The sequence below is a fragment of the Delphinus delphis genome, chromosome 16, assembly GCF_949987515.2.
Source record: "Delphinus delphis chromosome 16, mDelDel1.2, whole genome shotgun sequence".
In the NCBI taxonomy this organism is placed as follows: Eukaryota; Metazoa; Chordata; class Mammalia; order Artiodactyla; family Delphinidae; genus Delphinus; species Delphinus delphis.
Window position 1 is genome coordinate 42,062,302 of NC_082698.1, and position 576,716 is coordinate 42,639,017.

The window sequence follows — 576,716 nt, forward strand, 5'->3', positions numbered from 1 at the left end:
ATTCAGCTAATTTGTAATATTTCATTATCTTTTTACCCAAATGACTCATCTCCAGCCATCATTCACTGACTCATTAATATCTATTGAAATTTCACCTACCAGTTCTCATTCTTCCTTTCTATTCTCCCTGAAAAGTTATTGACAAGTCACCTCTCTGAGTCTATTGTATCTTTCATCCCCACTATGCTCATCATTACTAAAGCATCCTTTCTAATTAACCCCAATTATTTTATAATCAGGACTTGCTGATTTGCCCTTATCTTCATGACTAGTAATCCATTCAAAGTAACTACACTTCCTTTCATCATCCTTCTTTTATCACTGTCCTTTCTCCTTTTTCATTCTCAAGAAATGAGAAAGCAGTCATGATCTCCGGTGACACTTCCTCCCTTCTCAGCTCCCTTCTATTTCTTCCCTTCTATTAGCAGATTCCTGCACACTCTCTTCTCATATCTTCATGTCTGTTGATCTTCACACCTGTACTTGGCAGTCACTTGTGTAAACAGCTGAAGAAACTGTTCACCTGCAGGTTATGTGTTGCACCATGCTGCTTTTACTCTATTCCAATCTCTATCCTCTCTCAAAACAGAAAATGTTCCCAATAGTAGCTGCATTTGCTACAGCTCTTTCAGGCTGTAACTTCCATTAGCTCACAGTGGTGTATAAGTTTTGACTTTTATACACGAATTGCCTAAATGTTATTTTAATTTATTTCTGAAATATTTGAACCATTTTGAAAGGTAAATAAGAAATCTTATGAAACAGACTGAAAATGCATATCCTAAATTTCTTTGTCATAGATTTGAATGTTTGCTTTTAGATAATGCTTTGATTCCATCTAATTACTTAATATTTCCAACATAGACTAGAGAGACTATCAACATAAATATTTCCTGAATATTTTTCCAGGAAGCAGAGCATATTATATTCTAGAATACAGAGATTAACATTTGTGATAATAGCTTTCATAATATACCAAACAAGCTTAATATACAACTTCTTTCACATAAAGAGATTTTTCTTTTTTGCATCTGCTTAGCTAAATATTGAATTATAAATGGAAATTTCAAAGCAGTATTTTCCAGACTGTGTTTTTGAGACAGTAGCTTTGCAAAATACCCTTGCAGCAAATGTGGGCAGATAACGTGGTCAAATAAGCTTGGGAAACACATTTTCTTTTTGGAAAATCAAATTGTCCATTGCACATCAGCAATATAAGGACTCTGAAGGGTTCTGCTTAAAGAAACCTAGTTAACATGGTTTACTCCATGTTCCAAGCCTATGTGACTACAGAATGTAATTTTTAAAAAATATCATTACTTATCAGCATCCTCTAGAACCTTCTCCACCACTTACTAGTTAAAGTAAGGTAGCAAATAGCTACCTAAACTGTGCTTTACTCATATGAATTTTGTGAATTTTGAAGTATGATAGCACAATGCCTGGTACATACTATGTATTCAATATAGTTTAGTTATTATTACCATTAACAAGTTCTCTGTTTGAGGTAAAAATGCCTTTTAGAATCTATAAAACTAAGAAATTACCTAAATGATAAAAAGCCTCAGTTCTGATTTTAATTCTTATCTATTAAAAATATATTCACTTATTACATACTTTATTTATAAGGATAACAGTATATAGCCTATTAACTGGCCAATTAATTTTTAACAAACAGTATAAATGTAAATTACATCATACTCATTATTACACTTGAGAATTTAGCTTTGAATTCAGACATTCAGATTTAACTGTTTTTCACTAAAAAGTGGCAAGCGTGAGTATACAAAGTCATATTTTAAATGCCAATTTCTTTAGTAACTGTTTTAATAAATAATAATATAATTTTAAAATTAAAATCCTTGCCCACATGCATCAGGATGATCCATCCATGCCCTCAAGAAACTTATAAATGTGTTGTGGGGTCCAACATATAGCTAGATTATCGTTGAACTTCAGATGTGTAAGTATGATCTCCCACAGGAGAAAGTACATGAAAAAGGATATTACAGTAAGTCTAGATTATTTAGGTGAATAAGAAGAGAAAGACATTTCAGATATAGGAAACATAATGTGCAAAGCTACTGAGGCACGAAACTGAACAGAAAGTCTGTTCGGGGAACCAAGTTTAACTTCATATTACTGACATAGGGAATGTCCTCGTACCCGCCTCATTTTCAGTGCCTAAGTTGACATTTGTGGGCAGCCACCAGATGATGAAGTTACGTGGGTCTTGTTAAAGATCTCGCTTCGTTGTTGGTGTGAGAGGACCATTAAAGGATTTGAGTGGGGTTCAGGCATGCGAATGAAGTTGTCTTTAAGATCTAGCAATCTACCTTTTGTGCCATGGTCAAGAGACAGGAAGACAAGTTAGAAGCTAATACTGCAATAGTTTACATTAAGGCTGTGTATGTAGGTTCAGAGGAGATAGAATGAATTATAAGTACATAAATGAGATAAAATATGTAGGATTTAATTGTTGCTTGGATATAAGAGGTTACAACAATGTAAGATTCTTAAACAAGATTCCAGGCTTCCAGCTTACTCACTTTTTTTTTTTTAAGAAGATGTTGGGGGTAGTTTATTAATTAATTTATTTTTGCTGTGTTGGGTCTTCGTTTCTGTGCGAGGGCTTTCTCTAGTTGTGGCAAGCGGGGGCCACTCTTTATCGCGGTGCGCAGGCCTCTCATTGTCGCGGCCTCTCTTGTTGCGGAGCACAAGCTCCAGATGCGCAGGCTCAGTAGTTGTGGCTCACGGGCCTAGTTGCTCTGCAGCATGTGGGATCCTCCCAGACCAGGGCTCGAACCCGTGTCCCCTGCATTAGCAGGCAGATTCTCAACCACTGCGCCACCAGGGAAGCCCCAGCTTACTCACTTTGATGGTAGTTTTAACTTAGATGGTAGTTTTGTTTACTGGAAGTGACGTGAGAGTTGGGCCAAAATGGAAGGGACATAACTAAATTCAGCGGTGGATCCTTGGCAAATTGTTCTGTGCATGGGTGCTGGAGCTTGAATGGAAATTGTTGCTGGAAAATCAGGAGTGTATATTGAAATCTGTATCAATGAAAGTGAATAAAATTACCCACAGAGGTGGAAAAAAAAATAAAAGGGAAGAGGGTCAAGGATAGAAACTTATAGAAAAACAGCCTTTAAGGCTCAGATAATTTGAAAAGGGATCAAGAGAAAAACCAGAAAAGGATACTGGAACAGAATCAATATAGAAATGATTTTGCACATACTATCTCATTTGTATTTAACAACAAACAATGGTAACAAATAAGGCAGGTGAGACTGCCCTTATTTTTGAGAAAAATCAGCCTCAGAGGGGTTAAATTATTTAAAGTTATCTGTTGAAGGCAACATAGGTAAGGACTTAAACACAATATAACTCTTTTTCACAGTGCCAGCAATATAATTTCTTCCTATTTCTTTTATAAACAATCTCTCCTCTATTCTATGCCACAATATTAAAATATGATAATGTTATATTGCTAGATAAATTTACTTTTGATAAAGTCAGTTAATCTTTTCAGGAAAATTTCATTTGCTGCTCATGGCATAATTAAATCATACTGAAAGCCAGCATATTCGTCTGTGGTGCCCAGTGGTAGATTGCTGTTTAAACACCGAAGGTATATCTGAGTGTTTGGGGATGCCACATATCACTTCAAGGCTCCCAAAGTGCCATCCATCATCATGCTCTATAAAATGAAAAGTGAACCATTTTACTGGAAGAAAAACTATATAACACCACTTCAAAGCCCTAAGCCAGAGTTGAGCTATGGCAATTCCTACGCACTCTTGTCAGTTCTGCACTCTATAAATCAGGCTTATTTCAGAAAACAGCAAGCTATAATTTACAATATCTTTAAAACTTGTAGGTGGAAAATCAAATTTTTTTCTAATTCTTATTTTATTTGCAATAGTGAATTGTGTATTACCCTCCTGTTTTCTTGTTTCATGATGCTCTTTTTTATGTTGAAGATACTGATATTTCCTATTATAGCTTAGTTTGCCTTTATAAGGTATTCTATTTTCTTACAATTTTCTTATATAGCCTGGTGGAAAAACATCCAAAATTTAGAGTAGATGTTTGGCTTTTTTTTTTTTTTTCAAATTTTACATAAATACACGTCAAAATAATTGTATTTTTGTTACACTGTCTTTTGCTGTATTAACAAAAATAGCTTATAATGCTGTTTGTTCTGTCTATTGTGGATGATATTAATGGGCATTAGAAGGCTTACCGTGATTAACTCATGAATAAATGCTCATAAGTAAGCAGGTACTATGAAATAAGACCTAAGATTATTTCAAAAAGAAGTCTTACAGAAAAGAACTGTGAGGCCAGATTAACAAATCTTGGCTAAAATAACAACCTGCTCTGGTTTCACACTTAATGCTACACTACAGCTCATTTATCATTTCTAACCCACACAAGTGAAACAAATACTTATGTGAAAAAGGTAAATAATAGCCCCAATCAAAGAGCTTAACAGTTGTGGACATGAAAAAGTATCAAAGACAAATGAGCAGACGTGGTGGCTTCAAACAGAGAAATGTTATACTTCTATGCATAAAGTTACAATGAAGAATAAACTCATTTTACCACTAAGTTGTGTCTGAATCATTCTCTTATAGCAAGGAGGTCTGCTGAGGTCAGGAATACAGGAGGTAGGAATCTAGCCCTGTAGTTGTTTTTGTTGTTCTTCCTAGGACAAACTTTTCTTTCCACCTGTCTAACAGACTCCAGTTTTTGGGGGGTTTTTTCGTTTGTTTGTTTTGTTTTTTGCGGTACGCGGGCCTCTCACTGTTGTGGCCTCTCCCGTTGTGGAGCACAGGCTCTGGACGCGCAGGCTCAGCGGCCATGGCTCACAAGCCCAGCCGCTCTGCGGCATGTGGGATCTTCCCGGACCGGGGCACGAACCCATGTCCTCTGCATCAGCAGGCGGACTCTCAACCACTGCGCCACCAAGGAAGCCCCAGACTCCAGTTTTAATGTGAGGTTTATGTGGATCCAGAAAAGATCCCACCCCTTACTCTAAAGTTAAAACAGGTCGATAAATTTTAACCACATACATCCCACTCAATGATTCAACGTTGGGCATGTGATCAAGATGAAAGGATTGAATCCCAGGACCTTTACAGTGAATGCAAAAAGAAGAAAAAAGGAACATATACTTTGGAATCATGTGGTATGCATTAAACCAAGCCCAGTTATCCCCAAGTTTGGACTTTTGAATTCTGGAGTCAGTAAATTCATATTAAAATACAAGTCAATACAAGTAGTACAGTTTTAAGTCAGTACAAGTAGTACATTATCTTTCTTGCAAACAAGAGCATCTTAACTGATGTAGGTCTACCCTGGCTAATCATTTCTTGATTAAAGCATTTCTCTGAGCTAAAGATACAGGTGATAGAGAACAAACTGAAGGAGAAGTTGGTAAATTAGAGAGATACACTGAACAGGCAATTAGAATCTAAGAGGAGGATGAAGAGAGTATAGTGGAAATTTTTTAGGTTAGCTAAAAGAGCTTTACATAAGAAAATGCAAAGCTATGTAATATGCTTACTTAGAAGGCCAAGGACTAACAAACTGTTAGTTTTTACTTCAAACAGTGATAATTATTAACCTTAGCCAGTTCAGTTATTGCCATTCGTCTCCTGAAACATATAAATTAATAAAAAGTACTTATTGATGGCTTATGCAATCAAATCATATACATATTAACACATAAACAACATATATTGCATTATATGTTATTCTCTTTTTTAGGACAAAATTAGTGGCTTAGTCCCACATATGTACTCAACAATAGGATGTAGTACATTTCTAGTTCATGTAAATCCATTGTCCTTGGATGTTAAAGATATGGTTGCATAGTTATCAATAATAGCTTCATTGAAAATTATCATACACCAAATACACTTAACCTGTATCTGATTATTTCATTGGCAAATTTGTATATAGTCATCCCTCAGTATCCACAGGGGATTGGTTCCAGGACCCCCAAGAATACTCAGAACAGTCAGCTCTCCATGTCCGCAGGTTCTACATCTGTGGATAGGGAGGGCCAATCAAACGTGACATTGAATGGAGAAAGTCTTTAACTGTAAATCCTTTGCATAAATCCATCCAAATCTTTGCCAACACTAGCAAAAACTGTTTAGTAGATGTTTTAAAAATTTGGAAATCAAAATTCTCATGTTTCTTTTTATTTTCATTTTATTCTCAGTAGTTAAAAAAAGAATTTTCACTTATAAGCTTATATGTTCCAATATCACATAATTGAACTACAAGGCTAAGTCAAATGAAGTTTCTTGAGTCAAAATTGAAATTTTTAATAATGTAATAACACCAGGGCACTCATTTCAAATGATATAAAAATTTCAGTTGGACAATTTTGAAAATGTTAATTGTACAATAAATATTTTGGTCAACATGCTATGTAATAGGCCTAGTTATCCTATTCACCTGCCTCTGTTATTGTCCCATGCTGTCCTTTCCAGTACGATAGAAACATGGCTATTCAAATTTAATTAAAGAAAATAAATGCAACTTCTTAGTTTCACTAGCCACATTTTAGATGCTTAATAGACTCATTTTTTTCTAGTGGCTATTGTATTAGGACAAATATAGAATATTTCCACAATTACAGAAAGATATATTGAGAGTGCTGTTCCAGTTATTTGTGCTTGAAAAGCACTTAGCTCTCTATTCTTTTCATTTCCCATTCATTCTTTCATTCATTCAAGAAAAACAATTGAGACCCTATTCTTTCTGGAACATAGGGTTTGGTAATGCACCAAACAAACTTCTGTATTCACATAGTTTAAATCTAATGGATGAGAAAATAAACACACAATGTTTTATATAGTGATAAGTGCTTTGAAGAAACTAAAACAGGTGATAATAAGTGACTCAGAAAGGTATATTAGATAAGCTGGGCAGTGAAGTATGAGATGATTATCTTGAGTGGAAATCTGAATGAAGGGATGGGAAAAACTAAGAATATTTAGACAGAATATTTCATGTGGAGAGAGCAATAACCACAAAGATGCTGAGGCAGTTTATTCCTTAATGTGGGTCAAGGAATAGCAATAAGCCCATAGAGTAAGTGATATCATTTACTTTTTAACAGTATCACTCTGACTGCTGTGAGGAGAATACAACATGGTGAGTATAGGCAGCAATGGACAGGGAAGCTCGAGAGTCGACCGGGCGGGAGTCTAGGAGGGAGATGGTAGTGACCTGGATCAATACAGTAGCAACGGAAGGCAACAGAAATACTGGATTTGTTACGATTGATGCACTTTTTCTGTATTGATTGTATCTCCTATGTGTCTACTCTAGTTTTGAACCCCCAAGACAGTATCTGGAGACATATTATGCTAGATTATTATTTCTGTTGAGCTATAAAGCCCCAGTATTCCCAAACCTGACTAACAGCCAGTACTAGTAGACCTTGCCAACTCTCTAAGGCACTGGGTTATTTAAAAACAACTTCAAAACCTATGTTCATATCTTACAGTCATTAACAGTTTCAAGAAAAGTATTCCATGATAGTATCCTTCTAGCCACGTTGATATAAGTCTCTTCACACCCTTTATCTTAATGAACATTTTTCTTTTGCTAATTACAAAATGACTGCCTCCTAGTACTCTTATGTTTCAGATAATGGTTACCTCAGGTGCACCAATACATATTATACATTCTACGCTTCAGTTTTCTTCTAATTTCCTCTTTTCATAATGCATCACATATTGTTTTGTAACAATGAATTCAATGAGAAATCAAATGATAAAAAAGATACAGTGAAATGTTTCATTAACAGAAAATTTGAGTAAATATGCAGATTTAAATTAAATGCTCAAAGGATCTTAATTCTTTGTTAGTAATACTGGAAGATGACCTAACTCAATTAGCTGGATTTCCTCAATTGGCTGTTTACCAATTATTTAAAAATAAGTCATAAAATTCATGATTTCATCTGTTTTTAAGTTGTGTGCACTGTATGGTATTTATTTTTTCTTGCTTTTCTATCATGTATCAGACAAACTTAAGTCTACCAAGATAGTGGCTTTCCTTGCTGAATTTCCTCTTAATGGTCTTTCTGTACTCCTCCAAACTGATTCTTTATTTTTAGCTCCTGTTTTTAATTTATATTCATCTTCCCTTATGTGTGACTCCTATATGCATCCTTTTCAATGACAAATTTTATCTGAGATTGGTTCCAGAGGAAAAAGAAAAAAAAATGTGGCCTATTACTTAATTCTCAACAGTATTCAGTACGAAACTGATGCCTTTTATCTATGGATTCTATTCCTACTAACCTTGTAAGCGGGACGTAAACTATATTTTATACAATGCCCATTACACTGTTGTTGCTCAAGTAATCCGGAACATAAGACAACAATAAATAAGCCTTCTCCAGGGTTTCAACATTAATCCTCTTTCTTCTTCATTCTGTTGCAATGTTTTCTGTAAAATCTCCCTTTGTCTCAAATTCAAACTCAGCCACTTCAAGTCTTTATACTGTCACCACTTACTTTCTCCATTTAACACCAGCTGTTTATCTTTATGTCTGAGAAACTTTTATATCCTCTTGCTTTCTGTAGGTTCTTTTCACACTGACCATCCTATCTGGCATACACTGCTCCCAAATCTGTGCTACTTACATTTGCCTTTTAAGGAATAAATGTTCTCACTTTCAAAGAACATTGAGTTGCTCTCCTGAATAGTTTAAATTTCCTCTATGAAGTCTCCACCATTCAAATAGATTTACATGTTCCTGAATGCTGAATCTCATTGCTCTCTCTTCAAAATGGCCCATTATTTTATAAATATTGTCCTAATTACAAGTAAAATAATAGTTATAAATTTTGGAGAGGCCCCTACCTTTGCCAGACACGTTAATAAGTATTTTACATATATTAATTCTACTCATTTACCCAAAAAATCTTTGGTTCCTCTCTTTACTGTTAGGAGAAAAGAGATGCTGAAAAATTTAATTGAAGTTTAGAGAGCTACAAAGTAGCTGAACTAGGATTTGAACCTAACTAGTAAATGCTACTGGGAAAAGGAGGTTTGCACTATTCAGTAATAAAGATCTTGGCTCTAAACCAGACTTTTGAGCCTACAGAACAGTAAAACCAAAATTGATATTTTACATTACAGGCAGGTGTGAAAGAGTAGGTCGGTATATCAGGTATCTACCTCTTTGGCAACTTTAAATCTTCTGGGCCTCACCTGTCTCTTGTTCCAGTTGTTATGACACCCAGTCCTGCATAGGCACTAATCATGTTCATGTGCCACCTGAGTCTTGTTTCATAACCTTGTCCCTCTTCACATACATGGCACTTCATACAACAAGGGCTTCTCCACTGATCACAAACCATCAAACACTACAAAACCCTCCTTGGTGCCCAGATACGAAGAAAAGAAAGTTACTGCCCTGTGGGTTGAATGTTTGTCCAAAGGGATATGAAATCAGTGGTTAAAATCTTCCCCTTTTCCCTTATAAGAAGAATACTCTAAGATGGTTATTTGACTTGTTTTCCTGTAGGACGATTCTGAAAAACTGAGGTATTGCTTGTATTCTACATTTGCCAGCTCAGTAATACCTCCTTAAACTTGATCTCTATATTCCCCTGCCTAACATCCCTTTCTCCCTCACTCCAGCTGCCTGGGTGCATACTTCCCAGTATAACTTTTGAGCTAGGCTCTGCTTCCTGAGGCCATCAAGAAACAGTTGAAGCCACGTAGTGATTGATAGTTTATCACAGAGTAGAGTAAAACAGTGGGAAACACAATGGTAGTTATATTTTGCAGCAAGCTAGAGGTTACATCCAGGGCTTGACCTCACTATTTTTATTTACATAGTAATCATTTTCCAGTAAGTTTGGATAATTGTAACCAGGCTTCCACCTCTGATTCCTAAAAATAACCATTTCATAAACACTGAATGAGGACCAAGAGTCAAGGGTCCAGTCTGTGCCACACACAGAGCTCAGTGGAATGGAAAATAGAATATGGGTCACAGTCTCTGAATCAAGGCAGTTCAGAGTGGGATAGAGAAATGGACACATCTGTGAATAAACACTGCGGCATGATACATGCAAATGTACTGGTCGCTGATGACCTCATGATTTCTCAGATCAGTATTTTCCCTATATTCATCTTTTACAGTTCTACCAGTTGGACTTCAATGGGATAATTTTTTTATTTACATAAACCATAGAACAGTTCTTGGAAATATATATTAATGATATAAATGTCTGGGCTATATCCCTGACTCACTGATTTAGAATTGTCAGGGAAATTGGGACCATTCAAAGCACTGGTTCCAAATCCTTGTTGTGCTTCAGAACCACCTAGGGAATTTCTGTTGCTGTTGATGTCATTTTAGTATTTAAATTAACATGAAATAAAACTTTTTTGTGAAATACACAATTCTATAAATTTTAATATATATATAGATTTGTGAATTCAACATCAAAATTAAGATACAGAACAATTTCATCACCCCAAACATTCTTTCATGCTTACCCTTTGTAATCACAACTTCCTCCTATCCTTAAACTCTGGCAGTCACTGGTCTCTTCTCTGTCACAATAGATGTAACATTTTGACAATATAACATAAATAGAATCATACAGTAGTTAACTTTTTGAGATTGCCTTATTTCACTTAGCATACTGCCTTTGAGATTTATCCAATATGTTGTGTTTATCAACAGTTCATTTTGTTTTTGAATAGTATTCTATTATATGGATGTACTGCACACTGTTTATCCATTCAACTGCTACAGGACATTTGGGTTGTGTTTAGTTTTTGATGATTCTGACTAGAGCTGTTAGAAACGTTCGCATATAGGTTTTTGTGTGAACGTGTGTTCATTACTCTAGGTAAGGCCAATACTTGGGATTGACTTACTGGATCATACGGAAAGTGTGTGTTTAATTTTATAAGAAAATGACCATGTTTTCCAGAGTCCCAACAGGAATATACAGTGCACCTGTTGCTATACATCCTCAACAGCATTAGGTATTGTTAGATTTTTTTTAAAAAGGCATTTTTCTAAGTATGTATAGTGGTATCACAACACGGTTTTAATGAATTCTCTAATGGCTAATGATACAGAACAGCTTTTCATGGGATTGTTTATCATGCTTATATTCTCTTCGATTCAGAGTCTGAAGTTTTTTGCCTATTCGTTAAAAACTGGATTTTTACTTCATTATTGTTTCCTACTACTGAATGCTGGGAGTTCTTTATACATTCTGTTCTTTGTTAGATATGTGATTTGTAAATATTTTCCCCCAGCTTGTACTTACTTTTTAATTTCCCTTAACAGTGTCATTTACAGAGCAAATTTTTTGGCTTTTTTTTTTTACTTTATGACCAGAAGGCATTTAAGTTATTCAGATTCTAACCTCTATTCTCATTTCCCACTTTGACTTATTAAATCACAATTTCTAGATGTGATGCCCAGGAATCTTTATTTTAAAAAATAGAACTCTTCATTAATTCTCAACCTGTTTTAACATGCTCTGTTCTACAGTAAGGTCAGGAAACAGTGAGCCAAGGGATTTTTGTAATAGCCCCTATCTAATCAATCACAACTGATATAGCAATAAACTCTCTGCTGATAACTGAAATAGTTACCATCACTCTTCATCTGTCTTAAACCAATTACGTGTTAGATATATTGTTTCAACTATACTATTAATAGTGACACAACAAATTCAGTGTTCAACCTTCTGAATTCATTACCACTTTCCAAACTCTGCTCCTTCTGCATCCCTTATTTTTGTTAATTTCTTACAATTCATATTAAAAGGAAAAGGAAGAAAAAACAAGAGGTTTGAGGGGTAGAGAGAGGGAGAGAGAGAGAGAGGGAGAGAGGGAAAGGGAAAGAATTGAGAGAGGGAAGGAAGAAAAGGAAAAATGGGGAAAGATGAATAAAAAAAGGAAAATGTCATTTATGATCCTCTTTGATCCTTTCATATGTTTGTACTTCATACAGTTGTTATATCATGGCACTGAGAGGGTGAAATCTGGAGTACAATAGACACGAAAAACATGGCCTGGTCAGTTTTTTTGCTAATTTAACCAGCCTGAATCAGAAGGATAATAAAGTACTAAGTGTTCTGTTTATAATAGAAGGATAAACTGAGCAAAGGGAACATAAATTTCGTCTATTCATGTATTCCTTCATTAAAAAAAAATCAGTTCTGTGAAATTTCCTTTTATAATAATAGCTAATATCATTCATGTTATTTGATTTAGCTTTTACAATCACCCTTTAACATACTCGGTGTTACTATATTCAGTTTTAAGACAGGTAAACTGAGATACAGACAAGTAACTTCCCAAGATCACCTCATTAGTACTAGAATACTGAGAATTGAAGCCAGTGCTCTCTTTACCTCCAAGGCAGTGTATTTAACCATTCACATTTTTTTTTTACCTTTGTTATATATTTGTTTTGTATTTAGGGCAAACATATACTTCTGTTCTTAATACTCTGAAACTTTAAGGAAGCCTCCACAGGTAATTTAAAATAAGGAAACAGTGTTCTGTAACAACAACATGTAAAAATTTAGAAAAAAAGATGTGAAGAAAAAAACAAACACTTGAACATTTTACATGTCAACAGGAATGGACAGTAAATAGACTAAACTTAGGGACACATCGAAATTTAAAATTATGTTGATCAGAAATGTAACTGGATGATCATGGAATAACAGAAAAAAAAGAGTGTCTTATATAACTTTCCTATCACCACATGGAATGACTAATAAACACTAAAGAAAATAGGAAAAATTCAGAGGAAAACCTCTAACTGTAAACTAAAGAATACATATATATGGCTATTTTCAAAATAGATTTCTCAATTCTGAAGAAAATTATTTTATTTGCAAGATACTTAATCTGCAGCAGTGATTGAAAAAAAAAAAAAACATTGCTATGACTGGCATTGTGCCAGACAGTAATCTCGCTAAATGCTTACGTTATTATTTAATGGTATCAAATGAAAATTCTTTTAATTTATGAGTATTTTCTTATATAAGATTTTAAGAAAAGGTCTCTAAATACCTTGAAAGATGTCTTAAAATGTGAATTTTCACATGCAAATAAAAAGGAACAATTCAGACAAAAAATGTGTTTTGCTTTCCAAATCCTTGAATTTCTCCATTACTGAGTTAAATAGGATTAATTCAACAGATGAAGAGGAAATGAGTAATGTAATAGTTTTTATGTTTATTTTTTGGTGGGGAAAATGGGCTGAGATTTGTAAAAAGGCATTAGAATCAACAGGTGAAGAAATAATTATATTGGATGAACTTGTCTATTAAGATGTAAATCACTAAATATTCTAAAATATCTACTAAAGTCTTGTTTCAGAAATGACAGAAAATATTTGCAGATAATGAAGTAACGAAGGATTAGTCTAGGTAGGTACAAAGAAATAAGACAAGAGTGAGGCCGACACTTAATTTTCTGTGTCATAGAGTAAAAGCATGAACAAATAATGAAATTGCCTCATCTGAGAGCCACTTAAATTCTTGATCCAAAAAAGATAGCAGTACAATTAGGTGCTCAAATGTGTAAGAACAAAGAATGCCTAGGAAATGTAACCAGAAAGTGGTGTAAACAAATCAAAAGTATAATACTTTAAAAACTAAAACTATTTTGGAAAAGTTCAAAATTGTATGAATAAATCTGTTTTCTTAATTTTTTCTAGGAAATGTAAAAATATAATATATTTAGCAATATTTTTTACATTAGTGCATTCAAAAATCAAATTCTAGAATAAAACCCAGATTTGCCAAACATTTATAACATAATTAAATTACTATTTTTCCTTTGTTTTTAGTATACAACAAAGAATGTATCATTAAGTCTCCAAGGTAGAAACTCCTAATAGAATGCAGTTAAAAGTGGACTCTGAGGGTCAGTTTTGACCCTCCCATCTGTTAGTATGCAAACTGGTTACTTAATTTCTCATTTTATTCAAGTTAAAAAAAAATGCTGAGGGGTAACAGTACCTACCTTTTCAGGGGAATGATTTAATGAGATAATATCTATAAATCCTTTATAATTGTCTGGCACATAGTTCTAATAAATAGTAGTATTATTCATTGATTCTCTTTACACACTTATGTCAGATGGAGCAATCATGCATTGATATATAGCTCATGGTGGGCTGTAAGGATTGTGAACAAACATACTTTGATGGTATTTGTCTGAGTTTCATTAACCCTAAGTAAAAAAGTGCTTCAACTCACCAAAACTCCAGCTTCTATGCCTCTCTGCCCCACACATCTCAGTGTTTACCCGAAGATAAATATAATGAATATTATGATAACCATTTAGAAGCCAATAATTATTGTTTATAAAGCCCACAGAGACAGGAAGCATTTAGTGCCAGGACAATTGCCCTTGTTGGGTGGATTTCCATTTTGGGAGACTCAGAAGAACATTAGCACTTAACAGACCAAACAAGAATCAGTAATATTTTCACTCTTTCAAGTGGAGGTAAAGGCTTCTCAAATACAGTATTGGCTTTGTTAATAATCGTTGTTATTGGTCCTGCAGATTGAATGAAGCAAGCAAGGAGTATATCTGAAGTCCTAATGTTTTTTTTCACTCCTGAAAGGGCACTTTGAAGATATTGTGAAAGTGCAATTAAGACAAAAAATTCTGCATGTCAGGCAGTATGCTGATTTGCCATTAGCAGGCTTAGGAAAAATGTTGGGTATGCAAGGATAATCAGACAAAAAAGATATAAAAGTTAATTCAGCCGAGAATATAAATGACCTTCAGACATTCTTCTCCTGCAAATAATCTGCCAGTCCACTTCATTTTATTCTTCCTCTGGATGGTGCTTCTCATTCTTCCTTGGTATCAGATGGTAAATTATGCAAAAGACTTAATTATACGTAATTCTGTCCTACTACACTGAATTTTAAGAGCATATGTAACATCTCCCTCTGAAAGCAGTTTTGATAATAATACTGACAGCTACCACCTAAATCAAAAGAAACCTATTCACCATATTTAACCATTATCTTGGCTAATCATAGTAAAATTTAAATGCAGTAGAGGAAGTCATGGCTCACAGAAATTGCATTCTAGTAGAAATGTAGTAGTTCCCATGATTTTGGATTTAAATCTGAATTGCTGTTTTGATTGAAAAATTACTCATACCCAAACTGCATACCCATGTATGTACAGATTATACTAACCAGCACAGTTCTGAGAGACGAGAACTCCTACATAATATTTTAAAGAGTTACCCTAGTTAAAAGTCTGTTTAATAGGGCTTATTCCCACTGGTAGGTGAGTTTTGAAAGGTAAATCCTTCCTGCTAACCTCAGTAAAACTTGTGAATCAAGGAATGCTTAAATTGAAATTTTATAATAGTAGTAACTGCTAAGAATTATTGTCCTTAGAAGAGACAATTAACATGACTGATAAAGGGTTAATATCTAAAAAATATAAATAACTCATACAACTCAACATCAAAAAAAAAACCCAATTAAGAAATGGGAAGAAAATCTGAATAGACATTTTCTCAAAGAAGATATACAGATAGCCAACAGGTACATGAAAAGATGTTCAACATTGCTAATGAGAGAAATGCAAATCAAAACCACAATAACACTTCACACCTTTTAGAATAGCTATCATCAAAAGTCTACAAATAACAAACATTGTTGAAGGTGTGGAGAAAAGGGAACATTAGTACGTTGTTGGTGGGAATGTAAATTGGCACAATCACTATGGAAAACAGTATGGATGTTCCGCAAAAAACTGAAAATAGAACTACCAGAGCACCTAGCAATTCCACTCCTGGGTATATCGCCAAAGAAATTGAAAACACTAATTTGGAAAGAAACACGCACCCCAATGTCCATAGCAGCATTACTTACAACAGTCAAGATATGAAAGCAACCTAAGTGTCCACCAACAGATGAATGGATAAAGAAGATGTGGTATGTGTATACAATGGAATTATACTCAGCCATAAAAAGGAATTAAATTCTGCTATTTGCAACAACATGGATGGACCTAGAGGGTATTATGGCTAGTGAAATAAGTCAGACAAGGAAAGACAAATACAGTATGTTAACACTTACATGTGGAATCTAGAAAATTAAACAAATGAATGAAACAGAAACAGAAAGAGACCCACAGATATAGAGAACAAACTAGTGGTTACCAGTGGGGAAAACGAAAGAAGAGGGGCAAGATAGGGGTAGGGAATCAAGAGACACAAACTGCTATGTATAAAATAAACAAGGGTATGTTGTACAACACAGGGAAATAAAGGCATTATTTTGTAATTACTTTAAATGGCGTATAATCTATAAAAATACTGAATCACTATGTTGTATGCCTGAAAATAATATTGTAAATCGACTATACTTCAATATATAAAGAGAGAAATGGCAATGCCTCAGTAACTAAAACATTTTAAAAAAATCTTAGAGTCATTGCAATTCTGTTTGCACTGATGCATACTAGTCTGTTTTAATAGTTTCTGGTATTCTTAGTACAACAAAACAAAATCTGAGCCAGTAATAAATAAATACAAGCACTAAAGCAAGCGACATTCAAATAAGTGGCACAAATAGAATTTTTAAGCCCATTATATGAACTTCATTAGTCAATAAACTTTATGAATAATACCCACAACCTGTGTCAATGGGCAAGTCATTTACTTTTTGTAAGTATTCACCTTACTGTGAAATCAGGAAACCAAACATTTCTTTTATAGATCAAAAAAGAGTATGTGGTAAAAAAATTGAAAGTTATTTTTATCTATAAATAACTAGTAGTAAACAAATTTAAAAATCCACTTATAAATAGCATAAAACACATACTATTTAGGAATAAATTCAACAAAAAATATGTAAGACTTCCACACTAAAACCCATTAAATACTGTGAAAGCAATTAAAGAACTAAATAAAGAGAGAAATACACCAAGTTCATAGATTGGAAAAATTAAGATGGATATTCTATCCAAATTGATCTAAAGATTTAATGTAATCCCAATCACAATTTAAATGGGATTTTTTAAAAGAAATTGACATGTTAATTCTAAAATTTATATGAAAATGAAAAAAGACCTAAAATAGATAAAACAGTATTTTAAATAACCAAAAAAAAAAAAAGTTGTAGGACATATATGGCTAATTGTTTTTGTGATAACAGTACTCAGGAGTCTTTTCAATAAATGGTGTTGCAAATGTATGGGTTGGGCTGCAGGGCAAAAACTGACTTAACATATCTCAGGGGTGAACATAAAACCTAAATGTTTTGAGATTCTAAAAGATAATACAGGAGAATTTCTTCATGACCTAGAATTAGGCGTAGAATTCTGAAAAGTGACACACAAAGAACTAAACATAAAAGGAAAAAAGACAAATTTGACTTTTAGGGTGAACAGCCATCTTTAGGACTAGCCTGGTTTAACACTGAAATTACTATGTTCCAGGAAACCTCTTAGTCCTGTGGAAACCAAGAAAGTAACACACCCACTTCTGCCCAGCAGACGTTAAAAATTGGAAAATAAAATCAGAAGATGCCTTATATACAGAATAGTAAACAAATTTCAGAAATCAATAATAAGCATAGAAACAACTCAATTAAAAATGGGCAATATACTTGGAAAGACATTTTAGAAATAGATATACATATGTCCCTTAGGAAAGTTAATAGGTGCTCAATGGCCTTGGTCATCAGGAAAATTAGACACCCTTGTACACATTAGAATGACTGAGCTTTATAGTATTAATACTAAATTTGGGAGGAGGATGTGAAGTAACAAGTAGTTTTGAAATTGTTGATGGGAATACAAAATGCTACAACCACTTTGGAAAACTGTTAATCAGTTTCTTATAAAATTAAACCTGCTCTGTGACAAAGCAATTCTGCTCCTAGATATGAAACCAAAAAAAAAAAAAAAAGGAAGAAAACTTATCTGACCCCCCAAAACCTTTCCAAGAATCAAGAAATTTTTTTTATAACAGACAGACAATAAAAATAATGTAAATGTCCATCAGTAAGAGAACAAGAAAACATGTATGTTCATATAATAAAATACTCTTCAGCAGTAAGGGGTGAATTACTGATACACACAAAAGCATGGGGAATTTCAAAAACTCCATGGTGAATGAAAGAAGTCAGAAACAAAGAGTATAAATTTTAATGTTCCATTTATGTGAATTTCAATAAAAGTCTGATTATGGTGACAGAGATCGGAACAGAGGTTATTGTATGCTGGAGGGAGGGATGATCAGAAAGAGATAGGAGACAACTTTCTGAGGTGATGAAAATGCTATATATCTTGATTCCTGGCAGTAACATGGGTGTATAAGTTAATATAAATGTATTAATTGCAAAATTAAAACCTGTGCATTTTGCAGTATTTTAGTTTTACTTAATAAGAAATATTACACGTATTATTTTATTCACTTAAAAATCCAACTGATCTTTGTAGTAGTTAGGATTGATCTTAAAAATAATTATTCTAGTTAGACCATAACACCAACAATAATTAGGATAAATAAGCATGATATTACTGAACATATATTATCAAAGAACATAAATGTTTCCTACCTAAAGTTGTTTGTACTTCAAGTTGAGGAAAGAGTAAGTGGAAATCAAAATACATTCTTTAGTCTTAGTACTTCTGTGGCATATTTTTGTAACAGTGTTAGTTTGTGGGTTTCTGTTTATCTTTGTTTACCAGAAAACCATTAAACTTGCAAAAAACTGCAGGAACACAGTTTGACATTCCAAAAAGCATCTTGTTATCTATTCCCTTTTATAACATCGGTGGTTAATTTGTGCTAGAGTTAAGTAAATACTTTCATTAATAATGAGCATTTCTTCCAAAGCTCTTTTCTAATGAGTTGAAAGCATCTGGTTCTCCCTTCAAAATATCTTTCAAGCACAAGTTTCCTTGTACAAAATTAAAAAACAAATTTGAATAAAATTCTACCAGTACATAATGCTAGAAAGATAAACTTAAGCTTGTGATAATCTATAAGCAACATCCCAAATTTTATACTTTAATATGTGACTATTTACTAAATGTAAATATAACCAATAAATTCAACTATATTTTAATATTTTTACAATTAAAATATAGTATGCAAACACAGAGAAAGCATAATGACTCAATATTATGACAAACTGTCTCAGTTTAATTCTCTTACATTAGTCAAATAAATCCCACAAACAGTAAAATTCTAACACAAGTGTCTAAAATAATGGAATCAATTCACATCTCTGCTTTCTTCATCAATATCAATTTGACTTTTGTACATTTCAACTTTAGTGACTTTCAGTGGATTCTATAGTCTGAAGCATATTAAACTTTGAATTTTAGCACTTCTTACCTTTAAATGTAGAGTACACATTTCAATGGAATGATTCAATAAGCTGAATGTCATTTTCTTGATTTGTGTATTTGTCTGAAAATAATTACATGGCCTCATATCTCTTTTCCTCTAAACAGATTGTAGCTTCCTAATATCAGTCAGCATACTGACCTCTATTTTTATAATAGTTGATGCAAAGACAACACCATTTTTGAATCAGGGTAAATCAATGTATACAGTTATTCTTGTTTCCTATTATTTAGCCATCAATTACACAAGATTATGCAAGCATGATGTGAATAAATTGTAATTCCAAAGCTTGTAACTCAGATTTCCATTACAATAAAAATTACTGAGGCTGAGAACAGAAAGAGAAAAGACTGGAAAAGAGTGAACAGAGCCTAAAAGACCTGTGGAACACCATCAATAAGACCAACATATGCATCGCGGGAGTGTTCAAAGGAAAAGAGGAAAAAGGAACATAGAATATTTGAAGAAATCACTAAAAAATTCTCAAGTTTGATGAAATACATGAATATAAATATCCAATAAGCTCAATCAACTCTAAGTAAGATGAACTCAGAGACCCACTCTGAGACACATTATACTTAAAGTTTCAAAAGCCAAGGAAAAAGACAGAATCTTGAAAGCAACAAGACAGGTGTGACCACAAAGAAATGACCCTCAATAGTATTACCATAGATTTCTCATCAGAAAGTTTGCAGGCCAGAAGGCAGTGGGCAAGTATATTCAAAGCGCTAAACAAAAACAAAGACAAAAAACTGTCAACAAAGAATCCTATTTCTAGCAAAACTGTCCTCCAAAAGTGAGGGAGAATTAAGACATTCCCAGATAAACAAAAGCTTAGGGAAGAATTGTTCAGTAAGAATTACCCAAGGGAGTTCTGAAGGTTGAGATAAAAGGCCATTAGACAGTAACTCAAAGCCATATGAAAAAAGAAAGATTTCTGTAAAAGTGAATACATGGCAAATATAAAAGCTGGTATTATTGTAACAGTTGCTAACTCTACTTTTTGTTCTCTACATGATTTAAGAGACTAACACATTTAAAAATAGTATTAGTCTAAAACCTAATATTATTGTAACATTGATTTGTAACTCCAAACTGTGTTTTCTACATAATATCAGAGTTTAAAAAGAATTCTTCATCCCTGTTTGGGGGCATTAAGTGTATAAAATGTAGTTTTGTGATATCATCACTAAAAGGGGGTAGTGATGGACCTGTAAACAAACAAAGCTTTATATGTTGTTGAAGTTAAGCTGGTATAAATTCAAATGTTATAACTACAGGATATTGAATGTAATCTCCATTGTAACCACAAAAAATAGATCTATAGGATTTAAAAAAAAGGAAATTAGGAATTTAAATATTTTACTACAAAAATCAATTAAACACAAAAAAAGGCAGTAATTCAGGAAATAAGGGACAAAAAACTATAAAACGCATAGAATACAAAGAGCAAAATGACAGGAGTGGCTCTTTACCAGTAACTGCATTAAATGTAAATATATTTAACTCCTGGATCAAAATACAGAGACTGGCAGATGGGAGAAAAATGATACAACTATATGCTGTCTACAAAGCACTCAAATTAGGTCTAGACACAAACAGGCCAAAAGTGAAAGCATATGCAGAAATACAAAGGATCATGAGAGATTACCACAAGCAACTACATGCCAATAAAATGGACAACCTGGAAGAAATGGACAAATTCTTAGAAATGCACAACCTTCCGATACTGAACCAGGAAGAAATAGAAAATATGAACAGACCAATCACAAGCACTGAAATTGAAAGTGTGATTAAAAATCCTCCAACAAACAAAAGCCCAGGACCAGATGGCTTCACAGGCGAATTCTATCATTTAGAGAAGAGCTAACACCTATCCATCTCAAACTCTTCCAAAATACAGCAGAGGGAGGAACACTCTCAAACTCATTCTGCGAAGTCACCATCACCCTGATACCAAAACCAAAGATGTCACAAAGAAAGAAAACTACAGGCCAATTTCACCGATGACGCATGTACAAAATCTTAATATGAATCCCACTTCCAGTACTTACTGAGTAATGTTAAGCAAGTTAGTTAACTTTTCACGTTGTTCAGTTACCTCAAATTTAAAATGAGGAGAAATCAGCACAATGCGTGGGACAGACAGAGCTCCTAAAATGTATTCATAATAATAGTGAGAATTTTCTTAGGTTTTATCACTTCTCTTTCCACATGCATGATGATAGAACTCAAAAAATGATTTTTGTATGAATTTGATAAAAAAAAAAGGGTGGTTTGTTCATTTTATCAAGAGTTGATTAAAGAAGGTAATGCGTATTAAACTCTGAAAAGATGACACAAACTTCAGATGTTCTTCCCTCCCTTCCCTGTCTATGCCCTTGATTGATGAATGCCTGTTTCAATGTCCTCCCAACAGATTCTAACACTATTTCCATAATCTTATACACTGCTATTTTTCCCCTCACATCTCACTCTGCTATACATACTGTATATATAGACATATACACATATATATGTATATAGTAAAAATAGTATCTAATATAAATATTTCATATATAATAATATAAAATTTATAAATATAGTCATATATAAAACATATTTGTATATATAATACATAAAATATTTACGTATAATAAAAATGTTTTTAAAATATAATAGTAACTTCATGACCCATGACCTCAGGATGGACAAATATTTCTTAAAACACGAAAAGGGCTAACTAACAAAGAGGAAGATTGATTAATTGCATTTCACTATAGTTAAGAAACCATTAAGACAGTGAAAAGATAAGCCACAGGATGGGAGAAGATACTTGAAATATTCAGAAAATATATGCAATAACAAAAACAGAAAGACAGATAACTCAATAGAAAAAGAGGAATTTGAACCAGCACTTTGTAAAAGGATATTCAAATGGTTAATAAACATATGTAACGGTCCTCAATTTGATTAATCATCATAGCACTGCAAATTAAAACTGTGATAGGTGGGGCTTCCCTCGTGGCGCAGTGGTTAAGAGTCCGCCTGCCGGTGCAGGGGATGCGGGTTCGTGCCCCTGTCCTGGAGGACCCCACATGCCGCGGAGCGGCTGGGCCCGTGAGCCATGGCCGCTGAGCCTGCGCGTCCGGAGACTGTGCTCCGCAACGGGAGAGGCCACAACAGTGAGAGGCCCGCCTACCACACACACACACACACACACAAAAACTATGATAGGTTCTCTCTATGTGCTCACCTCAAAGGCTCAAACAAAGAAGCAGGAATATTTGATGACTAGATCTCTCACCACGGAGTACAGATTGGTACAGTCGCTCTCGGTAACACTTTGGCAGTTTACTAATACAGTAGTTCCCCCTTATACGTGAGAGATGTGTTCCAAGACACCCTGTGGATGCTGCAACTGTTGACAGTACCAAACCCTATATATACCATGCTTTTTCTTATACATACCTATGATAAGGTTTAATTTATAATTAGGCACAATAAGAGATTAACAACAATAACAGAACAATTACAACAATATACTGTAATGAAAGTTATAGGAACGTTGTCTCTCTCCTTAACCTCAACTCTGTCAGAAATGTGGTAGCAACTTCTTCATTGGCAGACACAGCCTCCTCAGTAGCTTTTATATTTTTCAATCCAAACCTATTCCTGAATCTGTGTAACCATCTCTGACTGGCAGTAAATGGCTTGGTGTCACTCATTTCAGGGGACCCTTTACTGGAGTCTTTGAAGAGGCTCAGTGTTTTATGGCACAACAAGTTGCCATCAGCTTGGAACACGTTTTCTGTTCATGTTTTCCATACATAATTTTAATGCCTTTTTCATCTTAACTAAGTACTTATCATGCACTGGACAGTAACTTTGCAGTTTGAGTTGCGACAGCAAAGTAGCATGAATTTCTTTTTCCTCCTTGACAATTTCACAGATAGAAAATTTGTTCTTACTGTAAATCTTAGCAACCTCATCATATGATTTTTTTTCCTTTCCTTATTAAGTCAAGCTCTTTCACCTTTTCACTTAAAGGAAGCATTTTATGGCTTCTCTTTGCCATACCTGAATTGCCAGCTCACTACCCTCTCACTTTGGGGCCATTATTAAGCAAGATAAGTATTACTTGCACACAACCACTGTGATACTCCAACAGTTAATCTGATAACGAAGAAGTCTACTAAGTGACTAATGGGTGGGTAGCGAGTGTATACATCCTGGATAAGCTGGACAATGGGATGATTCATGTCCCTAGAGGAATGGAGCAGGATAACATGAGATTCTATCGCACTACACGGAACAGTTAGCAATTTAAAACTTATGCGTTGTTTATTTCTGCAATTTTCCATTTAATATTTCCAGACTGTGGTTGACCATGAGTAAAACAACAGAAAGTGAAACCCTGGATAAGGGAGAACTATTGTACCAAACATAGAACATACAGGTTCCCTATGATCCCACAATTCCATTCCTAGTATATACCATACACAAATGCATAGATACGTTCATGAAAAGACACGTATAAGGATGTTCTCTCCAAAATTCTCTCAAACTAGAAACAACCCAAATGAGTATGCATAGTAAATGGATGAATATGTTGTGGAACTCATAGACGATAACTCTATATAGCAATAAAATGAATGAACTACAATTAAAACAAAAATCACAAATGAATTCCAAAACCAAGTTGAGTAAAATAAGCCATTCACAAAATAGAACACATTGTATGATTCCATTAATATAAATTTCAAAAACAGTTATTCTAAAGTGTTAAAAGTCAGAATAGTAGTTACTCTTCGTGTGGTAAAATGAACTGAGACTAGATATGGCCTGAGGGTGCTCTTGGGTAATTTTCTGTTTTTTTAATCTGCTGCTAGTTACAGGTGTTTACTCTATAAAATTTAATTGGAGTGTACGTTTATTCTGTTTTTTTAATTAAACAAAATGTATAGTCAAACATACAGTTAGCCATGATTCTGCTCTAGAGTTTCATACAAATTCATAATCTATAATATTCACATAATCTATAATATTCACATTCTAAGTAGAATGTTCAGAAATTTGCTAAGCCTTTTCTAACACCATTTTCATTATGCACAATCTTACAGTTTACTGTGCTATAATTTAACAAAAAATTCCTAGTAACAAGAGAAAGGGATATTTGATAGTTGCCCACCACAGAAAAGAGGTTCAAATATATGAGCAATAATGTCTCTGTAAATGAAATGATATGAGATAACATATGAAATATGTATACTTCATCAATATATTATTTGAACTATCGAATGTGAAGGGTATTTTTCATTTTTTTTCTTTTAACTATCAAGCCTTAGAACTGGACCAATGGGATTAGGAAGAAGTGATACTTTATCACAAATGTACAGTGTTATATTGAATACATGCATCTTTTTATTATTCTTGAAATGAATACATAAGACCATGTAATATAATTCTCTTTTAAAGTGGGGATGATCTTCATAATTCGTATATTATATTCACCAGACATTTTCTAGTCTGGCTCTGAAAGCAAATCTCCTCTCTTGGCTGAGAAATTATGTTGGGAATATTTAAACAGCAGCACAGCCATGTGCCTGATTTAATTCTGCACACCTTAATAGAAATTAGATGGTCATACTGGCTATGGCTATTGACGATATAGTATTATCCATTTTTCCTCTGGGCATAATTCCTATTATTACAGAGAAATAGACTTGACATAATAAAAGAATAAACTATATTGCCTCTAAGATTCTAACCTATAAAAATTAGTACTTCTTGTTAAAATAATTTATTTTCAGAAATCTAAATCTCTGTAGGCCTAAGAAATTCCTCAGATTACAGTTTCATTTAGTGGAATTTCTTTCTTTCATGTATACATTCACTGAAGAAATATTTATCAAGCATCTACAATGCACCAGGTACGATACTAGGTTCTGTGAATACAAAATGGATAGGACACTATACCTTGATAAAAGAGTGGAAAATCATGCCAGCAAGGGAGAATTAGTTTGGTCTCTGTGCATGATCTAGATAAGCCTGAATGGAGAAAAGGGTGTTTGAGCTGATTCAAATGTTTTTCTATCCAGTTCCCCCCAAGGGGGATATCTTGCATAAATATAGCACAATATCACAACCAGAAAATTGACAGATATAATCCACTGACCTTACTCAAAACTCATCAGTTTGTGTATATGTGTGTGTTTGTGTATTTAGGTCTAAGCAATTTTCCCACACTTGTAGATTCATGTGGTCACTACAACAGTCAAGATACAGAAGAATTTCATCATAGGGACCCCTCACAATACCGTTCTATAGGCACAATTACTTCCCTGCTCCAACTTCCCCTCTTCCTAATACCTGGAACCACTGTTTGCTATCTGTTCCTAAACCATTCTCTTTAATTTTGTCATTATCAAAAAGACAACCTACTGAATGAGAGAAAATATTTGCAGATGATATGACCCATAAGGGGTTAATATCCAAAATATATGAACAGCTCATACAACTCAACATCAAAAAGAAAAGAAAAACTCGATTAAAAAATGGGCAGAGGACCTGAATATTTTTCCAAAGAAGACATACAGATGACAAGTAAGCACATAAAAAGATGTTCAACATCATTAATCATCAGAAAAATGCAAATTAAAACCACAATGAGATATCACCACACACCTGTCATAAGGGATATCATCAAAAGACCACAAATAGGGACTTCCCTGGTGGCGCAGTGGTTGGAAGTCCGCCTGCTGATGCGGGGGACGCGGGTTCGTGCCCCGGTCCGGGAAGATCCCACATGCCGCGGAGTGGCTGGGCCCGTGAACCATGCCACTGGGCCTGCGCATCCAGAGCCTGTGCTCTGCAACGGGAGAGGCCACGGCAGTGAGAGGCCCACATACAGCCAAAAAAAAAAAAAAAAAAAGACAACAAATAACAAATATTGATGAGCATTTGTTATTTGGGAGCAAAGAGAACCCTTGTGTACATTGTTGGTGGAAAGGTAAATTGGTGCAGCCACTGTGGAAAAGAATATGGAGATTCCTCAAAAAACTAAAACTACCATATGATCCAGCAATTCCACTCTTGGGCAAGTATGGGAAGAAAACAAAAATGCTAATTCGAGAAGATACATGCACCTGAAAGTTCATAGCAGCATTATTTACAATAGCCAAGATATGAAAGTAACTTAAGTGTCCATCAACAGGTGAATGGATAAAGAGGATGTGATATATATATATATACACACACACACACACATATCATGCAGACACATATACATACATATATCTATATCTTTCTATATATGGATTAATACTGCTCAGTCACAAAAAAGAATGAAATTTTGCCACTTGTAACAACATGGATGGACTTGGAGGTTTTGATGCTTAGTGATATGTCACATAGAGAAAGATAAATACTGTATATTATCACTTATATATGGGAATATGAAAAATAAAATGAATGTGCATTACAAAACAGAAACAGACTCACAGATATAGAGAACAAACTAGTGTTTACCAGTGGGGAGAGGGAAGGGGAGAGAAGCAAGATAGGGGTAGGGTCTTAAGAGGTACAAACTACTATGTATAAAATGAATATGCTATAAGGATATATTGTACAGCACAGGGAATATAGCAAATACTGTATAGTAACTTTAAATGGTTTATAATGTATGAAATTTTTGAATCACTACGTCGTATACCTGAAACTAATATATCATTGCAAATCAACTATAACTCAAAAGAAATTTTTGCCATTCTGATATACATACATTTTTCTTGACAGATAAAGATTAAATGATTGTGTATGTTAGTTATGACTTACAATTGGATATTTTAGATAATAATCGTTATTTGATATAGTGCAAAATACCTTAGAAATCATATCATGAAGCAATAAATAAGAGAGTATAAAACATTCCTGCTCTCTTTTTTGTTGAATGGACATTTTGTCAATAATGCTACAAAATCAACAATGGAAAGGAATACATTTTAAGAGTTCAAATCACATCATTTTAAGTTTTTAAAAAATTAACTTCCCTAGCACTGTCATAACATGTGTATGTACGTGCGTCCACATAAGCCACAAAACACACATCCCCCCAAGTAGGTATATTTGCAAATTAAAAATTACCACATTTAAGAAGTTATGTTCTAGATTTCCTTAGAAGCCACTTTTAATGACTCTGGAAGCCTAAGAATCTCTGAAACCCTGGGTGATCATAAAATGTTTGCACTTAGTACTGATTGCTTTACCTGCAGAAAAGAAACCTCTTAGAATCACTCAGAAATGTCTATGTCTGATAGAGCATAGAGTCTGAATTCTAAAAGGTATTTTCCATTATTTATAATTTATGAAATGGATAGCTAATAATATCTATAATCTTGGTAGTTCTGAGAATAATACTACAGTCTACACAGTATGACTTAATGAGTATTGGCTGAAAGCCCTGTAAGTATAATGTGCCCTTTCCATTGCTATGAATAACTCCCAAGAAAATGTCACTATTTCACATTTGAATCAGCTACAGTTCTCACCGAAGGCTTTCCTGAAACCATGTCAAGGTATTATTTATATGTAGGCAACTACAGGTTTCTTAAGGAGGATGTGTGTTGAGATCATTAATTGAGAAAGCAGACAGATGTTTTTACCCTGGTAATTTATAAAAGTACCAATTATTACTTATGATACTGCTTGGATAGATTCAAATCTCATCTTTGAGAGGAAATAAACACAGCAGGAACATTAGAAACATGCCTGTGGTTAGAAGACCAATCCCTTTTTTCATTCCCAGTGTCATTTTCTATTCATCTATCTCATAGTGCCAGATCTTTTTGTATCCACAATGTTGTTAGATGAGAATTATTGATGTAACCTTATCAACTAATGCAAGTATAGAATATTGACACAGAGGCTTCTTGCTGCTTGGAATACTCCCCAGTAGGAAATCCAGCATTTCAACCAACACACAAAATTGTTCATTATTCTAGGTAAACAGGTCTCTACTCACTTGTAAGGGTAATTTCAACTTTATCAAGCACCTGGCCCTCTACACTAACTGATTCAAATGAAACTAAAAGATGTCCTGAATCTCTGTCTGTTAGAGTCACATAACAAATGGAAATCAGTAGAGTATATATTGAATACAGTGGACAAGACTAGATGATATTAATAAGTACAATGGGGATAAAAGTACACTTGACGATGCTGGTGAAAGAGCATTTCTCCAAGAGTGACAATGGCGCAGATTAAATAGTGTTTCCACTTTGCACTATACCAAATAACCTAAAATAGACCAGATGATAAACTAGAAGTACAAAATATGTCAGAAATATGCTATAATTTATAGCATTTCAAAAAGCAGATTAATTCCAAAACTTTTAGTTTTGATTCCTACAAATTTAAAAGTGAGTAGGCAATTTTTACTAAGACTTCTTCCATAGCAGTTGGAAATGATATTATCTAATCTCTCACTTTACTGATTCAACAGTTACACCTCATTATCTAGGGTGACATATGTTTGTTCATCCAATTGTGTCCAATTTTGAGAGAAGGAATATCAATAATTACATAAAGACAAAAGGTATAAACAGGGACTGTCTCTGGACTGGGACATATGATTATCCCAATGAACCAGGTTTACCTTTGGATAACAAGCAAGATGGTCAAGCACTGGCAGCAGCTTGAAAAATATCATGGGCCATCCATCAATGTATATGAGCTAAATTAGTAAGACCATAGAAATAATTTAAACAAATTCTAAATGTTTAACAGTTTGTAAACATTTGATGCTGACTTGCAAGGAAAGTCTGCAAATAACCAAAGAAATCTCAGAAATCAAGACTTTTCCTTAAATCTCATGAAAATGAAGCTTCCCATAGTCCTTTTAAAATAAACAAGGAGGACATAGAGACCTCCCATAATCACTAAATTACAAAGAACAGATGTGAACCATCTTCAGGTAAATGTGCATGCCGGCAAAGAGAAAATACTATAAAACAGCATGCACAGAACCAGCCAGATTGGCTTTTCAATGACTCATACATGCGTGATTACTAAAGACAGCAAAAAAAATAAAAGTGTTCACTTGACTAGGGCTACTACACTTTAGTTACTCTAAATTAACTGCTAATTATGTCATTTTCTTGTGTAATATATTCTTTTTTGACAGCCAAATATAATGAGCCTTTTCCGAATTTATAAGAACAGAGACAACTACTGATTTGTGTATGTCAGGTCGTTATTGATTTGGGGAGTAATTGTTCCTCTGGATAAATGTATTCTTTCTTAAATTATAAAATTTCTGTTCAGAATCATTTCTGAAGTTCAGATCACAAGTAATGTTATATTTAGTTACCTTTACAAATCTCTTATGTTAGTATTCATTTTATATTTTGAAATAAAGCAGAGATTTTACATCTAAAGTATGTCAGAAATACAACTTTAAGCTAGAGTTGCTGACCAGGCCAACTCTGTTTTCCCTCATTATCTTCCATAACCACCCCTACGCCAGTTCACACTATCCCTGTCATACAATGCAACTGACCTCACTCTTAAGTATCCTATTACTTCTCATCACGCCAAATTTGAAAAACGGGTCAATCTCTAATGATGTTATCACTTCTTGAAAGTAAAAACAGGTACTGACCAATGGCATGTAGCTAAAATTTGAGGGTGCATCTACATTTGGGTGTTTGTCAACAGAGAGAATCTAGTAGTTCAATTATTTGGCTGGGGGTGGGAGGAGAGGCTAATCACTTCAGGAGTATCTACCTTTTATGGCATCATGGTTTTAACACTGATTTAAATTTCACATCATAATAGGGCCAAATGTGACTCTGAAAATAATTTTCAGGAATAATAATGTTTAAAGATAGGATAGCAATAGGTAAGGCACACATTGAAAGGATAGGGAATTAAACTCAACCTAAAATGAGTTATAGGTTGACTCAGGGAGAAAACTATAGATCAATGGTTCGCAAAATGTGGTCCTAAGACCAGTACTTACCAGCATTACTTGAGAATTTGTTAGAATTAAATTCTTGGACATCACCCTAGATCTACTGAATGAGAAATTCCGGAGGAGGGACACTGCAATTGCTTTTAAAAACCTGCCAGGTGATTCTGATGCATGCTAAAATGTTTAAGAACCACTGTTACACAGTTTCCACTCCAAATACATGGAGAAAAAAGTTTTTACTAAGTCAGATGGAGAAAGATAAATACTGTATGATTTCACTTATATGTGGAATATAAAAGCCAAACAAACCAAAAACATAATAAATTAACAAACCAAACCAAAAGAAAACAAATTTGTAGATACAGAGAACAGAGTAGGGGTTGCCAGCAGGGAAAGGGCAGGAGGGAGGGCAAAGTGGGTAAAGGGGATCAGTTGTATGGTGACAGATGGAAACTAAATTTTTGATGGTAAGGTCACTGTAGAGTATGCAGAAGTAGAAATATAATGTTGTATACATGAAATGCACATAATGTTATAAACCGCTGTTATCTCAATAAAAATACATTTTAAAAAAGTTTTTAAAATAATTTCACTTCTGAGTTTTTAAAATATTTTCTTAAGGGGATATGTAGGTAAAGGCAGCCAAAAAAGAAATTTGTATCTGCATAAAAATTTAAGAAAGTCTAAAGTAACATTCCTAAATAGAAAGTTGTATCATTTAGCTTCAAAGACTTCAGGCAAGCTGTCAGGAGGAATAGTAATTTAGTCCCTTGGGAAAATGATGATAATTAAACCAATCCTTGAAAATTATTGAAATTAAACTCACAATAATTGAGTGCTTAATATAATCATACCATCCATGCTCCCATTTGATCCTTATAATAAAGGTGAGAAATATATAGGGCCCATATTCATAATCTTTTACATTTATAGAGAAATGCATGGATTTATGCCGGATTACACAGCTCTTAAATGACAGAGCTCGCAAACCACACATTTCTCATTTTAATTCAAATGTTCTACCTCTCTCTGCTACCCTGACTCCAACCCTAATGGTAGGCACCAACTCAAGAATTTGAGCTTCTGAATATGTGAAATTGGAGAAATGATGTCGTCACAATTTTGTAGAAAGTATTAAATTTTAAAAAGTATTCAAATAAAAATGTCCTTACCAAAACAAAACACAACAACAACAACCACAAAAACCCGAGAGGTACAAGGAATCATTTGGAGGTGATGAATGTGTCTATTACCCTGATTATAGTGACGGTTTCTCAGGTGTATTTGTAAGTCAAAACTCAAATTGTATACACTGAATATGTGCAAATTTTCTGTATATCAATTATACCTCAATACAGTGTTTTTAAAAACTTCTTTATGATCACTTAAGAACCAAACAACCAGTGGATACCCTCAGGTAATTAAAATTCAGTTAGGTAAGCAATACTCAGACTCAAACATACATGTGAAGTGACTATGAGGGATACTAGTTAAGACTATACATATTAAAAAGAATAAATGCTATGTGAATTCAGAGCAAAGATAGGGCTTTCAAATGTTTCATTCAAATTTCAAACTCCTCACATTGGTGACAAAGTCAAACTTAAGCCAAAATGATGACATGTCATTACACTTATGCTCCCAGTAAACAAATATCCAGGACCAGATGTCTTCACAGGTGAATTCTACCAAACATTTAGAAAAAGAGTTAACACCTATCCTTCTCAAACTATTCCAAAAAATTGAAGAGGAAGAAATGCTTCTAAATGTTTTTCATTCTACAAAGCCAGTTTCATCCTGATACCAAAATCAGTCACCAGACACACAAAAATTACAGGCCAATATCCCTGATGAACATAGTGCAAAAATCCTCAACAAAATATTATGAACCATATTCAACAATATATAAAAAGAATCATATACCATGATCAAGTGGGATCTATTCCAGGGCTGCAAGGGTAGTTCAATATCTGCAAAATCAATGTGATACACCACATTAACAAAATGAAGGATAAATATCACACAATCATCTCAATAGATGTATAAAAAGCTTTTAACAAAATTCAAAATCCATTTATGATAAAAAACCCTCCAAAAGTAGGTTCAAAGGGAGCATACCTAACATGATAAAGGTCATATATGACAAGCCCACAGCTAACATCCTCAAAGGTGATAAGCTGAAAGCATTTTCTCTAAGGTCAGGAACGAGACAAGGATGTTCATTCTCACCACTTTTATTCAACATAGTACTGGAAGTCCTAGCTACAGCAACTAGGCAAGAAAAAGAAATAAGAGGCATCCAAATTGGAAAGAAAGAAGGAAAACTGTCACTGTTTGCAAATGACACGATACTATATATAGAAAATTCTAAAGACGCCACTGGAAAACTGTATGAACTCATAAAGGAATTCACTAAAGTCATTTTGTATATACTTTTGCAGGATACAAAATTATACAAAAATCTGTTGTGATTCTATACACTAACAATAATCTATCAGAATGACAAATTAGGAAAGCAATCCCATGTACAATTACATCACAAAAGAATAAAATATCTATGAATGAATTTAACCAAGGAGGTAAAAGACCTGTACTCTGAAAATTATAAGATATAATGATATAATGAAAGAAATTTAAGACAACACAAATGTAAAGATATCCTGTGCTCACAGACTAGAAGTATTAATATTGTTAAAATGTCCATACTACCCAAAGCAATCTATAGATTCAATGTAATCCTTATCAAAATACCAATAGAATTTTTCACAAAACTAGAACAAAGCATCTTAAAATTTGTATGGAAAAACAAAAGCCCCCAAATTACCAAAACAATCTTGAAAAAAAAGAATAAAGCTAGAGATATCATGCTCCCTGATTTCAAACTATACTACAAAGCTAGAGTAATGAGAACAGTATGGTACTGGCACAAAAACAGACATGAAGATCAACAGAACAGTGAGCTCAGAAATAAACCCGTGCTTACATGTTCAATTAATCTATGACAAAGTAAGCAAGAATATACAATGGGAAAAAGACAGCCTCTTCAATAAATGGTGTTAGAAAACTGGACAGCTACATGCAAAAAATGTAACGACCACTTTCTTACACCATATACAAAAAATTTCAAAATGGATTAAAGACTTAAATATAACAACAAACTATAAAACTCCTAGAAGAAAACATTGGCAGTAAACTCTTTTACATTGGTCTTAGTAATATGTTTTGGATCTGTCTTCTCAGGCAAGGACAACAAAAGCTAAAATAAACCAATAAGACTATATCAAATGAAAAAGCTTTTGAACAACAAAGAAAAACGTCAAGAAAATGAAACAGCATCCTGCTGAATGGGAGAAGCTATTTGGAAATGATATGTCCAATAGGCGTTAATATCCAAAACATATAAACAGCTCATACAACTCAATAGCAAAAGAACAATCTAATTAAAAAATAATGGGCAGAGGACCTGAATAGACATTTTTCCAAAGAAAACATACTGATGACCAACAGGTGTGTGAAAATATTATCAACGTAACTAATCTTTAGAGAAATGCAAATCAAAACCACAATGAGATATCACCTCACATCTGTCAGAATGACTATCATCAAGAAGACAACAAACAACAAGTGTTGGTGAGGATGTGAAGCAAAGGGAACTCTTGTGCACTCTTGGTAGAAATGTAAATTGGTACAGCTACTATGGAAGTTCTTCAAAAAACTAAAAGTAGAACTCCTCTCCAGTTCACCAGTTCCACTTCTGATTATTTAGCTGAAGGAATCAAAAACACTAATTTGTAAAGATATATGTACACCCCTTTGTTCAGTGCAGCATTATTTATAATAGCCAAGGTATGAAAGCAACCTAAGTATCAATTCACATATGAATGGATAAAGAAGTGGTATATGTATACAATAGAATATTACTCAGCCATCAGTCAGAATGATATCTTGCCATTTGTGACACCATTGATGGACCTAGAGGGTATTTTACTATGTGAAATAAGTCAGACAGAGAAAGCAAAATATTATATGATTTAACTTACATTGGAATTTAAAAAACAAAATAAATGAATTTAAAAAAACAAAACAAAAACAGACTCATAAATACAGAGAACAAACTGGTGTTTGCCAGAGGGGAAAGAATGAGGGGTAAGGAGTTGAGTGAAATAGGTGAAGGGGATTAAGAGGTACAAAATTCAAGTTACAAAATAAGTTACAGGTCTGTATTATGCAGCATAACGTCAACAATACTGTAATAACTCTGTATGGTGACAGATGGCTACTAGGCTTATTGTGGTGATCATTTCATAATGTATTTAAATGTTGAACCACTATGTTATACACCTGAAAGTAATATAATATTGTACATCAACTATACTTCAATAATAAAAAAGAATTGCTTGTAATTGTAAATGAATAAACTGACTTTTCAATTAGAAAAGTAAAATTTACTAGAGCAAAGATATACAGTAAATATAGTCTCATTACCTTTCTACTTGCCATATATGTGTGTGTGTCTGTGTGTGTGTGTGTATATATATATATATATATATATATATATATAGAGAGAGAGAGAGAGAGAGAGAGAGAGAGAGAGAGAGAGAATTAGATGATAGATAGTTCACTACAAGTTATGTTGTCTAGTGAAATGCTCTTGTCGAATGAGCACAATTCCTCAAGGAGGAATTTCATTACTGTCTCCTACTGGCACTGGACAAACTCCAAGACTTAAGTCAGACCAAAGTCAGGATTTATATCAACCTTCCAATGTTAATGGGTCTAAAGTTCTCTCAGCCTTGGTGCCTATGAAATTGAGTTTCTGAACATTTAAATTAAATTTTAATTTAAATTAAATTTAGTAAGCAAGCAATTTTTGAGTACATTCCATATGCAAAGTATGATGTCAGGCATTGCCAGAAATACAGAGATAAAAATTCTCTGAGTTAGGTCATAAAAAATACCAAAAATGTATGGTTAAAATATCAAAGCCATATTAACACAAAACACTAGCAATATTTTTTCTATATTTATTATTGTTTTTCTATAATATTTATTAATTGCAATATAACAAAAGATCATTTATTTTAAAGACAATCTAGTATAGCTATAGGAAATGTCATTAGTTACCCAATCTTCATTCGACATACAATACTGTAATTTTTGTGGCCTCCTTTTTGGTATTTCTTGACTCATTTTCCTTTCAGTATTTGGGTGACACCAGAATGATCTATTTAAACTTTCAACAAATACTTATTCACTACTGAAGTCAGAAAGGTATGAAAGATTCCATTTGTTCATTAATTGATCCATTCCTTCCATAATGTTTTACTAAGGAAGTATGAGAGGGCATTACGTTACACATCAGGATGCAAGGGTGAATAAGACAGTCTTGTCTTTATAGATCTTATTGGAGTATGGAAATATAAACAATCTGCCACATTAAAATATGATAAATGCTATTCAAAATTTTATGCATTTATGAAAATCTTTTAGCCCAGGATTCTGTGTTTTATGGGGGCTTAGCAATAAAAATTGCACCTACCTTGAGACCCAAGAAGAAATTAGCCAAGCAAAGAAGATGTATAAAAACTGGTCCAGGAATGGGCCATTACTAGAATGTTGGGTAGGGTGATTCTTCTTGGTATGCACCCATAGTCCCTGACTACTTAAATTCAAAACTTCCTTTAATTATGTTAATGATTAAAATATAAAAACAAACAAACAAATCTTCCCCTCACATTTCCAAATGTTCTCTAGAGGGAATGAACTACACCATAGTAACCAGCAACAGCAAATGCTCAAAGATGTGTGAACACGACTTACTGGGGAAACAAAAAAGAATCTGTACACAATTTGTGTGCCCTCAGTAATCGTCAAAATCTTAAAAAATGCTACAATGTTATATTACTCTACTGTTATTGTAGTAGTCCTCTTGTCTTCAGAGTATTTTAAAAAATCTCAGATAGCTTTCCTCCACTACAGAACACTTCATACACATTCACTTCATTTACATTCACTCCTGGCCGTTAATAAACACAAAAAAACATGCAATTCTCCATTCAAGAGCTTTGAAATATTATGCACATATGAGGGAAAATGTTTTAGAGAACAGTTTGTCTACATGGTATTAGTTTTGATATACAGTATTTATTAACAGCATTTATAAAGGCTAATGTAAGTTAAGTTGAAACAATCTGAGAGAAGGCTGTAACTCTACAGGGAGATGTTTTCGTGAATCTGCAAAATGGAAGGTTCTCTAGGAACTTACCAATGTTTCAGCAAGAACCAGAGACACAGAGACAGCAGCACCTACCAGGCAAGTGTGTCAAGACCTCAACAAGTGTTTTGAGAATTCAGAAGAGGAAAACATTACTTTGTGCTTTCAAAAAAGAAAGTGCCATGCCTGAGGTGTAATGGGCTGGACCTTTAATGATTTGTGTAGACAGACAGAAAGATCATTCCAGACAAGGGCAATGCCTTTCACAGTAGTAAGAATACCATGATTTCTTTGACCACAATGAGGCTAAATAGTTAGCTGGAACAGGTTCTTTATATAGGGGGAAGATGTATCAACTAAGGAGTTCTGTGCTAGAATGAGGAGATGATGACTCCTTCTGTAAAAACATATGTATGAAAGTAGCAGTATGTACTGAAAATGATAGCATGTACTGTTTTTAATTGTAGTTAAGTAAAAGAAAGCTGAGTGTTATCACATCCGCAACTCATTAACATACAGGTAACATCATGCAAAAACCAAATGCTCAAGAAAATAAGAATTCAAAAGCAGAGAATCATATATGGTAACCATGTTGGTGAGAGTTCAGAGAGGATTTTATATGTATAGCATGGAATGGTTGCAGTGATGACAAGATAGCTTCCCATGATATACTCAAGAGTGGCAAACTTAATAAAAGGAACCCCAGTTTTAAATCAATATGGCTTTTATCTCAAACTTATAATTAAGTAAATATAGAGTACTTGTTTGTATATGCAACAATAAAAAGATTCTAGTACAAAAATAAATGAAGTACAAAAATAATACAAAAATAAATGAAGTGACTGCAATATTTTAATTTCAAACATCAAGTTATTTTTGAGATGCCTGCAGAATGCCATTGTCACTGATTAAATGGAGTGAGGCTGGTACATGGCACCTAACTGGCATTCCATATGTATGTGTAAGTTTAATTAACAAAAACAAAGTGATAACTAATCTGACCAAAAATATAAAAATATCGTAGAAGGGAAACTCTATAAAGTATACTTTTACTAAATCATTTACTATGATGAACCATGTTAAATTTTATAGGAAATATCAACTTCAATTACTAGGAAACTACTTTTCATCCATAACTTGTTAGACAATTTGTTTTTTTCAAATCATCAGCACGTATATGTTGTGATGGTTATATAGATGTCATTTGAGGCAGACAAATGACTTCTTTTGGTATTGACTTTGGTGTCAATGCCATTTCTGAGTTTGCCATAAGAAGTAAGAACTAATGTTTTTGATTTTCCTCTGCCAAAAGCATTGACTATGTGGCTGCTTTTTCAGTGAGCATGCTTGAAAGGTGCCAAATCTTATTAAGAATAAAAAATAGGTAGAATAGAGGTAATATTTAAATAGATTTTAAAATGACGTATTCCATGATCAAAGTTAGTCAAAATTAGTGGCACCTGTTATACAGGATATTCTTACAATGAGTTGTGACCTGGCAATAGTTAGGTAACTCACCATTGAGCCTTTATTTTCAATCATTGTTTACAGCAGCCCTGGTTTACCTCAAGTTTGTCTGAAATTTTAAATCCCATGATAAAGTTTTTTGTCTGCATCGTTACAACTTAAACATGGGAAACTGCTGTCACAGCCAGAATAAAGAAGACAAACCTCTTTGTTAGCCCCTCCAATCCCTTGTGATGCTAGCTTGCTTAATCAGCATGGTGATGTTTTTCTTCCCACGTAATCAGCTTTAGAATTCCCTCTTGGAAATCACAGAAAAATTAGTGGAATAGAAATTTAACAAACATCAGTAAAATAGGATTAGAAACGATTTTTTTTCTTTTACTACAGCCCTCTTCACCGAGACTTAGAAAAATAGGTAACTTTCAAAATTTATGTGGAAATAAATATAATGGTTTTTAAAAGAGAAGCTTACAGTCATTTATCTGAAAAGGGCTATAAAAAGTCAATATAACATTTCAGGTCCGTATGTATTCAAACTGAGATCATGGCTTTTGCATGTACTTAATATTCCTTCAATGGTTATTAAAACTGACAAATAACAACAGTATATATTAGACGATAGGTATTTCCCAGTACTTGAAATTTCATCTTTTCTGCCCGTTACCTGGATGTTTAGCTCAAGATTAAATCTGATATTGTGCAGAATTCTGAGGACAATCAAATTATCATGTAAAAAAATGACCTTTTATTCTCTATTTTTTAAGGTCAATCAAGTTTTTAATTAATTTAGAGTTATAGCTATGCTATCCCACAAGATTTGCATTACTTTAAGCCATAGTACAATTAGAAAATTAGACCTCAAAAGAATTCTCGCCCTTGGCTTCTCAGATTTCATCTTAAAGAGGCACTGTTTATGGAAGATGATTCTTTTTTGCTTTTCTTTAAGCTTATTCTCTTTGTCCTTGGTTTTTAAAGAAATGTTTTCTTTCTACAAGGGGCAGAAGTGTTATGTATGCTTTTTGACTTACAGTATGTGAATCATGTTCTGTTTTTGATTGCCAGAGATTCTCCCAATTTTAGCTTTGATTACTCAGAGAAGAAGGTGTGTAATATTCCTGCATGACCTTTTAGTAATTAATATTTTGATTTTATTTTATTTTGATGTTTTTTCAACTAAACTTTTCTACAGGCTCATGATTACAAGTTAAGTCAAGACGTAAAGATTTTACTCTTGTTCTTAGGGAGGCGATAACTTCATTAATGAATTCTTCAAATAAAATTTGAAATAACACTGAAAAATATAGGTCCTGTTTAAAAATGGGTTAAATATTTCAAATATGTTAATAATCAAAAATAGAGGCTTCAGATTAGTAAGCAGGACAAAATGCAGTATTAATGTTTTATTTGAAGAATATAAATAGTAGAATCTTCAAAGCAACGAAGTATTTGGTTCTTGGCCTAAAATTATTTGCCTATTTAATAAAACAAAGCTAAGTACATAGTCATATTTTAAAAGAACAAATTTTCTCAATGGTAAGCAAGGTATTTAAGTGTTTAAATTTAAATGGTGAGGAGGCACCACTGGTAAGAACACTTGGCTCATATGTGAGCAATTGTGTCAGAGCTTTAAAGCGTTTCTTGGCTATTAACCTCATAGTAACGCTTCCTTCTTTTCAAAAAAACAGATTGGAAGTACTATCACCAATTGTGCCCCAGGCTTGGGATGTTACATTCCCAAAGCAAATTTTATTTGTTATAACAAAGAGAGGGAAGCTTTTACTATTCTACAACCATTTTATCTTGCTGTACGTCATAAAGATGCATAAAGATGTTACTTTCTACATCGTATTTCCTCTATATAAGAATAGAGGAGAACTAATGATATCTTTCAAATTCTACCTTATTAAGATAAATTATTCATTAATCTGTCATGTAGAAAAGATAAGAGGTTTTCCTGATGTTTATCTTTAAAACAAGGATCATTTTGGTTTGCATAAACTTTTCTAGGCAAAATAGCTTACTATTGCTATATGTTTCAAGTTTTCCATAAAAACAACTGTATAGAGCTAGGCATTCCTTATGTTTACTTTAGATCTTTACATTGAGCTCTCCTTGGTCAGTACAACTTGGTGTACCTTGTACTAACCATTTTTTAGTACTATTAACCAATATGACTTTTTTTAAATTAAATTTCAAAGGAAGTTTATGAAATATTCAACATGGGACTATCTCAAACAAAAACACTCCTAATTTGTGTTTGATAAGAAGAAATGAAATCTTAAATACCAACATTCTGATGGAGAAGTGAAATGCCATAAACACTAATGAAATTGACTTGAATCTTTTTTTTTGGTAGTATGTAAAAAGAAAAACTCTTCCCCTCTTTTCTTTCCTTGATCCTTTCTTTTCTGTCTGTTTAACTGACAAAGCTGTGTAAGAAACTATTATTCTGATCTTTAAGAGTAAAAATATTTGTGATATTACATTAAAAGATAAATGGAATTAAGATTTAGAACAGAGCTAGCTGGAACTTCCCTATTCAGTTGGTAACTCAGTATACCAATTGCGGATCAAATACATTTGTAAAGTATACACATTCACAGACTTAATAAACAACTATCTTAAATCTTGAGTAAAAATCTTTATTGTAGGAAATTTGCAACACTTGCTATTATGATAAAGTTCAAGTGAGTCAAAGAATTTCATGATAGGAAAAATTCTATACATTTAAGTAAAGCAAATATATGTGTTTAGTCAATTCAATGTCATATATGTAAAATACAGATACTTGAGAAAGGTTGTATGTTATAATCTTGAGATAAGCTTTTTTTTTTTGCATTACACTTTCTTAAACCCAAAGGGCCTTAATTTTTCAAGATAATTATTTTCCACTCAATTATTTAAAGTTCCATATTTACAACTATGTAATGATTTAAATTCAAAATGATTTCTTGAATTACAGTGTCTACCAGTTATTCCCCATTATGTCTATAACTTTAAGTCTTAAAAATCCTTCAGATTAATTTTATTGACAGCTCTTAACAAATATCTTATTTCTACTTCATTGTCAGAGAATTAAGGTGTTGATATCGTAATTAGATTATAAATCCAGAATAACTGAAATGATATATTTAACCATTTAATAGAACAAGGAGAGTTGATGGAAAAGAAAATGTTCCTATCTTCTTGCCAAAGAACTAGATCCTATACTTTAGAAGGAAAGAGTCTTCAATCTCTATGCTAATTCAATCTACAGGCACACAAAATGGAACTATGGGTGCTCTATTTTATCTGTCTTTAACAGAGTTTGAACTGATTAACTAGAGCTGAGATGGCCACTTATTCACGGATCCAGTCTATTTTCTAATTCTTGCCCAAATCAGTTCTCAGATAGATGATTTTTTTTTATTATCTTAGCACCCATATATATGACAAAGGTATTTTGGCTTGTGAAGAATGAATATAGCTTCCGTTCTGGTAAGACTTTTAAAAAGATGAAAATCAGAATCAGCCTTACAGGAAATAATTCCTAATATTCTCTGTCCTATTTGAAGAACAGTCGCAAATCATTTTAAAGTCATTGCCCCCAGTGGTGAATTCTTGCACCGTCCTAGGCTTTTCACCTTACAGGATTTGAGAAATCAATCATGCAATTAAATTCAGAATAAAAATGTGCACACCTTGAACTTGGGAAGGAGCAAAGGACACTATTGCACATTGATATGTAATATTTGGTAGCAGTTTCCATGGTGGTTAAAAAATGGGGGGAGAGAGAGAGATGGAGATTGGGATTTATATATAGACAGTACATAAGCAACTCTAAACATGCTCAGTCCTTTAATCTTAGTGCAATAATAGTTTTAGTAAACTGCTAGAAGCACTAGAAATGAGTGTCCACATAACATACTGAGAAAGGTTAAAAAGTCGGAAGGAAAGATCATTTATCATAGATGCAGACAAACTTGGCTTTAATTGTCCATTCTTAAAGCCTTTTAACTTTAATCTTACCACCTGAAAAATGAGGCTAATAACGTCTACTTTACAGAGTTCTTGTGAAGATTTTATGAAGTCACAGATTATGAGTGTCAACCTATAGAGGTTGATGTTATGGGAAAAGAACCAATGGATTGTAAGTCAGAACACCCAGATTCCAATTTTAGTTCAGCGACATACTAGCAGCATGACTTGTATATGTGATGTAAATTCTCTGAATGTCATCAATTCTATCTGAAAAATGCAGATAATTATATCTATCTTCCCCACAGCTGTATTTTTTTAACATCTTTATTGGAGTATAATTGCTTTACAATGGTGTGTTAGTTTCTGCTTTATAGTAAAGTGAATCAGCTATACATATACATATATCCGCATACCTCCTCCCTCTTGTGTCTCCCTCCACCCTCCCTATCCCACCCCTCTAGGTGGTCACAAAGCACCTATCTGATCTCCCTGTGCTATGTGGCTGCTTCCCACTAGCTATCTATTTTACATTCGGTAGTGTATATATGTCCATGCCACTCTCTCACTTCATCCCAGCTTACCCTTCCCCTCCCCGTGTCCTCAAGTCCATTCTCTACATCTGCGTCTTTATTCCTGTCCTGCCCCCGGGTTCTTCATATCAAGTGAGATAAATATTTATAAATTGGAAAAAAAGAAAAGACTATCTTTACTGCAATATTAATCATGCCAGAAAAGTATTCTTCAGAAAACCCTTTACTTTCCAAGGACCCACCAGATTCCTTAGGAAAAAAGGGCATAGAAAAAAAATCACCTCATATTTACATTCTGTTCTTTACTTTAAAAAACGCTTAAATTTGTGTTTACTGAGATGAATTATCTTTTCTTGTATCAGCTAACTTCATAAAAGAGATTAGAAGGTGCTTACACAGTATGTCTTGAAGTCATATTCTATGTTAAGTCATTTTATCCCATGTAAAGAGAAGGATTTTGGTAATAATAGTTTTTCCACTGAGAAGGAAATAATTGTTTTAAAATAATCATCTTATTGCCCAATAACTTATCACGTCATTGTGAAGCTTCACACATTCACACTTTGGATTTCAAGCAAAGTAATCCACTTTGTTTTCCATATTAACTGCAATACACAAATACAGCCCTTTATTATGAGGTATCAGAATTCAGAGATGCTTTTCACCAATTTATTCTAAATCTGACTCTTTAAACAAATCTGTAATGAGAAAATAGTCATTATTCCACAGCATTACAGGAAAACTTCAGAAGTTATATTAGGATTGGTGGGGTTCTTAAACATAATACAAGTTCCTTGACATTGGGCCAGGAGGTAAATATTGATACTATTTTTCAAAAAGTTCTCTTAGGTTATGATGCATTTTGACTTATTTCAGGAATGTTTAAAATTTACAAAGAGGAATGATGTGTTGTCTGGTAGATACTCTTTTTTTGAGGGTGGGGAGGGGATGCTATCTTTGAAATATGTTTCAGCAAAAGAAAACCAAATATTCAAAAAGCTACTGAGGTTAAACCAGTTTTGCTAATTTAGCTTTACAAGAAAATCAATGTGATTAGTGCTCCACTGCTTGTGCTGCTCTTTGCTGATGTGGAATAGGTCTTTGAAACAGGTAGAATAATCATTCATTCATGCACCCCTTCATACTACATATATTGAACACCTATCATGTATCAGTTGGTTTCTAGTCCCTGGTGTCACAGGAGGAAAGAAAACAAAGTTACTACTCCCATAAAGATTATATTCTAGAAGTAAGGAAGAATAAATGAAATATATTTATGTTAAGTGGCGATATACACTATAGAGAAAAATAAAAAGGAGTAAAGGAGATGGCGGAAGCTAGGGGTGGGAATAGAGAGGTGGTACTCCAAAATTAAATTACTTTTAACTTTGAAGCAGAATTTGAAACAAAAAAAAACCCAGAGCCACTGTCTGGAGAAAAAAGAATACAAAACTGTGTATCATATAACTTGATTACAAACTCAATTTGTCAATACTCATTGTTGAGAAGTCCTCAGAAGTAACAATTATAGTGCCAAAGACTGTTAAAGTTTTTTTGTTGGAAACTGAAAATCCAGGGACTAAATTAAATAATTTATGTATTTGTTTCTGTTACAAGACATCTTTCAGTTTATGTTTTCTATTTTAGAGATTGTGGTCAATGAAATACTGCTATATGTTATTTGCAGCTCCTGCTATCAAGAAGTGGAGCCTATTTCACCTCACCTAGCATCTGCTCCAACCTTGTGAGTTGCTTCTATCAGCAGAAGGAGGCAGAAGTAATATCCTGTGAGTTCCAGAGCTTGGACCTCAACGGAACTGCAGTTTCTGCCTTCGCAACTTTGGGAACGTCGCTCTGAGATTGCCATGTAGTAAGGAATTTTGCCATGAAAGACCACTTGAGGAAAGGTTCCAGACAATTCAGCTGCCCCAACTGAGCTTAGGCTCAGGCAAACAAGCAGCTCCTGAGCAAATTCAAGATTGGCAGAAAAACATACCAGGTAACCTGCACAGTCTATAGATAGAATAAATCTCTGCTGGTTGGAGACGGTAAGCTTTGGGGCAGTTTGTTATGCTGCAATAGATAGATAACTATGCCATAGATGGAGAAACTGAAAGTGACAGTGTTTAGAGGTTCCAGAGTAGGTAAAGACATTTAAAGGACTGCCATTCAGGTCTATCTGATTACAACTACTATCTATACTCTGTAGCATAAGTTTTCTGAAAATTCATTTCTCTATCACGAAAAAATGATGTGAAGAAAGAATCCCTACAATTCTGCCAAGCTCAAAATTTCTAAGATTTTGTGAATCTACGAGCATTGAGGTACATTCTCAGCTGAGTCCCCTGCTCTAGATAATCACACCATCCTAGCAATGCCCAGGATAAAAAGTTCTTAGGTCACTAGATTCAAATTCAACTTGTGTTACTAATGGTTAGCAATCTAACCTAAAATAAATTACTCTGTGTCTATTTCCAAATATGTTAAAAAGAGACATAATATCCACCTGGTAGAGTTGTGAGGAAGAGATGAAGGAGAATAAAACACTTTAGTATAGTGAGTAGTACGTGTACAGGATTATATATACTACAGTACAAAATGCATATGTCTGTATGAGATGTATGTATATGTATAATATACATATATATTCATAAGTAACGTATCCAAGTTATTTATGAATATATAAATAACTCTTATTACATGACACCTGAGATTAAAGATGGTCACAAATTCTTTGATGCTTCTCCCATTGAGAATCAAGATCTACATTGCCTCTCCTTCAATCCCTTGGAGTTCTGAATCACCATGTAAAACATCACATTTTTCTGAGACTGTCAGGTTATGAGGGAGGCCAAGTTAGCCACATGAAGAGGTTCACATAGAGAGAGGGAGAGATGACCAATTTCCCCCTTCATTCAGCCTTCTCAGTTTAATTGAAAGAGGACCAAAGAAGCTACCTGATAACTCAAGGCTCTGCTGCCATCTAACTGAAACTCTATGAGAGACCCCAAATGACAAGCACCTAGTTCAGCCCATCAGCCCTGAATATCATAAAAGATAATGTATTTTTTAAGCCATTAAGCTTTGTGGAAGTTTATTACGTAGAAACAGAAAACCAGAGTATATGTGGCTCCAATTGCAAAAAAAGAGAATTTTGGAAATTTCTTGTCTAGGTTAATAAACTTATGGCCACTTGGAACAGATTCTGTCTCTTTTTACAAATACACATCCCTATATACATATCTAAATTAACACACACCTCTACACTTACACACACACAAAAATATTGTTTGCAGATTGCCCAATAAAATATGGATGTAAAGTGAAAACCAGATTGCAAAATGGAGGATAAAGTATACTAAAAATGACAGCAAATACAAATTTGATTTACTATCAAACTTGACTGTGAACTTTCCAGAAAGCATGAATCAAAAAGGAAAAATAAAAGACTATATATTTCCCGTAATTGAAATGGAACACACTGACTACTCAAGATATGTATCATTTTACAAGAAATGAAGGGAAATTCTGTTTTAATGGTGCATTTTATACACACCACTAAAGAATATCAAAAAGAAGATTCTCTGACCCTAATAACTACTCACAATTAGATTTTACATCAAATCCAGAAGCCGTAAAAGAAAATAACATTAAATGTAATTAACAGGTAAAATTTAAAAATAGAAAAATTTGACTTTTTTTCTAAAACATATGAAAAGAGGTAGTTTCCTTAATATTAGAAGGGTTCTTTTCTTTTTTAACAACTTTATTGGTGTATAATTGATTTACAATGGTGTGTTAGTTTCTGCTGTATAACAAACTGAATCAGCTATATGTACAAATACATTCCCATATCTCCTCCCTCTCGCGTCTCCCTCCCTCCCACCCTCCCTATCCCACCCCTCTAGGTGGTCATAAAGCACCGAGCTGATCTCCCTGTGCTATGCGGCTGCTTCCCACTAGCTATCTATTTTATATTTGGTAGTGCAACCTAAGTGTCCATTGACAGATGAATGGATAAAGAAGATGTGGCACATATACACAATGGAATATTACTTAGCCATAAAAATAGAAGGGTTCAGGCTTCCCTGGTGGCACAGTTGTTGAGAGTCCGCCTGCCGATGCAGGGGACACGGGTTCATGCCCCGGTCTGGGAGGATCCCACATGCCGCGGAGTGGCTGGGCCCGTGGGCCATGGCCACTGGGCCTGTGCGTCCGGAGCCTGTGCTCCGCAGCGGGAGAGACCACAGCAGTGAGAGGCCCGCGTGCCACAAAGAAAGGAAAAAAAGAAAAAATCAAAGGGTTCTTATAAATTAGAAAATGATATAAACAATTTATAGAAAAATAAATGAAATGGCTTTGAACAATATGAAAATATGCCCAATCTACTAGCTAGTAAAGAAAGCAAATTAAAATTTAAAATGACAGTGTTTTCAAATCTCTAGCAAAGATAAAATAGATTTGATGACATACCACATGGTGGAGGAAGTAAACATATCTTTCATACCATTGCTGACGTGAGTCTCCATGGCTCACTGGAGAGCTATTTTGCAGTAACTCTCTATCATTTTCACCTCTAGGGCACTATCCTACAAAAGTGTTTGCACACATTTGCAAATACTTTTATATAAAAATGGTCACTAAATAATTAAAACACTTTAGTCTAAAATTGGTAGTCTATTAATAATAATTGGTAAAATACTGGCTTAGACAAACACTGAAATTCTATGCAGCATTTAATAACATACAAGTATACATTCAAATATGGAGAGAAGGCTAATATTTCTTAAGTGCATATATCAGAGTACAAAACAGTGACCTTTTTATTTTCTCGTTTGTATAAAAAAGGAACATGTTGAGGGCTGCATATGTACATACATGTGTAGGCACAGGCATGTGAATGGGCTATTTTGGGAAGGATTCATAAGAAACTATTAACAAAAATATTCCTGGAAAATACAACAGGGGAATAAGAATTGGAAGCTGATTCATTTTTTTAAAATTTCTTATTTATTTAAAAAAATTTTTTTTTGGCCACCCTGCACAGCACATGGGATCTTACCCCAAGACCAGGGATAGATCCTGTGCCCCCTACTGTGGAAATGTGGAGTCTTAACCACTGGACCACCAGGGAAGTCTCGCTGATTCACTTTTATATAACTATTTTTTCAGTATTTAAATTTATTTTTACGATGTGCCATTATTTTCTCACTAAAATTAGCGGGGTTGGGGGAAGCAAAATGATTTCTCAATGGCCTACCAATGATTTGCAAGAAACTAAATAATGTGATCCAAGAGTATTACATTTTAGTCGCTGAAGTTTATGTGGTTGACAGCTGTAGTTTTAAACTACATTCCAGGGAGCCCTAGAATTCCCTAGAGATATCCGGTGCCACTGTGGAGACTGATGGGGAGACAAAGTGGTCAAAATTATGCTGGATACCCCTCACCTTCACCCGCTGTGTCCAAATCATTCTTTTATTTACTTTATACATTGAGGCTACACAAAATACTTTGTTTGAATGGAAAATCGTACTGTTAGAAAAGCTTGAAAATTCCTGATATATAGGAATCCATTAATAACACATCCACTAGCTGTCAACTGCGATACGTGAGACAGCTGGAGAGCTCGATTTTAACATACAACTTTCCATAATAGTTAAATGACCTTTTGTGTTATGTGGCAATTGCATATGTAAGTAAAGCCTCCCAAACCTTTTTTTTTTTTTTTTGCGGTACGCGGGCCTCTCACTGTTGTGGCCTCTCCCGTTGCGGAGCACAGGCTCCGGACGCTCAGGCTCAGCGGCCATGGCTCATGGGCCCAGTCACTCTGCGGCATGTGGGATCTTCCCGGACCAGGGAACGAACCTGTGTCCCATGCATCGGCAGGCGGACTCTCAACCACTGCGCCACCAGGGAAGCCCCCCAAACCTTTCTTATTGGAATGTATTCAGACTATGGCACAATATCTAGGAAAAACATTGGCAATTTATGAGCCAAACTGAAAAAACAAAAACAACCTAATGTTTTCTATTTAATGCTGTAAGTTTTCTTGGGTTTTATACAACAGGAGTAATTAAACATCAGCCTTCAGAACTTTGTCACATTTATTGAAGAACCAATTGTCAGCATGTATAACTTCATAGAACACAACTTGATATTTTCTTTAATAAGGAGGGGTTTCAGATTTCAAGTTTTGGCTTCGTTTCTAATGGCTGTGCTTAGATTATTAAATTCCTTCTCTAACTGCAACTAAATATGTCTTCTATCTTACTTCAGTTCTGCCTATTTAAAATGCATTTGGCTCTCATATTTTATGGCAGAATGAACAATCTGCTTATATGTGTCAGAGACTATGTCTTCTTTCCATCATCAGAAAAAGAGTGCAGTGTGCAGTAGAGAGCATTACTGACACTTGGACAGGAGTTTTTTCTCCTGATGCTCTTATTAGATACAACTTAAACATGTCTCTCCTGCCAGGCATAATTCCTATAAATTGTGACTGCTTCTCCATATGTTTAATGTCTATTTTTATCTAGGTTTCTCTACTGGATTTTCCACTGGATTCCACCCAGATCTCTAACAACTCATAGGAAACGACCCTTTTCAAATGACTCATCTTCATTTCCGGACTTAATTTTCATCAATGTTACTCTCCCTCTGATTCCTTCCACTTTACCACCCCGCTTCACGCCATTTCCTTGGACATTCCTATCTCTAAGCTAACTGTTGACTTCCTTTGTTCTTTGCTCCACTGAGATCCCAGATAGGACTTGACCCTTCATCTACATAGGATTTTCAAACAAAATTAAAGAGATTTTGAGGCTCTGTGAAGTTCAACAATAGGACATGTTTTAAATCCAGAATGCTATTCTATATGGACAAAGCCCATACCCACAGAAACCAACTTTCACTGAAAAACAAAAATAAAGAAATGGGAAGGAGTTTTCTCCACCATAAACTATGGCACACCAGAGTTTTACTGTAATATCGACCTGTTCCTAAACCTAACCAATATATTGGGTAGAGCAATGACAAGTAGTTTGTAGGAATGTATTAAACTTTAATGTCTCCCCCCATCACTGGAACCTGAGCCACTGGAAATTTGTAAGCCATACTGGTTTAGAGGATTTTTTTGGGGAAAAAAAAAGATCACCAGAAATAATCAGTTCCCTTTCTGAATGATCATTGTGAGAGATCACTTAACTGGATTATGAAAGAAGGCAACTTAAGAATGATTTCATTCCTTTCCTATGATTGTTTTAATATAATTGTATATGTACATCCAAACAATATAGCGAAGAATAGAACGAAGGCAAAAAGAACTTCCGATGATGAATCAATCTTTTTCAGAGTCAAAAGCTAACATTTCCGTTTCCCTGAGGGAGAGTTTAGAGAAAGTGAATGGGGTGAGGAGAGACTCAGACATATCAGCATGTTGTCTGAGAAGAGGGAAGATGAAGTGAAGAGCTGTCAGTTGAGATGGGAAAAGAGAGGGGACGTAGAAAATATTCTGGCAAACCAACTATGCTCCTACTATTTTAGAGAAGCCAGAAAACTGAGTATTTTTTCCTCTTAAGAGATAGCTCATCCTTAGAATCCAGTGGTTTTACTTAATTCTCCACCTTTGTTACAGTCAGTTTTACCATCTAATCTTTGCCGTTGCTAATTTGCAACAATGTCACTCCTCTGAGGCAAAAAAAAAAAAAAAAAAAAAAAAAAAGGTTAATAAAATAAAATCCAGATGGAATGATAAGGAAGACAGGTTATAAGTGAAGTTAACAATACAAGTGCGTGATGTCCTTACACAAAATCTACAGAATCCATACGTATCTCTTATTAAACCAGATTTTCCCAATGTCTCTGCAAACCTAGAGGGACAATCTTGTCACTTATGTTTCTTAACTTCCTGAGAGGAAGATCAAGACACCTACAAAAGCCTCTTGAATACTGAACTCTAATTTTCAGCCACTCCCATTCATATCATCAAGCTAACATATGAAATATTAAAGTTCTATTTTGAAGTCTAGGGAGAAAACGTAAAAACCAAAAAATATTGTCTTTTGGGAAAATTTAAAAAATAAACATCCAGGGCTTCCCTGGTGGCGCAGTAGTTGAGAGTCCGCCTGCAGATGCAGGGGACACGGGTTCGTGCCCCGGTCCGGGAAGATCCCACATGCCGCGGAGCGGCTGGACCCATGAGCCATGGCCGCTGAGCCTGCGCGTCCGGAGCCTGTGCTCCACAATGGGAGAGGCCACAACAGCGAGAGGCCCGCGTACCGTAAAAGAAAAATAAATGAATAAATAAAAAATAAATAAAATTACCAGTTACTAGATAGTTAAATCTGATCTTCATACCCCCATGTAATTTTCTAATATTTGTTTCTTCCTCATTTATAAATCATTAAATATTGTATGAAAATCAGATAATCCCCTTCCTAGTTTGCTTAAAAGTATTGATTATAGTTATAAAATTTCACATTAAAAATGAAAAAGAGCTGTATTAATGGCCCCTCAAATGAATGGAATAAATTTAATGTGTTTGATCTTAATTTTCTTAAATTTTCCAGAGTTGAATTTTATGTTTTTGAATGTATACTCCTTGAGTATTCTCTAGCTTGTAAAATTTATAGAAGTTTCAAATAAATAAGCAAGCTTGAAAAAATTTCCGTTTAAAGTTGAAGAAATCCAAATTCCTTGTATTATTGAATATTGTTTAATAAAAGTATGAATCTGTACCAGCTCAAAGTATGTAGAAATTATCTTTTCTCAGGTTTTCTTTACACTTCAAACTAAAGTTTAACATCCTGTTATAACACAAAAAAACTCCACAATGCATTGTAACACATAACTGTAAAATTTGAGAAGTGTTTAATATAAATTCTATCAGAACAACACATGCCTGCCACAACTAATCTTACAAATACTCCATTAGCTAGCATGGTGAATTCATGAGATTAAAAAATTCTCTGAGGAAATCCATATCAATGTCTTTGGTACTTAAGATTATTAATTTACTGCTTTCTGGAAAGCTGCTTTCTCAGGTGAAATATGTCACACCATCAGTAGAATTAAATGCAGTATCAAAGTATCTCCCTAACCTCATTCAAACACTTTAGAGACACTTCCCCATTGCCTGATTAACCTTGTCCAGGAGAGATAAATGTTGGCTTAGGTTATTCTGGGGAAATAAAACATCGAATGGCGTTTTGCTGTTGGAAGTCTATTATCTGCATAAACAAAATTTCATTCCAGTTTGTCAATACACCAGCCAAAATATATCTGGATGGATTTTCATCAATGGTCAAAGTTATGTTGTAATAAGTTCATTGACCTCAAATATAGCATAAGTGGTGTCTTCAAGATTTATATTAAGGTGGTATCCTTCAGAGATGCTGAAATTGAGGTCTAATCTGAGACTTGTAGGATTACAGGAAGAAGAGACATGCCAGAAATAATAGAATGACACAGGCAGACAAATCAGACTTTGGTTTCAAATGTGAGCTGCTTTTCAAAATCACAAGGGCATACACTGATTTTCAGGTTCAGATTTCTAATGAAGAAGCTTTTTAGTTGGGCAGCTCTGCACCCAGGATGAAAATCATCAGGGATTTATTTGTCTAATGATGGTAAGTCAAAGAGGAATATTACAATAACCTTTTTTTTTTAACATCTTTATTGGAGTATAATTGCTTTACAATGGTGTGTTAGTTTCTGCTGTATTACAAAGTGAATCAGTTATATGTATGCATATATCCCCATATCCCCTCCCTCTTGCACCTCCCTCCCACCCTTCCTATCCCACTCCTCTAGGTGGTCACAAAGCACCAAGCTGATCTCCCTGTGCTATGTGGCTGCTTCCCACTAGCTACCTGTTTTACATTTGGTAGTGTGTGTATGTCAATGCTACTCTCTCACTTCGTCCCAGCTTACCCTTCCCCCTCCCCGTGTCCTCAAGTCCATTCTCTACATCTGCGTCTTTATTCCTGTTCTGCCCCTAGGTTCATCAGAACAATACTATTTTTAGATTCCACATATATATATATATATATATATATGTGTTAGCATATGGTATTTGTTTTTCTCTTTCTGACTTACTTCACTCTGTATGACAGACTCCAGGTCCATCCAGCTCACTACAAATAACTCGATTTCATTTCTTTTTATGACTGAGTAATATTCCATTGTATATATGTACCACATCTTCTTTATCCATTCAACTGTCAATGGACAGGTTGCTTCCATGTCTTGGCTATTGTAAATAGTGCTGCAGTGAACATTGTGGTACATACCTCTTTTTCAGTTATGGTTTTCTTAGGGTATATGCCCAGTAGTGGGATTGCTGAATCATGTGGAAGTTCTATTTTTAGTTTTTTTTAAGTAACCTCCATACTGTTCTCCATAGTGGCTGTATAAATTTACATTCCCACCAACAGTGCAAGAGGGTTCCCTTTTCTCCACACGCTCTCCAGCATTTATTGTTTGTAGATTTTTTGATGATGGCCATTCTGACTGGTGTGAGGTGATACCACATTGTGGTTTTGATTTGCATTTCTCTAATGATTAGTGATGTTGAGCATCCTTTCATGTATTTGTTGGCAATCTGTATATCTTCTTTGGACACATGTCTGTTTAGGTCTTCTACCCATTTTTGGATTGGGTTGTTTGTTTTTTCGATACTGAGTTGCATGAGCTGCTTGTATATTTTGGAGATTAATCCTTTGTCAGTTGTTTCGTTTGCAAATATTTTCTCCCATTCTGAGGGTCGTCTTTTCATCTTGTTTATGGTTTCCTTTGCTGTGCAAAAGCTTTTAAGTTTCATTAGGTCCCATTTGTTTATTTTTATTTCCATTTTTCTAGGAGGTACCATGTCCTTGGATTGGAAGAATCAACATTGTGAAAATTACTATACTACCCAAAGCAATCTACAGAGTCAATGCAATCTCTATCAAATTACCAATAGCATTTTTCACAGAACTAGAACAAAAAAATTTCACAATTTGTATAGAAACACAAAAGACCCCGAATAGCCAAAACAACCTTGAGAAAGAAAAACAGAACTGGAGGAATAAGGCTCTCTGTCTTTAGACTATACTGCAAAGCTACAATAATCAAGACAGTATGGTACTGGCACAAAAACAGAAATATAGATCAATGGAACAAGATAGAAAGCCCAGAGATAAACCCACACACATATGGTCACCTTATCTTCAGCAAACAATGCAAGAATATACAATGGAGAAAAGACAGCCTCTTCAATAAGTGGTGCTGGGAAAACTGGACAGCTACATGTAAAAGAATGAAATTAGAACACTTCCTAACACCATACACAAACATAAACTCAAAATGGATTAAAGACCTAAATGTAAGGCCAGACACTATAAAACTCTTTGAAAAAAACATAGGCAGAACACTCTATGACATAAATCACAACAATAACCTTCTTGAAGGCTACAAAACCCTTTGTAAGACCACTTTTGACCAGTAACCAATGGAATTTTGCATAACGTTTTATTATAAAGAGATTATGGTAGGTCAGTCTCCCAGAGGAAAACAAAATGAAAGGAATAAAATGAAAAGAAATGAAAAATTCTTTTCCTGTAAGTAACTGAATTCATACAGAAGCATTCTGGCTCTGACACTATATAGCACACCATGGGTATCCTTAGAACAGGGATGTCCCAGTATTACGGGGATTAAGTTCAGCCCACATGAGACCATTTCATACTTTGAACAAGTTATTTTCAAAGTGAGAATGATATGTATACATAAATTGCTTAACAATGACTGTGGGAGAACTAGGCTTATTAGCAAAAACAATTTTGTACAAATGATCAAACATCAGTTTTTGACACATGTGCTTGGTTATCATTCATAATATTCATCCATTCATTCATAATGTTCAAGCTTGAGGACAATTGAATTACTGTAAAATTTAGTGAACAAAATAATCAACATGTATATTCCCACATTTATTCTACACTGAGAACTGTCATCATTTTTATCATTTTAGTTAAGAATCTGAAATTAATACACTTGTGTTTAATTGGACATGTTGAAAAATAATTTCAGCTCTTAACATGGAATTACTCTCACTTTTCAAATATACTTAGTCAATGGATGTTACTCTTCTGTGAAGCATTTTAGTAGTAAGTACAGTCATTCCTTTATTATTATGTAACGTACTGTATGTGTTTTTCACTTTTTTTCTACTTCTGAAGCAATCTACCTCCTTTTTCATAGAAAGTTATTTAAGAAATAAAGACAACTATTTATTCTCTTCATTTTATTAATTTGTACTTTAGTGTTTCATTGTGACTGGCTCTCCTCTACACTGCCTTTCAAGTTTGCATAGGCCCCGTGATGGCAGTGAGGGTAGGTGCTAATGAGGTAACTAATCTCTCAAAAGGATTGAGGAGAAGGACTGATTTTTATTTCTATTTCTAATGCTCCCAAAAGTAAAATTATTTTTATTTGTTGATATATAATGTAGTAAGTCTATATACTAGAAGAAACACACTATGAAATGGTCCTCTAATTCACACCCTAATCCAAGTGATCTTTTTATTATTTTGGATGCCAAGAATTTCACCTGTTTTAAACCTATTCAGTTACAAACAAAAAAAAATTCCCTACAAGTTTCACTTTTGTGTTGTAACACTTGAAAAATGAGTGACTGGAGCTCAGCACAGAAACCCTTTAGCCTGCTAGATGAACCCAAGAGAGGCGAGAAAACAAATAGAAGTGAGAAAGATTTAAAGTATTCAATTTTATCACTTCTCTAGAGGAGTGGCCCACAGATGCTGGAGTAGGTCAACAAAGAAGCGCTTTGGTGCTTTCTGGCCAGTTATACATGATAAATGCTCTACAAAAAATGTTAAGTTCTTTGTGGATGAGGCATTTGTTGTATCATGTTAAGTGTAAGGTCTCTTTCTTGAAAATTCTCTCTTCTGTGCTTCCCTCTCAATCTGTTTTAAACAATAGAATTATTCTAAACAAGTTTACAATTTTGTAAGTATAATTTACCAATCCAAATGTACAGACTGAGTCATAAAATTGGGAGGGGGAATGGTCCTGTTATTTCCCTTCACTGTCCTCTTCACCATCTGGTATATTACGTATATGCTTGCCTCATTTAATTGTTTACTGTCTGTCTCACCACACTAAAATGAACCCTCGCTGAGTTTAGGGTTTTTATATGTCTCATATATGGCAGTTACATAGCCGGTACTTAATAAACATTTGTTCAATGACTAAACAAAGAGATAAATTAATCAGATAAAAGAAACAATGTTACTGAATGAGAAGGAAGGAAAATACACTCATGTTCTATGTGGCACACTTATTCATCCTGTAAAAAAAATCTGGTTGATGTAATAAAACAATTTTAAGTTTTAATGTATATGGAATCGAGTATTTTTAGAAATATTTGATTTGTAAAACACCATTTATATATAATAGTCAAAAGGTAAATCCAATACTGTGTATATTTTATTTATTGATGGATTTTTGTCTTTACCTACTGTTAAATCCTTGGGATTTTAAATTGACTATCAACAAATACAAAAAGATTTGAAATGATTTGAAACCAAATTTTAAGTATTTATTTTTATTTAAATGTTAGAAAAATTGTCCTCTAATTGAATATTAAAATGTACACTGAGAAATACAAACTCAGCACATTGAATTTTTCAAGTAAAAATTTATGAGCATTTTCCACACACTAAATTGAAATATTTTCTTTAAAAATGAACAGAAAATACAACTTTTTGGAAAAAGATCAGAAGTTAAATTATGTCACTAGTAAGTATCCGGTTTGCATGATGAATTTTACTTCAAGCCCTAGAATGTATAAGAATCAGAGGAATAGGAGATTTTGAACCCACTGACTATAATAAATCTCAGGTTACTCACTTCTCAATGCATGCTTGATTTAGTGGAATAAGGGAAATGAATTGAGGGTGCCTGAAGAAGATCTGATATATGCGAGTGGGTCCCTTGTGTTATTCAAGGAAAAAGGTAAAATCGCAAAATTAGTCCTCCGTGATATTGGCAGGAGTAGAAGACATCAAGTAAAATCCTTCAGTTCAAGTGTATTTTTTGTATGAGAAAAATCCATTGTTTCTATGAAATCTGTAAATATTATTTTATAATTAGGTGAAAATAGCCTATAAAAACACATTCAGAATCAAACCTCAATAATTGCTATTTACGCATTTGAGTTTCCAATCCTTGCTTAGTTTCATTCTTCTAGCACTAATCCTACCTGAGATCTTCAGAATTGGTAGTAGGAATTTGCAAGATGATTAATACTGCTTGGGTATAGCTTGTTAATCTATGTGTGGCCATCTTAAATTTTCAACAAATGTTTCTGGTTTTCTTCCTACACATGCACCAAACCCTGCTTCTAGATACCTTGTAAAATCGTACCCCACATCCTCTTGTGTTTGGGTGAACATATGTGATTATTCTGGCTAATGAGTTAAGACACAGGCCACTTCCAGGTCTTTTAATTGCTGAAATGGTATCCTCCTGAGATTCTTTTCTTATTTTGCATGATGAAAAAGTATCATGACGTTGGCTGTGCTGTTGCCAAGGGTTTCTGGGTGATTACACTGACCCCGAACTTAAACCCCCGCCACCAAAATGTGACGAATATGTAATATGAGTGAGAAATAAAACTGTTATTTTAAGTCATTAAAGTTTGGGTGGTTGTCTGTTATGCAACATACCTTAGATTTTCCTAAGTATAAAATTTTCCAGAATCAATACTTGGGTGCTCCCGTGGTCATTCCCAGGCATGTGTAGAGTAGCTAACAATTTGAATCACCTGATGCACACTTCCAGCTGAGGTCAAGCAAAGGGTTTCATATCATAACAAATGTCCTTTACAGTCTATTTAGTACTGTGTGTTTTGTTTTTTTATTTCTCTGCTTTTTGTTGGCGATTCTGCACAAGTCTCTCTCTAAGCTTCCATATTTAGAGTTTCCTAACTCTGCATCTTCCCAACATCTCACCCCAGATGAAGCCCAGACTAACTAGTTCAGTGAGACCACAACCAGATGCACTGAGATGGCCTATTTCTTCACTCTCAAAGTCCAGATATTGAGAAATTGGGACATACTTCCATGTGTACATGGATGTTGGGGTGGGAGATAAGGAGGTAGAACTCCAACTTTGGTAAAAATATATTCCTGTTGAAACTAACAAATCAAGTCCATTTTATACAGCTTGGTTAGGTTCTAGAATTAATGTTTATTGCCAATTAAGTAGGCATGATAGAGGTTGTCCTAACCTATCATTTTTAATATTGTCTCTATGGGAAAATGTATATCAAGTTCCAAACCGTTGATTCACAAATTAACTTCTGGAGCACTACCAGCTTTTAAAATGTGGCTTCCTGCAAGGCAAAATGAGTAAGGCATAGAAACAAAGAGATAATACCCAGGTTTCCTATCTTCTGTGTACAAGGATGGTAGCTTAATAGTGATAAGACTATCTGCCTGAGCAGCCTATAAAATATGTATTTACTGAGCATTCACTATTGAGGTTAAAATTTCTGTCAATTTCTGCTATATAATTCACAACCATGTGGGAGGAATTTAGCCCTAGAAATGAAGAAAAAGTGACAGAATACATGGTGTCACGATCCCGTCCACAGTACATCAGCATATTTGTAATCCAAAGGTCTGTGCCCTGACAATTCCTTCCAGTAGATTGGTACTGTAGCAGATGCGGAATCACTGATAGACTGAACTCACTACCTCTTTAGTGTACTTTTTTCTCACACTGACATTTGATTGTTATGTTATAGTGAATATCCATTATTTTGCATAAATCTGCCTGCTTGTGCTACTGGGTCAACATGATAATCCTAAATTACAAAAAGGGAAGAATACCAAGGGCGAGGTTGGGATTTCTATTAAAAGACCAAGTGTACATTTGCACTTATACACTATACATTTAGGCAAAAGAGTTTAATATTTGGCTATTCATCTTCCTTGGTATGAAATTTCTGCCACTGTGCAGGACTTCCAGAAATGAGAGGAATTAGGAGCTACAGTTCTCATTAAAATATACTTAGTTTAAGCCAGGCAATACTGGCATATTTACAGAATAGAAGCAACCCTGAAAAATAATTGTGTCTATTACAGGTTGTAAAGAAAAGCCAGGACTCCACTGTCCACTGAACATGCTAATTGAATCCAACCTTACAAAAAGATGAAGCAAACAATGTTTTCTCTAATTGCAAAGGTCTCTAGCTGGGTACATATTCCTATTTATCACTTCACACTTGGATAATTCGTGGTGTTTCATACAGATCCTCCTTCTTAGGAAAAGAGTCTTAATTTGCAAAATAAGCCCATTGCTTTTTTTATTGATGCCTCAGAGCGTTTTGGCATGAACCCTTGGGGAACAAAGTTTCAATTTATTTCAAGGGGATTTTTTAAAATTCTAGGTTATGGATATCCCCCTCAAATAAGTTTCAGAGCCAGTGATTACTACACAAGTACTTTCCCAGATTAAACACCAGTTGGAAGAAGTATACCCCTTTTATGCTGACAGTCACTTTCTATGAGTTGTCTCTGGTAACAGAAGTTTAGATGAATAAATTGCTACTATTAAGAGTTAAAGTTGGAGGATGGGCATCCCACACTAGAAGTTATACAGGCTGTAAGCAAACAATTACTAAGTTATGAATACGGCCAAAATGTACTGTATTTTTTATCAGACCAATAAAAATATTCTCAATTTCCATTTTGGTGTATTGGAGTATCTAGGAAGAAATATAGGAGTTCTGAGTCACTGGGAGGGGCAGAGCTTCGAGAAAATACCAGTAAGCCCACTGCAGAAGACTTAGGAGCAAAACCAGTGAAGTAGTCCACGTTGATGAAGATCAAGAACATCCTTCATCAAGAGAGTGACCACAGTTATTGGGACTCATGAGGCAGACATGCTCGATTAATTCCATGACTGGCTCCCTGGGACAGCAAGTAAGGTAGTACAGTGGTGCTTCTGGGGATTTTAAGAGTGTGAATATCATTCTGGAAATTTTACTTATCATTATCTGATGATTAAAAGACATGCTATCAGTTACCTTTCTTTTTTCTCAATTAAACTTCCACCTAAAAGGTCATGATCAGAATATGAGTGAAGAGGCATAGCTCTAATATAACATGAATTTCTTAGATATATGAATGAGAGTGTGAGCCCAAAGAGTATAATACATCTCCAAAGAAGATAACTGGGTATCTTGTTTGTATCTTATTTCTAATAGTAAACATCTGGGAAATGTTATAATTAGGTCTTTATTAGGAATGTATAAGGATTAATACATTTTAAAATTGAGATTAAAAAGACAATGAGTGCTTCTGTTTTGTATATTTTAGCCCCGGAAGATAATTTTATACCAGTGGCATCTAGAACATAAAATAATATCAGACTTACATAGATTTAAAAGCCTGGAAGTAGTTTTCATGCTTATATTCAGGAAGCATGCTGGTGTGCCCAGGCATGTAAGTGAAGTTAACTATATAGCATGTAACTTAAACCTTATAACACAGATATAAGCAAGTAATATAAAATTTCTCTAGAGTCATATGAAGTCAGTTATAAGCTACAACATTTTTTCCAGCTAATCAACTTGCTGGTTGACCTTTAGAAAGTTGTGATATGTTCAGAACTTGAGTTTAGCATACGTGAAAAAACAGCCAAATAAACTTTATATTGTTACACTATTTTGCTATCCAGGACCTACAATATAAATCGTAAGGATAGGAAAATGATGTTTGGGAAGTACTGAGTAAATTCTGTGGATGAATCAATAGTTTCCTTTAGATTCATATCTGTTATATGTAAACACGTATCTATACAACAGAAACACATTCTGAGATGTACATACAGGTATGAATATTTCATGCCTTGTACTATAATTCTAAATGGCATATAATTAAAGATGATATGTCATGTTCTATCATAATATGGTAGAAGAATCATTACCCAGAAAAGACTCTGCTTTGGTTTAGATACCTCTCTTTTGTCAACATTGCTATACGCATCACCTTTGGAGCCTTAGCTTTTTCTAACTTTCAACACTTAACAGTTTTCCTCTAGTTTAAATAGGTTTCTTTTGTGTCATTTTCTGCAATTACTCAAAGATCACTAAAATATAGTGACTTCGGGGATTAACATGCAACAAATTAGGAAAAAAATCATATTTAAATGGAATTTATATTTCTATTCCAATACACGCAAAGGAAGAGGGCCACTTCAGAATGTAGAAACTTCAATAAAATGCCTTAACTCTTTAATAGATATTTATTGTGCACCTACTATAAGCCAAGCACTGTTCTACACTGTTGGGATATATTGGTGGAAACAACAAACACAATACCTGCCTTTACAGAGTTTATGATCCTAGCAACAGGAACTAGACCATACAAATACATATAATAAGTAAAATATTTAGTATGTTAGAAGCTTATAAATGTTGAGAAAAACTTACCCAGGTAAGTGGAATAGGGAATATAAGTGGTAAAAGGAAGATGTGATTTTAAATAGGGAGATTAGTGTCAGCCTGAATAAGAAAGTAACATCTAAGCCTAAACATGAGGAAATTGATGCTGTTAGCTACATGGCCATCTACAAGGGGCACATTCCAGTGCAAAGCTCTACAGTATTAGAGTGCTAATGTGTTCAACTAATGGAAAGGAGGTCAGTGCACCTGTTAAGACCTGGGCTAGAGAAAAAGTTGGAGATGATGTCAGCAAAAGTAACAGGGGCCTAAATTACATAAAATCCTATAGGAATGAGAGGACTTTAGGCTGTGCTAAGAGTGAAATGGAGAGACAAACTGGATTTTGAACAGACAAGCAATAACACGAACACTCACTTCTATAAAGGATAACTCTGGTTATTGTGTTGAGGAGAGTAAAATGAGGGAAACCACTTGAAAGCCTATTGCAATAATCCAACTGAAAGGTGATTATTATTTGGACCTTGCTGATAACAATGAAAATAGTAAAAATTAATCAGAATCTGGACATATTTTCAGAAACTTTATGATGGATTAATCACGAGATGAGAATGGCAGGAGTTAAATATGACCCCAAGGTTTGGAGACTGAGCGTACAAAAGGATGGAATTGTCATCAAATGAAATGGAGACAATTCTACATGTAGCAGGTTTGGTGGGAATACTGAGAGTGCAGGTTGGGCATGTTAAGTTTGAGGCACTTATTAGATATAAACATAGATATGCTGAGTACTCAGTTGTTCAAGAGTGGAGGTCAGGAAAGAGGTATGAGCTGGAGATAGAAATTTTGGAGTCACCTGAAGTAGATGATAACACCAGGAGCATGAGACATTTTAAATAACTCAAGAGTACAAAGACTGACAACCCTGGGGCACTTTAACATTAAGAAGTGGTAGAACACAAGAGGCATCAGAACAGCAGAGTGACAAGTGAAATAGTATATACACATAAATGCCAAGTAAAGAAAAATTTTAAAGTTATGACTAATTCTGCCAAATGTTTCTTGTAGAGCTGAAAATTGACCACAGATGTGTGACAAACAAGATGGACTTAGTGGAGTGATAGGGATGAAAGCCTGATTGTTCAGGATGTAAAAGAGAAAAGGTGAAAACTAAGAACAGTTGATCGGTTTTGCAGAAAATGGAACAGAGACATGGGAAGGCAATTGATGGGCAAAGTTTGGTCAAGAGAAGATTTTACAGTTGACTCATGAACAACACAGAGGTTAGTGGGCACTGTCCCCCATGCAGTCGAAAATCCATGAATAACTTTATAGTCATCCCTCTGTATCCAATGTTCCACATTCCTGGATTCAAGTAACTGCGGATCATGTGGTATTGTAGTATGTGTTTATTGAAAAACATCTGCATGTAAGTGGACCCACAGAGTTAAAACCCATGCTGTCCAAGTGTCAACTGTACTTTCTATTTTTTATTTAGGAAAAGTAACTGCATATTTGTACACTGTTCAGATGATTTAATGGCAGGGAAATATTGATGACATACAAGAGACTGTGTAAAGAATGTCTGGAGAAATATTTTATTGGTGGTGAGAGGAAAAAATTCTAGAGTAAAAATGGAAAGATATTGCCTAATATCCTATAAATAAGGTGTTAGAGAAGTATTATAGACTCTCCTCTTTTTACCCCAAGAAAAGTAATCTCCACAGAATTTTTGCTTGAAAAGCTCTCTTCCGACTTATTTCATCTACCAGGCATCTTGTCTATCATTCTTAAACCTAAGACTCTAACAACAAAGGTTAATGTGAATCTTGGGGGAATATTAAGCTATGCTCCGGAAAGGCCAAAACTAAGGCAGCAAGAAGTGAGTAGGATTTACAGGCTACCTCTGGTCAGTGAGCCTCACTAATCAGCTTCCATAATTGACTCCTGTACCCACAAACACAGGCAGAAACACACACACGTGCACTGGCACTGGGGTTAACTGAAAGAGACATTTCTTAGAAGGAAAGGTGACAGCTGTAAACAAATTTCTGGAAAAATAAAAATCTTAAAGTTGATACTTGAATAAATAAGAGTCTGAGTAGACTTAACTGTTATCTTAAGATAAGACTTAGAGAAGGTTTCGTGGCCAAAGGCAACCATATTGCAGTCTCAGTTCCAAGCAGTTAGTAGCAGTTAATACAGCAGTGAGTGGGGTTGGTACAGAGGTTGGCAAAAGGGATCCAAGCAGATCTCAAAGTGGCACAAAGAGTATGTTCTACAAAAACTATTAAGGATTCCGAAATGGGTGTACATGTGTGTACACAAAGTCATTGAAAATAATCTTATTGCCAATAAAACAAAGATTTGGAAGTTCAAAAGAAAAGCCTAATATTAACTAACCTAATTCAATAAAATATTCAAATGGAATTCATTCTAGATGTAAAGATGATATTCAGTATATCTGTTAAAATAATTCATATTAATGAAAAATTTAAATATTGGCATTAATTTATCAATAGAGGCAGAACAGAATTTGCTGAAATTAACTTTCAAGTATAATACAAATTCTCAGTAAACTAGACATAGAAAAGGCCAATCTCAATTTCAGAATCAACAGTAAAATTAATTCTACATATGTTTTAGAGGAATTTCCTTTATGTTAGATATGCAAGACATTGCTAAAGGCTCTTTATCAATGCTATCGTGCAACATGGTGCTGGTGATCATATAAATGAAAGATAAACAGGTAAATATGTGTAAAGGAAAAGTAAGAAATTTTTTTGTTGTTGCATGTGATATGGACTCTCACATAAAATGCAACAGAATCAAGTAACAGAATTAATAGTCTAGCATATTTGCTGTGTAAAATATTAACTTTGAAAAAAATCAAAATTATTCCCCCTTATTGCTAACACAACTACTGAACTAGAATACATAATAAGGGGTGGGGGGGGAAACGAGACAAAAAACAATATTGTATCTCAGAATCAGATTAACAAATAATGCACAGGACCATTCATTACTTTTAGTTTTGTTTCTTAAATACTCATGCAGGTATATAAACATGATGTGCACACAACAGATCCATGCATCTAGAAACTTGGCATATGATTAATATGCCAATAAAAATCCATTAATAAGGAAGTGATGAACTTATAAGTTTCATGCTTAGTCTCCTTGGTTTTGCCAGTCCACAGCATACCACATGATATCACCCTGCCAGCATTCACATCTCTGAGAGCTTTCTGTGAAAGCCCGACTTCACTCTGTCTGTCTGTAGGGTAATCCCGAAGTGGCCAAGAATCCAACTCTCCCTCAGTGAGAAATAACCACTAGGGTCGTGTTTCACACTAGCTCCCATGTTTCCACAATGGTATTAAGCTCCAGTTACACACCTTGGTAGCTTGCTGGAAAATTCATCTTTCATTGGCTTTCTTCCCTTCCTTTTCTTGCTTAACCAACGCCCTGATTTTTTCTGGGATAGTATCTCAGAACACTTGTACTATCTGGAATCCTTGCCTCAGGATTCTTGTCTGCTTTGGGAGGAACCAAAAGCATGGTAGTGTCTTATTTCTTTCTTCAAAGATGAAATTCAGTTGGATTTATACCCAAATGTCAAAATTAAAATTTAATGTAGAAGAAATTCATGGAGGAGAATATCTCTGTAGCCCCGGGACAAGCAAAAAATAGTTATATAAAACATCAGAAAGTTCAACTTGACTACAACAAAATTAAAGATTACTATTTACAATGGACACAATAAACTAAGTTTGTGATGGTAACTGACCAGGAGAAAATATGTACAATGTTTAAAATTGAAAACTGATCGATATCTAAATGTAAAAAGAATTTCTAAAAAATAAGAATGTTTAGTAGAAAAATGGCCAAACAGGGTGACTAGGCAGTTCAGAGAAAAGTAAAACCAAATAGCTAAAAAAAAAAAAAAAAAAAAAAAAAGATGCTCTTCCACACTGCTTATCAGAGAAATAGAAATGAAAAACAGTGAGCTGTTGTCTCTATAATCGTGATCATAGTTCAAAAATTACAGATATTGATAATACTCTTTGAGAGGTTGCAGGAAACTGTGGCCCTCAAACACTACTCACTTGAGAAAACACAATTGTAATCATTCTGGTAACTAATTGACAGGACCTATGAAACTAATTTTGTGTGACCTATGGCCCTTCAAACAAAATTCTGCATATATGGCAGTTTCTTACAAAACCAAACATACTCTTACCATATGATCCAGCAATTACACTACTTGGTATTTACTCAAAGGATTTGAAAACTGTTTCTACACAAAAACATGCCCAGAGATGTTGATATCAGGCTTTATTCCTAATTGACAAAACTTGGAAGCAACCAAGATGTCCTTTAGTAGGCAAATGGTTAAACTGTGGAATATTAGAGCTATAAAAGAAATTAGCTATAAAGCCATGAAAAGACATGGAGGAAACAATGCATACTACTAAGTGAAAGAAGCCAGTCTGAAAGGTTAATTACTGTATGATTCCAAGTATATAACATTCTGGAAAAGGCAAAACCATAGAGAGAGTAAAAAGATCAGTGGTTGATATGAGATGGGGTAGACAGGGATGAATAGGCAGAGCAAAAAGGGTTTTTTTTGTTGTTTTTTTTTAGGGCAGTGAAACTAATATGTAATATACTATAATGGTAGATACAAGTTATCATAAATTTGCCCAAACCCACAGAATGTATAACATCAAGAGTGAACCGTTATGTAAATTATGGATTCTTGGTGATCATGATGTATCTATGTAGATTTATCAATTGTAACAAATGTACTACTCTGGTGGGGGATGTTGATAATGGGGGAGGTTAGGCATGTGTGGAGTGCGAGATACATGGGTTATCTCTGTACCTTCCCCTTAATTTTGATGTACACCTAAAACTGCTCTAAAAATAGTCTTTTAAAAAGTCTGTATAGGGACTTCCCTGATGGCACAGTGGTTAAGAATCACCTGCCAGGGGCTTCCCTGGTGGCGCAGTGGTTGAGAGTCCTCCTGCCGATGCAGGGGACACGGGTTCGTACCACGGTCCGGGAAGATCCCACATGCCGCAGAGCGGCTAGGCCCATGAGCCACGGCCGCTGAGCCTGCGCGTCTGAAGCCTGTGCTCCGCAACGGGAGAGGCCACAACAGTGAGAGGCCCGCATACCACACACACAAAAAAGAATCACCTGCCAATGCAGGGGACACAGGTTTGATCCTTGGTCTGGGAAGATCCCACATGCCGTGGAGCTACTAAGCCCGTGTGCCACAACTACTGAGCCTGTGCACCACAAGTACTGAATCCTGCACACCTAGAGTTCGTGTTCCGTGATAAGAGAAGCCACCACAATGAGAAGCACGTGCACCACAATGAAGAGTAGCCCCCGCTCTCCTCAACTAAAGCCCGTGCGCAGCAACGAAGCCCCAATGCAGCCAAAAATAAATAAATTTATTTTTTAAAAGTCTGCATATATGATCTAGAGAATATCTTGCTCAGTTATAAAAAAAACCCTAATTTAAATAGCATCAAACTGCAAATACTTGACCTAAAAATGGTGATTGCCCAGAATGTTCACCACTCTGAAGTTTTGATAATGTAGAGTATAGTAACACACATATCACTAGGGGAATAGTTCGGTAAAAGGTTGTAGATAACAGTATTGTTTAGTGGTTAGAAACAACAAAGTAGATATACATTCAACACCAGAGGTAGAACTTTAAAACATAGTGCTGAATGAATATGTAAAAGAATGAGCTATAACACAATAAGTTATATAAATTAAAAACATACACAGCTCTGTACTCATCAAAGACACATAAATACATCCTTATCCAGGGGCAATATTAACCTGGTAAAGTGTTAACTGGCCTGTGAGGAAGAGAATGGGCATGGAGACTAGGAATAAAGGAAGAAAGTATTAAAACATTCATGCCTAGTAAAATGGGAAATTTGTGGACATAGGCCATCAGGATAGTGTGCCAGGAACTGAAGACTCTCAGTAAGGCAAATCTCTGAATCTAGGGTCAAAATAAAAATAGAAAGGATATTTCCTACCTATTGCTCTGTGAAGATTAATTTAGAAAATGTTTAAAGAGCTTAGTATATAGTGAATATTAAATAAGTGATAACTATCATGATAAGTAGTGTCGTTATTAATATAGCTGGTGTGCTTTTTTACTCTTTAATGGGCATTATCACCAATGCGGTTTTTCTCCACAAGTTCCTCTAAAATTAAGTACCACACAAAATAGTTAATATAAAGCTCTGATTTACTTTTAGATACATGATGTGAAACGTACCTTATTTTAATATTATTCTGGCTTCCCTAGGACTGAGAGGGAGGGAAGTTGGAACAAATTCACGTTTTTTAATGAAATAGGAGTTAATCTTCATTAGTGGTTTTGTTTGTTTGTTTGAAATATCTTCAGACACATTTGAAAGCTGGAAGGTAGACAATATGGCACAATCGTATTGGATTTCACTCTGGAGTTTGAGTCTAGGTAATAAGATGAGGAATGAACAGCTTTGTAAATTCAATCCATAATCAAAGCTGATTTGCTGCAGGTTGATTTTCAGAAAAGCAAAACCTGCAGTCTTACCACAGTCAAAAATAACATGATGAGGCAATTCTGTCTGATGGGATCCATGCTGGATGAAATCCCAGATAATACAATGCATTTGTATTATCCCAGATAACAGTATATTTCCCAAAGCAGAGAGCTTGGCTCATTGTGCAAAACAATTGCTGGATCGGTGGCTCTTGTTCAGAAGCAGCCCTGCCAGCTCTGATTTTCGGAGGCTGTCTGCTGAGGACACAAAACAAACTCCTCCCAAATGTCAGGCAAGGCAGCAGCAACAGTGACCTCTTCTGCCCCTCCCAGTCTCATTTCCCATGTGCAAGCCTGTGTTTGCTTTTTCTAGGACAATTACTATCTATGTACACTTTATCCCTCCTCGTCCCGTAGGTTCTTCCATAGGCATTTCCCAGTGTTCAGTGATTACTTTGGATATACCTCACACCTTTACTGAATAGAACACCAAGCACTGAACAGGGTGCATACTTATATTTTATAAACGACTTCAATAAAATCAGTCATGAAGAAGGTGGAGTTGAAGAAAGGGAAATATTAAAGAAATGAAGAATAAAAAGGATTTAGCATCTTTGGAGTGGCAATTCTATGTTGTAAAACACACAGGATTTAATTTTAGAGACACAAATTGGAATCTTGCCTTTACTGCTTTCTTCCTAGTTGACCTTACATAATTAACTTAAAATCTCTACATCTCAGTTTACTCAGCTGTAAAATTGTGCCCAACGCTGCTAAAATAGTAAAAGTAAATGACATTACCTATGCAAACTGAGTATCATAACACCTAGCACAACAGAGAATCAAATATAATTATGAAAATGAACAAATATCACTAATTATATGTAATATACTATTTTGTTTAGTAATAAATAGTAAAACAACTACAACATCATTACTACCTCTTGGTTACTGTAATTAAGCTACACTTTCTCCCAAGGCATAGTTAACAATTCTTCCCCCAATATATTATCTGGCTTTTTGGCCCAGTATTGGTCAAGGAGTATCTTTAAGTGGCTATGAATTCATTAAGATGCCATTAATATGGAATTTATTCTCAATTCCATGACCCTCTGTTGGTCTGTTTGCCCTCAGTTTTCAATAATTCTAGGCAAATTAACTAGGAAGAAAGAGATATTCTCTGGTTCTCCACTGAGTCAGTCCTGATCGTGGCTTAGTCAAAGAAATAGTAAACAGCCTTTGATTCATTCTACAAATTACTAATGGACCTACTATGTTAGGCACACCTTGTGGCCCTTCCTAAATAACCTCACACTCACGTGGGTCAAGAGTATGGCAAATTAATAATTACAGGATAACAAAATTAAAATATGTATAAAGAGCTATAGAATCCTAAAGGGAACGGCAGGCTATTTGGGGAACATAGAGAACGTTTCATAACCTATGACATTCAAGATTAGAGAAGGTGGACATTTTTACAAAGATGACAAAAAGATGAAAAGAATTATGGTCAGAGAGGGAGACATGAGATCATTAGAGCAGCATGAATAAAGAATAAAACAGACACGAGCATTATGAAGTACTCTGGACTAAGTTCTCTTATTTTACAAGTCTCATCCCCCATCAAGTAGCCATTAATTGCATCCACTTCCCTCACTGAATTTATATATTACTGTAAGAGATTTGAGTTGCAGTTTATAAGTTGGCATAGTAATACATTTTGTGGACATTTATGTAAATAAGTATTGATTTTCATTTTCATATTTCTTATCTCCACAGTCAATAGTTTGACATCTCAGAATTTTTCTACTTCTGGACAACTCAGTAGTCCTTTAATATTGTACTTAGACTGAGTAGTAGACTAAAGTATCCCTGCACATGTGAAATAATGAGTAGTGCGGAGTGTGATTAAGTGTTAGGAGTTGTGGAAGGAAATGTAAACAGAAACCTTAAAAAGGAGGTAGGGTTAAAAAATGAATGGCATAATAAAGTATTAAAGAAATAAGGCAAATGGAAAATGTTTTTAGGGCCATGAAATACATAAAGAATGGCTTTGGATATAAGGTAGATGGATTGATAACATGGAAGAATGACTAGAGTATAAAAGAGCACTTGAGAGATAAATATAAGAATCTAAGAAATATTTCATGATTGCTGAACTACTTCAATATCTATAAGGATAAAAAAAATCATTAGATCCAGAGTAATGTGAGACTCCAAATTTTCACTATTGTTTGAGCAAATTTCAACTCTATCTACTTTGGGAATAAATGTTGCTATATATACCTGTTTAAATTTTCTTTCCTCAGGTAAAACTAGATTCCTGCTGAAAGATTTAGTCAATAATAATAAAACATACACACAACAGACTTAACTGGGCTAGTGAAGCCCATAATTAAAATGCAAATTCCTAGTTACCCTGAAGCTGCAGGAGATGGGTCCATACATTATAAATGATGACCGTCAGGTAGAATGTGTATCATTAATCGATAACTAAACCTTTATGAAAAAACAGTTTAGGTTGCTAAACGCATTCAGTATATGTTTTTTTTAACACCCTTATAGTTAAAATTCTAACACATCACAAGTTTAAAAATATTTACTAATTTGATCAATGCTATGGTCTGAATGCTTTTGTCCCCTCAGATTCTTATGTTGAAATCCTAACCCCAGGTGATGGTATTAGAAGGTATGGCCTTGGGAAGGTGATTAGCTCATGAGGCTGGAGCCCTCATGAATCGGATTACTGCTCTTATAAAAAAGATCCCACAGAGCTCTATAGTTCCTTCCACCATGTATGGATTCAAGAAGTCTGCAACCTAGAGAAGGATCCTCGTTCAATCACACTGGCACCCTGGTCTCTGACTTCCGGACTCCAGAATTGTGATAAATAAATTTCCATTGGTTAGAAGCCACCCCTCTGTGGTATTTTGTTATAGCAGCCTGAACAGACTAAGACAAATGCTTTCTATACTTACCAATCTGCTAGGAATCAAAATTAATTTACATTCATTCATTTATTCAGCATACATTTGTTGGCTACTTACTATTTATCTTACATCATTGCTGGTCCCAGCAATACAGCAGTGAACACAAAAGATAAATGTCCCTATCTTCATGGACCTTATGTTTTAAATGGGAATTATGTATCTAGTATACATGAAAATGAAGTAGCATTTAAGTGTATTTTAAAAGGATGCCTACATGTTAAGAGTTTAGATTTTTTTAAGTACTATGATATTCAAACTTTACATTTCAAGTGAATAGATGAAGTCTGCTCCAAAGTGGAAAAGGAGGAATTTTCAAGTGTTTCTAGGACCACTGAGCTTTTGAGATGGAGTCAAAGGCTTTTGTAAGCGTATTATCTCCACACCATCCATAAATCCATGAGCTCTGAGCACCTCTTCTTCAGCCTTTATATTTAATATATTGGTTTAGCTATTATAACAGAAAGCTTACTGCTTCAGTGTGACTTTGAGTACAAGTCTAGTCTATAACAGGCTCCTAAAACTACATTATTATTGAATAATTGTCTAATTTCAGCTGAAATAGAGTTAATAATGAAATACAAGGTTTTAACTCTACCTTCAAATACATCGCCTACAGGTAATTCCAAAGAGACTGTATAAAAGACATTCCGGATTACAAAGGCTGTCTGGTATTTTTCACATAGGTGATACTGCCTAGTATCATTATTCAGGTACAAAATGAAGTTTAAGTAGGAGAGTGGGGAGTTAATTCAAAGTTGTCACTTTGGTCTTGTATTAATTAGTATTTACACAGATTTTTAAGAGTTTGCCTAAACTATTCTTTGACCTCCTAATTTTACACTTTTTACCAAGTGATTTGAAAGTAATCTTTGGCATATGTGACATCAAAAAAGTATAATTTTTGTATATCTATATTTACGTATATATATTTATATCTATTTTCGGATAAAAATAACCACTTTCTCAAACAGTACATTTTTACAGTATGTCCTATTCCTCACAAACAGTGGTCTAGTCCAATTTTGATACTAAATGATTTATGAAGCATTTGTTTCAAGTTACAAGCTCTCTTTATAAGAAGTGTTGGAATTATACTGTAAACAGACTTAAATGAGACTAAGGTGTTAATTTCTGAAAGTTAGGCCTGAAAATTTTTCCTATTAGATTAGAGCAAATGGAATGAATTAAGTTCAATGAAAGGGAGTCAAATTTCTATCCAGCTTGAAGTTAACTCACATTATAAAAGAGAAGTTAATAAAAACCACGTTTATGTAGTCATTTGTTGAAGAAATGTAATAGTAAGATGTTGCATAAATTTCAGAGTAAGAAAATATAACAACTCTCAAGGGACAGATAGATACTACAGGACTGGCAGCATTTGGGATTTCTCAGAAAGTATGGCACTCAGACGGTTATGACCTAATGGAATAAAATAATTCTTTTGATCTCCTGAAGAAGATAATTACGACAAAATACTGCACCTGACAAGTACTGGGGGTGTAGCCAATTTTTAAAACATGTTTATGCTTTTCTTAACAGCATTTTCTTGCTTCTTTAATGTCTATGTATTTAAGCATGATTTGTCATTAAGAGGATAGAAATAGATTAAACTAAAAGACCCAGCTCATTGCTGGTAGGAATGCAAAATGGTATAGCTACTTTGGAAGACAGTTCGGTGGTTTCCTTCTGGTGGTGTTTTTTTTCTTTTTTTTTTGATCAAAACTAAACATACTTTCACTATATGATCCAGCAATCATGTTCCTTGGTATTTACCCAAAGGAACTGAAAACACGTCCACACAATTCCTCTGTATGTTATGACAGTAGATACATGTCATTATAACTTTCTGTAAACCCATAGGATATAAAACGCCAACAGTAAACGGTAATGTAAACTATGGACTTCGGAGGATAATGATGTGTCACTGTATGTTCATCAGTTGTGCTAGATGATGCTGGGGGATGTTGATAATGGGGGAGGCTATGCATTTGTCAGGAGGAGGGATATATGGGAAATCTCTGTAACTTCTACTCAATATTGCTGTGAACCTAAAACTGTTCTAAAAAATAAAGTCATTAAAAAAAACTAACAGCAAGAAAATAGATCAGAATATAGCAATGAAAAGCACACCTATAATCCCTATTCTTCAGGCTCTCCTATATGAAACAAACAGCAAGTGAAGAAAGCTCATATCTTTTTTGATCCATCTGTAAAGGCAAATTTTTCAGAATGTAAGTAATTAGCAAATAAAGAGAGACATCTACAAAATCAGGGATACAATTATTTTCAGTATCCGTGTGAGTGATAAGAATTCTAAAGTTTAATAAAGGTAATGAAAATAATTGCTCAACCAGAAAAAAAAAATTGTTTACAGAAATCTAGCTTGCACTCATTTCAGTGTTAAACTAAGCACATTAATAGAGAAAAATGGTGTTTGTGTACAGTCGTATATCTTCGTTTGGATGTAAGAGTCTCTTTTCACATCCTACCAATCCTTAAGCAGTGGTGGACATGGTTGGTAGTGGGAAGGGAGGAGAGTATAGATTCTTATAAAAGAGATTTAGTGTACTATAAACTCACTTAATTGTCTAGATTAAAAAACTGAGTCCTAGGCCAGCTCTGCTGTATTCTGCTTGTGTGACTTGGGACAAGTCATTTCCCAATTGTGATCTGGAAAGAAATTTGAGCTTCAGGCCACAGCCATTGCTGCTTTGATCTATGGTAAACCAGGTACAAGGTCAGGGAGACAGTCATTATCTCTACTTATTCCCCCACTCCAACACCCAGCAGAGATAATGGAGGAGTGCCTAAATGACAGGAAAGCAGAGTTCCTTCAGCAATCTCTAGCAGCAAATTCAATCAGCAACATTCTGACCAAAAACTGCTTGACTGAAGTGGATTTCCAGAGGAAACATCAGGTCACAGACAGGTCACCCAAAAATGCCTAGCAATCACTTGACAACACATTAATAAGGGGACCAAGGCCTTGTAGTTATACAGGTGAGGGCTGTAATGCAGGGTTTCCATTTCAGTTATTTTTACCTCTAGGTTGGACAGGTCTAGTGATTTTTTTTTATACATGCATTTTATTCCTAATCTTTATTTTAAACCCTGGAAAATTAATCACATTTCCAATTACACCTGTACTCAGCACCTTTAAGCATTTTTTCAAGGTCACACAGGTTGGAAGGGGTAGCTTCATGATTGGATCCTGTTGGATTCAAAAATCAAGGATAGAACCCTCGAGGGTTGAAACTGATTCAACTGATGCATGCATATATATATATATATATATATATATATGCATCAGTTTGGAAATGCTTATTTTCTCAGATATTATGCTTTCTACTATCAATGGAAAAAATTCCATAAATTGGTTTATAGTCACAGTCCTGATTCAGCCAATGTAATTGCCACTTCAATTCTTCACAGTGATTAATTCACAAGGGAAAGAATCATCATCTCACACTTGCCAACTTCAAGTAATTTATTCTGAATGCCTTTATTATTTATCATTTAATATGGATTTATCTATTGGGTTGTTTTTGTTTGTTTTTGTTTGGCTTAAACAACAGAATGTATTTCCTCATAGTTCTGGAGGCTGGAAGTTCAAGATCAAGGTGTCCATAGGTTTGGTATCTTCTGAGTCCACTCTCCTTGGCTTGCAGATTGCCACCTTCTCCCCTGTGTCTTCACTGGTCTTTCCTCTGTGTACAGCATCCCCAGTGTTTCTTCCGGATTTATCTATTGTTGCACAGCAGTTGTATTTTACAAATTGGCTCAAAAAAAAAATGAACTCCAAAAGTAAAAATATAGCTTTTCTTTATGGATATTGTATATGGGCCATCCTCTGCCCTATTAAACTTCGCTTTTTTCCTAAGAGATTTGTCATAGGAAAAAAAAAAGATGTTTGCTAACTTTTTCACCCAATATTAAATGTGATTACCCTTTCTAGGTATCAAAGTAATAATTCCACAACATTTTAGAGGAAGAGGTACCTTGAATACACAATAAAATGGTTAGATATCCAGAGATCATTTAATTTTCCCTTTCACCAAGAATTAGGCCGTCTGACATTGGAGCCAATGTATAACAATGACGCTCTAAACTAAGGAAGAGAGGGAAAGCAATTGTTTGCAGCGTCCGCAGATTCAGAAGAATTGTGGTGGGTGACATAGAGGGTACTTTATATTATTGAAGAAAATAATTCCATAGAGTATCCCTTCTGCTATGCTGTGGTGCACAAGTTCTAAAAAGGAAGTAAAATCACTGTGGCGCATTGACAGTGCTAAGCTATTCAGTGTATTTCTTTTAAGCAGGATTTTACTCTGTGCCTGTCAGTTGTACATAATACAATTACCTAACATTTATTGAGCATTCACAGCTAAATTTATTTTAGAGATAAAGTAGCACAGGATAAACAGGACCCAGCAACATGATTGGGTAAAACAGTAAGCTGCAGAGCTCAGATTCAAACCAGTCTGATACAAATTCAGATCGTTCTGATGCATGATGATCAATATTGTCTCTTCATCTGTGTCTCTCTTTGTGCTGTCCTCACAAGTATTGTTATTCCCTCACTGGAATACTTACTTATAAAATGTAGCCTTTCTTTCAATAACCACTTACTGTTGGAAAACTGATTCTTTTCTGTTTGAAAGCAATTCCTGTTTCTGCATTAAAAAGACACTTTACGGCAAGTTACCTCACTACTCTGCACTTTTACAAGTATAATTCAGAGAAACCTCCTCCTTATATTTTCTGAGTGAATCAAAGCATCAAGAAAGATTAAAATAATCACCACATGTGCATGCTTGCTGAACCTCCAAGAGCCTCACAGCATTAGTTTTCTGTCAACAAAATGTATCCTCAAGCATTCTATTTCACTTTTTACAGACAGGGTAAGTAAAGAGTCCTAAGATGTCTGTGTCAGTGCCAGAAAAACCATCTTCTACCCTATCTTAAATTAAGAATTGTATTTGTCACTAACTCTATCTTTAAAAATGAACATATGAACTATTAAACCAAATCACTGCTGACATTTAGCAGAAATGAATGAAAATTCTCTGTAGTATGTGAGCATAACTATACCCTTAATAAATATATAAAATAAACAACATAGCAATGATTTATCCATCTTTCTGGGATGGATCAGTGTTCAAAGAAATGGGAATTACTGACTAATTCCTTCTAGTCTTTTACAGGTAGCAAATGACCTAGGTCTGTGTTTGCTTGTTTGTATGTTTCTTTTTCTTAATTTCAAAGTTTTCAGCTATAATAATATTATAATTCAGCTGTAATATTATTTATATCCCATAGAAGGAATCCCACAAACTACTGCCTTGTAATTATCAAATTATGCTAATATACTCCTCTTTATTTCTCTCTTTGATCATATAAACATAAGACTAAACAACCTTCTCATTATTCCCTTCTATTTTGGGATTCATTTAAAATATACATGTTTTATATTTCATATATCAGGATTTAAAACTAGAGAAAATAAAATCAAGTTCTGGGATTGACCATTATTCTCAATTCCAGATTATGACTTAAAAAATAGAAATTTAAGAAATGAGATTAAGTATAATAAACAAGGGCCATCAATTGTATCCGATAAGTAAAGGTAGTTAACTACTCATTGACATATATCAAGCCAGGGGATGGGAAGACTGAGTGAAATATAATATTTCCATCAAAGTGAGCTATATCAAAGGCCAAGTATAATTGGAACTATAACTTCGTCAAGATTTTTTAGTTATTATATATACTCTCAAAAATCACACTGAAGCAAATAGAAATGACTTACTGTTAGGACCTTGATTTAATATCTCAACGGGAAGATTGATTTTCGCATTCATAAATGCACTGCTAATTATAGAAACTGAATAATAAAGGGCATCAGGGCACTTTGAGGTGGTTCTACAAAGAGGTTGTTTTAGCGATATTTGTAAAAAGGCATCTATGTATCCTCACACTAATAGAAGAACTCAAGTATCAGAAAAGGGTCCAACATTCCACAGTAGCTAGAATCCACAGTTAAATGTTTTAAAGATGACATGATGATCTTAGACCCTAAAGAGACATAAATAAAATACAAATAAAAAACACTAAAACGTAATTGTCAATAGTTTTCCATTATAATTAGTAAAATAGATCTCATGCAAAATTTTCTATCCTTGTTTTTCCCTCTGGTAACAACCTCCCCACCACCAACAAAACAAAGCAATAAAATACTCAGATTTGTTATTGGAACTTGAGCCACTATCATACTAGCTTCACTCAGATGAATAAACAATTATAACCACTTTAAGTAAGCTTGATATCACATTATCATGTAAGGATAAATCTAATTTAACTGTAAATTTGTTGATTTTTAAAATTCAAGGTGACTATACTTACATATATGCCTTCTATCTATAACACAGCTGAAATAAAATTCTGAGAGCACAGAAAGGAACAAATCAACAGTGAAGAGAAAAAAATAGTTTTCTGTTATCAGCAGAATAGAAATTCAACAAACTGAGATAAAAAACACATGGGGCAAGTTGGTGGATCAAGTCTGAGAAAAAACTAAACTCAGAGATTAATAGGAAGGTCCAGTGAACATGGGCCTCAGGCCCCTCCTGAGGCTTTTCCTGAGTTAAAATGGACACTTGCTACAGAGAGTGAAAGTGAAATCCTCGTTTTAGTTCAAAGTCTGATACTTAGTTTTGAAGGTAAGTTATCTGTGTCAGGGTCCCTCAATTTTCATGTCACCACAAAACAGAGGGTTCTGCATTTTTACAGGTCTTCACCTGTGGGTTTAATAGCGCCTTTTGGGATCAACAAGAGGCAGCAGTGGAGAGACATATTGACTCAACATTGTGAAATTTACTAAGAATGGCCATTAAAAAAAGATATAAAAAGCTTCAAAATAAAGGTCTGTGAACTATTTCAGATGAGTCAAATCCATTCCCTATGCTGGAGTTTTATATGGCCTAACAGCTAAGAACTTTTTAAAAAATTATTGAAAATGAAAAAATATCCAAGAAACTTAAATATTACATGAAATTCAAATTAATTCTCTATTCATAGTTTTATTGGAACACAGTCACACCAACTGTTTATTTAGCATCAGCGGCCATGTTAGCACTACAACAAGAGAGAGAGAGAGATCCTATAGCCTGCAAAACCTAAAATATTTACTTACAGAAAACATTTGCTCATGGCTGTCCTACAATAAACAAAACAAGGCACAATGGGAAAAAAATGTTTTGTTTTAGCAGCAATTTCGGATGCTAAAAGAAAATAGAGAATTGCCTTCAAACTTTTGAGAAATAAGATAATTCTTAAACTAGAATTCTATAGCTGGAGAAATAACACTCAAATATAGGGGACTCTTAAGTCCTGGAGTATTCCAAATAATTCATTTTTCCCCTCTCCCTGCGGAACACAGGAGATTTTTCACCTATATTTTCTGTGAGCTCCTGGAGGTAAGTCTCACAATATTGTTGGGGTTCCCCTGTGTTGGGATATCCTTAGAGAGTTTTTAACTCTCAGAGCTGTTCAGATTCAGCCTTCAGCAATTTGTCAATTACAGTTCAAGTTTTCCTACCCTGGCACTAGGTTTCTTTACGGTTTCTGCTCTTGGGCCTGCTCTGGTAGGCCATCACACTCTCTATAATCTTGGAGACAGTGGTTTGCCTCGTGTTCTCCCCTTTCTTAAGGATCCAAGAAGAGGTGCTGATTTTTCAGTCTGTTTATCTTAATACACGTTTTTAGAGGGATGGGGGTCTTCCATGCTCCTTACACGTGGAACGGGAAAGGCTATTCCATTGATTGTCCATTCTTATGCCAGTACCATGATGGCTCTCACAGCTACCATGGTTTTGAGGCTATGATTTTTCAAGGCTACCACAGAGTTAAAAATATGGATGGGGATAGGGCAAGTTAAAATACTGCAAAGCCAACTATTCTTATCAGGATTCAGCTGGATTTTTGTTGTTATTTGTTTTGGTTTGATTTCGGTTTTTTGAATAAACTTTCCTCAGATTGTTTTAAGCCTTTGGTTAATTTCAGAATTCTGGAAAACCTGGTTCTGATGGTTTTGATTTTCTAAAACAATGCTTTCTTAGAAGATTTTTGGAGGTCCCTAGTGCACCATTTCAGAAGTGCTTCTTCATTGATAGATATTTAGACTATAAATACTTCTGTCTCTATCCCTCCTACTGAGAGTGAATCAATATTTTTTTAGTGGAAATTTCTGAAGATTGTTATTCAGACATGTTTACAGATCTCACCACTTTTTAATCGCATTTATTCCTAAAACATTTTTCTATTTCCCAGTAGTAAAAATCAGCATTTTTTCGTTAACATAGGAAAACACTCTAATAGAAAAGTCATTCTAAAATTAAAATAACCAATTCTTCATCACCAGCTGTCTCATTTTTTTTTTTTTTTACTTCTAACATAAGGTAGCAAATAATCTTCACATTGAATAACACGTATTTATTTGGCTCCTACTAAGTACAAACTACAAAATAAATTATAAGATATGGTACTAGTACTCAAGATCATGTTAATTCATTTAGAATTACGTGATTTGTCTACTAAACATAGGAGCTAACTTAAAAATAATAAATGAAATATAAACATTAAAATTTAAAATAACAGGTATTAGCAAAGACTGAAATAGAGTATATAACTGGGAGATGAGGTATAATTCCCAATGTCACTTCAAAAGTTACCATTTATTGAAAAAAACCTTTTCTTCTCCTATACAAAGTGATGCCACCTTTTCATGAATATGGTAACCTGCCAAATGTGGAGCCATTTATGTACTCTATTCTGTTCCACGGTCTTCTGCTAACAACATACTGTCTTAATTACTAGACTTCTAACAGTTATCAAAACATAAGGTATAAGAATTCTGTGTTTGTTCCTCTTTTAAAAGATAAAAAAGGCCAAAAATATCCAAGGTTATTTTTATATAAATTATCAATCCCTCCCATGCATTTGTGCACACACATATGAACACATATACACAGTTGCTGGTATTTTAATCAGATTGCTTGAATCTACTGTAGATCAACTGGATTTATCTGGATCAATTAGATGTCCATATGGGAAAAATGAGTCATGACCCCCTCCTTCCACCATATACAATGATGTGTCCCAGATGATTATTGATTTAAATGAAGCAAAACTATAAAGTATTTAAAGATTTTTAAAAAGGTGGAATAACTATGACTTTGGTGTCAAAGATTTTGTTAAACAAGACACAAAAAGTTTTACTCTAAAGATTTTTAAAAATCTAATACATTTGACTACATTAAAATTAATATACCATTAAGACCGAAAAGAAAAAGCCATAGAATGGAATATATTTTTGTAGTCGATATATCTGACCAGGGACTCATTCCCTGAATGCATAATAAAATCCTACAAATAAAAAATAAAGAACACTTTCAACGGGCAAAAGCTCCAAGAGGTATTCAACAAAAGAAAATATACAAATGAAATGTATAGAAAGGTTCTCAATACCTTTACTCATCAGGAAAATGAAAAATAAAACCACAGCAGAATGGTTAATATATAAAAGACATATGTCCCTAGGTCTGAATTTTCATTGCACCACTATTTGCAGTAGCCAGGACATGGAGGTGGCCTAAATGTCCATCAACAGAGGAAGGGATGGATAACATGTGATACAAATATACAATGGAGTATTCCTCAACCATAGAAAGGAACAGAATGATGCCATTTGCAGCAACATGGATGGACCTAGAGATTGTCATGCTGAGTGAAGTAAGTCAGACACAGAAGCACATGTATGTGGAATCTAAAAAAAATAAGATACAAATGAACTTATTTGCAAAACAGAAGTCACAGATGTATAAAATAAACTTATGGTTACCAAGGGAGAAAGGAGGGGAGGGATAAATTGGGAGGTTAGGACTGACATATACACACTGCTATATATAGGACAGAAAACTAATAAGAACCCGCTGTATAGTACAGGAAACTCTACTGAATACTCTGTAATGGCCTATATGGGAAAAGAATCTAAAAAAAAAGAAAGAGTGGATATATGTATACGTATGGCTGATTCACTTTGCTGTACACCTGAAGCTAGCACAACATTGTAAATCAACTATAATCCAATAAATTTTTTTTTAATCTCAGAAGATTATGCTGTGTGAAATAAACTAGATTTAAAGGGTTATATACTATATGTTTTCTATTTCGATGACATTTTTGGAAAAGGCCAAACTATGAGAATAAAAACAAATCAGTGATAGCTAGGGGCTAGGGTTGGTGTATCTTTTTTTTCTTTTACTTTTATTGAGATGCAATTAACATACAGCATTGTATAAGTTTAAGGTGTAAAGCATAATGATTTGACTTACTTATATTGTGAAATGATTACCACAATAAATTTGGTAAACATCCATGATCTTATATAGATACAAAATTAAAGAAAAACAAAAGACACATGAACAAAGAAAACCCAAATTTCCTGGCTTATGAGATACATACTCTTGACCTATCCATATACTACCAAAGAATATAACAGATGGGTCTTCATCTGTGTTCTTAGTTAAGTACCACAGCACCCTGTTAAGTTTGAGTAATAATTACATGTTTACTAGTTTTCTCTGTTTCTTATAAGGTGTAATTTTTCCCCCTCTTCCATCTGAGATCTGACCCATTACTATCAGTCTAATCCAGTTTTAATATGGAAGCATGTCTTAGATGTTAAGTATTTGCCATGATCCATGATTCGCATTGCTTGAGTAGCTATTGAACATAGTCAACTAGTGGCCATGGACTTTGGGGTAAACACTTATTCTTCCGAATAGATTATCTAACTAAGTGTGGGGTAAAAAATAGCACATATAATAAGAATCAAAACTAACATTTATTAACTATTTATTATGTTCTTGGCTCTATGCTAAAAAATCTCCTTTTAATCCTAATGACAATATTATGAGCCTACTTCCTCTTTTAAAGACAAGGAAACTAATGAATTAAGAGATGGTGGAGTGAATTGGTTAAGAGCGTGGATTCTGGGCCAAACTTCTTGGATTCAAAACATGGCTCTGATATTTTCTTCCATTGTGATTTTGGCAAATTAATTAATGAAACTAGTGAGAGAAACATCCATATTTCAACTACTGTTTTGTTAATATTTTTATTATGATAAAAATATGAAAAATTAACAATTGGTCATTTGAGTGGTATTTATGAAAGTCTGGATATTATTCTATACAAATGCCTTAATTTTATATTAAAAACATTTAATTACCTCTTCCATTATTCTAAAAAAATTTCAAATTGAAAAATATGTATTTTTGTTTGTTGCTTTTATGTATTTTTGCTGAAATAAACTCTATAGATGAATTAAAATTCACCCACCCTCTTAATGTTGTACACAGCTCATTTTAGCAAGGCTTGAAATAGAATTTGTGTCCTAAGACTCCTCAAATGCTCTTTCCACTAGATCCTGTAATTGTTCATTTGATTTAACAGATATTTGATCTACAATAAGCAACATCATATTTATCTTGCTGAAAAGTTAAAACTCTAAAATTCTCTAGTAACTTATTATTTCATTTCTAAAATATCCTTGAGTAACAGACACAAATCCAAGGACCAAAACCAAGAAACTTAATTCTGAAACCGGAAGTAAAGACTTCTTAAGGACTATCAAGATGTGGGGGAGAGAATTCCATATGTTGTTTTGGTAATGTTAACTTTTTAATAGATTACATGCCTATAAAATAGAGACTCTTTAAATATAGTCACAGTGCAATATCAAAATCAAAATCAAGGTAAGATTTAGGAAGCAAGATGATCATCACATTCAGTTAATTGGGTTACTCTTTTTAATTTTAGGAAATACATATTGCCCAACTCTTTCCTGGTAAGTTTTATCTTCACTTCTACCTTCTAACATCAATGCTATGGGAAATTTACTCCAATTTTATAAGTGAGAACAATGAAAGCAAAGAGCTTACAAATTTTAAATAAATTTTGTCAGTATATGGATCTGGGACTGAAATCCATTCTTCTATCATTGAATCACTATGATATAATTGGATACTGAATTGTGTTACACAATGAGGGAGTTAAGATGTTGCTAGGGATACTTGGATCATGTCAATGTATAATTTAGTTAAAAATATTAAAAAAAATAAGATTACATCTTTAAAAATCACAATAAACCTTATTTGATTGCTGGCTAAACAATAACTCAAATAATTAGATAGTAAAGTGTGTTAATATAGATAAGAGATTTTGACAGAAAATATTAGCCTCTAGCACATTATACTAGAGAACTTTGAGTCACACAATTAGTGTGAAAGGCTAAATAATTGTAACAGAAGATCAGCTGGTGCATTTTGCAGTTATTTTTTTCCTTGAAAAGATAATGTAGACTTACTTGAGTCAACTGTTCACAGTATGCTCAATGTAGCTCATATATTGTGGCCGAATCATAAGAGGAACTGGATAACATTTTTCTGAGACTGGTTATTAATAAAGAAAATAGAAAGCATTGGCAAATCTGATAGCTTTACAAGTAGAAAGTGTAATATACAATAAAAACAGTATGTTGAGGGTTAAAATTAGTGTACAAAAATGATTTAAAATAAAAAAGTGATTTAAAATAGAAAATGTGGGTTACTATACCTAGCGATTACAGCCTAGAGAGTAAATACTCATTTAGTGAGAAAAAACTTGTAACTACAATTATTCAAGGACATCATGAAGAATAGTAAGCAGAACATTTTACAAAAGAGAACTCCGTACAATGCTAACATAAAAAAGGGTAAGCAGCATATTTTGTTGTACATGAGAAATCATCATGTTTTATTCCTATAAATTCCAATAATGATAAACCATGAATTGCTCCATATAGGCATGGGTCATATTGGTAGGAAATGATTTAAAATAAGCAGGATAATCTCCTCTGGGATATAATTTGTAGGTCAAGTGTAATAATTTTCTCCTGGAAAAGATGTCTCACAGCTAATTGAGGATTAAAAATAATATCCTACCTTAATTAATTATTAGCAGCATATGCCCCAGTGTGACAGTAACAAATTGACAAACCTTTTCCAACCTGGAAGCTTACTGATATCAGTTTTTGTTAGGGACAAAAAGGCAGAGGAATAAAAATAAAAGCAACTCAGTGGTATGCTGTTCTGGGAGTCGGAGGAGGAAAATCAGCAATGAAGGAGGCAGGGAACTGAGTGTATAATATGTAGCCTAACAACCATGTAAGACAACTTTTTTTAGATGAGAAAGAAGGCTAAAAGAAAACAAATGTCAAATAGTTCCCAATTTTGCCTACATGCGTTTCTATAAATCAAAGGAAAGACAGTTAACATGTTGCTGCTGCAACTGTCAAGACTTTTTATTTAACATAAAGTATGGATCTATTGTAACAATGTAGACTACTAAAACTGAGGACCACAGAACTTATAATGTATCTTATTTCTCCCCAGCTATAAACTGTACCTAGGCATAAATGTGATGCCTAAAGGATTTGTTACATTTCCCAAAAAGGTCACACTGGAAACTATCCTAAATCTGTAAATTATGTAATCATTTTTTAATCTTTATTTTTTATGCTTGTCTGGGGCCCAGGGAAGACAATAAAGAACATTAACACGCTTTAAATGATATACTTACTTAAACAGCAAGTTCAAATGTCTTCTATAGCAATGCTATTATATTGTATTTGATAAAAAGTGATTTCTTTGATGCTTACTGTATTGTATGGCTGATTTAAATGCTAAAATTGAGGATGAAGCCAAAACTCTAAATATTTGCTTTTGTTCAAAAATTAGATGTATTTTTAATGCTATTACAGATTTTTAGCAGATATATACCATTTCAGTTTGTCTGAGGGAATATGGGGGGTGGGATTAAGCTAAAAATATTTTTTTGCTAATAAATCATAAGATGTCAGGAACTCTTTCCTCTTTACTCCCTTCTCACACTGAATTCCACTGACTATTCCAGCTATACAACTCAACCAGTTCTGGAAATGAAACAGAACTTAAATAAAGGAACACAGATGATAAAGTGGACATGGATTGCATTCACCTCCAATTTCGTTTTATATATATGGGGTATGTTAGAAACACTTATGTGGATCTTCCTATGTTCTCCTTAATGATGGCTCTATTCTTATACATATGCACAAAGACCTTTTTCCTAGATTTCTCTTCCTATTTTTTTTTTGGATTGCTAAATCCTTTGTTGACTGGTATTTTCACCTTTTACCTGCTTATGAAATACTCCATTTTGCCTTCACTGACTCTGAAAACCTGTGCCTCTTGGTTTCTTAGGTCTATACATTCTCTTTATCAACCCTAATTTACATACTAAATTTACTTAGAAATCCTCTTACATTTCTAACCTTAAAACTCAATTCTAACACTAAACTTTGTAGCTCTAACTCTCTGTCCCACTACTCCCTGGGCTTACAATTTCCTGTTCGTTTCCAGTGCTCAGCTGACAACAGAAACCAATGGAGGGGCCATGAGAATGCCCTGAGGAGAATGATGAAGAATAAGCAATAGAACTGCCAGTAGTAGGATAAAGTTGATGATATCTGGAGGGTATCAGGTAGAGTTCTACAAGCAGAGGGAACATATGAATCTTGTCATGTGAATAAAATAACATGCCAATTGGTAAGTTTGCCTGATAGAAAACAGGGGAAACTATGTAGTATACATATATGCTTTTCAAGACTAGAATGAGATACATGGTGGAGGGAAATCTGAAAAACACATACACATCCAGGCACCACAAGGCAAGTGCACACTGTTTCTAGAGCTAATTAGTTGATATATAGAGGCAAAAGGAACAACTCTGATTAACAGCCAATGGTGTTAACTGCTTTCTCTATGGAAGCTTTTTAATGGAGGGCCTATTCAAAGCTAGAAGCCTTACCACCTACTGGATTAGAGAGGCTAGAATTTTTCTGATCTTACAGGAACCTGAATAAATATGCAACTTATACCTTGATGTGCATTGGGCAGACAAAGCTGGACAGATAGTAAGGTTTTAATTAAACAAGAGATCACATGTAAGGAATTTTCTAGTCTAAAAACTAGTAGCTCTGTATTTTAAGGATAAAATTAGCTTTGTTTTAAACAGTTTTGGGAAGAGTATGTTTTTTAAAATGTGGTTTTTAAATAGAAAAGGAAGGAGCTTTACCAGGTTATGAGCAGCATCAGCTTGTACTTTAGTCCTCTTTTTCAAAAGCCTTTATGACCCATGATGATTTCTGGTAGTCATACAACAGAGTTAAGATATAACTACATGTGGAAAAACTAATCTTTTAAACTTTTTTGTCCAGATCTATTTTGCATGGGGTTATTTTCTTATGGGGCTTACTGAGAGATGTTATATATTATGAAACAAACAAACATCCACAGCAAAGGTATGAGAAGACAATGGAATTCCCCAGAGGAACACTAAAGGTGACAAACAGCTGCCCCTTTTTAAGACAGATAAGTTTATTATGTGATGTGGTTGCTATGGGTATGTTTGGGGTAGATTTGATCACTCTTTGAGGTGAATTTGAGGCATTGCACTGTCTACTCTCATGAGGTTAGTAGGTATCCTGAGACCCAACCTGGTTTGTCTTTTTTCCCAACTTTACTGAAGTATAACTGACAAATAAAATGTTAAGATACTTAAAGTATACAGCATGATGATTTGATTTACATATACACTGTGAAAGGATTCCCCCCATTGAGTTAACCCATCCATCACCTCACATATTTACTTTTTATGTATGTATTTGAGAACATTTGAGTTGTATTCTGAGCAATTTTCAGTGTTATCAATTATACAGTTACTAACTGTTGTCACCATGTTACATGTTAGATTCTCAGATCTTATTCATCTCATAACTGAAGGTTTATACCCTTTTTAATACCTTTCCCTATTTCCCCTGCCCCAATCAAGATTAGAAGTTGGAAGTTGGCCAATGGCTGGTACAGCTCTTAGACCTTGCAAAAGTGGCTTTTGTGCAATGAAAGGTCTCAGGTATTACAAATCTACTAAAACACAAATTAAACAGCTCAGGGTGTCTCTGTCTGATTCTCACTGCTGGCACAATGCAACCCCTAACTCCAAGCATCCACTCTGTTGACTAACTTTCAGGCTGCAGAGAAACGCTATCTGTCACTTGCCACATGTCCTCAAAACAAAAGACAACTGCATCTCAATACTGTGAAGGCCTGTGGGTGGTGCTACTGCTACTGTTGGGCCCTGTTTTATTATAGAATACAGGAAACAGTTAAGTGGTGAAAATGCTTATGTAGGAGAAAATAAATTAGTTTGCCAAATCTTACTCTTAGATAAAATGAATGCTATATATTCTTCTGTAATAATGTACCAATAATCAATTATTGTACTTTGCCTTGTGTTTTAATTATGGTTTCATGTTTATATATGAATAAACACAATAATTGCAATAGTAAACAGGGAAATTCAAAAGATTGTGACATTAGAGAAAAAGAAATACATAACAGTTTTCAACTGGCAAAAAATGAGTACTAAAATTGCAAATAGTTTTAAAAATACAGATGAAACTGTAGAAAGTATTAAAGTGATCTGAGAAAATGTTTTAAAAACTCATATCTCAAGGTAGGAAAAAGCTTAGAAAGACAAAATTAAGAAATTGTGAAAAAGACTTAATATTGTTTTAAGAGAAAAATCTACGTGAGATTGATTTATGTAATAGGATTGACCTACTTCTGTAATATTTCTGTGATAACTTATGTGACTCTATTATCACTTATACATGTATAAAATATGTTTTTTGTTTGTTTGTTTTGCGGTACGCGGGCCTCTCACTGTTGTGGCCTCTCCCGTTGCGGAGCACAGGCTCTGCTGGATGCGCAGGCTCAGCAGCCATGGCTCACGGGCCCAGCTGCTCCACGGCATGTGGGATCTTCCCGGACTGGGGCACGAACCCATGTCCCCTGCATCGGCAGGCAGACTCTCAACCACTGCGCCACCAGGGAAGCCCTAAAATATGTATTTTTGAATCTAGGTATTATTTTTAAAACCTTATTGACAATTCCACTTCCTAATACAGAAGAGGAAAATTTCTTCAAATTGAAATTAGATTAAAACACTAAAACTGCAATGACACAAAATGTTACCTAGCATTACTGATACTACAAGAAAAAAAATGCAAAGATCTTGATTAGGTCATCATAATTAGTGATCTGCTGCAATGACAAATATTAGTTACACTCATACCTTTTGTACATTGTTCTAGATTAATAAAAGGTATATTATTAAATAATAATTTATGTAAACATCCATTTCTCATTGATTTATTAATTCCTGTAAGTAGCACCTCATAATAGTGTTTAGAATGCAATAAAACTGAAAAAACACCTTTGGAAAAAAAGTAAAAATGGTCATGATTTATTTGAAAGATTAATGGACTTCTGGGGCAGGATTCATGATTTACATAAGAAGATTGTCTACTTTTGAATATAATTTTCTTTTCAGTGTTTTATATTTGATCTAGGAAAGAAAAATCTGATAACTATTGTACATAACTTTATGTAACCACCCACCCATCCAAACTTATGTTAAAAGTTGATCACATACTTGAACTTACCAAAGTAGTAACTCATTCTGTTTTATGCTCCTGTTCTATAAGATGCATTTTTTTAATCATTACTTAAGATAAAGATAGATACGCAGGTATGTATGAATAGACAAATATAGATATGTCTATATCTATCTTGAATATATATTCAGTTTCATGCTTTGTTTTGTTTTTTGGTATTTGTCTACTTTTTAAAATATAGTAGTTGAAAGTTATGTCAAACTGCCTTTTAATCAAGTCAAACTAATTTAAAAAGATTGCTTTAGAAAACTCAATCAACTTCACTGATTTTGTTAATCATACCATACTGAAAAATGACAAAAAAATTCAAATTATTTCTTACTTAACTTCTGTCAAGGGCTTCCTTAAGTAAGTAGGTATGAAGGATATTTAATGAGACATTTGTACAATCTCCAAATAAGGAAACAAAGTGAATGTGGCCTTTGGAAAATGTGGTTTGTGGGTTTTGTTTTTTTGTTTGTTTTTGGTTTTCATTTGTGTGTTTGTTTTTGTCAAGGAATCTTTCTCTTTTAGTGTAGGTGTTTAGTGTGATTGATTTCCCCCTAAATATTGTTTTAGTGGCCCCCTATTTTTTTATGCTGTGTTTTAGTGTTTCCAGTTTAAAATATCTCTAAATTAACTTTTGATTTCTTCTTTGACCACAGAATTAGTCAGAAATTTTGTCATTACATAGAGAACAGACTTGTGTTTGCCAAGAGGGAATGATGGAGTTAGCAGATGTAAGCTATTATATATAGAATCTATAAACAAGGTCCTACTGTATAGCAGAGATGTACATTCAATATCCTATGATACACCATAATGGAAAAGATATAAAAAAGAATGTATATAAATATATATATGTATAACTGAATCACTTTGCTGTGCAGCAGAAGTTAACACAACATTGTAAATCAACTATACTTCAATAAAAAGTAAATTTAAAATAGAAGGTTTGTCATTAGTTTCTAAATATTTGGGGATATTCTAGTGTTCTGTTATTAGTTTTTAATTTAATTCAGTTTTAGTCAAAAGATAAAAGACAAACCTTTAGCTAGATTTACCCAAGAGTGGACTCAAATTAATAAAATTGTAAATTCAAGAGGAGACATTATAACTGAAACCACATGAATACAAAGGATTATAAGAGACTACTATGAACAATTATAACCTGAAAGAAAGGGATAAATTCCTAGAATCATACAAACAGCCAAGACTGAATCAAAGAACTAGAAATCTGAACAAACCAACTTTTATTAAGAAGATTGAATCAGTAATCAAGAACTTCCTGACAAAGAAAAGTCCAGGAACAGATGGCTTCATGGTTGAATTCTAACAACCATTTAAAAAGAAATTAATATCAAACCTTCTCAAACATGTCCAAAAATCAGAATAGGAGGGAACAATTCCAAACTCATTTTACAAAGCCAATATTATCCTGATACCAAACCCAGATAAGGACACTACAGGAAAAGAACAGGTCAACATCTCTGATAAACAGATGCAAAAATATTCAATAAAATATTAGGAAACCAAATTCAACAGTACATCCAAAAAAAGCATACACCATGATTAAGTGGGATTTATTCCAGGGATGCAAGGATGGCTCAATATCTGCAGATCGATCAATTGATATACCACATTAACAGAATGAAGAATAAAAGTCATTATCTTACTAAATGTGGAAAAACATTTGACAAAATTCAATATGCTTTCATGATAAAAACTGTAAACCAACTGGATATAGAGGAAATATGTCTCAGCATAAGACCATGTATGACAAGCCCACAGCTAACATCATTCTCAAAGGTAAAATGGTGAAAGCTTTTCCTCTAGGATCATGAACAAGACAAGGATGCCCACTCTCACCAGTCTAATTTAACATAGTACTGTAAGTTCTAGCCAGAGCAATTGGGCAAGAATAAGTAAAAGGCATCTAAATCAGAAAGAAATAAGTAAAAGTCTCTTTACTTGCAGATGACAATTATATTTAGGGAACTTTAAAGACTTCACACACAAAAAATGTTTGAACTAATAAATTAAGCAAAGATGCATGATGCAAAAAAAAAATCAATATCCAAAATGAGTTGTGGATTTATATACGAAAATGAACTATCAGAAATACAAAGAAAACAATTCTGTTTACAACTGTATTGAAAAGAATAAAATACTTAGAAATAAGCTTAAACAAGGAGGTGCAAGATCTGTAAACTGATAATCATGAGACATTGATGAAAAACTCGGAGACACAAATAAATGCAAAGATATTCTGTGTTCATGGATTGGAAGAATACTGTGAAAATGTCCATACTACCCAGAGTGATCTACAGATTCAATGTTATCTCCTATCAGAATTCTAACAGCATTCCTATTTCATAGAAATAGAAAAAAAAATCATAAAATTTGTATGGAACCACAAAAGACCACAAAAGAGCCAGAGCAATCTTAAGAAAGAAGAACAAAGCTGAAGGCATCACACTCTGGTTTAAAATTGTATTACAAAACATTAGTGATCAAAACAGTATGGTAGTGGCATAAAAACACAGATCACACAGATCATAAAAACATGGACAAAAAGATTAATGGAATGGAATAGAAAGCCCAGAAATAAATCCATGCATAATGTTTAATTAATTCATAACAAAGGAGCCCAAAATATACAATGGGGAAAACTAGTTTCTTCAATAAACTGTTTTGAGAAAACTGGATAGCCACATGAAAGAATAAAACTGGACCCTGGCTTATATGATACACAAAAATCAACCCAAAATGGACCAAACACTTGAGCATAAGACCTGAAATTGTAAAACTTGTAGAAAGAAACAGAGAGGGTAAGCCTCTTGATATCAGTCTTGGCACTGATTTTTTTGGATTCCACACTGAAAGCAAAGGCAACAAAGGTAAAATAAGTGGTACTATACCACACTAAGCAGCTTCTGTGGAGCAAAGGAAACCAACAACAAAATGAAAAGGTAATGTACCAAATGGAAGAAAATATTTGCAAATCACATCTGATAAGGGGTTGATATCTAAAATACATAAAGAAATCATACAACTCAATAGCAAAAAATTCAACTAAAAAATGAGCAGGGGAGCTGAATAAACATTTTTCTGAAGAAGACACACAGATGGCCAACAGGTACATGAAAAGATGTTCAACATCACTATCAGGGAAATGCAAATCAAAACCACAATGAAATATCGACCAACACCTATTAGAAGGGCTATTATCAAAAACATCAGAAAGATTAAAGAGATAATACGTGTTGGGGAGAATGTTTCTGGAGAAAAGGGAACCCTTGTGATTACTGGGAATATAAATTGGTGTAGCCACTATAAAAAACAGTATGGAGGTTCTTAGAAATAGAACTATCATAGATCCCACAATTCCACTTCTGGGTATTTATCTGAATGAAATCACTGTCTTGAAAAGGTATCTGCAGCCCCGCATTCACTGCAGCACTATTCACAATAGCTAAGATACAGAAACAACCTAAATGTCTATTGACCAATTAATGGATAGAAAAAATGTGATATATATATATATATATATATATAAATATTGTCCAACCATAAAAAAGGAACTCTTGACATTTTCAACAACGTGGCTGGACCCTGAAGGCATTATGCTGAGTGAAATAAGACAGAGACAATACTTTGATTCCACTTATATGTAGAATCTAAAAATCCAAACATGTAGAAACAGAGACTAGAATGGTAGTTACTGGTGCTGAGGGTGGGGTAAAAGGGGAGGTGATGGTCAAAGAATACAAACTTCCAGCTATAAGATAAATAAGTTTTGGGGATATACTGTACAGCATAAGTATTATAGTTAATAATACTGTACTATATACTTGAAAGTTGTTAAGAGAATAGATCTCTTTTCTCAGAATGAAAAAGAAGTGGAAATTATGTGATGTGTTACAGGTGTTAAGTAATCCTATGGTGGTAATCATTTTGCAATATATGTGTATCAAATCATATTAAAACACAAATGTTAAATATGTAAGACATGTTTAAAATCTTAAAGCTTCACAATGTTATACATTGATTAAATCTCAATAAAGCTGGAAAAAGATAATTAAATGAAATCAAAAATAGTATGAAACAAAAACATTAAAAAAATTTTTTTAATTTAAAAAATTAAATAAGGGACTTCACTGGCAGTCCAGTGATTAAGACTCCACATTTCCACTGCAGGGAGCACGGTTCGATCCCTGGTTGGGGAACTAAATAAGACCCTGCATGCCACATGGCATGACCAATCAATCAATCAAAGTAAATAAAAATGGTATGAAACAAAGAATACTTAAAAATTGGTAGAGTTACTGTTCTGCTCTAATTAAGTCAAAAAAATTTAAACTGTCATATTATTTTGAATAAATTAAAGCAATTGATACTTCAACTGCCTATTAAGCTGGTTTCAATTAATAATTATATTAGAAATTCACTACTACCTAGTTTATCTATAGAAAAGTAAATATTAGTAACACAGGACTCAAAATTATTTCAAACTTTGAATATGCTAAACTCCACACCCAGCTGAATTCAAATGTGTTTCTGAAGATTAGGTATCACTGGCTAGAACTTATTTACTTGCCATTATTTAGAAAGATTATTTAGTAAGGAATAAACAATTGTCATTTCTTCTTCAAAAGAAAAAATGATAATCTGTTTCAGGCCCAAACAATCCATTTTGTGAGAATTTTAAGTAATGTTTAGATATCAATCCTAAACAGATTAGAAAAAAAGAATGTATATATGCAACAATTAAAGTAAAAATTACTTTTTGTTGAAACATTTGATGTCTAGAATATTCATTCTCTGAATAAAATTTCATTTTTCTCTTTCATTTGCTTTTGTTTGGTGTATGGAAATGAAATTACAATGAAACAAAAATCAAATAGCTTATTCCCTACATAATACAAAATCTCCTTGTCATGACTACAGCTCCATCCTTCAGCTTCCAGAAGATTTTGCCAATGGATACTAGGTATGACTGTTTCTTACAAATTGCATCTGTGTTAAAGCTAATTATTACAGTTCAAAATAAATTTAACTAATTGTATAATGATAATTACTTTAAAAATCCATAGAAAGCACTAAAATGTTAATGTATTTTCAAAACTGCAATAAGTGTTTAATACACAAAGCAAAATCTAACACTAAATTTTCATTGTTAGTGCTGTTATTTTGTTCTTCTACTAAGTAAAAGATTTAATAAATGAGCCATTATGTCTGTTTTCCAAAACTGTATTTTTCTTTTAATGGAATATCCCATTTAAACGAGAAGAATGATAATATTTGATACTCAAATACTTTTCTCAGTTTAAAAAAAGCCCATATAGATTATTAAAACCTCTTATATAACTCCAAAATTCCATTTCCTTCCTCATCATCCCAGAGGTAACCACTATCCTAAGTCTGAAGATTCCTGTGTATATTATTCCCAACAAACACTCCGCTAAACTCTAGGGAGATTATAGTGAACAATACTGTAAAAGTTTTATGCATATATGCTTTGTCAGATTGTGATAGGTGGAAAAAAAGAAAAATAAAATGAGTAATTGGGATAGGAAGAGCTATCAAATGAGTGACCTCATTGGTCAGTTACTATTTGAGCAGAGACTCTAAGATGTTAAAGCCATGTGGTTACTTGGGGAACAGCATTACAGGCAAAAGCAAGTTCAAAGGTCTAAACCAGAGCATTCTTCTTTTGTTTGAAAAATAAGGAGGCTATTGTGACTGAGTGAAATGAGTGATGGGGAGATATGAAGTTATAGAAACATTGAGGGTTTGCAGATCAACATGTCTTCTAAATTTACCTAGATTTTATCCTGAATGGAAAGCACTGCATGGTTCTAAGTGGAGGATTGACATCATTCAATTTACACTTCACGTAACCACTCTGGCAGCTGTTTAGAACGGACTATAGAAAGGGAGAAATGGACACCTGGTGACCTGTTTGGAGACTATTGCAAATATGCAGGCAAAAGATGACTGATGATGACTTGGATCAACTGGTAAAGTTGGAAGAACATGAAGGATATGAATCGGAGAGATTCTGGGTATAATATGAGGGAATAGTTCACAGGCTTTGTGGTATATGAGACGTCTTTAAAAGATACACTTTTCTGTGTTTTATGGAGTCATTCGATGGACAAATGTTAATTTTTATTATATTAAAAATGCATCTTTTATGATTTGTAATTTTTGCATCTTCTTCCAAGAACAAAATGACATTTCCCTAAACATTCATATAAAAATGTAAAGGTTTTATTGTTTAAGACTTTAATTCAATTTGGGTTTAGCTTTGTGCCCGGTTTAAGGCAGAGATCTGACTTTATTTTGCTCATATGTACAACCACCTATCCCTGAACCATTTACTAATCAATCCACATTTTTCTCATTAAGAAGCAATGCCTTTGCTGTCATATATGAAGCTTATATATATGTGAGTAATTTATTTCTGGGCTCTAATTTCTTCCAATGGTCATTACCTATACTTTATCATATTACTCAATTATTTACTGTAGCTTGATAAGTATGAATATAGAGAGAAATCTTTTCTCCCTTTTTCAAAGTGGTATTGTTTTTGTTCTTGGAAATTTATGTTTCCACATTCAGGTTCAAATAAGATTCATAATTTGCCAAGTATCATTAATGTCATTTTTAGTTAAAATTTCAGTGAGCTTATAGGTTAAAATACAGAGATTACTGACATAATGATGTAAGATTTACCATCCACTGGAATAGTATTGCTATGTGTTTATTAATGTCTTTCAAAAGCATGTTTTAATTTTTCAATTATCTTTATAAAGTCATGATATTTTTATAATATTTAAACCCAACACTTTTAAAAGTGAAGGTTCCTATTTAAGATATATCTCATAAAAACCAGTAATCATATACTTTTAGAACAGCAACACATTAAGTTGGTTTATTATTATGTAGAAAGATGTGGTGAAGCCAAGTTTTGGTCAGAAAGGGGAGGTGAATATGTGTCATGTTAAGAAATTTTTTAAAAAAATTAGTAAGTAAAAGGATCCAGTTAAAAAAAAGGAATAAGCTCAGTGTAATGATTTTGTGGGGAAAATAAATAAGATACAAGTGTTCCTAATTACAAATACTATATAGGTATATACTTTTTTGATATAAACTTAGATAAATATGTGAGAATACTGTTACAAATGATCAATATTTGTTACTTGAGAGTGTGGCATTACTAAGGTATTGGGAAAGAAGTGGAGATCATTATTTTTAATATAATAGTATTTTTATCTGCATTTTTATCATGTATTATTACTTAGAAAATTAGCAAATAAGTAAATTAACCATGAGCGCATCTGGTAGCAGCTGGCCATTAGCTAACAAGGCTGTTGCTTATACTTTTGGAATCATCACCATGATTTCATCTACTTCATCTAATTTATATATTCCCTAATACAAAAAAATACAGATTAAGGATGCCTGAGGTTCACGGTTTTACCCCCTATATCCTCCTACTCTGGGAAATAGCACCTTGATTAAATTCAAAAGTAAAATATGAAGGATGGGAGGAAAATGGAAAACCATTTAACCAGGGTCAACTAAAATGAGACAGAAGTAGAGAAAAAAGGGTGGGAAATAGAAAGCTTGTAAAGCTTAGAATTGAAAAACTAGAAAGAGTACATTAGCAGAGACTCTGTATATATTTATATTAATAAGGAGAAAAATTAATAAAGGAAAAAGAACTTTGCGAAAATTTCCTGTAACTGAGAAACATGTTTCCTAACTTGGCATGAAATAGTTGAGTATATGGCAAACATAGTTCTTCTTATCAAATTTTATCAATCAAGTTATGTGTAATTAATGTGTTAAAACATCCCACAACACAATTATTTGTTCTTGATCCAAAGGTGAAAATTCCTAATTATTAAAATTAATGAATCAAATTAATTTACATTCAACCAAGTTAAGGAGTTCAGTGATATTACTGCAAAGAGAGCACTGAGCCTCTCACCTCAAGCACACATATTTTGTTTGCAAGAGTTTAGATTTTTAATACCTTATTTTAAAATTCCTTTAGACAAGTCTTTAAAATATACATTGCAGAAGATAAACACAAGAATAAACTCCCCTAAACATACATGGAAAAATAAAATGGTAAGAGTCAGTGCTTTTAAAATAGACTTAAAATTTATTTAGTTTGGCCATATTTAAAAAATAGAAAATAGAAAAAAATTAAAAACCTATTTTAATTTTAACACAACAGCAATCTCAATGCTGCATTTAAACATTTTCGGCATTACAGATATATAACTTATTTATTATCTTGTATAGAGTCTAGTAGGCTGTGGGTTCATTTTTGCTTTTGTTTTGCTTAGTTTTGTTTTCTCTTAGCTTGCAGGTCATTTTCAGAGAATTCTTTATTATGTAGGAAGATGAAAGGAAGTTACCCTAGGCGATCCTAACTACCATCAATGAGAAGTGTTAAGTTCAGTTCACAAAGACCCCATGCTACTTAGTAATAGTGTAAGTGTGTAAAAGAAGTAACTCTCCAGACACTTATTTTCTGAGTTGCATATAGAATATGTACTTATTATGCACTTATGGAAATTTCAACATATTTGAAGAACTGGCAGTTCTGTTCAGACAAGTAAATTTTGGAATTGGTAACTCTGGGGATAGGTGATTATAAGTGGGGCTATCTACTGTGCTAGGAAAATTCCATTGTATCCTTTAGAAAGAAAGGGACCTTTGTCTTTCTTGTAGTAAACACTATGAAGGATCTTCTAATGTTAAAAACAGTTGTTTAATTTCCATCAAATCTTAGTTTCTGAATTATATTACATTATATTATACATTTTAGTTCAGACCAGAACGGTTACTTTGCTAGAATAATTTGTTACTTGTTGATTTGTACATGTGATTTTGTCCAAGTTTGGAATTTACAGTAATATTAAAATTTAATGATAATGGTGGCCATCTTGAATATTCCCACCTCCTTTTTAAAAACCATACATGTCAATAAGGAAATCAAATTCTACCACTCATATCTCAAGTTTACAGAGTGAATAAGAGAAAACAGTACTGCAAGCTTCAATATACCTGTGCCTGGAGGAAAAGACAAGACTAGCTGAGAGTCAGCCCCATAGCAGAGTATCAGGCAGAGCCTACACAGAAGAGTGTGGTGGATCTCTACTAGCGGTTAAACCCTGAAAATATACCTAGGGTTTACCACCAGAAGGTTATCCAGCACATCTAGGTGGGAAATACTAAGAGCACATTTGAGTTCTGGAGATTCAGAATTATCATCACTAGGAAGCTATAAGGAAGGGGCTTGGAAAGTGTGTAGGCTCGAAATGACAATTTGCGTAGGACACTTTTGGATGGTGATGTCCCTAGTTTGCATGATAAAGGGTAACAAAGAAATAAAGGGCTCTACTGTTACAAGTATTAAATATTTCAAAGATGACATACAGAAAGCACCATTTATTAGAGAACCTGCACTTCTCCCTTGGAACATAAGCGGTAGAAAGTAGACCCAATATAATTTTCATCTCTAAGCAATTAAGAAAAAAGTAAATTGCACACACACACACACACACAAATACTCAAGTACTTATTAAATACAATTTTGCTGTGTCAGCTAAGCATGTTACAACTATTAACATTATATGTAGGATACAAAATATCTTTCTACTAGTTTTAAAAGCATTAGAAGCATATAAAAGCAAACTTTAATAAGAAATTAAAGTACAAACATCAATAATCAGTTCAGTATCTATATTGTTTTATATCTTTGTTATAAAAATATCTGCTAATTAGTCTAAAGTGTAATTGCTGTAGTAATATGTTTTTGCCTTCATGCCATTGGTCACACTGTCCTGAGAAAACTGCTGCAGGTTTATTTCCAACAAGTGGGCCAACAGTAAGAAAAGGTGAAATGTAGGTGATTCAACACAGGAAAAACATTGCAAGATGCCTAAGCACAAATAGATAAAACTAAGAGTACAGTAAGGGACATTGAGTATAGAAATAGAAAGGGCCAAGAAATAGAAACAATGGCACAGGTTTTAAGTTGTCACAGAAAGGATGATGAATCTTGAAGACTGGTATTGAACAAAATTATTATTAAAATCATTAACTGAAGAACACCTTCATGGAATGGGGTGATGGCTTAAATGTACATAATGAAAGTTTCCACCTCAGGCCAGGGAAAATTTGCCTTGAGCAGTGAAAATATATGGACCTCCAAACAAAAAATACCAAGTCACATACAAAGTAAAGAAAAATAACCTATGTATCAGTATTTTGGACAGTAACATACAGGGTATGACAGTAGTGGAGTAACAAGAAACCCAATGAAAGGAATATCAGACAAGCATATATCCACCCAAGTGGCTTTAAGATCAAAGTTACAGAAATACCATTTTAATATGTCACCATTCAATGAATGCTATGCCCAAGAGCCATCCTGGAGATTCTGCTAGAGAATGGCCCTCATTCCATAAAAGATGCTTAAGGAAGCACAGACAAAAATCAATTTGAATACATGTAGCTGAAGAGTCAAGATTAAAACAAAGGTGAGGGCTAGAGTCAGTATGTATAATGACTAGCTAGAAAAATATAACTTAAACATGAATGAAGCGATGAAGACGGAGAGACATGCAGCCACAAAGCAAAGAATGCTGACAGTCAGCAGGAAAGTCAAGAGGCAAGGACTAGCTTATCTCCTCCTGTAACCTCTGGGGGAATGTGGCTGTGCAAACAGCTTGATCTTGGAATTCTGGCCTTCAGACCTGTGAGTAAGTGCGTGCCTGTTGTCACCAAGTTAGTGGTAGTTTGTTATATCAGGCATAGGATACTAACAGAGTACCCAACCGTGATAAAGATGGTAAGAAAAAGGGAGAGTTACAGAACAGTATCAATGTAAAAACTTAAAGAGTACGTTAAAAAGAACAGTGTATCAACAGATTAAAAATAGGCATACCATGATTAAGTGAGATTTATTCTAGGATTGTATGAATGGTTCACATTAGAAAATCCATTAATATCTTTACGAGATATAGAAAAAAATCCTATCTAGCCATATGTCCCTTTCCTTGAGTTGCCAAAAATATGTAAAAATTTCTGGATTAACAAACTCAATAGAATAGAAACAGATGTTTTCATACTTGAAAACATTTCAACCCCCAAATCAGTATGACATCTAAAGTCAGGTCAAAGGCAAGGATTAACTTGCAATCTCTACTATTTTTACTTATTTTGGGGTATTATTCAATTCAGTCTGAAAAGAGAAAACTGAGTGATGGATAAGAGGTAAAGGTAATATTCTTTACAATGATTTGATAAATTTGGAAAAACAAATCAAGTGAAAAATTAATTTGAAAAATATTTCAGTATAGCAGCATGACGATTAGTCGATATATGAAAGTCAAAAGTTAGCATATATTAAAAAACCTCAAAGAGATAATACAATGGAAGAAGTGATCAAATTTATAATTGCAAAAAATTCTAGGAAAAAACCTTTAGTATATGAGAATAGTAATTTTAATAAATGGTTTTTAGAGACTTGATTGTACTTCATAGGAAGACAAAATTTTACTTATTCTTTATATTATACACAGAATAAACCCCAAATGGATCCAAGATATAAACACAAAAGCACAGTTACTAGAAAGTCATAAGTGAATTTGTGATGAATTCATTTATATTTATAATCTGTAAATGGGGAAAGTCTTTGTAACTATGACTCAAAATGAATTTTCTGTAACTTTCAATTAAATCAGCGGAAATATAAATCCATGTATTTATTCATCTAGATGATGATGCAAATGTGGCAAATTTTGATAGTTAAAACTAGATTGTGAATATACAGACACTCATTGTACTATTCTTTCCACTTTTACATATGTTTGAAAAAATACTAAATTAAAAAGTATAATTTGAGATTTTGGTATCATTAAAACTATAATGATAATCTTATAACACACTTTAACCCAATATTAAGAAGCAGAAGTATGGAATTAATATTCCACAGCAGGGGGAAAAAAAAGGCATTGCTATTGTAATATGAAATCCAGCATAAAGAGAGAAAACCCAGGATAAATAGAGAAATCAACATTTTAGAATTTACTAATTATTTTGGTGAAAATGATGGGATAGTGGTAGTATTTTTTTAATTTTTAAAGCCTTTTCTATTTTTATAAGCATATGCACATGGCTGCTAATAAAATTCACCTGTTTTCTAAAAACTGATTAATTTTGATGGCCTGTTAATTTAAAATCAGTTATATTTTATGTGGAATATAAATCTAGAATCAGTCATTCACATATAGTCAACATACTGAAAGAGAAATAAAAAATCATTAATTGGTATTTAATTCAAGTAAAATTAAAAAATAAAACATTTCCTTTGGTTTGGTAAAAGTAAAACACAGAAATTGCCAAAGTTTATTGAAATTAGATTCTCTTCCCAAAACAGAAAGAGGGAATCTAAAATCCAGCACTGTTATCGTGAAGAAAATGGAAATGTTCTGAATATTTTCCATGATTTGTCTCTCATATGGCTGGAGATTTGAACATTAAATGGGGCAGTCCTCTTCTATCAATTTGTTTAAAATTGGCAAACTGTTGAATAACATATCAGTTGGAAATTTAGTTGAAAATACTCAAAAACATTCATATCTATACCAAATGATGTTTAAACACATGCCCATCCTATGGCTGATGAAGAGGAAAAATAGTTAAGCTGGAGAGGTTTAAAATTTCAATATTCTATAGCTGTATCATAGGCAAGAATGCATAGCATTTAATGGAGACAGAAAAGTGAGTAAAAAAAAAAAAGAAAGATTAATTTTTCCCTCTTCTTTTTTGACAGCTTCATTCATATTTAAAGTCCCAATCACACCTATTGGAATGTCTGAGTTGGAAAATATGTCGAAATTATGAACATAGAAATGTCGGTGTCAATGGCTTGTTTTTTCTCTATTTTTCCTCAATGTTTGCTTAATGAGGCAGAGAAGTCTGTTTAAGCTTCTAGACTGGTGTCTGAACACCTTGATTTTCTTGCTTCTTTTCTGCCTCCGTGGAGAATTACCTAAATTACAGTGAGTAAAAGGGAGGGAGTTCCCAACCAGAGGAAAAAAACATTCAATCCCTTTCTATCACCAGAAAAGGAAATGTGAATCAGGTCTCAGTTTCATCTTTGCTTGAGACACAAGGGCAAGTTATGCAACCTTTCTGAATCTCTGTTCATTCATCTTTAAAACAGAGATATATGGGGAGGGAGAAGGTGAGCTGTGACAAAGCAAGAGAGAGGCATGGACATGCATACACTACCAAACGTAAGGTAGATAGCTAGTGGGAAGCAGCCACATAGCACAGGGAGATCAGCTGGGTGCTTTGTGACCACCTACAGGGGTGGGATAGGGAGGGTGGGAGGGAGGGAGGGAGGGAGACGCAGAGGGAAGAGATATGGGAACATATGTATATGTATAACGGATTCACTTTGTTATAAAGCAGAAACTAACACACCATTGTAAAGCAATTATACCCCAATAAAAATGTTAAAAAAAAATAAAATAGAGATATTAATAGTACCTACTTATATACCAAAGTCACAATCACATAAAATAGACACAGAAAAATAAATCTACAGAACAGCTGAAATAAGACTGTATTCTTGTGATAGGTACTAAAAATACATTAAAATGCCAAGGACTTCACAAATGAAGATGTGATATGCTCCAAATTACAGGATGTGGAGCTGGGCCTGAAAACAGGAAAAGTCCAGTGCAACTTTGTATTTGGGACTTCATAATTATTTGATCTACTCTAAGCTGTTATAAAACTAACCCTCTTCCACCTTAAGAGAAGATCTAAGTTATTTTTTGGAACAACAACTGAATCAGAGAATACTTGAACTTGAGGCCTGCTAGACTCAACAGAGGGGACATATTAGAAGTAAGAGGTTTAACTGAATTTATGTTGAACAATGGGATGCCAAACACTCCTTCCATTCCATACCACCTAGGATGCTGGTAGTCAACTTTTACCTGCAAACAGAAAATTAGAGGATTCATCTCTGCCAGACACGCACCAGCAGGCAACCATCAGGGTGTACATTAACATTTTTTCTTTCAATCTTAAATGCAAATGAATTAATGACCATCACAAGATACTTATGACCTCTAACATGAAAGACAGGTAACATCCACACCAACAGAAACAGAAAAAAGAAACCCTGAAGAAATAGTCACGTTCAAGAGTAAGAGTAACAAAGAAATATATGTATTACACACACATACCTCAAAATATATATGTATAGACACACAATTAACATTTTCAGAGACAAAAATATTTCATAAAATAAAACAAGATCCCACAAAAATAAAATATTCACAGAAGAAAGCATTCTTGAGAATTTTTTTAAAAAATGATAGAAAAACTCAATTGAAGGGTTAAAAGAGAAAAGCAAAAGGAATCTCCCAACATGTAGCATAATGGAAAAAGGGTGGAGGGGTAAACAATCAAGGAGGAGATACAAGATCCAATGTATATGATTTCCAAAGTATGGTGGGTGGCATTATTGGCCCTGATTCTTTAGTCCTCCACATGCACAGATTTGCTATGGTCTCATCATGGGCAAAGTACAATTCTCTTCCACTGTTATAGGGTGGAAATTAAAGTGTGCTGGTTCTAAGCCTGCTTGTTTATCTGCCATTGCTGTGTGAGGAACACACCTAGCTAGCCCGCTACTCAGAGACACAGTCACAGTAGCTAACTCACAGACCTATTAAGTATAAAGCAGAGCCATTCAGCTAAGCCATATCAAGTCAGTCAAGCCACAGTAGGAAAGCAGAGAGGTGAGAAAAGAAAAATGAGCATTGCTTTAATATGCTGTTTAAGATGCAGCAGCTACATAGCAACTGCTAACTAAAATAGAAGATAAATGGAAGTCTTAAAATTAAAGAAATAATAAAGGAAACTTCCTAGAACTGCAGGTGTAATATTTCAGTTCAAAAGGCAACAACTAAGTGTCAAATGCAATAAATAATATGAACCAATGACATAATTATGATATTAAACAAAATGGCTAAGAAATTATGCCGTATCTTCTTAGAGCATTGTTAAGGGTAAAATTGGTAAGGATTTTCATACAAAGTATAAAAGCCAGAAACCATTAAGAATTAAATTTGTGAATCACAACAAGCACCTATGAGACAACAAAATGACTTCAAAATTTGAGGGGAAAATTATTTTCACTTCAGAATTTTATTACAGGCAATCTACCCTCAAGGGTGAAAGTAGCATCAAGATATGTTAGATAAGTAATACCTCAGAATGCCTAATTCCTAAACCTGCTTCCTGGTCAACTCCTTAAGGAGAACATCCAACAAAGGAGAGAAGTTATTTTTTAAAAAAGACAATGGTTTAACAGGAAATATAGCCAATATTTTATAATAACTGTAAATGGAGTATAACCTTTAAAAATTATATAAAAATTTTTGTTTGTTTTTTTTGCGGTACGTGGGCCTCTCACTGTTATGGCCTCTCCCGTTGCGGAGCACAGGCTCCCGACACGCAGGCTCAGCGGCCATGGCTCACGGGCGCAGCTGCTCTGCGGCACGTGGAATCTTTCCAGACCGGGGCACGAACCCGTGTCAACTGCATCGGCAGGCGGACTCCCAACCACTGCGCCACCAGGGAAGCCCTATAAAAATACTTTTAAAAATGAAGCAACAAAGCAGGAAAAACCTTTGATTACTTTGGCATCAGTAGATGGTATGTTACTACCTACTTCATGCTGAGAAAGAATAATGAGATTTAGGGGTGTAAAGTACAGAAAATGCCTCAGATAAGATTTTTAAGTACTGATTTACAAATCAACCATGACCCTATTAACTTTGAGGAATTTGCCTCAAGTCATTTTTTCCACAAATTCCTCATAAATATACTTTCCTTAACGTTATCAACAGCGGCAATCAGAAACTGCTTCACGCTGATTTGACTCAGTCTCCGTTTTTCCCGTGACTTACTGGCTGCACATTTTCTTCCAAGTACTTTATGACTTTGCCCTCTTATAAGACACATTGTTACACTCAGTAAAGACATCAAGGAAGAAGAAAAATACAACTAAAGGCAACTATTTAATTTAAAAAGAACAAAATATAGTTTTTAACCTAAAAAAATTAAAATTAAAAAAAAGATACATAATTCCAAAGGTGATGTAAGGATCTGGCTAGGCTGCTCCTACCATCCTCACTCATCAGGAATCAAACACAAGCTGCTTTTTTCACAAAAACTAAGCTCAGCAAAATCAGAGAGTGAGTCATATTTTGCTGTATATTAACATAAACCTTTGTAATGAATTGCTCACTTATATAAGATGGATCAAGATTTCTGCATTTCCAAGTTGCAAATTCATTCTTTGAAAATATTTTTCTTCCATGTCCAGGGAAGATTTGTGTTATATAACTAGTTTGTACCCACAAAATAATCCCCTATTTATCAAAGAATGGGGCTCACAAGTCCGCCCACCGATGCAGGGGACGCGGGTTCGTGCCCTCGTCCATGAGGATCCCACATGCCGCGGAGCAGCTGGGCCCGTGAACCATGGCCGCTGAGCCTGCGTGTCCGGAGCCTGTGCTCCGCAACGGGAGAGGCCACAACGGTGAGAGGTCCGCGTACCACACACACACACACACAACACATACACACACAAAAATGGTTGTGAAATTAAACAGAATGGTTAATTTATTCACCAGATTTGATTTCATAATCTTATGCAATCACATTCTAGATCCCACATTTTACATTTAACCCCAGTGTGTATCAATGAATATGCTTAATATATTTATAATAAAATATGTATCATATTGATAAACCCAGAGTAATGACTTAAATATTAATTCTAAGAGTGAATAAAGTAATTCTAAATACTTCTAAATGGAAAGAAAAATCACAAATTTGACTAATCATCTCATTTCAATTACAACAGATTGTTTTAAATCCAATCCTCTATTTACTTCATATTCTCTCCAGGTTTACTATATAGACGGCACCAATGCCTATTATTTCAGGACTTCGGGATTCTCTTTACTATCCTGTACAATGTTGGTTGCATTAAAAACAAATGCTGATTTTAAATTACTCCAGGAATCAAGGCAGTACAGAGTTTAACATATTAAATCACATGAAACTTATCTTAAGAGTACACCTATAAGTGTCTATCCACATATACTGAAGGTGTCAGACTGTCCTGTCTAAAAGGAGAAATAAAAAGAATGGGAAAGAAATGCACAGAAGTTGAAATCAATATGGATCACTATAATAAAGGTATAAGTGTATATAAGAAAAATAACAAGCAGCTAAAAAACTAATTTAACAATTTGCATGGCAATGCATATGCCACAGAAAGGAAACAAATGAACTATACCAGGTTACTCCTGAGAATAAAGGGCAATGCATTTCTATTTAATACAGCAGAGCCTCCCCCATTACTGTACAATGGCATATGTACATTTTACAGTCAAAATGCATATGCTTACCAAAAGGAAAAACAAAGACGCCATGAAAATCTCCTTGAAAAAAAATATGGTGGTTAGGAAGATATATGCAAAATAACAGGAATGCAATTTTTTAAAGAAAACTAAAATTGCATATAAACCTGGACATGGGGAGAAGACAAAGCTCCAGTAAAAATATTCTACATGCAGAATATACAATAGAAAAAATAAAGTTTTATAGACTTCCGTATTAATTTTAAAGACCATTGAAACCTCTTAGGACTATCAGTACATCCTTTTAATTATTCTTACTTGATGGCAACATTTTAGGTCTTCTAAGCTTCTCATTTTAAACTTTGGTTCATAAATTTTGCTGGCCCCAATTTTTTCTACAAGGGAGTATTTGTGTCAGGAAAGTTCTCAGTAGTCTTTGTCACCCCACGCCCCCAGTATAAAGATGAGAATTGACAGAATTGACTAAATAAGCCAATCTTTCTGAGCACAGGTATTTTTGAGGACTCCAGGAAGATATAAACAAACGGAAAAGACATGCATGGCCCAGACTGACTTAAAGTATTTTCCTCTATTTTAACGTTTTCTTATGTAGAAATGTTTTCTGTCCCTTTTAGGAAGCTAAGGGGATATACAATAGAGCTCCATATTATCAAGCTAAATGCATAATGTAGGTAATGCCATCGAATGTAATCTGGAAAATCTAGTTAGGCCGCCAGAAACTAAGGAAGTTCATCTCCCTACAGGAATGAAACTTGAGACAATCTGGGAATGAATGGACAGCTCAGCTCAATGCCATCATAAAATAGAATTACTTCTCAGGCTCATTTATACAGGGGAAAAGGTTATCATTCTCAGTCTGAAGGAATAAAAAAATCGTCAGTGATGAGAGGCACTGTCACTTTGGGTAACAATTCACATGCAATCTCAGGAGATGGTTTAAGACAACAAGTGGAGCAAAATTAGAAACAGCCTGCAGGCCCCTGCTGAGTGGCGACAGCCATGAAGTCGGCAGGAGGTAACTAATAGTTAAACTTCAGCTCAGTCAAGCCCTCTTGGGCACCTATCTACAGGAGCCGAGCAGCCAGAACTCTTTTGGAGCTTAATGAGAATAATCTAAGACACCAAATATTCTGGGATTGTCTTCTTCTAATTAGTCAACTATTCAATGTTACTAGAATTTTCAGTAATTACTTATTATTGTATAGATACAAGTCTTGATATGCTCCTTCAGGAAGAGTACAGATTTACACTTCAAGGTTTTCTTTTCAAGTACAGGTGTTTTCTTGGTTGTTTGCTAAGGTATATACTTTACTGAGCAACCTATTTTTGCCTTGTGTAAGCTTTATCAATCTTAACACTGAAAGACTGGTTCCCACAAACAGGCAAATCCATCCCACACATCCCCCCCAATTCCTCTGGCACACAACTGTTCTAGGTCTCTAAAACATCAAAAAGAATAGTGAAAATATTTTAACGAAAAAGGTAGATGGAATAAGGGGCATCTACTATGTACCTGGTATGATCCCAAACCTGCTACATAAGCTATTTCTAACGTTTAAATTGAGTCTTGCAAAGGAGATGGCGGAGAAAGTGACATGACAGGCCATACAGCTAATAGGAATCAACATGAGTGATATTCAAATACAGATTTTCTGAATCCAGAGCTCATATGTGTTTTATTATGCTATACTGCCCTGGCCTAAGTGTCGCTTCCGATCCCCTCTGCCTCTAAAAGAAAACAGTTCGTGCTTATACTGTGGCACATAAATATCTGACCATATGCTGTAAAAGTGGACTCCTTAGTAAAAGTGTGAATCATGTACAGTATTATCAAGGATCTGAAACTAAACATAAGTTGCTTTGTTCAAAATGATTGTGACAGAGAAAATCTATCTTATTTCTAATGCTGCTACTGAGTCAACATACTTACACTATGTGAAAATGCAAACAAAAATTACATGCATGTATATAGCTACCTATGTATCTATGTTTAATGGTTATCTGGTTGGTTCTGAACACTTAGAATTATACAGCTTAAGCTCTGTCTTCCCAGATATGTCTCTATTCCTATGTTTAATAAAGGGAAGATACCACAACACATTCTTAGGTATCTAAGAATAAGGTTTTATCTGTAAAGTTGTATGAGGTGTGAGAAAATATATTAAAATATTATTGCTACACAGCATTTTAAGAAACATTTGTATTATGGATGAGGAGATGATTCTTGTTTTCCATTACTGCATACTCTAGTATTAGACATAACACTGGTTTAGACAGATATATTCAAGAGTGTTCTTGAAAGAGGATAAGGTTTGAAAAATGATTACATGCCTATTTCAGGTACCTTTGGAACTGCATTTTATGAGTCACTCTTAAAACCCAAAGACTGGAGCATAACTCAGCATTGTGTTAGGTTGTCTCTAAAGTAAACCTAATTATCTACTTGGTTGTCCTGCATGTCAACCTTAACCCATAGCCAGAAACTAACTCAGGAAAATGCAAAATAACAGGACCCCATAGAGCATATGCGGGCCAAGGTTAGGGTATTTATCCCATCCTGTATTCACCTAGGGAGGTTTGTTTTAATAACCAACTACATCCCTTTTTTTTTTTTTAAAGAAATCTTGATTTCAGTTTTTCTTAACCTGACACCAAGTGTACAGTTGAATAATTTAATAGTGAATAATTTATTCTTCTGTTCAGAAAATAATTGAAATGCATTTTTCATATCAATATATCATGTCCCTTTGTGATATATAATGCAGAATCTGAAATACTGCATTCAAAATTCTTAACTTCTGAGTTTGACACAGATATGGACTTAAAAAATAAAACCAAACAAAAAACCCCAACAAACAAAACTTTCCCATTGGCATCTTGTTAATTGTATATAGCCACAAGAACTAGCATTTGTGCATTGTGACTCAGTTTGCTATTGAAATAGAGAAGTGAGAAACCTTGGGGATAAAGAAGGGGGTCATAATCAACCTTGATATCCCCAACTGCATCCCTACTCAAAGACTGTGCATTTTCAAAAATATCAAACTCATAGGGGGACTCACCCAGGAGGGGCCTTGGAATATAGAACAGTAATCGTAGGCAATGGGCAGAGACCCCAAGAAATTTAAACCACTATCTCTGCATTTGTTGAATTTATAGTTAGATTCAAGAAACTATACAAATACCAATAAATATAAATAAATTAAGTGCCTTTACATATGGCCATTTCCATGCAAAAGAAAGAAAGAAAGATATTATCACCTAGAGTTGTAGAGTTGTTTAGGGGTTAAACTAGCTGATATATTATCGCATATAAAGTATTTAGTACTAGGCCTTCAATTTGCTTTTCCAGTCTCTGCGTTCTGTAAAGGTGATTGTTGGGACCTCTCACATGAAAATATGAGATCAGCCAATGGATAAATGGATGAGATGCACTCTCACAGTACTAACATCTTATGATTTGAAAAGTAGACATTAAAAAAAGAAGGTTCAAAAAAAAAAAAAGAAGGTTCCTTGCTGCAGTGTTTTGACATGACACCTAAACATGCATAAAGACCTTCTTCCCTGGAAATATAGAAGAAACCAAATAGGAAGCTACTTTTACTCATGAAATATAACTGAAAGCCAACCTCCTCATTGAAGCCTCATGGCTCCTTTAAGTCCTCATGCCTACCTCCTTCTTGATCCTTGTTCACTTTCTTGGCCACTTTCTTTTACTGAATTCTGGATTCAGTAAATAGACCAATCACAAGCAATGAAATTGAAACTGTGATTTATAATCTTCCAACAAACAAAATCCCAGGACCACATGGCTTCACAGGCACATTCTATCAAACATTTAGAGAAGAACTAACACCTATCCTTCTCAAACTCTTCCAAAATGGAGAAGGAGGAACACTCCCAAACACTCCCAAACTCATTCTATCAAGCCACCATTACCATGATACCAAAACCAGACAAAGAGGTCACAGAAAAAGAAAACTACAGGCCAATATCACTGATGAACATAGATGCAAAAATCCTCAATACTAGCAAACAGAATCGAACACCACATTAAAAGGATCATACACCATGATCAAGTGGGGTTTACCCCAGGAATGCAAGGATTCCTCAATATACACAAATATACACAAAATCAATGTGATACACCATATTAACAAACTAAAGGAGAAAAATCATACGATCATCTCAACAGATGCAGGAAAAGCTTTTGACAAAATTCCACACCACTATAAAACTCTTAGAGGAAAACACAGGAAGAACACTCTGACATAAATCACAGCAAGATCTTTTCTGATCCACCTCCTAGAGAAATGGAAATAAAAATAAACAAATAAAATAAAAATAAACAAATGAGACCTAATGAAACTTAAAAGCTTTTGCACAGCAAAGGAAACCATAAACAAGACCAAAAGACAACCCTTGGAATGGGAGAAAATATTTGCAAACGAATCAATGGACAAAGGATTAATCTCCAAAATTTATAAGCAGTTCATGCAGCTCAATATCAAAAAAACAAACAACCCAATCCAAAAATGGGCAGAAGACCTAAATAGACTTTCCTCCAAAGAAGACATATAGATGGCCAAGAAGCACATAAAAAGCTACTCAACATCACTAATTATTAGAGAAATGCAAATCAAAACTACAATGAGGTATCACCTCACACCAGTCAGAATGGGCATCAGAAAATCTACAAACAAATGCTGGATAGAGTGTGGAGAGAAGGGAAGCCTCTTGCACTGTTGGTGGGAATGTAAATTGATACAGCCACTATGGAGAACAGTATGAAGGTTCCTTAAAATACTAAAAATAGAACTACCATACAACCCAGCAGTCCCATTACTGGGCATATACCCTGAGAAAACCGTAATTCAAAGAGAGACGTGTACCACAATGTTCATTGCTGCACTATTTACAATAGCCAGGACATGGAAGCAACCTAAGTGTCCATCAACAGATGAATGCATAAAGATGTGACACATATATACAATGCAGTATTACTCAGCCATAAAAAGAAATGAAATTGAGTTATTTGTAGTGAGGTGGATGGACCTAGAGTCTGTCATACAGAGTGAAGTAAGTCAAAAAGTGAAAAACAAATACTGTATGCTAACACATACATATGGAACCTAAAAAAAGAAAAAAAAATGGTTCTGAAGAACGTAGGGGCAGGGTAGGAATAAAGACCCTGACAGAGAATGGACTTGAGGACACAGGGAGGGTGAAGGGTAAGCTGGGACAAACTGAGAGTGGCATGGATATATATACACTATCAAATGTAAAATAGATAGCTCGTGGGAAGCAGCTGCATAGCACAGGGAGATCAGCACAGTGCTTTGTGTCCAGCTAGAGGGGTGGGATAGGGAGAGTGGGAAGGAGACGCAAGAGGGAGGAGATATGGGGATATATGTATATTATAGCTGATTCACTTTGTTATAAAGCAGAAACTAACACACCATTGTAAAGCAATTATACTTCAATAAAAATGTTTAAAAAATAAAAATATATATTGTATAAAAAATCATTATGTTACATTTGAATTATGTGTGATTATATGTGAATATCTCCTCAATAAAAAAGAAGTGTATATAACAACAAAAAAAATAATTCCCCAATTCTTTATCTCGTACTTATGGTAGAATGTGTCCTCCTGAAGAAGCATGAACCACTCAATATAACAATGATTCAATTTAAATATGTTGGAAGAATGCCTTCTTGAATATTTTCAATCCATAACATCAATCACACAGTATTTTAAGAAACACATTTTAGATGTAAACAGAATTACTTGAAATTCTCATTGAAACTGACCTGAATTACCAGAGATCAGGAAATTTAGGTATGCCTAAGCAGAGTTTAGGATGACAGCTTGGCCTGATTCTGACCACAATGGGCCCTAACTCAGTTTTGGATTTTACAGGAAAAACTGAAACCGCTGATCATAATGCTGTCAAGTCTAGTTCTATTAACACTGCATCTTGTGAAAGTCCTGAGAAGTACATTGGTAATTAGCACTTGAGGCTTTATCATTCTTGGTGAGCAAAATACAAGAATGGTAATTTTTCTGAATGGAATTACAAATTACTCATGCTACTGGGCTTAAGTGGATCTCTGGTAAAGACTAAAAAACCAGATTGTGGAAAAGTCTTTTTAATACACTATTGGAAACCAAAATCCAGAAATATACAAACATACAATGTGATAATAAAAGAGACATGAAAAGGCATATCACACACTGCTATTCAAAGAGGGGTTGGGTGTGAGGGTGGGGGGTATTCACACTTAGATATCCTATGAAAAGCAAACATTGTCAATATAATTAGATAAAACTGAAGCTATTTACTCGGAACAATACAAGATTTTTAAATAAACTAGGAATCAATAACTATCCCATGCTTGGTGTCAGTTAAATTAATCAACTAAAATTTAATAACCTGTTGAAGTAACCTGTGCTTATCTGCATTAATATACAACTAAACATAACCAGTAATAATCCATAATGTTTTATACGTATATATGTATACATATGTATTTGTGTGTGTGTACTCAATCATGTACTCTTCAATCATGTACGCTTAATGTCCAAGTGTGATACATTTGAAAAGATTTTTTTTTGATTCAAAACATCAGCACGTTTCACTAGGAGACAGTTATCAGAAAAGTCATGGAGTTTTTAGAATTAAAATCTTCCACTTATTTTTCTCTGGAGACTGCCCCAGCTCTCCAAGAAAGGTCAGGCCTTTCTTATGTCATAAGGAGAGAGACAGCAATGAATTTAGCAAGTTCCAACAGGCATCAAAAACAAAAGTACCATCAGTAGGGTGAATGACCTGATACCAGGATAGTCCTGAGGGTTGATACCTTCTGTCTACAAGCCTAGTGGGTTTCATCATGATTCTTACAGAAAGAGATCAGACCTGCCCAAGCTAGACTGCACATGCTGAGTCAACCCAGCTATCCTATCATTCCCTTTCAAAATATCACTAGTCTTAAGTCAAATGTGTCTTGAATCCCTAAATTCAAATTACTTACACTGTAACATGTCGTATCGTCACCAACATTGCCTAATTTAGGGAAAATCAGAGGCTTAACAAAGGAATATTTTTACCTTAAAAATGCAGTTTCTTGGATAGTCTAGAACTTTGCAAAGAAGGATTTTTCCAGGAATTGCTACTATTACAATAATGTAGATATTATTCAATGCCTGATTCTGAGTCAATAAAGTAGAAAAATCCAAAGCTTACTTTCCCAAAATCACAGTGGTAATAAGAAGCATGGTCAGAACTTGAACCTAAGACATATTGCTCTAAATGCTAGGGACTTCCTTGAATCTTCCTTGAACAACCAGATTCAAGGAAAAACTGCAGTTTTTATAGACCAGGTTTGAGCCTGTTTGACACCTGGACAAATCAGTCAACAACTCCAATCAGTTAAGAAAGCTTGTTACTCATCAGCTCTGCAAACCTGCTATTTTGATTGACTTGATCAACACTTAAATGTTACCTACATTCAACTACATGAAATCTTAGTTCCACATAGTCATGACACCTTAACATAGCAGTGGATTTTAGAGACAAGGCTTAACCCCCCACTTCTCATAAAAACCCCTGTAACTTTGTCACCCCAGCAGTTACAGTTATTTCTCAAAGGATCCCTAGGAAACCACCTGATTCTGAAACAACTTTGGTACTTAGAAAAATGTTGGTTGGTAGAACCTTCCCTAGAATTATTAAAAAGTTCTCTAAGTGGATTTTATGTACTCTAAAATTTAAGAGTTGCCTCTCATCAAATGAAAGATCTTGAAAGATCTCCTTATGTTGAGTTAAAAGGTGCTTCTTGTGGTGTTTTCTGTGAAAAAAATCATAAAATGTGTGAAATTTATAAATTTCCCAGGCTAAATTTTTTTTTCCAGTGACTCGTTCTATCCCATGAACATACTCTGTCTGCTAGGACCACTTACCCCAATGTACTCATTTACTGAAAAATATGAAGCACAGCAGTGATTCTTAATCTTCAGTATGTATCAGAATCACCTGGAGGCCAGTACCATACTGTCTTGATTACTGCAGTATAGTTTGTATTATAGTCAGAAGTCAGGGAGCCTGATTCCTCCAGCTCCGATTTTCTTTCTCAATACTGCTCCGGCTATTCGGGGTCTTTTGTGTTTCCATACAAATTGTGAAATATTTTTGTTCTAGTTCTGTGAAAAATGCCCGTGGTAGTTTGATAGGGATTGCATTGGATCTGTAGATTGCTTTGGGTAGTATAGCCATTTTCACAATGTTGATTCTTGTAATCCAAGAACATGATATATCTCTCCATCTGTTTATGTCATCTCTGCTTTCTTTCAGTGTCTTACAGTTTTCTGAGTACAGGTCTTTTGCCTCCTTATATTTGCAAATGAAACAATGGACAAACGGTTAATCTCCAAAATATACAAACAGCTCATGGAGCTCAATATCAAAAAAACAAACAATCCAATTAAAACATGGGTGGAAGACCTAAATAGACATTTCACCAAAGAAGACATACAGATGGCCAAAAGGCACATGAAAATATGGTCAACATCACTAATCATTAAAGAAATGCAAATCAAAGCTACAATGAGGTATCACCTCACACCAGTCAGAATGGCCATCATCAGAAAATCTACAAACAATAAATGCTGGAGAGGGTGTGGAGAAAAGGGAACCCTCTTGTACTGCTGGTGGGAATGTAAATTGATACAGCCACTGGAGAACAGTATGGAGGTTCCTTAAGAAACTAAAAATGGAACTACCATATGACCCAGCAATCCTACTGGGCATATACCCTGAGAAAATCATAAATCAAACAGAGACATGCACCCCAATGTTCACTGCAGCACTATTTACAATAGCCAGGACATGGAAGCAACCTAAGTGTCCACTGACAGATGAATGGATAAGAAGATGTGGCACATGTATATAGTGGAATAGTACTCAGCCATAAAAAGAAACGATACTGAGTTATTTGTAGTGAGGTGGATGGACCTACAGTCTGTCATACAGAGTGAAGTCAGAAAGAGAAAAACAAATACTGTATGCTAAGGCATATATATGGAATCTAAAAAAAATGGTACTGATGAACCCAGTGGCAGGGCAGAAATAAAGACATAGAGAATGGACTTGAGGACATGGTGTGGGGGAGGGGGAAGCTGGAGCGAAGTGAGAGTAGCATCGACATATATACACTACCAAATGTAAAAATACTTAGCTAATGGGAAGCAGCAGCATAGCACAGGGAGATCAGCTCGGCGCGACAACCAAGAGGGGTAGGATAGGGAGGGTAGGAGGGAGGCTCAAGAGGGAGAGGATATGGGGATATATGTATACATATAGCTGATTCATTTTGTTGTACAACAGAAACTAACACAGTATTGTGAAGCAATTATCCTCCAATAAAGATCTATTAAAAATAGTAATAGCGGGGCTTCCCTGGTGGCGCAGTGGTTGAGAGTCCACCTGCCGATGCAGGCGACACGGGTTCGTGCCCCGGTCCGGTAAGATCCCACATGCCGCGGAGCGGCTGGGCCCGTGAGCCATGGCCGCTGAGCCTGCGCGTCCGGAGACTGTGCTCCGCAACGGGAGAGGCCACAACAGTGAGACGCCCGCCTACCAAAAGGAAAAGAAAAAAAAAAAAAGATAAAATTTAAAAAAAGAATCACCTGGAGGGCTTTTGTTAACTGAAGATGGCTGGGCCCCACCCACAGTGATTCTGATTCCCTGGTAGGCAGGGAGACGAGGTAGTGGCAAAAATTTATATTTGTAGTAATTTCCCAGATTTTACTGAGGCTGATGATCTGGCAAAATGAACTTTGAGACCACCAGATTGGATTAGAGAATAACTCTGAACTTCCCCTTGCTCTTTATTAAATCAGCCTTAGAGCACATTTGATTTTTTTTTTTTTAATCACAGTCCTCACACTGACGAGTCAAACAGAGCTAGCAACCAACCAAGTCTCCAAGTGTTTTCCCTATGTTCTGTTTTTAACTCACAAGGTCTCCAAATTGTAATGGCTTGGAATTTTATGTGTATTTACATATTTGGATGGTGTTGTTCAACTGATTTTTTTTTTGACTGATGTTGATTTTCTGTCATTATCACTGGGCTTGTTATTTTAACTCAAGTGCTGGTTTCAATATTTTTCATTACACTTTGCTAGATTTCATCCATCAATTGATACGTGTCAAGGTATTTATGGAAAATGAGTCACAACTTCTTAGCTGTGTCTCTCAGATCTTTCTCTTCAGAATTTGATTGTCTTTATAACATGTACCAAGTTGATAACTTCATCGTAGTTGAGCCTTTGCTCAGTTTGCCAGTGTTTACCAAATATGTTAACATTTATCAGTATTAATACAGTGAGAGAAGAAATATTTGGCTTTAGGAATCTTTCCTTCCCAGCCTAAAATGGATTCTATTCACACATGTGTAAAATTAAGAATTAAATCTAATAATTGCAAAAAACACAGCCATGGCAATATATATGCAGCTAACTTACATGGCACTAACTAACATTCATTCCTTTTGAATTTCAGTTTTCTACAGTTTCAGTAATGGGGCATAATTTTAAATATCCAACCATAATTTTAAATATCCATAATTTAAATATCCAGCGTAGCACTCCTACGCTCACTGTTAAAGCGTCCCAGGGTCAAATATTTGAACCAAATGCTATGGTCCTTGTCCAATTTATCTGCCCTGTGTAACCTAGCTGATGTTACAGTAAATTTGGGTTATAACCTTAACATTGAATATTTAATATTTCATAGGCAAAGAGGCCAGCCAGTAAGTTACATTATTTTATAAAGTCAAAACATTTTCCTTTCAAGGTAGTAAGGGGGCAGGAGCAAAATTCTGTATTTACCTTGTGATTACATTCTGCATTCAATTAACATAAGCTTGCTTGATTTGGGGCCACTGAAATCCCTGCACTAGACTGACACTATCAAGTTATGGGAAAACTGAAAGTTGCAAAACAGAGAAACCAAAGGTTAAAGAGCAGTTTGTAATAGATTGGTCTTGCATTGCACTGTGTTTAACAGAAACCCAACTATACTGGCTTACCCAAATGGACATTTATTTATTCACTTAATAAAAAGCCTGGAGAGAAACAGTATAGGTGTATTGGCTCATTGATGTTCCTTATCCCTATGACTTTGCTTAGTATGAGATTTTCAATCTCATAGTTGTCTCCTTGTAAGAAAACACCTATTTTATCTACTGCCTCCTACTGCTAGGCAAGAATAAGAAACAAGACAGAAGTTGATTTTTCATTTTGATTACCCAGGATCCACAGAAAACTTCCCTTGGGTTTTGAGCTCAACTTTTGTTACCTATCTATCTGTAATAGCAATGAGGGGCAGAATGTAGATTTAACAAAATTTATTTCATTCCCAAACAAAATCCATGTTCTGCTAGTAAGAAGGGAGGAAGAGATATTACGCAGCTAAATAGCAATGTTTGCCACACAATTCATATACACAATCGGGTAAATTCAGGTTTGGAGATGCTAAAGGATCCTCAGTTTTGGGGGAGGGTGTAAAAGACTATAAACTTATAAAAACAAATTTGGGTATCAAAGTGATTATTTAAATGAGAAAAGACATAGTATTATGTTACAGATTTAAAATACGAACATGTGCTTATGTGAAGGCATTGCTGGGGCATCTCTCAGGACTTGGAAGGGACCCATGGGTATAGTACAGAGGTGTCAAAGTACTGTAGAGTCCTTAAATATGAACAGTGTTCATTATTCTATTTGCCAGCTACTTTCATTAAGATAATCTCGGTTGTACCTATTCAGTTATAGAAAAAGAGAAAAACAAAGTAACTTTCGAGTGCTAGGCCATCCTAGTTATTAAGCTGTCACAAAGATGGTCTTCATGATTTGCTGCTATCATTATTTTGATAAAGATAATTGATACACTGAAGAATATCATTCAACTACTTTGAAGTTAATCTCAGTCATTCAAATTATTTCCCATAAATCATAATCAAAGGAAAAATGACATTTGAGTCTATGCATCAAATGTCACTATATATGTCTCTATATTAATCACCTAAAAACTACTTTCTTAGATTATTTAGGAGACAGAAATCTCTTATGCTTTTTAGATACTAAAAAACAGGTTTACTAGATTACTAGTGATCTAATAACCAAATTGAGTTTTCCATATGTATTTTCCAACATTAACTTGTTTTAAAGGAATTATATATAAGGTAAGCTTTTGTGTGGCTTGATCACAAATCCCAAATGTATTATCATTAATCTCTGAATATCTTCACTTTCAAATATAACATACCCAGAACTCAATAAAATCTTATTGAATCCATGCTCCTTTAGTTCATGTTCTGCTCATGAACTAAATACAAGAACATATAATAATGGCACAATGAAAGGGTTTACCTAAGCTTGCTTCTTCCGCAAACGAGTCACTGGATTTTGAAAAAGACAATTAACTTTCCTTATCTATAAAATGTTTATAAATAATCTTATGATCCCACTTGATAGCATTTAAATTTGTTTTAGAGGAAAATATGAACTTATGGCATGGTCTTAAAAGTAGGCTAAGGCCTCATTCAATATAATTAGTGTCCTATTGGGAGCAGATAATTCAGAAATCCTAGTGTCTATAACATCTCAGGATTCAGATCCTAAACTATAAAGATGGCATTTCTAGGGAAGAATAAGGTAAATATAAGACTAAGATCCCTAAAGAGTAAAATCAATAAGCCAAGAATCAGAAGTAATCAAAAGATAAGGAACAAAATGAACAGGAAGAAAAAAGTTCCTTTGCAGGAAACATCATTCATGAATCAAATATTTAGTAAAATGCTAATTGCTAAATCACAGACAATGCTATCTACAATTGCTAGGTCGATAGTATGGTAAAAGACTAGTAAGACTAGAAGATGAAAAAAGTAAAAGACTAAAAGTATAGTATGTAAAATAGCTGTCTTCCAAAAGTTTTTAACTATAAAAACATGCAATACAGTACTGAGGGCAATGTGGACTGTAACTTTGGATGCAGACATGTTTTTGAAGAACAGCTACGCAGTGATTCTGCTTTCTTTTGCAGGATAAGGATGCAGAGTTGTTGGTGCCAAGTTTGGTTTAAGAACCAGGTAAGTAGAAGTACAAGAGATCATTATTTTAAGCTCTTATGGAATGATGATGCAAACCTAAGTACAACAGAGTGACGTTAAGGCAATAATTGGTTTTCATTCTTAATTCAAAGTGGACCCCACATGAATAGAAAGGGAAGTTAGTAGCTAAGTACCCTATCAGAATTTGGAGGCAAGGAAAAACCTTGTAAAATCTCCACTATATGTGGACCCCAATTTATGTAGCTATTCCATTTCTATAAAGGTCTCAATCCTTGGCTAAATCTGAGTATGGTTTCCTCCTGCTTACGTGAAATCATTTACAATACATGATGTGATAGGAAAGAGATGGGACTGGAAAGTTAAGCACAGGCCAGCCACTGACTTCCTAAACTTTGTATGTAGTTTGAATTTTCTCTGGAGAAAAATGAGGACCATTTGAATAGTTTTAACTAAAAAGTGTCATTATCTCATCTGTGATTTGTGAGCAAGGTTGAAATGAGGAGACTGGAGCAAAGCAAGACTAGAAATATGGGAGCAATTTAAAATAAACAATTTCAATATTTTCAGGACTTCACATTAAAATTACATAGATAGGTCCCATGCAATGCTTATCTAGGTTCAATTATTTCCCACAGCTGAGGCAAGCGCCTTCCCTATAAGGTTGCTGCTCTAGTGGATATGAAAAGTCACCATCCTCAGCACAGTGTGAGCACCAGGCACTATTATCTCTAATCTTTTGGGTTATTTGTTCTCAGCTTCAGATAGTTTCCTCAGATATACACACTGACCAATACTCAGGTGGATACTTGAGGTAACTCTCTCAAGATCCCTGGAGTTCTCTGTGTAGCTGTCTTTTCTTCAGTACTCTGCCCTATGAAATCTCTCTACCTTAGCTTCCTTAGGCTCTCCTCCTCCCCTCAGCATCAACTTCCTCAACCCAGGGAGTCTGCACAGCTGTGCCTGGGTTGCTCTTCCCCGTACCACTATAGTAACTCTCAGGGAAATAACCTAACCGTTTCAGGCGGGAAAGTAAATCTAGCTCCCATTACTCTATTTTAGCCAAGAAAGCTTCCACATCAAATTATTTTAGTACTATAATCCTTTATGGTGAGATCCAGGAACTTGATTAAATTTAATTCTTTTAGAAAGACTATTTTATAGGTTGTACTGTATATTTCTTAATATATGTCATCAGGAAGCACATAATGTTGATTTTATTCTTTCTTTTATTCTTCTGGGGCTTATTTTAAAGTCATATATAATTAACATTCATACAGAGGTATCTCTGATGAAATACCCCAAATATAAAATTTTCAGTTGCTTATTTACTTTATAGGACATTCAAGGTAACAATAACCAAGTTTTTAAGATTTCTAATATAACAGAGCACTCATAGTTTCAAAGACTCCTAGGACTTATTTTTCAGTATAATTTAATTCTCACTTCTGCACATAACAGAAACAGACCTTGCCAAAAATACCATATTCTGAATCCATCATCTCAGGTGAAATTGCTGTGTCTAATGAAGTAGTCATCCTCTTACCATGGAAACATCACTATGCCACTGCCAAGTTTAGAAAATTCAATCACACTCATTAATGGCCAAGACGACCATTGTTATGTCTGTAAAGAAGACATTGCTCTTTTTACTGAATCTATGAGACAAAGATAAATATTTATTGATCTCAACATAGATTCACTACCACAAGTAGAACCACTTTACTAATTAAAGACTTGATGAATATAATGAATTTTCATGGACATAAAATATGTTGTTACAGTTTTATATATTTCCAAAAGTAACTGACATATAGAATTTGTGATATATGTGTTCATATTCTCAGGATGTGCTCATTTTTATGCCAGAACTAGGATATAACTCACACTCAGCTCTTACTTCAAGGAGGTCACTAGCCCACAAACCACAGGTCCTTTGGTATTTTTCCTATGACACATCACACATATGCAATGGGCAAGTAAAAATGGAAATGTCACTCATTCATTCTAGAAAGTAACAATTTAAAGGTAGAGTAAAAGAATTTTTACTGGTCAGGAACATTTAGAAGTTCTTCCACATACGGCACAGAGTGTCAGTATTCCCATTGCTGCTTTAAAGCATTCATAACTGGTTTCAATCAGTAATATTGTCATCTCAGGTTGGTAACCAGTATGCAACCAAAGGAAATGTACCTAACACCATGAGGTTAAAACTGCTTGCGAAAACCAGGCTGCTAAATGTATTACACCTGTTCAATCTTAACTCCAGCATTACTTTTTTTCATTAGGTGAGGTTCAATTACATTTGCAATCTCCTGTGATCACTACAAAGTCTAGTTTCATCAATGTATTTGTTCTTTTCCTTAGGCTTCGACAAATTTAATAAGCCTTGAAGGTTGCCAAGTTTGCCAACTGTACTAAGTGCAAGGAATACAGAATATACTAAATCCATAATATTTCTAGAATCACAAGTGATCCAAAGTCTGTATTTCTTTTCAAGACGAGTCGGTTTAAATTAAGAGAAATATACAGATGACTATTCTTTTCTGGTTGTGTATGGATGTTTTATGGAGTATGTGTTGATCTGAGGCAAAATCCTCACTGTGCACAGTTGCTACCTTCATCTGTCTGCATGTGAGCAAACATGAGCAAACGAGTGGGCAGATACAGTTGAAAATCAAACAGAAGCGTCAGGACCCAGCATCAAAAAGCCAAAAACCAGAAAACTGGCAATGACATCAACTACAATTCAATCATTTTAGACTGAATGAGGTCAGCCCAATTTTCTAGAGCAAATGTGAACAACGCAAGTTACTCAGACTTAACTTCATGTACTAGAGTAGAGTTACACTGATAGGAAATCCACCATAATGTTTATCATCCTGTAGATATTTTATTCCCCAATAATATGTATTCTGGCCTATTTGGGGAGGGGAAGAGTGGGAGAACTGAGACATAAATAGAAGATTCTCTGTTGAAGACTGGATCAATCAATGTTGCATTGTTTAAACATCATTGTTCCCAGAAGAAATACATAGGAAAATGTGAGAGCCATTGCTTGAGTATACAAATATATTTTCAACTCATTCAAAAATCCATAAGTCAAAGACCAGAATATACATATTGTAATCCTTATGTCACCCCTCACTTCATCAACTCATTTTTAATAGAGGCAGCAATTTTTTTTTTAAGTTTTAAAGAAAGGAACTGGGAATGAGCTTGCAGTCAACAGCGTCAACCAGGAGACTCTCATAGCTTTATAATTAACGACAAAGCAAGTATGCATTTATAAACAAACACCAAAACAATGATGCTGAGGAACCTCATAAGGATGAATAAAGATTGTACAATATTGTTATGATTAAGCATGCTTTCCTCTGAGGGGCTGTTTAGGTTTTTATTGTTATTTTGCAGTTTAATAAAAATGTAAATGCCATTCTGAATGAGAACAATGGGGAAAATATTGAGGAAAAAGAGAGAGATAAGTACCCCAGAGCACCTGAGTAACAGATGGCAAAAAAGATGGCCTGGGTCCACCTGGGGGATTTTAGGGCTCACCCGCGCATAGCATAGGTATGTGAATGAGGTAATTAACAACTCTACTCCACAAGGCAGCTAAACACAAGGCTACTTCGAAGATGTTGGTTCAAAAGCTGTAAAAATCGCCTAACACAGCAAGTTGGGACAAAAATTATATAATCAAGCACGTATTGAGAGAACCTGTGCTTGTGTAAAGCCCACTAGTTCCGAGGTCGTCCTTTCTATTTAAGCGTTTTCTTTTATTTTAATCCTTATTATCCCAACCCTTGGGTTTTTCACAGTTTAAAAGATGGAAATAGTGGTAATGAATGTGTTGTCATCAAAATAAAGACATTGCAGTGTTTTCTATCAAGAAGAAGGATACATTGAAGGCTCAGCTCCTCTAAACAAGTCACGGGGGTAAATTCAAACCCAGTGGTGGGTTTGAGCACTGGAGAGCACAACACCTTTAATCATATCTTCAAAACACTACAAGTCTATTTCATTTTAAATTTGTACCATATCACACAATGCTTCCCAAATGTTCTCACTGGCCATAAAGGGCTATGAACAAAACTCTGTCTCCAGACAGTTTAGACAACTCACAGTATTTCATTAGTTGAGAGATCTGGACAAGATATTTAATCTTTCCAGACTTTAGTTTGCCCACCTGTAAATTGGGCACTAAGGTTTAAAGATAAAGCCTGTGTCCGACTAAAGCTTCGTCAGCTTCTCTAGAGAAACAGAACCAATATGATATCTGAGAGAGAAATTTATTTTAAATAACTGACTCACGCTATCGTAGGGCTGATAAGTCTGAAATCCGCAAGGCAGGCCGGCAGTCTGGAGACCCAGGGAGGAGTCGCAGTTGCAGCCTCGAATCCACGAGCAGTATGGAGGAAAAACGTCTCCTTCTTGGAATTTATTTCCTGCGGGGCCTATTTAAGCACTTCGTGGAGTTCCCAGGGCAACTTGCGTAACTGCACAGGTGTGTTGTATTAGGGGTTAAGAGGAGAGGATACAGGTGCGTGTAGTGCAGTGATTCTCAGACCTGACTGAAACTAGGATCACCTACAGAGCTTTTAAAACCTACTAATAGTGACCCCTCCCCCCAGTCTTAATTTGAAACCTCCCCAGGTGATTCTAATGTGCACCCAGCTTTGGAAACCACTTTTGAAGGAAAAAGAGATTATTCTAGAAATAATTAGGGAAAGTATGTCATCCCTATATATCAGAGATATAAACTCAAACACTGCTCTAGCTCACGAATTGACTATACAGCATCACATTACCTTCAGTGTTGGCCCAGGGCTACCAGAGCATTCCTAGGTATAGGTGGTAAATCACCCAAAGTAATTCCCTTTCTGACATTGATATGTTACCTTATACACAAAACAGTTTGCTGAAACATTTTGCTAAGTGCAAGAAAATTAAAACAATGTAAAATCCATGATATTCATTTCTTTACATTTCTTTATTTATAGTAACGTAGTCCAAGGAAATCATAAACATGAATAAAATGCTGAAAAGCAACACGAAAAATGTCACGTAGTGAAAATGAAACTAATAAGCTTAATTAACATAAATTAAAGCTACCAATCATTCATCAAATCTCTATTTTGGCCTAGTTTTTATATTAAAACCTGTGAATGATATAGATATAATCCATGCATTGAAAGAGGTTACTACCACATTAGAGATGAGTGAAATATCATATGATGATGCTTGATAAATAATAACAACATCTATCATTTGTTTAATACCACATATTAAACTCTGTTTAAGCACTTACATCTATGAACTCAATTTTCATAACATGTATGAGTGGTAATTACCATTTTTCAGACAAGGAAACCAAGGTATACAATATTAACTAAATTGTCTCTTATACAGCTAATTACAGTAGGCAGAATTAGAATGAAAATAGGAAACAGGGAAAACTGGAACTGAGAACAAGAGGTCAAGAAGTGTCTGACATGGAAATGCTGATCATTTACATAAAGATGACCCTGGAAGGTATAGGGAGGAGTTGAAATTACCCAGAAAAGAATATATACAAAATGCTTCCCACTCTCCCCAGATTCTCCACTCTTATTTTCCTCTACTTTTCTCTAGTGTCTTATACTGAAAGCAATCTTCATCAAGTGTATTATCCAAACAAAGCACACCTTTCTTTTTTTTTTTTTTTTTTTTTTGGCTGTGTTGGGTCTTAGTTGAGGCATGTGGGATCTTTTGTTGCAGCACGCAGGCTCTCTAGTGGAGGCACTCAGGCCCACTAATTTTGGCGCACGGGCTTAGTTGCCCCGCAACATGTGGGCTCTTATTTCCCCAACCAGGGTTCGAACCCCCGTCCCCTGCATTGGATGGCAGATTTTTAACCACTGGACCACCAGGGAAGTCCCAAGCACACCTATTTATAACTGCCTAGTGTTTCACCCATGATCCCTAGAGAGAAAAATAGCCTGTTTTCCCAGCTGTACTCTTTCCCCTTTCTTGCCCATGCTGAATGTTTCTTAATCTCTCCCCTGGGAGGCTTCTTCAGGCTCTCTGCCAGAGCCTATCTGCTGACTCTCATAACATTTTTCACGTGTCACTCCTGTGTCTCTGGAGTTTTATTTATTGGCAAACCTGTCTCCTCTCAGGGACGGTGTGTACCCTCAGAGTTCCAGTCTTACAGAGATTTATGTCCCAAGTTGCTCAATAAAAGAATGAATCTCCAATGAGGACAATGTCCAAGGTTTAAAAAACAAAAACACTAAACAAAATAAACAAAACAGAAAAAGAGGGGAAAAGACGGAATGGGGCTAGTGAAGTAGGATTTCCAGAGTGGGCCTCAGGATTGGAACAGAGAGAAGGTAGACTGACCACTAGCTATGAAAGAGGCTCTTTCCATGAAAGAGGCTGGAAGGAAAGGAGGAGGGAAAGAAAACCAGTTAAACCTGGGAAGTCAGGTATCCTGGCTCTTCACAAAGTAGCAGAGGCTCCCAACACTGAGATGTCTAAGAGAAGTATAAATCTTGCCTGAACTATAAAATCCTTCACAAATCTAGAGCATGATGAAATTTGAAATGTGAAAATATGACTGAATTACAATATTTGTTTTAAAGCTATGAGAAAACACTCATCTATATTTTCCACATTTTTCTAAGCAAATATTTTAAAAATGTACATATATATACATATTTACTGATATAAACTCACATTAAACAAAAAATATATTCTGTAAAGAAATATATTCGCTTTCTAATCCTCCTTTTTCTAATCCTGCTGCCAGTCCCAGAAGGGCTGTTTCATTAGTACCAGTCTGCCTTTTACCTTTTTTCCTTTGAAAACAAAAACATATATATATGTATATATTTATATATATATATATGGTTTAAATATACATTTTAGTGTTATGAATTCATTTTCAGTCATAGTCTATTGCTGTCAAATAAACAGTATTTAAATTCCTGTAAAAGAATCTTAGAAATTAGCAGAAAATTTTAATCCTAATTCTGTTCAGGAGTAAATAAAATAATCAGAAAAAAAGCAACATGTTTCACCAAGAATTAAAAATAAATGAGTTTTTCAGACCCTTTCCATCAACCCAGTGGTACTTTCTTAACTGAGAAATTTTGCCATAAAATCTATAAATGAAGATTTTTGTTGATTGTCAGAAATCACTTATTAAAGAAGCAGTTTTTCAAGTGTTAAAAAAAATCAGTGATAGAATATGTGTAAATTGTTTGATTCTTAAGGATGAGCTTCTCAAGAAAACACTGGGATCAATTGCTGAAGGTTCCCAAACATAGAATCCAGATGGGTCTGCTGAATGAATTTTTTTTTTTTTTTTGCGGTACGTGGGCCTCCCACTGCCGCGGCCTCTCCACCCACGGAGCACAGGCTCCGGACGCGCAGGCCCAGCGGCCATGGCCCACGGGCCCAGCCGCTCCGCGGCACGCGGGATCTCACCGGACCCGGGCACGAACCCGCGTCCCCTGCATCGGCAGGCGGACCCCCAACCACTGCGCCACGAGGGAAGCCCATGAATGAATTTTATAAAAAAGAAATCAGGCCACAAGAAGGGAAGAGGGAAATGGAATTTAGGATATCGATTTTTTTTCCAGCATAATCTAAACTTTGACTGGAATTTTATGCTAAAAGGTAATTCCTGAGCAGTGCTTAAGCTGCTTAAGCTTAAGCTTCCACCAGGAAAAGGTCACTGTATGTTTAAATTTTGTCGTGTGTACCGGAAATTGAAAAGTGAAAATTGCTTCAAGGCACGTTCCCTGCTACGGAACATAGGTTGTGGAATTTATCTTAATATTAAAATGAAAATACATGTTATTGACCTAATAAAATGTAATTAAAGCAAATATTTATATAAAGAATGTAACTGAAGCACTTTTCATAATTTGTTAATTGCTGTCATCTGCTACATATTTTATCCAGGGTTTAGTCTTCAGTGACAAAATAATAAAATGCCTACTTTTAAAAATATTTGGAGGGGCTTCCCTGGTGGCGCAGTGGTTGGGAGTCTGCCTGCCGATGCAGGGGACACGGGTTCGTGCCCCGGTCCGGGAAGATCCCACATGCCGCGGAGCGGCTGGGCCCGTGAGCCATGGCCACTGAGCCTGCGCGTCCGGAGCGGGAGAGGCCGCAGCAGTGAGAGGCCTGCGTACAGAAAAAAAAAAAAAAAAAAAAAAAGTTGGATATCATTCAAGATTTTATAGATGGGAAATAAGCCAATGAACGTACCTAACACATTTAAAGGGCCTTTTTACCTACCAAAATTTAAGCAAAAAAACTCTAACCTACATTATCTCCAGCTTTGAAGCATGAGAAAAAGCATAACAATTATTTTTTTATTTTCACACACTGTCACCTAATTAATTCTTCAAAAACTTGGGGAATTGTGCTTTGATTCTCTTCCTAAATCATCAAAATTAGCTTTTCATTCATCAACTACAAGCTGCTAAAATATCAACTGTCACTGTGAATCAAAGAAAACAGTTCTGGATTAAAAAAAAACTGATACATTGGAATCTGATTAATTTTTCACGCCGTCATCTTAGGAACCAAAGAAAAAGAAACAATGAAAGAGATATATAGAATGAATACAGTTATATGTTTATAAGGATTAAAATGCAAAGGCAGAAGGAACATGGATTGTGAATGATACCACTGGAGGAAAGGAAACACAATATGGAGGCCACAAATGGCTTAAGAGAAAAAATGTTCATGAAAACATGTGTATGGAAAATTTTCATTTTCCTGGTTTTGCCACATTTAGGCATTACGATATATTTTTTTATCTTCTAGCTCGTTAACTTGCAACAATTTGCTCCATGGTTATTTCTCCACATTATTTCTAAGTAAATTGTTTAGGAATATACACGTATGTACATATATGCTTATATACTTACATGAGTACATAACCTCACAATTTTTTATGAAAATATTCTGCTTTATCCCTTGCCAGTATGTTAGAATCTTCTTCACTACAACCCACATACATATACTTTATTATTTTATATTGATATTGAATGTGTGTTAACATTGCTATGTTATATATAATTATTACCCATTGATGAAAATTTAACTTGTGTCTTAATTCTTCCCCTAACAATTACTGCTGTGAATTTTATCATCTTTGTACAGATTTCTTTGTGAAGTTAAAAGTTTTCAAGGTTTCTGTTTTTACATGTAAGGTTATCTTTTTACTGTTTAATTTGCAGGAATAATACACTTATTATGAATATTAGGTCTTTGTCATATTGAAACAACTATTTTCCTCCAAGTTGTTTTCATTTGCTCAAATTTTTAATAATTTTATTCATGACTTTTGGCAATTATGCCACACTTAGAAAAGCCATGATATAAAATAAAATATTAAACTCGAGATATTATGATATTAAAGCAGTTTTATGCATCTTTTCCTCTAGGGCTTTACGGTTTTATTTTTTCCACTTTTTAAGAACATTTAAATTGTTGAACTATCTAGAATATATTTTGGCTTAAGACAGCAGATGCCAATCCAATTTCTCCCCTTTTCTTCAACAGTTAAATATTTGTACCCACCCCACTTATTAAACATTTCATTGTTAGCTTGATAAATGAATAGAAACCTGTATATTCTTAAATTCTTCAAGCTATTTATTTTGTTCAAATAGCCTGTCTGTCAATATGCTGTTCTGATTTCTATATTTTAACAATAGTTTCAATAGCTCATAATCTTAGTCTTATTTCACTACTCTTTTTCCCCACAAAATTTTATATCTGAGTTTGTATGTTCATATATTCAAACCAATTTTCATTCCATTTTAATGATTATAAAGGTATTGTTAATTTGTTAGGGTGTGACTGAACATAATTTATTAGGTACTAACATTTTCAAATGAAGAGACTATATCATGTAGAATTTGGTAGAATCATATAATTTACGAATAATTTATATATATCATTATATTAGGCTGGCCAAAAATTTTGTTCGGTTTTAAGAAACAATAAAAAACACATTTTTCATTTTCACCAAGAACTTTACTGAACAACATATTCACTAACCGAACGAACTTCTTTGCCAACCCAATATATTGTAGTAAACATGGCTGGTTACATTTACTCAGAGATAGTTTATGTTAGTATTAATATTTTTAACGTTTTTTTTTAATTGTATTTCTAATGGATTATACTTTGTAGATAAAAGTTACTTATGTGTAAATTATATTGGCAATGAAATTATTAATACTAAACTAAGTTTAAAGACATTTTCATTGTTTACTATATAAGTTAATCATGCTATATTCATATGAAAAGAATGTCTTCTCCTTTTAACATTATATATCCTTTTTAATGTGCTGTTTTATCTACTTTAACTAGAAGAAATGTGAAATAAAAGTTGAGATAGAGGCATCTTTATTTTCCCATGAAAAGCTTATTTTTCTCTGTGAAAAATTTTAGCAATTTTCTGAAATATGTATTATTTGGCAGGATGGCAACATATTAAATTTTTAGATGGGTTTTTCTCTTATTCAGAAATAGGAATCTATCCTTATCCCTGACTTTGTATGTCTCAGCACAGCTTTAATTATTACAACATTCTCAAAACAAAAGTTATAATTCACTTAATTTAAATAATAGCATGTCTTTATACAATTTAAAGGAATGTTAAGTAAAAAAACACAAACAGTAATCAAATGTCACCCTCTCAGATAGGCTGGGGAATGTTGACTCTAAAAATTTGTTGCCTCTAAACTTTGGTTGTTAGGTTCAAGTCAGGGTCAGAAGTCATAAGTTCAAAAAGGAATTTTGAAATACGGAACTTATTTTTTATTTGAAGTGTATTAATGACATAGTTTAATACTGGCAATCATATTATTGGCCATAATTAATTGATGCTTAAAACTATCCTTCTAACAGATTCTGAAATATAAAACAGTAGTTTAAGTTTAATAAAGACCCTTAGTATTATTCTTAATTCTTTTCTTTTTTTCATAATGGACCTCATTTCCATTAGGAAATCCTGTTGGTTCTACCTTCAAAATACTCTTTCCCCATGCTTGCTTCCTTGGGTTTTTAGCTGTCTGTTCAAATGTTACCTTTTTAAAGGGGTCATTCCTGGCCATCCTATTAAAATTAGTAACCCCCTAACATTACTTTCTAACCTCTGGCCTGCTTTTTCACTCAGCAATATTCTCTAACTCACATTAGTGAGTAAAACCTTGTAATAATAATAAATAACATCCAAAATTATTAAGGAATCACATTATCGTGAGGCTACTGAAAAACATCATTTTTAGATGTGGTTTGTATTGGCAGAAATTGTATACTGCAATAAGAAAGTCCCAGTCACAAGGCAATCCTAGCTTACACAATCCTAGCTTACATTCATCTCCCACCCCTTAGAAGCTCAGAAATTTAGCCAGCCCATATTGGAGAACAAAACTGGGCAGACTGACAATTAACTGTCAGTCACATTATATTTGAATACAAGTTATCTCAGGTGCATTGTCTCAGGGTTTTACTTCATTTCACAATTACATATTCATTTATTTGTTGACTTTATGACCGCACTACAATGTAGGCTCTATAAGGACAAGAACTTCACTTAGTTCACTACTTATTATCCAGAGCAATAATACCAGGAGCTCAATATATATATATATGCAAAAACAATTATTGAATGGATTTGATTGCTACGGAACATGCCAGGGTATGAATTATGTTTCTAAGAAGGCTTCAAAGGGATCCATTTCCTGGTCATTTAAATCTTCCACTACCCAAAAGATACTTGAAGATTTCAGTGGCTGCCTATGAGAATGGAACCACAGAATTCATTTCAGTCATGAGCAGAATTTAAAAGAGAAGCATCTGAAGCATAAGACAAAGCAGCAAATGAGTCATTTCCAGAAATTCGGTCTCTCACTTCATCATCACATAGCCAACTCCAAAACTAGTTGGTAGCTCAGGATCTTCTGAAAATTTGATATTTTAGTTGACAAAAGTTGGTAATGTTCCAAGAATACTGTCTTATGCCTTAGGAAGTTAAAATGAAATGGAAGAATGCTCCAAACTTTGCCCTTCATATAAAATACAATACAGCTATGGAAAGAATGATAGAATGACTTTCCATTAGTATATACTTGGAAAATCTAGTTTCAAAAGGAACAGTAAAGAAACATGCAGAAAAAGAAATTTCAGGTTGATTGCTATATTATCTGGCTGTATTATCAAAAAATTTAAACATGAAGAAAATTAATCCCATTTTATTTAATCTGCTTAATGCTTACTTATTATGGCAATTTAAAGCTCTACAATTTTTCTTCTAAGCTATCTTGTATTAAAAATATAAGAGAATGGCAATTGTACTTACTCATGGCAATAAATATTCTGTAGATTGCCCCCTAATTATCTTTTTTCCTTAATTATTGAACTGCCTAACAATCTTTCCCTTCATAAACTAAGAAAAACAAATCCATTCCTACATTCCTTTCATGAAATTTTAACCCTAGAATAAAATCCTTCCTTTGTAAAACAGCATGCAAACCATCAACTTATATTTTAATGTACTCGAATGTGAAACAATAAATTATCTCTGTATATCCTTGACTGATAAAGAACCCAGATTCACTGAGAAGAGATACCCCTTCCCTTCCTTTTTTTTCCCACAGATCCAAATATTAGAATATAGTTATCATTCTTTTTGTTGGGCTTCAGTATCTCTTTTACTCCTAGACAGGAGAAAAGCATTTGGTTGCAGCAGAGGAATAGAGCACAGAAGTGAAGCCTTAAATGTATTGTGAAGCTTCTCTTTAGTATAGCTCCTTGGACTGGGTTTGAACATCTGTGTTTAAATGGAAGAGGGCCAGAACTCAAACACAATGTCTGTATAGGAGAAAGTATGAGATTAAGGATAACGGTTTGAGAACCAAGTCAAAAAACTGTTCAAAAGAGAATTATTAGATTCTGATCATAAGTAGGGTTGCTTCAGTGCTTAGAGGATATAGTCTGGCAGAGTGGAAAAGGGTCATTTCCTCTATGCCAGTCCAGAACTCATCAATGCTCTGAGATGCTGTGGAGTATAGATTGGGGAGCATGGCAGAAACAAAGTGCTTGGTACTAACACATGGTATCACAAGAGATGACATTAGCATGCCATCATTTAGGGTCTCCAAGTGGCTTTTTTGGGCTTAGATGATTAGAATGCAATAATGTGTGAGGGCCAAGGCTGTGCTTACTGAGTTCAATGCTCTACTCAGATGCCTAGAACAATACATTGTACAAAGTAGGTACCCAATAAATACAGGTTGAATGGATGAATGAAGTGCAAGCCTTCACAGAGGAGAAAGAATACGGAACATACTACATGAGGACCCTTCCTAGTCAGATGGGTGCTATTAACTATGGATATAAGCAAGAAACTCTTTGTTGATTCCCATGTTGAAGCAAATCTTCCTTTAGCCAAATCAAGACTGAGTCCATGTAATTTGTGCATGAAAATAAATATTGTATCATTGTTTATGCATAAACTAGTGAGATCAGGTGTCATTTGGATTTCACACACGCAAAAGGTAAGGCACAAAGGTTAACTTGACCAAGAATATGATAAAATATAAGTTAGGGAGACTTCCTATTTGTTTTTCATTTACATTTTCCCAAACACACAGTAAAGATAACTATAAAAGGATTTTTAAAACTCATAAAATGTCTATATTTTAATAACATAGATCATGACTTCCATTCTTGGTAATGATAAGTAATACTCTTTTGACAACTACCCCCCAAAACACACATATAAAACCTGGGCACAACATTCTCCCCACACTGATCTATAGATTCAATGCATTCCCAGTAAAATTCACAAGAGAACTTTTGAATAAAATGACAAAATGATTCTAAAATTTAAATGGAAAGACAAATAAACTAGAATAGCCCAAACGGTTTCATAAAGAAAAAGTTTAGAGCACTTACACTACCTAATTTTAAGATTTACTCTAAAGCTGCAGTAATCAATGGAGTCCCTTGTTTGCATAAGCAGAGAGGTACAGATCAATAGAAAAGAGTCAAGATATAGATCCTGACTTATATAGTCAATTGATTTTTGACAAAAGTGTCTGAGTAAATTAGTGGAATAAATATACTAGTTTTAATAAATGATGCTGGAGAAACTAGACACCTGTTTGGAAAAAGAATGAACCTTGACTTTTACTTCATAATGCATTAAACCCACAGACACACATGATGGATTTAAGACCTAAGATAGGCACTAGAACTATTAAACTACTAAAATAAAATAGAAAAAAGACCTTTGTGACATTGGTTAAAGCAAAGATTTTTTTTAAAAAATAGTACAATTCATAAAAGAAAAACAATGATAAAATGTACTTTAAAATTAAAAGCATTTGTTCTTTGGAAGATGTAATAGAAAAAAAAATTAAAAAGGTCAGCCACAGACTGGGAGAAAATATCCATAAACCTATATTTGACAATGGAGTTGTATATGTAAAAAAAATTTTTTTTAATTTCTTATAAATAAATAATAAAATATCATGTTAACATAATGGGAAAATACTCTTTATAAAGAAGATACATTAGTGGACAAAATGTAATGGAAAAAATGCAAATTCAAATGACAATAAGAAACCACTAAACACACAATGCCAGAATGCCTAAAGTTAAAGAGATTGACATTATCAGTGTCAACAAGAATGTTGAAAAAATTTAACTCATGTGTTGCCAGTAAGAATGCAAAGTGGCACAGCTGTTTTGACAAACAATTTGGCAGTTTCTCAAAATGTTAAACATAGGGCCTTAGTCTTGGTTCATACATGGTCCCCAGGAGAAAGAAATGACAATTGATTCCTTTCCTGTCATCCCAGGATACTATTAAGATGGAACTCCCAGGCCTATATATGTTTTCATACATACATTTGTATTAGTCTCTGCCTCCTCTCTGAGGCATCTCCCCACTGCTGATTTTCCTTTTAGGCAGTTTCACTGTATATTTAGAACTAATATTTTACTGGGTAAAAAACCTCTCCTACCACCTAAAACCTCAGCATTTTCACAAAATAGCTGTCCTTCATGCTTGACTTCAATGAAACATGCATTTTCCCTTTCATCAGAAAATAAAAGCACTCTCCTTAATGCTTATTTTATAAGACCATACAAAGAATGAAGACTGCAAGCAAATATAACCTTCTCTACCTTGCCTACAGTAATTTCAATCATTTATATTGCATTCATAATCCCAAATCCTGCCTACCATTAGGGTCATGTTGTCTGATCAATTATTCAGGTATATATGGGTGCTCTTCATGGCTTCAATGAAATGCTGGTGTACTCACTGACAGTCGAACAGAGCATTGAAACTTAGCTCTGAGCCCTTATCTATTCAGCTTTAATATCTTCCACCTTCACCCACGTTCAGCGACACAATTGACACAATTCCATAACCACACCAGAGCTTTGTCATTATCAGATGCTTTCCACCTTATTTGCATTCAACATTTGCTTTCTTGAACCTTCCCCTTGAATTTTATTTTATTTTTTATTAATTTTTATTGGAGTATAGTTGCTTTACAATATTGTGTTAGTTTCTGCTGTACAGGGAAGTGAATCAGTAATACATATACATATATCCACTCTTTTTTAGATTCCCTTCCCATTTAGGTCACCACAGAGCATTGAGTAGAGTTCCTTGTGCTATACAGTAGGTTCTCATTAGCTTTCTATTTTATATACAGTAGTGTATAGAAGTCAATCCCAGTCTCCCTGTTCATCTCACCCCTCCCTCCCCTCCTTGGTAACCATAAGTTTATTTCTACATCTGTGACTCTACTTCTGCTTTGCAAATAAATTCATCTGTACCATTTTTCTAGATTCCACATGTAAGTGATATCATATATCTGTCTTTCTCTTTCTGACTTACTTCACTCTGTATGACAATCTCTAGGTCCATCCATGTCACTGCAAATGGCATTATTTCATTCCTTTTATGGTTGAGTAATATTGCACTGTCTATGTACCACATCTTCTTTATCCACTCCTCTGTTGATGGACATTTAGGTTGTTTCCATGTCTTGGCTACTGTAAATAGTGCTGCAATGAATATTAGGGAGCACGCAAACAAAGCAACTGACAAGGTATTAATCTTCAATATATCCAAACAGCTCATGCAGTTCAATATCAAAAAAACAGATAACCCAATCAAAAATGGGCAGAAGATCTAAATAGACATTTCTTCAAAGAAGACATACAGATAGCCAAAAACACATGAAAAGATGCTCAACATCACTAATTATTAGAGAAATGCAAATCAAAACTGCAATGAGATATCACCTCACACTGGTCAGAATGTCCATCATCAAAAACTCTACCAACAAGAAATGCTAGAGAAGGTGTGGAGAAAAGGAAACCCTCCTACACTGTTGGTGGGAATGTAAATTGGTACAGCCACTACGAAGAACAGTATGGAGCTTACTTAAAAAACTAAAAATAGAACTACCATATGATCCTGCAATCCTACTCCTAGGCATATATCTAGAGAAAACCCCTTGAATTTTAAAACGTGCACACCCATTAGTCAAGTATACAAAAAAATTGAGATATCCCATCCAGTTACTTTTTATGTCACTTCCCTACCTTTCTTTATTTCCTTCCTCTCAGAGCATCTCCCTGAGGCATATCTAACCGCTCTACAACCAGAGCTCATAACATTCTTGCTATTTTGTCCTTTTATTGAATGCTCTCTGATAAACTGGTTAAGTCCAGCTGTCATATTTACCATTTTTGAGAGCTGCTATGAAATTTGACACCACAATCATGTATAACATTTAATTTCAAGTGTCTATTTATTATTTGATTTTCCTACATATCATCAACAACATGTATTTGAGCATTAAAAACTTACATGTTTGTAGGGTCCACTTCTAGAGTCTAAAAGTCTTTTAGATTCTGTTCTGTAAGACTGACTCCAACCAACACATATAATTTTAATTTATGATACTTGTTTTCACAACTCTGTATAGTTAAACTTGTGTTCGAGTCAAAAAGAAGCAAACATAATGTTTCAATAAATTCAAAGTCACAATCAAGGATTAGAAATTTAATTTTAGATAAAAAAATAGTATCAATAATTATTTCAAATGTAAGTAGGTTCAGTTCGGCAGGATTGATCAAATCAAATGTGTCATTTACTTTAGTAAAGGTAGAATTTCCAAATAGATCACTGCCAATTCATGTTGAGATGAATAAATACATAGTAATTTTCTCCAAGTCACAAGTATCCCACCCACCATATTTTAACTGAAAGTATAATTTTTTAAAATTAAAAATATTTCAAAATTTGAAATGTGGCTTTATACTTTCTTAACATAATGTGATTATTTGGCTGAGATGAAATTTAAGATATTCTTATAGGTGAGGTTTTTAGTTTCTCAATAAACAATTGATCCCTACATATGAGATTGTCTACATTGCAATGTAGTTATCTAAACGGAACAGCAGTTAAACACATCAGAAGAACTTATCCTGCTATCAGTCTGTGAATGGCAACTTAGGCAGTCACATTGATTCTCTGGGGCAGAAGAACTGAACTGAACTTTTTCATTAAAAGCAGAAGAAAAGCTTATTTTTAATTTTAGACATTTCAGATAAAAATATTAGACAGACCATTTCTCTTGATGAAACTATCTTTGAGATCATTATTATGAGTTAAATATTGAATTTCATATGTAGCCCAATTTGTATAGTATTACCAGAACATTCAGACCCAATTAGGAAAAAAACTGGAAAAGAAACTTAGTTTAATCCACTATTAAAATAATTTTTAAATAAAGAAGATCAGTTGAATCATCATCATCAAATTAAAATTTATCATGAGAAGTATAAAACGATTCAATTTTAGATATTCTAATTTACCAATAGAGAAAATTTGCATATGATATTGAACACTCAGAGCACAAAAAAAAGTTTTTTGTAAGCTGAAATGTTTTTCATTTCAGAATGAGTTAAGAAATACACTAGAATAATATTCAGAAAGTAATGCATTAAAAGGTGTTTTAATTTTTTTAAAGAGATATTTCAAATAGTTTAAGATTCACAGAAGCATCAATGGTGTTTAATAAGACATTGGCACTAATACATTCAAATCAAATTGACTTTTATTATTTAATTATAAAATAATTGATATATTCCATATACTTAAGAATATACTTATATTCTGTGATTTATACTAACAATAAATTAATTATGCAAACTGAGAGGCAGAAGTATGTAAGAAAAATTTAAAAATAAGCAAAGGGTAATAATGGATTAGAAATAATGCATTAGAAATACTTTAACCACCATAATTTTTATTTTCTTTTAAAAGAAAGATAATTACCTACTGAAACAATTATATGGGTTACAAAAAGTTAATGCATTACTTATCATTCAACATCATCTAAAAATTGTCACCTAAATAGTGATTGCAGAATTTTATTTCTGCCAGTGATAAATGTGGCAGAAAGAGAACAGGGTAGCTTTACCATTCCAGCAGTTAGAAAACTATCGCTGTCTTGATATACCATAAAATTTTATTTAAAAGCTATTGAGGGGCCTTCCCTGGTGGTGCAGTGGTTGAGAGTTCACCTGCCGATTCAGGAGACGCGGGTTCGTGCCCCGGTCCGGCAAGATCCCACATGTCGCGGAGCGGCTGGGCCCGTGAGCCATGGCCGCTGGGCCTGCGCGTCCAGAGCCTGTGCTCCGCAGCGGGAGAGGCCACGACACTGAGAGGCCCACGTACCGCAAAAAAAAAAAAAAAAATCTACTGAGAAGAAATAAATATGGAATCCCATAATGTCATTTTTGTATTCACTTTTTCAGAGAATATCTTCCCTTTAAAATATATGTTCTTACACTTTACAGGCAGTACTTAGCTTCCTAATGCAGAATCCACTTCCCACTTTTACCCCATGAATAATTCTGGTGTGGGAAGTTATCTCAGTAAATCTCTCACACATGCCAAGTAAGAAACACTTCCATTTATATCTTCTTATCAAAGAGAAATAAATAATTAACATCAAATGTTCCTTTCAAAATTCCTAAAGTTCATATTTAACCACAGACTAAGCAAAAACATGGTCTTTTATTTTTCTTCTGCCATCTCTAGAGCATTGAAATATTATATTGTCTTGGGCAGCAAATATTAGTCAATGTATAACTGATATCAATTTAAAGCTATACAAATACAGACTCAAATAACTAAACTTCTTTTTAGATGTTATCTAAAATATGAGAAATTAATGACTTGCAAGTGTAAAAGAAATGGAACTAGATGAACTTAGGTAGCAGTGTCTAAGATTAAAAATAAAAGAAACTAAACTTTGCTAACAATTTCAAAAGTTGTTTTTCTGCTTAAAAACATGTTTTTATCAATGAAACTATTGTAAAACCACCCTTCCCAAAATAAACAGAAAGAAACTTGGGGGAAAATATATGAAACAGCTCTTTTCATACATTAGGCCACAGACAGCAGAAGATCCATGCGAGACGGGAAATACACTAGGTAAATCGGCCAAGTTCCTAGCATTCTGCCAGGAGGCAATTTAACAACTACAGGGGAGAAAGGGAAAACACACAGAATCAGAGATTTTGCCACACTGAGGAGACACAGATCAGCCTTCAGAGATATAAGGTTCCTAGAATTTGTAAGAGAACTGTAGAAGAAGGAGCTGTAAAGAGAAAGAGCTCCAGAAAGAGCTTCAGACCAATGGCTAACCTTGAATCTGTGGTTGAATAACAATCTGCATATTAAATTCCATGAGACTGGGCAAATAACACGTGCTAAGGAAAGAAACATTACAGTGGACTTATAAGCTAAACAATTTCCAGATCTCAAAAAGTGATAGAAATCTTTTGAGCACCCACTAGCCAGGGTGAAGCGACATCATTGAGTACAGGGGGATTTGCCTAGAGACCCAAGAAGGGCTACACATTGGTAGCAGAGCTAATTGGCCCTAGAGTAAGGGAAACTCAGACTTTTCCTACAAAAGCTAAGAACTACACACACAAAAATCAAGCTGACTTAGATATAAGTCTACCGTGTGTATAACTGTGTTAGCCAGAGGTGAATGGGTAAAAGGCAGAAAAAATATGTTAAGAACTCACATTCAATAAAAAAATATAAACTAGTGATCCAAGAAGCTCAATAAAGCCTAAGGAGGATAAACATAAAGAAAATCACATAAAGACATGTCAAAATGAAGTTTCTATAAACTAAGATTAAAAAACATTTGAAAAACCTTCTATAATAAGCATTCTATTCAGGAGAAGAAAGATAAAACCAATCATAGAAGGGCTGGAATTGCAGGTAAAAACTCAGTGGACCCTCTCTGCAGTAAAATAACAACTGGTGAAAATTATTCTTAAGAATTATTTAAAACCTTTGGAAATTTTCTGAAGGCCAAACAGAAAATGGAGAAACATTTCTTCAAAAGTCTACCAAATTTCAGTAAGAATAGTGAGAATCTGTGGTATCTGAGCCACAATCTGCTCCCCTACCACATCTTCCAGATCTGTGTTTTGGAAGCTCTAACCTGGATGCTCTACCTCTGGCAGGTGTGGCCAAGAAGACTGAGGCCTCCTCTATCCCTGCCCCTCAGTCTGTGTCTGATTTCACCAGGGAGGAGCAGACTGCCAGTATTTTTCATTCTGCCTCTAGCCTCATTTGCAGAAGTTGAATTCTAGGCAGTTGTGGCTGAGAATACTGGGTCTCACTTCTCCCATCCAATTATTCTACACAGGCTCTACGCTAGGTGCAGCATGCTGAGAATATTGGCCCTGGCTTTTGCCCCTGGCCCCACTTGCTCATAAGGTGAGGTGGGTGGGGAAAGAATACAGGGGCTGTCACCCTCGCCCAGTCTCCTGCAATGGTGCAGGGGTTCAACCAAGGAGAGAGACAGACCAGAAGAATGAAAGAATCTGCAGCTCAATCGGAAGGGGCTGCTTTTATTTGAAACAGAATATGGAAAGTTCTATTTTTAGGACCATTGTTAAAGATAGTGGAAATCTTGGTGGAGAGCAATTAGGAGGAGATGTTAGCTCCATAACACAAATAAAAATGGCAGAGTGGCCAGTTTAGTGAAGAGAATGAGGAAGAGAGCTAAGAATAGGTCTCCCGGAATCAAATTCAGCTCTGGTAAAGAAGGCTGTGCATGTGTGTTGAGCTGCACCCACTTAGGGACAACGACAGCAGGACATGTTAGCTTACATGAAATCATTCTCCAAGCTGCACACAAAACCATCACTACAGCGCAAAAGCCTCATTGGTTCAAGGAATTTAAACACTACCTCTGATCACACACTGACTGAACAATAACTCTGACCTAGGGATGACACCTAGGAAACAAGCTTGAATATAAAATAAAAATAGTCATTCCTGGCCATCTGGAAGAATGTGTGAATGACCCAAACTGCAAATGCTCAGAAATAATCAGAGAGGGAATATACAGTCTTCTAGTGCCAGGGACTAGAAGGACATGGGACAAAAACATAAATCCTCAGATTGTGAAAGCAGCCCCTCTGCCCAAATCACCAACATATGTAATGGTAAATGTACAATTCTAACTGGCTATGGGGACTTAGGTGCAGTCTTTGACCAATAAATGGTTTACATCAATCCAGGGGCTATTTCTAGTTAACCGTTATAAAAGATAATGATAAGGGAAAACAATATGAACAAGGACATCAGCGGCTGTAGACTACAGGGGAAATAGACTTCACTGAAGTAGTTCCACCACATCACTAAACAAATAAGTAAATGGCTGGGTGAGCAACAATAGCAACCCTCAAGAAGTGTGGGTAGAGATGGTGTCCGTATCAAGAATTCCAATATGTAACCTAAATTTTTTGGTTTTCAACAACAACAAAAACAAACAAAAGACAAGAAAGTTTGACCAATGCACAGGGGAAAATATGTGAGATATATATAACTCAACAGTTTGCTATAATTATTTCTTCATTTAATCTTACATTTGTGCGTATAAAATTTGAAAAAGAACAAAGTTGGAGAACTTCCTAATTTCAAGACTAATGCAATGCTACAGTAATTGATGAAGTAATGTACCATCATAAATATACACATATAGAAATGTAATAGAATTCACAAATAAATCTTTGCATTTATGGTCAATTGATTTTTTACATGAGTGCCAAGGATAGCTTTTCAACAAATGGTGCTAGTTATAACAGAATATCCATGGGCAAAAAAAAATGATATTAGACCCCTACTCAAACCATAAACAAAAGTTAGCACAAAAGGGACCACACGAAACTATAGTTTAGCTAACAGCTAAAACTATAAAATTCTCACAGGAAAGCAGAGATGTATGTCTTTATGCCCTTGGGTTAGCCGGTGGTTTTTTAGATTCAACACCAAAATTATGACCAACAAAAGATAAAATACATAAATTGCATTTTGTAAAAATTAAACACTTTTCTGCCATAAATATTACCAATAAGTAAAAAGACAATCAGGGAACAGGAGAAAATCTTGAAAGTCCTATCTCTAATAAGAGACTTCTATCCAGAATTTATAAAGAATGCTTTCAATTTAATATAAAAGACATAAACCAATTAAAAATGGGGAAAACATTTGAAAAGACATTTTTCCAAAGAAGATATACAAATGGCCAAAAGCACATGTAAGGATGCTCGATATCATTAATCATTAGGGAAACGAAACTCAAAACCACAATGAAACATAGCTTCACATTCACTAGTATGACTGTATTTAAAAACACATAACAACTCGTATTGGTGAATGTGGAGAAATTAGAATACTCATACAATTTGGTGGGAATTTAAAAGTTGCAAATGCTTTAGAAAAATGATTTTCATTTTCTCAAAATGTTAAACATATGGACTAACAATTCCACCCCTACTTATACACACCCAAAAAATGAAAACATACCCTCACAAAAACTTGTACAAGAATGTTCATACCAGCATTATGAGTAACAGTCAAAAAGTGGAAATAATTCATTAACTGATTTATGAAAAAAATAAAATGTTGAATAGCCATATAATGAAATCTTATTCATTAGTAAAAACAAATGAATTAGCTACATGCTACAACATGGATGAGTGTTAAAAATGTGCTAAGTGGAAGAAGCTAATGACAAAAGACCATACTGTAGGATTTCATTTTTATGAAACATCTAGAATGAGCAAATCTACAGGACAGAAAGTAGATTATTGAATCCCTGCAGGTGGGGGTGGGTGGATGTGAGAAATGGGCAGTGGCTGCTAGAGTTGGGTGGTTTTTTGGGGAAGGAATGAAAAATTTGAAATGCGATTATGGTGACTGTGCAACAATTGTGTGAACTGTTCAATACTAAAAACTTCGAATTGGGCACTTTAAATGGGTGAAATGTATTATGAGTGAATTATATCTCAGAAAACTTATATAAAAAAGAAATCACAGACTGTCAGAAACTCCATAAACCAGACATAATGGAACAATATCTTTAAAGGACTGCAGGCCAAAAAATAAAATAAAATAAAATAAAACCCCTATATATTTATATTTACATACACACACACATATACCCTAGGGTTATATAATTAAGTAAATAAGCTGTAAATAAAGATAGCCAAGTTTTAACTGTCAGAGAAAACATAACAAACAAGCAAGAGGGGAGCATAAAATAAATCCTGTATTGCTGAATTTAAGTCTGAGATATTAGTTTGAACACATTTTAATGTTAATATATTCAGAAAACTATGGAAATATTTATAGATATGTGTACGCATATGGGTTAATATATATAAATACACTAGTTATATATGTGTATATATATTATATATGTGTACACACTATACATTCATATTCATATATAAGTTAATAACACTATAGAAAATGAGAAGAAAAAGCCAAATGTACAAGATCAATAACACCTATATATTTTTTAAATTAATGTTTCAATTATTTTTGACAGATGTAATATAGGAAATATATCTGATTTCATTGTTGATTAATTTTTGAAAAGGGCAAGTTAATAAATTAACAATTTCTGCATGATTTCTCCTTGACTTTAATAAGATAATTTGTTTTATATATCTCCAAATTTGCACAAAATATACACTTTACTGGGATTTATTTGACCACAGAATATTTTTCTGAGAGATTTTTCATGGGAAAAATTTGATAGGCTAGAATTAATTAGTCCAGATAGATGATGAAATAAAAACCTAAAGGAGGTAACAAAATACAAACTTACATTTATCTACATAGAAAGATGTATTTTTTTAAACCATTTTTTAAAATTTGGGTTGGCTGTATCTTTTGCAAGTAATAGTAACAAAGCTTTGAAGAATTGATCACATCAATAATATAATTTCATAAAATTCCATCCAATTAAATGTTTCCTTGGACAAACATTTTTATATTAAACATGTTGTTAAAAATAACAACATTTAGGGATTTCCCTGGTGGTGCAGTGGTTAAGAATCTGCCTGCTGGTGCAGGGGACTTGGGTTCGAGCCCTGGTCCGGGAAGATCCCACATGCCGCGGAGCAACTAGGCCCATGAGCCACAGCTACTGGAGCCCACGTGCCCAGAGCCCACACTCCGCAACAAGAGAAGCCACCACAATGAGAAGCCCGTGCACCCCAAGGAAGAGTAGCCCCTGCTCGCCACAACTAGACAAAGCTCGTGCCCAGCAACGAAGACCCAACACAGCCAAAAATAAAAATTTTATTAAAAAAATGTAACAACATTTAAATCAAAGAAAGCAAATCAAAATAAAATAAAACCAGTGTTTCTAAATGCCTTACCAAAATTATTTCTGGAAAAATAAAGACCTTAAGTTTTCTTAGACCATTTATTAGAATCTTGCTCTCTGAATGCTGCTTCATCTCCCACTATTTGAATTCAGTTTTCACAAAAGCTTACACCAAATATCTGGCAGGATGATTCTATCTACATGTAGATAAATGTAAGTGGAAAGATGTTAAATGACCAGAGTCAACTCTTGAAATTCCATCAAGTTCAAAATGTACAAGATTAACTGGTAATTGCTGGAGTTTTTTGATTTAAATTCTCTTTTATCTGTGGTTAAGTATAAATCTGTTGGGTTTAGCCTATATCTACTCTTAAGTGCAGCTTCATTAATGTTTATACTTTTGAAGAAAGAAATGGGTTCCAAAGATTCCATGTTCCTTATTTAACTGTAAAATGACTAAGTGCAGAATGCAATTATCTCCACCTACATGTTTCTAAACAGATTCAGGCAGGTGGAGTGATTATATTTTACAGTCAAGATTACACTTGAGGTTCCTTCTGGGTCTCATTGACCCATTGGAGATTAGGAAATGATGAAAATTTCTAAAAAAGCACAGGCTATTTAATTCGCCATGGAGATATATAAGCCTAGACAGCTTCTTATGAACTAAAGAGACTTCTGAAGAATTGGCAACTAGGGTGCTTTTAAAATGGCATGAAGTTCTGCAGTGTGGCTGTGCTCAGCAAAAAAAGATAAAAACACCAATTTTATAATGCCTGTCCATTTATCTCAAAGGCAAAAAATAAAACCAAAGAACCTCTTAGAAGTTCAACATTTACTTTTCATCAAGGCACTTCCAAACAAGAACTGAAGCATATAATCATGGTGCCAAGTGTCTAATATACCCTGAAATGACAAATGAATTTTGGTTATACATAGTGTCACTGATGAATACTGCATTCTGTATCCTAGTACAATGAAAACTGAGTTATATTACACTAAATCTGCAATACACGAAGTACCAGATAAATAGTTGCTACTATAGATGGTTGCAATCCTTGGAATGAACTTACACTTGAACCTTTTTGAATCTTAAGGCAGAAGCTGACATGGACCTTTGTGGCAGACAGAATTTCAAGATGGCTCCCCAAATTCCTACTCCCTGGTGTGCATGTCCTGTATAACCGTCTCCCCTTGAATATGGGAGATTAATCTGATAAGCCCTTTTAGAAAAGAATCTATATGTCAGAAGTAGAATTGAGATATTCAAAGAAGCAATAGATGGCTCTCCTGTTGGCCTTGAAGGAGCAAACTGCCATAATGTAGACAGAGCAACATGGCAGGGAATGGTGGGCATTCTCCAGGAGTTGAAAATGGTCTCCATTTGACAGCCAGCAAAAAAAAAAGGCCTTGATCCTACAAGCACAAGGAACCGAACTCTGCCAACAATCAATGAGTTTGGAAGAGGTCTAGAGCCTCACATGAGATCACAGCCTTGGCTGATATCTTAAATTCCTTTTGGTAAGACCCTGAACACAAGATTCAGTACCCATACTCAGACACCTGACCCAGCGAAATGAAGAGATAATGAATGGATGTTGTTTTAAACTTATAAATTTGTGGTAATCTGCTTTGCAGCAATAGAAAACTAATGTAATTTTAATACGATTTTCCAATGACCTGGAGAAAAAAATACATTTGAATACAAGAACAAAATGCTATCAGTCTTCCTGAAACGATCACAAAAGGGAAATTTAAACTGTCTTCTTTGTTTAGTGTTGCTCCACATATATAAATAATATTGCATTTTTCATCATGTCTCATTATTCCAGGTTTATCAAGCTTCATTCTCAAAAAAAATTCTTAATCATTTTGTTTATACTTTATACTACATTATCTTTCGGTTTAATTGTCCAAGTCAATTGTCCAAGTATAGATGAAAGATTATCCAATTAAAAATTAATTCCCGGGCTTCCCTGGTGGCACAGTGGTTGAGAGTCTGCCTGCCGATGCAGGGGACACGGCTTCGTGCCCCGGTCCGGGAAGATACCACATGCCACGGAGCAGCTGGGTCTGTGAGTCATGGCCGCTGAGCCTGCGCGCCCGGAGCCTGTGCTCTGCAACGGGAGACGCCACAACAGTGAGAGGCCCGCGTCCCACAACAAAAAAAAGAAAAAAAAAAAAATTAATTCCCTAGGATTTCTAGGCAAGTAGCCCAAAAATATTCTGTGTGGAAATATAGTTTGAAATTGAGCTTAATTTGTAATGTTTTAGAACAGCAAGTTAAAATATAAACCCTCCAAAATTTGTTTTTGTGCAATATCAAAATGAATAGTCCAAATTAATAAAATTACATTTGTTTAGTGATAGTTTCTTTTAGAATAAAAGATTTCAATTATCATGTAGCTTAGACTAAGTAAATATGAAAGAGGTTTTAAATATCCACATAATACATTGAAATAATTGAGTGATTTTACTACATGAGAATAAAAAGGCACACAGTTTTGCAAATTATGAGACATTTGTGCTCTATTAAATGAGAAAAGGTATTAGAAAATATAATATCTATTATAAATATGTTAGCCACAGTGAGTCATAGTGTAATATGACTATTTTAATAGTCAAAAAAGCAATTGTTAATGATGATTATGGGAATGGTCTCTTAAAATTGTATATAGGTTAATAAATCAAATAAGAACAACAGAACAGAATTTTGGAAAATGACTGGGGAAAAGAATACTGGTACTAGGATGCATGATGTTTTAAAATTTCCTATGGTTACAACAATTACTTTAGAATAAATTTGACCAAAGTATGTTCGACAGAAGGTTGGAATATGTGGGAAAACTAAGCTATTGAAGTACTTACCCAAAACTATAATTATCTTTATTTTTTTTTGATATTTACATTGATTAGCCTATTATTATATCTTTTATATTAGGTAGTGAGCAAAACAGAGTATCAGGAAACAAGAATTTTTATAACATCATAGTTAGTTAAAAGACAATACAATTCTCTAGAGAAGCACTTCCTTATGTTTGGTATGAGTATGCATTTCCTAGGACTCATTAAAATGAAGATACTAATTCAGTAGGACAGGAGCAGGAACTTATTTTCTTCATTTCTAATGATCTTCCAGGTGATGTAAATGCTGCTGGTCTAGTGGCTCCACTTAGGATAGGGAGCCTCAGATCATTCCTACGGAATCATGGTCAGAGATGCTGTGTCTGCACTACCCCAACCCTCTGAATCTTTGGGCAACCTGTGTGAATTATGAATCAGCTGAACAAGAGGTAAAATCTTTGAATGTATATAAATTCAGAATTCTGTGTCTATTATTGCTTCTATGGCTATTTAAAAAATATTTAACAAATATATATTGATTATTTGACTCTATATGAGAAATGTCTCAATGTATTTCAAAGTGAGGTTGATCTTACGATCAAAATGAATGAATTGGTTATTGTTATGGGTTGAATTGTATCCCCCCCAAAAGATACATTGAAGTGCTAACCTTTCATACCTGTGAATGTGACCTTATTTTAAAATAGGGTCTTTGCAGATGTCATTAATCTAAGATGAGGTCATTAGAGTGGGCCCTAATCAAATATGACTTGTTTCCTTCTAAGAAGAGAAGACAGAGATAGGGAAAAGACTGCCATGTGACACCAGAAGTAGGAATTGGAGTTATACATCTATACGCCAAAGAACACCTGGGGCTATGCAAAGTTGGAAGAAACAAGGAAGGATCGTCCCCTAGAGGCTTTGGAGGGAGAATGGCCCTGCCAACACCTTGATTTCAGACCTTCTGAACAGTGAGATAGTAATTTTCTGTTGTTTTAAGAAACCCAGATTGTGTTACTTTGTTATAGAACCCCTAGGAAACTAATGCAATTATTAATCATATGGGGGGAGGGGTACTTAAAGGCTTATTTGCATGAGAATACTGAATAGATCACCACATGCAATAGTAATATAGTGCATAAAAGAAATGGAATATTTGTTAAATTAAATTAGTATGTGTATATATTAGTTCTTTTTTTTACTACCTAATATTTCACTTCAATTTCCTTATTTTTAAAACTAATTTATTTTTGGCTGCATTGGGTCTTCGTTGCTGCACGTCGGCTTTCTCTAGTTGCAGTGAGCAGGGGTACTCTTCCTTGCAGTGCACAGGCTTCTCTTTGTGGTGGCTTCTCTTGTTGTGGGGCATGGGCTCTAGGTGTACAGGCTTCAGTAGTTGTGGCATGCAGGCTCAGTAGTTGTGGCTCGTGGGCCCTAGAGCACAGGCTCAGTAGTTGTAGTGCATGGGCTTAGTTGATCCGTGGCATGTGGAATCTTCCAGGATCAGGGCTCAAACCCATGTCCCCTGCATTGGCAGGCAGATTGTTAACCACTGCACCACCAGGGAAGTCCCCATATTACTTTTTAAAATATGGATTTTAAAAAAGTTAACCACAGAATCTATGTATTTTACCATATCATAACACAAATGTTATGTTGAGGATGCATAGACTCAAAGTTGTAAAATTTTCTACAAAATAATCCCAGTCAACTGGTTATAGTGAAGATTAAAAGAAAAGGTAAAACTGGATGTAAAGCATTTACCATGTGCCCACAAAAAACTCAAAAATAGTAGTTTTCTTCCAAATGATATGAGCAGTAAGGGGTTAATATCCAACATATATAAACAGCTCATACAACTCAACATCAAAAAAACCAAACAACCCAATTAGAAAATGGGCAGAAGAATTGAACAGACATTTTCCCAAAGAGGAAATGCAAATGGACAACAGGCATATGAAAATATGTTCAACATCCCACTAATCATCAGGGAAATGTAACTCAAAACCACAACGAAATATCACCTCACACTTGTCAGAAAGGTTATCAAAAAGAACACAAATAACAAATGTTGGCAAGGATGTGGAGAAAAGAAAACCCTAGTACAATGGTGGTGGTAATATAAATTCATGCAGCCACTGTGGAAAAGACTATGGAGGTGTCTCAGAAAACTATAAATAGAACTACCATATGACCCAACAATTCCACTCCTGGGTATATATCTGAAAAAAACAAAAAAACTAATTCAAAAAGACACATGCACCCCAATGTTCATATCAGTATTATTTACAATAGCCAAGGTATGGAAGCAACCTAAGTGTCCATCAACAGATGAACAGATAAAGAAGATAATGGTCTATAAATACAGTAGAATACTACTCAGCCATAAAAATGAATGAAGTTTTGCCATTTGCTACAACATGGATGGACTTGGAGGGCATTGTGCTAAGTGAAATAAGTCAGACAGAGAAAGACAAATACTGTATAATATCACTTATATGTAGAATCTAAAAAAACATTAAAAAAACTAGTGACTATAACAAAAAAGAAGCAGATTCATAGATACAGAGAACAAACTAGTGGCCACCAGTAGGGAGAGGGAAGAGGGGAGGGGCAACATAGGAACTGGGAATAAAAAGTACAAACTTAGGTATAAAAGAAGCTATAAGGATATATTGTACTACATAGGGAATATAGCCAATATCTTATAACAAATATAAATGGAATATAACCTTTACTTCTCACAAAAAATAGTAGTTTTCATTGAAATCATAAAATATGTGACCACCTTTTTAATGTTATAATGCATAATATTTCTTGAGAGGTAAACAGCTATCATCCACATCCGTGTGCTAGTGTGTGCACACATGTACACATGAGCTAAGTCCAGATACTGGAAACAACAGACTTAGATATCCTTCCTCAAAATATTAAAATATAAACTAGAAAACCAAAGTAACAAAAATTTTCAAAAGAATAAAGAAATGCAAGTATTAATAATTTGAACTTTCCATTTGAACATGAACACTGTTATATGTTACAGCTGGAAAAACTGATCCAGCTGGCCTTGGGTTTTTATTGATTCAAGTTATTTATAAAATGACTAGACATTTTAATAACTTAAGGTCAACAAACACTTAAATACTAAAACCTAGTCATAGAAAAGGTAATGGTTACTCATATAGAACACTTCAGATTTAGACATGAGCAATAGCTAAGGTATATTTCTTAATCATGATCAAGTTAAGGTATCCAAATTAAAATTCTTCTAGCTACTTAAAAAATTAGTGTGGTCATTGAACGATTGAAAAAATTTAAAATATCCCAAATGACATACGCAATATATACAAACTGAGGTAGAATATCAGAGCTTTGTAATTTTAATGATTTTGATAATCAAACAGAACAAATGCACCCCTACTCTTTTTAGCAGATAATCACGGAATCTTAATTTTTAAGGTTTTATTCTTATAAGTTTTTAAAAATTAGATGTTATTATGACTTAGTGGAGAAGAGCACAATTAAAGTGGGCTATATATTTACATGTTATGGCTGCACCATAGTAGACATGACTTAGAAAATAATATAAATGTATGGTTGTATTATGTAAGGACTGTGATATTGTTTGATTCAATGAAATTAGCATAGGCAGAGAATTATTCTTTTTTTTTTTTTTTTTTTTTTGCGGTACATGGGTCTCTCACTGCTGTGGCCTCCCCCTTTGTGGCGCACAGGCTCCAGTCGCGCAGGCTCAGCGGCCATGGCTCACGGGCCCAGCTGCTCTGCGGCATGTGGGATCCTCCCGGACCAGGGCATGAACCCGTGTTGCCTGCATCGGCAGGCGGACTCTCAACCACTGTGCAACCAGGGAAGCCTGAGAATTATTCTTTATTTAAACAATATTTCACATATTCTACCATTAGTTATTGCTTCCCAACCAAGAAATTAACACAAGGCTTCTATGTGACGATCAATTGAAATTACAGCAGATTTCACTTCTGTAAGTTTGGGAAGCACTGACACATTTTAACATAGCAGTGAAATTCAAACCAAAAACTACTCAGATGAGGTATTTCTAAGTAAAGTCAGATCATGTCAGCTTGTTTAGTTCAAAGTTATATCCGGCCTTCAATTAGAACTAGAATGTATAAAACTGCAGAGGAGAGGAATCATGTTCATAGCTTTGAACCACTTTTCTATGACATTTCTCTGTACATAACCAGATTTTATGAGTCGACATGAACATTTCCAAAGCCACAGGCTTTCTAAAATGGTTGGGGAAATTGTATTATTTGGTCTTTCCTCAAAATTCTCTGTACTTAATTCCTTACTTTATTCCCAAAGGGCATTACATGCCTCGTTATACTGTATGCAATGTAATAAAATAAAGTTAATAATTATAATAAACAAGCCAGATAAACAAGAGGTAAATTGTAAAGAAAGGCCAGGAACAAAACTATTAAGCAAAATGCATGTCAAATTATCCTACATAATTAAACACTGAAATTTCATATGTGAGGTCCAAATAACCAAACCAAAGTAAAACAAAACATTATTTATACCCATAAGGTAAAAGCTTAAAATACATAAAACACAAATACATTTAATATACTATTTTGGGAGTAATGTTGATACAAATACATGACAGAGAAAATCATATAAACTGATTATTTAAGAAACTGGAGTAAGGTACGGAGAGGGAAGTCAAAGCAATATGTCAAAGTATGCACATACTTAAAGGTCTCACTTAATTCAGAAATAAAATCAAGCATCAAGATCTGAAACTCAAATGCTTTCAGGATCCAGGCAATCGTCGACGTGTTAAACTTCCTGATGCAACACAGTATTGAAAGGTGAAGAGGGTGATCAACTGTAAGAGTACATGCTTCCACATTAAAAATAATAAGGGTGCCCAAAACCTAAACCTAAACCAAAACTTCAAAACAAATCCAAAAACAACAAGCAGATCTGGAAGCCAAATGAGGCACTCTGATTTACAATATCACCTACTTTACAGGAATATCTCGAGCATAACTCAAAAAAAGTAACTAATAAAATTCTAGTTTACATACATTCTGCCCTTCAATTAGGAGAGAATCCACCATTTAGAAATGTAAATGTGATTTATATGGCTGCCCCATTAAAATAATCACACCAATTGAGAACAGTTTACATAGATGTTTGCTTTCTAGAATTGTCAACAACCTTAGTATGGTAGGGTGTATATTAACTTTTCTTTTTTTATCATGATTTCTCAATTTCTCCACATTTGATTTGATAAGGCAGCGAAGTTAATTTTAAGCTTGTAGAAAATTGGGCTCTAAGTTAGTAAGCCATAAGGTAGCAATGAAGCATGATTTATAATCCATGAGAAACAATTGTATATACCTCTGAGTCACAAATCATAGAACTACTGAAATTCCCAACTGGAAGATACCTTGGAGATACTATAATAATTTTACAGATGAGGAAATAGCTACCTAGAGAGATGAGGAAATTGTCAGATGGCCCTGCAGTTTAACAGTGATGGCAGGATTGGAACTTAAGTCTTGGGACTCCTGAATGAGAACTTTGCTACTACCTTCTACTATGACTTATTGCTTCCCGTGATACATAACAGTTTAACATCAGACAATTTATTGTATTCTGATGTGTTAAATAGGCATCAAAAGATTCTACTGAACTAAATCTCTTAACTCTAAGAAATGTAATTTTTAAGGGTAACTATATATTTGATTTTCTCTGATAATAAATTATAGCAATGTCATTTGTGTTTATAGATAGTGCTTAAATAACTACAGTATATTTTTGAAAATATGGAAGAGAAAAAGTCAAATATTTTCTTCATATAGTAGAATCATATATTAATTTGAGATAATATACTCCTGAAGCCCAAACTAAATAACTGGTGGTTCCCCCCACCCCCAAATTCAGCTTCTTTGAGTCACAATGTTTACGTGTTTATAAATGTGGAAGTATGGAATTGATAGAAAAAAATGCCAGAAAAGCAACGGTTTAGAATCAGTAGTTAAATGTATTTTTCTCCCTTTAATCTTTAAAAAAGTTTCTAAACTATATACATTTCAATACTCATCATTCCTATCCTTAAAAGTCTAACTTCTTATTAGAAGACTTGATGAGCTAATTTCTGATGAATCTAGATGTGGGGCATTTGCTTATTTGTTTTAATCATATAGTTTTTTAAAAGTGCTTATTCTTGTAAGAAAATTCTTCAAAATTCAAAAGCAAAACAAGGCAGAATATTAGAAAATAAGTTTTCCTTCAATTCAGACCCCAAGTTATTTAATTCTCCTTCTTGAGTCAAACAGTTTTAGTTTCTTGATTCTCTTTTTAAAAATAATTTAAGCATCTATAAGCATATATATTCATTTATTTTACACATTAATGACAACATAAATCACTTTTTTCCCCTTAATGTTTGTTGTCTCAAAATTTGTTTTGGAGAGAAAAATAATCTGATATTTTTTAAATATTTATTTAAAAATAAATATTTAAGTTAAACTCCATCTTTTGTGTATTTGGTATACATCAACATTTATGCAAATCAAGGATCAGAAAGAAACAGGATTAGCCATCTCCGTATTTCCCTTTGCACAGTGCCTACAGTGGTTGACATTAGTATGCACTAGCTGCAGTGTTATAGCACCTTATGAAGTAGTGTTTATTATAATAAAAAAAATGTTAAGCTGCATCTCTGTAGAACATTTACTTTGCAGAGTGTAAAGCTGTCGTATATTTTTCCAGTAGGATTTAACTCCTTCATTCCTAATTTTTTTGAAAAAAAAAATCTTAAGTAATTTAACATTCCTTTATATCCTCTTAACAGTGGCAAATCTGGGGTAGAAGGGATTTTTTTTCCCCCAAAGGGCTCCATCTTTCCTATGTTTTGGTCACTCTTTGAAATCCAGTTATGATTAATAGATTTTTAACAGTTTATGGCTTCCCATATCAGCACTGGAGTGGCTGGTTGTGAATATTAAAACCTACTACTATTTTCCCTCAATAACATGTAACTGCTATGTTTTTGATTAGAAGGTATGGTTAGAAAAAATGTGAACAATCACTTAAACCAAACCCAGTTATAAGGAGTATTCTCTCCTGTTGGTTTACCTTCACCTCAGAACTACAAGAATATTACAGTACATAGTGAATAGTTGTCTATAACATTTCTACCAGTTGTTTCAATAGCATATTTGGTCTTGGCATTTCTTGGCACTATGATTCTCTGTTCTTGGTGATGTCTTAATATTTTGTGATTTTTTTTTTAATAACTAAGTGGGACTAGAAATGTAGATGTGTATCAGTACCAAGAAGTTCTTTTCTCAAATCCCTTTATTTCTGATTTCTATTCAAGTCTTTTAAACCTGTTTTTTCTTGCTGAGTAGCAAAGAACTTTTATTTTCCACTTTCCTATATACCTAAAAAGTATGGACACTGTGTTTCAATTAATTGTACTGCATATAGTTTTTAGCTGAAAACTTTATCTGTAAACACAATTGCCTTGTTCAGTTTTGTTGTAAACTGACTTACCATAAGATGCACTGTTGATACGCTTTCTGATGTGTGTTTGTTTGATAAGGGTGATAAAATAAAGCCTAAAAATAAAAAAAAATATATAAAAAATTAAACTCTTTTATGGCAACAGATGCTAAGTTTCTTTCTCAGACTTTAACCAAGTCTGTATGTTGTGTGCATTGAATGTCTTGTATGTGCAAGATGAAATAGTATTTACAGACACAAATCAGACATGGTGTCCACCATATAGAAGAACACTAATATAATGTCATGTCTAACTTTTGTCCTCTTTAGTTCAAAAAATTTATCAAAACACTAATTTGATACTTAGAGGCCTTCTGTCCTCAGACATATTCTTCAGACATTAACATAAAATCTGCCATTTGGAAAGTATTCATTACATTTTTAGGAGTTTAGCTACATTTTCCAAAAACATGTTTTTACAGTAGGTGAAGATTTGGTGTGGACTTACAAGATAATTTTGATCATCTTTAAATAGCTAATAATCAGATTTGGTATTTATATTTCTGTCCACTTCAGTGCAAAGTTATCCTTATAAAGCCATCTCTTTTACCAGGCCTAAATCCAAACTTTACATACTTCAGAGTTGTATATTTGCCACGTTTCTGTACATGAGGATAATATAGGACATTTAAAATACTGCTATTATTAGCATCTACAGGAGACTGACTATAAATATTAGTTCAGTTAATCAAGGTAAATAAATACCAGGCCAAATAAATACCACCCACACTGAAACAGTGGCCAGTCTTATAAAGATTTGGATAGAGCTTACAATACACTAACTCATGGATAGTATACTTATTAACATCTCATCTCAGAATTCTTTCTGAGGGGAAAACATTTTGATGAGGGATGAAAAATGTTACCATTAATGTACTGAAGAATATTCAAGAAGATGCAATAAAAGGGGGTGTTGAAAATGAAGGGGATTGACTTTACTTAGGACAAGTCCATTTTCTTAGATAAAAAAGTAAAAGTTTTCCCAAGTGGTATTTATCAGAACACTGACTAGTGGAACTTTAAACGGTTCTTTAATTATAAAGTCAAAAGTTTGAGGACTACTAGTTAAACAATGATAAACTGGTTTCTTTATTTAAATATGTCTAAGATAATTTAATAAATTATCGATCATCTGTGATATGAACATAATACTTAGAATCTTCTAAATTTATTTGTGTGAAGAATTCTTTTGTTATTCCAGGATATCTTGTGGGATTAATGCTCCTAGAATGCACTTCATAAAATGTGGCTGTGGGCAGCATTTGGAACTTGGATTGTAGCTATAGAATCCTTCCACAGGCAACCTAAGTGCTTCCACTTTGATTTGCATGGACCATCTACCTCTACCTAGGTCAATGACTAACAGATATTTGAGAATTCTTCCAGTGAATTGATGGAGGGGAAAATCACTAGTTTATTCTTGCTCAGTTACTGCAGAGAGTCTTTTAGTTCAAGTACCCTGACACCTTTTGTAAATACAATTGGCCGTTGGAAGAATGAAGCGTATTAAATTTAAAATTTTTTTCTAACCACAGGGGTCCAGGCCAAGCCACTGGAAGAATTAGTGTATCCTAGTTCTTCAGACTTTTGGTTCAGTGTTTTGTCATCCTCAGTCACTTGCTTTCCCAAAGCAGAAAGAACAGAGGGAGAAGTAATTAAATAAAATGTCTTCCTCCTCTACAGGAAACCAAGATGACAATGGCAATTTGTTAACTTATGGAAATAAGGGAGCAATTAAGGGAGAAATAAATCTTAGAGGATATTCCTAAATCTTGAACTCCTTTTACAGCAGCCTATTACCAAGTGCCAGTGTGTATACTTGGCTTCATTTGGAACAATATCTTATACATATTTGTCACCTAATAAATTTGTGACTAATGGAGTGATTAGATAATCATTGGCAAAGAGTAACAAGGAGTAAAAATTAATAGTTGAGAAGATTTCAAGACAACATGATTGACAGTGTTTTTTGTGGAAACTTAGAGAAGCCAACAGTCCACCCCCATAAAAATATTTGGGAAACAAATTAAATAAATAGAGAAGAAAGGGCGTATGTTTGCTGTAGGTAGTCTCTGACTCAGTTACATAAATATATAGATTGTGCCTCTGTCTTACTGGTGAAATCAAAACTCCATCCTTGTACTCAGTTCTGGTAACAGAAGTTAAACATTCTCCTCTGCTTTAAATTCAATTTTGGTCATCTGTCTAGTGTCCTCTAGTATTACTCATGTCTTATATTTGCTTATACAATTCTGATTTTAATTAAAACTCATGATTTAAACATTATATCCTATTAAATATAATAAAAAATAAAAGAAACAAACATTAGAAGTACTTGGGAATAAACACACTCAATTATATCCCAGTTTATAAAACAGAAGAATAAAGTTGAAAAAAGTAAATAAGTTGTTTAATATTGCATCTTTGCATTTGATGGGATTTAATGGGATAATTCTATATTACTAATTATATATGCTTTTATTAGAAGAGTATTTTAAAATTCATATACAAATGGATAAAGAACAGTAGCTATAAATCTTGTTTTTTGACATTTTCTCTATAGGACTATGCTTTTCATATTTGTTCAGGCAGAAAAGATACCTAGAAACTAATTATATGAGGACTTCCTTGGTGACACAGTGGTTAAGAATCTGCCTGCCAATGCAGGGGACCATGGGTTCGATCACTGGTCCGGGAAAATCCCACATGCTGCAGAGCAACTAAGCCCGTGCAACTGCTTAGCCTGTGCTCTAGAGCTTGCAAGCCACAACTACTGAGCCCATGTGCCACAACTAATGAAGCCCGTGTGCCTAGAGCCCGTACTCCACAACAAAGAGAAGCCACCACAATGAGAAGCCCATGCACCGCAACAAAGAATAGCCCCCCCTCACCGCAACTAGAGCAAGCCCACACGCAGCAACGAAGACCCAACACAACCAAACATAAATAAATAAATTTTAAAAAAGAAACTAATTATTATAAACTATCTTAGCCCAAGACACTATTATTTTTGAGAATACATTATGTGTAAGGAGTCCCACTGAAAATCTATCCTTTGCAGCCTGGACCCAATCTTCTATCCCCAACTCCACTTTAAAAAAAAGTGTGGCAAATCATTGAAATATTCACAGTTCCCATCTCAGATGCAAAATATTTCCGTATTTCTTTTAAATCAATTATTCTCGAAAGGTAGTCTGAAGACCCCTTGGATTCCTTGTCACCTTTTTGAGGGGTCTTTAAGGGCAAAATAATTCCATAATATTAATAAATGATATTTACTTTTCCCACTCCCATTTGTCCAAGAGTATATAGTGACAATTTCCTGAGGATCCATGACATATGATGATTTTGTATAATGACATATTTCAACATATGAAATAACACAATGACTAATATTTTCCAAATGACCGATACACAAAGTTATAAGATGCATTCAAATTACAAGACTTACAAGTGCATTTCAGCAAAACATAATGCAAAATGTTGTTTTATATGGTTTCAGATTCTCCATTGCAACTACCTTTAAGAAACTACCACTTGATGAGTTTTGGTGAAGTATCCAAAAATAATATTCTCTGTTATCTAAAAATGCTACTAAACACCTCTTTCTTTTCCAGCTACAGATCTATGGGAAGCTAAATTTATTTCATGTATTTCAAGAAGAAGTACATATTGCAAAAGATTGAATTCAGAAGCAGATAGGAGAATCTGGCTGTCTTCCACTACTATTTTGAAAATAATCATATTTTTCATTAAAATATTTATTTATATTAATAAATAATAGGTTTAGTATTATTCTATTTAAATTAAATATTTACTATAAAATTTCACAATTAAAAATTTTAATCTGGTTAGAATTAATAGGAATAGCCCACATAAACAAAAGTTATATGAAAGTCCCCAATAACTTTTAGGAATTAAAAAGAGGTCCTGAGATTTAAAAGTTTGAGAACTGCTACTAAAAAAAAAAACAAACCCCCCCCCAAAAAACGGCTGTCATGCAAATCAAGGAAACTCACATATGCATATCAGCATCATAATGTGGCTATTTCTGCTATATTTAATACACACAACTGATTATGCCCCAAAGTTTGTGAATTACTATTCCTTATATGCATTTGTATAACTTTTAAAAAGATCTTCAAAAGTATACCTATAGTCCTTATTTGCTTGTATTGAAGAAATTCAAGTTTCTAAAACACTGAGCAACCTTCAATTTCAATCTTAAGCTCCACACATTTTTATCTCCCTGAAAAGTATGCATTTTGATTTCATTCATTGATATAATTATATATTGTTCATACTAATTGGCTTCTGCAGGCCTTACTTTATGCATGCATCTTTAACCACTCAACAATCAAGAACTAAAGGACACAATTTCAGGTGGAAAGAAGAGGAACACAACTCAGGCCACTGCCTTTTTACACAGCTAAATCTCCCTATGTTCCCTAGTTTACTGCAAAGGAAAGTTAAATGCTTTTTAAAATTTTTCTGCTAGATTCACAGCATCTGCAAATCATACAGTTGTTAACTTTTTTACCACTCAACTCTCTCTATAAATTTTAGAATCTATTGGAGAGAAGAAGGATCAGAGGTAGTAAGTTATTTTATAGGAATATTTGACTAGATGTCTAGGGGTTCATAATATTTGATATTTAGTGCTTTGTACTGCAAGTTAAGCCAAAATTTAATATAATCGTCTAGATCATCCATTCTGGGAAATAATGATTTTAGAATTTTTGTGTGTGTGAATTTGATCACATAGACTGTGTATTTCAGTAACTGCTCACCTGCAATATTATATCAGCTAATGAAGACTTTATGTAAACTACCAACTATAAATACTCAAGTTTAAAATGACACTAAAAACTTGATGATTGTCACTCAATGAATACAGAAGTACAAATCTTGTGAAGGCAAATTAAATTTCTACAGGAAATATTAGAAGAATAAAGCAAAAATTAACTAGCTCAAGAAATAAGAGTATTTGAAGTATACTGAGTATTCAAAGTATTCATAAATAAAGAGGTTGAATAAAATGAGTTTAACATGATTTTAGAGGTAAGAAAGAGGTGTAAAATTCATGAAAATTGGAAAGTCAAATTTAATAGTCAACTACCAGCAAGCTCCTTCAGATAACATCTTACTTGCTAATTGGCCAAGATCAATCCTGTTGTTATCCTTTGTTCTACCTCTGGAAGAAAGTGGGATATGAATTAATTAAATATTACATAGTTTGAGCATTTGAGTCCTGGTAGTTTTCATTATCTTAGGATTCAAAACACTTTTAGTATATTTCACTGGAAAGCTCTATAACTCTCTTTTAGATAGCTGAAGCACATGAGACCAGTGTACTCCAAAGTCAAGATTTGGGCACCTGGTTTTCACTTTCAGCCATGGTTCATTCTTCTACGTCTTATTAAAATTATATCCACCCAGATAAAGGTTTAGTAATTGGATAATAGAATGGTAGAAATGAATAGACAAAAAAAAATGGCCAAATAAAACAGAAACGATCATTATTCAACAGTGATACTGATATTTTACCAATTTTCATGGTTATGGCAATGTGTATCAAATTGATGAAGATTTATTTGTGGAATTTATTTACTCACAAAATCCCCATTCTCACTATTTTAGCATTAAAGTGAACAGTAAACTTAATAAATCTTAGAAGATTTCCTATGATAACCTTTTGTATAAATCTATTATATCCAGAATATATAAAGAACTCTCAAAATTCAACAGTAAAAACCAAACAATGTAATTTTAAAATGAGCCCAAACGTGAGTAGGTATTTCATCATAGAGGATATACAGATGGCAGATAAGCACATGGAAAGATGTCAACATTGTTAGCTGTTAGGGAAATGAGAATTAAATCTATAATGAGATATCACTATACATTTACCAGAATGGTTAAATTAAAAAAAAAAACAATGACAAAATCAAATGCTGGTAACGATGCAGAGAAACTCTATCACTTATACATTGTTGGGGGTAATGTTAACTAATACAGCTACTCTGGAATACAATTTGGCAATTTTTTACAAGACTAGACATGCAACTATGTGACCCAGTAATAATATTCCTGGAATTTATTCCATAGATTGAAAGCTTAGATTCACACCAAACCCTACACACAGGTGTTCAGTGTAGCTTTATTACTAATATCCAAAACTGGTGATAGCCTAGATGCCCTTCAACAGGTGAATGGTTACACAAGCTGTGCTAATCCACATCAGGAAATATTCAACAATAAAAAGAAATAAACTACTGATACTGAAAAAGATTCTCTCTTTGAGCAAATTCTAGCAAGGCTCCTCTGAGTCCTCTTCTGGATTAAGCCTTAGCTTAGTCTCTAAAGACTTGAACAAACACTAATATAGTTTCCAACAGCTTAAGACCACATCCCTTGGATGACCCTAGGTCCCCTTAAAGTGCCTGAGAAAACTAAAGGCCACCAAATGAGTTTAATGAGTTAAGCCTGTTCTTACCTGAAGATAGGGCCCTGTCTCCCAGTCTCTGTGGTAGGGTCAGAGCTTAACTTATAGATAAGTGTCAGTGAGCAAACCCAAATGGTTTCCCCATGGACTAACACCCCCTTTCAGCTTTTTGTAATTTTTCACTTCTCTGACTCCATTGATGTCCACTCATCCCACTCCCTATTCCTTCATTCTCCCTTGAAACTCCCAGTCATTTCTGTACAAAGAGAAGTTCAGTTCTCACTGGACTCTATTTCTATTGCTATAGTATATTACTGATTAAAATTTGTCCTTAACACTTTAACTAATGTCTGGGTTTATTTACCTTTGACAGTACACATAACAGCCTGGATCAATCTCCAGAGAATTATGCTGAGTGGAAAAAAAAAAAAGCCAATCCCAATTTTACTGTAAAATTTCATTTGTATAACATTCTTGAAATAGCAACATTAGAAATGGAGAACAGATTAGGGGTTCCAGGGATTGAGTAGAGGATGTTCAGGGGTTGTGTGGGAGGGAAGTGGGTGTGGTTATAAAAGAGTAACATAAGAGACCCTTGTGGTGATTGGACTGTCATGTGTCTTGACTATGTCAGTGTCAATATCCTAGCTCTGATACTGTACTACCGTTTTGTAAGATGTTACCATTGCTAAAAACTGGGCAAAGTGTACATCAGATATTTTGTAGTATTTCTTATAACTTTAAATCAATTTGCAATTAACTCAAATCTTAAAAACATTAATTAAAATACACTTATGGTAATAAAAATCTTATAGGGCTATATGTTTAAAAATTGCAATAGGTCTTCTCCAAAAGTTAAAATATCCTTGACATTTAAGGGTATTTATATAAAACCCAAAGAGATGATTTCATTACACGTATATATGTTTTACAGTTTCCCAATTTTCAGGTGTGAAATTATTTTAAAAGAGCAAGAGCTGTTGTTATATTCAAAACCTTTTACTGTTAATGTCAAGGAGACCGTTTTTTTGTCACATAAGACCTAATAATATGATGTATATCAGGTGTGTGGTATTGAGTATGTTACTTGCATTCTCTGAGCCTCCTTAACTAAATCAGTATATGTGAGATATATGAACTTAGATTATAAGGTAGTTCTTTGAGGATGAAATGACTGATTCAACAAAATATTCACTGTTGAAGTCACCCTGTATAGAGCTGTAAGTTGGAAGTACTGGTTTTCTTGTGGGTACTGTTCTCATGGCCCAGGGTTTTTTAGTGTAGGAGGGAATTGTTAGATTTCTGTACAATATATTTAACTAATTTCAAAATAATATTACTCTCTGTATGTGTTGCACCAAGTTCTGATTTGCTTTCCGTATTTGTTTAAATTTGGCCTATTTTTAAAGGAGATGGACAACAAAGTTTGGTAATATGAATAGAAAACAAAAGGATAGGCAAGACACAGTTATGTCTAAGTAAATTGCTCCTTCCTCTACAGTTCCATAGTGCTGAGCTCCCTTTACAGTAGCCACCAGTCACATATGACTACTGAGCACTTGAAATGTGGCTGTAAGTGTATTACACACACCAGAAATTGAAGTCTTAGTATGAAAAAGAAGGTAAAATATATTTTAAATGTTTATAATAATTACATGTTAGATATTTGAATTACATAAACCAATTCCTAGAATTTATCTTAAATATGTATTTTAAATTTTTAATGAAACCATTAGAAAATTTTAAATTATATGCCTGTCTTGCAAACCATTTCTATTGAGGAATGCTGCCATAGTGTTTTATCCATATCCCTTGTAAATATTCATCCTACTGTAGGACGGTGAATTGTATGTGTGTCTTCTAATACCTCACCAAGCAATGAACTCTTTGGAGTCACTGATCATAGCTGATTTATTATTCTCAAAGCATAGCCATATGCCTGGCACTCAGTGGACACTCAATAAGGGCTGTGAAAGTAGTTTCTGATTATCTTCACTTTTAAAATGACAAAATTAGTCCAAACAACCAGTAAAGCAATGAGTTAAGTTCTGTAAAACAACTTTTAACATGTCTTTAAACAATATCTTTTAACAAATTAAACTCAGATTTTTAGATTTAATTACAGACTTCAATTAAGAAGTTATTTCTTGTCAAATGATTCTACTTTTGCTGGACTGTGCATATTAACTTCCACCACCACCCTAAAACACCCCATGACCTTAACAATTAAAAAAAATTTGACCTAGACTGGAGTAACTGTCACCCAGAAAGAGAAGAAGAACACAATGTAGGACTCTGAAATGTACAGTAGATTGATGTTAGAGAAATATTTAGAATGAAATAGAGAGATACAAGCAACAGTAAAACACATTCAGATTTTGGCATTGTGAGTTTATGCAAGGGAAATTAAATTTTAATCCATATGGAATATTGTAAATATCTCAGAATTCTGATAGACAAGTGTCTTGTGTGAAATGTTTTTATTAGAAACCTTGTAACTGACTAGCTTAGCTATGAACAATATGTGGAGATATATTTCACTTCTTAGATAAGTTATTCTCATCATAATTTTTATATCAGGAAAAAAGTAACTACGTAGATAAATGATTTGAGTATAAGCACTTATTCAAAATGAGGCTTACGTATATTAAAACACTAAATTGTTCACTTCTCATAACAAACTCATTTATTACCAAGATAGACATTGTAATATTTCTCAATTTAAAACATATTTTGCCTCATAAGGAAGTCTACCTTTAGTTTCCATATATTTCTTTTTGTAAATTGAAAGACTTTCTTATTTAAGGGATATTAAACAACATCAAAACTTATCTAAACTGCCCAAACCCCCAAAAATACAACTTTGCAATTTGGTAGACAATATAATTTTTCTTGAAGTGAAATGCATTTAGAAATATAGCAGGTTGTTTTGAAGTACTTTCATATTATGGAATCAAAGTAACTCCTAAATCTGTCTTCAGAATTTCACTAGTCATCATTGCAGAAATAAGGTGAAATCAATAATGTGGTGGTAGAAAACAGCACAGGAAATCAGAGAGAAGCAAACAGAAGCTGAGACCTTCAGGATTTATGTGATTGACAGCATCTTGCAAAATAGTTAATCATCCTGACAAGACACTATCTCATGAAAATGAGTTGTTAGATTGAGAACTGTCAGGATCGATAAATATGCATTTTAAATTTACAGTCAAACTAATTCATGTGCAATTTGTTTAAAATTATTTCCTCCTCATATATTCAGTGTCCTTCATTTAACAGCATTACTGGGTTATAATAAATGGTCCTGGGTTGGAATACGTTTGTGCTACTAATAGACAAGATTATGGTTGTACTCAACTAATAAATTAGCTATTTAATCTTCTAAGCATTGACTTCTAAGAGATAATCAATATGCTTCTAATTTATTCATTTGGTGTTATCAAAATCAGCATTATCTTTATGAAAATTAAGACACATTCATCCGTGTATGTCCAATGACTAGAAAACAGGATATGCTCAATAAATCTTTGTGGATTTAAATGATAACAAATCTCAAAATAGTTATTAGCGTCTTTAACCAAATACTTACACAGTAATTTATTTTTTACCTGTTATTTAAGGTGTAACTGGCCCTGGAATATGATAGCTAATATTTACCTCTGCTTTCTTCATATCTGGCAAATTCCCATATTAATATGTTTCCTTAGCACAGCATCTTATTGTGGGACACTCCCTAAAATACAAAATCACTGTTATACGTGAGCACTTTCCATCTAGCAATGTTTTTTCATCTTCTACTGAAGTGTATCTTTCCACAACTCTGTTATTATTGATTTGGAGTCTTTGACAGCCTAACACACTCAAACAGCATAATCAGGTTTATAATCTATACTCATGATTGTGTCATTAAGACCTGTCACTAAATTTTCTCAAACTTACAATTTCCTAATTAAAGAGAGGAACACTTGCAGAATTCAAAGGAAAGGACTTCAAGACACTAGTCTGAGCGCATAACACTCAGGAATTAACAGCATTGTTTGAAGATGGAAGAGAGAGAAAACCGCATTGATATTGGTCTCAACTAGCTGCTAACTGGAGTGCTTTAGCTATTTTTAAATCCATTATATTACAATTTACTAACAAATCCATGGAAGAGATATAGTGACACATTTTATTTCAATAGTTGCACTCGGTTTTTATCATTTTATTTTTAGGATCACATATATTAAGATTGATCTTTTAAATTCTCCTGATGTTCTTTACTAATATTGACACTTGTTCTCCCCCATGTGACTACTGGGTCCTCAGCAGCAAGGTATGTATTATCTACCTGAAATATCTTTACATTTTTTTTGATAATCACAGATCCTAAAACTCTGCTGGAAATAGTAAAATTAAGAGATTTGAAATTTCATTTGCTTATCCAGAGTATCCCAAAGTATATCTTCCTTTTGAAGCAGGTTCCTCAACATAATTTCCTCAAGATTAAAAAAAGTTAACTGGACACCTCCCTCTGACTTCAATAGGAGTATGAGCAGGTGAAGTCATCTTTATTAAAATGAGCATGCCTCATGACTTTTCATCTCTTTCAGTCTAATTCATCTTATTCCATTTACCAGGTTCGGAGTCCTCTTATCCTCTCCCAAGAATAATAAATATTTTCATACCCTATTTGTGTGTATGTGTGTGGCATCATTAGTACAAACACCTAAACCAAATCTTGAGTGGGGACCCATCCTTATTCTGCAGCTACAATGACTTTTTTTATTTGTATGGCTACAATAAACATCCACAGAACAACTATGCATTTTTGCCTTTAAAATCTTTGTTAATATCTTTATTAAATCATGGTGTCCTAGCTAATAAAAATAATCTACATAGGGCCTTGAGTTAATAGAGCAAAATATGGGGAATGAGAGACTTCCATATGATAAGTATACATGTCATATATTTTCTTTGGTTTAGTTTTAGACTTTGGGGGTCTGAATACCATCCAAATTTCCTTTTGTAGCTATTCTCTAGAAAAGTAATTATTTTAAACTAGCCGAACATACTTAATTCAATTCTAAGCAAGGAAGAAGTAAATATCATGTTTCTTTGAGCAAATAACTTTATAAGTGATGTGCCAGAGCTGCTGGCCCTTAAGTTTCCAACAGTTTGTGTAGTTATTCCCAACTATACGTTCAGTAATGTCATGTTGGTAGTAATAGCTTGTTTTCAGCTGTAGTGGGAGTATTTACCCCATGAATATGGGAAAATTCTACAAATCAGGACTCTTTTTTTGAGAGCACAGTCAGATTTTTAAAAGGGGAACACAGATAAATGATTTGATACTGGTCTCAATAGCAATGAGCATCTACTAGTTGCTAACTGCAATGCTTCAGCTATTTTCGAATCAATTAAATTAAAACTTGCTGGGCTTCCCTGGTGGTGCAGTGGTCGGGCGTCTGCCTGCCGATGCAGTGGATACGGGTTCGTGCCCCGGTCCGGGAAGATCCCACATGCCGCGGGAGCGGCTGGGCCCGTAAGCCATGGCTGCTGAGCCTGCGCGTCCGGAGCCTGTGCTCTGCGACGGGAGAGGCCACGGCAGTGAGAGGCCCGCGTACCGCAAAAAAATAAAAATTAAAACTTGCTAACAAATCAAAGTAAGATAAGAGATATATTGACAATTTTTTTTCAATGGAGGCATTTGGTTTTTATCCTTGTAATGCAACATTAAACTCCATTGGTGTGCTAGCAGAAGGAAGGAATAGACTGAATACGCATTAGAATCAAATGTTATCTTCCTTCCATCAGCTTGAATTTATTGGCTAGAGAACAGTTTTCTTCAAACATGTTTTTTCGCTATAAAAAATACGGATAAACTTTTAAGTAAATAGCTCTTACTTACGACTATATATTAAAATAGCCTAAAGGGCTATTTACCATTGTGCACGTCCCCCCGTTAGAAAAAAAAAAATCATAATGTCTGGGAGTTGAACTCCAAGACATTCTACTTCTATTCTAAAAATAGAAACTAATTCTGACAACTATAGATTTTTCTACTAGCAATATGAGTACCCTTCCATTCTTACAACTCAAACTTGACCTTCTGAATATCTCTCTTTAAGAAGACCTTCGTCTGATAAGAAAGAACAGCCACACCTGGGGCACCGACTAAAGACACTGCAATCTGCAGAATTATTTCTGGCTAGCAATTGAGCAACAGATGTTAAAGCCAGATTGCCAACTCATTCTCTCACATTCATGTAAATAAGAAACTACTAAACACAAAGCATTATTTTGTAAACTATGACATCACTTGGTTAATCTTATGTATGTTAATTAATAGAGCAAGTGATAGCAGTTTAAGTGTTTATATAGAGATCAGTATAAGAGATCCCTTAAAACAATTAGCATTTTGAAAGCAAATGATTATATATAGAAAGGAAAACTAGCAGAAAAGTTATTGAAGACCCTTGGTGAATATGAAGAATAAACACATACTTTTTTGATAAAATTAAAGATCTGTGCTATTGCAATTTTGTTTTGGACCTTTACCAAAATGAATATACAATAAAATTTAATGATGACTAAAATATCTAGAAGATTATGAACAACAGTTATGAGTGGCTATTTTTAATTTTTAAATTTATTGTTTATCATAAAGCAGTTTAAATGAAAGGGAATTAATAGAGGAACTACTATATGTCTCAAAGACTAACGATTTTCTGAGTGACTTCTATGTACTGTAATAGATGCTGCAGATTCAAAGGTAAATAAAACAAAACAAATTTTTTAAAAGTTGTTGTCCTCATTGAAGTGGGAGACTAGTTATTTATTGAAGCTATTTTTCTAGTAATTTAGGGCTCCCTAAATTCAAATGTAATTAAGAAGAGTTTAAACCCATACAGGTTTAATGAAGCAGCTTTATTCTTCTGTTTGTTCCTCCTTCCTATCAGCCAGTGGGCAATTCTGGTAGGTGAGGAGGAAATGGCTGGATGGTGTGGCCTTTTTTTTTTTTTTTTTTTTTTTGCTGTACGCAGGCCTCTCACTGCTGTGGCCTCTCCCGTTGTCGGAGCACAGGCTCCGGACGTGCAGGCTCAGCGGCAGCCGCTCTGCGGCATGTGGGATCCTCCCGGACCAGGGCACGAACCCACGTCCCCTGCATCGTCAGGCTGACTCTCAACCACTGCGCCACCAGGGAAGCCCCTTGGATGGTGTAGCTTTTGATGATTGACATGAGAATGTGAAGAGTTATTTGACTGGAGAATTCCTATGCAGGCATACCTCAAAGATAACGTGGGTTCAGTTTCAGACCACTACAATAAGTGAATATCACAATAAAGCAAGTCACACGAATTTGTTGGTTTCCCAGTGCATATGAAAGTTGTGCTTACAGTATACTACAGTCTATTAAGTGCGCATTATGTCTAAAAACAATGTACATACCTTAATTTAAAAAAAGCATTAATCTCATTGTACATCTCCATCAGAGCTCTTGGGTGAACAGGTACATTGTCAATGAGCAGTACTCTTTTGAAAGGCATCTTTTTTTCTCAGCAGTAGGTTTCAACAGTGGGCTTCAAATATTCAGTAAACCATGTTGTTAAAAAATATGCTGTCATCCAGGCTTTGTTGTTCCATTTATAGAGCACAGAGTAGATTTAGTACAATTCTTAGGGGGCCCTAGAATTTTCAGAATGGTAAACAAGCACTGGCTTCAATTTAAACTCACCAGCTGCACTAGTCCCTAACAAGAGAGTCAGCCTGTCCTGTGAAGCTTTGAAGCCAGGCGTTGACTTCTCTCTAGCTGCGAAAGTCCTAGATGGCATCTTCTTCCAACACAAGGCTGTTTTGTTTACATTGAAAATCGGTTGTTTAGTGTAGCCACCTTCATTAATTATCTTAGCAAGATCTTCTGGATAACTTGCTGCAGCTTCCACATCAGTACTCTCTGCTTTACCTTGCACATTTATGTTATGGAGATGGCTTCCTTCCTTAAACCTCGTGAAACAACCTCGGCTAGCTTCAAATTTTCTTCTGCGGCTTCCTCACCTCTCTCAGTCCTCACAGAACTGAAGAGAGTTAGGGCCTTGCTCTGGATTAGGCTTTGGCTTAAAGGAATGCTGTGGCTGGTTTGATCTATCTAGACCACTAACACTTTCTCCATATCAGCAATAAGACTGTATTGCTTTCTTATCATTCATGTGTCCACTGGAGTGGCACTTTTAATTTCCTTCAAGAACTTTTCCTTTGCGTTGACAACTTGGCTAACTGTTTGACATAAGAGGCCTAGCTTTTGGTCTATCTGGGCTTTTGACATGTCTTCCAAGCTTAATCATTTCTAGCTTTGATTTAAAGTGAGAGAGGTGCAACTCTTCCTTTTACTTGAACATTTAGAAGCCATGGTAGGGCTATCAACTGGCTTAATTTCAACACCGTTGTGTCTCAGGGAATAGGGGGGCCTGCGGACAGAGGGAGAGGTGGATGGAGCAGTCAGAACACAAACAATATTTATCAATTAAGTTCCATCTTATACGACACCCCAAAACAATTACAATAGCAACATCAAAGATCCCTGATCACAGATCACCATAACAAATATAATAATAATGAAAAAGTTTAAAATACTTTGAGAATTACTAGAATGTGACACAGACACAAAGTGAGCAAATGCTGTTGGAAAAAATGGCACCAACAGACTTGCTGGACACAGGGTTGCCACACACCTTCAGTTTCTAAAAAGCACAATATCTGTGAAGTGCAATAAAGCAACGAGCAATAAAATGAGGTATGCCTATACATATGGCTTTCTACAGCTCTGCCAGCAGGGTAAAACATCCTTACTTAAAAATCTCCTCCATAACAGCAATCACCACAGATGTTGCCTTCATCAGAATTCCAGTTCATAGTCTCCCTGCCATTACTCGATTTGATTAATCATGATTAATCATGATGCTTCAAGAAAACTGAACTAACCACCATTTTGGAACCTTAACATTTCTTTATGGTTTCTGAGGACATTAATTTATCAATTCCTACAAATCTTCTTTCTCAGTTACAAACCCAATAAATTATATTGAAGTGGATTTTCAAAAAGTAAAAACATGATTCACATATACATGTAGAAAACACATGAAATGTTTATAATATCATTAATGAGAAGACAAACAGTAAGGTGGTAAAGATGTCACCTTTTCCTTTGGATAAATTGGAAACTGCACAATATTTTAAGTTAGGCTAACAGAGACTAGAAATCATTGTTAAAACAAATACCTTTGTTTATCTGCACTGAAGCCACACTGAAAGATAAAACTAGGAAGGAGAGCAATATACCCCCAAGGAATAATAAATGGAAAGAGAAACCCCTAATATGTTTTCACATTAAGTACAGGTTTTTAAAAATAAATAATTTTATCATTAACTTTATTCTGTGCTATCATATTTTCTCTTGCTTAAATTATGTGCATAGTTGTCTCTTTATTGCATTTAATCCTACACTGGCACAGCCACTAGTGAACACCTGTCACTTATAACCATTATGTATTTTCATTATTATTAGAGCTCTCCTGACCCTGAAATAAATTGATGTTTATTAAAATACATCTTTCAGAGTTCCTATACTTGTGACACAGAGCCCTGCAGCAGACCTGAAGACAGGACATATTGTGTTTTATTTTTTCTATTTGTTCTACCTTTAAAAGATATGGCTCTAGTTTTAAATACACACTGAAGCTCTGGGGTTTTTGAGAAAACCGAGGTCTGAAGGCCTCATAATGATAAAATTATATTTGAATCAACTATCACAATTGAATTCAAAATTAGAAAACATTACATAAAATGATAACATGAGAAAAAGCTGATATCCAGGATCAGATCATCTTCCCCTATCAAGAGCTGCACAGCTCAAGCCCTATGATAACAGTCCACAGGATCACAGGTGACTTTCACCTCACCTTCTACCTCAGGATTAAGCTCCACAATCAAAACCTCCTAGGCTAAGTCCCAATGCAGTTCTCAGAATTATTTGAATATTTAGTGGTGGAACAATTATCCCCTAATAGTATTCACTATAAATAAATATTCATCATATAGTAGACATTTAACTAAATCCAGCCCCCCTTCCAGGCTACATAAAGACTTTTTTGGGGGTAAGAATTTTCACATGATTAGAAAGGTTTTCCCTCTTCCCCTACTTCTTTCTTTCCTTCCTGCCTTCTTGCCTTCCATCCTCCCTTACTTCATTTAATATGCATACTATTGTTTCCCTTTATATTTATTTTGATACATTTCCTTCAAATATTAACCCTAATGAACATTAACCAAGTGTTTTCGAAGTAATAGATAGTTTTTATCACTGCCACTCAGTCAGTTAACTAGAAACCTGGCATCAGTTTCTTCTTCTCAATAAAAATGGGAGTAATCTTGGTATTTACATAGATATCATTATCATTTCTTGAACATCTACTATGTAATTATTTGAAGAGTATTGTAATGTCTTAAAATTTTAGTCCAAAATATATTTTAAGTTGATTAGATTTTTCAAAAGCATATACAAACACCTTAGGCAGTACCTTAAAAAGAAATAAAATGGTTTAATAGGATCCCCCCAAATAAATTGGAATTTATATTGCAATTTCATGTAACTTCAAGCATTATATGCAAATTGATATTCAATAATGTTTCTGGATAGTGGTCACTGAATAATATTCTTTTTTCCAAAGTGCATTTTCACCTGCCTCTCTCACTTTTCAGAATTAATTTGATCTTTAAAGAACTGAAATAAGGATATTTAGAGCTTCCATACTGTATCTCTTAACTTTTAAATATTTAATGACATATGATATTTTAATGTTTAATTTTTCAAACCATATCTCAGTAACTTGGGATGCTTTTTCTTCGTATGCTTCACAAGAACAGCAAACATGAATTGAGTGCCATTTATGGCCCAGGTACTATAGTATATGCTTTACAGATACTAACATTCAATTCTCACAATTCTATGTGTTAGGTACTACCATTAGACTAACTATACAGAACAGGAAACTGAGGCATGAAGAGGTTAAATACTTACCCAACATTACATAAGGGTAGGTCTCAGATTTAATTCCAGGCAGTCAAATTGCAGACCTTATATTCTTAACTAAGTTTCTAAACATGCATGAATTAAAGTAAAAAGTGATCATGGACTGATACAGCTTAGAGCATGACTTAGCTTAACTCTTCAAATGTATGGCCAATTTGTGGGTTGGCGTAGATTATCTTCTGTGAGTTTACTTTTTAAAAAATTTATTATTTATTTATTTATTTTATTATTTATTCTTGGCTGTATCAGGTCTTATTTGTGGCACGCGACATATTTGTTGAGGTATGCGGGACCTTCGTTGTGGCGAGCGGGCTTCCCTCTAGTTGTGGTGTGAGGGTTTTCTCTTCTCTAGTTGTGGCACACAGACTACTGGGCACATGGGCTCTCTAGTTGTGGTGCATGAGTTCCAGAGTGCACGTGGGCTCTATAGTTTGCAGCACACAGGCTCTCTTGTTGAGGCGCGCGAGCTGAGTAGTTGTGGTGCGCAGGCTTAGTTGCCCCAAGGCATGTGGGATCTTAGTTCCCTGACCAGGGATCAAACCCACGTCCCCTGCATTGTAAGGCGGATTCTTAACCACTGTGCCACCAGGGAAGTCCCGAGTTTACTTTTTAAAAATAAATTCATTTTTAATTTTAGGCAAATTTTTGAGGGACTGACTTGTGATGACTAAAAATATAATGAAGTGAGGCCATCAAAAGTTTTAAGAAGAAAGCTTCAGAGTGAATGGATTGTATTCCCTACTTCAAAAAATATGGTGCCTTTGTCTTATCCAGCAAATTAAAATGAGATAAGAATGAAGCATACTGAGGAATAAAATGAAACAAGTGATAAATGGAGAGATCCCAGGGTTGAGCTTGCAGTAGAGAATGACGGAGAGAAGGAAAAGTTTGCATCTTTGTATTTCATAAAATCCAAATGACCATGCTACATGAGAAAATGTCCTTTAGGTTGCAATTCACTGTGGGCTCTCAGGAAACATGGGCCCAGGCTGAGAATAAAGGAATATGCAAGATAAATAATTCTAGATTTATTCAAAAATTTTAAAATGCAGCTATCAAAGTTTCCTAAGGAAATATGATAGAGTTTTGTTCAAAAGGCAGGCATTCCTGGATCAACTTGTCACCATTTTATTTAACATACCAGAATTCTAATGTTTCCCCAAATATTTCTGAATGAGATAGCATGTTATTTGAACCAAATTATTTGATTACTACAGCTCATGAAGCAGCATATTGTGCTTAAACTGATGGAGAAGGCGAAGAAGTAAGCTACAAGGTTTTACACATGCAGTTTTTTTTTTTATCCTTCCAGTTGTACTGAGATATAGTTGACAGCACTGTATAAGTTTAAGGGGTACATCATAATGATTTGACTTACAGCATGACATGATTATCACCATAAGTTTAGTGAACATCCATCATCTCGTGCAGATACAGAATAAAAGAAAAAGAATTATTTTTTTCCTTGGGCTGAGCCCTCTGGATTTACTCTCTTAACTTTCATAAATAACATATACAGAGTTAATTATATTAACGCCAACAGTAGTTTGTATTGTATTTAAAGTATTAAATATGACGTCTGTGGAATTGCTGCTCTTGTTAGATAAAGCTTGAGTTATTGAACTTTCCTTGTGATCACATGTTAATATCTGTCTGTATTAGACCAAAAAAATTCATTAAAGGGAATTTACCTTATTTATTCATTTCTTTTGTATGTCTACCTAGGATTTGGCATAGGAACTTGCAGAGAATGGATGCCTGATAAATATTTGTTAATTGATAAGCAGTGAAAGGTTTATAAATAGGTAACTTAGTAACTAAAGACTAAGAAGAATATATTCATTACTTCGTTTTTTAAAGTCATCTAAATGTAGAATATCATTTACACTAATAAACTTTCAAACATTCTTCATGGGAACTCCTGCTGTTTTAATCAAGAAAGCCAACATTAAGAAAGAAAAAAAAAATCAAAGATCTAGGTATACTGATTCTGGTGTAAACTTTATCCCTGGGTATTTCTCCTGTTATTTAACCTAAAAAAACCCAGTAGTCTTATGATCATATTAAAAGTTCCCCTAATGAAGAGAGGAAAGTAATCTATATCTTCTTACTATTTTTCCAAAAAAAAAAAAAATAGGAATGAAAAATAGGTGTTACATGGTTCTCATTTGACAACCGTCCAATCATTGCATACATTTTGATATATCTTTTAAATTTTCACTTAATTTACATTTTTCTACATAAAAAAGAATATTTGATATATTAATAAAATTACTTACCATAGCTTTACTTTGATTCAACATTCTTTACATTTTCTGAATCTGCTAAAAAACTATCAACAGGTTTTTCAATAAAGCAAGACTGAAATCAAATGTTCTTTAAAGCAGCAAAGTGACAGGATTCTTTTTCATTCATGCATTCATTCATTCACTTTAATTAAATTTTTCTTTTTGCCAAAAGGTTCTCAGAAGGGATTTAAAGTCATAATACCAAGATCTAAGATATGACTCCAATGACCTCCCTCAAAAGCTAGAGTTAAAGAAGTGATTTGTCCAAACCACAGGCAGAGGAAAGTTTCCACTGTAGGATCTCAAGTATCTTAAATGGATTAATTTACCTTTACTAGGCTACAATAAATGAGTCACAAAAATACAATAATTTGAGATGGAACAATGAGACAAACTTTGTGAAGAGTTACTAAAATTTTCCCATGTTAATCTATTAGCATGGAGAGATATCACAAAACTGTTATGCCATTTAAGGCTGAACAAAATATTGGATTTCTTCACAAATCAGATTTATCTTAAAATGGTGATAGTGAAGGAGATACAACAGTAAAATGGCTGATATTTTTTTATCTGAAAAACTGAACTATTCACATTTTTAACTGTCTTTCCTCCAAAATGTTCTCTAACATTAAATCAAAATGAGGGCATGAAGATAATTAATTGTTTTATCTTCTGGATTTAGAAAAATTACATTCTATGAATTTGTTTTTTCCTTATTACTAGGAAGGTTTTCTTCGTAATAATAAATTTGTTCCTCTTCTTTTTACAACTTATACTCAATCTTCACCATACAGAAAATAAGAGGAAAATTTTCCAACATATCCTGTTAAAGAGTATTGCAGAGTATTACAGGTGTTTTAATTTTAATCTAGTGTATCTTTTCTCATCAAAATACACACACACACACACACACACTAAACTGTTGGAGCAAGGGAGGAAATGGAAACTTCATATGTAAATCAGAGTAGAGTTCCCTTTCTTGAAAGGAACGATCAAGTCTTAAACATCTTTAAGTATAAGATGTATCTCATAGGCCATGACTCAACCAATCTTGAAACCACAAAACTCACAGAGAAAAATAAAAATTTCTATAAAACACTGTAAACACACTACAGTTAGAAAAAAAAAAAAAGTATTGTCTTCAAAGAAATGGCAGTGAGATTTCTCTAAATACGAGTTTTTTTTTTTTACATTTTTACAAGAGTTGGTCAACAGAGGTATATTGTCATTTTTCCTTTGTTGATCAAATTTAATTGGCGGTTTTCTCTTAAGAATTCTAGATGCTAATCAATAGCTGATGGCACAACTAATTTTGGCTATTTTGAAAACCACAAGGACTAATGGCAAATCTAAATGAAAAATAACATCATAGAAAAAATAAGGGGAGAAAAAAACTAAAAATAAAGAATGTTGTGGTCAAATTAGGAATACAAATTTAATATTTTAAACCACTGACCATTGACCCTGTTGACAACTCAGTGTATCCAATTATCTTCTTTTTCTCAAAATAAATTTTAATTCACATTAATTTAAAGCAAAGATCTATGAGTGGGAAGATGTGGCAGAGAAAATGGAGAATTGGAATGAGGGACAAAATGGTCCATGGAATCAAATGAACCATTAAAGAAGATTACAATGATATAAGTAGCATAGAATCAACATAAAATTAATCAGTGCAGTCACTTTAAATTTGGGTCACTCCAAGTCACTACAGTGGGTTCATGCAAAAAGAGAATTGGGAGGAAGATAAGAATTCCCACCAATGCGGAAAAATAAGCAGGATGCTCATTTCTTAAGATCTAATTTTAACTATCAGGAAAAGCAGAATAAATATAAAGGGAATTAAAAACTACTGTGAATATTATGTAAGATTTTTATCAATATCCCTCATCCCTTATTTTCCCCTATCACTTCCTCTCAACATTTAATATTTTATACCAGAAGGGGATGGAAATGATGCAATGAAACTATTAAAGTTTGAAAAAGTTTTTAAATTTAAGTAATAAAATAAGTGTCTGCAAAGAGAAAACTCCATGAACATTATCTCTTCAGGCAAAGTATCTTCACAAGGTACTGAGTGACCATTTGTAACTTTCAGTGTAAACCTATATAGATGTAAATATCACTCACCTCACAAGCAAAATGATGAACCTGTGAGATTTTTCTTATTAGATCATAGTTAGAACAAAATTGTTTTGACATGGAACAGAAATGTACATAGAGGGAAGAAAAGTGTACAACTGACCTTAAAAAATAATAAACATTATTTTTTCACAACCTGATATTTCTGCCTGCCAGTGGTAGTAATTTTTCCTGATACAAGTTAGTAAAAGAATATATTGTTACTTATACAGATACCATTTCTTATTGTCACTATTTGATGAATAATTACACATCTATATAAATAAAATGGAAGATGCACTTAGCTTCTATTAAGATAATATGTGATGCCTACCTAGAAATAGACATAAATTATTATAAATTATAAACTATCAGTAAGAACATCGCTTATCATTTTATTAGCTTCATTACAGAGAAAGGTTTGTGGAGGGAAATGTAAATTCAAAATAATTTTAAGTATACATGGTATAATTTATTAGAGGCTTTGTTTACAAATACAACATATGGATAAAAAGGTAATCTGAGGTTGTTATCAGTGCCAACTTCACTGGTTTAGAACAGCAGAATATTTTCTCTGACTAGACTTTATGCAGATGATAGAGGGGAGACATAGTTTTACCCATTTATATATTCATTCCTTTAATTATTTTTACAGATATCATGAATTGAACTCCCATATTGTCCTATGAATAGTGCAAGGCACTGGGATGCAGTGATATATCAGTTCTGGTCCTCTAAATATCAGATGGAAAGAGGAATTAGAAGGGCAAGAAATTTATTGGGAAAAAAGCACCAGGGAAATATGAATGAGAAAGGATACAGAAGGCAGGGGAAGTTTTCAGTGTGTGATGCAGGTCTGATACCTGTGAAAGAAGAAAGAAAAAGGAGGAAAACTGAAGAAAAAAAGTCAGAATACAGTGCAGTTCAGATTTAAAAAAAAATCTCAGGAAGACTGATAGCCACAGAACAAAGACTGCCCAGAGGAACCCTGTTCAGGCAGAAATGGCCTGGCTCTGGTACACACTGCCATCAGTCATGGGCGAGGAGCAGCTCAGGGAGAAAATGGCTTTAACATGGATGCTACAGTGGATCCAAGAGTTGCAGCAGCTGGAAGTGGTATGTTAACTACACAGCATGTTCTCCTTCGAAGGCATATAAGAGAGGAGCCCCTCCATGGTTATCACAAATGTCAACAATATAATCTCTACTCACAAGTTCACAGTATAGTAAGGGTAGCAGATAAATAATTAGATCATAAACATATGTATAATAAGCATTAGAGTAGGATACTATCAGGATACATGGAAAGGATGCCTAAACCAGATGAAAGAGGAGGGAAACATTTTGAAAAGTCTTCTTCTAAGAGAAAGGAAAAGTCTTTGACATGCAACACCAATGGTATATACAAAGGTTGAAGCACCATAAAAAAGAATGAAATAATGCCATTTGCAGCTACAAGGATGGACTTGGAGATTATCATACTAAGCGAAGTAAGTCCGAAGGAGAAAGACAAATACCATATGATATAACTTATATGTAAAATCTAAAATATGACACAAATAAACTTACCTACAAAACAGAAACAGATTCATAGACATAGAGAACAGACTTGTGGCTGCACAAGGAGGATGGTTTGGGGGAGGGTTGGATTGGAAGTCTGGGATTAACAGATGCAAACTATTATATATAGAATGAATAAACAACAAGGTCTTACTGTATGCCACAGGGAACTATATTAAATACCCTGTACTAAACCATAATGGAAAAGAATATGAAACGAACACAACCTTGTAAATCAATTATATTTCAATTAAAAAAAAAACTTAAAAAAAAGGCTGAAGCATAAAAGAGTGAGGTGAAATCTACTAATGACACATAATTTTTCAATACTGGATGACTGAAATTTAAAAACATTAAAGATCAAAGATGGACACAGGTATATTTTTATTATTTCCACTGAGAGGTGGAACCTAATTTCCTCCCTTTGAAGGTGGACTGGCTTCACTGCTTTTTTTGACCAATAGAATGCAAATTATGTGACATTCCAGAATTTTTGAGGCTACGGGATAAAAATCATTGCAGGTTCATCCAGTCCTCTTGAAATATTCACTGTCAGGGCAGCCAGACACCTTGTGAATGATCCTGCTACCAAGATATCACCATGAAGTGAGGAAGCACAAGGTAACAATGTAAGGATAACTGGGGTGTGTGTGGAGAGAGAGAGAGAGACCTGACGAACCCTAGCTGTTCAGCCATCCTAGTTGAGGCCATATGTGAGCTGGGAAAGGATTCCAGCTCCAGGATCATAACATGAAGAAAAATAAGAAATTCAGATGAAAGCCAGACTGAGAATATGGCCTCAGTTGAATCATTCCATCTATCTCTAGTTCTTTGAGCTACCTTAGCTGAGACTCCAGTTAACATGGAGCAGAAACAAACCGTCCCTGCTAAGCCCTCCCCAAATTCCTGACACAAAAAAATTGTGAACATAATGAAACAGTGGTTGCTTTATGCCACAAAGCTTTGGGGTGATTTGTTACACAGCAATAGATAGCTGAGACAGACATGATGGCAAGAAAAAAATGTCTGAAACATCAACTAAGGCTACATTGTTTAGGCCTTGTTTCGATCCCAAGGTGCTTGAATTCTATTCTGAAAGCAATGGAGAATGATTAAAGGACAAACTTAAGTATGACTGAGTCTGATAAAAAAATTTGAAAGGTCACTCTAGGTAATTTATAGATAGTGAATTAGAAGGCAGTGAATCTTCAAAGAGAGACTACTCAGGAGGTTGCCTTGTCATTCATGTCTGTTGTATGAAAGGCATTAAGCTGGGTGCCAGGGTGGAAAACATAATGACAAAAGTCTCTGCCTTCAAAAAGTTTATACTTTAATAAGAGTGCACAGCAAGTCTTCTCCATGAGTACTTCCTGCACAGTATGGAAAGTTTTAAGGGTCGGGAGAAGTAGGTAAATAGAACTTTGGGAATTGAAATGAAGTAGAGAAAGTAGGAGACACCTTTGGAGAAGGTGGAATTCGTGTGTAGGGCTTGAAGAATGGGTAAGATAATGACAGCTGGAATTAGAGAAGCAGTAAAAAGAGAAGGAAGATTTCAGTAAAAGAAGCGATAAAGTGTTAAAATCAAAGAGGCCTTGGAAGAATAATGTTTAGAATACAAAAAAAGATTACTTAATCATATTTAATCTATTTAATACACTGATTACATGTATTGGAACCAGAAAAGCTAAAATATGAAAAAAACATTTCATATTAAATTAACAGTGGATGACACACATTTCAATCATCTCATTTTAACTTTAAGCCTAAATGAATACAGCTACAATTCATTTTGCTGAAGAAGAACTGCCATATCTAATTAAGGTAGAGTAAGGGTTTGTTTTTTTTTTCCAGAACACATTCAAATTATTCATATTACTGATTTTCAGTGCTTGAATTACCAAAATATATCCTCTAATAAGATTGGCAAGAAATATAAGTCCAATGCATTCTCAGATATCAGGTGGTTTAAGTCAACTTTACTTGTTTATACCCCTTTAAATATACTTGAAAAAAACAAAAAAATAACATAATTTTGGCTAAAAGAAAATAAATACAAAAATTTAAAAATCATGTATTTTTAAGATGGGGATACATCAAGTAAACATCACAATATATCTTCTTTCTAATTCCTGTAGTTCAGACTCTGTGTAAGAGCTATGCACTCAAAAGAGAGTTGTAGGGCTTCCCTGGTGGCGCAGTGGTTGAGAGTCCACCTGCCGATGCAGGGGACGCGTGTTCCTGCCCGGTGCGGGAGGATCCCGCGTGCCGCGGAGCGGCTGGGCCGGTGAGCCATGGCCGCTGGGCCTGCGCGTCCGGAGACAGTTAATGAATATTAACTGTCATTTTAGCATGTTTCTTTCCAGCTTTCTCTCCTGGGTGATATATAACACTAGGCTCTAGTCTATTTCAAACCAATCTCTGAACTTGTTTGCTTCCTGGGCTTGGGTTTGGGGCCTGTCAATTATTAGTTATAAGAACAAGGATAAGTGACATAACTCTTTGTATCTCAAACTTTTTCATCTCGAAAATGGAGATGAAACTTTTATCTACATCACAGAACTATTATAAGATTAAATTAGTTAACACATATAATGAATATGTAGTTGAGTGTCTATTACAAACTAAGTTATCAATAAATGTCAGGTATAGTTGTGCTGATTATGGTGATGATGATTTTGATACCTATATCGCCTTAAAGAAACTGACCACACAAGACATTGGAAAAGAGAGTTACTTTGGAAAAGTTAAATACATGTTTTTTAGATTTGCCTTTGAAGAGTCAGAACCAAGTTTAATATCTAGTTCATACAAAGAACTATCTAAAACCTTTAGGGGATCAGAAGGAAGGATATGGACTCTGTGTGCAGGAAAATGCATGTCTATATACATACAAAATGATATGCAAAACTTGTGCTGGTTCCCACTCCCTCAAACAACCCCAAGAACTCTAAACTCTGGGTTCAAACTGAGTGATCTAATAAATATGAAGCAATTTTCAAGAACACTGGGATATATTCTCCAGTGTCAACTCTGCATTGATGAGCTGTTAATTTATTTCTATGTCAGTTTCTCAGTCTTTAAATTGGGCATAACTATATTTTTCTTCCTTTTTACAATACAATTATGAAATAATACATGATAGAACATGTAAGAATACTCTAGAAAGTTTTAGAAGGTTTTTTTTTTTCTATCTGTTAACTTTATTTTTGGAACATTTTTACGTTTACAGAAAAATTGAGACGATAGTATGGAATTCACACATACCCTCTTGCAGTTTCCCCTACTATTAACATATTACCCTGTTATGGTACACTTGTTATGATTAGTGAGCCAATAATGATACATTATTATTAACTAAAGTCCATATGTAATTCAAGTTCCCTTAGTTTTTACCTAATACCCATTTTCTGTTCCAGGATCCCATCCAGGATACCACACAACATTTAGTTATTTTGCCTCTTTAAGCTCCTCTTGGCTGTGACAGTTTCTTAGACTTTCCTTGTTTTTGATGAACTTTGTAGTTTTAAGCAGTACTGGTCAGGTATATTGTATGATGTTACTTAAGTAAACTGTGTCTGATTTTTCTTCATGGTAAGTCTGGAGTTATGGGTTTGGGGGTCTAGAAAAGTTTTTAATTAACTCTTTCCTCAATACAAGATATCAATTACTCCTCCCCTGCCATTTTTAAGAATCAGTATTTCCATAATTGATACTTGTTTTCTACTTTTAAGATATTTTTAAATTACTTATAATTATCTACCTAAATTTATTATGTATCTAATTATGTATCTAAATTCTATGAAATTACTTAATAATATTTTAAAATTACTTATGAATTAACTACCTTTGGGGCATATTAGATATTTATAAACTGAATTGAAGTTAATACTAATAGCTACTAATTTTAAGAACTAAGTGCTAAATTTTTCTAATACATTTAATCCTCACAATGACCAAAAAAGACAGATCAGTTTACCCCTGTTTTCAGAATGATGTGTAAATGGGCCCTTCAATTAAGTAATTTGCTCTTGGTCGCATAGTTTATAATCGACAGAACTAAGACATAAATTTGCTTACTTCTGTTTTCAATCACTACACTACATAGCACTTGAAATATAAGCAAATTTTTCTTTTTTATTTCATATTTCTTCTTTTCTTCAATATTTAAAACTGATTCAATTCTAAATTTAGTAATGGGCAGTGGTCATGTGGTGTAGTTTTTCCCCCTAACTAGGTGTTTTATTACTCCAGAGAATACCTGTTCTCAATTTTTGACTTAAAGGAAGCACAGCAAGTGATTGAAGATCATTTATTTGACATGGGCTATATTTGAAATTAAGGAGACATGGAAATACTGTAGTAGAAAATATCCTACCCTCCAGTTTCTGAAAACTTTGAATGACAGGTTGGAAGTAGTGTGAGTGTTTGATGGATTTTTTTTCCATTTGGGTGATTTCAAAGAATGTAGTCTAAAATTTTCAGATGAATATAGAAGGTATAAAATTTATATAATTTAAAGAATACCAGAATATCCACCATGTAGTTGAAGAAATAATTATTAATTTAAAAAAACTATTACATAGTTCTATAGCTCTCCATATTTGTATTCTTCTCCTTCCCTACACTTGGCCTTACTCTCACCTAATCACTTCCTTTATTCTTAGTTATCATTCAGATATCTTTCTTAATAATTTTGCCTTATGTTTATATGTCTTAAAACATTTACTTTTGCATGTGTTAGCCTTTATATAACTTTGAACTTCTTTTAATACTCTAATACATCTTGTCCTCCCCCACCCCCCAGCCCCCGTGTGTGTGTATGTAGCTCTGGTTCATAAATTTTCATTTTTTTTATGATTATACCACAAAATATTCATTGTCTCACTGGTGACCATTTAGGCTTTCCAAAATTTTTCATATTAAAGCATCTTATAATGAAAAGTGTTACACATATCACCTTGTTTCCATAGGAGAAAGTTCTTGTTGGCCCAAGGATTTACAGTGAAGAATGGAATTACCGAGATAAAATATTGCAGCACATATCTTTGACTCTATTAAATATTGTAACCCTGCCTTCCAAAATGCTTATGCCAATTCACATTGCCAACAGCAGTGGGAATTGCTGTTGACTTCTGATGTTCTAAACTCTTCCTCAAATTTGGAAATATGAGATACATTATTTTTTTAACAAACTTTTAAAATTACTTATGTTGTATTTTATTGACAACTAGCAAAGTTGAATATATGACCTTTTTTATTAATCGTGGGTTTCCTGTTTATTGAGCTACCTTTTTGTATTGTTTGGCCATTTGTCAGAGGAGAGGCTTCTTTACCTTATTAATTTTTAGGAGTTCTGTGAATATTCTGGACCCTTAATATCTGCTGTCTACGTTCTCTGCCAATTTTTTAACATTCCTTTTTATAATTTTATTATATCAGCTTTAATATAGTCAAATTCATCCATATTTTTACAGTTTGTGCTTTCATTCTCCAATATTTGGTACTAAAATAATATCTAGCTATGATATGTTTTTGTATATCTTGGATTCGATTTGCTAAAATGTTTGTCAGCTTGCTGGATCAATATCCATAAGTAGACATCTGTATCACATGAATTCCCACTTTTAAGCCCTGTACCATTTCTGCCAATTACACTTAAATTCAATCATATACCTTTTCTAGCCAATGATAATATACCTTTGGGCTAATAAATATAGGTTCAGTAAGCCACAAAACTCTTGAACTATAAAAAAGAATTGTTCCTTTTTATAGGACAATAAATATAATTAAATATAATATTAGCTTTTTGCTACAATAATGGTGAAAAGTAAGTTCAACTTCACTTATGTTTTAACTAATAAGGAATATGTTTTCTTTGGCCAAATTTCTAGTTTTTTTAATAAACAGTTAATTTAAGATACTCTTGAATGGTCATTTAGAAACACTCTAGAAACAAGAAAGAATATGTATTGAAGAAAGAGCTCAGGTATTACTTATGGAATAACCTGAAAATCTGAGTAAAACACTTTCATATAACAAAAGCTGAGGAATTAATCTTTAAGAAGAAAGCATGGTAAAAGTACAAGTCTGAAGTGGCCTTTGAAGACTGTGAGGTCAACAATTCTCCACATCATTAAACATTTTATATAAAATTTATTTTATAGCCAAGTCAGGAACACACATGCTACACTTCTGAAAACTGGATTAATATGAACCTCTTGGATTTTTAGGCAAACCAGTCTCATTTTTTCTCTATAACACCAACCAAACATCATCATCATACCTGCTTGAAAATAACATGGAAATGCCAGCATATACTTATCCAAAGTGGTCTCTATTTACACTTCTGAACAGTACAATGAGTTTCATAAATGACAAGTATGATTTTTTTCCAGGTGTATTTAGTACTATTCTTTAAAAAAGCACAATTCTGAAAATGTGATTTGAGGGCTGTGTATAAGATGTACCTGTTCCATCTTAATCCATTTCTTATTACATAAACAAATTCCATGAACTTAGCATCAACTGTTTGCCTTAAGATAACTCTCCTACAATGTATATTTTAAATTAATAATCCCATAGGAACACTAGAGTATACTTTTGGAAAAAGGAAAGAGGCATATTTTTTTCCCAGATGCCAATAGCTGCCACTTTTCTAACTTGTTGAAGTTAGGAATCATTTTGAGGGGACGAGAAGAAGAAGAGCATGTAGTAGAGTTAATGAAATAAGAAATAAGCCTGATATTATTAAAATATAACATCTGCTAGTTACAGAGATTACCCTAGTTTAAAATTAATTTTTCAACTAAGAGACAAAATGTCATTTTGTGAATTTTAGTCAGGGGGACATTTCAGAGGACTAAGAATTAACATTTTATTAAGTCATTAGTTGACCAAGCCTCCACCTTTGTGCTTTTTATTTAAGCTTATAAATATTCCCCATAGACCTTATTTGATTTTCTGTCATATTTTCAGTGCTCTGGTTCTACATTCTTACAGTCTCAAGGTTAGTAATATTTGTGATTTAATTTTAACAATGCATTGTTGCTTCAGCATTTTAAGGTTTATTCTTCCAAGGAGGTATTATAACAAAGTATTTAAGAACACAAAACTTCAGTTTAGCTGGAAATTCATATCTGAATGTCATTGTTGCCCCTAATTTACTGGTTTATACACTGCTCGTCAGTAAAACTAGAATAATATTAACTATTCTGTACAGCTGTTCTAAGGATTAAACCAAATAATATGTTTTAAATATTAGAAATACATATATGTATTAGATAGAAGAAAACTTGCATTGTATTCTTTTCCAAATATATATTTATAAAAGTTTCAAAGCTCTGTTCAGAATAATCTAAAGTTCATTTTCCAGAAAAAAAAATGAGAGGCATTTTGGTGTAACAAAATCAGTTTAGAATCAAGTTGATCGGTATTCAAAACCCACTTTTGCTGCTAAGCTGAGCAATATGTTGAACTTCTATAAACTCCAGTGTCTTCACAGGTATGCCTGGGTATACTAGGTTGCTGAAATATTTAAGTAAGATAATATACAAGAAATCAGTGTTCATCAGTATGTAGGCACCCAAATAACAGTTTAAAAAAAAACCTCAGCAATACTTATAAGTTAAAATAGAAAGGACTCAATAGTAGTAAATAAAACTAGTTAAGTGGTATTACAAGTTAAAATTGAGAAGATTCAAATAATATTAAATATAATTAAGTTATACTTTGGCATTAAAACTGAAAGAACTTTGTGAAGAATGATATGTAGGGATAAAGAGAAGGATGCTTAGGTTTTTTATTTATAATGAATGGACGGTGATCTTATTCATTAAAACACTATAAAAAGCCTGCTTTTAAAGGATGAAATTATGAGTTTGTCTTTGAACAAGTTGAAATGGAGACATCATTGAGACATCCAAAAGAGGATGTCAAATAGCTAATGGGATAGTATGAGTCAATATATTAGAATTACTTAGAATGGGTTCCAGCATATGGTAATTGTTTTAATGCCATTTATTATTATTATTGTCATTCATAGAGTCCAAGCTCAGAAGAGAAATTTGAACAGGAAATGTAAATTTTTGAGTCATCTGCACACAGTCTCATTAACAAGGAGAGCATGGAGCTAAAACAATCTCAAATTGTCCAGTGTTGGGCAAAGATGCCCAGGCCTTTAAACCATGTCCCCCATCAACACTGCATGTGGGCTTCCCTGGGAGGGAATGACTTTGGGAAGGGAGCTCTCTGATGCTGAGGGAAATCTCCTAGGGAAGGAAGAGGTGGCTGACATCTAAAGAATATCTGCATAGAGGGTTCTCTAACACTCAGGCAACATGTTCTTCACTGATGAGGGATTAGGGCAATGAAACACATATCCACCATTCTTCTAGTTATGCATTACCACATCTACCATACTCTAGGTAACACTATTTAAGCTAATTGCTCCAAGGCTACTAATATCCTGCTACAAATTTTCCTTTTAAAGATTATATGTAATAAAAGGCATGCAGGTTTGGAAGAAAGAAAAAAAACTGTCTTTGCTCACAGATGACATTATTGTCTATGTAAAAATTCCAAAAACGTTCCTTGAACTAAGAAGCAATTATAGCAAGGTTTTCAAGATACAGAGTTAATATACAAAAGTCAATTTTTTCCTATATACCATCAACAAACAAGTAAAATTTGAAATTAAAAACAGCCATTTATATCAGCAACAATAGAAAAAAGTATATATTTAAGAAAATATGTACAAAATATGTGTTCTTCTATATGAGAAAAACTACAAAACTCTGTTGAAAAATATCAAAGAATTAAATAAATGGAGAGGTATTTCATGTTCATAGAAAGGAAGACAATAATGTAAAGATGTCAGTTCTTCTGAACTTGATCTATAGATTTCATGTAATCCCAATCAAAATCCAGCAAATTATTTTGTGGATATAGAGGAACTGATTCTGAAGTTCATTCTAAAGTTTTACAAGCAGCAAAAGACCCAGAATAATCAACACAATGTTGAAGGAGAAGAACAAAGCTGGAGGATTGACAGTAGCTGTATCCATACTTACTAAAAAACTACACCAAACAAAACAGTGTGGTAGGGTAAACAAACAAATAGATTGGTATAATACAATAGAGAGCCCCCAAATAGACCCACGTAAACTGGTCTGTGACAAAGACACAAAGCCAGTACAAAGGAGCAAGGACAGTCTTTTCAACAAATGGTGCTGGAACAACTGGAATTTCCTGTGTTAAAAAAAAAAAATGAAGAGAAAAAGAAAGAAAGAAAAGAATCTAAACGCAGCACTTATACCTTCACAAAAATTGGATCACAGACCTAAAAGTAAAACTCAAAACTATCAAAATTCTAGATAACATAGGAGAAAACCTAGAAGACCTTGGATATGACTTCTGAATTAGAAAACCATAGACACAACCCATGGAAGAAATAATTGATAAGCTGGATTTCATTAATTACAAACTTCTGCTCTGCAAAAGAAGCTGTCAAGAGAATAAAAAGACAAGTCACTTGGAGAAAATATTTGCAAAAGATACATCTGATAAAGGACTCTTATCCAAAATATACAAACAACTTAAAATTGAACAATTAGAAAAAAAGAATCCAGTTAAAAAATGGGCCAAAGACCTTTAACTAATAAAAGACACTCCAGCAAATAAAGTATATAGATGACAAATAAGCATCTAAAAAGATGTCCCACATCATATGTCATCAGGGAAATGCAAATTAAACAATGAGACACCACTACCCACATATTAGAATGGCCATATTCCAGAACACTGACAACACCAAATTCTGACCAGGATGCTGATCAATAGGCATTCTCATTCAATGCTGGTTGAAATACAAAATGGTACAATCACTTTGGAAGAGAGTATGGCAATTTCTTACAAAACTAAACATACTCTTACCACAGAATCCAGCAATCATGCTCCTTCGTATTTACCCAATAGAGTTGAAATATTTTGCCCACAAAAATCTGCACACAGATATTTATAGTAGCTTTATTCATAATTTCCTAAACTTGAAAGTGACCAAGATGTCCTTCAGTAGGTGAGTGGTTAAATCAATTGTGGGACATCCAGAAAAGGAATATTATACATCACTAAAAAAAAGAGCTATCAAGCTATAAAAAGACATGGAGAAAACTTAAATGCATAATACAGAGTGAAAGAAAGCAATTGGAAAAGGTTACCTACAGTATATTTCCAACTATATCACATTCTGGAAAAGGCAAAACTATGGAGACAGTAAAAAGATCAGGGGTTGGGGGAAAGAAGAATGTGCACAGAGTGTTTTCAGGGCAATGAACTCTTCTGTATGATGGTATAATGGTGGGTAGAAGCCATTATAAATGCGTCCAAACCCATAGAATATATGACACCAAGAGTGAACCATAATGTAAAGTATGGACACTGAATGATAATGATGTGTCAATATAGGGTCAGTTATAACAAAGGTACCACCCTGGTGAAGGATGTTGATAATGAAGGAGGCTATAGCCAAGGAGTATATGGGGAATCTCTTTACCTTCCACTCAAATTTGCTGTGAATCTAAAACTTCTCTTAAAAAACTATTAAAAAAAAAAAGATGTTCATTGCAACAATTCTTGTAGTGGTAAAGGGTTGGAAGCAACCTAAATGGCCATCAATAAGGGAGTGAATAAATAAAATATGATTCATACTGTGGTAGACTGTAAATCTGGTCACAAATTCTTACCCTCCCTGCATCTATGCCCTTACAGTGTGATCTTGCAAATAGCCCTGACAAAAGCTTAAGTCTATTTATTTCTCCACTCCTCGAATCTGGTTTGGCTATGTGACTTCCTTTGTCTAATTAGCAATATGTGAAACAGGCATAAGTTTGAAAAATACTTGCACACTGGAGCCTGTTCTCTTGCTGTACTTGGAACTCTGACACCGCCATGTGAATAAGCCTGAGCCAGCCTGCTGGAAGATGGCCATGTGTACAACTGAGGCATACTGGCTGATAGCTGTCAACCTCCAGAGTGTGAATGAGGCCATCCTAGACCAACACAACTACCAACTGACCTGCCAGCTGACCACAGAGGCATGAAAAACCCCATCAGAGATAAACCAAACTGGATTAGACTAAAAGAACTGTGCAGCTGATTTGTTAAAACCACTAAGTTTTGGGGTGGTTTGTTTCACAGCAATATATAACTAATACCCATCCATAACATGAAATACCATGAAGCAATTTGAAAGAATGAAGTGAATACATGCATATTAGTATACTGACATGGAAAACTTGCTGAGGCAAATTAATAAGAAAAACAAAATAAACAAACAAAAAAAAACCATGAAGCCCCTGTAATTCTACAGGCTATCCTACAGGCTTCTAATATTTAATTCTTTTTTCTCATCTTAAAAAAAGATTATATACGGTTTATTGGTCACAAATATAGTAAAATTGCCTATGCAATAAAATGCTTAAATGCCTTCAAAATTATGAAACAAGATGTGAAAAGTCTTTTATTGCAGATGGAAATGTTGCAAGATAAACCTTCAGCTTCTCAGGTCAGATATGACCGCCCTGTATAAGTTACCTACGTTATGTATTATTCTCACCCACACTCGCTCAATTTCTAAGCAAACAAAACCAGAAAAGTGTCCACTTATTCACTTGCAGATATTTAAATTCTTAAGAAAAAAATAAATTAAAAAACCCAAACAAATTATTTCCAAATTATATTAAAAACTTAAATGTTTATCTCTGACTGTTCTTATAATTTTGTCAAAACAAACAAAAAGAAACAACCACTTCAAATGAAACCCTGCCATGAGAATATCTTCAGATCATTTTATTCTATTTCCGAAGAAATATGGGCAAATTGTTATGTTCTACATTCCTAAATTCAGCCCTATTTTCCTCGAATCTATTTTTGGAAATAATAGAAAACAAACCTTAGAAAAACACAGTTATAAAAGATACGATATTTAACATAAAACACGTTCAGAATAATCTGGCAAGCATGAACCTATTTCTGCCAATGTCTATGAATCATCACCCTCATGCTAGTAAATGTTTCTTAAACCAAAGATTACCATTCTGAAGCAGGAGGGAATATGACAATAATTATTCAGAAAAAAAAATACAAGTCAATAGTGCCATTGTAATTAAAAGGACTATTTATTTCTTACAGAAAGCTAAAGCTCAGAATAAACCAGAAGACATGGCTATGTTTTAACTTGGGAAAAACAGAGTTCTTTGTTTTCAAACATGGGATAATAAAAAAAAATTATCATCTTTGGGGATTCCCTGGTGGCGCAGTGGTTGAGAGTCCGCCTGCCGATGCAGGGGACACGGGTTCGTGCCCCGGTCCGGGAGGATCCTACATGCCACGGAGCAGCTGGGCCCGTGAGCCATGGCTGCTGAGCCTGCGTGTCCAGAGACTGTGTTCCACAACGGGAGAGGCCACAACAGTGAGAGGCCCACATCCCGCAAAAAAAAAAAAAAAAAAAAAAAAAAAAAAAAAAAATCATCTTAAATTCTTACTGAAGAATTCTTCAGTAAGAATTTTTATTTTTAATCTACATTCTGGGTTGTTGAATAAAGCATGTTTTTTTTAAATTTATTCATTTTATTTATTTATTTTTGGCTGCATTGGGTCTGTTGCTGTGCGTGGGCTTTCTCTAGTTGTGGCGAGCGGGGGCTACTCTTTGTTGCGGTGCATGGGCTTCTCTTGTTGCAGGGCACGGGCTCTAGGCACTCAGGCTTCAGTAGTTGCAACACGTGGGCTCAGTAATTGTGGCTTACAGGCTTAGTTGCTCCGCGGCATGTGGGATCTTCCCGGACCAGGGCTTGAACCCGTGTCCCCTGCACTGGCAGGCGGATTCTTAACCACTGCACCCAGCCACAGGAACCCCTGTTGCAGGGGGACTGACCTATTGCGAAGGCATGTATATTACTGAGGAAATACACAATACAAGGTTGCTCTCAGCACTGGATCTTGTTGAAGTCAATCCTCGGTTGGCTGCGTCAGAGGAAGAGGTCAAGGCTACAGTCAGCCTGGCAGTGGATGTGACTGCTTCAAGTTTTGGGCAGACAAGGGAGGGAGGGCACATTGTCTATGACCAACTTCCTACTCCCAGTTCACCAGATATATCGGAAAGTGAAGAACGTGTAAGAATTCAGGAAATACTATGTGCCGACACATGTTTGTCACAGTGGGCACTCCAGAGTTGGGAGGCATTTGTGGTGACAGATACTAAATGATCGTCTGGGTCAATACTGCCTTAATGAGAACATTTGTGCATTCTCATTAGTGTAAAGTTTCCTTCCCCTTCATTTTGGTGACCGATAATATTACTGTAAATATATTTGGTTTTTCGAAGCTCACAGGGTATTTATATATTGGAGCACTACGTAAACTTAAAGAAGTCATAAACAGCATTTATTACCTTGGTAAAAAAAAAAAAAATTAAGTTGGCTGGAGCCATCTTAAATTTGCACTATGTCTAGAAAAGAGTTGGTAAGTGAGCAAATAGAGCCACTATGAAATAAACAGAGACAAACACTATAAAAGGGTTCTTAAGTAATTTTTAGGAAGACATTAATTTTATGTGAGCTAATGCTGCTTTCTCCATAATTTAGATCCAATCTGCATAGGTTTTCAATACCATACCAGAATGTAGGCATAGTATTTGACTTGCCTTACTGCATACATTTTATTACAGAAATAATAATTTATCTTAAAATTTAAGATTATAAGAGGTTTAAGTCTACCATGACATTTTAGGAGGCTCAGGAGACATTTTTGCTTTTCTTGGGAGCACACCTCTGAAATAACACTGTCATTCAGTGGGAAAATATAGCTTGATATTCAGAGAGCATAAAGTCTGGTTTATATATGACTTTTAAGTAAGCTTCTTTTCTATAAAGTAATACGTATTTACTTATGCTGGGAATATAGTGATTCATACTATAGTGTGTAATCTACTATTATATAAAGTACATGTAACATATATATGTGTGTATGCTAGTAAATATGTGGGCAAAGCAGAAAATGTCTTCAAATGCTATTGATTTCCATTTCCATACTACAAAAACTTTTAAAAAGTTTTTTTTTTTAAAAAAACTGACTTTAAAAAAACCTACTTAATTTTTGTCACCACTTCCTTATTACCTGAGCTGAATTATTTCTTCTTTCAAAATGTCATTGTCTGTGTATCTTGGCATTAGCAAAGGCAATCATCATTACTTTTAGATGTTTCCACTATGTTAAAACATTTTTACAAAGGCCACTATTAGAAAAGCAACACCCAAAGCAAAATTCTCTAAATATTTTTTGTAAAATTAAATGTGGATGGATTTATTAGGTCTTATATAAATACTAAACAGAAATCTTAAATATAAAAACAGGTAATTAATAAGTATCTTGTTATTATCAGGTAATACTTTAAGAACTCCACAATGAAGGTCTTCTGCATAACACATGAAAGTGCACCATAGAAGCCACTCATAAATTATCAACGAAAACAAACATCTTCAAATTAGTTACTAATCTTTCAAAATTATATATAAGGTAAAAAATAATTATTTTATGAGTAAACCATTGTCTTTTAGATTGAAATCATTGCACACATGAAACAGCTGCATGGCCTGAAATATAAATAGAGGAAGGTTGAGTTACAAACAGATAAACACAAAAATAACACAGAAGGTAGTCAGGAATTAGACATAGATATTCAGAAATAGTCAGGAATAGGACACAGATATTCCAGTTTACAGAAGCCTGAGCTTAATTAATTTTGCCAACTTGCCCTAGGTTTTGAAAATTTATAGTCTATCATCTTATGCATTATATCTTTGCAAAGCAATAGGAGTGTATGTAGGGGACCAAGTATGACATATGTCCACTAGGATATTCTATTTATTTATTTATTTATTTATTTCTGGTACACGGGCCTCTCACTGCTGTGGCCTCTCCCGTTGCGGAGCACAGGCTCCGGACGCACAGGCTCAGCAGCCATGACTCACGGGCCCAGCCGCTCCGCGGCATGTGGGATCCTCCCGGACCAGGGCACGAACCCGTGTCCCCTGCACTGGCAGGTGGACTCCCAACCACTGCGCCACCAGGGAAGCCCCACTAGGATATTCTTTACCTGCCATTTTCGTGCTATAAACCTCCTCCAAAGAATTGTGATTTTAATTTAAAGTATCTTTTTCTTCAATATTCTAAGAAGTTGTAAAATATCTTCATGGAATGACAGTACGATAAATACTTGTTTTATGCATTCCTTAGAGCAGTGTTCCCCCTTAGGAAACTAGTTTTGCAATCAGCAAAATAAAACTGCTGTTAAGTTTAGATACACAGAAGTAATGTTAGGGAATTTTGTTGTATTCTTTTGAGGCACAGATACTCTGGAATTATTTTAAATCATATTCATAAAAGGAATGCCTTCTAATATTTAATATAAAATAAAAGTAATTTATATCATAGTATATAATATATAGTGGATACTGAAAAAGATCCAGTACATTCTATCTCCCTCACGCTTGTTTCTAGCTCTGAGAATATTAATACAAGGAATTAGAAAGTAGGACTTTTTAATGAAATATAAACAACCTAAAAGCTAGCATATTAAGTTATGCTAAATTTTAAGCATTTTTTGTTTTGTTTTGTTTTGTTTTTGCGGTACGCAGGCCTCTCACTGTTGTGGCCTCTCCCGTTGTGGAGCACAGGCTCCAGACACACAGGCTCAGCAGCCATGGCTCACGGGCCCAGCCGCTCCACGGCATGTGGGATCTTAGTTTATTGAAATTGAATATGTTACACTTTGTGATAAGGATAATGTGTGTTTGCATGTTTGATGCAACGCTACATCCAAATTTATACTTCAAAATGCATTTAATATTTAAACAAAGCAATGGTAAAATTCTCTGTAAATTTTATAATCATAACAATAAACTCCATTCATCTACAAGAAGATAGTTTTACTTTCAAATAAATATAGGCAATTAGAAAAATTTAAATATTCATTATATTCATTGATTCATAATATTCATTATGATTGGGCAATTAGAAAAACTTAAATATTCAGTATGAACTGAATGTTTGGGTTCTCTCAAAATTCATATGCTGAATTTCTGATCTGAAATGTAATGGTATTAGTAGGTGGGACTTTTGGGAGGTAAATGGCTCATGAGTATGGAGCCCTCACGAACGGGATTGGTGCCCTTATAGGAAGAGACTGGAGAATTTTTTCTCTCTGCTCTGTCATGTGAGGATACAAGAAGACGATCAGCTGTAAACTAGGAAGAGGTTCTCACCACAACCAAACCATGCTGATCTTTGATTTCTCAGCCTTGAGAACTGTGAGAAATAAAGTTCTATTTTATTTCAGCCACCTAGTCTATTGTATCTTGTTATAGCAGCCCTCACTAAGACCCTGATAATATAGATTTTGTCATGATCTATCATGTCTATACCAAAAATAAAATAAAAAAGCCTAAAAATGCTTAAAAATGGGAACAGAGTTGGACAGAAATAATGAAAATATTATGTACCTATTTTACTGAAACTTTCTTATAATATGCCTTGTTCTCATCTCACCTCCAAAGAAATTACAGAATTTTTCAAATCCTTCATAAGGTAAAACTAGTCTTACACACACACACACATGTATTTAAATAGTTCTATTTCAGAAAAGAAATTCAAAAATTATATTTCTGAAAATATTTTGGATGGTATGTATAAACTTGGCCAAAACTTATTCTTCAGAATTGATTCTTATATATACAAATATATGATGAAGATCTAGAAATATTTTTAGATTCTTAAATTTATACAGTAGGTATACATTTAACATCAACTTGAGTATTACATTAGAAAAAAAAAGGAAAAATTATACGATTACATACTTCCAACTATTTTTTCTAGCTCTAATCTCAAGAACTTGTTAGTCTAAATTCATGTAAATTATTGTCCGTGTAGTAACTATTTTGAAGACTTTTCATAGCAATTTTTTATATGAATAAAAACACCGTTCTCATGGGTAACCACCATACCCATAGTGAAAGATAAAATAGAATAAAATCAATTATCAGTAGTTTGAGTAAAAACTGATTTTGCAGATAAGGGCTAATGTTAAATTCACCTGTGAGGTCAATCCATTTAACCTAGGTCTAGCAATACTTTAACATGAATTAGGTTGTTAACTTGATGATATTTTGCACACAAAAATAAATATCAAAATGAAAGAATCCTGGGCTTCCCTGGTGGCTCAGTGGTTAAGAATCCACCTGCCAATGCAGGGCACACGGGTTCGAGCCCTGGCCCGGGAAGATCCCACATGCCGTGGAGCAAATAAGCCCGTGCGCCACAACTACTGAGCCTGTGCTCTAGCGCCCTCGAGCCACAACTCCTGAGCCCATGTGCCACAACTACTGAAGCCCGTGTGCCTAGAGCCTGTGCTCCGCAACAAGAGAAGCCACTGCAATGAGAAGCCCACACACTGCGACGAAGAGTAGCCCCCACTTGCTGCAACTAGAGAAAAGCAACAAAGCAGCAACAAAGACCCAGAGCAGCCAGAGACAGTAAATAAATAAAATAAAATAAATAAATTTTTTTTAAAAATAAAGAATCCTTTCACAGTAGTTAATTCAATAACTGTTGAATTTCTGAGCCCCTTGAGAAAAGGGAAATTTTATCCTTTCTTAAAAATTCAATCTTTTAATTAAAGTATGATTAAAGGTAGAAGAGGGGGAGAGTATGTGTTATTTTTTTTTAGTCTCTGGTAATAAGGTAAAAGTGAAAGCACCAATAACTGCTTCCTAAATTTGTTTAATCTTATGAATCTAAACAGGTAAGATTGATATAACCCATGATTTCAATAAATATGACAAGTAGTTTAGGGTGTTCTGAGTTGCCCAAATATATTAAAAGGTCAAATGACCTTGAAATACAATTTTTTTAAGTGACAATCTCCAGTGTATCAGTCATTGTATTTAGTTGACTTATACCAAAAGTACATTCACTGATATTGATTTTTAGTTTTATTTTATGTGAAAATAGGAGAATATGCACAGGGATATTTTAGATTTTAATTTTAAATATTATTTTCTAAACTTTAGTGTTTTGGTAGCAAAAGAGACTTGTCAATATTTTTAATTAATTAAATAACTTCCTTATATATCAGATGTGAACTATGAGGAGGTTTGCTTGTTTATTTTTTTTATATCCAGTTACTTCAATGCAAATAGAATTACACAAAAGTATCAGACTGTATTATAAATATCATAAATCATACTATTATAAATATACTGTCTGAATTTCACTTTAAATATGGGTAACAATAGCCATAAAAAGAATTATAAATGGACTTGTTATTGGTAATAGATAATATGGTCACCATAGGAATAATTGAGATTTTAAATTGTTGCAAAAGGACTGAGTGAGATTCTTAACCATCAGCTCCTCCAGGAAGTCATCCCTGATTTGTTCTATAGTTCCCTTGGATCTAGCCTCTGCCTGAGTTGTCCTTGTTTAGCTTATCTTTACAAGTACACTTAGCCAGTTTTTTTGTTTTGTTTTGTTTTGTTTTTTTGCGGTATGCGGGCCTCTCACTGTTGTGGCCTCTCCCGTTGCGGAGCACAGGCTCCGGACGCGCAGGCTCAGCGGCCATGGCTCACGGGCCCAGCCTCTCCGTGGCATGTGGGATCTTCCCAGACTGGGGCACGAACCCGTGTCCCCTGCATCGGCAGGTGGACTCAACCACTGCGCCACCAGGGAAGCCCTAGCCTGTGTTTTATATGGCCCCTTTAGGTGACTTTTTGTCCCTCAAGTTTCTGAGCAGATGCTCTGTTTTATGCCTTTTTGTTAGCAACTAATAAAATCACTGTAGAACCTGGCACAAAATAGGTATTCAATGAATGTTTCTGAAAAAATAAAATCTGTGTGGAAATACTGGTAAATGATTAACATGTCAAAATATTTACGTGGGGGGAAGCAAACACTATTAAGAATTTCTAATCAATAATCAGTACATTTTCAGTTAAAGTCCCTTTGTCATTATCCCCACAAGTTATTTTCCTCTCTGTTCATAGACCACCATTCTTAAATCAAATTTCTCTCTTCTTTGTTTATAAGTATTCCTGTAAAGTATGTATTACTGTTTAAAATGCACTCAAATTAACTTTTATAAATTATATTTTATATACTTCATTTGTTAATTTTTTTTTGACTACACACCATGCCTTTAAGGTCCATACATTTACTATGTATGTATATTTTTTCTGACTGTTACATAATCCTCTATGTATGGTGCTATCTCTCAATGTTCTATCCATTCTTCCAATGATAGACACTCAAATTGCCTCCAACTCCCTGTCACCACGAACAAGATTGTAGTGAACATTCCCATAAATGTTCCTTCATGGAAGCATGAACATCTTTGGGGTATCAATGAATGTCCTTGTTAACTAATATTCAATAATTTATCACTACTGCTCTCCCCTGGGAGCTCCCTAACTGGGCATAAACACCTATGAATCAAAAGCTTGTTCCATTCTAACAGGTAAAGTTGCCTATTTTCCTCAACTTTCCACTGTCTCTAGTAAAAGTTCTTGTTTCCCAGCACCACACTGTCGGATTCTGTGTCCTCACTGGCTATAGGCTTGAGGAAAGTTGCACGGGAATCTGATGGTTGGTTTAGTGTTGAACATACATTGTTGAGTTTCATGAGCCATTACAGGTGAGAAATCTAATTTCCATCAATAAGAAAGAAATGTCTCACCTCCAATCCCATTCTTTTTTTTTCCTCTCTTTTCTTCTAGGTGAAAACTGCAGTGGTATTGATTGTTTATTCAATTCTCTGGATCTGAGGTCCTTAACCAGGAGTCATTGGTTCCTTTGGAACCCAGAAATGTGCTGAAAGTTTATACAATATTTTGTACATGCATAATATACCATTTTTGGCCTCATGATTTTCATTGACACCTATAACCTTACAAAGAGTTTAAGAAGAATGACTTTTAAAATGGCCAAAAATAGAGACAGCAACCCCTTCAGGAATGTAACAATCTAAGATTTAAAAACTGTTTTGTTGTTTGTTTTATGATATAATCCTACATGGAATAATCAAAAGAAAAATCATTTCCAAAGCTGGACTAATTTTTGAACCAAGTAATAGAAAAAGTTGGAAAATGAATAAAATCCATTACAGAAAAAAAAAAAACTATTTTCAGAAAAACATGCATTTGTTAGTAGATACCTACCCAAATTGAAATAAAATATTTCAATCTCATTTTCAACCACTGACTACATAAGTGTCATGGAAGAGTTATTACTTGCTTTTTTAAAAAAGTAAACTTTGCTTTTATCTTAGCATGCTAAGTTTTTATGCTGGGCATAAGTGTTTTATGAGAATAAATATAAATATTAGATGTTACGATTGATTTCAATAATGGAATGCAAATTATATCTCGTTTGGTTTCTGAATTAGTCAAGGTATGTTAATAAAAGATTAACTTAAACAAAAGACATTTACCAGACATCTGTCCAAATGGCTTGGTGTATGTGCTTCTACACAAAAAAGACTAAAGCTCTAGAAACAAAAGGAAGAAATCCATTCAAATCTAAACACATACACAAACACACAGGCAGATGTTTCTCACTCTGCATTATTTTGAAATCGAGGAGATACTTGGCAGTTTCTGAAGGCATTTTTGATTATCACATCTGGGAGGTGAGGGGATGCTGGTTACTTGATGCTGGTTACTTGATGTAACCAGATTAACAGTTTTTTAGTTTGGAAAAGTGAAAAGCAATTGGGAGTATTATGTGCCTTAACGAGGGTTGCCAGAAAAAATATAAGGATATAATTATACCAAAATATGGGATATATTTACACTAAAAAATGTGTTAGTGGTTTATCTGAAATTGAGTTTAACTGGGCATGTGTTTTTATTTTCTAAATCTGATAAGCCTAGAATAGTATCTGGTCCATAGATAAACAAGCCAAAAATATACTTATTAAATCGTCTCTAATCATTTGAAGATGAGGACTTGAAGAGTTAATATATTAAGAAAATCTATAGGCAACAGTTATGCCAGGTGGTGATTTCAATAATGAGATATGAGGAGAAAAAGTCATTGATGTATATTTCACTAATTATCTAAAATCACATTTTAAATTGAATGCAGATATCAGATTTTAGTAGTTTAAATATAATTGGCATTAATAAATCCATGAAATATTATTAGGCATTTAAAATTCTCTCTAGTAAGTTATTATGAAGCAACTGACATAAATTGTCAGATCGCAAATTCATTCTCCATAAATTTTGCTACCATTATCATAATATCAAAATATATTTACAGTTTTCCTATAACCATTGTTTACTTCATTATGAAAAGAGGTACACTTCTAATGAAAAATTATGAATCTCCATGAATGATTAAAATGAAATTATAAAAATTTAACATTCACTCTGATTATTTTGCACATTAATCACAGTGCAAACATAACGAATATAACAGGCATAAAAACCAGTCACATATTTATAGTAAAATTGAAATATTAAGTCCAGTGATTAAAGTTTTCACAGGAGAAATTATGCAGGTATAAAGACTTTGCATCTTTAGTGTTTCATTACCTTAAATGGCTTCAATAGAATCCATTCTGACCCATAATGCTTCTGATAAGCTCTCATTTTTGAAATTTGTGAAGTGAATGTTCTGTTTGATCATAACCCTATTGACAAATTTCATATCATCAATTTCATAAACCCAATCTTCTTAACCTTTTCAGAAAAAATTACCATAATATAACAAATTTCGGAAACCATTTTATAAGCATCTTTTGAAAAGCAAAGTTATCTATGCTTATATATGTTTTCTAAAACTAAATGCCATTTTCATTATTTTTACGGAGTGAGTTTGTCTGATTTTGCAACTGCTAGCTATCTTGAAAATCAGACCTAGTCAAAAGAGCGTGAGAAAGTCAGATTAAAGTAAATGGTATGCTTCCCTAGCGGTGCAGTGGTTAAGAATCTTCCTACCAATGCAGAGGACATGGGTTCGAGCCTGGTCCGGGAAGATCCCACATGCTGTGGAGCAGCTAAGCCCGTGAGCCGTAACTACTGAGCCTGCACTCTAGAGCTCGCGAGCCACAACTACTGAGGCCCGCGCACTTAGACCCCGAGCTCTGCAACAAGAGAAGCCACTGCAATGAGAAGCCCGCGCATGGCGACGAAGAGTAGCCCCCGCTCGCTGCAACTACAGAAAGCTGCGCACAGCAACAAAGACCCAATGCAGCCAAAAATAAATAATAAATTAATTAATTAATTTAAAAAATAAAATAAATAAAGTAGACGATAAATGATGTAAAAAGTGGCAGAGTTGGAATTTTAATTCTGGCAACTTCCTAAGAAAAATCAACTAATATCCCAGTACTTTAGTTTTCTCATTTGTAAATAGATATAAATGTCATATACTTATAATAAGGATTTTATTGAAGATCAGAATTGGATCTATTCGAAATTTTATAAAATGTTAGGCTACAAATATAGAGGTGATTATATTTGCACATATATTATATGTAAGTAAATTTTTAGGTACCTGATAGTAATTGTTTGATTCATAAGTAGTTCTATTACTATCCCTGGAAAGTTCTGACATCAATTTGTTAAACCCTTATTAATAAGCAAGATAAATTTTATCACAGAACATTCAGATGATGGATAATTACAAATTATTCTATACTATTAAGACTAACAATAAACTAACTTCTGTGTTCTATTTCTATGGAACGTTGATAGTTATTTTTCCTCCTTATGACCAGTCAATTAGTAATATGAGTAACTCTTCAGGAGCAACTGAAAAGTGGTAATCCCACAGCCTCAAAGAATTACTGGAATGGTTTTGTACACTTTTCCTAGGGTAGTTATTTAGAGCACAGAAACCAAATGTCCTTAATAAAAATTCATGTTTTCTCAGATTCTCAGGAAACAGATTCTCAGCTTTGTCTTCCTTTACAGGCACAGAATACTATAAAACCACCTTTTCACCAGATACCAGAATCTCTATCCAGGTCTCTCTTATGTGCCTGATGACAGCCTCATATGTCTGGTCATCATCATCATCAAAATAATATTATTCAACTTGATCAAATGCTTGCTATGTTCCAAGTCTTGTGCAAAAAGGGTCATTTGATTCAATCAGTACCAAAATCCCATGACACAGGTACTATGATTACCCTTATTAATAGATGTGGAAACCTAGACTCAAAAAGTAACTCACACAATATTATATAACTACAAAGTGGCAAAGCTGGTGCTTGAACTCTTATCTAAATGACTGAAAACCCCAGAGTTCAAACATTACTCTGTACTGCATTTTAAATGATTTGATTAGAGCTCATACACCTTGCCTTTTCTTTCTATGATGAATGTAAGCCACCAGTTCCTGGCACTACCCTGGACCAGTCTTCTAACTGAAACCCTGTGGACTCAAAATCTCTTCCAAGTACTTAACTCTTTTCTGCAAATTCCCTCATTATAAAATTGAGGATGATAATAATTGCAGAGATGCCAGGGAAGTTTATAATCTTTAATGAGCTAAGCCCTTCGAAAATATAAGGTAGCATTAAATGTTAATATTACTAATCTTCTTAATTAAAGAAAGTGGCAAATGTGTCCAAAAAGTCTGTAACTAACTTCATTACTCTTTCATTTATGTAGCAAAGTTTAAGTCCCTCAAAATGTGTTTTAAGTTGATTAAACATATGGTTGGCTGCATTTATAAATGTCCATTACTAATAATCTAAACTATGGGAAATATTTTTTTGCTGCTATGACTAGAGATTGTGCACAAAATTTTCAAAAAATTTATATCTCAAGAATTATATGCTCTCCCTCTATTTTTATTTTCTTTGCAATAAACATGCATTTATTCATATTCTTAATGAATAAAGGGTTTGAAAGAATTTAGTGTGGACAATAAATTTAGTGTGGACAATAGAGGTATCAGAGGAAATCAGAATCTAAACTACAGAAAAGGTTAAAGTGGGACAGAAGTACCATGATAACAAAGGCCAATGCTTTGCCAGTGTTAAAACTAAAATTTGTTTTTAAGCTTCCTGGCTGTTAAATTAAAGATAAGCCTTAATTAGGTACATACTTCTTTGTTGTATTGTTAATAGAGAACATACTAATATGAAAGGCATTCCATACATTATACATTTCATATATCAGAAAAAGATTATATATTGGAAATAAACATTGTTATAATCACAATTCTTCAATACAAATATGGTCATATAGTAAAGATGTAGGTTATATAATTTATCCGGAAACTCTCCTTAATTACTTACGTTGTATTCTATTTAAAATCAACGTGAATGGTAACAATATTTATATTAAAGGCCCTTTAATTGTTATTTAAATGGGTTTGAATTCAACATATTCAGTATTGACAATGAATAGTCTATATTTTATTTTAAATATAAATTGTTTTTTATCACTTGATCTTGATTACACAGTGAGAAGGCATCCAAAAATGTCTGTCATGCTAGGTACTTTCACACATAGTTCCTCACCCAATGGTTACAGAGATATGGGGTACATAGTTTATTTGTTGTTTTAATACAATCAGAGGAAACAGTGTGATGAGATCTACAACCTTTCTTCAACAAAATTGAGATATTATTTAGTATACTCCCTGGGCTTTTTGCAACACCATAAAAGATTTGGATTTTGTATTAGAGACCTGCACTTTGTATTTAAGAACACTGATTCTTTTATTTTAAAATTAAATTTGCAGTCACACAGAGCTGAATAACCAGTTATGTTATTTATCAACTATTTGAGAGAATTACTTGTGAAGTCATTGGATAGCAAATTACATTTATTTCAATGATGGTTAAAGTTGTGGAATCTACAGCCTGACTGTATAGGTACAAAGTCTGGCTCTGCTACCTGTATAATCAGGATCAAGTTATTTAAACTTTGTTTGCACAATTTTCTTGTCTCTAAACAGGAATAGTCATGGCACTTACTTCAAAAAGTTGTTGTGTGAATTAAATGAGTTACTACCCATGGATGCATTGCGCAGTGCCTGACATATATTAAATGCTAAATAAATGATTGTTATTAGCATTAGTAGTAGTTGGTCCTAGTACTGCGAAGATGTCAGTTAGCTCCTTTGTTTCAGGGGTTCCACTAAATGCTATGGTCTCAGGGTTATACATGCCTCTCCCCAATCCACTGTCCTTGGTGTCCATAATATTTCATTAGTTTATCCTTCAGAAATAATTGTGGTCATCAAAATCTTACAGAATTAATAGAAGAAGAAATATTTGTAAAGATTAACAGTAAAAAGAGACCTCTCAGTTTTAACAACTTTGAAGAGTGCATTTCACACCAGTGGTTTTGATAAAAAGACAATTTAGATATATTTACTTTGAAAAAAGGCTTATTGAGATTTGAAGATTTTTATCCTATTGTGTCTTCCTCAAGATTTTCTTGTTAAGGGGTAAGCTAGTAGCTTTCTAGTTCCCTGAGGCCTGCATCTGGCAGAGCACCTGAAAAGTAGATGCTCAGTACATGTTTGTTAAATTGAACTGAAGTAATGTGTCACATCAAAGAAAGGATAAGGAAGAGAAATAAAGCAAACCAAAAGAACAGCTCCAATTCTGACACTTTCACAAGTTCTGAATCTACAGTATATGCCTAAGGTGTAAGCAATTACATAAGTGGGAAAGAGATTAATCTTGGCTGACCTTTTCTAATGGACAGAACAACTTCAATCCCTGATTTTAAAGCACATAACACTTTATATGTGGAGGTGTTAGGTTACTTGGTCTTGCCTTGTCATTGGCCTCTGACACCTAATTAACAAATACAAAACTGGGCTATTTATTTTTCTTTCTTTTTTTTTTTTTGACCAACTGGTAAATATTTAAGTAAGAACTCCAGAATATGAGTTGCTAACATCTATTTCACTTATCTGAATGGTACAAAACCTACAAACACTCAGATTTGTAAATTAATTGCTACCAAATATTTCTATTGTAGAAGGTCCATATTAATTCAAAATCACTCAGTATTATAGCTGGTCTACCTAAATACTCAATGAGTGTTGGTTTCTATATTTAAAAAAAAAAAATTAAAGAAGAAAGCCTGCACAAATGCCAGAAGCCCATGAGACTATGTGTTTTAATTCTGGTAATAAAACAAGTTAGTTAAATTTCAATTTATAACTTCATTAGGATGAGAGTCATAATGATCATGTGCTGCCAGGTAAAAACATTTGAGGATGCTCAAAGAAAAGAGACAAGAAAAGAACCCTAATATTACCAAACCTTTGCCATGTTATAACTTCTGAAGAAAAAAGAAAACAATTTCTTTAGATCTAGGGGAAATAGGGACATTAAAAAAAAAAAGCCAGGAAAAGTGGAATATCATAAATTTTGTTCTAATAATACTATGAAATACTATTAGTAATAAAGGAATAAAATAACAAAAATTGAGGAAGTAATGGAATCTTTGTAAAGTTACCTGGTAACTAAATAGTAACACTTAATTTCCCACTAAAACACAGGAGACAGATTTTCTTTTTAGACATTTCCTTGGCACTCTCCATGCATTACATCATAAAATCTTCAAAGTTATGATAGGCATTGCCATCACTTACATTTTTCAGTAAAGAAAAAAGTAATAATTATGGTAAATAAATTTTTAAACAACAATTAAAATTTAACCACTTGTAAAGATTAAAATAAATCCAAGATCTAAAGAAATATTCTATTTTACAAACTTTTGCTTTCCTTTTCTGAAAAATTTCACTGAAAAAATGTTTGAGTTTTCAGGGAGGAGTAAGTAAGTGATGAATAGGTCTGTAAAGTTGGCTAGAGGAGGTGATGTTAAAATCTAATTTCATTTATTTTATAAATAATAAACTTATAATAATCTATTAGAGTAAGGTGTTTAGGCTTTATCATCTAAAAAATTGCCAAACTGAGCTGCAAATAGTAATACAAATAGTAATACATATAAATAGCTGCAATAAATACAAATAGCTGCAAATAGTAATACAATTTTTTTAAAAAGGAATATGCGTATATTCTAAGTTTATATGTTGATTGAGGTTGCATATTATTATTATTTAGATTATATAATGTATTAAATATAATACAAATATATTATATTTATACATATATACATACATATGGTAAATTTTGTTTTATAGACATTGCATTCTATCCATGTAAATTAAAATGATTAGGATTTCCCAGATCTCACTGAAAATCACCGTGAGAGTGAAAATAATATACATATATAGATAAAATAATATTCAAATATAGATGAAATATTTCAAGTAGGAAAATTCTCTTGCCAGTCTAGATGTAGTCATGAGAAAAAAAAGGAGGAATATGTCTACTGTAGGAAGATTTCCTATCGTGCTAGGTATCTTTCATTTCTTCCTCCAAACCCAATCACTGTTCCTCTCAAACCTACTTTGTGCACCCAGGAGGCTGTACATATAATAAACTATTTCTCAGCCTCCCATGTGGTCTGGCTTCAATTGGGTTCAGCCAATGGGAAACACTAGCAGGAAGCTGGGTGGAGAAAAGACAGTGAGGTTGGGTAGTTATGCTCCTGGATCCCTCCTCCTTCAGGGACTGCTAACACTAAAGAGCTTAATCAAAAGTCACAGATCCTGTCACGCAGCCCTTTTCTCACAATCTTCTGTCTAAGAGTTCTGGTAACTTCTTTATCTCTACCTTATAGGACTAGAGATGCTACTAGTTACTAATCCAGCGCTATTAGACTATCCTTGTGTGGTTCCCCTATAGAATGCCACATCTTTATTATATGCTTCTCAAATTACCACATTTGATTATACCAACAGTTTTTTACTGGAAACCTGAGTGTGCATCCACAGTATTTGGAAATTTGAATACTTTGTTTGCTATTTTTCTCAAGAACTTCTTTAGAAACTACCTTGATGGGGATTTACCATAGTATTTGGGGGAAAATACCCTTAAAACTATGTCAATCTGTTATATAATAATTAGGTATTATATCTGTTGCTTTACCTAATTACATTTGCATTTCTAGTGTATGACATGCATAACAACCCATATTTGATGCAATTTATGATACAAGACATACAAAAAATTGTCCAATTAAAAGAACAGACAAGGGGCTTCCCTGGTGGCGCAGTAGTTGAGAGTCCGCCTGCCGATGCAGGGGGCACGGGCTCGCGCCCCGGTCCGGGAAGATCCCACATGCCGCGGAGCAGCTGGGCCCGTGAGCCATGGCTGCTGAGCCTGTGCGTCTGGAGCCTGTGCTCCGCAACGGGAGAGGCCACAACAGTGAGAGGCCCACGTACCGTAAAAAAAAAAAGAACTGACATTTTCTACAGGGGATTCTAAAAGCATAAGTCAAATGACTTAACATTTTTTATACCCTTTCAGTCAAGAAATAATACCACTTCTGAAAATGTATTCTAAAGAAATAATCTTGGATGAGTCGTTATGTTACATATCCTTGTAGCTAAATCTAACCGTTCTTTAGAAGTGAAATGAAATAAATCTATATGCCTAAATTTAATTGCCAGTTATAGAACACTAACGAAAAAACCTATGCTATTAAAATAACACTAAGTGCCCCAAATATTTGCTCAAAATAAATGAAAAGGAAACAAAGGTATGTTCTAAAGGGAGACAGAATAGGATTTTTTTGGAAAGTGTATATTAATAGGAGATTTACGACATTTAGGAAAACAGATACTTTTAGGTAATAATTTTATTAAAATAGAATTCCTCTCTCCTAAATTTGTGAGTTTTTTTTACTTTTTCCTATTATTTATATTATATGTACTGAAAATATATAATGTATGTATCAAGATAAAAATCAATAAGTTGAACTTTTAAAATGAAAATGGAGTCACATAACAGAGGAGAGAAGATAAGAATGAGTTTCACTTTCCCCCTTATCTGATGAGAGAGACTCCATGGTTTATGGAGAGAAACAATTTTTCCTCTGGTCCCAGCTATAAAAGGAATTTATTGTGTAGATCTGGAAATAAAAGGCACTGAATACCTAACACATATTAAGATAATTCACTATTTTAGCTTTTTTGACAAAAGAATTGTATCAACGATTGGGAAAGAAAATTTCAAAAGATTACTTAAAATTGAAGAGTTCTGTGAAGATTTTTCACCAGAGTATTGAAAACTATTACCTAAGATTAGGCAAATAGCTTTCTAGGGAGCTTTATAAGATGCCTAGATCCACCTTATTTAATGGAAATTGAACAATCTAAATATTTGGATGGTTGGATTGTCCTTTGGAGACTAGCATCATCATACAGCTCAGTTTATGGCAATTTCTGTGCATGTATTTAGAACTCACTGGAAGAAATACATACGCATTAGATGCCAGATCTGAGAATGGCATAAATAGCTTTAGAGTGCTTGTGTCCTAGCCTGAAAAACGTGTTAGAAGTCTCGAATTTCAAAGTGCCTCTTCTCTATTCTTTTCAGGTCTATGCTATCCTAGTCATTGCCTTAACTTGTACAATATAAATACATATAACAATGAGCCAATCTGAAAATATTCTTCCAGTTTATAAATAATATTAAACACTCTTAAAAACGGAGTATGTGTGTACATGTGCATGTAAATATCCTAATTGTTGAAGTGATTAAGGGTTAATACAGATTTTTTAACATGTTTATTCAAATGGAGAGCATGCTAATAATGTATGTTGTTTAGAGTTGCTTGATAGCAAATAAGACCCAATTCAAAACTCTTTATGATTCCAAAAAGAGTGAAAGAAAAAAATGAAGTAAAATAAAGATTAAAATACTTCAACTGAGGAAAAAACGTTAGCTATCTCAATGTTGGAGGGTGGAGTTGGCTAATTGCAATAGAAAAACTGCTAATTATCATAAATAGTAATTTGGAGACATAAATATTATACAGGTGTGACTGCAAGAAGTTGGGATTAATCAAAGCATAGGGCATTTTCAATGTTGCGCAAATGACTATTGTAAACATTTTCTATTCAATCAAATGTTATGTGAAGAGTAAATAAGTCTGAATAATTTATGCTGTATCAAAACATCATTTTTACCATGGATTATGACTATTAAAGAGAACTGTTAATATTTCCCTTGCGTTGCACTCTACCTCACTGGACTGATGATGTGATGAGAAAGGTCTTCAGGGAACTGAACTGCTGTAGTAGGAAGATTATAAAAACATTATATATGCACATACCAAGATTGGCTCTAGGAGCCTTCTTCAGATTGCAACACTGACTTCCAGATCTATTGAGAAATGGCTCTTTCACTTAATAAAACAGTCCTGGCAATGGAATTATGGTATATATCATCCATGGATTATTGATTTTTAGTCATTATAAGTCACTGAAATATGTTGAACATGAAAATTATACAAATATAATTTTGTATGCTAGAGTATCTTTCAGATTCTTCAGAATTTCATTCTATCCATCAACCAAGATCATATAATATTGAAAAGATTAAACATATCATTATAGATTCAATATTCTGAAATTTTTTCTCTTTTAAATTATCTTAAAGTCATCTTGCTTCTTATAAAGTGTTCGTGTGTCAGATAAATGAGAGCCTATTTCCTTTAAAGCTGTATTAACCAGCTTTATGTGACCAAAACATCTCCCAAATTTAAAGCATTGTACCTTAAGACCTTATATTTAACCTGGCCTCATTACAAAACAATACAACAGTTGTTCTCAAATTTAGCTTCACATTAATAAACTGGAAAACTTTGAAGCCCCTGATGAACAGGCCATATCCCAGCCTAATTCACACTGAATCTTTGGCCCTAGGCTCTAGACATCAGTATTTTTTAAAACTCTAGGTATAGTCAAGACTGAGAAACATTGCAAAGAGTGATAAATTCAACTTCTATGTAAGTGAGATTAAAAAAAAATTGTGAGTTAAAAAGAGACTCACAGACATAGAGAACAGACTTGTGATTGCCAAGGGGAGGGGTGTGGAGGAGGGAAGTATTGGGAGTTTGGGAGTTTGGGATTAGCAGATGCAAACTGTTATACACAGGATGGATAAACAACAAGGTCTAACTGTATAGCACAGGGATCTATATTCAATATCCTATGAGAAACCATAATGGATAAGAAAATGAAAAAGATTCCACTACTGGGCATATACCCAGAGCAAACCATAATTCAAAAAGAGTCATGTACCAATATGTTCATTGCAGCTCTATTTACAATAGCCAGGACATGGAAGCAACCTAACTGTCCATCATCGGATGAATGGAAAAAGAAGATGTGGCAGATATATACAATGGAATATCACTCAGCCATAAAAATAAACGAAATTGAGTTATTTGTAGTGAGGTGGATGGACCTAGAGTCTGTCATACAGAGTGAAGTAAGTCAGAAAGAGAAAGACAAATACCATATGCTAACACATATAAATGGAATCTAAGAAAAAAAAAAAAGGGTCATGAAGAACCTAGGGGTAAGACGGGAATAAAGACACAGACTTACTAGAGAATGGACTTGAGGACACAGGGAGGGGGAAGGGTAAACTGGGATGAAGTGAGAGAGTGGCATGGACATATATACACTACCAAACGTAAAACAGATAGCTAGTGGGAAGCAGCCGCATAGCACAGGGAGATCAGCTCGGTGGTTTGTGACCACCTAGAGGGGTGGGATAGGGAGGGTGGGAGGGAGGGAGACGCAAGAGGGAAGAGATATGGGAACATATGTATATGTATAACTGATTCACTTTGTTATAAAGCAGAAACTAACACACCATTGTAAAGCAATTATACTCCAATAAAGATGTTAGAAAAAATATGAAAAAGAATACATATATGTATAATTGAGTCACTTTGCTGTACAGCAGAAATTAACAAAACATTGTAAATCAACTAGACTTTAATAAAATTAAAAATTTTTTTTCTTGAATCATTGAGTTGATACTGATGTTTTTACATTTTAGTAAAGCAAGTTTATGACAATTTATCCAGATGTTGAGAATTCATTCTAGAGTTGAAATTGTAAAAGGTCTGGAAATTGAGGTGTTTGTATCTACATTTCCTGTAAATATCGAGTATATTAATGTTCATCCTTATTTTGACTCTTTGGAAAATAAAAAAAAATTATATCTCATTTCAAAAATTATAAAATTATTTTAAACATACAATTCTATCTTTTGTTAGCTCTCATCCATGGAGGGTTTTCCATTTTGAAATAAGTAACCTCAATCAGGATTTATATTTTAGTGCCCAGTAAGAAAGTCTAATAATAATTTTTACACTGCTAAGCACTACATCGAAAATGGTTTATTCTTAATCCTAGTTTCATACTCAGCCATCTAGAGATGGAGTCATAACTACAGACAGGAGTTTAAAGTTTTAAGAACTGTTTAATTCTTGTTCAAGTCTTACTCTAAAATTATGTTAAATGACTGTGATTAGAATATGTGTGATTAGAACTATCTGAGGTTTGTTGATTATACCATCCTCCAGAGATACCAAAATTAATAAAATTTAAACCTCGTAAAAGAAAAACAATGTAACACTTTTGGGCTTCAGGTAATTTGTTTGAGATCCTAAAACTACCAAAACATTCTGGCTTGCCTAATTTGATCCTACTTTGTTTGTTTTAACAATAGGATAAACCAATATCTTGAGAAATGTCCCAGGAAAGTTGAGTATTACATTCAAACCCTCATCCACACAACAATTTAGAAAAATTGTGATGGACTGCAAATAATTAGTCAAGTTTCAGTTCTATAATGCTGTAGTTTGTTCATGCTGGAAAAAAATCAATTAATGTATTTCCCTCATTTTCAGGCCATGTAAGACAAGAAAAATAATATTTACTTCATCTATGCCATAAGATCATTATAAGATATAATGAGAGAAAATCACTTTATAAATTTCAAAGTGTTATTTTAAAATGTACGATTACATTTGACATTAATATTAGTTTGTTATTCATCAATTAATATATTTTATGCTACTATAAGCCATAGGAGGTTAGGTTAATTCACCAATTCATGCCAGGAAAAAAGACACCATTAAATTTAGAAACTTCAAAAAATGACTTTTGTAATATCTAAGATAAACTTGAAGCAAGTTTCTGTGTAAGATGACAAACTTTTTAAACAATTTACCTTTTTCTTCCTATATACATTGGAAAATTTGAGTGCCATCATGGAAATATTTACCATCCATTTCTTTCATTTGTAGATAGAGAATAGATAAAGAAAATGGTTAAGTCACTTGGCTATTAAGTGGCATTGCAGGACCAGAGCTCATGAATTCCAGGCCATTATGCTTTCTACCAAGCCACACAGCCCTTTTCCATTACTCTCAGCCTCTAAATACAGACTCAGCTCGAGAGTTGCAATAAAAATGGAAGCTAGGATACTTTTCATATTTATGGCAATTTCCCACTTCACCTGAGGTCTGTGAGTAATAAAAGTGAAGACTTAGCTTCTTTTGCCTTCTCCATGACTTCTTATTGCTTCAGTAAACTATTTAGGAGCATTTACAATCCCTTACATTGTACTATGTGCAAGGACTTCATAGAGGTATTATACACAGTTCCTCCGCCCCCCACCCCGCGCCCACTGAGAGCTCTCAAAATATTAGGGGGACAAACTGGGCAAAGAAAATGTCAATAAAATGCAGAAATACTGTGAGAAAGTTGTTAATAGAATGGTGTGACACACATATACAGATATATTGAATTCTATCTAGAGAGGTTAGGAAAGATTTCCCATAAGAGATGGCATTTGAGGGCTTCCCTGGTGGCGCAGTGGTTGAGAGTCCGCCTGCCGATGCAGGGGACACGGGTTCGTGCCCCGGTCCGGGAAGATCCCACATGCCGCGGAGCGGCTGGGCCCATGAGCCACGGCCGCTGAGCCTGCGCGCCCAGAGCCTGCGCGCCCGGAGCCTGCGCTCCGCAACGGGAGAGGCCACAACAGTGAGAGGCCCGCGTACCGCAAAAAAAAAAAAAAAAAAAAAAAAAAAAAGAGATGGCATTTGAACTGGATCTTTTAGGAAGAGAAATTTAATAAGAGAATTAGAAGAGGATTCTATGGAAATTGCATAACCAAAGTCACCCTTACAAGTGTGATTTCAGTGACAAGTCACTGGTTGAAGGGGAGGCACAGATGGTAATAATAAGAGACATGAGCTGCGAGAAGTAGGTTTAGACTAGATTATGCAGATTTATATACAAGACTAGAATTTTTATACAATATACTACAATCAATGAGAAGTCAGTGATGTTAATCAAGTGGTTGGAATAGCAATGCCTAGAAAGATGATTAGATAGATGATAGTTATTCTCCATATCATTGCCATAACCTGAGTAAAAAAGAGGAATTAAGGACAACAAAAAGATGGTAGAGTAGGAGATAACAGCTATCATTCCCCCCCAACACACACACACAAATTAGGCAGCTACATATGACTGAAAAGAGCCCCAGGAGGGCTCAAGAGTCTAATTAAAAACTTACAACTACACAGTGGAACAACATATGGAGAACAACATCCTGGAAAGGATTGCCTGGGAAGATTGGTTTACCTGAGATGTCTGGAGATGGCTAAGAGTAAAGAAGATGGGCAGCGACTCTCAGTAGCAGCCCTGCAGCAGATGCCGCTGCAGTCCCCAGTGGCCTGCTCTGCAGAGGACCCTGGCAGCCTTTCCTTCTGAGGACTTCAACAGCACCTATGACAGCAATGGACTACCACAGCTTTCAAAATGGAGTATCCCATAGCGTTCACTGGCGCAGACCCCAGCAGCCCGTTCTGCAGAAGACACTGGCAGCTTTAGCAATGAAGGTAACCAACAGCCATCACTGCCACTCACTGCCCGGATAAAGAGAAATGCTGCTACACATCCCCCAAGGAGGAGCTGCTGTTGCTCCACCCCAAGACCAAGGCTGCCACACCCCAACCCCACATCTGCCTTGGACCACAGAGCCCACTTTTGCAGCCACTCTGTGCATACCTGTACTTCAGAACCTGGCTTCACAGGCGCTCCACATTTACTCATGTCTCAGGCACTGGATTCACCACCTCTGTAGTCTAGCCAGAGCCCCAGATCCCAGAGTTGTTGTCACTCCACAAGCGCCCAAAACCCAGGCCCATGGCTGCCCCATGGGCACACACTCAGATACCAGTGTTATCACCACATGAGGGTGCCTTAGACAAACTGGTGCCAAGAGGGATCCCCTTGGCCATGACATCACCCCTGAAAAAAAAAGATCAGGAGGTTCCCAGCAGCCTTCACCACAAAGACCCCAACAGCCCTTGACATGACTGCAGACACACACACCTTGGCCTCTGAGGATCCCTACCATCTTTACTGACTCTGACCTCAGCTGACAGAGCTCCATGGAGACTATGTTGTTGGTCCTTCCTGGAGCAGAACCACCAGACTCTACCCAGCTAGTGCCCTCCCATACGCCCAGGTGAGAGTCTTTCCCCACTAAAACCAGTCCATAAAGTCAGAAAGAGGTAACTCCTCCATCAAGCATCTAGATCAACACAAGGCCATAAGGAACATGAAAAAAAAATCATCAAGAAAACATCACACCAAAGGAACACAATACTTTTCCAGTAACCAACTACAATGAAATGGAAAATCTAAAAATTAGATTCAATATAATTGTTTTTAAGGAAGCTCAGGAACCCACAGGAGATCACAGACAACTCAACAAAACCAGGAAAACAAAACATTGTAAAAAGAAGTTTAACAGAGATATAGAAATCATAAAAACAAATCAGCAGAAATTCTGGCGCTGAAGAACATAATGAATGAAATGAAGAATGCAATGAAGTATATCCATAAAAGGCTGGATCAATCAGAAGATAGCATCTGTGAAATTAAAGACAGGTCATTTGAAATTATCCAGTCAAAGGAGAAAAATTATAAAAGAAAAAAAACGAGTAAAGAAAGCTATGAGAATTATGAAATACCAGCAAGCAAAACAATATCCATATTATGGGGGCGCCAGAAGGAGTAGACAGGGAGAGAAAGGGGCAGAAAGCATATTTTAAAAAATAATGGTTGAAAACTACCCAAATCTGGGGAGGGATATGGACATCCAGGTACCTCAAGTTCATAGGTCCCCATCCAAATTTAACTCAAAGAGGACTTCACCTAGATACATTGTAATAAAATTAGCAAAAATCAAAGACAATTTTGAAAGCAGAAACAAAAATAATATCAGGTCATACCAGGACAACCCCATAAGGCTATCAGTAGATTTCCTAACAAAAACCTTGCAATCAGGAGAGAATGGGATGATATATTCAAATGCTGAAAGACAAAACTGTTAATTAAGAATACTTTACCTGGCAAAGCTGTCCTTCAGAAATGAATGAGAGATAAAGACTTTCTCAGAGAAGCAAAAGCTGAGGGAAATCATCACCACTAGAACTACCTTAAAAGAAATGCTAAAAGGAACTCTTTAAAAGGAAATGAAAGGGTACAAATTAGTAACATGAGAACATTTGAAAGTATAAAGCTCATTGATAAAGGTGGATATATACACAAATTCAGAATCCTCTAATACTGTAATGATGGTGTCTAAATCATATAACTTTAGTTTAAAGGTTAAAAGACTAAAGTATTAAATGTAAATATAGCTACAACGGTTTGTTAATGGATATACAATATAAAAAATGTAAATTGTGACATCCAAAACATAAAATATGAAGGAGTGAATCAAATGGTGGTTTTTGTATACAACTGAAGTCAAGTTGTTAGATTGTTTTAAATATAAAACGTCTTATGTAAGTCTTGTGGTAACCAAAGAGCAAAAACCTATAGTGGATACACACAAAAAAAGAAAGAAATCAAAGCATACCATTATGGAAAATCATCAGATTACAAAAGAAGACAGTAAGGGAGGAAGAAAAGAACAAAGAAAGTACAAAAAGCCAGAAAGCAATAAGGTGGCAAAGTCCTCACCTATCAGTAATTACTTTAAATGAAAGTGGATTAAGTTCTTTAAATAAAAACCTAGAGTGGATGAATGGATTAAAAAAAAAAAAGAGCCAAACTATGCACTGCCTACAGAGAATCACTTCAGCTTTAAAGACTCACATAGGCTGAAAGTGAAGGGATGGAAAAAGATATTCCATGCAAATGGAAACCAAAAGAGAAGAGGGAACAGCTATATTTGTATCAGATAAAATACACCTCAAAGCCAAAAGCTGAAACAAAAGATAATAAGGTCATTATATAATGATAACAGAGTCAATTCATCAAAATAATATAACAATTCTAAATATATATACACCCAACATCAGAGGCCCTAAATATATTAAGCATAGAGTAACAGATTTGAAGGCAGAAAGAGACAGTAATGCAATAATAACAGGGGACTTCAATACCCGACTTTAAACAATGGATAGATGATACAGACCAAAAATCAATAAGGAAATACAGGACTTAAACCACATTTCAGACTAAATGGACCAAATGGACATATACAGAACACTCTCCAAAAGCAGCAGAATATACATTTTTCTCATGTGTATGTGGAACATTCTCCAGTATAGATCATATGTTAGGTCACCAAAAAGTCTTAACAAATTTAGGAACATTGAAATAATATCAAGTATCTTTTCCAACCACAATAGTATGAAACTGGAACTCAGTAACAGGAGAAAAGCTGGAAAATTAACAAATATGTGGAACTTAAACATACAGTCCTGAAAAATCAAAGGGGAAATCAAAAAATATCTGAGGCAAATGAAAACGAAAACACATCATACCGAAACTTATGGGATACAGCAAAAGCAGTTCTAAGAGGGAAGTTTATAGTAATAAATGCCCATATTAAGAAAAAAAGAAATATATTAAATAAACAGCTTAATTTTATACCTCAAGGAACTAGAAAAAGAACAACCAAGGCCTAAGTTAGCAGAAGGAAGGAAATAAAGATCAGAGCAGAAAGAAATGAAATAGACTAGAAAAATAGAAAAGATTAATGAAACTGAGAACTTCTTTTTGAAAATATAAGTAAAATTGACAAATCTTTATCTATACTACAAAAAAAGAAAGAAGACTAAAATAAAGTCGGAAATAAAAGTGTTACGAACCAGTTTCATTTTGCCTGACCTGCAGCAAGCTGAAACACTGAGTCTCTGAGGTTTGAGGCAAAGAGAGTGTTTATTCACAAGGCAGCCAAGGGAGGAAACTGGATAATAAATCTCATATCTGCCTCCCCAAAGGCAAGGGGCTGAGGTATTTATAGGATAAAGAACAAAGAAGCAGGCATGGGCAGCAAGAATGTGGAGCATGGGAAAAGGTGATTGGAAAAAGGTGCGGTAATCATCCTTCTGCGCAGGTGTAACTAAGCTACACATTCAAAAATGGAGGCCCTTAGCAGGATCTGAAGGTGGAGTTTTCGGCCCTCTGATGGTAACAGGTCACCAAGCAGACACTGAAGCATGCCCAGATGGAGGGTCAGTGGTTCTATACAGTCTTAACCAGCTCAGCTCAAACTAGGCACAGCTGACTCCAAGTTCCTGGAAAATGACTTGGACAAACATCTTATTGTTTAGGCTGCCTGCAGCTTGGAGGACATGCAAGCCTTTTGTAGCAGTAAGTAAAATGACCTTGATTAGTATAAGCAGGTGAAATAGATTTGACTAATGATCACCCATGGTTTCAGGAGGAGACATAAAACTGATGTCACAGAAATGTAAAGGATTTTATGAGACTACTATGAACAATCATACACCAACAAATTGGGTAGCCTAAGAGAAATGGATAAATTCCTAGAACTATACAACCTAGTTTGAATCATGAAAATATAGTAAATCTGAGTATACCTTTAACTAGTAAGGACGTTGAATCAGTAATCAAAAGTCTTCCAACAGAAAAAGCCCAGAGCCAGATGTCTTCACTGGTGAATTCAAGCAGACATTTAAACAAGAATTAATGTCAATCCTTCTCAAAAATTGAAGAGGAGGGAACATTCCAAAACTTCAATGAACATGGGAGTTCAGGAAGACTACATTTTGATGCCCTGACTCCTGGGAATCAAGGAAGAGTTCCATTTCAATTATAGATATTAATAATTTGTGTGTATATATATATATATGTATATATATATATATATATCTCCAACTATTATGTATATTAAGTTATCCAAATATACATATTTCACATACACACACACACACACACACACACACACACACACATAAAATATTTGGATAACTTTCTTTTCTGGACTTATGTTCATTCCTAAACGCTTCATATTAGGCTATTCCTGAAGGTAGAAATGGAATCTTACCTGATTATGAGCAGTTGCAATTTTTATATATGCAAAACAGATGAGGGAGAATTTGCAGTTTTTCAGATGACTTTAACCAACCTGAACGTATTGCATTATATAACAAGAACACTATACCAGATGTTAAAAGAAGTGGCATTCAATGGCAATTCTAGGATTACTGTGTGAATATGGGTTCCTACTATGCTTTCTAACCTTGGTCTTTATATCTTTAAATAGGTATAATTATACCTGCCCTAATATCCTCACTGCTCTCATAATAATTATGTAAGGCAATATATTAAAAAGTGCTTTGTAATCTGTAAAGTACTGTTAAGTACTGTTAAAATTTGTACCCCCTGTTCAGACCTTTACATATCCCTGTATACCTCACCATTGGAATTATCTGTCTAAATGAAAAACATTTTCTTTTATGTATAAGAATACTGTATATTATCATCACATATTTAAGTCAGATGTACACTGTCCATAACATGGTATATGCAAAATTAATACTTATGAAAAATTTAAAAAAATAATCCATGCTCTAATAGTATACTTATGCCCAAACATACGTATGAAATAATAAATAAATCATGACATAACCTAACACTTTACACTGTAAATAATACTGCTATTCTACACAGAGGTTTCATGTGTAGAAATTGCTCTGAGAAAGCACCGCTCTATAAAAGTAAGACGTGGAAAATAAACACCGAACAGACATTGTTACTGCAATACAGAAGCCAGTAGAAATAGCTCTGTAATCAATATTTAAACTGTCATAATAAGGAGCCAAAAATTCAAACCATCCTTAAAAATTAGACAGAATAGAATAAGGTACTTTATACTAAAACTTCTAGAGATATCGCTCAGGTACTTAATAAGACCACAAACTAACAAAATCCTAGTTTGAACTTATCACTTGGAGATTTCATGGCTAACTCTACATCAAGGGGAATTTGCAAGCCCTAAAATAATTGAAGCTGGAAGGCTGAACAGTCAATATCTGGGGCTCCCCAAAAGTGAAGGAAAAGCAGTTCAAATTTGTTTAACAAAACCATGTTTTCAAACTAACTTTAATTTATTCATAAGAGGGCCATTACACTTGTTATTTTTAAAAGGAAACTTCTTAATTGGAACTAAATCATTCATTACTCACTGTGATACAAGTTTTATACCCTTAGGTTCCATGTGATTACTCATATGTTCAGCTGACAGAAAGGAGAAAAAAACTATCCTAATGACTTAGCTTGGCTTTGACGCACTGGTTTTTATCTAACTTTAACTTCCAATCTCAGTTACAGACTGTGTTAAAGCTGGGGGAAATAACATTTTGGTAGATGGTAAAGGATAAGTACAAGACATTTCAAGTTGCTGAAGCTTTCATTAAATTCCTCATGCTAGGGCTTCCCTGCTGGCGCAGCGGTTGAGAGTCCGCCTGCCGATGCAGGGGACACGGGTTCGTGCCCCGATCCGGGAAGATCCCACATGCCGCGGAGCGGCTGGGCCCGTGAGCCATGGCCGCTGAGCCTGCGCATCCGGAGCCTGTGCCCCGCAATGGGAGAGGCCACAACAGTGAGATGCCCGCGTACCACCAAAAAAACAAAAAAAAAAAAAAAAAAAAATTTCTCATGCTATTTCAAATCTTACAGCTATTTAAATGAAGGGCTAAGACTTTTCTGTTGTATTTACTTAAGAGCTTAAAAGGTATTGTTTAGAATGCAGCAGTCAACGTAATGAATGGTGTGATTAGACGTTTATTTTGACAGTGCTCAATGACGACTCAATTATGCCCCCACAGTCAAACTAGCACGACATCAAAATGTCTAAGGATCTGAGTGTTTATGAGGTGACAACAACCCACATACTAAACAGTTTGCTAGAATTCTGTCACTGCAACATACGAATAGAACATTTGGGTGTTAGTCTAATGCACCTAAAGTCAATTTGGAACTTTGGCCAAAAGAAGTAAAATTATACTTAAGCACTTCGTGCAAGTTACAGAAGAGAAGATATTCTTGAATAATAAAATGCATATTTGTAGAATCAAAGAATGTCAGTGTTAGAAAGAATACTGAGGTCATTTAAATCAGGTTTTGCTTTTTTTTTTTTTTAATTTGGAACTGAGATTCAGACATTTTAATAGGCTTATCCAAGATTAAAAAGTTAAAAGACAGGGCTGAGTCAGTAATCCAAAGCTCTTAATTCAGATGTTTGTTTTTCTTTCTATCATGCCAAAGTGCTTCCTGGAAATTAAAATTAACTATAACATGTCAAAAAAATACATCATTAAAAAATAGGGATTTGGGGTACTGCTGCATATAACCTTATATTTTTCTAATCAGCTGTGTAAGATCTTATTAGGAGAAAAAAAATAGATATTCTAAAAAGGTTCTTATCACTCTCAGAATACTGAATTTCTATGACTAACCTAAAACCTTCAAAATGTGGAGTTGATCTAAAGTGAATAAGATATAAAAGGTCTTTGTTGAATTTCTGAAAAATAAGTTGTCAAATTAGCAAAACATAATATGTGTTTTAGATTCTAGTATACAAAATGGTAGAATTGTGCAAAGGCAAAAATATTAAAAAGTATTAATAAATATTAAAAAGTCAGAAATCTTGGTGTCTCTGCCAATTTACAACTTTGTAATCTAGTGTAATTCACTTAAACCCTTTGAGCATTGCTTTTAATAACTACATAGTTGGTTCCCATATGGTTTCACTGAATTCAAATATGCACACTTCATACTTTGAAACAGTCACCTAAGTTTCATTACATATGCTATGGAATAATGCTCTCAAGCTATCATATCATGGTAGTTCCTCCCTGTTGGGAAAGCTGAGACTCTCCAACACATATTTACTCCCAAAACAGAGTTCTCTTGGAATTTCCAGATGGATTTTGTTGGCAATTCATAGCTAGTTTTGCCTCAGATGGCCTAACCTCCTTCCCGTTAACCTTCTACCTTGAACTCCAAGTTAACGATGGGTCAGTTATCTAAATCTTCTGAAGGGAGTTAGTGACACTGTAGCCTATCTTTGGCTGCCACCTTGAGATCCAGGGTTCCTAGTCATCTTTGAATTTTCTCACCAGACTATTTGGGCACATAGAAGCAGCACCAACAAAAAGCATAATTGGGATATATACGACTTTAATACTTTGGAATATATATCCCATTTTATAATATTTGAATCAATACTTCACTTCCAGACATTCAACTTTCAAACAGATATGCTTCTATATCAAACAATAATAACAATACTCCTCTTCCCTTCTATCCAAAGGATCTGGGAGAAAGCAAAATATAATACACAGTATATATAATCTGTGATAAATGCAACCATGAACCTTATTTCTCCTTCTGCTTTTTTGAACTTGCTGATGCTCTGCAAACTAAGTATCTTGAATGACTCTGTAAAAGTTTCTATTCTAAATTCTTAGCATTATTCTTCCCTATCCTCTAGAAAGTCCTACCCAAGTAGCTCAAGCAGAATAGAAAAGACACACATTATTCAAAGGACAAATTTTAATGAAAGTTTCAATTATTAAATATATTTCCAGCCCATTACTGATGTAAATGGCATGTATTCAAGGAATGCTATATATTTCTATTCCAGTAGGAAAAGTAAAGAAAAAAGAAAATTAACTTTAAAACTTTTTTATTATTGAAATTTTACTTTAATTTTGAAATATCAAATGTATATTATTTAACAGCTGGGAAGTATATAGTAAACTCAATCTCTGTGTAGACATTACTCAAAATAGGGATGCTTATTCTCCTAAACTCACCTCTGAAATAGAGACCAGCAGACAGAGGGAGCCATTCTTTTTAGGAATTGTAATGAATTCAAGCATACCCATTAACTTTATAGCAGCTCTTTTAGTTTCACAGTGAAACATAAAAACATCTATCTTATTGGAAAGAATACCAAGTACTTATCTTGATACTTGATGAGAAGAAATTTGTTCTACTGTTTTAAATGCATGGGTGGTAAAGCAAGACACAGAAATATTTTTGTTAGACAGTTTCATTCTAATAGGATCTTCTATAACAGAAATGACCTACAGTAAAATAATTCAAAATACTCTCTCTTCTGAAGGTGATTTCCACATAAAATTTGAACACAACTTTAAATAGCACATTACTATGATATGAATTTGAATGACCTTTGAAGGAATAATATTTTCTAGTGATGTTAGAGGTTTGCTGATATATATTTTGTTAAAGTAGTTTACTCACTGTTCCTGTATGATCAACCTCAAGCCATCACTGTTTAAATGACCCAAAGTGCTTAATTTATTTCTAAGTATGCATCCTAGGGGAATTCTATACCTTTTGGTCAAATATGACTTAATAAGCAATACTATGTTAATCATACTAAGCTAGTATGACAACCAAGGTTATCTTGGTAGAAGGGTGATATAATGCTGTTAATAACATCTGGTTACAATACACAAGATGTCTTATACAAATGCAAAGTGTGCCTTTTAAGGAAACATGAAATAATTTTCCTCTTATAGAAAGCCCTCAACATTAATTTGGAGCTATCTTCTAATATAATTTAAACTGTTCAATAAATGGTCATTATATAATTGTTTAATTATTTGAAAATTATTTTTAAAAATTAGATGCTTATTAATATCTTATAATTAACTCAACTGTAACTAAATGTAAAAAAAACCTTAAAAATAGAAGACAAATGTGAATATTCAAATGACTATACAGTGAAAAATCTTTTTACACAAATCATGAAAGGCAGAAGTAATGGGAAATATCAATAGACTTGACATAATGATTTAAACAATAAATACATACATTCAAATATACCACCAAAAGTTGAAGATGCCAACTTATAAAAAATAATAACAAGTGATAAAAATGAGTCACTCATTAAAAAAACTTCAAAATGACATGAAATTGTTTCAGAAATGGAGGTACATCAATGAAAAAAATATCATATATTTAAAATCAATCTCACCATTTAAAAAACAATATAAAACAGCAAAAAATAGGAAAAATGTATTACTGAGAAAAAGTGCAAATTGCTTCTTCTCTTCAGGATATACTATAACCAAATAATTTTCTACCCTTAGACATACATAATAAGAAAATAATTGAGTATATGCACAAAGGTATATAAAGGTATGTCTCTATTTCTAGAAGCAATATGTATAGTACTCAAAATCAATGTCACGTTAAGGCAGGAGTACCAAGATTAAGGTGGGCTGGTGACAATTGTAATTGGAGTTAGCATGACCTATGTAGGTGAAATAACAGCTTCTCTTGCAGCCCATCACTACCATGCAGCAAAGTTACTCAACTATTTCTGAATCTTCCATGTTTTCAACAGAAGCAGAAATTTCTAAAAATTTTCAAAATACAAGTATTGATATAAAAATCAACTTTTAAAAATTGCGATCAGTAACAAAATACATCATTGGATTAAATTCAACCTGCTACCAAGTTGCAACATTAGATATAATGGAACCGTATATACTGGTAATATCATGGTATGATAGAAAAATATTGGCATAAAAATGTTCATAGTAATTTATAAATGAAAAAGTAGTCTACCTTATTTAAAATAAAAATGATGGATGGACCTAGAGATTGTCATACTGAGCGAAGTAAGTCAGAGAAGGACAAATATCATACGATATCACTTATACGTGGAATCTAAAGAAATGGCACAAATGAACATATCTACAAAACAGGAGTCACAGATGTAGAAAACAAACTTGTGGTTACCAGGGGGTAAAGGGTGGAGGAGGGATAAATTGGGATATTGGGATTGACATATACACACTACTCTATGTAGAATAGATACCTAATAAGAACCTACTGAACAGCACAGGGAACTCTATTCAATACTCTGTAATAACCTCTGTGGGAATAGAATCTAAAAAAAGAGTGGATATATATGTATGTATAACTGACTCACTTTGCTGTATAGCAGAAACTAACACAACACTGTAAATCAACTATACTCCAATTAGAAATTTTTTTTAAAAATCCATAAAATAAAATTAAAATGGGCTGACAGAGAATTACAGGCAACTAGAAATTAACAGGGATATCTTTCTACAGTAGAACTGATGACATCTATTTTTTCTTTCTGTATTTTTCAAGTTTTCATTATTAGGAAGTATTATTCTGAAATTAGAAAAAGCAAAAGTAACATTCTGAGTAATATAGAAATGTGTACCGAGAAGTGTTGTAGCAAAATCTTATCTAGGGGTCAGCTAGTAGGCAGCAAGGAAATTATGAGTCTGGGAAGATGGTGACCCCTGCATGCATGGCATTGAAAGATTGATAACACAGTGGACTGAGGTAACTTGGGAAGTAGAGCTGTACCTAATGAAGTTCTAGTGTTAGTAAGCATAAGTAAGAATACAGAATATTAGTATTGGATGATAGTTGATGCCTGCATTAGGGAGGTATTACAAAAAACAGATGACCTTGTAAATAAATGGCCAGTTTATAAGCAGGACTAGGATGGAATATAGTCTACAAAGATCACTGTCTGAGGTACATCTCCCATCCTTTTTCACTCCAAATAGGGGCATTTATAATAGTTACTCTGTCCCTGTTTCATATTATACATTGAGTGTGAGGTAGAGCAGATAGATTTTATTTGTAAGTTCTAGATCAAGAGGAGACTCCCATGGAGAGATGTAACACTATGGAACACTCAGTAACACTTTTCTTATAAAAATGTATAATCACTACAATTACTGCAAGGAATAAAAGACTCTAAAGTAATACACAGTGTGTTCATAAAAGCCCAATTATGTGCCCATATTTTAGCTGAAGAGAAACTACAAAACAGCAAAAGACTAGTCCAATAGATCAATGAGTGTCAGCAGAATTTCATCAAATATTTCACTGACAGAATCAGATAGTTCCATGACAGGGCAATACCTGCATTTAAATTACATTCTCTTTCTAATAATTAGTGCACACGTATTCAGAGAAATGGTAGTATTGATTCCATATTGTTTTAGAGTGAATTCGTCTAATAATTTCTCTGGTGCTCTCTTTTAATTTTTATCCTCCAAATTATCTGTCTGATAATGACCATTTAAATTGAGAAAGTTCTGATTATATTACACCCTTCAGTTCAGAGTGGCAGCGGGTAAGACTCTGGCTGCAGATCTTAAGCTGGAGACTCAACCTGAGAGACAGCTCTCCCTCTCACAGTAGTCAGCTTTTAGAATTGAACACAATTCTATGACTGTATTTTCCATCTAAACTTTTAGGTTAATCTTACTCTTTTAATTGATGCTACTGAGTAGTATAGGAGACTGAAGGCCACTGTTTTGTTCTGAAAAACAAATGAAGAAAGGTGTTACATGTCCTTCTTTCTGTGACGTCGCATAAACACAATCCCAGAAGAAAGTCATAGGTTATTTTTAACCTGTATTGCTTTTTTTTTAATTGTAGCTACTCAAAGCCAAAAACGCTGAACACCAGAAAATCTACCATCTCTCTGTTAATCTGTTTTGTTTTGTTGTTTCATTTTTTTAACTGAACTAGTCATTCAGTAGGAAAATTCACTTAGGTAAGACTTTTCAGGTATCCTCTCACAGGATTAAAGCAGTTGTTAATTCGTTGTAGTTTTTTGTCTGTGAGTCTATTTTCCTAATTCTGGAAAGCTTAATATTCCTAAGAATGTCCTAATAGCAAAAACAAATGAAAAATTTCAACTTCATTTTTATTTAAATATATAAAAATACACATTTTCCCTTTTAGGATCATGACAAACACTTTAATTCAATAAGAAGATATTTTTATACACCTGAAACTATCAAGTGGTCATATCTGATATTGTCCTTTCTACTGTTCTCCTCCCAAATACTTGTTCAAAACCCTTGCCTTTAAAGAGCCTGAACTGTGTGTCAAGCACTACCATAAACATGCTACTTGAATTATCTCATCAAAGCCTGGCAATACTCAGGAGGTACTAGCAGTGAGGAAAGCAAAGCAAAGAAACTTCAAGGAAAAATGTCCAGCTTCGGAGCAGCTAAACATTAGAGTTCAACTACTGACCCTGTACCATTAACCACTTTTTGTACTGACTTACAAAGGCCTAGAGGGAGATCAATCCATTAGAAGCATGATCTAAAGAACGTGATTTGGCCTCCAATATCCTAATCTGATGAATACACATGAAGAGAACATGCTTAACAAGATGACAAAAAAATCAGGAAGAAGAACTTGTAATGCACTTTATAAGACAGAAAGGAACTCAGTAGAGTTTGGAATTAAATTAAAAGGTAAATATGTGTAAATAATAAAAGCACAATAATACATTTATACTTTTAACACTGTGCAGGTAAAACTTCCTTTTCAAGAAAAGCTATCCATATCTTATAAAAAAGGCACCCACTTATGTTGATGCATCAAACCCAACAATCCCTGTTATTTAAATGCTAAAAATAAGATATTTTTCTTTTAGTGAAGAAAGAAAAACATCAAATAGTCACAAAATTAACTTCTAAGAATATGAAATATAGACTTGAAAGTTAGGGAAATATATATATATATATATAAATGTAACAAATGTGAAACTACATCAGAATAAAAAATCCTCAAAGTAAAATTGGTGCTGGCAACAAGCAATCATATACTGCTAAATGTGAAATTAATAAGATTAATCAAAAGTCGTAAAATTATAGCTGACAGCAATTTTTTTAAATGCCATCAAAAGCCCTTAAAGTGTAAGAATCAAGAACATAGTGTCTGGAGCTTAATTTGAACCCAGATTCCATCTTTTACATACTGAATAACTGAACAGACATTTTCTTATAACTGGGAAAATAATATGTATTTTATGAGGTTATAAGGATTAAATGAGTTAATAAATGTAAAGTACTTAAAGTAATAACTTGCATAAAATAATTACTAGATTATAATTTATTATTTTGCTAATCTATATTTTTTAGGCTAAGCATATTTTAATGAAGATAAAACTATTACATATATTTTTTAAATTTCTAAAATGCTTTTCATTACCTATCATGTAGAAAAATATAGCTTTCCAAAAGAATCATACTTAATATAGAAGTCATATATAATATTTATTTTACAAATACTGGACTGCCATAATTATTAATCAGTTTAAAGCTCATTAGGGTAAGTCTTCACTAGTCAACTTTTTATTTATTAAATTTTTGCCTAGAGTAATAAGTCTTCTTTCCTAATATTTTATTCCTAAGACCACAATCTTTCTTTTCCCATTAAAAGGATGAGTAAGGGTACTACTGATTTCCCCCACCCTATTTTTGTTTATCAGTATGCTCCTACCTGATAATATGTGCACAATTAATAATACAGACTTACTGTGCTTTTTCACCAAGTTTAACCTGTTATTTCAGGAAACAGAATATTTACAAGTGGGTCTGCAGTTCCTTGATACATTCCAAATGTTATCAATATATCATGGCCCAGATGAATTCGAAATGTCAATAGAAAATCATTCCCGGAGTTAAGTACACACCATATATTTTAAAGAGTGAATAACTGTAGGGAGTTTGGGAACTGTGGGCATTCTTTAAAAATCAGTGTTCTTAGAGAAAGGAGGAAGATGGCAAAAGAGTAAGACGCGGAGATCAACTTCCTCCCCACAGATACACGAGAAACACATCTACATGTGGAACAACTCCCACAGAAAACCTACTGAATGCTGGCAGAAGACCTCAGACCTCCCAAAAGGCAAGAAACTCCCCACGTACCTGGGAAGGGCAAAAGAAAAAAGAATGAACAGAGACAGGAGAATAGGGACGGGACCTGCACCATTGGGAAGGAGCCGTGAAGGAGGAATGGTTTCCACACACTAGGAAGCCCCTTTGCGGGCGGAGACTGCGGGTGGCGGAGGGGTAAGCTTCGGAGCCGCGGAGGAGAACACAGCAACAGGGCTGCGGAGGGAAAAGGGGAGAGATTCCCGCACAGAGGATCAGGGCCGACCGGCACTCACCAGGCCGAAGGGCTTGTCTACTCACCCGCCGGGGCAGGCGGGGCTGGGAGCTGAGGCTCGGGCTTCAGTCGGAGCGCAGGGAGAGGACTGGGGTTGGCGGCGTGAACACAGCCTGCAGGGGATCAGTGCACCACGGCTAGCCGGGAGGGAGTCGGGGGGAAAAGTCTGGACCTGCCGAAGAGGCAAGAGACTTTTTCTTCCCTCTTTGTTTGCTGGTGCGCGAGGAGAGGGGATTAAGCAAGCTGCTTAAAGGAGCTCCAGAGACGGGCGCGAGCTGCGGCTAAAAGCACGGACCCCAGAGAAGGGCATGAGACGCTAAGGCTGCTGCTGCCGCCACCAAGAAGCCTATGTACGAGCACAGGTCACTATCCACACCTCCCCTCCTGGGAGCCTGTGCAGCCCGCCACTGCCAGGGTCCCATGATCCAGGGACAACCTTCCGGGGAGAACACACGACGCGCCTCAGGCTGGTGCAACGTCACGCCGGCCTCTGCCGTCACAGGCTCACTCCGCATCCGCACCCTCCCTCCCTCTGGCCTGAGTGAGCCAGAGCCCCCGAGTCAGCTGCTCCTTTAACCCCGTCCTGTCTGAGAGAAGAACAGACGCCCTCCAGCGACCTACACGCAGAGGCGGGTCAAATTCCAAAGCTGAGCCCCGGGAGCTGTGCGAACAAAGAAGAGAAAAGGAAATCTCTCCCAGCAGCCTCAGGAGCAGCGAATTAAATCTCCACAATCAACTTGATGTACTCTGCATCTGTGGAATACATGAATAGACAACGAATCATCCAAAATTGAGGAAGTGGACTTTGAGAGCAAGATTATTATTATTTCCCCTTTTCCTCTTTTTGTGAGTGTGTATGTGTATTCTTCTGTCTGAGATTTTGTCTGTATAGCTTTGCTTTCACCATTTGTCCTAGGGTTCTATCCATCCGTTTTTTTGTTTGTTTGTTTTTACTTAAAAAATTTTTTTTCTTAATAATTATTTTTTATTTTAATGTTATTTTATTTTATCTTACTTTATTTTATCCTCTTTCTTTCTTTCTTTCTTTCTACTTTTTCTCCCTTTTATTCTGAGCCGTGTGGATGAAAGGCTCTTGGTGCTGCAGCCAGGAGTCAGTGCTGTGCATCTAAGGTGAGAGAGCCAACTTCAAGACACTGGTCCACAAGAGACCTCACAGCTCCACATAATATCAAACAGTGAAATCTCCGAGATCTCCATCTCAACACCAGCACCCAGCTTCACTCAACGACCAGCAAGCTACAGTGCTGGACACCCTATGCCAAACAACTAGCAAAACAGGAACACAACCCCACCCATTAGCAGAGAGGCTGCCTAAAAGCATAATAAGTCCACAGACACCCCAAAACACAACACCAGACATGGACCTGCCCACCAGAAAGACAAGATCCAGCCTCATCCACCAGAACACAGGACTGGTCCCCTCTACCAGGAAGCCTACACAACCCACTGAACCAGCTTTAGCCACTGGGGACAGATACCAAAAACAACGGGACCTACGAACCTGCAGCCTGCAAAAAGGAGACCCCAAACACAGTAAGATAAGCAAAATGAGAAGACAGAAAAACACACAGCAGATGAAGGAGGAAGATTAAAAACCCACCAGACCTAACAAATGAAGAGGAAATAGACAGTCTACCTGAAAAAGAATTCAGAATAATGATAGTAAAGATGATCCAAAATCTTGGAAATAGAATAGAGAAAATGCAAGAAACATTTCACAAGGACTTAGAAGAACTAAAGATGAAACAAGCAACAATGAACAACACAATAAATGAAATTAAAAATACTCTAGATGGGATCAATAGCAGAATAACTGAGGCAGAAGAACAGATAAGTGACCTGGAAGATAAAATAGTGGAAATAAATACTGCAGAGCAGGATGAAGAAAAAAGAATGAAAGGAACTGAGGACAGTCTCAGAGACATCTGGGACAACATTAAATGCACCAACATTCGAATTATAGGGGTCCCAGAAGAAGAAGAGAAAAAGAAAGGGACTGAGAAAATATTTGAAGAGATTATAGTTGAAAACTTTCCTAATATGGGAAAGGAAATAGTCAATAAAGTCCAGGAAGCACAGAGAGTCCCATACAGGATAAATCCTAGGAGAAACACGCCAAGACACATATTAATCAAACTGTCAAAAACTAAATACAAAGAAAACATATTAAAAGCAGCAAGGGAAAAACAACAAATAACACACAAGGGAATCCTCATAAGGTTAACAGCTGATCTTTCAGCAGAAACTCTTCAAGCCAGAAGGGACAGGCAGGACATATTTAAAGTGATGGAAGGGAAAAAACCTACAACCAAGATTACTCTACCCAGCAAGGATCTCATTCAGATTTGATGGAGAAATTAAAACCTTTACAGACAAGCAAAAGCTGAGAGAGTTCAGCACCACCAAACCAGCTTTACAACAAATGCTAAAGGATCCTCTCTAGGCAAGAAACACAAGAGAAGGAAAAGACCTACAATAACAAACCCAAAACCATTAAGAAAATGGGAATAGGAACATACATATCGATACTTACCTTAAATGTAAATGGACTAAATGCTCCCACCAAAGACACAGACTGGCTGAATGGATACAAAAACAACATCCATATATATGCTGTCTACAAGAGACACACTTCAGACCTAGAGACACATACAAACTGAAAGTGAGGGGATGGAAAAAAATATTCCATGCAAATGGAAACCAAAAGAAAGTTGGAGTAGCAATTCTCATATCAGACAAAAAGAGACTTTAAAATAAAGACTATTAGAAGAGAAAAAGAAGGACACTACATAATGATCAAGGGATCGATCCAAGGAGAAGATATAACAATTGTAAATATTTATGCACCCAACATAGGAGCACCTCAATACATAAGGCAAATACTAACAGCCATAAAAGCGGGAATCGACAGTAACACAATCATAGAGGGGACTTTAAAACCCCACTTTCACCAATGGACAGATCATCCAAAATGAAAATAAATAAGGACACACAAGCTATAAATGATACATTAAACAAGATGGACTTAATTGATATTTATAGGACATTCCATCCCAAAACAACAGAATACACATTTTTCTCAAGTGCTCATGGAACATTCTCCAGGATAGATCATATCTTGGGTCACAAATCAAGCCTTGGTAAATTTAAGAAAATTGAAATTGTATCAAGTATCTTTTCCGACCACAACACTATGAGACTAGATATCAATTACAGGAAAAGATCTGTAAAAAATACAAACACATGGAGGCTCAACAATACACTACTTAATAACGAAGTGATCACTGAAGAAACCAAAGAGGAAATAAAAAAATACCTAGAAACAAATGACAATGGAGACACGACGACCCAAAACCTATGGGATGCAGCAAAAGCAGTTCTAAGAGGGAAGTTTATAGCAATACAATCCTACCTTAAGAAACAGGAAACATCTCGAATAAACAACCTAACCTTCCACCTAAAGCAATTAGAGAAAGAAGAACAAAAAAAACCCAAAGTTAGCAGAAGGAAAGAAATCATAAAGATCAGATCAGAAATAAATGAAAAAGAAATGAAGGAAATGAAAGCAAAGATCAATAAAACTAAAAGCTGATTCTTTGAAAAGATAAACAATATTGATAAACCATTTGCCAGACTCATCAAGAAAAAAAGGGAGAAGACTCAAATCAATAGAATTAGAAATGAAAAAGGAGAAGTAACAACTGACACTGCAGAAATACAAAAGATCATCAGAGATTACTACAAGCAACTCTATGCCAATAAAATGGACAATCTAGAAGAAATGGACAAATTCTTAGAAATGCACAACCTACCAAGACTGAACCAGGAAGAAATAGAAAATATGAACAGACCAATCACAGGCACTGAAATTGAGACTGTGATTAAAAATCTTCCAACAAACAAAAGCCCAGGACCAGATGGCTTCACAGGCAAATTCTATCAAATATTTAGAGAAGAGCTAACACCTATCCTTCTCAAACTCTTCCAAAATATAGCAGAGGGAGCAACACTCCCAAACTCATTCTACAAGGCAACCATCACCCTGATACCAAAACCACACAAAGATGTCACAAGGAAAGAAAACTACAGGCCAATATCACTGATGAACATAGATGCAAAAATCCTCAACAAAATACTAGCAAACAGAATCCAACAGCGCATTAAAAGGATCATACACCATGATCAAGTGGGGTTTATTCCAGGAATGCAAGGATTCTTCAATATATGCAAATCAATCAACGTGATACACCATATTAACAAACTGAAGGAGAAAAACCATATGATCATCTTAATAGATGCAGAGAAAGCTTTTGACAAAATTCAACACCCATTTATGATAAAAACCCTGCAGAAAGTAGGCATAGAAGGAACTTTCCTCAACATAATAAAAGTCATATATGACAAACCCACAGCCAACATCGTCCTCAGTGGTGAAAAACTGAAAGCATTTCCACTAAGATCAGGAACAAGAGAAGGTTGCCCACTCTCACCACTCTTATTCAACATAGTTTTGGAAGTTTTAGCCACAGAAATCAGAGCAGAAAAGGAAATAAAAGGAATCCAAATCAGAAAAGAAGAAGTAAAGCTGTCACTGTTGGCAGATGACATGATACTATACATAGAGAATCCTAAAGATGCTACCAGAAAACTACTAGAGCTAATCAAGGAATTTGGTAAAGTAGCAGGATACAAAATTAATGCACAGAAATCTCTTGCATTCCTATACACTAATGATGAAAAATCTGAAAGTGAAATCAAGAAAACACTCCCATTTACCAGTGCAACAAAAAGAATAAAATATCTAGGAATAAACATACCTAAGGAGACAAAAGACCTGTATGCAGAAAATTATAAGACACTGATGAAAGAAATTAAAGATGATACAAATAGATGGAGAGATATACCATGTTCTTGGATTGGAAGAATCAACATTGTGAAAATGACTCTACTACCCAAAGCAATCTACAGATTCAATGCAATCCCTATCAAACTACCACTGGCATTTTTCACAGAACTAGAAGAAAAAATTTCACAATTTGTATGGAAACACAAAAGACCCCGAATAGCCAAAGCAATCTTGAGAACGAACAACGGAGCTGGAGGAATCAGGCTCCCTGACTTCAGACTATGCTACAAAGCTACAGTAATCAAGACAGTATGGTACTGGCACAAAAACAGAAAGATAGATCAATGGAACAGGATAGAATGCCCAGAGATAAACCCACGCACATATGGTCACCTTATCTTTGATAAAGGAGGCAGGAATGTACAATGGAGAAAGGACAGCCTCTTCAATAAGTGGTGCTGGGAAAACTGGACAGGTACATATAAAAGTATGAGATTAGATCACTCCCTAACACCATACACAAAAATAAGCTCAAAATGGATTAAAGTCCTAAATGTAAGGCCAGAAACTATCAAACTCTTAGAGGAAAACATAGGCAGAACACTCTATGACATAAATCACAGCAAGATCCTTTTTGACCCACCTCCTAGAGAAATGGAAATAAAAACAAAAATAAACAAATGGGACCTAATGAAACTTCAAAGCTTTTGCACAGCAAAGGAAACCATAAACAAGACCAAAAGACAACCCTCAGAATGGGAGAAAATATTTGCAAATGAAGCAACTGACAAAGGATTAATCTCCAAAATTTACAAGCAGCTCATGCAGCTCACTATCAAAAAAACAAACAACGCAATCCAAAACTGGGCAGAAGACCTAAATAGACATTTCTCCGAAGAAGATATACAGACTGCCAACAAACACATGAAAGAATGCTCAACATCATTAATCATTAGAGAAGTGCAAATCAAAACTACAATGAGATATCATCTCACACCGGTCAGAATGGCCATCAGCAAAAAATCTAGAAACAATAAATGCTGGAGAGGGTGTGGAGAAAAGGGAACACTCTTGCACTGCTGGTGGGAATGTGAATTGGTACAGTCACTATGGAGAACAGTATGGAGGTTCCTTAAAAAACTACAAATAGAACTACCATATGACCCAGCAATTCCACTACTGAGCATATACCCTGAGAAAACCATAATTCAAAAAGAGTCATGTTATGAAATGTTCATTGCAGCTCTATTTACAATAGCCAGGAGATGGAAACAACCTAGGTGTCCATCATCGGATGAATGGACAAAGAAGATGTGGCACATATATACAATGGAATATTACTCAGCCATAAAAAGAAATGAAATTGAGTTATTTGTAGTGAGGTGGATGGACCTAGAGTCTGTCATAGAGAGTGAAGTAAGTCAGAAAGAGGAAGACAAATACAGTATTCTAACACATATATATGGAATTTAAGGAAAAAAAATGTCATGAAGAACTTAGGGGTAAGACGGGAATAAAGACACAGACTTACTAGAGAATGGACTTGAAGATATGGGGAGGGGGAAGGGAAAGCTGTGACAAAGTGAGAGAGTGGCATGGACATATATACACTACCAAACAAAATAGATAGCTTGTGGGAAGCAGCCGTATAGCACAAGGGAGATCAGCTCGGTGCTTTGTGACCACCTGGATGGGTGGGATAGGGAGGGTGGGAGGAAGGGAGACGCAAGCGGGAGGAGATATGGGAACATATGTATATGTATAACTGATTCACTTTGTTATAAAGCAGAAACTAACACACCATTGTAAAGCAATTATACTCCAATAAAGATGTAAAAAAAAAAAAATCAGTGTTCTTGTTTTTCTTGTGTATGTGTTGTATGCATCTGCATAGGGTTATAATTTTTATAGTTCTGGTTACAAAAATATAAAATCAAATTACACTCCCTCACAGCCCCACAAAGTGGTCAGCAAGAATATACATATATATACACATACATAAATGTGTATATATACGTATATATATATATATATATATATATATATATGTATGTCTCCTAAAAACGTACCACAATATTTTTAATGTCAGTAAAATATTTCTTAGAGAAAACAATAAAACAACTGAAAACTTGGATTATTAGCTTTCAGGTTTATTACAAAGTCAAAAGAAATATGTAATTTAGCAATGGTAGAGTAATTAATATATTATTTTTCAAAAGTATTATTTTCAGGACTCAATACCTATAGCACTTTAAAATTAAACTGTATAAAATATGTTGCAATCAATGATATCTGCTCAACTTTATACATACATCTTCACAGCTAAAGACCCTTTTAATAATTTTAAATTATGTTTAACATTTATGAACCCATTTAAGAGAGCATAAAATGTTATGCAGATGCTAACTTAATACATCATGCATTACCTAAAAATTGTTCTGAATAATACATATTGTGTTAATTATGCAAAATTATTTTTAGACCGTACTTAGATTCCATTGACTCATCAAATGATTAAATCATAACATAGGTGAACACAATTTTTACTCTTCTAAGTATATGGAAATCTATAAGAATGTACAGCATAAATAATTATTTGAATAACATTTGGCTTATGTGTTTTAGCAAATAAAATAAGAACTGGGACAATACGGATTTTTAACTTATACCTATTTGATTCTTAGTTATCCTTTGAAAAATGTTCTTACAAACGGATTTTGAATCAAAACATTAGATTAATTAATAATTAATTAATTATTTAATTTCTCTGAAAAATCTGTCCATAATAGCAATGGGGAAAGGACTTCACAGTGAAAAGGGATAGACATGGTAATTAGAATAAAAAGTTCAATAAATCTAAGAGAAAATTCTTATATATATATATATATATATATATATATATACACATGCATAAACATATATAGTTTGCTTATTATTTGAAGTATGTAAGATAAACAGCAATATGAGAAAATAACCTTGAGAGCCTTGTTTTTTTTTTTTTTTACATCATTCATAGTTAAATATCTCAAGTCTAAACTGACAGTTTTACTTCCTTTTGCTTCCTTGCTTCACACCTGAAAGGAATACAACACTAAAAAAGAGGTGAGGATTTAAGTGAGTAATTCACAAATAAAAATTGTAGGAAAGTTACAAAATACCTAAAGTCACATAAATCATTTCTAATGTTTTATTCATCTTTAAAACAGAAGCCAATATTTATATTTCACCCTATTTTATGCAGCTGTAGCATACAGTCCAGAAACAATTCAGTGTAAGAGTATTTTTACATAAATTATAAGTCATTTTATTTAAATTATGTGGTCGACCAACCATGGCTATTTTGCTGGATTAGTACCCAAGGAGATATAATTCTTAGAAGACAATTATGGTATAGTTTTAAGAATTAAAAAAAAGTAACAAAGAATCACTTTTCACCAGGAATCAAACTTTTAGTTGACATCGCATAAAACAATTTCTCAAATTGTCTGGTGAAAGAAGAACTGCAAGAAACAGGCAGGCAAATATCTTCCCTCCACTCCCAGAGACAACAATATTGACTGGACCCAGGCACTATGATTTCTCCTGCCTCTTGAATTTATTCTCTGTTCCACAATTCTGTCTTCTAGTCTGATCCCACTGGTAACCCCCGTGCCAATGGCAAACCAAGAAAGAGAATCTTACTTGTGGTCCGCTTACCTGATATGTCTCTAGTCCCTGGATCCCATCTTCTGTTCCCTAGATTTATTAACAATAATGTCATTTTCTCCTCATCCAAAGGTCATTTATGTACTCAAGCTGTTGTATTTTGCTTGCACCTGAAGTCTTTGGATAGACTTTGGCACTCCAGATATGAGATATTAAACAGCAGAGACCAGCAGATCTCAAACAGGTTGTAGTGATGGCCTTATCTACATGTGACTGTGGTTTGTGAGACTTTTACTTGTAGGGATTTTTGTCTGAGGACTTTAAAACCCTCACTGGAAACATGTGTTGGATTTGTCTTTCTCTAATGGTCCTCTATTAAAATGCAAAACAACCTGTTAAGGAATCCATTAAATAACTGACTTAGTGTGAATGGATTTTCTCAGGTAGCATGGAGGAATTTAATGTAAACACAAACGGTGTATGTGGGAGAGGAACCATTCTGACTTGAAGACTATAGAACAGAGATGAGAATGTATATAACACTGTAGTTGATGAAAAAATATATTTATCTGGTATTTGTGAAATCACTTTAAGAGATAATATCTTCTAAAGATATGATGTGTTTTATATCAGAGCACAGAGGAGGAGGAGAGTGGGGAAAAGATGAGTCATGGCTTTTAGGTTTTCTTGGACAGAGCTTGGGTAATCATTTTTTAAAACTGGCAATAATGGACACTCAGATTTTCTAATAGATAGTATATTACTTTGAAAAAAACTGTCAGAAAATATATCATTAGGGGAAAGTTCACTGTTTCCTTTGGTATAGATGGTAGCTAAAGATGGTTCAAGGGTAGAATTATGCAAAATATTATTCATCACAATGGCTCCACAAAGATTCTCTCTCTCTCACCACCATGGGGACAGGGGTTATATAATAGAAAAAGAAGTATCTAGAACTTCCAAGAAAAATGCTATATATTTTTATACAAAGAAGTGGATTGTCTTTGCTATCAGTGATGTCATTACTTTACAAAAAGTCTAAAATGTGGCAGGAATCCTGTACCATGCGGCATCATGTTTCGATCTCAATCATAACACCTATTATTTGGGGTTAATATAAAGCAAAAACATTCCTTTTTTAAGGTTAAGACTAGGATTAAACTAGTTTGGGGATTTCCTTCTCAGGTTTCCCACTTCTTAGGGTGTAATCAACCAAATAGCTAAAGAGGTTGTTGGAGTTTCAAAGAAAACAAAACTCCACCTAAAAATTAGCATATAATTCACATCAATATGTGCCTGTATTACTTGAGAGGTCATATTTTCTTAAAGCATGCAACATGCATTTCTTAATTTCAACGTGCACATAGTTTAAAATAGTAGTTAACCAATGTATATGCAGTTGAATAAAGTGTCTCTTTTTTTTAAACAAAATAAGAAATACAGTATACTCTTCCTCTATCTATATTTGATGCTGTGCTGTTTTGTGCAAACCTTTTAAGTAGCAAAAAGGCTGTAAATGTTTACTATTGTGAAAACATGTTCTGTGCAAGCAGCACTGTATAAGAAAATACTATAAAATAAAGAAATCAGAACACTGATACCAGAATGTCAATGAATACCACACATATTGATGACCCCAACAATGAATGACCAACTTCCTTTACCTGGAAAGAATGAGAGAAATTAAGAATTTCATGAAAATGTCAGTTGCAAAAAAAAAAAAAAAAAGACCCAAAAGAAATGACCAATTTTACCACTGGGTTTAGGATTTCATCAATCATTTCCTTCACTTTTATGGCACATTTATGAAGTTTGATTAATGAAAACAAAGAGAATTAATAGAAAAAAACTGTAGAGATTTTACTTTCTCTTTTTATAATTTCATGTAAGCTACTTGAATTACTTTGCGCTGTAAGGAAAACATGTAAATATATGAAATAAAAAGATCAGCATGTTAAACTCTTTTAAAGATTTTAAAACTTTTAAAAATTGTCCTCCATTCAGTGAGGAAGAGGTAATCATAATGTTTACTTAAAGATATCCTTTAAGCAAACCCATCAACAAACTGATTTTTTTAAACGTATTAATGCTCAGTAATTGTGAAGCATTTCCATCACCTCAGTTTTAGTGCCTCCTAGTTTTAATCTCAAATGGCCACCATCCAGCACTTCAAATACACACATGATAGAAGGTTGGTATTTGAGAATAGCCATTATCTCACAGGACAGACGTGACAATAATAATGATATTGATAATGGAAAACAAGGAAGATTCAAAAGATAAATACTAAGAAAAACTTTTAGACTAATATGAGTGTACAACACCCTCCCTAACAAAAGAAAGTTCATTAGCACCAAGCTTATATTTTTCACAGGATAATTTTTGAACTAGGAGAATTGGAATCACCCATAGTGTTAAACATGCAGTTAATTGGATCCTCTTGAACCAACTTCTCCTGTGTTAGGGGTCATAAATAATTGTTATGCATTCGTAGGCACTAAAATTTCAGAAAAACTGTTTTAGACCCTAGAACTGAAGAATTTATTTGAAAGTCAATAACTACAAATGAGAGCTATTTATTTTCTCAGGATTCTCAATCCTCTTTAAAGCTTTTATCAAGCAAGGAGTCTGACCTTTGAAATAAACTTGCCCGTGCAGATCCAAGATAAAGCTGATTTCTGCTGAAGATAATCCATCCCTCTACACACACACACACACACACACACACACACACACACACTCAGATTTTAGCATTATTCCTTCTCTTTCACACTACCCCAATTTTCCTTAAGTACAATCCATCTTCTTAGCTACGGTGTCACCACTTCAGTTGTACTCTAGCCTCCCCCTATACCCTCTCCTCCCACCTGGCTTAACAGGAGGCCTGGGTATATTCAGTATCTATCCAACAACTGCATACAATTTATTATCGGGGTGTTAACTTATTTCAGTTCAGAGCAACCCCAACTCAGAGCTGCCCTGTGAGGAAGAATACATGAGTGATAGGGCTTACTGCAGTGAGATTTAGGTCCAAATTGTTAGCTACAAGTGTATAGAGCAAAAGAAGAAGGAAAGGAAGGAGCTTCAGATTCCACTAGTTGCGGCTTATGTGAAGAATACCTTGTAGTGGAGAGATAGCAAGGAGTAATGAGGCCAGATCTTGGACCTTGTCTCTCTCTGCTTTACAGGACATCCTGGGATCTACAGCACACATGTGTGAGGAAGTTAATAAACCCATCCAACATTATTCCATTCCCACAAACGAGATTGGAAATGAAATGTAACAGCAGTTTTTCTACAGAGCCAAGTATTGCAAGTGTGGAACACTAACTGGTTCATTTATTTCACTGATTACCATATGAGGATGTGAAATCTCAGGCACTAATTTTCAGTAAACCACCCTTTTAAAGTTACCTTGCCTTTCTGTTTTCATCAATGTATCCATATTCTTGCCATAAATTTTAATACAGATTTTAAAAAATTTCCCCACAGTCCAAAAATATTGTTTGCCAAAAAATTCAAGGGCTGTTTCTATCATCGCATGCAATTTCTGCCATTAGCTAACGTGCAACTATAGGGATCAATTACATACACTACATGCAAAATCTTACCATGCTGAATTGCACTCACAATATTACTCCAGTCTTATACCAAATTATTTCTCTCAACTAAAAACGATCAGGTATTTAAATAAAAACTTCAGGCAAGGCTGGGAACAGCAAAGTCCTTCATCTTTCCTGCAGATTTTAAAACGTGTTCCATTCTCTCTACACTCACAGTGCTTTGTTACATGGGCAGCATAGGGAAAATCAGAAATGAAAGAAAACGACAATGTCCTTGATATCGTGCACTTTAAAAATAGAAGGGGAACCCCCTCCCCAGTTTACATTTAATAAAACAAGCCAACTCTCCATGCACTGCTTCTGGGCATTAAGAAAACTTGCATGGGGAAAACTTTTGCGGGGGAAATGAAGGTGATTTCCAAGCTGCTATTGCATTTATATATGACACTGATATTTATTTCCCATAATTCTTGCCCACAGGAAACACATCCGTTAAGAAACCGAATAAAATCAAGTTGGACTTTTTCAAAAAATCTGCAAGCTATCAACTTCCTGGAAAAGCTTAAATGCCCCCAACACAATCGAATAAATGTAAAGTGCGAGGCATTCCGGCGATGAGCGGCGGAAGGCAGTCCACCTTGAGAGTGCTGTGAATCTGCTTGTTCTTAAGCCTGAATCCGAAAAGGGGAGGGTGCAATGGGAAATGAAGGGGAGAAGAATGCCTCCGCTCGGTGAAACCAGACACCCTTTTGGAATCTGGGCTGAGTGCTAGAATCAGGATCCCACCCCCTTGCCTACCTCCAGGCTCCAGTAGTAAGCAGCCGCCGGCTTCCTCGCCTCCGCTCCTTCCGCAGCAGCGGACACAAGGATCCTGAGCAACCAGGAGCTTGCGTCCCGCAGAGCGCTCGTAACAAGCGCTTCTCTTGACTTACCAAATGAGAAAAAGGACAGAGACGCGCAACCAGGATGTTGGTTAAAATCCAGTTTTTAGGCACCAGCGTCCCAGAAGGTTCCGACTCTTCTTCTGTACTCTTACCCAGCTCTTTCTCCTGGCAAAGCGTTACCCAGGGACCTGGGAGCCCCTGGCAGCCGCTCCTTTTCTGCTCCGCCTGATCGCTCCAATCTCCGCCGCCACTGCCACACTGCGCGCCCCGCTATCCACTCACCACACAGCGAGGAGGCCTGGCAGAGACAGCGCAGGGGGAGGAGAATGGATTAAACGGATAGATTTTTCGGGTAAGGGAGGAAAAACTTTGATGTTGGAACCGCACACACAGGACTGAGAAGAAACCAAAACAAGTTGCAGGTGCCAGGGGCGGAGAGGACGCTTTCACCAGCTGAGATAAATCACCCCCGACTGAAACCAGGGAGAGGAGGCTCCCTGCTCCCTGAGCGATCCCCGAGCGCACCTCGTAATCTCTGGTCTTCGAGTCCACCGGAAAAGCACAGGGCATGTGCAGCCCTGTTGGTTCTCTCCTGGGGTGCAAATACCTAATGCGCCTCCCGCTGGAGAGGCTGGCGGGGACTCGGTGCAAAGAGGACAGAGACAAACGCAGACCCAGGAAGAGCGAGAAGAACCGGAGCTGCCGCCTGCAAGAGCAGAGGCGCGACTCCCTTCAGGCAAAGTGACTGCTACAAAGTCTGTTCCCTCCTGCGCAGGGACGGACACATTTAAGGACCTGAATAGACGTCAGCACCAGCTGAGCTCGAGGGGTGAACGCCAAGGCTCCCCGCCCCGCAGGTTGTAGCGCGCAGAGGGCGACCTGCTTGCGCTGTTGAGTGACTGACTTAGAGTAGAAAACAGCGCTAGTGGCGCTGCGGAGTGTCAACCCCTCAGCCCATCATCGTAAATGGTATACCGATGGTATTACTGCCGTAGGTGTGCTTACCGAATTGAACAGAGCCAGAGCTGCGTGGAGAGAGATCTGGCCACTCTGCACGCACCCAGTATTGGGTCACCAAGGCACTCAACACCTCGTTTTAAGGGAAATCACCTCCCTCTTTCGCTATGGTTTGTGTCATCATTCTGATTCATTTCTCAAAGTTAGTTGAAGTACACCGAGACGCCTTTTACATAAAGGGAATTAAATTTTTCGATCTTGAAATTCCAATCAAGACAATAATCTTCCCTTTACCCCCACATGCCTACCTACTTCCTAATTCAGAGTTACAATGGATGTAACTATTTGACGTGTAGAAAATGACCCTTACTCCTCTTCTTAGATGATTTGTATGCTTACTCATTAGGAACTTAAAGAGCCTTTGCACAAGGAAGTAGTATTTCTACGTTACTCTAAGTGTCATTTTCTAATGTTTTTGTGACTATTTCCAGGTTGGCAGTGAGGAATCAAATTCAAAGTCAGAAATGTGATGAAAAGGGAATTCTTTTTCTTTATCCTTTGTAAAATAATCAATTATGTTTACAACTGAGTTTTACATTTTTACCTGAACAATGATGTAATGTGTATCAGCTATATTTTTGAAGTTACAGAGTAAGATTAAACGGAGGTGGAAAAATAATTCAGAAAACAAGATTCACATTTCCACAGCCCTCTCCTAAATTTCCCTTCAGGAAAAATAAATTACCAACTGAGAGCACTTATTAGGGGAGTAGTTGTCCTGGCTCTGTTCTGGGCACCTTGAGACTTGGCAGTATCCAGAGTACTGAAGAAGGTATAATAGAATGGAAAGTCCCAAGACCAAAAGAACCTGTGGTTGTGAAGAGAAGATAACACTTAACATTTTTCCCCTTTGTGCATTTCCAACCTAACCAAGGTAGATTCCCTTGATCACTGTCACTCCAAGTCTTTTAAAAGTGACAAATAGGGCTTCCCTGGTGGCGCAGTGGTTGAGAGTCTGCCTGCCGATGCAGGGGACGCGGGTTCGTGCCCCGGTCCGGGAAGATCCCACATGCCGCGGAGCGGCTAGGCCGCTGAGCCTGCGCGTCCGGAGCCTGTGCTCCGCAACGGGAGAGGCCACAACAGTGAGGGGCCCACGTACCGAAGGAAAAAAAAAAAAAGCGACAAATACAAACTCCTCCAGAGCAGGCTCCATATTTGCGCCCTCGCGCACGACGGCCCGGTGGTCCTCCCTCTAGCGGCCGTCTAAGGGAAACACTCGTGTGTGTGTGTGTGTGTGTGTGTGTGTGTGTGTGTGTGTGTGTGTGTGTGTGTGACACAAGAGCGTGCGTGCGTGCCGGAGTGTGTGTGTGTATACACGCAAGCGTGCGTGCGTGCCGGTTTGTGTGGGAGGGTTGATCCCTGAGAGAACCCACAGATATCTGTTGGCTCTCCATATCCCCTCTTCGGCCTAGCTAGGACCATTCGCCTGGACGCTGCAGCTCTAGCGTTACTTCTAGAGCTTGGTTTCTTCCTCAGACGTTGGCCCTGAGTTGGGAGGGTCTGACTAAACTTCACCTAGAGGCATTGCTGTAAACGCGTTGGAAACTTTGGAAACTGGCAACAGCGACAGCATTTACGCTCTTCGTAGTGAATATACCCAGAAAGATAGAAGTTGGAACTGGGGAGGGGGGCTGAACATCGAAGGGTTTAGAAAAGCATCAACAACATAAACCAACTAGTTTTTCTTCGAATAATCAGATTTCTAGTGAAACTTCCTAATAAGTCAGGTTAATTTGTTTTGTTAACGCCTACACCCTGCACTCCCGCTTGGTACAGCGTCTTCCAAGTTTAGCGCTTCCTCTAAAAGCTTTTGGGTTGGGGGGAGGGCTTCATCACAGTAAAAACAGTGAAGGCTTGTGTCCGCCTGCCGTTGTTCCCTGGAACCAAGACGGTCCCTACGCACCCCCCATCTCCACGATTTTCGTGGCTTTCTGGGCGGCCAGTGAATTCAGGGATCGTCACTTGTGGCCAGCGCAGGCAAGCGTATCTGGAGAATCCCCCAGTTTTACTTCTGACTCCAGAGTCAGGGTATGAGGCGAGGGGCAACAGGGACTGAGATGGAGACATGGACGCGTCCAAGCCTCCAGTGGGGAGGAAGCAAACCCGGAAGGCACTCAGTGGGAACCCCCTTCCCGGCAGGAGCCTCAGGGTGCCCTGGCCTCAGTTGGCGGGTCGGTGTTGGTTCACTGGAAGGAAAGAGACACCTCAACCCCTTAGGGATCGTCACAAGCCTAAAGGCCGGACCCCAGCGGCGCCCTTTGCCAGGTGGGCGGAGAAGGGTCGCGTTGGCCAAGAGGAGTCAGCCCTATGCCTACCCGCAAGTCGGTCTGTGTGTACGAAACCCGGGTCCTCACGTAGAGGTTGAGTCGCTGTCCTAGAAGTTGAGTCGCTTTCCCAAAGGCAGCAACGCTCAGGAAGATTTTCTAGCGCGCAACATTGCTCCCTCTCTCACCCCACTCCCACCCCCACCCCACTCCCACTCCCACAGATGCCTGTGACTCGAAAGGACACAGAAAGGGCCTCGCTCTCTGCTGTTCCCTCCAACGGGCCCCGGCCCGGGCGAACACCCGCAGCTGCCCGGGAGCGGAGCCCCGGCGCCAAGCCTCTGCGCGCGATGTCACGATCTGCCGGGCAGACAGGAGCGCGCGGCCGGAGCCAGCCGCCGGGAAGATCGCGGCTATAGTCTAGGCGTCCGGAAACAAATGCCGGATAGCTTCTTCCGCGAACTGCGGGAGCCGGCGCTGGGCGACCTTGCCTTCCCCAGGGGAGCCAGCCCAGCTAGCATAGAGGGAGGGGCCACCAAACGCGGGACGACGGCGTCTCCCGCGCTGCCGGGCGCGTCAGGAACTGCAGCCCGGGCGCCCTCTCCCGCCCGCCCGCCCTGCGCGCTGTTCTCCTGGCCTGAGCGGCAGGCGCTGCGGAAGAGCCTAAGTGAAGGGAGGAGCCCCGCGCGCCTTTGTATGAGGTCCCTCCTTCCCTATTTCCCTCTGGGACACCGACTCCGCATCCCAACCAAATCCTCGGGTCCTGCTTGTTCCTTTGAATCTGACCCGGATTCACCTGCACCCCCGCCCCGAGTTAATAGGCGACCTTAGAGAGGGTGGAACAACAGGATGGGCACTAACTAGCGTGAGAACCGTTTCTGTAGATCCAGGGATCATAGGATCAGGTTTCCAAAAGCTCTAGGAAACAACTTCCTCTTGAATATGTCTTAAAGGATCAGCCTTCTCTGCTGGGGCTTGTGATCAGTGAGAGCAAAGCTTCCTTCACTAATTAATGTAAGCATGCCTTCCTTGCTTTTTTTTTTTTTTTTTCCTCCCTCGTGCTTTAAGTCAAAGAATCAAAATTTGTAGTATTGGATAGACTAACAATTGTTTTTGCTTCTACAAGCTAAATGATAAATTTTATTTATTTTCTGTCCTAAATTAGTGAAAATATCTTGGTGCAATACCTACAGTAAAAGAGTTACATATTATTAACAGGAATTAATTAGCTTAAATTTGCATGATAGTAAATAGTATTGAATTTCCTTTTATTATAATCTCCTTTAGTTATTAAAAAAATCTTAAGACAAATCATTTCCTTAGATCTAGAAAAAATTCATCTATAACATTAAAAAAGAAATACTACCTTTAAAGTATCATTCATTTAAAAATACATTTTATGTGTATTAATGTTCTTATAGATTAAATCATGATACTTGGAGATCCTGACTGAGAATGCTAAAAATAAATATCAAAAAGATATTGGGGAAATGATGGGCATTTGGAGGGAAATATTTAGGGAAATAGTCTGCAACTGAATATTTTCTTTGTTATATATATTATATTTTTAAAGAGTTGATATTTAATATTAACATTATTTTTATTTTATTTTAAATTTATTTTAAATGTTATACTCCATTTATAGTTATTATAAAATATTTGCTATATTCCACATGTTGTACAATATATCAAAGTAGTTTATTTTATACCTAATAGTTTGTACCTCTTAATCCCTTACTCCAATGTTGCCCCTCGCCCTTCTCTCTCCACTAGTAACTGCTAGTTTGTTCTCTATATATGTGAGTCTGCTTCTTCTTTGTTACATTTACCAGTTTATTTTTTAGATTTCACATATAAGTGATAGCATACAGTATTTGTCTTTCTCTGTCTGACTCATTTCACTTAGCATAATGCCCTCCAAGTCCATCCATGTTGCTGCAAATGGCAAAATTTCATTCTTTTTTATTGCTTAGTAGTATTCCATTGTATGTATACCTACTACATCTACTTTATCCATTCATCTGTTGGTGGACCCTTCGGTTGCTTTCATATCTTGGCAGTTGTAAATAATGCTGCTATATGGGATTTTCCTGGCAGTCCAGCAGTTGAGACTCTGCGCTTCCACTGCAGGGAGCACCGGTTCAATCCCTGGTCAGGTAACTGGGATCCCCCATGCCCCGAGGCACACCATCCCCAAAAATAATGCTGCTATGAACATGGACATGCATGTATCTTTTAGTATTAGTGTTTTGGAGGGTTTTTTTTTTGTATATATACTGAGAAGTAGAATTGCTGGTTCATACAGTAGCTCTATTTTTTAGTTTTTTGAGAAGACTCAATACTGTTTTCCAGGGTGGCTGCACCAATTTTCATTCCCTTCAACAATGTCTGAAAGTTTCCTGTTCTCCACATCCTCACCAACATTGTTATTAGTGTTCTTTTTGTTGATAGCCATTATGACAGGTGTGAGGTGATTTCTCATTGTGGTTTTGACTTGCATTTTTCTAATAATTAGTGATACTGAATATCTTTTCATGGGCCTGTTGGCCATCTGCATTTCCTCTTTGAAGAAATGTCTATTCAGTTCTTCTGCCCATTTTTAAATTGGGTGTTTTTTTTTTTTTTTTGATGTTGAGTTGTATGAGCTGTTTATATATGTTGGATATTAACTGCTTATGGGTCATATCATTTGCAAATAGTTTCTCCCATTTCATAGGCTGTCTTTTCGTTTTGTCGATGGTTTCCTTTGCCATGCAAAGGAGAAGAAAAAGAAATAAAAGGAATCCAAATTGGAAAGGAAGAAGTAAAACTGTCACTGTTTTCAGGTGACACGATACTATACATAGAAAAATCCTAAAGATGCCACCAGAAAACTACTAGGGCTCATCAGTGAATTTGGTAAAGTTTCAGGACACAAAATTAATATACACAAATCAGTTGCATTTCTATATACTAACAACAAACTGTCAGAAAAAGAAATTAAGGAAACAATCCCAGTTACAATGGTATCAAAAACAATAAAAACCTAGGAATAAACCTACCAAAGGAGGTAAAAGACTTGTGCATAGAAAACTATTATAAGATACTAATGAAAGAAATTGAAGACCATAAAAGGAAAGGTATACTGTGTTCATGGATTGCAAGAACTAATATTGTTAAAATGACCATACTACCCAAGGCAATCTACAGATTCAGTGAAATCCCTATCAAAATACCAAGGGCATTTTTCATGGAACTAGAACAAATAATTTTAAAATTTGTATGGAAACACAAAAGACCCTGAATAGCCAAAACAATATTGATAAAGAAGAATAGAGCTGGAGGTATCATGCTCCCTGACTTCAGAGTATACCATTGTATGGTCAGTTCACTTAAGATGGCTGTTCTCTTGCTCCCTGTACATCCCCTACTTCACCTACATCCTACTCACATGACTGACCTTCCTACATACTTGCTCCCGCCCCAGCTAGTGACTGTTCTAACCTTTAGGTCAGAACATCTCCACCATAATAACTTATCAAAGAGGTAGTGAGGGGCATGCCCTTCTGCTAGTTTCCCTGGTAACCCATGAGCCAACCTAACTCAATTCCCCCTATAACTGGTAACCTCTTCCTTCCCCCAGGAGAGAAGACTGCCACCGTGTCCTGCCCACCATCTGCCACACATGGTGCAGTGCCACTCCAGGACCTTGCTTCAGACATATAAGATCCCCCTATCCATTAAACCATTGATGTCTCTGTCGCTGACCCTGGGCTCTTTCTTTGGTCTTGAAGCTAGGCAAGTATAGGCCTTGCAGGTCTGTGGGGTACAGCCCAACAACTGCAAAGCTACAGAAATCAAAATAGCATGGCAGTGCCACAAAAACAGACACTTAGATCAGTGGAACAGAATAGAGAGCCCAGAAATAAACCCAGGTACTTCTGGTCAATTAATCTACAACAAAGGAGGCAAAAATATACAATGGAGAAAAGACAGTTTCTTCAGCAAGTGGTGCTGGGAAAATTGGACAACTATAAAAGAATGAAATCAGAACACTCACTAACACCATATACAAAAATAAACTCAAAATGGATTAAAGACCTAAATTTAAGACTGGATACCATAAAACTCCTAAAGGAAAACATGTGCAGAACACACTTTGACATAAATCGTAGCAATATTTTTTGGATCTGTCCCCTAAAACACAGGAAATAAAAGCAAAAATAAACAAATGGAACCTAATTAAACTTATTTTTATTTTTAATTATGGTAAAAAAGCACATTACATAAAATTTACCATTTAACCATTTTAAAGTATACATTACTGAGCAGTGCTAAGTTTATGTACATTATTGTTGACAGATCTCCAAAACTTTTTCATCTTGCAACAATGAAACTCTATACTCATTAAACAACTTCCCCTCTTCTCAGCCCCTCTCTTTATCTCTCTCTTTTTTCTGAATGTAAGTAACCATTTGAAAGCCAGGGAAGCTTTTGGTTCCTACCAGGAACCAAATCAGATGGTACATTGATCTTTAATTTCTTAACCTCCAGATTTGTAAGAAATAGATTTTTGTTGTTTAAGACCACCCAGTCTGTGATATTTTGTTATGACAGCCTGAGCAGACTAATACATATGTTAATTCTACTTTTAATTTTTTGATGAATCACCTCACTGCTTTCCAGCAGCTGCACCATTTTATATTCCTATCAATAGTGCACAAGGGTTCCAATTTCTCCACATCCTTGCCCACATTTGTTACTTTCTGTTTTATTGATAATATACTTTCCAGCAAGTGTGAGGTGACATCTCGTAGTTTTGAGTTGCATTTCTCTAATGATTAATGATTTTGAGCATCTTTTCATATGCTTGTTGGCCATCTGTATATCATCTTTGAAAAAATATTCAAGTCTTTTTCCCCTTTTTTTTTTTTTTTTTTTTGCAGTACGCGGGCGTCTCTCTGTTGTGGCCTCTCCCGTTGCGGAGCACAGGCTCCGAACATGCAGGCTCAGCAGCCATGGCTCACAGGCTCAGCCACTCCGTGGCATGTGGGATCTTCCCAGACCAGGGCACGAACCCGTGTCCCCTGCATCGGCAGGCGGACTCTCAACCACTGTGCCACCAGGGAAGCCCCTTTTTCCCATTTTTAAATCTGGTTATTTGTTGTTGAGTTGTAGAAGCTTTCTATACTTTCTGGATTAACCCCTTATCAGATATTCGATTTCCAACTATTGTCTCCCAGTTGTAGGTTTCCTTTTCACTCTGTTTATTGTGTCCTTTGTTGCACAGTAGTTGTTAAGTTTGGGGTGTGAGTGTGTGTATCTTTATATATTATTATCTTGTCTCAATGATAGCTTTCATAGTTTGGAAATTCACATGTAACAACTGAAATTCTCAATATCAATATATGAATTTTGCTGGTAAGTCATGATTTTTTCCTACTCTGTATTAATTATGAAAACTATCCTCCTGATTTACTTGCTCTATATTTCAAAATATTATTTGGTTGTGGCTTATTTTACCTATTGCTGAACTGTTGACGGTAATATATTTCACATATTAGGGAAAAATAATATATCTGTATAATGAGCATCTGAGACTTCTTTTTTAAAGTTACTATCAAATATTCTACATATAAACAGAAAAACTTATTTATTTTAACTACAATGAAAACTTCAACCAATCCAACTTTAGAAAAAAACCAAGCAATTCATTTGATAAACGAAAACAATTAAAATATATGTGTGTTCAATTATAGGCCCAATTATACTTCTAGTAGGGCATTCTTTTGCATTGTTATTTGTGCTGCATTCATATATGAGGTTCATATCTTGACACACTTTCAAATCCAAGCAGAATTAAGACATTCTTTACTGGACTACTTTGTTCTCTCTCTAAAGCAATTATTTTTTTTTTTTGCAGTATGCGGGCCTCTCACTGTTGTGGCCTCTCCTGTTGCGGAGCACAGGCTCCGGATCTAAAGCAATTATTTTAATCTCAGATTGTACATTTTCCACACTAGGAGATAATCTGATTAAATGAATGATAAAATAAGACTTTAGGGCCCTATATAATTATGCATCTTATATAATAAAGTTCAGTTTTGTCAAATATATGTATACAATTCCAGGAGGGAAAGAGAGGAAGAATATATTTATAAAATATATCAATCCACATTAAATATGGGACAATTTATTTAGTTTAATATTTTCTAATTAAGAGATTCAGATAAATTTTGATTGAGGTATTTATGGGTTTATATGTTTCAAATAATCGAGTTTGGATTATATTTTGTTTGAGAAAACTTTGCATCCCCAATTTTAAAAATACAGAGAGCTTTGCTTATATAATACACGTTTAGTTTCCTAATTAATGTCAGTTTTCTCAAGGACATACTTACACTGTGCACAGTGTAATCTGACTCTTTGGGTGAGAAGTTAAACAGGAAGATCTGTGACCAACCACAGGTTGTTGTAGATGGCACTTATAAAAATTTTCTGTAGGAACTTGCATGTTATCTTTCTTTTTGCCCTCCCTAGAGATGTAACTATTTTCTATTTGGACAGCAATTATGGATTTACTATGTCCACAAAAGCCCAAAATATCCTTAGACTAAACTGTTCTGTGTCCATGCAAACTGGTATACATCTAGATGCCACTTCTAGAGCTAAATATAATCAAGAGGAATCACTATTGCAAATCATGTTGACAGCAATAACCATCTTAGACAGTGATGATTAAAAGGATATTGAACAAAATACCAGATGCAGAGACTGTTTCCTGTAAGCATAATATGCAAATAGAATGTTACAAGAAAGTTACATTCTGACACAACTTGCAAACTTAGGATATCTCGTCCAGTAGGAATGAGCTCTATCAAATTAAAGGGGAAATAATTTCTTATTTACCAACAAATGTCATACAATAAAGTCTATTATATCCTCTTTATAGCTATTGTATAAAATTATGTTTAAATCAACTTTAAAATCTTGCTCTGCATGTACAGTTATTCTCCTACTTTTAATTGTCATAATGTCCCAACATTAAAAGTTCCCTCTACTTATTTTTACATATAGAATATCTGGACTGGGTGAACATTTAAATAATTACTATGGCAATCTTCCTTCTGCTGTCCAGGACTGATAAAATCACTTTCCAGGAACCCTGGGAAAATTAGACTGATTGAGAAGCAATCATATCTTTGAGTTTGCTTAAAAATTCCTATGGGATTGGAGCTAAGTTAACAAGGTTGTTACAAGGAAAATACGCTTTAAAAATAGAGGGAACTATATTAATTTATATATCTTACATAAACCCTAAGTTTCAGATACTTAGTATATGGTAGATTTGGTCAATAATACTAGTGTAAGTTTTAAAATGAAAGAACAATTATTTCCTTTCCTTATTCCTTTTGCTTAAAAATATTGTCCTTCAGAATTTAGTGACAGCAATTGATTAAAAATCATACACAATATATTTATTCACAGGTAAATTCAGAAAAATATATTTCTTGTTGCTTAAAATTTGTATTTCCTATAAATCTCATCTCTTACAATAATTTTTTAAAAGTACCTTGACAAGCCAAATATGTTCTTGAATATTTGAGCAGCTTATGTTAAAAATGTATTTTCTTTTTCTGCCACCTTCAGTGACTGTCATAGGAAACAGATGCAAATAGCATCTGCTTCCATGGCTGATGCCAGGGTGGAACTGGATCCTTGAAATGTCCACAGGGTCTGTCTGGACAGTGATGAGCATTCTGTGGGCCCATTTATGCTGTTAAGCTCTGCAGTAATAGAAATATTGTTAAACGATCTAATGTTTTTATCAGTTTTGTCTATAGTACCAAACTGTAAAAATGGTGTTAATGACATACTTTTCCAAAAATATGTAAGCATTCCCCAAGTACCTTTACACTAACTATTTAGAGCTAATCAGCAAATTACAAATTACAGGAGGAATAGATAAAAACATGTATACTTTTCAGGATAGTTATCCTGTGTCCTTATCCTTTAGTTGTACTTATTATCAATAATAGTAGGGTTTCCCTGGTGGCACAGTGGTTGAGAGTTCACCTGCCGATGCACGGGACACGGGTTCGTGCCCCGGTCCGGGAAGATCCCACATGCCGTGGAGCGGCTGGGCCCATGAGCCATGGCCGCTGAGGCTGTGCATCCAGAGCCTGTGCTCCGCAATGGGAGAGGCCACAACAGTGAGAGGCCCGCGTATCACAAAAAAAAAAAAAAAAAAACAGTATAACTAACATTTATTTACTATTTCTTGTTTGTTAGGTTCTACCCTAAGCACTTTACATATATCACCGCATTATTTCCCAACAACGAATAAGCACAGCTAGGATGATTATTCTCACTTTGCAAATATGGAAATTGAAGCTTTTAAAGGCATAATACTATGGACAAATTCTAAGAGCCGGAGCCAGGATGTGATTGTGGTCCAGGTCTGGAATCAGGATGTGACTGTGGTAGGTAAAATGACTGTCCCCTAAAGAACATCCTAATCCTAATCCCAGGAACCTATGAACATGTGAAGTTTCCTGGCAAAGGAAATTAAGATTGACAATAGAATTAAGATTGCCAAAAAGCTGACCTAAAAATAAAAAAGGTTATCATAGATTATTGTGGTCATCCTGAGAAGTGGAAGAGAGAAGCAAAAGAGGAGGTTAGAGTGATGTTATGTGAGAAGGACTCAACCTACATTTGCTGACTTTGAAGATGGAGGCTGAGGGCATGGGCCAAGGAATGGTATGGCCTCTAGAAGCTGGAAAAGGCAAAGAAACAGATTCTCCCTAAGAACCTCTAGAAATGAATGCACCCTGCCAAACTTAATTTCAGCCCAATGAGATCCATGTTAGACTTCTGTAAATATTATATTTACAGAATACAATATTATATTCTGTAGTTAAGCCACTAAATTGGTGGTAATTTTTCACAGCGCACTAGGAAAGCAATACACTGACTGAGGTCTTTCTGAATCAGAACCCTCACTCTTAATGCCTGCACTTTTCTGGGTGAGAAGAGGGTTATCTACAAGGACCAAATAAGAACTCTTTGGAGACAAAAGAATTCAGGGGAGGTTTGACACTGATTCTATTTCTTCTACACTAATGAATACACATACATCTTGCAGAGGATATAGGTCAGAAGTACACTTATATATGACCTTTGCAATCAATTTGCAAAAAACAAAAAATCACTTTATATAAAAATCACATGGGCTATTAAATTATTTATTTATCTAGTTAATTAGTTATCAGATTGCCTTGTTCTGAAAATTACATATTTAAGCACACAACCTAGGACACAAAACAAACTTTCAAAATAAGGGAGAGATCAAAGGATAGAATAAGAATTCAAAATTAAGGAGTCTGGAGTGAAGTTAGTATATAAAGTGCATAAATCATTAAAAAGGAAAATCATCACAGATTTAAAAAGGGGGTACTCCTTGTTTTCTTACAAAAATTGCACCTAATAATTAAGGGCAATCAAATGTTGAAAACAAGTAAATGAATTATACTCTAGTCAGGAAGTCAAAATTCTATAGGCTATAGGGAGCCTCCCAGAAATCTGATGATGCAATAAATCTGAAAAAACTAAATTCCAAAAAGGGATGAGCACTTCTTGAGAGAAATAAGTTCCACATCTGGTGGTATGAGATTAGGAAAGGTAAATACACCATACAGGGTGATGAGAAGAAATGCCTTAAATTTTAGCAAATTTTTAATGTGACACATGAGTGAGCCTGTTGGATTAGAATCCAGAGGAGCCTCACAGATCTGATTTGAATGCAACTGCTAATTCTTTCTCACATGCCATTTACTGAGGGCACAAAAGCACTGTGATGAAGGTTGGGGAAAGGGCAAAAGGCCTGAGAAAGATATACAAACAGCATATCGGATTATCTTAGTCCTTTTGGGCTGCTATAATGAAATACCACTTACTGGGTGGCTTACAAATGACAGAAAGTTATTTCTCACAGTTCTGGAGGCTGGAAGTCCAAGATCAAGATTCCAGCATGGTCAAGAGAGGGTCTTCTTCCAGGTCATAGACTATTCATTTTCATCTTCACATGGCAAAGGGCAAGAAATCTCTCTGAGATCCTTTTCATAATGGCACTAATTCCATCAATGAGGGCTCAGCCCTCATGACATGACCTAATCATATCCAAAGGCACCCATGTACTAATTTAATCATTGTGGGCATTAGGTTTTCAACATATGGATTTTGGAGGGACACAAGCATTCAGACCACTGCAAGGGTCTTAAAGAGCTTAAGAGTGGTGTCCTGAAGGCCTGGTTTAAGGCAGGACAGCGGTAGAAAACCAGATAATAGCTCAAGGCCTTCACTGAGTCACTGGTGGCATACTAATAGCTAGGGACCTTCAGCAGGTTATAGCAGCAGCATACGAAAGTCTGGGAGCAAGTCATCACATTGGAAATTTTTTCCTAGGTACAGAGAGAAGGGAGCTACACTAGAGAAAAAAGGACCCGTCCCAGCTGCCTAAAATCTGAGCTGAAAAGTAGAACTCTGACATCTCACTGATGATCAGATCCCAGACACTGCTGAAGGGAGAGTTATATCTACTCTTGAAACATTTGAAAGTGGTAGTGAATAAAGCTGCGACAAAGCCTAGATCCAGCTAAACAATGCATTAGATGGACTCACCTAATCCTAGTGGCCTGATAAGAGTAAATGCATACCCCATGCAGTGTGTGAATATTATTTTCTACACTTTCTATTATCTTTTTATGCATATCCAGGGTATAATTACAGAATATAACATATTAGAAAAAATAAGAAAATATTACATATAATTAAGGGACAAAAAGTCAATAGAAGCGGATCCACAAAGTACCCAAATATTGGAATTACCACATAAGGGCTTTACAATAACTATCATAAATCTGTAGAAGGGATTCATAGAAAGGGGGAAAAAGTTTGTGAACATTTGAGGAATTTCCTAGAATGTGGGAAACTCTTAAAAATAAAATACTAACTCAACATTCTAGAACTAAAAGATAATATATTGAAAATGCATATATCACTCAATGAGTTTAACTATGGACTGGACTTAGCTGCAGAAATTATCAATTACCTTGAATACTGGTTCATAAAAATTAACAAAAAACAGAAGTACAGAGAGAAAAAAATGAAAATTATGTCTGAGAAATATGGGACAACATAAAAAGGAAGAACATAATTTTATTTATATTTTAGAATGAGCACAGATATTGAATAGTCAGAAAACATATGTGAGATAATGAATGAGAATTTCCCAGAGACTGATGAAGCTCAGCAATCTCCAAGTAGCCTAAATACAAAGAAATCCACACTGAGATACATCACAGTAAAACTGCTGACAGACACAAACAGAGGAAAACAACAATAACAAAATTAAGACTAACAATAGTAGCAACAACTTAAAAGACCCTAGAGAAAATTGCAAAAGATACATTGCACTCATAGGAATAACAATAAAAAGCACTGACTTCTCATCAGAAAAAAAAAGACAAGACAATGGAATTATATATTTCAAGTGCTTATATTTAAAAGTCCATTAGAATTCTATATTTTTAAAAATACCCTTAAAATTAATATAAATAAAGATGTTTCAGACAGAGACAACTTGCAGGAAGTTGTATCCAGAAGACTGGCATGAGAAGAAATTCTAAAGTACTGACAGTAAATGAAACCAATAGATACCCAACAATGCAAGGAAAAATGAAGAATTTATACTGGAAAATATTGATATAAATATGTGAGCACAAAATAGCATTTTATTACACATTTGCTTCCAATTTTCTTAAAGTACATGGAGTAGTTCATGAAAAATTAACAAAAATGTGTTGCGAACTTACAAAATACAAAGATGTGAAATAGTAGATAAGAAATACAGGCAGGAGTAAATGGAATTATATTGTTGTAAGGTTTTTAAATTATTATCATTATGGCCTTATTGTTTTTTAGAGCAGTGTAAGGTTTACAGCAAAATTTAGGAAAAGGTACAGAGATATCTCCTATACCCACTATGCTCACACTTGCATAGCTTCCCCCATTATGGACATCCCCTACCAGAGTGGTACATTTGTTACAATTGATGAATCTACATTGAAACATCATAATCACACACAGCCCACAGTTTACATTACAGCTCACTCTGGGTGTTGTCCATTCTATTGGTTTGGACAAATGTGTAATGGCATGTATCTATCATTATGGTATCACAGAAAGCATTTTCACTATCTTGAAAATATTCTGTGCTCCCTGAGCTGATCAGATTAACTCTGGTACTGAAGTTATGCTGAGTTGGAGTCAGTTATGAGGCTGTCACTGGGTATACAATGGGGTCTGCCGTTATTGCTTGTCACCAGGGGCTCGGGCAGGCATGGGTCCTCTCTAGTTCCAGGGTGGATGAAACTGCCTGCAGTATCTTGTTCAGTAGGCTCTGGGACTAGGGTCTGCTTCAGGGTCCACAATTGGGTCTTCAGACAGTGCATCTATTATTGGGTGTGTGGACAGGTGTGGCTCCCGCAAGGTCACTTGGAGGGCTCTGGTCTGTTCACTGGATAGATCTCTGGGTGGGCAGGTCTGATTGGCCCTGGACTGTGGCTATGAGGGGCAGTAACAGAGTCTCCTGGTTGTTTCAAGTTCCTCAGCCAAGAAATGAGGTGTTCAGACCTGGCTCTGAAGGCAAGGATGAGCATGTCTAACAGGTCCTTGGGAAGGCTGGACTGGTTCATGACTGTGGTTGGAGGGGCTGGAGCTGAGTATAGGTCCCTTGAGTATCTCCTGGGGCACAGCTAAGAGTCTCTTACTGGGTCTCTTTGCCAACAATATGTTCACAGACTGTGGCTGGGAGGGGCCTGGAGTCAAGTATAGGCCTCTTTCAGGACATCTGGGCACAGAGATGGGAGGGTCTCCTCTTGGGACCCTGGACCCTCAGGATTATTGGCAGACTGTGGCTTGAGGAAGCTGGAGCTGCTTATGGGGTTCTTTCAGGTTTTCTGAAGGTGCAGATGGGAGTGCCTGCTGCAGGGTCCCTGTACCAAAAAGACTGTCAGTGGCCTGCAGCTGGGATGTGCTGGAGCCCAGTTACAGGGTCCTTTCAGAATCTACAGTCTGACCTGACCAGGTTTGGTGGGCCAACCTCCAGGGGCTTCCAGCCTGTGCTGAGATGGGCTGGAGCAGGTTCATGGGCCACTTTGGAATGCAGAGCTGGGGCTGAGGTCTATATGCCTATCACCTGATTCACAGATGGGCCTGACTCTGCCCAGGCCCCTTGGCATATGGTGCCAGCGACAGAACCAAAGCCAATGGGGCTGTAGCTGAGTTCTCAGGGTATGGAGCTGTTTCCAGGTCTGTAGTTGGGACCATGGTCAGTGAGTCAACGACCTGGGTGTAAGCTTGACTTCTAAAAATGACTCTCCTTGGTCTTGAACTGCACTGAGGTTTCACAGTCTTCTGGTTTCTAAAGCTCCCATGCAGGCACTTTTGTTCATGGATGGATGCCAAATTATTGTGGTTGAGAGGTGGACAGGAGTAAGGGACATCTTATTCGGCCATGTTGCTAATTTCACTCTTTTCTGAGTTCACTTTAAAGCATGTATCAGCCACGCAGGATTTGACAAAAACTCACATCCATGCCTTCCAAGTAGAAGGTCAATTCCTGATACGTGGTAAAGTTATTAAAATGATATCTCACCTATAGGCATGTGGTCTTATTTTGGTGGTTCTTGTTTATATAATTCCGAATGTCAGTGTTCAAAATAATTGATAGCTATACTCTTCAAACAATACTAATTTATTTATTCAATCATTAATTTACTCTTTTAAAATATTTATTGATATCTTCTGTGTCCCTGCACTCATTCATCTATCAGTCTTGTTGCAACAAAGGAGGGATGCTTCTTAACAACTCATGGCACAAAAGCTTTGAAAAGGAAGAGATAAGGAATGTAATTTTCTTAGTGTAGTGAGCTATCCTGCAATATTATAACATATTCGATATTCAAAGGCCTGCAACTCGAAATGAAGAAGATAAATTGAAGTGCTGTGATTTAAGTGCAAATTAAGCTCTCAGGAGTGTTAAAATAAAGGTTTTGCATGTAATTAATGAAGCAAAGAGAGTGTATATATTATATAGTAATTAGATTGGTCAATGGTAACACTGAGGTAACTGGTGATTTATTTATCTGTCAGGAACAAATTTTAAAACAAACGTAATAGGGCTTCTCTGGTGGTTGAAAGTCCGCCTGCCGATGCAGGGGATACGGGTTCGTGCCCCAGTCCGGGAAGATCCCACATGCTGCGGAGCAGCTAGGCCCGTGAGCCATGGCCGCTGAGCCTCCGCGTCCAGAGTCTGTGCTCCGCAACGGGAGAGGCCACAACAGTGAGAGGCCCGCATACCACAAAAAAAAACACAACATAATAAACAGCAATTATTGTTTTATGATTATAAAATCATATATTTAAGATGTGAAACCTCAACATTCTTAAAAAGCTATTTCATACCTTGAATCTCTCAGGAGTACTTTAGTCTAAATTATTGGAACTTTTCAGTTTAAGAGTATTTTCCATTTATTCAGGGTTTAAGTTATATAATATCATATTTTCAGGAGCAACAGCTTTTATTTTTTATGTAAAATTTACATGTATTTATTAACTGACAAGTGTATAAAATAGAATTTGATAAAACAAGGCATATATGATCATGTGCCAAGAACAAGATTATATAAAGATTATTAAGATAATAAATTAATCAAATATCATAACATCAAAATGTATAAAAAGTACTGTGTACTTTTTCAATTCATTGACCTATGTCTAATTAAAAGAAATAAGAGGAGTCTTGTTTTCAATCAGAAGCTAGGAATTTTCAGCTTTTCTTATTCTATTAGGAACCTAATGCAAACAAATTTGAACTAATAAACATGGCAGACCCTTCATAATGTTCTCTCTGTCAATTCCATGTCATTTTAATTCCTCCCTCCATGCATGCTTTTGTTCATGGATGGATGCCAAATTATTGTGGCATCCATCATTTGTGCCCAAATCACACTAATTATTGTGGCATCCATCCATTTGTGCCCAAATCACAATAAGTCTTTGAGTTCTGAGTTTTTAACATATTCTCTATTATCTTTGCACTTGCCATTTTCTCTGCTAAAACAACCCACCTTCCTTCTTCCATTTTACGGCTTGCCTTTTCATCTTCCAGCGTCATCTAAGGTTTTGGTTTCTTGTGGATGTCTACATTAGCTGCCCTTCCCAGGTATGCCCATTGTGCCTTGAATTCCACTTACAGCACTTCTTACAATCTACTATATTAATGTACAATAATTGGGATAATAACATGTCTAACCCACTGCAGACTAAGATCTGTAAAGAAAGATTGGGATAAAAAGAGTAAGCACAAGAGGCAGAGTTAGGGTTTGGTTTAGAATACCAAGTATCTCAATTATCTAGCACACTAGGAACCATACATATATTTTTTGAATATGTGAATAACTAAATCTATAATAACATTCAAAATATTGGCCTTTAGTTTATATCTTATAAATAAGCTCCCCTATATTGTGTCATAGTTCTCACAATTTTATGATATATTCCTTAGTTTTCTTAGGCTTTCTTAGGTCCTTAATATTTGAGAGAACCTGAAGGGATCCATGAATCCTAGTCTTAGAAAATGTATATATCCAATATTTGCATACATTTTTGCAAAATGTATGGAAACCATGAGGTTCTGGCTTTGATCATTATTTGTGGGTAACAGCAGAAGTCCTTGTATTACCATTCATTCTTCTTGAAAGAATCACCTGATTACACTGAAATAAATATAATTAAGAACTTGAAATGAGGGAATTAGAAAAGGATTGACAGTAAACACTGAAAGACATTATAAGCATTTAGTGATGTAATTAAATAATTACCTGAATTGTGTTTACAAAATTGTAATATTCAAAAGATAACCTATTAGAGTTACAAAAAAGGTCCTGATCATGTTAGTAACATTGGAGCCATCTGATCATCCATCCCCAAATTTTCTGTTAAATATTTGAAATACAAAGTGAAATGTTAAGTTTCAAAAGCAGTTGTATTAGTTATCTGTTGCTATATAACAAATTACCCCCAAAGCTTAGTGGCTTAAAAACAACCACCATTATTAGGTTACAGTTTCTATGGATCAGGAATCTGGGTGTGGCTTAGCTGGGTCTTCTACTTAGTGTCTCACAAAAGCTGCAATCAAAGTGTTGGCTGATTTTTTAGATTCCACATATATGCATTAGCATACGGTATTTGTTTTTCTTTTTCTGACTTACTTCACTCTGTATGACAGACTCTAGGTCCATCCACCTCCTAGTAGCAGGGCAGGAATAAAGACGCAGACGTAAAGAACGGACTTGAGGACACAAGGGGGGAAGGGGAAGCTGGGACGAAGTGAGAGAGTAGCACTGACATTTATACACTACCAAATGTAAAATAGATAGCTAGTGGGAAGCCGCTGCATAGCACAGGGAGATCAACACGGTGCTTTGTGACCACCTAGAGGTGTGGGATAGGGAGGACGGGAGGGAGACGCAAGAGGGAGGAGATATGGGGATATATGTATATGTATAGCTGATTCACTTTGTTGTACAGCAGAAACTAACACAACATTGTAAAACAATTATATTCCAATAAAGGTATTTTAAAAAGTGAATTGATTTAAAGAACAAATATTAAGTAATCTCACAGGTGGTAAAAAAAAAAAAAATGGCTGAGTCTCTAGTCATCTCAGAGCTTGACTGGGGAAAGATGTGCTTCCAAGCTTACTCAAATTTCGTTGGTGGATTCTGTTTCTTGCGGGCTGTGGGCTAGAAGCTTTTCTGAATTCTTGTCATGTGGGCCTCTCCAACATAGCATCTTGCTTCATTAAAATGTGCAAGCCGAGAAAGCAATAGAAAGAGTCCAGCAAGACCAAAGTCATATTCTTTTGTAACTTAATCACAGAAGTGATATTTCATCACAGAAGTGATATCTCATCTATTTAATTCTATTCTATTTAATAGAAGCACATCACTAGGTACAGCCCACACTCAGGGGGATTACACAAGGGATAGAATCCCAGGAGAGGAAAATCATTGGGAGCTATGTTGACCTATCACAGTACCAGTATAAATTAAGACTATTTGTCAGAAAACCCTAAGGTAATCAAAGTTCTCATGTGGCACTGAGGCAGAGCAATAAAGAAACACAAAGAGAATATTATATACTGTCTTCTATAAATCATTACTACTGTGTCCCTCTACCATAGAAAGACAGGCTTTTGCAGACCAGAGAGAGACCTCACATGGCCACTGAGTGTGAATAGCTTTTTAAGTCAATCAAGGTTATTAATAACCTTTTTACTCCCATAAATACCTGTCTTTTACCTCTATTCTAATACGAATAGTACTATCAAATTAAAATAGCCATGAATATGAGAGACTATGACTTGATCTTTACTGACTTTTATTTACTTGACCTTTATTCAGTCACGGTTGGCTCTAAGAAGAGGACTCTGGACCAAGAGTGTGGGAAAGATTCTCTGACTTGAAGAGAAGCATATTAACCACATAGACAATGAAACTAAATCTGTAGAACTCTATGAGCCCAGAACTGCATGTGTGTGTTCCTGGGGGGTGGGGGGGGAGATATATAAAAAAGAAGATTTTTGTTTGTTTTCTTCTTAAAAGGACTACTCAAAATTTTAAAAGCTTCTGCTCCAAAAATAGCTTGTTTATAGACTTTGATTAATTATTTTAAGAAAGTAAATTCAGCCCACTTAACATAAAGACAAGTGACAACAGAAGAAGATGAGGGAGAGATTTGAAGTGTGGAAGGAGCTTGATTGGCTTGGAAGACAGAGGAATGAGCCATGGTCAAAAAACTTGAGCAACTCCTGATGGTAAAACAAACAAACAAATAAATAAATAAATAATCCCTAGAGTCTCTAGTAAGGAAGGCAGCCCTCCCTACTGGCACTTGGATTTAGCACAGTGAGGTACCTGTCAGACTTTTGACCTTCAGAATTGTAATATAATACATTTATATTGTTTTAATCCACTAAGCTTGTGGTAATTTGTTACATCAGCAATTGAAACTAATACTAAATGTTAAATATTAAAGCATGTTACTATAGAAAACAGTATAGAGGTTTCTCAAAAAACTAAAAATAGAGTTGCCACATGATCCAGTAATTCTACTCCTGGACATATACTCAGAGAAAACTATAATTTGAAAAGATACATGCACCCCTATGTTCACAGCAGCACTATTTACAATAGCCAAGACATGGAAACAACCTAAATGTCCATCGACAGATGAACAGATAAAGAAGATGTGGTATATACATCCAATGGATGTATATGGAATACTACTGAATGGAATACTACTCAGCCGTTAAAAAGATAGAAATAATGCCATTTGCAGCAACATGGATGGACCTAGAGATTATCATACTAAGCAAAGTAAGTCAGAAAGAGATATACAAATATCATATGGTATCACTTATATGTAGAATCTAAAACACAACAAAAATGAACATATCTACAAAACAGAGACAGACTAACAGACATAGAAAACAGACTTGTGGTTGCCAAGGGGGAGGGGGTTGGAGGAGGGAAGTATTGGGAGTTTGGGATTAGCAGATGCAAACTATTATATATAGGATGGATAAACAACAAGGTCCTACTGTATAGCACAGAGAACTAAATTCAATATCCTGTGACAAACCATAATGGAAAAGAATATGAAAAAGAATGTATATATATATGTGTGTGTGTGTGTGTGTGTGTGTGTATGTATAACTGAGTCACTTTGCTGTACAGCAGAAATTAACACAACATTGTAAATCAACTATACTTCAATAAAATTTTAAAAATCATATTACAGCTCTAGTAACTATTATTAAAAGACACTTACATAGTAATACACATGATATGAAATAGAAATCTTAAAAATATAAATGACCAAAATACTTTTGACATAATTTAACTTTGGTTTTTCACTAAAAGAAAATAATAAGTTTGTGAAAGCTTTCTTTATGTTCCAAAAGAGTTTATTATTGACCTAATTTAACTTTGGTTTTTCACTAAAAGAAAATAATTTAACTTTGGTTAAATTTTAACTTTGGTTTTTAATTTAATTTAACTTTGGTTTTTCACTAAAAGAAAATAATAAGTTTGTGAAAGCTTTCTTTATGTTCCAAAAGAGTTTATCACTTTAAAGTTGTATACTGGGATAAAATTGTTTATTTATTGTTATTGTGTTTGCTGACGAGGTTAACAAATAAATAAATAAATGTTTTGTGAAGATTTCCAAGACTCTTGTTAGAGAGATGAATAAAACCATATCAAATAATTTAAAAATTGTATCAGAGGTAATTAAATACTATATTGTTATCGGAGTTTGGAAGCAGAAAATTAATGACAAATGCTTTTTCCTTATATACCATAAATCTTAAGCCTGAAACAGAAAAAAATTTTTACATATTATAACTATAACCATATATGTCTGTGGTAATCTGCATTTTTTACTCTGAGCAAGTTAAAACTACTCTTGTTTTTTCATGGTACCTATAGTAGTCAGCTACAATTGCAATTCATGCTGTTACTTACTGCTATTCTTAGTTTAATATTTTTTCAAGTCTAAAGCCTTTATTGGGCCCAAATCTAATGTTGTAAGTTAGAATGTTCTGCCCCAAGACCTCCGTGAAAACATAAAATTTTACTTATAAAAATAAATGCCTAGAATCTCTAAAACTTCCACATAAATTTAGGCATTGCCGTGGCAGAAAACATTGTATGATTACTTTATTAAGATATTTTATATTTCAGATTTATGTAATGTTTAACATATGTTAATTAAAAACAAGTAGGGAAAAAGTAATAATTACAATATATTTTTTGTAAAGTCACATGCAGAATTTGTGATTAAAATGGAAATAATCAATGTTTCAGACTTCAGGATCCATCTCAGTATTTTTTGCCAAAATTTGGAACTTTTCTTTTTCTTTTGCCTCTATGAAAGATCAATATGGCAAGGGATCAAAGAAAGGAAATTTCAATGGAAATAAGAGTTGGCTCATGAATTTTAAAGTTCAAGTGTACCTTGTAAGATTAGATAACTGGTTCTGATGAAGACTCAAGAAAGACTTTTCAAACACAGAAAGACTCACAATCTGGCAGCTATTGCCTATGTGCCACAGATAAGTCAAAACAAACAAACATACAAACAAAACTTGAGATGAGCAAAACTGGCATCCCTTGATCAAAGGTCATTTACGTAGTTCAATGAGTCCTTAACTGCCTTCTCAAAGATTGCTGTGAATCAGTTCAAAATAACTTCCTGAAAACCATTAATTTCAAGATCTTTCTCTGTCTTATATAATGAAGTATAAGAAGGTGAGAAGAAGCACGAGATTTTTAATGGTATGTAGAGTCATTATATGACATTAAATATAATTTTATGATTTTTTTGTCACTTTTTGTAAATGTATAGAGATATATAAACGTATACACACAAATACAAAATTTTCAAAGTATATTATTGAATGCTTACTAAATGTGGATTTTGTGTAATTTTTATTTAAAAAGAAAACATGGGAATTAGAGAAAGGCAAAAAAAAAAGTGATATATTTATATACCGTCAAGTATGCCTAAAATGAAAAAAGAAGGAAAATACTAGTGTTAAATGATGATGACCACATGGAGCAACCAGAACTCTCATACATTAATGATGAGACTGTTAACTGATTTGGCTACTTTTGAAAACTGTTGAGCCCTACCAACTATAGCTGAATGTATATATTCTACAAACCAGACATTTCTTCCATCCCTAAGTATATACGCAACAGATATGCATACATATGTTCAACAACAACAGTAAAAAGGACTGTAATATTTTTTAAAAACTTATTTGCAATATCCTATAATGGAATATTATCTAAATACTCATTAAGAGCATAAATAAGTTGTATTATATTCATACCACAGAAAAATATCCATGAATAGAATTTACTAGTCATAATTAGACACAAAATATGAAAAAATGTCAAAAACATAATGTTGAACAAAGTAATTCAGATAACATGATTACATATATATAAACCTCAAAAAGAGATACATTTATTCAATGTTAACAGAAGTCATTTCTTTCATGGATGCAGCTAGAGAATGAAACGGAAACAGGAGGGCAGCACCTTAATTATACAGCATTATCTGTCTTTTATTCTGGATTCACGTTTAATTTTTGAAAAATTTATTGAGCTATACATTTATCATTTGTACACATATCTGTTTTAATGTAGTTTTTCTACAAAAAGCTGAACATCAAGAGTCAGATTTTCTTCCATTACATGTGTTAGGGAAATATCAGATTTAAAATGTGCCTTTTTAATCATTAAATGCAAACAGTTATCTAAATCTGTAGATTACATTAATTGTAGATGCCATATCCAGTTTCCGTTTCTGGATTTGATAAACCAAGCCTATATAGATTGCCTTGAAAAGGTGGTAAGTTTGTAAAATTCTATGGAATGTTTTTCATCACTCTTCTCCAAGTCTGGAAGAGAAACCCAATTAGAGTGAGACTGCTCTAGTATTAACCTTCACCTCTGGGCTCTGTCACCAACATACCAATCAAGAACAGATCTACAGGGGCTTCCCTGGTGGCGCAGTGGTTGAGAGTCTGCCTGCCGATGCAGGGGACACGGGTTCGAGCCCTGGTCTGGGAAGATCCCACATGCCACGGAGCGGCTGGGCCTGTGAGCCACAATTACTGAGCCTGCACGTCTGGAGCCTGTGCTCCGCAACGGGAGAGGCCCGTGCACCGCGATGAAGAGTGGCCCCCACTTGCCACAACTGGAGAGAGCCCTCGCATAGAAATGAAGACCTAACACAGCCAAAAATAAATAAATAAATTAATTAAAAAAAAAAAAAGAACAGATCTACAAAGGAAAAAATGCACAAGCAGAAACCTCACACCACATGCTGACATTTATATACCAGTTTTACATGAACAGTGTTTCAGCATTATACTAGTACTTTTGGTTTCTGTGTAAAAGAAATTGTTTTTATTAATAAAGATATATTTCCATATATCTTTAAAAGTGGCTATTTCTTGCCTTTAGTTCTTTTGCTATACCTATTTGAAGAGAGAAACAACTGTAATAAAAAGTTATTTTTCAAAATACTAAAAAATAGATAGCTTTATGCTTCTTTCATAAGTTAAATCTATTAATTTGTCAAGAATACTTCAATTCTATGTTTATTATTACATTTATTAAATTATACATTATATAATTTATTATATATGTATTTATACTATACTGGAATAGCACCATCAGATTTCAAAATAGAAATCAAACAACATTCTTTAGTAGTAAATGCAAAACAGCTACAAAATTATGAATTCTCTGAGGTATTTGCTTTTGTTGACTAATGCAAATTTTTATTACTAGGAAATACTTCTACTAGGATTTGTATGTGGGAGGTTACTTTGATAGCTTGCCTCCTTAAGCCAACTCCCAGGGTCTTGCTACGTTGTCAGGGCACTGCATGGGACAATGGAAGTATCCTGCTCTCAAACTTCCTAAGAATTTACCCCCTCCATTCTAGTAGAATTTAGCCCCATCAATTTCCTTGCTTTCATAAATACTTTGACGTCTCACTTCTACTTTCAAGACACCAAGAATTAAAGACACCACCAAAAAACTACTAGAGCTCATCGTACTAAGGGAACCAAGTCAGACAAAGACAAATATCACATGATATCATTTATATGTGGAATCTAAAAAAATGGATACAAATGAACTTATTTACAAAACAGAAATAGAGCCACAGATGTAGAAAATAAACTTATGGTTACCAGGGGGGAAAGATGGGGAGGGATAAATTGGGAGATTGGGACTGACAGATACACACTACTATATATAAAACAGATAACTAATAAGGAACCACTGTATAGCACAGGGAACTCTACTCTATATTCTGTAATGACCTATATGGGAAAAGAATCTAAAAAAGAGTGGTTATATGTATATTTATAACTGATTCACTTTGCTGTACAACAGAAACTAACACAATACTGTAAATTAACTATACTCCAATAAAAATTTTTTAAAAAAATCTAGGAGTCATCAATGAATTTGGTAAAGTTGTAGGATATAAAATTAATAAACAGAAATCTATTGCATTTCTATATACTAATAAACTATCAGAAAGAGAAATTAAGTAAACAATCCCATTTACAACTGCATCAAAAAGAATAAAATACCTTGGAATAAACCTATCTAAGGAGGTAAAAGATCTGTATTCAGAAAACTATAAGACACTGATGAAATAAATTGAGGATGACAAAAAGAGATGAAAAGAAATACTCTGTTCATGGATTGGAAGATTAATATCATAAAAGTAACCAAACTACTGAAGGCAATCTACAGATTCAATGAAATCCCTATCAAAATACTAAGGGAATTTTTCACAGAACTGAAGAAATAATTTTAAAATTTGTATAGAAACATAAAAGATCCCAAATAGCCAAAATAATCTTGAGAAAGAAGAGAGATCAAGGTGTCACACTCTCTGACTTCAGATTATACTACAAAATACAGAAATCAAAACAGTATCGTACTGGCACAGAAAAAGACATATAGATCAATGGAACAGAATAGAAAGCCCAGAAATAAACCCACACACTTATACTCAATTAATCTATTACAAAGTAGGCAAGAATATACAGTGGAGAAAAGACAGTCTCTTCAGTTAGTGGTGCTGGGGAAACTGGACAGGTACTTGTAAAAGAATGAAAGTAGAACATTCTCTAACACCATATATAAAAATAAACTCAAAATGGATTAAAGACCTAAATGTAAGATGTGGTATCATAAAACTTCTAGAAAAAAACCTAGTCAGCATATTCCTTGACATAAATCATGGCAATATTTTGGGGTATCTGTCTCCTAAGGCAAAAGAAATAAAAGGAAAAATAAACAAATAGTGTCTAATTAAACATAAAAGCTTTTGCACAGACAAGGAAACCACCAACAAAACCAAAAAGACAATCTACTGAATGGGAGAAAATATTTGCAAATGATATGACCCCAAAGGGGTTAATATCTAACATATATAAATAGCTCATACAACTCAACATTGTAAATAAATAAGTAAATAAATAACCCAATTAAAAAATGGGCAGAAGAACTGAAGAGACATTTTTCCAAATAAAACAGAAAGATGGCCACCAGTCACATGAAAAGATGCTCAATATCACTAATTATTAGGGAAACACAAATCAAAACCACAATGAGATATTACCTCACACCTGTCAGAATGGCTTACATGGGAAAGAACACAAATAACAAATGTTGGCAAGCATGTGGAGAAAAGAGAACATTTGTACACTCTTGGTGGAAATGTAAATTGGTGGAACCACTGTGGAAAACAGTATGGAGGGTTCTCAAAAAATTAAAAATAGAACTAGCATATGACCCAGCAATTCTACTCTTGGGTATATATCCAAAAAAGAAACAAACACACTAATTTGAAGGGATAAATGCACCCTAGTGTTCATATATTTACAATTGCCAAAATATGGAAGCAACAAAAGTGTCCATCAACAGATAAAGATGTCATATATATATATACACACACACACACACACACACACACACGCGCGCACGCGCGCACACACACACACACACACCCCCAAAATACTATTCAGCCAGAAAAAAGAATGAAACTGCCATTTGCAACACCATGGATGGACTTGCAGGATATTATACCAAGTGGAGTAAGTCAAACAGAGAAAGACAAATACTGTATGATACCACTTATATGTGGAATCTAAAAAATCAAATGATTTAGTGAATATAACAAAAAAGAAGCAGACTAACAGAGATAGAGACTAGTGATTATCAGTGGGGAGAGAGGAGGGAGGGGCAAGAAAAGGGTAGGGGATTAAAATTTTGTATAAAAAATTTTATACAAACTACTATGTATAAAATAAATAAGCTACATGGATATATTGTACAATACAGGGAACACAGCCAATATTTTATGATAACTATAAATGGAATATAACCTTTAAAAATTTTGAATCACTATGTTGTACACCTGGAACTTATATAATATTGTACATCAACTAAACCTCATTTAAAAAAAAAAGACACCTAGGATTATCTTTGCAGTGGGTGTTTTTTAGTGTTTTTAAAGAAAAGAAGAAGCTGATTCTTCAATTTGTTTATGTTTTCAGTCTAGAAAAATAAGCTCTTAATCAGGGAACAATAAATGGATATGCTTCAATATTTGTAATGGTAGAGACTGGAAAATATAAGAAAAATTCCTGTCAATTATGTTTTAATAAGTTATCTGGTAAAAGATGGCTTTTGTACACCTTAGGCATTCGCAATTGTTAATGATCGAGTTTGTTATTCATGATTAATTTTTCAATGATAGGATACTGGGAAAAAATAATATATGCTTTGGTAAGTAAAAAGAATTCAGTAAAAGTATATTCTCAATATTTGTATGTCTAGTGAACTCTGAGGTCAAGTACCCAAATGGTTTATTTTTGCATCCCTCTCAGCACTTGGCAAAATATTCTTGAAATTTTCTTTTTAAAAATATATTTACAGAAAAAAGGATATACAGTATCTTTCAAAATAATTGAATGATTACTCTAAGTACTGCTCAGAGTGATACAGTCTAGAGAAAGTTGATTGGTTGTGTATATTAAAATTTTATTATGTAACTATACAAATACTTTCTAACACTAGAATTCAACAAAATAAATATTCACGTGACTTGGAGAGTAATTTTGTTTTTTCTTCCTCTTCTGAGTCTTATTTTAGATAAAATGTAATTTTTTCAATTTTAGATTTATTGAATTTGTTTTGCTTTGCTTGATTTTATTCATTTTATATATATTTATTGTATATATTATATTTATTGTAAATATTCTATTTTCTATTCATTGTATACAATAATTAGAATTTCAGACTGACTAAAATTAGCAATTTGATTCATATTAATTATTAATTAAACTTTTTATTTTGAGATAATTGTAGACTGACATGCAGTTGTAAGAAACAATGCTATTGAAGACCATCTGGGTTGTTTCCAGTTTTTGGCTATTAGGAATAAAGTTATTATGAACATTTATGCACAAGTCTTTATGTGAACATTAATTTTCATGTCTCTGGGATAAAAGACTAAGAGTGCAATTGCTGGATTGTATGGTAGTTCCATGTTTAGTTCCTTTCAAAAACTTCTCAACTGTTTTTCAGAGTGGTTGTAACATGTTACATTCCCAACATAAGTGCATGTGTAATCCAACCTCTTTGTGTCCTCACCAACATTTGGTGTGGTCATAACTTTTTATTTTAGACATTCTGATAGATGTGTAGTAATATTTCACTGTGTTTTTAATTTGCATGGCTAAATGGCTAATAATTTTGAACATCTTTTCATCTGCTTGTGCACCATCTGTATATCCTCTTTGGTGAAATGTCTGTTCATGTTTTTTTTTTTTTTTTGCGGTATGCGGGCCTCTCACTGTTGTGGCCTCTCCCGTTGCGGAGCACAGGCTCCGGACGCGCAGGCCCAGCGGCCATGGCTCACGGGCCCAGCCGCTCCGCGGCATGTGGGATCTTCCCGGACCGAGGCAAGAACCCGTGTCCCCTGCGTTGCAGGTGGACTCTCAACCACTGCGCCACCAGGGAAGCCCTGTTCACGTATTTTGACCATTTTTTTTTTTTACAAGATAATTAGTTTCTTTCTACTGTTGAGTTTTTGGAAAAAAAAAAAAATATATATATATATATATATAATTTTCCTTCTGTTTCATTTATATATTTTTTTATTTCTTGCCTTTCTTCATTATCTACAACTTCCAGTACTATGTTAAATAAGAGTAGTGACAGTGGACATCCTTACCTTATTCCAAATCTTAGAATAAGTATTATGTCTTTGACCATTAAGTATAGTGCTGGCTGTAGGGTTTTTAAATGGTCTTTACTAAGTAGAGAATGTTCTTCTGTATTATTTTTCTGAGAGTCTGACTCACAAATGACAAAGAATTTTCACAAGTTTTTTTGTGCTCAGTTGGTATGATATGATCTTTCTTCTTAATTCTGATGATATGATCGGTTACATTGATCAGTTTTAGAGTATTGAACTAACCCTGCATCACTGGAAGGAACCCTACATGGCCATGGAGTATAATTATTTTTATTTGTTGTGAAACTATATTTACTAATATTTTGTTAAGGTTGTTGTGTCTATAGTTACAAGGATTATTTGTCTGTAATTTATCATTTGTTTTGTCTTTGTCTGTTTTTAACATCAGAGTGATACAAGCTTCAGAAAAATAAATTGGGAAATGGTCCCTCCTCTCCTATTTCCTGGAAGAAATTGCATAGAATTTGTTTTAATTCTTATTTCAATATTTGGTAGAATTCACTAGTGAAACCATTAGGCTCTGGAAGTTTTTTTACACAGACTTTTAGTTAGGAATTAAATTTTCTTTAGAGTTATAAGGCTATTCAAATTAACTGCTGCATATTGAGAAAGTTTAGTAACTGCTACTTTTTGAAGAATTGGTCTGTTTTATCTAAATTGTCAAATTTATGTGTTTAGCGTTGTTTATAGTATTTTCTTATTGTCCTTTTGATATCTGCAGAGTCTGCACTTTCCTGATATTCATAATTTGTGTCTTTTTTTTTCTTTGTCAGTCTTGCTAAAGGTTACCAATTTTATTGAGCTTTCCAAACAATGTTGTTTTTTATTCACTTTAATTCATTTCTATTGATATTTCTGCTTTAAATATCCATGGTTTCTGTCCTTAGATTATTGACTTGAAGTGCTTTCTCTTCCCCAAAGTGAGAATATGTGTTTCACAAATATTGATATGTTGTATATTCATTTTCATTTACTGTATTTTAAAATTTCCCTTGATACTTCCTCTTTGCTCCATGGATTATGTAGAACTATGGGATTAGTTTAGAAATCTTTGGAAAATTTTCAATTCCTTTCTATTTTGATTTCTAGTTTGATTCTATTGTGGCCTCACAGTACACCTTGTATGACAGCAATTATTTTAAATTTATCAAGCTTTGTTTTATGGGCCAGGATATGGGATATGGTCTATCTTGGTATATGTTTCATCGACACTTGAAAAGAACGTGTATTCTACTATTGTTGTTTAAGTGCTTTATATGTATCCTTTTGATTGATGGTGAGGTTAATTCTTTTATATTTCTATCTAGTTGTCCTATCAATTTTTGAGAGCGGAATATGGAAGACTTCAACTATAATTGTGGGTTTATCTATTTCTTCTTTCAATTCTATTAGCTTTTCTTAATATACTTTGTCACTATTATATATTGCACAAACATTTGGATTGCTGTCTTCTTGGATGATTGCTTCATGTGTTGTCCCTCTCTGACCCTGGTAACTTTCTTTGATTCTAAATCTACTTTATCTGATGTTAACATAGCCAATCTTGCTTTGTTTTGATTAAAGTGTGTATGATGATGTGACTTTTGCATCCTTTTAATGTCAACTTTCCTATTTCATTATGTTTGAAGTGAATTTACTGGAGAAAGCATATAGTTGATTGCTCCTTTTAATCCACTCTGCCAATCTCTGCCTTTAAGTTGTAATTTTAGACCAATTTCACTTAACATAATTATTGACATGTAAAAAATTGTCTGTCATTTTATTTTATTTTTTTATTGAAGTATAGTTGGTTTACAATATCATATTAGTTTCAGGAGTACAGCATAGTGAATCAGTATTTTTGCAAATTATACTTCATTATAAATTATTACAGGATAATGGCTATAATTTCCTATACTGTGAAATATATCTTTGTTTCTTATCTATTTTATAAATAATAGTTTGGATCTGATAACCCCATATCCCTAATTTGCCCTTCCCCCCTTCCCTCTCCCCTTTGGTAACCATAAGTTTGCTACCTGTTTGTGAGTCTGTTTCTGTTTTGGAAATAAATTCACTTGTATCATATTTTAGATTCCACATATAAGTGATATAATATGGTATTTGCCTTTCTGACTTAACTTCACTTTGTATGATAATCTCTAGGTCCATCCAGGTTGCTGCAAAATGCATTATTTCATTCTTTCTTTTATGGTTGACTAGTATTCCATGATATGTATATATCTCACATCTTCTTAATCCAATTATCTGTTGATGGGCTCTTGGGTTGCTTCCATATCTTGGACATTGTAAACAGTGCTGCTACAAACATTGGAGTGCATCTATCTTTCTGAATTAGTATTTTTGTGTTTTCCAGATTTATACCCAGGAGTGGAATTGCTGTGTCATATGGTAGCTCTATTCTTAGTGTTTTTGAATCTCCGTACTGTTTTCCACAGTGACTGTACCAATTTACATTCCCACCAACAGGGTAAAAGGACTCTCTTTTCTCCACATCCTTGCCAACATTTATTAATTATAGACTTTCTGATGTTAGCCATTCTGACAGGTGTGAGGTGATATCTTATTGTTGTTTTGATTTGCATTTCTCTATTAATTAGGGATGTTGAGCATCTTTTCATGTGCCTGTTAGCCATCTGTATGTGATATTTAGAAAATGTCTGTTTAGATCTTCTGCCTATTTTTGATTGGTTGTTTGCTTTTTGCTATTGAGTTATATGAGCTGTTTATATATTTTGGAAATTAACCCCTTTATGGGTCATATCATTTGCAAATATTTTCTCCAATTCAGTAGGTTGTCTTTTTGTTTTTGTCAGTGGTTTACTTTTCTGTGCAAAAGCTTTTATGTTTAATTGGACACTATTTGTTTATTTTTTCTTTTATTTCTTTTTCCTTAGGAGACAGATACACCAAAATATTGCCATGATTTATGTCAAAGAGTATTCTGTGTTTTTCTCTAGGAGTTTTATGGATTCAGGTATTACATTTAGGTCTTTAATCCATTTTGAGTTCATTTTTTTATATGGTGTAAGGGAACATTCTAAATCTCATTGTTTTATAAGTAGCTGTCTAGTTTTACCAGCACAACTTGTTGAAAAGACTGTATTTTCTCCACTCCATATTCTTGCCTAATTTGTCATAGATTAATTGACCATAGATGCATGGTTTATTTCTTGGCTCTCTATTCTGTTCCTTTGATCTATATGTCTGTCTTTGTGCCAATACCACAATGTTTTGATTACTGTAGCTTTGTAGTATAGTCTGAGGTCTGGGAAGGTAATACCTTCAGTATTGTTATTTTTTTCTTAAGATTACTTGGGCAATTCATGGTCTCTGTGGTGTCATATGAATTCTAGGATTATTTCTTCTAGTTCTGTAAAAAATACCGTGGGTGTTTTTAAAGTGATTGAATTAAATCCGTAGATTGCTTTGGGTAGTATGGCCATTTTAAAATATTAATTCTTCCAATCCAAGAGCATGGAATATCTTTCAATTTATTTGTATCATCTTCAATTTCCTTCATCAATATTTTATAGTTTTCAGAGTATATGTCTTTCACCTACTTGGTTAAATTTATCTCTAGGTATTTTATTCTTTCTGATGCAATTTTAAATGGGATTGTTGTTTGTTTGTTTGTTTTCTACTTTCTCTTCCTGATATTTCATTATTAGTGTATAGAAATGCAACAGATTTCTGTATATTAATCTTGTATCCTGCAACTTTGCTGAATTCATTTATTAGTTCTAATAGTTTTTGGGTGGAGAATTTAGGGTTTTCTACACAAAGTATCATGTCATTTTCAAATAGTGAGACTTTACCTCTTCCATTCCAATTTGGATACATTTTATTTCTTTTCCTTGTCTGATTTCTGTGGTGAGGACTTCTAATAGCATGTTAAATAGAAGTGGCCAGAGTGGGAATCCTTGTCTTGTTCCTGAATTTAGCAGGGAGGCTTTCAGCTTTTCACCATTAAGTATGATGTTGGCTGTGGGTTTGCCATAAAAATGGCCTTTATTATGTTGAGATATGTTTCCTATCGCCACTTAAATGAAAGTTTTTATCATGAATGAATATTGAAGTCATTTTTTGTTTTCAGTTTGCTCATATCTCTGTTTTCTTTTTCATATCTGTTTTCTTTTCCCTGCCTTCCATAGGTTACTCGGATATATTAAGATTTACATTTTTTTAACCTATAATGCTTTCATGTGTATCTTTTTGCATAGCTTTATATATTTTAACAATTTTATTGAGATATCTTTTTATCTGTGTCCTCTTTAATTTCCTCGATCAATGTTTTATAGTTTTCTGTATACAAGTCTTTCACAGCTGTGGTTAAGGTTATTGCTAAGAGTTTTACTCTTTTTGCTGCTATTGTAAATGGAATTTTCTTAATTTCCTCTTTGGATAATTCATTGTTAGTATATAGAAATGCCATCAATTTTTGTATGTTGATTTTGTATCCTGTAACTTTACTGAATTTGTTAAAATAAACAACTACTGAGGAAGTGTGAAAATAGTATTATTGATGTTAGATGAGTTTCAGAGTAGAACTAGTTAAAATAAACTGAAAAACAAAAATTAGCACTGGAAAAGTAAATTACATAAATAGGAAAGACTCATGCCCAAAAAAGTTGTCAAAAATAAATATATATCTAGATGAATACGTTTTTTAAATGTTTAAACGTAGTGAAATGATACTATATTTTCAAATGTAAAGATCTAGAGTTAATGGTTATCATTGGCATAATGTTGTAAACAAATATTTTCTAAAAAGGGGGAATGATCTCAAGCAAGCTCTTATACAAATGGCCTTGACACAGTCTCTGTGCATTATGTTTGTGTTATAATTTTTTTTAATTATTAAAGAGTACAGTTCAACTTGTATACATTGACTGAATACACATTCAGTGTGTATTCTTACATAAATGGAATTTTTTATTAGAGGTATAAATTCTTGCTGGAATATTAATCTCAATGCTACAGGAATACAGAAATTCTCTATTACAAATGTTAGCTGTAAATCATCATTCCTCTAATTATAAGAATAACCTGATGATTAGAGAATCATTCATGTGGCAACTATTAAAACTTAAACTTAATATAGGGTTATATTACAGCTTTCTTTAAAAATGGTTTCTGATGCAGTATTTCACATCTGCTAAAAAGTATAGAGAATTTTGAGCACTCACACCTACCATACACTTCTATTAACTTCTCATATTTTTCTATATTGATTTTACTTATGTATCATTTATCTAATACTATGGAACAAACCACCTCAGTAACTTTCTATGAAATATGAATTGACTACGGTCAGTGGGTGTTTCTTCTGTTCTACAAAGTGTAGCTGAAGTCACTCATGTGGCCACATTCACTTGAGAGCACACAGAGAGGTGATTTACAAAAGATTATGTGTCTACCTTGGGTTGAAAGTCAGAATGCTCTAAAACAATTCACTTACACTTTGTAGATGCTCTAAGAGGGTTTATGAGCATCATTTTAAATCATCCTGAAGTCTTAACAAAAGGCCCTATAGCCTCACCCATAATTTGATCTAAAGCCTAAGACCATATTTTACTAAAAGCATCCTGGATTTAATCTTTTCCCTGAGGTTATTTCTTGCTTTGAGAATGTGTTACCAGCTGGAAAGATTGAGAATGAAAAATAGTTTTGTTTTTCAACTCAAAGTTCTAGGGTAGACATATTTCTACAAGTTCTGCTTAAAAAATGAATAGCTCTTTAATAAATCACCTCTTTCTTAAAACAACATACCAAAAATAGCAAAAAGAAGCCAACTGACACTATTGACATTCTGAATGAAAATTTCTTTAACCATAGCCACAATTTTATTTGGCTTATGTTGTATTTTTCAAGTTACCTCTGGAAATAGTCTCACTAATAGGTCCACCCATATTTAGCATAAGTTCCTCTTTCTACAGATTTCTTCATTGATATTCAAACATCCCTTATTGTACAGAAAAACTCACTGTGTTTTCCTTTACTTTCTCTCACACTTAAAATACTTCTCATACTGGATGTGTGATTTTTTCCCCCACAATAACCAATTCTCTAACACCAGCTGGGTGTCCTCCAACAATTCCCTTCTGACACTACTTGCAATAATGCAGACCCCAGAGGTTAAAGGCTCAATCCAACAAGACTGGACCCCACTTCAGGTGCCAGCCAAAGGTCCAGGTTTCTAGAAAGTCCAGGCTGTTACTCTGACTGACCAGCTATAAATCAGGGTTTACAGACCCCCTACTTAGAGTTAATAATTTGCTAGAGTGCCTCACGGAACTTAGGAAAACAGTTTACTTACTACCGCTAATTTATTACAAAAGATATTGACATTTTAAAGGATGCAAATGAACATACAGATAAAAAGATACATAGGGTGAGGTCCTGAAGGGTACTGAGCACAGGAGCTTCTGTCCCCTTGGAGATGGGGTACCTTACACTCTTAGCAACTGGATGTGTACACCAACTTGGAAGCTACTCAAATCCCATACTTTAGGGATATTTATGTAGGCATGATTGATTATTAACTCATTTCCAGCCCCTCTCCTCTCTTGGTGGGGGCATAGGGCTGAAAGTTCCAAGCTTCTAATCATGGCTTGTTCTTTCTAGTGACCAGCCGCCATCCAGAAGCCCATTAAGTTTCACTTCATTAGAACAAAAGATGCTCATATCATCCAAGAAATTCCAAGGGATTTAGGAGCTCAGTGTCAGATGCTTCTATCATTCAGGAAATTACAAGGGTTTTAGGTACTCCATGAGAGGAAGTGGTGTCAAAGGCCAAATATTAACAGGAACTGGGGACACAGATAATTTTTTTTAAGTATTATTTCACAGTCCATCCCTTACAGCAAATTGATCCAATCTGTTCATTGTGTTCACTAACCTTGGGAAATAAAAACTCCATCATAAGAGCCAAATGTCCAATTAGGCTTGGGATATGAGTCAAGGAATTCCCTAAAGATCCCTGGTGGTGGCAGGGGAAGGGAGTCAGTGAGTTGCTGCCTGCCTTGTGAATCTGGGCAGGAAGACTGGAAAAAGACCCTCAGGGTATATTTGCAATTTAGTTTTCAAGAATAACTATTTTTAATAACTATTATTAGGCCTATCCTATTTTTGAGAATAAATTATGATCAGTATTCCATTGCTAAAGTTACAGTGGAATGATCAGCTGCTGACACTAGGAACAGAATCATGACTCGCAAACAAGAAGATAGCCAAAACACGATGGAAACCAAACTAAGAATGCAGCAGGTACACTACAAAAGAGAAAAATTAGATCTGCCTCTGATGGGGCTTTGGGCACACAGAATGGATGTATGGAAAATGAAGGTGTTCTCCAGTAATTTTTAAAGATCTCAGGAATGGAAAATCTGGTTTAAGTTCTGACTCTGGGCAGTAATACATTAATGGAAATTTTTATTACAAGTATTTTTAAAAAAGGAAAATCATATTCTAAATATTCAGACTGATAAAACATGACATGCAGCTTATATTTGGTTATTTTCAATCATCAGAATTCCAATTTTTATCTATATATGTTAGTGAGGTTGAGTCATTCATTCCATTTCTTGATCTCAAAATGCATTAGCATTTAAATCTTTCATAAATGTAAGGTATATCATTTTTTTTTGGTCTGAAGCTACAATTGATAAGGGCAGAGATAAAAATTGTCCTTACTCAATAAGAAGAAATACTTTAGGCAAAATAGCTTTTTACTGACTAACTTCATCTTTCCTTTTCTCTAAATTAGCTGATATCACCACTTTTTTTTCAAGCTTGATTTTTGAAATAGAGGAAATATGACACCTGTCCTTGTCTTCAATTGTCAGTTTCATTCAATTGTTCCTTTCTGTTTCCAACACATTTTTAAAAGAAACTGAGATAATTAGATATACCAGTCTTATAAATTTTAAAAGCAATACCCCCATGTATTATTTTGGAGGGATAGAGTCCTTAGATCTCAAAAGAAGTTAAAAGTTACCTATATTAAAAGTTGGTATAATTGCATAGCAATACAATGTAACAAAATGTTTACAAGGGAAAATATTAGAACAACTATAATTATATTTCCTTTTGTTTATTTATTTATTTTTAACATCTTTATTGGAGTATAATTACTTTACAATGGTGTGTTGGTTTCTGCTTTATAACAAAGAGAATAAGCCATACATATACATACATCCCCATATCTCCTCCCTCTTGCATCTCACTCCCACACTCCTTATCCCACCCCTCTAGGTGGTCACAAAGAACCAAGTTGATCTCCCTGTGCTATGATTTCATTGAAATGGGTTTAATGTATAGGGAAAGGGACTTCTCTCAGATTTCTATTGTAATTAGACAGCTAAACAAACACCCATACAATATGTAATAAACTTAAATTTTTTTTAGAGTAATAGATTCATTTATCTGGAAATCTAAAAGAAAGTCTTCTGCATGACATGCATAATTCATTGTGATCTTAAAAAAAAGATGGCTTCAATACTGCACAATGTCTCTGATTTCCAAAATTCATTCTTCGTTATATCCTGATGGGTCAAATTATCCGAATGAATCAGTCAGAACATAATTTCTCAAAATGAGTTTTACCATGAAATTCCACAGAACATGGCTGATGCAGTGTGAAGAAAGAGACAATCGTTTTTATAGTTATTATTACTTTGACAAGTAGAGAAATAACAGGGAAGCATATGAAGGGAATGGCTTAAAAAATAATAAATTTTGAGGGGGGCATGGCAGGTAAGAATGAATCAAACTTATTTTACTACTTAAAAGAAATTTAAAATTCTAATTTTTCAAATAAAAAATGAATAGCTCTATACTATGCATATAAATGCATTAAAATATTTTTGATAGTCAAGAAAGTACAAGCTAGGATGTTTTCAAAATTATTTGTCTTAATAAGACATTGTCACAGATGCTGAATAATCTTGTGTGCTCCAGCTACATATACATTATATTTAAGAATCCTATAACATACTCATTTAGTCAAATCATGGAAATATTTTAACATTTATTGTAATACAAACTATATTAATAATGGAGCTGTTGGTAAAAGCCTAGGATATCCTTCCATTTATTACAAAAGACATAAAGAACCTCCAAGAATGAATGAAGAATTCATTAAATAAATCAGAACAAAATTTTTAAGCATATAACATGCTTGAGCAAATGCCAACACAGTAGTCAGTAAAATGATATATACGAAAGTGTTGGTTCTATTTAGTGAAAGTGCAGACAAGAAAATAATTGCAACAACATGCTAAATACTATGATAGATCCACCAGAGGGCAGACAGCAAAAGCAAGAAGAACTACAATCCTGCAGCTTGTGGAACGAAAACGAGATTCACTGAAAGGCAGACAAAATGAAAAGGCAGAGGACTATGTACCAGATGAAGGAACAAGAAAAAAACCCAGAAAAACAACTAAACGAACTGGAGAAAGGCAACCTTCCAGAAAAAGAATTCAGAATAACAATAGTGAAGATGATGGTGGACCTCAGAAAAAGAATGGAGGCAAAGATCAAGAAGATGCAAGAAATTTTTAACAAAGACCTAGAAGAATTAAAGAACAAACACCTAGAAGAATTAATAGGTTCTCATTAACCTATTTCAAAGGTATATTAAGCAGTCTCTTAGCATAATAAATATTTATTTCTCACCCAAACTTTGATGTAAGTTAGTGTAGCCCTCATCTATCTTGTAACTTCTCGATTTGTAATATAGGGCCTCAAAGGTTATTACTGGAGGTTTGCATCTGCAGTTTTTAAGGGGCCAGTACTGGAAGAGTTTTAAATCATTCTCACCCTATGACCCCATTTTAGAAACAAACCAAGCCACCTAGCCTCCTTATGACTCAAAGTGAGACTGAGAAATGTGGTCTTCCTGTGAATCCACAAAGACAAAGTGATAAACTAAGCACATACCATCACATCTGTCACATCAGAAATAATTACTAATAATAATCTGCTGTATTCAATTCTAGTTACATTTATTTTATTATGCTCTCTATAAAATTATACATAAACATGATTATGTTTTTTGTTTGTTTCATGCTTATACTACTTAAAACTCTTATCAGGGTAATTTTTGTATACAACCTTATAGATCTACTTCATTATTTTAATGGGAGCATAGTTTTCTTTTTTATTGCAATTACTTTAGCTAGTATTAGGATTAAGGAAAAGGGAGGAATCAAGAAAGATTATAAGATTTTCATTTTGAGTAATCAAGTAGAGAGTTTTGTCATTGGTTGAAATGGAAAGAGCTAGCTTGAGGGGAAACAAGATCCCTACTTTGGATCTGTGAGGTTGAGATGTCTATTAGAGTGGAAATGTAAAATGGATGATCAAGGGTGCCAAACTGGAACTCAGCCAACACTTTCTATTCAGATTGACTGATTAACTGTCCACAATTTGAAATGCGACCTTTTCAAAGACTAGACATCTACATATATGTTGTTTCTGCTATTTTGTTCCATTAAGTGGTTTTTATTTCCAGTACTATCCCATTTTCTAATAGTTTTATTATTATTGTTTTAAGGTATTCTTTATTATCTATAGGAACTTTTCATATTGTTCTCTTCTTTAGAGTCATATATTTAATTATAAAATGATGTCCAGAATCAATTCTTTAGCCTGTTTCCCTTCCAAATAATACGTGCTTTGACCCAAAGTCTGTGAGATTGAGGATTGCCTAATAAAAATCTTTTACAAAAATCTCATAAAAATCTTATACAAATCTCTTTTTTACTTAAGCTAACTTGAGTGGGCTTCTGCTGTTTGAGAAGAAATGTGCCCTAAGTTATTGATTTTTTTTTTTTACACTGTTCATGTAAAAATTATAAGTAAATTTTTTTTGATAAAAAGTTTTATGTGAATAAACAAGGAAAACTCTCAATAAAACAAAATCACTAATAAATAAGTACAGCTGATTTAAAAAAATTATACATTTCAAAAGATATGGGGATATATGTATATGTATAGCTGATTGGCTTTGTTATAAAGCAGAAACTAACACACCATTGTAAAGCAATTATACTCCAATAAAGATGTTATTTAAAAAAAGATATTATGCCCTTATTCCCTTTAAGCTGCTTAAACAAATTAAACATAGTAAATACTCATTCATGGATTCCATATTTGTGAATTCACGAACTTACTAAAATTTATCTGTAACCCCTAAATCAATACTCAAGGGGATTTTGCCATCATTCGTGAAACACGCACACAGTAGCAAAAATTTGAGTTGCCCAATGCACACCAGATGAGGCTGAAAAATTCGATGCCCTATCTTCTTGTTTCATCTCTCAAGTCTATACAGGTATCCTTTTTGAGGTCTATTTAATACCATGTTTTCTGCACTTTTTGCTTATTGTTGGTGACTTTGCTATTTTAAGTGTCACCCCACCCGCCAGAATAGTACTGAAGAGCTCTCTAGTGTTCCTAAGTGCAAGAAGGTTGTGATGTGCCTTATGGAGAAAATATGCTTGTTAGATACGGTTTGTTCAGGCATGAGTTATAGTGTTGTTGGCTGTGAGTTCAATGGTAATAAGTCAACAATATACATTAAACAAGTTGTCTAAACAGAAATACACAAAACAAGGTTATGTAAATGGGACCTAATTACACTTAAAAGCTTTTGCACAGCAAAGGAAATGAAACTGACAAAAGGACAACCGACTAAATGTGAGAAAATACTTGAAAATGATATGACCAATAAGGGGTTACTATCCAAAATATATAAACAGCTTATACAACTCGATATAAAAAAAATACCCAAACAGTTCATTCAAAAAATGGGCAAAAGACCTGAACATTTTTCCAAAGAAGACATACAGATGGCCAACAGCTACATGAAAAGATGCTCAACACTGCTACTCATCAGAGAAATGCAAATCAAAACCACAATTAGATATCACCTCACACCTGTCAGAATGGCTAACATCAAAAAGTCTACAAATAACAAATGTTAGAGAGGATGTGCAGAAAAGTGCACCCTTGTACACCATTGGTGAGAGTATAAATTGGTAAAGTCACTATAGAAAACAGTATAGAGGTTCCTCAAAAACTAAGAATAGGGTTTCCCTGGTGGCGCAGTGGTTGAGAGTCTGCCTGCCGATGCAGGGGATTCAGGTTCGTGCCCTGACCTGGGAAGATCCCACATGCCACGGAGCGGCTGGGCCCATGAGCCATGGCCACTGAGCCTGCGCGTCCAGAGCCTGTGCTCCTCAACGGGAGAGGCCACAACAGTGAGAGGCCCGTGTACCGCAAACAAACAAACAAACAAAAAAACCTAAGAATAGAGCTACCATGTGATCCAACAATTCCACTCCTAGGTATATACCCAGAAAAAATGATAACATTAATTCGAAAAGATACATGCACCTTAATGTTCATAGCAGCACTATTTACAATAGCCAAGATATGGAAGCAACCCAAGTGTCCATCAACAAATGAATGGATAAAGAAGTTGTGAGATACACACACAATCACATACATACACAATGGAATATTACTCAGCTATAAAAAAAGAATGAAATTCTGCCATTTGCAACAAGGTGGGTGAGCCTAGGGAGTATTTTCCTTAGTGAAATAAGCCAGACAGAGAAAAACAAATACTGCATGTTATCACTTATATGTGAAAACTAAAAAACTAAAACAAATGAACGAATATAACAAAACAGAAATGGACTCAGAGATATAACAAACTCATGTTTACTAGTTTGGGGAGAGGGAATGGGGGGGCAAGATAGGGGTATAGAATTAAGAGATACAAACTACTATGTTAAAATAGATAAACAACAAGGATGCACTGTACAACACAGGGAATTATAACCATTATTATGTAATAACTATAAATGGAGTATTATCTGTAAAAATACTGAATCACTATGTTGTATACCTGAAACTAATATAATATTGTAAATCAACTATACTTCAATTAAAAACAAGGTTATGTGTTGATTTGTTGGTGGAAGTGTGTGACCAGAGTCTCCCAGGATGTGAATTCTATATTTTCCCTAGGAATAGTGGCTCAGTGTTCCCTAATTCAGTGTATACACAGATACATATAAACACACCCCCACACATTCCAGGATGGACCTCCTCCTGCCTCTAGGCTACAAGAAGCCAAGTTTGTCTACCCGCCGCCTCAGGGGCCTGGAGAAGGGGTTCACTGCCCCTGCCCTTTCCTTACTTAGGGAGCCCAGGCAGTTGTGACTCCTGCATCAGTCTGTGGCATTAGCTTGGTCTTCTAGATGGAATTTGGGTGCCTGCTTCTCAGCTCTGCCCATGATGACAGCTTGACCCCTCCTTCTAATGAATTCAAACTTATCTGTTTCTATTTTTTCTTCTAGAAATTAGAGTTTCTGGTGTTCCCAGCACCTATGCAGGGTTGTGTGAGGCTGGGATTGACTATCAAGAGGGATCCGAAGGATCACTCACCCCCAAATCCCTACCAAGCCAGAAATATTTGAAGTGATATAGTTTTACATTTTTCATAAAATGAGTTATACTTTAGAAGAAGTTGATGTCATTTAATGCAAAGTGTTTCTATATTATGAATGTAGCTTCTATTTATTTTTAATTTGGAGTTTTAATTAGACTTTTATAATTATATGATTTTTCTATTCTAAATTACTACTGTAATGACTTACATTTAAAGATTTCCTGAAATTGTAGCATTCTCGCATTCTTAGAGTAAACCCTAGTTGGAAATACACAACATACCTTCTTTACCAAAATACTTACCAAAACATAAATAACAAGCAAAAAGAATATAGATCATTATTATGAAACTGGATTAATTTATCACAAATTTTAAAAAGCCCACATAATCAATGTTCAGATGAAGCAAAGGAATACTAGTGGGACAAAGGAAAGGTCCTCTCTCTTATGCCCCTTCCCAGATATTACTTCACATCCAAGGTAACTATGATCCTGTTATCGAGGACCATGGTTTAATACTGCTTATATTTAAATTTACGTAAATAAAATCATAGTATATAAAGATTTTAATGTCTTTCTTCTTTTTTCAGAATTACTGTACATTTCTGCAATTCATTCATGTAGGTGTACATAGTATAGTTTGTATTTTTTTAATGCAGCTCATTAGAAAATTCTTGAATCTTGCCTTTCATTCTCTCACGCCACCTTAAAAATTAATTCAATGATAATGAATCTTAGTCCATAGATTTAGTTGTGCAAGAACAATGACATTAAAAAATAACGTATTTTCTGTATCTCAACACTAGCTCTGAATTCAAGTCCCTTTCTTCCTTGACCTGTTTTTGTTTCATTATCCTAGGATAATTCAGAAAACTTAATCAGGAGAGGCTGCATCTGAGCCTTAGTAACAGGTTAATAAACGTTGTGGCTCAAATGTCTATTATTCCTGCTCTCATTGTTCCTTTTGGTCTAGAAATAACCTGCTACTTCTGTGCCATGACTGGGTTACAGGAGTCTTCTTTGAGATCATCTGTGATCCCCCATGTCTAGCTCTGTTATTCAGGAATTTCTATCTGACACCTCCATCAATCCTTCATAGTGATCCTAAGCACCAGGGCTTATTGTTACTTCTGTGTTAAGGACCTTTACAACTCTCCTTATTTTCCTCCTATTACCCAACCAGGTTTAATATCCCTTTTAGCTTCATGACTATTTTTTCCCCTTCAAGATATTATGCTCTTATATGGAATCTAAATTTTAAAAAAAATGGTTCTGAATAACCTAGGGGCAGGACAGGAATAAAGATGCAGACATAGAGAATGGACTTGAGTACACGGGAAGGGGGAAGCGTAAGCTGGGACGAAGTGAGAGAGTGGCATGGACATATATACACTACCAAATGTAAAATAGATAGCTAGTGGGAAGCAGCCGCATAGCACAGAGAGATTAGCTCGGTGCTTTGTGTCCACCTAGAGGGGTGGGATAGGGAGGGTGGGAGGCAGACACAAAAGGGAGGAGATATGGGGATATATGTATATGTATAACTGATTCACTTAGTTATACAGCAGAAACTAACACAACATTGTAAAGCAATTATACTCCAAAAAAGATGTTTTAAAAAAAAAGATATTATGCTATTATTCTCCCTTCATTTATCTTTACCACTTTCAAGATTTTTTTTTGAGCTTAGACATTTTGCTGGGAAAAGCACACCAGACACAAAGGCAACTTCTAATTTTTGCTTTCCCATTTGCCTCCTCTCAAGTAATGAATTAGAGATCAGTTTACAAATTTAAATGGGGGAAGAGACAGGGGATTAAATATTGTTAATAAATATACATATTTTTAAATCTTGCTTTTTATATATCAACCGGTTCCTCAAAATTTACATATGGTAGAGACATAGAATGAGGATAAAAAATTATTTGGTGAGAAAAAAAAAAAAAAACAACTTTCCTATTCTTTATATCCAGCTGTTCAGATGCGTTCTAATTCTAAATTTTTATTACTCTAAATATTGAAAGTCTTTGCATCTTCTGAGTTATTAAAGCTCTCCAAATCTAAAACATCCTGGTAGACTCAATTATTTTACTCCTTCTGAGACTATACATATTGGTTTTTTAAAATGTCAACAGCAAAAGGAGAATTAGAGATTATTTAAGCTAATCTTCTCATTTTATGGAAGAGAACCCTGAGATCCAGAGGAAAGAAATGACATAAGTGAGCCTAAAGTATTTGCCCCAATGGTATACCTTTTCACACATCGATGCCTGTTTTGAATCAAGATGAAGTCTGTGGGAATTACATTAATTACATGTAACTTACCTTTATAAGAATTAGTGCTGAATCTTGAATATATTTTTAAAATCATATTTTATGATCAGAGTTGAAAAATATATTATTTTCAAATACTTTAACCTTATTTCTCACAGAGTGGAAATCTTTCTCTTTTCATTAGATTTAGTAATACAAAGGTAAGAAAAGTAGACTATTGAATACTATAAATTATTTCAGTTTAGTATTATATCCCTGAATATTATATTCCCTAAAATTTTAACAAGATTTTGGAGAAACAAGAGTATCATATATTCATATTTTTATGTCTAAGTTCCCAAACATCTTAGTCAACCACATATAAATATGCAATTTTATAACTAGCTTCCCTTAAGATACATATGCAAATGATATGGCTGATAATCAAATCAGACTCCTTCCTTTATTTTTTTGTTGCATCACAACTTAAATTAAAGCATAATTTTATTTTATCTGCCAACAAAATTGTCATTCTGCAAAATAGCCTTCATAATATATATTAAGGCCATAAAAAATGAATTATTACTCTAACTAAGTGTGCACTGTGAAATGGTTTAGTAAAACACTGGCTTGCATGACATATTCTTGTCTTGCTTAACAACTGTAATAAAATAGGAATGATAGGGCTTTAAAGAACAGTGTAGAATTAGAAATAGAAATTACTGTGCATTACATTGCCATTTGATATGATGCACTGTGGCTTGCTGACAGTAATCTTAATGAGGATTATACCAGAGATATCAAAAATATATGTTGTCATCTATTAACAATCAAATACTCAAAGGTATTTATCTTGTGTCTACATTTGCATGCTACTTTTAAAAGGCTCTTATTTTAATTAACAGAATATTGAAATCCCATCTGAAAAGAAATTTGAATGCTAAATTAAACCATCAATAAAATTCAACAGAGACAACATACTGAGAAAATGCAGAAAATATGAATGGCTTTGAAATTTGGATTGTGAAAGACAAATTAAATTCAACTGGGGAGATGTATTATCTGGTACTGACATTCAGAAAAGTTTTCAAGATTTGGCCATTGGCTCACCAAGTGGATAACATAATATGTATCTATTCCCAGGAGATGAGTAGGATATGTAGTTGTTTAAATCCTCAAACAATCATACAATTAGTGGTCTATATTTTCTGCATTGCCATTGAAGAATCCAAATGTATCTTTAATTATTTAGGACTTTCAGTTAAACACATCAGAGATCCTAATCTAAGTAATATAGGGCTAAGGTTGGGGTGAAGTTTATTGGCTAAATAAATCCAATTCATTGAACAAAGCAACAGAAAGGCAGGGAGGAACCTGGACCAAAAATACATTTGGATCTCAAACACTGACTGGTTCATCTAATATGGTCTTCTCCACTTGTGTTGGGTGTATTAGTTTTTTACATATTTCTTGCTACATGATGGAAAGTTGGCAACCACCAAGTTCAAAGTTTCTATTTTACATCTTAAGCCTTTTCTGATTTCAAATTTTATCATCTTAGATAAAGTTTCTAGTTATCCCATCTTGGGTTTGGTTCTTACACATGGCCAAGGTTTAGCTGGAATAATGGAAGGATGAAAAGGTTATACTGTGGGCAAAACTGTCTAGAGTAGGGCAAGTTTTATAGAAGGAGCCGTTCTTCTCAGAAGACAAAATAAACAGAAATAATTATTGTCTTGCACTCAAGTTGTAATTGCATATGAGATATATGCATATACAGAAACTATCCATGGCCTCAGTTTAGGTTAATTAATTCATCTGAAATTAGTTATTGAGTACCTACTATGTGCTAAGCACATAGCTGTGCTAAGCACCTCAGATACCACAGTGAAGAAGACTGATAGCTTCTTTGCCCTCACATAATGCACATTTTAGTGTGGAGGTAGCCAAGGGTTATAAACAAATACAAAAACTTTGTATCATGTGAAATAAATAAGGGATTGAGATAAAGAAAGGTGTAAGGTGGCTATTTAAATAATATAGTCAGTGAAGAACTTTTTGGGGAATCATTCTGGTCAGTGAAAAAAAAAAAGAAAAAAGCAGGTGTAGTCTCTGAATTGTAAAAGACTGTGGTCTACAACTAGTGAAATGCAGGGTAGTCTTAGTTAAGGTTGGAGAAATGATTAGATCATACAGAAACTCAAAGGCCTGTAGTATGAATTTTAGTCTAAATGCAATGTGAAGCTTTTGAAGCATTTCAAGCTATGGAATGATATGATCTCATTTACATTTTTAAATGTTTCACTCTTGCTATTATGTAGAGAACGATTGGGGTGATGGATGAAAAAACTTATTTGGTGATATCTTGGATATGGGGGTTGTGAGAAATTAAGAATCTAGGATACATCCTTGTTTTCGAAATTTAGTAAGTAGATAGATGGTGCTACCAAGTAGTAAGATGGAGAAGACTTATGTATGCACAAATAACTGTGGTAGAAAGAAATGGAGAGCTCACTGCAGTGCATGATAATGTTGAAATAAGAGACATACAAATAAAAAAATCAGGTAACTAGATGCATGAGTCGAGAGTTCAAGTGAGGACAGAAACTGCTTTTAGTATGGTGTGTTCTCTCTCAGGCATATTCCATGATCTCGATTCAGAACCTTAGGGGTTTACATTATGACGTCCTCTTCCATTATGGCTAGCCATAAGTTCTATACAAATTGTTTTCCTACCAATGATATCTTTATAAGATTAGAGGGTCCCTTGGGTCCTACGGTCCAAATGGCACAAATACCTGGAGCTCCTGCAGATTTTGTTTTCTATTCTACACCTAACTTAAAACAATTAAATTACTTAAGTAAATTAATGTAGGTCTTTTGTGGGAGAATATATATCTGCTAATGATAGTTGCCATGATTTTCCATTGTCCTTTCAAATAGGAATGTGGGCTCTCTTTCAGTGGTTTCATAGTCTAAGAAATGGCTCAGGTTTGGTAACTGACCATGAACCATGACTATTTTGGGGCTGCTTTTCTTGATTTCCTCATAATCCCTGGATAATCTGAGTTATTAGAAAGGTTAAGCAATATTTTTTTGAGTCTTCATGTTTCTTCCTTCTAGAAATGACTGCAATACATCAGTCATTTCCAAGACCCTCTGAAGACAAGCCCCTTCAATTGCCACTCTGATGTTGCTGTTCATTGCAAATATTGTGCCCACCTGGCTTTTGACATTTAAGTGCCACCACCTGACCTCTTAGGGGACCAATTCCTTTACAGCATCACCTGCGGTTAGCCCTGACCTACAAGAAGGAGCCACCACTCAAAGATGGTGATGCACCTTTCATCAGCACATTTTGTTCTTGTTGTTATAACTTTGGTAAATGGAGTATCCTCTAGGCTCATTAGTGGAATATTGTTGGCCAGTGGAATTTCTAACCTTATGCTGTACATTTACTTTACAATTCCCAATTCTCTAATACTATGATCTTTTCCTTCACTATCACAGAATATTGGCATTTCTATTTCATTTAACGTGAGTCATCACTTTATCCAAGCTTAAAAGAGAAATCCTAATAGCATGGTGGCACCACCTACCAGAATTCTTCTCAGGGTGTTAAATTTTGTATCATGGGAAGATATTCCCATATCAGCAAACTTTCCCTTTTATCAACTTTATGTTTTCCCTTTTCTATCAAACACCCTCAAGATCCAGTCACAGCTCCTGAAAATACTTATTAACCAGATCCTGAAACTTTTTTTCCCATTACCTCTCCTCCCTTTGAAATCCCATTTTCAATTCAGCCAGGCTATGCTAGGTTTGAGTTCTGTTATTGATCTAGCTGCCTAGAATGGACAAAAAAGTGAATCCGAAGGCAGGAAAGCTTTGTTTTGTAAGGTACGCTCATGATCTTCAAACAAGGGAAAAGGGAAACATCTTCTAAAGGGGTAACATGCTACTTCTGTGGGCTCAGTTAAGAGGAATCTGCAAGTAGAAAGTTCTCGATTGTCCCTAAGCTATTATCCATATACCATAATTCCCTCTTAGATCACTTTTATTTTTATTTAAGTCATAACATGAAATCTTTAGTGAAAGAGAAAGGCTTGTATAAACATGTATAATAAGCTCATGTGAAAATATAAAGAAGACTAATTAGCTAAATGTGTTTCAAAAGAAAAGAAAATTACCCTTCTAAAGAGTATTTTTTTCAAAATGACAATACTTTTACCATGAGCAGATTCTTATAATTCAGAAAACAACAACTTGAACATAATAAGTTTAAAAGCTCAAATGAAATCACATACAAAAATGATCTTACATGGCTATATATAATGGAACTAGATAAAAGAGAAATGATTTTCTAATCTGTGGTTACTTTGTAACATTGTGGTGACATTTTGGAAAATTATTTCAGTTCTCTAATAACTGTTACTCATCTGAAAATTACAATAAAAAAGAATACACTTCAGAGTGGTTTGCTATAAGTATTGAAAATAATAAATATAAGGCTCTTAGTACATGGTACATAGTAGGTACTTAATAGATGTTTGTTGAATAAATGAATTTTAATATTCAATGCAAATTAACAATTATCTTTAAATTAATTACAAATAACATATGTCCATGTGGGAGGAAATTCTCTGAAAAATATCGTAGGAAACAATAAAACTAACCAAAAAGACAAGGTTTTTATATGAACATTTAAATTTCTATTCCTAGCAGGTCTGAAGTTGCCAAGATTTGTAATATATTTTGAGTAAAAAGAGTTTCATATCTTTTTTTTGTGGTTGGTTGTTTTTTTGTTATTGAGTTGTATGAGCTATCTGTATATATTTTTTTGGAATTTTATTTTATTTATTTTTTTATACAGAAGGTTCTTATTAGTTGTCCACTTTACACATATTAGTATATATATGTCAATCCCAATCTCCGAATTCATCACACCACCACCCGCTCCCGCCGCTTTCCCCCCGTGGTGTCCATAAGTTTGTTCTCTACATCTGTGTCTCTATTTCTGCCCTGCAAACCAGTTTATCTGTACCATTTTTCTAGGTTCCACATATACGTGTTAATATACGATATTTGTTTTTCTCTTTCTGACTTACTTCAGTCTGTATGACAGTCTCTAGATTCATCCACGTCTCTACAAATGACCCAATTTTGTTCCTTTTTATGGCTGAGTAACATTCCATTGTATGTATGTACCATATTTTCTTTATCCATTCATCTGTCGATGGGCATTTAGGTTGCTTCCATGACATGGCTATTGTAAACAGTGCTGCAATGAATATTTGGGTGCATGTGTCTTTCTGAATTATGGTTTTCTCTGGGTATATGCCCAGTAGTGGGATTGCAGAGTCATATGGTAATTCTATTTTTAGTTTTTTAAGGAACCTCCATACTGTTCTCCATAGTGGCTGTATCAATTTACATTCCCAGCAAAAGTACAAGAAAGTTCCCTTTTCTCCACACCCTCTCCAGCATTTGTTGTTTGTAGATTTTCTGATAATGCCCATTCTAAATGGTGTGAGGTAATACCTCATTGTAGTTTTGATTTGTATTTCTCTAATAATTAGTGATGTTGAGCAGCTTTTCATGTGCTTCTTGGCCATCTGTATGTCTTCTTCGGAGAAATGTCTATTTAGGCCTTCGGCCCATTTTTGCAATGGGTTGTTTTTTCATTTTTTAATATTGAGCTGCATGAGCTGTTTATATATTTTGGAGATTAATCCTATGTCCGTTGATTCATTTGCAAATATTTTCTCCCATTGTGAGGGCTGTCTTTTTGTCTTGTTTGTAGTTTCCTTTGCTGTGCAAAAGCTTTTAAGTTTCATTAGGTCCCATTTGTTTACTTTTGTTTTTATTTCCATTACTCTAGGAGGTGGATCAAAAAAGATCTTGCTGTGATTTATGACCAAAAGTGTTCTGCCTATGTTTTCCTCTAAGAGTTTTATAGTGTCTGGTCTTACATTTAAGTCTCTAATCAATTTTGAGTCTATTTTTGTGTATTGTGTTAGGGAGTGTTCTAACTTCATTCTTTTACATGTACCTGTCCAGTTTTCCTAGCACCACTTATTGAAGAGACTGTCTTTTCTCCATTGTATATCCTTACCTCCTTTGTCATAGATTAGTTGACCATAGGTGTGTGGGTTTATCTCTGGGCTTCCTATCCTGTTCCACTGATCTATATTTCTGTTTTTGTACCAGTACCATATTGTCTTGATTACTGTAGCTTTGTAATATAGTCTGAAGTCAGGGAGTCTGATTCCTCCAGCTCCGTTTTTTTCCCTCAAGGCTGCTTTGGCTATTAGGGGTCTTTTGTGTCTCAACATAAATTTATACATATTTTGTTTCAGTCCTGTAAAAACTGCCATTAGTAATTTGATAGGGATGGCATTGAGTCTGTCAATTGCTTTCGGTAGTATAGTCATTTTCACAATATTGATTCTTCCAATCCAAGAACATGGTATATCTCTCCATCTGTTTGTGATGTCTTTGATTTCTTTCTGCAGTGTCTTATAGTTTTCTCAGCACAGGTCTTTTACCTACTTAGGTAGGTTTATTCCTAGGTATTTTATTCTTTTTGTTGCAATGGTAAATGGTAGTGTTTCCTTAATTTCCCTTTCAGATTTTTTCATCCTTAGTGTATAGGAATGCAAGAGATTTCTGTGCATTAATTTTGTATCCTGCAACTTTACCAAATTCATTGATTAGCTCTAGTGGTTTTCTGGTGGCATCTTTAGGATTCTCTATGTATAGTATCATGTCATCTGCAAACAGTGACAGTTTTACTGCTTCTTTTCCAATTTGTATTCCTTTTATTTCTTTTTCTTCTCTGATTGCCATGGCTAGGACTTCCAAAACTATGTTGAATAATAGTGGTAAGAGTGGACATCCTTGTCTTCTTCCTGATATTGGAGAAAATGCTTTCAGTTTTTCGCCGTTAAGAATGATGTCTGCTGTGGGTTGGTAGTATATGGCCTTTATTATGTTGAGGTATGTTCCCTCTATGCCACTTTCTGGAGAGTTCTTATTATAAATGGGTGTTGAATTTTGTCAAAAGCTTTTTCTGCATCTATTGAGATGATCATATGGTTTTTATTCTTTAATTTGTTAATATGGTGTATCACATTGACTGATTTGTGTATATTGAAGAATCCTTGCATCCCTGGGATAAATCCCACTTGATCATGGTGTGTGATCCTTCTAGTGTGTTGTTGGATTCTGTTTGCTAGTATTTTGTTGAGGATTTTTGCATCTATATTCATCAGTGATATTGGTCTGTAATTGTCTTTTTTTGTAGTATCTTTGTCTGGTTTTGGTATCAGGGTGAAGCTGGTCTCAAGAATGAGTTTGGGAGTGTTCCTTCCTCTGCAATTTTTTGGAAGAGTTTGAGAAGGATGGGTGTTAGCTCGTCTCTAAATGTTTGACAGAATTCACCTGTGGAGCCATCAGGTCCTGGACTTTTGTTTGTTGGAAGATTTTTAATCACAGTTTCAATTTCATGACTTGTGATTGGGTCTGTTCATATTTTCTATTTCTTCCTGGTTCATTCTTGGAATGAATTCTTTCTAAGAATTTGTCCATTTCTTCCAGGTTGTTCATTTTAGTGGCATAGAGTTGCTTGTAGTAGTCTCTTAGGATGCTTTGTATTTCTGTGATGTCTGTTTTAACTTCTCCTTTTTCATTTTTAATTTTATTGATTTGAGTCCACTCCCTCTTTTTCTTGATGAGTCTGGTTAATGGTTTTATCAATTTTGTTTATCTTCTCAAAGAACCAGCTTTTAGTTTTATTGATCTTTGCTATTGTTTTCTTTGTTTCTATTTCATTTATTTCTGCTCTGATCTTTATGATTTCTTTCCTTCTGCTAACTTTGGGTTTTGTTTGTTCTTCTTTCTCTAGTTCCTTTAGGTGCAAGGTTAGATAGTTTATTTGAGATTTTTCTTGTTTCTTGAGGTAGGGTTTTATTGCTATAAATTTCCCTGTTAGAACTGCTTTTCCTGCATCCCATAGGTTTTGGATCATCATGTTTTCATCGTCATTTGTCTCTAGGTATTTTTTGATTTCCTCTTTGATTTCTTCAGTGATCTCTTGGTTATTTAGTAACATATGGTTTAGCCTCCATGTGTTTGTGTTTTTTACGTTTTTTTCCCTGTAATTGATTTCTAATCTCATAGTTTTGTGGTCGGAAAAGATGCTTGATATGATTTCAATTTTCTTAAATTTACTGAGGCTTTATTTGTGACCCAAGATGTGGTCTATCCTGGAGAATGTTCCATGTGCACTTGAGAAGACAGTGTAATCTGCTGTTTTTAGATGGAATGTCCTATAAATATCAATTAAAACTATCTGGTCTATTGTGTCATTTAAAGCTTCTGTTTCCCTATTAATTTTCTGTTTGGATGATCTGTGCATTGGTATAAGTGAGGTGTTAAAGTCCCCCACTATTATTGTGTTACTGTCGATTTCCTCTTTTATAGCTGTTAGCTGTTGCCTTACGTATTGAGCGGCTCCTCTGTTGGGTACATATATATTTATAATTGTTACATCTTCTTCTTGGATTGACCCCTTGATCATTATGTAATGTCCTTCCTTGTCTCTTGTAACATTCTTTATTTTAAAGTCTATTTTATCTGATATGTGTATTGCTACTCCAGCTTTCTTTTGATTTCCATTTGCATGGAATATCTTTTGCCATCCCCTCACTTTCAGTCTGTATGTGTCCCTAGGTCTGAAGTGGTTCTCCTGTAGACAGCATATATATGGGTCTTGTTTTTGTATCCATTCAGCAAGCCTGTGTCTTTTGCTTGGAGCATTTAGTCCATTCATGTTTATGGTAATTATCGACATGTATGTTCTTATCACTATTTTCTTAATTGTTTTCTGTTTGTTTCTGTAGGTCCTTTTCTTCTCTTGTGTTTCCCACTTAGAGAAGTTCCTTTAGCATTTGTTGTAGAGCTGTTTTGATGGTGCTGAATCTCTTAGCTTTTACTTTTCTGTAAAGCTTTTGATTTCTCCATCGAATCTGAATGAGATCCTTGCCAGGTAGAGTAATCTTGGTTATAGGTTCTTCCCTTTCATACTTTAAATATATCATGCCACTCACTTCTGGCTTGTAGAGTTTCTGCTGAGAAATCAGCTGCTAACTGTATGGGAGTTCCCTTGTATATTATTTGTCATTTTTCCCTTGCTGCTTTCAATAATTTTTCTTTGTCTTCAATTTTAGCCATTTTGATTATTATGTGTCTCAGTGTTTTTCTCCTTGCATTTATCCTGTATGGGACTGTCTGCACTTCCTGGACTTGGGTGGCTATTTCCTTTCCCATGTTAGGGAAGTTTTCGACTATAATCTCTTCAAATATTTTTTCGGGTCCTTTCTCTCTCTCTTCTCTTAATGCGAATGTTGCTACATTTAATGTTGTTCCAGAGGTCTCTTATGCTGCCTTCATTTTTTTCATTCTTTTTTCTTTATTCTGTTCCACAGCCGTGGATACCACCATTCTGTCTTCCAGGTCACTTATCCGTTCTTCTGCCTCAGTTATTCTGCTATTGATTCCTTCTAGTGTATTTTTCATTTCAGTTATTGTATTGTTCATCTTTGTTTGTCTGTTCTTTAATTCTTCTAGGTCTCTGTTAAAGCATCTTCTCGACCTTTGCCTCCATTCTTTTTCTGATGTCCTGGATCATCTTCAGTATCATTATTCTCAATTCTTTGTCTGGAAGGTTGCCTATCTCCATTTAGTTTTGTTTATGGGATTTTATCTTGTTTCTTCACCTGGTACACAGCGCTCTGCCTTTTCATCTTGTCTATCTTTCTGTGAATGTGGTTTTTGTTTCACAGGCTGCAGGATTGTAGTTCTTCCTCCTTCTGCTGTCTGCCCTCTACTGGAGGAGGCTATCTCAAGAGTTTTATATCTTAAGGCACCGAATATTCAATTGATATATTTTATTTAATTCAATGATAAAAATAGCTCTATGAAGAAATATAAATGTTTAAATGCAGGTTTAAAATATTTTACTTAACACATTTCTCAAATCCTATGCATATAAATGACTATTTTGCGATAACCTAGGTGTTGCATGTTGTTTTGATGATGATTTTATTGTTCCCAAACATTTTAGAATCCCTCTTTGGATACAACTTTAGAACTAATACATGAGAGCACACAACACATAAATACACACACATTATATCATTTTATAATCAACATTTATATGTTAATAAAAACTTTATCATCCCGTTTATTCATCCCACCCACACTATTCACAAACACCAGAAACATATTTGATAAGATTAAGTACACTCAGACAAATGTGCTATAAAATGTGAAGGCAAATCCACAAAATATAGCTGCCAAACATAGTTTGGCAAAGGTGGCATCACCAGAATTGATGTATGACCAATGAAGGCAACACCTTAAAAAACCTTAATGCTTACTTTCAAACATAAAATCAATAAATTTTAGGTTAGTTTAATTAAATATGCTGTATCCTCTCTGGATATCTACTCTTTCATTAATTTCCACCTAGAACAAGGAGCCTTTATGCTGTATATTATTTTAATATGGTAATTTGGTGATCATTGGTTTCTTGATGGATGTTAATATTTCTGAATACAACATGGGTTTTTAATAACAAATTAAATTAATATGATAGATATTTCATTGCTCAATAGTACACATGTCCATGCTAAAATAAAAAGTCATATGTAATGATTTCAATGTAGAAAAGAGAAATTCTCAGTTATTAGAAAAAAGCAAAAACCCCAGAAAACCTCAAAACATAGAATTGCATTATAGACATTAAAATTCTCTTGATTTAATATTTTTGAGGGAAAAAAAATCAAATAAAAATGCTTCCATCTATCATTTTAGAAAAAGAGCTAGGGTTTACTAAAGGATAAGATTGGAGAAGATAAGTTGAAGGGATATTGGTAAACAATTTAAGAAGCTTACAAACCCAATTAACTTTATCATTATTTCAAGTTATTCTTCTTAATTTTTATACACATAATGATTTTTGTAGATATGAAATACTTAGAAATAAATGCACAGCTATGCACAATCTACCTAAAAAAATAGTACATAATAATAGTTTGAAGGCCTAAATATATCTCTCCTAATTATATTCTTATCTCTTCACCTCAAGAATAATACAAATTTTATCACTGCCATGGATTTTAAAATTAATAGACTTCATTTTTAGCAGAGTTTTAGGTTTATAGAACAATTGAGCAGGAAGTACAGAGAGTTCCCATATATCCCTTCCCCCAAATTTTCCTCTATTATTAACATCTTGCATGAGTCTGACACATTTGTTATAGTTGATGAACCAAGACTGATATATTGTTCTCAGCTAAATTCCATAATACATGAGGGTTCACTCTTTGTTTTGTACAGTTCTGTAGGCTTTGACAAATTTCTATGCCATACACCCAACATTATAGGATCATATAGAATAGTTTCATTGCTCTAAATATCACATCTTCTCTAGCCATTCATCCAGTACCCAACTCATGCCCCCCACCTCCCAAATGAGACTCCCTGGCAACCACTGATATTTTTATTGTCTCTATAGTTTGGCCTTTCCATAATATCATATAGTTGGACCAATACAGTATGTAAGCTCTTCAGACTAGCTCCTTAGACTCAAAATATTCATTTAAGATTCCTCCAAATCCTTTAGTGGCATGATAGCTCATTTATTTTTATCATTGAATAATATTCTATTATATAAGTGTACCACAGTTTATCTATTACCCCGCTGAAGGACATCTTGGTTTAGTCTAATTTTTGACAATTATGACTAAAAATTCTGTAAACATTTGTCTGCAGGTTTTTATATGTACATAAGATTTTCACTTATTTGCATAACACAATTGGTGGATGATAATCTGTATGTTTACTTATGTAAGAAAATGTAGTTGTCTTCCAAAGAGGCTGTACCATTTTGCATTGTAACCAGCAATTAGTGAGGTCCCTTGTTCTACATACTCTTGAGCATTTGGTGTCGTCAGTGTTTTGAAATTTACTAAATATAAAGATGTTGTGTATCATCTCATATGTTTATTTGCCATCTTGTATATCTTCTTTGGAGAGGTATCTGTACAGGTATTTTGTACACTTTTTAATTAGGTTGTATTCTCATTGTTGAATTTAAGTATTATGTGTATATTTTTGATAAAAGTCCTTTATTAGATAGTGTTTTGCAAATCCACAGTACCAGTATGTGGCTTGTCTTTTCATTCTCTTACCAGAGAAATTATTGCCAAATGAAGGTCACCTACATTTTACCCTATGTTATTTTCTAGAATTTTATAGTTTTTATTTTACACTTAGGTCTACAATTCATTATGAATTAATCTTTGTAAAAAGTGTAATATCTGTGCCTGGATTCACTTTTTTGCATGTGGATGTACTGGTGATCCAGCACCATTTTTTGAAAAGACTATCCTTTTCCACCAAATCGCCTTTCCTTTTTTGTCAAAGACAAGTTCCCTATATTTTAGTGTGGTCTCTCTGGGCTCCCTGTTCTGTTACAGGAATCTAGTTATCTATTCTTTCACCAATGCCACATTGTCTTGATTAGTGTAGTTCTAGAGTAAGTCTTTAAGTTAGTAGTGTCGGTCCCCCAGCTTTGTTCTTGTTCAGTATTGTGTTGGCTATTCTGGGCGTTTTGCTTTCCACATAAGAGTTAGAACATGTTACTATCCACAAAGTAACCTGCTGGAATTTTTATTGCAATTGCATTCAACTTGTAGATAAAGTTGAGAACTGACATCTTTATAATAATATTGAGTCTTTCTATCCATGAACATGGAGTATCTCTCCATTTATTTAATTCTTCTTTGTTTATCAAAGTATTGTAGTTTTCCTTATATAAATTTTGTAAATATTTTGTTACATTTACACTGAAGCATTTAATTTTGGGGGTACTAATGTAAATGGTATTGCACTTTTAATTTCAAATTCCATTTGTTCATTGATGGTATATAGGAGGCAATTAACTTTTGTATATTAAACATATGCTGTAACCTTGCAATAATCAATCATTTATTAGTTCCAGGAGTATTTTTCTTAATTCTCTGGAATTTTCTACATAGATGATCATCTCATATGCAAAGACATTTCTATGTCTTCACTCCCAAGCTATATAATTTTTATTTTTCTTGTCTTATTGTATTAGCAAGGACTTCCAGTACCATGTTGTATAGGAGTGGTGAGAGAGAATATCCTTGCCTTGTTCCTGATCATAGGAGAAAGCATCTAGTTTCTCAAGATTAAGAGCAATGTTTGCTGTAATTTTTTGATAAGCATTCCTATCATGCTGAGGAAGTTCCATTTTTTTCCTAGCTTGTTGAGAGTTTTTATCATGAATGGGTGTTGTGTTTTCTTAAGTGCTTATTCTCCATCTATTGATATGATCATATGATTTTTCTTTTTCAGCCTGATGATGTGAACAGCCTCAATTGATGGTTGAATGTTGAACCAGCCTTGCATACCTGTCCTTATAAATTTGGAAGTGTTCCCTTTGCTTCTGTTTTCTAAAATATATTCTAGAGAAATTGGTATCACATCTTATTTAACTTCTACCTGTCAACTCTGTTCATTTCTGGTGTTAAAGTTTCCACCTATAATGTATTTGTTTATTACTCTTTGCAGTCTTATCAGTTTTTACTTCACATACTTTGATGCTCTGTTGTTAGGCACATGCATTAAGGATTGTTATTTCTTCTTGGAGTATTGACCATTTATCATGTAATGCCTGTCTTTATCCTTGATAACTTTCCTTGCTCTGAAATCTGCTATGCTGGATATTAATACAGCTATCCCTGTTTTCTTTTGATTAGCATTAGTGTGGTATATCTTTCTTCATTCCTTTACTTTTAGTCTACATGTATCTTTACACTGAAAGTGGGTTTCTTGTAGATAACATATAATTAGGGGTTGTTTTTTGATCCACTCTGGCAATCTCTATCATTGACTTGGTGTATTTATTCCATTCATATTTCATTTGATTATTTATACAGTTAGAATAATAGTGACCATATTTTAACTGTTTCCTAGTTGTTACCCTTATTATTTGCATCTTTTCACTCTTTTTCTGCTATTTATTGTAATAATTTAATGCGATCTCATTTTCTTTCTTCTATTAGCATTTAATTATGCTTATTTTTATTTTTTCAGTGGTTGCTTCTGAGTTTATGATATATATTTACTACTAATTTTTTTTCCACTTTCAAACAACAGTATATTGTTACATGGGTAGTGCCGGTACCTTATAACAATTTATTCTCAATTTCTTTCTCCCATCTCTTATTATATTTCTGCCATTCATTTCACTTATCTATAAGTTATATTTATCCAATACATTATGCAATTATTAATTTGAACATAGATCATTTAAGAATAAGAAAAATAAAAGATTTACCTTGTCAAATGCGCTTCCTTTATTTACGTAGATCCACATTTCTGATCCATATTATTTTGCTTCTCTCTAAAGAAATTCAGAGAGAAGTTAGAAATTATCTCAGAGAGAAATTCAAAAACATTTTTTGCCAGGTAGTTCTACTGGCAACAAATTCCCTCAGTTTTTGTTTGTCTGAGAAAGTCTTTATCTCTGCATCATTTGTGTAGGATAATTTCATTGGATACAGAATTCCAGGTTTTGGGAATTTTTTCCTTTCAATGTTTTATATATTTCACTCTGTTAGTCATTTTGCTTGAGTTTCTGACTTCTCACTCTTGTGGTAGGTAGTAGCCTTGGGTTGAAAAGAGGAAAATTAAAAGCAGCAGGAAAAGATAATCTTTTACTTCTTAAGTGACAAATCCCTGCTACTCCCAAATCCCATCCCTGAATCTATGGCTGCCATCATTCATCTTTCTCCAGGATGGGTTTCAGACCACAGCATTTGTGCATTTTCCTGTAGTTCAGGACACCATATCTAATTCAATACTTTTATGTAAAGCAGCAGTTATTATTTTTTAATTAGATTCACCTTATTGAGTAGAATTTGCTACTAGCTACAGTCAGTTTGCACACAGTCCTACAAACATACACGGAAACACCCATATGATCAGAGTTGGCCATTTCCACTATCTTTGGCCTCAACTGTGAAGCACTGAAATATAAAGCATTATTATCAAATATTTTCCTGCTTAAGTTAATCCATTGTTGCATGAGAAAATATAATTAGCTTAGGAAAGCTTCTGATAATGTTTGTGCCATGACATATGAACTCTCATTCTGCTGTTTATATAGGCAGGAATTTGAGGAGATAAAAATATTCTTCTTTCTCTTCCTGAGTTATGATTTGATATTTAAAGTTTTATTTCTAGTAAATATAATTAGAGAATATGTCTTAGGTCTATGGCTAGGGAGACTTCCTAAGTATTATCTAGTCATTATTAAGGTGAACATCTGACCACTTGTAGAATAAGGGCAGGTCACCTAACAGAGGTAACAGAGAAAACTGTGTATTCTGAGGACAGAGTAAGTCAAAACACGAGAAAAAGAGGCTAATTCACACATTCTCATACTTTCTCCCCAAATCTCTAATTAGATATATCAGTGAGTATAAAGGTGGAGAGTTCATGTCACATTCTTTTTTCTCTCTAGAAATTAGAGAGAAGTTTTGATCTGTCATGGAAAGTTCAAGTAAATTTTATCATTTAACAATATAGTGTCTGATAGCTACTAGGATCAGCTCTATGATTACTCTTCCAATTTCCATCTTCATGCTTAAGGACAGTTTATTAAGTACATGAGCTCTCTGTGATATGCAATATTAATGAATCTACAGTCTCTAATTAAATTTGGAGAGCAACTCATGTGTTGTGAATGTTCCTAACATATTAGGAAGGACATGTGCAATTCTGCATAGTTCATTCTTTTTGTGCTTACGATTTTTAGGCACCAATGAAAACAGGTCCTCTTCTTGAACATTCGAGAAAAAATTTAAATACCAGAAAAATAATTTATATAATCTACTGGATATAGAACCAAATAGTGATTAACAAAAAGTACCTTGTTATTTTAATATAACTGACGTTTTCTTACATGAAACTTGTTACTCTCAAAGATACTCTTAATAAAATAGCAAGATTACCTTGAGTTCAGGAAAACTGTTGACAATTAATATATAATGGAATGGGGAAATTGCCATGATAGATGTTAAATTCTAAAAAATGTCTATTTTTTCAACATTAAGCCAACACACACATGAAAATGCACACATGTGAGCTCACTAAATTTTTTAAGCGATAGGAAGCATACTTATATTTCTAATATAATTCTCCTGCCTGGTGAAATATGGGTGGATTTTAGTTTTGTGGCATGTCTCTCTAGAGTCTCCAATTTTACCCTATGTGTCTATGAGCTTAACCCAGGGATTCTGAGGGGATACTCTGTATAATTAGTAGTGTGTCTCCTAATTACAACACTTTAATTTTTTTTTTTTTAATTTTGCTGCGTCGGGTCTTAGTTGCAGCACACGGGCTCTTTGTTGCGGTGCACGGGCTTCTCTCTAGTTGTGGCGCACGGGCTTAGTTGCCCCGCTGGCATGTGGGATCTTAGTTCCCCGACCAGGGGTTGAACCTGCGTCCCTTGCATTGGAAGGCAGATTCTTAACCACTGGACCACCAGTGAAGTCCCTAATTTTGTTTTAAGTGTTAAAATTACCTTGCAGGTAAGTAACCATAAAAGAAAACTTTGTTTATTTGGGGCTAGTTTTAATTTTGCTCCAAGTCCTTGACTCAAGTTAAAAGAAACTATGCCCTTCAGTACAGCTGAAGACTAACTGCAATGTTTTCAGCTTAATTGTTCGTTCATTCGCCACAACAAAGGCTGCAAAAGGACAGATTAAGAGTGCTGGTCTGGAGTCAAAAAGATCCAGGTCAGAATCCTAGTATTGCAGATTCCAGTTATATGATTTGTGGCAAATTGCTGATCCCACACTGTGTTAGTGAACATTAACTGAGTCAGTGTATTCATACCAACTTCTTAGTCTTATTATTATTATTCTAATCACGTTAGAGAAAATTAAGGTTAACTGAGAAATACTGAAGAATTTTTTTAAAATATTGGTGTTCATTATGTAACATTTTCTCATTTAAATTAAAAAATGCTTCCCCAAATGAATATACATTTTACAAAATTATTTTCCAGGTACCTTTCTTATTACAATATATTAAAATACTTATATCCCAATTTTAAAGACTGTGCAGTATATAATTAAAGAGAAAGTTGTTTGCAGTATAAATTTTCATTTCTCTATTATCTCATTGTGAAAATGTTATAATTAGGTGACTATCAACTATTTAGGTTAAATACATCGAAAATTATTTTAGTAGAAGTACTGTTGCAAAATTTTGGATAGGTACTGTATGAAAATATTGTACTCTAACATTTTAGGAATGTCTACAAAATAGCATCTAAAAAAAGATTATGCTGCTGCAAATGTTTAGTTTTTTTCAAACATTTATATGTTTTGATAAATGCAAAAAATATAATTGACTTAAACATATAAAAGTATATATTTGAATACCGGAAAAGTGAATATATTTTAGGTAAATTATTTAGAAATATAAATAAGCAGTATTTTGAGGAATCAGGGATAGGAAAAAAGGCCATGGTTTAGAAACTATAAATACTAGCAAAAAGTTCTATCTTGATATATTAAGAAATTATTCAGGCTAAATTTACCATCCAGTTGACATGACAACATGCATTTTGCCTAATGTGAATATTTGGCGAGGGAAAAAAAAATCTAACTTCCGGACAAGGTGTTGCTCTGATATGTAGAAAACACTTCACTCCCTTTTAATCAATTTTGTTATGCATTATTGAAGTTATTTGCATCATAGCTGTCTAACTCAAAGAAAAGTAGGATTCATTTCAAACTATCTGTAGCATTAAAATGATTTTCTTAGTATCTGTATTTTTACATACAATAAAATCACTAAGTATTTCCAGAAATGAGTTTCTCTAAATTAAATACTTCAATTAGGTAAAACTATTCTAAAAATATGTAGAGAAAAAATAAATTTTGACATTTATATATTTTCAGATTAGAAACAAAATTGAGTGTAGATGAAACCCTTTTAAAAAGAGACATTTCTTTCACAACATCTTACTTTTACTAGAAAGAAAGACATAATCTGGGCTAAAGTATTTTTGCTAATGTAACAAGTCTATAGTTATTAAACATTCAAAATATTCAAGTGTTAATTTTCTTTTCTGTTTGAGTCACTGTGCAACATAATTGATTTTTACTTTTGCTTAATTTTAAATTTTTTCCCATGAAAATGAGTGAAACTTACATTTGTCTGAATTTTTTTTCTTACTTTTCCTTTTGAATTGACTACACTGATTGCTAGATTTATTGTCACAGTTAACTGACACTGCCTTATGGAAGAAAGGCATAGGCTTATCATCATTTAAATGATTTACAGGTCATACCTTGTTACCACCAGGAATGAGTGGTGGCTACTACGTCATGAAGCCTGCATTCCTTAACCACTTTCATTATTTTTCTGACCCCAGAGGCCTCTTGGTTTGCAACCAACCCATGAGTTAATACAGTACAAATGACTGAGGAAGATGAGTAAGAAGGAAAAAAAAAAACAAAACAGTGCTGGGAACTCAAATCTATAAATAGTTCAGCTGGGGTTCCATTCTGGGAATAGATTCAGGCTCATTAACTCATAGTAGAATGGGTTAATATATTAAAAAATAGCTTACACTTTGTGACGGCATTATGCAAATTTGAAACATTAGGATTTAACCATCTAGGACAAGATTCAGTAAAAACTGGAGTCTGACTTCAGCATCTAAAATTTGCCTGACCAGCAGAAAGAATTCAATGGAGCTAATGCATCGGAAAATGAGATTTTAACCAAGGTTTTTCTGATGGTCAAAACATAGGATAGTCCATTATACCACATTTTAAAAAGAGAGTAAGCAGGCTTCCCTGGTGGCGCAGTGGTTGAGAGTACGCCTGCCGATGCAGGGGACACGCGTTCGTGCCCCGGTCCGGGAAGATCCCACATGCTGTGGAGCGGCTGGGCCCATGAGCCATGGCCACTGAGCCTGCGCGTCCGGAGTCTGTGCTCCGCAACGGGAGAGGCCACAACAGTGAGAGGCCTGCATACCGAACAAAAAATAATAATAATAAAAAATAAAGTGTTTGATTTTCAAAAATGGGCATATATACCTTAATAAACATATTAAAATAGCAACCAAAATTAACTAAATTAAGACTATAGAGTCAAACTAAGAAATATATCAGAGAAATGTTTTAAATTACAGGTTATCTTAGTTAAGAGCACAGTGTTTGAAACCATGCTACTTATGATGAATCCAGTTTCTGTCACTTAGCTGTGTGATTCTATCCATGTTATGTTAAATAAATTATTGGAGTAAAAGAAAAGAAACAAATATATAAGTTTTAGAGAGATAGAGTGAATCACTTATAAGTAGGAGCTATTCAAACAAAATATTACCTCTAAAGGATTATATTCTGTGCATGTGGCGGTTTGGTGATGTGTTTATCATTACCTACTCTATGCTTACTACTAAGAGATTTGTTTCTATTTTTATTGCAGCACGTCTCCCAGTGACTTAGATTTCTTTAAGAGCTAGATCATAATAAGCCTAGTCCTCCTGCCATAATTTTTAATAATTTGCAATTGCTAATACCATAATTCAACAGGGAGGTTAGGAGTTTCTGAAATAAAATGATCACACTAATGATGATTAGCTTTCTGTTAGGCCTATTAGCAGAATGGATGTCCAGAGAGGTAGACGCTATTATTAAATGTACTCTTCGTGTTAACAATGGTGCTGTGATGCCTCCTAAATTACAGGAATGCAGTAAAGAGCCCAATGAGATTAAGACATGGTGGATTAAAATGAGGAGAAACAATTAAAATGGAGTTTCTGTTAAGTCTGTTAATACATGTACAATTTGGAACAATCCTAGAATATATTTAGACAGTGAAATAAGTAGAGAGGATTAACTTTCTCATTAATAATTTCAATGCAGATATCTTACCTTAATATACCAAAATTGAGACAGTAATTGAGAAATAAATGGGAATGCAAAGTTATTAAATTCTGTCATTTGTCATTATCATTCTAGTTTTATATGACATAATGAAATGGAATATAGTAAACATACATTATAAAGAAAACAATTAATTTCCATGACTAACCCAGTATTTTTTAAGTTCCATGAAATATGCTATTATTAATAAGATCCAGTGTCCCAAGAGTTAGCCAATCATTACTAACTTATTTATACAGCATTTTCCAATCTATTCAAGGATTACTTAATGAGACTCAGACAGGTTCCCTTACTTGAACTGAATCTGCACTGGGACACATTCTAAAACATACTAAATGTCCTCAAACATATGTGTAATGGGAATACTGGGAAAAGAAGAAAGAGAGAAAGGAAAAGATGAGATATTTGAAGCAACAATGACTGAGAATTTCCCAAGATTAATATAAGACACTAAACCACAGGTCCAGGAAGCTCAAAGAACAAGTGAAGGAGAAACAAAGATGTTGTCAGACAAACAAAATTTGAGGGAATTTTTCACCAGTAGAACTGATTTGTAGAAATGTTAGAAAGAGTTCTTCAGAAAGAAGGAAAATGAATAGGTCAGAAATTTGGATTTACATAAAGAAAAAGCATTAAAGAAGAAATATGCAAATAAAGACTTTTATATTTTTTATTCTTAATTGATCTAAAAAAGTGATTGTTAATTGATCAAATAAACATATTTCTTTATATGTTTGAGTGTACATGGTGACTTAGTTGTCAAGAGCCTATATATTTTGGTGAAAGTATCACGAGGATTTTGAGCTATGACCGAAATACTGTTATGCTTAGTTTAGTGTACTTTTATACTCATCTATTCTTAAACTAGGTATAAATTATTTTATGCTAATGTGACATTTTTAAAGCAAATCTAATTTTAATTTTACACACACACATACACACACACACACACACACACACACACACACACAGAGCAGCTACAAAAATTAGGTATCTTCTTTCGTTAAATTCCAAACGGAAGCAACAATGAGCTAAGGTGAACTTCATTAGAATCAGAATCCTTCCCAGTATAACCATGTCTCTATCTCTGGCTTGACAGGGTCTTAAGAAATTTGGTGTCAAAATTTCTTTCAAATGATTTACTTCTCTTCCTGTTCCATGTAAGGTATCTATTTGCAATTTATTCATAGAGAATGGAGGACAATCTCTTAAAGCAAATTTAATTTTCAATCAAACTTTACCAACTCTTAGCCCTCCTATAGTGCCTTAAAAACTCATATGAACTACAATTTGCTATGATGTCTTATTTGATATGATCTCACTTTCACCCGGGAAGAAAATCAATCAGGATTTCTAATACATGCAGATCTTAATGATCAAGGTTTTGCTTTCCAAAAGTAAAACTGTTTGCGAAATAAAGTTTTAGATGTAACACTTATTTAGACATAAACTTGACTTATGACATAAATCAAAATATTTAAAAAATAAATATATTACTTGTTTTAAATTGTAATTATGACCTAATAACACCATCTCCAAGCCTGATAAAAATTCAATAATTAGGCACAAAATCCTCCAATTTAAATCTACTAGAAAGTTCTCAATGGTATAGATTCCACTACTGTATTTTTCTCTCAGTAATTAAGAGGAAGGAAATTACCAAATGTCAAACATATAAATAAATAAAGAGGTACTCTATGCACATAGTCAAATGGTCTCTATCTGTTTTATTTTAAAAAAATATGAGAAAAGTAAATATTTTACCAGGTTAGCATTTGACTAAAAGACAGTTAATATCTTTTTCAGATAAAAAAAAAAAAAAAAAACAAGGAGGATACTTCTAAAATTTTTATTTTTGCTTGTCATTTAGAGGAAAGAAGGCCAAGGATCGCAGCGCTCTGTAACCATGTTGTTTTACCACCCAGTTATCAGAATTCAGTCTTTCATGATTATCACCCAAACTGACTTTCTATAAACATTGCTCCTAAGGCATTAGGATTCTTCTGTGAGATAGAATTACAAAATCTAGATCAACTATGTGCTGGTATGTTATCAAAGTATAAACTGCAGAGAGGCTTTTATCTATATTATCTGTATATGGTTTCAGAAGGGCCAAGTTATTTTTGTGGTTTAAGATATGCAGGGAAATTTTAGGTCATGTATCTTTATCTAATCTTGAATCTCATTCTTGGCCTCCTGTGGGACAAACGTCTATTGTGCTTTAATAGTCTTCCCTTAGTACCTATCAGTATACAATGCAGAGAGGCATTGTCTAATTCTTCAAAAAGTCACTAAGATATTATCCCATCATTTTTGACACTGACTTGATGAAATGCATCATTAATTTGAAAAATTTGTTTCATATGTATTAGGTTTTTAATGAAATTTTGCCTGGCTTATTTTAAATATTATCTATCTTCATGCATTGGAGTCCACATTTGCTAGTGATGATAGATAGATAGATACATAGATAGATAGAGACATAGATGTATTTTTAAGTTTGAAGCACTATTTTGAATTGTAATGGAAGGGAAGCCAAGTATGCTTACTTACATTATACTCTGGTTACTTGGTTCAGAAAATTACATTCATTAGTATGAAATTTCATACTGGAAAAATAAAGGAGAGAAATATATTTTTCTTCTGGGAAGGTCCAATGGCTCTGTTAACATATTGTAAAAAAAAAAAAAAAAAGTTGTTCTGAACAGACACAATTGTCTTTGAAGAAAAATAGACTGGCAGTAACCAAAGTCCACTTTATATATTTACTATTATTTATTTTTGAGAAGAGAATAACTTCAGAAAAAGACAAACTGAAACCTATGGATATTTTAAAGTTATGATTAATATATTAGAACCCCTATCTTCTCTCCTGACCAGAACATATGGATATTTTCCCACCTTATTTGAAAATGACAATGATTTTATGATTTTAATATTTGTAGTTTACCTAATCAATCATCATTTTTCATTTGCAAACATGTGTTCGAAAAAGGTAGTCCCTGATAGCTATTAGGTAGGAGTGGGTTTGGCTTTAAGAGGTAAGCCATGGTTTTCTCCTGTTGAACATAAACAATTTCAGAGGTCATGAGACACAAAAGCAAAACCACTCTTTAATCATGTTTGAGCACAGACAAAAATAAGAACTCTGTCCAAACCACAAAAACGACCAAGCATTCCCTTTTTCATGATAACATGAGTTAATGATGCTTCTTTATCAATTATAGCTTTAGATCTGCTCCAATTCGGCCATCATCTAAATAAAACATGTCAACCTATCCAATCCTAGAATTACCCTTGCTTTCCAACAGCATTCAATGCAAAGCAAAACACTGCCTTCCTGAACTGTCGCCAAAATCATCTAACAGAAGCTAAAATCTTATAACAACGTCCTACTAATACCCTCTTGCTGAGATGCTTCCTCTTTCCCCATGGTAGGCTATCTTCCTTGTTGCAATGAGCCTATAAACTAAACCTCCTTTGCCCATATAGGTGCTCCTAATGATCTTTGACTAAAGGGCAGTTGCATGACTTTGCAAAGTAGTGATTTTGCACATATATGAAACTGTACATATATGACACTCTGTAAACATACAAGGCTCCTTTGTATTCCACTGACTTATTTGTGACTTTTCCTTTCTTTTTGAGATTTGTGTTTATGTGAGACCATCAGAATAGAAACTTAAACTTTCATTTCTCCTTAATTAACCTGTTTTAATTTAGTACATTAAACATGTAAATATATTCAGCAAATATATTTTCTGAGTGCCTATTATATGCTGGACACTCATCTGTGCACTTGGCAACACTTGAGAAAGCAATACAAACAATGTTCTTGCACTTTAGTTAAGGAGCTATTATGTGCCAGATCCTGATATCTATTATTTGATTAAAAAATATCCCCATGTAACTAATATTGCCAGGGAAAAGGGCACTGTATAAATAGAAGTATTTAAGTAACTGTGGAGTAGAGGGAAAGTGTTAGTATGAGTAGGTGAATGTTAAAACAATTTTCTGTTTGTTAAAGGTTCTTGCTCTCTAGTCTGTCTATATTGCCTTTAATATTTTGAGAACCAGCCCCTTTCTGCCTGAGCTCTTTGTTGTTGTACTTCGTGGAAGGCAAAGAATGTCAAAAACACACAAACATGCCTACCCTTTCCTACCACTTTCCTCGACCACCTGCTTCACAGTCACCTGCTCTGCATTCCAGGTTATCATAGATAAGATTTCATTAAATATTTTGCGTTTAACAATGTGGATTTCTAGCTTTCCAGTAATGCTATCTCATTGCTAAAAGCCCAATTGCAAAACCAATATCAAACATTTTATAGGTTTTTATTGTAGCATCCCACTCGAAAGAACTAATTTCTCTATTAGCTTAGTTATCACTCACTGCTGTAAATACATCTTGACTTATCCATGGCTTAAGAAAATAAGAGCTTATTATTCATTCATGTCACAGTGCAATGTAGGCATTCTCGCCTTCCATCTGACTACTCTGGGACTTGGACTCCTTTCTTGTGATGCCACTATTCTTTAGGTCCTCAATGTTTTCATCATTCTCCCAGAAGATAGGGAGAAAGACTGTTGGGAAAGAACATGCCTATGTTAACTACTTGTCCTGAAATAGACATAGATAACAATTCTTACATTTTATTGGCCAGAACTCAGGAAATTACCTCATTTAAGTGCAAGAAAAATGATAAAATATAGCCTAACAGAGTATGTGGTAGGAAAATGAAATAGGTTCTGATGAACACATCATAGTCTCTGCCACAGGAACTTCAAGCATTTACAAATTTTTCACACTGATATTGTTGTCACTTACAGTTTTCCAAATCCAGTGTAGCAAATGAAAAGACCTGGACCTAAGAGAATCAAATTCTATGGCATTTCTTTTCTGAACTGTCTTTTTCTTCTTGCTAAGTTCACTTAAAGAACTGTCATTTGTTATGTGACTCATAAAAATTAGAGAGAACAAATGTTGGGCCTCAACTTCCATGCAAGTTCTCATTTAAAATGTTCTTTTTAATACCAACTGGCTAGTTCAGAGCATTTATTCACAGGCATTAACACTTTGTACAGCTTTTGAGAAGGCAGTAAAAAGGCTAATTTTTCCAGTCTTTCTACTATGTACAGTTATTTCTTCTATGTGCTATGGAGGACATGACTTAAATTCACCTAATTTACACTTTCAGGGTTTAAGGTAGATCCCCTGGTTTCCATTTTAAGAGCTCTATGACAATCTGGATGACAAAAATTTAAGCACAAAATATGCAAGCTCTTCTCATTTCTATAATAACTTTAGATTCATTAGTGAGAAGAGGAAACAAAAATGTTACTTGATAGTAGCTCTTGCTCTTTTGAATATCTGGATTTTTGTTTCTCAATTAGCATGTTAAATTGATGTTTCAGGAAGTTTTCTAGACTATTTCCTCATAACACAATAAATAGGAAACTCTTGAACTACTTTTTTTCTAAAAAGGATGCCTAAAATAATACATATTTAAAAGTTAGAGAGTCCTCAATGAGAAGTTTACTTCAGATCTTTTCTTTATGTTCTTACTTATGCATTCATACTTTTATCTTTCAAAATTGTCTCCTTTGTTTAGACAAGATGGTCTAAAATAGTCTAATCCTGGGATTTTAAGAAGACATTTGAGGAAGTTGGTTTGGTGGATGGAGAAACTCAATAAAAAAATAAATTGATTCATTGAGACATATTTTTTACTGCAGTTGATTTACATGAACGAGCAGAGAGCAGTATTCTTCCTCTACCGTTGACACTATGACACTAGTCCTGGTCTCAAAATGTCCACAGTGGGCAATTCTCAGCCAGGGGTTCCAGTTCAGGGTTTCCCTATGTTCTAACAACCTCAAGGTTTCTGAATTACTGGCTGAGAATTATCTTTTCCCGTTCTTATAGAGTAAGAAAAAAAAACTTCTCAAACACTAGGAAGACAATTCAGGACACTCTAAATGATACTCAACATAAGCTATATGAGTAGGAGGAAGGGAAAAATACTCCCAATAATTTGACATTCAGGTCCTTATTGATTACTGTTCTTGACTTCAGAAAATTGTGTTTCAGGAGAAAAGTGAAAATACAAACTGGGGAAATAACAAAGAATACAAATTGAAGGACAGAATATAATAGATAAAAATATAGAAACTGGGTAAATACTTGAAAATAATTGAAGTTACAGTACATTTTTCACATATTTAATCTGATTTGAGAAAAAATATTTTGAAAGATTGAATGGAAAATAGGTTACACCTCTGAAAAGTTTAGGGCATTGACAAAGTAACACTTCTCAAATATTCAGACTCTACCAAGCTCAACCTATAAAAATATAAAAGTAAGTCACACAAAATTTCTGAATATTGGATTAAGTCCTATGCATTTTATTGCATTGCAAGGGGAGAGGCTACTCTGACCATCCATCCATACCCTCTTGATTTCATGCCAAATGATGTTACACTTAATTATTAAATTATCCTTACTTCTCCTATTACTCTGATATTTTGTTTAGCTCTAACTCATATTAGAAGGCAGTTTAGAGGCAGGATGTGAGTGGTTGTCTTCATATAAGCCACATGACAGAAACAAGAAATAAAAACCAATATTAAAGGAAAAGTTATTCAGCAATTTCTGGAAGATGAAAATGAGTCCATTTAGTGTAATTCAAAAACTTCAAATTGCCCATGAATATAAGGGATCCTTGTATCCCTGGCCTGAAAAATTATATGTGGTTTAATGGTGATCCAGAGACATCAAGAAGCAGTAACTTCAGACCAATATAAAGTTTATTAAAGAAGGCCTATTTCCATTCAAATGAATTTCAAGTTTTAAAGACCTCAGCAGATATGGAAAGATCACTATTCAAAAAAGATCATTGCTCAGTGATGTTTGCTCCCAAAGAGGTTTTATTTCATTATTTCAATTGCATTTTTTAAATGTACTAATCTTGTAGCATTACAAAACAGTAACAGCTTGCGTAATCTGCATTGTTTTTCTGTTTAAGTGAAAATTGGCTAGTATTGAATTTAGCAGTCTGTACAGAAGGCTTAAAAAATTACTCATGAGTTAGAATACTTTCAAAATTAAATTCCTTACAATTCATAAAATGTCTATAATCTTGGTTACTTTATTATTGTTTTCTAAATTTATCTTGTTCAATACCATAATATGTATCAGAAAGGGAAGTCATGTTTTACAATAGGAAATTAACTTTGTCAGGTGCATTTGTTAATGTGTTTAATTTTTAGTTGTTATTGGAGAGAAATAGTATCACTGATCTATCACATAGACGAGACTTCATTGTTCCGATCAATTTTCTTATTTTCATTGGTTTCAAGATGTACTCAGGTATCTGTTTTTCTACTCTGGTGGATCACACTTTCTTAATATATTTTTCACCACAGGACTTTTGAAAGTGTCGTAAATCAGTTTATACAACAATAAACTCTGGCTACTCTTTTAGTTTGTGCACCATTTGATATATTGTTGATTTTTCTAAGTTCCCTTTCCTCTCCATTTGCTACAAATGCTTCTATTTTTTTCAGTGAACTCATTGCATTCTGTCTTTCTCTCTTTGCTTTAGCTCCTTCTTTTGTATTTAGCTTGCTGTTTTATGTCATTATGTATACTCACCAAAAAAACGTTTTTGTTTTTTATTTTTTTGCGGTACGCGGTCCTCTCACTGTTGTGGCCTCTCCCGTTGTGGAGCACAGGCTCTGGATGCACAGGCCTAGCGGCCATGGCTCATGGGCCTAGCTGCTCCGCGGCATGTGGGATCTTCCCGGAACGGGGCACAAACCCGTGTCCCCTGCATCAGCAGGCAGACTCTCAACCACTGCGCCACCAGGGAAACCCCCCAAAAAAGTTTTATAAATTGTTTCATGAGGCAAATCACATTCAGAAATATGTTTCTGCAAATACTCAGACAATTCTAAGAACTCTTTCTTTCAAAACTAGTGGCATTGGACGTCTGCAAAGTCTTGTTCAAAAACTGAAATAGTTTGGTGCTATAGAATGGCACATTTTCTTTTCTCTAAGGGATAGTTTACACACCATAAAATTCACTCATTTTATTTTTGCAATCCAATATATATATGTATATTTTAAAAATATAGAGTTGTAGAAGCATCACCACAATCAAATTTTAAAACATTTTATGACCCCAAGAAGAACATTCTTTCCTATTGTAGACACTCCTTTTTCTTCTCTCAACTTGCAGACAACCATGAATCTACTTTTTATATGCACAGGTTTGCTTTTTAAGAATATGTCATATAAATGGAAGCAAGCCATATGTGATTTTTTGTTTCTGGATCCTTTCACTTAGTATATTTTGGAATTCATTAATCTTGTATCATACATCAGTACTCCATTCTTTTTTTCTTCCAAATAATATTCCATTGCATGGATATATAACATTTCATTTATCTGTTCACCAGTTGATGGGCATTGGGGTTGTTTCTGCTTTTTGCTATTATGAATAATGCTGCTATGAACATTCATATACAACTCTTTGTATGGATATATGTTTTCATTTTTCTGTATATCTTGGAGTAATATTGCTGGCTCATGTAATAAATTTAACAAATTATGTTTAAAATTTTAAGAAATTTCTAGGCTTTTTCCCCAAGTGGCTGCACCAATGTACAATCCAACCAGCAATGTATGAGGTTAGAATGTAGTTGAAGCTATTTGAAAGAATAAAATCCATGGTGATATAGTTCAAATATATTCTGAAAAACAAACTTATGTTTCTAAATGGTACTCTATATTAAAACCCTCTGAAAATGTTTTAGCATATTCATAAAAGGATTAATATTGAGTGTACTATATGAATGTCTTATTATAAGCATTTTAAATGTTTGTGAAACTATTACCGATTAGTATCATTCTTTTAACATTAATATATTAAGTGCACCATCCTACGTACTGGGTATACAGCAGTGAACAAATAGGCACAGCCTCTCTGCATATACACATATTGCAGCATAGAGGAGAAGATATCAAACACATAGTCACATACACACCTATTGTTTTGGTTATTATTGCTGCACAATACTTTATCTCCAAAATTAGCATAACCATTTTATTTTGTGGGTCATGGTCTTAGGAGGGATTTGAATGAGCAGTTCTTGCTTGGGGTCTCTTATGCAGTTACAGGCAGATGTTGGCTGGACTCCAGTCATCTCATGATTCTCCTGGGCTGAACCTCCAAGATGACTCTTCCACATGGCTGGAAGCTGGAAACTTAGCTCAGCTACTGACTGAAATTCCTACCAGAAGGAATTCCCAGCCTAGTCAGATTTCTTACATAGTGCTTGACTTTCCCCAGAGCAACATCTAAAGAGTCAGAATCTGCACTACATTTTAAGGGCTTTTCTGAGCTCAAAATTATCTTTCAACACTTCAGATGCATTCTACTGGTTACAAGTGAATCACTAAAATTGACCTGTATTCAAGAAGAAGTGAACAGAGGACTCACTTCTCAATAGAAGGAATGTCAAAGATTTTGGGAAACACATTTAAAACCCCCCTCATACATATTAATTAAAAATGTGATCAGTACTCTGGAGGAAAGGTAAAAGGTATGATGAACTAGAATAACAAAGAGAACTAGTTTAGATTCAAGGTAAGGGCATTCTTTTCAGAAAAGGTGACCTAAAACACTACTGAATTATGAACAGGAACTACAGAAGCAAAGAGTTGGAAAAAGAGTTTTCCAGTAATGTGTGTAAAACCTGAAATAGGAAAGAGCTCCACATATTGGAGGAAGGCCAGTGTGGCAGAAATTAAGGGGAGCTGGCAAAACTCCTACTAATGGGCTTCCCTGGTGGCGCAGTGGTTGAGAGTCCGCCTGCTGATGCGGGGGACACGGGTTCGTGCCCCGGTCCGGGAAGATCCCTCATGCCGGGGAGTGGCTGGGCCCGTGAGCCATGGCCACTGAGCCTGTGCGTCAGAAGCCTGTGCTCTGCAACAGGAGAGGCCACAACAGTGAGAGGCCCACGTACCACACACACACAAAAAACTCCCACTAATGAGTAAAATGATGCTGGAGCCAGATCATGCAGGACTTTTTAAGATACTTAATGGGTTAATGTTATATTATAAGTTCAGTGTTAAATCATTAAATGGTTTTAAATGTGGATTTTTCTTGTTTTTCTGTGAGAAGGATAGTTGGGAGTGGGTACAGAATACAAGCAGTAACAAAAACCCAGAAAATTAGAATCTCTCTTTTGTTAATCTCTCCACTTTCCTTTCTCTTTTACTTTTAAAGCATCACTACTATTATTTGTTGATCCATAAAATACATGGAGCACTATAAATGGTAGAAAAACAGGTGGTAAATATAGACCTACCCTCTCAAATTCATAGGTGGAAATACTAGGCCCAAAAAGATTAACACTGCACACTGATTTTCCTACTCTCATCTGTGGAAGAGATTGAACTACTCTCATCTGTGGAAGAGACTGAATCAGAGCTTAAGCCTCTTGACTCCTTGGGTTCCAAGTCTCATTTTCTTTATATGCTGCTACCTTTCAGTTTATTGAGTGAGGCCAATCATGAATTTCTCACTTCAAAAGTCTAACACTGTCTGTGAGATTTACATTTGTAGGCAAGAAAACATGGAATTCAGGATTGGTCAGGATAATTATTGGCATTTCTCCTTATTTTCTAAGGTATTAATTACTTTTTGTCATGGCCTCTTGTATCCAGAATGCTGAACCACTGTGGCTATTAAAATGACAAATAATTTTACAAACTTTGAAAGTAAAACAGTCCAAGATTTCCTAGAGAGACCTTCAAGATGGCAGAGGAGTAAGACGTGGAGATCACCTTCCTCCCCAAAAATACATCAGAAATACATCTACACGTGGAACAACTCCTACAGAACACCTACTGAATGCTGGCAGAAGACCTTAGACTTTGCAAAAGGCAAGAAACTCCCCATGTACCTCGTAGGGCAAAATAAAAGCAGAGACAAAAGAATAGGAAGGGGACCTGCACCTCTGGGAGGGAGTTGTGAAGGAGAAAAAGTTTCCACACAATAGGAAGTCCCTTCACTGGCAGAGACAGGGGATGGGCAGAGGGGAAACTTCGGAGATACAGAGGAGAGCGCAGCAACAGGTGAAGAGGGCAAAGCGGAGAGATTCCTGCACAGAGAATCAGTGCTGACCAGCATTCACCAGCCCGAGAGGCTTGTCTGCTCACCCACCAGAACGGGAGCGGGCTGGGAGCTAAGGCTTGGGCTTCAGAGGTCGGATCCCAGGGAGAGGACTGGGGTTGGCTGCGTGAACACAGCCTGAAGGGGGCTAGTGCTCCACAGCTACACGGGAGGGAGTCTCGGAACAAGTCTAGACCTGCCTAAGAGGCAAGAGACCATTGTTTCAGGGTGTGCGAGGAGAGGGGATTCAGAGCACCGCCTAAACCAGCTCCAGAGACGGGTGCGAGCCGCGGCTATCAGTGCGAACCCCAGAGACAGGCATGAAACACTAAGGCTGCTGCTGCAGCCACCAAGAAGCCTGTGTGCAAGCACAGGTCACTATCCACACCTTCCTCCCCAGGAGCCTGTGCAGCCGCCACTGCCAGGGTCCTGTGATCCAGGGACAACTTCCCCGGGAGAATGCACGGTGCACCTCGGGATGTTGCAACGTCACGACAGCCTCTGCCGCCGCAGGCTCGCCCTGCGTTCTGTACCCCTCCCTCCCTCCCCTGGCCTGAGTGAGCCAGAGCCCCCGAATCAGCGGCTCCTTTAACCCCGTCCTGTCTGAGCAAAGAACAGACGCCCTCAGGCGACCTACACGCAGAGGCCGGGCCAAATCCAAAGCTGAATCCCAGGAGCTGTGCGAGCAAAGAGGAGAAAGGGAAATTTCTCCCAGGAGCCTCAGGAGCAGCAGATTAAATCTCCACAATCAACTTGATGTACCCTGCAGCTGTGGAATACCTGAATAGAAAAGGAATCATTCCAAAATTGAGGCAGTGGACTTTGGGAGCAACTGTAGACTTGGGGTTTGCTTTTTGCATCTAATTTGTTTCTGGTTTTAGGTTTATCTTAGTTTAATATTTAGAATTTATTATCATTGGTAGATTTGTTTATTGATTTGGATGCTCTCTTCCTTTTTTTTAATATATAGATATATTATATTTTTCCTTTTTCCCTTTTTGTGAGTGTGCATGTGGATGCTTCTTTGTGTGATTTTGTCTGTATAGCTTTGTTTTTACCGTTTGTCTCAGGCTTCTGTCTGTACTTTTTCTTTTTACTTACTTTTAAATTTTTAATAATTTTTTTAAATAACTTTATTTTATTTTTTTTTCTTTCTTTTTTTTTTTCCCTCCCTTTTCTTCTGAGTCATGTTGTGAACAAGGTCTTGGTGCCCCGGCGGGGTGTCAGGCCTGTGCCTCTGAGGTGGGAGAGCCGAGTTCAGGACATTGGTCCACCAGAGACCTCCCAGCTCCATGTAATATCAAACAGCGAAAGCGCTCCCAGAGATCTCCATATCAATGCTAAGACCTAGCTCCACTCAACGACCAGCAAGCTACAGTTCTGGTCACCCTATGCCAAAAACTAACAAGACAGGAAAACAACCGCACCCATTGGCAGAGAGGCTGCCTAAAATCATAATAAGGTCACAGACACCCCAAAACACACCACCGGACACAGTCCTGCGTACCAGAAAGACAAGATCCAGCCTCATCCACCAGAACACAGGCACCAGTACCTTCCACCAGGAAGCCTACACAACACACAGAAACAAACAGCCACTGGGGGCAGACACCAAAAACAATGCGAACTACGACCCTGCAGCCTGCAAAAAGGAGACCCTGAACACAGCAAGTTAAGCAAAATGAGAAAACAGCAAAACACACAGCAGATGAAGGAGCAAGGTAAAAACCCATCAGACCAAACAACTGAAGAGGAAATAGGGAGTCTACCTGAAAAAGAATTCAGAGTAATGATAGTAAAAATGATCCAAAATCTTGGAAATAGAATGGAGAAAATACAAGAAACGTTTAACAAAGACCTAGAAGAACTAAACAAACAATGATGAACAACACAATAAATGAAATTATAAATTCTCTAGAAGGAAACAATAGCAGAATAACTGAGGCAGAAAAATGGATAAGTGACCTGGAAGATAAAATACTGGAAATAATTACCGCAGAGCAGAATAAAGAAAAAAAAATGAAAAGAATTGAGGACAGTGTCAGAGATCTCTGGGACAACATTAAACGCACCAACATTCGAATTACAGGGGTCACAGAAGAAGAAGAGAAAAAGAAATTGACTGAGAAAATATTTGAAGAGATTATAGTTGAAAACTTCCCTAATATGGGAAAGGAAATAGTCAATAAAGTCCAGGAAGTGCAGAGAGTCCCATACAGGATGAATCCAAGGAGAAACATGCCAAGACACATATCAAATTATTAAAAATTAAATCTAAAGAAAAAAATATTAAAAGCAGCAAGGGAAAACAACAAATAACAGACAAGGGAATCCCCATAATGTTCACAACTGATCTTTCAGCAGAAACTCTGCAAGCCAGAAGGGAGTGGCAGGACATATTTAAAGTGATGAAAGGGAAATACCCCAAACCAAGATTACTCTAACCAGCAAGGATCTCATTCAGATTCGATGGAGAAATTAAAACCTTTACAGACAAGCCAAAGCTAAGATAATTTAGCACCACAAAACCAGCTTTATAACAAATGCTAAAGGAACTTCTATAGGCAGGAAACACAAGATAAGGAAAAGACCTACAATAACAATAAGAAAATGATAATAGAAACATACATATCGATAACTACCTTAAATGTAAATGGATTAAATGTTGCAACCAAAAGACATACACTGGCTGAATGGATACAAAAACAAGACCCACAGTATAAATGCTGTCTACAAGAGACCCACTTCAGACCTAGGGAAACATACAGACTGAAAGTGAGGGGATGGGAAAAGATACTTCATGCAAATAGAAATCAAAAGAAAGCTCAAATAGCAATTCTAATATCAGGCAAAATTGACTTTAAAATAAAGACTATTACAAGGGACAAAGAAGGACACTACATAATGATCAAGAGATCAATCCAAGATGAAAATATAACAATTGTAAATATTTATGCACCCAACATAGGAGCAGCTCCATACATAAGGTAAATGCTAACAGCCATAAAAGGGGAAAGTGACAATAACACAATCATAATAGGGGACTTTAAAACCCAACTTTCACCAATGGACAGATCATCCAAAATGAAAATAAATAAGGAAACATAAGCTTTAAATGATACATTAAACAAGAGGGACTTAATTGATATTTATTGGACATTCCATCCAAAAACAACAGAATACACTTTCTTCTCAAGTGCTCATGGAACATTCTCCAGGATAGATCATATCTTGGGTCACAAATCAAGCCTTGGCAATTTTAAGAAAATTGAAATCATACCAAGTATCCTTTCCGACCATAATGCTATGAGACTAGATAACAATTACAGGAAAAATTCTGTAAAAAATACAAACATATGGAGGCGAAACAATACACTACTTAATAACCAAGAGATCACTGAAGAAATCAAAGAGGAAATCAAAAAATACCTAGAAACAAATGACAATGAAAACAAAATTACCCAAAACCTATGGGATACAGCAAAAGCAGTTCTAAGAGGGAAGTTTATAGCAATACAATCCTACCTCAAGAAACAAGAAACATCTCAAATAAACAACCTAACATCACACCTAAAGCAATTAGAGAAAGAAGAACAAAAGGAAACCCAAAGTTAGCAGAAGGAAAGAAATCATAAAGATCAGATCAGAAATAAATGAAATGAAAATGAAGGAAACTGTAGCAAAGGTCAATAAAACTAAAAGCTGGTTCTTTGAGAAGATAAACAAAATTGATAAACCATTAGCCAGACTCATCAAGAAAAAAAGGGAGAAGACTCAAATAAATAGAATTAGAAATGAAAAAGAAGTAACAATTGACACTGCAGAAATACAAAGGATCATAAGAGATTAATATCAGCAACTATATGCCAATAAAATGGACAACCTGGAAGAAATGGACAAATTCTTAGAAAAGCACAACCTTCTGAGACTGAACCAGGAAGAAATAGAAAATATGAACAGACCAATCACAAGCCCTGAAATTGATATACTGTGATTAAAAATCTTCCAACCAACAAAAGCCCAGGACCAGATGGCTTCACAGGTGACTTCTATCAAACATTTAGAGTAGTGCCAACATCTATCCTTCTCAAACTCTATCAAAATATAGCAGAGGGAGGAACACTCTCAAACTCATTCTACGAGGCAACAATCCCCCTGACAACCAAACAAGATAAAGAGGTCACAAAAAAGGAAACAATATCACTGATGAACATAGATGCAAAGATCATCAACAAAATACTAGCAAACAGAATCCAACAGCACATTAAAAGGATCATACACCATGATCAAGTGGGATTTACCCCAGGAATGCAAGGATTCTTCAATATATGCAAATCAATCAATGTGATAAACCATGTTAACAAGTTGAAGGAGAAAAAGATATGATCATCTGAATAGATGCAGAAAAAGCTTTGGACAAAATTCAACACCCATTTATAATAAAAACCCTCCAGAAGTAGGCATAGAGGGAACTTACCTCAACATAATAAAGGCCATATATGAGAAACCCACAGCCAACTTTGTTCTCAATGGTGAAAAACTGAAAGCATTTTCTCTAAGATCAGGAACAAGACAAGGTTGTGCATTCTCACCACTACTATTCAACATAGTTTTCGAAGTTTTAGCCACAGAAATCAGAGAAGAAAAGGAAATAAAAGGAATCCAAATCAGAAAAGAAGAAGTAAAGCTGTCACTGTTGGCAGATGACATGATACTATACATAGAGCATTCTAAAGATGCTACCAGAAAACTACTAGAGCTAATCAATGAATTTGGTAAAGTTGCAGGATACAAAATTAATGCACAGAAATCTCTTGCATTCCTATACACTAATGATGAAAAATCTGAAAGAGAAATTAAGGAAACGGTCCCATTTACCATTGCAACAAAAAGACTAAAATACCTAGGAATAAACCTACCTAAGGAGACAAAAGACCTGTATGCAGAAAATTATAAGACACTGATGAAAGAAATTAAAGATGATACAAACAGATGGAGAGATATACCCTGTTCTTGGATTGGAAGAATCAACACTGTGAAAATGACTCTACTACCCAAAGCAATCTACAGATTCAGTGCAATCCCGATCAAACTGCCAAAGTCATTTTTCTCAGAACTAGAAGAAAAAATTTCACAATTTGTATGGAAACACAAAAGACCCCGAATAGCCAAAGCAATCTTGAGAAAGAAAAACAGAGCTGGATGAATCAGGCTCCCTGACTTCAAACTATACTATGAAGCTACAGTAATCAAGAGAGTTTGGTACTGGCACAAAAACAGAAAGATAGATCAATGGAACAGGATAGAAAGCCCAGAGATAAACCCATGCACATATGGTCACCTTAGCTCTGATAAAGGAGGCAAGAATATACAATGGAGAATAGACAGCCCCTTCAATAAGTGGTGCTGGGAAAACTGGACAGCTACATGTAAAAGAATGAAATTAGAACACTCCCTAACACCATACACAAAAATAAACTCAAAATGGATTAAAGACCTAAATGTAAGGCCAGAAACTATAAAACTCTTAGAAGAAAACATAGGCAGAACAGTGTATGACATAAATCACAGCAAGATCCTTTTTGACCCACCTCCTAGAGAAATGGAAATAAAAACAAAAATAAACAAATGGGACACAATAAGACTTAAGCTTTTGCACAGCAAAGGAAACCATGAACAAGACAAAAAGACAACCCTCAGAATGGGAGAAAATATTTGCAAGTGAAGCAACTGACAAAGGATTAATCTCCAAAATTTACAAGCAGCCCATGCAGCTCAATATCAATAAAACAAGCAACCCTATCCAAAAATGGTCAGAAGACCTAAATAGACATTTTTCCAAAGAAGATATACAGATTGCCAACAAACACATGGAAGGATGCTCAACATCACTAATCATTAGAGAAATGCAAATCAAAACTACAATGAAGTATCACCTCACACTGGTCAGAATGGCCATCATCAAACAATCTACAAACAATAAATGCTGGAGAGGGTGTGGAGAAAAGGGAACCCTCTTGCACTGTTGGTGGGAATGTAAACTGATACCACCACCTAGGAGAACAGTATGGAGGTTCCTTAACAAATTAAAAATAGAACTGCCATACAACCCAGGAATCCCACTACTGGGCATATACCCTGACAAAATCATAATTCCAAAAGTATCATGTACCACAGTGTTCATTGCAGCTATATTTACAATAGCCAGGATATGGAAGCAACCTAAGTGTCCATCGGCAGACGAATGGATAAAGAAGATGTTGCACATATATACAATGGAATATTCCCCAGCCATAAAAAGAAATGAAATTGATTTATTTGTAGTGAGGTGGATGGACCTAGAGTCTGTCATACAGAGTGAAGTCATTCAGAAAAAGAAATACCGTATGCTAACACATAAATATGGAATCCAAAAAAAAATGTCGTACTGAAGAACCTAGGGCAGGAAAGGAATAAAGTCGCAGAGAATGGACTTGAGGACATAGGAAGGGGGAAGGGTAAGCTGGGACGAAGTGAGAGAGTGGCATTGACATATATGTACTACGAAATGTAAAATAGCTAGCTAGTGGGAAGCAGCCACATAGCACAGGGAGATCAGCTCTGTGCTGTGTGATCACCTACAGGGGTGGGATAGGGAGGGTGGAGATATGGGGATATATGTATATGTATAGCTGATTCACTTTGTTATAAAGCAGAATCTATCACACCATTGTAAAGAAATTATACTCCAATAAAGATGTTAAAAAAAAAGATTTACTAGGGGGCTCCTGGGGAAGATGGCGGAAGAGTAAGACGCGGAGATCACCTTCCTCTCCACAGATACACCAGAAATACATCTACACGTGGAACAACTCCTGCAGAACACCTACTGAAGGCTGGCAGAAGACCTCAGACCTCCCAAAAGGCAAGAAACTCCCCACGTACCTGGGTAGGGCAAAAGGAAAAAAGAATAAACAGAGACAAAAGAATAGGGACGGCACCTGCACCAGTGGGAGGGAGCTGTGAAGGAGGAAAAGTTTCCACACACTAGGAAGCCCCTTCGCGGGCGGAGACTGCGGGAGGCGGAGGGGGGAGCTTCGAAGCCGCGGAGGAGTGCACAGCAACGGGTGCGGAGGGCAAAGCGGGGAGATTCCCGCACAGAGGATCGGTGCCGACCGGCACTCACCAGCCCGAGAGGCTTGTCTGCTCACCCGCTGGGACGGGCGGGGCTGCGAGCTGAGGCTCTGAGGCTAGGGTTTCGGTTTCGGACGGAGCGCAGGGAGAGGACTGGGGTTGGCGGCTTGAACATAGCCTGAAGGGGTTAGTGCACCACAGCTAGCCGGGAGGGAGTCCGGGGAAAAGCCGGCACCTGCCGAAGAGGCAAGAGACTTTTTCTTCCCTCTTTGTTTCCTGGTGTGTGAGGAGAGGGGTTTAAGAACGCTGCTTAAAGGAACTCCAGAGACGGGCGCGAGCCGCGGCTAAAAGCGCGAACCCCAGTGACGGGCGCGAGCCGCGGCTGAAAGCGCGGACCCCAGAGACGGGCGCGAGCCGCGGCTGAGGGCGCGGACCCCAGAGACGGGCGCGAGCCGCGGCTGAAAGCGCGGACCCCAGAGACGGGCGCGAGCCGCGGCTGAGGGCGCGGACCCCAGAGACGGGCGCGAGCCGCGGCTGAGGGCGCGGATCCCAGAGACGGGCGCGAGCCGCGGCTGAGGGCGCGGACCCCAGAGACGGGCGCGAGCCGCGGCTGAGGGCGCTGACTCCAGAGACGGGCGCAAGCCGCGGCTGGAGGCGCGGACCCCAAGGCGGGCGGGAGACGTTGGGGCTGCTGCTGCCGCCACCAAGGGGCCTGTGCGCGAGCGCAGGTCGCTCTCCACTCCCCTCTTCCGCGGAGCCTGTGCAGCCCGCCACTGCCGGGTTCCCGGGATCCGGAGACGACTTCCCCGGGAGAGCGCACGGCGGGCCTCGGGCTGGTGCAGAGTCACGCCGGACTTTGCCGCCGCAGGCCCGCCCCGCATTCCGTGCCCCTCCCTCCCCGCCGCCGGCCTCCGTACGCCAGAACCCCCGAATCAGCGGCTCCTTTAACCCCGTCCTGTCTGAGCAAAAAACAGACGCCCTCCAGCGACCTACACGCAGAGGCAGGGCCAAATCCAAAGCTGAGCCCCTGGGAGCTGTGAGAACAAAGAAGAGAAAGGGAAATCTCTCCCAGCAGCCTCAGAAGCAGCGGATTAAAGCTCCACAATCAACTTGATGTACCCTGCATCTGTGGAATACATGAATAGACAGCCAATCATCCCAAATTAAGGAGGTGGACTTTGGGAGCAAGATCTATGATTTTTCTCCCTATTCCTCTTTTTGTGAATGTGTATGTGTATGCTTCTGTGTGAGATCTTGTCTGTATAGTCTTGCTTCCACCATTTGTCCTAGGTTCTATCCGTCCATGGTTTTTTCTTAAAATTTTTTTTTTCTTAATAATCAATTTTAATTTTAAGAACGTTATTATACTTTACCTTCGTCCTTTCTTTCTTTCTTTCTTTCCTTCCTTCCTTCCCTCCTTTAGACAACGAATCATCCCAAATTGAGGAGGTGGTCTCTGACAGCAAGATTTATGATTTTTCCCCCTTTACCTCTTTTTGTGAGGGTGTATGTGTACGCTTCTGTGTAAGACTTTGTCTGTATAGCTTTGCTTCCAACATTTGTCCTAAGGTTCTAGCCGTCCCTTTTTTTTTTTTTTCTAATTAAGAATTTTTTAATTCAATAACTTTATTATACTCTATTTTATTTTTACTGTATCTTCTTTCTGTTTTCCCTTCTTTCCCTCCTTCCTTCCTTCCTCCCTCCCTCCTTTCGTTCCTTCTTGCCTTCTTTCCTTCCTTGCTTCTTTCTTTCTTCCTTCCTTCCTTTCTTCCTTCCCTCCTTCCTTCCCTCCTTTAGACAACGAATTATCCCAAATTGAGGAGGTGGTCTCTGACAGCAAGATTTATGATTTTTCCCCCTTTACCTCTTTTTGTGAGGGTGTATGTGTACGCTTCTGTGTAAGACTTTGTCTGTACAGCTTTGCTTCCAACATTTGTCCTAAGGTTCTATCCGTCCTTTTTTTTTTTTTTTTTTCTAATTAAGAATTTTTTAATTCAATAACTTTATTATACTCTATTTTATTTTTACTGTATCTTCTTTCTGTTTTCCCTTCTTTCCCTCCTTCCTTCCTTCCTCCCTCCCTCCTTTCGTTCCTTCTTGCCTTCTTTCCTTCCTTGCTTCTTTCTTTCTTCCTTCCTTCCTTCCTTCCTTCCCTCCTTCCTTCCCTCCTTTAGACAACGAATTATCCCAAATTGAGGAGGTGGTCTCTGACAGCAAGATTTATGATTTTTCCCCCTTTACCTCTTTGTGTGAGGGTGTATGTGTACGCTTCTGTGTAAGACTTTGTCTGTACAGCTTTGCTTCCAACATTTGTCCTAAGGTTCTATCCGTCCTTTTTTTTTTTTTTTTCTAATTAAGAATTTTTTAATTCAATAACTTTATTATACTTTATTTTATTTTTACTGTATCTTCTTTCTTTTTGTTTTTACTTCTTTCCCTCCTTCCTTCCTCCCTCCCTCCCTCCCTCCTTTCGTTCCTTCTTGCCTTCTTTCCTTCTTTGCTACTTTCTTTCTTTCTTCCTTCCTTCCTTCCCTCCTTCCTTCCCTCCTTTCCTTCTTTCTTTCCTCATACGTCTACTAATTCCCTCTACTTTTTCTCCCTTTTATTCTGAGCCGTGTGGATGAAAGGCTCTTGGTGCTCCAGCCAGGAGGCAGGGCTCTCCCTCTGAGGTAGGAGAGCCAACTTCAAGACACTGGTTCACAAGAGACCTCCCAGCTCCAGATAATATCAAACGGCGAAAATCTCCCAGAGACCTCCATCTTAACACCAGCACCCAGCTTCACTCAACGACCAGCAAGCCACAGTGCTGGACAACCTGTGCCAAACAACTAGCAAAACAGGAACACAACCCCACCCATTAGCAGAGAGGCTGCCTAAAATCATAATAAGGCCACAGACACCCCAAAACACACCACCAGACGTGAACCTGCCCACTAGAGAGACAAGATCCAGCCTCTTCCACCACAACACAGGCACTAGTCCCCTCCACCAGGAAGCCTACACAACCCACTGAACCAACCTTAGCCACTGGAGACAGACATCAAAAACAGGAGGAACTACGAACCTGCAGCCTGCAAAAAGGAGACCCCAAACACAGTAAGATAAGCAAAATGAGAAAACAGAAAAACACACAGCAGATAAAGGAGCAAGATAAAAATGCACCAGACCTAACAAATGAAGAGGAAATAGGCAGTCTACCTGAAAAAGAATTCAGAATAATGATAGTAAGGTTGATCCGAAATCTTGGAGATAGAATGGACAATAGAATGGACAAAATGCAAGAATCAGTTAACAAGGACCTAGAAGAACTAAAGATGAAACAAGCAATGATGAACAACACAATAAATGAAATTAAAAATACTCTAGATGGGATCAATAGCAGAATAACTGAGGCAGAAGAACGGATAAGTGACCTGGAAGATAAAATAGTGGAAATAACTACTGCAGAGCAGAATAAAGAAAAAAGAATGAAAAGAACTGAGGACAGTCTCAGAGACCTCTGGGACAACATTAAACGCACCAACATTCGAATTATAGGGGTTCCAGAAGAAGAAGAGAAAAAGAAAGGGACTGAGAAAATATTTGAAGAGATTATAGTTGAAAACTTCCCTAATATGGGAAAGGAAATAGTTAATCAAGTCCAGGAAGCACAGAGAGTCCCATACAGGATAAATACAAGGAGAAATACGCCAAGACACATATTAATCAAACTGTCAAAAATTAAATACAAAGAAAGCATATTAAAAGCAGCAAGGGAAAAACAACAAATAACACATAAGGGAATCCCCATAAGGTTAACAGCTGATCTTTCAGCAGAAACCCTACAAGCCAGAAGGGAGTGGCAGGACATACTGAAAGTGATGAAGGAGAAAAACCTGCAACCAAGACTACTCTACCCAGCAAGGATCTCATTCAGATTTGATGGAGAAATAAAAACCTTTACAGACAAGCAAAAGCTGAGAGAGTTCAGCACCACCAAACCAGCTTTACAACAAATGCTAAAGGATCTTCTCTAGGCAAGAAACACAAGAGAAGGAAAAGACCTATAATAACGAACCCAAAACAATATAGAAAATGGGAATAGGAACATACATATCGATAATTACCTTAAATGTAAATGGACTAAATGCTCCCACCAAAAGACACAGATTAGCTGAATGGATACAAAAACAAGACCCTTACATATGCTGTCTACAAGAGACCCACTTCAGACCTAGAGACACATACAGACTAAAAGTAAGGGGATGGAAAAAGATATTCCATGCAAATGGAAACCAAAAGAAAGCTGGAGTAGCAATTCTCATATCAGACAAAATAGACTTTAAAATAAGGACTATTAAAAGAGACAAAGAAGGACACTACATAATGATCAAGGGATCGATCCAAGAAGAAGATATAACAATTGTAAATATTTATGCACCCAACATAGGAGCACCTCAATACATAAGGCAAATACTAACAGCCATAAAAGGGGAAATTGACAGTAACACATTCATAGTAGGGGACTTAAACACCCCACTTTCACCCATGGACAGATCATCCAAAATGAAAATAAATAAGGAAACACAAGCTTTAAATGATACATTAAACAAGATGGACTTAATTGATATTTATAGGACACTCCATCCAAAAACAAAAGAATACACATTTTTCTCAAGTGCTCACGGAACATTCTCCAGGATAGATCATATCTTGGGTCACAAATCAAGCCTTGGCAAATTTAAGAAAATTGAAATTGTATCAAGTATCTTTTCTGACCACAACGCCATGAGACTAGATATCAATTACAGGAAAAGATCTGTAAAAAATACAAACACATGGAGGCTAAACAATACACTACTTAAAAATGAAGTGATCACTGAAGAAATCAAAGAGGAAATCAAAAAATACCTAGAAACAAATGACAATGGAGACACAACGACCCAAAACCTGTGGGATGCAGCAAAAGCAGTTCTAAGGGGGAAGTTTATAGCAATACAAGCCCACCTTAAGAAGCAGGAGACATCTAGAATAAACAACCTAACCTTGCACCTCAAGCAATTAGAGAAAGAAGAACAAAAAAACCCCAAAGCTAGCAGAAGGAAAGAAATCATAAAAATCAGATCAGAAATAAATGAAAAAGAAATGAAGGAAACAATAGCAAAGATCAATGAAACTAAAAGCTGGTTCTTTGAGAAGATAAACAAAATAGATAAACCACTAGCCAGACTTATCAAGAAAAAAAGGGAGAAGACTCAAATCAATAGAATTAGAAATGAAAAAGGAGAAGTAACAACTGACACTGCAGAAATAAAAGAGATCATGAGAGATTACTACAAGCAACTCTATGCCAATAAAATGGACAATCTGGAAGAAATGGACAAATTCTTAGAAATGCACAACCTGCCAAGACTGAATCAGGAAGAAATAGAAAATATGAACAGACCAATCACAAGTACTGAAATTGAAACTGTGATTAAAAATCTTCCAACAAAGAAAAGCCCAGGACCAGATGGCTTCACAGGCGAATTCTATCAAACATTTAGAGAAGAGCTAACACCTATCCTTCTCAAACTCTTCCAAAATATAGCAGAGGGAGGAACACTCCCAAACTCATTCTACGAGGCCACCATCACCTTGATACCAAAACCAGGCAAGGATGTCACAAAGAAAGAAAACTACAGACCAATATCACTGATGAACATAGATGCAAAAATCCTCAACAAAATACTAGCAAACAGAATCCAACAGCACATTAAAAGGATCATACACCATGATCAGGTGGGGTTTATCCCAGGAATGCAAGGATTCTTCAATATACGCAAATCTATCAATGTGATAAACCATATTAACAAACTGAAGGAGAAAAACCATATGATCATCTCAATAGATGCAGAGAAAGCTTTTGACAAAATTCAACACCCATTTATGATAAAAACCCTGCAGAAAGTAGGCATAGAGGGAACTTTCCTCAACATAATAAAGGCCATATACGACAAGCCCACAGCAAACATCATCCTCAATGGTGAAAAACTGAAAGCATTTCCACTAAGATCAGGAACAAGACAAGGGTGCCCACTCTCACCACTCTTATTCAACATAGTTTTGGAAGTTTTAGCCACAGCAATCAGAGAAGAGAAGGAAATAAAAGGAATACAAATCGGAAAAGAAGAAGTAAAGCTGTCACTGTTTGCAGATGACATGATCCTATACATAGAGAAGCCTAAAGATGCTACCAGAAAACTACTAGAGCTAATCAATGAATTTGGTAAAGTAGCAGGATACAAAATTAATGCACAGAAATCTCTGGCATTCCTATATACTAATGATGAAAAATCTGAAAGTGAAATCAAGAAAACACTCCCATTTACCATTGCAACAAAAAGAATAAAATATCTAGGAATAAACCTACCTAAGGAGACAAAAGACCTGTATGCAGAAAACTATAAGACACTGATGAAAGAAATTAAAGATGATACAAATAGATGGAGACATATACCATGTTCTTGGATTGGAAGAATCAACATTGTGAAAATGACTCTACTACCCAAAGCAATCTATAGATTCAATGCAATCCCTATCAAACTACCACTGGCATTTTTCACAGAACTAGAACAAAAAATTTCGCAATTTGTATGGAAACACAAAAGACCCCGAATAGCCAAAGCAATCTTGAGAACAAAAAAAGGAACTGGAGGAATCAGGCTCCCTGACTTCAGACTATACTACAAAGCTACAGTTATCAAGACAGTATGGTACTGGCACAAAAACAGAAAGATAGATCAATGGAACAGGATAGAAAGCCCAGAGATAAACCCATGCACATATGGACACCTTATCTTTGATAAAGGTGGCAGGAATGTACAGTGGAAAAAGGACAGCCTCTTCAATAAATGGTGCTGGGAAAACTGGACAGGTACATGTAAAAGAATGAAATTAGAACACTCCCTAACACCATACACAAAAATAAGCTCAAAATGGATTAAAGACCTAAATATAAGGCCAGAAACTATCAAACTATTAGAGGAAAACATAGGCAGAACACTCTATGACATAAATCACAGCAAGATTCTTTCTGACCCACCCCCTAGAGTAATGGAAATAAAAACAAAAATAAACAAATGGGACCTAATGAAACTTCAAAGCTTTTGCACAGCAAAGGAAACCATAAACAAGACCAAAAGACAACCCTCAGAATGGGAGAAAATATTTGCAAATGAAGCAACTGACAAAGGATTAATCTCCAAAATTTACAAGCAGCTCATGCAGCTCAACAACAAAAAAACAAACCCAATCCAAAAATGGGCAGAAGACCTAAATAGACATTTCTCCAAAGAAGATATACAGACTGCCAACAAACACATGAAAGAATGCTCAACATCATTAATCATTAGAGAAATGCAAATCAAAACTACAATGAGATATCATCTCACACCAGTCAGAATGGCCATCATCAATAAATCTAGAAACAATAAATGCTGGAGAGGGTGTGGAGAAAAGGGAACCCTCTTGCACTGCTGGTGGGAATGTGAATTGGTTCAGCCACTATGGAGAACAGTATGGAGGTTCCTTAAAAAACTACAAATAGAACTACCATATGACCCAGCAATCCCACTACTGGGCATATACCCTGAGAAAACCGAAATTCAAAAAGAGTCATGTACCAAAATGTTCATCGCAGCTCTATTTACAATAGCCCGGAGATGGAAACAACCTAAGTGCCCATCATCGGATGAATGGATAAAGAAGATGTGGCACATATATACAATGGAATATTACTCAGCCATAAAAAGAAACGAAATTGAGCTATTTGTAATGAGGTGGATAGACCTAGAGTCTGTCATACACAGTGAAGTAAGTCAGAACGAAAAAGACAAATACAGTATGCTAACACATATATATGGAATTTAAGAAAAAAAAAAATGTCATGAAGAACCTAGGGGTAAGGCAGGAATAAAGACGCAGACCTCCTAGAGAACGGACTTGAGGTTATGGGGAGGGGGAAGGGTGAGCTGTGACGGGGCGAGAGAGAGTCATGGACATATACACACTAACAAACATAGTAAGGTAGATAGCTAGAGGGAAGCAGCCGCATGGCACGGGGATATTGGCTCGGTGCTCTGTGACAGCCTGGAGGGGTGGGATAGGGAGGGTGGGAGGGAGGGAGACGCAAGAGGGAAGAGATATGGGAACATATGTATATGTATAACTGATTCACTTTGTTATAAAGCAGAAACTAACACACCATTGTAAAGTAATTATACCCCAATAAAGATGTTAATTAAAAAAAAAAAAAAAGATTTACTAGAAGCAAAAGTGATGAAGAGTACAGAAAAACTATGAAGAGAGAAGGTGGTTTCCTTCAGTGAAAGGGGTGAAGGCAGCATAAAATAGAGAAGGAATTGCAAATATGATGGGCATTCCTAGTTGAGGTTTATGGGCAACACAGAAATCTCAAAATGTAGAGTCAAGATGACCTAAGGAGCCCGAATGGATATCTTTCAAATCTTTTTTAAATGTTAGCTTTAGATTTACAGAAAAATTGAAAACATAGCACAGAAGTAGCACCATATACTCCTTAACCAATTTCCCCTATTTTTAACATCTTGCATTAGTCTGATATATTTGTTAAAATCAATGAACTGATATTGATACATTATTATGAGTTAAAGTTGACCCTTTATTCAGATTTCCTTAATATTTAAGTAATGTCCTTTTTCTGTTCCAGGATCCCATCCACGATATTATAGTTCATTAAGTTATCATGTCACCTTAGGCTCCTTTTGGCTGTCAGGCTTGTTTTTTACGGCCTTCACAGTTTTGAGTAGTACTTGTAGAATGTCCCTCTATTGGAATTTGGTGTTTCTGTTATGATTAAACTGTAGTTATGGGTTTTGGGGAAGAAGATTACAGAGAGGAAGTACTATTTTCATCACATATCAAGGATGCTTACTATCAACCTGCCTAATAATCACTGCTGATGCTGACCATGATCACCTGCCTAAGGCAGTGTTTGCCAGGTTTTTCTACTGTAAAGTCATTATTTTTTCTCCCTCTTTTCCTACTGTATGAATTAGAAGGAAGGTAGTATGTGTAGCTTAAACTTAAGGAATTGGGAGTGATGTTCCCCCTCTTTGAGGATGAATTATCTACAGAAATTTTCTGAAATACTTATATATGGGAGATGTGATTTCTCCCCCACTTATTTATGTATTCAATAATTTATTTTTATTGCTTTTTAAAATGCACATTTCTGATGTGTCATAAGACTATTCCACTAAAATAATTTTAGCAAGCAATAGTTGTTATTTTTGTAGAGAAACTTATGTATTTTAAGAAATTTGAATTTGGGTCCATATTAAAACTTTTTCTACATTATATTATTTTTTCAAGCGTGTAGAAATAATTTATTTATACCAGTATGGACTTATGGGTATTTACTTTACTCTTTGGGTTATAATCCAAAACTACTTTATTTTGTTGCTCAAATTGTCCTAGCTCTGGCTACTAAGACCTCCTTTAGTTTGACTCCTGTGCCCTTTCGGCACATCTAATTTTTTTTTAGCACTTTCTTACTTTTTCATACTACAAGATGCTGCAGTATCATCTAATATAGATATCGCCTCAGTCCCAGAATGAGACCTTTTTCTGAGGAGCCCTGGTTTCTTTAAATGGAGAATGGTATTGGGAACAAAGATCTGGGTATTAGCTGTGCTCATTGCTAATGGGGTGTGGTTGCTTTTAGGTCTTCTCAGCTGACTGAAAAAGAGACTATATGTATATATATAACCATCTGTATATACACATATCCGTAAATACATATATATGTTTATTTATATATATGTAACATCTATATGTTAAGCTAAATATAAGTTAATACTGATTTCTCTAATTCTAATTCATACCAAATAGATTATTCTAGCTTTTTCCCCTTGCTTATCCATAAATTCAGACTCTAACAGTGAGAAATCTTACCCCCACCATCAACCATCTCTTTAATTAACTGTTCAGTTGCAGTATACATGTGTACATGTATCAGAATTGTGAAGGCATAGCCCATGGAAATCAAGTACTGTTCCTTATGCCTTGAGTCTTTCAGATTCCACTCATTTCCAAAGGTACTTAGTTCAACACCTTAGAACAACCTTCAGTACCATTGTTTCATATATTCATAAAGTACTTAGATACTTTTGTCACAGTCTGCATTTCTTTATAGAATCCCCCAGAGTCCTAAATGATTGTTTGAATTTTACATACATTAAGGTTCCTTTTTACTGCTTTAAATTCTATGGGTTTTGGCAAATGCATAATGTCATGTGTCCATCATTCCAGTATCATGTAGAATAGTTTCCTGCTCTAAAATCTCCCTGTGCTTCACCTATTCAACTCTCTTTCCCTCTCCCCTTCCTCAAATCCTGACAGTCAGAATTTTTTTAATGGTTCTATGGCTTTGACTTTTTCAGATTGTCATATAATTGGAATCCTACAGTATCTAGTCTTTTCAGGACGACTTTTCTCACTTATCCATATGCATTTAAGATCCCTTTATGTCTTTTTAATTAAAAAATTATTTTTACATCTTTTTATATACTACTATTCCAGTACATGAATGTACCACAGTTTGTTATCCATTCATCTATTGAAAGGCATCTTAGTTGTTTCCTGGTTTTGGTGACTATAAATATAGCTGCTATAAATATTCACATGCAGGTTTTTGTATGAACATAGGTTTTCAGATGAATGGGGAAAATGCAGGATAGTGGTTGCTATATCTTATGGTAACTCTATATTTAGCTCCATAGTAATCTATCAACTATCCCCCAAAGTGGCCTTCCCCATTTTGTATTACCACAAAAGGTTTGTGTTGCATCCTCACCAGCATTTGGTTTGTCTTTTCTTTTTTTAAGCGTTTCCGAGGGTTGTGTAGTATTACCTCATTTCTGTTTTAATTTGCAATTTCCAAATGAAAATTATGTTAAGCATCTGCATTTTTTATTATGCTTATTTTCCATTTCTGTATCTTCTTTGGTTAAGTGGTTAGTCAGATCTTTTGGCCATTTTTAATTGAATTGTTTATTTCCCCAATTTTGTTCTTTTCCAGCAGTGTGAAATTTCAATTTTGTTTTAATTCCAGGTCTTTTGCCTTTCCATGTAAGTTTTTGTTACTATTATTGGGGGTATTGCTACTGTTATTACTTTAAACACACAATTATCTATTAGGTCAACTAAGAATAAGTAAATTAAAAGATTTAATTTTACCTTCATTTATTCTATTTTTGTATCTCTTCCTTTTTTATGTAAATGTTCTGACCACATGACTTTTTTCTCCCTAAAGAAATTCTTTCAGTATTTCTAATGGGGCAGTTCTGCTGGTAATAAATACTCTGGGTTTTTTTGTTTTGTTTTGTTGTCAGAGTATTTCTTCTTCATTTTTGAAGGGTAATTTCAATGGGTACAGAATTGTAGGGTTTTTGCCCTTCAATGTTCTAATATATATTCCACTCTTCTCTCTTCTTGATTCCAAGGTTTCTGATGAGAAGTCTGATGTAATTCTTTTTATTTTTTTATTCCTCTATAGTAAGGTTTATTTTTACTTGTATTTGGTTTTCTGCAACTTGAATATCATATGACTAATTGTAATTTTTTAAAGTGTATTTACTGGTTGGTGTGCTCTAATATTACTGGATCTGTGGTTTTGTACAACTCAACAATTTTGGAAAATTCTCAACTTTTTAAATTTTCCTCCCCTATCTCCTTCTTCTATTTGGGTATTTCTACTATACATCCTTTACCATCCAAACTTGCACCATAGTTTTGGGGTATTATGTTCTGTTCTGTTTTTGTCTTGTTTTGATTTTAGATTCTTCTTCCTCAGTTTTAGTTTGGGAAGTTTCTATTGACATATCTTCTTGGTCACTGATTCTTTCCTCAGCCATTTCCCATCTAGTGAAGAGCCCATCAAAGGCATATTCCATTTCTGTTGCACTGGTTTTGATTTCCAGCCTTTCCTTTTGATTCTGTCATAGGGTTTCCATTTCTGTTTACTTTACGCAACCTTTTTTTCATGCTGTCTGCTTTTTCCATTAGAACCATATCTGAGTATGGGTCTGACGCTTGCTTTGTCTCTTCAGACTGATTTGTTTGTTTTTTTTGCTTTTTTCCAATGCTTTGAATACTTTTGTTGTTGCTCAAGCCAGGCATGATGTATTGAGTAATAGGAACTGAGGTAAATGGCCTATAGTGTGAGGTTTTATGTTAATCTGGCTAGGAGTTTTTCTTTGTTCACCTTTGCTGCAGTTACAATTGTCAGAGAGTTCAAAATTTTTATTGTTCTTGCTGTATTTGGGTTTTCCTAAGAACTCTTCCTTAAATAAAGTCTGTACCTTCCAGTTCTTTCAGCTGATATTTACTGTTTTTATAGTGATGTCCTGTTTTTGTGGTGGTAAAGTATGGTGGAGTGAAAACATTCTATAATCTTACAATTAAATATTTGTCATTTAGTTGTCTTTTGTCCAGGGGCTATGAAATTCACAAGGTTTTTTAGCTCTCCCCTTTCCTCTTAGGTGATAAAGGAAAGCTAGATGTTGTTAGAGTTGTGTCAATGTTCCTTCCCTTGGTAAGATAAGGTTTTAATAAAGTCTTACCTTTGGAGAATATGCCTTTCTTATGGAAAACACTCTAGAAATATTTGTAAATTGGTCATTTTCCCTTTCTCCTGCTGAAGTCCTGAAGGGATTTTTTTTTTGATTCCTCATCATGAGACTCTTGTGGAGCTCCTGGAGGTTAAACTCATGAAAGTGTGGGCACCCCATAATACTGTGGTCCCTAGGAATTTCTCACTCTCACTGTACTCTATGCCTGGCCTCTAGCAATTCCTCACAATTACTACTTATTTCTTTCAACCAGCTTATGGCTCCAATGGCTCCTGTTCCCAGCCTGATTCTCTATATATTCACCCAGCTCTCCAGATTTCAGAGAAGTTGTTCGCCCTGCAACATTTTTTTCTCTAAACGAAATATTTAGCATACATATACAATGCACATCTCCTCAATCATACATAAAATTATTGGATGGTTACTTATTTTTCTTGAGGCAGAGACACAATTATCAAAGGCTCTGTATAAATTGGCCTAACTATACCACCTTATCTCACACCACTATGCCTTACTTGCAATAATCTGGCAACTCAGATCTTTCATTTCATTCATGCCACGCTTCCATGACTCAGGGCTTTTCTAAGTGCTGGCTCCTCACCTTCCAGGAATGTTGTTTCTCTCTCATACACACATAAACACATACAATTAACTATATTTTCATACTGTTTTCAGTTCCAAGCTAAGAGCTTTGCACAGAGTAGGTATTCAATTCATATATAATGACTGAATGAAAGGCATTTACAGCATTCAACACCTGTAACAGCATAGAGATGTGAGGTGCTCAATTGCATAACTCAAGTCTTTTTTCTTTTTGATCTTTGACATAGTTATCAGTATGCTGTTCTTAGTAGGTTTTAAAAATATATTTGTTGAATAAATTATTTTATTGTAAATTTATATATCAAATTTATACTGATTGCCTACTCTGAGCCAAGCATTAACCTAGATGTTTTATCTTCATTATCTCATTTAATATTCCTACAGTATAAACAGATATTAACTACAGATAATAAAACTGGGTTCAAGAGGTTATATAAAGTGCCAAAGGTAACAGTGCTAGTAAAATAGTATTGAAACGCGTGTCTAAAAACAATTTTAACTCTATCTTATTGAGTACTGATTGCTTTATATTATAGTGAGTCTTGTATATGTCAATATTCCCCACCACATGTGAAAACTGTCAGATTAGGAACTAAGTCTTACACACATTTGGATCTACACCTCCCCTCTAAGCAAGTGCAATTCAACAGTTTTATTCTCAAACATGTGGTATAAATGTTTCCACTTCTGTTATAATTTTTTCATTCTGGGATATTTATTGAGCCCCTAGTATGTGTCAGACACTTATCCAGCAGTAAGAATACAGTAATTACTAAAATAAATATGATCCCTACTCTCATGGAGTCTATAATCATTAGTGAGGGGCAAAAATCAAATTTTTATTAAAATAAGTATAGAAAACACATTTTTAGTATATAAAAAGAATGAAAAGACTATAAATAGAATTATAATTAAGAAAGAAAATAGCAATACCATTCTTCAGTGCATTGTTATTTCTAAATTGCAACTTATTTCATTTTCATGGATCTAATAAGATACTATCAGTAAAATGACTTAAACTATATACAGTTGTGCTGGTGGATCTCTGAGATTGTTCTGAAATAAGCCAGTCAGCAATTGGATTGACAGTAAAATCCCATGGGACTTTGACAGTCACAGATACTGTGACTGAGACAGATACTGGATCTATATTTGCCTTTTCAAAAGTGAAGTTTGAGGTGGCTGAGACTCTGTGTATTTGCATTTTTGTAAACCCTACAACAAAAGGTAGAGACCAGAATGAATGATCACTTACTAACACAGCCAGAGACTCTTTATCCAGAACTCCAAGTGTCCAAGAGTAACCTAGAAAATAAAAGACAAAGACGAAACAGATTTACAGTCATTTGGGAAATTCTTTTATATTCTGATGTAAAGAGGTTTCACACAGAAGAGTAATTTGACCTCTCAAACTCATCTTAAAACAGCACATTTGGCACAAGTATGTATGAAACAGAGGAACCACTTCTCCCCAAAGTATAACAGGAAGTGAGGGCTTAAGTAGATCTTTTCTGGAGTTGTATATTCTGTATGAAATGCTTATAAAGATTTCAATTGTCTCAAACTTTAACAAGCTCAATTCAGCAGGAATCTAAATCCCTGTGAGACTAATAAGGGGCTGGAGAAGAGAAGTAGATGGGGTACAAAGAAGGTAGTGAACTAGCAGTAATAGCCTTAATGATTAACTGGGTTAGTGAATGAAGTAAAAGGAAATGCACATGTGGAAGCCATTCAACCATTTAAGATCTCTACAGTGAATTAAAATTCGGAAGAAACATAATGAGCTAAGGTATATAAGGTGCTTTCATAATTTATTCTATTCATTTATTACATGGAATTTCTGTAACTTTATTACATGTCAACAACTATCATGAGCATTTCATGCAACTATTACATAGTTATTATATAATTTCTGGTAGCTATTATCATTTATCCTCTGGGAATGAATCTATCCATAATATTAAGAGAATGTATCCATCCATTCAGCTATCCTGCTGTTCACAATTCTACTTAGTGTACAGGTATTTACATGGGTCCAGTCACATAAATGAGCATCCTCAGAAACAGAATGCAGAGGATAGCACTTGCCCTCTCTCTCTTACTGTTTCTCTCTACTTCCCTTCTCTTCTTCTCTCATATTCATTTTGCTAAGTTGTAAGATAACCTTTTTGGTAGTTGCTTTAGAAGGATGCATGGGAAATTAATATTCTGAGCATATAATGATTCCCTGGCGATTTCCCATCTCATTTTGAAAAGTGCTTTAACTACATAAGATTAAGAAAGCATTATTCAACAAATTATTACCTTAGGTCATCCATTAGTTCATTTACTCATTTATTTAGTCTTTCATTCAACAATCATTTATTATCTACCAAATTCCAAGAACTCTACCAGGTAGAAGGACATCATTTCTTTCCCTAATTCTATGAGTAGTGATCAGTCACTCATAAAATAGTTTAAATATGTTTCCCAAACATTCTTAATAACATCCTTAGTAGTAACTAAACTGGAGAATTATATTAGTTTTCATCTTAAAATTCATCCTAGAATATTGGTATTTGGGAGGTAATTCAGAGAGGAAGAGACTAATATAATTTAATTTGGGGAAAATCATATTTGTGTCAATAAAACCAGACCAATTATTGATTATTTACCTAATCACATTAAATTCTAACTCAGGATTTTCTATATTTCTGTGAATTATTCTTCTTCATGTCACACTAAATCTTTCCTGTATTATGATTTCAAATAATATATGGTATAATAGGGGTCATACATTTTCATGGAAAGAGAAATGAACTTAGTTTCAATATCAGGTCCTGTTGCAAATCAACTTCCCTCCATTACCTCAGCTTTCTAGCTGGTTAAACTAAGGAGAAAGGTCGATGATAGTTCTTATAGTTCTTTCCAGAACTAAACTTCCATAACTTTAAGAATATTTAACTTAAATAGTGTTCAGGCATTGAAAATTCATTTGTTCCCCAATCTGTATATCATTATAGATTCATAGGGAGTTTCAGAAAACTTAATTAGTCACTGAAATAAAAGCAATTATAGTTGAAATGTGTAATCATTGAAGCTTCTAAGATTCATTTGCAGCAAACTGAAATACTCATCCCTTTCTTTAATCAACAAACTTAGCTAATAGGCTCTAATGCCACATGCAAATGTAAAGAAAAGAATACATATTTCAATTAATACTTTGATAAATACTAGATCAACACTCAACAATTGAATGCTCAAAGGAAGCATGGACTTAGAAGCTGGAGAATAAGAGAAATTTCCTGGATAAGGGGGATACTACTTCAGAAGCCCTTTAAATACTGCATTGAAGTATGTTTTTCACATGCTTTTTAATTATGTGGTATCCTGGTTTTCTGGAACCAGACTAAATGATTATATTTTGCATGTGTAAAATATCTGTACAGATGTTAAAGTGCCTTTCTTCACATAATCTTAATTTGCTTTTCATGATTCGCTTTTCATGTGAAAAATCATAGTAAGCCACAGCTCTTCAGCAATTAAAATGCCTTGGTTATTATACATGCTTATTTCATATTATAGTCACAAAACTTATAGTAAGGGCAACAATATCATAGTCATTTCTCTGATGAGGAAACTGAGATGTTGAAGAGTTAAATTCCTTGTTCAAAGTGATGCAATTAGTAGGAGGTAGAGCCAAGAATCAAACCCCCTTCTGTCATGTGCTTAACAATCATGTTACATTGCAGGAAGGCAGTCATTTGTAAGAAATAATACAGGTCAATATGAGTTGTAATTCATATTGCCACAGAATTTTAAAACATTATTTACAGTTGAGGCAGTAGAGACTCAGAAGTCTGAGGATCACATAAAACATTTCTGTTGGGGTTAGGATTGGTTCTTGTACCTTTTGATTATAAACTCATTGCTATTTCTAGTGTACCATATTTGTCTTCATTATATCCCACAAAAAAAGGTAGGGCTCTAAGACCTCACCTAAATAGTCTACCAATATTCTCCATCCCTTCTGCCTAACATACTGGCTTGTGCTCTTCACAAGCTAGATACTTCCCTCTCAAAACTACTCTCAAGTGGGCCCACCTACCTCTGTTCCATTAACCAAACCAGCTCCCAAGCGAAGTTCTGTTGGAGACTAGAGTTTCTACGTTACAATAAATAAGTTCCCTCAGATTCATACTCTGCAAACATATCTATTTTAATTAAAATGTTTATCTTTCTATCCTTGCACTTAGAATAGAGTGATTGGCGTATCACATTGGTCCATTGAGAAAGCTTCTGTAAGACCTTTTGTGATATAAACTTGGAAATCACAATTGCTTAACTGAGAGCTCAGGCTTTCACAGCTGAGTTAAACCTGTAAGTACTTGCAGTTTCAGAAGCCAAATTTTCCATCCAAAGATCACTTCTGTGAGAACTGTTTTTTTTACTGCTGAATCATCAATCACCGGTGCTTACTTACAACAGTGCTTGCCACAGAGCAGGTGCATAATAAATATTTGTTGAATGAATGAACAAATGATGTATTTTAAACAGCCCTCACTTCCATCATCCCTTTCTTCACTTTCAATAAAAGTAGTATAAACCCCGGGCTTCTCTGGTGGCACAGTGGTTGAGAGTCCGCCTGCCGATGCAGGAGACACGGGTTCGTGCCCCGGTCCGGGAAGATCCCACATGCCGCGGAGCGGCTGGGCCCGTGAGCCATGGCCGCTGAGCCTGCGCGTCCGGAGCCTGTGCTCTGCAACGGGAGAGGCCACAACAGTGAGAGGCCCGTGTACCGCAAAAAAAAAAAAAAAAAAAAAAAAAAAAAAAAAAGTAGTATAAACCCCAAAATGGGGAACACTACCTGTCCTATGGAAGCTTCTGTTACAGGTCTTTATATATAAACCTAAGTTTCTTAAACTATCCTCAATAACAGATGAATAATGAAGTATCCATTTCCTGAAATAATCACAGCAGGGTCAGCACCACCTTGTGTTAGCTTTTCAGTTTTGGAGGTATATACACAGTTGTTGATGACACAAAAGTAATCTGCTTGCTTGAGTCAGCAGATTACTATAGTTTCAAGAGGCTCTTCTCTAAGATTTCTGTACTGAAGAACTATGAATACTGGGTGAATAATGGGTTTTGCTGATTACTACTTTGATTTTGCTGTGATTTTAAGATAAAGATTATTTTCTATAAAATGCTAGTAGATTCGATTCCTAGATTAGTTTTAGATAGTCCTGGAGAAAATAACTATTAGGGTAACCCAGAACATTGGAAATGGATTCACAGAAGCAGAGGTGTGATTTAATTGGCTTAATTTTTACATTTCTATTGTGAATTTCTTCTCTAAGTTCTAAGCAATTCTGGCCTTTTATATGAGACATAAACAAAGCATATTCACCAGAAGAAGCATATTTCTTAAGGCAACATTAGCTGCTTCAACATACTAACCCCCAGATGTCTCAAAATAGAGAATTTTATGTTTTGATCTTATGAAGTCCAAATACAGCGATTGTTCCTGCTCCATTTTTTAAGTGGTCCTAAGTGAGGAATCAGAGACACAGATTTATTTTAACTTAAAGCTTCCACAGTGGCCATGTTCATCAATATTAAGTGAGGAAAAGACCATGAGAAATTAGGTACAGGATGTTTTAATGAGCCCAGTCTCCCAGTTTGGATGAGGTGCCACTACTTCTCCTAACATCCCATTGGCCAGAAGTTGGAAACATGGCCACAGCTAACTAACGTGAAAGAAAGCTGAAAAATGTAGTACTGCTGTATTTCCAGGAGGAAAAATAAATTACCTTGTAAAAGAGTTAGGCAATATAGTCTAAATACATAAATGATATTTCCTAATACTTGATTCTGATACTCTGTACTTTTTGCATAATCTTGCTTGCTTTCTTAACTTCCAAACTTCTCTCCTTACCTCCCTTCTCCGTTGGCTCTCTTCTTTTATTCCTTTATTCATTGAGATAATTAACAAATATCTTGTGACCAAATTTCTACCAAATGAGTGGAAGCCCCACAATTTCTATGTAGGAAGGATAGGGGGAATTGATTTTGTTGGAAGAGAGACCTAGTAATTTTCTAGAAGTCTCAAATATTTTATTTACTCAATTATGTTTGTTAGATTATACCTTTATTTGAAGTAAACTGGAGGAATTGGAGGGACATGATGACAGTTTTGGAGGTTAAAAATTGTGCTATTTTTCCTCCAGTTTCCCAGTAAGACATGCTGTAGGGATGAGTAGCTTCCATGCCATTTTAGCTGCATACTAGTTTTCACAGTCTCTATCTATAGAAAGGCTTTCTTTATTTTGGAATCATTGAGCTCTATTGCTCTTTCCTACCATCAGCATTTGACACATATTTAAAATCTAGAACATGAAATGTGAAAAAAATTGACCTGTTTATTGCTTCTATGTCCTTATCACATGCAGCAAAACATGCACGTTTTAATTCAAGGAAGATGCCAGGTATTTGTTAAGTTTTGAAGAAGTATTTATTTCAATAAGGCTTGAATAAAAGGAGAACATTCTATCTTTATTTTCAGTGTGCTCATAAAAAGGTAAATACCCAGCTAGCTATGATTTTGAATGTCATTGAGAGACATCTGGCAAATATATATATATATTACTAATTATGATGATAGTCTAAAAATTGTAAAACACGTTTAATAATTGTATACACATCACATGTCCCACAAATAAAACATATCATTTCTACCTGGTAGGCACCAGTGACTTTAAAATAATGGTACTTTTTTTTTGTTTTGCGGTACGCGGGCCTCTCACTGCTGTGGCCTCTCCCGTTGCGGAGCACAGGCTCCAGACGCGCAGGCTCAGCAGCCATGGCTCATGGGCCGAGCCGCTCCACGGCATGCAGGATCCTCCCGGACCGGGGCACGAACCCGTGTCCCCTGCATCGGCAGGTGGACTCTCAACCACTGCGCCACCAGGGAAGCCCCTAAAATTATGGTACTTTTAAGTTACTGATGACAAAGGGTTATAGTTCCATATAGAAGAATAATTATTTCCCTGAATAACAGATCATATATGACCTTTCCTTCTTTTGGATAGTTGAGAAACTACTATCTAATGACTGACTGACTGATATTATTTCATGACACTATTTTTGACACTAGGGCTAATACAAAGGAGTATATAAAATCATTGATTTCCTCAAATATCTGTAATATAGTTACAAAAATATGCCATTACACCAAAACAGACACACAGACAGAGTTAAACTAATACAGTATTCTAAGAGCTTAATTCATGAAATAGGCTGTTTGAACAATGGGGATCCATCAGTGGACTTGTTTGAAATAATTGGAAAAGTCTTCAGATGAAAAAAAAAATCTTTTATTAGTCTTAAAGGATAACTAGCATATTAGAGTTCTCTAGAAAAACAGAACTGATACGATTTATATACAGGGAGAGGTTTATTACAAGGAATTGGCTCATGCAATTACAGAGGCTGAGAAGTCCCATGATCTGCTATCTGCAGGCTGGAATCCCAGAAAAGTCAATGCGGTAATTCTGACTGACTGAGCCCAAAGGACTTAAAATCAGTATCACCATGGTAGGGAGAAGACTGACATCTCACCTCAAGTAATCAGGCAAGAAGGGACAAATTCCTCCCTCCTCTGCTTTTGTTCTACTCAGGCCCGCAATGGATTAAATGCTACCCACCCTCCTTGAGGAGAGCCATCTATTTTACTGAAGCCACAGATTCAAATGTTAATCTTATCCGGAAACACTTTCACAGACACACTCAGAAACAGTGTTTAATCTGGGCATCCCATGGACAGTCAAGTTAACACATAAAATTAACCATCACTAGTGATTTGTTTATCAGAGTGAAGAGAGGATGGTATCTTAGATGAGAGGTAAAATTTGAGTAAAAAGGCAGCTCTGTGAAGGCTTTAAGTAAGTTTGGAGGATGCATTGTTCTAGATTGTTTTGGTTACAAAGGGCAAACAACAAACTTTAACATAAGTAGAGAAGTACTTCACATAATTAAGAATTCTGAGGCACTGCTGAATCCAGGGACTGAAATGAGGTCAGGGGTCTGTCTGTATTTCCATTTCTGGGCTCTGATTCTTTACGTATACTGATTTAATTCTCAGATGGACTATTTCTAAACAGCAGAAAATATGGCTGCTGTCAGTCCCAGGTCTAGATTTCCCTTACAGATTCCCTCCAATACAGTCATCTCTCAGTATCGGTGGGGGATTGCTTCCAGAACCTCCCCAGGTACCAAAATCCACAGATACTCAAGTTTCTTATATAAAATGGTGCAGTACAGTTGGTCTACCCTGTCCGTGGATACCAAGGGCCCACTGTATATAACAACTTTCAAAAGACCGAGCTACTCTTCTTGAAAGCACATGTACTAATCATCTGCTGCTACATAACAAATTACTCCAAAGTTCGATGGCATAAAACAGCAAACAATTATTTTCTCACAGTTTCCATGGACTAGGAATCTGGGAGCACACATTAGGCTCCTCTTGTTCAGGTCTCTCATAAGGCTGCAATATAGGAGTCAACAGGGCCTGAAGTCATCTCAAGGCTTGGGTTGTGGAGGATGTACTTCCAAGTTCACTCACATAGTTTTCAGCAGACTACTGGCCCTTGTTAACTTACAGTCTTGGTCTCAGACTTGCCCATGGGTCTCTCCACAGGATTATGTACAACATGATAGCTTGCTTCCTCCCAAGGGAGGGTGGGGATAGGGGGAAGAGAAAGCGGGGGGGGGGGGGGGAGAGAGAGAGAGAGAGGGACACCAAGACAGAAATAATAATCCTTTTGTTACTTGATTTTGGAAGTGACATACCATGACCTCTACCCTATTCTAGTCATTAGAAGCAAGTCAGTGTCAGTAAGTCCGGGCAGAGGATGATACAGGATCTGGATACTGGGAGGTGGGGATCATTGGTGGTCATCTTTGAGACTGCTTAACACAATCACTGAAATAGTCACTGTGACCTAAGAGATAAAATAGTCTGGCATGGACCAGACTATGAGTTCATCCTTCATGCCTTGAGTGGGGAGAGACCTACATGAATCACATGGAATAGGCTCTTCACCAAAAAGAGGGTTGCTTTTATCAAAAGAGGGAAAGGATTCCTGCAGAGACAAAAGCAACTAATATTCAATTCGCAGGACACTGAATTGATGGACTATCTTGCTGGGGGGAAGTGTTTGTCTCTGAGAAGCCTGGGCAATTACAGAAAAAATTTGTGTTGCATGATCTTAGTATTTTTACTTTATCTCTTAAGTAATCACATTGTATTTGTGTGGCTCCTGTGTTTGAAGAACAGTGATGCTACAAAAACTGTGTAACGGAAGATTGATCTGGCGGTGGAAGCAGAATAGATTGCAACAGATATCAAATGAAGGCAATTGAGTTACGGGGCTACTGCAGGGATATGTGTGAGAAAATAAGTGCCTGACAAGACTTGTTGACTGTGAAATAAAACTTTAGAGACATACCTAAGAAAATGTGAAGTAAGAATTGATATAACTTGTTAAAGATTTGATGAAAGATTTGGAGAGGTAAAATATATTAGAAGAGGGACTCCAAGGAAAATGGTCTATCAGAACCAAGTGTTCTCTACTGAAGCAGAGAGGATTTAACATTTTTTTTCCTCATTATTTCTCTCCTGAGCCTGAATATTCACAATGTAAGAAGGCTCTGTATTTTCATAAACTTATTCTATTTTCATTTATACTTTCAGTGTATTATTCTAATATATGCAGCTTTCCCTCCATATTCAGGGCTAAACTAGCTTCTGCTCTTTATATGCAAATATTTTGTGCCTAGGAATCTTTAAGTATTACATCTGACTTAGGTATAAAAGGAATGGAAAGTCAGGAAATTTGAGTGATTTTTAAAAAATGTTAAGACATTGGGGAGGCAATATCTCAACGCTTGATTTTTTGTTATGTGGATTATGTTGACAAAAGAGTGAAATCTGGAGAATATTGAACTAATAAATTATTTAACTGATACAAAAAATATTTACAGAATACCTACTCTGTGCCAAGCTCTGTGCTAGGTACTGGGGATAAAATTGTGAGCAAAAACCTCTGTCATTTTGGAACTTCCAGTCTGGTGCTGTGGGGAGGATAAGTTTTACATGTAACAAATAACAACCAAAATAAATATAAAATTATAACACTGATAATTGTGACAAGAGCTAGGTTTATGAGACTTGACATTGAAATCAAGAAAGTTTCTTTGAGAAGTGATACATTTCTAAAACCTGAAAGATTTTAAAGCATTAAGTAGGCTAAGAAAGAGGGGTATTGCAATCTGACAACAGAAATAATGCATGTAAAGTTTCTACATCTGGAGAAAGCATGGCATGGTAGAAAAACTGAAAGATGACCAGTAGAGCAGAAGTACAAAGAGTGAGTAAGAGTGTGATGCAAGATGAAGGAGCAAGTAAAGGACAAAAATGGCTGAACATTACAGTTCATATTAAGGATTTTAGTCTTTAATGAAAAACGTACAGTAATGAGAAATATTGAAGTAGTTCAGGGTGTGATATCCTGAAACAGCTGCTGGCTGAGGACTAAAGAATGGGAAGGGGGAAGACAAATACAAATACTTCTATTTCCCAAAAGTGGAAGACAGCTGAACTAATGAAGTCTCTGGCTACAAACACTACATACCATACTTTGCATAACATATATCTACAGCAATGACAAGAATGCAGTACATATCTACATTTGTTAAATAAAAGGGAAGTGTTCAGTTTCCATTAATGAAGTGAGCTCTGAAAGAGTACCTTCAGAAAAGACACTGAATTTGCTCCTGGGGTTAGATCCAGAGTTCTTGGTTGGTTCCACTCAAAATGAGGGCTTTTATATTAACAGATATGCTAGGTAAAGAAAGGAGGACAAAAAAAGGATATTATGTATGAACTTACCCCCTATAAGACCCAATACCATCAATGTAAAAGGACAGAAAATTCACCTATTTGCCCAGAAAGATGACAAACATCTATTCTGAAGACTCCAGGTTAAATGAAAGGAGGCTAAAAGCCCAGAAGACTCAAAATTAAGGGCTTGCACTTAGAGTGGATTTAGGCATCACTTTTTACATTATTCTTTTTTTTTTTTTGCTGTACGCGGGCCTCTCACTGCCGTGGCCTCTCCCGTTGCGGAGCACAGGCTCCAGACGTGCAGGCTCAGCGGCCACGGCCCACGGGCCCAGCCGCTCCGTGGGATCCTCCCGGACCGGGACACAAACCCGCGTCCCCTGCATCGGCAGGCGGACTCCCAACCACTGCGCCACCAGGGAAGCCCTTTACATTACTCTTGAGGTTCTGGAATAGGCAAACTCAGAAAATAATTTTAAAATTATCTGGACTGGTGATATCCCAGTGCACTTGACAAAGCAAAAGAAAACTTCACTGGTATGGAAAAAACTCACTAACAGGCCCTACGTTCATGACAGTCATACAGGAAAAATGAAGTCCTTCTACAGATAGGTTCAGAATAAAAAGCAAATTAAGAAACAAAGGAGGATGCTATCTAATATAAGCAAGAAGTCAGCTTTGCAAAAACTATTTAGTAGCACCTGCCATCAGGTCTTCACTGATGTTGCTGGCTTACTCCACTGCTAATGCAACTGATGTTTCTGATAGCCTACAATGTCAACATCTCATGAAAACTTTTGATAATGAGAAACTTTAGATATAACATCTTGCCCTATGACTTGGACATATTTTTAAAGTTCCTGACTCACAGGAAAATCTGAAATAAACACAGTTCTACACTTGTAAATATGCTACTCCACTGATCCTGATTAATTGTCTTTGAAATAAACTTGGCAACTTTTGTTCTTTTTCCTCCAAAAACATCTTTCTCAGGAAATTCTTTGACCCTTCAGTTAAACAGATTCCTATTAGGCCTGTTTTACTAGTGCACCAGACATATCTGGACATACTGACATTCTGATGTACAAACAGGTTAGACCCACATTGTGCTCCTGCTGCAAAATAATACACTTTCCACTGTATGGGGTTATTATTGGGTTCAAATGGGTGAAATGTATGAAAGACTATCAATCATGTATACTATGTGGAATTATTTAATTTGTCCATTTTATTTTAGTGCTTTACAAAGCTAATCCATCTTTCTAATACCAGAAAGGACAGGGGTACCACTGAGGGCAGGGAGCTACTCAGCTTATAAACTACTGGCCAATATTGAAAGAGAGATTCAAGATTTCAAACTTCAATTACTTACTCTAATAGTTATCAAATAGCTGGAGACTCTCCATTTAACCGATGATAAATATGCTCAAAAAAGTGCTTTATACCTTAGCTATCCTCTCATAAATCAGGAATAAAATGGATATGGGTATTATGACAGTCATCTATTTGGGCTACAGGGGTGCCAAAACTACCAAACAATTCTGTACAAAATACTTTCAACTGAGTAATTTTGAGTTGTCCATATTTCAGAAGTTTTTCTGTAAGCTATGTGTCAATACCTGAATGGACTATGGTTGCATTCACTGCTTCCATTTACTGTGTAATAATTTGGGTGGCAATGGATAGACTGGTTTGAGGCTTCTACTTCTTTGGCAGTGCAGTATGCATGACTGCTTTCTTGAATGGCAATCACAAACTTCAAAAAGGGCAATACAAAACCAGCTTTCCGATTTCAAAAACTGAGGTCAGTTTGACATTTAAAGACCACGTGCTTGGACTTCCCTGGTGGTGAAGTGGTTAAGAATCCACCTGCCAATGCAGGGGACACAGTTTCAAGCCCTGGTCCGGGAAGATCCCACATGCCGCGGAGCAAATAAGCCCGTGCACCACAACTACTGAGCCTGCGCTCTAGAGCCCACAAGGCACAACTGCTGAGCCCATGTGCCACAACTACTGAAGCCCATGTGCACAGAGCACGTGCTCCGCAACAAAGAGAAGCCCGCGCACCACAACAATGAGTAGCCCCCACTCACCAACTAGAGAACTAGAGAAGCCGCAATGAGAAGCCCGCACACCACAACAAAGAGTAGCCCCCACTCACCAACTAGAGAACTAGAGAAAGCCCACGCGCAGCAACGAAGACCCAATGCAGCCAAAAATGAATAAAATAATTTAAAATATAAATAAATAAAGACAGTGGACTTGTTGATGGTGTGTCTGCATACCTTTGCATGATTTTAAATGCTAAATAAGTTTTTAAGCAAACAAAAGTCGAGCAAAAATAATATTTTCTGCTTGACTGAAGAGGATGATGATGGTTTATACTTTCATTATTCTAGAAATTAAAGATTTGCTTAATTAAGATGAGATGGTAGGGAAAAAAACAAAATAACATTTAAAAAAATCTCAGCACTATGAAAGTACAGGAAACTTGAGGTCATTTTGTGTTTCATTTCCACTGAATGTACTCAGTTCTGGAAACCATCTCTGTATTATTGTATCTTTAAAACTGGGGGCTTTAAAAATAAGCATTTAAACAAGACCTCTCTCCCTCAGTCATTCCTCTACTCACCTCTGTCTCTACCTAGCTACCCTCATTTATGTTAAATGTTTTGCTGGTATGACACATACTACCCCCATAGATGGTTTCTCAGTACTAATACTTCTGATTGTTCCAGTTATTTCCTTCTTTTAATTATATAAAATAAAGGCTCACACTATTATGAAACAACCCCACAAGATTTTAATCAGTTTGTAGTGTCACCAAGAAAAGAATGAAATTAAGATAACAAGCAGTCTATAACTGAACTAAGGAAGTCCCATTTGATCACCATCAATTACTTCCTAATCATTTCTCTCCTTTCTACTCATGCTACCCAGAGGAGATGAGATCTTTGCAGAGGAAGGGGGGTAAACAATGTTTATCTGAAATCCTGCTATGTTATTTACCATAAGTTTAATTGTTTTGGTATTTTTTTGTCTTTAATAAGCTAAAGTAGCAGTGCAAAAAGTATGAGCTAAAAATCCTACCTATACAAGTAAGAAAGAACATAATTTTAGGGAGACAGGGAGTTATTCTTACAAACTGAGCTGACCTGCTGACTTGCATTACAAAGCAGCTATATTAAATTGCACTTCCCTAATGTTTGCACTGAATTACAACTACAAATATTTGGGTTCCAGTTCTACACATTACAAATTAGCTTGGGTTAAGTCACTTAATCACTCTAGCAACTGACATAATGTACACATTTAATCTGCAAATAGGAGGTTGCAGTGAATGAGTTCTAAAGTTCTTCATAGCTCAGTAAAATAATATTTCAAGATTTAAAAAAGCAAATATTCTAATACAACTGGTATTAAAACCAATCTCTCTCAAGTTTGAGAGTCCACCTTATTTTCAGAAAGTCAGATGACCATAATAATATAACTTCTTTGATGTGCATTACAGAAATACGATTGGGATTGACCCCAAGCCTCTGCCCAACTGCTGTTGTCAAATAGTGGCTTGTTCTGTCAGGTGGGCAGGAGTTGTTCCAGGGGAAAGAGTCAGATGTTACCCCTACATTCCATATTCTTCTGGCTCCATGTTTCCTGATCAGGAGTATACAATTGGAACAAATGAATTGGGACATTCTTGGAATCTCTGCCACTGTCTTGGAAGTGCCATCCATCCATAAGACAGAATTATCCTTACTGATGCTAAGTAAAATATGTATTAGCAAGTAGGGCCAAACAGAACACACACACACACACATATATGCATACATATATATGTGTATATATATATATATATATATATATATATATATATATATAATGCAAACAAAAATATATATGTAGATAGGGCCAAACAGCAGTGTTCCTAGACAGATGTGAATTTGTAATTAGATCCCCAAACTCTAGGCCAGCTAGCTGTGACTCTGGTCATTTCATTATCTTTGTAATTAAGGTACCCTGCATTATGAATATTGGTTCCCATTGTCACCAGATGATAGGTCTTTATCTGTTTGGAGATGTACAAACTTTTTTTTTTTTTTTTGCAGTACGCGGGCCTCTCACTGTTGTGGCCTCTCCCGTTGCGGAGCACAGGCTCCGGGCGCGCAGGCTCAGCGGCCATGGCTCACGGGCCCAGCCGCTCCGCGGCATGTGGGATCCTCCCGGACCGGGTCAAGAACCCGTGTCCCCTGCACCGGCAGGCGGACTCCCAACCACCGCGCCACCAGGGAAGCCCGGAGATGTACAAACTTTTTTTCAAGGAACATAAGTTTGATTTAAATCTTGCCAAGGATGACAAGATTTAGTGTGCTATAACAAAACCGTTATTTATTTAACCCAAATTTTTTTTAAATGAAGCCTACTGAAACATGCAATGTTTTGTAGAATCAGAATGCTTTGTTTCATTAAGGAGTTCTGCATAGGATTCTTTCTCTGGTTTTCACTTTCCTTTTACTGCCTCTAGTCTTGGCTCAAGCACACCTGCAGCTCTCCAAGCAACAACAATTTGGAGCTTACATGAGAATTACCTATCACTAGCTACACAGGGTAATTCATTTTTGTAAGAAGCAGTATCAAAAAGCTTTCAGATAAGTATCGGTCAAGGCATGGTCTGGTATACCATGTACCTCAAAATTACCTGAGAAGCTTCTTATAATTTTGATTTCCTGTAACTGCTGATACAAAAACTATGGGCAGAGGCAAGAAAATGTTTATTCTAAACATGTTACCCACTATCTCTATTGCAAGTGAAGTTGATAACAACTACTCATTATAGGAAAAAAATTCTGATTTAAACTTTTTTCTGTGTGTAGATTGTTCATACTGTGATTTTTACCTACTGAATTTCAATTTTGAACACTAGAAAATTCCCTACCCTGATCTCTGTACTATGTTATAATTTTCACTTATTTTCTAGGGTACAGACATTTTAATGTTTCAGGTCAAAAAATAATTATCAAAGTGATTTTTGTTTTTGTTTTTGTTTTTGCGGTACGCGGGCCTCTCACTGTTGTGGCCTCTCCTGTTGCAGAGCACAGGCTCCGGACGCACAGGCCCAGCGGCCATGGCTCACGGGCCCAGCCGCTCCGCGGCACGTGGGATCTTCCCAGACCAGGGCACAAACCCGTGTCCCCTGCATCGGCAGGCGGACTCTCAACCACTGCGCCACCAGGGAAGCCCTCAAAGTGATTTTTAAACAACTGCATTTATTCTGTAAGAAATTGTGTTAAATTAAAAATTACAAAATATTGTTAGAAATAATGTCCTTGGTTAAATATATATATATATATATATATATATACAAGTAAAATCTAAAAGAAATGAGTACAACTCTATAATGTTAAATGAGAATTAGAAATAGCAGTATGAACTCATTTTTATTTAGTTTTAAATGCATGTTTCATAATTTTGAGTACCAAAAAGAAAAGATTACTGGGAAGCAATTGCCAGTAATGATATGTACTCTAATCATGTATATATTTTTGTCGTTAAGTTTCCTTTTTAAATGAAAGAACTAGAGCTCCTTGGAAAAAATGGTTGAATTAAGGTCTGAGGCAGGAAACATAAGATGGGCATTAGCAGAACATTATTTTTCGTGACAGAAAACAAAGAAACAAAGAAACAAAAAAAACGAAAGACTAATGGTTGTAACAAAAAGGCATGCTGCACATCTGAAAAGGATCCCACAGGGCAGGGCAAAGATGTGATAATTTCAGCAACAAACAAAAAACAAAGTATGCAACTGATTGAGACATATAGATTATCTGAAAGTCCATGATTTCACAATGATTTTCAAAAAAAAAAAAAAATTGTCACTATTGAAAATAGCTACTTCATCAAATACTGACTCTGAAAATTGAGAAATTAAAGGAAAAGAATTAAGCCTTTACTTTGATTTGCCTGATCCAACTATCTGTAAGGACAACTAGAAGGCCATGATTGAGTAAATAGGCTTTACTACATTATAATTCTGATTTTTAAAATGTAGGTAAATAATTATATCAGTAAATTGCCTTTTTATACTCCCTAAAGATGTAATAATTATCAACAGATGCTAAAACAGGTACTTGAAAACTTGTTTGGGGACTGTACACTCACAAGATATCAAAGCATTGCTATCCTAATTATCTGCTCATTGTAAGGAGAAAACGATAAATTTACACTGGAGGAATCAGGCTGTCACCATCTGAACCAGATGATCAGTCACTCAAGGTGGAATTTCCAGCATCCTGTGCTGCATGACCTAAGGTAAAATTAAATAGATACAGCTACCTATTTTTATGGTCTTGCAAAAATGGTAAACAAAATTTCCTGAAGCCTTTGCATCTATTTTTAAATTCACAAGAAATATAAGAACAAGTTAAATCATACCACAAAGAAGCAATCAGATTTCTAGGATTCTGAACATTGTAAAGGAAAACGGATGTCCTCTCTCCAAGCCAATGTCTTAAATTAAGAAATATTCACAAATGGTAATTCTCTTAAAACAAACCTGTTTTGATATTGATTCAATCATCCAATGATAAAAATACTATTTTGCTTTAGCTATCAAAGAAATTTAAATATGGATTGGGTACTAGATGAATTCAGAGACTTCTAAATTCTGTTATATTAAATAACTGTTTCTTTTAAGAGATGTACACTATCATTTCATGATTGCATACTTGATTCAAATACTTCAGTAAATGAAAAGTAAAAGAAGTAAATATGGCAAATGTTGAAATTTGTTAAATCTTGATGATAGGTTGTTAGATTGACTAAAATAATCCCCATTATTATATATATAATGGAGATGATATGCATGAAATTTTATATATAAATATATAAAATAATCTGTTTATAGAAATTATATATGAATTATGTTTTGCATTTTATAGATCTGTTATATACATTTATATATGAATTTCATACATATATGTTCTTATATAAATATATATATATATATATATATATATATATATATATATATATATATACACACACACACACATATGAATTTTTCACAATTTTTTTTTTTAGCTGTGCCATGTGGCTTGTGGGATCTTAGTTCCCTGACCAGGGATTGAACCTGGGCTCTGGCAGTGAAAGCACAGAGTCCTAACCACTGGACAGCCAGGGAATTCCCCACAAAAATACTTTAAAAGATCTAATTTTAAGGCATCTGTAGTATTCTCTACTACATTTTGGATAACTTTGACCTATTAATGACTACCTAACTTGTAAACCCAGCATTCTTGGTCTGTGATCCAGGTTTCATTCATTTCTCTGCACTTTTATGGTCTGCCCAATCAGTTATCTTAACCCCATACATACTGTACTCTATATAATTCACAATAAATTAATAGTACCAGGTAAAATTTGTCAAGATATGCTCCCCACTGATGCAGGTATAACTAGTCTCGTAGTCTGTTTGGGCTGCTATAACAAAATACTATAGACCGGCTAGTTTATAAACAACAGAAATTTATTTCTCACAGTTCTGGAGAACAGAAATCCAAGATCAAGGCACCAGCATGGTTGAATTCTGGTGAGGGCCCTCTTCCTGGTTTATAGCCAGTGCCTTCTCCCTGCACCCTCACATGGTGGAAGGAGTAAGAAAGCTCTGTGGGGCCTCTTTTATAGAGGAATTAATCACCTTCCTGCAGGCTCATCACCTAAGCACCTCTCAAAGACCTCACCTCTTAATACCATCACACAGGGTGTTAGGTTTTCAACATATGAATTTTGGGGAGTAGGGGAACAAACATTTAGACCATAGCGACTGGTGAAAAAACAATAAAAAATAACATTTTAAAGTCTTATGAAATGGTCTTAAGAACAAACTGCAGTCTAAGAAACATTTATTCAAGAAAACCTACTGTCACTCAGTAAGGCAGAGTCACTGGCATTTGAACCATGAGCTACTCCCTCCCTCCCACACACCTTCTTGAGCCCAGTAAGATGGAAACTCAACTCCAGGTGGGTGCAACTAGAACACAGAAATTGTCCTCCCACCTCCAAGTTGAAGGTTATGACATGTTCCAGAGGGGTGTGGGACAACAATATTTCTCATCCTCTCTACCCAGTTACCTTTTGTAGAGGCTAAATTCCAAGTGAGTTGGAGGCTCCATTCTTCTAGGCAGACCACCACTCAGAATCGGAGGCTCCAGCAAAGGTGCAACACACTGAGAATACTGGTGACCAGCTGCCTTTCCCCAGCTCATTCTTAGAGCAGAGGTTACATTCTTCTCTTTGTAAAGGTAAAAGGAAATTAAAACAAGCGAACAAAAAAACACAGATTGTCACACCTACCCAGAGCTCTGCTTCTAAAGCAGCAGCCCACTCAGAAACAAGCCACTATCCCAGGATCAGCTCCAGAGCCATATCTCAGAGTTTTTGCCCAGGGGGCGAGATATGCTAATAGGAAGCTCTATAGCTCTCCCCAATTTGAAAGAGAATGTGAGAAAGTTCAGGCCTAAGGACACTCTCAAAAACAGTGGTTTTAGTGGAAAGCATTTAAGTGGAGGATAGTGGCTTTATGGGAGATATAAACTAAACCATAGCCCAGCAAGTTTTCCAGAAACAAACAGGGAAAGAGTTGGCTAAGAAAGCCTTCCTGGAATCAGAACAAACCTCAAAAACAACCCCTTTAAAGGAGCCAGTATATCATTGGATCTGTCTGTGCAGTAATTTATGCTGCAGGGCATGGTTGCAAACAATAGAGCGATACGCTGTCAATTACTTGAGCACTGCTCATCCAGTACAGCTGGATGTATTCAGGAAGGAGACAATCAAAAAACAACAACAACAAAGAAAAAACAAATAAAAAACCAACCAGGCAACAGAAACTGTCTGAGAGGGGCCAGATTTTGGATTAAAAAAGATTGCAAACCTCTGTATACATTGAATACTTGATTTAAATTTTCAGCTAACTTTTGCAACTAAAATTAGAGCATTTACAAAAACAGTTCAACATCATCTTAGGACAGTTATGTGGATTTACAAAGTAGCTCTGCAAAGGTACAAATAATTTTGAAGTCTACCTGATGGTAGATGATCAATAAAGAGTCAATGGGTGTATTCCAAGGTGTATGTTTTTATTTTAACATGAGAATTGTTAACAAATATGGTAGCAAAATTAATCTTTGTATATTGAAAACATTTATAACTTAGTCTATAACTTCTATTTTGATTTATAAAATATCATAGCTTACTTGATATAATTATGTCTCCATAACCAATTCCAAGTACATTTGTGTTCATGAATGTCTTAATTTCCTATGAACATTTTTAACCACAATATTGTGTTCCACCCAAAAATAAACTTTGTCACAAAACTATTTTCTCCAAATATTGAGCTTTTAAATGAATTTACAATAGCATTAATAATTATGTCAGGTGTTTTACCTTTATGGAATCAACTTCTAAAAGTTTATCTGTTGCCAAGATTTGTATAAAAAGAATGGAACCCTTAATTGGTGATAACCTATTCAAAACATCTGTTGAAACTGACATAAGTCAAGCATAATTTAAATATTTAGGTAGTTCTGCTAACAGTGCTAACACATTAAAAGCTATCATTCCACTTATATTTGTGCTCTAGGACAGTCATTTTTTCTCAATGAAAAGTCAGGCTTCTCATTGTGACAGGTAAACCCAGATTTTGCAGTTGAATCTGTTTCCATTGTTTTCAAGTATAGTCTTCTAGATTATTGAGTTTTGGTGTGGGCATTACTGCTGTTAAAAGATTCATGTATTCTTATTTTCATCTTTTCTGTGATATCACTATTATCACTACAGTCCCAATGGTAAGTGTTACATGTCAGTGAATATTTTATGAAAATTATACTTTAATTGGTACCTTTTTGAGTATTTAAAATGCAGTAATTAAAATCATATTTTCAACTTATTATTTCTAAAAGTGTTTATTGCAGAATAAAAATGTGTTCCTAAAAACCAAAATCAACTTCAGTAGCAAGAATGCTCATAATAATTTTTATAAGTGCTATAGTAGAACTATTCAGCCATTTTGTGAGCATATTTTGTGTACACCCTAAAGTACAATTTCTCACATCTCTTCCTGACCCTATGTACTAGCAATCTAGAATGGTAGGGCATTTTGAAAGGAACAGGATAAGCCATGACAGCATTGCCAAACATCCAGCAAACATCCATCAGGCTCAACAGCATTCAATACTTCTCTAGTTTTCCTTTTGAGCTCACCCTGCATAATGTTTGTTTGTAAGGAAGGAGTTTGTAATGCTGCATGTAAAACAGCTGAGGGAAAGAGAGTTGCACAATTAGCCATCTTTTTTTTTTTTTTGACAGCCATCTTCACTGAAAATGCTTAATTAGACAAAAGCAGAGTGGAAAGTACAAAGTGGAGTCCTGTGGAACCCATCACAGGTTATTTTCATAATTTTTGAACAATAATATGTTCTTCAAAATGGAAACCCAGGAGATGCTGATGCTGAATTGAATGGGATGCAGAACTATAGCTGTAACTGGGATTCTCGAAGGCAAACATTTTGTATGGTTACACTAACATTGATAGAAAAAATGCAAACTCACTCAAGATATTTAATCAAAACAGGTATTTGATTATAAGGAGACAGAATGATTGACTAGAATTGAGGAACACCCAGAAAGTGAAGCTGTGCCTCTAGAGGGTCTGGATTCTAAGAGGCCCTTCTCTTTGCATATCTGTTCTTTCTGAGTCTGTGCAGTAACTAGTTTAGTCTAGTAACTAGTAAATTTAGTCTCTGTCTAGTAATTTTTTAATTTTCCGAATTTATCCTGCAGGCAATGCGGAATCTGTGGAACTATATGAAAGAAAATATGATCAGATTTATATCTTACATAGATGAGTGTGATTGTAGAAAGAAACGCTTTCAAATGTTCCCACCCCTCCTCTTTAAAATCCCAAGAGAAGAAAACATAAAATCTCCTTTTGGAAAGTTTCTCCTGCCTTAACAAAAGCAGGTCCCAGGAAGTGATTTGCTTGCTGATAGTATGTGTCCCAACTGTATGAATTGAATCATTCTTTCCAAACCAACCTTATAGGCACTAGAAAGAATCCTTTGAATTATACTTATAGTTCTCATTACGCTCCAGGTACTCAAATTAATGTGAAATTACTTCCTCCGTGAATAGTATTTTGGGTACTGTGTCAAGGGGAATACACCACAGCACGATAAATGCAGATGTTTTCTGAGTGGAAGCTCTGCTAAGGTAAGGTCATATTATAATTCTGAGCAAATTTTTTTCATTATTTTGAATATAAGCATTATCAGACTACAGAGGAAATGGTTTAATATATATAAACATTAAATTTAAAGGCCCAAACGTTAAGTATAAATATTAGGAGTTTATTTCTGTAATGTATTTTACATGTATTTCCTTTTAAATATTTCCTTTAGAATGTGTATTTCAATGTAATATTCATTTAGTATTTTTACTTCATAGGTCATGTAGGGCTGTGTTCCAGAGTCTTTTCTGTAGATCAATGGCAGTGTGCTCTCTGAGATTCTTCTTTATAGCTTATTCAAATACATGTTTCTTAACTTCCCTCCTTAAAAGTCTGATTCAGTGGGTCTGGGTCCTCTTTATGTAAGTATTACAAAGACAGTTAGGGGTATTCTCTACCTTTAAATATTTACAGGTTAGAAATGTTTCATATAAGACCCTTGTATTCCATTCTCCCTGCCCTACCTGAATATATATTCACCTTTGTTCATGCTTGCACCGTATGAGCCTTCTAAGTGAAAATATTCCTACCTATAGTTTTATCTGATTTTATCTATCCCTATACATGGTATACTTCAAAGTACTTTGAGTCTACATATTCCTGTCAATTTTGCCTCCTACCAAATCCAATTACTCCTCTCCATTTTGATTACCACCAACTTTGTCTGTTACATGCATATCTTTAATAAACTACAGGTGTAGATTCCTAACTAATCTATCTAATCCATGTTCCCCTCCTTCTAATCTACTCCTCATAATAAAGATGCAGTCAACTTTTTAAAGGGGTCAATCATGGTACTGTGTTTCCACTGGTACCAGTGTCAGCTCAGAACCTGTATGCCATAAGCCTCATAAGAGCTATATATTTTTTCATCAGTGTACAGTTTTTCGGGAAAATGACCATAGGTCTCTTTGATAAAAGGACTCATGAATTTGCTATTTTACATGCCTGCTGTGGCATTGCTGGGACTTTTCTTAAGATAACTGGGCTTCCCTTCTATAGACTGACTCTAGGTCTGAGAACTTGCTCATCTGGAAAATTGAAAGAGAAATTTTGATTTTCTATTATGATGGATAACTTTTGTTCTTCTATTCACCAACTGTTAAAGATTTTCCCGTATGTAATTCAACCAATGCTCTTCTTAGCTGCCATCTTATCTCACTAAAGTAATTATGTCACTTTGCCTTTGTCATGTGAGTACCGTTATTTGCCTTATGCTATTCTGGAATGCTACTGTTGCCACTGACAATAGAAGCATCCCGGGAGAGTAACCCTAGCCTATAGAGGAAAGACAGCTTTGTCCTTATAAACAATATTGGTACCCCTCTACTTAGTAAATTCTACAGTGCTTTGGTGAAGAGTGTGTCCCTTGGACCTTCCTGGATAAAGCTTTTGACAAAATCTAACATTCTTTCATGATGTCAAACTTTCAGCACACCATGAATAGAAGGAAACTTCCTCAATCTGAAAAAGGGTATCTTAAACAAAGAAACCAAAAAACTGTGGTTAACATAATACTTAGTGGTGAAAAACTGGGTGTTTCCCCTCTAAGTCTGGGAAAAGCCAAGTATGTTCATCCACTCTTCCTATTCCTATTCAGCATCACAGAGGAGATCCTAGCCAGTCCACTATAAGCAAGGAAATAATAGACATAAAGAGCGGAAAGGAAGAAGCAAAATTAGAACTCTTTGCAGACACATATTATTTGGAAAGAAAATCCCAAAGAACTAATAAAATGCTAATAGAACTAATACACAAGTTAAGCAAGTTTGCTGGATACAAGATCAATATAAAAAATCAATTGCTTAAACTGATTTAAACAGAAATCAAATGAGCAATTAGAAATTGATATTGAAAAAATACCATTTATAATAGCATAATAAAACATGAAATTCTTAAGTACAAATCTTCTAAAATATATACACTGTCTATATGCTGAAAACAAACTAAAGAAATAAAGAACTAGATGAATATATGTATATAACATACACACATATTGTGCTTATAGATTGGAAGACTCAATATTGCTAAAATCTCACTTGTACTCAAAGTAACCTATAGTTCAATGCCACCCAAATAAGAATTCCAGTAGGATTTTTGTAGAAATTGACAAAATTTACACAAAAAGGCAAAGGAACAAGGAGAGCCAAATCCATTTTTAAAAGAAAAAACAAAACTGGAGGACACTAACTAGCTGATTTCAAACCTACGGTAACCAAGAGTGTCATATTGAATAAAGGACTGACATATAAATTAATGGAAAAGAATAGAAGAATAGAATGCCTTTAAAATACATATATGTAAGACTTCTGTACAAATCCAAAGGCAGTTAAATGGAAAAGTGGTAGTCTGTTCAATAGATGATGCTAGAAAAATAAATATTCCTCTGTGTAATGGTTATCATATATATATATCTAATAATTAAATGATACTCCTTATTTGAAAATATTGGGGTCTAAATCCTCTCCCCTTGAATGAGGTCTGCACTTAGACACTGATTTTTATCAAATAAATGTGACAGAAATGAAGGTGTGTGTTATCTGATACTACATCATAAGGCATTGTTGCTTCCTCCTTGACAAGTCTCTTGGATCACTTAGTCTGGGAAATGCCCTTGTCATGTCATGAGGACACTAAAGCAGTCCTAAACAGATTTCTGTTTGGCAAAACTGAGGCCTCATTCCAACAGTCCTGTGAGTATGGCTCTTGGAAATGGATTCTCCTGCTCAGTTAGGCTTTTGGATGAATGCAACCTGGAGAATATCCTGATTACAACCCAATGAGAAACCCTGAGCTAGAGCCATCATGCTAGCCAGTCCCAAATTCCTAGCCTTCAGAAAATGAAATAATAAATAATTGCTGCTTTAACTGCTAAGTTTTGAGGGAATTTTTTTACACTGCAAATGGTAACCAATATGCAAAATAATGGTTTACATTTGAATCATATACAAAACCTAACTGTTATGGATCATTGAATTAAATGTATAGTTTAAAATAATAAAACTCTTAGAAGAAAGCATAGAAAAAATCCTTGGGTTAGGTCATGATTTCATAAATAAGACTACAACAGTAGTCTTTTTTCCCCCAAAAAGAGATAAATGAAAAATTGGAATTATGAAAATTTAGAAATCCTGTTCTTTAAAAGACACCTCAGGGCTTCCCTGGTGGCGCAGTGGTTGAGAGTCCGCCTGCCGATGCAGGGGACACGGGTTCGTGCCCCGGTCCGGGAAGATCCCACATGCCGCGGAGCGGCTGGGCCCGTGAGCCATGGCTACTGGGCCTGCGCGTCTGCTCCGCGGCAGGAGAGGCCACAGCAGTGAGGGGCCCGTGTAGCGCAAAAAAGAAAAAAAAAAAAAAAAAAAAAAGACACCTTAAACTGAATAAAAAGGAAAGTCTGGAAGATATTTGCAATTGCATATATAATTAAGGACTTTTATTGAGAATATATAAAGACCTCTTAAAACTTAGTAAGACAACAAACAATCCAATACAAATGGCCAAAAGATTTTTAACACACCTTTCATTAAAGGAAATATATGTCACTAAGGGAAATACATGCATGATAAATAAGCACATTAATGTCATGTCACTAGAGAAATGAAAATTAAAACAATGAAATACTCCTCTAAAAGTATTAGAATTGCTTAAAAATAAACAAAAACATTTTTCTGTACCAAGTGGTAGCAAGGATGTAGAACTCTTGTTGATTGCTGGTTGGAATGCAAAATATTGGTAGTTTCTTATAAAGTTAAATTTAAACTTACCATATAACCCAGAAATTCCTTCTCCAGGTATTTACCTAAGTAAAATGAATCTTTCTGTTTGCACAAAACCTGTAGACAAATGTTTATTAAATAAAGTGGCTTTATTCATAATTGTGCAAAACTAGAGAGAACTGAAATGTCCCTCAACTGGGAAATGAAAAAACACAATATTTATAAATTTAGTAATAAAAAAGAGTGAAATCTTGATGAATGCAACAACATGACTAAATCCCAAATACAGTATGCTAAGTAAAAAAGACATACTCAAAACACTACATACTATATGATTCCACTTATATATCATTATGAAATATGCACAAATCTTAGTTTCATAAATTATACCTTATCTAAAAAATGAAAAGTATAATAAACATAATCAAACAACTATATAATCCCTAAATCATAAATATTCAATAAAGATGAACTTTTAGTAAGACTCATTAGGAGACATTTATTTTCATAGTTTATTTCTCAGCTAATTTTCTTATTTTCAAGTTTAATTTAGTCACTCAGTTTTTATAACATCTGACTGAGTCGGTAGATCACTGAGAAGTTTGTTAGGAAGAGCTAGGAATTGGCTGACTCTGTTTTATTTATCCTTCTCTTCCAGTCTCTAGCATTTCAAATATTTCCATTGCATCCTGGAGGAATCCTTGGCTTATCTAATAATATTTTAGGAATTAGTTACAAATTGTCTCAGAATGCTGTGAATACTATTTTAGCTTTTTCTCTACTTTTTACTCACTAATTTACATTACAAATTAAAAACTATAATCAATTTACCCATTAGTGAAGTTCAAAGCAATGAATAAGGCAGTGAAATTGTCAGAGCTAATGAGTTTGCTAATGCTTATACTTTATCCTTATTAGCTCATTCTTTATTCCAGGCATTCATTCAGAATTATTTTAATGATTATCTATTTAGACTCAAGAATTATTGAAGAAACTGATTATTTAAATGAATAAGGTGCATAAATTATCTTCCCATAGCTCATGGAATAAAGGAAGAAATAGAAAAACAAACAAAATTATATATTACATTATATTACAGTACAGTATACACTTCATTATATTATAAACAAAATTATGATAATATATTAAAATGTATTTGCCTGTCTACCTTTCCATGTTCAAGGCAGGGGTTTGTCCTGTGTCCTCCCTGATCTTATAAATCCAGGAAGAGTTAGTTTTTCAGTCTATTCAGCTTTTTTGTTAGGACAGAGTGGCAACTTCTAAGGTCCCTATATGAGGAACTAGAAACTGCACGTATTTTTTTAAAATTCATCTATATATTTCTTTAGGTTGTACACAACTTATTTGTATGTATATGAATAAATTTAAAATGTTGAAAATTAAGAATAAATTTATACACAAGCAAGGCTGACTGTTTATAAGTGGAATCAGTGGCTGCCTACATCCCATAATGCCAAATACCACAGACGACCCTTTATTTACATAAAGTTCTGTCCATGTGTTTGATGATAATTGTTAAGCTATGACACAGAAAGAACAATTTGTAAACCATATACAGAAAAAATAAAAGCTGCAAATAAGATGTGATTTGACATATCCATATAAAGGTGTGACTTACCAGATTTTTTTTTCATGTAATACAGATAATTGTAGATCCACATGCAATTATAAGAAAAAGTGCAGACAGATTCCTGGTAAACTCTACCCACCTTCCCTCAATGTTAGCATTTTTCAAAACTATAGTATAATATCACAACCAGAGAATTAATGATACAATCCACTTATGCTATTCAGATTTCTCCAGTTTTACTTTCACTCATTGCTGTGTGCACGTGCGTGTGTTATGCTCTATCCAGTGTTACCATCTGCACAGCTTCTACCACCAGTCAAGATACTGAACAGTCCTGATGCCACAAAGCTCCCCTCTGTTAATGTTTTATCCACCCCATCAGATTTTTTGAGATATATTTTCTTTATCATTTATTTTTTCAGTTTTTAGGTAAAAATCACATACATCCCAAGAAAATATGTCAATTAGTAGGAAGAGAAGTAGAAGTAAAGGAGAGAGAGAAAGAGAGACTTTTTTTACGATTCCTATTATTTTGGTTTCCGTGAATAAGCACCATCTTAATGCTGCTTTATAAACTGCCTTGGTCATGAAATAGCTTCTAGCCTATCACTAGATTTAGTTACGATTTTTGTTTTCTGGCTTTTCACTGTGCAGAATGCTTTCCAAGTAGAATATAAAACTAGTTCATTTATATCATGCTAAGTCTGTATCATCAAATTTTTAAACAAAAACATCAAACCATCAACTTCATGGAAGTCTAATTAATTTTCAGAACTTCATTGATTCCATTCTTTTAATAAGTAAGTAAAGAGACTATAGACATGTATCTTCGAGGTTGATTTTTTGTTTTGTTTTGTTTTGTTTTTGCGGTACGTGGGCCTCTCACTGTTGTGGCCTCTCCCATTGTGGGGCACAGGCTCCGGACGCACAGGCTCAGCAGCCATGGCTCACGGGCCCAGCCGCTCCGCAGCATGTGGGATCTTCCCGGACCGGGGCACGAACCCGTGTCCCCTGCATCGGCAGGCGGACTCTCAACCACTGCGCCACCAGGGAAGCCCGAGGTTGATGTTTTAAATTAGGTCGTTTCTCTTTCAAGAAAGAATAAGACATTAGAAAGCATATATTCTTTCTAATGTCTTATGTAAAAAATGAGTAATCTAAGTTTGGAGTCCCTACTTCCTCAACTTACATATATTCACTTCTCAACAGTTAAAATTCACTTCTCAACTGTTAAAATATAGTCTTTGCTCTGATTAGTAAATAAAATTTGTCTCTATCAGTTTACTAATTAAGTCTTATTTGGTCAATAGATTAACAGATTTCAGCCCTCCTATTTCACTATTTTATTGCATTGGCTATTCTGAAAGTGCAGCTTCAATTTTTTTGCTCTAAACTACATGAAATTATTTTGTATAACTGTGTACTTCCTTGGCTGATTTTAAATCGAATTATATTGAAATGCATATTTTAGATATTTGCAAAGAGTATAAATTCTGAAATATTAAATTCTGTCATTTAAAAATAAAAATGCTTCATTTTTCATATAAATTAATAAAATCAAAAAGTTATAATGATTCAGTATCTATCATTAATTTAAACATATGAATATGATTTTTTTCAGTATACAGAAATTTTATGCTGTTTTTCTTCTTTATGTATTCATGAATTCTTTTCACTTACCCTATAGAATTATATTATTAAATGTTCTATTTAATTGCTTAGAAATATTTTATTGATTTTATTATTTTATTTATTATTTTTAAATTTATCTTTTACTTTTAAATAATTTTTTTATTATATTGATTTTATTGATTTCATTGACCAGCTTATCATAATTCTGTCACAAAATTATGTCTTGCATTAAAAATATAGGGAGTGTCAATCCTTAAATATTAAAAAATGTCCTTTGTTATTATTAAATATGAGCTATTATTGATATTACAATTAATACTCAATACAATAGTATGAATAAATTACTGTATTATACAAATAATTATTAAATGCAAATAGTAAATATTAATGGGATTTTATTTATTAACAATATTAATTAATGGTGAGCTATATTAGCTTTTTTTCAAATAATTAAATCATTGAATAGGTGGATTTTATTACTACATTGATTTTATTAGTCTTCTATTAGTAATGAAAACTATCAGGGAAGTTATTATGATTATCACTGCCAGTGAAATTCTGAAGTACTTCTGTTATTTAATCCCATTTTTGACTCAGCTAATATGAACTTCTAATATGGTTATCATTAGATAGTATATTAGACAGTGGAGCTTCTCTGCTAGAGACAAGTAATTTGGAAAAATATTTGGAATTTCAAAGTATCTAAAATAACAATAACTACCATTTTCTGATTGCTTAAAATGTATGAGATACTGTGATCAATGTTTCATGTATACTGTTTTATTTTTCTCATTATAATTCTATGAGATAAGTTATGATTATACCAATACTACATATAAAGGAAAACTGAGGTTCCAAAGATCTGAGGGGTCAAATGAACTTTCAAAATTCTTACACTTATTTAATAGGGTGGAGAACCAGAATTCAAAAATAAGAACTGTCCAAATCCAAATCTCATAACCACTGTTCTAACCTCTCACCATGTAAAATGAGCCTCAATATGAACAGACTTTTTAAATTGCACCTGACACTCAATTCACTTCATTTTGAGGCTTCATTGATAAACCTAGTAACAAGTGTAATTTAATATGTATACTAAACTCTTTCTGGTGAATTGTTTCTCTTATTTTATATATTATAAAGTAAAACTAAGGGTAATTCATAGGTTTTGTTTTTTAATATGATATACTCAGATCATTTTAGAAAAAACATATTTCTAGCTTTAAACTCCAACATTACAATTTATCTTTCATATTGTTATTCTTTGTACTACTAGTTGAAATATAGTTAAACAATTTAGCTGTACCTCAATAATTAAATTCACTTGGTGTCATTTTGTACAAAGTAAAAGAACACATATGTTTTATGCCCTAACATCTTGCAAGTCAAGACTAAATATACATATATGAATTTTAACAAAACATGCTGGGATTGCAGAGTGGTTTAATATCTTAACTTTGATTAAATAATTTCTAAGCTGATTATACCACTATTAATGTTCATACAAACTTTATTAGAGTACATTATTTCTAGAAAGTGTATACTAGATTTTTGGAACATAGAAAATAATTACAGTTGTTGCCTTCATCATGAGTTCAGTCTGGATTAAGGAAATATGACATATATGAATAAACAAAGTATGTGAGGATATATGCAATGTAGAAAAGATTTCTCAGAGGAAATGATTCAGACTATAGGAATTCAGAGGAGGAGCAGCCATATGGGTGACAGTTGTAGGGTCTGAGCACAGGGAGGTCAAGTGAGCAATAGACTTTATAGAAAGAAACCGAGAGAGACATTCCAGAAAGTTGAAGAAAAATTACTCAGGTTTTCTGGATGGAAGAGTGGAATGCCAATAGCTGAATGCTAATGTTAATGTGACAATAATTGTTTAAGGCACATTCGAAAGGAAAACCTGAAGTCAGGGACTCTGGTGAGAGAACTAGTAAAAAATATCACCCTAGCGGTGGTGATAAGAGTGTCAGAATATGTCAACTTTCTAAAATGATGATTTAACAGATTTATTAATTACCTGTGTGATCTTAGATTGCTGTATCTAGGAGTCTAAATATTTCACTGGTAAGTATTCATCCAATAAATACTAAATAAGTAAGTAAAAATAAGTTATTATAACTGGGAAACCCTAGCACTTTTGGATGTTTTTTTAAAAATCACTCTCAAAACTGTATGCTAACAGCTACAAAGCATTGCCATTTTATTCCCTTACAGTGTCTGGACTTCTCCTGGTTGGAGATCATGCATTGTTCATCTCTGTATTCCCTTTGCCTAGCTCAATGCCTACATTAAATAAAAACAGGGATATTATCCTTCAAGATAACATAGAAATGTGGAGATAAGCAATTATGTGCAGCGAAGTACAACTAATCAGATCATGTAAAAGGTACAGTGGAAACCAAACAGAAAGAGAGAAATAGTTGTGTGAGATTTAGAGACTGCTTCACAGGCTGACTAGTTTTCAGCTGAGCCTCTAAGGATAAGTAAAATGGAGAAAAGGGAGAGAGTATGTGAAGGGTATTCTAGGTCTAGGCATTAGAAAAGATATTCTGTGGGGACATGGACTACAATGTGAATACATGACAATATATTAAATATATAAATATACATTAAAAGTCTTTTTTTAATACAGTAAATATTTGTATTTCATTTCAGATTTTTGTCATTGATCATAATTTGGCAAAGATAATGATGGAAAACAGAATGCAACTTGATATTGATATTTTACTATGATGGCATAAATACCCCTGTATGTTTTTGGTGGTGAGATGCAAAGGTAAAATATCACTGAAGTCAAAGTTAATGAAAGATACAAAAGGAATGGGAAGAAAGCAATTAGCATTCAATTATGGTATTGCTGAGACATATCTAGGATGCATCAATAATCAATCACAGTTATTTGTTGAGCATCTACTTTTTTGCCCAGTGCTATGTTACAAAATTAGATACAGAATTGACCATCTTCCCTTGGTGTGCTTAATTACTCTGTTAAAAACAACTTTTTTTTTTTTCTTTTTCCTCATGAACACCATCTCTTTCCCCTCTGCTCTTTCTTTTTTCACTTATTTCCCCTCTTTGGGAAAACTGCCTCTTTCATAGCCCACGTATTACCCATTGGCATAAGCCCAGGCTTGACTATTTATCTGGGTAGATTTGAGCTTGATTCAAGTTACATAGCATTTGGGGTTCAATAATCAGATTGCAAAAGTTTAGAGACAATCCTTTCATTTCTGGGAAGGAGTTAGGAAGATCCTATTTTTGAAGAAAGGGCTTGGGGAGGAGATAATTAGCTTATATATTTAGGGAAATAAGAGATGGAGAATAAAGAGTTGGGGAAGTGGTGTGCCTGTGTGTGTGTTTGTGGGGGGCGGTATTTGAGCTTTTGAGCACATGGATGTAATCATTCAAACTAGTATTGACTTCGCAGTGATATGAATCAGTAAAGCACCTCTCTTCATTTAACTGTTTTAGGTTCTGTTTCTGACTTTTAATAACTAAAGAGCTCTGCTTAATACAAAAACATGTAGTTGCTTATTATCATGGTATATGCTACAAAGAAAAATTATAGCTTGTATGACAGTATATTCGTAAGAGAGATATATTTGGAAAGTAGAAAAGACATATATAAGTGAATTTATTTTTAAACCCAATTTATATTAAACAATTATTGACTTTGCATGAGCAAACTAAAACATATCCCAAAAGGTCTATATGAAAATTTACAGATATAAAAGAAAGAAGTGAACTTGTTAACCCCAATTTACCATTTGACCATTCAGTCCAAACTGAACAAATGATCTGAAGTACTACATAGCTGATTTACATTTTACATTTTTCTTTGGTAGGAATAAGAAAGGCAATGACTGGGTAAAGAATATGAAGTGAATAACTGTTATAATTAATCACACCGTTTAGTTCAATAGAGCATCAGAGGCGATTTTTCATACTGAATGGATTGACTAGTCAGATGAAACTATTTGGAAATCCATCTTTCTAGCACATTTAGTGTGTAAAGAAACAGTCTAAACTGGAGGAGCCAAAGAATAAAATTAAAATTTCAGCAGTAAAGAAAACTGAAATGAAAATATCAATAATTTATCTCAATATTGAAGCAAGAGGAACCTTATGGCATCTTTGCTATGATTTGGTATCAAGAAGTACAGCCTTAGTCTACTTTTACAATGACTTCTCCTTCTGTATCCACCTTCCTTTTCCTTCTTCAGTGTCTCTCTGTTGCTATAGTCAACCTTGCCAAAGAGACATGGTGTTGATTTTGTTTTCAGGCTGAATAGTTTTGGAAATTATTCAAGTGTACAGTTACCAAGTCAGGGGTGAGACAAATTATGTTTAATTCACCTAGAGGCAACTTTTGCCGTTCTTTTGTTCTATTTGTACCATTTTTTGCCTTGCACATTAGTGTTCTCAGAATGAGTTTATGAAACTGAAAGTTGGCTCATAACCAGAACACTATATTTTTGACAATTCTTAGTTGAGAAACATTACTTTTACAGATCAATGTCAGATGAGAGTAAGCTCGTAAGTGTTATTTCCTAAAACTTAAAGAAATCAATGGTTATATCCCTCTGGATTTCTTAGTGCAGCCATTGGCAGCTGAGGTAGTATAAAACACATGGTTATAAATTGCAAGCAGGCATTTACAGCCATCAACATGTCATTCTAAATAACCCCAATTATAAATAACCAACAACTGAGCCAATCTCTAACGGGTACTGAGAGTAAAGCAGCTAGCCCACCTACCAGTGAAACAATTTGAAAAATAAAACTAGTATACCAAACTTACTTTTTAACATGAAATCTAGTTTGTCTTACATAAAAAAGAAGAGATTTTGTCTTTGTCTGAATATATGCATCCTGTACCTCAGTCCATTTAATAACTGTCAAGACCTCTCTATATTGAGTCCAGAGAACTAAATTAGAAAACTTGAGTGAATTCTAATTCCATACTTATCTTTTACTAGGACATCTTTTTTCATCAGTAAAACTATGTTTTACGCACTATGTCCTCCAAACAGACAGATGCCCCCAAACATGTAGAGATATTAAAGGAAAATCAATTGAAGTACATGTTTTTGTTTGTTAAAAGCACAGATCACATGGATGTGAACTTTTTACCCACTGAAAGCAATTACAGCAGAAGATATAACAAAAAATTAAAATGAGACATCACATCATTTGTCATAGAAAGAAACAAAGCATATTCCATCTTTTCTTACAGGAAAATTACCTACTGAGCTTCTTACAACCAGGAGACTAAAATTTCTCCATAACATGTATCTTAATGAAAACCTGGCAATTATATTAAAGGTCATAAGACTTCCTGCTTCTATAAAACATTCTGATCGCTAAAGAAGTAGTATACCAGAGAGACAAGTTCCATTTCAGTGAGTAAAAACCCTAGTGGCGCCAGGAATAGAACCCACAGACACTATGCTGCTTTTGTCTCTGTGCTCTGGTGTTTAATGAACTAGTTTTCCCCTAATCCAGTACACTTTACTTATAGCATTAAAGAGATCTGGAGAGGTAAGGAATGCCATTAATAAATCCTTTGTGACAAAGTAGCATTCTTTAGTTACAGTTTCCATGCCTATGGAACTTAAAAAACCGAACATAACTTTTAAGTTTTCTTCTCTATGAGCCATTCTATATAATTATGCTGCAAATTCTAAGGACATTTCTATAAAATCATGTGGTTGCCATTGTGGTTCAGCCTACTAAATTGGACACTTTTGTCTCAGTTATGCTGAAAAGCTTGTCTTAATTAGGTATTCATTGCTTCTTAGCTTACCTATGCTCTATGGGATACTGTTGTTAGAAGAAAGGAATGAATTCATCAAGAATACCATGAGTGCCTTATTTTTGACTTCTGTCTGACCTTGGACTACATAATACTCTTTTAAAAATAAGAAGAATAATGCTTAACTGTCAGTACTCACAGACCATATTAAATAAGGTACCCAAGGTGATGCCAAAGATGTGTTGAAATTAATCACTTAACACATTTTTAGCTCAATGTCTACATCTTTGGGTTCATGGTAAATGGTACACTGTAAGCCAGTGTTCAGTGAGGACAGAAGTTTTCCTTTTGTATTAGGTACCTATAATAAGCAAGAAAATCTCATTATTTTTCTTTTGATTAAATGGAAATGATCCTCAAAGGTGATATAACATGTAGTTCCATTTTTGAATAATGATTTAAGCCTTTTTTCTTTTTCTGCATATATGATTAAAAGTAAGATTACATTTCATATGAGTCTTTTTCTAAATATTCCTTATCTTCCTTAAATATTGTTGCCTTATTTCAGTGGAAAGCCTGACAGAGGAGAATAAAAATAGGTTATCTATTCTTATGTTTTCATACTTTTCGTATAATAAAACAGAGAAATTTGGGGGCTTTGAAAAACTAGAATTATGTTATATTATTTAAAAACAGAATATCATCCAGACTGAGTGTGTGAAACATCCTTGCTCCACCTCTTGTAATTCCTCTTAGTTTCCGTATGCTTATTTAGGAAATGGGCACAGTAACAGTGCCTTCCCTAAAGAGTTTAATTATTTAATACATTAATGTAAGTTAAAAACTTAAAGCAGTGTCTGGCACAAAATAAATTCTCCCTAACAGCTATCATACATTGCACTGCAGAGGAGCTTCAAGATGGCAGAAGAGTAAGACGTGGAGATCACCTTCCTCCCCACAAATACATCAGAAATACATCTACACGTGGAACAACTCCTACAGAATACCTACTGAACACTGGCAGAAGACCTCAGACCTCCCAAAAGGCAAGAAACTCCCCCCCGTACCTGGGTAGGGCAAAAGAAAAAAGAAAAACAGAGACAAAAGAATAGGGACAGGACCTGCACCAGTGGGAGGGAGCTGTGAAGGAGGAAAGGTTTCCACACACTAGAAGCCCCTTCGCGGGCGGAGACTGTGGGTGGCAGAGGGGGGAAGCTTCAGATTTGTGGAGGAGACCGCAGCCACAGGGGTGCGGAGGGCAAAGCGGAGAGATTCCCGCACAGAAGATCAGTGCCAACCGGCACTCACCAGCCCGGGAGGCTTGTCTGCTCACCCACCGGGGCGGGCGGGGCTGGGAGCTGAGGCTCGGGCTTCGGAGGTCAGATCGCAGGGGTTGGCTGTGTGAACACAGCCTGAAGGGGTCTAGTGCTCCATGGCTAGCCAGGAGGGAGTCCAGGAAAAAGTCTGGAGCTGCCGAAGAGACGAGACTTTTTCTTGCCTCTTTGTTTCCTGGTGCGCGAGGAGAGGGGATTAAGTGTGCTGCTTAAAGGAGCTCCAGAGATGGGTGCGAGCTGCGGCTATCAGCGCGGACCCCAGAGCCGGGCATGAGATGCTAAGGCCGCTGCTGCCGCCACCAAGAAGCCTGTGTGCGAGCACAGGTCACTATCCACACCTCCCTTCCCGGGAGCATGTGCAGCTCGTCACTGCCAGAGTCCCGTGATCTAAGGACAACTTCCCCGCGAGAACACACAGTGCCTCAGGCTGGTGCAAAGTCCTGGGGGCCTCTGCTGCCGCAGGCTCACCCCGAACTCCGTGCCCCTCCCTCCCGCCAGCCTGAGTGAGCCAGAATTCCCGAATCAGCGGCTCCTTTAACCCCGTCCTGTCTGAGCAAAGAACAGACGCCCTCAGGGGACCTACACTCAGAGGCAGGGCCAAATCCAAAGCTGAACCCCAGGAGCTGTGCGAACAAAGAAGAGAAAGGGAAATTTCTCCCAGCAGCCTCAGGAGGAGCGGATTAAATCTCCACAACCAACTTGATGTACCCTGCATCTGTGGAACACCTGAATAGACAAAGAATCATCCCAAATTGAGGAGGTGGACTTTGGGAGCAACAATATACATATATTTTTCCCTTTTTCTCTTCTTGTGAGTGTGTATGTTTCTATGTGTGATTTTGTCTGTATAGCTTTGCTTTTACCATTTGTTCTCTCTGTCCTTTTTTTTTTTTTTTTTTAAGTATAGTTTTTAGCACTTGTTATCATTGGTGGATTTGTTTTTTGGTTTGGTTGCTCTCTTCTTTCTTTCTTACTTTTTTATTACTTAAAAAAATTTTTTAATACTTATTTTTATATTTTAATAACTTTATTTTATTTTATCTAACTCTTTCTTTCTTTCTTCCTTCCTTCCTTCCTTCCTCTCTCTCTCCTTCCTTCCTTCCTTTCGCTCTCTCTCTCTCTCTCTCTCTCTCTCTCTCTCTCCCCCTTTTATTCTCAGTCGTGTGGATGACAGGATTTTCGTGCTCCAACCAGGCGTCAGGGCTGTGCCTCTGAGGTGGGAGAGCCAAGTTCAGGACATTGGTCCACAAGAGACCTCCCAGCTCCACATAAATCAAATTGCAAAAGTCTCCCAGAGATCTCCATCTCAATGCCAAGACCAGCTCAACTCAACGACGAGCAAGCTCCATGCCAAACAACTAGCAACACAGGAACACAACCCCACCCATTAGCAGAGAGGCTGCCTAAAATCATAAGGCCACAGACACCCCAAAACACACCACCAGACGTGGATCTGCCGACCAGAAAGACAATATCCAGCCTCATCCACCAGAACACAGGCACTAGTCCCCTCCACCAGGAAGCCTACACAACCCACTAAACCAACCTCAGCCACTGGGGACAGACAGCAAAAACAACAGGAACTACGAACTTGCAGCCTGCAAAAAGGAGAACCCAAACACAGTAAGTTAAGCAAAATGAGAAGACAGAGAAACACACAGCAGATGAAGGAGCAATGTAAAAACCCACCAGACCTAACTAATGAAGAGGAAATAGGCAGTCTACCTGAAAAAGAATTCAGAATAATGATAGTAAAGATGATGCAAAATCTTGGAAATAGAATGGAGAAAATAAAAGAAACGTTTAACAAGGACCTAGAAAAACTAAAGAGCAAACAAACAGTGATGAACAACACAATAAAAGAAATTAAAAATCCTCTAGAAGGGATCAATAGCAGAATAACTGAGGCAGAAGAACGGATAAGTGACCTGGAAGATAAAATAGTGGAAAGAAATACTGCAGAGCAGAATAAAGGAAAAGAAATGAAAAGAATTGAGGACAGTCTCAGAGACATCTGGGACAGCATTAAATGCACCAACATTCGAATTATAGGGGTCCCAGAAGAAGAAGAGACAAAGAAAGGGACCGCAAAAATATTTCATGAGATTATACTTGAAAACTTTCCTAATATGGGAAAGGAAATAGTTAATCAAGTCCAGGAAGCACAGAGAGTCCTATACAGGATAAATCTAAGGCGAAACATGCCAAGACACATATTATAATGACTACCTTTCACTCAGAGTGAGATCATAAGTTATTGAAGGTGATTGATCAGATGAATGATATGATTTCAGTTATTTTCTGTTCTTGCTTATGTACTGAGGCAAATGATAGAAGTGTGACAAATGTGGAAGAAAGAAGGGGAATATTTAAAAATTCAGATGAAATATGTGTTGACTTGAACTGAGTGAATAATAATAGTAGTGGGAATTGTTTAGATATTTTTGAGGGTAGAGTTGCTGAGAAGTGAGACCCATGCATGTGAAAATTGGACTGAGGATTGTATATTGTATGAGATTGTAGGACCGGAAGGAATCAAGAAATTTTTGGAGTTGTAGTAGTAAAGGAGTGAACTGGAAAGATGGCAGTTAATGTTCAGAGAGTAGGTGGCTTAAAATTTTGATTGTAAAAATTTGTATTATGAGTAATGACACGGTTTGAGCTGAGATAACGGGATTGAGTGATTGAGGTACTGAAGATGGCAAGAATATTGAAAATGAGTAGGTCAAATATCTAAGAATGAGGAATTTTATGGAACACCAAAATTATGACAGTGGCAGAATTGCAAATATTGACAGTAAATCAGGATATAAAGATTTCAAAGAATGAGGGAACATGCCTACAAAAATGGAAGAGAGTAGTTAACAGATTCTAACAGCATATGATTTCAAATTGGAGGGGCTGGAGGAGAAGGAAGTGAGAAAGCTCTGGAAGTATCAAGAGCAAAGAGCAAGAGAGGACATTTATTTCACTTCTAGAGACAGTGGGTAGGGAGCGGAGGGTAAGAAGTAATCTACCACTTAGAGGGCTATATTGGAAGCAGCAGCATTGTGGAGAGAGGTGACAATAAGAATGAGAAGGTAAAGGAACAATTCAGAGATTTCTGAAAATTAAAAATATTCTTTGCACTTTGTGTCCTGATAGAATCTTTCAAAAAGGAATTTTTAAAATTCCATTTAAACCACACAATAGCCTTGAGAATGGGAGATATTATCATTCGCTTTTGCTAAGAGGAAGCTCAGTAGCCAAGTTCAGATGGCTATTAGAAGGCATAACTACAATGGCAACCCAACTAGTGTTACATGAGCCACATAATTTACAATACATTAAGAGAGCACATTAACCAATTAATTAAACAATAACTCTTTCAAAGGATATTTTAAAGTTATCAAGTTGAAGAAGAATGAACATATTACTACTTAGAAGTGGACCTGGATTAGAGTCCCAAATACACCATTAAATAATTGTGGGGTTTTAGGCAAGCCATGTAAAATCACTGTACTACTACTTTAATTTAAAATGAAGACAATACTACCTAAATTATAGATTGTGATAAAGATTTATACATAGTTATTACTCAATTATAAATGACTTACTCGATTATAAATGTATGATGAGTATTAAATGAAATACTTAATCTTAGACCACAAGGTCATTTCTTAGAAAATATGCAAATATAAGATACTATATCACTAACAGTATAATAAATATACAAATGAAATAATTTATAGCCTTAATAAAAGATTTTGGAAGTGCATTACTAAGGCTAAATTTACAATTAGTAAAATGCACAGATCTTAAGTGTACACCTTGATGGATTTTACATATTTATGCATTCATGTTCACTTTACCCATATCAAGATAAGGAACGGTTCCACTACACCAGAAAGTTTTCTTGTATTCCATTCCAGTCAATAACCACACAGGGCTAAGACTATTCTAATTACTATCACTACAGTTTTCTTTTGCCTACTGCTGAACTTCATTTATTTGGAGTCATATAGTATTTAATCTTTTGTGTCTGGCTTATTTTATTCAGCATCATGTTTTTGAGATTTGCCCATGCTATTGTATGTATTAGTACTTCATTCTTTATTGCTGTGTATCATTACTTTATAGGTCAATATCATAGCTTTACAATTTTTTCTCCTCTTGATAGATTTTTTTCCAGTTTTTGCCTATTATTAAAAATAGCTTCTGTGAATATTCTTATACTTGTCTTTTTTGTGTGAAAATTACAATCATTTATTTTTGGTATATACATAAAAATTGAATTGTTGTGTCATTGGGTATGCATGCAGTTTAACTTTATAAGAAATTGCTAAACTTCTTTAAAATGTAGTTGCACTCCCACAAAAATATATGAGAGTTCCACTGATCTGTATCTTTTCTTCAGCTCTTGGTAATATTCAGCCATTTTAACTTATCAGTTATCCTGGTAGGTATTGATACCTTATTGAAGTTCTAATTTTTATTTGCCTGATGACCACTTGTGTTTCTTACTTTTATTATCCACTTGACTGTCTTCTTTTATGAACTGACCATTCAAATCTTTTTACCAAATTTTTAATTTGGTGGTTATCTTTTACATATAGATGGGTAGGACTTCTTTATTCTGGATAGAAATATGTTGTTAGATATACATTATTGCAAATATGTTCTCTTATTCTGTGACATGCTTATTCATTTTTTTCATTGTGGTAAGAATACTTAAAATCTACCCTCTTAACAAAACTTTAGGTGCATAATACAGTATTGTTAAGTATAGGCACAATGTTGTACAGCAGATCTCTAGCACTTTTTCATCTTACATAACTTACATACCTGTTGAACAGCAAACCCCTCCCCCATTCCTTGGCAATCACCACTCCACTCTGTTTGTATGAGTCTGACTAGTTTACATAGCTCATATAAGTGGATTCATGCAGTATTTGTCCTTCTGTGACTGGCTTACCTCACTTAGCATAATGTTCTCCAGGTTCATCCATGTTGTCACATATGGCAGGATTTCCTTTTCTTTAAAGACTGAATATAATTTCCATGGCACATATTTTCTTTATTCATTCATCTATAGATGAAAATTTAGGTCATTTCTAACTCTTGGTTATGGTGAATAATGTTGCAGTAAACATGGGAGTGTAGATATCTCTTCAAGATCTTGATTCCATTTTTTTGGATATATACCCAAAAGTGGGATTGCTGGATCCTATGGTTGTTCTAGTTTTAATTTTATAAGGACCCTCCAAACTATTTTTCATAGCGGTTGAACCAACTCATTCCTACCCATAGTATACAAGGGTTCTAATTTCTCCACATCTTCACCAACACTTTTATTTTGTTTTGATAATAACTATCCTAACAGGGGTGAGATGATATCTTATTGTGGTTTTGATTTGCATTTCCCTGATAATTAGATTGTTGAGCATTTTTAATATACCTGTTGGTCATTTGCATGTTTTCTTTGGAGAAGTGTCTATTTAATTCTTTTGCCCATTTTTAAATTGAGTTATTTGGTTCATTTTGTTTTGTTTTATTTTTGCTATTGAGTTGTTGGGGTTCCTTATTTATGTAATGAAGTTTTTATGAGTAAGTGAATATAAGTTTAATATAGTCCAATGTATCAATACAATTTTTAAATGTTCTGTGCTCTACAAAAATCATTGTTGATTTCAAGATCATGAAGATATTTCTCAAAGTTTTATTTCTAGAAGCTTCAGTATTTATATTTTTGTGAAGCCATCTCAAATTAAATATTGTGCTTGGTATGAGGGGTTAAGGTTAATTCAAATGCTCATTATAATGTAAATTCCAGCTCTAGCTGAAGCTTTTTATATTGGACTCTTTTGAGACCTAAGTTCTTTAATGTTAATAGATGCCTAGTATTAATGAATTTGTTTTCTTTTTCTAATCTGGTGGTTCTTAATCCCAGTTGCATGTTGGAATCAAGTATTATGTTTTGTTTTGTTTTTGCTTTAATGGCACTGCCTTATTTTATCTAATTTAAACAATTCCCATGTTTGTATATTTTGATGTACAAAATATATCAGTACAGTTATATGTGTGTAAACTTAAGAATATATATACTTTATATATAGTCCCTGATCAAAATTCTTTTACCAATATGAATGAAAAATACTGTTTAGAAAATAAAATTTCTGACTATTCAAACCATTTTATACTTAGTAATATTAATGATAATTATTTAACTCACTTTCATTGCCTAGCACCATATAAATAATAGGAATGAGGATATCTAATTCTAATCTAGTACTCACTATGATCCAGAGTCTGTAAAATAATCTCTATTAGACACTCAGTCAATCATTACAACAAATATATGAAGGACATAGTATTACTAGTCCAGTGTCAGGGATTTAAAAATTCTTGGGAAGGAAGGGGAACTTGCCCTTAAGTAACTGGGACAATATTGTAACCAAAGTATTTCACTTGCTAGAGCTCAAGGTCTTAAATACTTGGCTTCATGACCCCTCAATCAAAAGTCCTAAACTGTCCACAATTCATACAACGGATAGAAAATTCATACAATCACTACCTTCTAATTTTCTTCTAGAGAAGCACTTCACAGTACCAAGAAAAAAGGGTTATAGTGTTAAAGAAGGTATTTAACTAGGAAAACTGAGAAGGATGATTATGTAAATAAGGCTGTTAACCTTTGGGGAAAACGTAGGACTTCAAATGGATTTCTGATAAAGTCAAAAAAAAATAGACAATTTTGATTTTAAAAACTTCCTTGAGCAGAACACATTCTGATTCCATTTTTATATTAGGCTTCTATGTGGTTACAATTAACCCCATGTGGTTTTAGTATTATGAACCATCAACACACATAAACAGTCTTTTGAAGAATGAATAAATCCATGAATAACTGAACAAATGAAAATCTGTTCTTGTATTTTTCCAATACTGTCAAATCATACTTACTTCCTTTAATCTGTTGCCTCATTCTAAGAACACATAACCATTAACTCATATAAAGAAAACTTAGGCTTACTACAGTTCTTGATGGATTTGGTACTAAAGTTCTTAACCTATATATCGTATATATTATATATATATATATATATAATTTGTTGTCACCTGTTCTTACTCTTTATTGTGTTTAACCTCATAAGTCATCCTCCTAATTTGGGCCTAACCTAATGCCTTAAGAGCCCTAATGTTCCAGCTCTGAATCATTTCCTCTTTTCTGAGCCATGGTTTGAACTCTGCCATTGCTTATGCTATCTTCAAAATCTCCTACTTGTTTTGGATACACTTCTGGACCATCCTACTTGTTGGAGTTCCTTTCAGTCAGAACTCTATCCAAAAAATTTGAAACTGTCCATTTAGTTTGGGAGGGTGTAAGAATCAGAAAATAAAGAAAATCCCAAGGATAGGCAATAATCTCACTTTTTTTCATAAATGTTCATAAATTTCATAAACTTTTCATAAGTTTAATTTGTTTAAAAATTAATAATCAGAAACCTCAATTAAATAGAGTCCATAGACCAGAAGGGGAAGCTCTCATGCCCTGTGGTGACAGCTGAGCCCAACAAAAAGGAAGACTTCTTTTCTTTCCTGGCAAGGGCACATCCAGTGGAAAGTCATGGACTCTTTGTTATACACAGCGGAAGAGGAAGTTGGAAGGCTTCCTCTCCCACTGTATATAAGCACAATCCTTCCCTTGTCCTGCAGGGACCTGCACATGGCTTGCCATGGTTGTAGACTCCCAAAGTGCAATTCTCTCCTGATCCTGAATAAACCCATCTTTGCTGGAGAAATATCTGGCAGTCTATTTGTTTTGGGTCAACAGCCCTTTCTTACATCCCCTTACAAACACTTTCCCATTCTTCCCTGTACACATACATTCACAAATAGGAGGTGAATTCTAAATGATGTACGTGTTTACATTCCAGAATTTGAAAAGAAAAGAGGAAATTGAAAGAAAAAAAAGGTCTATATGAGCCAGTGAGCTGATATACAGAATCCTTCTTACTGAGCATGATGTCTGCTTTATTTATAATGAGAATGGAATACAGAAAGTATAAAAGATGGCTTTAACCTGTATAACTGGATGAGAAAGCTGATATCCTTGACAATGCATAATCCCTGACCACAGGTAGAGACCCTGTAACTTATGGATGTTGCAGGCATTTTTGCACCATCCTCAGAGTTTTCCCACACAAAATGTTTACCAATTGCTACTTGATTTTATTAAATGCAGACAGTGTCCTGAACACTTCTACTGATTGCATGCTCCAATTCATCATTTCTTAACAAGTGACAAGAACCAAGACAAAGACTGCTAGATGATGTTGAATGACTTCTGAATAACTGAGGACAGGGCTCAGCCCCACCTCACATACTTCTGGTTCCATGGTCCCAAGTAAATGCTCTCCTAATCAAAATACAGAGAACCATCTTTTATTTATTGTCATTTCACTACAAATGTCACTGAGCACATCTCTAAGCTCTCGCTCTCTTTCATAATGGAAGAAAAACTGAGCATAAATGATTAGAAAACACCACCTGCTAGGTATTTAATATAGAGGAAAAACACAGCTGTACCATTTGAAACGAAAAATACATTTGTTTAAGCTTAGCACGTCACTTATATTACCAACTGTGAAAGGCATAAATCACTGAGGGTGTGAAATAAAATACTGCATGACAGATACCTGTTTTCTCTTTGGGAATTTCCATTTAAAGACTGTCAAGCACAAGAGTGTGACTGATGAGACCACTGTAGCCCTGTCTCTAACTCAACACTTGAAGTTTGGAGCATGGTAATAACAGTTGTTACAAGTGAAAATAATAACTCATCAATACAGTACATCAGATGGCCTAAAAGGTGGCCTGTTGAGCACTCAGCTGTGGCTGACAGCTGCCCTGATGTAAAGAATAAAGGAAACGATGGTTTTCAGCAGGCTTTTATTGATGATTTTCATTTATCTCTAAAAGCAGAAGGGAAGACCGCAGATCATGTGGTTTCATACCTACATTATGGAGCAAACACAATCAAGGGAGACAATGATGCAGCAAACTGCAAAGGGTCAGAAGAATCACTACTGAAAGAATGTTTTGTTTGTCTCCATTCCCTAACACTTAGCATCCTGCCGAGAACATAAATGACTTTTCTTGCTTGAAATTTCTCACTTTGGGTCCATTTGTAATCCATTTCCTAGGTTTTTCTTCAGTTAGAGAAGTGATATTTAATAAAATTACATTTATATTAAAAGCAGTTTTTAGTTAAATTAGACATGGTATGAAAACTTTCACTTTACTTGAATAAATACTTATAGCATAAACTTATGTGTGTGCAGTTTCAATATTTTAAGGAAACAAAATGCCAGATTCTAAAAACCCCTAAACCACAAACTAAAGGAATAGCAGTTTGCTTCCAGATCTTTTGAATACTATTGCAAAAATCTCCCCTCCTATATTTGTGGGTTCTAGGATATAGGAACCATGTAAGGGTAAATGTTCTAGGTTCTAGTTATGGGACAGAGTTGGTTTACTACAAACCCACAGGTTCCAAGGGTAATGTAGAAAGCTGACAGTGAAAATAACAATTAGAAGGGTCAAAATGTAGGAATTATTTATTATATGTCAGACACTGCACTAAGCATCCTACATACAATATTCCTAAAATCTTCATAGCAATTTTGTATGGTAGATGGTTTTGTTATCACCCCTCTATAAAACAGGAATGCTAATTTAAGGAGGTTAAATAACTTGTTTAGATTGACACAGACTATGAACCCAGCTGGCTGTGCCCTTAGGGGAGAAGCTATAAGCACTGCACTGAACTATACTGGGCTTGACAGCCTGAGAAGGAAATTCCTTAAGAGGAAATGGTATCTATCACACAGTATTTCATCTCACCACCTCAGTAATTTACATCATCCATATGTTAAATGCCAGAGTGGATAGCCTAATAGAAAATATATATCTAAATAGCCTGGGCAGAGATGTGGAAGTCAAGTAACTGGCAACAGGATCAAATCTGAGATAACAGTAAGTACATTTAGAGTGGACAATAGAAAAAGTGACTAGACTGTAACCTCAGAAAAATAATGTTGAGCACCAACAGCCTTGCAGGAGTGTAGGGAGCTGACATAAAAGACATTCTGTTCATTCAGACAATTGTGGGACAAATTGCTTACTGTGGATGGAGTGGTAGACGTAAGAAATAATTACTGTCACTTTAAAATACGTTTATTTTACTCAAGAGAAGAGAGTGGAACTGTGGCTCAGAATGCGTTTATGAAACAGGAAAAAGAGAAATGGTGCATGCCTTTAAAAATGCTAATGTTATATTTACAATGATTGTGGTGTGTTTTATTTACCTTTTAGTAAAGTTTTCAGAAAATTTTTAAAATCCTAACATAACAGTTGTAGAACTTAATCTGAATAACCAAATATTTCTCAAAACAAAGATTATTTACATACAGTGGTTGTGATATGTGGTGAATTAATAGTCCTTCTGCACTATGCTCTGGTTCTATAGTATGAGAACATAAAATGCTTTTATCATGTCAGAGGAGATCTATCAGGATGGTGAAGAAAATCCAACTATATCTGTGAAATAAATGAAGAAAAGACTCGGATATTTTAGAAAGACAGGAATGTGATACTTCAATACATTAAAGCAGAAAAGGCCTTCCCCGGTGGCGCAGTGGTTGAGAGTCCGCCTGCCAATGCAGGGGACACGGGTTTGTGACCCGGTCCGGGAAGATCCCACATGCCGCAGAGCGGCTGGGCCCGTGAGCCATGGCCGCTGAGCCTGCGCATCCGGAGCCTGTGCTCCGCAACGGGAGAGGCCTCAGCAGTGAGACGCCCGCGTACAGCAAAAAAAAAAAAAAAAAAGGCAGAAAAATTAGCAGGTTTCTTCAATGTTACTTTAGGAGATGAACCTAACAAATATATGTAAGAATGGTAGTGTCAATTTAAAGAAAAACACACAACATAAGAGTTGTGAGTTTAAGTTTTATTCAGGGTCTTACTGAGACCCAAAGCCTGGGAGACAGTCTCTCAGTAGCTCTGAGGAAATTGGTCTGAAGACGTAGAGGGGAAGCCAGTTTATATATCATTTTTTTTGGCTAGGGAATGCGTGCATTCAAGCATACATCTTGGTAAAAGATTACTGCTACTCACAAAGAGATATCTCAAGTCAATCATTTTAGTGCCTTTCTATGTATGGGAAGATACAAGAATCTGGGTTCATTAAAATTCTTCCTGAGATATACATCTAACTCTCTAAGGAGCCAGCTTGTCTAAAGCACAGAGTTCCTTATCCTGTTACCATCTAAATTTTCTCTCAGTGCACTGTCAGCAACTGTAGTAGTTTATGACTTAATCCTTGTAGAACGGGGTAGTGAGCAACGTTTTGTTCTGTTTTTACAGTCAGGACAGTACTATCAAAATATATAAAGTAAATTTTTAAGATGGAAATTTTACAAAGTGGAAACATCTGCCAAAAAAAGTAACAATGATTCCATCTATACATTTTTTCAAGCAGAAGCAATCACTTCTTTGTAATGTTATAAAAAAAAATTCAAGTAACAAATGGAAAGCTGGATTTTGATGGATGACAAACTGGTTGTCTTTAGGCTGACAATATATTTGTTTGACTAAAAGACATCACTACATTTTTAAACAAGTTAGTAACTAAAATATAAAAAATGGGAATTTTTCACATGAACAATTTAATTTCTGTTACATCTTGAAAAAAACAGAATATCTACTCATATTCTTCATAGACAGTCATAAGTCTTAATAGCTGCTGCCATAGTTAGGCAGATGTTTTCTCCATTTATCTTTAATACCCAGCATTCAATAGTGTTAATTGTGACAATGGTGACACTTATCATTTATTGTCATGTTTCAGCTATTGTTTTTCACACACAGGTTGCTTCCCTCATTTTAATTTCTTGTATCCAATGTAGGCTTTTCAGTTTTCTACTCCTGGTCTGAGATGGCAATAGATCATTTTTGCCTATAGCTTTTTTTTTCCCCCTTACTTTTTAAAAAAAACTATTTCTTCTTGTTTGAGAATAGAACACATGAAGCTCCAAAGAGTGCATCTAAGTTCAATCACTCCAAGGAAAGCAATGCTAAATTATTTAGGACGAGTTAAAAGAATAAATGAATTGTCCCCAAACCCAGAGCTAATGAGTGACAGATCTAAAAATAAAAGTCTTAAGTCTTAACTTATGGGTTAGTGCTGCTTAGAAGTATAATTATTGAATCTGATTAACCCATTTTAATAATTCAAGTGAACTGCTGAACAGTCAAATATTATATATGTAAAACAACAAAACTAGCTTGAATATATAATCAAATAATTCCTTTTTTTGATTCCAAAGAGCAAAGTGTTTTGATGCAGCGTATTGAATCCTCTATGGAAGAAAGCTGACCCATAAATCCAGGTAAAACTTTTCAAAGTTTTACCTATAAAATATCAATATTGTGGGCAATTATAAAAAGAGCTCTACCAGAGCATATCATTTCCTTTTTTAAAGGGAAAAAGGGGTAAAAATTCAGCCTAAGCTGAGTCTTTGCTATATACCCATCGTCACACCAATTTATTTTACCCTTAATCTTCATCGATACCCTATGATAGGGCATTGTTATCCTCTCCATATTTTTGTGGATTAATCTTCTAAAATCAAATATTATTAAGATGCAGGCAGACTATTTCTAAATTCATGAGTTAATTGCCAATAATAACACAATAATTTTTCTCACACAATTATTTTCACTCAATGATTTAATGAATGGAAGCAGTGGGATTACCTTTGATAAACCCATGACAGTGTATTTGTGAGATAGGGGTGTGTGTGTGTGTGTGTGTGTGTGTGTGTGTGTGTGTGTGTGCATGTGTTTGAGTGGTGGAGGAAGAGGTGATGAGGTAGGAGCAGTCAATTGAGAATCTGAATAATGATGATATATGTTATTGATCTTGGTGACTGAGCAGCTTTTTATCTATTAATTACATCAGTGGGTACTTCAGTATGCATCATACTTAGTGACCATAATGTTCACGTGATAACCTGAGGTTAAAACTGACCTAACATGAGTTCTAACTTTTATAAATTCACTCTGAAACATTTACATATTTCCTAATGATGTTTATAAATATACCTGAAAAATAGTGTATATGGTGTCCACTTTTCCCTGAAGTTTTGTAGGATAATTAGACAAACTCATCCAATAAATATGAAAAGAAGAACTGAAACAGCTAGTGCATACTGAGTGAGAAAAAACATTCAAAGTAACACAGGCCTTATATCTTTGGTCCAAATTACCTACTTTCTTTTTCTTCTTAAAATAAAAGTGTTAGAGGTGGAAAACAATAAGCCATAAAAAATCAAGCACAGATAAAGTAAATACTAATGGGAAATAGTGTTTTACAAAAGCCATTCCTTCCTGAGTGTGTGTGTATCTGTATGTGTGTACAGTTGTGAGCCAGTTTAAGTGAACAAATTAACAAACTGAATAAAAAGGCCAGTGTGCCTTTGTATGTGTGTATGTATGTTTGTCTGTGTGTTGAGTATTGATATCCAGCTTTTACAGAACATTCAAGTAGAAAATAAAATAGTTTTGTCACCTGCATTTAACCTTGACAGAAATGTTGAAAATAAATGCAGATAATTTTATTTAGAGTAAGAATGCCCAAGTGCCTTACAGTCCTGAAAAAGCAACTAAGCAAAAACAACAACAACAAAAAAAAAAACCCAAAACCCTCTACAGGTTGAAAGATTTAAAATGTAACCATTAAAGTTTTAGTTGAATATTGCTCTATTAACAGAATATATCCTTGAACACTGCTATCCTGTACATTCGAATGGATTCACTTTGTATAAAAGACATAATAAGTAAGTCCATATTGGACTTACTGCTAGTCAGAAATATCTCTATTAACAATATTCTTATCTTTTCTAGACGTAGATCCATTTTAGAGCTGTAAGCCACCTGAAGTAGAAATCTATCTTAGGAAATAAGATTCAGTCTTTTTATTTTAGATAATTGTGTTTGCCTGACAGAATTCCTACATTAAAAACAAAAACACGAAGAGCTTCTTCTTCTTGATGCAAGATATTCTTTTGTTCATTTGACGGATTTTATTATCTCTGTATTTATCTATCCATGCATCCATCTATCCATGCATCCATCCATCATTTATATACATATTACTTTTTATATATATTATGTACATATATGTTACTGGATTTCCTAGTTGGTTTGATATGTATTAATGTAGACTGGTAGAAAATGAAACTATAGACAAACTTTTGTTTGCACGGAACCTCCTAAGGTCAGCAAAGGATTCACCGTGAACTCTGTGTACTCAGGTTTGTAACTATGTAAAAATATTATCTGAAGAACACAGTTCTGGGACCAGACAGAATTTTTAATCATGGACACTGTCTGACTGTGATTTTGGTTACTTAAATAACTCAGACTTTTGTTTCCTCATTTATAAATGGGAATGATAAAAGGCCTAATTTTATTATATGTTTATTTATGTAAATTACCTCAAGTACTCAAAGAGAGTTGTCATTGGATTGTGTAAGTCAACTATAAGCTTGATTTCTCAAGAGTGAAACAAATTCATCAATACTTGCTTGACTACTGAAGAACCAGGCTACTTAACCAGGCTACATGTCAGTACAAAGACAATATTTTAAAAAAATATGCACATTAGGGAATGAGAAAGGATTTAAAACACTTCACTACAAAAATTATGAACTAAACACAAAAGAAGGCAGTAAGGGAAGAAATGGCAGACAAACTGTGTAAGACATACCAAAAACAAATAGCAAAATGGCAGAAGTAAGTCTTATCAGTAACTAAAAAGTAAGTCTTATCAGTCACACCAAAAAATTTGTGTGACTCTCCTTATTGTGACATTCACTTTATTGCAGTGTTTTGGAACCAAATGTGCAATATCTCCTAGGTGTGCCTCTATATCTACTAGTTATATATAGAACACTCAATAACAGCAGAATACCAATTCTCCATGATAGGCCATAAGTTAACCCACAAAAAGCGTCATAATAAATTTTAAAAGATTAAAATCATATAAAGTATCTCTTCAGACCATAATTGAATGAATCTTGAAATCAACAACAGAAATAAAACTGGAAAATACATAATTATGTGGAAATTAAACAAGATATTCTTAACCAGTAGGTCAAAGAAGGGAAAATAGAAAATACTTTGAGATAAATAAAAATGAAAACACAATATATTAAACATGAGATGAAGCAAAAGCATTGGTCAGAGGTAAATTTATAGCTGTAAAGGCCTACATTTAAAAAAATAAGATCTCAAATCAGTAATATAATTTTAGGCCTTTATGAACCAGTTAAAGAAGAGGAAACTAAACTCAAAACTAGCAGAAGAGGGGAAAATAAAGATTTGAATGGGAATAAATGAAATAGAGAATAGAAAAAAAATAGAAACAATGAAAACAAATGCTGTATCTATGAAAGGATCAACAAAATAGACAAACCTTTAGCTAGACTGACAAAGAAAAAATAAGCAAAAAACTAAAATCAGAAACAAAATTGGGGTCATTACTACTGACCTTATAGAAATTAAAAAGATTATAAGAGAATAATATAAAAAATGGTGTACCATATATTAGATAACCAGAAGAAATTGGCAGATTTCCTAGAAACACACAAATTACCTAATTCAAGAAGAAAATTTTAAAACCTTACCAAAAGAATAACAAAGAGATTACAACTGTAATAAAAAATCTCCCAAAGAGGAAAAGTCTAGCTAGTACTAGACAGTTTCACTGGTAAATTCTACCAAACCTTTAAAGAACTAACACAAATTCTTTTCAAACTCTTCCAAAAATAGAAATGGAGGAAACACATCCTAACTCATTCTATAAGGCCAGCATTACACTTATTCCAAATGTAGATGAAGACATCACAACAAAAGAAAATTACAGACAAATAGCCTTCATAATGTAGATACAAAAATATTCACCCAAGTACCATCAAACCGAATCCCTTAAAAGGATTATGCACCATGACCAACAGGAAGGCAAAGGTAATTCAACATAAGGAAACCAATCAATGGAATACAGCACATTAATAGAAGAGAAAAATGAGCAACTTTATCAACACAGAAAAGATATTTGACAAAATCCAAACCCTTTCATGATAAAAAAAAAAACAGAGAACTAGATATAGAAGGTAACTTCTTCCATATTACATAGGAAATTTATAAAATACCTAACAGCTAACCTGTTAGGTATTTTAAATGAGGGAAAGCTCTTCCTTAACACCAAGAAAAGTCAGGGATGCCTGTTTTCACCAGTCAACACTGTTCTGGAATTCTTGTGGAACAATTAACAAGGAAAATAAACATAAGGCAGCCAAACAGGAAAGGAAGAAGTAAAACTATCTCTCTGCAGATGGCACGATCCTACATAGAGAAAATCCAAAAGAATCCAACAGAAAGCTATCAGAGTAAATTAAACAAATTCAGCAAAATTGCATGTTACAAGGTCAACACAAAAGTTACTTGTGTTTCTCTACACCTTCAATGAATGATCCAAAAAGAAAATTAAGGAACTAATTCCATTTACAATAGTATCTAAAGACTAAGACACCTAGGAATAAATTTAATGAAGATGAAAACTCGTACACTGGAAACAATAAAGCATTCATGAAAGAAATGTCTTTAAAAAAAAAGTCATCCCATGTATATAAATTGAAAGACTTAATATTGTTAAGATGGCACTACCCAAAGCTATCTAAAGATTCAACAAAATTTCTATCAAAATTCCAACAGTCATTTTGCAGGAATGGAAATGCCAATCTTCAGATTCGTATGCAATTCCAGAAGACTTCAAATAGGCAAAACATTCCTGAAGAAAAAGAAAGTTGAAAGACACACACTTCACTATTTCAAAACTTACTAAAAAGTGACAGTAATAAAACAGCATGGTACTGGCATAAGGATAGACATATGGATCAACTGAATTGAGTCTGGAAGTAAACCTACACATTTATGGAAACTGGTTTTCAACATGGCTGCCAAATCTAATCAATGGGGAACAATAGTTTTCAACAAATTGTGCTGGAACAACTGGATTTCTATGCGCAAAAGCATGAATGTGAACCTCTACTTCACATTATGTAAAAAAATAAAAAAGACTCAAAATGTATCAGAAACCCAAACACTTAAGAAGTAAAACTATAAAACTCTTAGAAGGAAACACAGAGGTAGATCTTTATGAACTTAAAGTTGGCAATGGGTTTTCAGATGTGACACTAAAAGAATGAGGAACTAAAGAAAAATAGATAAATGAGAATTCATCCAAATTTAAAACTTTTGTGCATCAAAGGACATTATCAAGACAGTGAAAGACAACATGCAGAATGTGAGAAAATAACTGCAAATCATATATCTAATAAGCATTTAATATCCAAAATATATAAAGAACTCCTACAGCTCAATTGTAAAATGACAAACAACCCAATTTAAAAGTATGCAAAGGACGTGTCTAGACATTTCTTCAAAGAAGATATACAAATACCCAATAAGCACATGAAAAGATGCTTAACATCTAACATCATCAGTAATTGAAGAAACACAGATCAAAACCCCAATGAGATAGCACTTCACATCTCTTAGGATGGCTACAATGGATTTTTTTAAAAAAATGGGTGTGAAAGAACATGTTAGCTGAGATGTAAAGAAGGTGGACTACTCTTACCTTTCTGGCGGGAATATTTAATGATACAGTCACTGTGGAAATTTGTTTGGCAGTTCCTCAAAAAGCTAAACATAGAATTAACATATGATCCAGCAATTTACTCCTTGGTATATAACCAAAATAAGGGAGAAGAGTGACTCAGACAGATACCTGTGTATCAACCTTTATTGTAGCATTATTCACAATAGCCAAAAGGTAGAAACAACCCAAGTGTCCTTGACAGATGGAAGGATGAACAAAATGTGGTATATAAATAGGAAGAAATCTTATTCAACCATAAAAATGAATGAAGTTCTAATATATGCTACAATATGATAGCCCTTGAAAACATTATGATAGGTGCAATAAGCAAGACACAAAAAGACAAATGTCATATGATTCCACATATATGAAATATCTCAAATAGGGAAATTCATACATACAGAAAATATACTAGAAATTACCAAGGGCTGATAGGAGGAGCAAAGAGATGTTATTGCTTAATGAGTACAGAATTTTTGTTTTAGATGATGGAAATTTTTGGAAATAGATGGTTTTCATATTATATTATGAAAGTAGTTATATCACTGAATTGCACATTTGAAAATGTTTAAAATAACATTTTATGCTGTATATATTTTACCACAATAAAATATTAAAACCATAAAAACAATTAAATGGGGGCTAAGTTTGCCTCATGTGCAGTAATTTGCTGATCCCTTGCCCGTAGCACTGTTCTTAATATTTTAATAATTATAGGATTCATTTGAGGGTTTGTGAAAACACAGATAGCTGTTTCCCCAGAATTTCTTATTCACTAGTCTAGGGTGGGACTCAAGAATACGCATTTCTAACAAGTATTCATGTGATGCCGATGCTGTTGGTCTGGGGACAGCACTTTGAGAACTGTTAGACTGTATTATGTAGAGATTGTTCCTCTGCCTCATCGATATAATTGTTATTTATTTTCTGTAAGGGAACAGGTTAAGTTATTGTAATCTAATCTATTATGCTATTATAGTTTGGTCCAGTCAGTCAAAAGTAATCATATGTTTAACATCATTATCACCTGACAAGAAATCGGGAGGGACAGAGTGGTGTAAAGTTTAAATATAAGCCCTGATGTCAGATTGCCTGGATTGGACTAAATTCCTAGTTTTGTCACCTTTCTGCTGTGTAACCTTAGAATAATTAGTGAAACTCCCTGAAACTCAGTTTTCTCATCGGTAAAGCAAAATAAACAATAGAAACCCCCTTAGAGCATTATGAGGATTAAATGAAATATGCTTGTAAAATTTCTGGCAAAGGATAAGTCCTAATAAATATTTGCTAATGTAAAAGGGAAGGGCCAGAAATAACATGCATGATATACCAATTTGAAAAATGCCACTGAGAGAAATTCTGAAATTCTTAGAATATTTTCATAAATTTAAAAGAAACATACAGACCTTCAGATCTGGACCTTTAAAAAGGGTGATTTGTGGAAAGTGAAAAGAGAGAGGGTCTAGGAGACAATTATTTGTAACATTTAGTTTCTAACAAAGCAAAAACCACAATGTGGTGTTATTAATTGAAATGGTAGCACATTTGAGTTATGAATTATTCACATATTTCTGAATCTATGTAAAAAATGTGTATAAGAGTAAAGCAGCTGGTTATAAATGTGGTTTTATCTTCTCTTTTATTTATTTTAAGCTAGGGACAGGCTGGATAAATATGCGCAGTGCTGTGCATAGTGAGAGTCTTGGCTAAGCTTAAAGGTGTCTTGATTTCTCCTAGAGAAATAACACACTTTCCTCCTTTTGAAGAAAAAAAGTTTTCACACATTCTATTATTGTCCAATAAAAAAAAGCTCAAAATCTATACAAATGGATTTCCAAGATTTTCAAGTTGTTCAACAATTTAATAAGCAGAAATTTATAGAAGCTAGTAATTGTGTCCTGTGGTGCCTGGCAGTCAAATTCTGCCAAGTATTCAAGTTCAGTAGATAACTTTGGGGCAGGCACTTTACAAGTGATGATTTTTGCAGAGTTTTTTCCTGGGTTTGCTCCAGTGAGCCTAAGCAGGGCTGAAAACAGGGACCTCCTGTCCCTTGTTTCCTGCTTCTCCTCACAGGATGTTTGGTGTTTGAACCTATCTCCAGGCATCTCAAGGGCCTCTGTGCTCCAGCCTTTTTTGGTGCTACCAGACAGCAGATTTCTCTTCTTAGCAGTTTTGTCAATCACCAATTCTCCTTCGTAGGAGTTCAAGTTTGGTAAATTTATTCTCAACAAATATTTAGTAAATAGTAAGAATTTATTCATTCAATAATTACTTATGGAACTATTATTATATCCTGGCAGTGTGCAGATGATTAAATGAGGATTTTTTTTTTTACCACTCTTATTAAAGGAAAAATTAAAGGTCTCAGATGGGAGACAGAAAAGGAAGATAAATTGGGCAGAACTGCAGTAGTAGAGATTTTCGCAATGCACATATTAGAAATATGCCGGATAAGTAAAGTCATCTAGGAGCTCTGAAAAGTGTTTTGGTGGAAGAGGAGGAAAACTACCTGAAAAACAGTCAGGTAGAGCTGCTAACCAGAGGGTTCTGTTGGATTGTTAGGTATGATGGGTGATAAAATGAACCTTTACAGTACGAGTTCCTAAAAAATTTACCCACATATCTCAGATTCACATGTTAAACTCAAATTCATCTGCCAACCCCCAGAAACCAGTACTTTCAGCATATTGTACACCAAGCTCTTAAAAAGTTGCTAAGTGGGTAAATACAGTGGATTTTTCTGTCTATCTCCACTGTCTTCTCTATTCACCTGTAAAAATATTTATTTGTTCCCTTTGCTTTTATTGGCTACATTTTCTCTGGTTATCTTTCTACTTTGGGACTATATCCCCTAGTCACCATTTTAGATTACTCTTTTGTGTAGACTATACCTTAACTATTTTGGGAATCAGATATCAGCTGAGACTCTCCTGCTCCTTGACAATTAAATAAAATTACAAATAGTTTCCTCTCCACAGGTTCTATGGGAAATCAAATAACATTTTTTAAATGTCTGCAAATTCTTGGGGGTTTACTTTTTGTCCCAAATAAATAAAATAATGCTGCTGAAATTCAATTTAATTTCCATCTCATTTAGTGAGACTTTCTTCTTCCTTCTGCCCTTATTCAACCTACACATGTAAGTCTCCTCTCATAGTATTAAAAAGAAAGAAAGAAAAAAGAAAACCTCTCACAAAGGGTTATTAAACTGCAGCCAACTTCGTTGAATTGGGGAAGACAAAGTGACAAAGGGGATTAATATTGAAGCAATGGAATAATATAAAGTTGAATATTAGACATCCTTGTGATAAAAGTTCTCTTGTTATACAGCTGTTCTGCATCTGCACACTTTTAGGAGTTTCTCTTTAAAAAATTGTTTCACAGTCTCTAGGCTACTACCATTGCTCGATGCTTCTCCCCTTAGACTCCCCGTTTTTCCACATTCAATTCCTCTCATTTTATGTCTTTTAATAATTTCTGTGAATTATTATATTAACAAAACTTCAAATTTACAGAAAAATTGCCAGACTAATTCAATTGACTCCCATGTGCACATTATACACATACAGAGTATATATTTGTACTCTCTGTATATAGTTACACACTCTCACAAATATATATATATATATATATATATCCCACATATGTAAATATTTATGTATGAAACATATGTTTATCTATAACTATATATTAATAATTTTTCTTAATCATTTGAGAGTAAATTGGAGATTGAATATCCCTTAAACTTAAATACTTCTGAATGTATTTCCTAAGAACAAAGATAATCTCTTATGTAACCATAAATTATGGAAATATGGAAATTGAACACTAATATATTACTATTATCTATTTTCCAGTTTTGATTCAAATTTTATCAACTGTCCGAATACTTCTATTATTGCTAGTTTTTTTGGTCTAGGATACTATTCTTAATCACATGCTTATTCTATTTGTTACACATTGTAATCTTTAATTTAGAATACATTCTCAGTATTTCTTAGATTTACTTAATCTTGACATTTTGAAGAGTTCAAATCAAATATTTTGTAAAATATTTCTCAACTGAAGTTTGTTTGATATTTCCTCATGAAATGAGGAATTGTTACTGGCCACCAACTTCACCTTGATGAAGAAACTAAAACTCTCTGGGCAAAGCAAAATAGAAGAAAATCAGACCCCAAGGGACCACATGGAGGGGATATTCCCTCGCAGTTCTGGACAAATTAACTCTAGATTGTATTGTAAGGAAAAATTTTAACCTTATTAATGTCTCTAGAGTTTAGGGGTCTCTATTCAAGTTTCATTGTGCTTCCTGGGAGATCATTCTAAAATACAAATGAGTATATTTGTGTGATTATCAACTGTCTGCACTTTACAAAAGCTGAGAACATGGGCTTATTCATTTCTATACATCAAATACCTAACGAGTGTATACCTAAGGGTACTACACAAATGCTCATTGAATGTGTAAATCAATATAACTTTCAATAGTAATAGCTTTTTGTTTGTTTGTGCTATCTTGACCCAGTTTTGAGGCCTTCACCAGATGTCTGTCAGTCCCTTCTTGAGCAGCCGATTAAGTTCACACACTCAACCACCTGCCTTATGATGTCCTCACACTCCGGGTCCACTAGGCACCCACCCTAATCACCCCAGGGGCCAGGCACCAGACAACCAGGGACAGCCCCTATGTCAGCACCCACCAAAATTATTCATATTCGCCAATCCACAGGGAGTCCTTGAAACTAATACCATTCTGTGTACCATACATAAGCTGTCCCTTACAATTTCAGCTAAATGCTTTGTGCCTTTCTAAGATATATTTATCATACCACTCACAACATTTAAAAAGTATTTTATGTAAGCATGTTCCCAATTTTAGACTATACCTTTTTTACATATTTTCTCTCCATTTTTTTAACATCTTTATTGGAGTATAATTGCTTTACAATGGTGTGTTAGTTTCTGCTGTATAACAAAGTGAATCAGCTATACCTATACATACATTCCCATATCTCCTCCCTCTTTCATCTCCCTCCCTCTCCAACCTTTTTAAGTAATCACAAAGCTTGTGATATTTATCTGATTAATAAATGCATAATGTTCTTAGAAATAACATTGGGATTTATAAAAACCCTCTGGGTTCATCTTCAGTACTGGACATTAAAAACACCAAGTCAAGTCCACTCTTGTCTATTACATAGTAGTCATGCAAGGCAGTGGTTAAGGACATGGGCTCTAGAGCCACCTCAGTTGGTCTGTTGGCTCCATTACTTACTTATGTCCAAAGGGATCTTGAACAATTTATTAATGTTTCCATACCACAGTTTTCTCATATGGAACTGTTAACAGTTCCTACTTTAAAGATGTATTATGAGGATTAGAGATTAGTTAATATATTTAAAGTGCTTATATCAAGCCTGCCTGGCATTCATGAGCAGTTAATAAATGTGAGCTATTATTATTGAGGAAAATGTATAGAGCAAAGGACATGCAAAAGTAACTGCTCAAGATATTCCCAAGTCAGATATAACAAAAAAAGACAATTGAAAAACAGTAAGGTATCATTTATGAACTATTAGATAAAATATTTTAAATGTTACCCAAGACTGTGAAATGTTTTCTCATATGTAGTGCTGTTGAAAGTGAAGAGCAATGGTCATTTCCATGCAGTACTAGTGAGAGTTTCAACTGCCTAGATTCTGTGAAGTACAAATGGGTCATGTCTGTCAACATTTAAAGTCACATATTCTGCTATAAGTGGGTAAATTCTGCTATAAATTAATGCTACAAATATAAAAACAAAAAAATGTATTATATGAAAGTGCACACACACTTTTTCCTCTGTGCAATCATACAAAACATATTTAGTGACCACTGTAGATTAAGAAATAGGGAAGAGACAGCCCAACTTTTAATTTTATTACATTAAACACAATATTAATACACACACGCACTCTCACAGAGAGCCTGACGTGACTGTAGAAAATAAACCTCATTTTAACATGGAGAAACTTTAAAAAATGCAGTGGCCTTTAAAGTAGCTTGGAATGAAGCTGAAGCTTGGAAAGTCTGAAACAAGATTATGCCAGATGGAAGCCTTTGTAAATAATAATTCTCTTGTTTTGGTAGAGACAATAAGTTTGCCTATGGGCTCTTCAGAAAAAAAGACTGTGATCTGCAGTCTGTCATGACTGGATGCTGAATATTTTAAGAAAATACAAGAGAATAAAGTCAGAGGGTCAGCTATCATTATAAATTCATGTACTCCCTGTGATTTATACATACACATATATATATATATATCGACAACAAATATATAAAAATATTTGAAGCCAGCATAGACAAATCTGAAGCAGAAATTCAAAGTGGATATTTCCCAAGGAAATGAAGTGGAGAGAGAACCTTGTTCAGGAATTAAGTTATTTTAGGAAAAAATGAACCATACAAGCAGCAGGTGTGTATGCTAATAAACTGACTCTGTTTTAATTAAGCAGCATTTCCCTACAGAATAATTACATATGTTGTTTACTCAACTATTTTTTAAGACCATTAACACTTCTGTAATGTATTCTCTTCCCAGGTTACAAGTCAAAAGCTTTAACATTTGCTCTAGTAGAGTACAATTAGTACTCTAATTGCATATATTTATTCCCTACAAAATAGTGCATCCAGGAATTCAAACAAACATATTCATAGACTTACTTTCATAGTTTCCTTTAAGTTTATAAAATTTGTCATAGCTTTATTGTAAATAATTATTCCTTGGATTTATAGAAGTGCACAAATTTTTGAGATAGCCTCACATGAATATTACGACCCCAATGGAAACTTCTGCAGCTGTGATTAGTTCTCATGGTTGCTGCACATAAGAGAGGAGGACTGCCACAGCATGCACTGCTGGAAAATCATGATGTATTATCTTTTGAACTATATATTTGTCAACTGAATTAAAACCATGAAACACTCAGAAGGGAAGCAACTGTGTTCATTTTGAAGAAGCTCTGGAAATCGCTACAGAATTGCCTTGTAAGCACAAGAAATCTATACATTTTAAAGGCTTATAAAAGACTTGACAACGTGGAGAGTATATGTAATTCCCTTACTTGGACTATCATAAATCAACAGAATTTCGGATAAAAGATTCAATAGAGCAGTACTGCTCATCAGATAAAATTAGCTAATTGAATTCTTTGAAAAAGATTTTGAATGTTTTCCTCAAATAACTGATATTGTAGAGTTACATTTTCCTTCACGATAAAGGATAAAGTTTTTTCTTAGAATTTGAAAATGGTTGTCATTTAATGAAGCAACCATATACAACTGAATTTTTGGTGGTTTTTAACAGTCCTCATCTTATAATTTTGTGAAAGAAACAACAGGAAAATCAGTTTAAAATATTTTTCAGTTAGATACGACTGTTTTTCCTTCTCGTCTCTATCTCTGTGTCTCTTCTCTTCTTATAAGGAAAGTGGTCATATTGGATTAAGGGCCAATCCAACTTCTGTATGACCCCATCTTACCTTAGTTAGTATATCTGCAATGACTCTATTCCCTAATAAAGTCGCATTCTAAAGCACCAGGATTTAAGACTTCAACACATCTTTTTGAGGGGGATACCATTCAACACATAACACTACCATGGGTTAAAAAATCAGATGTATGCATGGTCACAATATTGTGATGGATGGCGTTAGGCCTCCATCATTGTGGAAGGAAGTAATGATGAGAGAATGTTTCTCATAGAAAAGACAAACTGAGAATGGAAAAATTATTAAGTAAGTGCTATAGAGAGCCAATCTTGATAGTGAAGTAGACTTTTATGCTTGATATTTGCCTTGACCTTCATATTCACTTTAAACTTACACCATATAACATGTCAGCAGACACTGTGTTGTCTTGCCTATAATGAAATGCCAGATTTGCAGTGTTTCCTTTTACATACTGAACATTTAACAGAATTTTTATATACAACTGAAATTTTAGCATTAGAATGGGTTATGTACTATTTCCAACAGTGTATCTACAACCCAGTAGGTGATATTACTATTTAATCAGGTATATTCCTGCTGTTCTGGATTCTCATTAGAAATCATTAGAAAAACAATATAATTTAGATATGGTCATATAATCAATTCCTTTATGCTTCATTTTCTCATAATATTATTTCAATTTTGGTTTCAGCTGTAGGACCTGAGTTTCCTCAAGTAGGGCAGTTAGTTAATTGATTTGAGACTTCCTGGTTAGAATACAGATTTTAGCTTCAAGATTTTATCTAAACATTATCATAAGGAAATAAAAGAAGAAAATATATGACTATCAAGAGAAGTTTCACTTAACACATATGATGAGGAAAATATAAGAGAATATGTACCACAGATATCACATTTGTAACCAAGTGTTACTGCTCTGTTTTTAATGAATAATACTTTTAAAAATAGAAACTCAATGGATATTTCAAGTAATTCCTTGAAAAAATGTAAAGCTGGTGGCTGTCTTTACATTTTTTTGGCTTTATGAGTTTAATACTGCCCTAGTTTTATAGCAACACTGTCAAATATGGTTGCTGCATGTGACTATGAGCACTTGATATGTGCCTAAGGAGTTGAATTTTTAATTTAAATTATTTAAATTAAACAACATTTTAAGTAAAAGCTAAAGCAGAGTAAACATTTTTTGTTACACATATTTTTATTGTTTCCTAGGACTATATTTTACCAAAACTTTGAAAATATAGAATTCAAATTGAGATGTGTTGTGACTGTAAACACCAGAATTTGAAAACTGAGAACAAACAAACTGATGTTAAGTATCTCATTAGTAAGTTTTACCTAGATTACATGTTGAAATGATAATATTTTGCATATATTTTTCATTTTTATGTGAACACTATATACTTTAAAGGTACATATGTGGCTTACTTTATTTTCTATTAGTGCTACTGTAATCTAAAAAACAGAGCTGTTTTATAGTTTCAGAGGATTTACAAACAATTCAACTTTAGGGTGAAGCAGGGTATATATTTGCTGGAAAAATAAGAAGGAAAGGAGTATTTCAAACTCAAGTCTGCCAGTAAAACATGTATGCTGGTTACATAACATTTCACAGCAAATTATACTTATTTGGGTGCCTCAGGACTTGTATAAGGAATGCTATTTCTTCTTTTTCTAATCAAAGTTGGATTTACACACAAATAACACCCCACTATACACACACATACACAGGCTCAGATGCATTTTAAACCATATTCCAAGTGGTTTTATACCTTCATTATGGAACTTGTGATAGTAAAGTGCATAAAATATGAAGATGTAGTTTAAGAAATATAAATCTAAAAGCGATGAATCTGTTGGAGGAGAAATTTAAATTTTTTATTCTTTATTTTACTTAATCTTGCATTTGGTAATTGTTTTGTCCTAATGAAAGAGCAAAAGGAAGTGAAAGATGAATTATATTAAGAAAATAGAGTAAACGGAACGCTATATTTGTATATCCATTCTTTTCATATCAATCATTTCACTTAAAACCTCATATTAACCTGAATATGTAGTAGTGGAGCATGTAATATTTATTTTACTAATAAGAAAATGAGTGATTCTGTATTTCTCTTAAAATTACTCTGCATCAACTTATAGAACAAGATACACTGAATTCTTTTTAGGTCATCCTTCACTACAATATGCAACAGAGATAGAGTTTAAAGAATAAGACAATTATTGTTTAAAGAAGGGAATGGGACAAGACTTAAATAATTGTTCATTTGTAATATTTCAGCTATTCTTAATAATGGTACTAATAAAGAAAAGATCATATATATAGTCTCTATTATGATATTTAATTTCAAATGAAATAACTTGGGGAAAACCACACAACAATGAATTATACTTCAATGTTTGACATTTCATTATATTCAGTCTATTTTCATATAAGAATTATCCTCATCACCTTAGAGGAGTTAGATCAAGGGTGGTTTCCCAAGATACATAGGAAAAAAATATCTGCTCTTAAGGAGCTACCACACACATGGAGAAATGCTAATCAAAAGCATACTATGTGCAAGGCCGAATACGATATCTTGTTCTTTCCATTAGTCTGTTTTTCTAAAAGAAAATACTGGGTCTACCATTTGATTGATTGCTGTTATTTTTTTAATGGTTGTAAAAATAACCATTCCTGAGTAATTACTGCTCTCACCTGCTTAGTAAGGTATTATATGTGAGAGTTACATAAAGGTAAGCAAAACACAAATCATTCAAACCAGTATCATCAGCAGGCCTATACTCTGAAAAATCATTGTTATTTTTTTGGTAACTTGCTTTCTGTTTTTTTCTTCCCTTATATGCATACAATACCTATGAATGCATATACCATATATGCATTTTTGCAACCTTACTTTCAGTTAACAGAATGCCATAAATACTTTCTAAATTATTAAATATTTTAATATTTTTCAAAGATTATCCTTAACTATTATATACTATTCTTTTCATTAAATGCAAAATATTCCCTTTAACTGTACATAGTTTTCAATATTTCCCTATTATAAATAGTTATTTGGTGTTAATTATTATAAAATAAATCTTTTTGTGTATTTCTGATTAGTATAAAATAATTTCCATAAAGTAGAATTACAGAATAAAGGAGGCAACTATTGAAAAGACTTTTGAAATATTGCAAAGAAGAAAAAAGAGTTATTTAGAATAGCATATCAATTTATATTTACACTCGTAGTTTATAAAAGCATTATCTCACAAATTTTTATGAGTACTGGACATTTTCTAAATTTTTGTCTTAATATTTCATATACTGTGAGTTCTTTTCATATCATTTATCAACTTTATATTAAGAATTATATTCAATTTTGCATTTATGTATTATATTTTATGTTTAGTCACTTTCCTTTTATTAATTTAAAACCAGTAATTTTCTTAGAATCCTGTCCTTTTTGTGGCATAGTAATTAAAAACAAAGCAAACAAACAAACAAAATGGGAAATAAAAAAGGAACAGGAAGTTAATTCTTTGCACAACTCATTATACCTCATCTGGGGGAAGAATAATACAATCCTCTCTCCCCATGTACATTTTATTGTATCCTTTAACATCAGAAGTAGAAAAGCATTTTGAATAGACATGCTTAATTTGAGAGTAGTAAGCCTCCCATGAAGTATAATTTTTTGAATTGATGAAAATATGCAGTATCTGTGCTTTCAAGGCACAAACGAACTATCACAAAATTAAGTAAAACCTGACAAAAATGAATAGATTTTGTAATTTTGTCAGAAGAAGATTTTATACATACCCATTTTCTCTGGGATGTGTATATTTTCTATGTCCTGAAATGGATTAATGCCTTTAACAAGTGTTTTTTAATATTTCTAATACAGTGAGATTCTTTTCAGATTACAGTTTTCTAGGTGTGAAGGCATAATGTGGATTAATCAACTATTCTGAGAATCAGGTTACTGAATGGAGGGAGTAGCTGAAAGGAATGCACATTGGCTAGGATCTGCAATTTAGTTCAAGTAGCTTTAAGACTCAGCTCCACAGCAGGAAACCAATCCTCTATGAAAATCTGGACATAAATGCAACTGAATTTAATTGGAAAAGCCTTGAATTTTGCAGTCAATCTTCCAGAAAATGCCAAATTAAATGGAAAATTACTCTGGTTTACCTTGGAGATAAGCTTCACACTTTAGAAAATTGCCTTGAGGAAGCTGCTTCTTTCTGTGATAAAGCTTTCAGTGTGTCTTTAATATGATACAAGTGCCATTATGACCCCAAATAACAGTATCAAAATATGAGTTGTATGGTATAGTTATAAAAAATAAGAGAAGTAAGCAGAAGACTAGCTTGAGTAAACTCAATTGTACATCTTCTAAATGTTAAAGTATGAAAACATGAGTTCTTCCATTTTGGAATGATAAGAAATAACCCCATAGATTTTTGTTTGTTATCTTTGGTTTTTATTTCATTTTTGTGAAAACATCTAAGAATGTTTTTATGCATAAATGGGAGAGACATCCATTACTATATATCTCAGTGTATTTAGCACATAGAAGTTGGAAAAAATACATGGATTGACTGACTTGTAATGAGAAAACACTGGTTCCTTGTTGAAAAAGGGCAACTTGAGCATTTGTAATCATCTATTTGCCATTCACAAAGCCTTGAAATAACAGCTCCCCTGTGAAGTGCTCTTTGGTCCTACCAACAGAACCTCCTATTCCTTTTCTACTTTATTTCCATTACTGGATCATAACATTACCAACACATATACAGTCTTTTATTAAAATAGATTTATATATTCTACCCAATGGTACAACAAGGTGGGGTGGGGTGGGGTGGGTAGGAGCTATTTACTACAGGTGCAAATGATTAGGGAAGTTCATTGGCTGTAGAGAATTAAAAAATAAAAAAAACCTGACTACAATGCAGGCTGCTTTTTATTGTCACCATGTGTCAGCAATTCTACATAATAACAATGATAAAATATTCCTCTCCTCCAGGGAGGATCATTCCTCCCCACAGGCACCCTCCACTTCCCACCCCTACCCCTATTGGGAACACCACTCGTTATATCCCTCCTTCAACTGTCATATATTTGAGGATAGAATCAGTTTTAAAATATAATTCATCTATCTATCTATCTATCTACATCTGTGGTAATACAGAAGACACTCAAGAAAAGTTGGTAGATCATGTCAGTAAAATAATGAATAGCACAATTAGAAGATGTAAAATAAAGGGAAAATGAGAAGGTTGGGTTTCTTACTAAAGGGATATCAAAATATATTTTTGTATTAAATCAGAGAAAAACAGTACATAAAATCAAATAAATTGTGGAAATGTTCCATAAAATTATTTTCCAAGTTGTCATAAAAAGTTATTGAAATATAGAGCAAAAAATAAAATAAGCAGCAACTTAACAAGGAAATGTGTATCTCACATCTGCTCACATGTTTAACTGTGTCCACAGAGGATGAATATTGAAATAATGACTTCTCCTTCTTATTAGTTTTCCAAATCTCAAAAAGTGACTATCAGAATCAAATCCAGAAAAATGGATTTCGGGAAATGTACATCATGATATAAAAGAAACTTTATCCTGGATGGTATCAATGATAAGTCGACAACAGTATAAACTAAGTTCAGTACCTCTGTACTGGGAAAGAGGAATTTGACAAAGTCCACAGAGAAAAATAGTAGGAGAGGATAAATTTCTTTAAATAATAAGAAAAAAATGTTAAATCCCACCGAAGTAGCAATATAATGGAGAATATATATATCACTTTATGTAATATATATATGTATATTACTTTGGAGGAGTCAAAAAAATTTGGAAAATGACATTTTTAAAATGCTGAAGGAAAACAGAGTTCCTATGGACTAAAAAAGCAAAATAGGCATATGCATTACAAATATCATGGTTAACCACGTATCTAATGATGAAGAACTCCTGATTTTGATATTTAGTAAATTAGAAGTCATTTTATCCCAGAAACAAGATTGGCTATGAAGAAATTAATTTTTAGACTATGATGGAATTGAACTTCATGCAGAAAGATCACAAAAGAAAGAGGATCATCTGTTATACTAAGTACAAAGGCACTTGGTGTCACTGCAAATATAAGTTGAAAGGGGAAAATACTTATTGCTTGATGCACACTATCCCCCAATCAAATCAAATTGGAAATGATATTTAAGGATATAGACTTCCCTGCATACAGTAAAGCTAGAATTTGAAAGGATTTCAACTTGTGGCTATTAAAATCATATTATATGTATCATATATATATATATAAAATGCATGTGTATATATGTAGTATATATAATGTACTAGTAACAGTATATACATATACTATGCTATAATTGATATAAAATGTATCATTAGTTTAATTTATATTACATATAAATTATATATTACATAAATGCTAAATATTGTCTATAAATTATAACCAAGTTTTTATGGATTCACATATCATCAGCTTAGAAAAATTTGTAAAATTATAACTAAATCAGAATTGAAAAGGTTCATGTAAAATAAGAAATAGTTGATGACATGTAAGTCAAAGCAAACATTACCTCTTTATTATCCTGTAATCTCCATAAGGACAGAGATCTTTATCCTTCACTGCCTTATTTTGAGCCCCTAGTGAATAAAGAGTTACATAAAAAAGAACAGTCACCAACAGACATAATAATATGGTGTCAGGAGAGAGATGAATTACAATAATTTGAAATAATCTATTGTTGGAGTACTAATAAACAGAAGAATATATAGTTGGTGGTGAAGCTCTAAATTAAAGAATGCAGAATATGATAAACTGCCACAAAAGGAAATTGCTCTGGGCCATGACCGTCTTGTTTCTGGGTATTTTTGGTTTTTTTTTTTAACACACTGAAGTTGAGATTTCAGTGGATTGTGGGAAAAATGATCATAATATCAAGAAGTAGATTCTGAACGAAGAAAAGTGGTACAAATGAATATGAGTTATCTGTTACATAGAACCCCCTGGGAATATTCCTTCTTCCTTCAAGGCTTATTTTTAGTTATCCCTTTTCACTTTTAGCACAGAGTTTAAGAATTTTGCTTTCTTTTCTCTAATGCTGCTATTTTTCCTATGTTGGCTTAACTATATCCAGACATGTATATTGCAGGTCACCAATTTGGATTCCTTAAATTGTTGCTCCCAAAATAATCATGCAGTTTTCCTAATTATTTTCTTACTATTAGAAGCTTTAGAAAAACATTTTGGATTTAATAAGAAATTATACTAATGGAAAAAGTAGGAACATGTCACCTAAAAATACTAGTACTTGTTGTAAAGGGTGTATATGCTTTCTTTTATTAATTGTTTTAGTTTTCTTCCCTGACTTCCAGGGGCTTAGCAGTCCCTAGTAAACATTTAGACATTTATGTTAGAATTTAACCCAACCAAATCCTGTTTGGTTTGAAAGTACATAATGTTAACAATTTTTACCTCAGAGTAATTTTTGGAATGAACACTTTTTTTTTTTTTTGCGGTACGCGGGCCTCTCACTGTTGTGACCTCTCCCGTTGCGGAGCACAGACTCCGGACACGCAGGCTCAGCGGCCATGGCTCACGGGCCCAGCCGCTCCGCGGCGTGTGTGACCTTCCCGGATCGGGGCACGAACCCGTGTCCCTTGCATCGGCAGGCGGACTCTCAACCACTGCACCACCAGGGAAGCCCTCAATTTACTTTTATTTATTAAAGCATACTTTCTTCAGATTTACTTAGTTCTTACAGCATATCCTTTTTCTGTTCCAGATCCCATCCAGAATACATTACATCCAACTGTTATATTTCCCTAGGTTCTCTTGGCTGTGACGCTTTTTCAGACTTTCATTGTCTTTATGATCTTAACAGTTTTCAAGTATTCCTGGTGATCAGGAGTACTGATTAAGTACTTTGTAGAATGTCCCCTCTATTTAGATTTGTCTAATGTTTTGCTATGATTAGATTGGGGCGATTTTGTATGGGAGGTCGGCCATGGAGAAGAAGTGTAATTTTAATCCAGCTGTATCAGGGGCATATGTTATTAACATGACATCACTGTTGATGGCAACTTTGATTTACACAGTCAGAGTTCCTGGTTCTCAGGTCTTGGTATTTGAACTAGAACTACATCACTGGCCTTCCTGGCTCCCCAACTTGTTTCAGGTTTCTCCACTGAAAGTAACCTCTTTTCCCACTTTTCATACTGTACATATGTACTCCACATTCAAGCAATGAGAGTTATGCTCCACCTCTCTAAGGGAGGGTATTTCTATTTCTTTTTTCTAATTATAATAATTGACAATTATAGACCTCTTAAAATATATGAAAAGAAACAAAATTTATAAAAATAAAAGTTATCTATAATCTGACACACGCTTATTACATAATATCAGTGATTTCAAAGTGTGAGAGTTGTAACATAGGTGGCATTTGTTACCAACGTCATATTGTGAGAATGTACTTCTTTTTATTCTCTTTCAAATCTATGAGAAAATCAAAAATAAAGTTTGGTGTTTGTCTGTTATTTGCAATTGTCTGACACCAAACCTTTTTTAACACTACTGGGGCAGCCTCAGGCTCATGTGTTTACAGGTAACTCTTTCTACGTGGATCAAAATGACAATATTTTGTTTTCATCATATTTATTTTTAGGAACATGTTCATTTTTTTGCCAATAACACTAGCTTCAAATTATAAAAGTAAAATCATATTACACATTAAGAAGTATTTTAAAACTAAAATGCTGATTAAAAATATATAAGTAAATAGTGATACAGATGGTATACAGAAATAGCAAATATGTGATTGACAGTCATTTGAGAAATGTTAATCTAATATAAAAAGTAGCAAGCTATCAAAACTATTGGTAGAATTCAAGTGTGTCTTCAGGTGCATGAGCCCTGTATAAATATTTTTTTCTTTTGCTCAATGCCAGGGAATATAAACAATTTAATTTTTAAAAATATAAAATCCATGGGCTCATTTGAGGTACAATGATTTTTCAAGAGAACTTTAGAATAATGGGTAGAAAAGAAGTTACATATTTGTTTATTGTCCAATTAGTGTACATGAAAATTCTTCATAGTATTCAGGTACCATTTCTTTCTGTTTAGGTGTAGAAACCATCTCTTCCTGTTCTTTTTTGAAAAACAAAACAGAAAACAAACAAACACACACACATGCACACCACACGATAACTCAAATTTCACATGCCATATCCTCCAGAAAAAAGTCAGTGGCACTTGTACTCACAATGCTGTATCTCTTCAATAGAGCTGTTGTATTGAAGTCATATAAATTTTCTTATCTATATAGTTCCCTGATATCATTTAGTTAATGCTTGTTACTCATAAGGCTGCATCATCCACTGTATCACCCAAGAACGGTGCCTTTTAATGGCTTTTTCTCTGAGTTTGTTATTCTACTTTGTTAATGATGACCAGAAGGCAAATCTCAACCAGAACATGAAGGAAAATGTAAAAGATTATTTAAAGTAAAAGGTCATGTTAAATATAGTCTTTGGAATTTTATCAAGTAAATGTAGAACGGATCTTCCAACTATGTCTTCATTTTAACTGTTTAGGCCTTAACTGCCCCATTTCTAAATGTGATCTCTTTGAATGCTACTGCATCCTGCCTTTCATACACCCATCATCAGCAAGGAGGATACTGAGAAGCCCATTGTCTGATTGAGTCAGTGGTTGCATTCCCACAAAGAATGTTTATTCTACCTCCAGCCTGTGAGGATCCAATTTCACCTCCACATTAATCAGCAATAAGAGAGAGCCCATCAATCAGAAGGGCCATGGGTTTGGAAAGTCCTCATAAAGGACAGAACAGCCGCCCTGTGGGTGCAACCATGAAAGACTATCTGACTACATGATTCAGACCTTAGGTGGGAGGATAACTGACTGTCCTGGGTGCCATTGGAGGCAGCACAATGAAGTCAGTGTAGCCTGTTACCACACACACACTGCCTTTGAGGCTGCACAATGGTGGGAACTGGAAAAGTGAAACTCCATACATTGGTCCAAATATATGGCTTTAGGTTGGTGATGGACCAGTAGGCAGAGCCCTGAACTTAACCTGGCTCTAATGTGAAGGAGAATCATCTAAAATCAGGGTGTCAACTCTATTTTGGTGACTTAATTCAGGCAAGTGGATCATCATACTACTCTGTGGAACAAAGGCCAGACCAGCAGGTACCAGGATGAGCACATAGGTGTAATTTTTCCCTCCTCCTAGCTTCCCAGGGCATGTGATTGGCCACATGATTAGACTTCCCTGAAGGGGAGAAATTTGGACTGAATTCAAGTCTGAGACTGCTCTTCCCAGATGGCACTTTTGTGATCTCTCAATCCTAAGCATCAGAAGGAAACTGAGCAAATTTCTAGGAAAGCACTCCAAAGCTTGGGGACTTTGGGAGCATATCTGAGGGGATGGGCCTCCAATTGCTGGGTATAAGTGTAGTATTAATTTGGTTATGCCCTAACTTTCCCCTTGGGAATATACCACAAAGCATTCTCATTGTTAAAAATCTTTTGGTACCTAATGTTGAATAACTGAAAAGTAACACCTAACAGAGATTTCCTAATTTCATAATTTTGAAAATTTTGGTAATTTGACATATTAAAAATGTCAATGTTTTGATTCCTGACTTTAACATTTTATATATATTAGATATAAAATTTATATGTCCTTTCTAAAAATTTTTAATGTCTAAGAATTTATATTTTTATCTCAGTTTTGTATGTTAATGTGTTTCTTATTAAGTCTCAGTGCTTCAATTATTTAGTATATTAATCCAAATATGGTCCCAGTCTGATGTTTGCCTTAAAATTATCATAGATTTTGTGCATAGCTTGTATAAAATAACATCACTGGTAGTTTTTCCTTGATTTTTATTCTTTGAAAGTTCTTACCCTATTTAAAATTGATTAAATAACTTTGTTTTTTTTATCCATTTGTATTTATAACCTTTGGAATTTATATGTTAAGAACAAAGTTGATTTTTTAATTTTACAAAATATGTTTCATAAAATCATTTGTAAAATTAATAACTCAATGCTCATTAATGTATAATTTTTTATTGTATATTAAATTCACATAAATAAATAGGATAGTACACTATTCATTTTTCTTCTCTGTGTGTGTATATATATATATATTAGAATGCTTTGAAGTTTACTGTAATTCTTAATTCTTTTTAAAGCATTTTGTTCTAAGTATCAGAATTAGAAATGAAATAGTTTGTTTGATATACTTTAATGTAAAATTGAGACTTTTGCTAAAGAGAAAACCACAGACTCAAAATGGCATAGATTGTTCTAAAGCCCATGATACCAAACCTAGATTTAATACCTGACCTAATTGCAGTTTTGATCTGCCCCAGAATTGTAATCTTAAGCAGCAGTCTGGAATTTCCTGGTCAGCACCAAAGAGGTAATCTGTTACATGGGCCCTTTCCATCCCCCATCCCCTAAAGGAAGAGGAGCTAATCTGAACCATAAAGGACCCCTCCCCCCTCACTGTTGTTCCCTATTCCCAAAAATGACCTTGCCTGAAATAATTCTTTCTTTTCTTTTGCTTTTTTCTTTTCTTTGGCTAAGAACTTCCATGCCCCACCCTACTTCTGCCTATAAGAACCTTTCATTTTTGCAAAAGCCTTCAGAGCATCTGTCTGTTTACTATATGGGATACTGCTCGATTCATGAATTTTTCAATAAGGCCAATTAGACCTTCAAATTTACTTGACTGAATTTTTTTTTTTTAAACACTAAGTCATTAACATAATCTGGAGATTTAAACCAGATCATTCAGATCTATGTGACAAAATGAAAATTATCACCAAATGCACATACTATAGCTTGAAAGTAAGCAAAATTTTACTGACCTATTACATATAAAAAGAATGATTGTTAGAAAATAAAAATTGATGTATAATTTGATTAATTCAATTTGTTATTAAAATGATATTGAAAGTAATGTATCCATTATGGCATCTATAAATTCTGTACATCTTAACCACTACTTACATTTAAACACAATATATTTTATTACACCTCTAACATATGCCATACCAAGGTTGTTTTTATCATTAGACATAACCAAGTAATGGAAAATAGGTTCCAAATTGTTTTACAATAACTAAATGTAAATTTGTAAAAATATTAAAGCATAAAGCTAAAATGAAAGTGAGATCACTGTTGGATCAAAAATTTGGAAGATGAATATGCGTACATATATATTTATATACATGTGTCATGTATTTGTGTACATATGTTCACACAAACATACACATACACTCATTCATAGTGACTTATATTAGAGCCATGTAATGTACAAGAAAGACCTGAGTTTCAGATCTAACACATACTAACTGGGCATTTAACTTAACTAGGTCTTTAACTTAACTATTTAAGTATTTAACTTAACTAGGTCTTAGTTTTACATATTGTAACTTTGTATATAAGACATTCCAGATTGGAGAAGAAACATTTTTCAAATAATGGATTTTTTAAGAAAATGTTATTTCTCTTTCTATCCCATTCTTCTCTCATTTCCAAAGCCTATTATTTCACCTTATTTTTGCCTTTCCATCTCCCTCTGCACATGTGGGCCTGTATCTGCCACCCATTCCTTATGGATACTGTTTTATCACTTTTTCTCTGACCCCAAACAGCTTCTACCAAATCATATACTTTAGCATACAATCATATCACAGATTGGGAAAAAAAATGTTTGCAAAAGACATATGTGATAAGGACTGTTATCCAAAATATACAAAGAACTCCTAAAATTTAACAATAGGAAAATGAACAACCCCATTAAAAAAATGGGAAAAGACCTTACACAGACACCTCATCCAAAAAGATATACAGATGGTCAATAAGCATATGAAAAGATGCTCAACATCATATGTCATTAGGAAATTACAGATTAAAATAACAATGAGGGGCTTCCCTGGTGGCACAGTGGTTAAGAATCTGCCTGCCAATGCAGGGGACACAGGTTCGAGCCCTGGTCTGGGAAGATCCCACATGCCATGGAGCAACTAAGCCCATGCTCCACAACTATTGAGTCTGTGCTCTAGAGCCCGCATGCCACAACTACTGTGCCCGCAAGCTACAACTACTGAAGCCCATGCGCCTAGAGCCCATGCTCCACAGCAAGAGAAGCCACTGCAATGAGAAACCCGTGCACAGCAGTGAAGGGTGGCCCCCTCTTGACGCAAATAAAGAAAGCCTGTGCACAGCAATGAAGACCCAACACAGGCAAAAATAAATTAATTAATTAAAAAAATAATAATAATAACGAGATAGCACTACACACCCATTAGAATGGACAAAATCCAAACCACCAACAACATTAAATACTGGTGGAGATGTAGGGCGACAGAAACTTTCATTCATGGCTGTTTGGAATGCAAAACAGTATATTCACTTAGGAAGTTTGGTGGTTTCTTCCTAAACATACTCTTACCATACAACCCAGCAATCGTCCTCAAAATTTTACCCAAATGAACTGAAAATTTATGTCTACACAAAAAATACACATGGATGCTTATAGCAGGTTTATTCATAATTGTCAACAACTTGAATTCAACCAAGATGTCCTTCAGTAGCTGAATAGATAAATAAAAGATGCTACATTCAGAAAATGGAATATTATTCAGCCTTAAAAATAAATGAGCTATAAAACTATAAATTATACTATATAATTCCAACTATATGACATTCTGGAAAAGGCAAAACTATAAAGATAGTAAAAAGATCAGGGGTTGGGGAGGGAGTGATGAATAGGTAAAGCACAGAGGATTTTTAGGGCAGTGAAACTATTTGAATTGATATTACAATGGCATATTCAAGTCAGAATACATCTGGCAAAACTCATAGGACATACAACACCAGAAGTGAACCCTAATGCAAACTATGGACTTTGGTTGATAATGATGTGTTAATTTAGGTTCATGACTTGCAACTAATGTACCACTATGGTGTGAGATATCCACAGTCTGGGAGATTATGCATGTATGGGAGTAAGGGGTATGTGGAAAATATCTGTATGTTCCTCTCATTATTGCTGTGAACCTAAAACTTCTCTGAAAAATAGAGTTCATTAAAAAAAAACCTGGCTACAAATTTTACCTCATTTAAACTTGTATAAGTTATTTGTGTGTGAATACTTTGGTGAAATTTGGTGTTATTTTCCAATACTTAAAGGGAATCACAAGATGTAGGCATTACTTTTCATGATTGTCTATGTTACTAAAAGCTTTTTGATGCCCAGAAATCAGATCAGACAGACCATATCCCATAGTACAGTTTCCTGTTTTTGTAATTATTCAATTATAAATTCAGAAACAGAAGGACATTTACCAACTTTACACTGCCCAAATTTAATCCAATTTGTGAGAGGTAATGGATGGATACTGAAGTCTAGGGACATCCTTTACTCTGCTAGCAAATGGAAGTTGAAATAGAGAGAGATTTCAGAAGTAGAGAACATTGATTTCTATTTAACCTGGTATATTTACCTGCACACAGAGCTCATATTAATTCTCTCCAGGGAGGTTTTCCTATGAGAAGATAAGTTTTAAAAAGGGATAGAATTTGACCACACACACACAACACTCATGTGAATGTACACACAGACTGAACAAGTTTTATATATTTATAACTTGAGTTACATGTGGGAAAAACCTTATGAACAGAGGTAGCCATCTTACAAATCAGCCCTGTCCAAATATGAGAAAACAATTACTCAAACTCTTGACCTCGTGGAATGTTGGAAAGAACACTGAATCCATTGTCAAATAGTTCAGAGCTTGGTCCTTACACTTAGTTGCTCTAAGAATTTGGGGAAGTTACTGAATTGGGCAAGTTCAGAAGTTTATTGAAAACATTATGCGTTTGATAAATAGAAATTCTTCCTCTTACAAGTTGGAAGATATTTTGGTCATAGTAGTCACTGTTTTTGATACTCAGTCGTCCTCTAACAAATTGGTATATTAGTTCATAGCCTGCACATAGTAGAATAATATAAATTGTATGTATATTTGTTGTACATAATGTGGATCTAGTAAATGGCAGTTTCTAAGATATATATATATATATATGAAACTATATCTGCATTCATCATAATATATACTTATAGACACATAAACGTATATACATATATATCCCACATAAATTATAATCTTAAATCCTAAAATTAACTCATCTGGCAGATTCTATTTTCTTTATTTTGAAAAAGATAAAACAAAGTTCAGAAGTGTTAAGTGACTTGCCTGAGGCTGTACACCTAACAAGTGTCAGAGTTGAAATTCAAACCCCATACAACTGGCCCCAGAGCCAGAGTTCCCTGCACTACACAGCACTGCCCTCTACCTCTTCCATCCTGGAGTCATCAGACATTATTAATTTTATAACTTACTAAAATAGCATGAGAGCTGAAGCAAGAAGGCAGAGATTCTCCTTAATTGATATCAGTTGGGAACATTCTGACAGGTGACAAATCTTTTGCTGCTCTGGGCATGTCCCAAATGACCTCAAGAATACTTTAAGTATTGATTTACAACAGAATTTTAGCAAGTAGGTGAATTTGCAACCTGGAATCTCCTCCCTGCCTTCCCTCCAGATATAGATATATCTATATCTATACACATATCTACATCTATACAAATATGGATGTATAGAGTTGATCCTTATTACTCACAAAGTCTTTTTCCTTGTACTTTGAAAGTATAGGCAGTGGTAGCTACTAGCCTACACTCTAGAATCTGTTCTCCTATTTGAAACATGTACAAAGGGTCACACTAAGAAAAAGAAATGTCAAATTAGTTAACACATGTATTAGGGCCCGACATTGTATCAGACATTATTAATTTTGTCACTTAATGGCACAGAATATACAGTAGATTCTTCAGGTTTTTTTTATCGGAGTATAATTGCTTTACAATGTTGTGTTAGTTTCTGCTGTACAGTGAAGTGAATCTGCTATATGTATACATATATCCCCTCCTTCTTGGACCTCCCTCCCCCACAATCCCACCTATCTAGGTCTTCACAGAACACTGAGCTGAGCTCCCTGTGCTATACAGCAGGTTCCCACTAGCTAGCTATCTTACGTTGAAGCTAAGATATTTGTTTAAACCCTCATAGTTAAGAAGTAGATGAACAGGAATATTTTTTAGGATAAATTTAAGTTTCCTTGTTTCTCTTTCCTTAACTTTCCTCATTTATCTAAAAACTTGGGTCAGATTTAAGGGCAAATTGATTTACAACTAAAAAGGAAGGTTGCTCTGTAAAACTGATAATTAGACTAGAGGACCCAGGTAAGATCAAAAGAGTTAAGGATAGGGAATTCAAAGGGGTTGAAAGATCAGCATGTATCGATCTGGTTGTGCCTTTTTTTCTCCACCCACCAGGCCAAGGAAATAAAACACAGTGCTTAATATCCACATTTCCCATATGCCAGGAAAATGACAATAAACAAACAAAATTTTGTAATGAAGAAAACAGCATCCTAAGCACACAAATAGTGGCACCTGGTATTCCATTTCTGACTTAAGACCTGGTCTGTTGCCTGGGGCAGCAGTCGCTGAACTAAAAGAAAAAACACGTTCACTGACTTTCTCTTTCTTTCATTTCTGGGCAACTTTCTCATCTTTGCCTAAGTATTTCCTATAACTGCAGTGGCAGTATAATAGTCCTGGGTCATAGGTGTATGTAGTTGGAGCAAACAGCCTGCTGTCACTCAAATCTTCAAGGTACTCCCAACTCCACCCCAGTGAAAAAGGCAGAGGCCAAGAGTCTAGTCTATTCTAGTTCACTAGAATTCCCTATTAACACTTCGGGCCAAACCCTTGAAAAATTACAGACGAGTGCATTGTCCCCCTAGTCTTTGACCTGAATGTACATTTTCTTCAGGATCTTCATGGGAAGAAATACTTGATTAAGGACACAATTTGGTTGTTCCAGGATCCACTGCCATCAAGCCATTTCTAGGTGTCATTTATGTATATCAACATCAAAACCACATTCTATTTTTAGCTGTTCTTTTTTTTTAATCCTTAACTAGTCCCTTCATTGTGTGCATTATCTCCCAGGCTTCTTCTCTCTTTTAGAATTCTTCCCTCTTACCCATGTGCTTCTTGGTGGGTAATTATCAACATATACAGTCTTCTTCCTTTTGCAGCTCTACCCATTTGTGTCAAAGACTGCATGGCGCTTGTTTGCTCCATCCCTGGCTATTTATTTGCCTGCACTAGGGTCCAGTTTCATGCTATCCTTTTGTAGCTGTTTTGAATGTTGTGAAAATACTCCCAACTGCATACACAAAAACGCAGAAGGATATACTCAGTGACAATCACCAAATAGCTTTCCTCTTTCTTTTCCTTTTATTGTATCTATATGAGATGATAGATGTTAATTAAACCTATTGTGGTAATCATTTCACTATATATGTAAATCAAACCATCATGCTTTGCACCTTAAACTTATACCATGATGTATCGATTATTTACCAGTAAAACTGGGGGGAAAACCCCCCCAAATTCTAACATTTGCATTGAGTCCTTATCCATTTCATTCTTAATCCTATGCATTTTCCACTGTAATTCTGTCTTCTGAGTTACTGGTAGTCTTTTTAGTATTTTATATTAGCTATCTTCTCATGATTCTTAAGATTTTCACATTCATGTATATGTTTTAGTGAAAACATGCTCCAGGATGAGGGGCTCTTAGCTTAATGCCAATGGAATTCTCTAGGTATGGCATATGGGATTCATAGATCTAAATACTCCCTAAAATTTTGTAAAATTTGTGTGATTGTATGTGTGTTTTAAACTATTTTGGAATAGAATTCATAGGTTTATAATATTATTAGTGATTACCATGCAACCTCCTAAATCTTTTAAATGTCAATGTTATATAAAATTATAGTAATGAGGAAAATAACAATAACGAATCCATAGTGTAACAGAAACAATAACAACCTCTACTCTTTATTGAGTTCTTACAGTATTTTAAGTAGTATGCTGAGGGCTTTATATACTTAGTCTTAATTAATTCTTATAGTAAATTAGTGAGAGTTTTTTTTAAAGATTAAGAAACCAACTCTCAGAAAGACTAAGTCCCTTCCTTAAAGCCTCATGCAGGTTAGAAGTGACAAGATCATAAAAAGTTCTACCTGCCTCCAGTGCTTATATCCTCAGGACATCATACTAATAACCTTATGCAGGCTAGACCAAAGGACTTTCACAATTTAAAATATTCTCTGCCCTAGGACATGTATTAATATTAAGCACAGTATTAGTGCATATTAAGCTAAGGAAAAAGAGTTTTATTTAGGTCATCAGGGAGTAGGTAGTGTCTTTTTCAGTTTTACCACCCTCCTTTAAGGCTGAGTCAGACTAAATAGCAAGAATAAATATGGCCAAACATCAACATGATTCCAAATTAAATTATTATAATCTCTTTATGATTGGAAAAATATATATAATTTTTGAAAGTTTTTGTTAGGAAGGTATATGAATGTATATCCTATATTTGAGATTTTTAAAACTCATGCAAAAAATGGCCTTAGCCATCTTTTCCATACTGGTTACTTGAAGGGTGATTGGACCAACCCAAAAGAACCAAAATCTATTTCAGGGTTAACCACTCCCTGCATTATTTTGGGTATAACACTAAAAGATTTTTAAGACTCATCTTTTTCAACCATAAGGAATAAAACTGTTGGACCAGGGGATCACTTTTTTCCCATATTCTTTCCAATGCAAAATGATTTGTCCCAACTTTTGCCATCATTTTATTGTCTTCTTGAAGCCAAATTCTGTTTTACCATATTCTCTCTCTTTCTCCCTTTCTGTGTACGTGTGTGTATGTATCTGTGTATGATCAAATTAATGCTTAATGCAGCAACAGAATTGCAAAGATTAGCTTTTACTCTTTCATCAGCTGGATATAAGCTTACATTCAATGTGTACCATCTTTCTCTTAAATAATCTGACTATATGTGACAATTAAAATAATATGCATGGGGAAGCACTTTGCCTGCTTAGCTTGATAAATGCCCTCCATAGTTATGCTTGCTACCCTTCACACTTTTTCCCTCTAGGATAAGATCTATAACATAGTACACTACTTAAGGAATTGGAAGTTTTAATTGGATTTCCTAGATAAGTTGTGAAGTATGGTATAACAGCAATTTGCTTACATTTGAAAAAATAAAACTAGTAAAGTACTCTCGGAAACCTAGTAGGGTGACAGTATGCCATGTATAATTTTGGTCACTTTATCCAGGAATGCTTCAAGGATAAACTAACATGCTATATATTTTTATTTTACGTGCCTAGATTTGGAAAAATACTTCAATTAATAACAAAATTAATTTAAAATTGAAAAATTATTAATATATATGCAATCAGTAAAGTATCTGAGAAATTTCCTTAGACATAGTGTTGGGTTCAGTAATTATTTAGAAGCAAGGAATGAATTTAATGAAAAACAGCTTCTGAAATTTACATGTTCTAGTGTATATGTACATGCATATGCTTATGTGTGCATGCATGACAGCTCAAATTTTTCTATCTACTATAAAAGTTCATTCAGTCATATGTATTTATCATATAATTTTGTGCACAGTGCCATGCTACATAGTGTTGGCTATTTCCAAGGCCACATTCGGGGGAAAGGCTAATGATCATTGTATTGATTGTAGAGCTAATGATAATTGATATGATTGAGAAGTAGGAAAAAAGAATGATAAAAAGAGTTAATTAATAAGAAATAAAACAAACACACAAGCAAGTAACAGTAAATTTCCTTCCTAGGGAGCATTTATTGAGGACCTCTTATCAGACCTGTATAGGCAGAAATCATTTGACTATGATGACAACAGGTGAAGCACTATTCATCTGCAGCAGTGGCAGAGAAATGTCAATTTCTGAAATGATTCTGGTAAATCCAAAAGCATTTGATTCTATCTGTCTAAACTAAGATGTAATTTATTACATCTATTACTTGTAATACTTTGCATCAGCAGTACAAAGAGTGAGATTACTCAGTTAGGGCTGTAAATAGTGAAGACGTGACACGAGGTGCACTGGGAAATAGAGCTTGTCATTGAAGGTGAGGGTCACGAGAGGATGTAGGCAAGGGCAAACAGATTAAAAGGAAGTATGATCATCAAGATAAATGAAGTGTCTTTTACAAGAGAGTCTAATCTACGAACTCCACTGTTAATGTATCATTTATATGAAACACTAGGAAGAGAAAATTAGCAGGGGAAAATGATATTGAAATATTCACTGCCAAATTTCCATCTATGCTTTATCACTCACTTATTGTGGGTGAGAGTTAATTTTATGTATAACGTTATTTTAAAAACCACCTTATGGATTACCAAAATATAAAACTATATCTAAAATACTTAATATATTATCTGAATTTTATGGAGGTTATATTTAGATCAATTCAACTTAGTTTGAAAGCTTTCCCAGGATAATTTATTTCCCTGACATTTGGGTAAATTAACAATCCAAATGATTAATATTTCCTTAAAATAGATATACCCCTATATATAAGTATAGGCTGTAAACTAACAGTCTTCATTTAGAAATTTAAGCAGAGTACATAACACTGTCATGTGACTTTTTCAAAGACAGAGAGTTAAACCTGACTGTGCTTGTGAGAATAACTATATCATCCATGTAAATAAATAAAAGCAATTAATTTTACCTTATAAACACTTCTGTATATTTTGATTGTATAAATATATATCATATGCAAATTTATCAGTGTATTTTTAAAGGACTGATTGGCCATTCAAGTTAATGTTTGACAGGTAATATCTTCCATAAAGATCTTGTTTATTTTTTCATTGTCTAAATTTGCAAAGAGCTTGTTGAGTTGTTGCATGGACGTATATATTCAGACTGAACACTGAAATTAACTTTTGATTCTGAAACTCTGCCTCAAATCCTGGAGTATTTTCTAATCAAAACATTATTAAATAATTAAAATATGCAATATAGCTTTATGCTTTGCATGTTTTTAACATAAAACACCATATGGTTGTTATGGATAGATTCTATCCCTTATGCTCTAAAACAAAATTACATTTTCGCGTTATACAGAAGAGAGAATAGTAGAGTGGGGCACGTAGGTTACTTGGTACTTTCTAATTGTTTAGGGTATTAAGTTGTGAATTTCAAGCTGTATGAGTTTTCAAATGACCATTAATCCTTGGAGCTCAGACACCATTCCCCAGACTCACAATTCACTGATAGAAGCTTTAATGGACTCCTGGATTACTCATGGATTTCTCATGGATTACAGACGTGTGACTTACCTGAAGAGTTGAGCAAAAACACTCTGTAGGCAAAAGCTAAAATAAGCGTTTGACAATGTTCATACATGGAACAAATTGGTATGAACATGAAGGCCCTTCGCCTGAGTCCTAATCCTTAGTGTTAGAAGAAAAGTAATTCAAATGCTTTAAATTTATCAATACAATTTCTTTGAGTTTCACGAGACAATAAGACTTGGTGAAAATAAAACAGTTTAATTTGTGTTTATACATGTGTATAAGCATGATACTGTGCAGCTCTCACAACAATGCAGAAAGTATAGCAGAAACTGACTTTTGCTGTTAACAGTGAAGGATATAATAGTATAAGATTTAGTAGTATATGATTTATAGTGTAAGATCTAAGGTCTGAATATCTGGATTTAAGTCATGACTGAACCAACTCACAGATTATGTGAATTTGTTAATATGTATACACTGTCTCTATACCTGCTCATCTTTTTAAAAAGAGTTCTTTTTTGTTAGGGTTATTACCCTTCATTCTGGCACTCTGACTCTAAGGTAAGTCAAAAAAAATTTCACCCAAATCCCATTATTTCATCTGCAAGATGGTTTATCCTCTATATTTTAGTGTTGTGATAAAGATAAATTATTATAAGTAAAAATGCTTTGTATTGTGTAAAATACTATGCTTTTTTTTTTTTTTTTCTAGCCAGTAAGAGGAAATTCAGATTAACCAGTTGCAAGGGTGCCCTTATTGCCTTGGGTCAAAGAATGTTAATTGACCAAATTGAGAATTAAACCCATTTTCTGGCTTCTTTAGCACAATTCTCTTGTCAACTGATTTAACCAGCCATAGACCTAAACTGCCAAAAATAGAGCTGCTATGTACTTCAGCAATGAATTGATATGTGAGAAACCACTTCCACAAGAAACAGTTTTAAGGTATTCCCTATTATCTGTCTCTTGAGTTTAAATTTATAGTGATTATTGCCAAAGTCACTTAGTAAACTAGAGCCTCCTAACTTTGCTCAAGTATGTAGTTTTAAATAGTTATCAATGATACATTTTAACAAAACACCAACACATCTATCAAACCAGAAGGCTTGTCAAGGAAAGAGTTAAAAAGACTGACAAAAATTTCAAAGCTGAAAAAAAGATTTTTTTTTATCCTCTGCAAATTCAAAGTTGGATGAACAGAAATTAATATAATTTTCCAATAATTCACTCTAATTATGAAACTCTGTTCTATGGAATTTTAGCCTAAAGGAGATATTTTACATCCTATAAATATTGTACAAAAGAAAAAAAAATTTCAAAAAATCACCAAAAAATTTAATTGATGATTAAAATAGTATGCTCTTTTAAAAAATGAAAGCAAGCTTTTTCATTAAGATTTTGATGTCATATGACCATCTAGATTTATTTTTAAAATTTGTATTGAGAACGACTGTCAACCTTGCTTTCATTTCTTAAAATAATGATTTTGAATGGAAACAATGGATGGTGAAGCAAAAAAGAAGAGCTGTAACATTATCAATCTTAAACAGTATGTGTTAGTTTCCAACACATAAAATATGATGGAGACACATATTCTGTTTACTAAATTATTTCAAGATTATTTGAATGTCTAATCTACTGTTTATTTCTGTTTCTGGCAGTATGGCAGATAGAGCAATCAGAGAAATTAGCTGGAAAGAGCTCTTTGGGAATTACCTAGAAGAAATCAACCAAAACACTGGATAAAAGTTAGAAAATATATATATATATATACACATGATGACAATTGTGTTAGTGAGAAGGTAAAATAAATCTTAGAATGCTATAAATAAAATGAAACTGAGAATCCAGAGAGGGAAAGTAAGCCTAAATAATGTTGGCTCTTGGAACTTCTGCCAAAGGCTACTAGACTAGCCCTTAGATTTTAATGGGTTTTCCAGAGAGATGATCTAAGACCTCCACTGTGTGGGTGAAGCAAAGACTTCCCAAACAAATCTGGGTCTCCTAAAATTCAATGCCAACAACGGACAAAGTATGAAAAAAGAAACATTCCACTGACAGAGACAAAATAAGAAAATTCTGCCCTAACAATTCCTAATCACAAACTGAGTATCACACAGTATTGGAACTGACATTTATAACATTGTGCTCACCTAAGAATGCACAGGCAAAAATAAAAATAATGACTATCCTAGATTTATAAGGCCATGAGGGATCTATCAGAAACCACTATAAATACTTTCTGGGGGAATGCAGTTAAACTTTCAACGAATTCCCACAGATAAAGTGCAAGTGTCATGGACTCACCATTTAAGATCACAAAAATACATGAAGAAGTAATCCACTGTGAATAAGAGTTATGAGAACCAACAAACTTCAAAATCATACTGCATATATTGGAATTATCAGAACCAGAATACAAAATATATTAGTATATTTTGAGACATAAAATAAGGTATTAAAATATTACATATAAAAAAGAGTTTTCCAGAAATTTATGTACACACACACACACACACACAAACGTATATGGTATTTGAAGTCAGAAATTCAATCCAGAATTAAAGAGTAGATTATATTTAGCAAAATATAGAACTGACACACTGAAGAATAGAAAAATCCCACAGAACATAACAATGAGAGACAAGAAGATAGTAAATATGAATGTGTGGTTGAGACATTATTGATGGAGTAAGACCTACCATATTACAAATTGGAATAGGGTAATAGTGGGAATGAAGAAAGGAAAATATTCAAAAACAGTGGTGACTTTTCCTCCTCCACAATCTCTTCCTCCAACTCTTCCCTTCCTTAGCCATCCCTTCAACTCATGAATGTTCAGACCTAAAACAGATAGGTGGGGCCAACAGAGGTAGTCATCTAAAACTGATTGGAATATAAAGGATATACACATTAGGAGTGTGGGGAGAGTACAACACAGCATTCTGAAACCTGAATGGTGTGAGGAGAGCATCTGAACAGAGATATGGAAACACAGAGGAGTGTTTATTAAATAAACAAATAAATAAATAGAAGCACTGGAGCCAATTTCTCACTCTTAGAGAAGGTAATGACGAATATAGAAAGGAAGAACACTAGAATGGACCCAAAGATGTGGAACTGAATTTGGGTATATGTGTGTGCACTCAAGATTTTTGATGACAGACAGATAGATAGATAGATAGATAGGCAGAGAGATGCAGAACTAGAGATGGAAATGTGACCAAATATAAATTTTCTAACTCTTTCACTGAGAGAGCTGGAGGCAGCAGCGTCCTAATAGCAATGAACATAACAAATATTCAAATTTTGGCTTCTAAATTCCATCTTCCTTTAAGACATAACAATTTTCCTGGAGAATGACTGATACAGGGTATAGGCATATAAAAGTATACATATAAAAAAAAAAAGTATACATATTGGGTTGGCCAAAAGTTTCATTTGTTTTTTTCTGTAAGATGGTTCTACTAGGACTCAGATGTCTTTAACTTCATTTGAAACAATTTTGTTAGATTGTATGTGACAGCTGTCATATCAGCATGAATTTAAACAAAGACATCAAAATTGGTGAATTTTTGTTTAGTCATTTTAATGTTGAAAATGGAAGAAAAAAACAACAATGTTCGGCATATTATGCTTTATTATTTCAAGAAAGGTAAAAACATAACTGAAATGTAAAATAAGATTTGTGCAGTGTATGGAGAAGGTGCTGTGACTGATCGAACATGTCAAAAGTGGTTTGCAAAGTTTTGTGCTGGAGATTTCGCTGGACAATGATACACAGTCAGGTAGAACAGCTGAAGTTGATAGCGATCAAATCAAGACATTAACTGAGAACAATCAACTTTATACCATGCTGGAGATAGCTGATATACTCAAAATATCCAAATATCCAAATCAAGAGTTGAAAATCATTTGCACCAGCTTGGTTATGTTCATCTCTTTGATGTTTGGGTTCCACATAAGTTCAGCGACTAAAACCTTCTTGACCGTATTTCCTCATGCGATTCTCTACTTAAACATAACAAAAACGTTCCATTTTAAAACAAATTGTGATGGGCGATGAAAAGTGGTTACAATGATGTGGAATGGAAGAGATCGTGGGGCAAGTGAAATGAACCACCACCAACCACACCAAAGGCCTGTTTTCATCCAAAGAAGGTGATGTTATGTGTATGGTGGGATTGGAAGGGAGTCCTCTATTATGAGCTCCTTCTGGAAAACCAAATGATTAATTCCAACAAGTACTGCTCCCAATTAGACCAACTGAAAGCAGCACTCGATGAAAAGCATCCAGAATTAGTCAACAGAAAACAAATAATCTTCCATCAGGATAAGGCAAGACCACATGTTTCTTTGATGACCAGGAAAAAACTGTTACAGCTTGGCTGGGAAATTCTGATTCATCCACCTTATTCACCAGACACTGCACCTTTGGATTTCCATTTATTTAGGTCTTTACAAAATTCTCTTAATGGAAAAAATGTCAATTCCCTGGAAGACTATAAAAGGCACCTGGAATAGTTCTTTGCTCAAAAAGATAAAAAGTTTTGGGAATATGGAATTATGAAGTTGCCTGAAAAATGGCAGAAGGTAGTGGAGCAAAAGGGTGAATACATTGCTTAGTAAAGCTCTTGGTGAAAATGAAAAACGTGCCATTTATTTTTATTTAAAAACCGAAGGCACTTTTTGGCCAACCCAATAGATCCTGGAACAACTTCTACCAGATAGCAAGAAACTGCTCAGAGATGTAAGCATGTCAAAAACACACAGAAGCTGAATATATTCCAACTGGGCAAATTTGGAGAAATTTGGCCATCAAAATAGTAATTGTAATAATAATAATAATAACAATAATAACAAAAGATAATAACATCAAATAAAATAGGAAACATGAATATAAAACAATATAAATAAATAAATCAGAAGTTTCATAAGAAACAAGATATTTACCAAGTTTCAAATTGACTCCAAAGAAAATATTTATTAATTACAAAGGAAAAATGTATGACTTTTGAGTGATAAAATATGACACATAATACCTCATTAGAGTAGTCAAAGTGATCATCACTACTAAAGAGACAAATCTAAAGTGTGCACCACCTAATAAGATGCAATGGGAACACAGCATCAATTCTGTAATATTCCTGCTAGTGTCGTAACCTGTACCACATCATGAAGAATGATATGCACAAATCCAAGTTGAGAGATATTCTTCAAAATAACTGGTCTGTAATATGCAAACATGTCAAGGTCATAAAAGTTAAGGAATTGCTAAAGAATTGTTTGAAATTGGAGGCAACTAAAGAGATGTGAAAATTAAATGCAAACCATAATTCTGAGCTGAATTCTTTGGCTAAAAAGGACAATCTTGGAAAAACTGTTATGGAGTTTGCTTATTAGTTAGTAGCAATATATCAAAGTTTAATGTCAAATTTGATGGTTTGATGGTTTGATGGTCATTAAGGTCAAGTAGTAGAATATCCTTTTTTGTACAAAATATGTATTGAAATATTTTTGGTGATACTATCAGGTCAACAAACTTAGATGGTACAGAAAAAAAAAAGTTGTTCTTTATTTGCTACTATTTTGTTAAGTTTGAGAATATTTAAAAATAAAACTCCTAATTATTTTATTATACAACATTTTTCCTAAACTGTCTTGTAACAACAGTTTCTAAAATTTTCCTATTATAATTATTATTTTTTTAACTTCATTGCTATATACTTGTTCCCTTCAAGTATTGCAAGATGTATACTTATTACTAAGGGTAAAATAAATAAAAATTCATGTGGGGAGTTTTTTCCTAGAGGCTTTAATATCATTGGAGGCCTGTACTGTATAAATCACAGAATTCTTAAATTATTTTGGTGGTAAAATTCATAATTTAAAAAAGAAACTAAACTGCATTTACACAAATTACTTTTTTTTTTTTTTCGCGGTACGCGGGCCTCTCACTGTTGTGGCCTCTCCCATTGCGGAGCACAGGCTCCGGACGCGCAGGCTCATCGGCCATGGCTCACGGGCCCAGCTGCTCCGCAGAATGTGGGATCTTCCCGGACCGGGGCACGAACCCGTGTCCCCTGCATCGGCAGGCGGACTCTCAACCACTGCACCACCAGGGAAGCCCAGATTTTTTTTAACAAAGTATAAGAGGGCCAATTTCCATAGATACCTGTAAACTTTATTATAATATTCTTCATCGTTTTATATTACTTTTCAAATTATTTTGATTATGATCTATTGATAAATTTGTGAAGGACTTACCCAAGTGTACTAGAACCTGTTAGATATATGGTGACTATTTAAGAGTTTTTAATGTTTTGGGTGAGGCCAGAAAAGTGTAAATTCTAGAAATCAACTTAAAAAAATAATTGTTCATCCCATGACAAATGGATAATTTAATTAAATACGCTTAAATACTTTCTATGTTTGCCAAGCATTATGTACTTCAGATAAATTGGTGAAGAAGGCAGACAAAACATAATTTTTCATAGGTCTTAACTTTAAGAGTGTTGGCCATGTAATAAACTACCAAATAATTGCAAAAAAGAAAGATATAACATATTTCTTTAGCATAAATATTTACTAAGCACCTACACTCCTTGGGACATATCACTGAACAAAGCTGGAAAAAATTCCATCCTTGTCGACCTTATGTACTACATAACAAGTAAGTACCTTTTATTTGTATGTTAGATGCTTTAAAGAGCCATCAAACAACAGACGAGGGTAAGGGGAATTAAAGGGCAGTGACAAGTGCTACACAGAAAATTATAAGAGTTATGCGAAAATGATGAGGAATTACTAAGGAAATTATATATAAGCTGAGATTTGAATGACAAAAAAGGAAACTTTCATTTAAAGATATAAAGTCAGGTGCATGTATCATTTCGAATTACGGATTTCTCCAGATATATGCCCAGGAGTGGGATTGCTGGATCATATAGTAGCTCTATTTTTAGTTTTTTAAGGAACCTCCATACTGTTCTCATAGTGGCTGTACCAATTTACATTCCCACCAACAGTGTAGGAGGGTTCCCTTTTCTCCACACCTTCTCCAGCATTTATTGTTTGTACACTTTTTGATGACAGCCATTCTGACTGGTGTGAGGTGATATCTCATTGTAGTTTTGATTTGCATTTCTCTAATAATAAGCAAAGTTGAGCATCTTTTCATGTGCCTTTTGTCCATCTGTATGTCTTCTTTGGAGAAATGTCTATTTAGATCTTCTCCCCGGTTTTTGATTGGGTTGTTTGTTTTTTTGATATTGAGCTGTATGAGCTGTTTGTATATTTTGGACATTAATCCCTTGTCGGTCACATCATTTGCAAATATTTTCTCCCATTCTGTAGGTTGTCTTTTCATTTTGTTTATGGTTTCCTTTGCTGTGCCAAAGATATATATATATATATATATATATATATATCTGAATCGCTGTGTTGTACAGCTGAAACTAACACAATATCGTAAATCGACTATACTTCAATAAAGTAAAAAAAAAAAAAACTAAAGTCAGGGAGAATAAATACTGCAAAGGCTCTACAAAAGAAACAAAATTGGCATATTTGAGGTTAAAAAAAGGCAAATATGCTTGAAGCTTAGAGGCTATAGAAGAATCACAAGAGCAGGTTCCTGAGAAGCAGGTACGGGCCATGAACTCAAGAAAGGTATGTATAGAAGAGCCCATTTTAAAAAATCATTTAATGTATCAAATAAAAAAAAATAAATTTCTTTATAGCTTCATATATCTCCATATAATTATATTTATATGTGTATGTGCATGCATGCATGGGTGTGTGTTTCTGGAAACAACCACATAGTGACATGAGTGATAGTACTGAGTTCATGTTGTCATTTGATTCCACTGACTTTATTAGGATTGGCTAAATTTTCTGAGTTGTTCCAAATTAGATGTCAGAAGCATGTCTAGTTGATTTGTTACATTCAAGGGTGACCAAAAGGGATATATATATATCCCTGTATATATGTAAACATGCCAGGGAAGTCATAAAGGGATATATATATAAAAATATATATATATATAAATATATATACACACACATGCCAGGAAAGTCATAACATTGGATGAGAGAAGCAGGCCACAGAGTGTCTGAAAAGAAGGAAATGGGAGAAAGAGAGGATGGCATATTACTGAAATGCCAAGAGCAATGCCTTGGCAATAAAACAGAACATAACTTCTTTTGTATTTATTTAACCCAAGTTAATTTCTCCTATGCCTCCATTTCACCTAAGAAAAGAAATTAACTTTAATTTGTGATTCCTTTCTACTGCTCACCTAAATTGATAGATTGGGAGAGGAGAAATTATTCTGTCTTCATCATCCTCAGTCTATGCTGTCAACTCTCATGCCCATTAGCTAGTCTTGTTCCTCAACCATCAGTCCACACAAGTTGACAGTGAATTCCCATCCATAATCCTTTTTAGATCGGCATTTTTTCTCCCCCACACCTATATCAGTAATAGCAGTACCACATTCATTCTGCTGTTCCTTTAATCTGCTCTGTCATTTTCTAAGGTCTAGTCTTCCATTTCTTTGTTCTCTTTCCTATTTCCTGAAGGTGAGTCTAGGAAACATACACCCCTCTGCTTTTAAAATTCTTAAAGTACATGGATCTTCTTTCCTAATGTTAACATCTTCTTTCTTAGGGTTTAGCACTTGAGGAAGGTTTAAAGAATGCCCCCACTCCCAAGAAGCCATGAATGCCTAGACACCAGTTTCCCCTCATATTTTTCCATCCCTGACCACCTTCAACCCCACAAAAATAATTTTCTTTTTTCTAGTCTCAAGAATAAGAAACATTATTCATCTATCCATCTGCTTTCTCAAAAATTATTTTCACTGTTGTGAATCATTATAGTCATTAAGGTTATAGATTTGAAAAATCAAAATGCAAGAAAATGTGAAAATATTTTTGAGTTATTCTGTTTCATATTCCTCCCATGAGTGAATAAGCACAGCAGAACTGTCAACTGATTTGGTGATGATGATGGAGTGTGAGTGTGTGTGTGTGTGTGTGTGTGTGTGTGTGTGTATTTATGTTGGGGAGGTGTCTTAAAGTACAGCATAGATCAAAGGGTTCAAAATACAGAATGCAAGGGAAATAAATCTGTTAATCTTTCAAAATTGTTATACTGCCACTGATTAATGACATGGTAAATTGAGATACCCAACTAGGACACAAGATTGAATCACTCTGCCTTAAAGGCAAGTTGAATTTGCAAAGCATTTAGATACACACTTATACATGCCATTGAAATATATGGTACACCTGACCCACAAAATGTGTGATGTGTTCATTAGAGAATTCCCTTGAGTCCTTAGAATAAAGAATAAAGACAAGTAGTGGGAAGCTGCCACATAGGACAGGGAGATCAGCTCTGTGCTTTGTGACCACCGAGAGGGGTGGGATAGGGAGGGTGGGAGGGAGGCGCAAGAGGGAGGAGATATGGGGATATATGTAAATGTATAGCGGATTCACTTTGCTATAAAGCAGAAACTAATACACCATTGTAAAGCAACTATACTCCAATAAAGACGTTAAAAAAGAAAACATAGGAAAAAACGAAGAAAAAAGACAAAAACAAGGAACATAACTAAATTTAAAAACTAAAATTAGGAGTTTATTTATTTTAAAATTTAAAAAACCTACTGTATAGCTCAGGGAACTCGACTCAGTGCTCTAAATGGGTGACCTAAATGGGAAGGAAATCCAAAAAAAGGGGCTATATGTATACGTATGGCTGATTCATTTTGCTGCACAGTAGAAACTAACACAACATTGAAAAGCAACCACGCTCTAAAAAAAATTATTAAGAAAAAGTGTGTTCCCCTCTGCTTACCACTCATGTAATACATTATAGTAATTTGTAATAGCATCATTAATGATTACAATTTTTTAAACTTCTAAGAGCACAGCAATATAGTAAGAAAGCTTATGGAAGAGGGATTTGCTATTATATCTAGAAATTTGCTTTCATATTTTTACTAGTCTGATTATAGAAAGCTTTCCACAACAATGAATTCAAGTATGGGGAGAATTCACACCTTGTTCTCTAACTAGCTGTCACTGAACAAATCACTGAAAAATCTTTGGATGCTTTCTAGCTATTTACACATCTTTAATATTATAAAAACACTAAAATGAGTAAAAGAGCTAGTTAGACAAATCTAAAAGGAAAGGATAAAAATTTCCTTGTTAAGTATATAATTTGAAAGGTTAACAAGCACTTAAAAACTATTGAATCAAGTAAAGAGTGATGCACCTAATATAATTATATGTAGTTAGGGGGCATATTCATTTTTATATATTAAGATCTGTATTTCATTATGCCAAACAAATCTGAATTAAAATGTTGCAGATTGTATTATATAAAATCTGAATTCAGGTCTTTAACTGACTTAAAATTCATATCGATTTTTGTAATTAAACTATCTGTATAAACTATTTGTTCTGAAATATCATTATAAAGCGTCTTCATTTTATGTATTCAATAAATATTATTTGGTTACCTGACACATGTCATTCACAAATGAACAAAGCTCCAGCCCTATTCTCAAAAGCTAGTATGATCCACACATGATAATGACAAAAAAGAAGTATAATAGGTTATAATATAGAGGAATTTAGAGTATGTTAATGGAATACATATGACAGGCACCTAACTCAGTTTGAGGTGGGAAAGGGAGGATTTGGGAAATGTTTCTAAGTGGAGTGGACTCAATGATTAGGTACTTTAGGCAAGGAAAGAGAGGAACAGGGCTCTAAGCAGAGAAAAGTCAGCAGGTGATAAAGCTAAAAGGAAGAGGAAAATCCATCACATTTGTGCAACCCTAGGGAGCTAGAATAACCACATCCTAATATGCACAAGAGAGCATAGTAAGGACCAATGCTAAAACACAGACAGATGCCGACGGCTTAAAGGTTTCATATACCAAAATAAGGTGTTTGAACTTTATGTGAAAGTCCCCTGTGGGTTTTTTAAACATGACATGTTCAGAGATGTATATTTAATCTATTTCAAATATTTCAAAAGGATATTTTCTTTTAGAGATATTTAGCAATAAACATGCAATCCAGTACACAAAAGGAGTTAAAATGATAGAACCATGATGGTATTAACAAAAAGATTTATTGCAAGGGATCTCAATTTAATTCCATTTTCTTTCTTCTTTTTTTCATTTTCATCTCAAATCCCTCAGTGAGTAAAATGCCTGCTCTTCCCGTGGGACAGCTGAGCAGAAGAGGGTGTAAAACTTTTGGGGAAATGTAATAACAGAGCCCCTCCCTGATATTTTTAGATTGACACCACCTAACTGGGATTATGTTTATCAAACACATTTTTTATGACCTCAAAGATCAGAAACAGAATCATTATATTTCAAAGTATGGAGCAGTATATTTAATGCCTCGAGGCACTCCAGGGTCATGTTTAACTCAAAACCAAGTTTGAAGTGACCTTTGTAAGAGACAAGCATTATTAATGGTTCTGTACTATTTGGATCCTAACAACCACTTGCACTGAGTTTCCTTTTCCTGAGAGAGGAAATAACTTTCTTCACTGGTTGAAAAATGTATTTGTTTGTGTGTATGCTTATGGCATTTTGGTAATTCAAATATGAGAGTATATTTCTAGGGGCTTCTTCCCTCACTGTGGTGATACAAGAAAAAAAACGGGGAGTGAGGCATCGCTGGAACTCAATTCCAGTAAAACGTCAATTATTTTTCATATTCCAGCCTGTCTGTTGTCTGATCTGCAAAAAATCTAAGAAATGGATACACAGACTGGACTGAAAATAGGAACTTAATGGGAAACAAACAAGAGAATAAAAGTTTGTAAAAGGAGATGTTAGATGTCTATTGAATTTGTCAGAGAGAGCTAATGGGTCAGTGAGATCAGACACATATATTTAAAACAACAGATTAGGAATGAAAGTTTTACTTTGCATTAAAAACAAATAATTAAAATGGTGTTGACAAAGTAAGGAAGGCAAAAACAAATGAGGAACAGGAGAAGGGAAAGCTTCCAGAGAGAGCTTTTAAGGAGCTTTTGGAGCATTAAATCCTTCCAGGATTTTAAAAGTATCTTTACTATCCTGGTCAAAGGTATATCTCAGGAGCCTATGCTTGAAGAGAAAACTAAGCAGAAGGTTCTAGTAGGTAATGAAAAAGCCTAGGGATTAAAATCTTCCCTGTATTAATGTATGAACTGTTTAGTCTAATAAATTGATCAAAGAAAGGTTCAACTTAGGTAAAAGAATCATAAGCAGGATCAGTCAAGTCAATATATAACATCAAGTTACATGTGGGTCTACTAAAATCTTTTCTGAATTGAGTTAATGAATGATTCAAAAGTAGATCTATTTTCTGAGAAAAAAAAAGGGCCTATTGAGAAAAGGGCTTGAATTTGATATATCAGGTCTAGCTCCTTTAAAATTTCAATAGTGAACAATTACATCAATATAAGAAGTCTTAAAGGAGTTAATTCTTGACTTTTTCTTTCTTTTTAAAAAAAGTTCTCTCTCTTCTTGTAGTTACTAGTACTGCATACGTTTTTGAAAAGTCTGCAGGATTGTTCAATTATAGCAGGGAGTTAAGACATTTGTATACTGCTGTGCTATACAGTTGATTTGTAATTAATGCAGACAAATATTTAATGATGGTTGCACAAAAGAGATGAATCAAATGAATCAAACCCCTGAATCCTTTTGGAAGCAAAGCAATGCAAAATTTCAACATGGTATGAAGAAGAAAATGACACAGAAGTTTAGTCATTGAGCTAACAAGAGGCTCCATGACTCCCTATAAGCTGAAACCAGTCATTTTATCTCCTAATGAATTGATGACGTTTTGTATAACAGTATTTATTATACATTCATTCATTGGTTCATTCAGTGCATATTTATGAGAATCTACTATGTGGTAGAGAATGTATTAGTGTACTACCAGTTAGTCTCCTGGGTCTAGAGATTGGTGATAGAAGTCACCCTGTAAGACACAGAGAAACAATTGAGCAATTAAAAGAGTCCGATAAATGTTTTAGAAGGGAAAACACAATATATTCTGAGGTTGCATGGGATGGGGGTGTGGTGGAAAGACTCAGAGTTGGAGGGGTGGTCACAAAGAGTTTGGAGAAAATGAAATTTTAACTGAAACCTGAAATGTCAGGAGAACTTAGCAAATAGGAGGCAAGGTATCTGAAGAATAATAATTTTGGGAAGAAGGAACAACTGAGCATCCAGCTGTTATATCAGCAAGAGAGGTTTGTTCTAGGAAATAAAAATCAAACGGACAGCAAAGCCCTAACACAGAATTGAGTGGGTAAGAATAGTGAAGAATGCTGTTGTCTGTTCAGATTTGCAAAACAATCCTCTAACTGCAGTATGGAAATAGATTGTACACTGGCTAAATAAATTGAAACATTTTTGTAGCAATGCCTGTCAAAGACATCAGTACAATGGTGGCAGTGATACGGAAATTAGTGAACTGATGAACAAAATCAATTTAAGAAGTAGGTGCTACTAGTCTCATGAGTTAAATGGATGAGATTTAGGGATCATTGCAAGACAAGTTTCATTAGAATAATTGGGGGAAAGAGTAGATTATAATAGGTTAAGTAATGAATGTACAATTGGTAATTAAAATAAAATATATGGCTACCAAAACTTTTGGCTGGAAAGGGAAATGTAATGATTTGGCAATGGGGGGGGGGTGGGTTGAAACCTTGAGCATGGGTCCATGTTTACAGCAGAAAGCCAGTACCGAGAGAAAGTTGAAAGTATGCCAGAAAAGAAAGATTGGAATTGAAGTTCTGTTCTTAATGAGGCAAGTGTGGTTGGATTCAGAGCAAAGGTAGAAGCATTAGCTTTATACAGAAATATAAATATTTATAATAAGTAGGAGAAAATAGGTTGCTTTTGAAGGATTTGTGGTAGGAGTTTGAGGGACATTTAACTGTTAAGGCTGACAGTCAAATTGAACAGGAATTTATGAAGGACAAGGGACTTGGGGAACTGGAGATATTTATAACAGAGTAGCTGAGGTTATGGACCATTAAATTCAACCTGGAACAAAAATCAGGGGGACAAAAAAGAGTGGAATGGTGCACAGAAAACAGAGTGACTAGGGGACTGAGTTCCCTTTTGAGTTTGAAGAATAAAGAAGTCGTGAAAATGAAAATAGGAACCTTTTATGGAGTGTTTCTATGGCCCACTTCATCAGTAGGCCAGTCCCACCCTGAGAAAAACAAGGTCAAGGAATTTGCCACAGAAAGAAATGGCTAAAGTGGATTGAAAGAAAAAGTTATAGAGAATTAAAAAATCAGGGACCCAAAGGCTAAAGTTCTTTTTGAAGGGCTATCTAAATGTTCAAATCATTCCAAAAAAGAAGCGGGGAGGTAAAGAGAATATCTAGGTGGCAAAGGGTTTGATGAGAGGGGAAAATTAACAGACAATTCTGTAGATGACAGCAGCAAGAGGTATGATATGTCCAAAAGGCCTTTGACTCAAAATAGCATGAGGATGACCCAAGGATGAAGGAATATTCACCTGAAATTGGTTTGGTGTAACAAAGAAAACTAGGCCCATCTCTCATTCTGGGATATATATAAAGAATGTGAAATAATCAACTACCTCAAAATCAAATAGCCATTTAATCTAGGACATCAAAAATCTCCCCTCCAAAATAAGACTCTCTTTCTTATTGAAAAACTTTCATGTTAAGTGTGATACTAATTTCATTTCCACATTCACTCTTAATGTTGTTGGTAATGGAGTTCTATACTAGTTAAAGTACTACCAGGACACAAGCAACCTAACAAAGTCTCGTCTAAATAATTTAGGGTTTTTACCTAGAATTTTGCTACATTCTAAGGGGGTTGCTAATTAACTAAAACTTTAAGCTAGCAAATTTACAAGTATTTGAAAACAAAATATATTTTGGTTAGAAATCTTTCAGTCTGGAACTAATACACACATATACACACACGCACACTTTTCTAGAACAAAACTGCTTCAAGCTAAACTGACTTAATCATGGAGTTAATGCCTGCTTGAATTAATTTATTGTTTCTCATAAAATTTGCTATTGAAAAGACCTATGAAGTTGATTAGCAAAGGATTATTTTCAAATTGACTTTTACATGTTAGAGAACATCTTTAAAATTTTTTCATGATTATAAATTTTAATTTCCAATTTTAATGTATCAAATCTCACAGATTAATTTTAAATTCCAACCAAATCTTTAGTAAAACAAGGAAACATGCTGGTTATAAAGCACAATTAAGGAAGCTCTGCCATCAAATTCTGACATAAGATTCTTCATTTGACACTCAATTCTGATTAAAGGACTGTTAGCCATAAGATTATACTCTTAGGCTTGTAACTAAAACAGATTAAGATGATACGGCTTCCTCCTGCTCTGGAGAACAGTAGTAGACTGGATTAATGTTGTGCTATTTTTTTTTGTTGTTGTTGTTATAGGCTTTGTCAAAGGAATTAGGTTTTAGAATTTTATGGCTTCATATGTTCCTTGAAAGATAATACTAAGCTGTATAGATTTGACCTTTACCAAGTTCTGTAATTCCTCTGCCTGGTCATTATGATTCTTCCCTTTATGTGCTCAGAAGTCAATGACAAGAGAGAAGCAGACTCAGAAAAATATAACTGATAATGGGCCGAAGGTAGGCAATCCAGGCCTGTCTTTCTCAGGGTATTCTATGTTTTCTGACTCTGATTCATCATCCTAGAATCCTAAATAAGCATCAGAATGAAGACAAAATGTCATAAATCAAGTAATGGAAAAATAATATTTTCCTTCAGTGGTTTGATTATCCCACTTCACATATAAAACAGGTTGTCACTGAGATGTTATTGATTTACCACTTTATGAACAGGAGCAATTCCCTCCCAGTTCCTGCACATCTTTGAAATCACCAACAATATTTTTTTTAATAAACAGGAAGATTTTTTAACCTCTGACAAAATATTATTGAATGCTTCTTATATACCAGTTCTAAAAGTACAAAGAATTAAAAGATACAGTCTCTGCGGTTATAATCTATTCAATATTATGTATCTGGAAAGGATGTGGTCTGGATATGTTTTGGTATGAATGAAATTACTACTGTCTGTTTAGCTTTAGGATCCTGATAAAGATATACAAACTGCACACTGCTCAAATGTTTTGAGAACAGGATCTCACTTGTCAAACATAGCTACTTGCTTTAGTTTCCTTAAGTCTGCACCACTTTTCTGATATTTTGTCTCAGTGATGCATCACTAACTGAGAACTACTCTCCCTTTATCCATGTTCTACAGCTGTAAGGTGAAGATAATTCAGACCACTCACTTGCCTTCCTCATAAATATTAGTGAGAGTAGGACTTACATTGCACTGTTTACTTGACTATTAGGCAGAGAAAGGACAAATACTATATGATGTCACTTGTATGTGAAACCTAAAAATAACTAATACAAATCACCTTATTTACAAAACAGAAACAGGCTCACAGACATAGAAAACAAACTTACCAAAGGAGAAAGGGGAAGGGGAGGGATAAATTAGGAGATTAATAGATACACACCACTGTATGTAAAATAGATAAACAACAAGGATTTACTGTATAGCACATGGAACTATATTCAATATCTTGTAATACCTATAATGGGAAAGTATTTGAAGCTGTACACCTGAAACTAACACAATATTGTAATTCAGCTATAGTTTAATGAAAAAATAGTTTACTCAAGAAAATCAATCTAAAAATTAAAAATAAAAATAAATTACTTCACTGTTAAAGATCTAGTCATTTGACACACTGTGTGTCATTCATAGCACCTGATGACTGTCTAAAAGATGTGACACTGAGAGGAAAAGTTATATACTTTGTAGAACTCTCTTCTTTGAATATGTATTGAGTGGCCAAATAAGTGGTTGAACACTGCACATAAATGTCTACAGACATTTTAGGGGGTCTGGAATGTTGAATTTAAGTCAATTTGATTTTTTTCTGATAGGTTGAACTGTTTATCATTATAAAGTATTGTTCTTTATCTTCACTCACAATTTTTGTTTTAAATTCTAAGGTTTTTTTGTAGAAAATATATACGAGATAACATTTCCATTTTAACTGTTTTTACAGTTCCGCCGAATTAGTTACAACCACAATGTTACACAGTCATGACTGCTTTAGATTTCCAAAACTTTTTCAACAATCCAAACAGGAACTTGGTAGCCATTAAGTAGTAATGCCCCATTCTCCTCTTGCCCCAGCTCCTGATAACTTTACTCAATTTCTAATTTGACTATTCTAGATATTTCATATAAGTTGAATTGTACAATATTTGTCCTTTTGTGTCTGACTTTACAATGGTTTTTATGTTTCATTCCTGTTGTAGCATGTGTTAAGGCTTGATTCCTGTTTATGGCTGACTAATAATTCATTGTATATGTGTAACATTTTGTTTATCCATTCATCTATTGATGAACACTTGGATTGCTTCCATCTTATGGTTATTGTGAACAATACTGCAATGAACACTGGCATACAAATATCTCTTTGTGTCTTTGTTTTCAATGATTTCAGGTGTATACCTAGGAGTAGACTCTCTGGGTCATACAGTAGTTCTATGTTTAGCTTTGAAGGAATCCCCAAACTGTTTTCCACAATGGCTACACAATTTAACATTTCCACCAGCAATCTATGAAGGTTCCAATATCTTCACATTTTTGCTTGCACTTGTTATTTTTTGATTTTTTGTTTGTTTTTTAATATAGCCATTCTAGTAGGTGTGAAGTGGTGTCTCAGTGGTTTTGATTTCCATTTCTCTAATGACTAATGATGCTGAATAGTTTTTATGTGCTTATTGGCCATTTATAGTCTTCTTTGGAGAAATATCTACTAAAGTTCTTTGCCCATTTTATAAATGGAGTTGTTTGTTCACCTTCTTGAAAATGTTCTTTAATGTGCAGAAGTTCCAAATTTTGATGAAGTCTGATATATCTATGTTTTTTTTTGTTACTTGTGTTTTAGGTGTTGTATCTAAGAATCCACTGGCAAATTCAAGGTCATGAAGGTTTACTCCTATGTTCTAAAAGTTTTACATTGCCAAGCTCCTTCCCAGGAGAACTACACTCAGCATCTCAAGCCTCCATAGCTTTGAACTGTGTCTTTGAGCACTGTACTTTATCTTGATTTCTTTTGGGCATCTGTTAGCAAGATGTGTCCTAAGGCAATTGCTTCTCTGTTTTATGCCATTTTGGCTTAGGAAAGGTTTCGCAGGAACACGCTACTTTCAGATAGCAGAAGAAGCCTGTGCTATAGCTCAGTCAATATATGGTCTCTTGCTCAATGGTCAGTATATGAAAGTCTGCCTGAAGTTTTTGATTCATTTGCATGTGTATCAAAAAAGTCATCAGCATTTTACCTTTTCATATCAAGGTTCACAAACACCTACAGCCCACTCTTTTCCAGACATTTCCAGCCCACTCTTTTCCATTCCGTACATCAAATTCTGTTACTTGCCACAACACGATTCTGTGAAACTAATTGTGTCATTTATGAATGTATTTAGATGTCAAAAAAACAGAACACCCAAAGAAAGAGTGGTTGATCATTTAAGTATTTATTTATTTATTTGCTTTTTTTTTATTGTTGTTGTCGTTATGACCTAACAAGTCAAGAGTTGGCTGTGGAGGGTTTACAGTGACTCCATTTTTATATCAAGGACCCTGGATGCTGCTTTCTCTCTTTATCCATCATTCTCAGCCTGTGGCTTTTTGACCCCTCCATCATGTTTTTAAGTTATCTACAGGATCAACTTCATAGGCGTGAGACCTGTGTAGTAACACAAGGCCTACTCTCAGAAGGGATTCTGATCTTGGTTTAATACCCCTTGAAATTGTTAACAATTTTTCTTTGAATGTGCATCTTGTAAGTGAAGTCTTATGGGAAGATAAAACATATGCATGAGCAAAGGAGATATATGGGGTGGCGATGTAGGCACACATCAGCTCAGGACTGCAGGCAACAAGAGCTATGGACAACTTGGGTGTGAAGCAGTTCAACTGGCCACCTGCTGGTCACAATGTACAGTAAATGTCAGAAGAACTAGTAAAATGTCATTGTATAAATTTTAAATTAAATTTAGACTTTCAAGAAAGGATGGTTTGAAGAGTTAAGTATTTTTGAATTTTTACAAAACTTATTAGCTCTAGAAATATTAAATTTATACTTAAAATAATTTATAAAACTGTATCTCAAAGTTTTCATATCCTATAAAGTACAATTAGCAGCAGCAGTAGCAATGACAGCAGCAGAAAGATCCTTCTCAAAATTAAAAATTATTTCTTGCATTTGCCAAAAGAAACTGGTGTCACTTTCAACTTTATTATTTAAAAATGAAGATGCTAAAAGTATTTTGATGACATACTGGATAGATCTGGAGAAAAATGAGCCAGAAAAATCTTAGGATCAATCAAATATCACATTAATTATTATTTATTATATTATAAAAATTTGTGGATGAAAATGTTATGCCATTTATAATATTTTCCTGCCATTATATTGTTATTCATGTATTACTATTATCCCTTTTAAGTCTTAAAATAATGAAATATTTTAAAGAAAATGTTTTATAATTATCCACATATTTTACCCCTGCTTTTTGAATGGGGGCCCAGCATTTTCATTTACACTAAGTCCCACAAATTATGTTGCTGGATATCCTATAACTTTGAGCATCATATCTATGTTATAGCCAAGAATAATGGGAAAAAATAAAAAGTAAAAAGAAAAGTGAAGGGAGTATATGAACAGATTGGTCTTTCTTAAAAATACTATTTTTCCTCAGAAACCTCACTCAGTGATTCTTATATCTTATTGGCCATAATTGTATTATATACTCTCATAATTCCAAGGAAATTTTGAAAGCATAGAGTTTTTAGTCCAACACACTGCCACCCTGAAACAATTCTTTGTAGGGTTGTCTTTGTAAGGGAGAAAGGGTGAATGAATATTGAGCTATCCACAAGGTATTTTTCATTTTGTCAATGTTGAGAACATACCTGTGGTTCTCTATCACATCCAATACCCTCTTCTTCTAAAAAATATTATGCAACGCCTCCTTTATTCTTCTGAAATAAAATTATGAGTTTTATATGCTACACATAAAACACAAAAGTAAATCAATGTAATAGCCAAAATCCTAACCATGATCCTAAGAAGAAATAAAGGAGGTAATAAATAATATACACTTAATATGTTTAAAGATCACTATAGTTATGGTTACCCCACACATAGAATCATACTCCAAGCAAAAGTGATGCATGCCAATTCAGAAAGTCAGCTGCACTCCATAGGCAATTAAATATGACATGATATGGCAACACTGTCATCAGTGATCTGATCTTCCAAAATTAGGATTTTTTTTTAAAGTCTCTTAGTAGAGATTCCAACAAAATTAACTGTGATATTTCTTTATTTACACTGACATCTTATTCCTAAAATAGTATACATTTAAGCCATGTAACTTAAAAGAGATGGATTCTAGACTCAGATAAATAAACAAATACTTTTGTGACATGAATACCCAAGGAGAATATTGAAATTTGTTCAGTCTTCTGGGCATTTTCTTCCTTGGGTAGGAATACTGGACACTTTGCAACATGGATCACATACCAGGCCCCTATGCTCTAAATATTAATAATGCTTCACAGTCTTTGTTGTACACATAACATTTCAAGAAATGCCTCTTAGAGAGGTTAAACCTTTCTGCCTTTAAAGTTTTTCTTGTTATATTCTTTGAAGCACGTTTCTTGTTTTTGTTGCTGCAGTGGTAGTTTGTTTTTCTTTAATTCAAGTAGTTTTACGTGTTCCTGATATGCCTCATAGGGCCCATGCATATACTGCTGTATCCCTGAAGTTCTTAGTTGTAAGTTCTGAAACTGTTTTATGCAGGAATTCATTTATTGACATTGAATGTTGGATAGTCCTCAGAATGACCCAGATATTTGGGAGACAAGTCTCTTAAAAATGGCGGGAAAGGGGCTTCTCTGGTGGCGCAGTGGTTGAGAGTCCGCCTGCCGATGCAGGGGACACGGGTTCGTGCCCCGGTCCGGGAAGATCCCACATGCCGCGGAGCGGCTGGGCCCGTGAGCCACGGCCGCTGAGCCTGCGCGTCCGGAGCCTGTGCTCCACAACGGGAGAGGCCACAACAGTGAGAGGCCCGCGTACCGCAAAAACAAAAACCAAACATACAAACAAAAAAAATGGTGGGAAAAAGACAAGCTATGCTGCAAGTGTCACAGTCAAATCATGTCACAGAATGACTGTGATTAGGCTGCTGCTTCCTCAACTGTGGAACACTAACTGACAAAGTTCACACCATTGACACTTCTGTCCCTGGCATTTGATGCACCTGCTTGGCCCCACTGCCAGAGCTGCCCCTTATCCATAGCAAGTGGCTATAGATGGAATGTTCTTCTGATAAGGAAAAGAACCATAGAGGCTGGAACAAGTTCCAGTCCCCTACCTGTCGTAACTATCTATGCTATTATGAGGAAGCTATTTAATTTTTCTGGGTCTACCTCGTCATATTTTTTTAATTAATTAATTTTATTTATTTTATCTTTGGCTGTGTTGGGTCTTCGTTGCTGCACGTGGGCTTTCTCTAGTTGTGGCGAGCGTGGGCTAATCTTCACTGCGGTGTGTGGGCTTCTCATTGTGGTGGCTTCTTCTGTTGCGGAGCACGGGCTCTAGGCAGGCGAGTTTCAGTAGTTGTGGTGCATGGGCTCAGTAGTTGTGGCTCACGGGCTCTAGAGTGCAGGCTCAGTAGTTGTGGTGCACGGGCTTAGCTGTTCCACGGCATGTGGGATTTTCCTGCACCAGGGCTTGAAACCATGTCCCCTGCATTTACCTCTTCATATTTTTAAAGTCAAAATTACTTCTGCTACCAAGAAAAACTACAAAAGTAAGACAAGATATTAAGTGTGTACAAATGCACATCTGTTTGAAGGCATAGGAACATGAAAACACAGGTTGGATAGAACTACTAGGCCAACATAATAGAAGATGGAAAATCAGAGAAGTGAATTCAGCATTAGAGTTGTTTTCCTCCTGAAAACGTTTCACTATTTTCAGAGGTAGAGCAAAACTACTGGCAACTTCACATGGTAAGACAGGCAAATGTGGAATAATAATATTATTCTCATGGTTAGACAGGCCAAATTTAAGGTACTGACAAATTTCTTGCATTTTGAATTGGGATTTAATGGTAAACTGAAAATAATTCATCATTTGGTCTCCTAGAAAAATGCAAGCTCTCAAATTAAATTTACATGATCCTAGATTACTGATGCCTCAGTTAACTTCAAGAAACAGATGCAAATCCCTTTAAAGGAAGATAACTATACACTAGAATTTAAAATAGACTACCTAGTACATGCCATTACCCACATACAAACATCCCACAATAAAACAGACAGGATATGAAAAGATAAAAAAAAAACATTAATGACAAACTGGGAAAGACGGAGTCATGAGGATTCCAGTTACTGAAACCCTTATAAACTCTACACATTTTAAAATGAATACATATTTCATGACTAAGAATATAGATATATATGAAAAGTTCAGTGGAGGAAAATTCAAGATCTGATGGGAAAACTACAGATAAATATCTTAGCGAGAAAGCCCATGGCTACTCCATGAATGCCTGTGCTTGAAATAGCTCTTTCTGGAGAGAAGATGTAAGCTGACAACCTAAGCAAATATGAAAAATATACTAAGGGATGTTATTGTTTCAAAGGGCATATTTTCTGCAAACAACTACTAGAATATATATGTATTAAATCCAGGCAAGGATTTGTTAGGCAAGAACTCTCTATTGACCCACTTGTTGAAATTGGCAAAGGGATTCTCTGGCTGATCAGTGATGTGCTAGACTGACATATTTTCTCCTGACTGAAGGCATGGGTCTATGCCTGAAGATGAATCTCCTCTTTGCCCTTGGAAGCCATCCATGGTGCCCAGTAGAATATTTCCCTAGGATGTAGGCCTTGAGGCAACTTCATATGTGAACAAAAGAAGCCCATTTCCTGATATGGAATATGAGGCAGTGATGACATGAAACATGGCATAACTTATGTTAATTCAAAATTCCAAGTGTTTGCTCAAATACTCATCATTATATCACAATCAGGATGATGCTCACCTCAAACCGAATCATGAAAATAATTCTCAGCTATGAAATTCTAATGATCCTTTGCCCTTTCCTTCATCACTTAATACTGCTTGGCATTATTTTTACAAGACACTTGTGCGTTCACCTTAAATATGGTACTGGACTTCTAGCATTTGAAGTATATCCATGGAAATTTACCTTGTAGTTTAACTTTTGAGTTTTGCACTTATGCATGCACACACAAACACACACATACACATTTATCATACGTAAAGATCACTTTAAGCTGACATTTTCTGTAGAATTACATTCTTATTTTACTTTATGTAAATAGTACATTATTGGGTATTACCTCACACAGGTCAGAATGGCCATTATCAAAAAATCTAGAAACAATAAATGCTGGAAAGGGTGTGGTGAAAAGGGAAGCCTCCTGCACTGTTGATGGGAATATAAATTGATACAATCACTACAGAGAACAGTATGGAGGTTCCTTAAAAAACTAAAAATAGAACTACCATATGACCCAGCAATCCCACTACTGGGCATATACCCTGAGAAAACCATAATTCAAAAAGAGACATGTACCACAATGTTCATTGCAGCACTATTTACAATAGCCAGGACATGGAAGCAACCTAAATGTCCATCAACAGATGAATGGATAAAGAAGATGTGGCCCATGTATACAATGGAATATTACTCAGCCATAAAAAGAAATGAAATTGATTTATCTGTAGTGAGGTGGATGGACATAGAGTTTGTCATACAGTGAAGTAAGTCAGAAAGAGAAAAAACAAATACCATATGGTAACACATATATGGAATCTAAAAAAAAAAAAAGAAAAAAAAAGGTACTGGTGAACATAGTTTCAGGGTAGGAATAAAAAGGTAGACACAGAGAATGGACTGGAGGATATGGGGTGGGAGGGCGAAGCTGGAACAAAGTGAGAGTACCATCGACACATATACACTACTGAATGTAAGCTGTAGATTGCTTTGGGTAGTATAGTCATTTTCACAATGTTGATTCTTCCAATCCAAGAGTATGGTATATTTCTCCATCTTTTTATGTCATCTTTTATTTCTTTCATCAGTGTTTTATAATTTTCTGAGTATAAGACTTTCACCTCCTTAGGCAGGTTTATTCCTAGGTATTTTATTCTTTTTGTTGCAATAGTAAATAGGAGTGTTTCCTTAATTTCTTCTTCTGATTTTTTGTTGTTAGTGTATAGGAATGCCAGAGATTTCTGTGCATTAATTGTGTATCCTGCAACCTTACCAAATTCATTGATTAGTTCTAGTAATTTTCTGGTGGCATCTTTAGGATTTTCTATGCATAGTATCATGTCATCGGCAAACAGTGACAGTTTTACTTCTTCTTTTCCCATTTGTATTCCTTTTATTTCTTTTTCTTCTTTGATTGCTGTGGCTAGGACTTCCAAAACTATGTTGAATAAGAGTGGCAAGAGTAGACATCCTTCTCTTGCACCTGAGCTTAGTGGAAATGCTTTCAGTTTTTCACCATTGAGTGTGAGGCTTGCTGTGAGTTTGTCATATATGGCCTTTATTATGTTGAGGTAGGTTTCCTCTATGCCCAGTTTCTGGAGAGTTTTTATCATAAATAGGTGTCAAATTTTGTCAAAAGATTTTTCTGTATCTATTGAGATGATCATATGGTTTTTATTCCTTAATTTGTTAACGTGGTGTATCCATTGATTGATTTGCGTATATTGAAGAATGCTTGCATCCCTGGAATAAATCTCATTTGATCATGGTACATGATCCTTTTAATGTGCTGTTGGATTCTGTTTGCTAGTATTTTGTTCAGGATTTTTGCATCTATGTTCATCAGTGATATTGGTCTATAATTTTCTTTTTTTGTGATATCTTTCTGGTTTTGTATCAGGGTGATGGTGGCTTCATAGAATGAATTTGGGAGTGTTTCTCCCTCTGCAATTTTTTTGGAAGAGTTTGAGAAGGATTGGTGTTACCTCTTCTCTAAATGTTTGATAGAATTTGCCTGTGAAGTCATCTGGTCCTGGACTTTTGTTTGTTGGAAGACTTTTAATTACTGTTTCAATTTCATTACTTGTGATAGGTCTCTTTATATTTTCTAAGTCTTCCTGGTTCAGTCTTGGAAAATTGTACCTTTCCAAGAATTTGTCCATTTTTCCATGGTTGTCCAATTTATTGGCATATAGTTGTCTGTAGTAGTCTCTTATAAATCTTTGTATTTCTACAGTGTTGTTGTGATTTCTCCTTTTTCCTTTCTAATTTTATTGATTTGCATCCTCTCCTTTTTTTTTCTTGATGAGTTTGGCTAAGGGTTTACTGATTTTGTTTATCTTTTGTTTATGACAGAACCAGCTTTTAGTTTTATTGATCTTTGCTATTGTTTTCTTTGTTTCTATTTCATTTATTTCTGCTCTGATCTTTATGATTTCTTTCTGTCTACTGACTTTTGGTTTTCTTTGTTTTTCTTTCTCTAGTTGTTTTAAGTATAGGGTTAGATTGTTTATTTGAGATTTTTCTTGTTTCTTGAGGTAAGATTGTATTACTATAAAACTCACTCTTAGAACTGCTTTTGCTGCTTCCCGTAGGTTTTGGATTGTTGTGGTTTCGTTGTCATTCATTTCTATGTATTTTTTAAATTTCCTCTTTGATTTCTTCAGTGATCACTTGGTTATTTAGTAGCACACTGTTTACCCTCCATATATTTGTGTTTTTTACAGTTTTTTTTTTCCTGTAATTGATTTCCAATCTCATAGTGTTGGTCAGAAAAGATGCTTGATATGATTTCAAATTTCTTAAATTTTCCAAGGCTTGATTTGTGACCCAGGATGTGATCTATCCTGGAGAATGTTCCATGTGCACTTGAGAAGAAAGTGTATTCTGCCACTTTTGGGTGGAATGTTCTATAAATATCAATTAGATCTGGTCTATTGTGCCATTTAAAGCTTGTGTTTCTTTATTTATTTTCTGTTTGGATGATCTGTCCATTGGTGTAAGTGGGGGGTTAAAGTCCCCTATTATTATTGTGTTACTGTCGATTTCTCCTTTCATGGTTGTCAGAGTCTGTCTTATGTATTGAGGTGCTCATATGTTGGGTGCATAAACATTCATAATTGTTGTATCTTCTTCTTGGGTTGATCCTTGATCATGATGTAGTGTTCCTCCTTATCTCTTGTAACAGTCTTTATTTTAAAGTGTATTTTATCTGATATGAGTATTGCTACTCCAGCTTTCTTTTTTTTTTTTTTTCGGTACGCGGGCCTCTCACTGCTCTGGTCTCTCCCGTTGTGGAGCACAGGCTCCGGACGCGCAGGCTCAGCGGCCATGGCTCATGGGCCCAGCTGCTCCGCGGCATGTGGGATCTTCCCGGACCGGTGTATGAACCCATGTCCCCTGCATCAGCAGGTGGACTCTCAACCACTGCGCCACCAGGGAAGCCCTCCAGCTTTCTTTTAATTTCCATTTGCATGGAATATCTTTTTCATCCCTTCACTTTCAGTCTGTATGTGTCCCTAGGTATGAAGTGGGTCTCTTGTAGATAGCATACATATGGGTCTTGTTTTTGTAACCATTCAGCCAGTTTGTGTCTTTTGGTTGGGCACTTAATCAATTTACATTCAAGGCTATTATTGTTATGTATGTACCATTTTCTTAAATGTTACATTTTCTTAATTGTTTTCTTAATTGTTTTGGGTTTGTTTTTGTGGGCCTTTTTCTTCTCTTGTGTTTCCCACTTAGAGAAGTTTCTTTAGCATTTGTTGTAAAGCTGATTTGGTGGTGCTGAATTCTCTTCACTTTTGCTTGTCTGAAAAGCTTTTGACTTCTCCATCGACTCTGAATGAGATCCTCGCTGGGTAGAGTAATCTTGGTTGTAGGTTTTTCTCTTTCATCACTGAGTATATCCTGCTACTCCCTTCTGGCCTGCAGAGTTTCCACTGAAAAATCAGCTGATAACCTTATGGGGATTCCTTTGTATGTTACTTTTTTGTTTTTCCCTTGCTACTTTTTATATTTTTTCTTTGAATTTAATTTTTGTTAGTTTGATTAATATGTATTTTGGTGTGTTTTTCCCAGGGTTTACCCTGTATGGGACTCTCTGTGCTTCCTGGACTTGGGTGACTATTTCCTTTCCCATGTTAGGGAAGTTTTCAACTATAATCTCTTCAAATATTTTCTCAGACCCTTTCTTTTTCTCTTCCTCTTCTGTGACCCTTATAATTCACAGAAGATGTTGGTGCGTTTAGTGTTGTCCCAGAGGTCTCTGAGATTGTCTTCAATTTTTTTCATTCTTTTCTCTTTATTCTGCTCCTTGGCAATTATTTCCACCATTTTGTCTTCCAGCTCACTTAATCGGTCTTCTGCCTCAGTTATTCTGTTATTGATTCCTTCTAGTGTATTTTTCACTTCAGTTATTGTGTTGTTCATCTCTGTTTGTTTGTTCTTTAGTTCTTCTAGATCTTTGTTAAGTATTTCTTGTATTTTCTCAATCCATGTCTCCATTCTATTTCCAAGATTCTGGATCATCTTTACTATCATTACTCTGAATTCTTTTTCAGATCGATTGCCTATTTCCTCTTCATTTATTTGGTCTTGTAGGTTTTTACCTTGCTCCTTTATATGTGACATATTTTTTTTGCATCTCATTTTTTTTCTTTTTTTTTTTTTTAATGAGTGGGATTGTGTTCCTGTCTTACTGGTTATTTGGCCTGAGGCTTCCAAAACTGGAGTTTATAGGCTATTGGGTAGATCTGGGTCTTGGTGTTGAGATGAGGAACTCCATGTGACCTCACTCTGATCAATATTCCCTAGGGTCTGAGGTTCTCTATTAGTCCGGTGGTTTGGATTTGGAGCTCCCATTTCAGGACCTCGGCCCAACCATGGGCTTGTGAATCAAGATCCTGCAAGCTGCCAGTTCACTTTGGGGTACCTCCCGTCTCCTTAGGCATCAGAGTCCCCCACTAGCAGCCGGGAGGTGCCCTAGTTGTGAGGAGATGCTAACTTTAAGTCTTTCCACCCTGCCATCTTGACTCCGCCTCCAAGAATACTGTTTTAATATTTCTGTTGTCGAAAGGACCTTGTAAGTTAAGAATGCAGATTTTTGACTTGATATACAATAGCTCAATTTACATCTTCACTCTTTTTTTCAAATAGCAAAATAATTATGTTGATGATAAAATATCTTCATTTACATACACAGAATCAGTCAGTCATTGCCAAAAGTTAGAATAAAAAACCTCAAATACTGAAGTAAGGGACATAAAATGCAGATGTTCTTTTAATCACCTAATGCCAAGTATTTACAAGAAATTTTAATTGCAAACCTATTTTGTAAAATTTCTGTTCCCTTTGCTTCAATTTATGGCCAAGTAATCATTAAATGCTTTGCTAAATTTCCCCAGAAATTTAGCAAGAACACATGTTCTTATTCTATTTCCTAGTTTGAAGGAAATTTACACCAACCAATACATGCTGAGACATAGGCTACCCACATTACCGCAGCTCTATGACCAAACTGTCAAATAATCTGTGCGCTAACCATTAAGTCACAGAAGAGAATGAAAATCCTACATTTTTACTCAATAAGGCAAAGTAAGGTTAAAATAAGTATTCCAAATCTCTAATGTGTAGGCATTAAAATAGTTGTTCTTAGGTATGTGCTTTATACAAATATTTCTATTAGCACGTCTCAGACAAAATCTTTGACAACAGAAGAATACTGTAGGCATTCAATCACTGAGACACATAAGGGGATGTGAGTCCTAGAGCTTTATTCAATAAGGTAACAAAAAGATGTACCATAAAACCATCCTAAGTATTTAATATGTGGTGTTAGAAAATAATCCTTGGGTGTGTTTTCAGTTAGTATTACTGTTAACATTTCCCAATCAGCAATATAACCACCCAAAAAACATGCAAAGTGTTAATGTTTAACTTACTTCTCTATCAAACTTAATATTATATTCTGCTTAAAAATATGTTCAAATCTAACAATCAATGATTACATTCAATCTACCTCACTGGATATATACTTGTGTCATTGGAGAGTTTAGTTGGAAGAACAGATAAAAGTCTATGGATGTAATACCTAAGGGCAAACACATTTCAATATATTTTATATTGAAAAATATGCTTAAAATCTGTTTTTCTTAATCTTTTATTAAGATAGTTTTTTGAGAAAAGCTTGTCTAAATATAAGCAAATCTAAGAATTAATGTGGTCTAATAAAGGTAATTATTTGAATACCATTTTATGTTAATGTTTTCCAGTTATCTGTACCAAGTAACTAAATAACATCTATTGTGACTGCTCTGTCTAAACAAAACAATGTATTTACCACGACTTTATGTATTTAATGATGATCCTGCTGTTATACATTTTCCAGAGAAAAGGTAAATGTGATTAGGCCTGTAAATGACCTGCAGGTTTTTGAATACTATATTCGTTGACTAGGGACAAAATACTTTCTGTATTTCATCAGTGTCATGGTTAGATCAGAAAAACTGAAACCTCAGAGGCAGTCAAGCAAGGAGAAATTTAATACAATGTAAGAGGTGTTTACAATTTTATAGATACTAAAGTGATCCAATGATTTGATGCCTCCTGAAATCCACATCTTTGTTTCATCCCCTCCACTTGCCTGTGGGCAAAACCTATGACCTGCTTCTCATCAACACAGCATGGCAAAGATGATGAAAGTCATACCCATCATTATGTTACATTATATAACACTCCATTCTGGCAGCCTGAAAGAACCTCCCTGTGGGATTAGTAATAAGAGGCCATGTTGCAGAAGCCTACATACAAGGAACTTCAGATGGCCTCTAAGAACTATGAGGGTACTTGAGGACCTGAGAATGGCCTCCAATTAAGAGAACAAAGAGCCATAAAAAGTTGAGGCCATAAGTCATAAAGTCTCAAGGAAATAAATAATGTCATCAACCTCATCACCCTGGAATTCTTCCCCATTGGACTCTTCCCCAGTTGGGCCTCCATGTGAGAATGCAGCCTGGCCAATGCACTGATTGAGCAGAGGACATGGCTAAGTGGTGCACAGACCCCTGACCTCCAAAATCTATGAGATAATACATGTTGTCTGAAGCTGCTAAATGTACGGTAATTTGTTAAATAGCAATAGAAAACTAATATACTCTTGGAAGGACTGAAGGAACAAGTTCAAAAAAAAATCTGTTAGCTCTTTCTGATTTGCCCTGGAGGTCTTCCTAGATAGAAACTACCAAAGATCTGAAGTGCCTGCAGCCCCAAGAGGAATTATTTTTACCAAACAACTGATATCAAAGCAAAATCTTGAGGGACTTCCCTGGTGGCACAGTGGTTAAGAATCTGCCTGCCAATGCAGGGGTCATGCGCTCGAGCCCTGGCCCAGGAAGATCCACATGCCACAGAGCAACTAAGCCTGTGTGCCACAACTACTGAGCCCATGTGCCACAGCTACTGAAGCCCATGCACCTAGAGCCCTGTGCTCTGCAACAAGAAAAGCCACCACAATGAGAAGCCTGGGCACCACAATGAAGAGGAGCCCCCGCTCGCCACAACTAGAGAAAGCCCACGTGCAGCAATGAAGACCTAATGCAGACAAAAATTTAAAAAGATTTAAAAAAGCAAAATCTTGCATCAACAATGTTCCACCAACTATCCACTGGGCTGTGGGAGGGAAAAAAATAGCTTCTACTTTTCTTATGCCTTAAAAATATCTGAAGAATACCTCACATTAGCTGAATGGAAACCAGAATACTGCTGGCAAGGCACTCAGTGAAATACAGTTCCGTCAAATTTGTAATATATATTTGGCATGTAGCAACAAATGTAAGATGGCAGCATAGTGATTAAAAGTAGCTCTGTCTGTGAATCTACTAAATCCTAGGTATAAAATTTTATGAAACTCACTTAACCTCTCTAATCTCAAATTGTGTTTTCTATAAAATATGAAAACTTTTATCTACAACATTGGGCTATAGAGAGGATTAAATATCTATGTAGCACATATAAATACCTCTAAAAATGTTGCAATTATTTTTATGATTATTACTATTATTTCTGCTCTCATTATTATTATTTACCATTAAATTTCTCTACATGTACACATCTTCCTTTTTCTGAAAAGAAAATGTTGTGTTCCTCCTGTTTTAAAACTAGATCTTTCCAGTATGCTCTCATATCCTATTGATCAGTTCCTCTTCTTCTTCTGCCCCTTGGTTAACATTCTCTGCATGATCTTGCCACCCTTTCTAAATTCTATTTTCTTTCTTTACACTGTCAAAAGATTTAAGGTTGGTTTTTCAATATTCATTTCTTTTTTAAAGTACCTCCCTATAATCTAGCTTCAGTGACTACTATTCTATTAAAATTCTGCTCTTCAAGTCACAAATTAACTTTTTCTTGACTGTTTTAATCTTCTTTAATTATTCCTCTTTCTTCCTGACCTCTTTTTTAAAAAGATTAAGTCAATGGAATATTTGTTGCTCCTAATAATTTTTGAGAGAAATATTAATGGGAAACCAACTACTTTCCAGATATAGAGATGAAAATATTGCTAGTCCTTAGAGACTAGTGAGATAATGACTTGCCTCAATTTTAGTACAGAGTAATATAAACAAATCTAGTTAAGGAATAAAAAAAAATTAACTGGAATATGTAGGAGAAGCTTCTCCTTGACTTAAGCCTTGAAACATACAGAGAAAAGGTAAGAGAGGAGGTTGTGAGACAGCAGTGATGCATATTTTACTCTCTCTCTTACTTTTTCCTTCCATAGAATTGTGACTTTTTCAATTTCTCTCATTCTCCCTCTCCAACTTAATCTCAGGATTTATCAACTCTATTGATGAGAGCCAATTCTAAATTATATCTGGATCACAAATCTAAAATGCACCCTTCACTCTTACTGGATCTTTTTTACCTTTGTGCTGAAGAGATTAGTGAAGGAAAAATGAAATACAGAAAGATTGATTGCTTGCTTGAATTACAGTTTTTGTTGACATATATGCTCAGTGAGAATCATTTTACCATGGGTCTTTAAAATTGTTTTTGTTTCACCTGAGTTAATAAATACACTAATTGTAGGTAACATAGCTTGTCTTTTTCTTTTGCCTATCTCTACCCTTTCCCAGACAACACTGAGCACAATATACACATATGTTATGTGCTCAAGAGATACTTATTGAAATGAATTCCAAACTATTGGTGTGAGCTTTCTATAACATAGCAAAGTAATATGTTTAAAGGTATTAGAAATTTATGATTCATATTAAGCTGTCTCTAAACACACAAGCAAATGGATGTATATTGCAAGAGTCTTTACAAGTTAAATACTACTTCACCAATAATTGGGTATATCAGAATAAGATGATTTCTGTGTATTTTTAGTTTTAGGGAAAATTGCTTTTTATCCTCTCTTCACTTTGTAAAAAGTATTTTAATTTCCATAGTCAGTAGGAAGTCAATCTACAGCAATTCTTAACATCCTTCAGAAAAATAGACAATGTCATTTTTTTTTAAATGTCATGGTTTGAGAGTTCCCAGTTTTTCTGGATTATTACAAGAAAAAAATAAGTTAAATATAGGAAATTTAAAGAATTAATAGAAGATTCTCTAGAACACATTTTCATTCTTTACTCACTATTTCTTTTTTTTTTAGTTATATATTTTCTAGTGTTTTTCCAATTTTAGTACAAATGTACTAAATTTTGTAAAAATAACTCCAGAAGACATATATTTTGTGTATGTCTTTATGACAAGTCATCTATTGCAGCAGGGAGAATAGTCTGTAGACTTGCCATCAAGATTCATTACAATCGTTATTGCTTCACATAAAGAGGGATTTAGCCTAAAAAGTAAAGCATAAGGACTTTGGGAGCTTCTGCCTAAAATGATATGAGAGTCTGAATTGTGCGAATGCAGATAAAGGAGTCTTGACAGGACTCTCTTTAGATTGAATGTACCAGTCACTGGTATTCTCTGGAAAATAAATGACTGCATTTTAATTACCGACTCAAAATAATGCCATTTGGGATAAGTTACCAAGTTTATAGCTGAATGTACAACTTAAATTTAATTTATAGATGAACATGAGGCAAAGTAAAGAAAAAAATTTGCCAGTGAACTTAGAAATTATGTGGTTAATTTAAATGTAGTCATAGCATAAATCAATATGAGGAATAATTAAATGCAGTAGAAATCAAATATTCTTTCACTGTTTTAATCTATCCCATTTAAAGACATCCTGCAAATGTGGTACATTTTTACTATTTTTAAAAATGCTGTACAGTAGAAACTAACACAGCATTGTAAAACAACTATACCCCAATTTAAAAAAAAAGAACTGAAACTAAAAAAAAAAATTAAATGTAGGGATATTTATCAGTTGTTGGGAGATGGTTATACAGCTGTGGGTCATTCCTTGATGACTGAATTCCCCTTATACTGTCCAGTGACCATGTCATCAGAATTACATGGTTTGTACAATCATTGTTCAGATTACTTGGCCCTACTTCAGTCATAGTCAATATTTGGCATAGGAATTTAAAATCTTTCCAAGCTTCTCTGGTTATTTTAATATGCACTGACATTTGAGAACCATGACTCAGAAGGATAGAAATTCCTATATTCAAATGCTTTTTATCATCATCAAACGTATTTGTAAACTAGAAAGATTCACATCATAAAGGAAATTTCAAAGAGGAAGAGAATAATCTTCACAAAATTCATACTCATATGATTTTTAGTGTAAAAATGTATTATGATAAAAGGAGATAGGAGACCTTACCAAAGAGCAATATCCTAAACCCTGGGGATATAGGGATAAAGACAAAACAAAATAAAAACAAAAAAGATGTCTGCTTTCAAAGCAGCATCCACATTTCTTCCCACTACAATCTAGTAGGAGGAAGCAGAAAATAATACCATAGTAAGTAAACTATTTATGATGTAGGAAACAATGTATGACATCATTCATTTTTGAAGGCTATATTATGAGTTTCCATTGCACATATTCTTCTCAGAAATTTAACGATATTGTACTCTGGTCTTCACCCTTTCCTGTGGTTGTTTTCAGCTGATACCTGGACTTCTATTTATAAATTACCTGTGTTTATATGCCTGCCTCCATGGTGGAGGCTGGGCAAGGTGCTCCTCTAGCCCTTCCTTCTTACCTCAGATGCCTGAACAGAACAAGGCCAACCAGTAGTACCTTCTCAGGACCTGCCAAATCTGTGAGGGCTCAGAAGGGTGGTTGTACTTTCAACACACTGTAAAGGGTCAGGTGGCCCAGGCTGGGCGAGTCGAGTTTGGGCGTATACAGGCTTGGGCTTAAATTCATTTATTGATGCATTGGACACCATAAAACCACAACTGTTATCAAAAAGTCCCCCCCTCCCCCACCCCCTTTTTCTTGTTCTCCCATTGGAAATAGCTTTAAAAAGAAAAAAGATTAAAAAAAAAAAAACAAATCCTGAAAGTCTGTGTAATGTCCTTAGTCTCTTCTTCTTGGTAGGCTCTGAATTCCAATTTTTCATTTCCCAACACCATGAGAATCAATGTTTTGGTCTCTTAACAATGATTTTCTGCTGAATTTCTCTGATTCTGACTCCATGCATACACAGCATATGTGTTGACAAATGCTTTCTTAGATTCGTATCAGTATGTAATAAATTACCACACTAGGGGGCTGTGACAACACTCTTTTACTATCTCACAATTTGCTTGTGTCAGGATTCTAAGAATGCTTATAGTTGGTTCCTCTGCTCACAGTCACACAAGAATGCAAGTTGTTGGCCAGATCGTGTTCTCATCTAGAGGTTTGACTGAGGAAGAATTCACTTCCAAGTTCGTTCAGGTTGTTGGAATAATTCATTTCTTTGTGTCTGTATGACTGAGGCATTTTGCTGGCTGTCAAAAAGAGACTGCCCTCATCCTAAAGGATGCTCAACATTCCTAGAGTCTTTGGTAGTTTTTTCCACGTGGGCTTCCACTACTTGGCTACTGCCTTCTTCAAGACAACAAGAGTTTCCCACTTCAAATAGAAACTTAATTAAGTTATAGAGGCATCCACCTGATTAAGTGAGATGCGCCCAGAACAATCCGCTTTGGATGACCTAAAAATCAACTAATTCGAAACTTGGCAAAATTCTTTCACCTTTTTACCTCCCCCCAATCTAGTGAGATTTTTGCAAGTCCTAATTGCTGCTTTCTCTTCAAGTTGTGCCCCTTTAAGTGAGTTGACAAATATCCCATGAGGAAAATAATCTCCCTTCTTCGCCCTCTCAAATCTTGCTGCCTTTGTTGTTCTCTGTACCTTCAACGTTCTCTTTCTTATTTTGTTAGTATGATTATTTGAGTTTTTTTTAATTTTTTATTTTTGGCTGTGTTGGGTCTTCGTTTCTGTGCGAGGGCTTTCTCTAGTTGTGGCAAGTGGGGGCCACTCTTCATCGCAGTGCGCGGGCCTCTCACTGTCACGGCCTCTCTTGTTGTGGAGCACAAGCTCCAGACGCGCAGGCTCAGTAGTTGTGGTTCATGGGCCTAGTTGCTCCGCGGCATGTGGGATCCTCCCAGACCAGGGCTCGAACCTGTGTACCCTGCATTGACAGGCAGACTCTCAACCACTGCGTCACCAGGGAAGCCCTGTTTGTGTTTTTTAATCCAGTTTTTATAGTTGTTCCCAGGGAAAATATTCCTTCTGATACCAGCTGCTTCATCAGAGCTCGAAGCAGAGTTTGATGATACACAGTTATTTTAACCTTTTGCAAAACGCAAACTTTTCTTCTTTGAAATTGGATGTCTTTGGTTTTATATAATAAATTACATAAGATACAACCTGGGGCAATTGGGTTAGACATGAAAAGCAAATGCACACAAGCTGAAATAAACAAGTGGGACTCATCAAGCCAAGAAGCTAGTACAATAAAGGAAAAAAATCAATAAACTGAAAGCTATGTATGGAAAACAGTATGGTGTTTCCTCAAAAAATTAAAAATTGAACTACCATATGAATCAGCAATCCCACTCCTGGGTATATATATTTATAGGAAGTGAAATTAATACCTTGAAGAAATATCTGCACACCCATGTTCATTGTACCACTGTTCACACCAGCCAAGATATGGAAGCAACATAAATGTCCCTCAATAAATGAATGGATAAAGAAAATGTGATATATGTGTGTGTGTGTGTGTGTGTGTGTGTGTGTGTGTGTGTGTGTGTGTGTATACACAAGCATATATATACATATATACATAATAGAACATTATTCTGCCATAAAAAAAGGATATCCTGCTATTTGTGACAACATGGATGGAGTTGGAGGGCATTGTGCTAAGTTAAATAAGCCAGGTGGTGAAAGACAAATGCTGTGTGGTATCATTTATATGTAGAATCTAAAAGGAAAAAAAAAGCTAATTTCATAGAAACAGAGAATAGAATGATGACTGCCAGGAGCTGGGGTTGCGGGGGGGGCACTTAAATGGGATGATGTAGGTCAAAGGTACAAATTTTCAGCTGTAAGAAGATTAAGTCCTAAGGATCAAATGTACAGCACAGTGATTATATTTAATATGGTATCGTATATATTTGAAAGTTGCTGAGAATAGATCTTAAACATTCTCATCACATTAAAAAAAAGAGTTAGCTATGTGATGAATGTGTTAATTATCCTGATCTTGGTAATCATTCCACAATGTATATGCATATCAAATCATCATGTTGTACACTTTAAATACAGGAAATTATATTTGTCAATTATTTCTCAATAAAATTTAAACAAAACAAACAAACAAAAATAAAGTTGAACAGCCTTCCAAATTGTTTAGGGAAAAGGATATTCCTTAGAGAAAAAAGATATCTGTCAAAATGTGGTTTAAATGATATAAATAGGAAATTATCTTTTGATCTGGCTTCCTAACATGAGTAGTAGACAAAGGCTTGACTTATGCTGTCTTCACTTTGATATCCTCTCCAGTAGTTAAGTCAATGACACCAAGATATATGTTTATTAATAATTGTAAAAGGTACTTTAAAAATAGATATCTAAATATACATAATGTTCCATGCAACGTCAGTTGAAAGAATAACCCACCACCAATATCAAAGACACTCATCACTTTGTTTTTGTGTAATCCCTCCTTCAGCTTTCTCATAACAATATGTTGATCATCTAATCAAATTTTCATATAGTTCTATTAGATTAACTCAATAAACTAAGAAATAGGAAGGGTCTTAAAAATTTTTTTTGAATTTTACAGAAGTCTGCAAATCAGCATTCAGTATTTTGTTTTTTCCTGCTAGTTTTCCTTCAATGGCAGCAATAAAAATGCTTTAAAGATCCCAATTACCCATTGCTGTCACAGGTTGCCAAGATTCCAAGGTAAAGAACTTTTCAAATACAGTCAGGTGTAGTAGAAGTTATTATCAGAAAATAAATCTTTCAAATGAAGAACAGCATTTTTTGCATGTTATATAACCTCCTGTTCTTTTTCTTACTAGACTGAAATATCAGGAATTTAAACCTAGTTTTAAAGATCTTTATCCAAAGAGCTTCTGTTAACATCTTTGGTAACCTTAAATGTTAGCAATTATAACTACTGGATCAATATTTTTCACATTTTCTTGCTTAAATATCTACTGCAAGAACTTTAGTTCTAGTATTTAGAAAAAAGCTAAACCCACCACTCAATGTCAATGTTATTAGGGGTGATTCATTAGCACACTCAGACAAAGATCTAGTCAAGTTTTGAGTACATAATATCTGCACAGAAATGGACAAACTAATGACTTCTGAAAGGGGGGAGAGGACACTATATTAAGGCAGGTGTGAAAACAAAAGAAAATGATGACATCTGAAAAATTCAGAACTACTATATAGGAGCAGTCCATTTTATGTAGACTATCTAGGTGGAAATGAGAGTGGGTAAGTTAAATAACTTGTCTTTAGTTTTGCTAGAGCAAACACACAATTTTTCTCCCATAGAGTATATTGTGCCTTGAGGAAGGAAAAGGAAGGATTGATATCACATGAATATATTCATATAGGAAGCAATATATTCATATAGGAATAGCTCTGGGTCCTGAGCATAAAGAGCTTCTCCCTCCCTGTAATTATTCCTTATTTTGAACATGAATTTTATGGAGAACATGTATATGTGTGTATATATACATATATATGAACAGAAGGAAACTTCTGTTCGATGTTTAGCATTAACATCTATTCTTCCAATTTGATGTTTGTTACATATATTCTCCATTAATTGAAACTATTCCAATAAGTAAATATTATGGGATGCTTGCACAACAGGTTACTGAAAAGAAATAGTTTCCATCTAATACTATAAATATCACCATGAGTTTTAGGAACAGATTTCATTGAAAGCAATAATTTGTTCCATAAATGCCTGGAAGAGCCTATATAAAGCACTTTTCTGTTGTAACTCAAAATCGACAGTAAAATATTTGGTATCTCTTTAGAAACCTAAATAAAATAGAATTTTTAATGAGTGCTTAGCACAGATGCTTGCACATATTAAGTGTCTAATAGACATTTAGAGTATATTAATTGATACATATTATTCTCCATCAAACTAATTTTGACATTTCTCTACTTTTTTGTTACCAGTTTGTCATCATTTTTGGTTACGGTGATAATTTTTTTCTATCCTGATTTTCATATACTGTTGATTTAAGAAAAGTGATTCATAATTGATCTTTTTAATATTCTTTCCCTGTTAAGTCTACAGGAAAATTATTCACAGGAGAAGCTAAAAATAATATCTAAACTCCTTAACAATGAAGAATTCTTGAGAATTATGGAATGATACCTTGTGTTCATGTATGTGTATGTGTGTATATACACAACCATACATAATATATATACTGTACCTATATATACACACATATACATATATGTACAAATATGTATACATTATATGGATATATCATATAGGTATATAATACAGTAAATTTAGTATTTTCCCACCATCAATTTCTTTCCACTCTATGCATTCAAGCTACCACCTCACTGAAAGGTAAAGTCTATGCTCCTAATTACATGAATCTGAGCTGACTTGTGATTGCTTTGTTCAATTTAGTACACTATAAGCGATGTTGCATGATTTCTGTCACTAGATCATAAGATACTAGCCATAATGTAAAAAGTAGATCTACCCTGAGATCTCCAGCTGTGAGGAAGCCCAAGCTAGCCAAGTGAAAAAGCTAGTTGAAATCATTAACTCCTATAACCAAGAGAGATAATAATGTCACCTATGTGGTGACTTTGAGGATTATTTGTCATGCAGCAAGAGATACTAAAACAGTATTCATCACCAAAATCACAATTCCACTGTAAAAAAACTAAAATGATTTGTAGTGGTTTTGGGATTAGGCAATCAGTAACATCTGGAAATGATCTGATGACATGGCTGGTAAGAGATTTAAAGAGAATGGAAGAAAATGTTCACAGAGGCTGGGAAAAGAAATGTTCACAGATCATTATTTTGTAATGGCAGAAATTTGTATAAACTGTCATCCTTTCATAGAATAAGTATCTAATAAGCATGGATATTTCTGGGGGGGATTTTCAGGCAGAAAACAGAAAGTAGCTACTTGCTTCTTCAAGCTGTCTATGTTAAAATCTAAGACAAGAAATGAACAACAACAAGAACAAAAGAAGTGTTTGGTTTACAAGAAAACTTTAAAGGAAATAATTAAAGGGCCTACGATTCACTTAGTTCAAGCATAAGGCTATTTCTTATCACCTGTTTCTCTCAGGGGAAAAAAAAAGTCTCAAACTGTGAAATGGAATGAAGACAAAGAACCTCAGTTGCCAGTAGTATAAAAGTGACCTATGAATGAAATATGGACCATCAACAGAGGTCTCATATCCATTAAAATAATATGGTGCAGATGCATGTCTACAAATTGATAATCTAAATGAAATGGACAAATTTCTGGAAAGACACATGTTATCAACCTAACACAAAATAAATAGAAAACATGAATATTCCTATATTTATTAAAGTAATTAAAGTTGAAGTTAAAAGCCTTCCTGCAAAGAAGTTTCCATGTTCAGATGGTTTCAGTGGTGAATTTCACCAAATAATTTTTAAAAATTATTATTTAAAAAAATTATTATTAAAAAAATAATAATAACTGAAAGCTTAGAAAACTATTTCACAAAAAAGGAAGGCTATTTTCCACATTATTTTATGAGGTCAGTGTTTCCTATATAACAAGGTTAACCAAAGATTTACATTAGAAGAAAGTTACACACCAATATTTCACATAAACATAAACCTAAAAATCTCTCACTAAAAAAAGAGAAGTAAATATGTGAGGTAATGGATGTGAGTTAACTTAATAACTTGACGGTGGGAATCCTTTCATAATGTATATGTATATCAAGTCATCCCATTATACAGTTTAAATATATTACAATTTTATTTGTCCAATATACTTCCATAAGGCTAAAAACGGCTCAAATATTTTAGTTTCAAAATAAAAATGCATTCTATTCAAATATAAAAAAAATCATTTAAAATGTTTTATCAAAATATATCCAGTAATATATGAAGAGTATTATATACCATGCACAAGTATCCGGTAATATATGAAACATACACCACAAACAAGTAGTATTTATTTAGAGAATTAAAGATAAAAAACAATAACACTACAACTAAATATAATAATGAAATACTACATTCATTCTCCCTAGGCTCAAAACCATAGTAAGAAGGGCCACCCTCTCCATTCTGTTAAACTTTGTGCTGGGATCCTAAAAAGTGCAATAAGATAAGAAAAGTGAATCAAAGGCCTACACATTGGAAAAATAAATAAAACTACCTTTATGAAAAATGACATAATTCTATATTTCGAAAAGTCTAAGAAAGCTACAAAAATGCAGACAGAACTCATATATGAGGTAAAGAATATCCAGGATATGTCATATTATTATAATTTTGCATAATAATATATAATTATGTATATTTTAAGATAGTACCATAGATAATTATATAATATAAATATAATCAAATACGATACATTTTCAAGGAAAACTATGACGTTGAATTTTAAATGTTAAAGTATTGTGTAAATGCCACTTAAAGTAACTTCAAAACATAAAATTCTCAGGGATATGTTTAGCAAAATGCCGCAAAATCTATACATTGAAAACTACAAGACACTACTGAAAGAAACTAAAGAAATCCCATAAAAACATATTAATAAAAACTTTTGTAAGTGAAAAAAATAAATATATAAAGTCAAGGATCTCCACCTTTCCATGTACAATAAAAAAAATTGAGAGATGTACAATATTCTTGAATTAAAAGGTTCAATATTGTTCAGATTTAATTCTCTCCAAATTGATCTGTAAATTTAGTACAATCCTAATTAAAAACTCTGCCAAGCAATTTTTAAAAAGAATAATGGAATGTGAAAATTTTTATTTCTTTCTTTTAATACTTAACAAAAAGTTATTGTACTAAATAAAGGCAGTGAAGTATTTGACAAAAGGATAAATCAATGAAACAAAATACAGAGTTTGTAATTACTTCTGCATATATATGATTCATTGATCAATATAGATTTTAACCTAATTTGAATGGGAAAAAGACAGTCTTTTCCAATATGGTATTAGAAAAATTATATATCCAAATTAGGGGAGAAAGAAAAGTTTTACCTTGACTTCTCACCAGAGAAAAAGTAAGGAAAACTGTATTATATCTAAATGCAAAAGCTGAGTTTGTAAAATTTAAGATAGGAACATAGGACAGAATCTTCTCTACCTGGGCATAGAAAAAGATTACTCGGAAAGGACACAAAAAGCAAGAACATACAATTTTTAAGAAAATAATAAATTACCATCACAAACTGAGGATCTCATGCACTGTTGGGGTCTGTTGGAATACTTGCTCTGGGGGAATCCATTCTCCCATAAGAAGTCTGAGTAGCCTGAAATCTCTGTGCAGTGAGGAACCCCAACTTTGCCACATAGAGAGAACATGTGAAGTCAGAAATGCCCAACCAGCATCCATTTTTTCCTGCCATCCCACACAAGTGCCAGTCCTGTGAATGAAAAAGCTCTTAAAGGACCACAACTTTGGCTACCACCTGAGTGTAATCATTTTAGGGACACCAAATTAGAACCAACCAGATATTCAACCCCTAGAACCTTGAGAGATGTCATTAAATTGTTTCTTTATCAAGTCACTAAGATTTGGAGTGTATTATTATAATAGGAACAGGATTGTAAACAACTGACTTGGTTTCATATGCAGGTGGCACAGGCAAGCTAGTATATCATACTCTATCTGGGGCCTAAAAAAAAATGCCCACAGTAACAAAGACAATAAAAACATTAATCCTCTACCTGCTCATGATAATTTGTACTTCAAAATTTTGAATTAAACTTTTTCCAGGGATAAATACTGTAAATACTCTCAGGGGAAAATTATTTGTTAATTCACAAGTGTGTTAGAGAAAATGGAAACACTGAACATTCTCTATTAATGACATGGGGAAGTTAAATTCAGAGAAAACAAAAGGACCAGACAGTGGAGGTCAATTTCATTTCCAACTTTTGACCTTAGCCAAATCTGACACAATACATTAATTGATAGGAAAGCCTTATTTTAATCCAAGTTGACTTCCATCTGAGTCTTGTAAACAATTATACATATTTGATACCTAATATCTATACCCAGAAGACAGTAAAATAAACCAGAAAAATAACATCACTTTTCCTTTTTTTTAATGCTGAACTCATTTACTTTTTAATTGGTTTTTCTAATGAAGTATTTGTTTTTGACTTTCTGGAATAAAGAAAATATATTTTAAATTCATGCTTAAAAAATAATTCAAGTTTGATTTATCTTAGAGTGAAATTTAAGTATAGACTGTGACTTTCTTGTTAATTGTCCTTAATGTCTGGAACCAAAAATTTCTATTTCTATATAAAGCCTCAGAAAGATAACTCTGATATTCTAATAATATATGGATTGTCAAAAAGCACTAGTCTAGAAATTATGGAACCAGTATCTTAGATCTGTTCTCTGCTACTAATTAGAATATCAATTTTGGTTAAAGTTACAAAAGACAGTGACTAGTTGGCATGCTTTTCTTTACCTTCTGCCAATAGAACAGAAATGATACAGATCATGATTAACCATTAGGCCAAAGTAGAGAGATCACTGAGCCCAGCCCCTAGCAAATTTATGATATCCATATAGCACAAGTGAGGAACAAACACTTGTTCTAAAAAAGCACTAAGAGATAAAGTCACAGCATAAAAATAACTGACTGTGGAAGTAAAGTGTTGCCGTCTCTTTCCCTCTCTCTCTGTCTCACACACACACACACACACACACACACACACACACACACACACACAAACACCCCACCCACCATAAACCCTTCACTTAGGAGTCATATAGCAGTTGATAAGGACATTGTTCTCAAAGTCTGAAAGAGTGACATTTGTGCTATGCAAAGGTGACCTATCTGGTAAAGTTGCCATTCTAATGACTCAGAAGACAGACCATTTACTTATGAACTTTTATCATATGAGAAGAAAATACGATGTGAAATAGTTTTAACAATAACAGTAGTTAAATACATAGTAGTGTCAGTTGATTGCTGTTGACTGTGTTTGGCAAATTAGTATTAGAAAGAGCTAAGCGCAGAAATAAAATGTCTGGCTTTGCAAGTAAAAATGAAAGGGAATAAAGAGAGTCTACAAATTCAGGGACATGTAAGACTGAAAGAGACAACTGCTTCTCAACCTCAAAAGATTAAAAAAAGTAAGCAGAACTGCTTTGACCAACAAGGTTTAATCCAAAGTCAGCCTTGAAGACAGGATGAAATCAAGGATATGTCCATCACACCACTGATTAAACCCCTGAATGACCTGAAGTGGTAACATAAATTCTTCCAATTGTAAGATGACTCCAAAAAATAGACTAAAAGTTGTGGCATTCCCACGAAACTTGTAGGCTCTGTGATGAAAGAGCAAAGATATACAGCAAATCTTAGGAGGATGTCTATAAGAACAAAACCTGAAAATACTGAAATTGATATAAGTGATTGGATTCAAATAGATAAGATATCCATTCAATTTTAGGCTAACTACTAAACAACCTACATTCTGGACTTAAATAAAAATAACTTTTGCCACTTTGAGACTTAACATGATTTTTCAGCCTGCAACCCTCTACAGACAAAATCCCTCAATGCCATTTTCAAATATGGCTAAGGAGGGTCACGGAAAATATTAAAATTTCCTATGGACAGTACAAAAGGCCACACAGGACAAGGTACTAGGAATCCTTTCCCAGTAAATGATTTCTAATCACTAGTGGGGGGGGGGGGATCCTTTCAAAGTTTTCTTAGTGAAATATCTGAGTTCCTACAAACCAGTGACTAATGTATACCCCACATGTTCTCCCATTTTTCAAAGGAGAATGCAATTCTATTCATCCTGTCTCTGTTCTACCATGTATATTCAGCATACGAGGACAAATATCTTTTTTTTTTTTAAGTTAATACATCTACAGATGGAGAGAAGCAACTCAATGGGCTGAAACAGAGACAAAGATTATAATTTGGTATAGCAAATAATATTAGCTTTATAACAAAGGGAACAAAACCATTTCTGCAAATTTGAGTTTATATCTTATCTTAGCAAAGCTTACACAGAGCCAGCAATTTATAAAAACTTTTTGTGGGCAATCGGTGGAATAATGCATTAGACTTTGAACAGTAATTTGTTTAGACTAAGATTGCATTGTTCCATTCTAATTTTAAGTGCTTTAATGTATACCAAACTCACTTATAATTAGGCTTCTTAACAATGCTCTATCTTGTTTTTTGAAATTCTGATGCACTGAAGCCTCTTTTTGCTTAGAAATGTCCCCAAATATAAAGCATTTTCCTTCCTCCAAAAACATTTTCTAAGTTATGTTTAACTTTGTATCTCAGTCATTAACAAAGAAAAGTGTTAGTATAAAATCACCCTGAAAGTTTTGAAGTTGAAAGAATTGTGAATGCCAGACTCTACATTTCTATATACTTCAGAGATACTTAGACATGGCAAGGCTATTTTGACCAATCTGCCATCTATTTGGCATTTTCAAACATATTTAAGTGTGAGCTTTTGACACACGTTGAAGTTTATGCCTTGCTTGAATTCTATTTTCAGATACAGAAAATCCCTGGCTTGTTAGCAGTCTCTGTTTTCCTGATTCTTACATCCCATAACCAAGATCTCTTTGTATTATCTAAAATTCACAGCAAATGTCCATTACAAAAATTATCCCTCCTTAAAAGTCACAGTAAGAATATATAGACTTTGATTTTAAGGGTTCCAAAGCAGGCAGGATAACCTTGAAACATGAAGGCTAATTACATTAAAAGAGTGGATCAGATATTCTCTCTTGTTGGGTTCTTTCTTATCCAGGAAAAGTAGGTTTAACTCAACATGACGGATTTTAGAAAATCACACATTAGAAAGGAGTACAGCAGTCAAATTGTCATAGTTATTCCCCAGAAATTACTAAAGTGAATGTACACGTAAGATAAAGAGAGAAGCCAATGATTTCCACTTATTTTAAAGGAATTCCCAAGGATGACATTAATAAAAGAAAGAAGACGGAGTGGGCTTCTGGCAGATCGTTACTGTGAATTCATATATAAAATTCAAGACCCACTGTACTTATTCACTTTTGATAAATCAGGTAGTTATTGAGTTAAAATGTGCTTAAGCTCATGTCTGGAAAATAAATAAGAAGGCCAATAGAATTTCTCCAGGTTTTTATGAAATATTTATGTCAAACTAGAAGATTCAGATGAAAGCCAAAATATGAAGCCTAACTGCTATTCGTAAGGTGAAAGAAACTATTGTTCACTAGCCATAAAAAATAATATTAACATATGTATCACTCTTTTAACTTTGCTAGTGAAAATTCTTCAAATTCTCAAAGCTAGAAATTATTTCTATTAGCAAGTAGAGAAAGAGTCATAATCCATGATATATAGAGAGCTCATATAAAGCAATAATCAAAAAAATCAGCAACCCAATAAAAATATGGTTGTAAGGAGGAGCTTCAAGATGGCAGAAGAATAAGACATGAAGATCACCTTCCTCCCCACAAATACAACACAAATACATCTACATGTGGAATATCTCCTATGGATCACCTACTGAACGCTGGCAGAAGACCTCAGACCTCCCAAAAGGCAAGAAACTCCCCACGTACCTGGGTAGGGCAAAAGAAAGAAGAAAAAACAGAGGCAAAAGAATAAGGACGGGACCTGCACCAGTGGGAGGGAGCTGTGAAGGAGGAAAGGTTTCCACACACTAGGAAGGCCCTTTGTGGGTGGAGACTGAAGGTGGCGGAGCAGGGAGCTCCGGAGCCACAGATGAGAGTGCAGCAACAGGGGTGCGGAGGGCAAAGCGGAGAGATTCCCACACAGAGGATGGGTGCCGACCAGCACTCACCAGCCTAAAAGGCTTGTCTGCTCACCCGATGGGACGGGTGGGGGCTGGGGGCGGAGACTCGGCTTCAGAGGTCGGATCCCAGGGATAGGACTGGGGTTGGCTGCGTGAACACAGCCTGAAGGGCGCTAGTGCGCCACAGCTAGACTGGAGGAAGTCCAGGAAAAAGGGACCTGCCGAAGAGGCAAGAGACTTTTTCTTGCCTCTTTGTTTCCTGGTGCGTGAGGAGAGGGGCTTAAGAGCGCTGCTTAAAGGAGCTCCAGAGACGGGTGCGAGCCGCAGCTAACAGCGCGGGCCCCAGAGACGGGCATGAGAAGCTAAGGCTGCTGCCGCCGCCACCAAGAAGCCTGTGAGAAAGCACAGATTACTATCCACAACTTCCATCCTGGGCCCCCGTGCAGCCCACCACTGCCAGGGTCCAGTGATCCAGGGACAACTTCCCTGGGAGGACACACAGCACCTCAGGCTGGTGGAACATCACCCTGGCCTATCCCGCCGCAGGCTCGCCTGGAACTGCGTACCTATCCCTCACCCAGGCCTGAGTGACCCAGAGCCCCCGAATCAGCTGCTCCTTTAACCCCGTCCTGTCTGAGAGAAGAACAAATGCCCTCAGGGGACCTACATGCAGAGGCAGTGCCAAATCCAAAGCTGAACCCCAGGAGCTGTACGAACAAAGAAGAGAAAGGGAAATTTCTCCCAGAAGCCTCAGGAGCAGCGGATTAAATCTCCACAATCAACTTGATTTACCCTGCATCTGTGGAATACCTGAATAAACAACGAATCATCCCAAAATGAGGAGGTAGACTTTGGGAGCAACAATATACATATATTTTTCCCTTTCTCTCTTTTTGTGAGTGTGTATGTGTATGCTTCTTTGTGTGATTTTGTCTGTATAGCTTTGCTTTTACCATTTGTCCTAGGGTTCTGTATGTCCGTTTTTCTGTGTGTGCTTTTTGTATTTTTTAGTACAGTTTTTAGCGCTTGTTATCATTGGTGGATTTGTGTTTTGGTTTGGTTGCTCTCTCTTTCTTTCTTTCTTTTTTATATTACTTAAAAATTTTTTTAACAATTATTTATTTTTATTTCAATAATTTTACTTTATTTTATGTTATGTTATTTTATTTTATATTCTTTATTTCTTTCTTTTTCCCCCTTTTATTCTGAGTCCTGTGGATGACAGGCTCTTGGTGCTCCAGCCAGGCATCAGGGCTGTGCCTCTAAGGTGGGAGAGCCAAGTTCAGTACATTGGTCCACAAGAGACCTCCCAGCTCCACGTAATATCAAACGGTGAAAATCTCCCAGAGATCTCCATCTCAACACCAAGACCAAGCTCCACTCAACGACCAGCAAGCTACAGTGCTGGACACCCTATGCCAAAAAACTAGCAAGACAGGGACACAACTCCACCCATTAGCAGAGAGGCTGCCTAAAATCATAATAAGGCCACAGACACCCCAAAACACACCACCAGACGTGGATCTGCTGACCAGAAAGACAATATCCAGACTCATCCACCAGAAGAGAGGCACTAGTTCCCTCCACCAGGAAACCTACACAACTCACTAAACCAAACATAGCCACTGGGGGCAGACAACAAAAATAACGGCGACTACGAACTTGCAGCCTGTGAAAAGGAGACCCCAAACACAGTAAGTTAAGCAAAATGAGAAGACAGAGAAACACACAGCAGATGAAGGAGCAAGGTAAAAACCCACCAGACCTAACAAATGAAGAGGAAATAGGCAGTCTACCTAAAAAAGAATTCAGAAAAATGATAGTAAAGATGTTCCAAAATCTTGGAAATAGAATGGAGGAAGTATAAGAAACACTTAACAAGGACCTAGAACAACTAAAGAGCAAAGAAACAGTGATGAACAGCACAATAAAAGAAATTAAAAATCCTCTAGAAGGGAACAATAGCAAAATAACTGAGGCAGAAAAATGGATAAGTGACCTGGAAGATAAAATAGTGGATATAACTACTGCAGCGCAGAATAAAGAAAGAAGAATGAAAAGAACTGAGGACAGTCTCAGACACTTCTGGGACAACATTAAATGCACCAACATACGAATTATAGGGGTCCCAGAAGAAGAAGAGAAAAAGAAACGGACTGCAAAAATATTTCAGAGATTATAGTTGAAAATTTGCCTACTATGGGAAAGGAAATAGTTAATCAAGTCCAGGAAGCACAGAGAGTCCCATACAGGATAAATCCAAGGAGAAACACGCCAAGACACATATTAATCAAACTATCAAAAATTAAATACAAAGAAAATATATTAAAAGCAGCAAGGGAAAAATAACACACAAGGGAATCCCCATAAGGTTAACAGCTGATCTTTCAGCAGAAACTCTGCAAGCCAGAAGGGAATGGCAGGACATACTGAAAGTGATGAAGGAGAAAAACCTACAACCAAGATGACTCTACCCAGCAAGGATCTCGTTCAGATTTGATGGAGAAATTAAAACCTTTACAGACAAGCAAAAGCTGAGAGAGTTCGGCACCACCAAACCAGCTTTACAACAAATGCTAAAGGAACTTCTCTAGGCAAGAAACACAAGAGAAGGAAAAGACCCACAGTAACAAACCCAAAACAATTAAGAAAATGGGACTAGGAACATACATATCGATAATTACCTTAAATGTAAATGGATTAAATGCTCCCACCAAAAGATACAGACTGGCTGAATGGATACAAAAACAAGACCCATATATATGCTGTCTACAAGAGACCCACTTCAGACCTATGGACACATACAGACTGAAAGTGAGGGGATGGAATAAGTTATTCCATGCAAGTGGATATCAAAAGAAAGCTGCAGTAGCAATTCTCATATCAGACAAAATAGACTTTAAAACAAAGACTATTACAAAAGACACAGAAGGACACTACATAATGATGAAGGGATCAATCCAAGAAGAAGATATAACAATTGTAAATATTTATGCACACAACATGGGAGCACCTTAATACATAAGGCAAATAATAACAGCCATAAAAGTGGAGATCAACATTAACAAGATCATAGAGGGGACTTTAAAATCCCACTTTCACCAAATGGACAGATCATCCAAAATGATAATAAATAAGGAAACACAAGCTTTAAATGATACAATAAACAAGATGGACTTAATTGATATTTATTGGACATTCCATCCAAAAACAACAGAATACACTTTCTTCTCAAGTGCTCATGGAACATTCTCCAGGATAGATCATATCTTGGGTCACAAATCAAGCTTTGGTAAATTTAAGAAAATTGAAATTGTATCAAGTATCTTTTCCGACCACAACGCTATGAGACTAGATATCAATTACAGGAAAAAAATCAGTAAAAAATACAAACACATGGAGGCTAAACAATACACTACTTCATAACCAAGAGATCACTGAATAAATCAAAGAGGAAATCAAAAAATACCTAGAAACGAATGACAATGAAAACACGATGACCCAAAACCTATGGGATGAGGCAAAAGCAGTTCTAAGAGGGAAGTTTATAGCCACACAATCCTACATTAAGAAACAAGAAACATCTCGAATAAACAACCTAACCTTACACCTAAAACAATTAGAAGAAGAACAAAAATTCCCCAAAGTTAGCAGAAGGAAAGAAATCAAAAAGATCAGAGCAGAAATAAATCAAAAAGAAATGAAGGAAACGATAGCAAAGATCAATAAAACTAAAAGCTGGTTATTTGAGAAGGTAAACGAAATTGATAAACTATTAGCCAGACTCATCAAGAAAAAAAGGAGAAGACTCAAGTCAATAGAATTAGAAATGAAAAAGGAGAAGTAACAACTGACACTGCAGAAATACAAAGCATCCTAAGAGACTACTACAAGCAACTGTATGTCAATAATATGGACAACCTGGAAGAAATGGACAAATTCTTAGAAATACACAACCTACCAAGACTGAACCAGGAAGAAATAGAAAATATGAACAGAACAATCACAAGAACTGAAATTGAAACTGTGATTAAAAATCTTCCAACAAACAAAAGCCCAGGACCAGATGTCTTCACAAGTGAATTCTATCAAACATTTAAAGAAGAGCTAACACCTATCCTTCTCAAACTCTTCCAAAATATAGCAGAGGGAGGAACACTCCCAAACTCATTCTACGAGGCCACCATCACCCTGATACCAAAACCAGACAAAGATGTCACAAAGAAAGAAAATTACAGGCCAATATCACGATCAACATAGATGCAAAATCCTCAACAAAATACTAGCAAACAGAATCCAACAGCACTTTAAAAGGATCATACACCATGATCAAGTGGGGTATATTCCAGGAATGCAAGGATTCTTCAATATACGCAAATCAATCAATGTGATACACCATATTAACGAACTGAAGAAGAAAAACCATATGATCATCTCAACAGATGCAGAGAAAGCTTTTGACAAAATTCAACACCCATTTTTGATAAAAACCCTGCAGAAAGTAGGCATAGAGGGAACTTTCCTCAACATAATAAAGGCCATATATGACAAACCCACAGCCAACATCGTCCTCAATGGTGAAAAACTGAAACCACTTCCACTAAGATCAGGAACAAGACAAGGTTGCCAACTCTCATCACTACTACTCAACACAGTTTTGGAAGTTTTAGCCACAGCAATCAGAGAAGAAAAAGAAATAAAAGGAATCCAAATCAGAAAAGAAGAAGTAAAGCTGTCACTGTTTGCAGATGACATTATACTATACATAGAGAATCCTCAAGATGCTACCAGAAAACTGCTAGAGCTAATCAATGAATTTGGTAAAGTAGCAGGATACAAAATTAATGCACAGAAATCTCTTGCATTCCTATACACTAATGATGAAAAATCTGAAAGTGAAATCAAGAAAACACTCCCATTTACCACTGCAACAAAAAGAATAAAATATCTAGGAATAAACCTACCTAAGGAGACAAAAGACCTGTATGCAGAAAATTATAAGACACTGATGAAAGAAATTAAAAATGATACAAAGAGATGGAGAGATACACCATGTTCCTGGATCGGAATAATTAACATTGTGAAAATGACTATACTACCCAAAGCAATCTACAGATTCAATGCAATCCCTATCAAACTACCACTGGCATTTTGCACAGAACTAGAACAAAAAATTTCACAATTGGTATGGAAACACAAAAGACCCCGAATAGCCAAAGCAATCTTGACAAAGAAAAACACAGCTGGATGAATCATGCTCCCTGACTTCAGACTATACTACAAAGCTACAGTAATCAAGACAGTATGGTACTGGCACAAAAACAGAAAGATAGATCAATGGAACAGGATAGAAAGCCCAGAGATAAACCCACGCACATATGGTCACCTTATCTTTGATAAAGGAGGCAAGAATATACAGTGGAGAAAAGACAGCCTCTTCAGTAAGTGGTGCTGGGAAAACTGGACAGGTACATGTAGAAGTATGAAATTAGAACACTCCCTAACACCATACACAAAAATAAACTCAAAATGGATTAAAGACCTATATGTAAGGCCAGACACTATCAAACTCTTAGAGGAAAACATAGGTAGAACACTCTATGACATAAATCACAGCAAGATCCTTTTTGACCCACCTCCTAGAGAAATGGAAATAAAAACAAAAATAAACAAATGGGACCTAATGAAACTTAAAAGCTTTTGCACAGCAAAGGAAACCATAAACAAGACCAAAAGACAGCCCTCAGAATGGGAGAAAATATATGCAAATGAAGCAACTGACAAAGGATTAATCTCCAAAATTTACAAGCAGGTCATGCAGCTCAGTAACAAAAAAACAAACAACCCAATCCAAAAATGGGCAGAAGACCTAAATAGACATTTCTCCAAAGAAGATATACAAACTGCCAACAAACACATGAAAGAATGCTCAACATCATTAATCATTAGAGAAATGCAAATCAAAACTGCAATGAGGTATCACATCATCCTGGTCAGAATGGCCATCATCATAAAATCTAGGAACAGTAAATGCTGGAGAGGGTGTGGAGAGAAGGGAACACTTTTGCACTGTTGGTGGGAATGTAAATTGATACAGCCACTATAGAGAACAGTATGGAGGTTCCTTAAAAAAACAAAAATAGAATTATCATACGACGCAGCAATCCCACTACTGGGCATATACCCTGAGAAAACCATAATTCAAAAAGAGTCATGTACCAAAATGTTCATTGCAGCTCTATTTACAATAGCCAGGACATGGAAACAACCTAAGTGTCCATCGATAGATGAATGGATAAAGAAGATGTGGCACATATACACAATGGAATATAACTCAGCCAGAAAAAGAAACGAAATTGAGTTATTTGTAGTGAGGTGGATGGATCTAGAGTTTGTCATACAGAGTGAAGTAAGTCAGAAAGAGAAAAACAAATACCGTATGCTAACACATATATACGGAATCTAAGAAAAAAAAGGGAAAAAAAGGTCATGAAGAACCTAGGGGTAAGACGGGAATAAAGACACAGACCTACTAAAGAATGGACTTGAGGATATGGGGAGGGGGAAGGGGAAGCTGTGACAAAGTGAGAGAGTGGCATGGACATATATACACTACCAAACGTAAAATAGATAGCTAGTGGGAAGCAGCCGCATAGAACAGGGAGATCAGCTCGGTGGTTTGTGACCATCTAGAGGGGTGGGATAGGGAGGGTAGGAGGCAGGGAGATGCAAGAGAGAAGAGATATGGGAACATATGTATATGTATAACTGATTCACTGTGTTATAAAGCAGAAACTAACACACCATTGTAAAGCAATTATACTCCAATAAAGATGTTAAAAAAAAAGAAAGTTAATAATAAAATAAGTAACGAGATACTTGTATTTATATATATTTTATATGTCTGTATATTAGAAAAGCAATGCTACCTTTCTTAGACTGTCATCTTGATATTGACAAACTTCCTCACATAGTCCCTGAATATAATGAGAAGTCTGGCATTTTCAGTAATAAACTCTAAGGAAATACTAAAAAGTGGGAACAGAGGTGAATAGAAGCAGGTAATATAATTAATATTTAGAATACGGTATAGCTAAATGGCACCCTTACTGTTCATTTATCACAGTAACCAGTGTAGTGCCAAGAAGTATGGGTTGAACATCTCCCTTGCACATTCATTCAAATACCGGTATCACATGATCACTAATTCTTGGCATGGGAAGATTACTGCCCATAGTTCTATAAAAGTACCAGGAAGGCAGGTTATGGTGAAAACCTGATCACAGTGTGGAATTTGTTTAAGGTCATGCTTTAGTATTTTAATTTCTAAGAAAATGTAGTTTGTTAGCAAACAAAAGGTTTTTATATTTAGAATCTTCACCAGTAAATATTAAAGGTTGTTATTAAAATACTAATAATTGATTGGGCTTTAAAATAAGAACCAGACTGTACTACATTAAATTTAGGTATAATTTAGCATAATATCAATGGACAGTGACTTCACTCAATAATATGTTTCATAATTTTAATAAGAAAAATAACCCTAATTTTAGACTCTAAAATCTGTTACATTAATTGTCATATAAGATTTTAAAATATTTAATTAAAGGTTAAAAGCATGCTTGTATCCTTGTAAAATGTCAACAGAATAATTATGGTAATCTGATACATATTCTAATACTTCATGAATAGAAATATATTGGGTTAGTTTAAAAAGCATTATGATAAGACTTTAACCATGCAAGCTGTAATCTAGGTCAAAACACTGCACCCGTAGGAACCTCAGCAGCCTCTTTTGTAAAATGAAGGGTTTTATCTGTGGTCTCTAAGGATCCTCCTTTGAAAAGGTAGCATTTTAGATTCTAGAGGAGGAAATTACACATTTCTAATAAGAACTGAGTTGAATAATAATATTTTATCTAATAGTTAATCTAACTAAAATAAGAACATTTCAGATTTTATATGGCAAATTTAGCCAAATTTTTTCAAGTTAATTTGTCAATACTGATTGGATGATTATTATAAATATAATGGGTGCCCTGTCCAGAATGCTGGAGGTGAATTACTGAAGATCTTGCCCCTTGAGAAAATTATAGTAAAGCAGTCACACATACAAGTTAATCATCTAAATTAGTCTGTATGAATCTATTCTAGACAGGTGAATAGATGAATATAGATTGATACACCAAATTTTGTTCTATTTTTTCATATACCAAGGCTTTTTCCTGCAGTAAAATTCTAAACTCTTTAAAATATAAAAATCTGAATATAAAGTCCTTTGGTTGATCTTAGTAACATGTGTAATATATTTTATCTGAACTTTAGTTTTGTTCTTTTGTCTTCAAAGTTTCAACAGGCTTCTTTCAACTTCAGACCTTAAGTTTTAAAACCTACACTTTAGTAGTTAAATTCTTCTCATTTAATTTAATCTATATCTATCTTTGAAAAAGCTGTAGTGAAAGCACCTGATTATATATCAGTGAAAGTTTTACTTGTATTTGAAAGTAATATAACTTATGATTCAATTTATTCTTGGGTTCATTCCAGGTTAACAGTGTAATTTACACATAAGCTATAAAGTAGGGCCCTGAAAAAAGGTTCAATCCAATAAAATTCATCATTTGTTTTTCTTGTCTGCTATAGGTATTTGTAAGGTTGGTTTGGGTTTTTGGGGGGCTTTTTTGGTCATTTTTTTGTCAATTTGGCTGGACAATGAGGTGTCCAGATATTTGGTCAAACATTATTCTGGGTGTTTCTCTGTGGGTGTTTTTAGATGATAGTGACATTTCATTTAGTAATGTTTGGTAGTCTTTGAGTAAAGCAGATTGCCTTCCATAATGTAGGCCTCATCCAATCAGTTGAAAGTCTGAACGAAACAAAAAGCCCAGCCTCCCCAGAGAAACAAAGAATTCTTCAGCAGATTGCCTTCAGACTTCACCTGCAACATTTGTTTACTGTTTCTATAGCAGATAGGCTTCAGACTTGAATTGGAACATCAGCTGTCCTAGGTCTCCAGCTTTTTGGCCAATCCTGCAGATTTTGGATGTTGGACTTACCAGCCTTCATAATTGTGTGAGCCAATTTGTTTAAAATAAATCTATCTATGTCTGTATCTATATTTATATCTATAGCTATAGCTATATCCTATTGCTTCTGTGTCTCTGAAGAAACCTAATACAGATTTGGTACAGAGAGAGTGATTATAGAGGAATGAAATCGTAAGGATGAACTTTCAAATTAGTTCTGGGTGTTCTGGATCCTACAAAGTAGAAAGGGATAGTACAATAATGAGGAAACAAAGAAAATTGAAGTTTTCCTTATGATAAGTATGGTAGGCAAATTTCAAAATCCTCTCCTGTCTCTTGCTACCACAACTTTATTTAATCCCCTTCAATTTGTGTTTAATCTGTACCTAACCACTTGCTTCTGTCAAAAAGAATAAATTATAAGTAAAGGGATATCACTTTCATGTTTAGGTTACAAAAGACTAGATAGTCCAGGCCTCCCCGGTGGCACAGTGGTTAAGAATCTGTCTGCCAATGCAGGGGACACGGGTTTGAGCCCTGGTTCAGGAAGATCCCACATGCTGCAGAGCAAATAAGCCTATGCGCCACAACTACTGAGCCTGCGCTCTAGAGCCCATGAGCCACAACCACTGAGCTTGCGTGCCACAACTACTGAAGCCCACGCACCTAGAGCCCATGCTCCACAAGAGAAGCCACCACAATGAGAAACCCATGTACTGCAACAGAGTAGCCCCAGCTCGCTGTAACTAGAGAAAGCCCACACGCAGCAACAAAGACCCAACGCAGCCAAAAAACATAATAATTAATTAATGAAATTTATTTAAAAAAAGTATGGATAGTCCTCTTACTAGAATCCCCTCTGAATTTTGCTGGCATTCTCCCTTGCCTTCTTGCTTACTTGCTCTGATGAAGCTACTTGCCTTTTTGTGTGTGTGTGTGTGTGTGTGTGTGTGTTACGCGGGCCTCTCACTGTTGTGGCCTCTCCCGTTTCGGAGCACAGGCTCTGGACGCGCAGGCTCAGCGGCCACGGCTCACGGGCCCAGGCGCTCCGCGGCATGTGGGATCTTCCCGGACCGGGGCACGAACCCGTGTCCCCTGCATCGGCCGGCAGACTCTCAACCACTGTGCCACCAGGGAAGCCCTACTTGCCATTTTTTGAGACGCTCCATGGAGAAGTTCATGTGGCAAGGAACTGAAAGAGACCTCCATCCCATACATTCTGAATAACTGAGGCCTTAATCCAACAAAACACTAGAAACTGAATCCTGTCAACAACTACGTGAATGATCTTGGAAGTGGATCTTCTCCAGTAGAGACTTCAGATGAAACTACATCCCTGGTTAACACCTTGACTGCACCTTTGAGAGACACAGGCATCTAGCTAAGTTGTGTCCAGATTCCTGACCCACAGAAACTTTGAGATAATGTGTTTGTTTTTTAAAACACTAAATTTTTGCATAACATGTATTTATTATGCATTAATAGATATACTATTATATTAATAGAAAACATAATACATAACTTAAAACAAGTTATTTCAAATGTATTTAAACATATGTAATTTGTTCCTCATTTGTAGAATGGTTAACTGGTAAAATAAATTATTTACACTGGAAAACAATACCTCATTTAAATTAAATAATTTGTAATGCATTAAATTTGTGCTTGAGTACAGGGTTAGATGAGTAACAGCCTTTGAATGCCCACCCTTATTTTCTACTCCCATTTTAAACACTGATTATTAATTTTAAATAGTTATTATTATTAATCAGAGAAAACAATTTCATGATAGGCAAATGTTTTCAAATTATTTTTCTGTAGCAATTTTTTATGCTATATTGAGTGGGAACAATAATTAAAGTTAAAATACAGTCAGTATTATCCCAAAAACATGCAGAGGAAAACTAATTATTCTAGGTTTAATGAAGATAATCTGGTAGGTATGTAAATGTTTAATTGGACCTGATGTCCTGTTAAAAACAGAAGAAAAACAGAGGAAATTGATACTTTTAATTCCAGAAAATACTTGCTCAGTTTTTTTTTTACTAATCTTCTGTTACTATAACCTGGTTTAGAGTTTGTAGAATTCTATGTAAATAAAATTATGGATTTTGTACATTTGTGTCTTCTTTCATTCAGAAAAATTATTTTGGGATTCATCTACCTCATTGTGTGTGTCATTAAGTCCATTCCTTATTATTGCTGAAAAGTTTTTAATCGTATGACTATACTACACTTTGTTTATCCATCTACCTTTTCATTGGCATCTGAGTTGTTTTCAGGTTTTAGCTAGCAAAAATAAACCTGCTATAAATATCCATGTACAAGTCTTTGTATGGATATATGATTTTATTTTTCATGAGTAAACACTTCAGAGTGGAATGATTACAGTAGATGCTAAGCATGTTTAAATATTTTACAATATAAGAAACTGCCTCACCTTTTTTCAAAGTGGTTGTACTACTTTACATTTCCATCATATATCTATATCTATATCTACATCTAAATTTATACGTGTGCGTGTGTTTTTATTTGGTAAATTTGGCAACCCTACCTGAGTTTAAATTCTGCCCTAAACTTAACACAATGTTATATTAACAAGTTACTTATTTTCTTTAATATTCATTTTCCTAATGGTATAATAAGGAGATAAAAACATATTTTGTTGTAATAAGTTTATGATGTTATAGAATTAATATTTTCTAAGAATTAAATAATAAATTTCATATAAATCTTATCACAGTGTATGACACAATAACTAATACTGAATTGTAGGCATCATGGTATTCTTAAGCTCTCACAACATTATTTTTCCTTAATTATAAAAAAAAATGCCTATTTTTCTTCAAGAATAATGGAAAACATAATGAATTATATATAAAATAGCAATGGGCATGAGATCCTGCTGACTTCTGTATACTTTCTGCTACTAGTAAGACTTCAGTATACTTTCTCCCAAACTGTTACCATGCCTCTATTTTCAAATTTACATCATTTGTTAGAAACCACTTAAATCTTTTTCTGGTTGTAGGTATCATTATATTTTTTCACACTTTGATAACTTCTCTTAAGAACTGTATTTTTTTTAACATCTTTATTGGGGTATAATTGCTCTACAATGGTGTGTCATCCTCTGCTCTATAACAAAGCGAATCAGTCATACATATACATATGTTCCCATATCTCTTCCCTCTTGCGTCTCCCTCCCTCCCACCCTCCCTATCCCACCCTTCCAGGCGGTCACAAAGCACGGAGCCGATATCCCTATGCCATGCGGCTGCTTCCCACTAGCTATCTACCTTATGTTTGTTAGGGGGTATATGTCCATGACTCTCTCTCGCCCTGTCACAGCTCACCCTTCCCCCTCCCCATATCCTCAAGTCCGTTGTCCAGTGGGTCTGTGTCATTATTCCTGTCTTACCCCTAGGTTCTTCATAACATTTTTTTTTCTTAAATTCCATATATATGTGTTAGCATACAGTATTTGTCTTTTTCTTTCTGACTTACTTCACTCTGTATGACAGACTCTAGGTCTATCCACCTCATTACAAATAGCTCAATTTCGTTTCTTTTTATGGCTGAGTAATATTCCACTGTATATATGTGCCACATCTTCTTTATCCATTCATCCGATGATGGGCACTTAGGTTGTTTCCATCTCTGGGCTATTGTAAATAGAGCTGCAATGAACATTTTGGTACATGACTCTTTTTGAATTTTGGTTTTCTCAGGGTATATGCCCAGTAGTGGGATTGCTGGGTCATATGGTAGTTCTATTTGTATTTTTTTAAGGAACCTCCATACTGTTCTCCATAGTGGCTGAACCAATTTACATTCCCACCAGCAGTGCAAGAGTGTTCCCTTTTGCCCACACCCTCTCCAGCATTTATTGTTTCTAGATTTTTTGATGATGGCCATTCTGACTGGTGTGAGATGATATCTCATGGTAGTTTTGATTTGCATTTCTCTAATGATTAATGATGTTGAGCATTCTTTCATGTGTTTGTTGGCAGTCTGTATATCTTCTTTGGAGAAATGTCTATTTAGGTCTTCTGCCCATTTTTGGATTGGGTTGTTTTTTTGTTACTGAGCTGCATGAGCTGCTTGTAAATTTTGGAGATTAATCCTTTGTCAGTTGCTTCATTTGCAAATATTTTCTCCCATTCTGAGGGCTGTCTTTTGGTCTTGTTTATGGTTTCCTTTGCTGTGCAAAAGCTTTGAAGTTTCATTAGGTCCCATTTGTTTATTTTTGTTTTTATTTCCATTACTCTAGGAGGTGGGTCAAAAAGGATCTTGCTGTGATTTATGTCATAGATTGTTCTACCTGTGTTTTCCTCTAAGAGTTTGATAGTTTCTGGCCTTACATTTAGGTCTTTATCCATTTTGAGCTTATTTTTGTGTATGGTGTTAGGGAGTGACCTAATCTCATACTTTTACATGTATCTGTCCAGTTTTCCCAGCACCACTTATTGAAGAGGCTGTCCTTTCTCCACTGTACATTCCTGCCACCTTTATCAAAGATAAGGTGTCCATATGTGCATGGGTTTATCTCTGGGCTTTCTATCCTGTTCCATTGATCTATCTTTCTGTTTTTGTGCCAGTACCATACTGTCTTGATTACTGTAGCTTTGTAGTATAGTCTGAAGTCAGGGAGCCTGATTCCTCCAGCTCCTTTTTTCTTTCTCAAGATTGTTTTGGCTATTCGGGGTCTTTTGTGTTTCCATACAAATGTGAAATTTTCTGTTCTAGTTCTGTGCAAAATGCCAGTGGTAGTTTGATAGGGATTGCATTGAATCTATAGATTGCTTTGGGTAGTAGAGTCATTTTCACAATTTTGATTCTTCCAATCCAAGAACATGGTATATCTCTCCATCTATTTGTATCATCTTTAATTTCTTTCATCAGTGTCTTATAATTTTCTGCATATAGGTCTTTTGTCTCCTTAGGTAGGTTTATTCCTAGATATTTTATCCTTTTTGTTGCAATGGTAAATGGGAGTGTTTTCTTGATTTCACTTTCAGATTTTTCATCATTAGTATATAGGAATGCAAGAGATTTCTGTGCATTAATTTTGTATCCTGCTACTTTACCAAATTCATTGATTAGCTCTAGTAGTTTTCTGGTAGCATCTTTAGGATTCTCTATGTATAGTATAATGTCATCTGCAAACAGTGACAGCTTTACTTCTTCTTTTCCGATTTGGATTCCTTTTATTTCTTTTTCTTCTCTGATTGCTGTGGCTAAAACTTCCAAAACTATGTTGAATAAGAGTGGTGAGAGTGGGCAATCTTGTCTTGTTCCTGATCGTAGTGGAAATGCTTCCAGTTTTTCACCATTGAGGATGATGTTGGCTGTGGGCTTGTCATATATGGCCTTTATTATGTTGAGGAAAGTTCCCTCTATGCCTACTTTCTGCAGGATTTTTATCAAAAATGGGTGTTGAATTTTGTCAAAAGGTTTCTCTGCATCTATTGAGATGATCATATGGTTTTTCTCCTTCAATTTGTTAATATGGTTTATCACATTGATAGATTTGCGTATATTGAAGAATCCTTGCATTCCTGGAATAAACCCCACTTGATCATGGTGTATCATCCTTTTAATGTGCTGTTGGATTCTGTTTGCTAGTATTTTGTTGAGGATTTTTGCATCTATGTTCATCAGTGATATTGGCCTGTAGTTTTCTTTCTTTGTGACATCCTTGTCTGGTTTTGGTATCAAGGTGATGGTGGCCTCGTAGAAGGAATAAGAACTGTATTTTTTGATAATTGTGGTAATAGTGATAAAAGTTAATATATAGTGAATGTTCACTAAGTGCTTTATCCCTTTCATTAATTTGTAAGTTGAACACTATAATTGGATTATTTCATTTGATCTCATGACCAATATATTTTCCTTGAGTATTATCTTTCATTTTCTGGTTGTTCTTTTATTTCCATTTTACATTTGATTGAAAATATTTTATTAGTTTCAAGTGTACAACATAGCAATTTGATATTTTTATATGTTATGAAATGTTCATTATGAGTCTAGTTATTTTTAGAAATGCAGCCTCTTCCTACAAAGTCACTCATATTAACTGATTATTTAATTATTAGAAATACATATATTTTCCAGTAATTAAATATTATATAATGTATTCACTTTGTATACATATGTATAAAACACACACATATACTCACACACACACACATATTTAAGACTCTTGCCAAGTGGAATTTAATCACGTCATTCTCAATAAACCCTAATCATAGTCTTCTTTTTTACAATCTGTATATTGTTCCAGTACTATTAAAATTAACCTACTTAGAAGTGCAGAGATCACGCACATTTTTCACTTGAAATTTGTTAGAGTACATAGAGCCATTTTATCCACAAAAGTAGGTTGGTGGAGTTAGGGTTCACTATCAATGATTAGTATTACAACATCCACGAGTAAGATGACTGTCAACATATTCACTTCAGTGTATACCAGAGAGAAGCCGCAAATCAAACAAAATGTCAGTGTGAAGCAGAGCATGCTATAAAAATGTTGAGTATTAATTCAGAGCATAGCATTAATACATAATGTAATATAGAGAAATATAGCATTATTCCACATGAAAAATGACCTAGATTTTTAGATGATCAAAGGTTAAGTATGTGCAACGTATAACAAAACTGCTACAAGCTTACATAGACCGAACATTTACAATAGGTTAAAGTAGAGTAACTAATGTGAGTGGGATTTTGAAGCCTTATATAGAAATGATCCCTGAGGAAATCAAGATTTAGTCTCAAAAGGAATAGAAGTCCTCCCTGGGAGTAAGTTGTAAAATTTTCACTTAACTAATTATGTTTCCCTTGACAAGTTATTAAACTTTTCATTAGTACAATCAAATGTGTGGATGATATGATTTATAAGCTCCCCTGAAACTCTAAAATTAGACAATAATTATGACACAATTTTGAAGAGCACTCACTTAGAAATGAAGTAGACTATTTCTTTCATTCTTTAAAATATGTATTAAATGACAAGAAAGTACAAAGCAGAGGTCTGCACATAAAGGAAATTGAGAATGATGAGCAAAGCTGTCTGCACTCATAAAACCTAGAATAAATAAGGGGATGAACAGTATACAGCAGTAAAATTCCTATGAAGTTTTATGTCATTTAGTTCTAGAAAAGAGCATGGCCTTCCCCTTATACAACCTCCATCTCCCATAGTTAAATGATAAGTTAGACTGAGGAAGTGAATGTTTGGTGTTGGGAGAGGTATAGAAGAGTGGAATGGGACTAAAGAAGTTTATATAAATTTAGAGCTTATGAAATGGATAAAAAGCCCCCATACCGAGCAATATTTGGTAGGGAATTTTACATAAAACCAGTAATTGGCGATTATCTGTAGTTAATAAAATCTCGTAAGATTCTGTTGACGAAATGGTTGCTTTTTTCATTTATCCTGCTCCAGGAAATTACAGAAGTTCTTTATTACTTCACATAAAACTATATTTTGACTATTTACTTCATGTGGCCTTGGTTTTCATCTCAAAATAAACTAAATATATACCTATATAGTGACAAACTCTGTTTCATGATTTTTTTCTATTTTTCAGAATAGTTTTAAACACATAGTAGGCACTTAATAAATACCTGTGGTCCCTCCAGAAATCCCTCTCAAGCAAAGAATTTTTTAAAAAAACTAATGAATCTACTCTCTATACTGTATCATTAACATGTGCTAATTTCTAAACTGTCCTGTAAAGAATCGTGTGTGTGTGTGTGTGTGTGTGTGTGTGTGTGTGTGTGTGTCTGTATTTTGGAGGAAGTTATTACTAAATTTTAAAAATCTATTTGCTTATTTTACAAAAGTGATCTCTTACCCATTATCTAATTATAATAGTACTATTTCTAGATAAAGCCTAGTTTATTATTGTTATCTAAGCGCTATACTCCTCAGTAGCATTAAGCATACAAGAATCAACTATAAATAGTTGTATTTTGTCATAAAAATCGTATTAAATTTAAAACTAGTGATTAAGTTTGGAAGCATTACCTCTTATGTAGTATAATTAACATGTTTATTTTGAGTAATTTACAGAAGGAAACGGTGTGTGTGTCTGTCTGTCTGTCTGTTTGGACTTGAGGTGCACAACAAAGAAGCAAGGAATGGTGGTCACAAAGAAAAGCAATGGACATTTGAACTTCATGTTGTTTTGTTAAGCTTTATAGTAAAGAGGCATGAATAGTGAGAACCACAAGTAGGTGATTAGTGATATTTCAGGCTCTAACCCACAGTGCCTATCAAACAGTTGATATTTTAAAAATATTTTAAATAAAATAATGCACCAACGTGTATCCTCAAAAAGTTCCAAAAGATTCATAGTCCTCTTATAGTGTTGCTTTTTAAAAGTGTTCAGATATTTTTTAAAAAAATATATAGGGGAGATTAAATTTTAAGAAAAAGATACTGTTGTTATGAGGAGCAAAAATTGGATCTTTTATTACAAAGATAATTATACTACAGAATGGTAGAATTGTTCCTATGGCAATGATTTATTTTTTCATATGCTTTTATATAAAATATCAGAGTCTAGCAATTAGTTCATCTTTTTTATATTTTTCCATAAAGAATTTAGCATATTTAGAAAAGAAGGAAGATGCAAAGATATTTGTTAGACACCCGTGTTTAAATCAAGATGCCCTGTGAGGTCACTGGTGCCTCCAAATGATTGGCAGTCAAAAATAAAGACAGCTTTTGTTCTGGGAAGATCTATGAATTTCAGTATTTAGGATTAGTTATTTTGTATTAGGATGTGAATGCTATTTATAAATTAGAGAATGTCTTCTAAATAGTACTAATTTTGTTATTGATGGTATTAATAGGCAGACAAACCTGAAGGGTAAGAAGCAATTTGTTACAGTTACTTGAGTAGAAGGGAATTTCAGGCAGTAGAGATAGCCTCTGTAATTGTTTAAATGTGTAAGAAAAATTGGGACACACCAAGAATCACAAATAGTTCTGTATAGCACATGTCAGTGTGGCTATGGACTAAACTGTAAAAACAGGAAAACAAATGGCTGTGGGAAGTAATGGTTGCCCAAACAAAATATAATCTTTTAACCTATTTAAGAGTTAACATAATCTTTTTCTTTTTTTTTTTGATGTATAATTGATTTACGTTATGTTAGTTTCAGGCATACAGCAAAGTGATTCAGTTATACATACATACATATATATATATAGCTTTTCAGATTATTTTCCATTATAGGTTATTACTAGATATTGAATATAGTTCCCTGTGCTATACAGTAGTTCCTTGTGTGTTTCTATTTTATTTTATTTAGTTCTGTGCAGCATTTACACTGTTCTTTTTTGGGGGAATTTTATTTTATTTATTTTTTTATACAGCAGGTTCTTATTAGTTATCTATTTTATACATATTAGTGTATACATGTCAATCCCAATCTAATTCATCACACCACCACCTCCCCTCCCTGCTGCTTTCCCCCCTTGGTGTCCACACATTTGTTCTCTACATCTGTGTCTCTACATTTGTTCTCTACATCTGTGTCTCTATTTCTGCCCTGCAAATCAGTTCATCTGTACCATTTTTCTAGGTTCCACATATATGCGTTAATATATATTTGTTTTTCTCTTTTTGACTTACTTCACTCTGTATGACAGTCTCTAGATCCATCCACGTCTATACAAATGACCCAATTTCATTCCTTTTTATGGCTGAGTAATATTCCATTGTATCTATGTACCACATCTTCATTATCCATTCATCTGTCGATGGGCATTTAGCTTGTCAATTTTATATATATAGTAGTGTGTATCTGTTAATCCCAAACTCCTAATTTAACCCTCCCCCACCCCCACTCCACTTCCCCTTTGGTAACTGTAAGTTTGTTTTCTATGTCTGTTAGTCTATTCCTGTTTTGTAAATAACTTCATATGTATAATATTTTAGATTCCACATCTAAGTGATATCATATATTATTTGTCTTTCTCTGTCTTCACTCAGTATGATAATCACTAGGTCCATCCATGTTGCTACAAATGGTATTATTTCATTCTTTCTTATGACTGAGTAATATTCCATTGTGTGTGTGTGTGTGTGTGTGTGTGTGTGTGTGTGTATCCTGTTATTTAGAAACATTAATTACATAGAAGTGTATTAATAGTTACACTTCTAAAGATTTACTCTGAAAGTGAAACAAAGCAAATTATTTTCTGAAGTTATCTGAAAAAAAGAAAAGTATATACATGTCAAATGCAGTGTTACATGTAATAACAAGGAAAAAGGACAGCAAATGTCAAAAATAGGGTTATACTGTGCACAGAATAATAGCCCCAAAGATGTCAATCTCCTAACCCCAAAACCTGTTATTATAGTGTCTTACATGGTAAAAGGAACTTTACAGGTGAGATTTAATCAAGAATTTTGAAATTAGGAGATTGTTCTGGATTATTCCAGGATAATCAGGTCGCCTGATACAATCTCCAAGGGTCTTTATGAGAGGGAGGCAGATCAGAGAAGAAAATATGTTAGGCTGTTGGCTTTGAAGATGGAGAAAGGGGTCACAAGCTAAGGAATGCAGGCTGCCTCTAAAGTGATAAACGCAAGGAAACTGGTTCTCCTCTACAGTCTCCAGAAGAAATGCCAGGTTCTAAACTCACTTTATTCTTTTGACTCCCATAACTGTATAAGAATAAATTTATGTTGTATTAAATTACTAAGTTTTTGGTAATTTGTTACTGGCTATATAAGTTTTTGTGGTCATGATATACTGTTTATGAGAACTTTAAAAATTATATGACGTGCTTACATTACACAGCTAAGTGAAAAATAAATTATTGTATTTGTGAGCTACACCAGTACTAAATAGTAAAAATTATAGATGTACCACAAACTTGGAAATCTACTGTAACATTGTATTTATAATTGAGAAGTAGAATAATGGGTACTTTAAATTTCTTCTTTATATCTTCAATATTTATCATTTTTCTCTAATGAGTATAATAAATAATACAGCAAGTCATGAATAGCTCTAAGATTCTTAAGAAGAGACTAAAGACACCTGGTAACTTATGTGTGAATTGATTATTTATCAGTTGGGCCTTTTCTAACCCCTTTACCTTTAAATCATTTAAGTGCCTGATAATTAAATAAGCAAAATCTCACCTTATCTGTAGGGGATCAAAGTACTAAACATGTTAGGAAGGTGATTTTTTTTCTCAATATTTAATATCAGTGTATTTAATATCAGCCTTGCCAAAACTACACTTCTACTGTGATAATACATTTCTCACTTCCCCAGAGGAGACAGGTCTCTACCAAAAGGATCATCTACTTCCTATGACATACATTATTTTTCAGGAATAGAAGCTAAAAATTATAGCATTCTGACACTTACTAAAAAATAAATGAGGATGCTGAGACTTGAGAGGTTAATTGACTTGGTCAAGGATTCTTGTTAAGAAAAACTACTTCTACCAAATATTATAAGATGTTGTGAGTCTCAGAACAGCAACTGGTGCTGAGAAGGATATATAGTCAGCAAGAGATGTGATTGCAATCTGGCCAGTCCAAAACAGCAGATTGTGCAATTTAGCTTAAGCAAGGATTCTAAGACTGTCCAGGGGAAACTGGTCTGATTAGCTTTTCTATGATTTATTCACTTTAAGTTGTCACTAAGACCTTGGCGAATTCAGAGTGGCAATGCTTTGCTAGTGGAGATTCCAGGCCATCTGATTTTTACCTTAATTGACATGACATTTCAGCCAAAGCATTTGGACACATTATACTACTAGGTATAATCAACACATATCTTAAACCATCTCTCCATGGAATGGAATTTTTTTCTAAATAAATGGATGAAAGATGAATGAATAACACATTTGAAAAATCATTAATTTTACTTCTTACACTTAATTACAAATTGATGCATAATTTAACCTGGTATTTTCTATAAGTGAGTTTATTTTGATCATTTAAATATTGTACTTACCTAATAAATTAATTTTTGTTAATTTTTAAATACTGCTCTTACTACCTGAATATCAAATGAATTTTACAACTCTGAGTTAGCTAAACATTTTTCTAAATTTGGCCATGTTACTGCCATGAAGAACATGTTCCAGATTTAAGATCAATCTAGGCTTGTCTATATTTTAGTCAGACATGTTTTATTTGAACATTATTTATGTTTTATAAAAATTAGGTCAATTAAAAAAATTAAGATTTTCACTTAGAATAGAGACTTCTAGTTTTTCTTGAAAAACTGGAATTTCTGGCAACATACAGCTCACAAAGAAGTATAGCCACAATCAGAACACAAAGAAAACTTTCATGTCTTAAAAGACATGTACACACATTCACACTCAAGTTTCCTTCAATGACCATCATTCATACTACATATGTGCACAGTTAATTTATTATCTACCTGATCCTTATAGGCTTGCATTTTATAGTTGTTTACATTTGGCATCTTAAAGTATCACAATGAATAAGGATATAAAAGGTGAAGGGAGATTTGCAAAAGAGTATGTAAAGGTTCCAAATAAAAACTTAACCTTCTTTGCAATTTTGTATTACTCTTCATTTGTCAGAAAGCATCAGGCATGGATTTGACATTTGCAGAGAGCTGACACTGTCTCTCTCAAATGGGCTTAGAAAAGTTCTGTCAATAAGGAGTTAGACTACTACCTGTACCTTTCTTTATCCTTTTTTTTGTCTGATCAAGAATTGACATTGCTTTTGGGCCCTGACCTTTCAATTCACCAAATAGGCAAGCATAAGTTCAACTGCAGGGTCTTAAAGAGAGTATTTCTGTTAGAAATGGTCATTCTTAATACATAACACTAAAGTAGTTGACAAAAATGCTATGGAATTTCTCAATTATATTTTTAATAACACACATTGCCACCATATGTTAGTCAACAATTCACTGAAATGAAAGATATAAAAATATATAAATGTGACAATTCCTTAACTGCAAAGGAGAGTTCACAAAATCTACACTGTGCAAAATACAGACATGTCAAGAGATTTGGAGAAACAGATGACACACTTTAATTTTATAGTAAAGGAAAGACAGTGCCACTTGACAAGGCTTTGGGGTTGTGGTATATCTGTGCAGGGTGGAGGAGTTTGCTCTCCAAGTTTCACTGATTGGAATTTAAGTGATAATTTCATTACAAGGAAACATCTAATTTACATAATCAAAACTAACAAAATAATGGTTTTTCCTACAAAGTGAATATTTATATTTATCAAGAAACACAATGAATCTGTATTTTTTGTTTACATACTGTTTTCACTTATAATATCCCATTTCATGTAATTCTTAAAAACACTGAAGGCAAAACTACACAGAAATGTCTACATTTTGGAAATATACTTTCTACGAAGACTATCACAAAAATAATTCAAAAGGTAGAAAGAAGGTAAATAAATTCCTGGGTGATATTTCAGTGAGGTGTTGAGACCGACTATGTATTATCTGGTCTAGATTACAATTCTTCTAGGGTCAAAAATCTATCTTATAGATTTTTATTTAGTAGAGATTCAAATAAGTTCTGTCCAGTGGAACAGATAACTCCAATGGTAATAGTTTATTGGTCTTTTTGGCTTAAATTTTCCAGATTAACTTTCTATGATGTTCAAAAAATTTGCCTGGTAACACTTTTACTTCACAGTTTTCTTGATCTTGAGAGCAACATACAACTCTATCAGGGAGACACTATTACCATCTCCATTTTATGAATGAAAAATTAAAACTCAGAGAGGTGAAGTAATTTACCAAGATCATACAGCTAGTGACTAGCAGAGCCATATTAAATAAGGTTCTAGAATCAGACTACATGAATTTGAATTTTTGACCTGAATGACAGTTGTAGGCAGCCTTTAAAATGTACCCCTGGGACATTATTGCTTCCCGGCATTCATTCCTTGTGTAGTTTTCTCCCTCTCTGAATAGGGCTGACCTGTGTAACCAACAGGATACTATAAAAATGACAGATCTGACTTCTGAAGCTAGGTCATAAAAGTCATTGTGGCTTACGCCTTGTTTTCTTGGGTCACTTGCTCTAGAGATGATTAGTTGCATGTCATGAGGACACTCAAAAAGTACTATGGAAATCCCCACATGGCAAGGAACTGAGGCTTCCTGTCAACAGCATGACTAACTTGCCAGGCATTTTGAATGAATCACCTTGGAAAAAGACCTTCCAGGCCCAGTTAAACCTTCAAATAACTTCAGCTCCAGCCAACATCTTCACTGCAAACACATGAGAGACCCTAAGACATAATTATTCAGTTAGCTACTCCTAAATTCTTAACCAACAAATACTGTGAGAGATAATAAATGCTTGTATTTTTGAAGTATTTCTTTAATTTAAGCTTATTTTTTTCTTTCCTCATCAAGACTTTGAGAGTCTCAAAATTAAAATGTACTGATGCTATGATAATATTGCAATATATTGCCATTGTCAATTTATATAAATTTATATGAAACAGCTTGGTGTGATTTTGAAAGATTAAAAAATAAGACATTTATTAAGCCACAATCTATTGAGTGATATTATTGTGTGGGCAGTATCTCTAGTGGGTTTTTAGACCATAAAGCCAAAAAAATTCATAAGTTATTGAAAACCTTACCACAGAAGTCAGTCAACAATTCAGTTAAAAAAATATTGTAATTTGTGACTTTATTAGGAAGTGATAGAAGCTATAGGTGAATAGAGGAGGGATATACAAATCAAACTGGCAACTGAAAATTGGCTTGGGAAGTACTGCTAAATGGGTCACTATTACCTGGTCAAGGAGGCTGTGCATATTTGGGGGCAGGGGTATACAGGAACTCTGCACTTTCAATTTTGCTATGAACCTAAAATTTCTCAAGGAAAAATTATATTAAAAAAATAGGTATGTCAGGTGGTGGTGTAATATACCAATGAAACCATATCATATGTGTATCTATCTGCCTACATATGTATATATATATAGACTTTATATATTATTATATGATTATTCATATATAATAATATATATTATATACAGAGAGAGACATTCATTCACTATATATATTGACATTGATGGTCATTATATATTATATAATACCATTATGTAGATAAATATATATATACACACATAAAATAGATATATATGAGTTATATGCTATATATCTATTATATATTTAATTCAGTTGAACAATACAGTTATATATGAAAACTAAAATAATCTGAAATTATAAACAGAAGGAAAACAATACTGATGGGAAAACTCAGAAAACTTGATATAACTGCTTATAGCACAAGACCATGCATAAAACCTAAAGGCCAGTAGATGTCTGAAAAATGAAAATATTTTTAAATATATTAGAACATAGTCTCTGTTCATGCATTTTGACTTATTTGTATATTGCACCTCAAAACTCTTTCTATTTCCTTGGAATTTCCTTGATCTTGCAAGGACAGAGGAAAACTGAAAGATATCAGTGGCACCTGGACACCTCCAATGTCACTCCCACCCCTCTCCAAAATGATGCACCACCCTGGCTGGCACCAGTGCCCCCCAAATGAGGCCTTCGCTCCAGGAGCCCAGCTTCACATAACAATTGCCAGCAACAGTCATGACATGGCTTCACAGCCAGCCATGCTGAGGAAAAGCCCCACATGAGTGCTCATGCAGCAGTTGATGCCGGGTATTGCACAGCCAGCCCAGGAACAAGCCCACCCACCAACGTGCCCACAGAAGTCATGGGCAGTCCTCACAGACAGGTAAACTGGGGGCCAATGCCAGCGTGCTCACAACAATTACAGGCCAAACACAACAGGAAGGTACACAGGGTCTTCAGAATTGAAAGAGAGATATCAAGTTTCCTGGACAAGCAAAAGCTAAAGGAGTTCATCAGTACTAAACTAGCCTCTTCAATAAATGGTGTTGAGAAAACTGGACAGCAACCTCTAAAAGAATCAAACTGGACCACTTTCTTATCAAATATTAAACTCAAAATGGGTTAAAGACTTAAATGTAAGACCTGAAAGGATAAAACTCCTAGGAAAAAAAACCCCAAAAACCTAGGTGGTATGCTCTTTGACATCGATCTAAGAAATATTTTTTGGCTCTATCTACCCAGGCAAGGGCAACAAATGCAAAAAAATAAAAAATAAATGGGACTACATCAATCTAAAAAGCTTTTGTACAGCAAAGAAAACCATTAATAAAAGAAAAGGCAACCTACTGAATGGGAGAAAATATTTGCAAATACTATATCCTATAAGGTGTTTATATTCAAAATTTATAAAGAATTCATACAACTCAATATCACAAACAACAAACAATCTGATTAAAAAATAAGCAGAGGACCTGAATAGACATTTTTCCAAAGAAAATATACAGATGGCCAACAGGCACATGAAAAGATGCTCAGTATAACTATTCATCAGGGAAATGCATATTAAAACCACAATGAGGGGCTTCCCTGGTGGTGTGGTGGTTAAGAATCTGCCTGCCAATGCAGGGGAAATGGGTTCAAGCCCTGGTCCAGGAAGATCCCCCATGCCATGGAGCAACTAAGCACATGTGCCACAACTACTGAGCCTGCGCTCTAGAGCCCAAGAACCACAACTACTGAGCCCACACACCACAACTACTGAAGCCCGCGTGCCTAGAGCCCATACTCTGCAACCAGAGAAGCCACCGCAATGAGAAGCCCGCTCACCACAGCAAAGAGTATCCCCCGCTTGCCACAACTAGAAAAAAGCCCATGTGCAGCAATGAAGACCCAATGCAGCCAAAAATAAATAAATATACATAAATAAATATACAGTTTAGAAAAAAAAAAGAGATATCACTTCACACCTGTCAGAATGGCTAATAAAAAGACGTAACAAGTATTGGTGAATATGTGGAGAAAAGGGAACTCTCATGCACTGTTAGTGGGAATGTAAATTGGCGCAGTCACTATAGAAGACAGTATGGAATTTCCTTAAAAAATTAAAAATTAAACTACCATATGATCCATAGTTTCTACGTCTGGGTATTTATCAAAAAAAAACACAAAAACATGAATTCAAAAAGGTAAATGCACCCCTATGTTCACTGAACCCTTATTTACAATAACCAAGATATGGAAGCAACCTAAGTGTCCATCAGTTGATAAATGGATAAGGAAGATGTGTATGTGTATATATACACACACACACACACACACATATACACACACACACACACATATATACAATGGAATATTACTCAGTCACAGAAAGAATGAAATTTTGTCATTTGCAACAACATGGATGGATCTAGAAGGTATTATGCTAAGTGAAATAAGTCAAACAGACAAATAGAATATGATTTCACTTACATGTGGAATCTAAAAAACAAAACAAATGAACAAACAAAATAAAGCCAAAACAGACTCATGGTGGTTGACAAAGGGGTGGGGATTTGGGTGAAATAGGTGAAGTGGATTAAGAGGTGTAAACTTCCAGTTATAAAATAAGTATAAGTGAACACTAATTTGAAAAGATACATGAACCCTGATGTTCATAGCAGCATTATTTACAATAGCCAAGATATGGAAGCAGCCTAAGTGTTCATCAAGAGATGAATGGATAAAGATGTGGGGTACATACACACACACACACACACACACACACACACACACACACACACACACACACAATATTACTCAGCCATAAAAAAGTATGTAATTTTGCCATTTGCAACAACATGGATGGACCTGGAGGGTATTATGCTCAGTGAGGTAGGTCAGACAGAGAAAGACATATACTGTATGTTTTCACTTATATGCGGAATCTAAAAAATGAAATGAATGAATATAACAAAATAGAAACAGACTCACAGATACAGAGAAAAAACTAGTGATTATCAGCGGGGAGATGAGTACATGGGAGGAGCAAGGTAGGGGAAGGGGATTAAGAAGTACAAACTACTATGTATAAAATAAATAAGCTACAAGGATGTATTGCACAGCACAGGGACTAAAGCCAATATTTTACAATAACTATCAATGGAGTATAATCTATAAAAATTTTGAATCACTATGTTGTATACTGAGACTAATATTATATTGTAAATCAACTGTACCTCAATAACAAAATAAGTCAGAAGAATGTAATGTACAGCATAGGTAATATAGTTCATAATATTGTAATAACTTTATATGGTGACAGATGATTAGTAGGCTTATCATGGTGATCAATTCATAACATATATAAATGTCAAATCACTATGTTGTACAGCTGGAACTAACATATAGTTGACTCTTGAACAACAGGGGTTTAAACTTCCTGGTACCACTCATACATGTATTTTTTTAATAGTAAATACTACAGTACTACAGAATCCGAAATTGGTTGAATCTGCAGATGTGGAACCACAGACAAGTAGGAACCATGTATAATGAGGAACAGAGTGCACTGAAGGCCAACTATAAGTTATAGTTGCATGGAGGGTTGGCACCCTAACCCATGTGTTGTTCAAGGGTCAACTGTAATATTGTAAGTCAACTATACTTCAGTTAAAAAAAAGGAAAAAAAGAAAATAAAAGAAAGAGTAACTTAAGAGTGACCTCTTCAGAAACACTTCCCCAATCTATGAAACCATGAATGTAAATCAGCTAGCAGCTTCTAGTATCTTTGAGGGCCTACTCTATTTAAGGTGAATTATGTGACTAATTTAAGGGGTCCCTGAAATATACCTAATCCTTATACTAAGGGATAAATGATATCAGAAAGAGAAACAACTTTGCTGAACTCTGATATATTCTCATACCACTACTGGAAATTAAATGATTTGATTCTATAGCTATTAAACTTTGCATATTAATAAGGTAAGTATAAAATGTGCACCTCCATTTTAGACAGATGCATTAAGTTTTGCCAGTAAGTGTAAAAGATAAGTTAAAATTTTAACATTTCCCTTTTGGCAATATATGCACAGGGGTGCCAGACTGGATACAAATATTATCAGAAAATTATAATATCCTACTTGTCCAATAAAAGAGGAAATAGATGACACATTCAACAATTCAAGTTACTTTTGTTTTCATAAATGCTCTTATTGCTACAGTTTAAAACACAGAGTGCCAAAGTATTAATTTCAATAAAAAATTAATTTCAAGTGCAGTAGATACCCAGATTTGCTTATTTGCATGTCTTTGTCTTCTAGAAAAATTTCGATCAAGTAATCAAACTATCATCAGTGTTTGGATAATGAACATGAATGTAGAATCAGGAGAGTTGATTTATCATTCTTAATGAATTATTTAAAAACATGATGGTACTCTATGCATTCATTCTACTCTAGAGAAAACCTGTGAGACACAAAAGATCTTCCTTTTTATAGTTCTTGGATATTTTTTTTTTTTCACAGAGAGTGTTAAATTTAAAGACCCATACTCTTCTATGAATGTTTTATATCTCTTACAATTGAATTTCAGCCCTAAACCTTTGGTCTCATTTCCTTTTCTCTAAATATTTGCACAATTCTGACATATGAGTGAAAGTTACTTTGACAGCTAACCTTCTCTTTATCAAAGACACCAAGCTTGTTTGACATGAAGAAGTGTTAGAAAGGCAATCACTAAATTTCACAGGAGACTGACAAAGAAGATTCCATACTCAAGGATAAACTAAGTAGTTCATTTAGGTGACCATCATGCTTCCAATCTCTTGAGTTCTAAAAATAAACAGCAATGCTGGTGAATATAACTGGTGAATATAAACACAAGACATTATCTATTGTCTTTTGTTTCATGTTTCTTTTAATTTCTCTAGTTCCTAAAGCTTCTGTAAATCAAAATCCTGTTGTATAGTACATTTTTATTTCCTTTTATAAGATGTTGAACAATGTAATTCTGAAATATTTTTAATTGAAAAAATTGACTCTGGGGAATTGAATTTTTAAAAAAATCTAACTTTAGTTTAAATGCCACTTGGAAAATATCAAAGCTGCATTTTTATTTAATATGTGCTTCAAGACACATGATGAATACTTCATACCGAAAGGTATGGCAAGAAGGTAGAGTGCCTATATCACTAATATTTTATTCTATTGTCTAAGTACTTCCATAGTATTCTACAAAAAAGAAAAAGTATATATTACATGTTACAAAAAATAACTGTATATTATACGCTTTGATATGTTTAAAGAGTAATAGACTACTTCTGACATTGATCTTTTTAGTTTTATATTAAATGCTATAAACATCAAAGGGAATCAAAATTATCTGTGCATATTTCTATCTACTTTAACATATATATATATATATTTTTGTACTTATTTCTTATATGCAATGATGAGAGAGATCTGAAAGCCACTGACTGACCTCCCATTCAAAACTCTGATGATATTAATGTCAGAGTAGTAAATACATTACATGCTGGTGATGATTTTGAAATATAATAGAGATTGATTTATTACTGTATTGATGTAACATTTTATTCTAATTATGTTTTAAAAAATATTATTTTGGATGCTGGGCATTAAGATTTGTTTTTCAAATGAAGAAAAGAATGTTACCACGTAAGAGATTCATACCATACTAAAATAAGAACTTGGCAAAGTGACCCATTATGATAAACATTAAAACATTATACAGGTTGTGATGTCACATGTTATTTTTCAAAATTTAATATAATGAACTTTTAAAAGTAGTCCTGCTCTCAAATGAGATACTCAGAGGTATCCTCTATTCCATTTATGCAAGTTATAATGATAAAAAGCATAAAGGGAGAAAACTAATACTGTTGGGATTTAGAGGGAAAATAAATCAATTGTCTTAGAACTCTGTAATTTCTTAGAGTGACCTTTCTTGGTTATTTCAAATTCCAATGAGATCTATGAATAAACACTTATCCTGTTATTTAAACTGCGAAAAACTGAACATTAGGTAACATTTTTGCATAACTTGAAGATGTTATCAAGAGGAAAAAAAAGGCACAGAAAAACCCAAACTGAGTTTAAGAAATGTAGCAAAATTGTCACCAAGGGTGAACACATCATCTGTCCTCTCAGTTTTCTCTATGCCTTTCAAGAGATATTCAGATTCCACAAGCCAGTGTGAACTGTCCTCCTCTCAGAATAACAAAGCATTAGTTTGTACAGTGTTATCAAACAATCTAAGATGTGAAATATTACTGAGTTAGTTATTACAAATACAAAGCAGCAGCAGATTTGGAGAAAATTAAGAATTTAAACTGAATAAGGGAGTAAAATAACATGAATGACTAAAACTAAAATTAGTTGTGTCTTCAGAGAATCAGAGATTCAAATATCAGCGTTATTTGACACTGTGAATCCTAACCATCTAAATAAGGGGTTGCCAAAACTTCTGCTCTGAAGGGCTAGCTATTAAACATTTTAGGTTTTGTGGGCCCTATGATCAATGTTGCAATTACCTAACTAAGCTCCTGTAGCACAAAAGCAGCCATAGGAAATATCTACAGGGATGCACATGGTTGTGTTCCACTAAAAGTTTCTTCACAAAAACAGACTTGTTCCCATGTGTAGTAACTTCATCCCTGATATACATGAATAAATTTTGATCATAAACTTTAATCTTGGGTCTGTCATGTGTAGACCTAGCCTTTATTCCTTTTAATTGTAATCTTCCTACAATTTAGCAAACACAACATACACACATGCACACACACACATACTATACATACACATAAATATTTATTATACATATATTATATTAACATGATATATGTGCACACATATATTATAAATTTATATACACACACACACACACACACACACACACACTATACCTGTTTGCAATATATTTAACTAAAAGTTAGGACAGTAATTTTTCTCTAAAATATGGGAGAGGTTCAGTTTCAAATATTTAACCAGTGGCCTGTTCATATCTTTTGCCCATTCTCTAATTGTATAGTTTAGTTTTTACCATTGGATATTGGTAGTTCTTGATATGTTCTAGATACTGAGTCTTTACAGGATTTGTAGTTTGCAAGTATTTTCTCCCAATATGTAGCTTGGCCTTTCATCCATCTCACATAAGCTTTCACCGAATAAAAGTTTTTAATTTTTATGGGAGTCAGAACCTGGACAGCATAAGAAAGGCATGCGTATAGGGGGAGGGAGATAATATGTAGGCTGAGGAGGACCAGCCCGCAGAGGGTAGGATCAGCATGGGGTCTCAGAGAAGGATGAGTAATGCATCCACATGGAGAGGCAGCCTAGGGCCTGAATATATAAGGGGAGGGAGTGTAATGGCAATCCCAGGATTTGGCTACATATATACAGGTAGAGTTGCCAGATAAAACACAGAACAACCAGTTAAATTTGTATTTCAGATAAACAAATGCAACTGGCAGCCTTGATAAGTGGAGTAATGAGAGCTGGGTTTCTAGAGGTACAGAAGAAATTGCAAATATGGAAAGAAAGAAAACTACAATGATACTGTAGCAGAGTTGGGAATATTGGTGTATAATACACAGCTTTTCAGTATATATAAGTGAATGCACTTGCAATATATATATTTTTTCCCTAACTCTTTTCATTCGGAAGATCTGGGAGCAGTGGCAACCTGACAGCAATGTGTAGAACTAGCTCCAGATCTTGACTTGTAAATACCATTCTGCATCAAAAGGAATCAAGGATACCTTTAGAAATGGTTATTTCCCGGCCTGGGACAAAGAAAATATAAGATGAATTGGACATATTTTGCTCTGCCAGGAATAAAAAGGATGTAGCAAAAATTTATGAGGATCATTGTAAAGGAGTTGTGACTGTACATATATGGGAAATATTCATTATCAAAATGATAATTATATTAATAGACTTATTCTCTGTATAACATAGGAAACCATGAGTTCATGTTGATATAAATTAATAAAGTTTAAATTGAAAGTTTGATAGGAATAAAATATTTATATCATCTCAAAGTATCTCCTCAAAAAAAAATTAATTACAAAGCAAAAGGGAATACATTTTACATCAGAGAAGCCCTGCAGACACCACCTACTGGAAATGATGAAAGTAAACATCCTCATTAACAGGGCAAGTCAAAATCTGGGAAGCAATAAGAGAAGCAAAGAATCATTTCTCTGACATTCCTGCCGACGCACAGCTTTAACCTAATGGTGAAGAAAGAAGACAAAAACCCAAATTGAAGGGAGATCTATATAAATGTCCCATAATTTTTTCAGGTGTCAAGGTGATAAAAGTTAAAAGAAAAAGACATTCTGAATTTGATCCATTAGATATGTAAGATGTTATATTGACACTAGGCAAAACTCCAGTGGTGTATAAGGATTAGAAGATAGTAGTGTATTAATGCTGATTTCCTGATTCTAGTGGTTACATTGCAGTTGTGTAGAAGAATATCCTTGTTTGTAGGAAATATACACCGAAGTCTTCAAGAGTTATGGGTTATCATGTTGCCAACTTACTTCCAAATGATACAGAAAATATAAATAAGTTTTGTAACTTTTAACTTTTCTACAGGTTTGATTTTAGTTCATTTTTTTTATCTGCAAAAAATTATATAAGCAAAGGAAATATCAAACATTTGTTGCAGGATTTTTTAAATCCAATTTTGCTTTGATATAATGTGTCAAATATGACCTGACTCCTGACATTTCTGATTACCTCTGAAGAAAACATACTGGATTAGCCAAGATATGATGGGTACTTATAAACATTGGAGTCTCATACTTTTATTTTTCTCAACAATTTGTCTATAGATGTAAAGCAGTTTGCATCCTGCATTTCTCAGATATCTGTCATAGTAAAGGAAACCTGATGGTTCAAAGGAAGACAAAACCTGCCTTCTCAGTCATGATGAAACATCCTCTTTTCTCTTATTTACTTGCTAACACAGTTTTCCTTAATGACAGTGCTGAGCTTCGTTGTTGTTGTTTATTGCTGCTATAATTGTGATTCTTGTAAATTAGGCAGATGTGAACCTTTCTGCTTGTCATTCAGAGAATATTGTTTGTTACATCTGCTAAGCTTGCCCTTAAGGATGGAAAGCCCAAAGAATGCTATTCATAATCACCAGCTCATTCACCTCTAGTCTTACGATATTTCACATTTACCCAGAAGAAATGAAATAAAAGCTTTTCACCACACAAACACAACAGAAGTTGTGGACAGGCAACAGAGAAGCATCTGGATGGTTCAGGAAGCATCCAGTAACCACAACACCTGGATGATCTGACATAAACTTCACACCCTTGCTTTGTGCACATTGTGTTTCCGTTTCTCTCTGGTAGTATTCTTGGTAGTTATTTTGAGTAAATGTGACTATTAAATAAGCTTTACTCTTAATCAGTCAAAAAGAAATCGAAAGGTATACAACAAGAAGTTTTTGAAGAAGGGCTGGAATAGAGAAGAGTGACTACGAGTTGAACTGTTAGTCCTTGAAACACATTTTTCATGGAGGGGGGATGTAGAGACTTGAACTTGGGTTTAACATGAACAGATACTTATTTCCATAAATAATTATAGAATAAAATTTCCTCCTTCCATTCCATCTCTTTCTTTCCCACTCTTCCTCCTCTCCTTTCCTACTTGCTACTCTTTTCTCTCCCTGCCTGCTCCTCCCATTCTCCCTTCTTCCCGCCCTCCCTGTATTCCCTCTTTTCTCTCTTTCTTTCCTTATTTTTCTCTCTTTTTTCTTTAAATATAAGCAGAAGAATTTATGGGAGAGTTATAATGAACTCATCTCAGTATAATTCATTTAGATTAAAGCTTGAACCCCTGCTTTATTTACTTCTTAGTATAACCTACTTTTCCCTAAAGGACTGTCTGCATTTGAGAACGTATTTTTCCATAAGGCAAGGATGCAAGTCTATTTGAAGATGATCAAGTGAAGGGAAGACATTGGTGGTTGACTGTTTTTTCCATTTACTTTTTTGCAATATAAGAGCAAAAAAAAATTGAAGGTAAATGTAAGGCAAACATGCTGAGAAATTTAAGTTCATGTGTTATTTAAGCAATATCTATGTAAATCACTCTATCACTGATGTCTTAATAGACAATTAATAAGAATATACCAGAATAAAATCTCAATCACTATTGGAAAATATTAGACTCAAAAAATGAAAATAAGAATTTTAGCCTTTAGATTGTAGAAGTCCATAATTAGCATAAGAAATAAATTTTATTAATCAGTGGACATTCAAATTAAGAGCTGTAACTGGAGTAACTGGATCAATACTTCCAAATTAAAAAAAAAAAAACTATATATCTTTAGTCTCTGTACACAATAGCCAAAAATGTTGGCAATGTCTTTTCTGTCCCTTATAGTAATTTCGTGTTTGAAGTAATAATTATTTAATATGCAATTAAACAAACACTATTTTAAGAAGTCATTAAAAAGATAACATCTAAACTTTTCCTACAGTCTTCCATACTACAACCACCAGAGTTGATTTAACTAGATTGAGGCAATTACTTCAAATAGAAGAGTGAAATTTTAAAAAATGGTTTTTAATTTCTTGAACTTCAAAAGAATGGGTGTACTCCAGTTCACCATTTTTATGGTTAAAAGGATGATTGTTTTTATAACTAAAACTGTTTCCTAATTCTAAGCTATCCTAAGATTCTGTGTTATTTAGTATAGGGAACATTTTTGAATTCTGACTTTTCTGGGAAATCCAAAGAAGTGGCCATCTAAGAAGTAAGTATTAATGGATGAATAAATGTTTCAATGCTAGTTTAAGTTTAATGATATATGCAGCCTTCAAAATGTATTTGTGATTCTGATTGTTTTTCTTTGTTTCCTTTAAATAATTCCATGAAATATTAGGATGATAAGATGTTTATTATAGATACTTAATAATTCATTTTATCTCATTATAATATACATTTAATTGATAGTTATTTCAATTATGAATGCATCTACCTGCAACTGCTTACATGTGATATAAATTTAAAATGTCAAGATTTTGAAGGTAAAATTAATTTGGTTCTTATAATTCCTAATTTGGATTATTTTTTGTTTTATTTATGCTTGACTTTTCATGTGTATAACAAAAGACGCCAAAAGAAAAATTATTTTAGTTGTTTGACAAAAGCATGGTAGTTCTAGGTGCAGAGGAAAATAGTGGAGAAGGGTTGAGAAATGGAAGGCTTTGCAAAATTTTTTTTCTTAAAATAACTTCATGTCTAAGAAGCAGATCATGGCACAAGTTTTAACCTTTCTTCTCTACATTCCCTTCTTACTTTTATCTCATTTCATAAAATTTATTCACATAAAAATAGTTGACATCTGTAAAATTGTGTATTCCTTTACACACCATTCCATTACAATTCCATTACAGTGTGAAACTTCTTTGGGGAAAATAGCCCTAAGTCTACCCTACTTATGACATCACTCTATGCACATTTATATCACGATTACTTTAGGACATACTCAGATCAGTTTTTCTTAGTATTTTCATGCTACCTCTCTGGGCATGGAAAAGGGAAAAGCCTTCATTCACAGTTCTCATAACTTTCAAACAGTTCACAATCCCCATGATACTATCAAGAACAAGTTAGTCCTATACAACAAACTAGTGAATATAACATAAAAGAAGCAGACTCACAGATATAGAGAACAAATTAGTGGTTACCAGTTGGGGGGGAGGGGCAATAAAGGATGGGGAAGTGGGAGGTACAAACTACTGGGTGTACGATAGGCTCAAGGATGTATTGTACCACACAGAGAATACAGCCAACATTTTGTAGTAACTGTAAATGGAAAATAAACCTTTAAAAATTATACAAAAATAAAATATTTTAAATAAATAAATAAATGCAAAAAAAGAACAGGTCAGTCTTTTTCTTTTTATCTTCTTTCATCAATAAACTTCAAATAAATATGATACATATTGATATATGATCATTCATCTAATGCTCAAACATGAATATCTGTGAAATTATTCATTTTACTTATTTAAAAACAAAATAATTCAAACATAGAGAATATAAGAAACAGGGTTACACTGTTAGCAAGTGGTTGAGTCAGAATTTGAATTTAAGCCTCCGTACTGCAGCCCCCTCCTGTCAGAGGACAGCCATGGCTCTTTACGACCAGACCCCCACAGTCCAGACCTCCCTCTTTAGCTGGGGTGTTTCCTAGCATGTCCCTTGCCAGAGCATCCACATGGATTCTTGCATTCCACTTCTCATTCCATGCTAATTTAAGAAACCCTGATGCTCTCTTCCTCTCCATCAAGACTACTGACTCCTTGAGTAAAGATACCCTTCATCTATTTCTCCTAGTCACACTGTATTGAAATCATTTTTTATCCTGTGGATACGAGCTACTGCAAGCCTCTTAATTTCCAAAAATGTAGAGACGTTAGTATCAAATATGCATCCACGTTACAGTCAGGAAGGATAAGGGGAAGCTTACATGCAAAATATCCTCTTGACTTTGTATTTCTGCTTGTGATTCTTTTATGAGAGCTGCAACACAAGGAAACTTCTAGCTGAAAACATGCCCAGGAATTTAAATATTTTTGTTGTTTTCTTCTCGTTTTTTTGTTTTGTATTGTTTTTCCAGTGACTCATTCCTCCTCCCTTCAACCAAAATAAGGTTTGTTTTTAGAAAATTAGGTGAGGCTAGTCATTAAGTATAGAAGGCGATCAACTGCCTTAGTCCATTTGGGCTGCTATACCACAAATACCATAGACTGAGGGGCTTAAACAAGAAACATTTATTTCTTATAGTTTTGGAGGCTGTGAAGTCCAAGATCAAGGCACCAGCAGTTTTTGGTGTCTGGTGAGAGCCTATTTCCTGTTTGCAGACTGCCTGCCATCTTCTTGCTGTGTCCTCAAAGGCAGAAGGGGCAAGAAAGCTCTCTGGGGTCTCTTTTATAAGGGAACTAATTCCATTGAATAGGGCTCCACTCTCATGACCTGTCTAACCTATCAAAGTCCACACCTCCTAGTTGCCATCAGTTTGGGGGTTAGGATGTCAACACATGAATTCTGGAGGTGAGAAATATTCAATCCATAACATCAACTCCTTTGCTTGTTTAAACTTTCTTAATGAAATATCACAACTTAAAATACCATAAACACCATAAAACCAATTCTTACTCAGCCCTTTTAGCCATTACTGTAACTTTATTATTTTTAAATTCTATTTATTATTCATGTTGCTCACAAGGCCACGTGGTGGTAGAGGCCCTGCATGTTCCTCATGTTCCATATATATTAAATTTGCCTAACAATCAATTTTACTGTCTTTTTCTCTAACCTAAGTTCTTTTAGCCTTTATATAATGTATTTAATTTTCAGACCATTTAATTTCCTTGAAGGCCCTCCTCTGAATCCTTTCCTGGTACTTGAGCTCTCTCTATTTACAGAGGCCAGAAAAGAACAATCATCACTTCTCTCAGGTGTTTAAAGATACATGAATGAAAATAAATGAAGCACTTGAAATTTCTAAGGCTGTCTCTTTGTAATGTAATTTCCATATATATTAACAGATGTGATTCTAAAAGAATATTGTGACATTGCTGGAAACAGGGTTATTAAATTAAGCACATTTGTTAAACATAAAGAAAACATAAAGGTAGGGTCATTTCACACAGGGTCGAAGGCCAAGTTATACAAGAAACCAAGACTAGATTCCGGGCTTTGCTTCTGTTGCTAAATTCTTTTCTAGAACATGTTGAAGTTTATGTTTTGTCTATTGCATTCTCAGTAATAGGGCTCATATAAGAAGCATAGGCTAGGTTCTTTCTTTGGCACTTATTTAACTATGGGATAAATCTATATTAAATGTTTGATTATATAAATGAAACAACAATGTATTTAATTATTTTCAAATTTACAATCATGACATTTGTAAGTAACTCTTAAAACAACTTTAAATAACTAATCTGTGTAGCATTAATATCAGAAGTATACTTTTCTCCATTATATACTTTTTTGGTTTATTTCACCATTTGGCACCTCCCTATGGGGCAAAAAAGAACTAAGATCGGATAACCAAAAAAACATAACAAAACAAAAAGAAAACAAAAAAAAAAACACACAGACAAAAAAACTAATGTGATGCACTTGCTCTGTGTGTGTATGTGTGTAATCTCTGAAAATATTACCTCATATTCATAGTGTTTGTTACAGTTTTCCAAACACTTGCAAATAAAACACATTGATGGGCACAAACTACTTACAAAAAATGGAAGGCAGACAGTAGCTATTCTTTTATGCCTTTTGAATACATTAAAACTGATTCATGCCCAGATAATTTAAGTAACTCATTCAAAATCTAACTTAGGTCTGTGCACCTATTTTTTTGGTAAATGCCTGAGACAAATATTCATTGATTTCCTTCTATGTGCCAGGCAGTATTCTAGTCCCCTGGAATACAGCAGTGGAAAAAGAAAGAATAGTGGCTTTAATCACTTTGCCAAAGCCATGGACATATCTCTCAGACAGAGAAGGTGGTTAAGCAGATTTAACAGATACCTGTACACAACCCAGGTCTGTACAACTAGGCAATAGTCTGGTATTCCTAGTCTAAACCCTTATTTATATGTGAGTAAAATCAATTATATGTATTTAAGAGAAACTGAACATATCTTCAATCTCAACCCCCACTGAATATGTCTCAAAATCTAAGCAAGTTTTTTCCCCTGCCTTGGGGCTTGAGTACTTAATTTTTATGTTATCATTTTTATTCTTAAAGTGATATAAAATTATAATATTTCCAAGGACTATCATATCTGAATTCAGACTGTCTGATACTTTATGGAATTCAAATTGGTATGGATGTTCATTGAAGAGAGCAGACATTAAAGATCACTAAGTAAAATGCTACACTGGACCAGGAAGATCAAGATAGTGCAGAAGGAGGATGTTGAACTCACCTCCTCCATAAACACATCAAAAATACATGTTAAGCAAGTCTCACTGAAAATTAACTGGAGACTGGCAGTGAGAACTTGTACAATGAAGGCTGTAAGAAAGATCCACACGGAATCGGGAAGGAAGGGAAAAGAAGCAATCAGGTCAGGACCTGTGCCCCTGAGAGGGTACACAGCTAAGAAAACTAGACTCTTCTCTTGAAGAGTGCACACTCACTTACCTACTCCCGAAACAAGGCTGAGAAAGCATATTGAAACTGCACAAGACTCTGGTTGGTTCCCTGCAATCACTCTGGCGCAGGCAACAGTCTAAGCCTAGCACCCCCTCCAGCCCCACGTGCTTCAGGATGCAGCTCCATACAAGGGCAAGGGCTGGAGCAGCCAAGGGGAGTGTTCAGCTGTGAGGGACAGAGCCAGCTCAGACCCAGGAGGGAAAGTGAAAGGGGCAACGGCAGCCATTTCTGGCACTTATGGAGGCAGTACATCAGGGGCAGTCTGGAACTCTGACTGGGTCCAGGGCTACCTCAGTCTGCACCCTGACCCACACTGAGAGCCAGCTCTATGCCCTCTTACTCCAGCAATGCTTCCCTCTGGAGCGAGGGTGCCAGTGCTGGAAAGAGCACACACTTAGAGGGAATGTTACCAACTCAGACCGGACCCTCAGGGATTCTGCTCCAGCAACTTAGGACCCATCCCGACTCCCAGGGGAGTAGTGTTAGCCACTGAGCAGAGAAGGAGCCCCAGCCAACAAATAGCTCTGGCTCTAGCCCCTCCATCTCCAGCCCCACCTCCTACCAAGGTAACAGCTGCTAGCCCATCCTGGGGAAAGACGTGATTGGTGAGCACATCAGATATAGCTCTCCCACCAAAGCCATTGGTCACATGCAGACTATATAGGGATGCTCCCACACAAGGACACCCCTTCAAGACCACAACAGCCAAGACACAAGACATTGCTTAAAGAAAATAATTAAGGTATAAATATTTGGAGAAGTATGTCAAGTTCATTGGTAAAAAGACTCAATAGTGTAAAGACATGTATTCTTTCAAAATAGAGTTATTTCAGCATACTTTTTTCCAGATATTCACAAGCCAACACTAACATTTTTATAGGGAAATAATACTTTGTAAAGGCAGATCAAGTTCAGGGAATTAATGCTATGTAAATTTGTCTTACTATAAAGCTAAAATAAGGGAGTGTAGCATTGGCATAGAAAAATCAAAGAGTTCAATAAAACAGAAAACACATTCCCACTCTGTGGTTAAATATTTAACAAAGACACTAATTCAACTAAGTGAGAAAGAAAAAAAATCAACAAATGAAAGTGTATCTACTAGCTTTTTTTTAAGGAAAGGGGCTTAACCTTGCATCATATTATACATAAAAAATTAACACAAAAATATACAAGCTAAAATTATAGCTCCTAAAAGAAAACATAGATGGATACTTAAGTAAACAATCATAGAAAACAACATGCTTATCAAAAGATCCTGTTAAAGGAAATGAAAAAGCAAGCCACAGATTGAGAAGAAATATTCACATATACATTTCTGATATAAACTTATATATCCAGAATACATAAGAACATGCAACAAATCAATAAAAATAAAAGAAAACCAATGGGCAAAAAAACTTGGACAGGCTCCACAAAAAAATAAAATATATAAATGGCTAATAGCTAATAAGCATGAAAATGATGGTCAATATCACTATTCATCAGAGAAATGCCAATAAATTTCACAATAAGATACCACAGTGCACCACTACTGTGGAAAAAAAGACTAATGAGTAATAAGCAAATATCAGAAGATGTACTAAGTAATTTGATTTTCACACATTACAGGTGGGATGTAAACTTGTACAACAACTTTGGAAAACTGTTTTTTTTAAGTTTATTATATACATTTTATGATGCAACAATTCAATCCAAATGTTATTTTTAGAAAAATAAAAATATATACCCACAAATATAGATTGATTACAAGAATGGTCATTGCAGCTTTATTCTTAAAAGTAATATTTTGAAACAACTCAAATGTCCCTCACAGGAGAATAGATAAACAGATTGTGATATATTCATATAATGCAATATTACTCAGAAATTATGAGAAATGAACTACTGATTCACACAATAGCATGAAAACAATTATTTAAATGCTGAGTGAAAGAATTCAAAACAAAAGACTGCATACATTCTGAGTCCATTTCCATAAAGTTTAAGTAATCTAAAGAGATAGATACAAATCAGCATAGTGATTGTCCCTGTGAGATGAGAAGAAAGGAATGGGGGGAATCTCCAGAGTGAAGGCAATATTCTATACCTTAATTTGTGTGATGCTTAAACATGTGTATACATTTGGCAAAACTCTCAGAACTGTCTCCTTAATACATGGGCATTTTATAATATATAAACATATATCAATTTTAAAAATTAAAAAATAAGAGTTGACAATATACATATCTACTTTCATTTATTAAATAATTATCACTGGTATTAAGCAGCTAGTTAATTTCTGATCATTTGCTCTTCTTATGTGGTTGATACATTTAAAGTTCAATTTGTGGTCTCTGAATGTGTCCAACAGCATATCCTTCTATGTTTTAGAATCCCTGACACTAACTCCATAATGCCTTATAGGTCTCCCTAGTTACATGCAGCTCATTCCAATGTTCTTATTTATTGCTGAGTTTATTAGAACGCTCTCTGTGTTTCCTACATTGCTTTCTCTAACTTGTCCTGGTACTTCCCCATGGACAAAAAGGAAGTGTTTGAAATTATTAATAAATACTTTAAAGAGAATGTTTCACCTCTATCTAGAAATGTGTCTCCTTAATTTATAATAATATAAATGCACCTCATATCAAGCTGTCTCTTCTAAAGCAACTAAACAATATTTTCTAACATTTTGTCCCCCTTTCTAGAATGTGAGAGCCAAATTAATTTTTCCCTTTCAAAGTGTTAACAGCTTGAGAAATTGGACTCAGTGAGATAGTCTGGACAAGCCGTATAAACTTCTTCCCCCAACCAAACATTCTTCTATTTAAGTGTACTATGCGCTGTATTTCAGAACCACAGAGCTCTGCAGAGACAGGAGGGGATAAAAAAGGAAGAAAAGGAAAAGAAAACACACGCAAGAAGGACTTGTATTTAAATAGAGATAACTAAAGTTAGCGTAAGAAATAATCAGAATAAGAAATTGCAGGATAGCCATGAAGAATGCACAATCTATATAATTTTGAAAACAACAATAAAACCCAGTTTTGCATATTTGAATGTCCCCCTTATGGAAGAGAAAGGACTTTCATGTAGTTTTTTTTATCATTATTCAATATCAATATGAATTGGAAAATGACATGTTAAAGTGTTTCCATTTATAGGAATATAAACAAGACTGTAAAGTGTTTACATTTATAGGAATAAAAACAAAGTACAGGCAAATGTTATTGGAGGAAAAACATGGTTCATATCAGCCAGTGTCTCCACATTAGTACACTCATTTGGAACAGGGATTTTTTCCCCCAAATCTGCACAACTTCATGCAAATAAAATGAATATGGAGCAGAATGGTTGAGATTTGTAGATGTTCATATTAATAACTGCAAGATTGAGAAGTTGAGATACAATTTTATCTAAATGAGTACTTCATATAAAAACCAAATTGTAGGGCTTCCCTGGTGGCGCAGTGGTTGAGAGTCTGCCTGCCGATGCAGGGGACACAGGTTCGTGCCCCGGTCTGGGAAGATCCCACATGCCGCGGGGCGGCTGGGCCCGTGACCCATGGCCGCTGAGCCTGCGCGTGCTGAGCCTGTGCTCCGCAACGGGAGAGCCGACAACAATGAGAGGCTCACGTACCGCAAAAAAAAAAAAAATTTCGTAAGCTACCAGCCACAGAAGCCCTTTAATGAGTGGTCAATATATCTGAACTCTGTAAAATTGCTTTTATTTATAAATATTCTAACTGGATAACTCTGTTCTTAAGAATGCAAAAATCGACCAAATCAAACTCTTCTGAGAAAAGCTTTCACACAATCTGCCCAAGTGTACAGAGCAAGGCAGACTGCTATTGTAGGCCTTTTTTTCCTCCTTTTTTTTTTTTGTATGCCTGCTCTATCTAACTTGATACAGAAGAAAAAATAGGAAACAAAATAATTGTCTGTTATCTTAATTGCTTCTGGTATTATGTGGACTCCTTCTATCCCTGAGCTATTTCAGTGTGGGCAGAAAAATCAGTTGACATATTACCCAGTGGTATCACTTGAACACTGACACCTTCCTCTTGCATTCTGTCCAACTCTTCACACTCAACAGGAGACACAAGATTCTGAATAGAAATGCTGGCACAATCTGATGAATGCTGTCAGAGCTCACCAGTGTGAAGTCCATGGGTACTAATGATCATGCCACAAGCTGCTGGCGGGAAATTATTAACAATATTGCCTGAGATCTGCAAACCTCTGGCATATCAATTAGCAGAAGCATACACCATCAATTTTAACCTCCAGATTAAACACCCAGAATAAAAGAGAATCTTATATGAGGGGCATGGCGATTTTCTGGATATTCTGAGCATTTGGTATTGGTATCATGTTTGTTTCATACTATTATAATTACTGTGAAATGGCTCAAATTAGTCTGATTCCTCAAATCCAATTCTGATGATTTACTGATTTTGAGGATACCAAGGGGGTGGTGTTAGGAGCAGGTTGGGAGGGGTCTAGGGGGTGACTAAGAAAGATGCTTATAATAATTTAAGGAGATTCTCTCTCCCTTTTAGGAAAATAGCTACAGATAAGGGCACTTAGAGTTCATGATAAATTTGTTCAAATTGCTTCTTGATCCTTCTTCGTTACCTACCACAATCATTTGCACATAGACTGCACAAACACCTGCAATTCCTTGCTTGGTAAACATTCACTAAGTGCCTTCTCAATTTCAGACATGGTCCTAGTTTTTGTGATAGGAAATAGGTAAGTAAGGCAAGGTTCTAACACTGAGAAGTTTACAATTGGGTTTTTGCTTTCTTCCCCACAAATTAATAAGTTGAAACAACCAGCGTTAAACCATCTCAATGACCCCTCTTTCCAACTGTGGACTTATTTCTGTATACTGAAATACATTTTCAATCCATAAACCCCTCCATTCTACAACAGGCTATACATGCAGAGGCCGGGGGTGGCTGTGGTTCATGGTGGGGACAAGGACATTGGCAGCAGTAGTTATGGGAAGTATTCCCTGGCGTGAGCCCTCCCAGAGTCTGTCATTAGCCCCATCAGAGAGCCCAGGTGGTCTCCAGTGTTGGGTTGCCTCAGGCCAAACAACCAACAGATAGGGAACCCAGCCCCACCCATCAACAGTCAAGTGAATTAAAGTTTTACTGAGCTCTGCCCACCAGAGCAACATTCAGCTCAACCCACCACCAGTCCCTCCCATCAGGAAACTTACACAAGCCTCTTAGATAGCCTCATCCAACAGAGGGCAGACAGCAGAAGCAAGAAGAACCACAATCCTGCAGCCTGTGGAACAAAAACCACATTCGCAGAAAGATAGACAAGATGAAAAGGCAGAGGGCTATGTACCAGATGAAGGAACAAGATAAAACCCCAGAAAAACAACTAAATGAAGTGGAGATAGGCAACCTTCAATAAAAAAGAATTCAGAATAATGATAGTGAAGATGATCCAGGAGGATCGAGAATATGCAAGAAATGTTTAACAGAGACCTAGAAGAATTAAAGAACAAAGAAACAGAGATGAACAATACAGTAACTGAAATGAAAACTACACTAGAAGGAATCAATAGCAGAATAACTGAGGCAGAAGAACGGATAAGTGACCTGGAAGACAGAATGGTGGAATTCACTGCTGCAGAACAGAATAAAGAAAAAAGAATGAAAAGAAATGAAGACAGTCTAAGAGACCTCTGGAACAACATTAAACACAACAACATTCGCATTATAGGGGTCCCAGAAGGAGAAGAGAGAGAGAAAGGACCCAAGAAAATATTTGAAGAGAATATAGTCAAAAACTTCCCTAATATGGGAAAGGAAATAGCCGCCCAAGTCCAGGAAGTGCAGAGAATCCCATACAGGATAAACCCAAGCAGAAACATGCCAAGACACATAATAATCAAATTGGCAAAAATTAAAGACAAAGAAAAATTATTGAAAGCAGCAAGGGAAAAACGACAAATAACATATAAGGGAACTCCCATAAGGTTAACAGCTGATTTCTCAGCAGAAACTCTACAAGCCAGAAGGGAGTGGCATGATATACTTAAAGTGATGAAAGGGAAGAAGCTAAAATCAAGATCACTCCACCCAGCGAGGATATTATTCAGATTCGATGGAGAAATAAAAAGCTTTACAGACAAGCAAAAGCTAAGAGAATTCAGCACCACCAAACCAGCTCTACAACAAATGCTAAAGGAACTTCTCTAAGTGGGAAACACAAGAGAAGAAAAGGACCTACAAAAACAAACCCAAAACAATTAAGAAAATGGTCATAGGAATATACATAGCGATAATTACCTTAAACGTGAATGGATTAAATGCTCCAACCAAAAGACACAGGCTTGCTGAATGGATACAAAAAGAAGACCCATATATATGCTGTCTACATGAGACCCACTTCAGACCTATGGACACATACAGACTGAAAGTCAGGGTATGGAAAAAGGTATTCCATGCAAATGTTAATAAAAAGAAAGCTGGAATAACAATACTCATATCAGATAGAATAGACTTTAAAATAAAGAATGTTACAAGAGACAAGGAAGGACACTACATAATGATCAAGGGATCAATCCAAGAAGAAGATATAACAATTATAAATCTATATGCACCCAACATAGGAGCACCTCAATACATAAGGTTACTGCTAACAGCTATAAAAGAGGAAATCGACAGTAACACAATAATAGTGGGGGACTTTAACACCTCACTTACACCAATGGACAGATCATCCAAAATGAAAATAAATAAGGAAACAGAAGCTTTAAATGCCACAATAGACCAGATAAATTTAATTGATATTTATAGGACATTCCATCCAAAAACAGCAGATTACACTTTCTTCTCAAGTGCGCACAGAACATTCTCCAGGATAGATCACATATTGGGTCACAAATCAAGCCACAGTAAATTTAAGAAAATTGAAATCATATCAAGCATCTTTTCTGACCACAACGTTATGAGATTAGAAATGAATTACAGGTAAAAAACGGTAAAAAACACAAACACATGGAGGCTAAACAATACGTTACTAAATAAAAAGAGATCACTGAAGAAATCAAAGAGGAAATCAAAAAATACCTAGAGACAAATGACAATGAAAACACAACGATCCAAAACCTATGGGATGAGGGAAAAGCAGTTCTAAGAGGGAAGTTTATAGCTATACAAGCTTACCTCAAGAAACAAGAAAAATCTCAAATAAACAATCTAACCTTACACCTAAAGGAACTAGAGAAAGAAGAACAAACAAAACCCAAAGTTAGCAGAAGGAAAGAAATCATAAAGATCAGAGCAGAAATAAATGAAATAGAAACAAAGAAAACAATAGCAAAGATCAATAAAACTAAAAGCTGGTTCTTTGAGAAGATAAACGAAATTGATAAACCATTAGTCAGACTCATCAAGAAAAAGAGGGAGAGGACCCAAATCACGAAAATTAGAAATGAAAAAGGAGAAGTTACAACAGACACCGCAGAAATACAAAGCATCCTAAGAGACTACTACAAGCAACTCTATGCCAATAAAATGGACATCCTGGATAAATGGACAAATTCTTACAAAGGTATAACCTTCCAAGACTGAACCAGGAAGAAATAGAAAATATGAACAGAACAATCACAAGTAATGAAATTGAAACTGTGATTTAAAATCTTCTGACAAACAAAAGTCCCGGACCAGGTGGCTTCACAGGGGAATTCTATCAAACATTTAGAGACGAGCTAACACCCATCCTTCTCAAACTCTTCCAAAAAATTGCAGAGTAAGGAACACTCCCAAACTCATTCTATGAGGCCACCATCACCCTGATACCAAAACCAGACAAAGATACTACAAAAAAAGAAAATTACAGACCAATAGCTCTGATGAATATAGATGCAAAAATCCTCAACAAAATACTAGCAAACAGAATCCAACAACACATTAAAAGGATAATACACCAGGATCAAGTGGGATTTATCCCAGGGATGCAAGGATTCTTCAATATACGTAAATCTATCAATGTGATAAACCATATTAACAAATTAAAGAATAAAAACCATACGAAAACCTCAATAGATGCAGAAAAAGTTTTTGACAAAATTCAATACCATTTATGATAAAAACTCTCCAGAAAGTGGGCATAAAGGGAACCTACCTCAACATAATAAAGGCCATATATGACAAACCCACAGCAAACATCATTCTCAATGGTAGAAACTGAAACCATTTCTTCTAAGATCAGGAATAAGACAAGGTTGCCCACTGTCACCACAATTTTTCAACATAGTTTTGGAAGTCCTAGCCACAGCAAGCAGAGAAGGAAAAGAAATAAAAGGAATACAAATTGGAAAAGAAGAAGTAAAACTGTTACTGTTTGCAGATGACATGATACTATACATAGAGAATCCTAAAGATGCCACCAGAAAACTACTAGAGCTAATCAATGAATTTGGTAAAAGTTGCAGGATACAAAATTAATGCACAGAAAACTCTTGCATTCCTATACACTAAGGATGAAAAATCTGAAAGAGAAATTAAGGAAACACTCCCATTTACCACTGCAACAAAAAGAATAAAATACCTAGGAATAAACCTACCTAGGGAGGCAAAAGACCTGTATGCAGAAAACTATAAGACACTGATGAAAGAAATTAAAGATGATACCAACAGATGGAGAGATATACCATGTTCTTTAGTGGAAGAATCAATATTGTGAAAATGCCTATACTACCCAAAGCAATCTAGATTCAATGCAATCCCTATCAAATTACCAATGGCATTTTTTACAGAACTAGAACAAAAAATCTTAAAATTTTTTATGGAGATGCAGTCATAAAAAGGAAACACAAAAAACACTTGTGGCAATGGAAGTGTTTAGTATCTTGACTGTAGTGATGAATACATGAAACTACACATGACAGAACTGTATAGAACTATATACACACACACGTAAAAGTAAAACTGGAAATATCTGCATAAAATTATTTGATTATATCAATGCCAATATCCTGGTTGTGACATTATACTATATTCTGAATGTGGTTATACATTCTTTCAAAAAAGTTCAGTTAAATATAAAAATGATAATATTCCAAATATATTTCCCAGAACTAAAACATAGACATTTTTTAGATTATAATGGTAATCTGAGTTCTTCCCAAATTGAATGAAAGTTAATCCACACAATATTCCATCAATATGAAATTTCAGAACTCAGTACAAAGAAAATACGTTCCAATTATATAATTTCATACAAAGGATCATGAATCAGAATGGCATTGGAATAATAGCAGCGCTAAAAGCTAGAACATAATGGAACATGCCTTCTGTATTCTGTGGGAAAATTGTTTCCAACCTACATGTCAATATTCAACCAAACTCCCTTTATATGTTTGGCATGTAAAATATCTATAAATAGGGCTTCCCTGGTGGTGCAGTGGTTGAGAATCTTCCTGCTAATGCAGGGGACACGGGTTCGAGCCCTGGTCTGGGAAGATCCCACATGCCACGGAGCAACTAGGCCCGTGAGCCACAACTACTGAGCCTGCGCGTCTGGAGCCTGTGCTCCACAACAAGAGAGGCCACGATAGTGAGAGGCCCGCGCACCACGATGAAGAGTGGCCCCCGCTTACCACAACTAGAGAAAGCCCTTGCACAGAAGCGAAGACCCAACACAGCCAAAAAAATAAAATATAAATAAACAAATGTTGGGTTTAAAAAAAAAATCTATAAATAGTATCTTCTATGTTTGAGGTGGGCATATAGTGATATTTTCAAACTATTAAGTTTCAGAAACTTTGCTACCCAATGACCGTGTCTCGGTATCATATTAGAGGATGTTTCACACCGTAATAAAGAAATAAATGAGAATAAAGAAGTCATGGGCCTCAGGAAACAGGCAATTCAAATAGATAACAGACAAGAGCAATTCCCAGAATAAAGTTGGAGGAACATATCTCTATGACAACTCTTCATCAAGCCTAGGAAGCCATTGTATGAGAGTCAAATGGTCAGAGGGCCCTCGGAGAGATTTTTTCAAAAAGAAAAAAAATAATGGATTATCTAATCTATCAACACATATTACAAAGAAGCTTTACAAAACTGAGAATCATGAGTTGAATTTGTGATATGGACATAGAAAACTATGTAAGTGGAAACATAAAAGACCACTGTAACCAAGAAACAAAATGATGTAAAGGAAATGAAGAGCAATCATAGGATACTGCATGGCATAGATCTGTATAGCTTTTCTTTGGAAACAATATAATAAAATTGCACAGTGACTAAATTTATGATATAGTGATAGAGGGAAGATTAGTACAGGAAAAGTATGTGTGGAGTAGTTAAGGGATGCTAAATCCTAATCTTCCATAGGAGAAAATCAATACATAATATTTATAAGTTAAAAATAAAAAAGTAGAAATGGAGGGACATTGTTCAAAGATATGAAAGGATACGAAAATCAACTAAAGGATTTGAAAATGATTGCCTCTGAGGAAAAGGAAATGGTAAAGGAAGGAAACATATGACAGTACAGCTTTATTAAAACATCATTTAATTATTTGATACTTTATATATTCTGAAATCCATATATCTCTATCTATATATGTATATCTAGATATACACATATATACATATATACACACACATTTAGATATTAATGCACGTATAGATATACATATTAACATTTAATATATCTTACAAATTTCAATTCATTCTAAGAACATTTTAAATTAATCAGAAATTAACTTGTCTTACATAAGGCTATATGAATTTCACATTTTATTTATAACTTTAAGAACATAATACTAAAAATATTTACTTTCCCATAAAAAGAAAAATGCTTTTAAAGCTACTGAAACACAAGTCAAATAGGATGTTTATTACTAAAGAAAATATAACAGAATTAAATGACAGTAATTTTTACCAAAATGGATGGAAAATTGATATAAGATAAATGGATTTATATACATAATAACCCATTCATAAAATATTAAAAAGAATATGCCTATGGGAAAATGTTATGAAAATAATCTACCTTCCCTATTTCACAGTTAAGCAGAATTATGGATGGTACTGAGAGATGTCGCATATCAAAGCTGTGCCCTGCAATGTTCACTATAGCATTCAAATAAAAACTAACATTGAAAATATCATTCATCATCAAGGAATTCAGGAAGTATTTCTGAGGTTATCTGCAATATTTTGATCTGATGTCCTCATAGAAACTTCATTTGGAAGACTGGTAGAGAAAAGTATCTGAATTATAGCTAATAACTTTATATTTTAATGTCAGCTTTAAATTTTATAAAGGTATCAAATATTCATAAAATTAAAAATATGCTTATATTTTTTGAGCAACTAAATTTTAAGTGCTTTTATTAGGCAGAATGATTTTTACAACAAATAACTGCCACAATCTGTTTTCTTTTCTTTTCTTTTTTTTTTGATAATACTTATAAAAAGAAATCACCTGAAATGCATGGAAAATTTTAATTCATAATGAAAACAATATAATCAATAGTTATAAACAAAAGGTACACTTAGAAGACTTCTGTCTCTGCTAACAATAGATCATTTGGTATTGAATCTATCCTCATATCAAAAACAACTGGAAAAATATGTAAAAAGTTACAGACTCTGTAAACCATGCATTTTTCACAGAAACAGAACATGAACTGTAAAATTTGTATGGAATCACAAAAGACCTTGAATAGCCAAAACAATCATGAGAAAGAAGAACAAAGCTGGAAGTACCACACTCCCTGATTTCAAAACTATAATTATCAAAATAGTATGATATTGGCATAAAAAAAGGACACATAGATCAATGCAACAGAATAGAAAGCTCAGAAATAAACCCAGGCTTATATGGTAAATTAATTTACAACAAAGGAGCCAGGAACATACAATGAGGAAAAGACGGCCTCTTCAATAAATGGTGTTGGGAAAACTAGACAGCCACATGAAAAAGAATGAAACTAGACTAAAACCTTATACCACACACAAAAGTTAACTAAAATTGAATTAAAGACTTGAATGTAAGGCCTGAAACCATAAAACTCCTAGAAGGAAACATAGATGATAATGTCCTTAACATAGGTTTTAGCAATAATGTTTTGAATCTGACACCAAAAACAAAAGCAGCAAAAAAAAAATAATAAAGTGGGACTATATAAACCTAAAAATCTGCTGCACAGCAAAGGAAATCATGAACAAAATGAAAAGGCAACCTACAAAATGGAGAAAATATTTGTGAATCGTATATCCAATAAGGGGTTAATATTCAAAATATATAACAAGCTCATACAACTCAATAGTAAAACAACAATCTGCTTAAAAAAATGTACAGAGGACCTGAATAAACATTTTTCCAAAGATATACAGATAGCTAACAGGCACATTAAAAGATGCTCAACATGACCAATCGTCAGAGAAATGCAACTCAAAACCACAATGAGATATCACCTCACACTTGTCAGAATTATAAAAAAAGACAACAAATAACGAGTGCTGAAGAGGGTGTGGAGAAAAGGGAACCCTTGAACACTTTTAGTGGGAATGTAACTTGGTGCAGCCACCATGAAAAACAGCATTAAGTTTCCTCAAAAAATTAAAAATAGAACTACCATATAATAAAGCATTCCATTTCTGGGCATTTATCCAAAGAGAACAAAAACTGTAATTTAAAAAGATATATGCACATCCATGTTCACTGCAGCATTATTTACAATAGCCAAGATATGGAAACAACCTAAATGCCCACTGTTGGATGAATGGATAAAGAAGATGGACTACTACTTAGCCACAAAAAAGAATGGAATCTTGCCATTTGTAACAACATGCTGGACCTTGAGGGCATTATGCTAAGTGAAATAAATCAGAGAAAGACAAATACTGTATGATTTCACTTACATGTAGAATCTAAAACCACAAAATAGAAAAACAAAGCAAAACAACAACAAAACACAATCTCATAGATACAGACAACAGACTGGTAGTTGCCAGAGGGGAGGGGGGTGGGGGTGGGCAAAGTGGGTGAAGCAGGTCAAAAGGTGCAAATTTCCAGGTATAAAATAAATAAGTCATAAGGATGTGAGGTATAGCATGTACTGCAGTGCATATTTGAAAGTTGCTAAGAGAATAAATCTTAAAAATTTTCATCATAAGAAAAAACTTTTGTAACTATGTATGGTAAGGGATGGTAACTAGACTTATTGTGGTGATCATTTTGCAATGTACCCCAATACAAAATCATTACGTTGTACACCTGAAACTAATATAATGTTATATATCTATTATATCTCAATTTTTTAACTATTAAATTATATCATTTCACAGGTGATAGAAAGATCCTCTTCTCCTTAAGTATGTCTCCCACAGTTCTTGAAATGCCACCATTAGGTATCACTTATGATAGGAAACAGGACAAGAATGAAACGTGAATTTAAAGACTGCACATTGTTCTAAATTATTTTTCATCTAGGTAAAGATAGGATCATGATAAGTACCAACAGGAAAGAATGAATTATGCAAGTATAAGTAGAAAACTCCCAAAAGCAAGATACCCTATTTCACATATTTTTAACACTGATTCCAGTCATATGATAAAGGACCATCACAGACACTCGCTTTTAATATTTGTAAGAGGAAATCTAGAATCTCAGACACAGATAAGGATGAACAGTTCAAAGTACTCCCAGGTCAGATTTAATTGTTTAGATTCTCTTACAGGTGAGGCCATTGAAACTTCTGTGGCTCCAACTAAAAATTTACCCAAGAATGGGGAATCCAGCATCTCAGAAATAATAGAGGTAGACGTGAGGTTGTATTTTTTTTTTTTAACCTCTGTTTTGTTTTTTTTTTCCTCTCTAGGAAGAACTCTTAAGAACATCTGTAATTACTCAGCAACTGTTCATATTCCTCTTTTCTTATCAGAATGGCCTGGAATGGGGAAAAAACTAGAAGAGAAAGAACCATGTCTGGAACAAAGTGAGCAAACACACTGAACTTGTGTTGCAACTTATCACACTTTGCCATGGCAGACACTGCTAATCCACCTCTGCAGTGGTTCCTACTGGGCTCCTGTTCAGTGACACAATCTTTATTAACACATTCACCAGGAAGCACCTACACATCAGGGGCGCTGGTGCCCAAGAGATTAAATAATTTTTCTACTTCAGCTCATGTATGAAGTTTGACTTAATTATAAAACTGGAATGTATCAAAAGTGTATTCCTATTCTTGGCAATAAAGTTTAATCATCACTGTACTTCCTTCACATCCACCATCAAAAGAAAGCAGAAGTTCATGTGGACCTAAAAGTATCAGCAGTCTATACCTTGCAATATATTTGTTAATTATTAACAATAACTAACCTGGGGAGAATTTGTGCTTTCAAGTGCTATACCAAGTAATTTCATGGATTATATCAAGTATTACTCACAAGAATATTATGAGAGAGGAAACCTAGAATAAGAGAATTTATAGATGAAGAAATCTAGAAGAAGAGAAATTATTTGACTTCGTGAAAATAATACAGATATTGAGTGGTGGAATCATCATATTAATCTGGCCAGTCTAAGTCCAAAGCTTTCATTCTTAAGATTTTGAGGTTTCATTAACAACTGCTATTTTGAAAATTTGCACCCTGATTATGTTTTTTAAATCTCTCTCTCTCTCTCTCTCTCTGTGTGTCTCCTTCTCTCTCTCTCACTCTTTACATATATAAATACTTCTATCATTTCTTCAGTTAAAAAAAAAAAAACACTCTGTACCTGAATTTTATAATCGAGAAACTGGAAAAAAGCAAAACAAATTATAAGACAAAGGACTGTAGAGGTGAAATTCTCCTTTAATGTTTAATCTCAAAAGTGCTATTTTCTAAATAGGATTATGAATGCTGGAACTTTGTTCAATAAAACATTTATCAGGCCAAGGTGACCGAAGCCACACTCATAAAGTGCTCTTCATACAAAACATACTGCACAACACCTAAATAAAATGGATTGTAAACACGGTTTCCATACAGACAAATCAAAGAGACCTAAAAAGATGTGACAAAATAATAGAGTGAAAGAAAACATCATGAAAATACAGAATGGTCTGAACGAAGGCCTTTATCTTTTATTTGTACCTATGAACAAACGAGGCAGGCTTACTGTGAAGAGATAAATCGTCTTGAAATGAGTGATCCTCAAAGAAAAACAACAATTAATAGCTATTATGCTTTTAGAAGATTTTTATCTTCTGTTTGGACATTTAAACAGAACAAAGTATGGTGAATTTGCGAAGCCCCAAAAATTACCTCAAATTTCAACTTGAAGTACTTATCATTTATATTAATTCTGACTCACTGAGGACATTAACTCTGAAAGAGATTGTAAATACTGGATTTATAATTGTTTTTTGGAAACATCAGGTTAAGGAAGAGCTTAAAATGAGCAACATTTGCTTTGATTTTTTTTCGGGGGAGGGTGCTGCGCTCTACAGCATGCAGGATCTTAGTTCCCCCACCAGGGATGGAAACCATGCCCCCTGCAGTGGAAGCGCAGAGTCTTAACACTGGACCACCAGGGAAGTCCCTGCTTTGCTTCTTGAAATCAAGATTTTTTAAATACCACAAATATGTAAAACAGCTAGAGATAATAAATTATATTATGAATGATTATTAACCACGGTGGAGAAAAAGAAGAAAATATAAAACATGACTTCATTAGTTGACATATCATTTGTTCCAAAATGCCTCCTACTATTTAAAAGAGAAACCACCACATCGGCTTAACTGGATATTTTACTATGCTTGCCCTTGTTTTTCAAAACAGCAACAACATAGACACACACAAAGATTTGAGGACAAACATTTAATTTTCATCACTGGCATTAGTAAACCTCAGTGGGGCAGATATATTAGAAATCGGATACTCCTTATCCATCTGGGAGAAGGGTATTATTTTCCTAGAGGGTAGAAAATGTTTTTAGATCTATTTCTAAAGGTGTGAATGGACAAGCTCAGAGCTGTGAGCTCAGATTGATGCAAGAGGTTAAACTCTAAAACGAAAATGATAACCTCTTATTAGAATGGCAGGTCTAAAACAGATAATCATGGAAAAACTTCAGCTTTTTAGAGCTGAAGCCCTTTCTTTGAATGTGCCCAATATTTAGAGGCTTGATATTTCATTTTTTACCCAATTTGGGGAGAATGTAGAGATATAACACAGACTGATAGAGTAATGCAGAAAGGCTTATTAGAACTTAGAATGTGATGTAACAGCTAGATTCATCTGCGAAAACAGTTATATTATCGTCTGAGAGCTCTGCTGCTTTGTATTTTAGGGGTGTAAGGCCTGTTTTTCTGGATTGAAGTGATCTATGTTAATTTCTTTTCATACCTGTATGCTACTAATCTATTTGAGAATGAACCTTTGGTGGGATGGGACTTAGATTAAACGAGAGATTTAAGACTTAGTTACTACTAATCACTGTAAATATCTGCCAAAGGCTGGCAGCTTCTCAAGCGCATAAAGTCCAGGGAAACAGCCTTATCAAGAGTATTATGAATTTAGAACTCCATAAGATATCTTTTCAGAAAGTAGAAATTTGAGATCACCTAGGACTAGGCAATATCTCTGCAATTTAGAAATCACAAAGGTTGAATGTGGTCAAGATACTATGTTTCAAAACAATTGCTCACTGCTACACAGCAGTCCCAAGGCACCTCTACACCTCAGGATATAGTTCTCAGCATTCCTTGCTGAATTGTTTTTCATCTAGATTCTTCTCCTTAGGAGACTAATGCTGGAAGTTTTCCCCAAGCCAAATAGAAAGAAAAGACGTTTTTGCTTTCTGTCATTTGACACACCAACCTCAAACTTCTTTTTAGATATTTTCTCACATGTGTGTTGTTTTCATTCTCTGTGGTATTTTTATCTGGCATTTAAAATTCCCAGCTGCAAACCAGTTTTCTGGAGAAAGCTCAGCACTGTGTCTCTGAATTTCCTATTTATTTTTCTTTCTCTCACAGATATAATTTCATTATCGAGAGGACAGGAAAGGACATTTGATAATAATATTCATTAAAACATATTACCTTCTAGACGACAATCTAAATAAAATTAATTTACATGAATATTTAGTTTTATTGCTAAAATATGAATATGAATAGAACAAAGCTTTATTAAGGAAGATGAATGTCATATAATGCAGAATGGTGAAATGCTATTGTAAAGCTGTCTTTTGTTAAAGTCTGAGAAGAGTGTGAAAAAATAAAAACAGATTCATTACAACTAAGCTGTCTAAGCGATAGCTGCCAGTAGGAGAACTGTAGACACAGACATTAGATATCTGATGAAGTTACCCAACTGCCCATTTTCTCTTGTAATGTTGATGCCAAAAACATTTTTCCTTTAGTGTAACACTTTGCTTTCCCTTGTATGTGAGAATCTGAGTTATTCTTTTATGATGTCAAGATAGTTATCTGTGTAGTAGCTTCTGATAATCATTTACTTATATTTAGCTTTTCATGTATTTGTGTCTTTAGTCTCTAAACCAAACTATCTCAAAGTTTATAGGCTCTCGAATTTTTTTCTTTATTTTAATTTCCCTTACCACCTAGGAAGGTGGCTTGCACATCACAGCTTCTGATATTTTTGTTTGGTGTTTGAGGACATGTTTTATATTTCCAGGATAAATGTATTTCCTCTACTAAATGCTACTTCTTGATTAAATGTTCCTGTATTCATACATTTTTGACACTGCCTATTCTATGAAACCCTAACATTTCAGAACAAACTGGTATTTTGTCCTATCAGGTTAAATTTAGCTGTCTAGAGTCTAAACTCTGGGATTTACCCCCAAATTTAGTAATCCTTTACTTTTGTTTGCTGTGAAGACATCTGATGAAAATAATATCAGGGCTCTCTAGACTGTATGTTTAAAAGGATTTGGCTAGGATAACACAATTTCACCTTTCTAAATAAAATTATAAATATTACATTCATCTTTGGCCTTAGTATCCTTTCATTGATTTAATTCTGTTTTTGAAAACCATTTTAGACTTTGTGATTTCCCTAATGGATATTCACCCATTCTTAAACTTCTGAACAAAAAGTGTAACCTGGTGTCCCTCAATTCAAAGTAACCTGGTAGTCCTAAGAGTATTACTAATTTTCAACTCACAAAACTCAGGCTGCAGTATTATCCCTACTGAGGCTTTATCAACTTGTCAGATCAAGTGAGCACTTAATTTGTAAAGCACAATAACAAATTCCTTTATATAACCATCTAACAAGAATTATCACCATTCTATATAATATAATGGGCTCTTGACTTTGTTCACCCCATCTGGTAATGATAACCTGGAAATATATCCTCTGGTAAAATTAGTTCAAAATGATATCTGGATAGTGTCAATGAAATCAAGTCTTTATAAAGTAGGCTGGGTCACAAGGCAGAATAGTATATTGATCTTGAAGCCTATATATTAATTTTTGCTATTTCATAGTTGAATAATCTACACATGCAATAAATTGATCGTTCAAAGAGCAAATTTATTTTCGGTCCTCACAAGAAATTATGTCCTACAAATGTGTAATCTTCCAAGGGACTCATTTTCTGAATGGTGGTTTACTTTTATATCTTGAGCATTTATCCCAAGCATGCATTTCCTCACTCCCTTGCATTTCTGTCAGAAATACATCCAAGTGACCTGCTTGGTTTTTATTTCTATTTTTGAGTTCTAAGTAAATAAAGTATTCACAAAATAAAGGTAACTTATTTGATAGCTCTATCAAAATATGGGAAGAGGAAAGTCCCCAAATCCATTTCCAACAATGTCCACCCCGTCCTGATTAGTTTTGGAGACTGACTTACCTACAGGGTCAGGTCAAACCCAGAATGTGTAGCTTTTAAGAGCAACATAGATGAGAGACAGCAGGAAAGGGGGCATGGGTCTAGCAAAATTATATTGATTACTGAATGAATCATGGATCATTAGTTAATAATCTGTTTTTTGAGGCAAAAGTTAGTAATGATTTAAAAATGAACTATAATATAAAAATTGGGTATTGAAATGTAATCAGCACAAATCTGATTAGTTTGAAAGGTCAAAGCCTTTCAAACCTGGAAGTGGCTTAAAGTTAGTATAACAGAGTACTTTTCTAGAAATTAAGACAGCTTCTATTAAAGAAACATGCTTCCAGAACAAAAACAGAAAAAAACAGACAACTCTTTAAAAAACTATAAGTATAAAAGTTGAAGGATAAATACTTTCTAATTTTTGAAGATTGGCCTGAAGCCTCATGTCTCTCATTAAAATCTATGTTCTTCAGTGTTCATAAGTGAATCTCGAAGGTCACCAAATTACAACTTGCAAGAAAGAGATACGGTCTCCTAGGACAAAGAATTAAAGTTGCAACAAGCTCTGCCTTTCCTAATAAAGGTATTCTCAGTCCCTCCCATCTCCACTGGCCATGCCGATACATATCCAGAGGCCAATTCCGTTGTTTATAAGAAAAAGAATATAAATAATGATAGGAAACTTAGGAGTTATTTTAATGTTAGACTTTGCAAAATCTAGTAAAATCCTCTCGAGGTCCATTTTGATACAGACTTTACTTGACTACTATAGCATGGTGAACACTTTGTGGTCAATCAAATATTCTGAAATTTTGATGAACAAATGGTCTCTGTCTTAACTACAGGAACCCAGAAAGCATTACTATGAAAGAGACTGAAGATAGGGAAGAGGTCTAGGTCCTGCATAGCCACACTGCAATTACAGGATCTATAACTGATGACTTGTGACTTGTAGACCATTACCTTTTAATTCTTATTTAAATAAAAATTTGTTCAGTGTTTGAGAAAATGAGATACCATGCTAAGCGGTGTCACATGTAAATAAGAAATGGATCAGAAATGTTAAATCTGGAAATATAACACATTAGTGCATTAAGTGAAAGAGATAGAACAATGTAGAAGTGGAAAAATAGAGAAAAAAGAGATGCAACAAGGTTTACACAAGTAAAACTGAATATATTTACTAATTTCATGAATACTGAATTTCAAAATTTTCTGGAGTATTACTTTTACATATAGCATCAACTGTTTTTCTGGTCCCTGGGTCAGTTTTTACAGCTTCAGAGCAATTTGACTCATGACTGAGTAGAGAATCATAGCAGCTTTAAGGACCAATGTTTCCTTTCTAAACTTATGTAGCCAAGAGTCTCTCCACGTGATGTGCAACCTGAAAGCAGTCCTGACTCAGGGCATGCAGGAAATGGACAACTAAGTTATTCGACAATAAGCAATATCACAATGACTGATTATTCCAATATATCTTATGCATATATATACTTGTGAAAGGATGACTTAAACACCTCCATTTTTCTACTTTGTACTACTCTCTGCTCCTAGTTTTGACATCCATAAGCTATCCCGATGATTCATTCAGTTCCCTCACATAAACACCAAATAATTGCCCTTTTTGCCTATACTTCATTTATGAAACTTACTGAATTTTGCTCTTCTTCATAAACAGTAATCCCACGTTCCATTCCTAAAAGATTTCTCCATAGAAAACATCTAATTTTTAAATCAATGAGAATATATAAGCATTGCCTCACAAAGATTGTTTCCTCTAGAAAATGCAAAATTATAATGTAGAAATAGGGCATTTTGACAAACCATTAAAATGCACTGAATAAATATCTTAGGCAACAGGGCTCTTTAGAAGCTATTACATCACACACTCTAATAATCTTCCTATATAAGACTCATGCTGCTTACCTACCCCACAATTAAATCAAATTCTTATTATGAAAATCACTCCCTACAAATCATTTTGAGAGTACAACTTAAAAATAACAATCTATTACAGAATCATCATTAATGAAAGATATTTATATCCCATGATCTTAATACATACCATGATCTTAATTTTTTTCTAAATGTTTAATTTTTTAAAATTTGTCATTAAATTGCATCCCAGAGATACAAGGATTTAAAAATAAAGCTTCAAGCAGTCTATCAAAACTCTAGGAAATAATATAGTATATATGTAGTAATCTTCAGTGAGGAAACTATGGAAAAGAGAGTGAAAGTAGCTTGTTCCAATTTAACTAAAAACTAAATACTTGAATGTCCCTCCATACTTATTCAAAAGTACTATAAACTCTAGGCCTCAGTATTAAAACATGGCTTTGATTTGCCACTTCCTACTTTTTCCCCAATCTCTCTCCATTCCACTCCCTTACAGTCAGTTAATGTTATTGAATGTTTTCAATTTTAAAGTAGAAATGTAGTTTGAAAATATAATAATGAAATACCCTATAAGCACTGCAAAAATCAATCAAGGAACCAAAATTAAATTGAGTTTTTCTAAACATTGCCACTAAAAAATTTGTATCAAAACTTTAAAAAAAACTCCTTATGATGCACAACAGAAAATGGAATCCATACTTTTTGGGAAAATACATAAGCTCCCTCTGTAATGGGCAAGCACAGTCCACAAGCTAAGCTATAGCTTTGATTCTAAAGAGGAATGCCTGAGTTTTTATACCTGGGAAGTATATAAAATTAGGAGAAAAAAATGTGTTTTCACTTTAGTATTTCTCTACCACATAAGTACAATTTATATATTTGTTATTTCCACAGTTATGTCTGTACATCACTTCTACCCAAGAAAAAAGTAAATTAAAATGTTAAACATATGAATGACCAGCACAGTATAGGCACATTCTCTATATAAGCTATTTACCCATATTTCACTGATCTATGTGTTTTCTATACTGTGTCTTAAAGAAAAGATGTTTTATATTATATATTTCATCAAGTTAGTGTTATTTAATGTCTTTTAAAGAAAAAGAAAATCTTAACATATAATATTTAGAAACAAAGGGGTATTTAGTGAAATCTTGTTTTCCATATAATTTTTTAGTAAGAAATAAGTTATAGTGAACTAGGTAAAGGTAAACAGTAATTGATAAAGTGTACAGATGAGATTTTTAAAAATCCTTAAGAAGATAGTTGGGGAGAGAAAAAGAAAAAGCAAAATGGGGAAGTGCTATCAATCCAGGCTGGCATCATACTTTTAGGAGAAAAAATGTACAGGTGATCACTGATGGCTGCAATTAATCTGTAATCATTGTCTATTACTTGTAATGGATTTGTATCTCCTCAAAATTAATATTTAAAAATACTGATTGTAGGCATTTAGAAGTCTTTTAGTGAAGGGACAAAGTCAGAGAACAAATGAAAAACGATGAACTTCATTATTCATCAGCCCTCTCACTTTTCTCTGCAATTACTTATTCAACTCTCCACCCTTCATATTTTCATCATCCTGCAATGTGTCCAAAATTCATAAAGTTTTCCACAATGCAATCTTCTTCTTCTTATGACAGCAATAGTGATATACTCCCTTTGTTATAATTTGCTTGTTTCTCTGACTATACTGAACACGTAACTGTGAGACCGTCATGATGCTAAGGGATTTAAACCCAAGAGTGTGCAAGACTTAAGTCTTAGTAGGATTTAAATCCAAGCATAAGAGGTATTTCAACTATCCTAATGTTACAATGTCAAACTTGAAAACAAAAAGTTATCACCACTTACTTAACTATTGGATCTATGAAAATGTTATGTCCCCTTGAACCTCTGATTGTGACTTTGTTTGAAAAAAAGAGCATCCTAGATTAGGGTGTGCCCTAAACCAGAAATGAGAGAAAACACATAAAGGAGAAGGCCACATGAAGACAGAGGCAGAGACTGGTGTGATGCTGTCGCAAGACAAGAACACCTGGATCCATGAGGAGCTAGAAGAGGCAACAAGGAAGTGCAGCCCTGCCCGTGTGACTTCAGACTTCTGACTCCAGAACAATAAGAGAACACATTTCTGATACATTAAGCTACCAATTTTATCATAATCTGTTATGGAATCCCTAAGAAGCTAATATACAACATACTTCCATTATAAAGTAAACAGAACTAAAACAAATATTTGGCACATTTGGCAGTGGGATCATGTATGTCACTGTGCTTTGAGAGCCATCAACATAAAACTAATCTAGATAGCGAATAGCTAGTGTTTTGGTGAGAGAAAATTGTGGCCTGGACATTTGTTTGGGGAGTGGAAATAGAGAGAAACCTGATAAATACTTAGGAGGCAGAAGTATCAGGATATGATGATTACTGCGATGCCCAAGTTTGAGGAAGAAGGACATATCAAGAATGAATCTCAGGCGTCTGTATTGATGAAAGTTAGATATATTTAAATTATACACCCACTACTCAGTGTGTACATGACAAATTAATGTTACACCAAAGAGTAAATTGTGTGGTGGTAGGTAATATGCCATACTCCATAAAACATCAAGTTTAGAGAATTTTAAGGAAAACAGGAATAGCAGTTATGCTTTGGACCATTTGGCTGAACAGTTGCATATTTAATATCACCTTTGATTTCCTCAGAAACGTTGCTTTAGCTCTAGAACAATGGTCTGAACACAGATATTTTATTTAACATTTGAAAATCCCATTGTATTTTATCATTTTTGTGCGGCTGAAATTTTAAGAATTTATATTGTTAATGTAAATGTTATTCCTCTTCACTGAGTTGGATCTTTGCTCATTCCTAATGCTTAATGCATTACTGCATGACAGAACATATCTAAATAATGCTCTGCATCTGACCCTTGTTTCAGAACATTCACATATGCACAGCGCAGAGGTAAATCAAAGGCTCCTTGTTGTAAGCACTACAGAAAGCATTGAAAAAGAGTGAAATAAAGCTTAAAATTAGGCTTCTACTAAAGAGATTTAGATATAATCTAGTTAATAATCATACAGCAGCATCAGTTTGCTAAGCTAGTCAAGAACCCTGCAGGTGTAGAGTATGAATGAAGGTTATCTCCCGGGAAAGCACTTGATGACAAGTACTTCTCCTACCTGATCTAATCATTAAAGAAGAAAAAGAAAAAATAATGATGTGAAGCCTTACAATGCAAGCTTAGAAAAACAAAACAAAGTTGGACAGCATTCCCTTAGAGAATTATTAATATGATAGAAAAAACTGTTCCACTTTTCCCAGTTACTATTTTTAATTCTGAGTCTACTCTGACTCTACTCTCCTTCTGCACATTCATTTTACCTCCCACTTGCCTTCAGAAATTCACCGATGCCTCGCAAAAGTGAAGTTAGTTGTATTTTCTATTTACTTATCCCAAAGAAATCACTTGCAGGTTTTTATTGTTATTATCAGTTTAATTGTCTTTTTTTTCTAAAGTGAAAGTATCCTTAAGGCTTCACTCCTCTATTCCCAATCCCTAACACAATACCTGGTGTTTATTGGCCACTCAATAGGTATCTGCTAATTTGAAGTAAAGGCAATTCCCTTCTTATTCCATGAGATGGCCTGCTTCCATTCTTTTGTTCTTTATACCTCTAGTTCATCCTGAATATATTCTTAGAACTACCCAGGTTCATAGTGACTTAGCTCTCCACCAGCCTCTTAGAATTATAACAACTACTGATCTTAGATTTTCCAAGACAATCCTAATTTTATTTAAGTTTACTATGTAAATAAACTAACAAATGTGTTGCTTCATCTTTATCTGCTATTGCATTACACAAAAATTACTGAACAGATTTTACTAAATCTATTTGACTCTCAGATCAAATTAAACTAAGGGTCCAGTCAGAAACATCATATTAATCAGTAGTCAAATACTGCAGCATTTAACCTGAATGAAAGACAGAGACAAGAAACTGGAGTTTAAAGGAGGGATTGGTAGTCAGAGAAGAATGTAAACCAAGAAATAAAATATTTGGAACAAAGGGGAGTCTGAGAAATTGAACCCAAATATGCAAGACCGATGTGGGTGTGTGGTTATATGTACTCCAACCAGCTCTGAATGTTAGTACAAGGCATAAGGCACTTTCAGATAATAGTGTGATTACAGAAGTTCTTAGAACTGTACCAGATTTAACTCTGTTTTACCTCCATCTATAGCTGCTCTGTCCAATATAGTAACCATTAGCCACACATGACTATTGAGCACTTGAACTATGAGCAGTATGAACTAAGAGGTACCATATGTATAGAACATATATATTTTTTGAGGACTTTGTACTAAAAAATAATTCATAATATTGCATTAATAATTTTATACTGCTAATGTGTTTGATAATATTTTAGATACATATTTACTTTCTAATATAGCTACAGGAAAATTTTCAATTACATGTCTAGCTGGTATTATATTTCTATTTGACAACACTAGATCAGAGAGCAGCTCAATCTTCCAAAATAACTTCTTCCCTAAGTAATTCATTTGATTTCAGATGTACTTAACAAAAATATCATTAAGAACATAAAAATGTATGCATTATAATAATGGTTCCATATAAATTATATTTTAACAAAACTGGAGGAAAGATATACATTTTTATTTGAAACAGGCCTATTTTACCAAAAATTCCCCTAATAATTGCATACAAATTAAAAATTAGACATTTTATAATGGCTCTTAGAACAAATAATATTAGTTATATACTACAATTTTCTTTTTTTTCCATCAGTTGGAAATATTTTATCCAGAGTGGGGATATATGTATACTACAATTTTCTTTAATTACTAAAATCAAAGAATTCAACATAATAAAATTTCTGAGTAAAGTTCTGTTAAACAACAGAAGTGAAAGGAGAGAAAGTTCCGTAGTGAAACATAAAAACCCTGAGAGAGCCAAATTCAGAAATGGAATATTTCAATAAAGCGAAGAATAACTTAATGCAAATATTGTATGTAATTCAATCTAGGTATGAACAATTTAGGCCTCAAAGAAGAAAACTCTCATTAGTTTTAGTTGAATTCACTGTGAGTGATATGGTTCATTTGATCTTGAAAAACATAATATAATACAAGTTTGAAACCCATGAAAATCAATTTGGGAAAAATCTTTTAAGAGGGTGTTTCATGTTTTTACATAGTCATGCTTGATGTGTTTTGGGGTTAAGGTAAAAGTATTCTGCTTCTCTTGGTTTATGGCAAACTTCATTACAATTTTCTTTCTGTAACATACAGTCTCTCACATCCTTGGAAAAAAATAACAGGTTGATTTTGTTTTAGTTTGATAGCCATCAGTTTCATAATTTGATTCTATATTCACATGCAAATGGCCAAAGTTTTCCATAACTAGGTATAAATATGAGTGAACATCTGAACGAAACATAACTAAATGACACAGGTAAATGAAAATATATGTCAATAAAGAGGGCTAATATCAAGAATATTCCATTTAAATATGAGTCTTTTCTAGATAAAGCAACTTTGTTATTTAAAAATAAATATATAAATAGCAAAAAAGCCAATTTTCCCCTGCGGTCAAGAGGTAAATTCAGATGTAATTATCTGACATAGAAATTGATTTTTTAGGCTACTAAGGCCCCTATCATTACACTAATAAATGACTTTCACACAAATTTCTCAAATGACATTTAAATATAATTAATTAAAATTAAAATACAATTTATTTGTAAAACTGCTTTATATTGTGCTTTAGGGGGACATGATAATTACTATATTTATCCAGAATTTATTTTCTATAGAAGTAATGAATAAGTAGATATTAAAGATGCATTTTTACATAAGCCACATGCTTAACCGTGAGGAAAACATGAGTTTCCTTGGTAGAAGTATGCATTGGAATAAATCAGGACCAGGATCAGGGTTAGAGGAAGTGACTGTCCCCAGAATAGCTGTAATCCCAGAAGTGAGCAGCAGGACATGTTTATGCATAACATGGGTTGATGCCAATATCCAAAACAGCAGATCTGGTAGCTAGGTACTCCACATTATTGTCAATATTCATAAGCAGGAAGATGGGCCAGTCTTTGTCTCTGGGTCCTGAACCCAGTGTAAAGTCCATAGCCAACAGCAATAGACACAAACTATGATCTCCATGAGACCAGATGCTTTAGCCGAACTTTTTGCCACAGTTTATTTTAGAGCAGGATTGCATTTTGTTTTGAGTATTAATAAGATTAAAAACTGAAAGTCAGCTCAACCCAAGATTATCCAAAGAGAGTATTCAACCTTCAACTAATTTCTTTACCAATTCTCAGAAAGTTCTGGATGCAGCCTTCTGAATTCACTTGTAGAGATTCCTTAGTGAAGTTCATTGGTCTGAAGTTAGAAAACGTGGACTGAAATATAACTGTCATCACTTCTTGATCCTCATTTCCCTCATAGAGAATTAAAAGATAACACTGACCTGTATATATATCAAGAGGGTTTATAAGGGCAATATGAAAAACTTATGCAAAATCACTTTGTCTAGGCAATTTTTTACAAATCTGCAATACTTTTCATTACTACTATTGTCGTGACTATGATAATGGTGATTTTGCTGCTAGACACCAGCTAATAAACCTGTCAATATAAATAACTAATTTTGCATGAATTTAAATAAATGTTTTATTCTATCATACCTTTTTTTAACCTTTTACTTTTAAGTAATAAGTTACCGATTTACTTGTCATAGTGTTTGTGTGGAGTAGGGGAGAAAAGGTGGTTTGCTTGGTGACCTTAAAAAGAGAACACAGATATCTCCTCCACAATTTTTTTAGTGTCCAGAGCCCACCCATGGGATTCAGTCTGCCTATTAATGGCTGCTTTCAGAGTATAGCCCTGACAATTTGATTAATGAAAAATGTTTGATTTTGAATGATCAATCTGTGATGAAGACGATATAGAGCAAAGGCAAAATCTGAATTAGAGCACATAGCAAATTTACTTGACATTATAAGAAGGGTATAGACAAAAGCAAGAATGGAGAACAAATGAGACAAGAGTACAAAGGGTGGATAATGGGCAGTGATTACAAAGCACTGGAGAAAGTACAAGGTAAGGAAATGAGAACAGTTCTGGAGACAGCACCAACAATGTGAACCTACTAAGCATGTTGTTCTTATATATGGCCCAACCAACTTCACTTAGCAAGAGGTGAGTTCTTTATAAAGGGGTTAATCAAGGCCAGAGTATCAGATGCTCACTTAGCATGACAAATACATCTCTCAAGTCAAATCTAGAGGCTTCTTTTACCTTAAAGATTTCTCTTAAGGAATGCTGCCTACATCACATCTTAAAATCCAGGACTTTTGGCAAGCAGATTTTCAGGTTAAATATACTTCCAGAGAGAAAAAGACCACTTAATCTAAGTATATCATGAGAGTACTTTGCAAAGAACTATTTCCTCACAATCTAAACTATTTAAAAGGATGTCTATAAAATACAATTTATAAAAGCAAATAGATGGCTCTTGGGTTGTCCAGGGGATGTAAATAAAGGCCAATTCTATCAATTTTGAAAAACACCATAGTTAAGTTTTTACTCTAATAAAATGCTTTGCTAGAATAGGATGCAGAAATAGTATTGTAACAAAGAAGAACCCTCACTGATCCAGCAAATCTGTTCTTCTGCATAAAATTAATATCAATTTGTTTATGCATCTATAACCAGAGAATATAACTATAAATCATTACTTATGAACACTTTAATACAAGTACATACTGTTGTCAGAATATTTAAACATGGACAAAAGTTGTATTTATACGAAATACTTCAAACCTAACAGCTACCTAAAATTAAGTCACCAGTGCTGAAATAAGAATGTCCTGTAGATGACCAACCAACACAGGTTGCCTGGGACTAAGATTCCCAGTTCAGCAGACTTTTCATGCTAAAACCAGGAAAGTCTTGGGCCAACTGGAACAAGCTGATTACCCTAGTGGTGCAATGCGTTAGTCAGATGTCTGTATCATGAAATCACCTTCAAAACACTGCCTATAACTGTAATCAGAAACATTATTTCTGTTCTATTTTGGTCTTTGTAAACTATTTTATATACTAAGCTGGACTCATATGATGCTGTCAAAGATTTGAAATGACTGTGCTCCAACTCAATTTGCCCTAAAAGCAATCAATTTTGCATATTCTGAAGTGATCAGAATACTCATGAACTTCTTTTTCCCAAAATACAGTGAAATCTCTGCCACATTGATTCAGGCAAGGGTCAGAATTGTTTAGAGAAAAATGCTAGAAATAGATAATATATATTTGATATTTAAGAACTGGAATCAACAATTGATACTTATAGCAATCCCTTATAGCCACTCTCAATGTATCTACTACAAAAGCTTCCTCTCCCTTGACAGTTTGAGTGATATACCATTAGATTCTTTTCTCCATTAATCTTGAAAAAACTCATAAATCTAAATAGGATTATTTTTTGTGCCATGCCTTGTGCTATGAATATGGTATGATGTAATGAATAAGGCATTTGTTCAACTAACATTTATAGAGCTTTTGTACACATCATTGGACTACACACAGTTTTGTGCTTGGCACTTAGGTAAATTATCCAATAGAGAGGGAGCCCTTGATACATAGCTGTTGGTACAATAAATGGTTCCCAAAAGAAATACAAAGTACTAACTTCATCTTTCAAAATCTTATAATTCCCCTGGAGAAACATATCATCCATTAAAACCAGGTTTTCTCAACTTCAGCACTACAGGTACTGACATTTTGGGCCAGATAATTCTTTACTGTGGTGGGCTGTTTAGTGCATTATAGGCTATTTAGCAGCATCCCTGGCCTCTACCCACTGGATGCCATTATCCACCCCCCCCAAACAACAATAATGTTTCAACATCCAAAAGTATCTCCAGACATTGTTAAATATTTCCTGGGTGAAAAAATCACCCCAGATAGAGAACCAGTAGTATAAAAAGTAAGTTACTAAGTCTGAGAAAATAGACTAAGGACAGTGTACTCCTACTCTGAATCTAATGTGAGCCCTTAGAGGGCCACTTGACTTTGGACAGTAGTGAATGAAGAAAGGGATCAATCTGTGTTGCAGGACCTGGGGAGAAATATCTCAAAACCAAGGGGAATAACCAATTTAGTTCAAAATCTTCTGGGGCTGGGCAGGGGAATAATTCATAACATCGTATCTTCTGTCAAGGGGTCAATTTCTAAATTTATTTTGAAACGGCAATTTTTACATATGTCAAAATTATTCTTAAAAATATTTAGAACATTACTACTCTAAAGGCCAATATTCTATACTATTTCTCAATAAATCTAACACAGCCAGTGTTGTTGTTTTGTTTTCCCCAGCATTGGCACAGTTTACTCTTTCTTCAAGTATCAGCACATAAAGTAGTTGGCTTGTTCTTAGTAGTTATGCTGAATTTAAAAGTGAGAGTTACATTCTAGGGCATAAATGCTTTAGGTGAGATAGTGACTAGAACTACCCACACTATTTAACACATTTTTCATTTTTTTTTCTTTATGGTTGATGATATAGAGCTTCATTTGTGCAAGTAATATGTCTTTGATGTAATTTTCTGTGTGGGATAGAGAATTGAATAAAAGACTACAATCTAGGCCAAGAAAGATCAAAGCTGAGAGTGCAAAGTAGAGCCTGGGGGAATTCCCAGCATTGGGGCGATGCTACAGGCTGTTGTCAAATGTACTCCAGTGGTCTTGGTTAATGTGAGGATGGAACTATTAAATTTGCTGATCTAGTCAGAATAACAATGCAGGTGCATGGCCCATTTGAGTGAAGGGAGAGAGTAGTTTGAGCTGAAGGGCTTAATGAAATTCTGTTTAACAGACTTAGAAGAGGTTTATATTTAGATCACGAAGAATGTGTTTGGGAAAAATTGCAAGCAACAACAAAAGCAAGAATGCCAAAGCAAATCTATGAAGAGAAGCATATTTTGGTTCTTTTGAAAAATCATTGTTTAGGAGTTTGGAAGGGTGGTATAAAAGAAAAATCTTGCACCAGACACTTATTAAAAACAAGATAGATTTTATTCAAGGTATTGCAGTAGAGGAGAGAGGATTCACTATATAACTAAGCTCAATTCTGAATACAGCAAAGACAGCTGAGGATTTATAGTCAGTGAACAGAGTAAAGGTGTTGGTGGATGGAAAATTACTAAGAGGAACTTGATTAGATATGAAGGAGGGGGGTATGTTTGCTAAAGGTGAATTAATAGATTTCTTGCTAAAGCCAGGCCAAGGACTTAGATATCAATGGTGATGGATAAGGAACTTGATTAGAAATCAAGAGTGAGGGAATTCTTGATTAACTGCTTAACAGGATTTTTTGTTAACCTGGGCTCAGGAGGTCAAGCATGGGCAGGAGGCCAAGGTCAATGCCTAGCTGGCAAGAGGGCTCAAAGAATTTGAATAAAGTTTGGTCTAGGAGGGAGCCCTCATCAGTAGGCTGGGACCTGATGACAGATAGCTTTACAGTCAGGAAGCAGCTTCAGCTCTGCAACTACAGAAAAGTTTTCCTTCCTTTATTCAGGTGGTTATGTTTGCCCCTGGATATCACCCTGAAAATTAGACTTTCCCCATTTTTTTCTCTTCCCTGTTACCTGTCTTCTAGTAATCCCAGTTTCTATACTTTGTTTCTGACATCCAAGATACTGAACTTATTTATACCCACATTCTTGTATAACACTAAGATTGAGAATTTGCTCTATAGACAATGGGAGCAAGCAGAATGATTTTAAGAAGATTATGGGCAGTGATAGGCCATTACAAATTTTAAACAAATATCAGCATGAATTACATAAATATCAACTAATTGTTGATCAAAAAGTATTTTTATGCTAAATTTATTTAAATTCCTATTGCTTGGAATTCCCAATTCCTTAAGGTAACACAATAGAAATAACGTAGACTTTGATAATAGGTCTGGATTGACACTGGATCCACAGACAAACTGGCCCTTCCTTTGTCAAAATTCTGCACTACAAACAAACAAAAAATGGCAAGATTGGGCCTGAAAGAATCCAATACTTTTTAAAAATCTTTTCCAAAAAGGGAATGTTTTCTTTTTGCCCAGGTATAAACTTTATAAATTTTTATTGTAATAAATAATTCAGAAAACTCAAGAATACAAATTTAAATATGAAGGTGTTAATCTTCCAAAATCACACCCTCAGTAGATACTCAAGAAATATATTATTTTACATCCTTGGAGTATTTTCAATGCCTATATATTTAATATAAAGAGGAAAGAGATGTTTATATGTTGCTCTGTAACTTGCTGTTTCCATTTAACAATATATTTTTCTCTATCCAGATGTATATATCATCTGTATTTTTAATCACTAAATATTATTTTATTGCATCAATATAGTATAGTTTATATAGTTTATAGTCCATAGACGGACATGAGATTTTTTTTAATTTTGAACTTTATTCTAAATACTTCAATGAATACACTACTATGTAGGTAATTTGCATATTTGCACACATGTCCTAGAAGTAGAATTCTTTTTGTCAAGTCTCACTTTTCCCTGGGTAGTTCCTCTGAACATCCTAGCCCACAATGAATTCCTACATTTATATACTAATAAAAATCTTAAAGTGTTTATCATATAATATAAAATAGCAACAATAATCAGATTTACAAATTTTTTGTTAATCTTGTACCATGACCTATGGTAAAACAGGTTAAGAGAGGATACAGGTCAGACTGCCTGGAATATACTAGTTATATGACCTCAAGCAAATATTTAAATTCTCAAAGTTCTCTCATCTCTAAATAGAGAAAACAGTAGTTTCTATCTCATTTCACAATAAAAGAATGAAAGTATATAATACATATAAAATGATTAGTACAGTGACTGGAACATAGTAAGCGCTCAGTAAATGTTATTTATAAATTTTATGATACAGGAATTGAAGAGCAGAGAACCTAAGACACATTCCTAGGAAGCAGTGGGATGGAGTGTCTAACTCAGATCATCTTAGCTTCGAAGATCGCACTCGTTTTATCATTTTCTGCTGGCTCCTTGTAGAATTAGTATTTGCTGTTTCACAATGTTCAGACACTGAATAGCCTTGTAGTTTCGAGCACTAACTGCAAAGTTGTACTGATGGGGTTAAAAATCTCAGCTCCACACCTATGGGTTGTGAAGCTTTAAGTAAATTACTTAATATCACACTGTCTCAGTTTTCTCACCTGCAAAATGTGCCTCATGTCAACTAAAATTTTGGTGGGAATTATACATATAAATGTTATACATTAATTAATTATATATATGAATAGTACCTATCACATACTTAGTATGGGTAAAAAAATGGCAGTTATTATTATTATCAGTGACCTTTTTCTCTTTGGTATATGGCCAGTGTTTACCACTATGTAACATATTCATTAATAGTAGAAGTTTTATCTCATACAGTATTGTCATCACTCTTAAAACTGGTAAGTACATAGCATTTTCTCACTAAATATTTACTGATCTGCATCAATGACTAGATTCACCGATAATGATTCATATCCTACATAGGGACACCAATTCTAGAAATATTTAATTTTATTTCTTGACCCTAAGGACATCATAGAATGGTATTAAAGTCATTTCCTAAATATATACCTCTGGGCCTTAAAATTAATATTCTATTTTCTTAAAAATAAGAATTGATCTCAGTGCTATTTTACAATTCCATCATCCGTTAGTAATGTTCACACTCTCATTCTTGAAATCACATTACCTCAATGCTTAAAAATTAGATAATATATTCCTCCAAAAATTTCTGATTTTAATAGTGAGGTGAGCTTAGGAACAAAAAGAATGTTTTTCTTGAGAATTAAGTTTAAATAAATAAATTTCTTCTTAGTTTCACATACATACACACAAACACACAGGAGGAAAGATTTTTTTTAAAGAATTGAATTAGTCAGTCTTTCCCCAAGAAATAGCCCCTTTGAGAGTTCTTAGTAGTGAAGCTGGTAAACAGGAAAGACTAAAGGTATGCCTCAAAAAGAAACTGGATATGTTAAAGCCTAGAATGAATTATGTGCTACCAGTGGCTATTTCTTAGAGGTGGAATCAAAGCTTCCCAAAAGCTTAACAAGAAACTGCCAAAAGTCCTGAACTTGGGCAAGTTCATATACCAAGACTCCAGAGGAAAACAGAGAAACACTGAAAGAAATGCCTTAAGCTGAAAAATCGCCTTCTGCCCCGGCAGGAATCCTGTTCTTTCATTTAAGATGGAAAAAGCAAAACAAGTTCATCTTTTGTTTATTATTTAATTCACTTGTTGAAAGGAAGGGAATAATAGGGGCTCAGAGAGTTCAAATACTGGTCTTATTAAAATAACATTTAGGTGGAAGAAAAAACATTCAGCATGAAAAATGCAGGAATCACAACCTAGAAAGAGTACCTACCCATTTCACTTGGAGGAAGAGAAACATAGGCTCATAAAATGGTGGATTATCAACAATATAGGGGAAAAAATAAACACTAAACACCTGGGCTACAATCCCATCAAATACTAAAAGGAAGAACTGTCTAATTTTGTTATAACTTCCAAAGACACATATATTGCTTTTAAATACTATTTGAAAATAATTAAACAAAATAAAAACATTTAAATGAGAAGGAATAGGTTAGTCAATAAATGGCAAAGTCACACCCTAAGGTGAGGTAAAAAATGGGGACTATTTGGGGAAACCATAAATGTAGAGTTAGAAACTTTTATATTTTCCACACAAGTGTCCTTACATTTTCCAGTACTACAGAATTATACCTTAGATATAGCCTTTTTTCAAAAATACCTGAGACAATTACCTGAGACAACTGTCCTTCTCACAGTAGCCTCACTGAACAAAATATTTTTCTCTTTCTATAAATCTACCACCTGCTTTATGAACTATTGCTTTATCTTGCTGAAGGTTGGCATAAGCAATCCACAAATCTCAAAGAAAGGTCAATAAAACAATAAAAAAAATTGTATGTACATTGTTAAAATCCACTGGACCAGCAACTTTAGTTAAAAATAATGATATATTTTTGTTTTCCTCCTGGAAGTATATCTTAACATTTCCCTAAATTATGCTTTCACAAATAAGACAGATCATGGAATTGGCTTGCAGTGAAGTTACATTACCTTTTATTTTTCTTCTCCTACTGCTGTTATCACAAAACTCTCATGTAGGTTGCTCTTTCATAAATGTTTTGCCTACATGGACAAATGCAACTTCCTTAACATAACTACTGTTTTCCAGCCAATGAAAACTGCTTGACCACGGTCTTATTTTAGATGGCTGTTGACATGTTTAACAAGATGCAAACATATTCCTCCACATTTTATTTCATATTCTGAGGGAAACTTCTATTCTCAATCAGTTTTAGCTTCTGCATTACATATTTGCTAATATGTAATGCCTTACATATGTGCTAATATTTCATTTTTCTTCAAGGACAAGTTTTCCATAGTAAAAAAAAATTTTATATATATATATATATATATATGTGTATATATATAAATTATATATATATATAATCTCTATTTGCATTCTTCAGCATCAAAATAACATTTTTAACAATTCTTTGAGTAATCATCAGGCTTTAGTCTGGTGATATCTAAATATGCTGGTCCTTCAAGTGATTATTATTAATATGTACTTATCATAGTATAAGCCTTTGAACACACTTCAAGTGAAGAATAATTGAGAGATGTAGGTAATTGAGAGCTGTAGGTAAAAACAACAATGTATAAAAAGTATGACCAAGTGGGATTTAGTCCAGATATTCAAGTTTGGTTCAATATCCAAAAAAATAAAAATTGACCACATTAACAGCCTAAAGAAAAATCATGTGATGATATCAACTGATGCAGAAGAGACATCTGACAGGATCCAACACTCATTAACAAAAAAAAAAAAAAAAAATCCCAGTAAATGAGTATAAAGAATATCTTCAAAATTCCACAGCTAATCACATACTAAATGGTGAAAAAAAAATGAATGCTACTCTCTTAAGAGCAGGAGGAAGGTGAGGATGCCCTCTGCCACCAAACCAATTCAACAATGGACTGCAAATCCTAGCTCGTGCAAGAAAACAGACCAAAAAAAGAGGAAATAACAGTATATTCTTTCATAGATGACATGACTGTCTATGTAGAAAACCTCAAAGAAAACCAAAAAAACTTGCAGTATAAACAAAAATAGCAAGGTTGCAAGATACATGGTCAATATACAAAATTTATTGTTTTCTTATGTATCAACAATGAATAAGTTGACTTTGAAATTTTAGAAAATATCCTTTACTATAGTACAAAAAATGAAATACTTAGGTATAACTATAAAAAAGTACAAAAAGGTTCTATGTGAAAATACTGCAAAATTGATGAAGAATCTCAAAGAAGATCTAAGATATCAAATAAATATCTTTCATGTTCATGAGTCAAAAGAGTCACTACTACTGATATCATTTCTTCCCCACTTAATCTCTAGACTCAATGAAATCCAAATCAAAATTCCAGAAATCTATTGTGTAAATACTGACAATCTGATTCTAAAGTTTATACGAAAAGGGAAAAGGCAGAATAGGCAATACAATACTGATGAACAGAAACAAAGTTGGATGATTCATCTTATCTGATAAAAGTAGAAAAATCAAGACAGTATAGTACTGGTGAAAAAAAAATAGGCACATAACTCAATGGACTAGAATAGAGAATCAAGAAATGACCCCTACAAATATAGTCAACTAATTTTTTTTTTTTTTTTTTTTTTGCTGTACGCAGGCCTCTCACTGTTGTGGCCTCTCCCGTTGCAGAGCACAGGCTCCGGACACGCAGGCTCAGGGGCCAAGGCTCACGGACCTAGCCGCTCCGTGGCATGTGGGATCTTCCCGGACCGGGGCACAAACCCGTGTCCCCTGCATCGGCAGGCGGACTCTCAACCACTGCGCCACCAGGGAAGCCCTCAACTAATTCTTGACAAAGGAACAAAGACAATTTAATGGAGAAAGAAGGCTTGTCAACAATTGGAGCTGGAAGAATTGGGTCTCTGTATGTAGAAAAATGAACCTAGATACAGACCTTATACATTTTATAAAAAAATATCTCAAAAAGGATCAATAGGGCTTCCCTGGTGGCGCAATGGTTGAGAGTCCGCCTGCCGATGCAGGGAGCACGGGTTCGTGCCCCGGTCCGGGAAGATCCCACATGCCGCAGAGCAGCTGGGCCTGTGAGCCATGGCCGCTGAGCCCGCGCGTCCGGAGCCTGTGCTCCGCAATGGGAGAGGCCACAACAGTGAGAGGCCCGCGTACCGCAAAAAAAAAAAAAAAAAAAAAGTATCAATCATAGACCTAAATGTAAAATGCAACACTATAAAACTAAAAGAAAACATGGAAGAAAATCTGTATAACCATAAGTTTGATAATGAGTTCTTAAATACAGTATCAAAAGCATAATCCATGAAAGAAAAAAAAAGATAAATTGTTTTTTGTACAATTAATAACTTCTACTCTGTGAAAGACACTGATGAATGACTGAAAACACAAACCACAGACTGAGAAAAAATATTTTCAAAACACGTATCTCATAAAGTACTTGAATCCAAAATATACAAATATCCTTAAAACACACAATAATAAAAACAAAAAAGCATGTAAATTGGCAAAAAATTCTGACCAGGCAACTCACCAAAGAAGATATTCAAATGGAAAATAAGCATATGAAAACATGCTCACATCTTTTGTCATTAAGGAACTGCAAATCAAAACAATGAGATACCACTACAAAACTATTAGATTGGCTAAAATCCAAAAGACTGACAGTACCAACTGCTAACAAGGATTCAGACCAACAGAAATTCTCATTCATTGCTGGTGGGAATGAAAAATGGTACAATCTCTTTTGAAGAACATTTGTTAATGTCTTGCAAGCTAAACATAGTCATATAATCCAGCAATCATGCTCCTAGGTGCTTATTCAATGGATTTGAAAATTTATGTACCCAACAAACTTGCACATTAATATTTGTAACAGCTTTATTCATAATTCCAAAGAACTGGAAGCAACCAGGAGTTCCTTCAAGGAGTGAAAGGACAAACTGGTACAACTATATAAAGACTACCATTCAGTGATAAAAAGAATAAAAATATGACAACAAATAACAAGTGTTGGCAAGGATATGGAGAAAGGGAACCCACATGCACTGTTGGTGGGAATGTCAATTGGTGCAGCCATTATGGAAAACAGTATGGAGGTTACTCAAAAAATTAAAAATAGAACTATGGTATGATCCAGCAATTCCACTTTTGGGTATTTTTCCAAAGAAAACAAAAACACTAATTTAAAAAGTTATATGCACCCATATGTTCACTGCAGCATTATTTATAATAGCCAAGATATGGAAGTAACCTAAATACATGTGTGTATGTGTGTATATATATATATATATATATATATATATACACACACACACACACACACACAATGGAATATTAGCCATAATAAAGAATGAAATCTTACCATTTGCTACATGTATGGACCTAGAGGGCATTATGCTAACTGAGATGTCAGACAGAGAACAACAAATACTATGTTTTCACTTAAATGTGGAATCTAAAAAACAAAACAAATGAACAAACACAACAAAATAAAAACAGAGTTATAGATATAGAGAATGAAACAGGTGGTTGCCAGATTGGGGGGGTGGGGAGGAGGAAAGAAATAGGTGAGGGGATTAAGAGGTGCAAACTTCCACCTGCAAGATAAGTAAGTCACGGGTATGAAATATACAGTGTGGGGAGTACAGTCAATAACTGTAATACCTTTGTATGGTGACATAGCATAACTAGATCTACAGTGGTGATCATTTTGAAATGTAGAGAAATATCAAATCACTATGTTGCACAACAGGAACTAACATAATGTAGTAGGTCAATTATACCTCAAAAACAAATAAACTCACAGTGTTACCAGCGGGTGGAGTGGGGGAAGGGGAAATGGATGAAGGCAGTCAAGGGGTACAAGCTTCCAGTTATAAATAAGTACTAAGGATGTAATGTACAACATGATAAATATAATTAACACTGCTGTATGTTAATATATGAAAGTTAAAGTTAAACTCTAAGAGTTCTCATCACAAGGAACAAATTTTTTCTATTTATTTAATGTTGTATCTATATGAGATGAATGCTCACTAAACTCACTGTGATAATTATTTCATGGTGTATATAAGTCAAATCATTATGCTGTACACCTTAAACTTATACTGTGCTGTACGTCAATTATATCTCAATAAAATTAGGTTACTGTGAGGGTGACATATAACCAAAATGCAACTCAAAAAATCAAAATATGAAATACAAATTGTTTGCCAGTTTAGGTTTTTATGTTTCCCAAGTCCATTTATTCTTTCTCTCCAAAGAAGTAACACTTGTTTAAAAAAAATATTCAAAATATAAAACCATGAGAAGACCTGTATGAAACTTGAATGCATATTTCTACACAAAAAAGTCAATTTGAACAAGGCTACATATTGTATAATTTTGATATTATAACATTCTGGAAAGACAAAACTAAAGAGATGGTAAAAAGGTGAATGGAGGCTAGGGTTCCCAAGGGAAGTAGGGAGAGCTTAACAGATGAAGCATGAAAGATTTTTGGTGTTGAAACTGTTCTGTATGAACAGAAATGTTGGATAATAATAACCATTTATCAAAATCCTTAGAACTTCACAGCACAAAGAGTGAACTATAATGTATGCAAATTTTAAAATAATCATTTAAAAGGCCAGAGGATCCCAGGATCAAATGTGGAGCTATAAAACAAACTGTACTATAACTACATACAACAACATCACTGAATGGCAAAGGGGAAAAGGGTGCCAACCTAAATAACTTTGGAAATGAGTGGAGTTTGTAAAACTAAATGCAAAAGAAAATGTGCAATAAGCACTGTACTCTAGTTGAGGAGGTTGACTGCCACAGCGATATGAGTTAACAATTCTGATACCGCTATACACGTACACTGAAACTTAAAAACTAATAAATGAAAAAAAATTGAAGAGCCAAAATTCATACTGCTGGAGTGGGGAGTTAAGTGGAAGTAAGGGGAAGAGACTAGAATCATCCATGCAGTGATAGAATTGGAGACATCAGCATGAACTCATGTTTAGCTTTACATAGTACAGATAGTCAGACATAAACATATTTATAGATATGTGTGTATGCACGGGCTACTATGCTCACATGTATTTTCTTGCTCTGTCAGCTTAAAGGGCCTAGAGCAACACAACTCCAGTCAAAATTAACACATCCAGTGCCCAGATCTTGGTTTCTAATACAATTCTCCAGTAAAAGGAACCAGTTTTGGGGAAAATGTCTGATTCTCATACTGGGCAGGAAATACAGGAAGTACTCAAAACACATACCAACAAACCCCACACTGATAGAGGTATGTCAAATGGGCACTGAAGCAAACTGAAAGAGCTCTCAATGGCCAGAAATGGACCCATTTTAGCAGCAAAATAAAGTAGTATTGGATTATAACAACTTTAAAATAAATATCCATGAGTCTATGGAAATAAATAAATTATTAAATAGATAAATAAATTGGGGAAAGAGGAAAAATCACCCAGCACAATGAGATATCACCTCACACTTGTTATAATGACTATCATCAAAAAGACAAGAGATAACAAATGCTGGTGAAGATGCGAAGGAAAGGGAATCCTTGTACACTGTTGGTAAGAATGTATACTAGTACAGCCAGTATGGAAAACAGTATGCAGGTTTCTTAAAAAATCAAAAATAGAACTACCATATGCCTCAGAAATCTCACTTCTGTGTATATATCCAAGGAAATGAAACCATCACCTTGAAGATTCATCTGTACTTCCATGTTAATTGCAACATTATTCACAATAGACAGGGTATGGAAATAACCTAGGAATTTGTTCACAGATAAATGGATCAAAAAATGTGGACAACATATATGGTGGAATATAATTCAGCCTTAAAAAGGAAGGAATTCCTGTCATTTAGGGCAACAGGAGTGAAACTGAAGGGCATTATGCTAAGTGAAATAAGCCAGACAGAGAAAGATAAATATTCATGGTATTACTTATATGTGAAATCTAAAAAAAAAAAAAAAAAAAAGTTGAGCTCATAGGAACAGGGAGTAGAGAAGAGGTTGCCAGGGGTTGGGAGTGAGGGAAATAGGGGTAGAGAAGAGGTTGCCAGGGGTTGCGAGTGAGGGAAATAGGGAAAGTTTGGTGAAAGAGTATAGACTTTCAGTTTTAAGATGAATAAAGTTTAAGGATCTAATGTACAGCATGGTGACTAAAGTTGATAACACTGTATAGTATAATTGAAATTTGCTAAGAGAGTAGAACTTAAATGTTCTCATAAAAAAGGGGAGGGGTTTTAAAAAAGGTTAAAAAAAAAATCTCCAGGGCAGAATGTTTCCAAATAATTTATATAGATAGTCCACTCTCAAAAGGTAGAGCATAATGTCACACTTCCTACGTGAGGGCTGTGCAGTGACTTCCTTCCAAAAAGTACAGTAAGAAAAAAGGGAGGAGTAACTATATACAAGACAAACCTCACAAATGCTATCTGAGTCAGATGTCAAGGTTTACATCAACAATGACACATCTTATTGATAGTATATACCTTTGAGATGATGTGATGAAAATGATAACCTATCTCTATTGTCTTCCTCCCCAAAGCATTCAACCCCATTATTGCTATGAGAAAATATCAGACATATATCAGTTGAGGGACATTCTACAATGTCCCTCAATGGCCAGGAATCCTCAAAAACATCAAGGTGATCAAAACCTAGGAAAGTCTGAGAAATTTTCAGAGCAAATAGGAGTATTAGGAGACAGATAACTAAGTGTAATGTGACATATTGGATGTGATATCCCTAACATAATACCATATTAGGAATGGATATGATGTCCGTGATAATCAAGACTGCCGTTTTGTTGGATGTTCATGGTTTAAACTTTTATCATTGAGGTTTTCAGTTTTAGGATTGAAGTCTCTTTGGTTATCCCAAGTGATAATGTAGATAATAATTTGAAGAAATTAAGATATTAATGAAGTAGTCATTATTACCTTAGTATTTAAACTTCACTTGTATAAATCAACTGAAAACTAGCTGAAACTTTGGAAAATAGAGGACAAAACTGAGAGTATAATATTCAAAGCAAACACATTGCAGTAGAGAGAAAGGAATACATCTTGATCTAGATAAGAAAGTGTAATGGTACCTTTTAATAGTAGGGCTTCTGTAGAAAGAAGATAAGTTTAAAATTTGATCCAGTTAAATAAAGGACAGGAAAGGATGTACAAAATTGACAAAATACCATGTTCTCCATTGACAAACATTTCCTTGCATTTCAATTTTACCTGAGGATGGTTCTGCTGGGATTTTAGAAGTATAAATGAGGCAATTCAATTTTTTTTTTTTTTTTTTTTTTTTTTTGTGGTACGTGGGCCTTTCACTGTTGTGGCCTCTCCCGTTGCGGAGCAAGGCTCCGAACGTGCAGGCCCAGTGGCCATGGCTCATGGGCCCAGCAGCTCCACTGCATGTGGGATCTTCCCGGACCGGGGCACAAACCCGTGTCCCCTGCATCGGCAGGCAGACTCTCAACCACTGCACCACCAGGTAAGCTCTCATTTTATTAATGAAAAATAATAGTAATATATGATGAAATGCTTCTACACACATATAATTTTATTTGGTAAAAAGCCTTTGGAAGATGTAAGAAAAACCGATGGATGCAAGTATTTAAGTATATTTTAAGTGTTTGGTTGAGTTATTCAAATTAATATGATAAAGAAGAAAAATTTGCATTGGTTATTGGCACATAAAACTAAATTACATTATACAGTTGTGCCCTCAAGACTGAAATAAGCAGAGTTTTCCTGGATTAAGTGTCTCTTGACCAAGTTAATGATAATATAAAGGTTTACCTATCAGCTCAATTAATTAAACAGTAATTATTGACTGATCATAGGTGGAATAACAATCTTATCCTTTGTCAAATGTCTTGACAAGAGTTTGTGAGGAACTGTGAGGAGCAGAAGATGCTATCTCAAGGGGATGAACACACATTGTAAATAAAAAATTGTTGAGCCTGTTTCCTTGAGAAATTCTGGGGTATAATAAAGGTGAGTTATTTCTTCCACTGATTGAACACAGTCAGTGTAAAGAAAACAAGCAATCTTGCGGATCCTTGTTAGCCCAACTATTCTTCCTGTCAGTTTTGTTATATGGAAAGGAACATGTTCTGAAACACAATAGAAATTACTCAGTCTTGTGTCTGTGCGAATTGCTGAACAAGCATAGCAAACAGTGGAGACTACTTCATAAGGTGCTTTTCCTGTTTCTTGCTTTTCCCAGAGGGTCAAGTCCCCTTCAAAAAGTGGCTGTAAGTACAGAATGCAAGGTCAACATGCTATAATTTTAAGTTTCAGTTTAAAAAAAACAAAAAGAAATCTTTCATGAGCTTAGGAAAATTGGAGAAATATACTCCAAGTAACTTGGGTTTCTAAAGATCTTTTTAGAAAATCAATAGCAATATCAGGCAGTACTATACTAAGAGAAATTTCTAAAGCATTTATAAAATCCTATATCTTTCAATAGAGAGCTTTGATTTTAAGTCCCTGTCCCATTGATGCAATGTATTGATTTTTCTTCCCACTGTTCATGAGGTCCTTTTATTTTTATAAGAATACCACTAAAATGTGTCCATCAGTTCAGGAAAAGAGGGTGAATATACAAAACTATAGTCCAGAAAAATCTTTACTCTGTAAAAATATGAAAGAATATAACCTATGCTTTCACACTTTATGGTCAGTCTATATATTTATGACACATAAGTACTGTGTGGTTGGTCTAATAGGAAACTAATTACTTTTATCATTCCTCCAGGACCGAAGGCAAAAAAAAACACTCACTAATCATTAGAGAAATGCAAATCAAAACTACAATGAGGAATCACCTCACACTGGTCAGAATGGCCACAATTAAAAAATCTAGAAACAATAAGTGCTGGAGAGGGTATGGTGAAAAGGGAACCCTCCTGAACTCTTGGTGGAAATGTAAATTGATATAGCCACTATGGAGAACAGTATGGAGGTTCCTTAAAAAACTAAAAATAGAACTACCATATGACCCAGCAATCCCACTACTGAGCATACAGCCTGACAAAACCATAATTCAAAAAGAGTCATGTACCACAATGCTCATTGCAGCACTATTTACAATAGCCAGGACATGGAAGCAACCTAAATGTCCATCAACAGATGAATAGATAAAGAAGATGTGGCACATATATACAATGAAATATTACTCAGCCATAAAAAGAAACGAAATTGAGTTATTTGTAGTGAGTTTGATGGACCTAGAGTCTGTCATACAGGGTGAACTAAGTCCAAAAAAGAAAAACAAATACCGTATTGATGAACCTACTGGCAGGGCAGGAATAAGGACGCAGACAGAGAATGGACTTGAGGACACAGTGGGGGGAAGGGGGAAGTTATGGCGAAGTGAGAGTAGCATGATATATATACACTACCAAATGTAAAATCAGCAATCCCACTACTGGGCATATACCCTGAGAAAACCATAATTCAAAAAGAGTCATGTACCAAAATGTTCATTGCAGCTCTATTTACAATAGCCAGGAGATGGAAACCTAAGTGCCCATCATCGGATGAATGGATAAAGATGTGGCACATATATACAATGGAATATTACTCAGCCATAAAAAGAAATGAAATTGAGTTATTTGTAGTGAGGTGGATAGACCTAGAGTCTGTCATACAGAGTGAAGTAAGTCAGAAAGAGAAAGACAAATACTGTATGCTAACACATATAGATGGAATCTAAAAAAAAAAAAGGTCATGAAGAACCCAGGGGTAAGACAGGAATAAAGACACAGACTTACTAGAGAATGGACTTGAGGATATGGGAAGGGGGAAGGGTAAGCTGTGACAAAGTGAGAGAGTGGCATGGACATATATACACTACCAAACGTAAAATAGATAGCTAGTGGGAAGCAGCCGCATAGCACAGGGAGATCAACTCGGTGGTTTGTGACCACCTAGAGGGGTGGGATAGGGAGGGTGGGAGGGAGGGAGATGCAAGAGGGAAGAGATATGGGAACATATGTATATGTATAACTGATTCACTTTGTTATAAAGCAGAAACTAACACACCATTGTAAAGCAATTATACTCCAACAAAGATGTAAGAAAAATAAATAAATAAAGTAATTTGGATATTAAAAAAAAAATAGATAGCTAGTGGGAAGCAGCAGCATAGCACAGGGAGATCATCTCTGTGCTTTGTGAGGACCTAGGGGGTGGGATAGGGTGGCTGGGAGGGAGGCTCAAGAGAGAGGGAATATGGGGATATGTGTATGAATATGGCTGATTCACTTTGTTGTACAACAGAAACTAATACAGCATTGTGAAGCAATTATACTCCAATAAAGAGGTATAATAAATAAATAAAATGTAAAAGAAAGAGAGTCCAGAAATTAAAGGCAAGTGTGTTGCTCTAAACCCTATCCTTCACTTCACCAGTGGCCACAACTGAGCATGATGCAATTTCAATTTTTTAAAAAATTCTTAATTCATGGTTTAAAAACTTATGTTAGTTCTGATGCCCTTAGGTAAAAAAGATTTGCAAACCTCTGGACTAAATTACCTGTTTTTTTTCTTTTTTAAAATAAACCTAGACCCACAGGAAACATTTCTCTGGAACTATCTTAATCTTAAACCACTGTTTCCAAGAACTAAGAGATGCTAAGTTCTGTCGTATCCCCTGCCTCATCTCTCTGTTCTTGTTCTATTTTCTCAAGACCAAATAAGAGACTGTAAAATAATTCCTACTAACTGCCAGAAGGTAAGGAGAGTCTCTCTTTTTAACTGACCATTCTCTTCTCTGGTGGTCTTCCTCTAGGACCTTCAACTCTGCTGACATTTGTAATCTCTTGAAAGAAGTATGGTATGAAGATAAAGAAGGTATACATATGCAAAGACCAGGGCTTTAAAACATAGTTTTGGCACTTAAAAGCTTTTAATTTGCCTAGCAGTGTCATCTGGATTATATGTTTTATATTGAGTTATTCTTATTTCTATTTTAACATAGTGATTGAAAAAGTTCAATTTTGAAGGACTAAACAATATTTTATGAGACTATCTGATAGTTTCTTAAAATATGTTATATTTGGGCATATAGAAATATATTACATATTCTAATTAATTTGAAATTTGAATTTAATGAAAGCAAAATATATTTTAAAGTATATTTTCATTGTAAATGGTATAATATTTTTAAATGATAGAAAAATATAAAGAAAATAAAAACTTGTTTATAACCATCTCAACTGGAAATTATGATAATTTTTAATTCTTGAAATATTTAGCCTATTTGTATATGTGACAAAAGTTGGAAACATATTTAACATACATTTTTGAAAATGGCTATTTTCATTTAACAAAATATTGTATTCTCATGTAATTAAAATAGTTTCTAAACCGTGTTTAGTGACTAATATTAACTTTATATGACTATAACTCAATTTTTTAACTATCATCTATTTCTAGGCACTATTAGTGTCTAGTTTGTTCTCAAGTTTCTACCTTATAAAAATAATGCTGCAACTTTCAGTTTCCAGTTCCTCATGTAAGGAGCTTGGAAGTTGCCACTGCATCTTAAAAATAGGTAAATGTTGGACCAACAAAAAAATCTATAAAAATTCTTGGAACCCTAAAAGAGGGGAGGGCACAAGGCAGACCATTATTCCCAAGATTAGAGAGACAGACAGGTGAATACATAAAGTCAAGGTAGGATTAACAGAGCAGAGACTCATAAGCAGAAACCACCGAGGGAACCAGTGCCAGGGTAGGCAAACCTGAACTATAACTGGCAAATTGCTGGAGGCTCAGTGTAGAAAAGTCTGAAAATTTAAAATTCCCGAGGTGCTCAGTGATAGAAGGGCTCCCACAATATTGAGAACTAGTAAGCAATACAGCAGATTGCAGGATACAATTTTAATATGCAATAGTCAATCACATTCCTATATACCAGCAATAAACAAACGGAATTTGAAATTAAAAACATAATACCATTTACACGAGCTGCGAAAACACCCAAAATATTTAGGTATAATTCTAACAAGATATGTAAAAGACCTATATACAAAAAAACTACAAAACTCTGGTGGATGAAATCAAAGAACTAAGTAAAGGGAGAGCTCTTCTATGTTCATGGATAGAAAGATTCAATGCCTTCAAGATGTCAGTTCTTCCCAACTTGACTCAGTACAATCCGACCAAAATCCCAGCAAGTTATTTTGTGGATATCAACAAACTGATCCTAAAGTTTGTCTGGAGAGGCAAAAGACTCAGAATAGTCAACACAATATTATAAGAACAAAATTGGAGGACTAATGCTATCTGACTTCAGTCTTACTATAAAGCTACAGTAATCAAGTGATATTGTCTATAGAATAGACAAATAGATCAATAGAACAGAATAGAAAGCTCAGAAATAGACTCCCATAAATATAGCTAATTGATATTTAACAAAGGGCAAAGGCAAGACAATTGGGCAAAGATAGTCTTTTCAACAAATGGTGCTAAACAACTGACAATGGGACATACACGTGCAAAAAAAAATTATATATATATATATATACACATATATATATATATATATAGACACAGATTTACTCCCTTCACAAGAATTTACTCAAAATGAATGACAGATATAAATGTAAAACGTAAACCTAAAAAACACCTGGAAGATAACATAGGAGAAAACCTAGATGACTTTGAGTATGGCAATGGCTATTTAGATACAATACCAAAGGCGTGATCCATGAAATAAATAATTGATAAACAGAACTTTGTTAAGATTTAAACCTTCTGCTTTGCAAGACAATGTCAAGAAAATGGGAAGACAAGAGAGACTGAGAGAAAATATTTGCAAAGGAAATTTTGTACATTATCAGTACATCTGATAATGTACTATTATCAAAATATTCAAAGAACTCTTAAAACTTGATAAGAAAATAAACAACCCAGTTTTAAAAAATGGACAAAAGACCTTAACAGACACTCTATCAAAAAAGATACACACATGGCATATAAGTATATGAAAATACATTCTACGTCATATGTTATCAGGAAAACACAAATTAAAAGAAATGGAATAACATTACATACCTAATAGAATGGCCAAAAAATTGAACATTGGCAACAGCAAATGCCGGTGAGGATGTGGAGCAACAGGAACTGGTAGGAATGCAGAATGGTACAGCCAGTTTGGAAAACAGTGTGGCCGTTTCTTACAAAACTAAACATACTCATACCATATGATCTAGCAATTGTGCTCCTTTGTATTTACCTAAAGGAGTTGAAAATGTATATCCAGACAAAAATATGCATATGGGTGTTTATTGCAGCATTATTCATAATGGTCAAAACTTGGAAGCAGCAAAGATGTCCTTCAGCTGGCATGAATAAATAAACTGTGGTACATATAGGGAATGGAATTCTATTCAGCCCTAAAAAGAAATGAGCTATAAAGCCATGAAAATACACAAAGGAACTTTAAATACATATTACTAAGTGAAAAAAGCCAATCTGAAAAGGCTACATATTTTATGATTCTAACTATATGACATTCTGAAAAAGGCAAAACTATGAACACAGTAAAAAGATCAGTGGTTGCCAGAGGTTAGGGGAGGCTGAGAGGAATAAATAGGCAGAGCACAGAGGTTCAGGCAGTAAAAATATTCTGCAAGATACCATAATGATGGATACATGATATACATTTTTCCAAACCAATAGAATGTATAACACCAAGGGTGAATCGTAATACAAATTATGGACTTTTGATGATTATGATGTGTCAATGTAGGTTCATTAATTGTAACAAATGTACCATGCTGGTGGGGTATGTTAAGAATGGAAGAGACTGCATGATGTGTGGGAGCAGCAGGTATATGACAGATCTCTGTACCTTCTTCTCTACTTTGCTGTGAACCTTAAAGTGCTATTAAAAAAAATGAAGTTAAAAAAGTAATAATGCTGCAAGAAATGTGATTTACATAAACTTTACCCAACTTTTCTGATATTTTGTTAGAGTTCTATTACCAGTCGTATTACGTTCCCTCAAAATTCCTACGTCAAAGCCCTAACTGCCAGTACCTTAGGAGTTAAAGGTATTTGGAGACAGAGCTTTTAAAGAGGTGATTCAAGTAAAGTGAGGCCCTTTGTATAAGCTCTAAACTACTTTTATTGGTGTCTTTATAAGAAGAGGAAATTTGAACACATAAAAAAGAAACACCAGGGATGCATTCATACAGAGGAAAAGCCATGTGAGGACACCAGAAGGCAGATATCAGCAATCCAAGGAGAAAGACCTCAAAAGAAACCCAAACTGCTGACATCCAGCCTCCAGAGCTGTGAGAAAATAAATTTCTATTGTTTAAGCCACATTAGTCTGTGGCATTTTGTTTAGGCAGCTCTATCAGTCAAGATTCTACCTTTCATCTGATATATTTGTTCTATCTATAACACAGCCCAAAGCAATTTCTTTTCTAATAATGAACACATGGAATAACTACAGCTTACTCATACACAGAACATAGGGCAAGGAGTTATACAGATCTCCCTTCCTAATAATTACAATGTACAGAATTTACAAACAACATCAAAAAGATAATAAATATTATGTGACCCTTTGAAAGGAACCTCATCAGGCAATCAAGTAAGACTTGCCTGTTCAAGGATAAACAGTGGCAAATAAACTTATATTTTAAAAAATGCCTTACTTTATACTGTAGTGAACTATGATTGGTCCTTTCCCAGAACTATGAGAATCTGAAGAATTATCACACCTACTTTTGTATAAAACGTTATGATCTAAGGCAGTGAAGTAGAAGAGAAAGGGGAAATAATTAGCCAATAAAACCTTGGAGGTAGATTTTTGAGAATATAAACTGAATTTTTATGGTATAATGGATATTGCTATTTCTTATATTCTTACTATGTTTCTCAAATGTCACTGCTTTAATAATTTAGAACTAAACCTGGTAGTTAAGTATTATGCTGGCAATGTAATGCAATCTCTAATTTTACAAAATCAATAATGGAGTAGACATATTTAAATGAGTGTTTGAATTTCAAGAAGTTTGCTTGAGGGAGAATCTTTTTTTTTTTTTTGCGGTACGCGGGCCTCTCACCGCTGTGGCCTCTCCCGCCGCAGAGCACAGGCTCCGGACCGCAGGTTCAGCGGCCATGGCCCACGGGCCCAGCTGCCCTGCAGCACGTGGGATCCCCCCGGACCGGGGCACGAACCCGCGCCCCCTGCATCGGCAGGCGAACCTTCAACCACTGTGCCACCAGGGAAGCCCGAGGGAGAATCTTTTTATAGTCAAAAAGTGATAAAGTAAGTTAACATTTGTATTATAGGGACGTGAGTACAATATTAGATCTAGGTGCACTAGAAGATGCTGCATTATTATTAACAGTATACTAGTCCTAAGGCATGTTAATTACACGATTTTATGTTACTCTGTAGATGTGATAAGGCAATTAATTTTTATTTTTAAGCCGACAACTATGCTCAAAAGTAATGATTTTATACTGTTTTTGTCATTTTATAAAGCTGAAATAAGTTTTCCAATAATAAATATTTACTTACAGTGTTATTGTTTTATGTAACTGCATTTAGTTTTAATTCTACACTAATAGGACAGAATTGTATCAACAGTCTTTTCTTATCTTCAGCGCACAATATATTCATTCTAGAACTATACATTGCATAGTGTTTATAGTTATGTAGAAATTTTATGTTTTAGCAACATTTACTTTTTACTTGAAATATTTTTACTTGGTAGATGTTTTATGAAAAAGGGCCCCATGATGAAACAAATTTGGAGATTCTGGATAAAAGCAGTTAACCAGTTTTTCTTTTTCCTTGAAGGAATTCTCAGAATCACTAATATGTTAAAATACATTGGAAATCCCCAAAGAAGATAGACTTTTCATTACTTGCCAAAGGTCAGGCTGATAGTGTTAATAACTATCCCATGAGATTTTGATCCTAACCCTATTGAATTTATTTTATCACTGTTAAACACATAACACTTAAAATTGTGTTCTATTGATACTACCTAGGAAATAGCTCTAAATTCTGTCAATTCTGTTTTCACCCCCACTGTTATTATTCCGGTTCTAGCCCTACTTATCTTATTGCTGGCTTATAGAACAGCTCTGCAAACATGCTCCTCCCACTGAAATCAATTCTTCCCACAAATTATCTTTCTAAAGTTAGATATCATCAAGTAGCTTTTGACACTTTCAAGGAAAAGTCTCAATATAGCAATTGGCATAACTGCAACATGGCCTCTATCATCTTTGGCAGGAGCATCTCTCCATACTCTGCCCTTAATCAACCCCATATTTTGGTCCCTCATATTTACTAATGATTTTCTAACAGTACAACAAACTTTCATGCCTTTGTGCTTTTGTTCTGAAACATGACTACCTCGCTTGACCCCTCATATTTCAAGGGTTAACTGAAAGGTAATCCTGTGATGCCTTCATCTTCATTCCTCCTTTTGAATTAACTGATTTTTAAAATATCTTTTTGTAGCATTTTATATTTATCTTATCATAAAACGTACCGCAGAGCTACATGTCTCTCTTAGTATACTGTAAGGGTATGCCAGCCAGCAGATAGGATATTTTAGGGAGAAGATGTCTTTAAAAGACATCTGGTTCATTATGATTTTTTTACTAATTCTACTGCAAAAACACTTCCCTTATTTTTAAATTCTAGTTTCACCTACTGTCATATCCTAAACTTTGAGATGAGATATCTGCGTAATTAGAGTAGGGAGACCTGGGTATAGAAAGTAGGGAAATGAAGAATAAATAAAAATGGAGTTATAATCATACTAGTTTGATTATTTATTGGGTGCTTCCTATATGCTAGGCAACTTGGTAAGCACTTCATATACACTATCATATTTATGAAATATAGAAAGACAAGAAAACACTAATAAAAGGTGAAATAAGAGGGCATCCTATTTGGACCTCAGAGTGCTGCAGTCCAGTCCTACATTCACATAACCATATGAATTTTTGAGCTTTCACTAGGTGTCAGGCACTATGCCAAGGGCTAGTGATAAAAAAATGAGTAATTCCAACCTTCACAGAGCACACAAACTAATGTTATGTGAAGGCTATTATATAAGAGGTCCATAAAAAAACCGTTATGAATGACCATAGAAGCTGACTGTTATTGGATGAATTGTGTCTCCTCACAAAAATATGTTGATATCCTAACCCCCAGTACTTCATAATGTGACCTTATTTGGAAATAAGGTCACTGCACATGAAATTAGCTAAATTAAGATAAGGTCATACTGGATTAAGATGGCCTCCTCATCTACTATGACTGTTGTCCTTGTAAGAGGAGGAGAAGAAACAGAGCCCAATACATGAGGGGGAAATTCCATGTGACAACAGAGGCAGAAATTATTTTTGTGTCACTAGCTCTTGGCGTAGTGCCTGACAGAATTTTAATAGCACATTTTCTTTCCTACAGTTTCTGCTATATAAGAACATTTAAAAACTGCTTCATAAGGTTTAGTCTGCAGAAGGTTAACAGCTTTTTGCTTTCCAGACTAAAAAGTCTTCGTTGTATTTACCGTGTCATTAATCAACGCAAGCACATAAGGTAAATGTTCATGGGTACTTATTGCTTGATGGTGTTTATACAATTCTTGGAATACAATTGACATTTGTGTTATTTTTCCTTCTTATTTATAATTTACTGTAACCTTTGCTTTTCAGTTTCTGTTTTTTTGGGGGGGTTGGTTTTGTTTTTTAGAAATTTCCTTATATTTACTGTCTAGTGTTAATATGCTTCATTTGTCAGTTCTTAAATCATCAAGTAACCATGTAGAAATAGGAAGCAAATTATTTAAATAGTATCATATCAACATCCATTTTGGAATGACATTTTATAACATCTTGCCTAAAACTGTCATCTGTTCTTTCATGTCCCTCAAAACGTCAAAGGTGAAATTAGAACTTGCCATATTTAAGTAAAGGTGTAACTGAAAACATTTGATTTATTTCCATCTGATCATGGCATAATGAAAAGGCCTTCCTCGCTTCCACTGAATGTTCCTTTGCTTAAAGGCACACTCCATATATGGTTTGGCAGCACAGATTCTGTCAGGCAATATGCTGTATACAGCAAAGAAGCAGGATATGGAGTCCTAGTATTTGATGTCAAGGTTTATTCATTGGGGTGATCTCACTTAGCTTCCTAGTAACTACACTATTTGTTGTATCTAGAAGGAAAAATATAGTTCAAAGACTTCTTTGTTAATTTTTTAAAAATATAATTTACATAAAATAAAAATCAATTTTAAGTGTACAATTGAATGAGCTTTGACTACTGCATATAACTGTGTGATATAGAACTTCAAAGGATATAGTATGACACAAAACAATTTTGAAAAACAAGACCAAAATTGGAAGACTTAAACTGTCTGAGTACACTGCTTATTATAAAGGTACAATAATTAAGACTTCATGCTATTGATTTAAGAAGAATGCATAGACTAATGCAATAGAATAAAATCTAAGGATTAGATCTATACATGTGGAATCAATCATATTTTTTACACAGATGAAATGAGAAATCATTTAGTGAATAATAATCTTTTCAACAAATAGGGCTGGAATAATTGTATATCATGTGAAAATAAAATAAAACATAAAAAATCACCTATCTAGACTCACACGTCATGCCACATTAAAAAACTAACTCTAAGTGAGTCCTAGACCTAAGTAATAGGATTAAAACTGTAAAATACCTGGAAGAAAAACTTTTAAGTATAATGACTTTGAGTTAAGGAAATGTTTCATAAACATAAAAGAATGAAAGAAAGATTGATAAATTGTACTTTATAAAAAAGACATGTTAAGAAAATAAATTGACTACCCACATAATGAGAAAAAATGATTGTAAAACATAGAGGTCTTATTTCTAAATAGATAAAGAATACTTTTAACTCCATAATAAAAAAACACAAATAATTAAAAACGCAATGAATTTAAATGAATCTTTCACCAAAATTATACATGGATTGGAAATATGTAGGTGCAAAGATCTTTAATCATTAGAGAAATGTATAATCATTATTATACACTACTATACACCACTATAATGGCTAAAATTTAACAGACTGACAATGCCAAATACTGGCAAGGATATTTAGTGGATGAACCTTTCATATACTGCTTTTGGGAATGCAAAATGGTACAGCCACTTTGGAACATAATTATGCAGTTTCTAATAATGGCAAATATACACTGACTTCTCATCCTCTCCACTCTCCTCCCAAGAAAATAAACCTGATGTGTGCATACATATCAATATCAGGTTTATTCATAAAAGCCCAAAACGTGAAATAATGCAACTATCCATTGGATGGTGAATGCTGCTCAACAATAAAAAAATATAATGTACTGATACATGCAGCAAAATAGATGTATCCTCAAAGCATTATGCTAAGCAAAGAAATCCAGGTATAGCCACTAAATAAAGTCATATAACACACCCTTTGCCTTCATGGGAAAGCCCACACTCCACTCACCTGTATAAGACTTCGGTCTCAGTACACCGGCATCTCACATAGTGCTCAAAAGAGAACATTTCCTGATGGAGGAGCTTGGGTGAAGGGTCCAGCTACCCAATTGCAGGGTGCTGGGCAACTCAGCTGTTTCAGAAAGAGAGAGCAATGACCTGAGGCTGTTCTTCAGAGAAGAGGCGGCAGTGGTCTCCCAGGACAAATCCTAGATACCTCTCCGCTGCCAGGAGAAACAACTGCACACAGCGGGTGCAGTGGAACAGCACAGTTCGGGTTGTTGCGGCGCTGGACCTTGGCAGACATAGCACTGCGGCCCCACGTTCTGCGCCAGAAGGCCGCATCACTGTCCGGGAGTGGAAGGCTAAAGATTTGGGGCCCAAGCATGAGCAGTTCACTCCCCCGCTCTGGTCTATGGCTGACGGTCCTGCTTCTACACAGCTTTTGGGCCACAGTCTGTTCTCACCTGGCCAGGCCCCTGTGGCGAGGCTCTGCTGCGCTGAGACTCTGGAGGTGGCAGACAGTGTCCGTAAGGATTGGGGTTTGCTTTATAGACTATGTGAGCCAGACTCCTTACAGATGAGTCTTGACGAGGGGCCTCTGGAAGCTGTGACATCTGCACGTTTCTCATCCCAGGACTCCCCGTACGCCCACGTAGAATTCCCAAGATCCCGCGAGATCGAACTTCCCTAGGAAGAACGCTTGCTGAGCGCCGCGTCGCGCCGTGTCGCGCTGCGTCGCGCCGCGTCGCGCCTGATTCCTCCGGAATTCTTTGAGCACCTGACGACTCTGGGCATCCAAGCCCATCTTCACCCTGCCCCATCAGGACCCACAGTTACCACTCCCTACACACCCAAAGCCTTACAGAACACCTTGTGGGCTCTAACTGAGCTCTCTTTGCCTTCCTGGAAAACCTGCACACCACCCACCTGGACCAGGACTCACCCCTGTCTGTGGTCAGCGAGTGTCCCCATTGGCGCTCAAAAGAGAACATTTCCTTGTGGAGGAGCTTGGGTGAAGGGCACAGCTTCCCCCATCACATGGTGAAAAAAAAATTTTTTTTTTTTAGCTATCAACAAATGTCTAAAAACTGTTATTTTCTTTTCTTCTTCTGGTTTACTAATTGTTTAAGGCAGGAGGGTAACCCTGTTATTTTTCCATAACCATAAGTCCAAGTCGTAAGGGCATATTTTAAGACTGAGATTTTTTTCTATTGCTTTGTATATTTATTACTAAACTTATACTTCTATTTTGAATCATCTGTAATCAGTGCAAGTAAATCTGTTCTGTGCCTTGACTTCATGACTTCCTTTAATGTTTGCTGTACATATACTTACTGAAAATATTTTATATTAGACAAATATATCAATATTTCATGTGTTCTATGCTGAAATTTAGTGAAAAAATATTTTACAACTACTTAGTAAAAATATAAGAGAATGTAATGTCGGCATACAATACTAAATAATTTCATATCAATAAAATTCTTTACCCTAGTATGATATTTAACATAATAAAATTGACTTAATTAGAAGTTCTCATATTCACCAATAGTAAAATGCTGGTAACACCAGTTATCTCTAGGAGATAAATTCAATGAATCTCCTGTCATGTGAGCCTGTAAACATAGTACTGGCAATTAATATAATAGGCTTAGATTTGTCATACATATATGACTGAGCAATATGTGCTACAGGATAAGTTGATAAATATGTGATCAGATAAATTGATCATATTGACATGTCTACCTGTAAGTGTATAGTATATGATTGTAACTCTGCTAAAACCTAAGAAATTATTTTGCTGAAAAGATTTTTGACCCAATAAGGCAGATTTGACAAAATCCACTGCAAAAAGGCAAATAAAAAATATTTCTTTACAAATAAAACATAGAGACCTCATAGGGTACTGATTTACTTTAACTTTGTATACAGTGCTAATAAACTTGGATATTTGGTTTTCCTGAGTTTCCAAATTAAAGAAAGCTAGCTAACTGAAATGACAGGGGTATTGAAGAATTAAAAAGTGATCTTTTAAAGCAATAAAAGAGATTAAAATTCTACATAACTTTGACCCAACAATCCCTATGTAATTTGAGATTGTTAGCATAGCATGAATCAGCATTATTCACATTACTCTCAGAGGTGTCACTTATTTTATTGCTGTTACAACACAGTTCTACAAAATTATATATTTCTTTGGTAAAGAGTCATAAAAAAACAATAAATATAACATAGCATTGCCGTTATACCCTTCTGAAAAAGCAACAATTGCTTTGGATAAATCCTAGACAAGTTGAAATAACTTTCTGGCACAAAAGAGAGTAACACTTTGTCTAAAAATGTACATATGTGCCATTATGCAGGAATTTCAGGAAAATATAAAAATATGCATACGCTTTTATATGAGCAAACTATTAGAGAAGAAATAGCTAGATTTGAATTTTCATATTAATAGGTGGTTAAACTGATATAATTCTCACAGGGTCCTTAATAACAAAAGATCTCCAAAGTATTGATTTCTTTTTGTCATTAAAAATTTATAAAGTAATAAACTATATCCTGGCTTGTTATCTATCATTAACTGCTTATGTATATAAAACATCTGTTTCTAAATTCAAACTGAATTTCTGAACTGGATTTATTGGATAAATCATCATTTTGCCAAGGGAGAAACTCCTCTAAATATCATACTCAATGTGTAAAATTGGTTAGTTTTCTTATTTCCCTGACATTCCTCACATTTTAAATAGCAAAGTTTTAGTGATACATATTATTTCACCATTTCTGGTGCTCTTTTCCAAATCTTTAAAAAATTCAGAATAATGTAAAACTGATGAATTGAAACAATATTTTCATTTTAGGCTGATCTTGCAATTTTAGATACTCAACCTACTCTCATTGATAGCTTATAGTAGAATGGCCGAAAACTTCCTCAGTATAAAATTTTAAATTTATTTTTAATCTCATCATTGTTCTTGTGCTAATATATTGAACTAATATATTTATTGAGTTTATTCACATTTTTCACCTTTCAGGAAATAGCTATTAGATATGAAGTTTATAAATTCCACGTAGCAAAAGTGAAGCCTAGTTTTATAAGACAAATGAGAAATACTGAAAATTTTGTTAAAAAAATTAGTTCTTCCAGATTTCTTGGAATTCACTACCAAAAAAAATGACTATAGATTACATTTGTAGCACCTTTTTCTTATACTGAAGGAAAACCGTCCAATTATTTTGTTCCTCTGTAATTTCTCACAATTGAATAAACAATAAACCGTAAACTTATTTAGATAATCTTCCTTCCAAATGAAAAGGTCACAGAAATTGTACTGGTACAAAGAGGATATACTATTTGTATTTAGTTTTCTACAGCTAAGGATTCTGATATAAAACGTGACCAGAAAATTTCCGTGAGCTTTCAGGAGACTGGGATTTACCCTGTGGCTCTGCATGTGAGCACTATGGCAAGAATAATTTCTAGTCTATGCACCTCATGTCTTACCAACCGATTTTCAACAATAATATATTATTTAACCTTGTAGTTTGTAAGTAACACTATCCAGCATAACAGAATTTATTTTCTATCCCAAATGGTTTCTTAATGTTTATACAAAAAGCTCTGAAATGCACACACTCTACTGGGAAGGTGAACCAGAATTGACTTTGGGATAAGATAATCCTAAAGTGCCAGTTTCACCTCTGTCATTCCTTGTTCACTTCCCCTATGTTCATCTACTCCATTGGCTTTATTCTCTCAATTGGCTATGTAATATTTTGCTCACCTGCCTTCTTAATTTGCCTCTCCACCCTGCCCTAAACCGCCCAGGGAGAGACATAATTGTAGCCCCCTCTCACTTCAGTCTAGATAAGAAGACTTTGATTCTGGGAAGAGGGCCTGTCTTGATGATTTAGGAATGACCTGGAGGACTTCCAGGGTGTAATGCATCTGCTAAGCCTAAACCCTGGCTCTTCCTCTGAATGCTAATGCTTTAGCTCATAATATAAAATTCAAAACGTAAGGTTATTTAAATTAAGCATCACATTTCAGGAAACAGAAGATGATGAACCACAGGCTAGGTAACACCTGATTCCTATGGGCAATGTTTTGGAGTGGCCTACCTATCCCTCTTCCATTGGAGTTAGATCAGTTAAATCAAGAGTCCATGGAAATAAATTGGCTTGATGTGATGGAGAGAGGAACAGCCATTTCTCCATCTAGTACACATTGGGCCTAAATGATGGTGGTAGCTTTAAGAGAATTAAGAGATCACAAGAGAAGAAAAAAGATTGAATGAGAAGAATAAACATAATAAGTCTTGACTGTATAAGGATGATGTGGCAAGCAGCTAAACAGATGTTTACAGTCCACAGCACAAAAAAAAAGTGGTTGGGATAGAATTATGATTGTTACTTAATAGCCATTTCCTCATCTTGTTTTATTTGCAAAGACCCTTTTTTTTTTTTCTTCACCAGGGAACTCAGGGGGTAAATCCTGATGATTCAGACTGTTAGGCTGTTCCTATTCTCTTTGACAACAATAGGTGCTGTACTAAAAGTCTAGATAGAGTGTCTGAATTAAACAGTCTTCCAAAGTGACTTTTGTTAATCATAATACTGACTTTTATGAGCAAGTTCTGTTAGACCTGCTGTTCTCCACATATCAGGGTCATACCAATGATTTATCTTTCCCTTAAAGGCCTGATTCAGAGGTGGTCTCTTCTGTGGAGACTCCCACATGCTCCTTTCCCCCTGAGGCTAAATGTTGCCCTATAGTACTTAGCCCATTTGTAGACCAAACAATGACCCCTAAAGATGTCTATGTCCCAGATCATCTGAGTGGGCCCAATGTAATCACAAGGGTACTTATAAGAGGCATGCAGTAGGCAAAAGTGAGTAGTAGAACATGTGACAAAGGAAGCAAAAAGTTGAAGTGATACAAGGAGTAGATCATAAACCAAAAGAATGCAGGAGGCCTCTACTAACTGAAAAACGCAGCCTCAAGAAGGAATGCAGTCCTGCCAACACCTTGATTATAGAATTCCAATCTCCACAACTATAAGAGAATAAATTTATATTTATTTAAGCTACTAAGTTTGTGGTCAATGTGTTATAGCAGAAATAGGAAACAAATATACCAATACACCAATATAAATATTTTATTTATACCCATATCACATATTACCGTAATTACTTATTTGCATGTCTGTGACCCCATTCAATCTGAGCTACTACACCTAGGGATCCAACCTTATTGGCCATTTTCTGTAGACTAAACGTATTTTCTAGTACAAGGTAGTCCCAAAATTGTCTTTTCAGTAAATGTTTATTTGATAAGATCATCTAGTGTTACCTCGGGGCACACTGGATTATGTATAAGGTCAGATAATTCAATGGAAGACATAAACAATATAGAATATAGTAGTTCTAATTCCTGAGTGGTTAGAAAACACAGTGGAACCAATTTAATTATATTCATAGTCTTCACAAATTTTCTCTATTTGCTAACCCTGTGATGTCCATATGTTGGGATGTTCCTGAGGAAGGAAAGGAGCATTAAAAGATTAATGACAATGCCACTTTCTCACTTCGTCCCAGCTTACCCTTTCCCCTCCCCATGTCCTCAAGTCCATTCTCTACGTGTGCGTCTTTATTCCTGTCCTGCCCCTAGGTTCTTCAGAACCTTTTTTTTTTTTTAAGATTCCATGTATATGTGTTAGCGTACTGGGAAGCAGCTGCATACACAGGAAGATCAGCTCGGTGCTTTGTGACCACCTAGAGGGGTGGGATAGGGAGGGTGGGAGGGAGGGAGATGCAAGAGGGAAGAGATATGGGAACATATGTATATGTATAACTGGTTCACTTTGTTATAAAGCAGAAATTAACATATTATAAAGCAATTATACTCCAATAAAGATGTTAAAAAATAATGAGTGCACAAGAGGAGGAAAGGAGTACACAAAAAGAAAAGTTTGTTCCTTCAAACTTCATTATTTAATGATTAGTCAACTACAGTACACTCTTGCAGCAAGAAAGGCAGAAAAGAAATTCCAGTGCAGTAACGAACATTTTTTTGTCCTGCTAAAAATGTACTTGAAATGGTAGAGGGGATTTAACTATATTTGTTGAAATCTTCATTTATTCCTTGCCTTGCTTTTCAAAAATGCATCTCCATGTAGTACTTTGGCATTCCAAGTAAGAAGTACTTTTTTATTCTAAATAAAAATAAATCTTTCTACATCTCCATTCAATTATATATTAAATCAGAAAAAGTATGACTTCCTAGAACAATCATGTGTTCAGGTTGGTTTTGAAATAAGCAGATATGCAAGATAAACCTGAGATTTTAATTTTAGAAAGCTTTAAAAAGCTTCTATAAGACAGAGAGACAAAGAGACAGAGATAGTCCAAATTGTGAAAGTTTTCCCTAGTGGCCATAAATATCACAGGATAATTTAGTCATATAGACTGTGCACTAAAATACAGAAATAAAGTATTTAGACAAGCATATAATACTTATTTTATTCATATGATACTTATTCATATTATAGAGAAAGAATATACAATTATTATTCTAATATAGCCACTCCTACCCAGTAATAACAAATGAGGTAACCCTTTCAAATTTCTATTGAAGTATGCCTTCTTAGTCACTCCCATCATTAAGAGAGTAAATAGAAAGTGGATTTGAATATTAAAAGAATTACAAAGTATAAAAAAATAAATATTAAGTATTATTTCACTTCTAAATTAAGTTCCTTATGTGTACTTTTTAAAATTTTCAGAGTTGTTGTTTGCTGTTAAAAATGTGACCTTTGGGGCTTCCTGGTGGCGCAGTGATTGAGAGTCCGCCTGCTGATGCAGGGGACGCGGGTTCGTGCCCCGGTCCGGGAAGATCCCACATGCTGCGGAGCCGCTGGGCCCGTGAGCCACGGCCGCTGAGCCTGCGCGTCCGGAGCCTGTGCTCCGCAACGGGAGAGGCCGCAACACTGAGAGGCCCACGTATCGCAAAAAAAAAAAAAAAAAAAAAAAAATGTCCCATATGTATTTCAGTTGTCCTAAAGAAATAAACTGATTGAATTGCTGAACTCCCCTTGTTATCCAATGGCATGCACCTTCTATCTTCTTCAAAAGGTAAATATCATCCTAAAGCAGGTGTTAATCTTTTTCATCTATGTTCTTATAATTTTATTCTAATAGTACATAACCCTAAGTACTGAGATACACATTTTTAAAAAAAATATTGAATAACATAAAACTTTTCAAGAAAGAAGAGAATAAAAACAGATGAAATCTCTAATTATAAATTATAAGGAAATGTTGCCTTAATTTTCTAGGCTTTTTAAGCTGTCTTTTGTTTCTGTTTCCTGGATAATTGCCATGTTACTTAAAAAAAAATTGTCTTGGCCAGTGTGATAGTTTTCTAGAGCTGCCATAACAAAATATCACAAACTGGGTAGTTTAATCAAGATGAATTTATTGTGTCACAGTTCTGGATGTTAGAAATCCAAGTTTAATATGTTGGCATTGTTGGTTCCTTCTGAGGATGTGAGGAAGAAGCTGCTCTGTGCCTCTCTCCTAGCCACTACTGGTTGGTTTGTCAGCACTCTTTGGAGTTCCTTGGTTTATAGATGCATCCCCTCAATCTCTGCCTTCATCTTCACATGGAGTTCTCTCTGTGTCTCTTCGGATCATTTTCCATTTTTGCATGTTTATCTCTGTGTCCAAACATCCTTTTTTTATAAAGGCACCAGTCATACTGGATTAGGATTTACTCTATGATTTCATTTTCACTTGATTATTTCTATAAAGACTCTTTCAAAGTAAGGTCACATTCTGAGGTCCTGAGGGTTAGGGGTTCAAGCTATGCAATCCATAATCCAATTGACTTACTGCATAATTACATAAGAAAAATCAGCCCCTGGCTGACAATGAATGGGTTTAGATATCAAATGCTAAGTCATATGCTGTTAAAGAGAATCATCTTTAGATGTCAGCAAAGTTTTACACATGAGTGTTTACAAGTTTGGAAAGGGTAATTTCTAACCTTTCACCCATCCACCCGCCTAGAAAATCTTTCAGAAGCATTTACTTTACAAGTAAAGATACATGATAGAATAAACTATTTTAAGATTTTTTTTTAATTCCCTCAAGGAGCAGAGACTGGATATGTGATAGTGGTGGTGAAGATGGGAAGAGCATGGAGCAGAGGGCCATTTCTACCTATATCTCACCATCTTCAGGAATGTTACAAGTGTCAGGGGTTACACTGTGGCCATAAAACCATATGGTTAAATGACAGCTACACATTTTATATCCACTGGTCAATAAAGAACTTCTAGTTAAGGAACTCAGCCCTAAGTTTGATTCAATGAAGCCTTAAAGTAATAATTATGCAAGAAATTAACATCAAAAATTTTAAACTATGAAAATTGAATAGGCTTTTAAAATGTCACTTTTTAAAATTAAGGCATTAAACTTTTTATGTTAAAGTCACATTTTCTTTATTTCTTCCTGTGTCAAATGCTTAAGTCCATATAGGAATGCAATTTTCATACATGCTTTCATGTAATGAAAGGGGAAAATTTTTCCAACTGTGGAATGCCATCACTAAGTTGCTAAAAACTCATTGTGCCTGGATGAATTCTGGTACAAATGGATGATTTTGAGCTCATGTAGGTAATTTTACGTAATTTATTTCATAAAAGGTTTAGTTGAACGTTTTTAAATATGTAGCCTTTCATATGTCATGTTTTAGAGGCATGGTCAGGTACTTTGACAATAAACCAAGTTACAAAAGCCCTACATAGATATTGTCACAGAGGTGTGGAAAGTAGCACAAACTTCAAATAACTAAATTGAAATTATTTTTATCATAATTTATAATAATTTCCAGTAGCAATTCACTCATATAGCAATTAAATTATAGAATATTTAATTTAACTAAAATTAATATTTCTCAAGCTTAGAGATAGTGTATCTCACATTTTGCATATCACAAGGGACAAAGATATTCACAAGATGACACTACTACTTCATGGATGAGCTTGGAACTCAAATCGTGATTATTCTAAGACACATTTTCTTTATTTGTAAAATGAAACAATTGAACTGAAGGACATACAAACTCCCTCCCAATGCTTTTGTTTGGGGGAAAACTAACTCTCAGGTTACATTTATGCAGCTTCACTCACTTACCCAACCAGCGAACTATCCTTCCATCCATCTTCTGATTCATTCTGTCAAACATTTAAGTGATTACTGTGCGTCAGGCACTGTGCTAGGATAAAATTCTGAACAATACAGTTTTCCTTCCACTATGGAAGGTATTTTCATAAGAACGCAGACTGTCAATTCTACTTGTGATTTTTATTTTATTCCTGCTTCAACAGTGTTAGACCATCTATTCCATCAACAATCTATTCCATCTGCAAATTGAAAATCATCACTTTTAATTTACATCGGACTTTAGGCACTGCCTGCTCCTAACACCCGTTCTGCTCAAGAAAGAAGTTTGTAATAAGTTATTGGATCAAAGAAATTTTGCTTCACCAACAACCTTAATCCCTTATTGTTGCTATTTTAACATCACTCCACTGATTGCCTGGATTCCTCAATCTCAGCTTGTGTGTGATCAGAGAAAACTCTTCCCTTTTTTCAGCCATACTTGATTATCTTATATACTTTGAACAACACAGGTTTGAACTGCATGGGTCCACTTATACACAAGTTTTTTTTCAATAGTAAATCCTACAGCACTACACAATTCACGGTTGGTTAAATCCACAGATGCGGAACCACAGATATGGAGGAACTGCATATGTGGAGGGCTGGCGATAAGTTATGTATGTATTTTCAACTGCAGGGATCACCGGCATCTCTAACCTTTGTGCTGTTCAAGGGTCCACTGTACTCCTCTTTGCCTGTTGCTCTTTTATTCTACACTGGATGCCTGATTTTGGAACTCTAAATGCTTGGACCCCTATTTCCAAGTACTCCTGTTGGAGGAGGTAATCAAGAGGAAGAGACCAATGGTTTGAACCACGAGATGTACCCAGGAAATTGGAGGCTTCTCACCCCCTCCCCTGTCCTTGGAATATGTGTTCCACTTGCCTTCCCCACTCCCAGAAGCTGCCCCAAGGATAAGGCCTTGAGATAGTAATGGGGTAATAAGACCGTCTGGACTGTGTTCATGTTGGAACCCAGTTAAGGCCTCTTTATAAATGTTTAAGATGCTGGAGGCAAGTATTAGTTTTGTGGCCACCCAAGGTAAGCCTCGTAAGTAAGTTCCCTTGCTTATTAAACCTGCAACTTACCAATCTGAAATGGTCTCTCTCTTTCTTCCTCTCTCCCTGCCCTCAGTGTAAGGGGGTCAGTTTCAGGTTACACCCTGGAAGTTCCATAGGATGTAAACCAACAACTACCTGACTCTGTGATGCTGTAATAAGTCCTATTGTTTCTGCTCTATTCAAACATACTCAAAACAATCATGAGCCCTAATATAATACTTAGTCAATTTTCTTCTTGTTATCCAATCAGATAACCTGTGCAATGTAATACCAAAGGTATGATTATTAATGATCAAACTTTTAATCCTGATTCTTTATTGAAGTGAATAAAAGATGCCAAAGTGAAAATATTCTGCAAAATTATTTAGATAACCCACTCACAGACTGTTAGGAATGAGGTCACTTCTGACTTCGTGTGTCCAGTTATTATTTATATTAATTAGGTTGGATGCTGTTCAATTCACCATTCCATTTCATGGGAAGATGAATATGGACCAAACAGCCAAAGTGTTTCAGAACAAAGACATTACAAGGTTTTTAAGCTAGCTTGTCATCAGCATTTTTATATTTATAGCTTGGTTGTTAAGAGCCAGAAAAGCCCGTTTTTAATTTTTTTTTCCTCTATTGATTATTGTCAGACTGATTTTGGCAAGTTACTAAAATTTTCTGAGGGTCATTTTCTTCATCTGTAAAGTAAGAGTAGCAGATTGAGTTTATAAAGTTATTTTTATGAATATATGGGAAAACATATTTAAATCCTTCATCCTAGGGCTCAAGAAGATGTAGGTTATGTTAATATTGCCAATGTTACCATCATCCTTATTGTCAGTAGGCAGACACTCTATGAGTTTACAACTTTGAAGATTAATTTTTCTTTAGTTCTTCACAATTTGGAGCAGGGGTCAGCAAACTTTAGCACACAGGCAGAATCCAGCCCTCTATCTGTTTTAGAAATAGAGTTTTATTGACCATACTCATTTGTTTCCATATTTTCTGGCTGCATTGGCAAAGTTGTGTAGTTGTGACAGAGAACTTATAGTCTTTGGAGTCCAAAATGTTTAATTTCTGGTGCATTCAAAAAAGTGTGAAAAATCCCCATTTAAAGGAAAAAGGAGTTCCCAGTATAAGCTTTTGTGTCACCAAATTCCCTACTAGCATTGGTAACCAGGAATGGTGAAAAACCCACAGTCTGCTTCTGAGGGGAGTAAGCAGAGGAAACACCTCTTTGAAAAATCATATTGACAGATCAGAAGTGCTATACTGATAATCCTTACCTTATTAAAAAAACAACCAGGATTACTTCTCAAATGGATTGTCAAATTGTCTCTTTTTCAAAAGAAAGAAAAATAAAAAAAAATTATGTATATGACAAGGACTTTGACAGAGGTACATTTACTGGATAACATGAACTAACATGGAGGTGACAAGTATATATTTGTTAAAGAGAAAGTGGTGTTGGCTTAATTCAAGAGGTAAAAAAAATATTCTTTAGAATTGCAACTAAAACAATTAAAAGTTTTGAAAGAAAACTATTACGTTTTATGTTAAGGCAGAGGAGCCTTAACATAAAGTAATGTTTATGTTTAAAGTAATTTAAAGTCATTTCCCCTCTCCAAGTGTGCTATTTCTCACTTGTTATAGGAACAGTTTATGCTAAATGAATTCTATACTTCCCTTGAATTGGGTCTTTATATGTACTTACTTTCATTTCTCTTGGGTAAATATTCAGGAATGGAATGTTCAAATTTTTAAGGTGCAGCCAAACTCTTTTCCAAAATGGTTATAACATTACGTATCCCCATCAGCACTGCATGAGAGTTCCAGTTCACCTACTTGCTCATAAAAACTGGGTATGATAAGTCTTTCAATTTTAGTGATTCTAATAGATATGTAGATGTATTTCACTGTGGTTTTAATTCACATTTCCTTAGTAAGAGATCTTTTCATATGCTGAGTTGCCATTCATATATGCTCAGTTAAATATCTGTTAAATATTTTGCTTATTTTTAATTTGTTTATTGTTTAGTTTTGATAATATGTTATGGATGTAAGTTCTATATTAGATATATGATTTTCAAACATTTTTTCTAGGCTTGTATGGTCTGTGGCTTACAGTTTCATTGCTTAACAACATATTTTAAAAAGAAGTTTATAATTTTGATGAAGTACAATTTATCAATTTGTTCTTTTATGGATCATGCTTTTATTATTGGTTCTAAGAAATGTTTGCATTACTCAAGGCCAGAAAGGCTTCTTTTTAGTTTTCTTATAAAAATATCTTGTTTTAAGTTTTACATTCATGTCTGGAATCCAGTTTGAGTTACTTTTTATATAAAATGTGACAGGTGCATTACTGTTAATTTCTTGTTTATGAATTTTTCCATGACTATTTTCCTTACCCAAATTTTTTTTTTTTTTTTTTGCGGTACTTGGGCCTTTCACTGTTGTGGCCGCTCCCGCTGCAGAGCACAGGCTCCGGACACACAGGCTCAGCGGCCAGAGCTCACGGGCCCAGCCGCTCCGTGTCATGTGGGATCTTCCCGGACCGGGGCACGAACCCGCGTCCCCTGCATCGGCAGGCGGACTCTCAACCACTGCGCCACCAGGGAAGCCCTCCATACCCAATTTTTCCAGCACCATTTATTGAAAGACTAATTCTTTCTGAGTTGTCTTTGTCTAATATCTGTTGTCCATATAGATGTGACTCTTTCTGAACTCTATTCTGTTTCATCGATCTATCTTTATGTTATTTTCAGTCTTGATTATTGTGATTTTACAAAAAAATCTTAAAGTCAGGTATTATTAGTCTCTGATTTTGCTCTTCTTTACCTAAAATGTTTTGCTCGTCTAGGTCTTTTGAATTTCCACTGGAATTATGAAATCAGTTTGTAGATTTCTACCATAGAAATCACAATGGTCTTTTTGATGGAATTGAATATATTCAATTTTTGGAAAACAGGTATCTTCACAATACTTGGTCTTTCAGTCTATGTACATGGTCTTAATTTAAGTCTTAGAATAATTTGTGCTCTAGTTGTTTATTTCTTTTACATCTTTTGTTACTTTATTCCTAAATAGTTCATATTGTTGATGCAACTGTTCATGGAGTCTTTTGTAAATTTTAATTTTCAATTAGTTTTTACTAGTATATAGGTAGGTATATAATTGATATGAGTATAAGGATCTTATATCTCACAACTGTACTAAACTCATCAGTTCCAGTAAAGTTCTTTAGGTTCCACTGGAATTGCTATATAGACGATCATTTCATTTGTCAATAAATTCAGTTTTACTTCTCTCATTTAAAACATGGATTCCTTTTATTTCTCATTATTTCCTTATTACATTGGCTAGAACATCCAGGGCAATATTGAATAGAAGTGGCAGGAGCAGATATCTTTGTCTTCTTTCTTATCTTTGAGGGAAAGCTTTCAGTCTTTTACCATTAAATATGTCAGTTATAAGTTTATTTTCTAGATGTCCATTGTCAATTTGAAGAAGTTCCATTCTATTCCAATATTGCGGATAATATTTTTATCAATAACAGACTTTGGGTTTTATCCATTTTTTGGAGTTAAGTGATTTTTTTTTCACTTTGTTGAAATGGTGAGTAACATTATTTACATTTAGTTGCTTAACCAACCTTGCATTCATTGGTTATGATGAATTATTCCTTTCCTATATTGTTGGATATGATTAAAATTTTGTTTTGATCTTTTGATGTTAAAGTGGTGTATTAGTATATGGATCTCTTACTTGTCTTTGTCTGATTTTGGTATCAGGGTAATGGTAGCTTCATAAAATTAGTTGGGAAGTGTTCTCTTTTTCAGCTTTCCAGAAGTTTTTGTAGAATTGTTATTACTTCTTTACATGTTTTATAATTTACTAATAAGGCCATCTGTGCCAAGAGTTTGTTTGTGGAAAGTTGTCTTTACTACAAATTCAATATCATTAATAGATACAGTGCTATTCAGTCTATTTCTTTCAAGTGAGCATGGTAGTTTGTGTCTTTTAAGGAACTTGTCAATTCCTTAAGTTCTAAAATGTATTGGGAATAAAGTTTTTTTTATAACCTCCCCTTATTTTCCTTTTAAAATCAGTATATTTTCTAGTGGTAGGACCTTGCTCAATCCTGATATTGGTTAAGTGTCTTCTCTGTTTTCCTGATCAAAATGGGTAGATAATGGGTGAGAAAACAACCAAAATCTTATCATGATCTGAATTATAATCATTAGAGGGAGATACATATTATCTATCTTTTCAAATAATCAGTCTTTGGTTTCATTGGTTTTGTCTACCATTTTCCTGTCATATCTGATTTCTAATTTGATCTTCATTATTTTCTTTCTTCAACTTATGGTGGCTTTAATATGCTTATCTTTTTCTAGTTTCTTAGATCTAAGATCTTTGATCTGAGGCCCTTCTTTTCTAGTATTGACATTTAGCACTAAAATTTCCTCCAAAACATCACCTTAGCAGCATCACACACATTTTGATAGGCATATTTTCATTTTAAGTTCATATATATTTTCTAATTTATTCTTTTATTTTTTCAGTGAATAATGAGTTATTCAGAGTTACATTATTGAATTTCCAAACTTGGGGGCTCTTCCAGAAGTCTTTCTTTTATTGGTTTCTAATTTGGTCACAGTGTATAATAGTAGAATACTTTCTATGGGTTTGAATCTTTTTTATTTTATAGAAGCTTGTTTTAGAACACAGTATATGGTCTATCTTGATAGATGTCCGGTGTGTACTTGTAATACAGTTATAATAAGGGTTTTGATGTTATTGTCTCATAATTTTATCATCTTTGTTAGTTTTGATTAATTTTCTCCTTTTATGGGTATACTTTCTTCTTTCCTTGAAGACTAGTGATTTTTAATAGGATGCCAGTCTGAGCATTTTACCTTATTGGTGCTAAATAATTTTGAATTCTTGTGGTCACAATATTTTTCTTGAACATTGTCACACTAGTTTTCCTTTAGAGTCTTGCTCCTAAGACTTTTTTAGACAAGGCTGGAGCTGTTCTCTGTCTAGGGCTAATCACTCCCCACTACTAAGGTTAAAGCCTTCTTTATACTCCATCCAGCGCCTTGTGAATCATGAGGTTTTCCAGACTATCTGTTGGGAACAGGTACTATTCCAAGTCCTGCATCTCTGGGAATTTTTGCCTCTATTCCTTTTTGGTGATTATTTCTACAACCTTGGATAGTTTAATTTAATGAACATGTTCATCATGCTTAGCTAAACATGTGATAGGGTCTCTGAAGACCTCTGAAATTCTATCTTTATACAGCTTTCTCCTCTCAGATAACTTTGCTGTGCAAACTCCAGTTGCCTTGTTATCCCCAGGCTCTTGGCTCTTATTTCTTAACTTAAGGATTCCACTTGGATTTGCCTGGATTCCTGCACCTTGTGCCTTGGCCTGGAAAGTCTCTCAAGGCGGTCAGCTGGGTAAATAGAGGGCTTACTTCATTTGTTTCTGATTCAACTGGGTAATGATAAAACTCACCTCATTTCTTTCTCATGTCTCAGCAAACACTGTCTTTTGTTACCTGATAGACATCCTGGGAAACATCCGTTCATGTACCTTGTGCATTTTTTTTCAGTTTTTTTCAGGCAGCCCAGTAAATTCAGTCCCTAATATTCCATCTTGCCCAGAAATGGAAGTTGTGCATTTTATCTGTCAATGCTTTGTTGCCAGGATAAACTTTTCTAAATGATTCTATTGAAATATGAAAACATTGAGAGAAACTTGTTAAGTTTTGGATCAGCAGCTTCCCTTACCCCATTGTATTACTAAGAGATAGGAAGAGGTAATTAATCTAATGAGTTAACTTTTTTTCTATTTCCCAGCGCTCAACTGTAATTAATCTTGCAATGAGTATATAAGAAATCATGTATTTTACAAGTACTTGGTGGAATTACACAGATTCATTAGTAAAA